The sequence below is a fragment of the Elgaria multicarinata genome, chromosome 7 (genome assembly GCF_023053635.1).
Source record: "Elgaria multicarinata webbii isolate HBS135686 ecotype San Diego chromosome 7, rElgMul1.1.pri, whole genome shotgun sequence".
NCBI lineage: Eukaryota > Metazoa > Chordata > Lepidosauria > Squamata > Anguidae > Elgaria > Elgaria multicarinata.
The window spans coordinates 109,624,893-110,201,608 of record NC_086177.1 but is presented as its reverse complement, the minus strand read 5'-3'; positions in this window follow the sequence as shown (position 1 = coordinate 110,201,608).

The window sequence follows — 576,716 nt, the reverse complement described above, 5'->3', positions numbered from 1 at the left end:
GCTAAATCTCCACATCTGATTCCCTTTTTGACCACATTCATAGAATCATAGAATAGTAGAGTTGGAAGGGGCCTAATGCCATTGAGTCCAACCCCCTGCTCAATGCAGGAATCTACCCTAAAGCATCCCTGACAGATGGTTGTCCAGCTGCCTCTTGAAGGCCTCTAGTGTGGGAGAGCCCACAACCTCACCAGGCAACTGGTTCCATTGTCGTACTGCTCTAACAGTCAGGAAGTTTTTCCTGATGTCCAGCCGGAATCTGGCTTCCTTTAACTTGAGCCCATTATTCTGTGTCCTGCACTCTGAGATGATCGAGAAGAGATCCTGGCCCTCCTCTGTGGGACAACCTTTCAAGTATTTTAAGAGTGCTATCATGTCTCCCCTCAATCTTCTCTTCTCTTCTCCAGGCTAAATGTGCCCAGTTCTTTCAGTCTCTCTTCATAGGGCTTCGTTTCCAGACCCCTGATCATCCTGGTTTCCCTCCTCTGAACACGCTCCATGTCATTGAAATGAAATCTTCTCTGATCCAAAATCTTGTGATTCAGGTAGGTGGTCTCAAAGGAAATAATACTTCCAGGTGTTTGTTCCTTGAGGAAGGACCGTGGCTAGGTGGTAGAACATCTGATTTGCACAAGGAAGATCTCAAATAGACCTGGTATAAGGCACTCATGTCTTTGTCTCTATCCTATTGAACAAATATCAGTTTTTCATTTTGATCCGTTAGCAAGTAATCAGTCCAATGATGAGCCCCTTTCATCATTGACAGGTTGTCTTGAGCACAGTTGGAATTCAGCAGATGAAGATCAATGTGCGTTGTTAACCCAGCCACCGTCTGGTCAAAGATGGAGGCCTTCTATACTTGCTGTCCCTGATTCACATGTTGCAGATGGGTCTGCTTCTTCATTTGCTCCTGTTCCATCTTCTTCCTCGTGAGTATGTCCTTGCTACCAAGTAGACCCAGGCAAATGCTCTATGAACTCTGAATCATCACCAGTGCTATGTAGAGCCAGGGAGAAGAAGCATGAACCACAGTAGGGATAGGGGCAAAGGAGTTATTTAGGACATCAGGCAAGTCATCCCTACAACAAGTCTCCTCAGGTTGTCCCATGTCTTCTGCAGGAGAGAGGTCTGCTGAATGATATGACTCCTCCCACTCTGAAGAGGTCTCCCCTGGGCATGGGTCAGCTGGGAGGCTGATGCAGGAAGAGGAGTATAGCTTTTGTAGGGTTCCCAAACAAATGTACGCCCATAGGTTTATTTTAGCATTGAAGCCATTCAAGTTAAGGAGGTGAGACAATAAAGAGATGACACAACTGTATTGATTGAAAATTGGATCACATTTATTGAATTAGATCTGCAAAGGGGAATCCCTGGGTGGCTCTTCTGCTATGCCGGCACTAGCCACTCAATGTAATTGGGCAAAATATTCTTTGCCTGCTGGGTGTTGATTATAGAATTATCAACCCTCAGGATCTCCCCATTTGGGGAAGGGGGGGACACTCCCTGTCAATCTCCCCCAGGCCAGGAACACCAGGTGTGAAAAGAAAGATCTCCCCACAGGCAATCCTTAACCCCCATGGGCCCCGCAAAACCCTCAGTGGTAGGCCCTCAGGCATCACCTGTCACCACTAGTGATGCCTCAGAATGATCACCATCCCAATCCAGACAAACATAGCCTGCCCAAACTGGCCTGCCCAGGTAATGTGACCAATTGAAGCAATATAAGACCCACCAAATCAACCTGAGATGCTCCCAACCCCATTTACAGTGTGTCAACAATTCCGGCTTGACTCTCAAAGGAGTGATCAGTTAAACCCACACAATGTATACAAGGAGGGAGAGCGAGAGAGCTGTGCATCAAAGAGGCCAGGAGGAGGAACCCACAGGCTAAGATCACCCTGTAAGCCTCTCCGGTGGCACCACTGAGTAGGTTGACCATATGAAAAGGAGGACAGGGCTCCTGTATCTTTAACAGTTTTATTGAAAAGGAAATTTCAGCAGGTGTCATTTGTGTACATGGGGAACCTGGTGAAATTTCCTCTTCATCACAACAGTTAAAACTGCAGATGCCCTGCCCTCTTTTAAAAATGGTGACTCTAGTATAGCGCCTGCACTTTAACTGTTGTGATGAAGAGGGAATTTTACCAGGTTCTCCATATATACAAATGAGACCTGCTGAAATTCTCTTTTCTATGCAACTGTTAAAGATACAGGAGCCCTGTCCTCCTTTCCATATGGTTACCCTAGGTTGAGTCCATCCATCTCTTGTTGAAGTTCTACCTACCATAGTGATTTTATCTCCTACCATAGTAGGCATGTGTCACACATTCCAGAAGGTTGGGGTCCCGAATGACCAGAGTAACAAGACACCTTAAACATGGTGAATGGTCAAACCCACTGAGAAAGCTATTTGCCCAAGATAGCATATCTGTAAAGAGAAAGGGAAAAAAGGCCATTGATTTCTCTAAATTCCATCCCACTCCCTTGCCAGCTCTTTCTGCTTCAGCACAGGAGGTGCAGTTCATAACTCCTAGTGACAGGCGCGATATTGATATCCACCAAAGTGCCTGAGGGGAAAGAGAAAATAAACACTTGATAAAAGTATGATTTAAGATTAATAGTTGTCTTGTGAAGATCCATGATAAAACATCCCATAAAGAGATTACTTGCCCGCAGTACCGAAAGGCTCTTGCAGTCACGGCTGAGTGAAGCCGAAAAGAGAGAAGAAAGTCTAATTTCAGAGCAGGTTTATCTCAGTCAGAGAATCATCCCTGCCTCAGAAATACTGTAAAGAAAAAAAGTAAAAAAAAGTGACGCATTGCCTCATGTGAAGATACTGTGACCCAGAAGTAATTAAATATTGGGCTGTATCAAAACTGGCATTGGACTGATATTTTGGACCAAAATCTGGGATTTCAGAAAGGAGACAATTTAGATCATCTTTCATGAGTCCAGCTGATCTGGATATCCTAGGGTGACCATATGAAAAGGAGGACAGGGCTCCTGTATCTTTTACAGTTGTATTGAAAAGGAAATTTCAGCAGGTGTCATTTGTATATATATGGGAAACCTGGTGAAATTCCCTCTTCATCACAACAATTAAAGGTGCAGGTGCCCTGCCCTCTTTTAAATCTGGTGACTCTAGTATTTATTTATTTATTTATTTATTACATTTTTATACCACCCAATAGCCGAAGCTCTCTGGGCGGTTCACAAAAATTAAAACCACAGTAAAACACCCAACAGGTTAAAACACAATTACGAAATACAGTATAAAAAGCGCAACCAGGATAAAACCACACAGCAAAGTTGATATAAGATTAAAATACAGAGTTAAATCAGTAAAATTTAAATTTAAGTTAAAATTAAGTGTTAAAATACTGAGTGAATAAAAAGGTCTTCAGCTGGCGACGAAAGCAGTACAGTGTAGGCGCCAGTATAGCTCCTGCAGCTTTAACTGTTGTGATGAAGAGGGAATTTCACCAGGTTCTCTCTATATACAAATGACACCTTCTGAAATTCCCTTCTCTATGCAACTGTTAAGGATACAGGAGCCCTGTCCTCCTTTTCATATGGTCACCCTAGGATATACCAAATGGAACTACTGCAACTGGGCCGACCACATGACCGTGGGACCACACAATGCCTGGGTCCAGCTCCAGCTCAGAGCCCCCTCCCTCCTGCTGTCAACTGTCTCTGGAGAGGCCACCAGTGAGGGAGGAAGCAGCAGCCAGGCACCTCTCCACCATGCCTGGGTCCAGCTCCAGCTGAGAGCCCCCTCCCTCCTGCTGTCAACTGTAACTGCTGAACTTTACAACTAAGATTGTAGTGCCTGAATTTGCTTTCCTTTTCCCCCTCCTCCTCCTCCCTCCCAATCCCCTTTCCTTTTGTGTCATGTCTTTTAGATTGTAAGCCTGTGGGCAGGGACTGTCAAGAAATACTTTTGTAAGCCGCCGTGAGAGCCTTTTTTGGCTGAATGGCGGCATAAAAATCCTTAAATAAATAAATAAAATAAATGCCATGTGGTTATGCTGCCACCCACTCTCTGTAGAGCACCTATTTCTGCACGTTTTACTGCACATCCTGGCCTCCACCATGTGGTTTACTGCACATCCCAGGCTTATTTTAAGTCTCAACCTATAAATACTACCCCATATCTAATAGCCATATTGTCCGTCTCTCTCTCTCTTCCTCTCTCTTGGTGTAAAATTATTGTCTTTATGAGAAATGGAAATTCCACAATTAAAAATCTCACCTGGGAAATGGCATCTACTTGGAAAATAATTCTTTTTTAAAAGAATCATCTTTCTGCATGACACAAAGGATATTGCCAAGCTTTGATGAATAGTTTTTGCAGACTTTGACTTTCCAATATTATATTTTGGCTGTGATCCAACGGCCAAGGCCAAACAAAGATGACCATGTACACATTGTGCTGGTGCAAAATCCTGCTACCTAGATGAACCAAACGTGTGCATCAAGAAACAAGCTTGATTTTCTTTGTGTAAGGTTCTTATGTGAGATGGTTGTGCAATGGAAATAGGTGATCTGGTTGTAACCTTCTCTGCAGACAGCCATAATCTGGAAAGGGCTTTCCATGTAGGGATGTCGGAGAAATCCACAATGGATTTAAATGAGTTCAAAGAATTATAAAATAGTAGAGTTGGAAGGGGCCTCTAAGGCCATCGAGTCCAAACCCCTGCTCAATGCAGGAATCCACCTGAAAGCATCCCTGACAGATGGTTGTCCAGCTGCCTCTTGAAGGCCTCTAATGTGGGAGAACCCACGACCTCCCTAGGTAACTGGTTCCATTGTCATACTGCTCTAACAGTCAGGAAGTTTTTCGTGATGTCCAGCTGGAATCAGTTTTTTATGAATCCCAAATTCCCCATCATCCCCAACAAGCATGGTCATGGGAGCTATAATGCGACAGAGTGGAACCACTGAGGTTGTCTTGCCCAAGTGAGCTCAGAAATCTGGAGCCAGTACTGGGTCAAATTTTAGTGGCAACAGTTTGGCCTGCATGTGACAGCAACCATAGGTTCTTGGTTACTCAGTGACACCCCCTGTAATTCTACGAAATGAGCAGATGGTTAGAATTGTGGGCACTTCTCTCTCTCTCTCTCTTTCTCAGAAAGAAAATGCTTCCAATTTATTATTTCTTTGATGAGAATGAATTCCTTCCCTACCGCTATATGCCTGTCTGGTAAAGCATATATTTATCATCACTTAAACCAACAACAGCGTGAGAAACCAGCAGGGCTCCCATTTAACCTCGTTTATCGGCATTCTCTGCAGAGGTATTAGGCATATTGAGTGCTAATGAATTATTTAGGACTGCTCCAGATATTAAGTGCTTTGCATTGTGGACTAACAGCCAGATAAATGCATTGCAGGGTGGAATATGGGTGCTGGGACAGATCTCAATAGAAAATGCATGCCTTTGAGAGGGAAGGATTCTTTGGCAGTTTCTACACCTAGAATTTTTCCAGGGATCATCCCTGGATCATCCCTGTGCATCCAAATGATGCTCAGGGGAGCCCAGGATCAGGGAGGGGAATCATCACTCCCTGATCCTGGGATCACCTGTGCATCGTTTGGATGCACAGGAATGATCCCTAGAAAAATTCTAGACCTCAGTTATCCTGGTTTTACCCATGAAGATATAATGTAATTCCTTAAGAACTGGTTTAATATGTCAGGGGGAAAGCTAGGCCAAAACCCTTCTGTCTGGCATACTAGTTTTTTGTATTCAATGAATTATTTTAGTAGAGGAGAACATGCCGTTGTGTCAGTCCCCACCTGAAGTCTGAAGTGGTACAGCCCAGCCACAGTATCATTGATACAATGGAGGAAAGAATTATCATGGACACCTTCGTTATTCAGGTATATGCACACTGCATCAGAGGAATCTAAGCATCGTGGACATCATCATGAAATATGCCTTAATAATGCATCATCATCATCATCATCATCATCATCATCATCATCATCATCATCATCATCATCTCTTCTTCCTCTTCTTTCTTAGGATGATTACATGAAGGACCACCACCCCTTACACACACACACACACACACACACACTGCTGATTATTTTATTATTACTAAATGTGGAAGCTACTACTGTAGAACAGTATTGCCAGGATTCAATCATTTTTGTCTGTCTCTTCTGCCAAGACTCTTGTTCATGCATTGGTTATTTCTCGGTTGGACTACTGCAACCTTCTTCTCACTAGCCTTCCTTCTTCTCACATCAGTTCGTTGGTTTCTGTTCACCACTCTGCTGCTAAGATCATCTTCTTGGCTCGCCGCTCTGACCATGTAACTCCACTTCTGAAATCTCTTCATTGGCTGCCAATTCACTTCAGAATCCAATATAAACTTCTCCTGTTGACCTACAAAGCTTTTCACTGTCTAGCTCCTTCCTATCTCTCCTCTCTCCTCTCACACTATTGCCCCGCTCGTGCTCTTCGCTCCTCTGATGCCATGTTTCTTGCCTGCCCAAGGGTCTCTACTTCCCTTGCTCGGCTTCGTCCATTTTCTTCTGCTGCCCCTTATGCCTGGAACGCTCTTCCAGAACATTTGAGAACTACAAGTTCAATCGCCGCTTTTAAAGCTCAGCTAAAAACTTTTCTTTTTTCTAAAGCTTTTAAAACTTGATTTTGTTCTGACTTTTATACTGTTAGTTTTACTCTACCCTGTGCCTGTTTGCATTCTCTTCCCCTCCTTATTGTTATTATGATTTTATTAGACTGTAAGCCTATGCGGCAGGGTTTTGCTATTTTTTTGTTTTACTCTGTACAGCACCATGTACATTGATGGTGCTATATAAATAAATAAATAAATAAATAATAATAATAATAATAATAATAATAATAACTGGAGTTTTAGAGATCTATCGGAAGAGCAGGTAGGTGGAAAATAAAAAACTGGATCACAGAATTACCCATGAGAAGTGAGCCTGGATCCAACTAAATTGTAAGTACACAAAGGACTTCTCTGTGCACACATGACTAGCTAGCTTTGCTATCTGGTAGCAGATCCATTCACCAAACAAGGTGCTGATCCTGAGGATGCTTAATCTTGAGCGGCAGCTGTGGGGAATGGGGAAGGCATCTATTCAAAGGGAAAACCTGAAATGACTCATTGTATGGACCAAGGGAATCTCATGGCTATCAATGGCTATTAGTCCTGATGGTTATTTGCTACCTCAAGTATCCATGGCAATACATCTGTGTGCACCAGTGGCTGGGGAACATGGGTGGGAGGGAGCTGTTGGACCATGTTCTGCTTTATTGGTCTATCGTTGACAGCTGGTTGGCCACTGTGTGAACAGAGTGCCGGACTAGATGGACCCTCGGTCTGATCCAGCATAGCACTTCAAGAGGCAGCTGGACAACCCTCTGTCAGGGATGCTCTAGGGTGGATTCCTGCATTGAGCAGGGGGTTGGACTCGATGGCCTTGTAGGTCCCTTCCAACTCTGCTATTCTATGATTCTATGTTCTTATGTTCATCGCTTTGGATAAGAATTATCCAAATGTCCTTTACTGTCTATTGTCCACATCAGTGATCATGCTACATATACAGTAAGAAAGCTAAAGATTGGGAGGAACCACAATTTTGTGACAGAGTCCATGCTTTGTGTGCAAACGACACACAGGTTCCATTTCTGGTATATCCTTTTTAAAAGGGCAGGTAGTAGGTGATATAGTAGACCGTGGAAAGCCACTACCAGATGATCTGACCTAGTCTAAACCAGCTTTCTCTCTTCATATAACAGCTTGATTTATAACAGCATGTACTCTATCAATTCGCGCTTCTTTCAATATCCATCTCTTGGCAACAGAGTTCTTCTCTCTTCCTCTTCATCGGTACTGTCCACTTGAAGAACCAAGAGTAGTGTTGCCTGTTCAGGCAGCTACCAAAGAACCAAATTGACATTAAAGGAACCTGAGGAAAACTGCCCTTCAGGGTGTATTTTTCCCTGAAGCAGAAGGTAACAGTTCATTTATCTGCGTGGCATAAATTACCATATTAATTATTCTGAGTACTTAACGCCAATAAAGAGGAAAGACTTTACCAGTTGCAATCAAGAAGGAGACACCAAAATCGATGGAGTTCAAAGGCGCTGAGGCTCAGTGAATAATTAACTTCATGAGCACACAGACTTTGTATGCAACAGAACAAGAGGGCCATCCGACATACTCAAAAGAGTGAAAAGGCAGCTTAGGTCAAGAATGAAAAGGCACGGTGTGCATTATAATGAATCTTCAGCAGTTTGAAGCCGGTTGTGCAATGTAATCCTACGCAGGTTTACTCAAATGTAAGTCCCACATAGTTTGGAATTTACTTTTTGTTTTATCCTGCATAGGACGCCACTTATGCCCCCTCTCAATTCGATCCTCTCACCAATGACTTGAAGGTGAATATGATGAAGGATAATGACTACCCTCTGGTTGCCTGCTGAGTCTCATGACTCAATGGGAGTTTGAACCGGTGTCTCACCAGATTCAGCTGGACGTACTGTCACTTTGTGTTCAATGACACTTTCAACAGAGGGTGCACAGCGTTGCCATCTTAGAGTATGTTCAAGCTGCAGACATAGTGTGCTGAATACAGACTAACTTAGGCCTTTGCTAGATGAGGGGTTAGCCCAGTGTGAGGCCCGCACTCGTCCCTGTGCAATCAGATGACGCACAGGGGATCAAACCTCTGCTCAGGCAGGGCTCAAACCTCCTGGCCCTGGGGTAACCGGCACCGCTTGTGGCCCAGTATTTCCCACAGTCTCGGACGGTGGGCGTGTAGAACTGTCCGCCGCTTTTCCCGGTTACCGCAATTACTCGCGAGTAGCCGGGAAAAGTGATGGATGGTGTGCAGCACTCCACAGGAGCGCTGCGGTCATCAGGGCGGGGGGGAGATCAGGGGGGGAATCGGAGCCATGGGGGATGGGGGGAATCGGAGCCATGGGGGATGGGGGGAATCAGAGCCATGGGGTATGGGGGGAATCGGAGGTATGGGGGATGGGGGGAATCGGAGCCATGGGGGAATCGGAGCCATGGGGGATGGGGGGGAATCAGAGCCATGGGGGATGGGGGAAATCGGAGGTATGGGTTATGGGGGGGAATCGGAGCCATGGGGGATGGGGGGGAATCGGAGCCATGGGGGATGGGGGAATAGGAGCCATGGGGGATGGGGGGAATCAGAGCCATGGGGGATGGGGGGAATCGGAGGTATGGGGTATGGGGGGGAATCGGAGCCATGGGGGATGGGGGGAATCGGAACCATGGGGGATGGGGAGAATCGGAGCCATGGGGGATGGGGGAATCGGAGCCATGGGGGATGGGGGAATTGGAGCCATGGGGGATTGGGGGGAATCGGAGCTATGGGGTATGGGGTCATATCAGGTTCTCTCTTCAGATAGGATCTACACTACGGCTTTATAATGGTTTATAATGGCATTGACAACTGTTGGGGCACAGGGCACATTCCGATTCCCCCCATACCCCATAGTAAGTGCAATTACTGAGGGGTTCAGAATAACCTCCCCTGGATCCAGAATAACCTTCCTATGATTGTTTCTTAAAGATGCAAGGGGTGTTATAGTGGTTACTGGATTTGCTCTTGTATCATTCCAATCCCATGAAAGACTTAAGAGTTGTCCAGCTGCCTCTTGAAGGCCTCAAGTGTGGGAGAGCCCACGACCTCCCTAGGTAACTGGTTCCATTGTCATACTGCTCTAACAGTCAGGAAGTTTTTCCTGATGTCCAGCTGGAGTCTGGCTTCCTTTAACTTGAGCCCGTGATTCCGTGTCCTGCACTCTGGGAGGATCGAGAAGAGATCCTGCCCCTCCTCTGTGTGACAACCTTTTAAGTATTTCAAGAGTGCTCTCATGTCTCCTCTCCATCTTCTCTTCTCCAGGCTAAACATGCCCAGTTCTTTCAGTCTCTCTTCATAGGGCTTTGTTTCTAGACCCCTGATCCTCCTGGTTGCCCCCTCTGTTGTTCCCTGCCTTGATCCAGAGGGAGGGGCAGGTAGAAATATATTATTATTATTATTATTATTATTATTATTATTATTATTATTATGTAAGTACGAATGGGGCAAATTCAAGTAAAAAAATGAATCAAAAGAAAATTCTTTTGCATTCGTATTTGAAAGTTCATCAAATTTTGGACAGCATCTGCTTGTCAAAGTAGACAAAACTGAACAAGATGTACTCTGATTATACTGAGAATAATACTTCAATATGAGAATATACTCCAAGCCAGTATAAGTCTGTACTGCAGCTGTGCCTGGAGATTCTGGTATGAGATGGCATCAGAGTATAAATATAAAAGAAAACCCAAATCCAGTTGTGTATCACTCATTCCAAACTCTGCAAATTGTTTTGCCACTTTGCTGCTCATAATCCCACCCTGTATACGGATGGGATGAATCAATATACTTCCTAAAAGAAGCAATGAAATGTTTGCCCCTCATACCATTTAAACCTATTCTGGACAAATCTGGGGGGATTATATAGCAGGAAACTAATTTTGCGCTGACCCTGGGGGATGGACAACATGACCTGTTGTAATAGCTCTTTCCTTTCTTGTATTGGTAAGAGATTTGGACGGAGCTGATCTCCTGTAAAGGCTTTGCTCCTCAGTGGCACAATCACAATTTGAGCTTGTTACAAGGTCCCACTTAATTGCTTTCTTTTCTCCTTCCGAGCCCTGCCGGCCTCCCCGTGTGTTTTCCATTGCTGTCGAACCTGACAACAAAACCGTTTTGCTGAGAGCCAAGGGGAAAACAGAGTGACACGAAGGGAAACAAAATGAAACAAAGGCTACAGCAAACAAAGAGGTTAGCGAGACAGCTGATGTGAACTGTTTGGGCGGCAGCGTGAAGAAACATCGGGAGGCCAGTCCAGATGGATCTTGGCATCTGCAAAGCATTTGGAGATCTTCAGAGAATCATGCAAAGTGGTAGATGCCAGGAATGGCAAGTGAGTATTCCTGATAAGGCTGGTCTGTAACAGGACGGTTCTAGCTCTGTGGGTTACACCAGCTTCAGTTTGCTCACTCCTGTGGTTAAATTATCCCTGCCCTCTTCAAGGGCCCTCAGTCCTCATATGTTCCGATCTTATTTATTTATTTATTTATTACATTGATATACTGCCCCATAGCCGAAGCTCTCTGGGCGGTTTACAAAAGTTAAAAACAGTAAATATTAAAACAAATATACAAAGTTTAAAAACATAAAAAGCATAAAAACAACAGTACTCTTATAAAAACAACTGTTCTGGGGTCTGTAAAAAGCAAACAAACTCAGCATGTTAAATGCTGTTAAATGCCTGGGAGAAGAGAAAGGTCTTAACCTGGCGCTGAAAAAATAACAATGTTGGCACCAGGCGAGCCTCGTTGGCGAGATCATCCCATAATTGGGGGGCCACCACTGAGAAGGCCCTCTCCCTTGTTGCCATCCTCTGAGCTTCCCTTGGAGTAGGCACTCGGAGGAAGACCTTAGGCCCTAGCTAGACCTAAGGTTTATCCCAGGATTGTCCCGGGTTCATCCCTGCCTGAGCGCTGGATGCCCTGTGTAGCACTTAGATGAACAGGTTTGACCCCAGGACAATCCTGGGATAAACCTTAGGTCTAGCTATGACCTTAGATGTTGAGTGTAGTGTACGGGTAGGTTCATGACACAAATAACTTCATATCATGTATTTGCTACCCAATCTCCTGCAAACATGTATCATCTCTGCTTGTCATGTCAATGGGGGCTGCAAGTGTTAAGAGATGTTTTATTTTCTACAGGGAGGCAGGCAAGTCATTCTGCAGGAGCTATTCAGTTCAGAACATTTTAGATTAAAAAGGAGCTTGCAGTTTGCAGGCAAGCAGTCCAAAGAACCCCCCCAAACATTATGGAAATGCCCGTATCGGATCAATATAGCATCATATACATTTGGCAAAAGAGAAAGGACCAAGCAAACTTTGAAGTTGAAGTGGAAACACTTTGGAAGGAAGATGGAGAACGATTTCATAAGAGAAATGGAAAAAAAGGAGGATAACACAGAGAGAGTGTGAGGATCAGAGCTTGAAAGTAGGAGTTTTAAGCCAAGAAGCATCAAGCGGACTTGAAGAAAACGCTTAACCCAACTTTGAAGTTTTTTTTTAATTAATTCTACTGAACAAGGAGTTGAATGCAATATGGAGGCCTATGGATTATATCAATCCTTTTTGTTTTCCCTTCAAATAAATCTGATCGTTTAGTAGTTATTTAGTAAGGGGGGAAAAAAGCCAAAATGCAACTTCGAAAGGTGTATGATTTACAAGTTTAAAATTAGGGCTGTGCACAGCTGCCTGGAGGCTATTGCCTTGGAGGCTATTTTGGAACTTTTGAAACAGCCCCGATTTGACTCAGGCACACTTTGGGGGGTACCGGCCTCAGTGACAAAGCGAGATTTGCCCTGCCCCTCACGAAGCAGTCTGGCCTTGCGGGTTCCTGGGTCCCAACTGTGTGGCCAGCACCCACAAAAGCTGGGTGCAGGGATGATCAGGAGTCCATGGGAGTTTGGACTCCCTGCTTACATTCCCCCTCTCCTTCCACCCAGAGCAGCCACCACCAGAACTTACCTTTTAAATCACATCCTCCTCCCAAAATGCTGAGCCATGATTTAAAGTTAAGATCACGGGGGCTCTCTGCTTTTACTATATCTATGGCCAAAAACTATGGCGGCTGTAAAGGAGAATGACCCTTTATGGCTGCCATAGTTTGCGTATATAGATATAGTAAAAACAGAGCACCCCATGATCTTAACTTTAAATCATAGCTTGGCTTTCTGAGAGGAGGACACGATTTAAAGCTAAGTCTCTGCGGTGGCAGGAATTGACTAGGGAGGGTGGGGACAGGGAAGGGGTGAGTCCAATGGACTCACCTGGACTCAATGCTGGCCTTGTGCTGGTTTTCCTGGGTGGGCAGGTAGATGGGGGAGTGGCCTAGCTGTTGTGATGAAGAGGAAATTTCATCAGGTTCTCCATATATACAAATGACACCTGCTGAAATTCTCTTTTCAATACAACTGTTAAAGGTACAGGAGCCCTGTCCTCCTGTCCATATGGTCACCCTATTACTGATGTTAGGATATGGCTGAGTTTGTAGCATTGTGATACCATCACATTCAGTCTAGGGTCCATGATTAGGTGGGTTCACTCAAAGAGGAAGAAAGCAATAGCAGAGGGCTAAAGGAAATGAAAGCAAATGGTTGACTCTGAACAGTCAGCCACATAAATAGGCCAAAGAGCTTTTAGATAGGGTGACTATATGAAAAGGAGGACAGGGCTTCTGTATCTTTAACAGTTGTGTTGAAAAGGGAAGTTCAGCAGGTGTCATTTGTATATATGGGGAATCTGGGGAAATTTCCTCTTCATCACAGCAGTTAAAGCTGCAGGTGCCCTGCCCTCTTTTAAATCTGGTCACTCTAGTATAGCTCCTGCAGCTTTAACTGTGTGATGAAGAGGGAATTTCACCAGGTTCCCCATATATACAAATGACTCCTGCTGAAATTCCCTTTTCTATGCAACTGTTAAAGATACAGGAGCCCGGTCCTCCTTTCCATATGGTCACCCTATTTTAGAGGAGGCTTTACTCTTCCCTCTAAAACCACTACCTTTGAGGCAAAGATCAAGCTTTGCAATCCTTTGTCTCAGCGCTGATTAAAAGGTATAACTTTGATGAGGAAATTATTTATTACGCAGGACTCCCATTACCTATTTGGGTTGCAGGGGCAGATTCAGGACAGCCAACAACAAGTCCTTCTTTACACTCTGCGTAGATAAACCATTGAATCTGCTTGCTCAAGATGTGGTGACGAGCACTGACTTAGATGGCTTTAACGGGGGAATATGACAAAGAGTATGGAGGCTACTAGTCATGATGACTACATGCTTCCTCCAGGATCAGTGGCAGGGGGAACAAAAGCTTGTGAGCTTCCCAGTAGCATCTAGTTGGCCATTGTGGAGAACAGGATACTGGGCTAGATAGATAGGCCGGGAGCAGGCAATATGGTTCTTTCTAAATGCCATTGGCTACAACTCCCACAATCCTTGACTCTTTGCTATGCTGACTGGGGTTTATGGGAGTTGTAGTCTAAAATATCTGGCGAGAACCAGGTTGCTTACCTCTGAGATAAGCCATTGGTGTGATCCAGCAGTGCACTTATGTCCACTAGAGCTCAGTTTTCACTGACGAGGTGAACTGGGTCTGGGTTCTCTCACTTCAGAATTCTGGTTGTCAAGGTTCATATGACTTCAGTGTTCAATCAATCAATCAATCAATCAATCAATCTGTATAACGCCACGCCCCCCAGCATGTCAGGTAGAACCCTTCTCCTGACATTAAATACCAGGAATATCAGACCCAAAAGCTCTCGCAGCGTACAAAAGCAACTGTGATCTACAATTTGCCAGCAAGTGCAGGAAGAACTGCTCAATGCCACATTCCTTTCTCGGACTATTCCAGCAGATGCTAAATGTGCTTAAATGGACACTGAGAGCTGACTCAGCAGTCACAGCAGGCTTTTCTCATCGTGACGGGACTCTGTGTCTTTCAGAGGCAGACGAGCCTAGTCAGGGAAAATGCGGGGGTCAGAATAACCCCCTGACAAATCCCTCATGGCCGCTCAATGGCGTGGATTTACAGGGTAAACAAAGGCTTACCATAAAGCATTTGCAAGCTGTTTCATGGCTAACAAGAAGAAATGGATGTACCTAAGGAGTTCGGCAGCTGCAAATTATTTCCCTCCTGAATATTTAAAGGCTGTCTTTTGAAACGGGTTAAATAAGTGCAGTGTGCTTCATTCCTCATCCAGAATACCCAGCACCCTGCCTGTGCATTCTTGGCTTGTGAGGAAGGTCGAACAGTGATCTTTTACAGTTCTATAAAAATGTTCCCAGGAGACAATGCTCTTATTGTCTTTTGCAACATTTTCCAGTCATCTACGAAATAATTTCAAGTATGTGCATTTGAGTCACTCCTTCTAATAGCGAACAGGTGGTGAGCGCTAATGGGATTATACTTCTTCACTTCTCTCAGCTTTTCTCAATTTCTGGAAATGCTGACAGCCCTTAAAAAGAAGTTCCTTCGAAATGAAGGTTCCCCCCCCCAATATGACACAATTAGTTATTAGAGCTGAGCCAAAACCACTCATCATTCTTGTGAATATTTTTGGCAGTGGCAAAGCTCATGCCCACTCTTCGCCAGTTGATCTGTCTTCAGTGATGTCCTCACATTGCTAAACTTGAGCAGCTATTTAGCAGTGTGATGATACCTGGTTCACTGCATGATCCCTGAGGTTGTTACACAAGGAGGGCCAGGATCTCTTCTCGATCCTCCCAGAGTGCAGGACACGGAATAACGGGCTCAATTTACAGGAAGCCAGATTCCGGCTGGACATCAGGAAAAACTTCCTGACTGTTAGAGCAGTACGACAATGGAATCAGTTGCCTGGTGAGGTTGTGGGCTCTCCCACACTAGAGGCATTCAAGAGGCAGCAGGACAACCATCTGTCAGGGATGCTTTAGGGTGGATTCCTGCATTGAGCAGGGAGTTGGACTCGATCGCCTTGTAGGCCCCTTCCAACTCTACTATTCTATGATTCTATGATAGGGAAAAATCACAACTATTACTAATTCTGAAATGAGGCAGCAGCAGGGGCAGGTGGGGGAGGGGGAGGGGATGGCCCGGGGCAGTATTAGAGGAAGCAGTAGGCTACATTCAGATTGTGTCCATTGCAATTAATACCCATTGAAACCAATGGGATCTTAGATAATGGCTATTTTACATTGATTGCAATGGTGCCTATGCAAGACTAGCTTATTATGGATCCAACTCTCTGTGGTCACCAAAAAAAGGAAAGTGAATATTTGCATAGGTTTCACAAAATGGCAGATTTCTACTTGAAAATAGAAAATGGAAAACATTTGATCACTCTTTCTATTAAACAGTAGGGATGTGAATCTGATTCATCCAAAGCCTGAACTGAATCCAATCCCCCTTGGACTGGTTTTTGTCTTCCCAAAACAAAGTGGGCATCGCTCTGGAGTGACCAGCACTGAACTTTGACCAGGAGGGGATCTATACTAGTATATGAAACATTGTTTTTACAGTCATTGAACGTTATGTTTTTTAACGATTTAAAACGTAGCAGTTTTAAAAACGTTTACTTACTTTTCTCTTTCAGTGGGAATGCATTCCTTTTGGCCACACTAAGAAAACAAATCCGTTTGTTCTTTTTCCCCCCGTCTGCCAATTTCCCCTCCCACTTCCTCATCTCTCCACCGGCAAACAACCCAGCCAGCAGCCTCCCAAAACTGAAACTAAAAAATGTCTGCAAAAAATAGGCTTGAAAGAAAAAAAATGGCTCCAACTTTGGGCGCGGAAATTACATAAACACGCCCCTCAGGAATGTGATTGGCTAATTAAGAACTACAGGAAACCCATTTAATACGATGAAATCAGCCGCATCATACCAAATATAACGACTTATTTCAGAGAAGTTCAAAAACAAAACCGGAGAACAGACAACAATAAAACGTCTCAAAGTGAACGTCATGTGGCGAAATACTACCAAACGCACACTTAAAAACGGTAAGACACGTTCTAACTTGACTAGTGTAGATCCTCTCCTGGACAAGTCCTCATGCTGAAATTCAGGCTTTCAAACACAGACATTCCATCTCCTCTGCAAAATACAAAACAAAAACAACTTTTGGTTTCGTATCTCTAAAATGCTGAGGATGGAGGTTGTTCAGTTGAGTGACTGATGTGGGCATATTTCACCAGAGGTTCCAATTACCTTAATTTGGGCAAGGGATTGAGCTATAATATATATTTTCTCTCTCTTCCATTTCTTGCAGTGGCGAATTTGTGTTGTAGCAAGTAAGGAGGACCTGAGAGGTTGCATGTTCTGTTGGTTGGGATGCGGCAGCTTGAAGCTCTGTTTGTCCATGATTCCAAACCTTTGCCTTTCTCCTTTAACTCAGTCCTTTTCCCCTGCAGTGAAAAGAAATTCTTTAGGGTTCTTTACCTTACATGGCTTGGGACCACAATACCTGATGGAACGCCTTTCCCGACATGAACCTACCCATACATTATGTTCAACATCTAAGGTCCTCCTCTGGGCACCTACTCCAAGGGAAGCTTGGAGAGTGGTGACAAGAGAAAGGGCCTTCTCTGTGGTGGCCCCCCAACTGTGGAACAATCTCCCTGAGGAGGCCCGCCTGGTGCCGACATTGTCATCATTTCGGCGCCAGGTCAAGACTTTTCTCTTCTCCCAGGCATTTAGCAATTGTAATGATCATGGGTCTGTTTTTTGGGCTCATCTATTTTAAAGTTGTTATAGTGGTTTTAAATGTATGTGTATTTTGCTTGTTTTGTGGTTTTTTAATCTTTGTATATTGTTTTTAAGTGTTTTTATCTTATGTGAACCACCCAAAGAGCTTTGGCTATGGGGCGGTATATAAATGCAAATTATCATCATCATCATCATCATCATCATCATCATCATCATCATCTATTTTGTTCTACTTTCTCACTTGGGCCATAGCTAGATCTAAGGTTTATCCCTGGATCATCCAGGGGTCAAACCTGTTCACCTGGGTGACACACAGGGGATCCAGTGCTCAGGCAGGGGCGAACCCTGGATGATCCCAGGATAAACCTTAGGTCTAGCTGTGGCCTTGGTCTTTGTTGCTGCTTGTATGTGACTGTGTATAGAATAAGGCAGTGGATCCATCTCCCACCCCCCATCTGAAAAAAGAAGAAAATAAGTACTTTATTTGAATTCAAAGCAAGATTCACTTAACAAAGACTTGTTCTAGGGTGGGTTTATTCTTCTTGACCTCATAGGGAAGCCGGCTTCAGCTCAAAAAGTAACAGAAGTGTCTGAAGTATCCCAATTCTGTTCAGGCTTCAGGCTTCTACTGAAATGGATGCCCATCCTGGAATCCAGAGATCACCTTTGCTTTCTGCTGGCCAGCGGAGGCTGGTGGCTCCGATTTCAGTTGGGCTGGAATTCCCTTCTGGGTTTCTGTTAGAATTAGCCAGAACTCTAAAGGAGCTATCCAAGCTATTTTGTCCATAGGGTGTTGCATCTTGGATACCTCCTTTAGAGTTCTGGCTGGTTCTGAGTAATATCCAGAATAGATTCACAGCACCACTGAAATTGGACCCATCAGCCTGCCCTCCTGCTGGCCAAAACCTTTCCCTTTTTTCTCAAGCTACTCCATGGGTCTAAAATCCAACCTGACAGGCATAACAATACAAAGTCATTGGCATTCCTAAATTTTAAACCTGAAAAAAATGTTTTTACTTCTGTAGAATATTTCCAAATGATGTCCTCCTGTCATGGCAGTCTGGTCATCCCAGATCTGGTAGCTGCTGTAACCATCACTACATTATTGGCTTTGCTCTCTGCAGAGAAGGAATACTGGCCTGGGATTTTCTTATAGGTGATGACTTTGTGGGGGGTGAAACAACTCTGGTTCTTCCTTAAGAAAACTAATTAGATTCACTAACTGGTTCATCAGTTTGTTAGGCACACACAATTGATCTGAACTTTCCTCACCTGGTATCAGTTGAAAATTCATTAAGTGTTTTTGTTTTGGAGCTCTCTGGATTGTTTTGTCTATAAAGGGTGGATGTCCTCATGAATAACAATGTGTGAGATCCAACCAAATTTAAGCCCTTTAACATCTCATTGATTTCAATGAGATTCTATCATAAATCACATGTTTTTATTTCTTTTATTAGAAACAATGCGACTTAAAAGTATGCCAGCTTTACCTGGATTGTTTTGCCTGAATTGGGGATGCATCCTTCTGACGCCAAACCCAGCTGGTGAGTGCCAATGGCATGGTAGCCAAATGGAAGTCCATTTGAGAATCAGGAGGGAGGTATCAGCATGTTTGCGGAGAATGGGGGGGAGGTCCCAAGTTCGCAGCAGTATAACAAATCCTACAGATCTGGCTACACAGAATCATAGAATCATAGAACAGTAGAGTTGGAAGGGGCCTACAAGGCCATCGAGTCCAACCCCCTGCTCAATGCAGGAATCCACCCTAAAGCATCCCTGACAGATGGTGGTCCAGCTGCCTCTTGAATGCCTCTAGTGTGGGAGAGCCCACAGCCTCCCTAGGTAACTGGCTCCATTGTCATAGAATCATAGAATAGTAGAGTCCAACCCCCTGCTCAGTGCAGGAATCCACCTTAAAGCATCCCTGACAGATGGTTGTCCAGCTGCCTCTTGAAGGCCTCTAGTGTGGGAGAGCCCACAACCTCCCTAGGTAACTGGTTCCATTGTCATAGAATCATAGAATAGTAGAGTCCAACCCCCTGCTCAGTGCAGGAATCCACCTTAAAGCATCCCTGACAGATGGTGGTCCAGCTGCCTCTTGAAGGCCTCTAGTGTGGGAGAGCCCACAACCTCCCTAGGTAACTGGCTCCATTGTCATAGAATCATAGAATAGTAGAGTCCAACCCCCTGCTCAGTGCAGGAATCCACCTTAAAGCATCCCTGACAGATGGTGGTCCAGCTGCCTCTTCAAGGCCTCTAGTGTGGGAGAGCCCACAACCTCCCTAGGTAACTGGCTCCATTGTCATAGAATCATAGAATAATAGAGTCCAACCCCCTGCTCAGTGCAGGAATCCACCTTAAAGCATCCCTGACAGATGGTTGTCCAGCTGCCTCTTGAAGGCCTCTACTGTGGGAGAGCCCACAACCTCCCTAGGTAACTGGTTCCATTGCCGTACTGCTCTAACCATCAGGAAGTGACATGATGAAGTCACTATGAGTAAAGACTGCTGATATGAAGTGAAGGCATAGCTTCCTGGATTGGTCACATGGGTGATTCTAGGCAATCAGGAAAGTGAGTCAAACAAGCTCTACTCAATACACCCATTCCCAAATTTGGGGGCTTTCATTTCAATCACAGTGATAATATTTATTTATTTATTTATTTATTTATTATTGCATTTATATCCTGCCTTTTTCCCTCCAAGGAACCTAAAGTGGCATACATAATCTTCCTCTCCTCCATTCTATCCTCACAACAACAGCTGCTGTGTTTTTCATGCCCTCATCTTTCCCTGACCAATCTGGCTGGCTCTCTCCTCTCTTATTATACCCTCTTTTCCCAAAACAGAAAGTGCTGTTTCAATCTCATATATATATATATATATATATATATATATATATATATATATGAGAAACTTAACTGGAGAAATGAAACTTAACAGGGAAATGAATCTTAACAAGAGAAATGAACTCTGGGAGGATCTCTTCTCGATCCACCCAGAGTGCAGGACACGGAATAATGGGCTCAAGTTAAAGGAAGCCAGATTCCGGCTGGACATCAGGAAAAACTTCCTGACTGTTAGAGCAGTGCGACGGTGGAATCAGTTACCTAGGGAGGTTGTGGGCTCTCCTACACTAAAGAGGGACAACCATCTGTCAGGGATGCTTTAGGGTGGATTCCTGCATTGAGGAGGGGGTTGGACTCGATGGCCTTGTAGGCCCCTTCCAACTCTGCTATTCTATGATTCTATGATTCTATGATACCCCTCTCAGGGATAACCCCACCCAACAGAATTACCCCAGGTTTCTAAGTCCTGACCGATTTACTTTGCCTCTCAAACCTTTACAGGAGGAGATAAATGTATGTTTACAGAAGACAAGAGAAATGATGAGAGCTTGACATGGTATGGAAAAATGCATATTTGGAAGTGAGAGAATGCAGATATTTGGAAGGTATTCATAATCCCTCTTTAAAACTGTCTTAAATATTGGCAATACTCATTGGGCACAGTACAAAGTAAAGGTTGCTTAAGATTTCAAGGGGCTTAACACTGTGATCCTGTGGTTCCTTGGAGAGCATTCCAGGAACCACAGAATATAGTGGATTTCCCCTCATGAGGCCATAGACCCAGAGTGTAGACCAACGGCTCTCATCCCAGCGCCCAATGTCTATAGAGTAACAACCTATATGAATGTCTTCAGTTCATTAAGAGGATTGCACTCTTAATGAACTGAAGACATTGGGCCACTTCACTTATCCAGCCTGCAATCATTTCCAAGTGATGGAAGGGCAGGCGTATAGTATGTTCCATTTTCCACTATGCACCAAATGTATAATGCAGTGTGGGCTCTCCTCTTGCAGGTCAATATTTGCACTGAATTCTGTGTGGATGTGGAAGAAAGTCGAAATTAGTGCTGTGGCGAAAATTTCTTCCGCATAAATTCTGACAATTCTCATTCAATTTGATAGAAAAGGCATTGCTTTCGAAAAGGAATACAAAGGAGAAGTCATTTCAGAGAAATTCTCATAGGTTTAGGTCAGGGTTCTTGTGCTTACCTTACTTGTGAGATGACTGAGGAGTGTGTGTGAGTGTCCTGTCTTTCACTGTACAGTCATCTCTCTGATAGCCTTGGTTTCTTGCACTTCCCACGCAGGGGAAGACACCATGAATTGATTCTTCCCATATGGCCTTTTTAGATCAGGAAGTGCAGGCAGCCCAGTAGACTGAAGAGCAATGATGAGATGTGTAATAGGAAAAAAATCAGACAGTACCCTTAGCTAACTCACAGTGATTAGTTAAGGTCAGAAACACCACCACCATACATTCAAAATAAATAATAAATTCCCAGAGAATAAGGCAGAAAAATAGAAGCCTTTTTCATGGGGCAAGAAAACTTTCAGGAAATTGGAGTATGGATTTTAGTAGGGCTGTGCAGCCACCCCCTGATCCACCTCGGAGGCCAATCCGGAGCCCCTGAAGCAGCCCTGATCTCCATCGGGGCTGCTTCAGGGGTTCCAGACCTGCCTCAGGGCTGAAGCTGAGGCGAAATTCAGGCCCTCCAATGCTACTCAGACTTTTCTGGGTGCCAGCTACACAGCCGGCACCCAGAAAAGTCTCCCCTTCCCCACTTACCTGCTGCCTCCGCCATCCACCACCACCATCCTTGCGTCCAGCAGCTTCCACTACTGCCGACGCATAAGCCCAGAAGTAGGCCACGCAGCCTACTTCCTCTCTTATGCGACAGTGGAAGCCACCAGGACCAAGATGCCGGTGGCGACGGAGGCGGCAGATAAGGAGACGGATGGGTTGTTGTTGGTGGCCCAAAAGTGCCAAGGCAGCCCAAAGCTTTGGAGCCAATTGGCTTTGGCTTTGGGTTGCCTTGGTCTTCACCTGAACCACCTCGGATCCAGTTCAGAAGGGTCTGAATCACCTCGATCTGCTTTAGATTTGAGGTTTAGAGCCGAGGCCATGCACAGCTCTAGATTTCATAGCTCCGCCCTGCCTCGATCTGCCTAGGGTCCGCTCCGCTCCGCTGCAGAGCTCCAGCTCTGAATCGGAGCTCCGCAGCAGTACGGAGCAGTGCCAGGTAAGGCCCCGTCCCTCCTTCCCCTTACCTGTGTCCGTCCTGTCCCAGCTTAACTAGAGCCCGCGGCTCAACCAGGAACTGTAGGCCCCGCTTGCAGCCTGGTCTTCCTGTTTGAGTCCTCGGGCTCAGCTGAAGCAGCTGCGGGACCGTGGACGGATGCAGGTAAGACTCCCTCCCCCTTGCCGCTTTACCTGGCTCTGCCATGGTCTCTGCATGGGTGGTGGCAGCAGCAGGGCCAGGTAACCCCCTCCCTCCTTCCCCCTTCCCTGCATACCTGGGCCTTCTCTGCTGTGGCACCCCGGCTGTGGAATGAGCTGCCTAAGGAGGTTCGCTTGGCACCTACATTATATGCTTTTAGACGCCAGGTGAAGACCTTTTAATTCTCCCAGTATTTTAACAGTCTATAAATAAATTTTAACTTGGTGTTTTAAATTTGTAATTTTGCATTGCTGCTGTTTTGATCTGGTTGAGCTTTTATATTGTATTTTATATTATGGTTTTATACTGTGGTTTTATATTTTGAATGTTTTAATTTTTGTGAACCGCCCAGAGAGCTCTGACTATTGGGCAGTATAGAAATGTAATAAATAAATAAATAAATAAATAAATAAATCCATCCTGGCCCATCACCAGCTTCACTAAAGCCCATGCCTCAACCAGGAACTGTAGGCCCAGCTTGTGGCCTAGACTTCCGGGTTGAGCCGCGGGCTCTAGTGAAGCCTGCGACTGGCCATGACGGACCAGGTAAGACCCCCCTGCCCCCTTACCTGGCTCTGCGGCAGGGCCAAGTAAACCCCCTTACCTTTTTTGCGGAGCTCCGGATCGAGGCGAAGGATCCGCCTTCATCTCGATCCGCTCCGCTGCTCCCCCGATCCTCTTCACCTCTGCCTTAAGGGGAGGCGAAGCACCCTGATCCGCTTCTTCTTTTTCGATCTGAGGAGAAGCGGAGCACAGCCCTATTTGCAAGAGTATTTTCACAAGTGTCTCAGTCTCCACCAACAGTATTTTAGAGGGATATTCCTCCACCCCCAGACACCAAAATATTTGAAAATAACCACAAAGAACAACACTAATAAGAGAAGCCGCCCTGCAGTGACTGTAGCTGATCCGTTTTTCAGCATCAGACCTTATATTCCATCAAGGGTTTCCTTTGGAAACCTTGTGTTTATACCTCCAGGCAGAAATAATCAACATTGTTCCCATTAGAGGGGATGATTGCTCAAACATCTGCCAAAATGTGTTTAGTTTCTTTGGGGGCTGAGCTAGGAATACGCACAACAGTTGCAGTGGGGGCAGAGAACGTATAATTTGCTTTGAGATTTCCCTGTTGGTTTCTCAAAAAGACCCATCTCTCTATCAGATCATTTTTGTTTCCAAAAGATGAGGAAAAAAAAGACTCTTTCCCTAAATAGTAAAGTTTGCCTCAGTCTGAACAATGGACAGCAATTTGTATTTTAATCATATGCTTGCTGATGTTACTGTTTGCCATCTTAATTCAAAATAGTGACGTGCTCAGCAAAAGTTAATCACAAACAGGTATGGTTGAATAAGAGGGAGAAGTGGTATAAAGCTTATGAACTGGGCCTTAGCTTGACCTAAGGTTTATCCCAGGATCATCCCAGGGTTGTCCCTGCCTGCTCCCGTGATATTCTGTGTGTCATTTACATGAACAGGGATGACCCTGGGATGATCCCAAGATAAACCTTAGGTCTAGCTAAGGCCTTGGTCTCCAGAGTAAGGCCATGTGGACTAAAAGTTCTGACTCTGCAGATCCAGACATTTTCCTTTCTGACAAGCATGACAGTGTCCTTTGTTTGTTCAAATTGTGAATCTAAAAGACAGTGTGAGTGAGTTACAATTAGGGATAGCAGGGAAATCCAATTGTGGACTCAAATAAGGCTGGATGTTCAAGGATCCAAACGGCGGACCGGTTTAGCTCACCTCCAGGTCCATCAGATTTCCTGCAGGTTGGCTCTCCTCCATTTTAATGATGGCTGCCATTAGCAAAGCATGGGAAACCGAAGGCCATAAATTGTGTAGTTTACGGCATTTGCGACTTTAAGCATTTCCTTCTATGCAAATTGTGGCAATTTACAGCCATAATTTCCCCACGCTTGGCTAACGGCAGCCTCCATTAACTACTCGCGCTGTTTAGAATGGAGGAGAGACATCCCATGAAATCCGACAGATGTGGTGATTCTCCAAGGAAATCTACTGGGTTCCAAGCAGTCCAGATTTCCCTGCTGGGGACATTGGGTGGGAGGTGGTTCATACATCACTAGTTAAAATGTCTTGCAATACTACAGATTTGTGGTTATGACATCTTGCTCATTGTAGTTTTTCCTGCCTATTTTACACAACATCCTATACAACGTTCAATTAAATTATTCACATTAGTGCAAGTGCATGTTATTGATTGTCTAATGCAATGCGTTATATGTGGGGCTGCCTTTGAAAACGGTCCAGAAGCTTCAGCTGGTACAAAACAGGGCAGCCCATTTACTAACAGGGACTGGCTGGCGAGATCACATTACGCCAGTCCTTTTCCAACTTCATTGGCTGCCAGTCCAGGTCCGGGCCCGATTCAAAGTGCTGGTATTGACATTTAAAGCCCTAAACGGTTTGGGGCCAGGTTATTTGAAGGAATGCCTCCTCCCATATGTACCTGCCCGGACCTTAAGATCATCTACAGGAGCCCTTCTCCGTGAGCCCCTGCCAAAGGAAGTGAGGCAGGTGGCTACTAGGAGGAGGGCTTTCTCTGCTGTGGCACCCCGGTTGTGGAATGAGCTCCCCAGAGAGGTCCGCCTGGCGCCTACACTGTACTCCTTTCGTCACCAGCTGAAGACCTTTTTATTCTCTCAATATTTTAACACTTATTTTTAACTTAAATTTAAATTTTACTGTTCTAACTCTTTATTTAAAACTTATATCAATTTTGCTGTGGGGTTTTATCCTGGTTGTGCTTTTGATACTGTATTTTGTATTTGTGCTTTTAACCTGTTGGTTGTTTTATTATGGTTTTAATTTTTGTGAACCGCCCAGAGAGCTTCGGCTATTGGGCAGTATAAAAATGTAATAAATAAATAAATAAATAAATAAAATGTATTGTTAGTAACTGTGCTCCTAAAAGTAGTGGTTTCTTGGAGAACTGCAGATAATGCAAGGCACTTATTTACATGGATCAGATCCTGGGTTGCAAATATCTTGTTTAAGTGCTGCTTTAGCTAACAATTTACACAAATTGGGTGTTTTTCTGGATGCAATGCATGGTGGAGAATTAATAGCTTCCGTTAAATGAGCACAATAGGATATAATAGGGTAACTGTCTTTCATTATCTGGTGGTAATTAGGGGCAGCAGAATGGTAGACCATAACAAATGGAATGTGGTTTTCTTTTGAAGAGTTGCCCTTTGCTTCATTAAGAAGGGTATATCTGGATATTACCAGTGCTTGATCAATATTGTAGTCAATAATGTGCCTACTAGGGTATCCCCATTTTTTGAGATGTTCATTAAGTTCATTACATCTTTCTGAGAAGGTTTCTTCATTATTGAAATGTATTTTATACTAAGAGCAAAAGTATATATCAAGATAGTGTGGGTGACGTGACTTGTAGAATCATAGAATCATAGAATAGCAGAGTTGGAAGGGGCCTACAAGGCCATCGAGTCCAACCCCCTGCTCAATGCAGGAATCCACCATAAAGCATCCCTGACAGATGGTTGTCCAGCTGCCTCTTGAAGGCCTCTAGTGTGGGAGGGCCCACAACCTCACCAGGCAACTGATTCCATTGTTGTACTGCTCTAACAGTCAGGAAGTTACAGATGGGAATCTGTAGGTTTATAATATAAGTATGTTGATTTGATGGTTTTCCATGATTATGGATGTCCAAGAAGGGTAATTTGGAGGTTCCAAATTCAGTATTACTGGAAAAATTATCTGTGGTTGACAAATTTAAGTTGATATTTTTTTTGTTAATAAACTTAGTAAAATTCTTCAAGGTATCCCTTCCATAGTCCCAGATGACGACGACAATGACAACAACAACATCAAAATCCGCAACCATCTACATAACACCAACAAACGCTAGGGTTGTAAGTGGAGGTTCTACAAACCATTTCTTCAAATTCTACCATAAATAGATTGGCATATGATGGGTTCATACATGTTCCTCTTGCTGTACCTTGGAGTTGTAAACAGTGATTGTCATTGAACATTTTGCAAGTGAGTTCCAGTTTAGCCAGGGGAGGTTAAGAGCTTTATCACACCAGCGTTATACTGTGCAATCACTGCGAATTGCATGCAAAGGACTCTAAAGTTTTCCAGTCTGCTTTGATTGTGAACTACTCCCATGCATCCTGCTTTAATTGTGCTTCAAAGGCAAAAGATTCATCATATTTAGCCCCTACTTTTTGAGCGTATCTTCCGAGCCGCCGCTGGGGTGCAGGAGCAGGATTTTAAAGAAATGCATACATCTGCATAAGCTTTAAAGATAAAGGCACCAAAATTGGCACAGTAATAGATATTAGGGAGAGCTTTAAGCATACCAAATTTGAATTGAATTGGATCATTCTTTGTTGTTTTAAAGATTTTTTTACATTTCTCCCCTTAAACTCACTTCCTGGTATGCAAAGGATTGCTGTCGCCCGGTAGCAAAAACAACAACAACCACGAAAGCTTAGTGCTATGGGGATAATCCAAGGGAAGCAGGTACGTGGGGTGAAGCTATAAGACTCCAGTGCTTGCTTCATTTATTTATTTATTTATTTATTTATTTAGAATATTTCTATACCGCTCCCCATTGAAAAATTCCAGAGCGGTGTACAAGGTAAAATGAAAATAAAAACAGAATAAAACAGTTAAAACAAAATTTTAAAGAAGCAAAAACAGAAATCCAAGGCTGCATGTTAAAGAAAGGCCTCTTGGAATAAAGATGTTTTCGGGAGGCGCCGAAAGGAGTACAAGGTTGGCGCCTGCCTGACCTCCAGAGGCAGGGAATTTCACAGGAGGGGCGCCACCACGCTGAAGGCTCTTCCCCTGGTGGATTCCAATCGGAGGATGGATCTAGGTGGAACCACCAGGAGCAGGCCCTCGGATGACCTCAGTGACTGGGCAGGTTGGTAAGGGAGAAGGCGTTCTCTCAGGTATCCTGGTCCCAAGTTGTTTAGGGCTTTGTAAACAAGTACAAGAACCTTAAACCTGGCCCGGTAGCGAATAGGCAGCCTGTGCAGAAAATGAAATTTAAGAAATATATTAAGGCTGAGAGGCCAATTTTGTGGGGCATGTTAGTGTATAAAGAAATAACATTGTAGGTTGCGGTGGTGGTATCATTGTTAAATCAACATCCCTGATTTAGTCTTTCAAGGGAATGTGTGGTGTCATTGATGGACTAGCAGCTGAATTATGACGTCAACATATGGTGAAAATATTGCAGTGACAGTATTGTTGCATGAAACAACAGGTTGACCTGGGTTGAAGGTTTGTTGTGGTGGTGGCTTTGTTTTATTGATCTTTGGTAGCATGTAAAATCTTCCTGTTGTAGTGGAGGGGATGATTAAAAGGTCAGCCATTTCTCTGTCCAGGAATCTGTAGATTACATTGTCAAGTTTAAATTCAGGTCAGCGGTGATATCATGACTGAGAGATTTGTATGTACGGTCATTTAGTTGACTCAGAGACCTTCAGAAATATAATATAGTCATCATCACAACATCTCCTTTATCATTTGGCAGTATGACCGTATCCTTTCTAATTCAAAATTGGTTGAAGGCCTCCCTTTCTTCTGTAGTTAGGTTGCAAACAGCACATCCAGGTTTGAGTTCATGAACTACTGTTTTAACTTATCAAAGGAAGGGTTCTGGATTTCCATTTCGGTTTGGTGTCCAGGGCTTTTGGGGGGACAGAAATTGTGAGATGGGATTACAGCATGGGTTCAAAATGTGAGTTTTGTTATAGTTATGGAAATATTCTTTTAACCTCATATTTAAATCTGTAGTTTAGAATGTATGTTTTCTCAAAATATGAATTTCTAAACTTTTTTTTTTTTTTTTTGCATGAAAACAGATGAAAGCTAGTGGATAATTAACTCTTATCCTTAAATTAGTTCAGGATAAGGATGGGTTATGTGAACCTGCAAAATTCATATTACCTAAATTTCTACATGAACCGGAATGCAGTTAAACACTGATTGTTATTATTATTATTATTATTATTATTATTATTATTATTATTTATATAGCACCATCAATGTACATGGTGCTGTACAGAGTAAAACAGTAAATCACAAGACCCTGCCGCATAGGCTTACAATCTAATAAAATCATATTGCAGTTTCCCAGTCGGTGTGATTAAAATGCAAACATTTTTAGAAATGTGCACAAAAACATGTACACATTTTTGTGCATTTTTTTTTAAATGTAAGAGTATGTGGAAATGGATTAATGAACATAATATATAGGGGGAAGAGAAACTGAGCAGAATCAAACTTGACAAATCTGTCCTTCCCTGGTTAAGCAGGTGAGTATCACATCAGTTCATATTTATTTATTTATTTTATTTCTTGCATTTGTATACTGCCCCATAGTGGAAGCTCTTTGGGTGGTTCACATAAGATAAAAACACTTAAAAACAATATACAAAAATTAAAAACCACAAAAACATGTAAAATGCACATACATTTAAAACCACTATAACAACTTTATAAATGATGAGCCAAAAAACAGACCCACGGTCATTACATATTGCCTGGGAGAAGAGAAAAGTCTTGACCTGGCGTCAAAAAGATGACAATGTTGGCGCCAGGCAGGCCTTGTTAGGGAGATTGTTCCACAGTTGGGGGGCCACCACAGAGACGGCCCTGTCTCTTGTTGCCACCCTCTGAGCTTCCCTCAGAGTAGGCACCCAGAGGAGGACCTTAGATGTTGAACGTAGTGTTCAGGTAGGTTCATGTAGAGAAAGGTGTTCTATTAGGTATTGTGGTCCCAAGGTTAAAACCAGCACCTTGAATTGGGCACAGAAACATACAGGCAGCCAATGCAAGTGGCCCAGAGTGGGTCTTATATGCTCAAATCTTCTGATCCCAGTTATCAAACTGGCTGCTTATAAAAAAAAGAATTTGAAAATGGAATGCCTCAAATGCGTTTTCACCTTAGACTCTTGGTGGAAAAAAAATTGCACATAAATCTTCTGACTTCCTTACTTTACCAAAGGGTTATCAGTTAAAGCCAAGATGAATCCTTGGGACTGGGCAGGGATTCACCATCTAATAATACAGGGTCCACTTGGGCAAGTGGAGTGGAATGGGAGAACTCACCAAAATCCCAACCATGTTTGACAACATTTAATGAACACTTGGGGGTGAGCTGATGAAAGTGGAAAGTGGCTCGATCTATTTTGCAGGCTCCAAGTATTTTATGAATATTGTATGGCAACGTTCTTCATGCGAACACCATGACAGATTGCATTATCCAGCATTCTATTCCCACTTCAGCGGAAACCCCTGGGGGCTCATTAAATATGGAACACATTTACCGCTAAGTTGGGCTGGCTGATAATGTAGCATCAGAAGAGTAAGAGGATCCAACCAGAAAGTCTACCAGCCCAATCCCATCCTCATCGCTCCCTGGATGAAGTTGTTAAAAGTGCAAACTTTGGATTTCATAACCTTTGGACCCTCTTCAAACAACTGATTTCCACTTGATGCCCAACACCGGCTAGGAACTTGGACAGGAACTTGGTTCTTTGTGTCATTCTTCTATGGCGGTCCACTTCAGCATAAGCTTATTCCAGAAGCAATGTAACCTTTCTTCTTTCTTTCCTTTTTTACATAGATGGTCAGAGTTAGCTAGAGGGATTATTGAAAGGGATTGGGTGTTATGTTTTGATTCTTAGCAGGGCTTGCATTGGTCCTGTGGTAGCTCCCAAGCCAGCTGGAAGAAAACAAAGCTAAACCAGAAATGGCATGTTTAGTGCCCCTAGTACACAAAGATCCTAGTGTATGCCAGGAGCCCTATCAGCCTCTCTCTTAAAAGTATATCTAGATAGTTAGAAGGTTCAGGGAATCTGATACAGAAGAGGCATGCCCATTTGGGCCAACCAGGGCCTTGAAGGTAGAGAGCAGATTATGCTTCCTACTTAACAGTATTTTCTTTGGGCCATGTCTACACATATGGTGTAGAGGGAGGGAGGTGGGACAATCCCAGACTTACCTGCTTCCGGGATCATCCCAAGGTGTCTACACACAGCACGCAACATCCCGGGAGGAAGAGGACATTGCACCTGCCATTTTGGTTTTGTCTTTTAATCGAAAAAGAGCGCAGGAGCGCGCCTTCGTAATAGTGAGTTGTTGTTTCAAAAAAACTCCCACTCCCCCCACCCCACCCCTGATGGGCACAGAGCTCCACACTCCACACCAGTTCCCAGGTCCTCAAGGTTACTTGCAAGGAACCGGGATGAAACTGGGATAGCTGGCCACACATCCCACAGTCTCGGGATCATTTTGAGACTGTGGGAAAAGTCAGGATTAAAGGGTAGGGTGAAATCCTGGGGCAAGGGAGGGATCATACCTCCCTGCTCCCAGAATCCCCTGTGCATCATGTAGATTCACAGGGACGGTCCCAGGACGATCCCTGGGATATTGCCCCATCTAGAAATGCCCCTTGAAGAACTTTCAGAGGACTATCCTCTAATTGAAGGTGTTCTGTATAGGGGTGTCGCAAGTATCAGGAGTCCAACAGACTCCCCCGCATCTGCCCACCCCCAGCTCACTGGCCCATGACACATTTTTGGGCCCACTCTTTGAATGCCCCACAGTCTTATGAATGCCAGGAAGCCGCTGGCCCTAGTCCAGAGCCTCCCTGGAGGCATGGAAATTACCGTATTTTCCGGCGTATAAGACGACTGGGCGTATAAGACGACCCCCAACTTTTGAGAAGATTTTCCTGGGTTAAAAAGTAGTCTTATACGCCAGAAAATACAGTACTTATTTCCTACCATATGTAAATGGTGTCCATAAAGGTCCCATTTATGCAAGAATAAAGGTGTGAACAGAGCAAAAACTAAAAATGCAGGGGGGTTTTGGTTGTTGTTTTAAAGTGCACAATTTAAAAGTGCACTTTTAAAAATGTACTTGAAAGTCTATTTTTTAAAGTTGTGCATTTTAAAAACACACACCTCATTTTCACACTTTAGTTAATGGGGTGAAAGGGCACACTTTTGAAAAAATGTGCACTTTTCACATTTGTACGAACTGGGGAGGGTGGGAACAGGTTGCAAATGTGAATGAAAGAGAACTGAATCAAGGTTGCAAATAAAGTTCAGCAGGTTGGAGAATCCTTGGTTGTCCCATCCCCCATTTTTGAGTAAGAATTGTGAGGTTGCAAAACGTGAGCCTATTTAAGGCCGTTCTAACTGATATCCATGTCAATCACGAGAATGTGTTTTCTAGGCATGTGCTCCGCTCTGATTAGGAGCGGAGAAGCAGTAGCGGATTGGCCAGCTCCGCCTTACCCAGAGGCGGAGTAGAAGCGGACCGTGGACCCCTAGAAGCAAGGCGAAGAGAAGCGGCCATTTTTCGGAGCTCCTAGTTCAGGCGGAGCGCTCCGATCGCCATCTTGAAACATTTCGCCCATAGGATTGCATTGTGGAAAACAATCGGGGATAACTGGGTTGATTTTTAAGCTATCATTCTGAAAATTCTTGTGCACAGAGAGTCATGGATGGGGGTCATTTTGAGACTACTCTCACCTCTCTGCGTGGTGCGGGTCGCGTGCTAGAATTTTTAAAAAAATCGGCGGGAAAAATACCTTTTTCTTTTTTTTTTTTTTTTTTTTTTTTTTTTTTTTTGAATATTTTTATTATTAAAACAACAAACACAAATCAAAATCAGTTAATACAAAATATTATCATACCTTACTATCATATATTCAATATTAACCTATTAAACATAATATAATAAACATAACAGTGCTCCCCCCACCTCGGGATCTCATTCTTGTTTCCAAAAACTCATAGTTTCATCTGTTGGTGGAACCCCCCTTCCTTTAGAAAATACAAACTCCAGGAACTTTTTCCATATACTCTCAAAATCATTCGTTTTTACTATGCCTCTTTGCATTTTTATATTACATGTCAATTTATCGTTTATAGCAATGTCCCACACTTCTTTATACCATTCTTCAATACAATAATCTCCTGTTATTTTCCAATTCCTAGTTACTATCAACCTCGCAGCTGTCAGTAGGTTCGTTATCAATTCTTTCATTTCTTTATTACATTTAGGATCATCATGCAGTGAGAGTAATGCAATCCTTGGTGTAACTTCTACTTTAAATCCCACAATCTGTTCAATCTCATAAAACACCATCTTCCATAACTTTTGCACATGTATACAATCCCACCACATATGTAAATACGTTCCCTTTTCTCCACAACCCCTCCAACAATCTGCTGAAAACTGTTTATTAATCTTATTTAATCTAACCGGAGTTAAGTACCACCTCCATACAAGTTTATAATAATTCTCCTTTATTCTTACTGACATATTTCTCAACACTCTCTGTCTCCATAGTCCATCCCACCTCTGTTGTCCTATTTGTATCTTCAGATCAGTCTCCCAAACCATTTTCCCAGCACTATCCAGCCCTCCTTTCTCAACTAATATATTATATATTTGACTCACTAACCCCTTTATCCCTATGTTTTGTCCCTTATCTATTTCTTTTTGTTCAATTAATTCCTCAAATTTCGTCCTCTCTTTACATTCTCCATTTTCTCTTAGCCAATTTTTAGTCCATTGTTCTAATTGAAAATAATTTAACCACGTTAATTCCAAATCTCTCAAAACTTCTTCCAACCTCTCTCTTGTATTCATCCCCCTTAACCACTCTCCTAATTTCATTTTATTTCTTTCTTTTAAAACTTTGCTTAACCTCATCTTTAAATTTTCAGGAAATTTCTTTAACATTATCACCGGTGTTAAGGGGGAATTACTTGAAAACAATTCCTTTTTATAATTATCCCAAAGTTCCCAATGGAACTTCAGAAATTGGTTATCTAAATCATTAAGCCATTTACCCTTCCCTTTTTGCTTAAAAAACACATTTTGCAATTTCAACTCAATATTCCCTAGCGTATTTTCCTCCATCCATTTCAAATCCCCTACCCCTATAATTGCTTCAACAACATGTCTTAACCTATTAGCTAGATAGTAGTACTCAAGGTTTGGGAGACCCAGTCCGCCTCTCTTTTGGCTTAAATACCATTTACTTTTATTAATCCTTGATCTCTTCCCTTCATTGCAGTAATTATTTATAAGATTCTGCCATCTTTTTAATTCTATCACTGAAATTCTTATCGGTAACATTCTAAAGAAAAAATTAATCTTAGGTAAAATTTTCATCTTTATTAAAGCTATTCTTCCAAACCAGGAAAGATTCAGTTTCTTATACCTCTTTAACTCTTCCTCCAATTCTTTTTTCAATCCATTTAAATTCTCACTTCCCAAATCTTCTAAATTTTTTGTAATCTTAACACCCAAATATTTAATTTTCTCCTTGCTTTTCAAAACTGAAGCCTTCCCTTCCCACTCCCTTTCTTCCTTTTTAGTATAGTTGAATAACATCAAATCCGATTTTGCCCAGTTTATCCTTAACCCCGTAACTTCCTCAAAATCATTCAACTGCTGTTTAATTCTTTCCATTTTACCTAAAGGATCTCTGATAGTCATCAATGTATCATCTGCAAACATGTTCAGTTTAATTTTATTACTATTACCTATCCCCTCTATCTCTTCATCCTCTCTTATTGCATTTGCCAACAATTCCATCACCAATACAAACAGGACTGGCGAGAGTGGGCATCCTTGTCTTGTCCCTCTAGCTAGTCGTATCTTGTCCGTTATTCCATCATTTACTACCACTACAGCTGTGCTTTTAGAGTATAACTGTTCTATTATTGTTCTAAATTTAGTACCAAATCCCATTTTATTTATAACCAACTTTAAAGTTTGCCAGCTCACACAATCAAAAGCCTTAAATATATCTAACGCTAAAATACCCGCCTTAATCCTTGATTTTTTTATCCCCTGTATTACACTCAAAACTCTACCTATTAATGTGTGCATCTGTCTACCTGCTATGAAACCACATTGATCTTCCCCTACATATTTAGCTATACATTTATTTAACCTTTTAGCCAAAATGCCTGAAAAAATTTTTGCATCTTGGTTTATTAGTGAAATTGGTCTATATGAATCGGGGAGAGTTAGATCCTTATCTGGTTTCGGAATTAAAATTATTATAGAATGCTCCCATGACTCTGGGATCCTCTCCCCCTCCATTATTGCATTATATAATTTCAGCAACTTTGGCACTATTAAGGTTTTAAATTTTTTGTAAAACTCTGGTCCTAAACCATCTGCCCCTGGTGATTTCCCTGCTTTAAGCTGGTCTATAACCTCCTCTATTTCACTTTGCGATATTTTATTATCCATTATTTCCTTATGTTCTTTTTCTAATCCTTTCTTCAAAAATTTATCCACATATTCTTCCGTCCTCTTCATTTGGATATCTCTTTTCTTGTATAACTCTTCAAAAAAATCCTGAAAAATTTTTATTTTATCCTTCATCAAATGACAATCATTACCCTGCTTATTTTTTACTAACCCTATCCCATTTTTGGCTTTTTCTTTCTGTGTGAGTTTGGCAAGCATCTTAGAGTTCCTGTTACTATTTTGAAAATATTCCCTTTTCATATAGATTAAATTCCTCTGTACCTCTTCTAAATTAATATTTTCTAATTCCTTTTTTTGTGCCATTAATTCTATTAATTTATGTTTATTCTTAGTTTGCCAATATTCTTTTTCCAGCTTTATTATCTCTTTTTCTAAAGTAGCCTGCCTTGCCTCTTGTTGTCTTTTTAATTTACACGTTTCCCTAATACAGTTCCCCCTAAACACAGCCTTCATGGTATCCCAAACCACTGCTATTCTTGTTCCCCCTTTCTCATTTATTTCCCATGTTTCTGACAATTCCTTCTGCATTTTCTCAATTACTTTATCATTCTTAAATATCTTAGTATTCAATCTCCACCTTAATGCTTCTTTATATTCCTTACTAACTGCAAAAACTAAGCTTACCAGTGCATGATCCGATACCTTGATTGTCCCTAATTCCATTCTACATGTCTTGGTTACAAAATCTCTAGATACAAAAATATGATCAATTCTGGAGTATGTATGATGGACTGAAGAATAAAACGTGAATCCTGGGTCTGCCCCTCTGAGAACTCTCCAAGAATCAACAAAATCCTTCTCTTTAATTAATTTGCTTAAAATAGTAACATTGTTTCTCTTTTCTGCTTCAGAGGGATTTGACCTATCTACTCTATTGTCCATAACCATGTTAAAATCTCCCGCCATAATTACATACCCCTCCTTGAATTCTTCCATCTCTCTTAATACCTCCTCATAAAATTCTTTTTGTTTATTATTTGGTGCATACATGTTAATCAAAGTATATTTTTCCCCCTCCAGTTTACCTTTAATCATGAGATATCTCCCATTCTCATCTTTTTTAATATCCTCCATCATAAACCCAGTTCTTTTTGAAATCAAAATGGCCACTCCCTTTTTTTTTGATGTCCCCAACGATACTTCATAATAGACTGGCCATCTCAATCGAATAACGTTCTTTTTCTCCTTAATTTGATGAGTCTCTTGCAGAAATATCATATCAGAACCATCCTTGTTTAACAATTGTTCAATCCTTCTCCTTTTTACGACTGCCCCCAGACCTTTGACATTGAGCGTTGAGATCCTTAACTTCTTATCCATATTCATCTCTCTGATCTTCTATTCGATCCCGATCGTGTTGAAAACATAACATACACACATATACATACAACACCTCTAACATACCCTTCCCTCCCACCCCACTTCCCCCTTCCCTCCCATCACTTTTCCCCCCAATATATACCCGGAAGTCTAATACTTCCGCCATTTTTTTTTACCCTTTGGGGGGGGGGAAAGAAGCCAGGAACCCAGAGCCAGCAGGAACTAATTAATATATTTCTTATCATCGCTATATTAACCATCTACACCACCCCCCCAACTGCTCCTCTTTCTTCTTCATCACCGCTTTTTGCACCGCCACCAGCATCTCTTTGAGGACCCAAACCTAAGCTCTCAAGAAGCTCCATGCCTTGCTGGGCGGAGAAAACCCTATGATTTTCCCCGTTGTATGAGAAACGCAGGAAAATCGGATATCCCCATGCATAAAGGATTTTCTTCTTTTTCAATTCCTCCGTTATGATCTTGACACTGCGTCTCCATTCCAAAGTCTGTTGGCACAGATCATTAAAGACCTGCACTGATGCTCCTTGGAACTTCAGCTCACCCAATGCTCTTAATTCTTTCATCAATTGCTCTTTCTTGTGATAGCTTAAAAATTTCACCAAAACATCTCTGGGGGGTGCACCACTTCTGAAACCCCCTACCCTGTGAGCACGCTCCACATCTTCTTCAGCTAATTGCAGGGTTGGGACTAGTTCTTTAAACCAGCTTAGAATATTCTTCCTGAGGTCCTCCCCTTTCTTCTCCACCATATGACGAACGCGAACGTTTACTCTTCGTGCGTTATCTTCCATAACAATCAGTCTCTTATCTAGATCTTTAAATTTCACCTCTTGATCATTTTGAGTCTTCTTAATTTCTTTAACTTGATTTTTCACTTGATCAACCTCTGTCTTCAAAAAGCCTAGTTGATTGTCTCTTATAGCCATTTCTGCAGCCAGCTTATCCACCCTCTTATTATTTTTGTCAATTTCCGTTTCAATTTTCATAAATAGTTCAGCTTTAAGACTTCTCAGCATAGCTGAAATTTGATCCACCATTTCCTCTTGCCCTGCTGGCTCTACGCCAGCTCCGGCAGCCATCTTCAACTCCTTTGTCGTTATTACAGATTCTCCTTGTTTTTCTTCCGTCTCCAGCTCTGGATCAACAACTCTTTGAGGTCTTTTAATGATATTGTTGGACGCGTATTGAACCCAGCGTGGCTTCACCACCGGGGCAGTTTTTTTGGGTGGCATAGGCTTGTAAATACTGCTGCTGCTAATTAGTTTCGCTTTCAAATTCAACAAACAGCGAGCTCAGAAGGGTTTTACTGCCGTGCTTAACGAGATTTATTACTTGCTACTGAAAAGGTGGCTATCAATCAATCTCTCCTGACGATGGCTCTGCAATTAAAATTCCTTTCAAGATAAGCTCTCCGTCTGGGAGATTCCTTATACAGCCGCTCTTAACAGTTCAAGGAGGGGCTACTTCTCCACTAGCCACCTTCCTTCCACTTCAAATACACTCGTTAAGCAGCAAAATACTTTAATCTTTTAAATCCCATTCTGTAGCTCAAAGTTTCCCATTCAATCTTCACCGTTCTTCACTATTTCCAGCCCAGATAATTAGATGATAAGGCTTAAAAACCTACCGGTCCATCGGCAGTTCTTTTTTTTCCTTATTGCTCCATTGGCACGCTGGCTCCTCCCCCGAAAAATACCTTTTTCAAAGGGCTGAGGGGCAGAGTCAGCTCCCGGTCATGATGATCCCAAAGTTGGAGGAGGGCATAGGCAAAACGGGTAACTTGGGATTCTGGGAAACTTCTCTTTCTTAATCTGAACGGACTTTTCCCCGTGTTTTTTAACACAGTAGCCTCACCAAATGCACAAACACAACCTGAAATCATATACTAAGCCGAGAATAAGAGATAGAAACACAGCACTGCTACCCACCCTAACTTTGGGGAACAACTGAAAAGATGTGGTGCAAGGGGATGAGCTCCCCTAGGGCATCTCATCGTGGACGTGCCCCCACTCTCTCCTGCACTGGAAGGCCATTAGAACCTTCCAAAGAGAGTAACCCGGTGGAGCAATGCCTATTATGAGTCGAAGTGAGCGTTTACTTCTTAGTGGTGGAGCGATGCCTGTTATGAGTTGAAGTGAGCGTTTACTTCTTAATCTCAGAGCTGTTGGTGGCTGTCTTGAGTTGAACTGGTAGCTGCTTCCCCCTCCCCCGGGCACGTCCCCCTATTGCTGGTAAAAGACAGATATAGCCTTTTTTAAAAAAATCTTCTTGCTGTTTATTCAGCAACACTGCTGCTTTTAATTCCACCCCTCCTTTGTTTATTGATTGATTTATTCCATTTTATATGCATTACTGGCTTATCCTTGGCTCACTTCCTTATGCCCCAGAAATGCCAGCTGCATGCCTGCCTGCCTTCCCTCCCTCCTCCCCTGCCCACCTCGCAGGGATGTTGTGTGTGTGTGGCTTTGCCTCAGGGGAGAAGTCCTTCCTGCGCTCACTTGGAGTTTTGGAAGTTCCAAATTTTGCAGGTTTAAGCTCTGCCAAAAAACAGGGGATGATGGGACTGCCTTGAGTCTCGGCGTGCGTATGTATCCCTGGATAAGCTGTCATGGTGGTGAGTTTGAGGTTTTTTTTTAACGTGCAAAATTGACGGAGCTATGGAAAGGGGTGTTGAATTTTCATAAATTCCCCAAAAATCAGGGGATGATGGGATTTGCTTGAAACTTGGCTTGCATGTGGACAGATGGATAAGCTGTCCTGGTGGTGAGTTTGAGGTTTCTAACGTGCAAATTGACGGAGCTATGGAAAGGGGTGTGAATGGGGTGCCCGATTTTCAAAAATTCCCCCAAAATCAGGGGATGATGGGATTGCTTTGAAACTTGGCGTGCGTGTGTATACCTCCATGAGGTGTCATGGTGCCAAACATGAGGTTTCTAACTTGAACAGAAAAAAAGTTGTATAATTTTTTAGCTTTCAATGCAAGCCTAAGGGGGGGGGAAACGGAGCTCCGATCCGGATCCGGAGCTCCGAGCGGAGCGGAGCGGAAGTGGGTGGAGCGGGGGCGGGGCGAAGCGGCCCGCTCTGAAAATTGCGGATCTGCAAGTGAAGCGGAGTGGGGGGTCTGTGCACACCCCTAGTGTTTTCCTTTGTGCATAAAAGAAAGACTCTGTGCTTTTCTTTTTGTGTATATCCTCCCCCCAAAATGTATACCACCAATGTGTGCTTTTTTGAAATGAATACGTCTTTGTCCCATTGATTAAGACAAAAGGCACACTTTGAAATGTTTGCATTTTTCGAACAGAATTGTTTTTATGGATGCATTGCAAACTGAAAAATATATTGACTTTAACCACAGGTTATGCCCCTGTCTCTTCGGTTTGGGGTAGATTTTGGTGAGAAGATGAACTGAAATGAATTTCTCACACGTCCCTGATGCTGGGGACTTGACAGGAAAATGGAAAGCAAATGGGATTAAGAGTGAGAACTAGCAAACGCTGCCTTGTGAAAGAAAGAGAAAAGAGGAGAAAGAGAGAGAGAATAATCAGAAGCATGGCAAGAAGATAGATAAAAGTACAGAGCAGAGAAATCAGGACAGATAAAAGGAAGTGCTTCTTCACACAGCACGAAGTTAAACTATGGAATTCACTTCTACAAGACATAGTGGAAGTGTGGTGTAGTGGCTAAAGTGCTGGACTGAGAGTCGGGAGATCTGGGATCTAGTCCCCACTTGGCCATGGAAACCCACTGGCTGACTTTGGGCCAGTCACAGACTCTCAGCCCAACCTACCTCACAGGGTTGTTGTTGTGAGGATAAAACGGAGAAGAGGAGAATTATGTACACCACCTTGGGTTCCTTGGAGGAAAAAATGTGGCATATAAATGCAATAATAAATAAAAACAAAATAAATAGTGATCCACTATTTTGAAACAGGATTGGACAAATTCATGGTCTGGGTTCAGGCTACCTGCAGGATCACCTTCTCCCATACAATCCACCCCACACATTCAGGTCCTCTTGGGAAGAATCTACTTCAGTCTGCCAAAATTAGGCTGACAACTGTTACCCAGAGGACCTTCTCTTCTGCTGCTCCCAGACTGCGGAATGGCCTGCCGGAGGAGACTCGTCAACTTAACAGTCTATCAGCATTTAAGAAAGCTATTAAGACTGATCTCTTCCGGCAGGCCTATCCAGTGTAATTTTAGGATGTCTTAAAATGATTTTAGGATGTTTTTAGAATGATTTTAGGATGTTTTTAGAATGATTTTAGGATGTTTTAACAACACATATTCTGTTTTGATTCAGTTTTATGTATTTCATATTTACTATTGTTCCCTGCCTCCATCAGAATGGAGAGGTGGGTAAGAAATAAATTTGTTGTTGTTGTTGTTGTTGTTATTGTTATTATTCGTGGGAGAGAAAGCAGCAATGGCTGTTAATCAGGATGGCTATATGCTACCTCCAGTATCAAGGCTACATGCCTTTGTATACCCGTTGCTGGGGAACATGGGCAGGAGGGTGCTGTTGCACTCACGTCCTGCTTGTGAGTCTCCTGTTGACCGCTGGTCGGCCACTGTGTGAACAGAATGCTGGACTAGATGAACTCTTGGGCCTAATCTACACCAAGCAGTATATTGTACTATGGCATATAGAAGGCAGGAGCCACACTACTGCTTTATAGTGGTATTGAAGTACACAGAGAATTGCTGGGGCCCATTGACTCATACCATATACCGCTTTCACACCCCTATATCGTGCTTGGTGTGGCTTCTGCCTTCTATACACTGCTTTCATACCACTTTCATAGTGCAATATCCTGCTTGGTGTAGATGAGCCCTAGATCTGATCCAGGACGGCTCTTATGTTCTTCTCAGTTTCCCATGCATGTGTGAAGGGACCAATAGCCATCACTACAAGAAAGGTTGGTACTCCAGCTCAATTTGTTAATTTAGGACTTCAAGGATTGAATTTCCCCCTAGAGAAGACCGTAGTCAGATATAATCAGCTTCCACACTTCTGACGAGAGAGCGAGAGAGCTTTGGATTCCCAGATTACTGAAGAGGTGATTGTATTATGCTGTAAAACTCCAGCTTGTACTGAATAAACATTGCCTTTGTTTTGCTTTAGCAGGTAACGGCAGCCGCTTGGCCAGCTTTTACGATCTAAAAAATGTAATTGCAGATCGGGGTTCCAACACTGTGGGACTAATTGCTGGAGGAAATTCAGGTGTTTGTAGCTGTAATATTCTGGGCTCAAGGGAGTGAGCTGCTTATGCTGGATTCCACCGCAGGAACAGGAGAGGGCTGGTGGAATGTTCACGAGTTGGACTTCAGCAGAGAAAACACAGCAGGAACACAGAATACAAAACACAGAGGGGTGGATTGGATTTAGAAATTAGGGCACAGTTAATAGAACGGCATCCTTCATATGTTCTGTCTCTCCTCACACCCTCCTTAAGAGAAAGTCCTCCTGGACCTTTCATTGCAGCTATCACCTTATTCCCCAATTTTTTACTTGTTACTCTTTATGGAAAACTTGATATGCTTTATAAGTTGTTAGATGAAGCAGTGGTAAAACTGCACTACCCTACATAACTAAGGATCGTGTCTATTCTTTTTCCATTCAGAAAGACCACACCCTGAAGTTTAAAGTAGAAGGGGGAAAGAAGCCTGTTTGAATGTCTGATCTACACATACTGCAGAATTATTTCCCATGGTCTCGTCGGTTTTATTTTGTATTTTGTGTTTTTTTAAAAACTCCCTACAATTAGAAACTACAGTGCTGGGCCCTCTATCCTATCCCCCAAAATGGGTTCAGCACCTTCGATAGATCCTTTAGAGTTAGGGACTTCGAAAGCTGCCTTATACTGAGGCCTAGTCCATTTCTACACCTGCCTTTTTTCCAGGGATTGTCCCAGGATCATCCCTGTGCATGCAAATGACACACAACAGGGGATCCCGGGAGCAGGAAAGGACGATCCCTCCATTTTCCTGGGATAATCTTTAGGTGTAGAAAGGGCCCTAATCTACACCAAGCAGGATATAGCACTATGAAAACAGCATGAAAGCAATATATAAAAGGCAGAAGCCACACTACTGGTTTATAGCGGTATTGGGGCCCATTGACACAGACCATATACCGCTGTATCCTGCTTGGTGTAGATGAGCCCGTGGTCAACCTGTGGATCTTGACTTTGGCCTTAGCTGGACCTACCTTTTAATCCATGACAGAGGAGGGAAGATCCCACAATGTGATTATTGTGAGATCCCTCCTCTGTTTACATGTGAGGCGCGATGACCTTGGGAGGAGAGACGTCGCACCCGCCATTTCTCTTTTTAAAGCGACAGGAGCGCACGAGCATGCGAGTGCTGAAAGATAAGGGTTTTTTTTAATAAACAAATACTTTAATTTCCCTGCTCCCCCCACCCTACCAAGGAGCCTCGTGTGGTGCAGAGAGGTAAAGCAGCAGTTTCTGCAGCCGAAACTCTCTCCACGGCCTGAGTTCGATTCCAGCGGAAGCTGGTTTCAGGCAGCTGGCTGGGGTCGACTCAGCCTTCCATCCTTCCGAGGTTGGTAAAATGAGTACCCATGTAGCTGGGGGAAAGGTAATAATGGCCGGGGAAGGCAACGGCAAACCAACCCACTATAAGGCCTGCCAAGAAAACGTCAGCGAAAGCTGGCGTCCTTCTAGGAGTCAGTAATGACTCAGTGTTTGCACGAGAGGTTCCTTTCCTTTGAGCCTTGTGTGGCGCAGAGCGGTAAAGCAGCAGTTTCTGCAGCTGAAACTCTCCCCACGGCCTGAGTTTGATCCCAGTGGAAGCTGGTTTCAGGCAGCCGGCTCGGGTCGACTCAGCCTTCCATCCTCCCAAGGTCATTAGAATGAGTATCCAGTTAGCTGGGGAAAGGTAATAATGGCCAGGGAAGGCAACGGCAAACCACCCCGCTTTAAGGCCTGCCAAGAAAACGTCAGCAAAAGCTGGCATCCCTCCAAGGGTCAGTAATGACTCAATGCTTGCACAAGAGGTTCCTTTCCTTTTCCTTCCCACCCTACCTCCGATGGGCACAGCGCTCCTGATGGGCACCGCGCGGAGCCAGGTCAACTTGTGGCAATGGGCCACACATTCTGCGTTCTCAGGCTCAGCCTGAGACCGCGGAAAAACTGGGCCCAAAGTAGAGGGCTCTATCCCAGGGCAAGAGAGGGATCATTCCTCCCTGATCCTGGGATCCCCTGTGCATCATGTGGACGCACAAGGACGATCCCGGGGTCACCCCAGGATAAAGCCCTGTCTAGCTAAGGCCTTTGTTTCAAAGCCCTCAGAATAGTATCATTTCAGACCTTTGGTAAGAGTGTGCTCTCCTTTCCCCAGTAGCCCCAGCAGTAGGGAAGAAAAAGGGACGGTGACAGGGGGACAGAAACAGAGAGAAGAAAGGATCAACAACACAGAGAGGGAGAGAGAGAGAGAGAGAGAGAGAGGGAGGGAAGTGTTCCTGCTACTCTTCGACTGTCTTGTCTTTCTCCCCATTCACCAGCGGGATGTAGCTCCCAACCGATTACCCTGGAGGGACAGAAAAATGATTTTCCTACATGAGCAACAGCATAAATTATGATAAAAATTAGTATATTCTGCAAATTTGCATGTAAATATATGTGCATTAGGATGTGTTTTGTTTTTGTTTTTGTTTTTGTTTAAAAAGTCTTAAGATGATGTGGGACTGAGATGAACCAAATTTAAGATTGGGGAAAAAATGGGAAACCAACAGAAATAGAAATTTACAGATTCATCCATGCTTAGATAACCAATGATTTGATTTATTTATTTATTTATTTATTTATTTATTTATTACATTTTTATACCGCCCAATAGCCGAAGCTCTCTGGGCGGTTCACAAAAACTAAAACCATAATAAAACAACCAACATGTTAAAAGCACAAATACACAATACATTATAAAAAGCACAACCAGGATAAAAACCACGCAGCAAAATTGATATAAGGTTAAAATACAGAGTTAGAACAGTAAAATTTAAACTTAAGTTAAAATTAAGTGTTAAAATACTGAGAGAATAAAAAGGTTTTCAGCTGGCGACGAAAAGAACACAGTGTAGGCGCCAGGCGGACCTCTCTGGGGAGTTCATTCCCCAACCGGGGTGCCACAGCGGAGAAGGCCCTCCTCCTAGTAGCCACCTGCCTCACTTCCTTTGGCAGGGGCTCATGGAGAAGGGCCCTCTGTAGATGATCTTAAGGTCCGGGCAGGTACATATGGGAGGAGGCGTTCCTTCAAATAACCTGGCCCCAAACCGTTTAGGGGCAATCCAGAACGTTTCTCCTCCTATACACCAACAAGTAGAAGGGTATCACTCAAGACAAGAGTGTTTCTGCCCTGCAGAAGTAATTTTGTGAGACAAATCTGAGAAATATTACTTCACTAACACTCCGTAAGCATACACAATGATTTCGTTGCCCCACATGTCCAAGTTTAAGATCATCCTATTAAATCATTGTTCTTTGCTGCAAGGCCCCAATACCACTGTTGGCTCTCGCTCGCCTCAAGGTCTACTCCCCAACTCTTGTTCTCGCTGTCTGTCTTCAATAACTGGTCAGTTTCAGCAGGAGCTATGTAACTCCACCTTCATTTTTGCTTGAGTACTGGGCTGGCTGCTATGATTTGGGCTATCAGAGGCGGCTTCAGGGGTGGGGAGTCAGGAGACTTTCTGCTCATCCTATAAAGTGCCAGGGCTGGGTGAGAACAACACATGAGCAGTCAAAGGCCTCAGCCAGACGAGGGGGTGAAATGGCGACGATCTCGCGATTTTATGATGGTGAGATCGTCGACCTCGTTTACCCATGACATGAGACATTGTGGCCACCATTTTGTTTTAGTTTTTAAAGGAGAAGGAGTGGACGAGTGCTCGTCTGTGAAACGAAGTTTTTTTTTTAAAAAAAAATTATAATTTCCCCGCTCCCCCTATCCCACCCCCAATGGGCACAGAGCTCCTTAGGAGCTCTGTGCCCCATGCCTGGCTCCCAGCTCCTCATAGTTACTCGCGAGGAGCCGGGACAAACCGTGACACCCGGCCACACGTTCTGCGGTCTCGGGATCAACCCGAGACCACAGAAAAACCAGGCTAGAAGGGTAGGGCAAAATCCCGGGGAAATAAAAGGATCATTTCTTTATTTTAGTTATTTATTTATTACATGTATATACCTCCCCATAGCCGAAGCTCTCTGGACGGCTGACAAAAGTTAAAAACAGTGAACATTAAAAGAAAGTATACAAAATTTAATTTTTTTTTAATAAATATTTAAAAAACAGTATAAAAACAACGGGATCCCCAGTGCATCATTTGGACGCACAGGGATGATCCCAGGGCGATCCCTGGGATAAGCCCTCACCTAGCCATGGCCCAACAATTCTTGTGTGCTGGGGGAGGGGAGGAGCCTAAAAGCAAAAGAACAATGGGATTGGCTCTCTGCAGTGGTACATTGTGCAGGGACTGGAGGCAGCTGGGAAATCAAATGCATCAGCAAAAGGAGGGGAAAGAGTAAACCACCCAGAGAGCTTTGGCTATGGGGCGGTATATAAATGTTATAAATAAATAAATAAATAAATAATATTGACCTGCTCTGAGAGACATTGGAGCACCAAGTAGAGGAGAGCATGCTCTCAGTGATGAGAAAACGATCCGTCATGATCCAAGAACCAATGAGTCTGTTGGTATTTGCTTGTCTGGTGATGAGGACTTGTTGAACAACGTAGAGAGGGAAGGGGAAGAGAGCCCCCCCCAAGGTCTCAAGCTGAGTCCAGTGAATGGCACTGCTGCTTGGCTTTGTAGGGGGTGGGGTGAAGAAGAGGCTCCTAGAGCCCAGGAAAGGGACCCAGGTGGCCTCATTGACAGTGTCTGAAGCTAATGTGGCTTCTGCTAGGAAAATTATGAAGATCGTTGTCTTAAAGGATGGCTGGCAGAGACATCATGGTCTTCTCTATGGTGGGAAGAGCTGTAACTATTGAATTTGGTGGTGTGGATGCATTGCTTAAATGGTTGCGTCTTCCTTCCAGCTGTGACTTGCCAGATTTGCCACTCATGATCCTCCACTTTCTATGAGTGCATAATTCGAAATTGACAAGGCAGCAATTGCCACTTAATTACATTACCAAAATTAATGAGGTTTAAAACTATGTAGACACATGGTTTGATTCGCTAGTAATTAAATCTTCACATCAGCAAATAGGTTCTGACAACTTGACTGAATTGGCAGGGAGGCACGAGGACTTTAGAATGGGCAGGAGGGTGCTGTTGCACTTGTGCCCTGCTCGCGGGTTTCTCATCAACAGCTGGTTGGCCACTGAGTGACTGGAATGCTGGACTAGATGGACCCTTGGTCTGATCCAGCAGGGCTCTCCTGATGTTCTTAAGTAAATAACCATGAAAGTAAAATGGTGAGCTACCAAGACAAGTGTAGTCCACTATCCATGTGCCATCATTCAGCATATCGGGAAGCAGGCAATAATTTTGGTTATTTCAAGTTAATCTGTGGAAACCCAAGGATTCGCTCATCACTGTAGGCATGTCTGCACCAGGGGGGAGGGGGAGGATCTTGCGGTATGCTGATCATGAGATCCTCCTCCTGGGTTCACACATGGAGTGTGACGTCCGGGGAAGAAGGAGGGCATCACACCCACCATTTTTTTTTTTTTTTAAGGAGACAGGAGCTGGAGTGCACCCGTGCTCCAGAAAAAAAGTATGTTTTTTTAAAAAGCCCCACCCCACCCCCTCTGGATTCCCCCTGTCCCAGCTTCTACCCTCTTATGACCCCTGCCACTTGCGGGGAGGAGAGAAAAAGCCAGGATGGGTAACAAAAAAAAAAAAGTATGACAATATCCCAGGGAAATGGAGGGATCATCCCTCCCTGCTCCCGGGATCCCCTTTGCATCATGTGCAGACATGCCCTATGTTGAAGTTTATTTGGCATCTAAAACCCTAAATGAGTTTGGGTTCAGAGTACATGGTGAGCACATGGAAGGGCTTCTCAGTGATAGCGCTCACCTCATGGAATGTCCTTTATACATAGGTTCAGGCATCACACCCATTCAAGGCTTTAAGGAGGTTAGTTTAGGCTATTTTGTTCTGGCAAGCATTTGGGGAAATGTGAATTTGATTCCAGACCTGCAATGCTTTATTGGAAATTGCTATTATCCTAGATTTGTAATTGTTAATTTTATGGTTTATATTTTTTGTTAATTGATGTTATTATACTGCATGAATTGGATGTGATGTATAACTGATATTAGCTGACCCGAGGCTTCTTTTGAAGCATATGACAGCATACGAATGGAATAACTGATACTTACATTTTGCAGTCTAACTTTGAAGGTATCCTTGCTGAAAATCCTTGCCCCAGTGAAAATTATTTGCTCCGCAGCCCCAAGAAGAAATGGAATGCCTGCTCCCTGTCCACATATCTACAATTGTATTAATACATTGAGAGGTAGCAGAGCCTCACAAAGAGTGACTAACACAACCTAGGGAGGTTGTGGGCTCTCCCACACTAGAGGCCTTCAAGAGGCAGCTGGACAACCATCTGTCAGGGATGCTTTAGGGTGGATTCCTGCCTTGAGCAGGGGGTTGGACTCGATGGCCTTGTAGGCCCCTTCCAACTCTGCTATTCTATGATTCTATGTTGTTGGAGGCAATGTGATTTTGGAGGGCTGTGATTTTGCCCGACATGGAGAAGCTTGCTCAGAATTTCCATTTCACCTAATAATCAAGTTATGTAAATGTGATGCATTACAGAGGCATGCCTAATTTGGCAGTTCATGATGATGACAATCGCCATTAACCCCCCCCCCCCGACACACACACGTCATATTGGCAGTAGCAAGAGAAAGCAGCTGTTTCCTTAAAGCCAATGTTTGTTGTCGTGACCTTTTTAGAAAACATAGCAATGAAGTGCGGATTTGAAATGTGGATTTTGCAAGTGTTATAATCAACTGTGCACTTATTGGAATGCTGATGTTTGGGCCTTCAGGGTCAGCAGATTGAGACTGAATAGATTAAATTAAATATAGAGGGCGAGTTAGAGAGAAAAGCTTTTTTTGGCATTAAGCACATTTATTTCTAATGGCTGGCTGTGTGCTTTTGTTTTACTTACTTATAGCAGAAGTATATATTAAAAAGAACACATTTTCCTCTTTTAAGGGTCCTTTCAATGTAAGCTCTTGCAGTCTCTTGTCACTGCAACTGTCATGGTTCTTGGACTCAACTTTAGACATGTAACTGGTTGGCCATAGCACTGACAATATGAAATTGCCATACTGGATTACATCATTCATCCGTTTAACGCAGGCCATAGCTAGACCTAAGGTTTATCCTTGGATCGTCCAGGGGTCAAACCTGTTCATCTAGGTGAAACACAGAGGATCCAGTGCTCAGGCAGGGTCGAACCCTGGCTGGTCCCAGGATAAACCTTAGGTCTAGCTGTGGCCCCAGTATTGTCTTTGTACACCAGTTGCTGGAGAACATGGGTGGGAGGGTGCTGTTGCTAGTGGGTCCCTGATCAACAGCTGGTTGGCCACTGTGTGAGCAGAATACTGGACTAAATGAACCCTTGGTCTGATCCAGCAGGGCTCTTCTTAAGTTCTTATGTTCTTCCTTTGATTCTTCATGGTTGGATCTTTCCTTAGTCTGGTACCAGAGTTTCTCCACTTGGAGATGTCAGGGGCTGAAGTTAAGAATATCTGTATGGAAAGTACATCGTCTGCTTCTGAGCTGTGAGCCCTTAATTAATTAATTAATTAATTATGGTGGGTCATTAGTTTAGTAAACCTAGTGTTATCTCATTTATGGAACTCATTACCGGAAGATGTGGTGATGTCCATTGCCTTCCATGGCTTTATTAAAGTACACAGATCAGGAGGCTGGGATTGGCTGCAGCTTCCGGGGTTTTTTATGTTCAGTGGCAGATCTGGGTTTGTTGCAGTGTAATGTCTGAAATGGCCCTGAAACTAGCTACATCCTCATGTCATCCCAAGAAATTAGACTATACAATATTCAGGGTCTCCTGATGACTTAATTTAAATGCATATTCTTTAAGAATTCTGGTGAGGCCTTCATTTTAATCTACTTAGTTTGCATATTAATCAAAACCACGTTTTTTTAAATTTGAGTTTGAGCTAGCTGAAACCATCAATCAAAAATGAAGACTAGCTTCATATTAATGTGCAAAATGGCAGCCGGCTTCTATTAATCATTGGGAGGTGGGTTCAAAGAAATATCTTTCCTCATTTCAAAACCTTTTATTCTCTGCTCCTATTCAAAATTATGCATATAATGTATTCCAGTTAAGAATCCAGTTTATATAGCAAACATAGGGTCTATTTTTGCCCAGCTTAAAAGAACCAGTCATAACTTCTTTCTGAAGAACAGAAGAAGGCCTTAGCTAGACAGGGCGAAATCCCAGGGCAATCCCCAAGATCGTCCTTCTGAGTCCACATGATGGACAGGGGATCCTGGGATCAGGGAGGGATTTTCCCACCCTTGCCCCACGATCTTGCTCTCCACTTTAGGCCTGGTTTTTCTGCGGTCTCAAGCTGAGCCCGAGACTGCGAAATGTGTGGCTGGGCGGAGCGGTTTGTCCCAGCTCCTCGTGAGGAGCTGGGACCCACACATGGTCACAGAGTTCCTCAGGACCACTGCGCCCATCAGGATTGGAGTGGGGGGAGCAAGGAATATATATATACATATATATATACCTACCTTTTGCATATGAGAACTAGTGCGCTGTTGCCTCTTGAAAAAACAAAATGGCGGGTGCGAAGCCTCTCCCTCTGAGGTCATCGCACACTGCGTGTGAACAGAGGGGGAGATCTCTTGATAAAAATATTGCGAGAACGTCACCCCTCCATCCCGCTAGGTCTAGCTGAGGCTGAAGAACATGCTGAATCAGACCAAGGGTCTATCTACTCCAGCAAACTCTTCACACAGAGACCAACCAGCTCTGAGTGCAAAGCCCACAAGTAGGATACAATGGTGACAATTAGCCTATAATGCTACAGTTCTGGATATATTTATTATCTGGAGACGGAACTTGATGGTTCCTTTTCATGTTGTTGTTCCTCCTCCTTCTTTTCATCTCTGGGGAGGATGTAAGAACTAAGTGTTGCAGAATAAGGTTTATCTTGAGATAGAAGACAACTGAAAACTTTAAACAGGACCTTTACTTACCATATTTCTTCGATTGTAAGACACCATCAATTGTAAGAAGTACACTAATTACAATATCACCAACAGGAAAAAAAACACCTAAGACTCACCCACGATTCTAAGACGCACCCCATTTTTAGAGATGTTTATATGGGGGAAAAAGTGTGTCTTAGAATCGAAGAAATACGGTAATATTAACAGGCATCTTCTTACAACTAAAGCAGACAAATTAAGTAGGCAAAAGTGAAACCAAAACCACCACCCAAATTCCCTACATACATTAAGCATGTGGCACCTTTTCCTCCAGTTATTTCCCCCTCCACATTATGGGTGCAACTCCCCCTCTGTTTAAACACAGCATATGATGACCTCAGAGGCAGAGACATTGCACCTGCCATTTTGTTTGCTTTTTCTTAAAGAAGAAGAGCACATGAATGCTCGTGTGCAGAAAGGTAGTTTTTTTAAAAATTTAAACTTAATTTCCCCCCGCCCCCCACCCCACCACCAATGGGCGCAGAGCTCCTGAGGAACACTGCACCCCGTGCGCAGGTCCTGGCTCCTCGCGTGGAACCGGGACAACCTACGATGCCCGCCATCACATTCCGTGGTCTTGGGATCATCCCAAGACTACAGAAAAAGCAGGCTTGAAGGGGAGGGCGAGATCCCAGGCCAAGAATTCAGCATCCAAGCATTCAGGAAGAACTCCTGGGCTCCTGAAAATGCCAAGGGTGTATTAAATAAAAGAAAGAAAGAAGACCCCCCCCTTTCAACAACTGGCTAGGTATGTGGAAAACCTGTTTCCCTCCCCAAGGAGAAAATTCTCCAAAATTCTCACCTCTTCCAGCCTCTTTTGCCAAAGTTTTCATTTTTCCCCCACCTCCCGCAAAATGCCGAAAATGGAATGGTTGACATTTTTGGCACAGCACTAACTAGCGCCTTGAACTAAGCTTCGATATGAATCGGTAACCAATGAAGATCAAATAATGCCAGAGTCCTGTGCTTTACCTGGTGAGCCCAGACAACAGACCGCCAGCATAATTTTTCGCCAGTTGAAGTCTTTGGATGCTTTTCAAGGGCACCTCATTATAAAGCACATTATAATAATCAAGTCTGGTGATTACTAATGCACAAATGACTGTGACCACATCTGTGTAGAGCTGCATCTTTTATTAGGTTGGCATTTTTGGATTTTGTTTTTCATCCTACGGAAGCTGTTCTGAGAGTATTTTGGCTGAAGATCGGAGAATGACACGTCAACATCAACACACAAGTACGCCCCATTGAGTTCAGTGAAGCTTATTTCCATATAAGTGTGCACCAGATTACAGCCGATGTCTCCCAAACAGATATATGGGCACATCATCATCATCATCATCATCATCATCATCATCATCATCATCATCATCACCATAACCATTCATCACTTATCATTCATCATTTTATTTATTTATTTTATTTATTTATTTATTTATTTTATTACATTTATATATTCAGCCGAAGATCTCTGGGCGGTTTACAACAATTAAAAATGGTAAACGTTAAAAAGTATGCAAAATTTTAAAACCATCAAAAACATAAAAACAACAGTATAAAAACAACAGTATCCATTTTAAAAAACAACAATTCTGGAGTCCATTAAAAACAAACTTAATGTTGTTAAATGGTGTTAAAATGCCTGGGAGAAGAGAAGAGACTTGAACTGGCGCCGAAAAGATAACAACGTTGGCGCCAGGTGAGCCTCATCGGGGAGATCATTCCACAGTCGGGGGGCCACCACTGAGAAGGCCCTCTCCCTTGTTGCCATCCTCCGAGCTTCCCTCGGAGTAGGCACTCGGAGGAGGACCTTAGATGTTGAGTGCAGTGTATGGGTAGGTTCATGTCGGGAGAGGCGTTCCATCAGGTATTGCAGTCCCAAGCCATGTAGGGCTTTATAGGTTAAAATCAGCACCTTGAATTGGGCTCGGAAACATATAGGCAGCCAATGCAAGCGGGCCAGAATCGGTGTTATATGCTCCATCCTCCCTGTTCCAGCTATCAATCTGGCCGCTGCATTTTGCACAAGCTGCAGCTTCCGGACCATTTTCAAAGGCTGCCCCATGTAGAGGGCATTGCAGTAATCTAATTTGGAAGTTACCAGAGTATAGACAACTGAAGCTAGGTTATCCCTGTCCAGATAGGGGCATAGCTGGGCCACCAACCGGAGTTGGTAGAAAACACTCCGTGTCACCGAGGCCAACTGAGCCTCAAGTGACAGAGATGGTTCTAGGAGAACCCCCAAGCTACGAACCTGCTCCTTCAGGGGGAATGCAACCCCATCCAGAACCGGTTAATCCCCCCTTCATCTGATCAGAAGAACCACCCACCAGCAGCATCTCAGTCTTCTCTGAATTGAGTTTCAGTTTATTAGTCCTCATCCACTCCATTGTTGCAGATATCATTCCCTTGATATCCATAGAAATCGGTTCCCTTTGATTTGTATAGATCAATTGATTTATCCTAGACTGATTGATCCATACAAATCAATGGGACCAATTTGAATCAGTTGTTGAATTCTGCCTAGGGATGGGGGAGAACTTTGGTGGGTTTACATTTTTGAGCAAACCTACCTCATTTGCACTTCCTAGACTAATATGCTGATTGGAAGATTGTTATCCTTGAGATTGCTTAATTCTCTGAATTTATTTATTATTTATTTATTTAAAACATTTATTTCCCACCCTATATCATTAAGATCTCAGAGCGGCGTACAGATAAAAGCATACAGTATAAAACAATAAATATCCACAGTTAAAAACAAATTAAACCATGAACCAAGTTAAAAACAATGTATAATTTAAAAGCAATGAAAACAGTTCATGGCAATGCAGTTCATGGCTCAAAACATACATAGAGGTGGCATGGGCATCTGGTGGGGGATCGAAGCCTGGCAAGAAATTGCCTGTTCAGCCCCCTAGACACCAGTCTGGAAACCACCCACCCCAGTGCTTGCCTAACGTGAATGCCTATACTGTTGCATGCATCACCACTTTAAGGTTGCCATTTGCACAAATGGGACATTTACAGACAAAACGGAGCTGCCGTTTCTGTGCAAAATGGTGGGTCACCCAGGGAGTGGGTGCCCACGCCCCACTGCTGAGTAACCCTGGTCTGCCCAGCCATTCACCCCATGATGCTTGCTGGGATCTGATAAGTGGCAGAGATTCGGTGAGCAATGCCTTTTGCTGGGCATCCTACTACATTTGCTGACAGACTTCAGATTTCAAGGAAAGATGCTCAGGCAATCTCCCAGTCAGCAAATATAGGGGAATGCCCATGTATGGACCTCAGGTCCCTTTATGGATATAGGAACTGCACCAACATGTAGACTTTATAGTAAACACACACACAAACAACTCACTATGTTACTGCTGGCAAGCAGGATACTACCTCCCCGAAACTGCGACAATCTTCAGTTGCAATTGGTGAGCTCTACCTGTGAGGAAGAGTCTGAGTATTTCTCCTGCCCCTGGAGATATTTGGCAGGATTGTCCCCAATTCTCTGCCCAGAAATAGCATGGAGAATTTTGAGAGGCCATTTGTGCACAGCTCTATTATTTTTAGAATCACAAAAACCCAGTGGTGCAAGTGGTCACTTCCATGAGTGCAATGCATCCGGCAGAAGCAATTGCACACCGCCATTTGTGTCTTAAACAAACAAACACTGATGCAGAAATTAGAATGGACATAATGAAATGCATGCAAAACAGTTGTGGACTGGATGCAGACTGATTCATCTCGGTCTGTTCAGTACCCATAGGATGGGATCCAAAGGACAGTGCCATGTCTCAGGACGTGGTTTGGGGATTGATGGTGTAGCTGCTCTGCTAAAGCTAAGCAAGCCTGGGTCTGGTTAGTGAGTGCATGGGAGAGTACTAAGGGACCCTGTGTACATCGCCTTGAAGTCCATGGTGAAAGAAAGAAAAAACAATGTTTACATGAATAGAAAATATTTTTCATGCCCAATGAAATCTTTGGGCTTGTGTTTCCTGAGCAACAGTTTTCTGAGCTGCTTGGAGACTCGCTTTTTACACTCAGGTGGCTTTCGAGAGCAGTTTGTGATCATTGTGTGCAGAGGGATTAGTTGTTTAACAAGAGGGGGGGGGAGAGAGAGAGGGGGAGAGAGATCCCACTGGTCATGCCCAAACCTGTGGGTATGCCTGAAGTACCTTACTGGATTCCCGCCAGACAGAACTGAACACTAATTGCAAGCTACAAATTGCAAATGCATGAACTAACAAATTATGCGCTGTAATTTCACAAATGACTAATTGTTATTATGAAGTATGCATTAATGGGGAAAATAAGTCTGACAGCCCCTTAAGAGATTAAGATTTATGACAGATGTAGGATAATAGCTTCACTTCCAACGTTTGCTTGGAAAATCCGGCAGCCAAAGCGGCATTGCTTGCTGCCACTTCTTTTGCAGAATCCTTTGTTCTGGGGTCACTCTAAATGCATCTGTAGGTAGCTGGCCGTTGATCGCAAAGAACTGGAAAGACCCAACAATACCGACAACGGAGGAATGGATATCGAAGATGTTGGAACTTGCAGAGAAGGCAAAACTTACAGCGATGATGAGAGGAAAGTCAACAGTCACATTTATGTTGGAATGGAAACCTTTGATAGAATATTTGAAAGAGACAGAAAAAAATGATGTTTTTGTTTGTGTATTTTAGATTAAGAGACAGAAGGGGGGGGAGAAATATAGAGTCCATTGTAAATAAATTAAGAAATTAAGGAATTAAGGGGCATTTCTGGCATGAAGAGGGCAAATGAGAAATATACCCTAACCTTACCCTTAAATGTTTCTTAGAGCCTTGCTAGACCTTCTTGTTAATCCAGTGGGGAGTAGGGGTGACGCTGCGCTGCAGCTAGTGTGGGCCATCGCCCCAGTCTACACGTGAGATGCGACGGGGTAAGGGAAAGCCCCGTCGCGTTGGCCATTTCCTTTTCAACTTCAAGGAGCCATGCGTGCAGGAGCTCACTAGTCTTTTTTTTTAAAGGCTTCCCTGCTCCTCCCTGCCCCGATTTCCCCCACAATGTCTGATGCCCCCTGCCCGCTCGACCGTCCGGCCCCCCGCTTGCCTGTCTGGCCCCCCCACTCACCATGACTGCCCCCCGCTTGCTCGCCCGTCCGCCCCCACCCAGCTCCCCGCTGACCATGTTCACTAGCCTGCTCGCTCGCCCGCTTGCTCATCCGCCCAGCCCCCCGCTTGCCATGTCCGATGCCCCCTCTGCCACCCCCGGCCGCGATCTCCCCACCCTGGCTCTGCTCTTTCCCCCATCTCTCCTGCCAGGTCTGCTCTTCAACCCGGCCCCCATCTCCCCCCCTGCGATTCTCCCCCCCCCCCGGCCCATCCGCCGCTTTTCCCGGCTACTCATGCGTAAGTGCAGTAGCCAGGAAAAGTGGTGGAACGGTCCACACGGCCATGGTCCCAGCCTCAGCTCAACCTGAGGCCGGGACCACGGGAAAAAATGGGCTAAATGGGGTTTCACTTACCCCGCGCCCAGGGAGGTTTCACCCCTGCCTGACCCCGGGATCCCCTGTGCGTCATCTGGATGCACAGGGGTGAACCTGGGGCGAGCACCAGGCTAAACCTCTGTCTAGCAAGGCCCTTAGTGTAATTGTAGTTATATGTATTTTTGTTGGTATGTATTATGTGTGTCTGTATTATGTGTGATGGTTGTGTAGATTGTGTTGGAAAAATAAAAATGAAGTTAAAACTCACAAACACACACACACTGACCTCAGTGACAAGTTTTCAATCCATTTCTGCCAGTGTCATTGTAGGTAGTTATGCCTTTCCGAGGATACTTTAACAGTAAAAACATAAATGGAAGTCATTAAAGATGGAAGATAGAGTTACTCCCTCGTGGGCATCTCCTTTGATAGCAAATGACACAGCTAGCTTCTTTCCTTACCTGGGTTTACAGGATTTGATTACAAGCTCATGATTCCTGGCACTAAAATCATACAATAGCAGAGCTGGAAGGGGCCTATAAGTCCAATCGAGTCCAACCCCCGCTCAATGCAGGAGTACACCCTAAAGCATCACTGACAGATGGTTGTCCAGCTGCCTCTTGAAGGCCTTTAGGGTGGGAGAGCCCACCACCTCCCTAGGTCACTGGTTCCAGTGTCGTACTGCTCTAACAGTCAGGAAGTTTTTCCTGATGTCCAGCCGGAATCTGGCTTCCTGTAACTTGAGCCTGTTATTCCATGTCCTGCACACTGGGATTATCAAGAAGAGATCCTGGCCCTCCTCTGTGTAACAACCTTTCAGCTAACATTTGCCCTCTGCCAGCGCAACTGATAAACATTGACTTAATTGATTTAATTTGCCTAGGCTGTCCAGGCCACAGAAGCAGGAAGGCCCAAAGTAGGAAGCACATGCTTTGTGTGCGCAAAGCTCCAATCCCTAGCAAATAACACAAGGCTGGATAAATCCTTTTGCCTGAGATCTTGAATAGAAGAAACAACACTGACCGAGAAGATTGGGCTCCCCAAGCTTTGGGGGTTGGTGGCCGCATTTAGAACGTCGAAAGTGTGTTGAGCATGCTATCACAAAATGGCTGACATGGGGACTTTGCCCATTCATAAAATGAACATGCTTTTTTGTTACGTCCAGGGTGTGGGCAGCAGGGAGCTAGACTGGGCCACCGGGACCCGGGGGAGTGAGACAAAAGTGAGTAGCCACCTTCTAGGTGTCTTCTAGGTGGCTACTAGTTGGAAGGCTTTCTCCACTGTGGCACCCCGGTTGTGGAACGAGCTCCCCAGAGAGGTCCGCCTGGCGCCTACACTGTACTGCTTTCGTCGCCAGCTGAAGACCTTTTTATTCTCTCAGTATTTTAACACTTAATTTTAACTTAAATTTAAATTTTACTGTTCTAACTCTGTATTTTAATCTTATATCAATTTTGTTGCGTGGTTTTATCCTGGTTGTGCTTTTTATACTGTATTTTGTAATTGCGCTTTTAACATGTTGGTTGTTTTATTATGATTTTAACTTTTGTGAACCGCCCAGAGAGCTTCGGCTATTGGGCGGTATAGAAAAGTAATAAATAAATAAATAATAAAAGAACACCACACTGAAGCGGGGTCAAGAAGGGTTCAGCTTTATTGACCATCACTAGTGTGGGCCAGAGCCAGAGGCCCCCTCCTGTAGCATGCAAGAGTTCAGAGGCACAGTTGAACCTGAATCTGGGCCAAGCCAGAGTAACATCCCAAAACTGGCACAAGGGTAATGCACTGCCTGCTGAGACAGAGGCAGAACCACAGCATAGTCCAGAAGTCAGGAACCAACAATTCATGGCAGAGACAAAGCAAAGTCCAAAGGCAGTCCAGAAGTCAGGAATCAAAATGATCAGGAACGGGCATAGAGGTTTGCAGGAGGCAGCACAGGAACGATGTTACTGTGGTGAGGGTTGAGAGAAAAGTGCAGTGCTTAAATAGCTCTTACCCTGGCCCCACTCAGCTGGACTCCAATCACACCCCCTGTGTGTAGTTAGTCAGGGGCCTGAGGCTTGCAAACACCCCAGCAGGACAGGTCCCGACTGAAGACCTGGGTCCTGCAAGCACTCAGTACAGCATAGATCCTGACACTTTTCCAGAAGACAAACTGGTTGGGAACACACAGAAGTTTGCCTAAGTACATAGGTACACAACAGAGGTGGGAGCTAGGTAACAAAACACTCTTTTGAACTCAAATAAAGATGGCGGTAGTGGGTCACTTTGCAGAATGCCAGTTTCCCTGTTATTATTTTTTAAGACTTAAAATACAAATCAGGAGACACAGAGAATCTAGTAGGTGCCAGGAGAGGTGTCCATGGGCATGTTGGTGCCCATGAGGAACACATTGGATACCCTGAGTCTAGATGGACAAATGATCTGAGTCTGTATAGGTCAGCTTGATCTATGTTCATTGGTTTTCCTTGGCACAGAAATGTCAATGTGTTGGTGTAGAATGTAGAGTTCTTAAGCACAGGATATTTTTAGCTACACCTGAAAATCTCTTGGGGTGTTTTTGACGCTCCAAGCCAGTGTCCCAGATCTGAACTACTGTAACCGTTTCTCACGCTTGCTATGCCAATTTCCACCTTTGGATCCGAGCCAACCTCCATTTCATTTCTAAACCACTTTCTGAAATGGAAAACTGGCCAGATGTTCCACCTGCTAATTATACAGCATCTGTTTATCGAGGCCAGCAGGACGCCACATCAAGAGCCATAGTAGGTTAAGCAAGCCGAGAAGGAAAAGTGAACATAAAGTGCAGGCTGTGAAAACTGGCAAGGCAGAATTCAAGGAGAAGCCCTTGGGCCTTTGGGGGGAGGGGCAGAAATGCACATGAAAACTTGGGGTGGGCAATTGCTGTTTTGAGAGAAGGTTACTAAGGGTTCATGCAATGGCATAGCCCTTCATGGCTATAGCTAGGGGTAGAAGAACCAGGGATGGGGGAAATTGCAGAAATTCTCTGATCTTTATGCCGAAGCTCAGTTTGGCTCACTCCCATTCTGGTTTGCAACCTGTTTTTCGATTTGTTCAAATGGGAGTAGTGCATTTTTTATTTTCAAAAGCTGGCACCCGGGAAAGCCGGGCATGAGGCTGACAGTGAACCCATTGGACTACCTGCTTGCCCCCTCCCTCCCTCTTCCTCTCCCCACTCCCTCCATCCCCACTCACCCCCCAGAACATGGGACTGTGTTTCCCGCCACCTGTGGGACTTAACTTTGCCACACTTATCAATTCAACACACCGGTTTACATGAAGATGGGGCCTTGGTAGTTTTCCTAGCTCTACACTTGCAAATGGCTTTTACGTCTGCCATAATTTGTGACTGTAGATCTAGGAAAACAACAGAGCCCCCATCTTCATGTAAAATGGCAGCTCTAATTGAGGACACATGGCTAAGGTAAGTCCCACAGGCAGAGGGGGCAACAGTTCTGAGTTCCAGAGGCAAGCAGGGACGGAAGAAGGGGGTGAGCGGGGAGTGCAATGCACCCCTAGTTGGCCTCTTGGTGGGCAGGGGCAGCAGCTCACACACCCCCAAATTGTGCTGAGGCACTCCAAAGCTTTTGGATCCATTCCGATTCAGTTTGGGGTAACACAACCCAATCCAGTCCCACTCTGGATTCAGGCCAAAGCAAACCAAATCAGCTCACTTCAGCTCAGATTCGGGGTTTGGCCCCAAGGCAGTGCACAGCCCTATTAAAATGCACATTTATGCAAATCTCAACTCAAAGTTGGATATTTGCAAACATTTTCAGAGAATAACATGTTCTCCAGCTTGCATTTTTGGTGGCAAAAGTGGCATTGTCGAGTGATCTGCCTATTGAAATGAAATGTTCATGCGTCCTTAGCTAGAGCCATTAGCAAAGTCATGGTGGAGCAGATGCAAGGCCTATCTAGTCCAGTATCCAGATGTTCCAATGGGAAACCCACGAGCAGGACATGAGTGAAATAGCATCCTCACCTGTTGTTCCTCAGAAACAGGTATTCAGAGACATGATGCCTCTGAGACAGGAAGTAGCATATTATATCCCTCATGACAAGTAGCCACTGAATCCCATCAGAATGCTTATAGATATTTGGGCTGTAAAGGATCGTCTTCTTTTTAAAAATGCATTGTCCTCTACATTTATCCCATAGTGCAGAAGTAAAGAAGCTCTTTCAGTCCATGGACTAGATTCTGTTTCGGAGAAGCTTTCCAGTGGGGAAGGCTGCATTCCCATAGTGAACAAGGAAACAGGGCCAAAAATAGCGACATGACCAGCATATTTTAACCTAAAGCTCTTATTGCCGGTAACTAAGGCCATAAACAGATGGGGTGATACCCGGGGGGATCACCCGGGGATCGTCCCTGCGTGTCCACATGATCGGTTTTTAATGCTTTATGTGTGTGTATTCTGTGTTTTAGAGTTTTAAATTTTGTATACTTGTTTTTACTGCAATTTTAGAATTTCTGTAAACCGCCCAGAGAGCCCTGGCTATGGGAGCGGTATATAAGTGAAATAAATAAATAAATAAATAAATAAATGCACAGGGGATCCCGGGAGCAGGGATGTTCCCTCCCTTTCCCAGGGATATGGCCCTACAGTTGTATCCCACTTTTTCCACGGTCTCAAGATCAACCCTACCTTTCAGCGCTCCTTCTGGTGTGTTTTTTAAAAAACAAAATGGCGGGCTCAACATCCTGTTCCTCCAAGGCCATCACGCACTGCATGTAAACAGAGGGGGATATCTCGTGATAACAATATCACAAGATCCTCACACTTCCATTGTGCTAGACCCACAGGTCTAGCTGAGGCCAAAGCCTTAGAGAGGCATTTCAATATTTCAGAATGGGGGGGGGGATGCACAAAAGCTAGATGGTTGGGGCGGGGAAGGGAGTGGGACCAGAGCAAGGGGACATGTTGTTCTAGTGAACGCTGTCAAGCTAGATTGGGACTCCAGGAGGAGCCACATTTGACCCCCAGACCTGAGGTTCATAGAATCATAGAATGGGAGAGTTCGAAGGGACCTATAAGGCCATCAAATCCAACCCCTGTTCAAGGCAGGAATCCACCTTAAGGCATACGTGACAGGTTCTATAACACACACATTGCTATGAGTGTGACGTCAGTAGCTGCCTACAGCAAATTTTGTTTTGTTTTATCTTGTAGCAAATCCATCACAGATCTCCTACTGCATCATCTAGTTGCACCCTGAGGGATGGTTGATTTTTGACCACTAGATCCAAGCCAATAACGGAGCGTTTGATGAGCTAAGTGCTCTTCATTTTTGTCTACTTTTCTTTTTCTTTTTTTATTCGCTGAAACCTTGTTTGTATCAGGATGGCGTTAATAATGCATGATACCTTTAGGAATGACATAATTAGTTGCGATTTCTTAATTACAATGCCCAGTGCTCCTGCATTTGATCTTCCAGCTCTTGATAAAAAGAGAGGGCAAACATCTGCTTTCAATTTGGAAGCGTGCTGTTCCCTCCAAGCCCTCCTTTTAAGCCGCGTGAATGAAATGACTGCGTGGATGAAGTTAGGAACGGGCAAATGGATAATGTTTCCACCATGTAAAACTCAACTTTGCTCCTGGCCTTCTCTCTATAGAATCACAGCTCACTGATGTGATTTTTTCTGAGCATTCCAATTTTGTTTCATTCGGGCAACTAATCTCCCAGTCCTTTGAGGGCATTCACACAATGGATGTTGAGAACACCTTCTCCCAGGGATGTAAAGAAGCGTCCATTTATTTCCACATTTCCACAGATGGTCAGAACATCTCCGAATCACTCAAACTCTATGCAGGCATTCAGCCTGTACAGATCACGAAGAGGAAAAGTACGACAGAGTGAGAAAATGCATCCATGCCCTGACTTTGACATCACTGTCTGTCTGTCTGTCTGTCTGTCTCCTCTGTAGATCTTTGCACATTGAACACAATGTTGTACAGGGCATTCACAATACAGATGTGTGAATCAGCAAAAGTCAAGCTCATCACGGTCCCCCAAGGTCAACCTCAAATTTGAGGTTACATTTGGGAAACAGTGATAATGAGCTTGAGTTTTGAATGCCCCATAGAAGATTAGGGCCAGACAGGCATATCAAAGGAGCCAGCCAGACATATCATATACTAACACATACCAACACATAGGTTGGGCACAGTTTTACTGTTAGTTTTTACCCTACCCTGTGCCTGCTTACCCTACCCTGTGCCTGTTTGCATTCTCTTCCCCTCCTTATTGTTTTACTATGATTTTATTAGATTGTAAGCCTATGCGGCAGGGTCTTGCTATTTACTGTTTTACTCTGTACAGCACCATGTACACTGATGGTGCTATATAAATAATAATAATAATAATAATAATAATAATAATAATAATAATTTTCCCCCATTGATTAAAGTGTGTGTGTGTGTGTGTGTGTTAAATGAAAGTTGTGGGACCTCACAGTAGGCTCACAGTAGACTCTCAACAATAGCTCTCAATAATAGGCTCGCCGCTCTGACCATGTTACTCCGCTTCTGAAATCTCTTCATTGGCTTCCAATTCACTTCAGAATCCAATATAAACTTCTCCTGTCGACCTTCAAAGCTTTTCACGGTCTAGCTCCTTCCTATCTCTCCTCTCTCATCTCACACTATTGCCCCGCTCGTGCTCTTCGCTCCTCTGATGCCATGTTTCTCGCCTGCCCAAGGGCCTCTACTTCCCTTGCTCGGCTCCGTCCATTTTCTTCTGCTGCCCCTTACGCCTGGAACGCTCTTCCAGAACATTTGAGAACTACAAGTTCAATCGCAGCTTTTAAAGCTCAAATAAAACCTTTTCTTTTTCCTAAAGCTTTTAAAACTTGATGTTGTGCAGACTTTCTACTGTTAGTTTTACCCTACCCTGTGCCTGCTTACCCTACCCTGTGCCTGTTTGCATTCTCTTCCCCTCCTTATTGTTTTATTATGATTCTATTAGAATGTAAGCCTATGCGGCAGGGCCTTGCTATTTACTGTTTTACTCTGTACAGCACCATGTACATTGATGGTGCTATATAAATAAATAAATAAATAAATAATAATAATAATAATAATAATAATAATAATAATAATAATAATAATAGCCTCCTTCCCTCCTGAATAACCAGCACCACATCATTAGGATAATGTAGACAATTTCTGTAAGTGATTACATTCCTCATAGGCAGGAATAAGCCAAGACACTTTGATGAAATTAACCACCACTTAAAACAAAAAAGGTCCATTTTTTTTTAAAGTCAAAGTCGCTGGGGCAGAGGGCCACCAGAGGGCCACATATTACAGCCATTATTTCCCGAATCGGATGCTGCTTGGTCACCATATTCCATCTGAAAAGACTTCCTCCTTTTGTGCTCCTAGTCAATCATACAGCAAACATGGCGATGTCAGAGCACCACACATCCAGTCAGATTTGGCCATGTGACGGTGTTGCTAATGGCCAGAAAAGCTGTCCCATTGCTCTCAGGGTGAACCCAGATGAAAAGCTGTCCCCAGAACTCAAGCATTTGGGGTGGTACTTCCACCCTACCTTTCTTCACTCTGGTGTCAGTCTCACAACTCATCCATTTCACATGGCAAAACCATTGCCTTTGTTCCATTTGAGGTGGTCAGAATATGGTGAGGATGGATGTGAATCTCCATCTGGCGTCTGCCTGAACTATTCAAATGGACATGACTGAATGGGAGCAAAGAATGGTTAGACTTCTTTACCTTGGCAATGGGAATGTACCCCTTCAGCCTCTGATACCTGCCCCACAGTTTAACGCTGCTTGAAAAAGGGTAGTGGGACATCACAAAAGCGAGATCATGAAAGTGGGCTAGATGGAACTATTAGGTGGATTCACAGTTAGCTATAGAATTGGACTCAAAGAGTACTTATCAATGGAACCTTCTCAAACTGGGGAGAGGCAACGAGTAGGGTACCGCAGGGACCAGTCCTGGGCTCAGTGCTCTTCAATGCTTTTATTAATGATTTGGATGAGGAGGTGCAGAGAACGCTTATCAAATTTGCAGATGACACCAAATTGGGTGGGACAGCTAATACCATGGAAGACAGAAACAAACTTCAAAGTGATCTTGATAGGCTGGAGTGCTGGGCTGAAAACAACAGGATGAAATTGAATAGGGATAAATGCCAAGTTCTACATCTAGGAAATAGAAACCAAATGCACAGTTGCAAGATGGGGGATACTTGGCTCAGCAATACTACAAACAAGAAGGATCTTGGAATTGTTGCAGATCACAAGCTGAATATGAACCAACAGTGTGATGTGGATGCAAGAAAGGCAAATGCTATTTTGGGCTGCATTAATAGAAGTATAGCTTCCAAATCACGTACTGGTTCCTCTCTATTCGGCCCTGGTTAAGCCTCATCTAGAGTATTGCGTCCAGTTCTGGGCTCCACAATTCAAGAAGGATGCAGACAAGCTGGAGCGTGTTCAGAGGAGGGCAACCAGGATGATCAGGGGTCTGGAAACAAAGCCCTATGAAGAGAAACTGAAAGAACTGGGCATGTTTAGCCTGGAGAAGAGCAGATTGAGGGGAAACATGAGAGCACTCTTCAAATACTTAAAAGGTTGTCACACATAGGAGGGCCAGGATCTCTTCTCAATTCTCCCAGAGTGCAGGACACAGAATAATGGGCTCAAGTTAAGGGAAGCCAGATTCCGGCTGGACATCAGGAAAAACTTCCTGACTGTTAGAGCAGTATGACAACGGAACCAGTTACCTAGAGTGGTTGTGAGCTCTCCCACACTCAAAGCCTTCAAGAAGCAGCTGGACAACCATCTGTCAGGGATGCTTTAGGGTGGATTCCTGCACTGAGCAGGGGGTTGGACTCAATGGCCTTGTAGGCCCCTTCCAACTCTGCTATTCTATGATTCTATGAAGATGTTTATGTAATGGGCTCCCTATTTTGGCCCAGAAATAGTTAAATGGAAAAAAATACATATTTAGAGTTAGGGAGAATCTCAGTGTGAGTGTATTGGAGGGCGGGGGGTGGGGAGCTGGCTAGAATTGGGCAAACACAAGTGTTCAGAAATGGAAAGCTATCAGAATCAATTCTTGGTTGTTTTGAAATGTGATCCCAATTAAATATGGTATAGACATTACTTATCCAAGTTTATTAGCATTCAAAGAAGAAGTAAGCAAAGATGAGGAATTTTACAGTCTGAGCTAATGATGTTCCCCAAAGGTTAGAGGGGTTGTTTCATTGTTTGTTTTGACCTAATGAAGATATGAAAAAGGTCTCTTCCAGTTATTACTTGAAAAATGCAGAACTTTCTCAAAATGCACAACTTTTGCCATACAAATGAATCCAAAACAGCTGGAAATGAGGATGGGAGCAAGCCAAAGTGTGCACCCATCTCTGCTGTAATGTTATCCGTTTTTATAACTGTTTTAATTAAGTTGGTTTTAATCATGGTTTTACTATTGTTAGCTGCCTTGAGCAATTATTATTATTATTATTATTATTATTATTATTATTATTATTATTATTATTATTATCTCTTTCTCGCTCATGCTGGTTTTTCTAGATGGACATGGCAGGCACGTTGTCTTTTACAGGTTCAGGAATTTCCTGACAATTGAGTATGTTAAGTATGACTGCTTTCTGGATGGTGGTGTGGATGTATTTTGGTAGGCCCAATTTCTGAAAGTTTTCTGTATAGTTTTTTGATGTGATGCTGGTGACTGATGTGACTAACGGAATAATTGTGACCTTTTCCTGTTGCCATAGTTTTTTGACTTCCATGGCCAGTGGTGTATATTTTTCTTTGTTTTCCTCTTCCTTTTCAACAACATTTTTGTCATTCGGTATTGCTATGTTGATGATGTATGTGTGTTTTTCTTTTTTGTCTATGACTGTTATGACTGGTCAGTTGCAAGGTACTGTTTCATCAGTATGAATTGTTCTATTGCAGATTATTATTATTATTATTATTATTATTATTATTATTATTATTAGATAGGGGGATTGGAGGAAAGATTCGGTTTTTTGAGAAGAACTGATCAAAATTTGCAGACTTCTCCATTTTTGGAAAGAATTGCCCACATTCACAAATGTCTCCTCCTCTTCCCCCATTCCACATTGTTTTATGCCCTTCTTGCAGAACTGTGAGTAGGGGCATAGATCACAGCTCAGAAGTATTTTATTTATATATATAACCAGCACAAGTAGCTGTGGTAGCAGCATACAGTACATATCCTTCCATTTTATTTGTGTAAGCATCACTAAACCATCTGTCAGCAGTTTGCCATGGAAAAGGTGAAAGAGGGCTCCCATTCCATCATAGCAGCCAGATGAAGGTTGCTAGACGCATTTATTTATTTTAAATCCAAGTCTTTTCTCATCGGACTGCTGTTGCTTTCACTAATGTCAGCTGCATTTTAATACCTAACAATGGCTCTGACCTTTCCAGAAAATGCAAAGAAGCTGTGTGTGTGTGTGTGTGTGTGTGTGTGTGTGTGTGTGTTTTACTGTGCTCCCTTTTCTCAGGCAATGCACACACACCATTTTTAGAGCATTCTCATTTGATGCTAAGAGGATTGCTGCCTGCAAGTTCATTCAGAAATTCCTGACCTTTGTCATAGGTATCTAACTATCTACAGAGGTGGGAGGGAGGTGAAGGCAAGACTGAATCATGGAACCAGCCAATTGAGACTTTGTCTTAGAATATGGATTTACTGTAGCCAATTTCCGTGATGGCGGCCGAAGGTCATAATTACCAGGTTTGGTAGACAAATTTGTCAGGCTTGTAATAGCTAGCTTTATTGCAAATCAAGCGCTGTTTCCCCCTAAAAGTCTTTTCTTTTTTTAACCCCTTACTCTCCCTGAAGCTCTCAGTGATTACTATGAAACTCTGGTCCATTCATTTATGTTTGGGATATGAATGGGGAAAATAAGCAGCCTTTCAGTTCCTTCCAGACTGCTGAAGCTGTGAAATTGGCACTGGTGAGAGATCAGTCCTAAATTCACAAACCTAAGGCCATAGCTAGACCTAAGGTTTATCCCTGGATCATCCAGGGGTCAAACCTGTTCATCTAGGTGACATACAGGGGATCCAGTGCTCAGGCAGGGGCGAACCCTGGATGATCCAAGGATAAACCTTAGGTCTAGCTGTGGCCTAACTGACATTAATAAACTAATAAAGGGCCTGTTCAGACAATATGCTAAGCCATGATTAAGCTGCTAACCCATTTGCAGCAAGTGTCTAGAGAACGTGTTTAAACCATGGTTATGTAGCCATGGTTAGGAATGGTTCACATGACACACTAAGTCATGGTTCACACAATATGCTAAGCCATAAGGTTTCGCTCAAAATGCTTAACCAGCATGGTTTTTCATGTTGTCTGAACGGCCATAGGATCAACTGTGACTGACAGGCAAGCATTAAGAAGGCAGGTATTCTTTAAGTGGGGGAGTGGATAGGTGTTGTTGTTGTTGTTTTGTCTTTTAGACTCCATCCTATGCAAATTTAGAAAGAAAGAAAAAGTTCTACAACTCCCTGCATCCTTCAAAACTGCCATGTGGGCTGGGGAATGTTTAGACAGGACTTTTTCTGTCTAAACATGCATAGGACTGCACTACTTCTACTTGACAGCTACATTCAGCCTGAGAAGAAAGAGTCATTGAATCAGCATCAGTTATTTCCTGAGACATTATCTACAATGTAATTTAAATATGGAGTGGTATATAAATACTGTAAATAAATAAACAAATGCAATTACTACATTTCTATATCACCCAATAGCCAAAGGTCTCTGGGCAGTTTACAAGGATTAAACCATATATATATATATATATATATATATATATATATTATATCATAAAAAGAATGTACACAAATATAATAGTTTTAATATCATCAGGAGTATGTCCTACAACCGATTAAAAAGTCTTATCTTCCTAACTGTTAGAGCAGTACGACAATGGAATCAGTGACCTAGGGAGGTTGTGGACTCTCCCACACTAGAGTCATTCAAGAGGCAGCTGGACAAGCATCTGTCAGGGGTGCTTTAGGGTGGATTCCTGCACTGAGCAGGGGGTTGGACTCGATGACCTTATAGGCCCCTTCCAACTCTACTATTCTATGACTCTATGATCATATGCTGTCAAATGCCTGGGTGTAGAAGAAAGTCTTAACCTGTTGCTGAAGAGATGCCAAAGTGTTACCTGACTGATATTGTCTTGCAAATATCAAATCCCCAAATGGGGACAATCATGGAAGGTGGATGTAGAATACAAGTGTTGAGTGTTTCTGGTTTTGATATCGGAAACAAAACAAAAAAAGAGACTTGGGGGATAAGCTCCCCTCCCCCCATGATCATTGTTTCCAGCTGCTCCAATGTCATCATTATGTCCTCCCATTATTTCTTCAGCATAGATTAGTCACAGGGGTGATCAATGCCAAAATGGGATCATGATATGATTGAGCCAATCAGGCTTGACTATGGCCTCATCTACACCAAGCGGGATATTGCACTATGAAAGCTGTATATAAAAGGCAGGAGCCACACTACTGCTTTACAGCGTTATTGAAGTGCACTGACAACTGTTGAAGCCAATGGGCACATCTACACCAAGTAGGATATTCCACTATGAAAGTGGTATGAAAACGGGCATTCCCTGGCCAGGAATGCTGATTCAGCCTGGGCTAGGAACTTAAGAACATAAGAAGTGCCCAGATGTTGGATCAGACCAAGGGTCCATCTAGTCCAGCACTCTGTTCACACAGTGGCCAGGCAGCCGTCGGCCAGGGACCACCAAAGCAGGACATAGAATCATAGAATAGCTTAGTTGGAAGGGGCCTGCAAGGCCATCGAGTCCAACCCCCTGCTCAATGCAGGAATCCACCCTAAAGCATCCCTGACAGATGGTTGTCCAGCTGCCTCTTGAAGGCCTCGAGTGTGGGAGAGCCCACAACCTCCCTAGGTAACTGATTCCATTGTCGTACTGCTCTAACAGTCAGGAAGTTTTTCCTGATGTCCCGCTGGAATCTGACTTCCTTTAACTTGAGCCCGTTATTCCGTGTCCTGCACTCTGGGAGGATCAAGAAGAGATCCTGGCCCTCCTCTGTGGGACAACCTTTTAAGTCTTTGAAGAGTGCTCTCATGTCTCGCCTCCATCTTCTCTTCTCCAGGCTAAACATGCCCAGTTCTTTCAGTCTCTCTTCATAGGGCTTTGTTTCCAGACCCCTGATCATCCTGCAGCCCGTCTACACTTGTCTAGATGAAACGTAACAAGTTGGCAGAGATGACGTCAGCAGTCACATGATGCTGTTGTTGTTACGTTTCTTCTGACTTTTAAAACCATTCCACTTTCTGTTAAAATCGTTTTAAAACTAACAATGTGCCCCACCTTTCGTTGTATTCAATGCCGTCTTTCAAAGTCATGTCTCGTGACCATGGTCTTTGCTTCCTGATTAGGACAAGTGAGGGCTTTTCTAGGGGAGGGAGAGCTGGCACAACGCGACGAGGGGGACGGGGAGGGGGAGGGAGGGCGGTGAAAGAGGGGACAGAGGCTTAATTTTTTTAAAAAACCGCTTATCTTTTGGAGCGCACGTGGCCCCTTTAAGACGCTGCAGGGCTTCCCTCGTCGCCCCGCCTCCTTGCCGGCTTATCCCGGCAGGTCTAGCTCAGAGTCACCGAAAGAAGGAGGTTTACTTCAGAGCCGGTATGAGCATAATGAAGAACGTTCTAAAGAAGTGTGTGCCAGGGTAAAACGATAGAAGAAAAGGTATTTCGATTGACTGGGCTCAAGTTGCATTTTGTAACGTAGCAAGGGAGGACGCAACAATGCACTTAAACAACGGTGTAATGAATAGTGTAGATCCTGCCTATGAAAGCTGTATATAAAAGGCAGGAGCCACACTACTGCTTTACAGCGTTATTGAAGTGCACTGACAACTGTTGAAGCCAATGGGCACATCTACACCAAGTAGGATATTCCACTATGAAAGTGGTATATAAAACGCAGGAGTCACACTACTGCTTTATAGTGGTATTGAAGTGCACTGAAAACTTTTGGGGCTCATTGACCCATATCACATGCCACTTTCATACTGCTATATCCTTCTTGGTGTGGCTCCTGCCTTTTATATACCGCTTTCATATCACTTTCATAGTGCAATAACCTGCTTGGTATAGATGAGGCCTATGTGTTGATGTCACTCAAAGCAAACAGTGCTTCCCTGCCAATCATGAAGGCAAATAAAGCCAACTGACAAAGAAAGCAGGAGAGAGCAAAGCAAACAGATTTATTTATTTATTTATTTATTTATTTATTTATTTCACTTATATACCGCCCCCGTAGCCAGAGCTCTCTGGGCAGTTTACAGAAATTCTAAAATTGAGATAAAAACAAGTATACAAAATTTAAAATTCTAAAACACAAAACATACACACATAAAGCATTAAAAACCTTTTAAAAAACTAAATATGTGGGTGATTAAGATGTGCTGCCATATGCCTGGGCAAAGAGGAAAGTCTTAACCTGGCACTGGAAAGATAGCAGCATTGGTGCCAGGCTAGCCTCGGAAGGGAGATCGTTCCATAGTCTGGGGGCCACTACCGAAAAGGCCCTGTCCCTCGTTGCCACACTCTGAGCCTCTCGTTCTGAAACATCCTTTCAGGCATTTCCAGAAAAAATAAATCATCAAGGATGCTAGGAATTTTTGTATATTGCTAAACATGATTCAGAGGGGAAATCGTTTCAGATCAGGAAGGGAATTCTGCTGGCCCTATTACCCCTACTTGCAAAATTGAGTATACCGTGGAGCATCCAAATGATGGCACCACCATTTTCACAACAGTTCCAATGCAGGTAAACCATGAAAGTGACAAATGATGTCCAGATGCTCTAATTGTTCATCCATTTAGCCTTCCTTCCTTTTCTCATCTCCTTGTGGCACCAGGAGAATGAAACCAAGCAAAAGGAGAAGTATATTCTAGTTAACAAGCTGTTTAACTTAACAGATTCCTTTCAAGTGAACAAATTCGACAAATGGAAAAGAGACATTTCTTGAGGCAGTGTTTCTGGTGTTCAATTAGTGTGCCTAACTCTAATCAATAGAAGGATTTTGCAAAGAAGCAAGGTGGGCATGGTCTATTGAATTGTCATTAGGACCCCATTACGTACTAGGGGAGGATGCCATAGGATTTGCCCATGGCAATTTGCCATAGATTACCTGTCAAAGAAGTCATCGTTTGGAAGATCTCCTTATCATGCTAAGTGACTGGAGCTAAATCCAAGCATGACTGCAAGTAATGATGGTTGGAAGGCATTTGACCAGAGAAGAACCTGGACTCTCATTATTGGTGCAATTGAATCTCTGGTAATGACTCTGGCTTTTGAGTGTTCCTGGATCTTCTACTATATCTGTATTGGCATTCTGTCCAAAATGCCCTTTTTACCCACAAACAAAATATGGTTGGGTGTGGGGGAGAAAGTCATTCAGTATGCATTTTAATGTGAACTTAACTCCGTTTGCACTTTCAAACTACGATGAGAAACGAAACTCAGTCATCCATCGAAATTTTACTTCTCCACATTTTGCAACGGAGTTGCATGCAGAATGGAATATATTTGGGCGAAGAACATTAAAATGCATTATATTAGGAAAATTGCTTACAACCAGGACGATCAGGGCAACCAGGATGATCAGGGGTCTGGAAACAAAGCCCTATGAAGAGAGTCTGAAAGAACTGGGCATGTTTTGCCTGGAGAAGAAAAGATTGAGGGGAGACATGATAGCACTCTTCAAACACTTAAAAGGTTGTCACACAGAGGAGGGCCAGGATCTCTTCTCGATCCTCCCAGAGTGCAGGACACGGAATAACGGGCTCAAGTTAAAGGAAGCCAGATTCCAGCTGGACAACAGGAAAAACTTCCTGACTGTTAGAGCAGTGCGACAATGGAATCAGTTACCTAGGAAGGTTGTGGGCTCTCCCACACTAGAGGCCTTCAAGAGGCAGCTGGACAACCATCTGTCAGGGATGCTTTAGGGTGGATTCCTGCATTGAGCAGGGGGTTGGACTTGATGGCCTTGTAGGCCCCTTCCAACTCTGCTGTTCTATGATTCTATGAAATATGTATATTATTTATTATTTATTTATTGCATTTTTTTATATCCCACCATTTTTCCTCCAAGGAACTCAAGGCGCCATACATAATCCTCCTCCTCCACTCCATTTTATCCTCACAACAACAACCCTGTGAGGTAGTTTGGGCTGAGAGTCTGCGACTGGCCCAAAGTCTCCCAGTGAGCTTCCATGACTGAGTGGGGACTAGAACCCGGATCTCCCGACTCCCAGTCAACTATTTATTTATTTATTTATTTTATTACATTTATATACCGCCCCATAGCCGAAGCTCTCTGGGTGGTTTACATTAGCCACTATACCACACTGGCTCTGTTAGGCAACAGATTCTGTCCCATTCGGCCTCCTGGACTTTGCTTGCTGAGCCACTCTGGACCCATTGTGCCACATGATCTGCAAGTGCCCAGTGGCCACAGGTCCCCATCGCAAGCTGCCAGTCCGTGTAAAATTCTTGCTTGGGGTTTTCAGGATATTTAAGGTTACATAAATGGTGGTTGTAAAGAGGCCATTAACACAATGTTACAGATGCGAACGGTCCATTTACGTAACATTGCATAATGCATAATCTCATCTCACACTATTGCCCCGCTCGTGCTCTTCGCTCCTCTGATGCCATGTTTCTCGCCTGCCCAAGGGCCTCTACTTCCCTTGCTCGGCTTCGTCCATTTTCGTCTGCTGCCCCTTACGCCTGGAACGCTCTTCCAGAACATTTGAGAACTACAAGTTCAACCGCAGCTTTTAAAGCTCAACTAAAAACTTTTCTTTTTCCTAAAGCTTTTAAAACTTGATGTTGTGCAGACTTCTACTGTTACTTTCTACTGTTAGTTTTTCCCTACCCTGTGCCTGCTTACCCTACCCTGTACCTGTTTGCATTCTCTTCCCCTCCTTATTGTTTTACTATGATTTTATCAGATTGTAAGCCTATGCGGCAGGGTCTTGCTATTTACTGTTTTACTCTGTACAGCACCATGTACATTGATGGTGCTATATAAATAATAATAATAATAATAATAATAATAATAATAATAATAATATTGCTCAGGTGTCTCAGTGAATAAGGGTGGACGGCAGTGGTGTCTCAGTGAGCACCCAGCGAGAGTGGACAGGGATGAGTCCGTCCATCCCTAATTAGGAGACATGTATACAAAATGTGCACTACAACTCTCAACATTCCTCATCTTTGGTCATCCTAGCTGGGGCCGATGGGTATTGAAGTCCAAAACATCTGGAGGGCACCAGACTTGGGAAGGCTGCTGTAGATGAAGAGACACAACCCTATAACAAAGTTGAGTTTGTATACAATGGATGTGCAGGAGTAGAAGACATGGCAGGTCGTGACCATACCTTACATACAAACTATTGACATAAGCTCTTCCACGTGATCGGGAGCCCTGTTTTTGCATAGTTCACATTTGCACACTCCGTGCCTGTGTGCATGGGATCTGTTTAGACCATGCACTGAGCAGGTAACAGTCAATGTTTTGTAGACCAATTTCTCTCGTACCCAGAAGGAAAGCAATACGTTTACCTTGGCCTCCTTTTCTTTTAATAAAACCACGAGTGAACAGACTTTATTACACTAAAAAAGAAAGAAAAGAAAAAGAAAAGAAACTTCACTGGATTTCAACTGACAAAAAGGTAATGATTGATTTATTATGATTGTTTTTACCCTTTTATTATTTAGCAAAAGATGGAACAGCAATTGAGGTCTCACCTTGTCAAGCGCTTTGGCTGAAATCCTGATTGCTCAAACAGCCAGGCTATACAGATTGGGGATAATCCTGCTGTTCTGCACAATAGGGCTATAATGGTTGATAAATCACTTTGACCTCCACTTATTTGATTATTATGCTTCCTAGTCCCTCAAATCTCCAGCACTGACCATATCATGAACCATCTAAACAGGTTTTATTCTGGAATGTAATGGAAAACCCTTCTACTCTTGTCGCAGCCTTGCAATGGATTTTATTATAGCATCACAGTAGGTTTATTCTTTAGGTTTGATGATTTTGAAAAGCTCTCCGATCCTTCTTAAAATGGACTTCTGATCTGATCCCATAAAAGCTCCAGATTTAGATACAATGTCAAGAAGGCAAGCGTTATTTGAACAAGCGTTAGTTGTTCTCCCTGCCGCTCAAGGAACCTGAAAGGGAGGGAGAGACAGAAAACACCGTTACCCATGGAAATGAGCAAGTTTTCGTACTTTAGGCCCAGTTTGCTGTTACTGATCCCAATAATATGGGTGGGAGGGTGCAGTTGCACCATGACCTGCTTGTGGGACCCTGGTTGATAGCTGGTTGGCCACTGTGTGAACAGAATGCTGGACTAGATGGACCCCTGGTCTGACCCAGCTTGGTTCTTCTTATGTTCACATGTTACTTATGAGATCCTTCCAAATGAGAGGAAAGATCTCATAAGTCTTAACTGCTTTAGCTCTTCTTTTCATCAAACTCAGGTGAGGCAGTGGCTGTTCTGAATCAATGCACCTGGGATAAGATGAGGGCTAACAAACTGAGGGCTTTGCTAGACCTACCTGGGAATCGGTGCTGGAGGAGCAGCGAGTCTGCGCTACAAGTAGCATGGGCCATCGCTCCAATCCAGACGTAAGATGCGATGGGCTGCAGGGAAGCCCCGTCACGTCCTCCATTTTGTTCAAATCTTAAAGCGCCATGTGCACAGGAGTGCACCAACGATTAAGGTGAGGTGTATTTTTTTTTTTAAAAAAAAAAAGGGTTCCCCACTCCCCACTCTGGCTCTGTTTCCCACCGGATCTCCCCTGGCCTCCATTTCTCGTCCAATCTCCCCTGGGCCATGATTCCCGCCCCCGATCTCCCCTGGCCTCTGTTTCCCGCCTGATCTCCCCTGGGCCGCGATCCCCCCAATGTCCCCTGGCCTCCGTTTCTTGCCCGATCTCCCCTGGGCCATGATTCCCACCCCCTGATGTCCCTGGACTCCGATTCCCCCCCGTGTCATCCCCCCTAGCCCTGGTGGCTGTAGCGCTCCTGTGGAGCGCTGCAGCCTGTCCGCCGCTTTTCCCGGCTATTTGGGAGTTACTGCGGTAGCTGGGAAAAGTGGCGGAACAGACTACATGCCCGAGACCGTGGGAAAAACCAGGCCAAAAGTGGTGCAGTTTACCCCGGGCCCAGGGAGGTTTGACCCCTGCCTGAGACCAGGATCCCCTGTGCATCATATGGACACACAAGGATGAGCCCGGGTCTCGCACTGGGCTAACCTGCTGTCTAGCAAGGCCCTGAGACTCAATCCAGACAAAATGGAGGTACAGTTAGTGGGTGGTTCATCTGTCTGGCAAGGTAATGTTCAACCTGTTCTGGAGGGGGTTGCACTCATCCCCTGCATTGCACAACCCCCTGCATTGAGCAGGGGGTTGGACTCGATGGCCTTGTAGGCCCCTTCCAACTCTGCTATTCTATGATTCTATTATTCTAAAGGATTGGGTTTGTAGTCTGGGGGTGCTCTTGGAACCAGAACTTTCACTTGAGGTGCAGATGGACTTCAGTGGCAAGGAGCACCTTTCAACAGCTTAGGCTGATATACCAACTTAGCCCTTATTTGGGCAGAGATAGCCTAGCTACAGTTATCCATGCTCTGATAACCTCTCATCTGGATTACTGAAATGCATTATATGTGGGGCTGCCTTTGAAAATGGTCTGGAAACTTCAGAAGGTACAAAACAGGGCAGGATGTTTGTTAACAGGGATTGGCCAACGAGATCACATCATGCCTGTCCTTTTCCAGCTTCATTGGCTGCCAGTCCAGGTCCAGCCCCAATTCAAAGTGCTGGTATTAACATTCAAAGCCCTAAACAGCTTGGGGCCAGGCTTTCTGAAGGAACACCTCCTCCCATATGTATCTGCCTTGACCCTAAGGTCACTTTCAGAGGTCCTTCTCTGGGAACCATTGCCAAAGGAAGTGAGACAGCTGGCTATTAGGAGGAGGGCCTTCTGTGCTGTGGCACCCTGGCTGTGGAATGAGTTCCCTATTGAGGTTCGCCTGGCACCTACGTTATATTCTTTTTGGCACCAGGTGAAGGCCTTTTTTATTTTCTCAGCACTCTAACAGTTTATCATCTTAGTTTTTTTTTAAAAAATGCTGTTTTAAATCTATATCTGTATCTCTGCATTGCTGCTCAGTTTTATCCTAGTTGTGCTTTTATATTGTACTTTTATACTGTGTTTTTATACTGTTGTTTGTTTTATACTTAATTATCTCCATGGTTTCAGTGTTTGCAAACCACCCAGAGAGCTTCAGCTATTGGATGGCACAGAAATGCAATAAACAAATAAATAAACAAATAAATAAACTAGTGATGCCACTAAAACATGGGAAATAGTGTGTGGGGATAGACTTTTGCTTACAACTGGCAATGGAATTTCCCACCACCTGTCACTGAGCACAAGTGCCTACCTATTGTGCCCAGCTCGCCTGGGTGCATGGAGGCTATTGCGGGTGGGGGTAGGGTGACAGAGTGGCATGGTGACTAGCCATTGGCTGGTTACAAAGTGGTGCCACCACAGTGGAGAGGGATCTTGTTGGGAGATAAATTGGAGGTTACCCCTCCCTGAAGCCTCTTCATTTTGCAGTTCCCTGTAGGCAGTGTGGGTTCACTGGTCGCTCTTAGGAGGGCCAAATAGGAATTTTTGGCCCATAATTGTCGTGTCTCTCAGTTGCTCATGCTTTCAATGGGAAGAGAAATGAGGAAACTTGCTAAGTCATCCACAAAGCTTTATTTCAAGTAATAAACATCTCTTTAACCTGTATATAGGCCACCACTGTGAAACGACTCCCTAGGCAAAACTATACAAACAAAGCAAGACAATTGTCTATTCAAAAAGAAAAGAAATAGCTTCTCAAATGTCTATAAGTTCAAAGCAGCTGGTGTGGTGGTAGTTTCTGGAGTAATCTCTCCAACTTTCTTATGACCTCTGTCCGCATTGAGCTTTTAATTTCTGGTGGACCCTAGCATCAGTTAGCGCTTCAGAATGTTCACCCCCAGAAGTTCTCTCATTTCCCTCTGAGGGTGTAGGATTTGGGCTTGAAGAGATAAGCTCTGGAGGGGGGGCAACTTCCAGCTGAGGTCTCTCCCGTGAGAGCTTCCTCCCCCACTGGCACTGGCTGGGTGGTGTCTTGCACTGCATCTTCTAGTTCTGAATCTGATTCCGATTGATTACTTGAAACACCTTCTCCCAACACAGGGGCATTATTTATTATTTATTATTTATTATTTATTTTATTACATTTATATACCGCCCCACAGCCGAAGCTCTCTGGGTGGTTTACAACAATTAAAAATAGTAAACATTAAAAGTATACAAAAATTTAAAAAACATACAAACAGTAAACAACAGTATCCATTTAAAAACAACAACAACATTAGGGTTAGACATGACAATAATAATCTTTTGGTTATGGTTTTTTTTTACCTACTTCACACTGCAAGAGAGGTATGGAGTGTTAATTAGGTTAACATGACATTAAATTATTTCAGTCACAATTTAAAGGCAGGTATGAGCAGGCATCTTGAGCAGGTTTCAGGTTGGTGAGCATTCATAGGCACTGTTGTGGTGATGGGTAATGTCTGAGGCTCCCAGCTGTGAGTTTTACGGCCTCAGCTGGTGGGATAAGGGTTACCTTTGAAGCCAACCTTCCTCACTCACTTGGAGCTTTATGGCGCGAGGAGGGGTTGACACTAGAAGGCCTCCCTACCCCAAAAGGGGCAAGTCTGTGGGGTGGCAAACTGGCAGCACTATGTCACAGGTGGTGAATGTCTCACCCAAGTCAAATAGATTGGATGCCTGCTTAGGCTTCACCCATTCTGCAGATTTAATAAAATTGGCCCTATTTTAAATGCATTTACTTGTGTCACCTAATTCTTTCCCACCCTCCATCACCCGCAAGTGTCTCTTCTCACTACTGGTGCACCAGCTGGGAGAAAGGAGACTTGTGTACAATGACCGGGAACTCCATGATTTCCAGCTGGGATGCCACAGCTTGGTGCATGAACACAAGCCAAACCAGGGCCTCTGGGGAAATCTTTGGAGCCCCAAGAGGGCCAGATTTCCCCACACCAAACATCCCTACTGAGAACTGGAAATGGATAAAGGCAGGGGCTCAGGCACAGGTTTAAAGAGAATTTAAATAGCCACACTGGTGCAGGTGAGGAAATGTTACAACATGGGTGTACAAAATTATGCATGGTGTAGAGAATGTGGATAGGGGGTAGAATATATCATAGAATCAAAACACGGTAGAGTTGGAAGAGGCCTCTAAGGCCATCAAGTCCAACCCCCTGCTCAATGCAGGAATCCCCCTTAAAGCATCCCTGACAGATGGTTGTCCAGCTGCCTCTTGAAGGCCTCTAGTGTGGGAGAGACAACACCTCCCTAGGCAATTGGTTCCATTGTCGTACTGCTCTAACAGTCAGGAAGTTTTTCCTGATGTCCAGCCGGAATCTGGCTTCCTGTAACTTGAGCCCATTATTCTGTGTCCTGCACTCTGGGAGGATCGAGAAGAGATCCTGGCTCTTCTCTGTGTGACAACCTAGGAACATTGCTAGCCTTCTCCTTCAGGAATTTATCCAACCCCCTTTTAATCCACCCAAATTGTAGCCAAAATGTAGCCATCACTACATCTTGTGGTATTGAATTCCATAGTTTAACTATGCACTGTGTGAAGAAGTTCTCTCCTTTGTCTGTCCTGAATCTCCCACCAATCAGATTCTTGAGATGACCCCAGGTTCTAGTTACTATGAGAGAGGCAGAAAAAAGTCTTCTTTTCTCCAGTATCAGGGAAAGTATGCCTGTGCACACAAGTTGCAGGGGAAATTGGGCAGGAGGGTGCTGTTGCACTCATGTCCTGCTTGTGGTTTTTCCATGGCCAAATGGTAGACCACTGTGTGAACAGAATGCTTGACTAGATGGACCCTTGGTCTGATCCAGCATCAGGGCTCTTCTTATGTTTTCAAAACTTTTATACATCAAGAGACATATTACTCTACCATCTGCATTAGGGCTTTATTCTTGGGCCGCTTAAGAGCCTGTCCTTCCCTCTCCCAAGACCAACATTTCCAGGAATTTCTACTTCCTCAGACCCTTACAGACACCCCTCCCCTGCTCTACTTTATTATTGCTTCTCGTTCATTCCTGTAGCCTTGACGGTGTATGAAATCAATTTTATAAGAAGTTAAAAGGCAGTTAAAAGCTGCTGCGTAATTGGTTTTTCTCTCCTCTTTCTAGGAAAGCAAGTTAACTGGACACTATGATTTTCTAAGTAATGAACATTACATTTTGGGAAGTGTTCACGCCTTTTTTGGTGCTGGTGCTTAACGTTTAGCTAATTGGTTTTCACTTACGTTTGGTAATAAAAAGTCTGTCTCCATAGATGTATCTAATTAACACCTACCATGTTCAGAATCCTTCAAATGACTTTCAGGGGATCTTGACTCTAAAGGCAATTTGGGGCTCAGAAATAGGAGATGGTGCTTTCTTAACCCTCATGCTTCATCATCTAAAATCTTGGGAAATAGATGATGATGATGATGATGATGATGATGATGATGATGACAATGTTATTAAAATGGAATTGAAAATACTCAGTTTTTCTTGAATGTTTTTGATTTGCTACAAATCACTTTCCATTCCTGCCAATTTTTCATGTCCGTACAGAACTGTTTTGGGACATCATCCTGTTCACTCTGTGATCCCTGATTGGGCTGGATCACCCATCTATTTAAGTCCGAAAGAAATTACCATCACCTACCAAAAGGGGGTTGATGTGGTACTGAAGTACAGCAGCAGCTCAATAAAGGTATTTCAAACAAGAATGATTTTTTCTTTTTAAAAAAGATCAACATTAGCACCATCCAAATGTTTTGGGGTTGTTTGTTTTTTAAAGTGGGGGGAAGAAGGATCTCGTTTATAGTTCAATAGCTGGTTTCAAACTGAGTATGGAAACTGGAAAACATTTTCTTGCTGTAACCTATAGATATGTATCATTATGCCCAACCGTCTGATTTCTGGAACCTTTACCAGAGAGAGTGCATGGTAAGGTGATCACATGTATTTGAAACCCACTTTGAGCAGATTCTCTATGTTCCACATGCAATTCACCTCTTAGGTCTCCCAATCCTCTGAATGGAAGCCCGTAGATGTTAAGGAGGCTCTTCGTCTTTTGTACTACCTTGACTTTGTCCCAGTCAGGTTCACATCCACAGTGGTTTTCGAAACAGTGTTATAAGTAGTTAAGGTATGTGTGGCGTTACCCACATTTCTATTCCCTTAGGTATGTCTGGTTGAGTCTGTCTAGAGAGTGTGGAATGTTGGACTGAGTGGGTGTGGCTGGTGATGCTGTGGAAAGGGGGAGGAGTCTATATAGGGGGGAGCTGAGTGGTTTGAGGGGTTCGGTTGGTGATGGGGTTTGGAGGGTAGATGTGTTTAGCGGTGTGATTTCTTGTCAGGTGTTGGGTGAGGAATGAGTGAAAATAAGATCATAGGGACTAAGGATTTTTATTATTAGATTTGTTACTACCAGTATTCTTAAGAATAGGCAGAATTTGAATAGAATTTGAAGGAACTAAGAACTGTAAACAACAATAAACGTTTTCTTTATTTTGCCACCATAAAACCATGTGTCAGTTTGGCTGTGTCTCCTGCTCTATTGGTTCATAAATAAACCCATTACATTAAACCTTCAGCCTGCTATATTCACAGCAAAACCTTTTCCAAATCTCCTTACCTTTTCCCTCTGCTATAAGGGAAAGGTTATGGGTTTCTTTTTACCCCTTCCTCAGGTATTTAAGTGGTGGTGCATAGCCTGAGGGAGGTGTGCACGTCAAAAGCCTTATGTGTGAGGGGGTGGTGTTGCAGTATGTTCCCTAATAGCTGAGCTGCACAATTCAAAGGTGGCGGGACTCCACTTTGTAACTGTTCTTCCTTTGCAAGCCATTTGTCTTCTTTATAATGAACTGGTAGATCAAATCAGAAACCACAGGATGTTGAACCTTCTTCAGGACAAGGGACGAATTCATAAGAACATCAGAAGAGCCCTGATGCTGGATCAGACCAAGGGTCCATCTAGCCCAGCACTCTGTTCACACAGTGGCCAACCAGCCATTGGCCAGGGACCAACAAGCAGGACATGGTCCAACAGTACCACCCCACCCATGTTCCCCAGCAACTGGTGCATACAGGCTTACTGCCTCGAATACTGGAGATAGCACACAACCATTAGGACTAGTAGCCATTGATAGCCTTCTCCTCCAGGAATTTATCCAACCCCCTTTTAAAGCCATCCAGATTGGTGGCCATCACTACATTCAGTTTCTGAGATGCTCCCGGGGGCTGCATTGCAGTGGAGGGTAAGGCTGAAGGCAAAAGGGATAAGTTCAAAATTCCCAAAAATACATTAATGTTTTAGCTAAATCTCATACTGCCAGTAGCTAAGCTTTAGGGGTGGCATTTCAACCTTTTAGAATGGGGAAAACCATGCAAAAGCTTGGAGCTGATTGGTGGGAGATGCAGGACATGAAAATGATTGGTGAGAGATTCAGGACAAATAGAAGGAAGTACTTTTTCACACAGCACATAGTTAAATTATGGAACTCACTACGACAAGATATAGTGAAGGACATCAATTTGGATGGCTTTAAAAGTCGGTTGGATAAATTCCTGGAGGAGAAGGCTAGCAATGGTTACTAGTCTTGATGGCTGTGCTACCTCCAGTATCTGAGGCATGATGCCTGTGTGCACCAGTTGCTGGGGAACATGGGTGGGAGGGTGCTGTTGCACCATGTCCTGCTTTGTTGGTCCCTGGTCAATGGCTGGTTGGCCACTGTGTGAACAGAGTGCAGGACTAGATGGACCCTTGGTCTGATCCACCAATACACTAATGTTAATTTATTTCTCGGCTATTCTGTGGCTGGTTTAGCCTGACACTTTCCATCAGCATGGTCATATAGCATCTACTTCAAATTGATGGTGATGGCCAGATGTGCACCTAAATAGGAAGGAAGCTGTTTTTCCGCTACCCAAATTGCAAATGAGTCAGCTAGCACATGGACTTCTAAATTATCATTACTGCAAAGTTTAAGTGTAGGCCATGGTCGAAATTGGGTCTTGTGTTTTTGTGTTCAACTGTGGGCACCTGGACACCTTCTGTCTACTTATATTTATGCAGATTTTTTTTGCGATACATCTGCTCAATCCCTCCTCCCCAACTTACATACACTTCAAACAGGAGGCAATTTAGTAGCTTGCTTTATCCAAGCCCCATGCAGGCCTGGAGGTGGGGAAAGGTCTGTTCAGTTATCACAAAAGCTGCCAGCTAAATTGCAGCTCAATCATAACATGTGTTTAGAGTAGGCACCATAGGTAGAGGAGGGGGGCATTCAGTACACCTGTTCTGCTTTGAAAAGTGAGGAGATCTGGGTTTTGTTCTTGTTGTTTTGCATATTTCCAAGTGGCAATGCACAATGAAGCAACATTTTGGATGCCAGATACTGAAAATAATTAAAGGTTTGGGGGGCAACATCCTGCCACTCAGACAGCAGATCACTAAATCATCTGCAACATTATGTAGGTAAATAGAGATTTAGCAGGCAATTTATTACTGGGAGCCAAAATGAGAATAGTAAAGAAGTGGAAGGGCTGTAAATAACTAAAGAAAAACCTGTAGAAGGATGGGGAGAGGCAAATAAAAGATGTGGGATGTGGAAGGTAAAAACTCTCTCTCTCCCTTTAAATAATTAGCAAAATAAGTAAGTGAAATAGAATGTCGGAACGGGAAGCAAACATTCAGGCAAATATTGGCAGTGTTGTGAAAATAAAACATTTATATTAGAAGAACAAAAATATTGTGATTGTGTGTAGGCATACATTTAATGATTTAAAACAACTAAAGAGGTTTAAAAGATGGGTGTTGTTGTTGTTGTTTTTGAGGATATATTCAAGAAAGCATGTCTCTTTTTAAAGGGAGAAGATCCCTTTGAACAGGCATAGAAATGAGTTTAACGGCATAAATCTATGCATGTCTACCCCAAAGTAAGTCTTGTCATTTTCAACGGGGCTTATTCAGAGGCAAGGATGCATAGGATTGGAGCCTAATGATTGGTGGTGTATATTGCGATTTCTCCACCCAGGGTAGGTTCCTAGTTTTACATTTCCACGTTCTTTTATGTAACATCATCATTAGGGCTGTGCACGGACCCCCCGATCCGCTCTGGATCCCGATCCGCAACTTCCAGATCGAGTCCGTTCTGCCCTGCGTTGATCCGCCTACGCTCTGCTTCGATCCGCTGCAGGGCTCCAGATCCAGATCAGAGCTCTGTGTTTCCCCCCCAAAGACTTGCATTGAAAATCAAAGCCCCCCCTCCACCCTCAACACTTACCTGCCTCCGTTGCAGTCCAGCGGCAGCTCCAATTGAGGCCCAGGCCTCAAACAGGAAGACCATGCCATGGCTGCAGCCTGGTCTTCCAGTTTGAGGCCTGGGCCTCAGTTGAAGCCACCGCCAGACCGTGATGGAGGCAGGTAAGCCCCCCTCTCCCCTTCCCCCTTACCTGGCTCCGCCGCTGGCACTGCACGGACTGTGGCGCTGGTGGCATTTAAGCCCCCCTCCCCACTTACCTGCCTCCGTCGTGGTCCGGGGGTGGCTTTACCTGAGGCCTGGGCCTCAGTTGAAGCTGCCGCTGGAACACAACAGAGGCAGGTAAGCCCCCCTCCCCTCCTGCCCCCTTACATGACTGCCACCGTCGCCTCGCAGATTGATGCGGTGCCAGGTAAGCCCCCCTCCCACCACACTTACCTTTTTTTCGGAGCTCCGGATTGAGGCAAAGGATCTGCTCGGTCTCGATCCGCTTGGTCTTGATCCGCAGCTCCCCCGACCCGATCCGTCTCCGCCTTTGTCGGAGGCAAATCAGGCCGCTCCACTATCGGTTCTAAGAACCGAATCAAAGTGGCACACAGCCCTAATAATCATCTGGTGCAGTGTAATGGATAACAATAATTAACAAAAAAAGAAAATTAGCATGAAATTCTATGCTTCTTTAGATTGGGATTTGTAGGGCTTTTGTGTGTGTCTAAACGTGCATAGGATTGCACCCTTACTGGTTTGAATCTTGCTTATAAATTAGCGGTGTGCACGGACCCCCCGATCCGCCCCGTGGGCCAATCCAAAAATTTCGGATTGGCCTGCTCCGCTCCGCCCATAGTCCACTCCTCTTCGCCGTGGAGCTCCGGCTCCGAATCGGAGCTCCGCAGTGGAGGGGAGTGGCACCAGGTAAGGCCCCCTCCCTCCTCTCCATTACCTGCAGAGACCAAGGGGGAGGGGGGCCTTACCTGCATCCATCCGCAGTCCCTCGGCTTCTTCAATTGAGCCCGTGGTGAGGGACCGTGGTAAGGGAGAGCAGTTTACCTGGCCTTCCCGCCGCTGCCGCTCATGCGGCGACGGCGGGAGAGCCAGGTAAGGGACCAAGGGGGAGGGGGCCTTACCTGCGTCGGTCCGCGGTCCCTCGGCTTCTTCAATTGAGCCCGTGGCTCAACCAGGAAGTCTGGGCCACGGCCGCGGGCTCAATTGAAGAAGCCGAGGGACCGCGGACCGACGCAGGTAAGGGAGAGGAGGGAGGGGGTTTACCGGGCCCTGCCGCTGTCGCCGCATGGGTGACAGCAACAGTGGCAGGGCCCGGTAAACCCCACTTACCTTTCCGGCGGAGCTCCGGATCGAGGCGAAGGATCCGCCTTCACCTCGATCCTCTTCGCCACGCTCCGCCGGCCCCCCAATCCTCTTCGCCTCCGCCTTAAGTGTAGGCGAAGCCCCCCGCTCCGCTCCTGCTTCTCCGGTTCAAGGAGAAGCAGAGCACATCCCTATTATAAATGCATTCCCTAATAGTCTGGAGAACTTATCAAAAGCCTGGAACATTTGTGTGCCAAGCATTTCCTAATTACTTTATACCAATACTTGGCATGTGCATATATGTGGAAAACCAGTTGATGCAACTCGGTAACATTTTGGCAATCAGAGATATTTAGCATTAAAGTTTCCATACCTTGAAGACTGAGAATAGTCACACTGCTACTGAAATTGCTATTCGGACGGCAAGAAATGGTCACAAACGATTGTAAATCACCGGTGGAACAATTAATTGCTTGGTTTTATTGGAGGTTATACATTACTACTACTACTACTATTTGCTGCTATGGCACTATATTAACTAGAATTAATGCATACAGTATTTTTCTTCATTATATACATTCCTAATACAATGTGAGAAATATAATAAATTGCATTGTTTTTCTTTGTGGAAGAAAGCAAAGCACATCACGGATCAGGGGAAGCTGCCTTTGCTTTGGATCAGATTACTGGTGGATCTGGCCCAGTCTTGCCTAATCTGGCTGGCAGCATTTCTTCGGGGTATAAGGGAGGGGGAGAAGGGCTTTCCTTCTCTGTCTACATGTGGTGCTACGTCCTGGGAGGATGTAGGACATCACACCCACCATATTTGTTTTTATCACAAATGAGCACAGGAGCACTCCTGTGTGAAGGTACGTGTATATATATATATATATATATATATATATATATATATATATATTCCCGTTCCCCCCACCCCACCTCCAATGGGCACAGAGCTCCTGAGCAGCTCCATGTCCCATGCCCGGTTCCCAGCTCCTTGTGGTTACTTGCAAGGAGCTGGGGAAAAACATGTTGGATAGCCACATGTCCTGCGGTCTCAGGATCACCCTGAGACTATTGGAAAAATTGGGATTAAATGGTAGGGCAATATCTCGGGGAAAGGGAGGTATCCCTCCCTGCTCCCGGGATCCCCTGTGCATCATGTGGATGCACAGGGACGATCCCGGGACAATCCCCGGGATATCGCCTCATTTAGATATGCCCTGGGAAAAATGGAGTTGAAAGTGAAAGTATGGGGGTCATATCAGAATTGAAGCTAATGTGTGGCAAATTACTATATTTACCTGGCTTAGACTTAAGCTGACCCCAGCGGGGCGGCTTCCCCTAATTTTACAAGACAATTATCAGATGAAATGGTGGAACATTATCAAAGAGAAATGATGCACCTATGGGCTCTCTACAGAACATCTACTAACCATAGGTTTAGAAAAACCACCCAGAGAGCTTCGGCTGTGGGGCGGTATATAAATGCAATAAAATAAATAAATTAATAAATAAAAAGCCAAAGACCTTGTTAAGCAGCGTATATGGGATATTGAACTGCAGAATGATCTAAGTCAAATCCTATATATTTACCGTTCTCCTCAAGATATACAGGGTGGTGGCCCCGCGGTCTATCTGAGCTCCCTTACATATTATAAATACAGGTGGGCGTTTACTAGGGCTCGCTATAATGCTCTCCCTTCCAAGTTCACAGAAGGCAGATGTCAAGGAATTCCTCTCCCCCAAAGGTTATGCCCATGTGATTCAGGTGAGATAGAGACATCCTCTCATGTGCTTTTACACTGCTCGTTCTACTCAGAGGCCCAGTCAGGCTTAATCCATCCTCTACTACAGGACTTTCCAGGTAACACTGAAGAATTTTATACCAAGTTCCTCCTTGCTGATAGAAACCCCTCAGTTACTTATAAGGTTGCTAAATTCTGCCACTTGGCTATGAGGACACGTCGTAACCTATTAACCTCGGAGGACTGTTAAATCTCTGGGAGATGAGAACTAAGGATCTGTACTACTTTGTATGGTTGCTGTTGCTGGATTAATGTTGTGATGGTCTCGGACCGTAATAAAGTGATTTGATTTGGGGGTCGTATCTTTCCAGACTGCAGAAAAGGTATCACAAGGCCAAGAGGTGACCAGTGTCTTTAACAAGCAGTGTCAAGAAAGTCGTTAGAGAAAAGGATTCTTTCAGAAGTCTTGCCCAAAAGAGGATAAAAGAAGGCAAAAAAACAAACAAACAGACACCCGTGCAAAAGTAATGGAAGCAGGCAGTAAGATGATGGCAAAAGCAATGCAATTCTTTCCTTTCCTGCCACGACCACCTCCATGTACCTCCACAATCACCTCAGAAAACTCTCCCAACTACTGGCTTCCGGCTACCTTGCTGCTGAGGTGAACACAGTTAGGCAGAAGCAGCAGGGGTGGTGTGAGGAAAGGAAATTCAAGGTAAATGCCACCATTAGAGAGAAGGGGAAAATGCATGTTTCTCCACACACCTGCTCTGATGGGGGACTTAAATGCCCTGTTAATAGGGCCTTTAAGCCCCCACCCCATTGGTGGTGCTGGAGAGAGAAACACACAATTTCCCCAAGGCTGAGGAATTGCATATTTCCCCCTGTTGTGTTAATGATGGATGCCATTAGTGCGGGGCGGGGGGGAAGGGATAATTTTATTTTTATTTATTTATTTATTACATTTTTATACCGCCCAATAGCCGAAGCTCTCTGGGCGGTTCACAAAAATAAAGGGCAAATAAAGGGCGAATCCATACCTGAGTGCTCTTCAGACAGAGGGCACTCAGGCATGGACCTCTTCCAGCTTTGGGTGGGTCTGCCTGGGCCCACAAAGGCTGGATATGGGGCATCTGCTGCCCTTGCAGACCTAGGAGGACATACTGTATGATACAATACTAAGAACAGTGTGGGGACCATGTGATTGGAGGGAGCACAAGGCGATATGGCAGGTGCCCTCAAGAGTCCTCGTAGACACCCATGCACCAGAGGTTCCATGTTGCTGACCCTCTTGTATGGATAGGACCCCATGTTCTGCCTCTGCCATGAGTTCAAAGTTGGGAAGACCTCTTCCTGAGACCTTGAAGAGCACCTTAGAGTTCACAATACGAGGATTATGGTCTGACTCAGTATAAGACAGCTTCATATGTTCATTCATATCCCTAGGGGAGCTCTGGAAACAAAGTACTTCTTGGTATTCTAGCAAAGATTGGAGAGGGATGTGGTAGGAATTTCCAATTCCTAAATTTCTCTGATGACTCCCCCCTTCCTGAGAATAATTCTGAGTTGTTGTTGTTTTTCTGTTTCCCACTTCCCTAGACCATTTTCCGGGACTTTCTTTCCACCATTTTCACGGGATGGCTACCATCTCCCCCTCTCACAATGCCCCAGAGTGACACTAGGTTAGGGTGACCATATGAAAAGGAGGACAGGGCTCCTGTATCTTTAACAGTTGTATTGAAAAGGGAATTTCAGCAGGTGTCATTTGTATATATGGGGAACATGGTGAAATTTCCTCTTCATCACCACAGTTAAAAGTGCAGGTGCCCTGCCCTCTTTTAAATCTGGTCACTCTGGTATAGCTCCTGCAGCTTTAATTGCTGTGATGGAGAAAGAATTTCTCCAGGTTCTCCATATATACAAATGACACCTGCTGAAATTTCCTTTTCATTACAACTGTTAAAGTTACAGGAGCCCTGTCCTCCTTTTCATATGGTCACCCTACACTAGGTCCAGGAGATATTGGAAGATGCAAAATGGTGGCCAAAGTGCTGCCTGAATCAAGAAAAATTCTTTAGGAAAAGAGAGAGGGAGAGAGAGAGAGAGAGAGACTGCTAGGACTGTACATTGCTTTGGGTCTGGCTCCAAATTCCAAGCTGAAGAGGGATCATAGAATCATAGAATCATAGAATAGCAGAGTTGGAAGGGGCCTACAAGGCCATCGAGTCCAACCCCCTGCTCAAGGCAGGAATCCACCCTAAAGCATCCCTGACAGAAGGTTGTCCAGCTGCCTCTTGAAGGCCTCTAGTGTGGGACAGCCCACAACCTCCTTAGGTAACTGGTTCCATTGATGATTCAGAGTTGATCGAGACCAGGCTAAAGCAGATCTGGATCAGGCCAAGGCTCTTCAGGAACCATCCAGAGTACCCAAAGCCACAGGCATAGCCATTTTTTTCTCCAGAAGTGAATGTTGTGCTAAGCTGGTCAGACCATGTCCAAATTAGGCAGAGGCAGGTTGAGGCTGATTTGGAAGCTGTGGATCAGCCTCCGAAATGGATTGAGGGTCTGGTGCACAGCCCTAGCTACTACCACTGCTGCTAATGGCAAGCCCCATCCTTGAGAAACTGCTGTCAGATTTCTTCTCCCCCTGGAAACATTTGGCAAACTAATCTCACCATTTTCTCTGGCCACAAATAGGGTGGAGAATTTAAAGACGCTGCTTGCACAGAGCTCTGGTTGGTTATTATTTAGGTATAATCTGTCCTGCTTTTGGGTGGGTTAGAACTAGGGATGTGCTCCGCTCCGATTAGGAGCGTAGAAGCAGTAGCGGATTGGCCTGCTCCGCCTTACCCAGAGGCGGAGTAGGAGCGGACCGTGGACCCCCTAGAAGCAAGGCGAAGAGAAGCGACCATTTTTCGGAGCTCCGAGTTCAGGCGGAGCGCTCCGGTCGCCATCTTGAAAACATTTCGCCATAGGATTGCATTGCGGCAAATAATCGCGCATAACTACGTTGTTTTTGAAGCTATCGCTCTGGAAATTCTTGTGCTCAGAGTCGTGGATGGGGGTCATTTTGAGACCACTCTCACCTCTCTGCGTTGTCCGTGTCGCGTGCTATATTTTTTTGAAAATCGGGTCAACCGCGCGGCTCAAACTGCGTTTCGGCTTTTCGCCCATAGGATTGCATTGAGGGAAAGAATCGGGGATAACTGGGGGGGGTTTTTTAAGCTATCGTTCTGAAAATTCTTGTGCACAGAGAGTCGTGGATGGGGGTCATTTTGAGACCACTCTCAACTTTCTGCATCGTACGGGTCGCGGGCTAGAAGTTTTTAAAAAATCGGCGGGAAAAATACCTTTTTCAAAGGGCTGAGGGGCAGAGTCAGCTCCCGGTCATGATGATCCCAAAGTTGGAGGAGGGCATAGGCAAAACAGGTAACTTAGGATTCTGGGAAACTTCTCTTTCTTCATCTGAACGGGCTTTTCCCCGAGTTTTTTAACACAGTAGCCCCACCAAATGCACAAACACAACCTGAAATCATATACTAAGCCAAGAATAAGAGATAGAAACACAGCACTGCTCCCCACCCTAACCTTGGTGAACAACTGAATCGATGTGGTGCAAGGGGATGAGCTCCCCTAGGGCATCTCATCGTGGACGTGCCCCCACTCTCTCCTGCACTGGAAGGCCATAGAGCCTTCCAAAGAGAGTAAAACGGTGGAGCAATGCCTATCATGAGTTGAAGTGAATGGTCACTTTTCAGTGGTGGAGCAATGCCTGTTCTGAGTCGAAGTGAGCGTTTTACTTCTTCTCAGAGCTGTGGCTGTCAGTGTCTTGAACTGGCAGCTACTTCCCCCTCCCCCGGGCACGTCCCCCTATTGCTGGTAAAAGACAGATATAGCCTTTTAAAAAAAGTTCTTCTTGTTGTTTATTGAGCAACACTGCTGCTTTTAATTCCACCCCTCCTTTGTTTATTGATTGATTTATTCCATTTTATATGCATTACTGGCTTATCCTTGGCTCACTTCCTTATGCCCCAAGAAATGCCAGCTGCATGCCTGCCTGCCTTCCCTCCCTCCTCCCCTGCCCACCTCGCAGGGATGTTGTGTGTGGGGTGCCCGATTTTCAAAAATTCGCCAAAAATCAGGGGATGATGGGATTGCTTTGAAACTTGGCGTGCGTGTGTATATCCCCATGAGGTGTCATGGTGCCAAACATGAGGTTTCTAACTTGAACAGAAAAAAAGTTGTATAATTTTTTAGCTTTCAATGCAAGCCTATGGGGGGGGGGGGAAACGGAGCTCCGGATCTGGATCCGGAGCTCCGGGCGGAGCGGAGCGGAAGTGGGCGGAGCGGGGGCGGGGCGGAGCGGCCCGATCCGGAAAATGGCGGATCTGCAAGTGAAGCGGAGCGGGGGGTCCGTGTACACCCCTAGTTAGAACGGTAGAGAATCCATTGTCTCCTCTCTCGAACTCTGATTCCAAGACATCGTTGTATCATGGGATCATTACTTCTGGGTGGGTAAAGCCTTGACTGGAATCTGCGTCTGATTATTCCTCTCTCAGCAAATTGGCTCCAACATAATGTGAAGCAGATTTGCTTGGGGGTTTCTAAATCATGGGGCTTTGTCTAGACTAAATTGCTTTCCAGCGAAAGCACACGTGGGGTGGGGTGGGGTGGAGAAAGCTTACACACTACATACCGTTATTGCTATTTGTTGAAAACATGCATTTCCCTCTGATACGATAATTGAAATACAAGCCGTGGATTATTCAATTTGACATTAATATTACTTATTTGTGGGCCAGCTTTTGCTCCATCCAATGAACAGAATCCAGCAGGGCGGGAGAGAGGAAACAAGGAACCTGCCAGGAATGGAAATACACAGAACCATTAGAAGCGGCGTTCCATTTGTAAATCACTTAGATGGTAATAAAAACCCAGGGGATGGGAATCGAAGTGGCAAAGCTCAGCTTTCCAGATGCTAAATAATTCAGAGAGAGGAGGGGGGATCCCCGTGTTGTGAATGTGGAGCCCAAAATAAAACAAACAATGGGATCTGTGTGGATGGATTAAATCATAAAGTCCATTTGAGTGTTTTCTTAAATCTTCTGTGAAAAATATATGTTTTGTTTTGTCTTTAAAATCATTGCTGTAGGTTTATGCCCTGCTGATTGGCTGAGAGTTCTAAATACCTTTAGAAACCAAGGCTGTAGTTTCTGAGAGAGTCAACAAGACCAAAAGGTTCAAGGCTCAGTCATGGCTGTGCCATCTGCCAGTAAATGAAAGTAGTGATGTGTCCACTATTTCATTTTCAGTTCAGACCACCAGAGGCTGATTTACCATGCTGAGGAAGCCAGGACCTCCATAGATCTCAGGAGACCCTGGTAACCTTACTCACACTATCACTGGAGTCACCACTAGCAGAAGCCAGGGCTAGACTCTAACCGAGAGATGCAGAACCTCATCCAGCCCAAGGGATGAATCCAATTTAGGAGAAGCTTTCAGAGGCTGTGAAGGAAGCCAGAGAAATCCATTTGGAGGGTGGAGTTTGCTGGGTTTTCCTAGGCAAGCAACCTTGGATTTCAGTTTGGTTCCTGCTGCACCGCCCAGACTCTGTAGAAAGTCTGACCAGTTCGTGGATTTTCTGGGAGTTTTGTGCATTTGGGAGGGGGGAGATTTTGCAATGTTGCTGCACAAATTGCGCAATTACTGCCAAATTTGCACAATTTGCACAAATTCGGCCATCACTTAAACAAATGGCCGGCAGGGAGAATGGGAGAGTTGCACACAGTGGTGGTGGCAGGAAGGAAGGGGACCCATGACACTCCCCTCCCTGTCTGCCATGGCTGCCACTGCCATGGTGTGCAACTCTCCCATTGTGCATAGCAATGGCCGTGGTGACTACCACGGCAGCAGGAAGGGAGGAGAGCACCATGGCCGCCCTCACTTCCTGCTTGTTCCAGAGCCGCCACTGTTTTGCACAACAGTAGAGTTGCACCCAACAGCAGCAGTAACGACTAGGGTGGCAGCAGAAAGGAAGGGGAGACCCAAAACTCCCCTTCCTTCTTGCTACTGCCAGAACCGCTGCTGCTCTGTGGAATGGGAGAGTGTGTGAATGGAGCATTCATGGCTATAGGCCACTCCATTTTACTACTTCATTTTACTGCTCCTTTATTATAGCTGGCCATGTTCTAACGTTGTGTTTTAATACTATGTTTTCATATTGTATTGTATTGTTGTTAACTGCTGAGAGATTCTATCATATTCAGCGGTATATAAATGTTACAAATAAATAAATAAAGTTGCATAAATGGCCCCTTTATGGACACAATTTAAGTAACATTAAATTTACAGGAAAGCTCTAGCCATAATTTCTATTCAAAACAGGGGTCCTTCTCCGTGAGCCCCTGCCAAAGGAAGTGAGGCAGGTGTAGGGTGACCATGTGAAAAGGAGGACACGGCTCCTGTATCTTTAACAGTTGCATAGAAAAGGGAATTTCAGCAGGTATCATTTGTATATATAGAGAACCTGGTGAAATTCCCTCTTCATCACAGCAGTTAAAGCTGCAGGAGTTATACTAGAGTGACCAGATTTCAAAGAGGGCAGGAAACCTGCAGCTTTAACTGGTGTGATGAAGAGGAAATTTCACCATATTTCTCCATATATACAAAAGACACCTGCTGAAATTTCCTTTTCAATACAACTGTTAAAGACACAGGAGCCCTGTCCTCCTTTTCATATGGTCACCCTAGGCAGGTGGCTACTAGGATGAGGGCCTTCTCTGCTGTGACACCCTAGCTGTGGAATGAGATCCCCAGAGAAGTTTGCCTGGCGCCTACATTGTACTCCTTCTGTCGCCAGCTGAAGACCTTTTTATTTTCACAGTATTTTATCACCTAATTTAACTTAAATTTAAACTTTGCTGTTTTAAAATTGTTTTAAAATTCCATATTTTTAACCTACATCAGTTTTTGCTGTGTGGTTTTATCCTGGTTGTGGTTTTTATATTGTATTTTATATTTGTGTTTTTAGATTGTTGGTTGTTTTTATGCTCTTCATGATTTTAATTTTTGTGAACCACCCAGAGAGCTTCAGCTATTGGGCAGTATAAAAATGTAATCAATCAATCAATACATACATACATAAATAAATAAAATGGTGACTCAGGTGCGCACTGAACCATGGGACACTCACTGACTGGGTCCGCTAGGCCCCTGGGGCTTGGTGACCAGTATCCAGGAGGTCAAGTGTGGGGGAGTGTGGCATTACACCCCACAAGTCAGTTCCCAAATGTATGTCTGGATTCTAAGTCTTTGGTTTTTAGAATTTTGGCCTGAGTGGGTGGAGTTAGAATGTCTGGGGAGGGGGAGGAGGATATATAAGGGAAGGACTGAGGGGGTTGAGAGAGACTTTTTAGGTACTCTTAGAGCCGTTAGGGCTCTCTGTGCGTTAGCTCTTGGTATTTAGACTACTTGAGTCTGGAGAATTTGAGGTTCAGTGTAGAGAGTGGTGTCTTTGGAGTGTGGTGTGCACATAGTTGATGTATATTAAACAATACTGATAATAAAGGAAGCTCAAGAGTGATTGTGTGAGAGAAAGGAAAGTGCGTATGTTAGGGTGACCATATGAAAAGGAGGACAGGGCTCCTGTATCTTTAACAGTTGCGTAGAAAAGGGAATTTCAGCAGGTGTCATTTGTATATATGGAGAACCTGGTGAAATTCCTTCTTCTTCACAACAGTTAAAGCTGCAGGAGCTATACTAGAGTGACCAGATTTAAATGAGGGCAGGGCACCTGCAGCTTTAACTGGTGTGATGAAGAGGAAATTTCACCAGGTTCTCCATATATAGAAATTACACCTATTTATTTATTTATTGCATTTCTATACCGCCCAATAGCCGAAGTTCTCTGGGCAGTTTACAAAATTACCGGCTGAAATTCCCTTTTCAATACAACTGTTAAAGAAACAGGAGCCCTGTCCTCCTTTTTATATGGCCACCCTAGCGTATGTGAATGGGTGAAAGGATTGGATGAAAGGTTTCAAAAAGGTTTTTAAATGTTTCATTTGAAACAAAGCTTGTGAACTTTTAAAAATAAATTTTAATTATTTTGTTTTTAACTACCACAAAAATCCCATGTGTCTGTTTGGCATGTATCATCTGAAGTTTACACATTTAGCACCCATTCTGACAATAATTCACCTCAGCACATATAACTTACAGCACATTATTTTATTATTGAAATCCTTCTCCGTTTAACCCCTTTCTCCACATAGTTTGGAGGAAGGTGGTGTTTGTCCCTTGCCTCAGGCGTATCAAGCGGTGGTGCTTGGCTTGAGCAGGGAGTAGCTGTGGCCGGGAGTCCTGGTGTTCAGAGCCTGTGTTGTGGCAGGGAGTCCATTGGAGTCCACCTCCTATTGAACATCCCTGTTGAAAACACTTGCGCCCCCAGGGCAATGCTGGATCCATGAGTTCTTCCATAAAATCATAGGCAGGATCTACACTTATGGTTTAAAAAGTCAGCAAAAGGGTTATGATAACTTATTGGGTCACATGACACTATGCTGGTAACGTTATTTCATCATTGTATTTACCTTCCTTCTATCGTTTTATTTGTTCCGTTGTTACGTGTAAACAGCGTTGCAAATCTTCGCATGTGCTCCCTGACTGCGTTGTTGTTTTGTCTCACTGAATTTTCAAGCCTCAATGGTCAGCCAATTGCTTTCCTGGGGGCGTTTATACTTCCAGTGAAAGAGCTGCATCAGTGGAGGCTGGCGACTCTGATGTCAGTGGAGCAGCGAATTCGCTCCAAGAATCAGGAAGAATCAAGCAGAAATCTAAGAGGCACAGACAGCTCTCAGAGATGGAGCTGTTTACTAGGAAGTTCCGCCCACCCCGGCTTAAAAAACACATTACTTGCATCTAATCTGAACTCAGTATATGGGTATAAGCAAGCTTAAGATTAACTCTTACTGTATGTTCACGATTATATATCATAGAATCATAGGGCCTTCCTAGACCTGCCGGCTTATGCCGGCAGGGAGGCGGGGCCGAGGCGCACTAACGTTAGCGCGCCTCCCCCACGCTTCCAGACGGCGGAGCTGCAAGGAGGACGCAAGCCCTGCGGCGTTCGCCATATTTATTTATTTTGTTTAAAGGGGCCGCGGGTGGCCCGAAGACTCTGGGAAGGTAAGTGGCTGTTTTATTATTATTTTTAAAATGGGGGGGGCGAAGGATGGGAGGGTGGGTGGCACGGGGGGAGGGCGGGTGCAATTGCGCCACCACTGCCTGAGCAAGCAGCCGAGCGGCGCTTGCCCGGGCAATGCCCGGGATGGGGCGGCATTGCCCGGGCAAGCGCCGCTCGGCTGCTTGCTCAGGCGGCAACAGCGCGATCGCACCCGCCCTCCCCCCGTGCCACCCACCCTCCCATCCTTCGCCCTCCCCTCTCTTCCCCCCCCCCCGCCGATGGGCACAGCGCTCCTATGAGCGCTGTGCCAGGTCCACGGCTAAGCGAGGAGCTGCGAAAAGCCGCGGAAGTCTCCACACTTCCCCCAGCCCCGGCCTGAGGCCGGAGCTGGGGAAAAAGCACGCCATAAGCGACTTAGCTTATGGCGCGCTAGACCAGGCCTCACTGCAGCCTGCCGCCGGATTCCCCTGTGCGTCATCTGGACGCACAGCAGGGAAACCGGGTTGGAAGGCGCGCTAAGGCCTGGTCTAGCAAGGCCCATAGAATCATAGAACAGCAGAGTTGGAAGGGGCCTACAAAGTCATCGAGTCCAACCCCCTGCTCAATGCAGGAATCCACCCTAAAGCATCCCTGACAGATGAATGTCCAGCTGCCTCTTGAAGGCCTCTAGTGTGGGAGAGCCCACAACCTCCCTAGGTAACTGGTTCCATTGTCGTATCTATGAACTGCATGGAGATCAGGAAGTGGGCGGAGCAAAGAGACCAGCGCTGAAGTGGAAGTACAAGCTACAGCCATAAAACAAACAGTGTGTCATGTTCTAATCAATGAATACCGGTAAAGCAAAACGTTAGTAACACTACATTACTAGAGTATGCCCCGTGATGATTTACAACGACACAGATTAAAACGTTTTAAGTGGTAGAAAAAAACGTAATATGCACTAGTGTAGATGTGCCCTAGAATTATAGAATAGTAGAGTTGGAAGGCTCCAGCAAAGGAGATTGTTACCTTGTCGTTGTGCTGGACCATAAGGAAGGCTGAGCGAAGGAAGATAGATGCTTTTGAACTGTGGTGTTGGAGGAACATTCTGAGAGTGCCTTGGACTGCAAGAAGATCAAACCAGTCCATACTCCAGGAAATAAAGCCAGACTGCTCACTGGAGGGAATGGTATTAAAGGCAAAACTGAAGTACTTTGGCCACATAATGAGAAGACAGGACACCCTGGAGAAGATGCTGATGCTAGGGAAAGTGGAAGGCAAAAGGAAGAAGGGCCAACCAAGGGCAAGATGGATGGATTATATTCTGGAGGTGATGGACTTGACCTTGGGGGAGCTAGGGGTGGCAACAGCCGACAGAAAGCTCTGGCAGGGGCTGGTCCATGAAGTCATGAAGAGTAGGAAGCGACTGTACGAATAAACAATGAGAGTTGGAAGGGGCCTATAGGGACGTCGAGTCCAAACTACACACATGCTCCTTCAGGTAGAGTGTAACTCCATCCAGAGCAGGCAGCTGACTCGGTTAATATGACTAAAGCAACTGTTTTGAAAAAGAAAAAGTAAATAGTTTGGTGATGCTGGTATATGTTGCAACAGGTACATTTCCTCTTCCTGTAGCTGCAGTTTGTATCCCAATTTTGTCACTGTAGGTTTGAGGGTGCTACGTCAGCCCCTTCTCTTCACCTCATAGAAAAAGGGGTTGTCGGCAATAGCCATGTTGTTGCTTTGAGGAATGCACCATCTCTCTCGAAATCTGCGGTGTCTACAATACAAATCACACATTTCTTTCTGACGAAGAAATGGACTTTAAAAGCGGCAGTAAAACATTAACACACACCCCTCCCTCCAAAGCACAGATTTTGGATATATTTTCAATCCGTCGTGGTGGCCGACATCTACCCTATAGAACAGCCGGCATATAATATGTTGAACTGTTTCGCTGTAAAATGTAGTACCTTACTGAGCACGGGGGAATACATCTTCCTGATGGATAGCATCAGAATGCCTCAAGTCATTTATTGCCTAAACAGACACACACATCTCTCAAGCCTGTTCGAATATGTAAACTTCAGTGAAGAAAACAGGGGCACAAAATGAAATGTTTCCATTCTAGTGAGCTCAACAAGGCCACAGGTACACACCTGACTCTGAAGGAACCAAACTACAGAGAACAGGTTCTACTACATAAACCTTTCATTAAGGATTTATTCTTTGCTATGGCGAGGAGAAACAGGGGACACTGGCCAGACCCCCAAGCAGGATATTGCACTATGAAAGAGGTATGAAAGCAGTATCACAGGATCATAGAATAATAGAATAGTAGAGTTGGAAGGGGGCTATATGGCCATTGAGTCCAACCCCCTGCTTAATGCAGGAATCCACCTTAAAACATACCTGACAGATGGTTGTCCAGCTGCCTCTTGAAGGCCTCTAGGGTGGGAGAGACCACAACCTCCCTAGGTAACTGGTTCCATTGTCGTGCTGCTCTAACAGTCAGGAAGGGTTTTTTATGTCCAGCTGGATTCTGGCTTCCTGTAACTTGAGCCCATTATTCCATGTCCTGCACTCTGGGAGGATCGAGAAGAGATCCTGACCCTCCTCTGTGTGATGACCTTTTAAGTATTTGAAGAGTGCTATCATGTCTCCCCTCAGGCCTTAGGATTATCCCAGGCAAATGGAGGGGTCATCCCTGCCTGCTCCCAGGATCCCATGTGTTTCATTTGGATGCACAGAGATGATCCCGGGACAATCCCAGGATATAGGCCTGGTCTAGTCATGGCCTCAGCCTTCTCTTCTCCAGGCTAAACATGCCCAGTTCTTTCAGTCTCTCTTCATAGGGCTTTGTTTCCAGACCCCCGATCATCCTGGTTGCCCTCCTCTGAACACGCGCCAGCTTGTCTGTGTCCTTCTTGAAGTGTGGTGCCCAGAACTAGACACAATTATATACTGGCCTAAACAGTATATAAAGGGCAGGAGCAACACATTGAAGTGCACTGACAACTGTTGGAGCCCATTGACATGGTCCATAGACTGCTTTCATACCGCTTCCATAGTGGTATATCCTGCTTGGTGTAGTTGTGTCAATGGGCCCCAACAGTTGTTAGTGTACTTCAATACCACTATAAAGCAGTAGTGTGGCTCCTGCCCCTGTGATAGCTAGAAGTTAGTATCCAACATTGCCTGTGCTATTGCAATGGGAAGGTAGAAGATGCAGAAGCAAATGAAAAATAAGCCAAACTGCTCATTTCTGGAACAGGGCAGATCAGTGGAGCTCACAGAAAGGAGCTCTGTTGATCTAACCCATTGTTGAAATGAGCATTTCTGCTTATTTCTAGGATTGCTTTATGAAGTACTTAGCTTCTTGTTGTGCTAGTTTGTTGCCTCGTAGGTCCAACAGAATGAGCAAAGGTGCAATGCCTAATATGTTTAATGCAGCTTGTGGAAACTTGGGTTCAAACATTCCCCCCCTTCAAATTCCCCTTGTGATCCCCACCCCCATCCAAAGTATTTTCCAACTATTCTCTGAATGTTTTGCACCTTATTTAACATCGGCTGGTGTTTAGCCTCTACATTTGCTCTGTAACTGGTATTTGATTTTAATGTTGGAGATTGGACTTCATTTGATAGTTGACATGCAATGGCCATCAAGATCCAACATCATTTGATAAATAGTATAGGATTTTGTTTTGATAGCTGGAAGCTTATGAGTGTTGGTATTTGATATTTGTCAGGATATCATAAATTGCAACTTACAAAGAATAAAATCACAGTGCTGAACAAGCTGTATAACAGTACAATGCAACACATGTTGACTCTAAGTCCCATTTCAGTTGTCTTACTCCCAGATAAGTGGGTATAGAATTATTTATTTATTTATTTATTTATTTATTTTATTACATTTATATACCGCCCCCCAGCCAAAGCTCTCTGGGCGGTTTACAACAATTACATCATATACATGTCTTTCTAGAAGTAAGTTCCACCAGAGGAGGTGTCTCTATATTTGGGGCAAATGTGGTGACATTCCTCTGCCTCTTCCCTAATTTCACATTATAGAAAGGGACATTGGAATTCAGTGTCAGACATTTTGCTTTGCACTTCTGCATGTTGGAGTTAAGTTTTAGTCAATTTTGAATATCTGCAAATATTTGTTTCTACTACACACCAACTACAAGTTGTTCTGACTCCTTTGCATCTCATGTCTTTTGGTTCCAGTTCACATTAACAGTTGTCTACTGGATTGCATATTTATGAATATCCAGATTCAGAGGTGGCAGCAAAGATACTCATAAAGAGAGAGTTTGTGGGTGAATTTATTTTATCAAAATGTACATGTAGCCTCATGTTCAATGCTATCTTCAGCCCGTATTGATCATTTGAAGTCCTACAAGAGTCTCCAGTGAACCATTCAACCTCCAGAGCTTCTGCTGAGTGTTCTTGGAAAAGGACAGTTAAGGAAGTTCAAGGATTGGGAAAATTAGCAGATCTAATGGATTTGTTTAGCTGGTGGAGAGAAAAACAAATCATTGATTGATTAATATTTTGCCATTGCTAAGCAGAAGAGTTAATGAAATCTCATGTCCCATGATTGATTAGACACATTATTTATCTGAAACTATGTCAAAATATTTCATGGCCATTAGGTTTCTCCTCTATGTTAATTCAGCTACTTTGCAAGCACAGTCTTTCTGGGATACAAAGAAGTTACTGGAGCTTGAAGGTCATAGGCAGAGACACCTCGGATATTGGTGAGTTTCCACTACAGAAGCAAAAGGTGCATATTTGGTGTTACAGATAAGTGTCCCAAATAGGTGGCAAGTTTGCAAACATTTTTCCCTGCTGGTGATAGGGGTGAATTTATAGACTTAATTGTGAAATGACACATGCAACGTGAAGCAGTGATTCACATCAGCATTAATTTATACTGCTATATGTGCTTTTGAGGGAAATGATGCATAATTAAGCCAATTGGATACGTGGTGGCAACAATAAGCCAGATATATGCTGCTTTCTGTGCTTTTGAATGGGGCACATGATGTGCAATTGTATGCCATCATATGCATGCCATATACAACAAGGGTTTGGATTTGCTATGTGAATATTGCATACCAATGTTTGTAGAGGAACCTTTCAAACATGTTAAGAACTAGCACTTGGGATGATAGAAATATCAGTGAAAATAAAGGATTTGTTTTCACAGTCCACATTACAGCTTTTCTGCATTGGAAATTTGAAAGCCATCTAGAATAAAACAAGCAACACTGGGAGATCAAAACTGAGCCACTTGCCTGCCTGTTTAGTATGGGTGGGTGAGCTCTTTTGCTCACATCCCATTAAAGGGAAGGAACATGAGATGGTTAGTTCTGGGCACCACACTTCAAGAAGGATGCAGAAAAGCTGGAGCATATTCAGAGGAGAGCAACAAAGATGATCAGGGGTCTGGGAACAAAGCCCTATGAGGAGGGACTGAATAAACATTGAGAAGAAAAGATTGAGGGGAGATATGAAAGCACTCTTCAAATATTTGAAAGGTTGTCATGCAGAGGTGGGCCAGGATCTCTTCTCGATCCTCCCAGAGTGCAGGACACGGAATAATGGGCTCAAGTTACAGGAAGACAGATTCTGGCAGGACATCAAGAAAAACTTCCTGACTGTTAGAGCAGTACGACAATGGAACCAATTCCCTAGGGAGGTGGTGGGATCTCCCACCATAGAGGCCTTCAAGAGGCATCTGGATAGCCGTTTGTCAGGTATGCTTTAAGGTGGATTCCTGCATTGAGCAGGGGGTTGGACTTGATGGCTTATAGGCCACCAACTCTACTATTCTATGATTCTATGTTGTTGGGTTGGACTAGCCTGTTGCAGGCAGGGCCGGTGCTATCATAGAGGCCACTCAGGCAGCCGCCTAGAGCGCCAAGGTAAGGGGGGGCGACGAATGCCGCACCCGGAAGCAGCTCTCCCACAGTGGCTCTGAAAGGGCGGCTTCCGGGCGCGCTGTTCTGAAGCCACCCACAAGCCTCAGTGTCCTGGCTTCGCTTCGGCTGGGTGGCGAAGCGAAGCCAGGATGTTGGGGCAGGCAGGCGGCTTCAGAACAGCACGCCCGGAAGTCGCTGTCCCAGAGTGGCTTTTGGCTGGGTGTGCCATTCTGAAGCCGCCCCCCCCGCCAGCCCCCCCACCCCAGCATCCTGACTTCGCTTCGGCTGGGCGCCCACCCTGCCGAAGTGAAGCCACACCCACCCACCCCACCCCAGCGTCCTGGCTTCGCTTTAGCTGGGTGGGCGCCCAGCCGAAGTGAAGCCAGAATGCTGGGGTGGGGGGCGGGCGGGCAGCTTCAGAAAGGCGCACCCAGAAGTTGCTCTCCCAGAGCAGCTTCCGGACGGGTGCGCCATTCCAACGACGCCCCCAACCCCCAACCCCCGCGTCCTGGCTTCGCTTCGGCTGGGCGGGCGAGATGGCTCCCTGCGCCCAGGTACGCTGGGGTGGGTGTGGGTGAAAGCAGCTCACCTGCCTAGGGTGCAAAATAGTCTGGCACCGGCCCTGCTTGCAGGGTCAAAGTTCTGAGTTCATGCAGTTGAGACAGTTGCCCAGGGCTGTGACTGCAGCCTTATTAGGTGGCTGCACATCTTCCAGCCAGTATTGGGCAGTAGCAGACAGCCAATGCAGGATTAGCCAGTTGCCTTCAGGTCCTGAATAGTATTTCTTAAACCCCTATTTCCTAAACTGAGCATTGGGCTTGTTTCATCCCCTAATGACTGTGCGCTGCTTTTACTAGGTTGAGCTCAGTATTTGGCTATAAAACAACCTCTAGGAGATTACCATTTTGAAAAGGGAACTGGGCTAGAAGGTGCCCTTGGCCAAAGCTAAACTCATTTAGTCCCACAAATCATGAGGGGGGAGAGAGGGAAGATGATACTGGCTGGGTTTCCGTGGTACACCTTTAAGCCAAATGGGAAAAGTAAGACAAGGAACCATTTCGTAGGAATGTGGGAGAAATTTGTTCGCTTCCCACTTTAATGGGAACTTACCGAATTCCACACACTCAAGCCAACACCCAGCCCAAAATTCAGTTGTCCTTTGAAATTCACTGCTCTCCAAATTTTGCAGTGCAGTTATCCAGTCAAAATTTAGATACCCCCCCAAAAGGTGTATATTCAGGAAGAGAGCACACTAAAAGGCATCTATTAGTGAACATAACATTAAAGAATGCCTTATATTAGAAAAGAAATGCTTTCCAAAATGTATATATTAGGCAACATTTCACACAAAGGTGTCTGCATTAGGAAAAATGCTCATTAAAAAAAAAGGTATAGATTTTTATGCCAACCTTTAAAAAAACCCAAATTTAGGATGCAACAAACATAAGATTAGGGGGGGGGGAGTTCAGAATGAACTTAATGTAAGATTGGAAAAACAATAAACTGAGAAACTCTGAAATTGACAGATTTGTGCATTCCTACCATTAGGTTAACTGATCCTATGCTTGGAGCCCATGTAAGGTTGTTTTACCATGATGTATAGCAAGAGATCCCTTTTCTTAACTTCTCACCTGCGATGTCACCACCTCACACACAAGGGTGTGACGTGCACACCTCCCTCAGACTAAGCAACACCACTTAAATACCTGAGGAAGGGGTAAAAAGAAAAGTGTAACCTTTCCCTTATAGCCGAGGGAAAAGGTAAGAAGATTTGGAAAAGGCTTTGCTGTGAATATAGCAGGTTGATGGTTAAATGTAATGGGTTTATTTATGAACCAATAGAGCAGGAGACACAGCCAAACTGACACGTGGTTTTATGGTAGCAAAATAAAGAAAATGTTTATTGTTGTTTACAGTTCTTAGTTCCTTTGAATTATATTCCAATCCTGCCTAGTCTTAAGAATATTGGTAGTAACCAATCTAATAATAACAATCCTTAGTCCCTATGATCTTATTTTCACTCACTCCTCACACAACTCCTGACAAGAAATCACCCAGCTAAACACATCTACTTAAATACTTAAAAGGTTGTCACACCGAGGAGGGCCAGGATCTCTTCTCGATCCTCCCAGAGTGCAGGAAACGGAATAACGGGCTCAAGTTAAAGGAAGCCAGATCCCAGCTGGACATCAGGAAAAACTTCCTGACTGTTAGAGCAGTACGACAATGGAAGCAATTCCCTAGGGAGGTTGTGGGTTCTCCCATACTAGAGGCCTTCAAGAGGCAGCTGGACCACCATCTGTCAGGGATGCTTTAGGGTGGATTCCTGCATTGAGCAGGGGGTTGGACTCGATGGCCTTGTAGGCCCCTTCCGCTATTCTATGATTCTATGATCTACCCTCCAAACCCCATCACCAACCGAACCCCTCAAACCACTCAGGTCCCCCTATATAGACTCCTCCCCCTTTCCACATCATCACCAGCCACACCCACTCAGTCCAACATTCCGTACTCCCTAGATATACTCACACAGACATACCTAAGAAATGTGGGTAACGCCACACCACCTATTCTACAATTTTCTCACGCAGAAGATCAAAGTGGTCGTTAAATATTTGTTTCCTGCAGATCAGCCTTGTAAATAAAGATGTGGCCTTAGTTAAATCCACTTCTTTGTCTCATGTCCTCCTTCTTAGCATGTGGGAATGGTGGCAATTGCCAGTAGGAGTCTGCAATAGCATGAAAAAGCAGATAGGCAATCAGCATTCGGCTAATTCAAACATAAAAAATGCAGACATCAAGAAGGAAATCAACCTCCGAAAAAATGACCTATAAAAGGACTAGCGGAAACATATGCCACCTCTCTGCGAGAATTATTTTCCCACGAAGACAGAGTACTTTTTAATGTCTTTTTAATTGACAGTGCAGGATAATTGAACATATGCCTTTTTGAAAAGTTTGTTTCCCTTTATTATTCTGGAGTAGAGGTGAGCAACTAACTTAAATAGGGACATATGCCGCCTTACCTTACTGTGGATATCTCTGCCATCGAAATTGATTTTCAAAGTGCGTATGTGCTTTTGGGGGACTGCTCTGGATTTTTTTTCTGGTTTCCGAATTGTCATTTCACACATGCTGCTGCATAAATGTTTCATAATAGTGCATCGCTTGCCACTGAAAATAACAACAACAACAACAAACAACAACAACAACATTACATTGTGCACTATTCCACAACCAGAAACGTCAATCTGAATCAGCTTTGTGACATTTCATATAGCCAACCTGGCTGCATTGTGCCACAAAACTGCTCATGTAATCCCTGAGTGATTGGGCCCACTGCTTTAATGGAGGCTGGTGGCTCCCATGTTAGTGGGGTTGTGAATCTGCTCCGGGTTTCGGTCAGAACCAGTCAGAACTCAAAAGTTCTGTCTGAAACCTGGAGCAGATGTACCACCCCACTGACATGGGAGCCACCAGCCTCCACTGCACTGCTCCCAAGAAAAATGGGAAAGGTATTTGGGCATTCCCATATGTTTCAGATTGCAAGTCCCATCATTCATGGCTGCAGCTGCTGAGAGATATAGTCCGAAACAGCTGGAGGACACACTACATTGTTGGGGAAGTCAGTGAGCAGCATTCTCTCCCCCTCTCTCTCATTATCCTATTTTATTTCCCTATATATAGCTCCTCTTTTCTGAGGTAATTGTGACAGTCACAAATTCTTGTGCTCATTCCACCCTATAACATTGATTGCATTGCGGATGGAGGCCATTCCCTGAGGACTTCTGTCTATTTAAGCCTTGGACTGCTCCCTGTGTTCCATTTAGGACTACATCAAAACCTACCTCTATTAGGATTGTTCCATCACTTGCCGTTCCAAGAGAAAATCATTTGTGTTGTCTGGCTTTTTCTTCTCTGCACTTGACGAGAGATGGGGCACCCAGTCTGAAAAGAATTGAATTATTTGGATGCTCTTGTGCCTTCTCTATTCTCGCTCAGAGTGCATTTAAGCTGATGGTATATTGTGCAATCTGCTATTTATATTCACACAAGGAGTAGGCTCAGCTCATACAGCATGCTGTGATCTGTCACTGTGTTCTATTTCCTGGTTTTTCTTTCCCCACCATACAAAAGTTTGTACCTAAGAAAGTATGGAACCTCTTGAGCAAATGTCTTCTCCACAAAAAATGCCAGGATAATTGCATGTATGCCTTGGCTTCTTGATCCTCCATTCTTACTGCTGTGATTTCATTGGCTGTTGGCCATTGGCCATACTCTTTCAAACCATGATGCCAAAGTCATGTATTTGATGCCCCAAATTGCTGTGGACTGCTGCTGGGAGGGTAGGGTGAGGAAACACCCAATGCAATGGCATCATATCATGCCTTCCGGAACCAAGGTCTTACAGGGAGAAGAGAGGGAACTGGATTCTAGGTTTCAGGTTTTGGTGGCAAATCCACATGTCATCACATCTAGTTACAGATATGAGGAGCAGGAACTGTACTTCTACTACAGGGCAGAGTCCTCAGCCCCCTTACCTGATATTTTAGAAGACTACATGTCGGCTGATTTGACTAAATTTGGGAGGATTCCTGAGGGTGGGATTTGTGGTTTTGTTAAGATCTCCCTACCTTTACTGGCTAGAAGTGGGTTTTCTACATAATAGAATTATCATTATCATCATCATCATCATCATCATCATCATCATCATCATACTGTTTCTGCTTTATATATGTACGTATGATATTATTATTATTATTATTATTATTATTATTATTATTTATTTATATAGCACCATCAATGTACATGGTGCTGGACAAGCATTAAAGCAACCAGCTATCAGGCACCTTAATCCATCATTTTCCCCCAAACCCAATGAGAAATGGATAGCAATGAAAAGAGAGAGAGAGAGAGGCCTTAGCTAGATCAAGCTATATCCCAGGGCGGACTCCAGGATCGTGCCTATGCATCCAGATGACGCACAGGGGATCCCGGGATCATGGAGGGATCGTCCCTCCCTTGCCCCAGGATAGAACCCTCCCCTTTGGGCTCGCTTTTTCCACGGTCTGGGGCTGAGCCCCAGACTGCAGAACATCTAGCCCATTTCCGCGGCTTGACCCCGCTCCGCGCGATTACTCACACGGAGCTGGGAGCTGCGCCCATTGGGGTTAGGATGGGGGAGTGGGGAAAACATTTTTTTTTTAAAAAAAAAAAAAGACTTACTTTTAGCGCCCGAGCGTTTGTGCGCTACATCCTCTTTAAAAAACAAAAAAATGGTGGGTGCAACACCTCTCTTCCTGAGGTCGTTGCACCTTATGTGTAAATGGGGCAGAGATCTCACATTAATCCCTACACGGGATCTCCCCTACTCTGCCCCGGAACAAAAGGTAGGTCTAGCTAAGGCCTGAGTTAGGGCTCTTCTACACCATGCAGGATATTCCTCTATGAAAGCAGTATGAAAGCATTATATAAAGGGCAGGAGCCACACTACAGGTTGATAGCGGTGTTGAAGTGCACTGACAACTGTTGGGGCCCATTGACACATACCATATACTGCTTTCATACCATTTTCATAGTGTTATATCCTGCTTGGTGTAGATGTATCATGGGCCCCAACAGTTGTCAGTGCACTTCATTACCAATATAAAGCAGTAGTGTAAAACCCGCCGTGCACTTCAATACCGCTATCAAGCAGCAGTGTGGCTCCTGCCTTTTATATACCACTTTCATAGTGAAATATCCTGCTTGGTGTAGATGAGCCGCGAGCGAGCAAAATTCTAAAGCTTTTAAAACTTGATTTTGTTCTGACTTTTATACTGTTAGTTTTACTCTACCCTGTGCCTGTTTGGTGCATTCTCTTCCCCTTCTTATTGTTTTATTATGATTTTATTAGAATGTAAGCCTATGCGGCAGGGTTTTGCTATTTTATTGTTTTACTCTGTACAGCACCATGTACATTGATGGTGCTATAAAAATAAATAAATAAATAAATAAATAATAATAATAATAATAATAATAATAATAATAATAATAAAACACTTCTTCTAGTGTGTTTTAATATGTATTATATTTTATTATTGTTATTTGTAATCCACCAAAAAATCTGAAATAAAGGGAGGCAAATGTGCATCTACCATCTATCTATCGAGATAGCTGCAGAGATATATCATTTCCTTATGTCTGAGCACAAGAACTCCACTGATGTAACCATTCCTACCACAGAATCACATCAGTGATTTGGGTTCCTAACAGATGGGGCGGACTTGGTTTTAAGCATTAAGAAAATTATCTATTTCAGGCTTTGATAAATGGTTTTCACTTGCATGCGCAAGGAATAATGGATCACCATATTAGAGCCCTGGACACACTACTGGCAGTCCAGGCCCATAAATGTTCATTGGAACTGCAGCCCCTAAATCAGAATGAGGAGAGAGACCTAGGCCTGTTCTTATGTTCTGGCAGAAATGGCTTCTGTGCTGGGCGTTAGACGCAAGTATATTGCACCCCACAACCCAAGCTTGAAGAGATAAACTTCCAAGAAGGGATTGTGCAAATTTTTGTATGGCTGGACTTCCCAGGGTAAGTTGTCTAAGGCGGTAAACCTACACCCCTTTCCTGGGAGTAAGCCACATTTATCTCAAATGGACTTCTGAATAGGATCTGCACAGGATTGCCTTTTAAGAGAATTATCATCTCAGTCTTTCTCTGCCCACCTCTCTCTCTCTCTCCATTCAAGATTGCAATAATTCAGAATTATGAACCTTGGATACCAGAAAGTGAGGTGGGCAGGGGAGGCAAGAAATCCATGCCTCCACACCACCACCAGTGGTGCAGCTAGGGCTAGACCTTGGAGCAAAAGCCCATGACCCTCTCCCCAGTGAGCACCCAGAAAGTGACAGGTGATGAGGGCAGCAGAGGCAAACTCCATTTATTCCTGAAAATGGACTCAGTTTACAGAATTGTGAGATTAAAAAGCAAAACTATATATGCTCATATTATATTATTATTATTATTATTATTATTATTATTATTATTATTATTATTTCTTGCTTGTGGTGGTTTTTCTAGATGGACATGACGGGCTTTGCCAAGTCATGCTGTCTTTTACAGATTCAGGAATTTCCTGACGACTGAGCATGTTTTAATTATGACTGCTTTCTGGATGTTGGTGTGGATGTATTTTGCCGGGCCCAGTTTCTGAAGGTTTTCTGTAGTTTTTTGATGTGATGCCGGTGACTGATGTGACTAACGGAATAATTGTGACCTTTTCCTGTTACCATAGTTCTTTGACTTCCATGGCCAGTGGCGTATATTTTTAGGGTGACCATATGAAAAGGAGGACAGGGCTCCTGTATCTTTAACTGTTGCATAGAAAAGGGAATTTCAGCAGGTGTCATTTGTATATATGGAGAACCTGGTGAAATTCCCTCTTCATCACCACAGTTAAAGGTGCAGGAGCTATATTAGAGTGACCGGATTTAAAAGAAGGCAGGGCACCTGCAGTTTTAACTGTGGTGATGAAGAGGAGCCCTGTCCTCCTTTTCACATGGTCACCATAGTTAAGTTTCAGTTCCTAAGTTAAGTTTCATTTCTTCAGGTTTGAAATGGTACTTTTGAGGAGGGGATAAAAGGAGAGAGACAGCTATAAAAGATGAGAGCATGGGGGGAAAACAACCAGAAAAGCCTAAATACAGCTAAAGTAAAAGACTTTGCATTTTGCAAAGTTTCTTTCCTTCGAATACCATTGGATTACTCAGCTTTATTGACTAAATAACTTTACTTGTAATTTGGTTGTTTTAATATTCTCGTAAATGGTTGTGTTAAACCTAAAGTGTCTGGAGTATCACTCACCCCGTGTCTACAGCCTAAACTCTGCATTATTGGGAAGGTGAAGGAAAAGGAAAGACGGTGGAATTCTTAAGGAGGCAAAAAACAAAACAAAAATCCATTCTTAAGGAATTGCTCAGGGGTCCAGATCATAGAATGAATCCTTTTTTTTTTTTAAAAAAAAGTAGTTTTTATTCTTTTCAAAACTTAAACATACATCAATACAATAACAGAAAAACCAACATAATACATAAATGTTGAATAACCTTAATAACTTTTCTAATTTAATGTGTTACATAGAATGAATCCTGAAACATGTTCATCATCACTGAGCCAAACACTCCTGACTGAAGATTTGGATAATTACTCTGGATTTTGCTGCAAAGTTTTAAACATTTTTCATAACTGGCTATCAAAAATGACAACCGCACAGGGGGACACGTCATAGCTCTAACGTGCATGACTGCTTCTACCTTCGCTGATGCATGACATTGGTATGGGGTGGCATTCCCTCCCTCTGTCAGCCTTCCTCTGGAGGACTCCTCTTTGGAAGACACCCTGGAGGACCCCCAAGCTAAAAATCATGGAGAAGCTGCCTGTCCTGAAGGACCTTGAGGCAGATCAGGGAGTTCTTGACCCATCAGGGGAGATGGCCATTGAGCCTTGCCCTAATGGTGCAGTCAGAGGCAGGTGCTGAGAAGTAGGGGTGTGCACAGACCCCCCGCTCCGCTTCTCTTCCAGATCCGCATTTTGCGGATCAGGCCGCTTCGCTCCGCCCCCGCTCCGAATATCTCCGCTCCGCTCTGCTGCAGAGCTCCGGATCCAGATCGGAGCTCCGTTTCCCCCCCCCCCATAGGGTTGCATTGAAAGCTAAAAAAGTATACAACTTTTTTTCTGTTAGAAACCTCAAGTTTGGCACCATGACACCTCATGGAGGTATACACACGCACGCCAAGTTTCAAGCCAATCCCATCATCCCCTGATTTTTGGGGAATTTTTGAAAATAGGGCACCCCATTCACACCCCTTTCGATAGCTCTGTCAATTTGCATGTTAGAAACTTCAAACTCAGCACCATGATAGCTTATCCAGGGATACACAAGCACACCAAGACTCAAGGCAATCCTATCATCCCCTGATTTTTGGCAGGGCTCTAACCTTTTAACTCACCCCAAATCAAGTCCCATTTTACAACTATGTCAATTTGCACGTCAGAAACCTCACCTTCAGTACCGTGACACTAAATCCATGTGTCCACATGGACACCAAGACTCAAGGCAATCCCATCACCCCCTGATTTTTGGGGAATTTTTGAAAATCGGGCAACCCATTCACACCCCTTTCGATAGCTCTGTCAATTTGCACGTTAGAAACCTCAAACTCAGCACCATGATAGCTTATCCAGGGATACACATGCATGCCAAGACTCAAGGCAATCCCATCATCCCCTGATTTTTGGCGGGGCTCTAACCTTTTAACTCACCCCAAATCAAGTCCCATTTTACAACTACGTCAATTTGCATGTCAGAAACCTCACCTTCGGTCCCATGACAGTTTACCCATGTGTCCACATGGACGCCAAGTTTCAAGCCAATCCCATTATCCCCGGATTTTTGGGGAATTTATGAAAGTCAGACACCCCAGTATCTGCAGACAGCTCAATGGGCCCATTTCAAAGGAAATCCCAACATGCCATGAATTGGGGAGTAGAGATAAACCTAAATATGAATCTTCTTCCACACTTGAAAAATTGATTTGGAACTTGAGCACAGGAAGGACTTCTCCCCTGAGTCAAAGCAAGACACACAAAAACCATCCCTGCGAGGTGGGCAGGGGAGGAGGGAGGGAAGGCAGGCAGGCAGCAGGCATTTCTGGGGGCACAAGGAAGTGAGCCAAGGATAGTTTCAAAGACAGTACTGCATATAAAATGGAATAAATAAATAAATAAATAAATAAACAAAGGAGGGGTGAAATTAAAAGCAGCAGTGTTGCTGAATAAAAAACAAGAAGAATTTTTTAAAAAAAGGCTATATCTGTCTTTTACCAGTAAGCGGGGAGCGGACGTGCCCAAGAGGAGGGGGAATCATCTGCCAATTTGACTGGTCCTGTCTAGGTACCAGTCTTTAAGAAGGAAACGATCACTTCAACTCATGATAGGCATTCTCTGATTTACCTTCGGAGGGCTCTGATGGCCCTCCAAGGACAGGAGAGTGCACAGGGCACGTCCATGCCCTAGGGGAGCTCATCCCCTTGCACCACATCTATTCAGTTGTTCCCCAAAGTTAGGGTGGGTAGCAGTGCTGTGTTTTCTATCTCTTATTATTGGCTTAGTATATGATTTCAGGTTGTGTTTGTGCATTTGGTGGGGCTACTGTTTTAAAAAACACTGGGAAAAGTCCGTTCAGACTAAGAAAGAGAAGTTCCCAGAATCCCAAGTTACCCATTTTGCCTATCCCCTCCTCCAACTTTGGGATCATGTGATCATGACCGGGAGTTGACTCTGCCCCTCAGCCCTTCGAAAAAGGTATTTTCCCGCTGTTTTACCCAATTTTCCCAAAAATTCTAGCAAGCGAACCACAGGACGCAGAGAGCTGAGAGTAGGCTCAAAATGACCCCCAGCCACGACTCTCTAAGCACAAGAAGTTTCAGAAAGATAGCTTAAAAAACAACACAGTTATACCCTATTCTTTTTCGCAATGCAATCCTATGGGCGAAATTTTTCAAAATGGCGATCGGATCGGTCTGCAAAAAGAGAAGCGCTCCGTGTATGGGCGCTTCTCTTCGCTGTGCTTCTACGGGTCCCCGTACCGCTTCTACTCCGCCTCTGGGCAAGGCGGAGCAGGCCAATTCGCTTCTGATTCTCCGCTTCTAATCGGAGCGGAGCACATCCCTAATATTTCCACATGAGAACTTGAATAAAATTTCACTAAAATGCAAAATTCAACCAAATGTCAGAATTAATTAAAACTAGATAAGATAGATTCAGAGTTTAGCAAACCATACTAAGAGAATTCTAATCGGAGCGGAGCGCATCCCTACTGAGAAGACCCCCGGCCCACGGAGTGCAGGCATCTGAAGGGTCAAGCTCAACCAGCTGCCAGATGCAGAAATGTCCACTTGAGGAATATGGATTCCTCACGAGTAAAAGTATACTCATGAGCAAGATTCTGCTCATCGCAAACCACTTCTCAAGTGACATTGACAGCCTGCACCTGGTCTCTGAAGCGTCGGCTTAAAACCCACCTGATCTAACTTTAATTTGTTTTTTGTGAGTGCTGGAATTTTTTATCCATTGTTGGGTTTTTTTCTTCCTTTTTTCCTACTCTTACGTTTTGTAATTTTTTTCCAATGTTTGCAGTATATTTTTAATGTCTTGTACACCATCCAAATAACTTTGGTTATTGGGTGGTTGAAAAGTACCACAAACAAACACATATTGCAAGCGAGAAAGCTGGGATATTTTTGTGGTACTCCTGCTTTAATCAAACCGTCCTTAAAAAAAACGTTTCTTTACTTTCTCTTTTGTATTGTGTTAGTTCACTTGCAGATGTAGAAAGATCCTCTCTTACATATTCATTCACCGATGGAGACATATTTCTGTTGGTTGGCATTTCATTCAGATCAGCTGCAAGGAAATATCCGCTTTACAGCTTGCCCGGTCATCAAAATGAACTGAAGAGAGAAAAGAAAGTTTATATAACCAAGAACAAGGGGAAAGAATTGCTCCTCTTTTATTACTGTCTTGGAAAAGGGGGAAGGAAAACGAATGGGGAAATCAAATATTCAAATACAAATTACTTTCCTTGCCACCCACTGTAGGCTTTCAAGAGAAATGTTTCTCTCTTAAAATCAGAATATAATATAAACATGCCAGCTGCAGTGCATTTTTTTCTTTGGGGTTTGTTTTCTTTACCTGTTTACTTGCAATTCCATGGGAAGGACCCATGTAGGAAAATGGTTCCTACAGAAGTCCACCTCTAAGGGAAACAGATGAATTCATTCATTGGAAGGGTGACCATATGAAAAGGAGGACAGGGCTCCTGTATCTTTAACAGTTGTATTGAAAAGGGAATTTCAGCAGGTGTCTTGTATATCTGGAGAACCTGGTGAAATTTCCTCTTCATCACACCAGTTAAAGCTGCAGGTGCCCTGCCCTCTTTTAAATCTGGTCACTCTAGTATAGCTCCTGCACCTTTAACTGTTGTGATGAAGAAGGAATTTCACCAGGTTATCCATATATACAAATGACACCTGCTGAAATTTCCTTTTCCATGCAACTGTTAAAGATACAGGAGCCCTGTCCTCCTTTTCATAGGGTCACCCTATTCATAGGGATGTATGAAAACTTTGTTTCGGTTCGTAAATCCCTTGAAAATGCTCCGTTCATAATCCCAAATGTGAACGGGAGCTCATTTTCTCCCCAAAGTTGGCAAATTCCTAAACTTGCCTTCAAGTTTGCAAATGTATACTGGAAATACGTGTAACTTCCTCAAAATAAACAACTTTTAAGTCACTCACGCTTCAGTCTATGGAGGGCATTTCTGCAGTTTTGGAAATGGGCACTAATTTGGGAATTGTTTGCACAAACTTCATGCTCAATAGCTGTTCGTTTTGTGCAATTTTCCCCTTGGGGCAAAACAAATAGTGATCCCAAACTTGTGTTCAAATTAAGGAGGAATGAGCAGCAAGAAGATATTATTTGCCTATCCCTATGTATTCATTACACATGACATCATGCACACAAATTTCTTGTTTTCTCATTAAGCTTTTCACATTGGGCAGGAATGGAGAACAGGTGGCCCAGCAGATACTGGGCATGTCTAGATGACGTGATATCCTGGGGATCGCCCGGAGATTATCCCTGTGTGTCCACATGACGCACAGGGAATCCCGGGTGGAGGGAGGGATGATCCCTCCCTTGCCTCGAGATAGCTGGGATGGCTTTAATCCTGACTTTTCCCATGGTCTCGGGATCGTCCCAAGACCATGGGACGTGTTGGTAGCTGTACCGGGACGTTGCATGCCACATGTAGACTGAGGGGGAGGATCTTGTGATCATCATATCGTGAGATCATCCCCCTCCACCCACCCCCCTGGTCTAGCCTTGGCCATTGTTGGACTGTGCAAGTCCCATCATCCCACACCACTCCCTCTGCTAGCTAGGACTGATGGGAGTTGCAGTCCAACAACATTTGGTGGGTCACATATCTTTACCTCTGACATTGAATTTAGAATCATAGCAGAGTTGGAAGGGGCCTGTAAGGCCATCATGTCCAACCCCCACTCAGGGCAGTAATCTACCTTAAAGCACCCCTGACAGATGACTGTCCAGATGGCTCTTGAAGACCTCAAGTGCAGGATAGCCCACAACCTCCCTAGATCATTATTGTACTGCTCTAACAGTCAGGAAGTTTTTCCTGGTGTCCAGCCAGAACCTGGCTTTCTGTAACTTGAGCCCTACCTAGTCGAATTTTAAGATGTCTGGCTGTTCTTTTAATAAAGTATTAGTTGTATACGTTTTAATCAGTTTTATGTATTTTATAATATTTTTGTATTCTGTTCCCCACCTCGATCCAGAGGGAGAGGCAGGTATGAAATAAATAAATAAATAAATAAATAAATAAATCCATGTCCTGCATTCTGGAATGATCGAGAAGAAATTGTGGACCTCTTCTGTGTGACAACAAAGCACTTCTGTAACATCTGAGTGGAGGAAAGATCTTGGGGGTTTAAAGGTTCACTTAGCCGTCTTCCCCCTGATTATGTGGAAAGTGAGACATTCCTCTCTCTCTCTCCCGCTCTCTCTCTCATATAATACTAGAACCCAAAGGAGTCATCCCATGAAGCTGATTGGTGGAAGATTCAGGACAAATAAGAGAAAGTACTTCTTCACACAGCTCATGGTTAAATTATGGAATTTGCTATCACAAGATATAGTGATGACCACCAATCTGGATGACTTTAAAAAGGGGTTGGATGAGTTCCTGGAGAAGAAGGGTATCCATGGCTAGTAGCCCTGATGGTTGTGTGCGATCTCCAGTATTCGAGGCAGTAAGCCTGTGTGCACCAGTTGCTGGGGAACATGGGTGGGAGGGTGCTGTTGCACCATGTCCTGGCTTGTTGGTCCCTGGCTGATGTCTGGTTGGCTACTGTGTGAACAGAGTGCTGGACTAGATGGACCCTTGGTGTGATCCAGCAGGGCGCTTCTTACATTTTTAGCTATTTGAAAAGAATGATATGGAACAGAAGGAAAAAAGAGGTCTTAGGTGCCTGTGGGCTCAATATGTTTTGGAAATTATCTGAGATAATTAGTTTTATTTCAGATAATTTTGCAAACAGTCTTGCTAGTTGGAAGGTTTCCTAACTTTACATTTTGGTGCATTTCTACACAGTAGGTGGGTGCACAGTAATTCCAGTAAGTGGTTGCAAGAAATTAAAATATATATCATAGAATATTTTTTAAATCACAATTTCTTTTAATGTTTTATAAATGGTGCGATTTTCAGATTTAGTGGACAACATTAATTAACACAATCTTTCATATATGATTCAGTTCCTTCGGAGTGTTACAAAACGTTAACAATGTTTTATGGGGAAATTTTAATTGCAGGAAATTTCTGAAATGTGTTGAGCAGGATAATTAATAATAATAATATTAATAATGATCAGTCACTTGAGAACTCATTTTTTCTCTCTTCTTTTTTGTGCCACCTAAGTGTTTTCCCTTCTTGCCGTTTCCTGCAAAAGAATGTTAACAAGGCCACCCTGGTTCCTGAAGCAAAATACTACTAAACATAATACAACAGGCAAACTTTCTATGGTGGAAGGGTTTTTCATTGTTTGTTTTTCACTCTTTGCATTCAAAAGAATCTACAAGCTCATGTGGAAAATATGCCTGACAGTAACATGGCTGAGTCTTTAGTGAGCATTAAGACTACAAGACCCATGATTCAGTTTGAATGCAGTGCTATGCACTGCAATACAATATCCTGGGTACTTAATCCAAGTGAGCACTTGAATGTATTGCTCCATTTCTGCTCTTTCCACCTAGCCCTCCAAACTGGAGGATCACATTGACAAATATACAGATTTATTGAAATTAGCATGACAATGCATGAAAAGTAGGGATATATGAGAAATTCATTTCTGTTAATTTTTTGATCAGAATTTATTCAGTTCCAACAATCTGGACCGAACATGGGCAAAGACACAACTTGCAGTTGAAGTCTGTCCATTTCCTAGCTTGCAATGTGATTGGCGAATCCCCTCCCCAAAATGTGTTCCATAGCATACATACAATTGAAACATTTGAAAAATGTGCATAGAAAAAGGGATGCATTTGAACGATGTGCACAAACATGCTTTAATCAATGGGAGAATCATAGAATCATAGAATAGCAGAGTTGGAAGGGGCCTACAAGGCCATCGAGTCCAACCCCCTGCTCAATGCAGGAATCCACCCTAAAGCATCCCTGACAGATGGTTGTCCAGCTGCCTCTTGAAGGCCTCTAGTGTGGGAGAGCCCACAACCTCCCTAGGTAACTGATTCCATTGTCGTACAGAACACTGTATACATTTCAAAGAGGCACACAACTGAGGCATACATCTGGAAAATATACACAAATATACTCACGGGAAAGAACAGGGTGGGGGAGACAAAGGGCATGGCTAGAAGAGGGGGTTTGAGGGTGACAATCTTGTGATTTTATGATTGCGAGATCATCGCCCTCATCTACACATGGCGCGCGACCTCCAGGAAAGAAGAGGATGTTGCAACCACCATTTTGTTTTTATATTTTAATCAGAAAAGAGTGCAGGAGCACGCCCACAGAAAAGGTAAGTATTTATTTATTTATTTATTTATTTATTTAAAAAACACAACTTCCTGCTCTCCCACCACCACCCCATGCCCTGGTCTCGGTTCCTCACTGTTACTCCTCGTGGTTACAAAACCGTGATGCCAGGCCACACGTCCCGTGGTCTCGGGATCATCCTGAGACTGCAGAAAATTGGGAAAAATGTGTAGGGCCATATCCCAAGGAAATGGAGGGATCATCCCTCCCTCCTCCCGGGATTGTCTGTGCGTCATATGGATGCCCAGGGATGATACCGAGGCGATCCCTGGAATAAGCCTTTGTCTAGCCATGCCCAAAGCTTACCATCTGACGTGGACTCAAGTTGGAGCAAGATTTGAGATGGAATTCAGAGAACTTTGGCAGATGTGAATTTTGCTGGTTTGCGCATCCCTAATGAAAACATGGTGTTTATGGGCATATATATTAAACAGGGATGGTGCTAAGTATGGGAATCTCTGCAGAACTGCTCTTAATTTTGTTTTCTTCCCAAAAGCCATCCCCTCTATCTATTTTTTTTAATTTTTACCAGCTCCCCACTTTTTCTTGAGAAACCATTGCATGCCGTATTACACGTCGCAAGTGCGTGCTAACGTTGGTTTCAATAAGGCAAACGTTACCTGGACTGCAGGACTGCTGTATTAAATATTTAGTGCATTACCTTGCTTTCCTCTACTATATCAACAATTTAATCTTCCATATTTGACTCATACAGCAGCAGCAACAAGAAATAACCCCTCTGCTGGATCAAAGAATTTTACCCAGTTCTAATGCATAGTGAACCCTGTCAAATAGATTTTCATGGTCCCTTCTACAGGTGCCCTGTGATTTTGTGACAAAGAGCCATTAAGGTTTAAAGCGTTGGAAACACTTAGTAAATATGTTTGCTATTTGAAGGAAACAAGGTGAACATTCCCTCTATTTCTGATCTTCAGGTGGTGAGTGTCACTGCTTATGTAGCTGAAAAAGCACTAGCCATGCATAAGAGAAGAGTATCAGGTTGATATAAACAACAACAAACAAACAGAACAGAACAGCAGCAGCAACAACAAAAATCCCTAAATTGGAGGGGGAGGGGGGCTGCACAGTAGGATTGATGTCCATGGCCACAAAATCATAGAATCATAGAATAGCAGAGTTGGAAGGGGCCTACAAGGCCATCAAGTCCACCCCCCTGCTCAAGGCAGGAATCCACCCTAAAGCATCCCTGACAGAGGGTTGTCCAGCTGCCTCTTGAAGGCCTCTAGTGTGGGAGAGCCCACAACCTCACCAGGGAACTGATTCCATTGTCGTACTGCTCTAACAGTCAGGAAGTTTTTCCTGATGTCCAGCCGGAATCTGGCTTCCTATAACTTGAGCCTGTTATTCCGTGTCCTGCACTCTGGGAGGATCGAGAAGAGATCCTGGCCCTCCTCTGTGTGACAACCTTTTAAGTATTTGAAGAGTGCCATCATGTCTCCCCTCAGTCTTCTCTTCTCCAGGCTCAACATGCCCAGTTCTTTCAGTCTCTCCTCATAGGGCTTTGTTTCCATACCCCTGATCCTCCTGGTTGCCCTCCTCTGAACACGCTCCAGCTTGTCTGCGTCCTTCTTGAATTGTTGAGCCCAGAACTGGCTGCAAAATGTTGAGTGACTGTTGTGTGGGATGGAATAACTCGGATTCTGAACTGGAGAACTTCACCCTGCAAAATTTTGCTGCAGTTCCCATCGTTATTACATATTGCAACATGTATCAATGTAGAATGTAAACCTGCTGCAATGCCTTTCTGAAAACAGCAACAAAAAGAAGCAGGATTTCACTGGAAAGCTCGGGGCGGGAGGCAATAGATTAATGCAAATATAAAATGTCCTATTACATTTCAATTAAAATCCAATTAAAACAGCTGAAGACATATCTATGTTTTTAAAGCTTCAATCCTCCCTGCAGCCAGTCTGGAGAATAACCTGAATTTTTTTGTTAATTTATTAATTTATTAATAAATTTGTTATTTGTTAATTTATTAACAAAAAGGCTTAAAAGTAGCTCACACTTTTTTCATGGGACCCTTTTTCATGGGACCTTCTCCTGGAGGGATGCACCTGGCTGTGCATTACACCATCACAGATCCAAGTGTGGTACCCGTGTAGGTACACAGATGTAGCTACATTACCCAAGTGCCTTGGACTGGTGCAGAAGCTGGGAATTATGCCTGTCCCTGTCCAAGGCCACCTAACAACCCGTCTAGCTCAGCATCTTCTTAAGTAAGGTAGGATTGGTATCGTGCAGCCAGATCACGTATGCGTTTATGTATTACATGTCTTTATCGCCCAATAGCTGAAGCTGTCTGGGCAGTTCATGACAATTAAACCTATAAAAAGCAAGAGGTTAAAATACAATATAATTTTTTAAAAAACATTTATAACAATCTGGACAGGGATAACCAAGCTTCAGTCATCCATGCTCTGGTAACCTCCACATTAGATTACTGCAATGCCCTCTACGTGGGGCAGCCTTTGAAGACAGTTCAGAAGCTGCAGCTTGTGCAAATTGCAGCAGCCAGATTGAAAACTGGAACTAGGAGGTTTGAACATATAACACCAATTCTGGCCCACTTGCATTGGCTGCCTATTAGGGGTGTGATCCGCTCCGATTAGGAGCGTAGAAGCAGTAGCGGATTGGCCTGCTCCGCCTTACCCAGAGGCAGAGTAGGAGCGGACCGCGGACCCCTAGAAGCAAGGCGAAGAGAAGCGGCCATTTTCGGAGCACTTCTCTTTCGGCGGAGCGCTCCGATCGCCATCTTGAAAACATTTCGCCATAGGATTGCATTGCGGCAAATAATCGTGGATAACTACGTTCTTTTTGAAGCTATCGTTCTGGAAATTCTTGTGCTCAGAGAGTCATGGATGGGGGTCATTTTGAGACCACTCTCACCTCTCTGCGTCGTGCGAGTCGTGTGCTATATTTTTTTGAAAATCGGGTCAACCGCGCGGCTCAAACGGCGTTTTCGGCTTTTCGCCTATAGGATTGCATTGCGGAAAAGACTCGGGCATAACTGGGTTGGTTTTTAAGCTATCGTTCTGAAAATTCTTGTGCACAGAGAGTCGTGGATGGGGGTCATTTTGAGACTACTCTCACCTCTCTGCGTCGTGCGGGTCGCGCGCTAGAATTTTTTTAAAAATCGGCGGGAAAAATACCTTTTTCAAAGGGCTGAGGGGCAGAGTCAGCTCCCGGTCATGATCACATGATCCCAAAGTTAGAGGAGGGCATAGGCAAAACGGGTAACTTGGGATTCTGGGAAACTTCTCTTTCTTCATCTGAACAGACTTTTCCCAGTGTTTTTTAACACAGTAGCCCCACCAAATGCACAAACACAACCTGAAATCATATACTAAGCCAAGAATAAGAGATAGAAACACAGCACTGCTACCCACCCTAACTTTGGGGAACAACTGAAAAGATGTGGTGCAAGGGGATGAGCTCCCCTAGGGCATCTCATCGTGGACGTGCCCCCACTCTCTCCTGCACTGGAAGGCCATTAGAGCCTTCCAAAGAGAGTAAAACGGTGGAGCAATGCCTATCATGAGTCGAAGTGAGCGTTTACTTCTTAGTGGTGGAGCGATGCCTATTATGAGTTGAAGTGAGCATTTACTTCTCAGAGCTCTTGGTGAAGCAATGGCTGTCTTGAGTTGAACTGGCAGCTACTTCACCCTCCCCCGGGCACGTCCCCGTATTGCTGGTAAAAGACAGATATAGCCTTTTTTAAAAAAATTCTTCTTGCTGTTTATTGAGCAACACTGCTGCTTTTAATTCCACCCCTCCTTTGTTTATTTATTGATTTATTCCATTTTATATGCATTACTGGCTTATCCTTGGCTCACTTCCTTATGCCCCCAGAAATGCCAGCTGCATGCCTGCCTGCCTTCCCTCCTTCCTCCCCTGCCCACCTCGCAGGGATGTTGTGTGTGTGTGGCTTTGACTCAGGGGAGAAGTCCTTCCTGCGCTCACTTGGAGTTTTGGAAGTTCCAAATTTTTCAGGTTTAAGCCCCGACAAAAAACAGGGGATGATGGGACTGCCTTGAGTCTCGGCGTGCGTATGTATCCCTGGATAAGCTGTCATGGTGGTGAGTTTGAGGGGTTTTTTTAACGTGCAAAATTGACGGAGCTATGGAAAGGGGTGTTGGATTTTCATAAATTCCCCAAAAATCAGGGGATGATGGGACTGCCTTGAGTCTCGGCATGCGTATGTATCCCTGGATAAGCTTTCATGGTGGCGTGTTTGAGGTTTCTAACGTGCAAATTGACGGAGCTATGGAAAGGGGTGTGAATGGGGTGCCCGATTTTCAAAAATTCCCCAAAAATCAGGGGATGATGGGATTACTTTGAAACTTGGTGTGCATGTGTATACCCCCATGAGGTGTCATGGTGCCAAACATGAGGTTTCTAACTTGAACAGAAAAAAAGTTGTATAATTTTTTAGCTTTCAATGCAAGCCTATGGGGGGAAAAAACGGAGCTCCGGATCCGGATCCGGAGCTCCGAGCGGAGCGGAAGTGGGTGGAGCGGGGGCGGGGCGGAGCAGCCCGATCCAAAAAATGGCGGATCTGCAAGTGAAGCGGAGCGGGGGGTCCGTGCACACCCCTACTGCCTATACGTTTCCAAGCCCAATTCAGGGTGCTGGTTTTAACCTATAAAGCCCTACATGGCTTGGGACCGCAATACCTGATGGGACGCCTCTCCTGACATAAACCTACCCGTACACTGCGCTCAACATCTAAGGTCCTCCTCCGAGTGCCTCCTCCAAGGGAAGCTCAGATGATGGCAACAAGAGAGAGGGCCTTCTCTGTGGTGTACGCTGCCAATTATGGAATGATTTCCCCGATGACGCTTGCCTGGTGTCAATACTGTTATCATTTTGGCACCAGGTCAAGACTTTTCTCTTCTCCCAGGTGTTTAACAGCATTTAACAATGCTAAGTTTGTTTGATTTTAACTGTTGTTTTTAAATGGATACCGTTGTTCTTATACTGTTATTTTTTATGTTTCTGATGGTTTTGAATTTTGTATACTTTTTAATGTTCAATGTTTTTAACTTTTGTAAACCACCCAGAGAGCTTTGGTTATGGGGCAGTATATAAAAGTAATAAATAAATAAATAAATAAATTTAAAAGCCTCCAAAATCTAGGGTGACCATATTTTGGAAACCATAAAGGAGGACAACATGGTCGCCATGTTAAAATTATTTTTTAAAAATAATTTTAAAACCTCAAACTTTTGTTAAAAATCCTAAAACTCAATGGATGGACAGATCTTTTTCAAACTTAGCATAGCTAAAGTCCTTGTTAAGAGCAATCATGGTGCCATTTCATCTCTTTATCTTTAAAAATAACATTTTTTAAAAAAAATCCTCAATTTTTAAAAAATTCCTAAAAATCAGTGGATGAACAGATCTGTTTCAAATTTGGTATGGCTAAAGCTCTACCTAAAAGCTATCATGGTGCCAACTTTCAGCTCTTTATCTTTAAAAGTGATGATTTTAAAAATAATAATTTTAAAACCTCAAATTTAAAAAAAATCCTAAAAAATAAATGGATGAACGGATCTGTTTCAAATTTGGTATAACTAAAGCCCTTCCTAAGAGCTACCATCATGCCAAGTTTCATGTCTTTATCTTTAAAAATGACGGAGTTATAAGCATTTTGTTAATTCCCATTAGAGCTGCTCTTTGGAAAAATCTGGATTTCCCCTCCCCCTCCCTGATTTGTCATCAAAAACCCGGACAAATCTGGGAAAATCCAGTCATATGGTCACCCTACCAAGATCTGATGCTTCCAAATCTCCTATGCCATGCTGGGCTCTTGCAAAAAGGCCATTTCATCTGGTCAATCCATTTATTTATTTATTTATTACATTTTTATACCGCCCAATAGCCGAAGCTCTCTGGGCAGTTCACAAAAATTAAAACCACAAAAAACATCCAACAGGTTAAAAACACAATTACGAAATACAGTATAAAAAGCGCAACCAGAATAAAACCACACAGCACAGTTGATTATAAGATTAAAATACAGAGTTAAAACAGTAAAATTTACATTTAAGTTAAAATTAAGTGTTAAATCCACAACCTCTCCCCTCCCCAGCCACTAGCATGTGGGTATAGCTAGCCTTAGGACATCTATAGCCCACAGTGGCTTCCTGTTTCCTCCTTCCTTCTATTCCCCTTTCTCTTCCTCTCTCTCTCTCTCTCTCTCTGCCTTCCTCCATTTCTCAAAGCCCATGCTATGCCTGCTCTCTTTCTCTCCTGCCTGAACACAAAGAAATGGACTGAACAAATGCTTCTTTGAAACTGTAAACCATGCCTGCATATTTTAAAGCATGGAAGTATGAGTAAATCATTTTACTTTCACCAAAAGAAAGGTGTAATCACCACAAAAAGGGGGGTATAGTCTGTTTTTATTAAGTTGGCCTTTGTGAGCATGTGGGACTGGTGTACGTTCATTACTGTTCTTATTACTATGATTATTCTCTTATTTCTGTTTTGTGAACCCCTTCCCCCCTTCATATGTTTTAATGTGATTTTAGATTGTAAGCCTCTAGGCAGGGTATCGCCGTTTTATTTGTATATTTTGTACAGCACCAAGTACATTGTTGGTGCTATATAAATAAATAAATAGATAAATAATGTTTTGCATTTTCCCCCTCTGCTAAATTACATTTCTAAAATGAGGTAGTAATACTATATATATACACAGAATCATAGAATCATAGAATAGTGGAGTTGGAAGGGAGTCCAACCCCCTGCTCAATGCAGGAATCTACCCTAAAGCATACGTGACAGATGGTCAAGTATTATCCTTCCCATGTTTGGAGCATGAACTTCAGGAAGGGAGCAGCCATGGAGTTTCCACAGTGGCTGGAAACAGGTGTGTGTGTGTGTGTGTGTGTGTGTGTAAGTGTAATCCCCACTCAGGTGCCAAGGTTGTAGCTCTAACTATGGCCTCAGAGGCAGAAATCCCTAGCTTCATTTGGCCCCTCAGAAGCCCTCTGTGGGCTGTGCAATTGCACTTTTAGGGTGCACTCCATTGCATGTCTAGAAGATTGAGGGGAGACATGATAGCACTCTTCAAATATTTCAAAGGTTGTCACACAGAGGAGGGACAGGATCTCTTCTCGATCCTCCCAGAGTGCAGGACACGGAATAATGGGCTCAAGTTAAAGGAAGCCAGATTCCAGCTGGACATCAGGAAAAACTTCCTGACTGTTAGAGCAGTACGACAAGGGAATCAGTTACCTAGGGAGGTTGTGGGCTCTCCCACACTAGAGTCATTTAAGAGGCAGCTGGACAACCATCTGTCAGGGATGCTTTAGGGTGGATTCCTGCATTGAGCAGGGGGTTGGACTCGATGTCCTTGTAGGTCCCTTCCAACTCTGCTATTCTATGATTCTATGAAAGAAAAACATCCTACAACTCCCTGGGAGATCAAAGACTTTTTCTCTCTGTGTGTCTAAACATACATATGATTGTGCCCTCATATACTTTAGACTCTACCAAATGTCATACGGGTCTTAGGTTACATCTAGGGCCAGATCTACACCAAGCAGGATATAACACGATGAACGCAGTTTGAAAGCGGTCTATGGTATGTGCCAACGGGCCCCAACAGTTGTCAGTGCACTTCAGTACCACTATAAATCAGTAGTTTAGATCCTACCTAGGACTGTTGGGACAAACAGAGATGTAGTGATTGATTCTGCTAGTTTGGAAAATGTAAAATGCAACTGATACTTGGATTCGTCTCCAATCTAAGGCAATACGCACAGTTTCCTTGGTAAATAGAGGATAAAAACAAAGTGAAACAAGAATGATTTTTATATTAGCAAAGCTGGACATTAATTTTGGGCAGTGCACTGTTTAAAACAAAGTGAATAAGAGCCGAAACTGATTACAGTGGTGTTAATACCTGTGCTAATGAGAACATACTACATCGTCATTGCCTCCATTCCATTATTTTCTCACCTCTTCGCATTGTTAGCAAAACTGCAACTTCCCTTCTATTTCTTCTCCGGTGACTGTGTAGTACAAACCATTATTTCCCCTTTTTCGTTCCATTTAGATAATGAATGGCGGTATTAGTCATCACTTTCCTTTCAAAGAAGCAAGACTTTTAAATGCTTGGAGATAGAAAAGGTGTCAAAACCTGAACACTGGGAGAAATGTACTTTGGAAAGCTTTTAAAGAGGAATGGGCAGCTAAATTTAACTCCTACAGCTTTTTTTTAAAAAAAGTAAACAGTCAACGTGCTCCCCAAGATCTCTTTCACATCTGTTCATTGGCATTTTTTTTCTAGGCTGTCGGTTTTTCACTTTTTGCAAATGTCAAGTGTTGAAACAGTTTAAACTTTTTCCAGTGCTGCAGTCCCACACACACTTAGAGAGTAAATCCTGCTAAATCAATATTCCCCAATCTGTGTTGGACTACAATTCCCATCATTGTCACCCAGAATGGCTGCATCACATGCAGCACTGGACTTTTGTGAATCACGCAGACAACTCACTGCAATGAAGGATTAATTCACACATCAATGTGGCATCAATCAATTTCTCCTCATTGCATTACTCAGAGCTTTTTAACTCACTGGTGAATGTATGAACTGGTTCCATGGCAAATCACTGTATTTCAGATAATCTGAAACAACTCTGTGTGGAGTTTGATCTCTGATAGCCATTTTGCACGAAGAAATCTGCAAACCTAGTCCAAAGAGAAATGGCATCTTTCTGATCTTTTAAGAAAATAATATGTCCCAAAGGTCAGCCTCTGTACCAGAAAACTAGGAAATGGCCAATGGAACACCATTTTTTAAAAGGGATCCAGGAAATTACTAGCCAGTTAGCTTAATGTCTGTTCCAGGTAAATTGGTGGAAAGCATTATTAAACATATAGAAGGACAGGCCCTGCTGAAAGATAAACAACTTACCTTGTAGAGTTTTTCAGAGTATTAACAAACATTCAAGAAGGATGCAGACAACCTGGAGCATGTTCAGAGGAGGGTAACCAGGATGATCAGAGGTCTGGAAACAAAGCCCTATGAGGCGAGGCTGAAAGAACTCGGCATGTTTAGCCTGGAGAAGAGAAGATTGAGGGGAGACATGATAGCACTCTTCAAATACTTAAAAGGTTGTCGCACAGAGGAGGGCCAGGATCTCTTCTCGATCCTTCCAGAGTGTAGGACACGGAATGACGGACTCAAGTTACAGGAAGCCAGATTCTGGCTGGACATCAGGAAAAACTTACTTACTGTTAGAGCAGAACGACAATGGAACCAATTACCTAGGGAGGATGTTTGCTCTCCCACCCTAGAGGCCTTCAAGAGGCAGCTGGGCAACCATCTGTCAGGGATGCTTTAGGGTGGATTCCTGCATTGAGCAGGGGGTTGGACTCGTTGGCCTTATAGGCCACTTCCAACTCTACTATTCTATGATTCTATGTGGATGGAGGCAATCAAGTGTGTTCTTCCAAAAGGCTTTTGACTTAAGCCTTAGCTAGACCTAAGGTTTATCCCGGGCTTGTCCCAGGGTCATCCCTGCCTGCTCCTGGGATATCCTGTGTGTTATTTACATGAACAGGTTCATGTAAATATCCCAGGATAAACCTTAGGTCTAGCTAAGGCCAAAGAATCTCATCAAATATTCCTGAACAAACTTTGCAGTCATGGAATAAGAGGAGAGGTCTTCCTATGGATCAGTAACTAAAGAACAGAAAGCAGAGAGTAGGAATAAATGGAAAATTCTCACAATGTAGGGATACTTACAGGGAAATATATTGCCAATGCTTTTCACCTAATATTAACTTAAATTCAGGGGAAGCATTACAAACCTTGAGTTTGTTTCTGGGTTCAGACTTCATTTATTTATTTTCAAAATGTCAAAAAATTACCTCTCATCCAAATAGATTTTAGAACAGCGTACACAGAAAGCAAAAAAATAAATAAAAAAAAATGCAAGGGAATGCTACGAAACAATAAAAACAAACATCATATAAGCCATAAAACAGCAAAACAACAAAACATAAACCAATGCCTCAAGAGGAATTTGAATTCATGGACAAATTTTTTAAAAGTGTTACTATTTATTTATTTATTTCATTTCATTTCATTTCATTTCTATACCACCCAATAGCTGAAGCTCTCTGGGCAGGTCACAAAAATTAAAACCATGAAAACAATTTAAAGTATAAAACAAACAAAAGCATTAAAAAGCCGTATAAAAGTACAATATAAAAGCACAACCAAGCTAAACTCGAGCTGCAGTGCAGTGATTAATGCAGATTTTTTAAAAAATATTATTATTTATTACATTTATATACCGTCCCACAGCCGAAGGTCCCTGGGTGGTTTACAACAGTTTAAAACAGCAAACATCAAAAAAGTATACAATTTTTTTTTTTTAAAAAAAACCCATCGGAAACATATAGACAACAATATAAAAACAACAGTTCTGGGGTCCGTTAAAAACAAACTTAGCGTTGTTAAATGCTATTAAATGCCAGGGAGAAGAGAAAAGTCTTGACCTGGCAACTGAAAGATAACAGTGTTAAAATACAGATTTAAAACAGCAAAGCTAAAGAACTAAGATGATAAACTGTTAAAATGCTGAGAAAATAAAAAAAAGTCTTCACCCGGTGTCTAAAGGAGTATAGTGTAGGTGCCAGGCGAACCTCAGCTCATTCCACAGCCGGGGTGCCACAACAGAGAAGACCCTCTTCCTGGTAGCCACTTGCCTCAATTCCTTAGACAGGGGCTCGCGGAGAAGGACCCCGAGGATGACCTTAGGGTCCACGCAGGTACATACGGGAGGAGGCGTTCCTTCAGATAGCCTGGCCCCAAGCCATTTAGGGCTTTGAATGTTAATACCAGCACTTTAAATCGGGTTCGGACCTGGACTGGCAGCCAATGAAGCTGGAAAAGGACTGGCGTGATGTGGTCTCGTTGGCCAGTCCCTGTTAACAAACGTGCTGCCCTGTTTTGTACCAGCTGAAGTTTCTAGTGACAAAATCACGTCATTTAGCCAAGCCAGAGAGGCTGTCCTCTTACTTGTGTATGAGTGATTCTGAGCAACTCTATGCATCTGAAATTATTTCTAGTCCTCCTTTGTGGGTGGAGCCCTTTCTTAACAGCAAACAAGAAAAACATAAAATAGATGCAATTAAGAGGGCATACAAATCTGTGATTGACATTTGCAAACTCCAAGTTCAATCGCAGTTTTTAAAGCTCAGCTAAAAGCTTTTCTTTTTTCTAAAGCTTTTAAAACTTGATTTTGATCTTACTTTTATACTGTTAGTTTTACTCTACCCTGTGCCTGTTGTTAGAAACGTGATTTGAAATGAAGATTTCTTGGACAAAATGGTGAAAGTTAACACTCTGTTTTATTAATACAAACTTTCAAGTCTGGGTGCCCAAGCAAAGTAGGCACACCCACCAACCAGTAAAAAGGTATTTTATACCTTAAGCTCAGCCGAAGTGGTCCCTCCCCTGTGTCTCTATTGGTCAGAGACTCCAGGGTTCACAGCCTATCCCGGTACGCCTAGTAACTCCTCCTCTGTTTACTTCTTTACCTCCTTCATTTGATATTCCACCCACTCCCGTTTACCTGCTCCCATATTAGGACTTAATTTGCTATAAGCCTAGCTCCCTTAATTAGCCCCCCCTCTCATTTGTCTACCCACTAAGTTATAACTATCGAAAGTTAGCAGATGTGTTTCACTTCCTCTCCCATTACTCTAACCACAAAGTCATAAATTCTGACAGTTAACAAATGTGTTTCAGTCTGTGCCCAGTTCATCAAACTCTTCTGACCACAAGTCAGACCACCACTTCTTACTATCTCAACTGAAAATTCCCCACACTTGCTATGCCTTCCTCTTTATCTATAGTAGCTATAACATTGCCTTGAGCTGAATTCTGAAGTCCTTATAACATCTTTTAATAATGCATTAGCCATTACTATATGCCCTTATGCCAAGCATTGCAATATTGAAAAAGTAATATATTTATCCATTTCTCACACTGTTTGGTGCATTCTCTTCCCCTTCTTATTGTTTTATTATGATTCTATTAGAATGTAAGCCTATGCAGCAGGGTTTTGCTATTTTATTGTTTTACTCTGTACAGCACCATGTACACTGATGGTGCTATATAAATAAATAAATAAATAAATAAATAAATAAATAAATAATAAAAGCAAACCGTTATAGTATAAACCAATGGCCAAGACTTAATTAAATGGCAGTGAAATCAGGCAGGCCTTCAAGGCTTTCTTGATGACCTTCGAAGAAGGGGCCTGGCAACTCCTCATGGTAGTTGATTCCAGTTTTGTGGGGCCACCACTGAAAGGTCTATTTTTTCCTAATCACCAGAATAACCACTCTACTGTGTTCACATTCTCATTATCTCGATGCTAAGATCATTCTGTGCTGAGACTGAGTTTTATATTTTTAGTCCACACCAAAATTGTTTACATTTTCATAGGCATTTTTTAAAAATAAATAAATAAGTGTATGCATTCTTCCAAACATATTGATTTTTATGTGTTCTTTTGCAAACCCATGCATTTCTTCCCACTGAATAAAGTATTTTTGTCTCCATTCCTTTTCAAATAAATGCATTTAAAAAAATGTACACATTTTTGTGGGCATTTGTTTTGTTTTGTTTTTTACAAACTGCATCACAAACTTCAGGCCTGTGTGGATTTGCGGAGCAAACTTCATACCAGTTCATGTTTAGGTTCAGGAACTGAAGAGTTGGTAAGTTCACACTGAAATGTGAACTGAATGCCTTTCTCACTCTATCTCATCCTTATCCACGGACCTAGCTGCTTCAGCGGCAGTTGTAGATGGTATTTAACTCTCACTCACCCACCCCCACCACCAGTTGGTACGTTCATTTATTTCTTATTTATTTATTACATTTATATACCGTCCCATAGCTGAAGCTCTCTGGGTGGTTTACGAAAGTTAAAAACAGTGAACATTAAAAACAAATACACAAAAATTTAAAACCATCAAAAGCATAAAAACAGCAATATCCATTTAAAAGAAGATTGAGGGGAGATGTGATAGCACTCTTCAAATACTTCAAAGGTTGTCACACAGAGGAGGGCCAGGATCTCTTCTCGATCCTCCCAGAGTGCAGGACACAGCTCAAGTTAAAGGAAGCCAGATTCCAGCTGGACATCAGGAAAAACTTCCTGACTGTTAGAGCAGTACGACAATGGAAGCAATGACCTAGGGAGGTGGTGGGCTCTCCCACCCTAGAGGCCTTCAAAGCGTTGCTGTGTTAGCAGAAGTCTCTCCATTTTTAACAGGAAACTGTAAAGTAGCCATCAAATTGCAGGCAAAATGTCATAATGTCATGTATGCGAAAATATCTCCTTGTGTGCATCCTTGCATCTGTCTTATCTAATATAAACAAGAGCTCCGGCTCCAGTATTCCTGTGTCAAAGTTAACTTTCTGTAACTTACTGTAAGGCCAAAGGTATTGTTTACAGAACAGAGAGAATTGTTTAGCATAATTAGCTATGCCCCAGTGTTATGTTCTGATTGGTTAATGCTGCTACTGGGCCCTGCCCCTTGCAAGCTCAAATACTGTACTGTATTCCCTATGTCTTTTGTCTGATTGCTCCCTTTGAAGAGACCAGGCCTTGATTACTAATCAATAAAGTGCTTTTGAACCCTCTGTCGCTGGAATGGTGGAGTCGTGCTTAAGGGCTGTTTGGATTTCGTCTTTGGGTGAAAAGAACATTGATCTAACAGCTGGACAGCCATCTGTCAGCAATGCTTTAAAGTGGATTCCTGCATTGAGCTGGGGGTTGGACTCAATGGCCTTATTGGCCCCTTCCAACTCTACTATTCTATGATACTATGATTCTAAAACAACCATTCTGGGGTCAGTTAAAAAGTCAGCATATGTTGTTAACTGTCTGGGAGAAGGGAAAAGTCTTGACCAAAAATATAACAATGTTGGCGCCAGGCAAGCCTCGTCGGGGAGATCATTCCATAATTGGGGGGCCACCACTGAAAAGGCCCTCTCCCTTGTTGCCATCCTCTGAAGTTCCGTCGTAGAAGGACCTTTTTACATTAAATTCTCTACAGCAGCCCAGGTATCAAGAGCCCCAAGAAATACTTGACATCAGAAAAATCACATTTCCTAGGGCTTCTGCCCACCCCCTGTGTTACTGCTCTGCCACAGGGGCATTGAAGGGGAATGGAGGAAAGGTGGAGAGAAAGTCTTCTCTTTGTTCCCCATTGCTCTTGAGTAGCACTGAGTTGATACGGGTTGAGACAGTTCTATAAGTTGCAATTAATGTTTTGCGTGGAGAGCAGAGGAGTGGATGGGGCGGGGGAATAGAAGATTTGGGCTTAAATGACTTTGCCACACTGACAGCTCTGCAGAGGAATGGCAGATGCGAGAGCATACGTTTTTGGAGCCATCCGTTCTAATAATTCCACATATCATAAAGGCAGGGGGCAAAGTCTTGACGTCTTCGAAGGAAATGCCATTTCTGTACATCCCTGTTCCATGTTATTGCTGTTTTGTTTCAGTATCTAGAGAACGTACAGATATCTTGCCAGATGCTGCTGCTCCCTTGACAGTTGCTTAATAATAACATCCCATAGTCGGAACGAGCGGTGCGAGGGGGGGGCAGGGAGGAAGTACAGGACCAGATGGGATGTAACGGTGAAGATGGGCATTTTATTGTACCAGTTCAAGTTGTTTAAAGTGTTATGTGAGGTTTTGAATGGGTGGAGATGGGGAGAGCTCAAGAAAGTGGACTCAAAGCAAAAGAGAGTAAACTGATATGTTTGAATGTTGTTGCTTTTAAGATCAGAGTTCCCTCACTCTTCAGAACTGTGTAGAAGCTGCTTTCCCATAATATATTACCAAATTACTGGGGAGTGTGTGATACCTTCGCATGGGTTTACTGGTGTAAGAGCCACCAGTTGCCTCGCCAGTGAAGTGTGTGTGTGTGTAATGCAGGAACACATGAACAAGGGAACGGGGAATGGACACAGAGCATTCCTATCATTTGGGAAAGGCCACACAGGCCTTAGTTAGACCTATCTGTAATCCTGCGATGGAGGAGGGAAGATCTCGCATTGTGTTTAACATGAGATCCCTCCTCTGTTTACACACAATGTGCGATGACCTCAGAAGGAGAGGCGTCGCGCTCGCCATTTTAATTTTTTTAAAAGGACCAGCCGCGCATGAACGCTTGTGCGCAAAAGGTAGGTTTTTAAAAAAATTAATTACTTTCCCCGCATCCCTCCTACCTTCCCCTGATGGGTGCAGCTCCCAGCTCCTTGCAAGGAATCACACAGAGCCGGGTCAACCCACGGCATCCAACCACACGTTCAGCAGTCTTGGGCTCAGCCCGGGACCACGGAAAAAACAGGGCCAAAGGCGAGGGCGAGATCCTGGGGATCATTCCTCCCTGATCCCGGGATCCCCTGTGCGTCATGTGGATGCGCAGGGACAATCCCAGGGTTCACCCCGGGATAAAGCCCTGTCTAGCTATGGCCCCAGTCTCTAGGATGACAATGAATCTCCAGCTGTCAGGATGAGGCCTGTCTTCCCCATCCTGACAGGTGTGGATTCCAAATTGGACTTGGAGGGCTGGAGAACAAGACCAGCTGAGACAGGGGTGGGAGGAAATTTCCCATGACTCTCCAGGAGTCAAGGAGGAAACTTCCCAAGAGATTATCAAACAGGAGGCCCAGGCTCAGAGATCATCTTCCTCCTCCACCTTGGGAACCCAGTCTTTGTTGGAAGGGGCATCATAATTGACAGATGTCAGAGTCTGCTGCAGGGTCAAGCGGGCAGAGTTGAGAGGAGGCAGCCTGGCAGACATGGTGGCTTGGAGACTCTCCCTGAAGGAGGGGTTTGGTAAAATCTTGTCGAACACAGTGGGAAACCATCCATTCAGTTAGGGTGACCCTATGAAAAGGAGGACAGGGCTCCTGTATCTTTAACAGTTTCATAGACAAGGGAATTTCAGCAGGTGTCGTTTGTATATATGGGGAACCTGGTGAAATTCCTTCTTCATCTCAACAGTTAAAGCTGTGCTAGAGTGACAAGATTTAAAAGAGGGCAGGGCACCTGCAGGTTTAACTATTGTGATGAAGAGGAAATTTCGCCAGGTTCTCCATATATACAAATGACACTTGCTGAAATTCCCTTTTCAATACAACTGTTAAAGATACAGGAGCCCTGTCCTCCTTTTCATATGGTGAGCCTAATTTAGTTGGTAGGCACCTGCCTTTTTTTGTTAGTCTAATTACGCTTAGAGGCTAGCTCCTAGCATTCACACTCCCTTCAGGTGAGAAGAGGTTATTTTATGGATTGTACAACAGATCTCTTTATTGAAAAAGGTGAGTTCTTTATTTTTTTTTAAAAAAAAGATCCTCCCAACGTTTTGGATTGGGACTGTGCCACAATAGAGAAGGAGTTAACCGTTTGCACTGTACTGTCCCTGGTGTTGGCCCTAAGGGTCACCAGTGGAACCAGGAGGAAACCTGTTTTGTGTGGCTAGTAGCCCAAACTGTTCCAAATCAAGGCTGATCCTGTCTACCTAGCCCCACCCTGGCTTTTGCCTTTTGCTCATGTTGGACCAGGGGTGGAAAAGCTTCAGACTTGTAAGATGCACCTTGTCCTAGAACTCTGAGGTCTATCAAGCCAAGTACAACATACAGGCAGGTAGATGTAAATTTAATAGGGATGTAAATTTAATAGGTGAATTTAACAGGCAGGTAAATTTAATAGGGATAAATGCCAAGTTCTACATTTAGGAAATAGAAACCAAAGGCACAGTTACAAGATGGGGGATACTTGGCTCAGCAATACTACAAATGAGAAGGCTCTTGGAATTGTTGTAGATCGCAAGCTGAATATGAGCCAACAGTGCGATATGGCTGCAAGAAAGGCAAATGCTATTTTGGGCTGCATTAATAGCAGTATAGCTTCCAAATCATGTGAGGTACTGGTTCCTCTCTATTTGGCCCTGGTTAGGCCTCATCTAGAGTATTGCGTCCAGTTCTGGGCTCCACAATTCAAGAAGGATGCAGACAGCTATCCATTTATGTTTTCTGATTACATTCGCTTTTCCTCATCAACCCCACTTTAAAACTCTACGATTTTCAAAAGCATATGTATTAGTTCAGGGAATGAACCTCCCGAAATTTCGGAACAGCCTCAAATGCGGTGAGGGTTAGGCACACCAAAGTAACACAGAATCTAACTGAGATATCCTTCAATTTAGCCCTACCTGAGCTCATGAGACTGAATATTAATGCCATGTGTTGTATATTGGAAGCCCTTTTGACAGCATTTCACGCCTCATTTGCTAGCAAAGTTATTAGATTTTAGTCAATGGTCAAAGAGAAAATTGACTCTAAAGGGCTCCTTTGAAGCACTGATGCATGAGATTAGAACAATTCAGAAATAATTTTGATCTTTTCTTCACCCAGTGCTAATATAGCTCTTTCCTCCTGAATTGTCTCTGGTTAACTCAGTACTCCCCCCCCCCCTCTTTTTTTGTAAAGACTGAAAGACACGAGGGCATCATCAGTGTAGGGGTTTGGCTAACATTTGCTTCTTGACTGTAATTTTATAAGAAGCCATCTCAGCCGCTGCAAAGGGATGAGATCTTTTAATTTGATACTGGGGGACGTGATATTAATTCTCCCCTCTACTATTTGCTCAGTTTAAATTGCCCTCCCCTCCCCAGCCCCTTGGTAGGTGATCATATGGAAAAAGGGCCTTCTTTGTTGTGGCCTAGGAACCATGGAAGTCCTGTCCATGGGTGAAGGTTCACTTCACCCTTTCTTCTTGGCTTTGATGCTAGGTCCAACCAGCCCTCTTCCGGCAAGCTTTTGAGTTCCCCAAGTTAAGACCTTTTCTGGTTTCTGCAGCTCCTGCTCTGATTAATGTCGGAGCAGGCAGGAATTTGAAGCAAGGGTCCTCAAGTAGGGCTGTGCACCCACCTCCTGATCCACCTTGGAGGCCGATCCGAAGCCCCGAAGCAGCCCTGATCCACCTTGGGACTGCCTCGGGGGTTCCCAACCCACCTCAGTGCTGAAGCCAAGGTGAAATTCGGGCCCTCTGAGGCAACTCGGAATTTTCTGGCTTCCGGCTGCACAGCTGGGCTGCAGAGCCAGCACCCAGAAACGTCTCCCCACTTACCTGGTACCTCCGCCGTCTGCCGCCATCGCCATGGACAGCGGAGGCACCAGGTAAGACCCCCTCTCCCCTTCCCCACTTACCTCTTTTTGCCATCCAATGCCAACGACGCAGAAGACCGAAAGTAGGCCGCGGCCTACTCCCGGGCTTCAGCGTCTTTGGCAGTGGAAGCTGCTGGACGCAAGGCGGCGGTGGATGGAGGTAAGTGGAGAAGGGAGAGGGGGGATTACCTGTGTCTGCTGCAACTACCGCCACCGGCTTGCTTCTGGTGGCGGTAGTGGATGTGGGGAAGGGGGGAAGGGGGAGGGGACTTACCTGTTGCCTCCGTCACCGCCGCCATCTTTCTTCTGGTGGCTTCCAGTACCACCACCAGAAATGAAAGGGAGTAGGCTGCGCAATATCTTAAAATCATGTGGCTTACTCCCTTTCATTTCCGGCGGTACCACCGGAAGCTGCCAGAAGAAAGATGGAGGTGGTGACGGAGGTAGCAGGTAGGGAGAATGGTGGGGGGCTGGGGCTGGGCTGGGCTCTGACGCGCCTCAGCAGCTCGAAGCTTCAGAGCCAATTAGCTTAAGCTTTGGACTGCCTCGGCCTTCGCCCGAACCGACTTGGACCCAGCTTGGAAGGGTCTGAACCACCCTGATCCACTTCAGATTCGAGGTTCGGATCCAAGGCAGTGCACAGCCGTATTCTCAAGTACATGAACATGCCTGCTACATTTGTTGCAATTAGAATCAACTTGAGGCACAGTATGCCTCAAAAAGGCCCAGAATGCTGATTCTGCTTGCTCCTTCAGCTCTCCCTGGGATAATAACCTCTCTCTACTACAAGGAGAAAAAACCAACAACCACGCACCTCAGGGAAAGGAGATGAGATATCAGCTAGCAGACAGTTGTAATGATGACTGCAGGGTCTTCGCTGACCACCCATCCACAAGCAAATGCCATCTGGGGCATCTTTTCCCATGCTGAATCATGGTCTGGACTTGCTGTATCATTTTCCAGTTGGGCATCCACTGGGACCCTTTGGTCTTCACTGTAGTCCTCTGCTAGTGACTACTCCAAGCGCTTTCCCCAAGGTGAAGATCCCCTTCCTTGGGGATGCAGAGCGAGTAGTAGGCAGAGGAGAGCTGGCATATGTATCCTTGAGCATTAAATACAAAGCTGCCTGCCTATCTCTAGAACAATGTTTCGGCAAGGGATGCCTGAGTGATTCAACCTGCCCAATCTGAGTAATTCAGTCTCCAATCGTGGTATCCATAGTTTCCCTGTTTAGATGGGACAAACTACAGTTAGTTGGAGACTTCCTAAGTTAAGGCCAAGAAGGGAGCAGGGAAAGGGTTTCAGGACAATGGAGCATCTCATCTTCTTAAGATTTATTTATTTATTTATTTATTTCATTTCATTTCTATACTGCCCAATAGCCGAAGCCTCTGGGCGGTTCACAAAAATTAAAAACATTATAAAACAACCAACAGGTTAAAAGCACAATTACAAAATACAGTATAAAAAGCACAACCAGGATAAAACCACGCAGCAAAAATTGATATAAGATTAAAATACAGAGTTAGAACAGTAAAATTTAAATTTAAGTTAAAATTAAGTGTTAAAATACTGAGAGAATAAAAAGGTCTTCAGCTGGCGATGAAAGCTGTACAGTGTAGACGCCAGGCGAACCTCTCTGGGGAGCTCGTTCCACAGCCGGGGTGCCACAGCGGAGAAAGCCCTCCTTCTAGTAGCCACCTGCCTCACTTCCTTTGGCAGGGGCTCATGGAGAAGGCCCCCTGTAGATGATCTTAAGGTCTGGGCTGGTATATATGGGAGGAGGCATTCCTTCAAATAACCTGGCCCCAAACCATTTAGGGCTTTAAATGTCAATACCAGCACTATTATGTATGCCATAACTATTATGTATGCCCAACCTTGGCCAGTAGGTCACCAGTGGACCCTGAGTCACAGATTATCACAAGGAGACAATGTTGTCTTCCGTATGAAGACATGTTTTCATACATCACTTAGAAATGTCTTTGTCAGTGTTCCTTCTGTGTCCTGGACCCCCTGAGCAAATCTTTAAAGGTCTCTTGCCTCAAGAGACCCACCTTCCTTTTTTCTCCTTCCCCTTCTCAGTAGCATGGGGTTTAGGCTGTAGACATGGGGTTAATTACACACCCAACACTTCAGGTTTAATAGAACAGTTTACTACTATATTAAAATAACCATATTACAAATAAAGGTATTTAGTCAATAGAGCTGAGGGATAGAAAAGTATTAAAAGAAAAGAAAAGTTGCAAAAATGCAAGTTCCTTTACCCTAGCAACATTTAGGCTTTTCCAGCTGCTCCTTTCTGATGCTCTCCTCCTGCTCTCTCCCCAGCTGGCTCTCTCCTCTCTTTTTATATCCTCTTCCCCCAAAACATAAAGTACTGTTTTAACCTTGAAGAAATTAAATTTAACTGGAGAAATGAAACTTCTCCTCTCAGGGATAGCCCCTCCCAACAGAAAAAGAACACCAGGCTTCTAGACCTGATTTTATTACCTTGCTTCTATAGGCCTCAATCCTTCATAGTTTTGAATATACATAAATTATAGATATTGTTAAACAAAATGTATACCTGAAGTGTTCACCTTTTGTGTCATTTGTTGTGAGAAGGATAAATATTGAAACTTATTCTCTGCATTCCAAACACATCTCATAATTTTACCTTCTTTTTTAATGTTTTGACTGCTCACCTTCTTATCCTTCATTTCATAATCTTGAAATATTGGAATGGTACCTGAAGGCTTGTCCACAGGTCAACCAATATAAGGTTTACCTTATAAACAGGAATTTGGAAGCTGTTCTGAGTGCACTTTATGGTTTATTGATGGCAAAAGCTCTGTTAACTCATTGTTTAAAACATTTCCAGTTGGCCTCCTACCAATCCTTTATTTTGGCATAGATAGACTCCTGGAGGCACTCACTCTTCCACCTCCTCCTTCTCTCCATCTTCAAAGTAGTCTCTACCCCCCCCCCCCATTGTAACAATACTGCAGGAAGCTCTTTAGCTAAATCAATTACTACCATGCAGTAATTAGAGTGGTATTTCTAACTGGGCCTAAATCATATTTGACTGAAGCCATTGTGGTAGCTCTTACCGTAAATGGTATTTCATTGCTTCTGAATTATTCCGAGTGTTCCCCTAATCTTCCCTCTTCCTTCGATTCCAAGACAAATGCCTTGGTTTTACACAGCTTTATTATCAAAACCTCTTTCGTGGGCCTAATATGTCGGCAAGAATCATTTTTCATTTAGCATGAGGCCTGACGAGGAATTATTATTATTATGTTCCAGGGAGATTAGCTCATTTTTACTCAACGAGCGCTTTCTCATTCATCATGCCAACAGCTTTGGGGGCTTTCTGGAATGATTTATGAGGGCTGTAAACTTGGGCATGGGTTGGAGGAACAGGTTTCACACAATGAACGGTTCCCTCAGGAGTCGCCCCTGAGTCAACGGTTGTGCATGGCTCCTCCCCACTTTGCAAGGGATGTGTTTCTCAGCTTGTGATTCTTATTATGGCTCACATATGGGGGCTGATCAGGTTGTGTTTTGCTATTTATTTATTTATTTATTTATTTATTTATTTATTTATTACATTTCTATACTGCCCAATAGCCGGAGCTCTCTGGGCGGTTCACAAAAATTAAAAACATTCAAAGTATAAAACAACAGTATAAAACCATAATATAAAATACAATATAAAAGCTCAACCAGATAAAAACAGCAGCAATGCAAAATTACAAATTTAAAACACCAAGTTAAAATTTATTTATAGACTGTTAAAATGCTGGGAGAATAAAAAGGTCTTCACCTGGCAGCTAAAAGCATATAATGTAGTTGCCAAGCGAACCTCCTTAGGGAGCTCATTCCACAGCCGGGGTGCCACAGCGGAGAAGGCCCTCCTCCTGGTAGCCACCTGCATCACTTCCTTTGGCAGGGGCTCGTGGAGAAGGACCCCTGAGGATGACCTTAGGGTCTGGGCAAGTACATACTGGAGGAGGCTTTCCTTCAGGTAGCCACTGCCTGCTTCCAATCTCCTCCGAAAATGGCATGACTTACAGAATGACTCCCATACATGATTGTTGGCAGGTACCACGTTCTCTGAACACAGGTTAGAGTGATCAAGCAATCCTTTATTTACAGTCAATAGACCAGAAAAAGAAAGGTACAGTTATTCCAAGCAAAAGGTCAATAAGGTAACCTAAGCATATAAAACATATCATTAGTAATACATTTTAATACATAAAAAAATCAAGGGTAAAAGGGAGTAAGATCAGAGCAAGGATGGGACATGTGTTAACATTAGATCTTGAACAGAACGTAGGAGGAAAATGCAAGTAATCATATGTGGTCTGATGAGAATGGTTAGAGTGAATGGGTGAAGTTTGGGTACAATCTCTTCACACCTGTTCATTTATTTATTTACAACGTTTATATGCAGCTCCACATCTAAACAGACCCCAGAGCAGTGAACAATAAAAGTTAAAAGGCATAAAGTAGCATATTATTAAAAGTTTAAACAAACAAGCAAATAGAATACCAATAAAAAACATGACCAGCCAATTGAGTAAGGCTTGTTGAAATACATTTTCAGCAAATTTGTTCCCAAGCTGTCATCTGAACAGGGTTGATGATTTCATTCTTCCTAGCAACTAGAATTTACTGATTCACACATCCAAAGCTTTGGATCAAATATCTTTGGGAGTTCAGTCAATTGCGGTTCTCTTCCCATCCTGTTCAGGTCCTTCCTGAATATAGAATGTGTGAAATGGCCCTGAGCAACCTGGATTCCCCAAATAAACACCATGTGGGCAAGCCCCTAAAAAGCTGATTTGCATCCCTTGGGAAAGACTGTTTCATCCTCACCTAACTCCTGTGCAAGGAGTCCAGTTGGTTGTCAAGACAGCACCACAACGTGACTCCCGAGAGCTTCTCCAAAATGGATCCTGCCTCATTGACTGGAGAAAGTTAGTTGTAGACTGTGCGCTAATGCTTCCAAACCACTGAGTAGGAATAGATCAAAAATCCACCAGGGCCTGAGAACTTACCAGATGCCCCACCCTTGGCCCCCTTGAACCCCAGCAAACACGCAGCGTGGGTTTTCGTCTCATGGTTCCTTTAAGGACAATGGGGGCATTGGTCTTGTCAGGTGCCAGGGAAAATGTGTAATTTCCCCATCCTTAGGGAAATTGTGGAAGTCCTCCCAACCCCACCGATGGCCCCTCCACCCCATCAATGGGGGTCTGAAAGGCCTTAAAGCGTCCCCCCGGACCCATCAGGGCCCAATGGGCATGAGGGAGGAGGAGAAGGTTTTTCTTCTTCTACTCTAATGGCGGCCACCATTAGAAGGGCTTCCACACTTTGTCTGGAAACAAAGCCCTATGAAGAGAGACTGAAACAACTTGGCATGTTTAGCCTGGAGAAGAGAAGATTGAGGGGAGACATGATAGCACTCTTCAAATACTTAAAAGGTTGTCACACAGAGGAGGGCCAGGACCTCTTCTCGATCCTCAAAAGTGCAGGACACAGAATAATGGGCTCAAGTTACAGGAAGACAGATTCCGGCTGGACATCAGGAAAAACTTCCTCACTGTTAGAGCAGTACAACAATGGAATCAGTTACCTAGGGATGTTGTGGGCTCTCCCACACTAGAGGCCTTCAAGAGGCAGCTGGACAACCATCTGTCAGGGATGCTTCAGGGTGGATTCCTGCATTGAGCAAGGGGTTGGACTCGATGACCTTATAGGCCCCTTCCAACTCTACTATTCTATGATTCTATGATTCTACCATGGCTGGGGGAATCTGCGCTCTTTCTGGAGGCCCAGAAAGTGTGCTTTCTTGTGCCTCTCCCCACTCTCTTGCTCAACGGCCTTTTAACACAAGCATTAAGAGGCCTTTTCATGCCCAGATGGGTGTGATGGGGAGGGAGGGAAAGCACACGTCCAAGGCCTCCGGAAAGTGCACAATTCCCCCAGCATGCTAATGTCATTCCGTAAGAATTGTCCACTTTCCGGAAGCTTCAGACGCTTGCCACACCAAGCGCTCGCTGGGTCAGCTTGGCCAAAAGAGGACCAGCCAGCCAGCGCTTGAGGAGCTCCCCATTCACTCCTGCTGAGCTTCTCCCATGCCTCTGAAATTCCTGGGCCTTGATGGCGCTAAGCATGCTGTGATCCAAACAAGTGCTAAGCATGTTGCGATCCGCGCACAACCCATCTGGAAATGATGAGTGGCGGTTCGGCGGAAGAATCACTTCCAATCAGGGTCTCCAGCCGCAGATCTCCAGCGGCAAATCTTCCTGGCTGCACGTCGGTGGTGAGAGCGCACTGCTCCCTGATCCCTTCTCGGCCTGCACTTGCCTGATGAGAAAAGAACGCAGCACATGCCTTCCCACTTGACCTTGTCACCGTAAGCCGTTGTGGCATTTTAACTCGCTTGCTTTGCTCTCGGCAAGGAATGTTTGCATTTCTCTTCCACAAAGTTCCCCCGACATAAAAATAAAATAAGGAAACTCCAAGATGCATGTGTGATTGGAGGGTGGGTGGGGTGAGCAGATGTATGGAGATTGAATGCCATTATCACATTGTCACAGTTGGTAGCTGGAGAAAGTGGAGCTCTCAGATGGAACTGTATTGAGGTATGACAGAGGGGTACCTGACTGTTGCCTCCCCACCACCCCTATATATTATTTTATTTTATTTAAGGTGTTGCAAAAGGGGGAATAAAGAAAAAATGAATACGAACAATCCCCTAACAATTATTATCAATCCATTTGTTATGTAAATATGCCCTCTTCAAATACTTAAAAGGTTGTCCCACAGAGGAGGGCCAGGATCTCTTCTCGATCCTCCCAGAGTGCAGGACATGGAATAACGGGCTCAAGTTAAAGGAAGCCAGATTCCAGCTGGACATCAGGAAAAACTTCCTGACTGTTAGAGCACTACGACAATGGAACCAGTTACCTAGGGAGGTTGTGGACTCTCCCACACTAGAGGCCTTCAAGAGGCAGCTGGACAACCATCTGTCAAGTATGCTGTAGGGTGGATTCCTGCCTTGAGCAGGGGGTTGGACTCGATGGCCTTGTAGGCCCCTTCCAACTCTGCTATTCTATGATTCTATGTATAGTATAAAAAGATAAGAAGAAAGGTTGATTAATACAACTTCTAGGAGAAGGTAGATAAACAACAACAACAAAAGAAAATATACCTATAAATGTAACTAAATATACAATTAAACTAACTTATAAATGTGCTGTATTCCCTTCACTTATTGTTACAATGTCCATATACTCAAAGCTGAGGCAGGCATAGTTTGCTGTATATCCGGATGTGATGCATCCTGAACGAATCTCCCCCATATAGCAGCGAAGGGTGTTGATTCTGATTGTCCTTGGATTTGAAGCAAGTCGTGAGTTATTTTTTCTGATATTTCCACAGACCATATATTTCGATACCCTATTTATCACGATGATGTGGTTTTGGTGGGGTTTTAAAAATTATTGAATCATGAATTATTTTGGGTAGGGATGTGCTCCGCTCCGATTAGGAGCGTAGAAGCAGTAGCGGATTGGCCTGCTCCGCCTTACCCAGAGGCGGAGTAGGAGCGGACCGCGGACCCCCTAGAAGCAAGGCGAAGAGAAGCGCCCATTTTTCGGAGCTCCGAGTTCAGGCGGAGCGCTCCGGTCGCCATCTTGAAAACATTTCGCCATAGGATTGCATTGCGGCAAATAATCGCGCATAACTACGTTGTTTTTGAAGCTATCATTCTGGAAATTCTTGTGCACAGAGAGTCGTGGATGGGGGTCATTTTGAGACCACTCTCAACTTTCTGCGTTGTCTGGGTCGCGGGCTATATTTTTTTGAAAATCGGGTCAACCGCGCGGCTCAAACGGCGTTTTCGGCTTTTCGCCCATAGGATTGCATTGAGGGAAAGAATCGGGGATAACTGGGGGGGGGTTTAAGCTATCATTCTGGAAATTCTTGTGCACAGAGAGTCGTGGATGGGGGTCATTTTGAGACCACTCTCAACTTTCTGCATCGTACGGGTTGCGGGCTAGAAGTTTTTAAAAAATCGGCTGGAAAAATACCTTTTTCAAAGGGCTGAGGGGCAGAGTCAGCTCCCGGTCATGATGATCCCAAAGTTGGAGGAGGGCATAGGCAAAACAGGTAACTTGGGATTCTGGGAAACTTCTCTTTCTTCATCTGAACGGGCTTTTCCCCGTGTTTTTTAACACTGTAGCCCCACCAAATGCACAAACACAACCTGAAATCATATACTAAGCCAAGAATAAGAGATAGAAACACAGCACTGCTCCCCACCCTAACCTTGGGGAACAACTGAATCGATGTGGTGCAAGGGGATGAGCTCCCCTAGGGCATCTCATCGTGGACGTGCCCCCACTCTCTCCTGCACTGGAAGGCCATTAGAGCCTTCCAAAGAGAGTAAAACGGTGGAGCAATGCCTATCATGAGTTGAAGTGAATGGTCACTTTTCAGTGGTGGAGTAATGCCTGTTCTGAGTCGAAGTGAGCGTTTTACTTCTTCTCAGAGCTGTGGCTGTCAGTGTCTTGAACTGGCAGCTACTTCCCCCTCCCCCGGGCACGTCCCCCTATTGCTGGTAAAAGACAGATATAGCCTTTTAAAAAAAGTTCTTCTTGTTGTTTATTGAGCAACACTGCTGCTTTTAATTCCACCCCTCCTTTGTTTATTGATTGATTTATTCCATTTTATATGCATTACTGGCTTATCCTTGGCTCACTTCCTTATGCCCCCAGAAATGCCAGCTGCATGCCTGCCTGCCTTCCCTCCCTCCTCCCCTGCCCACCTCGCAGGGATGTTGTGTGTGGGGTGCCCGATTTTCAAAAATTCGCCAAAAATCAGGGGATGATGGGATTGCTTTGAAACTTGGCATGCGTGTGTATATCCCCATGAGGTGTCATGGTGCCAAACATGAGGTTTCTAACTTGAACAGAAAAAAAGTTGTATAATTTTTTAGCTTTCAATGCAAGCCTATGGGGGGGGAAAACGGAGCTCCGGATCCGGATCCGGAGCTCCGGGCGGAGCGGAGCGGAAGTGGGCGGAGCGGGGGCGGGGCGGAGCGGCCCGATCCGGAAAATGGCGGATCTGCAAGTGAAGCGGAGCGGGGGGTCTGTGCACACCCCTAATTTTGGGGTCAAACTATATTTTAAGTCATATCTGTAGCATGAAACTGATCCTTTTTTTGTACTCTAGAGTAAGTGCAGGTGGCTCCAGTGCAGATGGGGACCACTGCATAGGGTGATCCTATGAAAAGGAGAAAAGGGCTCCTGTATCTTTAAAAGTTGTAGTGAAAAGGAAATTTCAGCAGGTCTCATTTGTATATATGGGGAAACCTGGTGAACTTTCCTCTTCATCACAACAGTTAAAGCTGCAGGTTTTATCATTCTTTTCAAATAGCTAAAAACGTAAGTAGAGCCCTGTTGTATCAGACCAAGGGCCAACAAGCTGTCGACCAGGGTCCAACAAAGCAGGACATAGTACAACAGCACCCTCCTGCCCATGTTCCCCGGCAACTGGTGCACACAGGCTTACTGTGCCTGATACTGGAGATAGCACATGGCCATCAGGACTAGTAGCCATTGATAGCCTTCTCCAGGAATTTATTCAATCCCCCATTTAAAGCCATCCAAATTGGTGGCCATCACTACATCTTGTGGTAGTGAATTCCATATTTTAACTATGCACTGTGTAAAGATGTTCTATCTGTCCCTTAATCACCTTTGTACACTGGTATTCACTAGGGCTGTGCTCTGCTTCGCTTTGGAGCATAGAAGCAATAGCGAGGTGGCCTGATTCGCCAAAGGTGGAGCCAAAGCTGGTTAGCGGGGCTGCGGATCGAGGCAAAGAGGATAGAGACCAAGCAGATCCTTCACCTCGATCCAGAGCTCTGAAAAAAAGGTAAGTGGGGGCTTACCTTGTGCTGCCGCAGTCTGTACGGCGACAGTGGCGGAGCCAGGTAAGGGGGCAGGGAGGAAGTGTCTTGCCTGAGTCCATCACATTCTGGCAGCGGCTTCACTTGAGCCTGAGGACTCAAACTGGAAGACCAGGCCGGCCTGGTCTTTTGGTTTGAGTCCTCAGGCTCAGGTGAAGCCGCTGCCAGAACGTGACGGATGCAGGTAAGGGGGGAGGAGGGAGGGGGCCTTACCTGGCGCCAGTGCCGCCACCGCAGTCCGTTTGGCGATGGCAGCAGAGCCAGGGAAGGGGGAAGGGGGGAAGGGTCTTACCTGAGTCCGTCACATTCCGGCAGTGGCTTCAACTGATCCCAAGGACTCAAACAGGAAGACCAGGTCAGTCCTCGGGCTCAGTTGAAGCCGCTGCTGGACTGCGGCGGATGCAAGTAAGGGGGGAGCCACCGCTGTGGAACTCTGATTCGGATCCGGAGCTCCACAGTGGAGCGGAGTGGACCATAGGCGGATTGACGCAGGGCGGAGCGGACCCAGTCTGGAATTTGCAGATCGGGTATGGAGCAGATCCGGGGGGGTGGGGGTCCGTGCACAGCCCTAGTATTCACAAGGTTTGTGAGTATTTTAAAAATGAGTTAATAAATAAAATATAGTTAGCCCTGTCCTACTCTCTGACTGGTAGGTAGTTTCTAAGGTCGCAGTCAGAGATCTCTTCCAACTCTCTTATCTTTTAACATCCCCCCCCCCCCACACACACCCCAAAATACAAAATCTAAACAAAACCCAGAGGTTCCAGTGGCTGGAACAGGAATCTTTTCCCTCTGTCTGCCACTGAGCTGGCCCACCTCCTGGGAAGTCCACCACCAATTACCTAGCTGGTAAGAACACATGGGCACTTATGAATTCCGCACAATGCGTCCCCCATGAAATTCTCCAGTAATCACTTTAAAGCGATGGTTTTTCCTGGCACACATGAAAGCAATAACAATAAACTCATGGTGGCGTGAGCAAATGAAATTGGCATGAAATTTAAAACAAATATTTGCACGAGAGCCAGGCCTTTTGCATTACCCCCCTAGCTGTAGTCGGAGCCGTGTAAGTGGCTTACGATAAATGTAAAGTATTTAGAGTAGAACAGGCTTGAAATGTTCAGACCACAACTTTCTGACCATTGGTGTGGATTGTGGTGGGAAAGAAATCATCCGAGAAATTGGGAAGGAAAGGATAGGTTTTGGAGAAAAATTCTGGGGTGTGTGTATGGGGGGAGAGTACCTTAGGCCTTAGCTAAACCTAAGGTTTATCCCAGGATCATCCCAGGTTCGTCCCTGCCTGAGCGCTGGATGCCCTGTGTGGCACTTAGATGAACAGGTTTGACCCCAGGACAATCCTGGGATAAACCATAGGTCTAGCTATGGCCTTAGTATTGTCTTACTTTTAACACTTTTGAAAAAGCTGGTTGGCTGCTCATCTCAGGGCCTTGCTAGACCTACCTGATAATCCGGTGGGGAGTCGGGGCGAGGCCATGCTACAGCTAGCGTGGGCTGTCACCCTTTTCTACACATAACACACAATGGGGAAAGGGAAAGCCCAGTCGCGTCCTCCATTTTTTTTTTTATTAAAGGGCCATGTGCGCAGGAGCGCACCAACGGAAAGGTAAGTTTTTTTAAAAAAAATAAAGGGTTCCCCGCTCCCCCTGCCCCTGATTTCCCCCCCACAATGTCTGATGCCCCCTTCCCACTCGGTCGCCCATCCTCCCCCGCTCGCCATGTCCACCTCCGCTCGCTCGCCTGTCCCCACTTGCTATGTCTGCCCCCGCTTGCTAGCCTGTCCCCGATCTCCTTGCCCTGGCCCCGTTCTTCTTCCCCCCCATCCGCCATGTCTGATGCCCCCTGCCCGCTCTTCAGCCCACTCGCCATGCCCAGCCGATCACCCCGCCTGCCATGTCCGATGCCCCCTCCACGACCCCCCCATCTGTGATCTCCCCACCCTGGCTCCGCTCTTCCCTCCCCCATCTCTCCTGCCGGGTCCGCTCTTTCCCCCGGCCCCCATCTCCCCCCCCCGTGATTTCCCCCCCCAGCCTGATGGGCACAGTGCTCCTATGGAGTGCAGTGCCCAATGCACGGCTTCTCCCGGCTACTCGCAAGTAAGCGAGCAGCCGGGAAAAGCCACGGAAGTAGGTAGACCTTCCGCAGCCCTGGGCTGAACCCGGGGCTGCAGGAAAGCCGGGCCATAAGTGGATCCGGTTATCCCGGGTCAAGGGAGGATTTAGCCCGGCCTGAACCCGGGATCCCCTGTGCGTTGTCTGCACGCACAGCTGGGAGCCCGGGCCCCATAGTGCGCTAAGTCCTCATCTAGCAACGGCCTCAGTCAGAGGAGGGCAGTCTTTGGGCTCATCTACACCAAGCAGATATTCCACTATGAAAGTGGTATGAAAGCAGTATATAAAAGGCCGGAGCCACACTCCTGCTTTATAGTGGTACTGAAGTGCACTGACAACTGTTGGGGCCCATGACGCATGTCACCAAGCAGGATATAACACTATGAAAGTGGTATGAAAGCAGTAGATGGTATGTGCGAATGGTCCCCAACAATTGTCAGTGCATTTCAATAAAACAGTAGTGTGGCTCCAGCCTTTTATATACCACTTTCATACCACTTTCATAGTGGAATATCTGCTTGGTGTAGATGAGCCCTCTGTCACAGCCTCCTGCATTCCTCTTCTTGTGAAAGATCAGGAAGAGGAACTAGCTATATATATTAGGGGTGTGCACGGACCCCCCGCTCCGCTTCACTTGCAGATCCGCCATTTTCTGGATCGGGCCGCTCCGCCCCGCCCCCGCTCCGCCCACTTCCACTCCGCTCCGCCCGGAGCTCCGGATCCGGATCCGGAGCTCCGTTTCCCCCCCCCCATAGGCTTGCATTGAAAGCTAAAAAATTATACAACTTTTTTTCTGTTCAAGTTAGAAACCTCATGTTTGGCACCGTGACACCTCATGGGGATATACACACGCATGCCAAGTTTCAAAGCAATCCCATCATCCCCTGATTTTTGGCGAATTTTTGAAAATCGGGCACCCCACACACAACATCCCTGCGAGGTGGGCAGGGGAGGAGGGAGGGAAGGCAGGCAGGCATGCAGCTGGCATTTCTGGGGGCATAAGGAAGTGAGCCAAGGATAAGCCAGTAATGCATATAAAATGGAATAAATCAATCAATAAACAAAGGAGGGGTGGAATTAAAAGCAGCAGTGTTGCTCAATAAACAACAAGAAGAACTTTTTTTAAAAGGCTATATCTGTCTTTTACCAGCAATAGGGGGACGTGCCCGGGGGAGGGGGAAGTAGCTGCCAGTTCAAGACACTGACAGCCACAGCTCCGAGAAGAAGTAAAACGCTCACTTCGTCTCAGAACAGGCATTGCTCCACCACTGAAAAGTGACCATTCACTTCAACTCATGAGAGGCATTGCTCCACCGTTTTACTCTCTTTGGAAGGCTCTATGGCCTTCCAGTGCAGGAGAGAGTGGGGGCACGTCCACGATGAGATGCCCTAGGGGAGCTCATCCCCTTGCACCACATCGATTCAGTTGTTCACCAAGGTTAGGGTGGGGAGCAGTGCTGTGTTTCTATCTCTTATTCTTGGCTTAGTATATGATTTCAGGTTGTGTTTGTGCATTTGGTGGGGCTACTGTGTTAAAAAACACGGGGAAAAGCCCGTTCAGATGAAGAAAGAGAAGTTTCCCAGAATCCCAAGTTACCTGTTTTGCCTATGCCCTCCTCCAACTTTGGGATCATCATGACCGGGAGCTGACTCTGCCCCTCAGCCCTTTGAAAAAGGTATTTTTCCCGCCGATTTTTTAAAAACTTCTAGCCCGCGACCCGTACGATGCAGAAAGTTGAGAGTGGTCTCAAAATGACCCCCATCCACGACTCTCTGTGCACAAGAATTTTCAGAATGATAGCTTAAACCCCCCCCCAGTTATCCCCGATTCTTTCCCTCAATGCAATCCTATGGGCGAAAAGCCGAAAACGCCGTTTGAGCCGTGCGGTTGACCCGATTTTCACAAAAACATTGCACGTGAACCACAGCACGCAGAAAGTTGAGAGTAGTCTCAAAATGACCCCCATCCACGACTCTCTGTGCACAAGAATTTTCAGAACGATAGCTTAAACCCCCCCCCAGTTATCCCCGATTCTTTCCCTCAATGCAATCCTATGGGCGAAAAGCCGAAACGCAGTTTGAGCCGCACGGTTGACCCGATTTTCAAAAAAATATAGCACGCGACACGGACAACGCAGAGAGGTGAGAGTGGTCTCAAAATGACCCCCATCCACGACTCTCTGAGCACAAGAATTTCCAGAGCGATAGCTTCAAAAACAACGTAGTTATGCGCGATTATTTGCCGCAATGCAATCCTATGGCGAAATGTTTTCAAGATGGCGACCGGAGCGCTCCGCCTGAACTCGGAGCTCCGAAAAATGGTCGCTTCTCTTCGCCTTGCTTCTAGGGGGTCCACGGTCCGCTCCTACTCCGCCTCTGGGTAAGGCGGAGCAGGCCAATCCGCTACTGCTTCTACGCTCCTAATCGGAGCGGAGCACATCCCATATATATATATATATATATATATATATATATATATATAATATTTATTTCTTACCTGCTTCTCCCTCTGGATCGAGGCGGGGAACAACATAGAATACAAAAATATTATAAAATGCATAAAACTGATTGAAACATATAAAAACCAATACATTATTAAAATAACAGCCAGACATCTTAAAATTTGACTGCTGGAAGAGATCAGTTTTTATTGCTTTTTTATATTCAGAGAGATGGTTGAGTTGGTGGAACTCTCCCGGCAGGCCATTCCACAGTCTGGGAGCGGCAGCAGAGAAGGTCCTCTGGGTAACACTTGTCAATCTAGTTTTGGTTGACTGAAGTAGATTCTTCCCAGAGGACCAGAGTGTGCAGGGCAGATTGTACAGGAGAAGGCAATCCCGCAGGTAACCCGGACCCAAACCTTGTAGGGCTTTAAAGATAATAACCAACACGTTATACTTTACCTGGAAAATAATTGGCAGCCAGTGTAGTGATTATACCTGGCTGCCATATTTTGCACTAGTTGAAGTTTCTGGTCTAGGCACAAAGGTAGCCGTATGTAGAGCACATTGTAGAAGCCAAGCCTCAACATTACCAGTGTGTGCACTACCGTCTTTAGGTCTTTCAAAGTTTTCTATGGTTTGTTTTGAAAATTAGTGTGACCATATGAAAAGGAGAACAGGGCTTCTATATCTTTAACAGTTGTATTGAAAGGGAATTTCAGCAGGTGCTATGTGGAGAACCTGGTGAAATTCCCTCTTCATCATTTATCTAACATCACAACACTTAAAGATGCCCTCTTTTGTATCTGGTCACTCTCGCATAGCTCCTGCATCTTTAACTGTTGTGATGAAGAGGGAATTTCACCAAGTGCTGCATGCATACAAATGACACCACCTGAAATTCTCTTTTCTCTACAGCTGTTAAAGATACAGGAGTCCTGTCCTTTTTATATGGTCACCCTATGAACATTAATATGCCAACTGATACCAGTGGGACAGGGCCCCACTGGTATCAATTGTGTACCTTCTACATATAGAGGATCTGGTTTGGATTGGGATTGCAGTGCATTGGGAACAGATACTGCCAAGAGTTAGACCCGGGACCTTCCATGTGGAATGAATGTGTGCTCTACCATTGTGCTACGGTAATTCCCAGAGCAGATCTCAATCTGCTGAATGACCCATGAAAATCCTGGCATGGGGCTCTGTAGCATCGTGGCTGGTTTTGAAGCTCAGGGTCCTGAGTCAAGGCTAAGTTGATGGGGACCTTTCTGTCCACAAAATCCTTCATGAAAGTCCCTATGTCAATTGCTAGGGGACTCATGTCTTACTTGTGTATTCAAAGTGCTGGTATTGACATTTAAAGCCCTAAACGGTTTGGGGCCAGGTTATTTGAAGGAATGCCTCCTCCCATATGTACCTGCCCGGACCTTAAGATCATCTACAGGGGCCCTTCTCCATGAGCCCCTGACGAAGGAAGTGAGGCAGGTGGCTACTAGGAGGAGGGCCTTCTCCGCTGTGGCACCCCGGTTGTGGAATGAGCTCCCCAGAGAGGTCCGCCTGGCGCCTACACTGTACTCCTTTCATCACCAGCTGAAGACCTTTTTATTCTCTCAGTATTTTAACACTTAATTTTAACTTAAATTTAAATTTTACTGTTCTAACTCTGTATTTTAATCTTATATCAATTTTGCTGCGTGGTTTTATCCCGGTTGTGCTTTTTATATTGTATTGTGTATTTGTGCTTTTAACCTGTTGGTTGTTTTATTGTGGTTTTAATTTTTGTGAACCGCCCAGAGAGCTTCAGCTATTGGACGGTATAAAAATGTAATAAATAAATAAATAAATAAATAAATTAATAAATAAATATTGTAGGCTTCCCATTGGGGCAGCTGTTTGGCAACCGTGTGAATAAAATGTTGGAGTAGATAGACCTTTGGTCTGATCCAACATGGCTCTTCTTATGTTCAGAGCTTACAGTCAAAGCACACAGCATCACCTATTCAGGTTGCTGTTGTTGTTTTAATAGAGAAGCCACTGACAGGGTTACATGAATCCTTTGATCAATGCAAATGTTAACTGTCTCTCCAATCTCCGCTACCCACGTGTCCTTGGTATTTGTTTATGCTAGATGAGACAGCATTTGCCTTGTCTGTTCCAAAGAGCAGAACGAGACACAACTGCACTCGATATGGGTGAGAGAGGGCTGATCATTTCTATGATGCATAAACTGTATACTAAGAGTTCCATTTCAGACACGTCAAGTCCCATTTCTCACTTGCATTTAATTTCCAGTGTTGTTCAATTTGCTGGCGCTTGGCTTTGAAAATGTATTCTTTGCTTTTCACATGGGTTCCACATCAGCCCCCGCAATGGAAAAGCGGATATCTACAAGGCTTGTACATTGATGGCGCTATATAAATAAATAATAATAATAAGGCTGCTCTAAAAATGAGGTTGGCTCCATAACTTGTATTAACCCGTAAACTAGAAGCTATCAGTATGCTCCTCCACCCACCCTGCTTTGTGGTCCTCACAGTTTTCACTCCGGAGGCTGTCATCAGAGTTAAAACGCTGGGCTCATCTAAACCAAGCAGATATTCCACTATGAAAGTGGTATGAAAGTGGTACATAAAAGGCAGGAGCCACACTACGGCTGCAGCTAGACCTAAGGTTTATCCTGAGATCATCCAGGGTTTGCCCCTGCCTGAGCACTGGATCCCCTGTGTGTCACCTAGATGAACAGGGTTGACCCCTGGACGATCCAGGGATAAACCTTAGGTCTAGCTATGGCCCAAGTGGTACCTTGGTCCCAAGGTAACCACCAGCACCTTGAATTGTGCCCAAGAGTGCAATTGTTTTAGCACTGGCAATATGTGATAGCAATATTCAACCCTAGTCATCACTGGGTATCAGTGCAATTGTTTAAACATGGGCAATATGTGATAGCAACACTGAACCCCTAACAGCTGAATTTTTAAGTGATTGCAATTTCTGGGAAGCCTTCAAAAGCCACCCCACATGCAATATATTACAGCAATCTTTCTTGAAGGTTACTTGGATGTAGATCGCTGTGGCTAGGCTGTCTCTGTCCAGAAGGGGTCACAGATCAATTTTGCTGCGTGGTTTTATCCTGGTTGTGCTTTTTATACTGTATTTTGGAATTGTGCTTTTATCCTGTTGGTTGTTTTATTATGGTTTTAATTTTTGTGAACCGCCCAGAGAGCTTCGGCTATTGGGCGGTATAAAAATGTCATAAATAAATAAAAATAAATAAAATAAATGAATGAATATCTCCCACTGTGAAGCCGATCCCTCAGGAAGTGCAGCCCCATTTAGAAGAGGTTGGACTTCACCTCCCTGTGCAAATGAACCACCCATGAACAGCGGTTCCTGCTTGACTGGACTGAGCTTCAGTATATTGGCCTTCCTTCAGACTATTTCCAATCTCAAATCTCCCAACCTGGTGCTCTCAAGATGTTTCGAATGACAAACCCCAGCATTCCTGACCATTGGCCATGTTGGCTGAGGCTGATGGGAGTTGAATACCAAAACATCTGGAGGGTGTCAGGATCGTGAAGACTTGCTCTAAGGGCTCATCTACACCAAGCAGGATATTCCACTATGAAAGCAGTATATAAAAGGCAGGGGCCACACCAAGCAAGATATAGCGGTATGAAAGCGGTACATGGCCTGTGTCAATGGGCCCCCATAGTGGTCAGTGCACTTCAATACCGCTATAAAGCAGTCGTGTGGCTCCTGCCTTTTATATGCCACTTTCATAGTGGAATATCCTGCTTGGTGTAGATGAGCCCTAAGTTGTCACTGTAACTGGGACTCCCCCACCACAGTAGGCCTGTGCACAAATGAGCTGCCCCTTGGCGCCAGCCATGGCTAAGAGCACATCTAGATAATAGCATCCTATGCTCTCACTTTGTGATCTCAAAGATGACTTGGGAAAAAGACAGACAACCTAAATCATTCTGATTCGGGATGTGCTCCGCTTCTAATTGGACCGACGAATTAGAAGCAGAGCGGGGTGCTTCGCCTCCCCTTAAGGCGGAGGTGAAGAGGATTGGGGGGCCGGTGGAGCGTGGCAAAGAGGATCGAGGTGAAGGCGGATCCTTCGCTTCGATCCGGAGCTCCGCCGGAAAGGTAAGTGGGGTTTACCGGGCCCTGCCGCTGTCGCTGTCACCCATGCGGCGACAGCGGCAGGCCCGGTAAACCCCCTCCTCTCCCTTACCTGCCTCCGTCCGCGGTCCCTTGGCTTCTTCAATTGAGCCCGCGGTTCAGCCAGGAAGTCTGGGCCCCACTGGGCTCAATTGAAGAAGCCGAGGGACCGCGGACGGAGGCAGGTAAGGGAGAGGAGGGGGGTTTACCGGGCCCTGCCGCTGTCATTTGCGGCCCAGACTTCCTGGTTATTATTATTATTATTATTTATTTATATAGCACCATCGATGTACATGGTGCTGTACAGATAACACAGTAAATAGCAAGACCCTGCCGCATAGGCTTACAATCTAATAAAATCATAGTAAAACAATAAGGAGGGGAAGAGAATGCCAACAGGCACAGGGTAGGGTAAGCAGGCACAGGGTAGGGTAAAACTAACAGTATAAAGTCTGCACAACATCAAGTTTTAAAAGCTTTAGGAAAAAGAAAAGTTTTTAGCTGAGTTTTAAAAGCAGTGATTGAGTTGGTAGTTCTCAAGTGATCTGGAAGAGCGTTCCAGGTGTAAGGGGCAGCAGAAGAAAAAGGACGGAGCCGAGTAAGGGAAGTGGAGGTCCTTGGGCAGGCGAGAAGCATGGCATCAGAGGAGCGGAGAGCCCGAGCGGGGCAATAGTGTGAGATGAGAGAGGAGAGATAGGCAGGAGCTAGACCGTGAAGAGCTTTGAAGGTCAGCAGGAGAAGTTTATATTGGATTCTGGAGTGAATTGGAAGCCAATGAAGAGATTTCAGAAGTGAAGTGACCTGGTCAGAGCGGCAGGCCAAGAAGATGATCTTAGCGGCAGAGTGGTGGACAGAGACCAGCGGACTGATGTGAGACGAAGGAAGGCCAGAGAGAAGAAGGTTGCAGTAGTCCAACCGAGAGATAACCAGTGCGTGAACGAGAGTCTTGGCAGAAGAGACAGACAAAAATGGTCGAAGGCCCCCCTCCCCCTTGGTCCCTTACTGGGCTCTGCCGCCATCGCCGTATGGGCGGCGATGGCGGCAAGGCCCGGTAACCCCCTCCCCGCCCTCCTCTCCCGGCCTTACCTGGCACCACTCCCCTCCACTGCGGAGCTCCGATTCGGAGCCGGAGCTCTGCGGCGAAGAGGAGCGGAGTAAGGGCGGAGCAGCGCAGAGCGGAGCGAGCCGATCCGAAATTTTTGGATCGGCCCGCAGGGCGGAGCGGGGGGTCCGTGCACACCCCTAATTCTGATGTATATTAGATCAGTCTGTATATTAGACCAGTGTTTAGGAGAGCCATTGCCTGCAGGAGGAGGGGAACACCACCACCCAGGGAAGAGGGAGAGCCACCTGCTGCCTGCCTGCCTGCTTGCTTGCTTGCTGCTACTGCTCTGCTACCACCTCTGCCCTCTTCCTGTTGAACTTCTGCTCAGCAGACTGCCACACCCTGCAGTACAAGGCCCCCAGGTACTCAGCCAGCTGCTGCTCACATCTTCTACCTGTCCCCTGCCTGGATAGGGATACATAAGCTGGCTGGCTGAGGTGTCTTGGGAGAGCCACTGCTTGCAGAACTGGTTGGGCCCTTGGTTTGATCCAGTACTGCTCTTATTTATTGATTGATTTATTGATTTATTACATTTCTATACTGCCCAATAGCCGGAGCTCTCTGGGCGGTTCACAAAAATTAAAAACATTTGAAGTATAAAACAACAGTATAAAACCATAATATAAAATACAATATAAAAGCTCAACCAGATAAAAACAGCAGCAATGCAAAATTACGAATTTAAAACACCAAGGGCTCATCTACACCAAGCAGGATATTGCATTTTGGAAGCAGTATGGAAGTGGTATATAAAAGGCAGGAGCCACACTACTACTTTATAGTGGTATTGAAGTGCACCAACAACTGTTGGGGCCCATTGACACACACCATATAGCAATTTCATACTGCTATATCCTGCCTGGTGTGGCTCCTGCCTTTTATATACCGCTTTCATAGTGCAATATCCTGCTTGGTGTAGATGAGCCCCAAGTTAAAATTTATTTCTAGACTGTTAAAATGCTGGGAGAATAAAAAGGTCTTCATCTAGTGTCTAAAAGCATATAATGTAGGTGCCAAGCGAACCTCCTTAGGGAGCTCATTCCACAGCCGGGGTGCCACAGCAGAGAAGGCCCTGCTCCTGGTAGCCACCTGCCTCACTTCCTTTGGCAGGGGCTCACGGAGAAGGATCCCTGAGGATGATCTTAAGGTCCGGTCAGGCACATACGGGAGGAGGCGTTCCTTCAGATAGCCTGGCCCCAAGCCGTTTAGGGCTTTAAATGTTAATACCAGCACTTTGAATTGGGCCCGGACCTGGACTGGCAGGGTAGCCACCTGCCTCACTTCTTATATTCTTATATTCTTATGTAGTTTGATTTTCCTATAATGAGCTTGGGCAAAAGGAGAGACATAATAGAGGTGTATACAATTATGCATGCTGTGGAGAATGTGGATGAGGAGACACTGGAGGGGAGATTCAGGACAAATGAAAGGAAGTGCTTCTTCACACAGCACATTGTTAAATGATGGAATTCACTAACATACAATGTGGTATGGCTTTAAAGGGGGGGTTAGGTAAATTCCGTGAGAAGAAGGCTATCAGTGGTGAATAGTTTTCTTGGCTATATGCTACCTCCAGTAACAGAGGCAGTAAACCTGTATTCACCAGTTGCCGAGGAACATGGGCAGGAGGGTGTTCTTGCACTGAGGTTCTGCTTGTGGGTTTCCCATGGGCAGCTGATTGGCCGCTGTGTGAGCAAAATGTTGAATTAGACAGACCCTTGGTCTGACCCAGCAGGGCTTTACTTACGTTCTTAATATGCCACCAATAGGGAGGAGGCCCTGATGATCAATTGTTAACTCATCTTGGCCTTTCTGTTATTAAAAGGTCTCCCAGTAAGCTTGATCTGATTCATTGCAAGCTGCTGGCTCTTATGTTCTTGGGGCAGTGGATCCACTCTGAGTTTCCGTCACAACCAGTCTAGGGTGACCCTATGAAAAGGAGGACAGGGCTTCTGTATCTTTAACAGTTGCATAGAAAGGGGAATTTCAGCAGGTGTCATTTGTATATATGGGGAACCTGGTGAAATTCCCTCTTCATCACAACAGTTAAAGGTGCAGGTGCCCTGTCCTCTTTTAAATCTGGTCACTCTAGTATAGCTCCTGCACTTTAACTGTGGTGATGAAGAGGGAATTTCAGTAGGTTCTCCATATATACAGATGATACCTGCTGAAATTGTTCATGCATTGGTTATTTCTCGGTTGGACTACTGCAACCTTCTTCTCACTGGCCTTCCTTCTTCTCACATCAGTCCCTTGGTTTCTGTTCACCACTCTGCTGCTAAGATAATCTTCTTGGCTCGCCGCTCTGACCATGTAACTCCACTTCTGAAATCTCTTCATTGTCTACCAATTCACTTCAGAATCCAATATAAACTTCTCCTGTTGACCTACAAAGCTTTTCACTGTCTAGCTCCTTCCTATCTCTCCTCTCTCATCTCACACTATTGCCCCGCTCGGGCTCTTCGCTCCTCTGATGCCATGTTTCTCGCCTGCCCAAGGGTCTCTACTTCCCTTGCTCGGCTTCGTCCATTTTCTTCTGCTGCCCCTTATGCCTGGAACGCTCTTCCAGAACATTTGAGAACTACAAGTTCAACCGCAGCTCAGCTAAAAACTTTTCTTTTTCCTAAAGCTTTTAAAACTTGATTTTGTTCTGACTTTATACTGTAGTTTTACCCCTACCCAGTGCCTGTTTACCCTACCATGGGCCTGTTTGCATTCTCTTCCCCTCCTTATTGTTTTATTATGATTTTATTAGAATGTAAGCCTATACGGCAGGGTCTTGCTATTTACTGTTTTACTCTGTACAGCACCATGTACATTGATGGTGCTATATAAATAAATAAATAAATAAATAAATAAATAAATAAATAAATTCCATTGTCTATGCAACTGTTAAAGATACAGGAGCTCTATCTTCCTTTTCATATGGTCACCCTAAACCAGTCAGAACTCTAAAGGGATCTCCAATATGCTGAGCCCCTTTTCCCCAACATTGGTTTCCTGCCTCACTGAAAAAGGAGCCACGAGCCTTCACTGATGCGATTTGACGTATCAGCAAGAAATCGAAATGATAACATCCACAGTTGACGCAAAATATTGTTTGATTCTTTTGGGGCGTCCCCTCCCTCTGGCGGGATTAAAGGAATCCTTGTAAAGTTGCCTTCTGCTGTTTCGGTGAGCTGTACACCATCTGGAAGAAACATTGTCAGGTGTCCGTATCTCAGCACGCCAAGCAACGCGGGAGGGATTTTAAACTTCATTGACTTGATTTTCGCAAAGAGGAAAACAATGCTCTCTCGGCCGTGCCTCGACTCCCACTCTCCGTCTGTATGGCTCGTGCATGCCTTCAAGTGTCACATTAAAGCACACTCTATTTTCTGCCCCAATGCCATCGTAACATTCTCAATCGAGGCAGAATCAATGAATGTCCTACAAGGTCTGCAGCGGAGAGCACTCAGAGCTGCCATGTGTCGCTTATGAACCAGTGGGAGTGGAATCACAAGAGCAGCAAATGAGGACGGATGGTCTGCGCTGACGAGAAAAAGTGGATGTAACAATCCCCCCACCCAAACGAAATCCAGGACAGGAAAAGGTCAGAAGGAAATGTTATGGAGCACCTGCAGTGCCCATAGAAAGCAAAGGCTATTCAAGGTGTACGGAAGATTTACTGAGGTACGTGAGGTACTGGTTCCTCTCTATTCAGCCCTGGTTAGGCCTCATCTAGAGTATTGTGTCCAGTTCTGAGCTCCACAATTCAAGAAGGACGCAGACAAGCTGGAGCGTGTTCAGAGGAGGGCAACCAGGATGATCAGGGGTCTGGAAACAAAGCCCTATGAAGAGAGACTGGAAGAACTGGACATGTTGAGCCTGGAGAAGAGAAGATTGAGGGGAGACATGAGAGCACTCTTCAAATACTTGAAAGGTTGTCACACAGAGGAGGGCCAGGATCTCTTCTTGATCCTCCCAGAGTGCAGGACACGGACTAATGGGCTCAAGTTAAAGGAAGCCAGATACCAGCTGGACATCAGGAAAAATTTCTTGACTGTTAGAGCAGTATGACAATGGAATCAGTTGCCTGGTGCAGTTGTGGGCTCTCCCACCCTAGAGGCCTTCAAGAGGCAGTTGGACAACCATCTGTCAGGGATGCTTTAGGGTGGGTTCCTGCGTTGAGCAGCGGTTGGACTCGATGGCCTTGTAGGACTCTTCCAACTCTGCTATTCTATGATTCTATGATTCTTCTGCATCAACCAACTATCCACAATCCCAGAAATACCACCTTGCTATACGGAAAATGGGCTAACAAAAATGCACAAGTGACAACATCAGAGGTGTAGCTGAAGAACCGAGTATTGTAGGGCTGCTGGCACCACAGTCCTAGGCAAGGCGCTACCCCTGCGAGGTGTCCCCTCCCCCTGCAAGTGAAAAGTCACATGGCTACAGCTGCTGTCATGTTCATTTCCACAGAGTTCCTTTGGGCCCTGTTGTGGTATCACTATGTTTCCTGTTAGCAATGGTTAAGAAATCCACTCTGTCCAGGCTTTTAAAAAATGGCTTTACCTGATCTGTAAAGGTAAATAACTGAATGCGGGCAAGGTACAGTTTCCACTTGAAAATCAGTACATGTCTGTCTCTTGTTTTTGAGGGAGCCAGTGTGGCGTAGTGGCCAAATCATGGGTTCTCAACCGGGGGGGGGGGGGGAATTCCCCCCTGGGGGGAATTTTAGGGTTCCAGGGGTGGGGGGGAATTGGGACCACTATTCAGCAAAGTATGATGTCCTGTAGATTATGTCTTCCTACACATGTTATTAAAAACGTCCCAGAAAAGTGTCATGTCATCTGCAAAAGCCAGGCCTTTGCTCTCTTTTCCCTCCCTCCCTCGCAATCCTAGAAGTTTCAACCGTCCCATTTAAAGGGGCAATGCAAAGCATGGGAGCTGAGAATGTAAAAGGGGGCCATGCTTTGTGTTGCCCCTTTAAATGGCACTAATATAGAAAAAAATAAAAGATTTTCAATATTATATGCATATTATTTGGAATGCACCTTTTGAGTTAGACTATCTTGGGAAGGGGGGAATTATATTCTGAACAATAGTGAAAGGGGGGAATGGAGCAAAAAAGGTTGAGAACCACTGGGCTAAAGTGTTGGACTAGGAGTTGGGAGATCCGGTTTCTAGTCCCCACTCGGCAATGAAAACCCATCGGGTGACTTTGGGCCAGTCACAGACTCTCAGCCCAACCTACCTCACAGGGTTGTTGTGAGGATAAAATGGAGAGGAGGAGGAGGAGGAGGGTTCCTTGGAGGAAAAATACAGGATATAAATGCAATAATAATAAAAAATTCTTTTAAATTTTGTTTTAACTGTTTTATTCTGTTCTTATTTTCATTTTATCTTGTACACTGCTCTGAAATTTTTCAATGGGGAGCGGTATATAAATATTCTAAATAAATAAATAACAAGCAGAAGAAGAAGAAGAAGAAGAAGAAGAAGAAGAAGAAGAAGAAGAAGAAGAAGAAGAAGCTTGCAGTGCATTCTGTGAAAGAAAAACTGAACAATGTATTATTAACATGCACACATTTGAAAATTATTATTATTTTTATTACTATGTATTTCATTTGTATACCACCCCATAGCTGAGGCTCCCTGAGCATTTTATAACAATTCATAAAAATATTGCAAAATGCAACATAATAAAAACTGTCTAAGGAAATTTTAATGTAGAAAAATTAAAACAAACTAAACAGCTAAAAGCAATTTAAGTAAACAATATACTGCATACATTTCTAAAATGTACACAAACACACTTAAGTCAACAGGTACAGGTCAACAGGTAAATCCCCCCCGAAATGTAATTTTTCACTCTTTAGCCTCTGGGGAAACTGCACATTTTTGCCTGTCCCCCCCCCCCCCAGTTATTTCTGCAATGAAAGTTGCACAACATTCCTGAAGGTCAGCAAAATGGTCCACAAGGCTGTGGGCTCCGCCTGATAAGAGAAAAGTTGGTCTTCTGCGGAACCTGTGGGTTGGATTCATAAAATCCAAACTCATTTGGTTACAGTCTGAATTTATCCTACATCCCTGGCGGAAGGCCACACAGATCTAGCCTACCAGGTGGCGTTAGGTGTATGTAAAGAGCACAGATGAAATTAAGCATCACTAGTAGGCAGTGCATATTTTCTGGGCAATTACATCCACGTTGTATTATCTAATGAGCTGTTACTGTGGCCTAATATAACATTTTAAAGAGCAGATTTTGTATCATTCTCTTCTCCTCCTCCTCCTCCTCCTCCTCCTCCTCCTCCTCCTCCTCCTCTTCCTCCTCCTCCTCCTTCTTCTTCTCAGTTTGCTGCACTGAGAAGGTAATTGATTTGCCAGGCCAAATGCCCACATCCACTTCAGCCCTCATTCTTGTCCCTGATCTCTCGGGTTCTTAAGAATATTTTTCTCTTTCAAGATAGGGAGGGTGTATTTAAAAAAGAAAGGGGGGGAAAAAGTAGGAATGAGGAACTGGTGTTTTTGTTGATAAAATGCAGTGTCTTGAAAGGAAAAGGTCAGCTCAGCAATCTATTCTCGAGTGGCAACCTGGCGATAATAATAAATTTACTTTCATTGCAAAATGGCAAGGTTAAAAAAAAATGCATACAATGAGAGCGCCGCCTTTCCCAGCTTATAAAGAAGTTTGAGTCACGTCCATGCAGTCTTGAGAATCAAAGCTTTGGCCCAGATTCCCTCACTCTCGGAGGCCCTGACTTAGCCCAGTGCATCTAAATGCGACAATGTATTCTTAAGTTGCAGAACCCTCTTCCAACTTAGAGAGAAAAAGCTGCATGTAACATTGCCCCTACGATTGGAGAATAGCACGAATCCTCTGGACAGGACAGCCCAAGGATCCTGGCTCTCTTTTCTTCTCTTGCTGGAGATGTTCATAGACTGAGGAAAGAATAGATAGGGAGGGGGAGGCATTTCCTGAGATATTTATTTATTTATTTATTTATTTATTTATTTATTTATTTATTTAATGCATTTCTATACTGCCCAATAGCTGAAGCTCTCTGGGCAGTTCACAAAAATATAGCAGTCTAGTTTAGGCATGGATGAACTCACCTGTGTCCACCACATCAGACACTTGGACCAGCGGTCGCCAACCTTTTTGGCACCAGGGACCAGTTTCGTGGAAGACAATTTTTCCATGGACCGGGGTGGTGGGGTTGAAGGGATAGTTTGGGGAAGCCCACCCACCCCCCAACTCCAGCATCCTGGCTTTGCTTCGGCTGGGTCGGCGCCCAGCCGAAGTGAAGCCAGGACGCTGTGGCGGGCGGCTTTGGAACGGCGTGCCCGGAAGTCACTCTCCCAGAGCGGCTTCTGGCCAGGCAAACCATTCCAAAGCTGCCCCACCCCACCCCAGCATCCTGGCTTTGCTTCGGCTGGGCAGGTGAGATGGCGCCCCGCGCCCACGTACGCTGGGGTGGGTGGGTGAAAGCAGCTTTCCTGCATGGCTCGGTTCCTAACAGGCTACGGACTGGTACCGGTCCGTGGCCCAGGGGTTGAGGAACCCTGACTTGGACTGTTGCCACCACTGTCCACCCCTGCTTGTTGGGCCCATGAGTTTCTTCAGCCTGACGAGCACACAGCAGCCATTTGCCCCCATTGCCAAAATTACACACACATACACCCCGCAGGGTCAATGAGGCCTCTACGGCCGCCATTAACACAATGAGGGGAAGTCTGTAATTTCCAGAACCTCCATTGTGTGTACAATGGAGACTCTGGAAAGTGTGCACTTCCTCCCGTGGAATGGGCCAGTCCACGGCTTCTAAATTAATGGGCTTTCTTGCTTCCTCTGAATATCACATCTACATTTTATGGCCATACAGTTTAAGCGTCGCAACACAGCATGAGACATCCGAACAGTTTCTTCCTCCCAGACAACCTTAGGGAATTCCCTTGTCACTGTTGTCACTCGCTAGCATCTGGTTGCGAAAACATTTGGTGTCCTCCCAACTGCTGACCCTTTCCTTGGCATGCAAATGAGGGTGCATTTGCATAAGCCATAAAAAGTGCAATTAAAATTACCAACACATTAAAGTCATGTCAAAATCTCCAGGAATACCACCGCCTTTGGGCAAAGAAGAAGTGGCAGAAGAACACCCCGGTCTAACAAGACACCAGTAGTTAAAAGCCAATTAACCATGGCTATTAGTTGTCCATTATCAGCCCTGACTGGTGTAAATAAAATTCATTAGTTGCTATGGGCCCTGCTGTTAAATGCTAAATAAATCCATAAATATTTCTGGGTCTATTAATGGTGGTTAAAATTGCTGCTTGGGTGTTTACTTCTCCAAAAGCGTTCCCTGACACCTTGTAAATAAGGAGCAATGATATTTAAAAATCTATAGATGCTGAAGAAAGTAGTGGTGATGCTACAGGGAGTGGAAGTTCAGGGTTGGCATTGCCCCACTTAGCCACTGAGTGGTCCAGAAAAGGAGGTGGTTTGTATACATATTAGCAGATGCCACTAGATCGCAATAGAGGTGTACAAAATTATGCACAGAGTGGAGAATGTGGATAGGGAGACTTTTTCTCCATCTCCCATAATACTGGTACCCAATTGGGTCATCCCATGAAGGTGATGGGTGGGAGATTCAGGACAGATAAAAGGAAGGACTCCTTCAAAGACCACAAAGTTAAACTATGGAATTCACTACCACAAGATGTGGTGAGGGCCACCAATCTGGATGGCTTTAAAAGGGGGTTGGATAAATTCCTTGAGGTGAAGGCTATCAATGTCTACTAGCCCTGATGGTTGTGTTCTATCTCCAGTATTTGAGGCAGTAAGCCTGTGTGCACCAGTTGCTGGGGAACATGGATGGAAGGATGATGTTGCAACATGCCCTCATTGTTGGTCCCTGGTCAACACCTGCTTGGCCATTGTGTGAACAGAGTGCTGGACTAGATGGACCCTTGGGCTGATCCAGCAGGGCTCTTCTTAAGTTCTTAACCATGGTGGTGCAGAAGAAGTAGGCTGTTCCTGGATGTGTAGACCATGATGCACCTATGGATGGGCGAACGCCCTCATGTCTGATTCATTCACATGAATTCATTAGGGTTCACATTCAATTCATTCACATTAATTCACAATTCATTCACGTTCATTCATTCAGGTTCAAATTCAATTCATTCACATTCATTCATTCATCCACCGCCATTTCACCCTGCTCGTGGTGCTGCACAAGCTTCTGTTTCACCTCAGCGAGCATCCGCCGGCGCCATGAACCCATCCGCCCTCATCCGGAGCCTCCATTGTTTGCAGAAACGGAGGTTCTGCAAATTACATAATTTTCCCCTGCTGCATAAATGGTGGCCGTGAAGGCCCCATTTACATGAGAGTAAAGGCACAAATGGAACATTTCTGCCTTTACTGTTTCATAAATGGGGCCTTTATGCCACTATTTACGCAGCGGGTGAAATTATGTAATTGCAGCGCCTCCATTGTTGCGGATGAAGGCAGATGACCCTTGACCCGTGGGTCTGCAAATTCACTGCAGGAGTGGTATTGGTCTGCGGCAGTGGATGCAGGGGAGTCCATTAGACCCCAGGACTCAGTGGATGCAGGGGAGTCCATTAGACCCCAGGACTCAGTGGATGCAGGGGAGTCCATTAGACCCCAGGACTCAGAGGATGCAGGGGAGTCCATTAGACCCCAGGACTCAGTGGATGCAGGGGAGTCCATTAGACCCCAGGACTCAGTGGATGCAGGGGAGTCCATTAGACCCCAGGACTCAGAGGATGCAGGGGAGTCCATTAGACCCCAGGACTCAGTGGATGCAGGGGAGTCCATTAGACCCCAGGACTCAGTGGATGCAGGGGAGTCCATTAGACCCCAGGACTCAGAGGATGCAGGGGAGTCCATTAGACCCCAGGACTCAGTGGATGCAGGGGAGTCCATTAGACCCCAGGACTCAGTGGATGCAGGGGAGTCCATTAGACCCCAGGACTCAGTGGATGCAGGGGAGTCCATTAGACCCCAGGACTCAGTGGATGCAGGGGAGTCCATTAGACCCCAGGACTCAGTGGATGCAGGGGAGTCCATTAGACCCCAGGACTCAGTGGATGATGGGGAGTCCATTAGACCCCAGGACTCAGAGGATGCAGGGGAGTCCATTAGACCCCAGGACTCAGTGGATGCAGGGGAGTCCATTAGACCCCAGGACTCAGTGGATGCAGGGGAGTCCATTAGACCCCAGGACTCAGTGGATGCAGGGGAGTCCATTAGACCCCAGGACTCAGTGGATGCAGGGGAGTCCATTAGACCCCAGGACTCAGTGGATGCAGGGGAGTCCATTAGACCCCAGGACTCAGTGGATGCAGGGGAGTCCATTAGACCCCAGGACTCAGTGGATGCAGGGGAGTCCATTAGACCCCAGGACTCAGTGGATGCAGGGGAGTCCATTAGACCCCAGGACTCAGTGGATGCAGGGGAGTCCATTAGACCCCAGGACTCAGTGGATGCAGGGGAGTCCATTAGACCCCAGGACTCAGTGGATGCAGGGGAGTCCATTAGACCCCAGGACTCAGTGGATGCAGGGGAGTCCATTAGACCCCAGGACTCAGAGGATGCAGGGGAGTCCATTAGACCCCAGGACTCAGTGGATGCAGGGGAGTCCATTAGACCCCAGGACTCAGTGGATGCAGGGGAGTCCATTAGACCCCAGGACTCAGTGGATGCAGGGGAGTCCATTAGACCCCAGGACTCAGTGGATGCAGGGGAGTCCATTAGACCCCAGGACTCAGTGGATGCAGGGGAGTCCATTAGACCCCAGGACTCAGAGGATGCAGGGGAGTCCATTAGACCCCAGGACTCAGTGGATGCAGGGGAGTCCATTAGACCCCAGGACTCAGTGGATGCAGGGGAGTCCATTAGACCCCAGGACTCAGTGGATGCAGGGGAGTCCATTAGACCCCAGGACTCAGTGGATGCAGGGGAGTCCATTAGACCCCAGGACTCAGTGGATGCAGGGGAGTCCATTAGACCCCAGGACTCAGTGGATGCAGGGGAGTCCATTAGACCCCAGGACTCAGAGGATGCAGGGGAGTCCATTAGACCCCAGGACTCAGTGGATGCAGGGGAGTCCATTAGACCCCAGGACTCAGTGGATGCAGGGGAGTCCATTAGACCCCAGGACTCAGAGGATGCAGGGGAGTCCATTAGACCCCAGGACTCAGTGGATGCAGGGGAGTCCATTAGACCCCAGGACTCAGTGGATGCAGGGGAGTCCATTAGACCCCAGGACTCAGTGGATGCAGGGGAGTCCATTAGACCCCAGGACTCAGTGGATGCAGGGGAGTCCATTAGACCCCAGGACTCAGTGGATGCAGGGGAGTCCATTAGACCCCAGGACTCAGAGGATGCAGGGGAGTCCATTAGACCCCAGGACTCAGTGGATGCAGGGGAGTCCATTAGACCCCAGGACTCAGTGGATGCAGGGGAGTCCATTAGACCCCAGGACTCAGTGGATGCAGGGGAGTCCATTAGACCCCAGGACTCAGTGGATGCAGGGGAGTCCATTAGACCCCAGGACTCAGTGGATGCAGGGGAGTCCATTAGACCCCAGGACTCAGTGGATGCAGGGGAGTCCATTAGACCCCAGGACTCAGAGGATGCAGGGGAGTCCATTAGACCCCAGGACTCAGTGGATGCAGGGGAGTCCATTAGACCCCAGGACTCAGTGGATGCAGGGGAGTCCATTAGACCCCAGGACTCAGAGGATGCAGGGGAGTCCATTAGACCCCAGGACTCAGTGGATGCAGGGGAGTCCATTAGACCCCAGGACTCAGTGGATGCAGGGGAGTCCATTAGACCCCAGGACTCAGTGGATGCAGGGGAGTCCATTAGACCCCAGGACTCAGTGGATGCAGGGGAGTCCATTAGACCCCAGGACTCAGTGGATGCAGGGGAGTCCATTAGACCCCAGGACTCAGTGGATGCAGGGGAGTCCATTAGACCCCAGGACTCAGTGGATGCAGGGGAGTCCATTAGACCCCAGGACTCAGAGGATGCAGGGGAGTCCATTAGACCCCAGGACTCAGTGGATGCAGGGGAGTCCATTAGACCCCAGGACTCAGAGGATGCAGGGGAGTCCATTAGACCCCAGGACTCAGTGGATGCAGGGGAGTCCATTAGACCCCAGGACTCAGTGGATGCAGGGGAGTCCATTAGACCCCAGGACTCAGTGGATGCAGGGGAGTCCATTAGACCCCAGGACTCAGTGGATGCAGGGGAGTCCATTAGACCCCAGGACTCAGTGGATGCAGGGGAGTCCATTAGACCCCAGGACTCAGTGGATGCAGGGGAGTCCATTAGACCCCAGGACTCAGTGGATGCAGGGGAGTCCATTAGACCCCAGGACTCAGTGGATGCAGGGGAGTCCATTAGACCCCAGGACTCAGTGGATGCTGGGGAGTCCATTAGACCCCAGGACTCAGTGGATGCAGGGGAGTCCATTAGACCCCAGGACTCAGTGGATGCAGGGGAGTCCATTAGACCCCAGGACTCAGTGGATGCAGGGGAGTCCATTAGACCCCAGGACTCAGTGGATGCAGGGGAGTCCATTAGACCCCAGGACTCAGTGGATGCAGGGGAGTCCATTAGACCCCAGGACTCAGTGGATGCAGGGGAGTCCATTAGACCCCAGGACTCAGTGGATGCAGGGGAGTCCATTAGACCCCAGGACTCAGTGGATGCAGGGGAGTCCATTAGACCCCAGGACTCAGTGGATGCAGGGGAGTCCATTAGACCCCAGGACTCAGAGGATGCAGGGGAGTCCATTAGACCCCAGGACTCAGTGGATGCAGGGGAGTCCATTAGACCCCAGGACTCAGTGGATGCAGGGGAGTCCATTAGACCCCAGGACTCAGTGGATGCAGGGGAGTCCATTAGACCCCAGGACTCAGTGGATGCAGGGGAGTCCATTAGACCCCAGGACTCAGTGGATGCAGGGGAGTCCATTAGGTCCCAGGACTCAGTGGATGCAGGGGAGTCCATTAGACCCCAGGACTCAGAGGATGCAGGGGAGTCCATTAGACCCCAGGACTCAGAGGATGCAGGGGAGTCCATTAGACCCCAGGACTCAGTGGATGCAGGGGAGTCCATTAGACCCCAGGACTCAGTGGATGCAGGGGAGTCCATTAGACCCCAGGACTCAGTGGATGCAGGGGAGTCCATTAGGCCCCAGGACTCAGTGGATGCAGGGGAGTCCATTAGACCCCAGGACTCAGTGGATGCAGGGGAGTCCATTAGGCCCCAGGACTCAGTGGATGCAGGGGAGTCCATTAGACCCCAGGACTCAGAGGATGCAGGGGAGTCCATTAGACCCCAGGACTCAGTGGATGCAGGGGAGTCCATTAGACCCCAGGACTCAGTGGATGCAGGGGAGTCCATTAGACCCCAGGACTCAGAGGATGCAGGGGAGTCCATTAGACCCCAGGACTCAGTGGATGCAGGGGAGTCCATTAGACCCCAGGACTCAGTGGATGCAGGGGAGTCCATTAGACCCCAGGACTCAGTGGATGCAGGGGAGTCCATTAGACCCCAGGACTCAGTGGATGCAGGGGAGTCCATTAGACCCCAGGACTCAGTGGATGCAGGGGAGTCCATTAGACCCCAGGACTCAGAGGATGCAGGGGAGTCCATTAGACCCCAGGACTCAGTGGATGCAGGGGAGTCCATTAGACCCCAGGACTCAGTGGATGCAGGGGAGTCCATTAGACCCCAGGACTCAGTGGATGCAGGGGAGTCCATTAGACCCCAGGACTCAGTGGATGCAGGGGAGTCCATTAGACCCCAGGACTCAGTGGATGCAGGGGAGTCCATTAGACCCCAGGACTCAGTGGATGCAGGGGAGTCCATTAGACCCCAGGACTCAGAGGATGCAGGGGAGTCCATTAGACCCCAGGACTCAGTGGATGCAGGGGAGTCCATTAGACCCCAGGACTCAGTGGATGCAGGGGAGTCCATTAGACCCCAGGACTCAGAGGATGCAGGGGAGTCCATTAGACCCCAGGACTCAGTGGATGCAGGGGAGTCCATTAGACCCCAGGACTCAGTGGATGCAGGGGAGTCCATTAGACCCCAGGACTCAGAGGATGCAGGGGAGTCCATTAGACCCCAGGACTCAGTGGATGCAGGGGAGTCCATTAGACCCCAGGACTCAGTGGATGCAGGGGAGTCCATTAGACCCCAGGACTCAGTGGATGCAGGGGAGTCCATTAGACCCCAGGACTCAGTGGATGCAGGGGAGTCCATTAGACCCCAGGACTCAGTGGATGCAGGGGAGTCCATTAGACCCCAGGACTCAGTGGATGCAGGGGAGTCCATTAGACCCCAGGACTCAGTGGATGCTGGGGAGTCCATTAGACCCCAGGACTCAGTGGATGCAGGGGAGTCCATTAGACCCCAGGACTCAGTGGATGCAGGGGAGTCCATTAGACCCCAGGACTCAGTGGATGCAGGGGAGTCCATTAGACCCCAGGACTCAGTGGATGCAGGGGAGTCCATTAGACCCCAGGACTCAGTGGATGCAGGGGAGTCCATTAGACCCCAGGACTCAGTGGATGCTGGGGAGTCCATTAGACCCCAGGACTCAGTGGATGCAGGGGAGTCCATTAGACCCCAGGACTCAGTGGATGCAGGGGAGTCCATTAGACCCCAGGACTCAGTGGATGCTGGGGAGTCCATTAGACCCCAGGACTCAGTGGATGCAGGGGAGTCCATTAGACCCCAGGACTCAGTGGATGCAGGGGAGTCCATTAGACCCCAGGACTCAGTGGATGCAGGGGAGTCCATTAGACCCCAGGACTCAGTGGATGCAGGGGAGTCCATTAGACCCCAGGACTCAGTGGATGCAGGGGAGTCCATTAGACCCCAGGACTCAGTGGATGCAGGGGAGTCCATTAGGCCCCAGGACTCAGTGGATGCAGGGGAGTCCATTAGACCCCAGGACTCAGTCATGTACCCATTGTGGGTACCAACTGTAGCAGAGTTTAGTCACCCAGCATTCAGATTAGCTTCCTTTGAAGAATTAATACTCACAGAAAGAGTTCTCTTCAGTAATGCTTTACTGTGGTATATTCATAGGTACATAACATCTTCCTTATTTACAGCAATAGCACTGTCCAGAGACATACAGTATCACAGCAAGTCCATTTTGTAATGACATATCTATCTATCTATCTATCTATCTATCTATCTATCTATCTATCTACCTATCTTGTCCAGAACTGGATGACTCATACTTTCTTCAATTAACAGTTGATGAGGAAATCTTCCTTATCATTTTGACCTTTCCAGTTCTATGAGTCATCTGCACCTGGCATTGACAAAATATTAAGTCCAGCTCTCATCTAGGACTAGAACAAATCTGTGGAAGAAATTCCCAGCCTTGACACCCACGACATCCCTTGCTGCTTGTGATCCTTCTTATCACTGAAGGAAACTGTGGAGGTGTTCTGTTACTATGCATCCTCATCTACCCAGGTGTACTCATTCACATGCACCCAAGTGGACCTATGTTATGAGTTTAAATAAATAATAAATCATAGAATAGTAGAGTTGGAAGGGGCCTTTAAGGACATCGAGTCCAACCCCCTGCTCAATGCAGGAATCCACCTTAAAGCATCCCTGACAGAGGGTTGTCCAGCTGCCTCTTAAATGCTTCTAGTGTGGGAGAGCCCACAACCTCCCTAGGTAACTGATTCCATTGTTGTACTGCTCTAACAGTCAGGATGTTTTTCCTGATGTCCAGCCGGAATCTGCCTTCCTGTAACTTCAGCCTGTTATTCCGTGTCCTGAACTCTGGCTGATGTGCTACAGCAGTAATTGGGGTGCCCAGGTGGGGGATGCAATAGGCTACCGGGCAGAGATTAGAATAGTTGAATATTCAATTGATTACAAAACTAGAAGGAGGGGAAGTGTGCACATGAACAGCTTGCAGATGGGACCAGCAATCATTTGTTTAAAGCTATAGATGAGATTTGGAGATGAAGGGAAAGGGTTGAGAAAGTGAAAGGTGGAGCAATGTGTAAGTGCTTTGGAAGGATGCGGGCGGTGGGTGGGGGGCTGATTCCTAATAAGGAGGCAGGAGGGCTGTAGGAGCCTCAGAGGCAAGGGGCGTAGTTGGGTTGGAGATAGCAACTAGAAGGTAAATGACTCCCCCCCCTCACTTGCATAGAGCAAGAGTATAGGATCTTTGTGAATAGATGACAGTCATGGTATGTCTGCTGCTACTGCTTTGTCCTGGGTCCCTAATCCCCAAATTAGTCTACCTTCCAAGGCAACATGGAGATTTTGGAGTCAACATTCTAAGGAGATACTCGAAACAGCAGTCAGACTGACCTCTTGCTAGCACCCCCATGGCAGTATCCCGCCTAGCTGAATGTAGGTAGTGGTGTAGGCAGAAAACTGGGTATGGAACATATTCCAGACAATCAGCCATGTCCTCTACCCAACACCACCAGTTTTCCACTAAAGAATCACTCCACAGTCTTTGTCAACCCAGTAGTCCCTAGTGGTGGGTTTTTGTATGTTTGTTTTTCAAATTTCTGCAAACCTTGAGTTTCTCCCTGTCCTGCTGATTCCTCCGTCTTGTGTGTGGATTTTGGCTACATCAAGATCCATGCTTTCAAGGATCCAAGTCCTCCTTTTATTTATTTATTTATTTATTTATTTATTTTATTTATTACATTTTTATACTGCCCAATAGCGGAAGCTCTCTGGGCGGTTCACAAAAATTAAAACCACAATAAAACAACCAACATGTTAAAAGCACAAATACAAAATGCAGTATAAAAAGCACAACCAGGATAAAACCACACAGCAGAAATTGATATAAGATTCAAATACAGTGTTAGAACAGTAAAATTTAAATTTAAGTTAAAATTAAGTGTTAAAATACCGAGAGAATAAAAGGTCTTCAGCTGGCGATGAAAGCAGTACAGTGTAGGCGCCAGGCAGACCTCTCTGGGGAGCTCATTCCACAACTGGGGTGCCACAGCAGAGAAGGCCCTCTTTCTAGTAGCCACATGCCTCACTTCCTTTGGCAGGGGCTCACAGAGAAGGGCCCCTGTAGATGATCTTAAGGTCCGGGCAGGTACATATGGGAAAAGGCGTTCCTTCAAATAACCTGGCCCCAAACCGTTTAAGGCTTTAAATGTCAATACCAGTACTTTAAATTGGGCCTGGACCTGGACTGGCAGCCAATGAAGCTGGAAAAGGACTGGCGTAATGTGATCTCGCCGGCCAGTCCCTGTTAGTAAACACTTTTAAACACATTGGACAATAAATTGTCTTTGGTGAAACTTTGAAGACTTTTCACGTAGAATTTTGGAACACCGAGAAACCCTAAACTCCATGCAGAGCTTCGGCTATTGGGCGGTATAAAAATGTAATAAATAAATAAATAAATAAATAAATGAAATGCATACAACATTGCCCTCAATTTTACCTGTGCTAGTATTTAGAAAAATTGAGAAGGTTCGAGCAACATACTTGCAGAAATGTCAAGTGACATTAAATGCATTTAATTAGGACGAGCGCAATTTCTCTTGGAGGGTTCATCATCTCTTAAGATCGACACATAATAAGAAATGGACGTGCTCATAACTTCACAGGAAATAGACAGAAATTTGCAGTCCAGTGATTCACCTCTTGCAAAGCTAAGCACATATTTATGGATTTCCCTCATTTGAGCTCAAATGTTAATTTCCTTGTGGAATCGCAACACGTCTCTTCATCTTGTTCACCTCCAAAAGACCCGAGAGATCTCAGAGGAAAGGCAAACATACTTTGCTTGTGGCATTTCATGCTAGATACATTTTCATAAGGGGGGGGGATCATTACATTGGCAGTTAATTTCTGCCTTGCTCACCTTTGATTGAAGATAAAGACATTTTGTTAGGAATTAAATCCCCTCCCCTATTGAAGGCAATTAACATCCCCCCCTCCGGCATCCCTTCTTATCTAATTAATGCAGAATGTCAAATAGGAAATCAGCAAGTTGGGCAGAAAAAAAAATTACAACTGCTCGGAAAAATTAATTAGCTTTTCATTAAGGCTGTAAAGTGCAGGAGTATCTGGTTGAGAGAAAATGTTAATAATCATGCACTGTTCTTTGAACTATAATTAAAATTTGGAGTTCAAATGCGAGAAAAGAAATTACAAAGTGCTCCGGCACCTAGAGGAAAGGTGGCTGAAGCTGCATTTTTTTTTAAAAAAAAAAAAGAGGGGGGAGATAAAACAACACTACAGGTTCTAGGAAATGTATAGCTTTCTAAAGGAAATCGGATCAAATTAGCCCATATTTTAACCCAGCTATGGCTTTGATCTAGAAACTAGCCTCCTGCTTCCTTGAGGTGTCTGTTGATTATCTGCCCATTGATGCCCATTGATGCCTATTTACTTCATCTGAGCAGTCTCAAAATTGCTCCTCTTTGTTTAGGGATGAACAAACCCCCATGGCCAGGTTGGTTCAAAAACCAAGTCATTCTCTACTAGGGAGGGACAAAGGATCAATGTGAGATCGCTAGGGCCTTAGCTAGACCTACCTGTTGGCCCGCAATGGAGGAGGGAAGATCTCGTGTTGTGTTTAATGTGAGATCCCTCCTCTGTTTACATGCGCTGCGCTATGATCTCAGAAGGAGAGGCATTGCGCCCGCCATTTGGGGGGGGGGATTAAAGGGCCAGCAGCTCATGAACGCTCATGTGCAAAAGGTAAGTACTTTGTAAAATTTAAATTACTTTCCCTGTTCCACCCACACACCCTACCCCCGATGGGCACAGTGCTCCTGAGGAGCACTGTCCCCCATGCACGGCTCACGGCTCCTCATGAGGAATTGCACGGAGCCGGGTCAACCTGTGGAACCACTTAAACACTGGGGCCAAAGGGGAGGGCTACATCCCGGGGCAAGGGAGGGATGATCCCTCCCTGATTTGGATGAGGAGGTGCAGGGAACACTTATCAAATTTGCAGATGACACAAAATTGGGTGGGATAGCTAATACCATGGAAGACTGAAACAAACTTCAAAGTGATCTTGATAGGCTGGAGTGCTGGGCTGAAAACAAAAGGATGAAATTTAATAGGGATAAATGACAAGTTCTACATTTAGGAAATAGAAACCAAAGGCACAGTTACAAGATGGGGGATACTTGGCTCAGCAATACTACAAACGAGAAGGATCTTGGAATTGTTGTAGATCGCAAGCTGAATATGAGCCAACAGTGCAATATGGCTGCAAGAAAGGCCAATGCTATTTTGGGCTGCATTAATAGAAGTATAGCTTCCAAATCACGTGAGGTCCTGGTTCCTCTCTATTCGGCCCTGGTTAAGCCTCATCTAGAGTATTGTATCCAGTTCTGGGTTCCACAATTCAAGAAGGATGCAGACAAGCTGGAGCGTGTTCAGAGGAGGGCAACCAGGATGATCAGGGGTCTGGAAACAAAGCCCTATGAAGAGAGACTGAAAGAACTGGGCATGTTTAGCCTGGAGAAGAGAAGATTGAGGGGAGACGTGATAGCACTCTTCAAATACTTAAAAGGTTGTCACACAGAGGAGTGCCAGGATCTCTTCTCGATCCTCCCAGAGTGCAGGACACGGAATAACAGGCTCAAGTTAAAGGAAGCCAGATTCCAGCTGGACATCAGGAAAAGCTTCCTGACTGTTAGAGCAGTACGACAATGGAATCAGTTACCTAGGGAGGTTTTGGGCTCTCCCACACTAGAGGCCTTCAAGAGGCAGCTGGACAACCATCTGTCAGGGATGCTTTAGGGTGGATCCCTACATTGAGCAGGGGGTTGGACTCGATGGCCTTGTAGGCCCCTTCCAACTCTGCTATTCTATGATTCTGTGATTCTATGATCCTGAAATCCCATGCATCACGTGGACGCACAGGGACAATCCCAGAGATCACCCCGGGATAAAACCCCATCTAGCTATGGCCTAGGATTCTTGAAACGCCACCCTGCTGCTCTTCTCATGCCTGATTCCTGATCACATTGGTGATTACTGCTCACTCTGTGCCAACAGGACAATTGAGCAAATTGAGCAGCAAGCAAATGTGAAATTTGATCAAATTTCCACAAATTTGTACAACTTCCCTCCATAAACTAAAGTGGGTCTATCAGTCTGCAGGGAAAATTTGCACAACTTCGGAGCATTACACAAACTGGGGAAATTTGTGCAAATCAGAAACAAATACATATCCAGCATTTCGGAGACACGTCCTCAGGTTCGTGATTGCATTCAGAGCTTCAAACAGGGCATGCTCACATGTTTGGTAAGCAAAACCAAAATTCTCATACTTCTCTATGCCCCATAAAAAAAGCAAATATAAAATGGCTGAGTGAATTCTGAGTTCAATTTGGACCGTATTGAACTTCTAGCAGCATTCTCAGGAATGCAGCAGGGCCTAAGTGGGCACAGACCAAGCTGCCACTCACCCTCACCCCAGACCCACTCACCCAAGTGAACCTGACAGCCACCCATCGCCATAGCAAACTGGTGCTGCCATTTTGCATAGAAATGGCAGCTTGGGATTGTTGTAAAAGTAATGTTGCACATATGATGGTCATAAAGGACCCATTACGCAACATTACAACCTGTAATGTTGCATAAATGGCAAGTGGGTTCTGGGAAGTTGAGCAGGAGGGAGTCCGTCAGACTCCCCCAACATCCAAATTCCCTGGCATCTCAATAGCTGACTGCTGCCATTTTTTCCCTTATTCTCCCGTTAAGAGTGAGGACTGGAAGCAATACCCTCCGGCCTTAGCTAGACCTAAGTTTTATCCCGGGATTGTCCCGGGGTCATCCCTGTTCATCTAAGGCCTTTGCTAGACCACGGGGTGAACCCTGGGCTCGCCCCTGTGCATCCAGATGATGCACAGGAATCCCGGGGTCAGGCAGGGGTCAACCCTCCCTTGCCCTGGAATAACAGGCACCACTTTTGGCCTGGTATTTCCCGCAGTCTCGGGCTGAGTCCGAGACCGCGAGCATGTAGCCTGTTCCGCTGCTTTTCTGGCTACTGCAATTACTCGCGAATAGCCGTGGAAAGCGGTGGACGGGGCGCTGCAGTCATCAGGGCAGGGTGGGGAGTTCAGGGGGGGGAGATTGGAGCCAGAGGGAGATCAGGGCAGGGTGGGGAGATCAGAGCCAGGGGTGGGGGGATCGGAGCCCGGGGGCAGGGGGTAAGATCGGGAATGGGGGAGATCAGAGCCAGGGAAGGGGGAGATCAGAGCCCGGGGCGGGGAGGAGATCAGAGCCTGGGGCTGGGGAGAGATCGGAGCCAGGAGGCGGGGCGAGCAGGGAGAACGCATCTGGCTCCTTTAAACATAAGAAAAAATGGCGGACGCAACGGGGCTTTCCTGCACCCCGTCGCATCTGACATGTGGATAGGAGCGACAGCCCGCACTACTTCTAGTGTGGGGTGGCCCCTTCTCACCACTGGATTATCAGGTAGGTCTAGCAAAGCCCTAAGTGACACACAGGGGATCCCGGGAGCAGGAAGGGACAACCCCGGGATGATCCTGGGAAAAACCTTAGGTCTAGCTAAGGCCTCAGTCTCCATTATATCAGGAAGATGGTAGATCATCACATAGTGTTGTCCTGAAACCATTTGCATGAGGTCAATGTTTCTCACCCTTAAGCTGTCTGCTGCTGTACTAGGACCATGAAATATATGGCAGCCAAATCATGAGTTTAAGTAAGGTTCTGGTAAATTCCTCCTCAGACCATTTCAATCTAAAAGTACAATTGAAAGACTTTTTTTTTTGTCTTAACCCTAACTGCTCCTCTTGCATATAAAATCCCAAAGATTTCTTGTGCACTTGGTTGGAAGTCTTTACTGTGGAGTCTTTTGGAAACTGGACTTTACTATCTCATCATACTCCGAGATTGGAAAGGAATCCCATAAAGCTGTTATTGGAGGAAGGAAGTGGACCATTCTGAACTTCACATGCAGAGGTGTAAAATAAGGGGAGTTACTGCTGTGCCATTACACTTTATGACACGGTTTCAGGATCCTCCTAACGGTTAGGCACTGAGGAATGCAAATGTATCCTTTTGGAGATCTTTTCTTTAATTTCTTCCTCAGAGGCTAGGTGCTGAATAGTAAGACAGATCTTGTAAAAGTGAACAAGTTGAGCTGGAGTGCAGTTGGGCAAAAGTTCTCAGGCAAATTCTCTTCGTATGGTTTGATAAACTCTGAATCTGTCTTATCTAGTTTTAATTAATTCTGACATTTGGTTGCATTTTAGTGAAATTTTATTCAAGTTCTCATGTGGAAATATCAGGAAGGATCATGTTTTAAGGTGGATTCCTGCACTGAGCAGGGGGTTGGACTTGATGGCCTTATAGCCCCCTTCCAACTCTACTGTTGTATGATTCTATGAGTTATCAAATGCCAAAGATGAAGTCTCCATTCTTCAGCTGCCACCCTCCACCCACCTCCACAGACACACAAACTGGCATCATTACTTAACATTTACTTAGTTTGTCAGATACTAGAAGCAGAGGCTGAACAGGAAAAGCTAAGAGGTTTCTGAGATAGTTGGGACCTGGAACCTTCGCTGAATCTTGCTTAGAAACAGCACCTCTTGCTCTTTCTTCAGAAACAATACTGCAACCACAGTCACTTCAACCGCTACATTAAGGGCACATTCCTATGTATTTCTAGTTAGGAAAAAGTCCTGCAACTCCCGTCATGTCAGAAGAAAACATCTACAAATCCTAGCATTCTCCAGCAAACATGGGGAATGTTGGTTGAGGAATTCTGGAAGTTGCAGGACTGCCTTCTGTCTAAACATGCATAGAATCTTAACTTAGCCCCTTCAGTCAGTCTTCCCCTTCCTTCCTTCCTTCCTCCCTATCTTTATTATTCTGCCTTTCAGGACAGAAATCCTTACAAGGTGTCTTAGAAGTAACATCAAAAATATACTCATAAAACCACGATAAACAGTACTCACATTTAATAAGCCCCTGGGATCTTTTTCACAGGGTAAGACAGCCTTGTTAAGGCAGGGGAGACTCCATTTGAAATAAGAATCATAGAATAGTAGAGTTGGAAGGGGCCTATAACGCCATCCAGTCCAACCCCCTGCTCAGTGCAGGAATCCATCCTAAAGCATCCCTGACAGATGGCTATCCAGCTGCCTCTTGAAGGCCTCTAGCGTGGGAGAGGCCACTGTAAGGGATGGGGAGAATGGAACTTGGGGCTGGCCTGTCTTTTAATGTGTTAAATTTTATTATGGTCCATAGGAGGGAGATAAGCGGCCCAGCTGCATGGGGGAGACTGGTGGAGCCAGAGAACGCTGTGGCATGTCCGCCTGGCCTTGAGAGAAATGAACATCTCAGGCGGAGGTGTGAAATGATCTACGCTTCAAAGTTAAGGGAGGAGGGAAGGAGTTGGAAAAAAAGTATAAAACATATTCTATGGGGGGAGCTCGGCGTGGCTGGCTGACTCCAAGGTTGGGTGACGTATGAAATGTAGTTTTAGTTCTTTTGCTTGCTCTTTCTGGGTTCTTATGATATATATGCATGTTTTAATAGTTTTAGTATGCTAATCCCATGTAAACTACCCGTTTCCTAAATAAATGGTCTTAAACCTCCAAATTGTTTGCCGTGAATGTCTGTTCTGCGGATCTGTGCTAAATCCAGTCTATAGGCCAGCTTCTGCTGGGGCGTGCTTCCTTTACAGCCACAACCTCCCTAGGTAACTGGTTCCATTGTTGTACTGCTCTAACAGTCAGGAAGTTTTTCCTGATGTCCAGCCAGAATCTGGCTTCCTGTAACTTGAGCCCATTATTCCATGTCCTGCACTCTGGGATGATTGAGAAGAGATCCTGGCCCTACTCTGTGTGACAACCTTTCAAGTATTTGAAGAGGGCTATCATGTCTCCCCCCAATCTTCTTTTCTCCAGGCTAAACATGCCCAGTTGTTTCAGTCTCTCCTCATAGGGCTTTGTTTCCAGACCCCTGATCATCTTTGTTGCTTTCCTCTGAACACACTCTAGCTTTTCTGCATCTTTCTTGAAGTGTGGTGCCCAGAACTGGACACAGTACTCAAGATGAGGCCTAACCAGTGCCTAACAGAGGGGAACCAGTACCTTGCACGATTTGGAAGCTATACTTCTATTAATGTAGCCCAAAATACTTTTTTTTTTTTTGCAGCCACATCACACTGTTGGCTCATATTCAGCTTCTGATCTACAACAATTCCAAGATCCTTCTCACTTGTAGTATTGCTGAGCCAAGTATCCCCCATCTTGTAACTGTGCATTTGGTTTCTTTTTCCTAGGTGTAGAACTTGGCATTTGTCCCTATTAAATTCCATTCTGTTGTTTTCAGCCCAGCACTCCAGCCTATCAAGATCACTTTGAAGTTTGTTTCTGTCTTCCAGGGTATTTGCTATCCCACCCAATTTTGTGTCATCTCCAAATCTGATTAGCATTCCCTGCACAAGAGCAGGTTCCTGGTGTCCTACTTGCCTGCTTGCCTTCCTCTCCTGGAGTGCTTCTTACACGGCAGTTGGTGGTTGATGGTCCTGCAGGGAGAGAAGAGTCCAGACTTCCTCCCATTATCTGTCATATAGAACACAGAAATTACATGGACCATGTTGTTGAGAGATTATACACTAGGGTGTTCCTTCCCCTTTGTTGGGGGCAATGGGGTGACATTTAGCTGGCCTTTGAAAGCAGTGCTGCCCTTGGAATAGCCTCTTTCCAGCCAACATGAACACCATTTTTTTCTTGGTAGAAATATGGGGTGGGAACTGAATAAATGAATAAATAAATGTATTCCACATAATGCTTCATCCCACCCAGCCATCCCTTCATTGCAGTGTGGGACTGTGTTTTCGAGATCTGTGTTTCTCATCCCCCCCCCCCTCCACAAAGTAAAAACAAATTGTAAGTTGAGTAACCATTGAAGCTGTCTGGTTGGCTTGAAGAATTGGCCACAACTTACAGGTCATACAGTTAGGGAAAGGGAGCATTCAAGGTTGAGTGCGCGATGAAGGGATGTTGTCCCAACCCAACTCTCATTGCCAGCCTGCTCAAGGGGACATGGGAGGTGGAGATGCCCTTGGGCCTTGCAGGTTTCATCCCTCCAACTGCTGGTCAGCAAGGGAAGGATGCAACAAGCAGGTGCTCCTCTTGCATTGCTTTTAAGGAAAAACCAGCAAAGAAAGGCACAGATCAGATCTTCTGCCCATATCCTTTGTGGTGTCACGCAAATGGAGAGATGGTGGGAAGCTCTCTAAGCCTTGTCTTCAGGTTAGAGATCTCCACAGGCAACAGATTAGGGATTTATCTTGATGCAGGCCATTATTAATGAGTCAATAAAGTTGAGAGCCTTTATCTCCAACTCTCGTCTCACACCTTTATTATGGGCTGTGGAGGCCAAGTAAAGAGGAGCAGAACGATGGTGAAAGACAAAGTCCAGGCTTGTGAAACCTTCGAGCATCACCACTCTTACGTTCAGAAAGCCAATGGCCCTGGCCTGACTGCACAGGCAAACTCACAATACAGACTTCCAGGACAAAACTCTAGAATTCCTTTACCTTATGCCAACCACTGGGCCATATGAAATGCAGTGTAAACAGTGAACTGGAATGACTTCAGTTGCCATCTGGGAGCTTATCTGCTACTTCTGCCATTGCGTTTTCATACTACAGCCAGTGCTGACAAGACAAAGGCCATTTCTACACCAGCTCAAAAATGTGGGCTGGTCAAGGCCAAGTCCCTGTGCGTTCAAATGATGCACAGGGACTCCCGAGAGGAAGGAGGGAGGAGAACGGGTTTTCCCAGAGCGTGTTCAGAAGAGGGCAACCAGGATGATCAGAGGTCTAGAAACAAAGCCCTATGAAGAGAGACTGAAAGAACTGGGCATGTTTAGCCTGGAGAAGAGAAGATTGAGGGGAGACATGATAGCACTCTTCTAATACTTAAAAGGTCGTCACACAGAGGAGGGCCAGGATCTCTTCTCGATCCTCCCAGAGTGCAGGACACGGAATAACGGGCTCAAGTTAAAGGAAGCCAGTTTCCAGCTGGACATCAGGAAAAACTTCCTGACTGTTAGAGCAGTGCGACAATGGAATCAGCTACCTAGGGAGGTTGTGGGCTCTCCCACACTAGAGGCCTTCAAGAGGCAGCTGGACAAGCATCTGTCAGGGATGCTTTAGGGCGGATTCCTGCATTGAGCAGGGGGTTGGACTCGATGGCCTTGTAGGCCCGTTCCAACTCTGCTATTCTATGATTCTATGAAGTACTCCCTGGGAAAATCTGGATTTTCCCTTGTTCTCAGGATTGTCCCAAGACCATGGGAGGTGTGGCCACCCATCCCGGCTTCTTCTCTCCTCCCCACGAGTAGTGGGGCTCAGTAGAGGGAAGGGACTGGGCCAGGAGGAATTGGGGTTTGGTGGGGAGCAAGATCGGGGCCTTTTTTTTTAAAAAAAAAACTTATTTAGTTGGAGTGCACATGTACTTATCTCCTTTAAAAAAAGGTTATTTTTAAACAAAATGGCGGGTGTGGCAGCCTCCTTCCTCCTGGGATGTTGCGCCCGCATGTGGACTAAGGGGAGGATCTCATGATCAGGATCTCACAATCCTCCCCCCTCCCTCCACACCAGGTGTAATGACCCAAGGCGTGGGCAACAGCAATCTAAGGCTAGGCCACCAGGACCCAGGAGAGCTAGGTGTAACAGAACTCCACACCCACAAGGTAATCTGGAAAGATCTTACTTTAATAACACAAACAAGATATGCCAGGGCAAAAGCGACAGTCCAGGAGGAAGCAAGGTTCAGGGCTCCCATTCCAGGCAGGGCCAGAGGCTAAGGCAAAGTCCAGGAATGAGCAGGAGTCCGAGTCCAAGAGCACACAGTCCAAGCAGGGCCAGAGGCAAAGGTAAAGTCCAGGGACAGGCAAGAGTCAGAGTCTAAAAGCAAACCTGAGTCTGAGCAGGGCCGGAGGCAGGAGACACGGTCACAGCAAAGCAAAGATCAAGGCAGGAGTCGGCTAAAACCAATCCAGAAGACCATGTTCTTGAAGCAAAGGCTAGAGCAGAAATGCTGATCTTATATAGTCCTTGCCCTAGCTGCTCCCAGCTGATCCACATTAGCCCACCCTGGAATGTAGCTGGCAAGGGGCCTGAATCCTGCAAGCACTCTGCAGCATAACCACCCCTGACCTGGGTCCTGCGAATACTCAGCACCGGCACAGATCCTGACACCAGGCTAGTGTAGAAATGGCCACAGAGTTCAGCTTTTCCCTTGAGCTGTTCTCTTTCCCCACACTTCTTGGGAATGGTTAGTAAACTATGCCAATTTAGGATAGAAGAAAAATCACAGCACTTGGATAGAACCCAGAAGATGGTAAGAGAGGCTATTATCAGCCTGGATTTTCTTTTGGGCCTTCCTTCTTTAAAGGAGCTTATTTAAAATAGTTTTCAGAGAACTCTGGAAGACATGTCTCACATAGTCAATAACTGGTGGATGAGACATACTGGGCTTTCTTAAGAATAAAGTTATTTTTCTAGCATCCTGAGAAGAGCTCTCTCTTTGTGAGTTTCTAGGGGATGCATTCAATGTGTTGATACTCATGAATATATATGACACATTTCTCCAATCCATTTCCTAATATAATGCATTTTTAAACTTTTTCTTTTTACTAACATAAACATTTTGTATGCATCTTTTGATTGGAGAACAACATTGCAAACTTTGGAGAAGTGCTAATTTTGAAGCATATCTGAGTTTCAGTTTGCATAGTGCTTTGAAAGTATAACGTTCGGACAGTTGGTATTAAAATGCTACCCAAACAAAATTCTTCCCCATACCTAGCTATGCTCCAGTGGGTAGTCCTCATGCACAGGGTCCATTGACATGAATGGAATCTGTGCAGTTTTTTTCTCCAAGTTGTGAAGTGTTTCATTGTGGGCTGGAGGCTCTCATTCAACCCCTGTGGCTTAAGTGTCCTGTTTCCAATTCGTACCCCTCCCTGGGACTTCCTGTTAAGAAGAGCCCTGCTGGATCAGGCCAATAGTCCAACACTGTTTCCTCTTGGGAGCCATACTAGAGTGAACAGATTTAAAAGAGGGCAGGGCACCTGCAGCTTTCACTGGTGTGATGAAGAGGGAATTTCACCAGGTTCCCCATATATACAAATGACACCTGCAGAAATTCTCTTTTCAATGCAACTGTTAAAGATACAGGAGCCCTGTCCTCCTTTTCATAGGGTCAGCCTAACCTACCCGTACCCTGCGCTCAACATCTAAAGTCCTCCTCTGAGCGCCTACTCCAAGGGAAGCTCGGAAGATGGCAACAAGGGAGAGGGCCTTTTCAGTGGTGCCCCCCCTCCAATTATGGAATGATCTCCCCAATGAGGCTCGCCTGGCGCCAACATTATTATCCTTTCTCTTCTCCCAAGAATTTAACAGCATTTAACAACATATGCTAAGTTTGTTTGTTTTTTAATAGACCCCAGAACTGTTGTTTAAAATGGATACTGTTCTGTACTGTTGTTTTTATATTTCTGATGATTTTAAATTTTGTATACTTTTTAATGTTCACTGTTTTTAACTTTTGTAAACTGCCCAGAGAGCTTTGGCTATGGGGAGGTATATACATTTAATAAATAAATAAATAAATATGACCCTCCTCCTCTCCATTTTATCATCCCGACAATTCTATGTTGTAGGTTTGGCTGAGGGTCATTGATGGGTCCAAAGTCACCCAGTGAGCTTCATGGTCAATTGGGAAGTAGAACCTGGATGTCCTGAGTCCCACTCCAACACTCTAACCACTTCTCCACACTGGCTTCTAGAAATGTTCCTTCCATAAACTTCTCTTGTGCCAAGACAATAGTGACAAGGTGTCTTTTAAACATTGTAATGAGCCATAGCAAGAAAGACAGACAATGCTCCGTTAACAATAATGGCTGAGATCCAAAGAGCTACTTTAGTTTAGACAACACCCCCAACCCCCAACAAAGGTTGGGTATGACCAGTGGTATTTGGGGACTTCCCCTCCCCCTTTGATCAGTAGTTTTCTCACTGCATCTCATACAACTTCTCAAAGTCTGCTCAAGCAAACCCCAAGGGAAGTGAAAATGCTTTATGAGAGAGAAACACTTAAAGAGGAAATGTCCCCATTCGCATCCAATAAAATGCATCATTCCTCTGTCTTTATGGTCGGCTGGGAGGAGCCCACGTAGGCTTCTGTGTGGAAGACAGAAAGTGCAGCTTCAAGCAGTATTCTCTGCAGTGTTGCAAGGGCATCAGCACTGCCCAAGTGTCTACTTGTTTGGTTTTTTTAATGGATTTGTTTATTTTATCAATTCATATCTATACTTCAGTGTAAAAATATTTCCAGCATGGTTTCAAAGGTGGTTTGTAAATACTTAAGTGATTTGCACCATAGGATGACTTCTAGGGGAGTGCTGCTCTTTTGGAGAATCTTTTTTAAAAAAACAATAGCAACAACAAAACAACAACAAAACGCACCCCTCCGAAATGCCATCTTTCATTAGAGCAAAATGATCCCTGTGAAAATTCGGCACAGCCCCACTCCTTTCATCGAGGGTTGGAAAGCTTTATTATTTCTTTAGCTCCAAGGCTCAGATTGGTAATAAAGATAACTGATTTCTTATTTGTGCTATCCGTAACAAACCTTTGAGGGAAGTCATTCCCGCTCCCCTGTTTCCAGACAGCAGCCTGAAGGTGAGCAAGACCATTCCACAAGTGCCCAACTGTATGGTTTCTCGATCTAAGCCAATAAGTGTGCAATCCTTTGTTTGTTTAGACAGAAATAAGTCCTACAACTCCAAGCACCTGCCAGCCTTAGGATTCTGCCTTTAACCACATGGCTTTCTTTCTGTCGTACCTTAAGTATGACCGTGCTCAAATGGACTCATAAAATTCCCCACTCTCTTTGTGGACAGCAAAATTGCCCACAATTTGGCCACTTTTTCCCACGGGGAGGAGAAATTCTGCAACTGTTCCTCACAGGTAGAGCTCGGCGTTGGCAGGGGCTGTAAGCACAGCTTCTTCAATGCTGCCATTGTGGAAAACTTAGGAGACTACTGCCAGAGAGGGGATTCCAAAATGAAAGGCAGGCCCATCGCACTTGGAAGTTGGTGGAATCTGTTTGTGGGGTAAAGCTTGGGTGGGTTTTTCAACTCAGCTACCCGAATCCCAGCTCACACATTCCTGAGCTTGCCAGTTCACAGTTCCCCCCCTTTTAAAAATACACTCTAATCATGATTTGAATAAATTCTTGGGTATAGATATTTACCCAAATCACGATTTCTGCAAAATCACGGTTATATTATGCAATTTGTGCAGGTGTAAATGATCTAATTAGACTATTAAAAAGGGGGGGGCAAAGTTCTTGATTTTGGGGAACTGACCTGTCACTTGGCTTGTCAATGCTCACTGAGTTGGGGGTGCCACAGGGATCCGTTGTGCCAGAAGTGAACAGGACTTCCCCGCGATGGCCATCCCTACCTCACGCACACTCATGAGTAAGGTAAGCACAAGAACACTGAACCCAACCCATGATAATTGCTCCCAAAGTTTCTTCCCTTTTGAATTTCTTTTCGAAAGCCATTTCCTTTTGATCGAATTGAATGAGAGTGGCCGGAAAAGATATGAAAGAGATTTTCGGAAAAGACAAATCTTAAGTCACCTTCAGCACAAAAAGCTCCAGGCTGGAAATGCAAACATGGTATAGTGGCTAACACTGCAATCCCATGCTTATTTTCTCAGAAGTCAGAAACAAGTTCTCAGCTCTTTGTAAGAAGGATTTCTAAACTACCTTGAATAATGCCCCAATGGCAGCAGCTGGTTAATTCATTTTCGGGGTAGAGTTTTGTGTCTTACAAGGGTGCCCTGAGGCATCTTTACACTAATGTAGGGAAGCCGGGGTAATTTGAAACAGACTAAAATGAATTTGGAGTTCTAAGAATCCTATCTGCAGACATTCCTTTCCGAAAATGTATGCAAGTTCATTCACAGGAAAATATGCCGGTTTCTCCTGAGACATCTGCCATGCTGAAAAATATACATGGGGAAAAATTCAAATGGAATGGGGGACAATATGTTAAATGTTGCTTACTAACATAGATTATGTAAATTGTTGTGAACTTTCTTACAGAATCATTTGCGTAATTTTCCGCATAACGGGGAAAACATGGAATCTGTGAATGGACGCAGGAATACACAACACTGCACAATCCTCAAAACACATGTGGGACAGATTTCCGAAAATCCGAACATCCCTACGGAGATTAAATCACTTCTTACTATACTCTTGGACTGAGCTGATGGGATATCCAAAGACATCTTCACCTTTATTTACATTTTCTGGGTAAGGTCAACTAGGGTGACCCTATGAAATGGAGGACAGGGCTCCTATATCTTTAACAGTTGTACAGACAATGGAATTTCAGCAGGTGTCATTTGTATATATGGAGAACCTGGTGAAATTCCCTCTTCATCACAACAGTTAAAGTGGCAGGAGCCATACTAGAGTGACCAGATTTAAAAGAGGGCAGGGTACCTGCAGCTTTAACTGTTGTGATGAAGAGGGAATTTCACCAGGTTCTCCATATATACAAATGACACCTGCTGAATTTTAGGCTTGGAGTTGCTTCCAGGAATGATCTTAATGGCATTTTTCTGCTGGCTTCCCATTATCAACATGGTTGTCACCGCAAGAGCAGTGGTGAGAGGAATGTTATATGCTTTTTCTCCTCCATAGTAATCCTACTCAAATACACATCATCAGTGGACTGAGACTTTGCCTATGCAATGGTGGCCTTCATGATTTTGTGTTTCTGTGTGTTCCTGACTCTTGGCCTCCTTTCTCATCTTTAACTCCTGTATTGGTCCCTTGGCTGTTATTCCCTGGCTCAACAGATGAAGAAATTAAGGAAATAATTGATAATGTAAAAAATCTCACCACTGTACAGTACACCATTTGTTTCCACTTAAATTTGACAGAAATATACAATATCCCTGTCCAAAAATTGGGCTAAAAAGGGATACATTTGTCCATTTTCAGCACATCGTAACTTGCTTTACCTATGGCAATTTTTATCTGATTGGTTTGAAATTTGGCACAATTGCCGACTTCCACAATTAGATTGGGCATGTTAAGTTCCTTGTTATTAGCTCCACAAGTGTCAATTTGATAAGCAATAGAATCTTGAGGTTTATTATGGTGGAATGTGTGTGTTTTATCTTAATTAAAGGGCCATTCTTTTGCCACTTTAATTTTAAGGGAACACAGTAATATGTCATACAGGGATAAGGCTGCCTCACTTCCTTTAGAACCATGGGAAGGCAATCTTTTTGGGCCTATGGGTCCATTTGTCCCACAGCCATTTCCACCCATATTTTACATGCAAACTTACTTAGTTTTTTATTTATTTAATTACATTTCTAATCCATCCAATAACGAATGTCCTCTGGGCAGATTACAAAATCTCCATAGGCAATTCTTTGGGGGAAGGGATTCTTTCTTAACTTGCCCCCTTCCTCGATTTCCACTTTTCTTGCCCCCTTTGCTCCTCCCCCTCTTCCTCCCTCTTTCCCACCACCATTCCCACTGCTTCTGTGGGTCTCCCTCTCCAAAAACCACCACCACCACCCTGCCACGACCACTGCTTTTGTGCTTTCCTCTTCTTCCAAGGCTCCCCCTGGCCACCCTGCCACCGCTACGACTTCGTTGGGCTCCTGCTCTTTCTCCAATTGATCTCCTCTTGCCATGAAAGCAAGAGATCTTCCTGAGGAAGAGGAAAGCAGCAGCAGCAGTGATAATAGCAGGGTTTGAGGCGTGGAAAGGTCTGGGCGGTGAGGATAGGGTCTGGGCACCACCTTTTCGACCTCAGCCTTATAAAAAGAATTCCTCTCCTGGGTCTACCTTTGTGGAAAAGGGAATAGTGACATTGGCTACGTGGTTAGTTTGGAATTTGTTGGGCCGGTTGCAGTCTGTGCCAGAAAGTGATGAGAGGATCCACAGTAAGCAACCAATCAGTGATGAAAAACTTCAGTCTGACTAAACTGCCATGAACCTCAAGTTGAGACTGCATCAAGCCCCTGATAGTTTAAGGCTAGCTGGTCCTCTGCCTCTTAGCTCTAACCAAAGCCAGTGAGCTCAGAACCTCATCTTTTCTCAAGACAGGGCTTAATTTAACAAATGTCCTCCTACATAATAGGCAGAAATATCTTTCCAGTTGACGCTGTCCCATTGCAGGTTCCATGGCCACCTAAGCCAGCAGCCTGCCAGCCTTGCCCCGGGGAGGCCAGGTCACAGTGGTTAGCCTTATTGATCAGCTAGGAGCTTTATCTAATGGGCAATTCCCCAGCATTCAAGCCCGATTTAATTCTGTTCAGAGAGTGCTGGCAGAAATTCTTTCATCCAGTGTGGGGGAAAACATGGATTTCTGTTCATTCTAATTCACATTTTTGCCTGCAGCCAGGTTGCAGTGATACATGTTACTTAAGGAGAAAGCATGGAAGCAAACACCGTTATGTAAAATTATCATTCGACAGATATAAGACGTTAGCCTGTCCCTGGAAAAGCTGTTACTTGCTCATTTCTCTGGTTGCTGTTTTTAGAAAAGGCACAGTCCTTATGATCAATTGATGCCACTGCCTTGACTGTACCATTTGTGCCCTAATTTCAAATAGCAAAGACATACTGAGAGACTTCCTCAAATGAGAAGAATATTTTTCATCATAAATACAGAGACTGCACAGCAGGCAAAGGGCTGGTTGAGAATCTTTCCCCTGGACTACAGGTTTTCTACTTCCTGGACGGGGAACGTTCCAAAGTGGTATCCCCCATTTCCAGTCTGAATTGGTGTGGTCCATTCTACATTCTCTGCCACCTTACTCTTGTTATTGTACCCCATGCATACACTAGGTCTATGGGCCAAAGTTAGGGTGACCATATGAAAAGGAGGACAGGGCTCCTGTATCTTTAACAATTGTATTGAAAAGGGAATTTCAGCAGGTGTCATTTGTATATATGAAGAACCTGGTGAAATTTCCTATTCATCACAACAGTTAAAGCTGCAAGTGCCCTGCCCTCTTTTAAATCTGGTCACTCTAGTATAGCTCCTGCAGCTTTAACTGTTGTGATGAAGAGGGAATTTTATCAGGTTCTCCATATATACAAATAACATCTGCTGAAATTCCCTTTTCTATGCAACTGTTAAAGATACAGGAGGCCTGTCCTCCTTTTCATATGGTCACCCTAGCCAAAGTAGAGGTGACATAGGAGTGTCTACTACTTCTTTGGTTTTTACATTAACACAGGCACTGAGAAAACATGAATTTGATCTCAGCACGGGGGTGTCCTTAACTGGGCCATGATAAAATTCTGCCTCCTCAACCTGCTTTTCCAGTTGGGGGGAAGAAAAGATATTGGGTCCATGCTAGGGATGGTGGAGGAATCCACTGCAGACCCAAATGAGGTCTGATTCCAGGGAACTTGACCTATGGAGTACACAGCAGACTGCTCTCATATAAGTAAGTGATTTATGGAGTCTGCAACGAATCAGTGATTTTCATGTGTTACGTAGAACAGATTTGTCTTAATTGTGTGCTGTAAAATCAGATATGTGACCAAGGCTATGTTTTGGTGGGCACACACACCCTTGGTGCTGGATACACCCCCTGGGGCCGCACATGTTGATGGGCACGCCCCCTTGGGGAGGGCAGCCATGTTGTCCTCCTTTTTGGTTTTCAAAATATGGTCATATAACTAAGCACTTTACAGCCACCAATGGCATGAAATGTGCCAATTACAACTGTAATTTGCCCAAGATACACCAATTGCTGTGGCTGTTGACATAATAACTTGTCCTATTTTTGTGAACTGCCCAGAGAGCTTCGGCTATTGGGCAATATATATATATATATATATATATATATATATATATATATATAAAGATAGCCAAGAACTGGCAAATCTGGAAAATATACAGGGGCTTTGGGGAAATACACTGAGCCCCATGAAGGGCAGATTTTCCTGTGGTGGGGCCTCCACCCACCCACCCACCCACCCACGCAGGCCAGATATTGCAGAGTTCATCCCTCCCTAGTCCATGATTATTTTTTTCTCTGTGGGGAGAAAAGCAGCAAGAGTGAGGATGGCTTTGAATGGGGGGAAAATGCTCGCAGGAAAATGCTTAAATATCCCTTCTGATCAAATTCAGAGACCACCACAAATCCACTGAAGTAAAAATAACAGCCGGGCCCTAAGAAGGAAAGAGAAACAATTTCCAGAGGAGAACCAACAACATTAGATTCCCATGAAACATGTTCTGGAGAAGCTCATGAAAAGCCATCGTGGGATTATGGGTGTTCCTGTGCATAAACTCCGCAATCCACCTGGCAAACAGCAATTTAAACTCAGTTTGCAAATTGGCAAGGACAGGGTGTGTACTTCTAATGGCTTATCCTGGGATCATCCCTGTGAGTCCACATGACGCACAGGGGATCCTGGGGGCAGGGAGGGAAGATTCCCCCACTTTCCCTGGGATTACCGGGATGGCTTTTAGCCTGATTTTTCCCACAGTTTTGGGATTGTTCCAAGATTGTGGGAGGCGTGGACAGCCATCCCAGTTTCATCCCAGCTCCTCCCAAGTAAACGCAAGGAGCCAGGAACCGGGCATGGGGCACGGAGTTCCTTGGACATGCCATGCCTATCAGGGGTGGGGTCAGGGGAGAAGGATCAGGTTTTTTTATATAAAAAATAACCTTTTTGATGGAGCACTCGAGCACCCATCTTCAATAATAATAATCATAAATGGCAGGCACTTTATCTTTATTTATTTATTGTTGCATTCCTATCCCGCCTTTTTTCCTCTGAGGAACCCAAGGCGGCGTACATAATGCTCCTCCTCTCCTTGTTATCCTCACAACAGCCCTGTGAGGTAGGCTGGGCTAAGAGTCTGTGGCTGTCCCAAAGTCACCCAGTGGGTTTCCGTGGCCAAGTAGGGACTAGAACCCGGATCTCCTGACTCCCTGTCCAACGATCTAGCCACTACACCACACTGGCTGTCCTTCCTCCCGGGATGTCATGCATCGCGTGTGGACTGAGGGGGAGGATCTCGCGAACAGCATAGCATGAGATCATCGCCCCACCCCGCTGGGAATGTAGACATGCCCAAGGATGTAAGAAATTCAGAAGTCACAGCCAAGTCTCAGCTGCTCTCTGGCTTCAGGCATCATGCCTAGATTTCTACTTTGAAGCCGGGACTGCACTGGTTTGTGCATTTAAGAAAGAACAAGTAAGTTGCCCTTACAAACTGAGTCACTGGAGTGTGTTTGGCAGGGGTTAAGTACTTTCAGATGGCCCGTGCTCAAGTCCCCATGCCTAAGAAGGTAGCCAGTTTGTGCTAAGTCCCCAAATACCACCACCCCATTCCCATTTTTACAGAATAGCAATGGAAACAGTTGACTGCTATTAAAGAAAAAGGAAAGGAAAACCTTGCCAGACCGGAACAACAGAGTCCCCATCTAATCTCCTGCAAACCCACGAGAAACCGCCTCAGTTGCTGTTTTCTGCTCCGCTGCCTGCAATGCTGCTTTGAACTAATAAGCGACTCATTGTTTTGTCTGTATGTGCAATTATATACACGACAGGTTTCTGAAAGGTTCATTTATCATCCTGGTAATACAGTACGTTCCTTACCTGCCAAAAATATATATACTGGAAGAAATTGCCTCCACACCTCTACCCCACATCAGCCTCTGGCTATTGGACATATGTTCAAGGAATGTGGAAATGCAGTAAAAGGATGTTTCCCTCCAACAAGGAAAAACTTACTCTGCAGGACCGTCTGGAGTTGAGACACCTTGTGAACCAGCACTTCCAAATGGCAGCTTAGAAGCCATTATTGGGTCAATGTTAGACCTATTCTCCAAAGCCAAGTTCTCACTCAGATAGTAGTAGTAATAATAATAATAATAATAATAATAATAATAATAATAATAATAATTCTTACCCACCTCTCCATTTTGATCGAGGCAGGGAACAACAGCAAGTACAAAACACATAAAATACTGATTAAACACATAGTTGTTAAAACATCCTTAAAAACATCCTAAAAGCATCGTAAAAGCATCCTAAAATTCCACTGGATAGGCCTGCCGGAATAGATCAGTCTTTATAGCTTTCTTAAATGCTAACAGACAGTTAAGTTGACGAATCTCCTCCTGCAGGGCAGTTCACAGTCTGGGAGCAACAGAAGAGAAGGTCCTCTGGGTAGTACTTGTCAGCCTAATTTTGGATTCTTCCCAGAGGACCTGAGTGTATAGGGTGGATAGTATAGAAGAAGGCGATCCCACAGGTAGCCTGGACCCAAACTATGTAGGGCTTTAAAGGTGATAACCAACACTTTATACTTCGTTGGGAAACTAATTGGCAGCCAGTGAAGAGATTTTAAAACTGGTGTAATGTGGTCACCCCTAGATGTACCGGTGACCAGCCTGGCTGCCATATTTTGAACTAGTTGAAGTTTCCAGACTGGGCAAAAAGGTAGCCCTATGTAGAGCACATTGCAGAAGTCAAGCCTTGAGGTTACCAGCGCGTGCACAACCGTCTTTAGGTCTTCTGACTCCAGGAAGGGGTGCAGCTGTCGTATTAGCTGAAGGTGATAGTAGGCACTCCTGGCCGTCACATCTATCTGGGCTGTCATTTGGAGCGACGGATCCAGAAGCACCCTCAAGCTGCAAACACAGTCTTTCAGGGGGAGTGTAAACTCAATAAAGGCTCATGGCTCCAACGTCTACAGGATGGTTTCAGGCAAAACCAGTCAGCACTCCAAAGAAACTATCCACACCTTGGACTGAAACCTGGAGCTGTTCCCACTGACATCAGAGCCTCTGGCCTCCATTGGGTAAACCTGTGTCTGGGCTCTACCACTTTGGGCTGTAGGGAGAGACATATGATGAACTGCTCTTCCATACAAATAATTCCTTCCACATAGAACACTAGTTGTGAGGGAGAAGGGATTACACCTAGCATTGTCCCTGGCCTGCCAGGTGTCTGTGTATGGGGAACTTGAGGAGAACTCCATCATGGAAGCCCTTGTACCCACTTGAATTCCGAAGCAATAAAGTCTAGACATAGGTTTACCACCTCAGTGAGAACTGGGGATAGAACATGAGTGTCTCCCATGGGTTTTTTGTACAACCCAAAGTTGTACAAAGTAAAAATTGTGGCAAATTTGGAAATCCTTGCTTGGAGAAAAAAAAACACCAATCAATTCTGAGAGGAGGAGGAGAAGAAATAAATAAAAGGAGAAGCCTTCATGCCCTTAGGTTGCTACTGAGTTCAGCTATAGCAACATTTTGAGGTAAGTTTGGATGTTCTTTCTTAGAAGAAATATCCAAGGAATTGCATTGATGGGAAGGGTAAAGTTTGGGAGGTCTTGAGGGTGGATTTATACAGTAAATGGATAGGAATGGGCAATACTAGATAATAAAATTAGAACCTGGGCTCATCTCATGAAGCTGATTGGTGGGAGGTTCAGGACAGATAAAAGGAAGGACTTCTTCACACAGCGCAGAGTTAAACTGTGGAATTCACTACCATAAGATGTAACGATGGCTACAAATTTGGATGGCTTTAAAAGGGGGTTGAATAAATTCCTGGAGGCGAAGGGTATCAATGGCTACTAGTCCTGATGGCCATATGCTACCTCCAGTATCACAGGCCATATGCCTATGTACCCCAGTTGCTGGGCAACATGGGGGGGAGGGTGCTGTTGCCCCATGTCCTGCTTATGGGTTTCTCGTGGGCACTTGGTTGGCCACTGTGTGCATAGAATGCTGGACTAGATGGATTCTTCTTATGTACATGGTCCTTCTTATATTCTTATTCTGTCCAGTTAGCACTGTCTGTCCAGAGATGGGGTGTCCAGAGATGGGGTGGAAAGTATTCCATATCCTTTTAAATAAACCATCTCTTTTAAATTAAAAAAAAAGGATTTCTTTGGTTTATAAACATACACACTTATCTCTGTAGCAACACCCAACTTCTGGAAAACCCTCCCTCAAGCAGTTTGGGAGGCAGAAAACGTAACATCTTTTAAACTAGGGGTGTGCACGGACCCCCTGCTCCGCTTCACTTGCAGATCCGCCATTTTCCAGATCGGGCCGCTCCGCCCCGCCCCCGCTCCGCCCACTTCCGCTCCGCTCCGCTCGGAGCTCCGGATCCGGAGCTCCGTTTCCCCCCCCCATAGGCTTGCATTGAAAGCTAAAAAATTATACAACTTTTTTTCTGTTCAAGTTAGAAACCTCATGTTTGGCACCATGACACCTCATGGGGGTATACACATGCACACCAAGTTTCAAAGCAATCCCATCATCCCCTGATTTTTGGGGAATTTTTGAAAATCGGGCACCCCATTCACACCCCTTTCCATAGCTCCGTCAATTTGCACGTTAGAAACCTCAAACTCGCCACCATGAAAGCTTATCCAGGGATACATACGCACGCCGAGACTCAAGGCAGTCCCATCATCCCCTGATTTTTGGGGAATTTATGAAAATCCAACACCCCTTTCCATAGCTCCGTCAATTTTGCACGTTAAAAAAACCCCTCAAACTCACCACCATGACAGCTTATCCAGGGATACATACGCCGCACGCCGAGACTCAAGGCAGTCCCATCATCCCCTGTTTTTTGGCGGGGCTTAAACCTGCAAAATTTGGAACTTCCAAAACTCCAAGTGAGCGCAGGAAGGACTTCTCCCCTGAGTCAAAGCCACACACACACAACATCCCTGCGAGGTGGGCAGGGGAGGAGGGAAGGAAGGCAGGCAGGCATGCAGCTGGCATTTCTGGGGGCATAAGGAAGTGAGCCAAGGATAAGCCAGTAATGCATATAAAATGGAATAAATCAATAAATAAACAAAGCAGGGGTGGAATTAAAAGCAGCAGTGTTGCTGAATAAACAACAAGAAGATTTTTTAAAAAAAGGCTATATCTGTCTTTTACCAGCAATAGGGGGACGTGCCCGGGGGAGGGGGAAGCAGCTGCCAGTTCAACTCAAGACAGCCACCAACAGCTCTGAGATTAAGAAGTAAACGCTCACTTCAACTCATAACAGGCATCGCTCCACCACTAAAAAGTGAACATTCACTTCAACTCATGATAGGCATTGCTCCACCGTTTTACTCTCTTTGGAAGGCTCTAATGGCCTTCCAGTGCAGGAGAGAGTGGGGGCACGTCCACGATGAGATGCCCTAGGGGAGCTCATCCCCTTGCACCACATCTTTTCAGTTGTTCCCCAAAGTTAGGGTGGGGAGCAGTGCTGTGTTTCTATCTCTTATTCTTGGCTTAGTATATGATTTCACGTTGTGTTTGTGCATTTGGTGGGGCTACTGTGTTAAAAAACACGGGGAAAAGCCCGTTCAGATGAAGAAAGAGAAGTTTCCCAGAATCCCAAGTTACCTGTTTTGCCTATGCCCTCCTCTAACTTTGGGATCATCATGACCGGGAGCTGACTCTGCCCCTCAGCCCTTTGAAAAAGGTATTTTTCCCGCCGATTTTTTAAAAACTTCTAGCGTGCGACCCGTACGACGCAGAAAGTTGAGAGTAGTCTCAAAATGACCCCCATCCATGACTCTCTGTGCACAAGAATTTTCAGAACGATAGCTTAAACCCCCCCCCAGTTATCCCCGATTCTTTCCCTCAATGCAATCCTATGGGCGAAAAGCCGAAAACGCCGTTTGAGCCGCGCGGTTGACCCGATTTTCAAACAAATATAGCATGCGACCCACACGACGCAGAGAGGTGAGAGTGGTCTCAAAATGACCCCCATCCACGACTCTCTGAGCACAAGAATTTCCAGAACGATAGCTTCAAAAACAACCTAGTTATGCGTGATTATTTGCTGCAATGCAATCCTATGGCGAAATGTTTTCAAGATGGCGACCGGAGCGCTCCGCCTGAACTAGGAGCTCCGAAAAATGGTCGCTTCTCTTCGCCTTGCTTCTAGGGGTCCGCGGAGTAAGGCCAATCCGCTACTGCTTCTACGCTCCTAATCGGAGCGGATCACACCCCTATTTTAAACGCCTCCTGAAATACCCTTTCACACAGACTTTCCATGGATTTTAACTTAGCTTTTTTATATATATTGCCTTTTTCACTTTTTAAATTTATACTTGTGGGTTTTTTAAAAATAGTTTTTGATTGTGCAGTGCCCAGAGAGCTTTGCCGGATGGGGAGTATAAAAATGTAACAAATAAATAATGTAATACGTAAATAAATAAAATGCAGCTGTGCTTCCCATATGGAGACGTCCGTGTTCAACATGTGGATGTTAGAGGTGGGGCCACAGAAGCCATGTGATGTCAAGAGCAAGGTCAACAGCACAGCCCCATGGTCCCTTTTACTTTAGTGTCTTTTGCTTCTAGGAAAGCATGGAAGCTTATATTCTATTAAGAACATAAGAACATAAGAAGTCTCCTGCTGGATCAGACCAAGGGTCCATCTAGTCCAGCACTCTGTTCACACAGTGGCCCACCAGCCATCAGCCAGGGATGAACAAGCAGGACATGGTGCAACAGCAGCCTCCCGCCCATGTTCCCCAGCAACTGGTGCACACAGGCTTATTGCCTCAGATACTGGAGATAGCACACAACCACCAGGGCTAGTTGCTATTGATAGCTTTTGCCTCCAGGAATCTATCCAACCCCATTTTGAAGCCATCCAGATTGGTGGCCATCACTACATCTTGTGGTAGTGAGTTCCATAATTTAACAATGCGCTGTGTGAAGAAGTCCTTCCTTTTATTTGTCCTGGATCTCCCACCAATCAGTTTCATGGGATGACCCCGGGTTCTAGTATTTTGAGAGAGGGAGAAAAATGTCTCCCTATCTGCATTCTCTACCCCATGCATAATTTTGTACACCTCTATCATGTCTCCCCTTAGCCTCCTTTTTTCCAAGCTAAACAATCCCAGTTGATGTAACCTTCCCTTGTAGGGGAGATGCTCCAGCCCCTTGATCATTTGAGTTGCCCCTTTCTGCACTTTTCCCAGCTCTATAATATCCTTTTTTAGGTGTGGTGGCCAGAACTGTCCCCTCCCTGCATTATTGTTGCACATAATATACTTTTCTTTGACTATGTGCAGAAGTGTTATATGTGTGAATTTAGGGTTTGGGTTGTCCCAATACTGTCTGCTACCCTAGGGCCCATCACGGCCTTAATCTAGCCATGTATGCAACTCAATACGTGTGAGAAAAGCAACTAAGTCAACTCTGTCAGGCTTCCATTTTTGGAATATGGATGGAATTGGTGGTGTGTGCTAAATATAGCCAAGCACAATACAATTAAATAAACAGTCTTGCCTGCGATGTGTATGCTACAAACAGACCTGAAAGAACGCACATGGGGAGAATTGCATTTGCATTATTTCTGTAAGACTGCCACCTCATGGAAGGACCAGCAGAAACGAGGTTGCTAAAGCAGAGCTCTGTTTCATTGAACAGCTTGCCTGACTGTGCTTTAGAAGAATTTTACCCTCCGGAATGGCAGGTTAATGGCTTCAGCAGGAAGGTTTCAAAGGCTGTGGTGATATGGGCGGCGGTGGATTAAAGGGAGAGATTTCATAAAAATAGATCTGTAGCATTAACCTTAAATAAATAAAAAGCCGGTATTGTTTCAGAATCTCAAGCTTTTGAGAGAAAAGCTGGTGTGTTCCCAGCTTGATCCTGATGAGAAACAGGACAGGAATATAAATAGAGGAGTGGGTGGTAAAAGGGAGCGAGAATAGGAAAGGCTGTGGATGGAAAAGGCAGGGAAAGAACCATTTGAGCCTGTTGCTTTTGAAGTGAGGAATGGATATATCAAGAATAGAGAATGTCACGCTGTAGTTAAAGAAGGAATGCCTCGTTTCTTCTGCTGCAGAGTCATCGTTGTCATCACTTTCTGAAATGGTTGTCATGATCACAGTCCATATAGGTAGGGACAAGGGCTTGAATATGGCAAAAATCCCTGAGAGGGGCACTGAGAGCCAATCAATGAGGGCCCAACCAGTCACTGGTGGTGGAGGGCAGGTGTGGTGTGTTCATCACAAGAGTTTACCCAGGTGCAGCACCGTACTTTTCCCCACAGGAGTGCATAACAGCCAGCCTTTCATATGGTGAGGATTCTATCAGAAACTCTCAAAGAATCGAGCCATGTGGAATCCAGCTGTTCCTTTGGCAAAGCCCATCTCGGATGCTGGTTGCTGGTCAGGATGGAAAGTTGATCATGCACACAAACACACACACAGAGAGAGAGAGAGAGAGAGAGAGAGAGAGAGAGAGAGAGAGAGTGGCATCAGTGCACACTATGCTTACAGCTGTGGGTGGGTGTGTATTTGTTGGGCAGATATTGCATCATTCTCTGGTTAATGGAGGCTTAGGGGAGACATGATAGAGGTGTACAACATTATGCATGATATGGAGAATGTGGATAGGGAGACATTTTTCTCCCTCTCTCAAAATACTAGAACCCGGGCTCATCCCTTGAAACTGATTGGTGGGCGATCCAGGACAAATAAAAGGAAGTCCGTCTTCACACAGCGCATAGATAAATTATGGAACTCACTACCATAAGGTGTAGTGATGGCCACCAATCTGGATGGCTTTAAAAGGGGGTTGGATAAATTCCTAGAGGCAAAGGCTATCAATGGCTACTAGCCCTGATGGTTGTGTGCTATCTCCAGTATTCCAAGCAATAAGCCTGTGTGCACCAGTTGCTGGGGAACATAGGCGGGAGGGTGTTGTTGCACCATGTCCTGGCTTGTTGGTCCCTGGCCAATGGCTGGTTGGCCACTGTGTGAACAGAGTGCTGGACTAGATGGACCCTTGGTGGGAGGGTGCTGTTGCACCATGTCCTGCTTGTTCATCCCTGGCTGATTGCTGGTTGGCCCCTGTGTGAACAGAGTGCTGGACTAGATGGACCCTTGGTCTGATCCAGCATCAGGGCACTTCTTATGTTCTTACTGTGAAGGTTCACTGTGGCCTCTGGTGGAGGGAAGGGAAATGGGAAGGCACCCTTCAATCTTCAGCTCCTTACTGATTGACCATTCAATTCAGGGCAGAACTGAATGGAGTTCTGTCCCAGTCATTGTCTTCCCCTGCTTCCCCTCCCCCCCCCCTGCTTATGAGTAGTAATCTGTTTCCCATTCCCTTATCCAAAAATACGAATCCCTCTTTGGGAGCATCTGAGGCATCCACAACCCCTTTGCAATGGTGCTGTCACCCACCACTGCCATGTTCTGGTTGGGCATGTTGGTAGCATGTCAACCTCCCACGAACTCATCAATTTCCACTCCTCTCCAAGCAGGTGCTGCACCTTTGCAATAGCATAAGCAAAAGGAGAGGACTCTGGCCTACTCTACACCAAGCATGTTATTGCACTATGAAAGCAGTAGGAAAGCGGTATATAAAAAGCAGGAGCCACACTACTGCTTTATGGCTTTATTGAAGTGCACTGACAACCGTTGGGGCCCATTGACACATACCATATATCACTTTCATACTGCTATATTCAACTTGGTGAGGCTCCTGCCTTTTATATACTGCTTTCATAGTGCAATGTCCTGCTTGGTGTAGAGTAAGCCTATGTCTTCTCGGGAGATTGCAGACTCATGTTTGGCTATGCAGATTGGGATGGAAAAGAATAAGCAAAGGCACAAGGGCTAGATGTGAGTAAAACCAGAACAACTATCCTGGTCGTATCATGGGACTGGGCCACGTCCAAATGCACATAGAGACATCACTCGTTGAAAGATGACCTTATACCAAAGCTCCTACACAAGGAAAGCTTACATGTCAGCAATGATCAGGTTAGAAGCTTCTTCCATGATTGTGATGGAGGTTCTGATGGTTACCCTGATGCACTATTCCTGGTTGTGGACCCTGGTTGGGGGGGGGGGTGTCTGAGACTTCTGGCAGACATAAATGATGTCACTTATCAGTGTTACTGGACCACAGAGTTTAGTTAGGGGCAGGGGAGTGGTTTGCCTTGGGGTGGCAGCAATGGAGTCTGAGGGTGGTGCCACTACCCTACATTGTCCACTTTATTCAACTCTCAAAAGGCAATGACATCAACATGGAGTATGGAAGGGAGATGTTTCCTCCAGGGCAGTGGCCTTACCAAACCTGGTTTACAAATGGAATAGTTGGGGAATTTGATCAGAAATTTAATGTGTTGGGGTCCAGATTACCTATAGGATCATCTTCTCCCATACAATCTGCCCCACACACTTAGGTCCTCTGGGAAAAAAATTCTACAGTCAGCTAAAACTAGGCTGACAATTGTTACCCAGAGGACCTTCTCTTCTGCTGCTCCCAGACTGTGGAATGGCCAGCTGGGAGAGATTCACCAACTTAACAGTCTTTCTGAGGCCACAGCTAGACCTAAGGTTTATCCTGGGATCATCCAGGGTTCGCCCCTGCCTGAGCACTGGATCCCCTGTGTATCACCTAGATGAACAGGTTTGACCCCTGGACGATCCAGGGATAAACATTAGGTCTAGCTATGACTGGAGTTTAAGAAAGCCATGAAGACTGAGCTCTTCTGGCAAGCCTACCCAGATGTTTTTTTAACATGTCCAATTGTTATTTTAACAATATATCAATTTTATACATTTTTAACAAGTTTTATGCATTTTATTGTGGTTTTGTATTTAATGTTGTTCTCTGCCTTGATCCAGAGGGAGAGGCAGGTAAGAAATAAATATTCTATTCTAGTTCATTCTATCCTATTCTACCTAGATTGGTGAAATTGTTTAATTAAATTGATTTCTGCTATTAATATAGTGATAGCAATGAACAGGATACCTAAGACTTGTGGAGAAGCATATTTAGTGATGCACAATGATGCACAAAGCTAGAAAGAATTATGAAAAGTATGAAGCAGGTATTCTCTTTTCGCTGTTGAACACATATCATAAGCTTTTGGTGGCAATATTAGCAGGTAGGTTGAAGATAATTTTAGAAAAAAAACATGTAAATGAAGATCAGGCTGGATTTATTTTGGGAAGACAACTATCTGGAAATATTAGAACAATGATAAATTTATCTGATTATACCAGGAAGTAAAAACAATAATCTATCTTTTATATTAATTCCATATTACATTTTTATACCACCCAATAGCTGAAGCTCTCTGGACAGTTCACTTTTATTCTGTAGATGTGGAAAAAAGCCTTTGATTCCATTGAATGGAAATTTATATTGGAAGCATTAGAAAAGTTTGGATTTAGGCCAAAACAAATAAAAAGTATTTATATTGCACCTGCTAAGAGGATATTGAAAAACAGTCACTTGTCTCCAATAATCAATCTACAGCAAGGAGCCAGGCAAGTGCCATTATAACGGGCTCAAGTTAAAGGAAGCCAGATTCCAGCTGGACATCAGGAAAAACTTCCTGATTGTTAGAGCAGTACAACAATGGAATCAGTTACCTAGGGAGGTGGTGGGCTCTCCCATGCTAGAGGCATTCAAGAGGCAGCTGGACAACCATCTGTCAGGGATGCTTTCGGGTGGATTCCTGCATTGAGCAGGGGGTTGGTCTCAATGGCCTTATAGGCCCCTTCTAACTCTGCTATTCTATGATTCTATCTCCCTCTCTATTTAACCTGTATAGAAATAAATGCACAAGAACTCAGGGATGAAGAAGATGCAGTCCTCTGGGATTATTCCCCTCTAGGTTCATAGAATCATAGAATAGTAGAGTTGGAAGGAGCCTATAAGGCCATCGAGTCCAATCCTGCTCAGTGCAGGAATCCACCCTAAAGCATCCCTGACAGATGGTTGTCCAGCTGCCTCTTGAAGGCCTCCAGTGTGGGAGAGTCCACAACCTCCCTAGGGAATTGGTTCCATTGTCATACTGCTCTAACAGTCAGGAAGTTTTTCCGGATGTCCAGCCGGAATCTGGCTTCCATTAACTTGATCCCATTATTCCGTGTCCTGCACTCTGGGAGGATCGAGAAGAGATCCTGGTCCATAGCTAGACCTAAGGTTTATCCCAGGATTGTCCTGGGGTCAAACCTGTTCATCTAAGTGCCACACAGGACATCCAGCGCTCAGGCAGGGACGAACCTGGGATGGTCCTGGGATAAACCTTAGGTCTAGCTATGGCCCTGGCCCTCCTCTGTGTGACAACCTTTCAATTATTTGAAGAGTGCTGTCATGTTTCCCCTCAATCTTCTCTTCTCCAGGCAGGGCAGGCATAGCTGCAGAAGTTTTGTTAGTCATGCTATTCATTTCTGTTTTCTTAGTTGTGAAACTTTCTGCAGCAGCTGGGATGGACAAGGGTGAATAGGGGATGGGATCAGTGATCAGATCACTTTGTTCAGGGTTGCGTTTGTCTCCAGACTTGGAGGTAGAGATTTGAAGCATCTTACAACCCTGAGGGGACATAGGATTGCTCTGTAAAGGAGTTAAAATTAATTGATATGAGGCAACGATCATGATGTATGCAGATGACATCGTTTCATTCTCCAGGATCCAGTATTATCAGTCGTATTCCTTATGGATAGAGTTGCAGTCTTCAGCAGAGTGTCAGATATGAGGAAAATTAAGGGATATATAACAGAAAATAAGAGCCTCGTGTGGCGCAGAGCGGTAAAGCAGCAGTTTCTGCAGCTGAAACTCTCCCCACGGCCTGAGTTCGATCCCAGCGGAAGCTGGTTTCAGGCAGCCGGCTCAGGTCAACTCAGCCTTCCATCCTCCTGAGGTCGGTAAAATGAGTACCCAGCTAGCTAGGGGAAAGGTAATAATGGCCGGGGAAGGCAACAGCAAACCACCCTGCTATGAGGCCTGCCAAGAAAACATCAGCGAAAGCTGGCGTCCCTCCAAGAGTCAGTAATGACTCAAGTGCTTGCATGAGAGGTTCCTTTCCTTTCCTAACATAGAAAATAGGAGGGTAGACTGCATGGTAAATCACCTGCTTGGTGTGAAGGTTGTGGATATCACATGTCATATAGAGAGCTTTGTAGATAGTTTTGGGGTGGAGTTAGTGGTCTTGGTGCATGTTGGCACCAATGACATGGGGACATATAGTCATGAGGTCACGGAAACCAAATTTACTTAGGAAGATGAAATACATGACGACCAAGGTTGCTTTCCCTAAATGCTACCTGTTAGCCATTTATGCCTGTAATTTCACACAAATGGCCCCTTTATGGCCACCATTTATGCAAACGAAGTCCAAGACAAAGTGTTGGTTTGGTGAGTGCATGGGAGATCATTTGCCTCTCATTGAGTGCATGTCGTGAGCACTGTTGAGTTATGGCTTTAGAAGCTGTTTAGTTATTGCACAGACTGGGTTTCTGGCGCATAACCTTTTGTGTTAAGTCTCTGTCTGGGCCCTACAGAGACTAGCAGAGATTACAGTGGTTCTCAGCCAAGTCAGCAAAGACGTGAATTAAGACAGAGATTTATGTAGGTTAAAATAAACCTTTTTACTGGCAAATAAATATATAATTTAGTTATGGCAGTACAGATACAAATACTTACAAATGGTCAGTCAATACAGCTCACATGAGGGACATGGAAGTTATACAGGAACTTGAAAATACATTTACTTTTATAGACAACCTGTACAATGATGCAACTCCTTGCAACCCTTAATTGAAGACAATCAGTTAGACAATTATTCAATTATGACACTCAATGTCCAGGTGTAGAGTTGACCTTTAAGTTTCTGCTGAGTCTTCTGTTCCTCCAGATCCTCAGCAATTAACAAATCAATGGAAAACATAACCAGGATCCATTCCAGGATCCAACAAGCACACCACATGTGGCAAGCAGCATCAGGCAGCTGGCGGTGGTCTGGTGAGCAGCAGCATACTGTACCCCAGTTTCTGGGGAACATGGGTGGGAGGGTGTGGTTGCACTCCCTGCTTGTGGGTTTCCTGCAGGGGACTAGTTGGCCCCTGTGTGAACAGAATGGTAAACTAGATGGACCTTCATCTGACCAAGGATGGCACCTTATGTTCTTAAGATCAATCAAAGATCCTAACAGAATCAAGGTGAAGAGAAAGGGTGATCTGGCATTAATTTGTCCAATAATATAGCAGAAAGATCATTATTTGCCTTTTTAAAGAAAAAAAAATAAGCAAGATTATCTCATGGGTTATATCACCATTAGGCTAGGGGAAGTAGCGCATAAAGGAATGATTGTATTTTCTGAAATCTATTATTTTCTCTTTTATCACTCCCATTTGAGTTAAACCAGAGAAAGTTTGCATAAATCTCAATCAGAAATCAATACATATATTTGGGGTTCTACAAAGCCTAGAATCAAGGCCCAGGTCTTACAGCATCTAACCTTGCACAGCAATTATCTTTTTGGCACCAGGTCAAGACTTTTCTGCTGGGCATTTAACAGCATATGTTGTGTTTCTTTTAACTGACCCCCAAATAGTTGTTTTAAATGGCTATTGCCTGTTTTTATGCTTTTTATGGTTTAAAATTTTGTATATTTGTTTTTAATGTTCACTGTTTTAATCTTTGTAAACCGCCCAGAGAGCTTTGGCTATGGGGCGGTATATCAATGTAATAAATACATAAAGATAAATAAATGTATCAGTTCCAAATATTCAGCTGTACTACAATGCAAAAATATTGGTGGGTTTGGTACAATAGTCAGGGAATATTAAGACACTGTACCCTGGGTGTGGGACAGGTACAATTTGGTATCAATGTACCACTTTCAGATTGGATCTGAGGTTCTAAATGAAAAGTACTGTAAAGAAACATACCCAGATGAAATGATACAATCAGTAATGAACGTTTGGAACAAATATAAGCATTTTTTTTGGCCTCAAATATTTCTTTTTGAAGAGCTAGAAATGAAGGGGGTGGGTTCGGAGAGCTAGAAATGAACATGGTTTTTCTAACTGCTTTAATGAAGTATATCTAGACTTATGGATTTTATTTCTCAGAGAGTTATAATGACATACATTCAATTAGTACACCTCCACCCTGTTCTTCATTTAGTGTTTTATCAATATTTGCAAATGAGGAGTTAGATTCAAACTATTATTAGACATGTAGCTGTGAGCAGACTTCTTTTACATTTGTATTTTGGAGAGGGAAAAGATTGTTCTCCATAATATAGACTCTTTTTGCAATGGAAAGATGAGAATAATAATACCATAAAAGAGAACTTGCAGAGAAATGTAATATTTCTGCTATAGAATGGCAATATAGCTGTATTAATCCAGTAATAGTTGATGTACCTCAAGATATATATATATATATATATATATATATATATATATATATATCAAGGTGCTATATATGTATACATTGGGGTATGCAGTTTATAAGATACATACCCTAGTCAAAATTGTAAATAAATGTTTCCCGATGTATTGGATACTTGCTGCAAATATAGCAGGGATAGATGCACTTTTACTGACATTTGGTGTCAATGCAACTTTTTTAAAAAGAATATTGGCAGGATATTTTCAAGCAATAAAAGATACGATAGGATATGAGATCAAATTATTAATATTCACAGCACATTTGTTCTATTTGGTGAACGAGGTTTATTTATTTATTCTTATATACTGCTTCATCTAATAAAATCTCTAAGGTGTTCACATGCAAATATTAAAATAGCATTTAAAATACAATCCTAAATCCAATTACCACAACAGTACAGAGCAACATAAAGAGCAGCAAGATGGAACTGCATGGTTAATTTAATAAGGACACAATCCTATGTCCGCTAGACACTGTCTAGAGGGCCATAAGATTGTTCGGTTTCTGGGAACTGAGTTCAGAAACAGAGCTCTGACCTTGGATCCCAGAAACTGTGCTTCCCACCCCTTCCTTATAGCCAGGGCAATTCTTGCTGTGCTGGCTATGGGCTTATCTACACCAAGCTGGATATACCACCATGAAAGCGGTATGAAAGCAGCATATGAAAGGCAGGAGCCACACCAGGCAGGATATTGCACTATGAAAACGGTATAAGAGTGGTCTGTGGTCTGTGTCAATGGGCCCCAACAGTTGTCAGTGCACTTCAATACTGCTATCATAGAATCATAGAATAGCAGAGTTGGAAGGGGCCCCTGATCAATGCAGGAATCCACCCTAAAGCATCCCTGACAGATGGTTGTCCAGCTGCCTCTTGAAGGCCTCTAGTGTGGGAGAGCCCACAACCTCCCTAGGTAACTGATTCCACCGTCGCACTGCTCTAACAGTCAGGAAGTTTTTCCTGATGTCCAGCCGGAATCTGGCTTCCTTTAACTTGAGCCTGTTATTCCGTGTCCTGCACTTGGGGAGGATCGAGAAGACATCCTGGCCCTCCTCTGTGTGACAACGTTTTAAGTATTTGAAGAGTGCTATCATGTCTCCCCTCAATCTTCTCTTCTCCAGGCTAAACATGCCCAGTTCTTTCAGTCTCTCTTTATAGGGCTTTGTTTCTAGACCCCTGATCATCCTGGTTGCCCTCTTCTGAACACACTCCAGCTTATCTGCATCCTTCTTGAATTGTGGAGCCCAGAACTGGACACAATACTCTAGATGAGGCCTAACCAGGGCCGAATAGAGAGGAACCAGTACCTCACGTGATTTGGAAGCTATGCTTCTATTAATGCAGCCCAAAATAGCATTTGCCTTTCTTGCAGCCATATCGCACTGTTGGCTCCTATTCAGCTTGCGATCTACAACAATTCCAAGATCTTTCTCGTTTGTAGTATTGCTGAGCCAAGTGTCCCCCATCTTATAAAGCAGCAGTGTGGCTCCTGCCTCTATACTGCTTTCATACTGCTTTCATAGTGGAATATCCTGCTTGGTGTAGATGAGCCCTATGTCTCCATGCTCAGAAATGGAGTGCAGAGATGGGGGGAAAGTTGGGGGGTCCTGGGGCAGGGAGGAGAAGAGGCCATGGAAGCTGCTTTAGGCAGCTTTCTTTTGGGTCTCCAGGCCCCTTCCCTCCCTCTCCCCAAAGCCATGCATAGAAAGGCGAAATCACCCATCTAGGCAAAAATGTAGGGCTGCAGGAGCAGAGGAAAAGAGCTCCTCTGTGTTCCAACTGCCCTGCATAGGTTAGTTGGCAGCAGCCCATTTTGGAGGCTGCCTACTATCTGGATAGGATTGTGCCCTTAGGAGAGAACACCACATAATGGTAGTATATATGTCAACATTAGTATGCCAGTTGTTTGCAAAGGGATGAAGAACAGCTACTGACTACTATTGGAATGCGAACAAAAAGAGTGTGGAAAGCAATGCTTATGGGGGGGGGATTGCCACACACACACACACACACACAAATGAAAAAGAGAAAGGTAACTCAATTTACCAAAGAAACTGGTTAACTATTATCCAATATTGGAATCAATACACACTAGACCTGTTAGCAACCTTGGATACCCTAACAATGCATTACATCTTATATGAATGAGTAGTAGGCAAAGGAATGTGATGGAATGCTTACGTATTATTTTCCTTAATACAGTATTCTGGTTATTTTGAGTTTACGTTGTATAATCACAAAACAGAGAATTAATTATCAATGACAATCGATTATCATCAGTGTATGAATGAGAAATGTAATTGAACTGTTTTAAAAATGGAATCTCGTTCTATCCAAATGAGAAACTGAGGCCTTAGCTAGACCTACCTTTTGTTCCGCGTCGGAGGAGGGAAGATCTCACTTTATGATTAATGTGAGATCCCTCCTCAGTTTACACGTGAGGTACGATGACCTCAGGAAGAGAGGCATCGCGCCTGCCATTTTTAAATTTTTAAAGAAGACAGAGCACACGAACGCTCATGTGCTAAAGGTAAGTTTTTTAAAATTTAGTTTAGTTTCCCCGCTCCTTCCACCCTAACCTGGATGGGTGCAGCGCTCCCAGCTCCACACGAGTAATTGCGCAGAGCGGGGTCAAACCACGGAAATGGGCCACACGTTCTGCGGTCTTGGGCTCAGCCGAGACCACGGAATCCCCTGATCCCGGGATCCCCTGTGCGTCATCTGGACACACAGGGATGATCCTGGGGTTTGCCCCATGATAAAGCCTGGTCTAGCTATGTCCATTTCTTAAATAGAAACTGATTTGTCCATTTCTTAAATAGAAACTGATTTTCATTGTAGAAAGTGTCATAAGTATGCTGGACAAGTCAGACTCATGCTGTTCGCATCCAGTAGGTCTCTTCTTATATTATTGATACCTGGGTGCAGACTTTTTCCATCTTTCATGTGAGGAAAACATTCATAATGGTGTATACTTTTTAATGCTTACCATTTTTAACTGTTGTAAACCGCCCATAGAGCTTCGGCTGTGGGGCGGTATATAAATGAAATAAATAAATAAATAAATAAATAAATATCAGCAACTGTGAGTAAACATCCCCCGGCATCGCCATCATGTGGGCAGCCAGAAACGGAGCACATAACATAGTGGCACATGAGGCCATACTACACTACATGATTCCAAACTACAGTTCCCAGGATGTTTGCATGTGCAAAAACTCATCTACATGGAATGAGAGTTCATATTAAAATTGAACTCTCGTCTGAGCTCACATGGATGATTATTTATTTATTTATTTATTACTTTCCAAGTAAACAGCAATTTCACTTGGGGTGAGTCATTCCCACACACACATCGCACCTGCATTGTCATGGACGCAAAATGGAGCCCAGGCTACCAAGACAATTGATGCTGTTCCTACTTTCAATGGCAGCACAAAACCCCCTAAAAACCCTTTTAGAGGAAGAAAATATCTGTCCTACAACTTCTGTCAATGGTGAGTTCTACCTGTAAGAAACTGTTGAGAATTTCTCATTTCTCTGGAGAAATTCAGTGAAACTGTAGCCATTTTCTCTGCCCACAAACAGGGTGGAGAATTTCAAAAGGCCATTTGTGCGTAGCACATCCAGTCCTACACCCCCATCACACACACACACACACACACACACACACACACACACCCCTGTAATAATGGTCTTTATTTACTAGTAAATGATAATAACTCTAAAACCATCTTAAACCAGGTAGTGCTAATGTTTTCTGGATTAACCTTGTGTGCTTCGCTGTTCTTATGAAATGGCAGAGTGACATTCGCAGAGGATGCAGTTGGTCCCAAGGGAGAGCCAATCATAGACAACTCTGCAATAGCAGCAGCAGACACCAAATCAATAGTGTCTGCATTAGAAGAGATCATTAAGGGGCCGAGGCTGTAGTTCCAGCCGAGGGAAGAAAACTGATTTCGGGAGAGCGAAGCTCTTTGTGTGTGCTTTACTGAAAGACAAAGTCGGCATGACAGCTGAGCTGGGAGAGCCAATGGTCTCTCAGGTCGGTCTCTGAGGCCACTGGATATTTTGGGGGGAAAGCTTTATGTGCCATCAAATGACAAGGATGGTGCATTAAACTGCTTCCTGGGGAAAAGAATATTCCTGGAGAGAAATGGAACAAAGTGAAAGATAAAAGAGAGAGGCTGATGGTCAGACAGAGGTTCAGCTGTGACTTAGTGGCTGAAGGTGCAAAGGGTACCGAAATAATAGTTAGAAAGAAGGAGGACATTTATGGGCTGCTTTTGTAGGTTTTGGGTGCTTCCCATAATGCTTTGCTTAGCAAGGGATGAATTTAGGATGGCTGTTGACAGGCAGAGGGCCTCTCAGGAGACAAAGGCCTGGTTCACACATAGCACGAAGCCATGGTGTGGTTTGTTAAAATCTGACTTGCCATTGTGTCTAAACCCACCCACACAAACCTTGGTTTGTCAATCAGCTAGAAACCACAAATAGAACCCATGGATTGTTGATGCCTTATGAAATCTGGCTTGTTTAACCCATGACGATGTCTTGTCTGAATACAGAACTGTAGCTTTTCACCCATCTAATAGTAGATTAATGTCTACTATTTTTAATTGTTGTAAACCGCCCAGAGAGCTTCGGCTGGGGGGCGGTATATAAATGTAATAAAAAAATAAAAAAATAAACTTGTTTGAAAGGTGGGAAAAGGGTGTGAAGGAAACAAACCAGAACTAGGCAAAAGAAGCTTCAGTTTGCTTGCCCATCTGCAAAATAATTCATGGATCATGCAATGAACCATGATAAACATAAACTGTGGTTTAGTGATATGTAAGAGCATAGCCAATGATGGCATTTCTACCTAGAGCACACCTGTGAAACAACTGTTTCAACATAAGCAGAATAATAATTAGCATGATGGCTTGGATCTTAATACAAATTAACTTTCCATGCAACCATATACATGTCTACTCAGAAGTGAGCCCCATTGGGTTTAATAGGACTTACACCCAGGTAAGTGTGTATAGGATTTCAGGCCTCAGCTAGACCCAGTGGTCTAGCAGGATGGAGCAGTGAAGATCTCGCAATATTTTTTATCACGAAATCTCCCCCTCTGTTTACATGCAGCACGCGATGACCTCGAAGGGTGAGGACATCGGGCCCGCCATTTTTTAATTTTTTCTTAAAGAAGAAGAGTGCATGAATGCTTGTGCACAGAAAGGTAGAATTTTTAAAAATTTAAACTTAATTTTCCCCTCCCCCCTCCCCCGTGCATGGGTCCCGACTCCTCGTGAGAAACCGGGGCAATCCGCGATGCCCGCCCACACATTCTGTGGTCTTGGGATGATCCCGAGACCTCGGAAAATCCAGGTTCAAAGGCGAGGGTGAGATCCCAAGTGAAGGGAGGAATTTTGCACAGGGATTTCACCCCATCTATTTTATTTATTATTTATTTTTTAATTACATTTCTATACCGCCCAATAGCTGGAGCTCTCTGGGCGGTTCACAAAAATTAAAAACATTCAAAGTATAAAACAATAGTATAAAACCATAATATAAAATACAATATAAAAGCTCAACCAGATCAAAACAACAGCAATGCAAAATTACAAATTTAAAACACCAAGTTAAAAATGTTTATAGACTGTTAAAATGCTGGGAGAATAAAAAGGTCTTCACCTGGCATCTAAAAGCATATAATGTAGGTGCCAAGCGAACCTCCTTAGGGAGCTCATTCCACAGCTGGGGTGCCACAGCAGAGAAGGCCCTCCTCCTGGTCGCCACCTGCCTCACTTCCTTTGGCAGGGGCTCGCGGAGAAGGACCCCTGAGGATGACCTTAGGGTCCAGGCAGGTACAAACGGGAGGAGGCGTTCATTCAAATAGCCTGGCCCCAAGCTGTTTAGGGCTTTAAATGTTAATACCAGCACTTTGAATTGGGCCCGGACCTGGACTGGCAGCCAATGAAGTTGTAGAAGGACTGGCGTGATGTGGTCTCGTCAGCACGTCCCTGTTAGTAACCGGGCTGCCCTGTTTTGTAGCAGTTGAAGTTTCTGGACCGTTTTCAAAGGCCGCCCCACATATAACGCATTGCAGTATCTAGCTAAGGCCTCAGTCTTAAGGAGAATTTTCCACCCCCAGCAGCCTCCCCGTGCACTGTCAGGTTTCTCAGTACCCACTTTTTGCTGCCCATCTGTTAATCTCCACAATACAGAAATGTAATTTGGAAGTGCATGGACTTCCACTATTTTCACAGATTTTTCAAGAACAAATTTGTACAAGCAATGCCTTCGGACCAAAAGGAAGCCATTACAGAACATGGCTGCATCATATTCCTCATTAAGGCATCATCCTTGTTCCATTGCCAGCACATGGCGGAGCCAGCCAGCTTCTTCTCGGCAACCCTCTGTGGTGTCTAATATATGCAAAACGTGGTTGAATCAGCCTCAATGTTAAATCTACAGAAAATAGTGCATATAAAAGCTAGCGAAACTTCCCGTTGATTAGACTGCAGAAAGCATTCCAGCGCCGTATTCCATTCCGTTTTATGGATATGTAAAGCAGTAAAATTTGGGTTTGCTGGGGTTCCCCACCTTCCATCTCAACACTCATACCAAATCACATCTGTATCAGATTGTGAGCATTGAGGTTTTTGTTAGTTTGATTTCTTGCTTGATTTGGTTTCTTTTTCACATGAAAATTTGTGTATATTTTCATCAACATTTTTTTTTTTTTGAGCATTGTTCAAAAGTAGAGGTGGGCAAACTCACCTCCACTAACCTCGGCATTGGCATCTAACATTCACCCCTTTACCCTTGCATCAGTGGGGCCTTTAAGGCCACCCTTGGTGCAGGAGGAGGGGGATTGCGTGATTTACAGAGGATCCGGATATTACGAAATTACCCCTGTTGTGTCAATGGCTGCAACCATTGAAGCAGGAACAAGAAGTGTGTGACTTTGGTGTGTGGGCGGGCAGCTGTTGAGCACTTTCCAGGGCCTTGCGAGCGCATGGGTGGGGTCCACGCTTGTGCCAGAAGTACCTGACTGGGTCCAGGGAGCTGGACATGGTGGGTGCCACAAGACTCCCAGACCCAGTTGGGTGCTCATGACATCCCTATTCAAAAGCACACATTTTTCTCCCATGGATTAAAATGTCCTTCTGAACAGTTTTCAAAGCTACACATCTTCATGGGCATTTTTCAAATGCATTTTCCTCCGATAAGAATTTACCGAAATCTTCAGACTTCTCCATATTGGGGACAAAAAGGAACTTAAAATGTGGGAGAAACTGAAAGATTTCTCCATCGAGGCAGAGGACATAACAGTGTTTCATTCTTAAAAGTCTGGGACCTGTATTTGAATCCCTCTGTACTCAAACATGCTAGTGATTGAATACACAAACTTCCTGACTGTTAGAGCAGTACGACAATGGAATCAGTTACCTAGGGAGGTTGTGGGCTCTCCCACACTAGAGGCCTTCAAGGGGCAGCTGGACAACCCTCTGTCAGGGATGCTTTAGGGTGGATTCCTGCTTTGAGCAGGGGGTTGGACTCGATGGCCTTGTAGGCCCCTTCCAACTCTGCTATTCTATGATTCTATGATTTTATCAGATCAAAGAAATCCTGTTCATGAAAGGAGGCACAAATATAACCCCTCCCCCTTGATACCATCCTCATCCTGCTTCAGAGTTTTCTGTGGTTACTGGGCGATGAAAAGTCTCTGCCTTTTTAATTTTTGTGAACCTTCCAGACAGCATTCATTTATTGGGTGGTATAGAGATGTAATATATAAATAAATAAAATTTTACACTGCCCAGGAATCTCAAGGATATGAATTGCTTGCTTCCCCACTACCTCCTCATTCAGGGGTCTTTCTGCCTCTTAAAATTGCCAATATCCTACTGCCGTTATGCTAGGGTGACCATATGAAAAGGAGGACAGGGCTCCTGTATCTTTAACAGTTGCATAGAAAAGGGAATTTCAGCAGGTGTCATTTGTATATATGGAGAACCTGGTGAAATTCCCTATCCATCACCACAGTTAAAGCTGCAGGAGCTATACAAGAGTGACCAGATTTAAAAGAGGACAGGGCACCTGCAGCTTTAACTGTGGTGATGAAGAGGAAATTTCACCAGGTTCCCCATATATACAAATGACACCTGCTGAAATTCCCTTTTCTATTCAACTGTTAAAGATACAGGAGCCCTGTCCTCCTTTTCATATGGTCACCCTAGCAGTGCACACATTCACTTGTGGGCCAGTCATCACAACAGTTAAAGCTGCAGGTGCCCTGCCCTCTTTTAAATCTGGTCACTCTAGTATGGCTCCTGCCACTTTAACTGTTGTGATGAAGAGGGAATTTCACCAGGTTCTCCATATATACAAATGACACCTGCAGAAATTCCCTTTTCAGTACAACAGTTAAAGATACAGGAGCCCTGTCCTCCTTTTCATATGGTCACCCTAGTTATACATGTCTATAGTGTGACTACATGTAGAATTCTGTGTAAAGTTCTGGTCACCATACTTTAAAAAATGTACTGTAGAGTTTGAAAAAATGCAGAAAAGGGCAACTAAAATAATTAAGGGGCTGGAGCATCTCCCCTATGAGGGAAGGTTACAACAGCTAAGATTGTTTAGCTTGGGGAAAAAAGGAGGCTGAGGGGAGACAGGATAGAGGTGTGCAAAATTATGCATGGTGTGGAGAATGTGGATAGGGGGACATTTTTCTCCTTCTTGCAAAATACTAAAACCCAGGCCATAGCTAGACATAAGGTTTATCCCTGGATCGTCCAGGGGTCAAACCTGTTCATCTAGGTGACACACAGGGGATCCCAGGATAAACCTTTGGTCTAGCTGTGGCCCCAGAATCATCCCATTAAGCTGATTGGTGGAAGATTCATGACAGATAACAGGAAGTACTTTTTCTCACAGTGTATAGTTAAACTATACAATTCTCTACCATAAGATGTAATGATGGCCACCAATTTGGATGGCTTTAAAAGGGGGTTGGCTAAATTCCTGGAGGAGAAGGCTATCAATGGCTATTAGTCCCAATGGCTAGTGCTACCTCCAATATCAGAGGCAGTAAGCCCATGTACACCAGTTGCTGGGGAACATGGGTGGGAGGGTGCTAGTGCACTCATGCCCTGCTTTTGGTTTTCCAGTTGATAGCTGGTTGGCCACTGTGAGAACACAATGCTGGATTTATTATGTTCTTAAAAGGTAATGGCAGGAAAAGGTGTCCTGACTCAACCCTATTTCCAACTTCCCTGTGTTTATCTCCAGTCAGAGTGGCTATAGTGGGAAATTGTGTCAGGCATTGGTCCCCATTGACCCATCACAGATGGTACAGTGTGAAGACCCACATAGACAGACACTGCTCTCCTTCTGTTTTAAACTGTGCACATGATTTCTCATCTTCCTCCTGGATTCATTATTTAAGGGGCAGATTGCCAACCCAATTAAAGTGTTGGCTTCCCATTCCAGTCTTGATATTTCACTAAGGGCCGAACTACTAGAATAATCAAACCTGCTGGCCGCTCTTGTTATCGAAAGCTTAATTTCACCAACAGGTCCTCTTCCCTGCAAGAAGGAGAAGAAAACACTGGATGGCCTGAGGCAATGCAAAGTTTTCTCAGAGACTTCAAGCAGATGTGGAGAAGGTGACCTTAGCATGAAGCAAGGGACTTGGAAAATGCTTTCACTGAAGAAACAGTGAACATGAGATCAGAGATATTGCTAAGATTTATAATTCCCTAGATAGCATGTGAACTGGAAAAAAAGGAATGACCAATTTTGTGAACCACCCAGAGAGCTCCGGCTATTGGGCGGTATAGAAATGTAATAAATAAATAAAAAATAAATAAAAAATTTTGGATGGTTGGTTGGCTTTAGGGGTTTCTATCCTGCCCTTCAGCAAGTTCTAAGGGTGTCTATTTCAGATCTTCTGTCCATCCAAATTGGGGACAGGGGAGTGTGTACCACCTATGTATGTTGAAGAGGATATGACTAGGCCTCTAAGCTGCTTTGAACACTTGCTTTTGTTCTGATATATATATATATGGGTGACCATATGAAAAGGAGGACAGGACTCCTGTGTCTTTAACAGTTGCATAGAAAAGGGAATTTCAGCAGGTGTCATTTGTATATATGGAGAACCTGGTGAAATTCCCTCTTCATCACTACAGTTGAAGCTGCAGGAGCTATACTAGAGTGACCAGATTTAAAAGAGAGCAGGGCACGTGCAGCTTTAACTGTGGTGATGAAGAGGGAATTTCACCAGGTTCTCCATATATACAAATGACACCTGCTGAAATTCCCTTTTCAATACAACTGTTAAAGATACAGGAGCCCTGTCCTCTTTTTCATATGGTCACCATATATATTTGGCCACAGGCCAAAACATCTGGAAGGCCACAAGTTGTCTACCCCTGCTGTAGGGGTTGCTACATGGTTTAAGGACCTCCATAGAGTTCAACAGGTTATGTTCTATATATCTTCCTTCTAGATCGTCTCTCCTAGTTCTAAACCCTTTCCTGAACTTCTGCTATACATGCTGATCCCAGATTTATCATCATGCACACGCCTTTCTCCACTTCCCCTGTACATGAGCCAGCAACCTTGTGTGTTATTCTGTTGACATATTTCTAGTAATTGTAATTGATTGCTGTGGTCAAGGCAACCCCTTCAAAGCAATTGGATATGATGGATGTGCTGTCAGAATCCAGATACTTCATGATGTATGACTTACCTAGTAAAAGGTTATCATGAGGGGGCACCAAGGAAAGGAAATACTACTTGGTTCCTCTTAAGTGCCCCTATTAATTTTGTCTCACGAAGTCACCCGATTGGCTTCTTTTATTTTAATGAAAAAGTACACTGTCAGCTGCATGTATGAATATGTGTGTCTTCTTTTTAACACTTTAGTGATAGCCCCAATGTGACACTGCTTTGCTTCACTTAGACTAGGGCCTTAGCTAGATGAGGGGTTATCCTGGGCTGATACCCGGGATCGCCCCTGTACATCCAGATGATGCACAGGGGATCCCGGGCTCAGGCAGGGATCAACCCTCCCTTGCCCCTGGATAATGGGCACCACTTTTGGCCTCACGTATAGTCGGGGGAAACCACGCACGGGGCACAGCGCTCCCCATTGGGGGCAGGGTGGGGGGAGCAGGGAAAACTATTTTTTTTTAAAAAAAAAAAAACTACTCACCTAAGTGCACAACTGTTCATGCGCATCTGGCCCCTTTAAAAAATAATTAAAAATGGCGGATGCGATGGGTTTTTCCTTTAGCCCGCCGCGTCTGATGTATAGATGAGGGCAACAGCCCATGATAGTTGTATTGCGGACTCTCCCCTCCTCCATCGCACTTTTTAAGGTAGGTCTATCTAAGGCCTTTGACTAGATCATTTGGGGTTTCTTCAATTAGTGCAGCTGCTAGATTTTTTTTATGGTGCTTGCAAATGTATCCGTTACTAGTTCCGATATCTCCAAATCCTAGGCCTAATCTACACCTGGCATTTATCCTGGGGTCAGCTCAAGATCATCCCTGTGTGTCCAAATGATGCACGGGGTATCCTGGGGTCAACCGGGGATGAACTCTCAGTGGTCCCAGGATAACTGGGACTGCAATTTTCCTGGTTTTGCCCACTGTCCAAGGACAACCCTGAGGACTGCGGGTGGTGTGGCATAGGCTCCTGAGTCCTCCCTCCTCCCTATGAGTAGCGGGGCTCTTCAAATGGGCACAGAGCTATGTGGGTGGGGTCTTTGCCTATCAGGGGTAGGAGGCAGCATTTTCACCAAATGTCCGGCGCCAAATGTCTCCATTTTTTAAAAAAAGAAACTCAATGAGGTGCTGGATCCCCCACCCACCCCGGTAATTTCACAATTACACAAATGCCTCCCTAAAAAGAAAAAAGAAAAAAAAGTCAAGCCAGGAAATGTCTGTCTTCAGTTTCGGGCCAATGCACTGGCATTTAGATGCAGAGGGATGATCCTTGAAGCAGGTAAGCCCGGGATTTTCTCTCCACCCCCGATGTCCTGGAAGGCCTGTAGGTATATGAGGCCCTAGGTCCCTGTCATGACACACTTACTGAAAATCTAAGCCTAAAGGTTCCTGAGGCCTGAACAGAGTTTAGACGCTGATTCAAAGCCAGTTTGGACTTCCAGATAAATAGAATGATGCATCTAATTGTTTCCAAACCTTTAGTGTGAATGCATTTATTTTCTTCTTTCTTTCTTTCTTTCTTTCTTTCTTTCTTTCTTTCTTTCTTTCTTTCTTTTTTTGCAGTTTAATGTTTCTTCCAGGAGCAAACAGATAAACTGAAATTGTTGACAAAGTTTCATTGAACTAAGTTTTGTGGGGGGAGGGGTTTCCCGACGAGTGCAAATTAGTGCATGCATTCATCTGTAATTAAAAATTAGCGAGTGCAATCTTTTGCCCGATAATGGCACACTGCTGCTGAAACTTTAGCAAATGAGACCCTCATAATTAGGGGCAAAGCTAATTACTAGACAAATAATTAAGAAATTATTCTGGGATGATAGCTGGGGATCAACAAGGGGGGTAAATACAGATGCTGCTATAAGATTCAAGTGGTTTGAAAGCGGGACGGAAATGCTTAATATGCACGGCGCATGGCGCAATATCAAGAGGAAGGAAGGGAGGACGTTGGACAATTACGCAAGACACATTAGGTGTTTCACAATGTGAAAATCATTGCTTGAAACAGCTGCTGTAAATCAGTAACATTGCAGACAAATTCCATGCACCTCTTTCTAAGCCTTTGGAATGGAAAGAAATCAGTGGATTCAGTGTTGCAACACGTGCTGCTGCTGAGTTTTGCAATTCGTTGGCTCGGTGTTCGTAACTTATCCATTTGTAATGCTCACCTTTGTAGTGAGCCTTGATCAATGCATTGCAAATTTGCCGTTAAGTTCAGTATTCACTGTGAGCTTTGGAGGACATACAGTAAAAGAGCACACAGATTCCCCTCTCCATGTTTTCTGTGGACCTACTACATAGACCCACCAAAACCTACTTGAAGCAGCCTCCTTAGCTGCTCCTGATTCTCTGAGGACTCTGCAGGGTCCAGCTTTACACCAGCAATGAGCAACAGGTAGCAAACAACCGATGACATTATCACACAGGCATGCCACATGAAAATAGCCAACCACAAAGGGAACATAATGTGGTGATGCATGACACTGTGCTGCACTTGTTGTTTATTTGTTCAGTCGCTTCCGACTCTTCGTGACTTCATGGACCAGCCCACGCTAGAGCTTTCTGTTGGCCTTCGCCACCCCCAGCTCCCCCAAGGTCAAGTCTGTCACCTCCAGAATATCATCCATCCATCTTGCCCTTGGTCGGCCCCTCTTCCTTTTGCCTTCCACTTTCCCTAGCATCAGCCTCTTCTCCAGGGTATCCTGTCTTCTCATTATGTGGCCAAAGTACTTCAGTTTTGCTTTAATACCATTCCCTCAAGTGAGCAGTCTGGCTTTATTTCCTGGAATATGGACTGGTTTGATCTTCTTGCAGTCCAAGGCACTCTCAGAATTTTCCTCCAACACCACAGTTCAAAAGCATCTATCTTCCTTCGCTCAGCCTTCCTTATGGTCCAGCTCTCGCAGCCATAGGTTACTACGGGGAATACCATTGCTTTAACTATGCGGACCTTTGTTGTCAGTGTGGTGTCTCTGCTCTTAACTATTTTAACTCTGCTCTTAACTGTGCTGCACTACACAATCCAAAACTACAACTCATAGAATCATAGAATAGTAGAGTTGGAAGGGGCCTCTAAGGCCATTGAGTTCAACCCCCTGATCAATGTAGGAATTCCACCTTAACGCATCCCTGACAGATGGCTGTCCAACTGCCTCTAGTGTGGGATAGCTCACAACCTCCCTAGGTAACTGGTTCCATTGTTGTACTGCTCTAACAGTCAGGAAGCTTTTCCTGATGTCCAGCCAGAATCTGGCTTCCTGTAACTTGGGTCCATTATTCCATGTTCTGGAATTATTTATTTATTTATTTATTTATTTCCTTTTTATACTGCCCAATAGCTGAAGCTCTCTGGGCAGTTTACAAAAATTAAAACCATAATAAAACAACCAACAGTCTAAAAACACAAATACAAAATACTGTATAAAAAGTACAACCAGGATAAAACCACACAGCAGAAATTGATATAAGATTTAAAATACAGAATTAGAACAGTAAAATTTAAATTTAAGTTAAAATCAAGTTTTAAAATTCTGAGAGAATAAAAAGCTCTTCAGCTGGCGACGAAAGGAGTACAGTGTAGGCGCCAGGCGGACCTCTCTGGGGAGCTCATTCCACAGCTGGGGTGCCACAGCAGAGAAAGCCCTCCTCCTAGTAGCCACCTGCCTCACTTCCTTTGGCAGGGGCTCACAGAGAAGGGCCCCTGTGGATGATCTTAAGGTTTGGGCAGGTACATATGGGAGGAGGCGTTCCTTCAAATGATTGAGAAGAGATCCTGGCTGTCCCCTGTGTGACAACCTTTCAAGTATTTGCCACCACTTTTTTTCTGACAGGCTCCTCCTCTTTAGCAACTACATGGTAGGCAGGTACAACAAGGTCTTCTCCATGCTGGGAATGAAAAGATAAGAAGAGTCATGCTGGATCAGACCAAGGGGATCATGTAGTCCAGCACTCTGTTTACACAGTGGTCAACCAGCTGTCAACCAGGGACCCACAAGCAGGACAAGGTGCAACAGCAAACAGCGTACTTGGGTTTACTGACTCTGATACTGGGGGTAGCACACAGCCATCACAACTAGTAGCCTTTGATGGCCTTCTCCTCCAGGAATTTATCCAGTCCTCTTGGGAATAGCTGTATCTACTGAACTTGGTTAGTGCAGATGGATGGAAATTTGGGGCAGATCTACACCAAGCACTATGAAAGTGGTATGAAAGCAGTATATGAGAGGCAGGAGCCACACTACTGCTTTATGGGCCATAGCTATACCTAAGGTTTATTCCTGGGTCATCCAGGGGTCAAACCTGTTCATCTAGGTGACACCCAGGGCATCCAGCGCTCAGGCAGGGGCGAACCCGGGATGATCCTGGGAAAAACCTTAGGTCTAGCTACGGCCATGGTGGTATTGAACTGCACTGATGACTATTGGGGCCCATTGACACATACCATGTACCACTTTCATACCACTTTCATTGTGCTATAACCTGCTTGGTGTAGATCTGACCTTTGTTTCAGCTGAGAAGGGTGAGCAGTAGATGCCACTGCATGATTCACTCACTGGCTCTCTTTGTGGCAAGAAAACATGTGGTAGCACTGATGAGAAAGAGGGCAGGGACCAAACACAGCTGGTGGCAATGGTGTTGAGAATGCAGCCTATGTTAAGCTCTTTAACTTGTAAACATAGGGATGAATACAATAGGGACGTCAATTTAGCAGGCAAATAGACTATCACAGAATAACCGCACAAGTAGGGGTTTTACCAGTCAAATTTCATTTGCATCCTTCAGACATTTTATTTTAGGGCAGGAAGGGGACAAAACCTCTTTCGGTCAGAGAACTAAATCCCGTTTCATAGTAACTCTCCATTGGCACATTCCAGTGGTGGGTGGGATTAAAGATGAAAGGAGTTGGGCCCAAAATACCAAACATTTATATTTTATTTATTTATTTATTTATTTATTTATTTATTTATTACATTTTTATACTGCCCAATAGCCGAAGCTCTCTGGGCAGTTCACAAAAATTAAAACCATAATAAAACAACCAACAGGTTAAAAGCACAAATACAAAAACTACAGTATCAAAAGCACAACCAGGATAAAACCACGCAGCAAAAGTGATATAAGATTCAAATACAGAGTCAGAACAGTAAAATTTAAATTTAAGTTAAAATTAAGTGTTAAAATACTGAGAGAATAAAAAGGTCTTCAGCTGGTGACGAAAAGAATACAGTGTAGGCGCTAGGCAGACCTCTCTGGGGAGCTCATTCCACAGCCGGGGTGCCACAGTGGAGAAGGCCCTCCTCCTAGTAGCCACCTGCCTCACTTCCTTTCGCAGGGACTCATGGAGAAGGACCACTTAGGGTAAATATGGGAGGAGGCATTCCTTCAAATAACCTGGCTCCAAGCCATTTAGGACTTTGTATGTTAGTACCAGCACTTTGAATCGGGCTGGACCTGGACTGGCAGCCAATGAAGCTGGAAAAGGACTGGCGTAATGTGATCTCGCTGGCCAGTTCCTGTTAATAAACAGGCTGCCCTGTTTTGTACCAGCTGAAGTTTCCAGATTGTTTTCAAAGGCAGCCCCACGTATAATGCATTGCAGTAATCCAAACGAGAGGTTATCAGAGCATGGATCACTGTAGCTAGGCTATCTCTGTCCAGATAAGGGCGTAGTTGGTATATCAGCCTAAGCTGATAAAAGGTGCTCTTTGCCACTGAGTTCACCTGTGCCTCAAGTGACAATTCTGGATCCAAGAACACCCCCAAACTATGGACCCGATCCTTTAGGGAGAATGCAACCCCGTTCAGGACAGGGCAGACATCACCTCGCCAGACAGCATGTTTTATCTCACAACTCTTGCTGTCAGTAACTAAGCCTTAAGGCGGGCATTTAAGCCTTTTAGAATAGGGAGGAAATGACACAAAAACTGGGAAACCGCAAAACGATTGGAGGTTGGTGAAAAAGGGGTGAGGACCCGGAGGTTAGCTTGGGACCTCAGGAGGGCATGATTTGTACCCTGAAGACCTGAACCCTTGTTTTAAGGCAATGGACCCTGGGTCTATGCTGGCAATTTAAGGGATGGGCATTTCTGAATTAGCCCAAAATAAAACATTATCTCATTTCCTAATGGGCCCATCCGCATCTATGAAGCTGCTTTATACTAGGGATGTGCTCCGCTCCGATTAGGAGCATAGAAGCAGTAGCGGATTGGCCTGCTCCGCCTTACCCAGAGGTGGAGTAGGAGCGGACCGCGGACCCCCTAGAAGCAAGGCGAAGAGAAGCGCCCATTTTTCGGAGCTCCGAGTTCAGGCGGAGCGCTCCGGTCGCCATCTTGAAAACATTTCGCCATAGGATTGCATTGCGGCAAATAATCGCGCATAACTACGTTGTTTTTGAAGCTATCATTCTGAAAATTCTTGTGCACAGAGAGTCGTGGATGGGGGTCATTTTGAGACCACTCTCACCTCTCTGCGTTGTCTGGGTTGCGGGCTATATTTTTGTGAAAATCGGGTCAACCGCGCGGCTCAAACTGCGTTTTCGGCTTTTCGCCCATAGGATTGCATTGAGGGAAAGAATCGGGGATAACTGGGGGGGGTTTAAGCTATCATTCTGAAAATTCTTGTGCACAGAGAGTTGTGGATGGGGGTCATTTTGAGACCACTCTCAACTTTCTGCATCGTACGGGTCGCGGGCTAGAAGTTTTTAAAAAATCGGCGGGAAAAATACCTTTTTCAAAGGGCTGAGGGGCAGAGTCAGCTCCCGGTCATGATGATCCCAAAGTTGGAGGAGGGCATAGGCAAAACAGGTAACTTGGGATTCTGGGAAACTTCTCTTTCTTCATCTGAACGGGCTTTTCCCCGTGTTTTTTAAAACAGTAGCCCCACCAAATGCACAAACACAACCTGAAATCATATATTAAGCCAAGAATAAGAGATAGAAACACAGCACTGCTCCCCACCCTAACCTTGGGGAACAACTGAATCGATGTGGTGCAAGGGGATGAGCTCCCCTAGGGCATCTCATCGTGGACGTGCCCCCACTCTCTCCTGCACTGGAAGGCCATTAGAGCCTTCCAAAGAGAGTAAAACGGTGGAGCAATGCCTATCATGAGTTGAAGTGAATGGTCACTTTTCAGTGGTAGAGCAATGCCTGTTATGAGTTGAAGTGAGCGTTTTACTTCTTCTCAGAGCTGTTGGTGGCTGTCTTGAACTGGCAGCTACTTCCCCCTCCCCCGGGCACGTCCCCCTATTGCTGGTAAAAGACAGATATAGCCTTTTTAAAAAAATTCTTCTTGCTGTTTATTGAGCAACACTGCTGCTTTTAATTCCACCCCTCCTTTGTTTATTGATTGATTTATTCCATTTTATATGCATTACTGGCTTATCCTTGGCTCACTTCCTTATGCCCCCAGAAATGCCAGCTGCATGCCTGCCTGCCTTCCCTCCCTCCTCCCCTGCCCACCTCTCAGGGATGTTGTGTGTGGGGTGCCCGATTTTCAAAAATTCGCCAAAAATCAGGGGATGATGGGATTGCTTTGAAACTTAGCGTGCGTGTGTATATCCCCATGAGGTGTCATGGTGCCAAACATGAGGTTTCTAACTTGAACAGAAAAAAAAGTTGTATAATTTTTTAGCTTTCAATGCAAGCCTATTGGGGGGGGGGGAAACGGAGCTCCGGATCTGGATCTGGAGCTCCGGGCGGAGCGGAGCGGAAGTGGGCGGAGCGGGGGTGGGGCGGAGTGGCCCGATCCGGAAAATGGCGGATCTGCAAGTGAAGCGGAGCGGGGGGTCCGTGCACACCCCTACTTTATACTGAATCTGGCTATTGGTCTATGTAGTCTGGCATTGTCTACACTCTGGCTGGCAGCTTCTCAGGTAGGGGCCCTTCCCAGCTCCTGGTACTAAAGATTCTTTTCAACTTGAGATGCCAGGGATAGAATGTGGAACTTTCTCCTGTGTCTTAGGACTTTGCCGAAAAGGACTGCGAAGACATGTTCAGTTTAAAGACAACTCCAGTATTTCTCCTTGTCTTTGTGAGTGCCATGAGACTGACCCCTTTTATTGATGAGCAGACGATGTTCTCCACTTATCAGCTCTAGAGACCAAATATCAGTTTAAAGGCTTTTAATTGCATCACTGCTAAATTGAATAGCTTTCTTCATTATTTATCCAATGCCTTGGTGCTTTGATTTGTTTCGGTTGCAATCAATAAGAAAATCTCTCTCTCTCTCTCTCTCTCTCTCTCTCTCTCTCTCTCTCTCTCTCTCTCTTCTATATGAAGTCAGGAACCATGGAAAGCTCAGACAGATACTATTTTTTTAAAAAACAAACAAACTACTGGGCTAACCTTTTTAACTGAATTCCTTTCAGATTGGATGATATTAGGAAAGAAGTAATCTATCGTCAAATAAGAAGAAAAGTCCTAATTCCCAAAACTATAATCCTCTACCAAAGTTTACTTGTGACCGAACTGGTAATGGCCTGTAGTACTTCAGACTGCAGATGGTGCTCATATGAGTGACTGCACCTCTAAACTTACAAAGCCATACAGTAATCATGTATTACTCTACAAATTGATGTAAAGTCTCTTCTAAACAGAAAAAAAACCCCATCAATGTCAGGCACATAGGAGGCTGCCTTACACCAAACCATACCACTGGTTTCGTCTGGTCAATATTGCCTACAATGTTTAGCAGTAGCTCTCCCAGTCTTCCTGATATTTCCCAGTCCTACATGAAGATGCCAGCACTGAACATGAGACCTTCTGCATGCCAAGCCTATCCTCTACAAGGGCATTCTCTGTGGTGGCCCCAAGGCTGTGGAATTCCTTTCCCTCTGAGGTGGGACTGGTGTCTTCACTGTATGCATTTCATCAGCATGTCAAGATGCCCAGCTTCATCGTGGCCTTTGCAAGTGGGTGAAGCTTTGGATGCTAGGCTGCAAACGGAGCTTTTTGGTGGTGGTTTTAAGTTAAGAACATAAGAACATAAGAAGAGCCCTGAGGCTGGATCAGACCAAGGGTCCATCTAGTCCAACACTCTGTTCACACAGTGGCCCACCAGCCATCAGCCAGGGACCAACAAAGCAGGACATGGTGCGACAGCACCCTCCCACCAATGTTCCCCAGCAACTGGTGCACACAGGCTTACTGCCTTGAATACTGGAGATAGCACACAACCATCAGGGCTAGTAGACTTGTCAAGCGCTTGCCAAGGCCTCCTGATCACTCAACAGTGGTCCACACTTACAGCTGTGGGTGCCCAACCGGGTCGGGGGGGAGGGCTGTGGGAGGGGCCCTTTGGCCTCCTGGATGCAGTTGGATGCTTGCGACAGCCCTAGCCCCAGCTCAGCAAACTGGATCTAGGGTGGGGGGGATATGGGGGATTCAGCTGGACTCCTGGACCCAGTTCGGTGCCCATGACATCCCTACTCAAGAGGCACCCTTCGGTGCGATCCCCTCTAGTACAGTAATCATGTATTACTCTACAAATTGATGTAAAGTCTCTTCTTGGTCTTTAGAGGTAGAACCTCATTCCAGGGCTCCTGGGTCAACATTCAGTCTTCTGTCCCATTGAACCATGCAAGCCACAATCAGTGAAGTGACACTTCTTAATGGGAAGAAAAAGGGGGATAAGAATAAATGTGACAATGCCTTTAGCAATTTTAAAAATGAACAATCAGTTACAATCAAGTGACAGCCGTTCCAGATAGAGAAAGGCAAAGGGTAGGTAGTGAAATCGATCAATTGATTAAGCTGCCTCCCTGACTCAGTTCCTCACTCCACCGGCTGCCAATTTCCCCCCCTAGACCCCTCAAGTGAGACTGAATTTGATACTTTCTTCTACTTTTTAAATGGACATATTATTTTCCTTCAATCCCTTTTGCTCCCTCCACCACCACTTCACCATCAAAATCAAGATTAACATTCTGTGTCACTTGGAAGAATATTTATATTAGGGAAATGCCTTAGGAGTAAAATGTGCTGAAAAATTCTTTTCATCATACCAGGAATGGCAGAGGAACTGTCAGTCAATTTAGCCTGAGCTCATTTCTTTCTCTCTTTCACACACATACACCCAAAAATCAACCTTCAAGCCATCTTCAGTGTTCATGATGGGTTATTTAAAGCACAGTTCCCTCCCCTCCTATGGACTTGTGGGTCTATTTGCAGCTTCCCACCCTCCCCTATAGAAACAGGATTACAAGATTTCACAATAAGTGACCCCCAAAAATGGATGTGACCCATGAGCTCTGTATTAGGGCCATTTCAGATTCTTGACAGTCCACCAGGAGGCAGGAAAGAAAGTGTATTTAGCCCCCTGGTGGACTGGATGCTCAAGCCTAGCTTCTAAGCTGCAATCAGCTAGATGGTCACAACTCGTTTGAAAGACCACATTTGCCCCTTTGAGCATGGCTTGTTTTTAAGATCATCAGGAGAGCATGATCTTGCTGCCCCACCACTAGAGATGGGTGGGCATGCAATGTTCAGCCTTGTTAAGGTTCTCCAAATTCTTCCTCAAAGCTCATTTTGCCTCATTTGCTTTCCCGAATATCAACATCATTTTTATTTATTTTTTAACGTTGGGGAAAATGCATTTAAAAATAAATAAACACAGATTCCACCACCACCACCAGTGGGCAAAATGTGAAAATGTGGATTTTCAAGGGATTTCTGCAAAAGCACATTTGCACAAAATTTAATGTGAAATTAAATTTCACATTTATGTGAAATAAAGCACATTTTCACAAAATTTGTGAAAATGAACATTTGCACAATGTTCATTTTCAGAACGGCATGTGTGCACAAGAGCAAACTTTTGGATGTGAACACAAATTCAAGAAATAGCATTAAAAAATGAATCCCAAGAATTGTGGTCCTGGTCATGTTCACACTCTAGGCTGTTTGCATGAATTGTGAAGAGGAAAGATATATATATTTTTGTATATCCCATACACATGTTAGAAACATGTGGTGTATAATATAACATCAATTACATTTTTGATCCATTTTCTCATTCTAAATTGACTCTATGGGGAAACCCAGATTTAATTGGTAAGAAAATGATTTTATGACAGACTTGGATAAATGAGTTGATTTTTATCTTGGACCAAGTAGTCATTGCTGATGGTGAATTTTTGTCATCCTTGGCTTTGCATGCCAAATTCAATTTGCCTGCTACAGCTGAATGGCAATACTTGCAATTGCAGCATTTGTTAGAATTTAGGTTTGGCCCTGCCACTTTTAAAGATTTAAAGTATCCTTCACTGTTGGAAGCACTGATCAGTTATATTGATCCACAATCCATGTTTATAAAATACTTATTATCAGTGAATAAATATGATACATGGGGTTTTAGCAGGAATGGAATAAGGAACTGAATTGTCCCATTTTGCCTAATCAATGGTTCACCAGTTTCACATCAGTATCTGAATAGTCTTTGCATCTCAGGTTGCATCTTATTCAGAAAAAAAAGTGGTTCCATGTCTATTGAACAGCACTACAACTCTTCAGAATGGATTTGTGGTGTAGTGTGGTATAGTGGCTAAAGTGTTGGTCTGGGAGTCAGGAGATCTGGGTTCTAGTCCCGACTCAGCCATGGAAACCCACTGGGTGGCTTTGGGCCAGTCACAGACTCTCAGCCCAACCTACCTCACAGGGATGTTGTTATTGTGAGTATAAAATGGAGAGGAGGAGGAGGATTGTGTATGCCACCTTGGGTTCCTTGGAGGAAAAAGGCAGGATATAAATGCAATAAATAAATAAATTTGTCTAAATTGGCTAATTGATGGAGGTGTAATACAAATAATGCTTCTTGTCACCATAGGTTGCTCCTTATGGGAGGTTATTATATGGATAAAACTTGTACTGGAACACTCTTTAATATTTACTCGTGTACATGTCCTCTTAATTTCTCTACCCACTTCTTTGAAATTAACACGCTGTCAGTGCAGATAGATTCTCTGCACCCTTTTGTTAGCTAAAAGACTGGTATTAAAAGATTGGAAGGATAGACATATATGCAATGGATTGAGAACCTAACAATCCTTTTAACATTTGAACAGGTGGTGTATAGAGACCACCTGTAAATGGATATTTATGGATATTTGCTTTGCCTTTGTTGAAGTTTATGTATACTTTTTAGAAAGCTGTATTTTCATACACACACAAACAAACATTTCATATGTATGTATTGGAATTGATATATTCAGATCCGTGTAAAGCTATATATTTTTCTTTTCCGCTTTATGGTTTTGTTGATGGTTCCGCTTTATGGTTTTTATATGCAATAAAAATAATTTAAAAATACATCCATAAACCTTTACTAAATAAACTTGGGCTTGGGGCCTAGTCAAAATGTACACTACACATAAAAGACCATAGCCCAAATTTCTGGACTCAACAATATATACCGCTCAATGGTTGGTTCACAAAAATTAAAACCATGAAAAGCATAATAAAACAACCAACAGTCTAAAAACACAATTACAAAATGCAATATAAAAAGCACAACCAGGATAAAACCACACAGCAGAAATTGATATAGGTTAAAATGTGGAATTAAAACAGCAAAGTTTAAATTTAAGTTAAATTAGATGTCAAAATACTGAGAAAATAAAAAGGTCTTCAGCTGGCGACAGAAGGAGTATAGTGTAGGTGCCAGGTGAACCCCTCTGGGGAGCTCGTTCCACAGCTGGGGTGCCACAGTGGAGAAGGCCCTCCTCCTAGTAGCCACCTGCCTTACTTGCTTTTATCTATTTATTTAAAATATTTATATCCCGCCCTATATCACTAAGATCTCAGGGTGGCGTACAGATAAAACATACAGTATAAAACAATAAATATACACAGTTAAAAACAAATTAAACCATGATCCAAGTTAAAACAATATATAATTTAAAAGCAATAGATACAGTTAAAACAATGTGCCAGTGAGTCTAACCATCAAAGGCTTTGTTAAAAAGCCATGTTTTTACTTGGCGTCGAAATGAAATCAGCGTTGGCGCCAATCGGGCCTCCAAGGGGAGGGCATTCCACAGCCGGGGTGCCACCACAGAGGAAGCCTCTCCCTTGTCCCATCATAACGTATACGTTGCATTGGTGGGATGCGGGGAAGGGCTCCTCCAACAGATCTAAGGTCTCGGGCAGGCATATATAAGGAGAGGCGCTTTCTCAAGTATCGAGGTCCCAAGCCGATTAGGGCTTTAAACGTCATTACCAGCACCTTGAATTCCAACCGGAAGCATATAGGCAGCCAGTGCAGTTCCTTTAAAACTGCACTGAGTTTAAAACTCCGTGAACCCCTGCTTTGGCAGAGGCTCACGGAGAAGGGCCCCTGTGGATGACCTTAAGGTCCAGGCAGGTACATATGGGAGGAGGCGTTCCTTCAAATAACCTGGCCCCAAGCTGTTTAGGGCTTTGAAAGTTAGTGCCAGCACTTATTTATTTATTTCATAAATAAATGCCCAATTTAACTAATGAATGTGTTTTGTAAATGTGATCAAAAGCTCAGGGGTATGTAAGCTTTGCTAGGAAAAAAAAATGTGCTCATGGTTGCATTTGGGGATGTGAACAGGATGAGTTATAATGTTTCACTAATTTGTACACTTCTAATTCTTGTACAGCACTACAGAGCACAGAACTCCATCACTAATACATTCTGGCCTTAGCTAGACATAAGGGTTATCCCGGGATCGTCCCAGGGTCGTCCCTGCCTGCTCCTAGGATATCCTGTGTGTCATTTACATGAACAAGGATGACCCCGGGTTGATCCCGGGATAAACCTTAGGTCTAGCTAAGGCCTCAGTTGAAGAGTTATATATTCAAGCAAGTCATTCAAAGGGCTAAATTAGGATTCAGCAACACACCCAAATCTAAGTGGCATCAAACACCAACAAAGCTTTGTAAAGGGACATGATTTGCAGTGGAGAAGTAGTTAGTGGGTGTGCTTTGTTTAACCCCTTCCCCACCCACTGTTTTTCCCCTTTCATGCCATTCCTCAGCTGTCTCCATCCCTGCAATGTGGCAAACCCCTCTGTGGGCGGGGGGGAGTGCTTGTGAGTAGAGGTAGGGTGACCATATGAAAAGGAGGACAGGGCACCTGTATCTTTAACAGTTGTATTGAAAAGGGAATTTCAGCAGGTGTCATTTGTATATATGAAGAACCTGGTGAAATTTCCTCTTCATCACAATAGTTAAAGCTGCAGGTGGCCTGCCCACTTTTAAATGTGGTCACAGTATAGCTGCAGTATAGCTCCTGCACTTTAACTGGTGTGATGAAGAGGGAATTTCACCAGGTTCTCCACATATACAAATGACACCTGCTGAAATTCCCTTTTCTATGCAATTGTTAAAGATACAGGAGCCCTGTCCTCCTTTTCACATGGTCACCCTAGTAGAGGGCTGATGTAGGGTGACCATATTAAAAGGAGAACAGGGCTCCTGCATCTTTAACAGTTGCATAGAAAAGGGAATTTCAGCAGGTGTCATTTGTATATATGGGAAACCTGGTGAAATTCCCTCTTCATCACCACAGTTAAAGGTGCAGGAGCTATACTTAGGACCAGATTTAAAAGAGGGCAGGGCACCTGCAGCTTTAACTGTTGTGATGAGCAGCTAATTTCCCCAGATTCCTCATATATACAAATGACACCTGCTGAAATTTCCTTTTCAATACAACTGTTAAAGATACAAGAGCCCTGTCCTCCTTTTCATAGGGTCACCCTAGCTGATGGGGGAAAGTAAAGGATAGTGAAAGGGTTAAGTACTTCTGACTCTGCCTTTCAGTTCTCCCTTCCAAAATTGAACTCATTCCCATGCACCAATTTGGAGCTGTTCCACCATGACTAGTCTTCCAGGCTAGGATATGCAGGTTTTGTTACTAAATCCATTCTGCCTGCGTTTTACGGATTGCCAGGTGTCTTTCTACCCATTCTTCACTCATTGATGGGATTTGATGTAGATTATTTTTTTTAGGGATATACTAGAATTTCATTCCTGTTTGCAAATGTGCATCTGTGCTAACTCACCCTTTCACTAATGTGCAAATGCACAACCCTCCCCCTCCAAGTAAAAAACAAAACAAAAAACTAGTGTACAAGTTGACAGAATCTGTGACTCGGAAAAGGCTCGGCTGCTGCAGAATCCAGTGATTGGATTCATAGAAATCTGAACTCAGTTGCATCTACGATGGATTTTTCTGGCATCCCTGTTCCAGGCTCCCTGGTGCAGATCTGCTGCCAAATATCTAGCAGTAGCTAAGGTAGGGTGACCATATGGAAAGGAGGACAGGGCTCCTGTATCTTTAACAGTTGTATTGCAAAGGGAATTTCAGCAGGTGTCATTTGTATATATGGAGAACCTGGGGAAATTTCCTCTTCATCACAACAGCTGCAGGTGCCCTGCCCTCTTTTGGATCTGGTCACTCTAGTATAGCTCCTGCAGCTTTAACTGTGGTGTTGAAGAGGGAATTTCACCAGGTTCTCTATATATATAAATGACACCTGCTGATGGTTGCCGTGTCCTGGACGGGGTTGCACTCTCCCTAAAGGATCGGGTCCGTAGTTTGGGGGTACCCTTGGATCCAAACTGTCACTTGAGGCACAGGTGAACTCAGTGGCAAAGAGCACCTTTTATCAGCTTAGGCTGATATACCAACTACGCCCTTATCTGGACGGAGATAGCCTAGCTGCAGTTATCCATGCTCTGGTAACGTCTCGTTTGGATTACGGCAATGCGTTATATGTGGGGCTGCCTTTGAAAACGGTACGGAAGCTTCAGCTGGTACAAAACAGGGAAGCCCGTTTACTAACAGGGACTGGCTGGCAAGATCACATTACGCCAGTCCTTTTCCAGCTTCATTGGCTGCCAGTCCAGGTCCGGGCCCAATTCAAAGCGCTGGTATTGACATTCAAAGCCCTAAACGGTTTGGGGCCAGGTTATTTGAAGGAACGCCTCCTCCCATATGTACCTTCCCAGACCTTAAGATCATCCGCAGGGGCCCTTCTCCGTGAGCCCCTGCCAAAGGAAGTGAGGCAGGTGGCTACTAGGAGGAGGGCTTTCTCCCCTGTGGCACCCCGGTTGTGGAATGAGCTCCCCAGAGAGGTCCGCCTGGCGCCTACACTGTTCTGCTTTCATCACCAGCTGAAGACCTTTTTATTCTCTCAGTATTTTAACACTTAATTTTAACTTATATTTAAATTTTACTGTTCTAACTCTGTATTTTAATCTTATATCAATTTTGCTGCGTGGTTTTATCCTGGTTGTGCTTTTGATACTGTATTTTGTATTTGTGTTTTTAACCTGTTGGTAGTTTTATTATGGTTTTAATTTTTGTGAACCACCCAGGGAGCTTCGGCTATTGGGCGGTATAAAAATGTAATAAATAAATAAATAAATAAATACAAATTCCCCTTTCTATGCAACGGTTAAAGATCCAGGAGCCCCCTCCTCCTTTTCATATGGTCACCCTAGCTAAGGGGTCACCCTTGGAGGCAAAATATGGCACAACAACTTGTTCCCCAAATACTAATACTTGCCAACTCATGTGTGTGTGTGTTTTTTTTTTTAAAAAAAATCACCTCCTTTGGACTTTCATCGTTTCATCTCATCCACCATGCCAACTTGGGTTGCAATGAACCAAAGCCAATGCATTTTCCCATGACTAGCTCAGAGTGGGATCTGTCCCTAAAGGCAATGTGGTTTGTAAAATCATACAGTTTAATGTTATGCACATATAAATGTATTTGCAGGCAAATCAAAGCAGTTACTAAGAATAACAATTTATCAGGCTGTGATCTGTGACTGCTCAGGAAAGGGAAATTATTATTTGTATTAGAGCTCGCCTAAAAAGGAAAGAAAAATCCATACATATGAGCAATTTATTTTCTACTGGGAGAAATAATTTTCTTAAGACACCCAGCAGAGGATGTCAAGGATTGTACATGTAAATAATAAATAATACAGTTTAAAAGATGAAATATTTAGAAGCATTAAAGGGTGCAGTAATGGCCCAGAAACAAGTCAGATTTTTTTGTAATCTACATGAAAAGGGGAATTTTCTATAATTTGCCCTGTTCATGCGATTCTAATCAAAGCCAAGACTCGGCTTACTTCAGAGGAAGAGGCATTTTACATTTGAGATGTGATTATGATATCCTTTTAGGTCGGTAACCAGAGAGGACAGTAATCTTGGCCTGGGACCAAATGAGACACAGATGTTGTGATCGAGATGGGGTGAAACAAAGCCCTATGAAGAGAGACTGAGTCCAGAGCTAGACCTAAGGTTTATCTTGGGATCATCCAGGGTTCGCCCCTGCCTGAGCACTGGATCCCCTGTGTGTCACCTAGATGAACAGGTTTGACACCTGGATGATCCAGGGATAAACCTTAGATCTAGCTATGGCCTGAAAGAACTGGGCATGTTTAGCCTGGAGAAGAGAAGATTGAGGGGAGACATGATAGCACTCTTCAAATACTTAAAAGGTTGTCACACAGAGGAGGGCCGGGATCTATTCCCGATCCTCCCAGAGTGCAGGACACGGAATAATGGGCTCAAGTTAAAGGAAGCCAGGTTCCGGCTGGACATCAGGAAAAACTGAGCAGTACAACGGTGGAATCAGTTACCTAGGGAGGTTGTGGGCTCTCCCACACTAGAGGCCTTCAAGAGGCAGCTGGACAGCCATCTGTCAGGGATGCTTTTAGGGTGGATTCCTGCATTGAGCAGGGGGTTGGACTCGATGGCCTTGTAGGTCCCTTCCAACTCTGCTATTCTATGATTTCTATGATTCTATGAATAAACAATTTTTATACATCTAGTGAATGGGCTTTAATGAGTGGCCATACCCAGAATTATAAGACAAGACATGTGCCATTGGGTTAGCATAGGGCCACATTTTTTTAAATGTCAACACAATAGGATCAGCAACAATCATAACACTGGATATAACATTAGTAATGCAGAAGGCATCTCATAACATCCCTGCTCTGAATTAGGGAGCTATACTTGGTCGTGACATGGAGGTAGTATGATTACTTCCCTATCCTAGTTCACCACAATTCTTGGGCAGTTCTTCCTCAGTCACTCTCTGATGATCCCTAGGGAATGGAGTTCATCAGGAGTTCCATATCTTGTTCCATAGGTGACAAACCCAGGGATTCTCTGTGTCTTATTTTCAGGGCAGGAAATTCTACTTCTGCTAGAACAGTTGATCCAGCGCAAATCTGGATCCAGACCTAGGTAATTAGGACCCAAAGGGTGAGGAATGCATCTTGCTATTAACCATGGTTAGTGTGGGACCAGACAACTGATATATTAAAGGGCTTTAGAGAAAAGGGAATACCACTGAATAAGAAATATTTCCATCTATTTGTGTTTTAGTATACCCATGTGGAAATTAATTCATCAGTAGAAAATGTTGGAAGACATCTTCCCCCAACACAGAGGGAGAGGGGAGGAGGAGGAGGAGGAGGAGGAGAAGAAGAAGTTAAAGAAGAAGAAGAAGAAGAAGAAGAAGAAGAAGAAGAAGAAGAAGAACAAGAAGAAGAAGAAGTAAGAAGTGATGTTTTATTGGAAGGAATTACCCTCATTCTGTGATTGCAATTAAAGCTCGTGTTCTGCAATTCCAGTTACAACCATCCTTAATTATTTTTAATAAACGCAACTGACCTATCCCAAATTTAACATGGGGCTGAGACTGGATTAACTGCACAGACTACTGAAAAGAAAGTACTACAGAGTTCAACGGGCTTACTCCCTGATACATGTGCATAGGATTGCTGTCAGATGTTTGCATTGTGAAGTCATAATATGGAAAGGAGGCCTTTTTCTCCTCCTCTCCTTCGTGAATGAGATATGCCAGAAAGGACTCTGGGGTACCAATCCTTAGTCTTTGCCATTCCATTTCTCATTTTTAGAGAGCCAGTAAATTATGCTGAGGAGATAAATGTCTCATTTTATGAGGTGATAACAATCTGGATCCTGACAGTGAAAGCAGCGGGCTCCAAGGAAGGCATAGACATACCAGCTGAGATTTGGGTTTGCAAACTTTCCTTTGAATTTTGAAGTGTGTGTGTCTGAATGTGTGGTTGAGAGATAGCTCACATACCAAACTTTGACTGTAGAAGGCTATCAGATAGAATGAGGCAGTCAAAAAGATGACAGGGAGACAATCAAAAGCAGGGCATCAGGAAAGACCGGCAAAGGAGACCGAGATCTGGGTGGTCAAAGGAATTAAGTCATACATGATGCAGTAAACACTGTAGTATTATAGTTGGGATGGGTGGAGAAATGTATTTGCTTTGCATTAAAATGCAAACTTACCTATTTTAGCACATATATACAAACCAAAACACAGCTATTCGTACATATCTCAGTTTTGCCATAGAGTTTTCAATTCATAAAATGCACACAAAAATTGTATATTTATGAAGGTAACACTTAGATTGCATTATATTAGAGAAATGGCTTACTACAAATGTGTATATTAGGCAAAAATGCATGCAAACAGGATGAACCAAACGTAAGACTGGGAAAATGCTCCAAGTTCAGAACAAAGTGAACCTCAGGTTTGAAAAATGAGAAACCAAGGGCTTTGCTAGACCTGCCGGGATAAGCCGGCAGGGAGGCAGGGCGACAGCGCGCTGATGTTAGCGCGCACCACCCGGGCTTCCAGATGCGGGACGCGCAGGGACGTCGGATCCCTGCAGCGTCCGCCATTTTTTTTTAAGTTTAAAGGGGCCACGTGCGGCCCGAAGACTGCAGAGAAGGTAAGGGTTTTTTTTAGTTAACCCCCCCCATCCGCTCCTGTGTCGTCTCTCCTTCTCCCTCCGTGTGTGTGTGTGTCTGTGCTGTGTCGTCTCTCCTTCTCCCTACCGGGATCTCACCCAGCCGATGGGCACAGCGCTCAGTGCTGTGGCCAGTCTGCGGCTTTTTGCGGCTACTCGCGTAAGCGAGTAGCTGCAAAAAGCCACGGAAGTAGCTAGACGTTCTCCAGCCCCCGCCTCAGGCCGGGGCTGGGGAAAAGGCGCGCCATAAGCGACTTCACTTATGGCGTGTTAGAGGAGGCTTCAGTGCGGCCTGGAGCCGGATTCCCCTGTGTGTCTAGGCCTCATCTAGGAACGCCCCAAGAGAAACCAGAACTGAAAGAATCACTCAGCCCTACATTTCCAATGTTTCCTGATCACATCCAAGAGAGTCAGCAGGCAAGTGAGTCAGAAGAGCACAGAACACGTTGGTGTTAGGGTTAGCAATTTCTTCAAGCTTATTTCCCTGAGGGTGTTTTCCCACATTTTCCACCATCACCCCAAAAGAGGGCTTCCATGAGCTCAGGTTTTGCTGATTCCTACATCCTTAAGCAGGAAGCCCTGATATACTCCTTCCTGTCTAGGAGGATCCAATGGCCTTCTTGGTTACACAGTGTCAGTCAAAAGCCTGAAGGTATTTCACTGAGTGAACAACCACCAGAAGTTCAGTAGCTCACCACAAGGGGCAGCAATCTGCCGCTCCCAGCAAATCCTGAGTGTCCCAGGTGTGTCAAACTCAGTCTTCCTATCCTTTCAGGCCTGGTCCTTGACCCTCTAAAATCCACTAGGCTCCACATCTTAACATGTACAAGTCTGGCAAGCTCCACACCGTGACCGCCAAAACCTCGCCATGTTTTGCCCCCTGTGCTGTGCTGTCTTGTCTGCTTCGGGTTCCAGATCCAAAGCAAGATGTGGATATCCAAAGTGGGTCAGATGTTGCAGATTTCTGGGCATGAGGCCAACTGGAAGTCCATTGGACTCCCCACTCATCCCCCACTCCCTACTTGTTTCCCCCACTCCCCACTCCCCAGCCAAACCCAGTGAGCTGTTGCCCCCACCCTCCAGGGGGACTTACATGGCCAGTCTAGCAGCCACCTCTCCTCGATGAGAGCCACGAGTTTTAGGAAGATGGTGTCTTTGTTGTTTCCTAGATCTAAAGTTCAAACTATGGCAGCCCTAAAGGGCCATTTCCAAAAATGGCCTTGTATGGCTGCTGAAGGTTGAACTTTATATCTTCCTTAAAAATGGTACCTCTCCTCAAGGACTGGCAGCTGCCAGATGGGGCCAGTAAATCCTCTGGGTGGACATGGGCAGCAGCTAACCTTTGCCCTGAACTGGGCCAAAGTGGCCTGAAGTGCTTCAGGCCTGTTCTGATCTGCTCTTCACCACTTCAGCCTGATCTCGTCTACTTCGGGCCCAATCAGGGTCCGATCCAGATTTGGACTGAGGTGAGCCAAGTCAGATGCTTTGGTTCAGGATCCAGATTTGTAGGGGTGTGCACGGACCCCCTGCTCCGCCCCGTGGGCCGATCCAAAGATTTCGGATTGGGCCGCTCTGCCCATACTCTGTTCCTCTTTGCCGTGGAGCTCTGGCTCCGAATCGGAGCTCTGCAGTGGAGGGGAGTGGCACCAGGTAAGGCCGGGAGAGGAGGGCGGGGGGGTGTTACCGGGCCCTGCCGCCGTCGCTGCCCGTGCGGCGACGGCAGCAGAGCCCGGTAAGGGACCAAGGGGGAGGGGGGCCTTACCTGCCTCCGTCCGCGGTCCGTCAGCTTCTTCAATTGAGCCCGCGGTTCAACCAGGAAGTCTGGGCCTCCTAGACTTCCTGGTTGAACTGCAGGCTCAATTGAAGAAGCCGATGGACCACGGATGGACGCAGGTAAGGGAGAGGAGGGGGGGTTACTGGGCCCTGCCGCTGTCGCCGCATGGGCGACAGCGGCAGGGCCCGGTAAACCCCACTTACCTTTCCGGCAGAGCTCCAGATCGAGGCGAAGGATCCGCCTTCACCTCGATCCTCTTCGCCACGCTCCGCCGGCCCCCCAATCCTCTTCGCCTCCGCCTTAAGGGCAGGCGAAGCCCCCCCGCTCCGCTTCTAATTCGCCGGTCCGATTAGAAGCGAAGCACATCCCTACAGATTTGCATCTGAGGTGGTGCACAGCTCTAGTCAAAACTTTTCCTCTGCTCCACTTGTTGATCAGGTGGTATTAATTCAAATGAGTCAAGTTGTCAACCTTTGCCACTAGGAGTAAGTACATCTCAGAATCTTTTTGCAGAACATGCATAATGAAGCTGGGAGATGCTCTCTCTCTCTCTCTCTCTCTCTCTCTCTCTGCCAGCAAAGAGAAATATGAGGTACCAGGCAAGTAAGGAGATGCTCTTTAAAATCTGAACCTCACTCAGAACGGGATGTGAACAGCTAATCAGGTTAGTCTGAAGGGCACTAAAGAGCACCACGAGATCAATTGGCGCATCATTTTAATGTTCATTGGGGAGGAAGGGAGTTGATAAATTATGGACGTCTTTGCTGCCTGAAATGCTGCTTCAGCAGGTATATTGTAGGGTTGGAATAATATGATACTGGCCAGATGCACATGGACTGAAGATGAAATGAACATTTTGCACATATTAACATCTGGGTATATTTTAGAAACTGAACTTCCACATGTTTACATTCTTTTAAACATAATGCCTTTTCAAATTTGTCCTTCAGAGACATCTGAAGAAGAAAATTAGAGTTAGGAGAGTCAGTAAGGCTAGTACTTGTTGAGTTTCTCTGAATTCAACTTTGAAGCTCCGTCCATGTCATGTCTAGCGCTGCTCCCCTTGGGTTGGAGGACGGTGTTTCAGGTGATCAATCAGAATCAGACTCTGAAGTAGAGCAGATGGTGCCAGAAACATGCCAGATTATACCAGTGGGGGAGGCAGCTCTCATGGTCTCTTCACCAGATGGGAATGAACCTTCTCCAGAGTTTATCTCCTCAAGAGTAAACAGCATACAGTTAGTGAGAAGCCAATATTCTTCCGAAGGGGAGGGCACAGAAAAGTTAGCCGATCCAGAGTATGCCACAGGCTAAAATGGGTGGAGCTAAAGTGGGGTGTGTGGCGTTACACCCCACAAGTCAGTTCCCAAATGTATGTCTGGAGTTTGTAAGTCTGTGGTTTTTAGAATGTTGGCCTGAGTGGGCGGAGTTAGAATGTCTGAGGAGGAGGGAGGAGTGATATATAAAGGAATGACTGAGGGGATTGTTAGGGGCTTTTTAGGTACTCTTAGGCCATAGCTAGACCTAAGGTTTATCCCAGGATTGTCCTGGGGTCAAACCTGTTCATCTAAGTGCCACACAGGGCATCCAGCGCTCAGGCAGGGACGAACCCGGGATGATCCTGGGATAAACCTTAGGTCTAGCTACGGCCTTAGAGTCTTTAGCGCTCTCTGTGTATTAGCTCTTGGTGTTTAGAGTACTTGGGTTCTGGAGAGTTTGAGGTTCAGTGTAGAGAGTGGTGTCTTTTGAGGATGGTGTGCAGATAGTCAGTTGGTGTATATTAATCAATACTGATAATAAAGAAAGCTCAAGAGTGATTGTGTGAAAGAAAGGAAAGCACGTATGTGAATGGGTGAAAGGATTGGATGAATGGTTTCAAAAAGGTTTTTAAATGTTTTATTAGAAACAAAGTTTGTGAACTTTTAAAAATAAATTTTAATTATTTTGTTTTTAACTACCACAAAAATCCCACGTGTCTGTTTGGCATTTATTCTCTGAAGTTTATACATTTAGCACCCACTCTGACAATAATTCACCTCAGCACATATAACTCACAGTGTATTATTTTATATATTGAAATCCTTCTCCATTTAACCCCTTTCTCCACTTAGTTTGGAGGAAGGTGGTTTTTATCCCTCGCCTCAGGCATATCAAGCGGTGGTGCTTGGCTTGAGCAGGGAGTAGCCACGGCCGGGTCTGTTGTTCAGAGCCTGTGTCATGGAAGGGTGACCATATGAAAAGGAGGACAGAGCTCCTGTATCTTTAATAGTTGCATAGAAAAGAGAATTTTAGCAGGTATCATTTGTATATATGGAGAACCTGGTGAAATTCCCTCTTCATCACAGCAGTTAAAGCTGCAGGAGCTATACTAGAGTGACCAGATTGAAAAGAGGGCAGGGCACTTGCAGCTTTAACTGTTGTGATGAAGAGGGAATTTCACCAGGTTCTCCATATATCAAATGACACCTGCTGAAATTTCCTTTTCAATACAACTGTTAAAGATACAGGAGCCCTGTCCTCCTTTTCATATGGTCACCCTAAACTAAAGGAAGGAGAGAGAAAGTCGGCCTGGCTGGCATCTTGTCACAAGCTCCATTGCAATGTTCTTCCGAAAGGGAGGGTTCAGAAAAGTTAGCTGATCCAGATTTTGCCACAGAATAAAACGGATGGAGCTAAAGGAAGGTGAGATAAAGTCGGCTCGGCTGGCATCTCGTCAGAAGCTGCATCACAACCCGTCTCTCTGAAGTTAATGCATTTTGGGAAAGGGCTTTCCATTCTCCTTGAAAGGACACTTGTCTTGCTTAGTCTGCATAGTTTTGCCTAAAGGAAAGTTCCTAGAGATTAGACTCCCTTCAGGCAGGAAGAGATGTTTATTGCCCGAATAAAGCTTTGTGGATTACTTAGCAGGCCTCGTTATTGCCTCCCAGGAAGGTGAAAATTCTTGGAGAAACACAACAGTCCATCTCATGCCCATTTCCAAATGTGCGCTTTTATTTATTTATTTGCTGATTTTCAAATTTGTGGTTAGGGAAGGATGGGCTCACCTGGGTCCAGCTCCATCAGGTTCTCACCAGGCCGCCGCTGACATGTGCCCCCACTCGCAGCTCCACATGGGCAAGTGCCCTACAAGGCTGTGAGACCATCTGCCCTGCTCCATGGCCACCATTCTTGTGCACACTGGAGGCTCCAGAAATTGCACAACTCCTCCCTTGCATAAATGGTGGCTGTAAAGGCATCATTTATTTATATTATTATTATTATTATTATTATTATTATTATTATTATTATTATTATTATTATTATTATATTACATTTCTAAACTGCCCAATAGCCGGAGCTCTCTGGGCGATTCACAAAAATTAAAAACAAAGTATAAAACAACAGTATAAAACCATAATATAAAATACAATATAAAAGCTCAGCCAGATAAAAACAGCAGCAATGCAAATTTAAAACACCAAGTTAAAATTTATTTATAGACTGTTAAAATGCTGGGAGAATAAAAAGGCTTTCACCTGGCGTTTAAAAGTATATAATGTAGGTGCCAAGCGAACCTCCTTAGGGAGCTCATTTCACAGCCGGGGTGCCACAGCAGAGAAGGCCCTCCTCCTGGTAGCCACCTGCCTCACCTTCTTTGGCAGGGGCTTGCGGAGAAGGACCCCTGAGGATGACCTTAGGGTCTGGGCAGGTACATATGGGAGGAGGTGTTCCTTCAGATAGTCTGGCCCCAAGCCGTTTAGGGCTTTAAATGTTAATACCAGCACTTTGATGTAAGATTAAAGGTCTAAATGCTCTATGTGCATTTTCCTAACAAATACAATTTGTGAATGGGATTGCAAATTCAGGAATATGCCAGCTTTGCCCAACAAAAGTCTGCACATTTGCATTCAATGGTGTAAATGGGGCAAGTTCTGCGCAAAACTGAATCAAAATGAAATTCTCATAAATCGCTAAAGAAAATCCTTCACCCAAATCCTGCATTTTTGTGATATGTTTTAAGGAAATAATGTTAAAATTAACTTCCCAGATACAATACTTACTTTATACCTTGTTCTGTCCTCTTCCCTCACAAACCCCTCCTGTTGGAGAAATGTTGGACACAATCCAATTTAAAGTAAGTGGAGAGACGATACTGAGACTGGAGAGATTGATCTGCAAATTTAAAAAGTTGTGCCCCAGTGTTCAACCCATATATTATGCCTTTTGTCTTCATGTTGGGGGCAATTCATATTTCAAGCTAGCAAGTTCAAAACAACCAATCGGTGCCCATGAACCTAAAACATCTTGTTTTCATGACCAAATTTCACATTGCTAATGTGAATTGTGGGTTTAAAATGGCGCATTTCGTCACGAGGGTGATGAAATTAGAAGATTCAGAAACTGTAAATATTTGCAGATATTCTTTTTCGCCCCAGCTAATTCCCAGTTACTCTGGTTTCAGTGCCTAGCTTTTAGCTCCATTTGATTTTAATATTGTTCGGCTTCATATGTTAGAGTTTTCAAAAGTGTTTGGGGACACATTGCTCAGTCATTAGTAGGAATACTAAAGACATTTGAGACTTGTCCTTTAACCTTACAATAAGCAAATTGCACATTACCTACTTGAAGGATGGAATTTCACATAACAACTACACAATTGACATGATTTGCAAGACAACATGGTTACTCGGTTTGTTTTGAGCACAAGCAAGACGACACTGCTGTACGGGATGCCATACATATTCATTATTTTTTAAAAAAAATACATTGTTATCTTTCTCTGTCACACATCCACAATTATCCAATTAATCCAATGTAAATGATCCCTAAACTGCAGCAGAAACAGAATGCCAATGTGTATGTCCAGATGAGTATCATACATATTCATGGAGGTTGAAATGGCTTATGTTGATGAGATTCATGGATTGAATCCAAAACTTCATTTCTGTCCATTTATTTGAACACCTGAAGAGAGCAATCCTACTGTCTCGGGGATCACAGGATTCTTCAGATTCCCCCTCCTGAACTTGCAGACACTGCTTTGAGTTCAGTGCAGACAAGGGCAGCTAAACGAATCAAGGGGCTGGAGCTTCTCACCTGTGAGGTAAGTTTACAACAACTACGATTAATTAGCTTGGAAAAAAGGAGGGCAAGGGGAGAGATGATAGGGCTTTACAAAATTGTCCATGGTGTGAAGAATGTGGATAAGAACATAAGAACATAAGAAGTGTCCTGCTGGATCAGACCAAGGGTCCATCAAGTCCAGCACTCTGTTCACACAGTGGCCCACCAGCCATCGGCCAGGGATGAACAAGCAGGACATGGTGCAACAGCACCCTCCCACCCATGTTCCCTAGCAACCCCCTGGATAGGGAGACATTTTTCTTCCTCTCTCAAAATACTAGAACCCAGGGCCATCTCATGAAGCTGACTGGAGGAACAGATAAAAGGAATTCTTTCTTCACATAGTTAAACTATGGAATACACTTCCACAAGAGGTAGTGATGGGCACCAATTTGGATGGTTTAAATAGAGATTGAAAAAAATCTTGGAGGAGAAAGCTATTCATGGCTGCTAGTCCTGATGGTTATATACTTCCTCCAGTATCAGAGGCAGGTTGTCTATGTATGCCAGTTGCTGTGGAGCTTGGGTAGAAAGGTACTGTTGCACTCATGTCCTGCGTGTGGGTTCATATTAGGGATGTGCTCCGCTTCTAATCGGACCGGAGAAGCAGTAGCGGAGCGGGGGGCTTCGCCTGCCCTTAAGGCGGAGGCGAAGAGGATTGGGGGGCCGGCGGAGCGTGGCGAAGAGGATCGAGGTGAAGGCGGATCCTTCGCCTCGATCCGGAGCTCCGCCAGAAAGGTAAGTGGGGTTTACCGGGCCCTGCCGCTGTCGCTGTCGCCCATGCGGCGACAGCGGCAGGGCCCGGTAACGACCCCCGCCCTCCTCTCCCTTACCTGTCTCCGTCCACGGTCCGTCAGCGTCTCCAATTGAGCCCGTGGTTCCAGCAGGAAGTCTGGGCCGCACTTGCGGCCCAAACTTCCTGGTGGAACCGCGGGCTCAATTGAAGACGGTGACGGACCACGGACAGAGGCAGGTAAGGCCCCCCTCCCCCTTGGTCCCTTACCGGGCTCTGCCGCCGTCGCCGCATGGGCGGCGATGGCGGCAGGGCCCGGTAACCCCCCCGCCCTCCTCTCCCTTACCTGCCTCCGTCCGCGGTCCGTCAGCGTCTTCAGTTGAGCCCGTGGTTCCAGCAGGAAATCTGGGCCACACGGCCCAGACTTCCTGGTGGAACCACGGGCTCAATTGAAGACGGCGACGGACCACGGACGGAGGCAGGTAAGGCCCCCTCCTCCTTACCGGGCTCTGCCGCCGTCGCTGCATGGGCGGCGATGGCGGCAGGGCCCGGTAACCCCCCCATGGGGGGGGACCGGAGCTCCGATCTGGATCCGGAGCTCCGAGCGGAACGGAGTGGGCACAGGCGGAGTGGGGGCGGGGCGGAGCGGGCCGATCCGAAAATGGCGGATCTTAAAGTGAAGCGGAGTGGGGGGTCTGTGCACACCCCTAGTTCATATCATAGAATCATAGAATAGCAGAGTTGGAAGGGGCCTACAAGGCCATTGAGTCTAACCCCCTGCTCAATGCAGGAATCAACCCTAAAGCATCCCTGACAGATGGTTGTCCAGCTGCCTCTTGAAGGCCTCTAGCGTGGGAGAGCCCACAACCTCCCTAGGTAACTGGTTCCATTGTCGTAATGCTCTAACAGTCAGGAAGTTTTTCCTCATGTTCAGCTGGAATCTGGCTTCCTTTAACTTGAGCCCATTATTCTGTGTCCTGCACTCTGGGAGGATCGAGAAGAGATCCTGGCCCTCCTCTGTGTGACAACCTTTCAAGTATTTGAAAAGTGTTGTCATGTCTCCCCTCAATTTTCTCTTCTCCAGGCTGAACATGCCCAGTTCTTTCAGGCTCTCCCACCCTAGAGGCCTTCAAGAGGCAGCTGGACAACCATCTGTCAGGGATGCTTTAGGGTGGATTCCTGCATTGAGCAGGGGGTTGGACTCGATGGCCTTGTAGGTCCCTTCCAACTCTGCTATTCTATGATTCTATGATTCTATGATTCTATGATAAGGAGGTATATTCCCAGAAGATTATTGAACAGGAGGCCCATGCTCAGAGATCATCTTCTCCCAAAATCCCCTCCATGGAAACTGAGTATTTGTCAGAGGGGGAACAAACATCAGAATTTACAGATCCCAGAGTCCTCTCCAGAGTCAAGTGGGCAGAGTTGAGAGGAGGTGGGAGGCAGTCCACTAAACTAGCAACATGGCAGAGGTTACAGCTTGAAACAGTAGATGTTGTAGATAGCAACTGCCTTGCTTTGTTAGGCTAGAGAAGAATGCATAGGCAGAATGCCATTGGAACAAATTTCACCCCAATCTTTGTGCATCCATAAAAATGTTATCAGGTCACATTTGCATCTCAGCCATAAATAAATGCATATGCGCACATGCATGACTGCACAATGTCGGGGCCCGGCTTACATGATCTGCTTTTAAAAGTGAGAAGTGTAACAGGTTGCTTCCATAAGAGTAATCACAGTCCTTTTACCCTGCCATTACAATGCTGCTTCCAAAATGCAAAATAAGTTTTGGACTAGGCTTGTTCTTAGAATGTGGCTTGATGCCTTTGGGGGCCCAAATGCACATTGCAAGCTCTTGAGTGGAGAGAGACTCAGCATTCTGTAATGGGGAAGTCTAGCCAGGGTTTGGAGACGTGACAGGAGACACAGAAATGATTAGGTGGACATCCTTACAAGGAGAATCAGGGAGGCTTTCCCGGTGATTTGTTAAAACTTGAAATGTTTGTTGTCGGATCAGGCTGGCGGACAAGCTTTAAAAGGATCTGAAGGCCATTTAAGCAAAAGAAGTCTGAAGGAAAGTGATAAAATTAACATGGGGATATTGCAAGGTTTTAGACAAGACACTATTGATATGCAGTCCTATATCCCACCTGTCAGATTTGGCAGCTCTATTACCTTGCCAAAAGGGGTTTTAGCCTCCAGAGAACTTGGCTACCAAGGCATGCAAGTGGTGTTGTGTTCTGATACCCGGGGATGCTGTTTCATGAATTAGAATTAGAAGCACACTTCAGTCTTCCATCTAAAAAGGGATTACATTAAGAATGTGTAAGGGCCAAATTACCTGTTAGTGGAAGGTGAATATTTCCTTTAAAAAATGATCTAAGGAAGGTGCCAATGTTAGTGGAGCAGCAGTTGGGACAAGTGTGTTTAACGCCCCCCCCCCCTGCTATTTCTCCAATCAAAATTGACCATGTCACTCCACTTCTGAAATCTCTTCATTGGCTTCCAATTCACTTCAGAATCCAATATAAACTTCTCCTACTGACCTTCAAAGCTCTTCACTGCCTAGCTCCTGCCTAGCTCTCCTCTCTCATCTCACACTATCGCCCCGCTTGGGCTCTCCGCTCCTCCGATGCCATGCTTCTCGCCTGCCCAAGGACCTCCACTTCCCTTACTCGGCTTCGTCCTTTTTCTTCTGCTGCCCCTTACGCCTGGAACGCTCTTCCAGAACACTTGAGAACTACAAACTCAATCACTGCTTTTAAGACTCAGCTCAAAACTTTTCTTTTCCCTATAGCCTTCAAATATTGAGCTTGTTCTGACTTTACACTGTTGGTTTTGCCCTACCCTGTGCCTGTTTACACTTCCCTGTGCCTGTTTGCATTCTCCTTCCCTCTTTATTGTTTACTACAACTTATTAGATTGTAAGCCTATGCGGCAGGGTCTTGCTATTTACTGTGTTATCTGTACAGCACCATGTACATTGATGGTGCTATATAAATAAATAATAATAATAATAATAATAATAAAATTGCCTCCCCAAAGCTGCTATTGGCCCTCTTGGAGGAAAACAAAGCATGTACCTTTATTTATTTCCCCTGCAGAGCAAACAGGAGCCAGAGAGGGAGACCGGGTTATCATTGGGGAAATTGCATAAATGTCCTTCCTCCTCTGCACTGCCCCTGCAGTCAAGTTTGCAACCTCACCCCAACCCCTACATCTCATTTGGGATCCTGTGTTCAGAGGAGGGCAACCAGGATGATCAGGGGTCTGGAAACAAAGCCCTATGAAGAGAGACTGAAAGAACTGGGCATGTTTAGCCTGGAGAAGAGAAGATGGAGGGGAGACATGATAGCACTCTTCAAATACTTAAAAGGTTGTCACACAGAGGAGGGCCAGGATCTCTTCTCGATCCTCCCAGAGTGCAGGACACGGAATAACGGGCTCAAGTTAAAGGAAGCCAGATTCCAGCTGGACATCAGGAAAAACTTCCTGACTGTTAGAGCAGTGCGACAATGGAATCAGTTACCTAGGGAGATTGTGGCCTCTCCCACACTAGAGGCCTTCAAGAGGCAGCTGGACAACCATCTGTCAGGGATGCTTTAGGGTGGATTCCTGCAATGAGCAGGGGGTTGGACTCGATGGCCTTGTAGGCCCCTTCCAACTCTGCTATTCTATGATTCTATGATTCTATGATCTCCAAAGCAATGTGCTGTTTGACTCTTAAAATGACCTGCTTTCAAAAGAGCCCATGGACCACAGATCCAGTGGTTTCTCCTGATTAAGTGATTCCAGAACAGTCACTTATGCAAAGAGTCAAGAGCCTGTAACTCAAGTGATGATTCTGGATCCAAGAGTGCCCCCAAACTACGAACCCAATCCTTTAGAGGGCATGCAACCCCCTCCAGAACAGGTTGAACATCACCTAGCTGGAAAGACGAACCACCCACTAACAGTACCTCTGTCTTGTCTGGACTGAGTCTCAGTTTATTGGCCCTCATCCAGTCCATTACCGTGCCCAGGCACTGGTTCAGAACAGCCACTGCCTCACCTGGGTTTGATGAAAAAGAGAGGTAGAACTGTGTGTCACTGCATATAGATGATGTGTGATTGATTTCAGTCTGAAAGGAAGCAGTCTGAGTATGGATGAACACATACTCCTTCCATGAGGACAATATGCCCAGCCAATCAGAGATCCTGTCCCTAAGGAGAGGCTCTCTTCAGAACGATGCTTCCTGGTGCAGAAGACTATCAATGGCTACTAGTCCTGAGAGCTATATTCTACTTCCAGCATCACAGGCATATGCCTAAACTCACCAGTTGCTGGGGAATATGGGTGGGAGGGTGCTGTTGCACTCATGTTCTGCTTGTGGGTTTCTTGTGGGAAGCTCGTTCTCCACTGTGTGAACAGAATGCTGGACTAGCTGGACCCTTGGTTAGTGATGGATTGAAAATCTGCCCGACAAAGGACATTGCTGATCTGTGCACGCCCTTTGTCCTTTTCTCCTATTGCGATAATTGTCACCGCCATTAACATATTGTGTGTCTTGGGGGGCGGGGGAGAATGTGCAATTTCCCCAAGGCTGGTAAAACTGTGTATTTTCTCCCTCCACTCTAGTCTTGCTGAAATTGTGTTTCTCTCACCACCCACACAGCCACCATTAGAATGAAGGGGGGAGGAAATACATGGTTTCCCCAGCTTTGGGGAAATTGCATGCCCCTCCCCATGCCAATCCTGGCTTTAAAAGCCCTCCTAAAACATTGGATTAAGAGGGCCTTAAAGGCCACAATTGGTTTGGGTTGGGGAGAGGCAAAGCATGCGTTCTGGGGCCTATGGAAAGTGCTCAATTCCCCTAGACGTGTTAATGGGAGGCTGGGGGAATTACACACTTTGGGGGGGGGGGGTAGAAAGTACACTTCGGTGAGTGCTCAGCCAGGTCTGGCTCTATATCCCCTACCCTTGGTCTGATCCAGCAGGGCTCATGGGCATGTCTAGACATCCCAGCAATCTGGGAGGGAGTGGGGAGGATCTCACGAGATGCTGATTGTGAGATCCTCCCCCTGCATTCACACATGGCATGCAGCATCCAGGGAGGAAGGAGGGCATCACGCCCACCATTTTTTAAAAAATACAGGAGCTGGAGCACGCCTCCACTCCAGCAAAAAAGTAAGTTTAAAAAAAAAGCCCAAGCCCACTCCCCACCCAATCCCCAATGTCCCTGGACTCTTCCTGTCCCGGCTCCTTCCCTCAGCTGATCCCCACTACTCACAGGGAAGAGGGAAGAAGCCAGGACAGCCAGCCACACCACCCACAGGCCTCGGGATCATCCCGGGACCACAGGAAAAGCCGCGAAGAAAGGATATGGCAATATCCCAGGGAAATGTAGGGATCATCCCTCCCTGCTCCTGGGATCCCCTGTTCATCATGTGGATGCACAGGGACGATCCTGGGATGATCCCCAGGATTTTGCCCGGTGTAGACATGTCCCATGTGTCACCTGGGGGAGGATATGGTCAGCATGCCCACTGGCATCTAGGGAATAGCTTCTCAATAGGCCCCTCACAACTATGAGTATTGAACTCTGATGTTGGGGTGTTATAAGTTTCTGGTTTCCCCGAGTTTGAAACAGCCTCCCCACATGGAAGCGGTGATAAGTTTTGTCATTATTTTTCGTATATTTCACGTGTTTGTTTGTTTGTTTTCTCTGAGCTCTGCCTCCCAGCTGTGTGAATAAGGGGCTTTGACCCGGTCCATTGAAGCCTCTCCTCTGAAAGCTGGGAATGTTAACTTGACAGTTGAAAAGTGGAGAAATCAACCAGAGAAAGGATGCGCCTCTTCCCAGTTAGCCATGAGACCTGTTCCAATTGAAGCCTCCCTTTTGCTGCTATTTCTGAGACAGCGGAATAAAGGAAACTTTCTGACGCATGTTGTCATTTGATCTTCAAACCCAACCAGCCTAAAAGAAGCCATCATTTCTTCTTCCCTTTGATAACGAGGTCATTTTTGTTGTGGATGTTAAAAGACCTCCATGTCTTTAAAACATTTGTGACTGTATTTTCCCTTCTCATGAGTGGCAGGTTATGATCCAGGGTGGGAAAGCAAAACGGATTCCCCCCCCTCCCCCAAAGCAAAGAGTTTAAGAAGTTGGGACCTTTGGGCACCTTTGTGGCTTATTGGCTTTTATTTTGCCAATCATGACATGTGGCTCTGAGGGCCTTGCTAGACCTACCTTTGAATCCGGTTGGGAGGAGGGGCCAGCCCACACAAAAAGTAGTGCGGGCTGTCGCCCCGGTCTAAACGTCAGACACAAGGGGCTGCAGGAAAGCCCCATGGTGTCCGCCATTTAAAAATTTTTAAAGGGCCGGGTGCACAGGAGCATACCATCAAATTAAGGTAGGCTTTAAAAAAAAAAGTGTTCCCCGCTCGCCCTTCACCCCGATTTCCCCACCCTGGCCCCGATCCCCCCGCCCACAATCTCCGATCCCCCCCATCTCCCCCTGGCTCTGTTTTCCTCCACATCTCCCCACCCTGCCCTGATGGCTGCAGCGTTCTTGCGGAGTGCTGCTTGCCGTCCGCCGCTTCTCCTGGCTACTCATGAGTAAATGTGGCAGCCGGGAAAACCGGCGGAACGGGCTACATGCCCGCGGTCTCAGGCTCAGACTGCGGGAAATACCGGGCCACAACCGGTGCTGGTTATCCCGGGCCAAGGGAGGGTTACCCCTGCCTGAGCCCGGGATCCCCTGTGTGTCATCTGGATGCACAGGGGCCAGCCTGGGGCTTGCACCGGGCTACCCTGTCATCTAGCAAGGCCCTCAGTAACCTAAGATGCAATCCTATGCTGGCTGGGAAATACTGGGAGCTTTAGCACTTTTTTCTGTCTTAATATGGATGGGATTGCACTCTTAAGAACTTGTGAAAACCTGGAGCCAGCACTGATGAGCTACTTGAGAACCATCTGAGATCTCTCACACCATCTGGTTGTCTGGATGTTGCAGTCCCAGTGCTCATCTGCACCAAGCAGGATATTCCACTATAAAAATGGTATGAAAGCAGTATATAAAAGTAGGGTGACCATATGAAAAGGAGGACAGGGCTCCTGTATCTTTAGCAGTTGCATAGAAAAGGGAATTTCAGCATGTGTCATCTGTATATATGGAGAACCTGGTGAAATTCTGGCTTCATCACAACAGTTAAAGGTGCAGGAGCAATACTAGAGTGACCACATTTAAAAGAGGGCAGGGCACCTACACCTTTAACTATTGTGATGAAGAGGAAATTTCACCAGGTTCCCCATATATACAAATGACACGGGCTGAAATTTCCTTTCCAATACAACTGTTAAAGATACAGGTGCCCTGTCCTCCTTTTCATATGGCCACCCTAATAAAAGGCAGGAGCCACACTACTACTTTATAGTGGTATTGAAGTGCACTGACAACTGTTGGGGCCCATGACACATCTACACCAAGCAGGATATAACACTATGAAAGAGGTATGAAAGCAGTAGATGGTATGTGTCAATGGCCCCCAGCAGTGCACCTCAATACCTCTATAAAGCAGTAGTGTGGCTCCTGCCTTTTATATGACTCTTTCATGCTGCTTTCATAGTGGAATATCCTGCTTGGTGTAGATGAGGCCCTGTTCTCTCTTTTTGTACCACCTTTCTGGGAATCAATTCCTCCTTGGCTGCTGCTGTGTGGATATTTGTGCATGCTTATGTGTGTCTGCAAGAGGTGAAGAAGGCATAGCTTGACATAAAAGGACAAGTATGCATTCCTTTGATCCTGCAATGCTCCAAAAGCTGCCCATTTTTGGCTCTGGTTCTACCCACCATTAGCTAGGGTGACCATATGAAAAGGAGGACAGGGCTCCTGTATCTTTAACAGTTGCATAGAAAAGGGAATTTCAGCAGGTGTCATTTGTATACTGTATTTTGTAATTGTGCTTTTAACATGTTGGTTGTTTTATTATGGTTTTAACTTTTGTGAACCGCCCAGAGAGCTTCGGCTATTGGGCGGTATAGAAATGTAATAAATAAATAAATAATAAACAAATAATATATATATATATGGAGAACCTGGTGAAATTCCATCTTCATGACAACTGTTAAAGCTGCAGGAGTAATTGTTGTTGTTTATTCGTTCAGTCGTTTCCGACTCTTCGTGACTTCATGGACCAGCCCACACCAGAGCTTTCTGTCGGCCGTTGCCACCCCCAGCTTCCCCAAGGTCAAGTCTGTCACCTCCAGAATATCATCCATCCATCTTGCCCTTGGTCGGCCCCTCTTCCTTTTGCCTTCCACTTTCCCTAGCATCAGCCTCTTCTCCAGGGTATCCTGTTACCAAATTTAAAAGAGGGCAGGGCACCTGCAGCTTTAACTGTTGTGATGAAGAGGAAATTTCACCAGGTTCCCCATATATACAAATAACACCTGCAGAAATTCTCTTTTCAATACAACTGTTAAAGATACAGGAGCCCCGTCCTCCTTTCCATATGGTCACCCTACTGTAGCCCCCAACTGACCTTTCCCATGGGCCAATGGGCCATCACAGGAACAAAATAAAATAAAAATAAATTCCCCACACATAACTGCTCTTTGTCACTAAATTGCAGCTCTTCTGCAGAACAGCTGAGGAAAAACTGCTTCTAACTCTAGATTTAAATTAGAAAATAGATTCTGCCCCCTCCCCGTCCATCTTATGGTGGACATGCCCATAGAGGCACCAAGTCATGAGAGGACATAAAGTGTGTATATTTCACATTATCTGTTTAAAGTAATCCAGGATAAAGGAAGAAAGCACTGTATTAACAGTTTACAGTAATTGCTTCCTCTTAAAAAGTGTGTAAATAAATATCAAGTGCCTCATTTCTCTCCAGGCTGAATAAACCTCCTGTTGGGAGGAACTCGAATGCTGAAAATAAAACAGGGCTCTAAAATTAACAGCAGCATCAACATCAAGTCTCCCCCTTTATTTTCCTAATCTTAGGCTGGAAATACTTGACACAAAGTAAATACATACCAATATGCCGCTAGAAGAACAGGAACAACCCCCCTCTCAGAATTAATGGTCATTGCGAAACGTGATTAACAGAAGTCAAGTTTGCTTAAATCTCCTCCGCCATCTTAACACCAGTCTTGGGATCTTTGGAGAGATCCCAGTGAGGATTCCCATGAGAATGTTGTCCTCAGAAGCAGCGTTCACTATAAAATGAACTCCTTCCCCCATCCCACATGCTCTGGGTAGATGTGACTGGGGCAAGGAGGACTCCATCAGACTGGCAGTAGAATGTGATTCTAATAATAATAATAATAATAATAATAATAATAATAATAATAATAATATATTTCTTACCCACTTCTCCACTTGGATCAATGCAGGGAACAACAATGAATATAAAACACATTAAAAACTGATTAAAAACATAGCATACATGATTAAAACATCCTTAAAACATCCTAAAAACATTCTAAAATTTCACTGGATAGGCCTGCCGGAATAGATCAGTTTTTATTGCATTTTTAAATTCTGAAAGACTGTCAAGTTGCCGAATCTCCTCCAGCAGGCAATTCCACAGTCTGGGAGCAGCAGAAGAGACAGTCTTCTGGGTAATACCCAACAGCCTAGTTTTGGTTGACTGAAGTAGATTCTTCCCAGAGGACCTGAGTGTGTGGGGCGGATTGTACAGGAGAAGGCGATCCCGCAAGTAGCCTGGACCCAAACCATGTAGGCCTTTAAAGGTAATAACCAACACTTTGTACTTTGCCTGGAAACTAATTGGCAGCCAATGAGGAGATTTTAAGACTGGTGTAATATGGTCACCCCTAGGTGTACTGGTGACCAACCTGGCTGCCATATTTTGGACTAATTGAAGTTTCCAGACTAGTCACAAAGGTAGCCCTATGTAGAGCGCATTGCAGAAGTCAAGCCTCAAAGTTACCAATGCGTGCACTACCATCTTTAGGTCTTTTGACTCTAGGAAGGGGCATAGCTGGCACATTAGCCGAAGCTGATAGTAGGCACTCCTGGCCGTCGCATCTACTTGGGCTGTCATTTGGAGCATCAGATCCAGAAGCACCCCCAAGCTTCGAACACAGTCTTTCAAGGAGAGTGTAGCCCCATCCAGAACTGGTTGACACACCTCCAAACCCAGGTTGCAGCCTTTGACAGTGAACACCTCCATCTTGTCTGGATTCAGCTTCAGTTTGTTTTTCCTCATCCAGCCCATTACGTCCTCCAAACATTCATTCAGAGGAGACACACTGTCCTTAGCTGACACTGTTGTCGAAGGCATAGAGATATGTTTGCACTTGCTCAGAGTGTACTTTATTTACTATTTGCATAAGATCAGGCGGGATGGAGCAATATGGTGGATCATGGCTTTGCAGTTCATCTGGGCTAATGCGTTCTTCAGTAGCAGGGAAGCCGAGGAGGTGGGAGAAGAAATAATAAATGCACTACTTCTCTGTGTAAGGAGAAGGAGGAGCTATGGCTAAATTCTCAGAATATAGAGTGGAGCTAACATTGGCGAGAGATGTGAAAAGCTTTGTCAGGATCAAAAATGGAGCATCTTTTGACAATGTTTGCAAGAATCATCACAAAAGAACTGAAACATATTTTGATTCTTGGATCCCTGATTTGCAAGGATCTTCTGCGTAGCTCATACAAGCATCGTGGACATTAATCTATTTTGCCCTCACTATAATGTGCTTCATTTGCCCTTACTGATGTCAAAATAGATCTAGGCCTGATTAGCTACAGGGTATTGTAACGTCATCAAATGTGATGGTGTTTCATGTGATTCCTGATTGGTTGGGATTACTCCAGGGAGAATGAAAGAAAATAAGAACAAGACTGCTGAAAGGGAAGAAGGAAAACAATGGGGATTATTTATTTATTTATTTATTTATTACATTTTTATACTGCCCAATAGCCAAGGGTCTCTGGGCAGTGCACAATTAAAACTATAAAATGCAACAAGTATCTAAATAAATTTAAAACATTATTATTATTATTATTATTATTATTATTATTATTATTATTATTATTATTATTTGTATACCGCCCCATAGCTGAAACTCTCTGGGTGATTTACATAGGATAAAATAAAAACACTTAAAAAACAATATACAAAAAATTAGGGGTGTGCACGGACCCCCCGCTCCGCTTCACTTGCAGATCCGCCATTTTCCGGATCGGGCCGCTCCGCCCCGCCCCCGCTCCGCCCACTTCCGCTCCGCTCCGCCCGGAGCTCCGGATCCGGATCCGGAGCTCCGTTTCCCCCCCCCCATAGGCTTGCATTGAAAGCTAAAAAATTATACAACTTTTTTTCTGTTCAAGTTAGAAACCTCATGTTTGGCACCATGACACCTCATGGGGATATACACACGCACGCCAAGTTTCAAAGCAATCCCATCATCCCCTGATTTTTGGCGAATTTTTGAAAATCGGGCACCCCACACACAACATCCCTGTGAGGTGGGCAGGGGAGGAGGGAGGGAAGGCAGGCAGGCATGCAGCTGGCATTTCTGGGGGCATAAGGAAGTGAGCCAAGGATAAGCCAGTAATGCATATAAAATGGAATAAATCAATCAATAAACAAAGGAGGGGTGGAATTAAAAGAAGCAGTGTTGCTCAATAAACAGCAAGAAGAATTTTTTTAAAAAGGCTATATCTGTCTTTTACCAGCAATAGGGGGACGTGCCCGGGGGAGGGGGAAGTAGCTGCCAGTTCAAGACAGCCACCAACAGCTCTGAGAAGAAGTAAAACGCTCACTTCAAATCATAACAGGCATTGCTCTACCACTGAAAAGTGACCATTCACTTCAACTCATGATAGGCATTGCTCCACCGTTTTACTCTCTTTGGAAGGCTCTAATGGCCTTCCAGTGCAGGAGAGAGTGGGGGCACGTCCACGATGAGATGCCCTAGGGGAGCTCATCCCCTTGCACCACATCGATTCAGTTGTTCACCAAGGTTAGGGTGGGGAGCAGTGCTGTGTTTCTATCTCTTATTCTTGGCTTAGTATATGATTTCAGGTTGTGTTTGTGCATTTGGTGGGGCTACTGTTTTAAAAAACACTGGGAAAAGCCCGTTCAGATGAAGAAAGAGAAGTTTCCCAGAATCCCAAGTTACCTGTTTTGCCTATGCCCTCCTCCAACTTTGGGATCATCATGACCGGGAGCTGACTCTGCCCCTCAGCCCTTTGAAAAAGGTATTTTTCCCGCCGATTTTTTAAAAACTTCTAGCCCGCGACCCGTACGATGCAGAAAGTTGAGAGTGGTCTCAAAATGACCCCCATCCACGACTCTCTGTGCACAAGAATTTTCAGAATGATAGCTTAACCCCCCCCCCAGTTATCCCCGATTCTTTCCCTCAATGCAATCCTATGGGCGAAAAGCCGAAAACGCAGTTTGAGCCGCGCGGTTGACCCGATTTTCACAAAAATATAGCCCGCGACCCAGACAACGCAGAGAGGTGAGAGTGGTCTCAAAATGACCCCCATCCACGACTCTCTGTGCACAAGAATTTTCAGAACGATAGCTTAAACCCCCCCCCCCAGTTATCCCCGATTCTTTCCCTCAATGCAATCCTATGGGCGAAAAGCCGAAAACGCAGTTTGAGCCGCGCGGTTGACCCGATTTTCACAGAAATATAGCCCGCGACCCAGACAACGCAGAGAGGTGAGAGTGGTCTCAAAATGACCCCCATCCACGACTCTCTGTGCACAAGAATTTTCAGAATGATAGCTTCAAAAACAACGTAGTTATGCGTGATTATTTGCCGCAATGCAATCCTATGGCGAAATGTTTTCAAGATGGCGACCGGAGCGCTCCGCCTGAACTCGGAGCTCCGAAAAATGGGCGCTTCTCTTCGCCTTGCTTCTAGGGGGTCCGCGGTCCGCTCCTACTCCGCCTCTGGGTAAGGCGGAGCAGGCCAATCCGCTACTGCTTCTACGCTCCTAATCGGAGCGGAGCACATCCCTACAAAAAATTAAAATCACAAAAACATACAATTTAAAACCATCAACACTTTAAAGTTAAAATATACTACTGTATTTCTTCGATTCTAAGACACCCTTTTTTCCCATATAAACATCTCTAAAAATGGGGTGCGTCTTAAAATCATGGGTGCGTTTATTATTTCTTAGAATCAAAGCTTTTTTTTTCTGTTGGTGGTACTGAAATTAGTGTGCATCTTACAATTGATGGCATCTTAGAATCGAAGAAAAACAGTATATAAAATCAAAAAAGTGACAGTCCAGGGCAAACCTGTGTGAAGAGAGATGTTTTCATGCGGCATTTAAAGGATGTTAGATTTTCTGACTCCTGAACCACACGAGGGAGGGTTTTCCAGAGGGTGGGTGCCACTACAGAGAAGGCCCTGCTGTCAAGATTCTTCATGGCAATATTCTGTTCATTTCAGAATGGTCAGCAAGACAAAAAAAAGGTTGCTATGAATAATTACAAACCTCCACAAAAAGGGTGGAGTCTTTTGGAAAAGGATTTATCCAACCCTCCCCCAAATCACAGTGCTTGAGTAGAAAATTGAACCTGTGGAGTACTAGAATATAACATTTGCTTTACAGAAGAAGCTACAGGCTAGAAATCAGCAAAGACTATGTCAAAACCCACCCCCGCTGTGCCATAAACAGACAATGACTTGAACTTCCAGCCTACTCCTTTATTATGCAAACAATGGTCTTTCAACCAGACTCAGCAGAAACCCAAAGACCGCCCCAGGACCTAATTAGCTTATCCTGAGTTCTATGATAGACAGTAGAATAAGAGAATTGTTGCTAAACTAACAATAGGACCCAGAGGTCCTACCCTCCTTCAGGTAGTTCTCCTCCTAGCATCTCACTCTTGCATCTGTCAATCATGCCCCTCCTTCTCTGTGGGATGCTGTTTTTCCATGGAAGGAGAAGGCAGAATCTGTACCTCACCCAACTGTTTGCTGTGCCTTTGGGAACATCCTTCCTTAATTCTGGAGACTCTTGGGGAATTTCCTCCACCACCCTCTGACCCAACTGTTCTCCTCCGAGCTCCATCCCTGAATCTGGTCTTTGGACTCCACAGGGAGCCCAGGCCCATTCCTGACATTGATTTGGAATGGAATTGGTCTTTCCAAGTTTCCTTCTCCACCCTCCGAGAATTCTTGTGGTGGGCGAAGCTAAAAAAATGCCCATAAAAAAATGCTCTGACCTATGTAGCCTTCTGTGCCGCTAGTCTCACCCCCTGCCCCATCATTCAATTTCCTAAATTTATCTTGCAAAGGACAGGAGGAAGTCTTTCAAGCGACGGCAGAGAAAGCAGTTGACAGTAGAGGACTAGCTTTTATTTCAATAGCAAACACTGGGATATGTAGCTTCAATTACTCCTTGGTGAATGGTTTCTCAAAATGTGAGAGACAAAGTTTAATCTAGGGCACAAATCTATCTCCAACAGGGGGCAACCTGATCATAGAAGCATAGAATAGTAGAGTTGTAAGGGTCCTGTAAGGCCATCAAGTCCAACCCCCTGCTCAATGCAGGAATCCACCCTAAAGCATCCCTGACATTTGGTTGTCCAGCTGCCTCTTGAAGGCCTCTAGTGTGGGAGAGCCCACAACGTTCCTAGGTAATTGATTCCATTGTCATACTGCTCTAACAGTCAGGAAGTTTTTCCTGATGTCCAGCTGGAATCTGGTTTCCTGCAACTTGAGCCCATTATTCCATGCCCTGCACTCTGGGAGGATTGAGAAGAGATCCTGGCCCTCCTCTGTGTGACAACTATTCAAGGATTTGAAGAGTGCTATCATGTATCCCCTCAACCTTCTCTTCTCCAGGCTAAACATGCCCAGTTCTTTCAGTCTCTCTTCATAGGGCTTAGTTTCCAGACTCCTGATCATCCTCATTGCACTCCTCTGAACCCCTTCCAGCTTGTCTGCATCCTTCTTGAAGTGTGGAGCCCAGAACTGGATGCAATACTCAAGATGAGGCCTAACCAGTGCGGAATAGAGGGGAACCAGATGACTCTAGGGAAGTCACAAACTCATGAAGTCACCTCCTGACAATAGAACCCAGCATACGCGAATGATTAGAGATGTTCTACCCCTACAAATAGAGGTTCCATTAGCTGCTATGCCTCCAAAGTTTGACATTTATGGGTCGGGGGGATGTCACTGTGGCATAGTGTCAGCATCTGGGGTCTCTCCCTGGCAAACCTCCGTTTAGACAAAAGATGCCCATCCCATGCAATGTTGATTATCCTAATCTCCCATTTGAGTTGCAAACGGGAAAGAAAATAAAACCTCATTTATTTCCATTCGAGGCATGAGAGACAAAGGGGAGACTAAAAGGCACCTTGAAAGACCTGCAATTTCTATAACTATGGGAAGGGGTGGCGAGAGATCACAGTTTATATAGCTTTCTGTTTGGAGCACTTGTTGAGAATGTGGAAATAAGAGCCCCACCAAATCGTCTTATCAAAACGGAACAGGGTTTCGAGAGCCGCAAGAGGTTATGGATAAATGCAGACGTGGTGCTTTTCATTGCTTTCCAGGGCGTGATTGGCTACATTGCTGACTTCGGGGCTCTTCAAGAAGAATGCATTATGGTAAGTGAAGCTATTCTCTATCTCCCTTCCTGCCCCATTATTTTTAGAATGGATCATAAGAGGACTAATGCAGTAAAGGGGTTGAAAAGTCCAGGGAGATAAAATGGCCGGTGCAACCTCTGCATTGCCTGGGTGTTAAAACAAATTATTTCAGGAGAAAATGGCTGGAAACAGAGAGACTGTGTAGCTTTTTCTCTCCTTTTTATTCATTCGGTATGCCTTAAAGCAACGCTGTTAAAACCATTTGTAGTATTGTATTGAATGCCCGACTGGGTCTGCGAGGACAGAGGAGGCCCCTGCATCTGGCTCTCGTGGGCCCAGGCAGACCGACCAGTACTAAGAGAGGCCCATGGCCAAGTTCTCTCGAGCCTTTGGTTCACATTTTAATACGAAAAACCGAAGGAAGAGGGCATCCAAGCCAGGTCAGGAAATGAGAGGAACAGGTTCTCAGGATGCAAATGATTTATTTTCATAGAATCATAGAATAGTAGAGTTGGAAGGGGCCTATAAGGCCAACGAGTCCAACCCCGCCCCCCAGTCCAATAATCCACCCTAAAAAATACCTGACAGATGGTTGTCCAGCTGCCTCTTGAAGGCCTCGAGTGTGGGAGAGCCCACAACCTCACTAGGTAACTGATTCCATTGTCGTACTGCTCTAACAGTCAGGAAGTTTTTCCTTATATCCAGCTGGAATCTGGCTACCTATAAATTCAGCCCATTATTCCATGTCCTGCACTCTGGGAGGATAGAGAAGAGATCCTGGCCCTCCTCTGTATGACAACCTTTCAAGTATTTGAAGAGTGCTATCATGTCTCCCCTAAGCCTTCTCTTCTCCAGCCTAAACATGCCCAGTTCTTTCAGTCTCTCCTCGTAGTCTCTGAACACGCTCCAGCTTGTCTGCGTCCTTCTTGAATTGTGGAGCCCTGAACTGGACACAATACTCTAGATGAGGCCTAACCAGGGCTGAAAAGAGAGGAACCAGTACCTCACGCGATTTGGAAGCTATACTTCTATTAATGCAGTCCAAAATAGCATTTGCTTTTTTTGCAGCCATATCGCACTGTTGGCTCATATTTAGCTTGTGATCTACAACAATTCTAAGATCCTTCTCGTTTGTAGTATTGCTGAGCCAAGTATCCCCCATCTTGTAACTGTGCCTTTGGTTTCTATTTCCTAGATGTAGAACTTGTCCTTTATCCCTATTAAATTTCATCCTGTTGTTTTCAGCCCAGCACTCCAGCCTATCAAGATCACTTTGAAGTTTGTTACTGTCTTCCAGGGTATTAGCTGTCCCACCCAATTTTGTGTCATCTGCAAATTTGACAAGCGTTCCCTGCACCTCCTCGTCCAAATCATTAATAAAAATGTTGCAGAGCACCGGGCCCAGGACTGAGCTCTGCAGTATCCCACTCATTACCTCCCCGCAATTTGAGAAGGTTCCATTGATAAGCACTCTTTGAGTCCGATTCTGTAGCCAACTGTGAACGTTTTGGCCTGTATTTTATTCAAAGGGCTTCCTCAGGGCGTTGTTAGAAGATAGCGTCTGCAGAATTTCCTCTAGCAAAATAATTGTTTTATGTGGTAATATATGGTGACTGACTAACCGTGCCCATCTACGTCAGTCTATTTCAGTCGCCACAGGTTATCACAGGAGACAATTATCTTGGTAGAGGAAATTCTGCAGACGCTATCTTCTAACAACCCCCTGAGGAAGGCCTTTGAATAAAGTACAGGCCAAAACGCATTGGGCTTCATGAAAATAAATTATTTGCATCCGGAGAATCTGTTTCTCTTTTTTTCTGACCACATTTTAATGCAAACATACCGAATTTTGCACTTGAAACTCAGTTACATTTTGAAATTTGGATTCCTCTGAATTTTCCATTGGAGTTCATAAGAGCATTAGAAGAACCATGCTGGATCAGACCAAGGGTCCATCTTATCCAGTATTCTGTTCACACAGTGGCCAACAGGCTGTTGGCAAGGTCCCACAGGCAGGACATGGTGCAATAGCACCCTCCCACCCATGTTCCCCAGCAAATGGTGTATATAGGTTTAATGCCTCTGATACTGGAGGTATCACATAGCCATCAGATCTAGCAGCCATTGATAGCGTTCTCCTCCAGGAATTTATCCAACCTCCTTTTTCAAGCCATCCAAATTGGTGGCCATCACTACATGTTGTGGTTACATTTAAATAATGTGCACAGAAATTGGTACATTAGTGAAAACATTCATCAAAATCTACATATTAGAGGAATTGCTTGCCAAATAAATGTGCACGTAGGGTAAAATTGTGTACATTAATGAATGTATGTGCATGAAGTTTCAAAGTTCAGTATTCTCTTTAGAAACTATGAGAAACCAAAAATGATGGATTCATCTGTCCTTGCCTGGTGGAGGTCATATGCCTGCAAAGTATTACTGTTCCAGTAAGGTAGGCTCTTCAGATAGCTGTTGCCAATATCATGGGTTCTATTTCTTGGGCAAGGAATTGAGGCTGCTGTCCAGATGGGATTCGAACTCACACTTACTGGACCCCCATAGATCCATTGACGTTCCATCCTGCTACTCCATTGAATTGCTTTAGCACCTTGAAATGCCATAGATCTGAAGAGTAATATTAATCTTCTATTACTAGCTCATCTTTATTTCCAATTAAATTGTGCTAATAGTTAATTGTACTGGGAATGGGTGGGTTTCCAATGGTCACTATAGCTACAGGTAGACCTAAGGTTTATCCCTGGATCGTCTAGGGGTCAAACCTGTTCTTCTAGGTGACACACAGGGGATCCAGTTCTCAGGCAAGGGCGAACCCTGGATGATCCCAGGATAAATCTTAGGTCTAGCTGTGGCCTAAGTTTGGAGATGCCTCCCCCTCCACCCCCTCTACACACACACACACACACACACACACACACACACACACACACACAATAACTCCAAAAGGAAAATCAATTTTCATGGAAGAATCTCTGGACATCCATCTATGTTTGCTGAGTAATTTAGGCCTCACAGGCAGTGCAGATCGCAGGCCGAAATGGCATTTCTTTCTAGTGTTCAGGGTGAATAATGTATCTATGCAAGGTTAAGGTCATTATCTCTGGGAACCTGCTCATGACAAGGGGGGAAAGAAATACTGCATCTGTCCAGGAAGACCAATATTTTCGTTTCAAATGCACTTGGGCCAAAGTGGCAGTTTCGGTATTTTATGGTAGATGGCATCATTTCTAGACCCTTGTTTTATAGTGTTTGCTTTCCTCTGGCATGGTATGGAGGAGATGGAGAAGTAAATCAGTTACCTCCAACCAATCCTAAATAGGTCAGAGAGGTAAATAGGTACACAAGGGAGGCAGGTCCCAACCATGGGGCAGATGCCTCTGCTGGCAGGTTTGGGGTGCTGTTAAGGGTGTACAAAAACAAGTCTTCATGCAGAGGCCAACATTACCTTGCTTGGAATGGAATACCCTGTTGGAAAAGGTATGTTCTTAGTAGGTGCCAAAAACTCAGACGGCTTGATGGATTTAGCTAGACCTACCAGTCTAGCGGGACGGAGGGGTGAAGATCTCGTGATATTTTTAGCGCAAGATCTCCCCCTCGGTTCACACGTGATGCGCGATGACCTCAGAGGGAGAGGTGTCGTGCCTGCCATTTTGTTTTTTCTTAATGGCGAAGATGGGCATGAGCACTCATGCGCAAAAGGTAAGGTTTTTTTTTAAAAAAAAGAAAATTCCCACTCCCCCCACCCCACCCCTGATGGGCGCAGTGCTCCTGAGGTGCTCTGTGCCCTGTGCATGGGTCCCGGCTCTTTGCGAGGAACTGCGAGGAGCTGGGACAAACCGGGATGCCTGGCCACACATTTCGCAGTCTCGGGCTCAGCCATGGAAAAACTGGGCTCAAAGGTAGGGTGAGATCCCGGTGCAAGGGAGGGATCATCCCTCTCTGATTCTGGGATCCCCTATGCAGGGTTCCCCTCAGGATTTTGCCCTATCTCGCTAAGGCCATAGATTTCCAGGGAGCATTTTCCACAGTACTACAGGCCCTAGTCTGAGCTTTCATGGACTGGGGGCATGTCTACACCCACCATTTCCCCTCCCGCCCCAAAAGGCTAATCCCAAGATCATCCCTGTGCATTCAAATGACACACAGAGGATCCCAGGGGCAACCCAGAACAACCCCTCTATTTTTGCAAGATAACTGGTTGCCCAGTTATCCTGGTTTTCCCCGCAGTCCCGGGACTATCCTGAGGATTGTGGGAAGTGTGGCAACCACCCCTTTTCCCTTCTTACCTGCAAGTAGCGAGTCTCTTAAAATGGGCATGGAGCTGCGTGGGGACAGTCCGTGCCCTTGGGGGTGGGGGGAAGGCTTCAAAGGTTTGTTTTCTAAAATTTACAATTGCACTCCATCTCCATTCTGGGGTGGGTGGGTGGAATGGCGGCTTCAATGTCCCTCATGGTCTTTAGCCATAGCTCCTCCTCATAGAATCATAGAATAGCAGAGTTGGAAGGGGCCTACAAGGCCATCGAGTCCAACCCCCTGCTCAGTGCAGGACTCCACCCTAAAGCATCCCTGACAGAAGGTTGACCAGCTGCCTCTTGAATGCCTCTAGTGTGGGAGAGCCCACAACCTCCCTAGGTAATTGGTTCCATTGTCATACTGCTCTAACAGTCAGGAAGTTTTTCCTGATGTCCCGCTGGAATCTGGCTTCCTGTAACTTGACCCCGTTATTCCATGTCCTGCACGGAAGATCGAGAAGAGATCCTGGCCTTCCTCTGTGTGACAACCTTTTAAGTCTTTGAAGAGTGCTATCATGTCTCCCCTCAATCTTCTCTTCTCCAGGCTAAACATGCCCAGTTCTTTCAGTCTCTCTTCATAGGGCTTTGTTTCCAGACCCCTGATCATCCTGGTTGCCCTCCTCTGAACACGCTCCAGCTTGTCTGCGTCCTTCTTGAATTGTGGAGCCCAGAACTGGACGCAAGACTCTAGATGAGGCCTAACCAGGGCCTCCTCGTCCTCCTCGTTCTCGTCCTCGTCCTCCTCCTCTTTTCTCCTAAAAGTGCATCTGTCGAACTGTTAGAGCAGTACGACAATGGAATCAGTTACCTAGGGAGGTTGTGGGCTCTCCCACCCTAGAGGCATTCAAGAGGCAGCTGGACAACCATCTGTCAGGGATGCTTTAGGGTGGATTCCTGCCTTGAGCTGGGGGTTGGACTCGATGGCCTTGTAGGCCCCTTCCAACTCTGCTATTCTATGATTCTATGATTCTTCCCTTCCAGGATGTCGCACGTCTATGAAGACACTGGGGAAGGATTTCTGAAGCAGGTAAGTCTGTGATCCTCCCTGCTCCCTCTCTCTACACCCTTAGGTGTAGACATGCCCTGGATCTCCATAATATTTGTTACCACCAGGAGGGCATATCCCGATAAGTGCAGCAACCAAGCAGGTCAGTGTCCTGGTCCTGAGTCATGTAGGGCTTTGTAAACTCATACCAGAAGAGTAGACCTGGCTAGGGATCGTATAGGTAGGCAGTGCAGTTCCCTAACCCTAATAGGTAGAGATGTGTGAAAATTTTGTTAATGTTTGCAAATCATGTGCACAGACAATTATCACAACCCCAACCATGAACATGAGGAGGAGAGCATGCTCTCTGGAAATGCTTGCAACTCCCTGAACTCATGTTTGCAATGGGGGGGAAAAGTACATTTAAAATAAAATGTGCACTCCTAGAAGAGAGCATTTAAAAAGAAAAAGAAAAAAAGGAATGTTCATTTTAATGCTTTACTCAAGGGGGGGGGCAGTACAGATTTTGTGTGAGCTCTTATGAAAATGTGCATTTTTCCTGTTCAAAATGCATGCTTTCCCCATTAGACTGAAATTATTTATTATTATTATTATTTATTTATATAGCACCATCAATGTACATGGTGCTGTACAGATTACACAGTAAATAGCAAGACCGTGCCGCATAGGCTTACAATCTAATAAAAAGTACACAAAGAAATGTGGGGAATGATGTATACTGAGCTTCAAAGTAGTGTTCAGAGAACTGCATTTTATTAGGGTATCACTGGAGACAAAGGGTTGTATCCAAAGTTAGTCATGCTAGACTAACACCTCACAGAGATCATATAACCCTGGTCTTAAAGGAATTGCATTGGCTGCCAATATGCTTCTGGTCAGAAATTAAAGTGTTGGTGATGACGTTTAAAGGCCTAAACAGCTTGGGCCCTTGCTCCTTGAGGGATCACCTCTCCCTGTATGTGCCTACCCAAGACTTGAGATCTTTTGGAGGAATACTCCTCTGCGTCCCTCGAACACAAGACATACACTACTAGGGTGACCAACTGTCAGGATTTCCCCGGATTTGTCCTGGTTTTTGTTCTTTCCATGGTGTCAGGGGGGATTTTCTATAATTTTCAATAATGTCCTGGAATGACACACCTTCCCCTTTAAGGCCGCCATTAGCATGGCAGGAGGGAATGACATGCTTTCTTGAGGCACATCATTCCCCCACCCCGAGCTCCAATTGAGGTCTTAAAGGGGAAAGTGGGTCGTTCGTGGACATTATAGAAAAGGCCCCAATTGGAGTCGATGGTGGTGGTGCAGAATGAAAGCCTTTCCCCTCCTCCACTCCAATCGGGTTCTTTAAGGTGACAGGGGAATAACCTACTTTCTGCAGGACTCAGAAAGCTGCTTCCCCCCCACACACACACACTAGGTGTCCTCTTTTTTGGTTTCCCAAATATGGTCACCCTAGTACTATGACTGTTGTGGTTGTTTATTATGTTATAAAAAATAAAGAAATGGTTTTATATAAGTGTAAGTTCCTTTTTTAGTATTTAGTATATTATTATAGTAGTTGTGTGCCTTTGCTACTCATTGGTTGCTATCATTTACTTTCTGTGAACTGCCCAGAGAGCTTCGGCTGTTGGGCAGTATAAAAATGTAATAAATAAATAAATGTGACTGAGGCCACGCCCCCTTGGGGGCCAGATATGTTGAGTTGGCACCGCCTTGGGGGTGGGCATGTTGGGGTGGCCACGCCTCCTGAGGGCAGCCATTTTGTCCTCCTTTTTGGTTTCCAAAATATGGTCACCCTATACACTACAGTGGAATGTGGGAGAGGGCTTTCTCTGGGGTGGCACCCTGGCTGTGCAATGACCTCTGCTTGGAAGCCTGACTGGTGCTGGCACTGGCTTCATCCCAGTGCCAAGTTAAGACATCGCTTTTTAACAAAGCATTTGATGGCTAAATTCACTAGGCCTGTACATCGATTTAATTGTTTAAATTGGTTTTACTGTTTTTAAATTCTATACTGATTTTATTTATTTATTTATTTATTTATTACATTTTTATACCGCCCAATAGCCGAAGCTCTCTGGGCAGTTCACAAAAATTAAAACCATGAAGAACATAAAAACAACCAAAAATCTAAAAACACAAATACAAAATACAATATAAAAAGCACAACCAGGATAAAAACACACAGCAAAAATTGATATAGGTTAAAATATGGGATTAAAACAGCAGAGTTTAAATTTGTTAATAGGTGTTAAAATACTGTGAAAATAAAAAGGTCTTCAGCTGGTGATGAAAGGAATACAGTGTAGGCACCAGCCGAACCCCTCTGGAGTGCTTGTTCCACAGCTGGGGTGCCACAGCGGAGAAAGCCCTCCTCCTAGTAGCCACCTGCCTCACTTCCTTTGGCAGGGGCTCACAGAGAAGGGCCCCTGTAGATGATCTTAAGGTCTGGGCAGGCACATATGGGAGGAGGCGTTCCTTCAGATAGTCTGGCCCCAAACCGTTTAGCGCTTTGAATGTCAATACCAGCACTTTGAATTGGGCCCGGACCTGGACTGGCAGCCAATGAAGTTGTAGAAGGACTGGCGTGATGTGGTCTCACCGGCCAGTCCCTGTTAGTAGGCGGGATGCCCTGTTTTGTGCCAGCCGAAGTTTCTGGACCGTTTTCAAAGGCAGCCCCATATATAACGCATTGCAGTAATCCAAACAAGTGGTTATCAGAGCATGGTTCACTGTAGATAGTCTTTCTCTGTCTAGATAAGGGTGTAGTTGGTTTATCAGTCTAAGCTGAAAAAAAGTGCTCTTTGAGTTCACCTGTGCCTCAAGTGATAGTTCTGGATCCGAGAGCACCCCAAAACTATGGAACTTTTAACTTATTAATTCTTAACTTTGTTTTCAGCTGTGTATTTTTAGGATTTTATATTGTTTATATGATTTTACCTGTACATTGCCCTGAGATCCTTGTGATATAGGGCAGGACACAAATGTTTTAATAAATAGAAGTAGACCTATTGAAATCAATGGAACAAGTTCTACCAACCAGAATGTCCATAGCAGCCCTAAACAAAAGATGTGTTATTTGCATGCCTGAAAGCATCATTGTCTGAGTATATCTTTTCTCAAAACAACTCCCTTCAAAAGAAGTTGCTCCAGTTTTGTCATGTACATATTTTTGGAAGTCACAATCAAGCAGAAAGCAGACCAAATATTTGTGACAATCATGACCATCAGAGATTAGCAACAACAGCAAAAGTCAATAACCAAATCGAACTAGGCCTGAGTAATTTGGTACATAAACTGAAGACTGGAATAAGTTTGCAACAGGAATCAATGGGAGTACACGATGCAGTTTGTGTGGAAGGATGGATTCTGGAGTTCAGAGTGGAAAGATCTCTTCTGTGAACAGCAAAAAACACGCTGCAGGGATCAATGAGACTTGAGAATGAGAAGAATGGCTGAAACATATGCTTCTTGAACATATAGTGGTGGACATGAACCTGATTTAATTTATTTATTTATTCATTTATTGCATTTTTATACCGCCCAATACCCGAAGCTCTCTGGGTGGTTCACAAAAATTAAAACCATAATAAAACTACCAACAGGGTAAAAACACAAATATAAAAACACAGTATAAAAAACACAACCAGGATAAAACCACACAGCGAAATTGATATAAGATTAAAATACAGAGTTAGAACAATAAAATTTAAATTTAAGTTAAAATTGAGTGTTAAAATTTAAATAAAAAGGTCTTCAGTTCGCGACGAAAAGAGTACAGTGTGGACATGAGATGGACCTCTCTGGGGAGCTCATTCCACAGCCGGGGTACCACAGCAGAGAAAGCCCTCCTCCTAGTAGCCACCTGCCTCACTTCCTTTGGCAGGGGCTCATGGAGAAGGGCCCCTGTAGATGATCTTAAAGTCTGGACAGGTACATATGGGAGGAGGCATTCCTTCGAATAACCTGGCCCCAAACAGTTTAGGGCTTTGAATGTCAATACCAGCACTTTGAATCAGAGATTCAAATACTTAAAAGGTTGTCACACAGAGGAGGGCCAGGATCTCTTCTCAATCCTCCCAGAGTGCAGGACACAGAATAACGGGCTCAAGTTAAAGGAAGCCAGAGTCCAGCTGGACATCAAGAAAAACTTCCTGACTGTTAGAGCAGTAGGATAATGGAATCAGTTACCTAGGGAGGTTGTGGGCTCTCCCACACTAGAGGCCTTCAAGAGGCAGCTGGGCAACCATCTGTCAGGGATGCTTTAAGGGGGATTCCTGCATTGAGCATGAGGTTGGACTCGATTGCCTTGTAGGCCCCTTCCAACTCTGCTATTCTATGATTCTGTGATTCTATTAGACAAACCAAATTCATGGTTGTTGTTTTTAAATGGATATTGTTGTTTTCATACTGTTTTCTTATATTTTAATTTTTGTATACTTTTAATGTTTACTGTTTTTAACTTTTGTAACTGCCCAGAGAGCCTCAGCTATGGGGTGGTATATAAATGTAACAAATAAATAAATAAATAAATAAATGGATAAATAAATAAGACTATCAATGGCTATTGATGCTGGAGGACATGAGCAGAAGAATGATATTGCACTCACGTCCTGCCTTTGGGGTTCCCATAAGCTTCTGGTTGGACACCATGGGAACAGAATGCTGGAGTTGATAATTATTTGGTTTTATCCAGCACACCTCTTCTACTAGTGTTATGTTTTTATAAAATACAAATCTCAACTGATTTCAGTTGTTGTGGGGTGGGAACAACAGATAACTTTGGAAAAGAGTAATACATTTCAAATTTATAGGCCTGCACTTACATGTACTCAAAATAAAACTACAAATGCAAACAGCATAATTTAAGATAATTTGTTGGTCTTACATTTATATATCATAATAACTGCAATTGTATTGGGTTGATTCCAGACTTAGTCATACTTCAAGTTGACCCATTGAAACAAATGGGACTTCAGTTAGACCAACATTGGCATTGAGCAAATGGTTCCTCCTCCATTTTCTGTTATTTCTATAAAATAACAATATTTACAAATAAACCAATTTTAAGATCATGAATACAATATGAATCCGCTTACTTTATGAAAGTTAAAATAGCAGCTATGGTTATATCCTTTCTTGAAATTTATATTTCTGTACAATCTAAATTTAAAGGATGTATGAATCAACTTAAAGGATGTATGAATCAATTGATTTCTGGTTTGTGGCCTTAGCTAGACCTAAGGTTTATCCCGGGATTGTCCCGGGGTCATCCCTGCCTACTCCCGGGATATCCTGTGTGTCATTTACAGGGATGATCCCGGGACGATCCCAGGATAAACCTTAGGTCTAGCTAAGGCCTATGTTACATTTAAAAAAAAGAAATTATATGCAAATGTGGATTTAAATAGGTGTCAATTAGGGCTGTACCAAATTGACATGGACGTTTTTTCTCAATTTCTGGGAAATTCAAAATGGCTTCCACCATTAGAGATGCCTTTATCCTTTGCCACTTACTGGGCCCCACCGTTACATCTGCATATCTACAAGAGAGAACACAAACTACTTCAAAGTGGGTGGGTTTTTCTTTCAGTCATTCACTTTATTTGAGAAATACAGTATTAAATACCCCCTCAGCAGAACAGTCAGTGACTGAAGCAAATTTGTTAAACATATAGTGTCAGTGTGCCATCCTATGCAACCATATTTTTAAACCTGTATTAGGATACAATAAGATCTCTTTCTTTCTTTTTCATGTAAGTGTTTCTTGCAAAAGCCCCAAATATGTTTTATTTGAAAACAGACCCGCACGTTCATAAGGCTTTGTTAGGGTGACCAACTGTCAGGATTTCCCTGGATTTGTCCTGGTTTTTGTTCTTTCCATGGTGTCAGGGGGGATTTTCTATAATTTTCAATAATGTCCTGGAACGACACACCTTCCTCTTTAAGGCTGCCATTAGCATGGCAGGAGGGAATGACATGCTTGAGGCACATCATTCCCCCAACCTGAGCTCCAATTGAGGTCTTAAAGGGGAAAGTGGGTCATTCGTGGACATTATAGAAAAGGCCCCAATTGGAGTGGATGGTGGTGGTGCAGAATGAAAGCCTTTCCCCTCCGCCACTCCAATCGGGTTCTTTAAGGTGGCGGGGGAATAACGTACTTTCTGCAGGACTCAGAAAGCTGCTTCCCCACACACACACACTAGGTGTCCTCTTTTTTGGTTTCCCAAATGTGGTCACCCTAGGCTTTGTGGGGAAGAATTTGCACAATCCAATGAATTTCTAATCGGAAGTAAGTTCCATTGAGTCCAATTGAACTTAGACCTAAGTTAACACACTGAAGTATCAGAGAAATGATTCAGAGAAAGGGTCTATTTACTGAAATTGTTTCTCCTTGAATTATTTCATGATTTTTTTTCTCTCATTTAAATCACTGTTTTCCCAGCCCTGGTTTAAATATGCATTTAAAATATCCATTTTCTACAGTTTTCGGGAAGGTCTTGTGAAGATATAGCCTGTGTGGTGGTTCTCTATTTTCCTGATCAAAAAAAAAAAACACAGTATGTCTATCTTTTCACAGAGATTTGAATAAGAGCGAACATTTAGCCCAGGTACTCTGCTTGTGCCCAATAGCCAAGGAAGTAGTGGGGGTAGGGAGACAGATTGTGGGTTTTCCAAAGATAAGAATTACTTTTGTCTGAAGGGAACATTGGAATCTTTAGTGCCTCGATACATAACACGAGAAGATGTACATGCCAAGGGTAATCCCCCCTCCTCCCTCCCAATCCCCTTTCCTTTTATTATTATTATTATTATTATTTATTTATATAGCACCATCAATGTACATGGTGCTGTACAGAGTAAAACAGTAAATAGCAAGACCCTGCCGCATAGGCTTACATTCTAATAAAGTCATAGTAAAGCAATAAGGAGGGGAAGAGAATGCAAACAGGCACAGGGTAGGGTAAAACTAACAGTATAAAGTCTGCACAACATCAAGTTTTAAAAGCTTTAGGAAAAAGAAAAGTTTTTAGTTGAGCTTTAAAAGCTGCGATTGAACTTGTAGTTCTCAAATGTTCTGGAAGAGCGTTCCAGGCGTAAGGGGCAGCAGAAGAAAATGGACGGAGCCGAGCAAGGGAAGTAGAGGCCCTTGGGCAGGTGAGAAACATGGCGTCAGAGGAGCGAAGAGCACGAGCGGGGCAATAGTGTGGTGGAACAGAGCAGAAACTGGGGGAACCGGATATATAATCTGGGTACTTCCAAAATTTAACTGGGGGTGTCTGAATTTTTGAATGTCAACATTTAGCAGTGTTTTTACTTTCGGGAGGATAGAGCAGGAGTGCAGAGAAATAATATAAAAATAAATAATAAAACATGAACAAACACAATCTTTACCTGTACAATGGGAGAAAGATTACCCTTTTTCTCCCTGAAGGAGTTCAGAGCAGCGTACATGGTTCTCCCACCACCCCATGTATCTTCACAACAACCCAGTGAGGTAGATCCGCCTGAGAGCATTACTGGCGGAAGATCACCCCATGAGCCCTCTGCCGAAGTGGGGACGTGAGCCTGGGTGTCTCTCCGGCCTCTGCCCGACGCCATAACCACGAACCCCGCAGAGAACGCCATCTTGGTCGTGCAAGAGAAACGGTGCAGATGTTCCGGGCTGATTCTGCAGCTGGATTGCAGGGCTCAGCCCCCCTGGACCCCCAAACCGCCCTCCAGAGCAAAATCTTACCCCCCACACGTCTCCTCCTCCACCTCCCACCCCCACATCGCATTGCATTGCATTTTACGTGTCATGTCTTTTAGATTGTAAGCCTGTGGGCAGGGACTGTCAAGAAATACTTTTGTAAGCCGCCGTGAGAGCCTTTTTTGGCTCAATGGCGGCATAAAAATGCTTAAATAAATAAAAATTAAATTAAAATAAATATGTAAATGTATTTTCTCTCAAACTGCACACTACATTTAAACTTCCAAGACCTGAGATGCAACATTCAGAGATATGTAAAATTAAGTAGATCGTTATATTCCAGCCCACACATATCAGAACTAGGGATGTCAGTGAAATCTGAAACAGAACCAAATGAATTTGACTTTTTATGACTCTCACCCACAGATTCCATAGTGGAGTGGCCTCTTCTGTCAGGCAAATCCCACAGTCCAACAGATTTTTTTTTAAAAAAAATAACTTCAGGTATCTTGTGCTAATTTCATCAAAGAAAAACACACCAAAAAAACCTCCTTACCAAAAATGTGCTTTTCACCCATAGGATAAAGCATGAAAATGTGTATTTGGGGAGGGGGGAATTCACACATTTCCCCTTAATTTTATGTAACTATACTCTTTCAGTTTGACGTTCCAGTGAGCTGCGTAGAAATACAAGGACTAGGAGACATGATACCACCTTGCTTTCCTTAGATGGCAGCTTTGAAGGTGTGTTGCTTAACTTTTCAACAAAATATGATATTTGTGTATTTAATAGTAGTTGGAAATAGAGAGTAACGCTTAGCACAAATCCCAGCCATTTTGCATTCCATTTGCTGGTGGTGAAATAAGAGGCTACTGGCGAAGGGCAGGGGGGGTTGGAATTGTGGGGGAAATTGAGGGTGGGGTGAAAAGAAACACTCCTGATTCATTACCCCCTGCTGGTGTTCAGGAGCATTTTGTTAGAAAGATAAGATGATTTGAGATGATGGAGGCTTCTGGGAATATATATTCTCACAGCAAATAACATGAGTGTTGTTTTTGCCTGCTGGGGATCCTGGGACTTGTAGTCAAAGTTCCAACCCACCCCCTGAAACAGACATTCTGTACCTCTAAGGGGATTCCTTCTACATCTCTAGGGGAAGAACACCATGAGATGTTGCTGATAGAGAAGGAAGGCGAGAATAAAGACACAGACACAAAGCTTGGTTTGAACTAGGGCCTCTTTATTAAATAATGGTAACTTTACCCTCCCGATATCTGCACATGAAAGTGCGGGAATTAATTCCTTATCTCAGGCCACATGCCTGTAATAAGGGCGAGCACACTCCAAAGGAAGGAGTTGAAAATCCGGTTCCTTCCTTATCTGACACTATGAGAGTGTGGGGAGACCCCCTACTACACCCCTGCCCCCTGCCATATCGACAGAGAGTAGGTGAGGACAGGAGGGTCCCCAAAGGAATACCATATCCTGGCACTGAGGCCGCTAAGCCTCCAAGGAGCAGGCCATCTGGATATGCCAATCACCATAAAGGTGCCAGAATGCTCACGATCCCTATCTTAATAAGCCAATTCCTGCACATCCTTGCCACAAATTAGCCTAATTAAACACCCCCTCAGTATTAAACAACCCCCTCCATAACCCTCCAGTATGGAGTAGGCAAAAACCTTGAAGGAAAAAATTCCTACTCAGCCCTCCCTCCAAAGAGAGCGACTGGCTAATCCCATACTAGAAAAGGGTGGGAGCCAAATTGGAAAGAGGCCGAGCCTTGGGCATGGCTGCTTTATATATGCACAGCCCCCTGCCTTGCCTCACGTGATCTTTTGCGACCACGTGAGGTGCCCTATTCTGCCTCCTTTGCCCCAGCGACAGCCGGTTTCGCGCCCAAACCGTTGGTTGGGCGGAGACCGGGTAAAAAGGAACCTTGGGACATTTGGGGTTATAAAAATTGGGGAGGAATGAATGATGGAACTCCACGCAATCTGTAGTTTGATACTAAATAAGTTGCAAACTTTTTATGGCATTCCTTGTGTCTCGTCCCCCCCTCTCATCTCTTTGACTGTCTGTTTCCTTCACTTCACTTCTTCTCTCTGTCATTTCCCCTCAGCCTTCCTCCCTGGGCTGATAATGTGCCTTTCTGCAGCAGCATCATGTATGATAATTGGCTGTATCAATAATTAATAATTGCAGAGGACACATAATGGCCGTAACAGATGCACCATCTCCATATACAAATACAACTTTCTTTTTTTTTTTTTAAGGGGGTGATCCTCATATCCTTTGACAAATATTTGATTGTGTCTTCTCATCCTTCGATAGTTTTGCCATCAATCCATAACAGCATCATTTGCCTTAATTAGATTTGCTTCCATTGAAGTGGAGAATTCTTGCCATTTGCCTTAATTTGTTTAACTCACCTTAATTCCCCTAATTCGTTTAATTTGTCTTTAAGTGAATGCAACTGAACTTGATGCACGCCAGAAGAAGCCAAGCCCTCTACTTTCAAACATTACTCATACTTGGCAGCTGATGCTCACGTCACAACAACCGATACACAACAGCAAAATGATTAACTCAAGGTTAGGTGATTAAACATTCTATTCCATTTCATTTTCCCTATGCAATGTGACAAATCATTAATAATACCTAGTTCCTAGCCAGAATTCTAAAGGACCTGTCCAAGGTGCTGAACCTATTTTGGGGGATAAGACCCAGCACCTTAGATAGCTACTTTAGAATCCTGGCTAATTCTGACTGCAATCCAGAATGGATTCACACCCTCACCAAAATCAGAGCCACCTAGACTCCAGAAAAGCGCTCAGCAATGCACACAGTCCAGGGCCTCCAGAAAGCCCTATGAAGAGAGACTGAAACAACTGGGCATGTTTAGCCTGGAGAAGAGAAAACTGAGGGGAGACATGATAGCCCTCTTCAAGTACTTAAAAGGTTGTCACACAGAGGAGGGCCAGGATCTCTTCTCGATCCTCCCAGAGTGCAGGACACGGAATAACGGGCTCAAGTTATAGGAAGCCAGATTCCGGCTGGACATCAGGAAAAGCTTCCTGACTGTTAGAGCAGTACGACAATGGAATCAGTTACCTAGGGAGGTTGTGGGCTCTCCCACACTAGAGACCTTCAAGAGGCAGCTGGACAACCATCTGTCAGGGATGCTTTAGGGTGGATTCCTGCACTGAGCAGGGGATTGGACCTGATGACCTTATAGGCCCCTTCCAATTCTGCTATACTATGATTTTATGATGGTGATAGTACTAGGGCTGTGCTCTGCTTCGGTTCGGAGAAGCGATAGTGGACCAGCCTGATTCTCCTCCTACAAAAGCAGAGTCGAATCATGTCAGGCGGTGGTGGCTGCGGATCAAGGCAAAGTGGTTCACCTCGATCCAGAGCTCCGGACACAGGTAAGAGGGGGGGAAGGGGGACTCACTTTGTGGCACTGGCACCACAGTCTGTGCGGTGACAGCGTTGGAGCCAAGTAAGGGGGCAGGGGGGAGGGGACTTACCTGTGTTTGTCACGGGCTTCAATTGTGGCCCCGGCTTGAAGCCAGAAGAGGCCACGGCCTTCCCTTCCGGCTTCAACCAGGGCCTCAATTGAAGCCTGTGACGGACCGTGATGGAGGCAGGTAAGTGAGGGGGGATTGGCTTACCTGGCACTGGCGTCCATATGGTGATGGCAGTGAAGCCGGATCTCGCTCCACAGAGCGGAGCGGGGGATTGGTGGATCAACCCGAAGTGGTTCGGGCCCTATCCGGACGTTCCAGATCAGGCCACGAAGCAGTTTGGGGAGGGGTCCGTGCACAGCCCTAGATAGTACCCTTTGGAACATGGTTTTAGGAAAAGACCCAGTGGCTATCCAATTCTGGGCCACTTCCATCAAGGTAAACTCAAGGTTGTTTTTGTTTTAAATGATTGCCCAGGGTTGCAGGTTTGCAAATCTAATGCTGTACTAGAAGAAGGTAATTCTGTCAATCCACCTTCTATATAAACACACCTAGTAAAACAGGTAGATTCTGAAAAGAATTTCAAGGGGAGGAAGGATTGCTGCTTCCCAGGGTGCATTCAACTGCAGTGCCTTGTCCTTAGAGCCAATTGCAGGTGTTTAATCCTGTTTAGGAGGTGATCATACATTGCTTCAGATGCTTGTTCATGGAGCAGAAATACAGCCAATGTTCCACTTAATGCATCAAGGAAATGTTTATGATCTGTAAATCTTTTAGAAAGCAGTGACTCCAAAAAAGACAACAGGCAGTAGTTTCTGCTTGAGTTAATGCATTTGGAGATAGGTCACTTACCGGAAACCATTGGCTGCACCATTGACAGTATTTCAGAATTAATATGGAACAGCTACAAGGTGAGTGCATCAAGGGGAAAAAGAACTTGGGTAAAAGGGCTACCCACTTTTCATTACGGTGAAGGTAACAGCCTAAATGCAATGTTCTTGGGCAACTCAGTCTTATGGCACCATGTCACTTACTCCAATCCAAGAAGAGCAATTTGCAAAATATTCCCATTTATTTTTACTGATATCCCTGCTTTCTTGGGCAACAGCATTGTATACTTTGCAGATTAATTTGTGGAAGGTTATATGCAATTTTCAAACTGATAGGATGTCTCTAGTTCCAGACTTTGCTGCACATCGTTAGGAATCACTCAAAACTGGGCTTATCTGTTCATCATGCCCCCACCCCCTGATAAAGGTGCAACCCTATGCATGGTTTAGACAGAAACAAGTTCTACAATCCCCAGCATTCTCCAGTCAGCCATGTTGGCTGGGGAATACTGGGAGCTGTAGGATTTCCCCCCCCCCTCTCTAAACATACATAAGACTGCAACCTAAGGAGTTGAAAATCATGGATAACTTTCTTTTTCACCACACTGAGGGGGAGTGATGGGGTGGCTGTTATGTAGATGCATCACTTTGTTCTTTTTTGTGCATTTGCTATAGGGCTGTGATCCGCTTCTCTTCAGGTCGGAGAAGCAATAGCGAGGCGGCCTGATTCGCCTCCGGAAAAGGCAGAGGAGAAGCGAGTCGGGGGGGGGGGGGTGTGCAGATCGAGACAAAGAGGTAAGGTAAGGCACAGATAAGTGGGGGGAGGGGGACTCATCTGGCGCTGGTGCCACTGCCCCAGTCCCTGCAGCAATGGCGATGGAGCCAGGTAAGGGGGCAGGGAGGAGGGAGGCTTACCTGCGTCCATTGCGGGCTTCAATTGAGGCCCCAGTTGAAGCTGGAAGTGAAGGCTGAGGCCTCTTCTGGCTTCAAGCCAGGGCCTCAATTGAAGCCCGCAACGGACTGCGAAGGACGCAGGCAAGGGGGCAGGGGGTTGGCCTACCTAGTGGCACCAGTGCCACCGTCCATGCAGTGGTGGCGGCAAATCCAGGTCTCGCTCCACGGAGTGGAGCAAGGGACGGGTGGATCAGCCCAAAGAGGATCTGGCCCGATCCGGAAGTTCTGGATTGGGCCACGAGGAGGATCAGGGGATCCGTACACAGCCCTAATTTGCTATATGTTGTTTTATTGTTATCCATCTTGGTAATTTGAGTACAAATACCATGAATGAATGATTCCATGGATGAATCAATACTCTGCACAACTATCAAAAGGTTCAGGAGGCCTCTCCTCCTTTTAATATAGTCACCCCCTTAATAGGGAAGGGCTATGTCTGGGGATTGGGGGGTGCACAGTGGATGAATCATTGGCTGAATCAGAAGTTGCTACTGCTGCCAAGATCCCATTGATTCTGCTGGCAAACAGTATCCCTGGGAAATGCACCTTCTTTCCCAACAGAATTGGGCTTCCAAAATCTCAGGTTACATCTTATTCTGCAAAAACCCATTACTTTCGGTCTGTTGGAAGCTGCAACATCTCTTTAATAAGGGTTTATCTAAGTCTTCTAGTTATTGGGGGTATAATACATTTAATGTCTCTTTTGGGAGTATGTTTTGGCAATGCCCAGCAGTTGCCAACTTTTGGGGAGGAGGTTATTATACAGATCAATTTTGTACTGGAACTGTCTTTAATATTCACTGATCTACATGCTCTTTTAAATTAATTACAGGCTTTCTGGAAATTAACGAATGGTCGAGATGAATGGCTCTGTGCCTCTCTGACAGCTAAGACACTAATATTACAACACTGGAAGGATAAACACTCACCTTTGATAATGCAATGAACTGAAGATGTTACAACAGTTTCAACATTTGAAGAGCTGATGTATAGTCACCACCTGTGAATGGATACGTGTTTGGAAATTTCATCTGCTTTTGTTCATGTATAGTTCTTAGGAGACTGTATTTTCATACATGCCTAAGAAGAGCCATGCTGGATCAGACCGAGGGTCCACCTAGTCCAGCACTCTGTTCACACAGTGGCCAACCAGCCATCGGCCAGGGACCAATGAAGCAGGACACGGTACAATGGCACCCTCCCACCCATGTTCCCCAGCAACTGGTGCACACAGGCTTACTGCCTTGGATTCTGGAGGTAACACACAACCATCAGAGCTAGTAGCCATTGATGACCTACATCAGGAAAAACTTCCTGACTGTTAGAGCAGTGCGATAGTGGAATCAGTTCCCTAGGGAGGTGGTGGGCTCTCCCACACTGGAGGCCTTCAAGAGTCAGCTGGACCACTATCTGCCAGGGATGTTTTAGGGTGGATTCCTGCACTGAGCAGGGGGTTGGACTCGATGGTCTTGTAGGCCCCTTCCAACTCTGCTATTCTATGATTCTATGATTCTATGACCTTCTCCTCCAGGAATTTATCCAACTACCTTTTAAAGCCATCCATATTGGTGGTCATCATTACATCTTGTGGTAGTGAATTCCATAATTTAATTATACACTGTGTGAACAAGTACTTCCTTTTATTTGTCCTGAATCTGCTACCAATCAGCTTCATTGAATGACCCCATTGCATTCTAGTATTATGGGAGAGGAAGAAAAATGTCTCCCTACCCACATTCTCCACACCATGCACACACACACACACACACACACACACTTTCATATGTATGGAGTGAAACTGATATATTCAAATCTATTTAGCCACATCTTTCTTTCTCCTTTTCTTACCTTTCATCAAAAAATTATAATAAAAACCAATTAAACAATAGCCTGCCAAACAGTGGCTTGGTGGGCCCCATCCTGCAGAGAAATGGGATGTACAAACAGAGCCACACTGGGGGGTTTTCCGCAGTATCAGTGGGTCTGATGGGGACAAGGTGCATGGGGAGCACAGGCCCAGTTTCTGGGCAGAATTGAGCTTCTGGCTCCCCACCAAAGAAGACCTTCTCTCATACTTTGTTTCCCAGCAGAATCGAAGCATGAGAGTGGCAATGGGGAAGATGACAGTGGCAGGAAGCAATGGTGCATTTGAAAGACTATTGAATGTGGAAGAAGTATTAGGAGTGAGAATGTGTCACAATGGCTTTGGCTCAGAAATAAGCCAAGGTTGGGTCCTTGAAGCCTCCATCTCACCCACTAATTTATGTCCATGACCAGTAGGGGCAAGCAGCCATGAAAAGGAAAAGGGAGAAGGATTTCCCTGTTCTTCTCTCTGGTGCCTTGGGTGCTGGATCAGAATCTGCCATTGCAGAAGGTCCTGATGGCCCCTTAGAAATGTGGCTTTCCAAAGAGTGAGAGCAGTTTGGATGGTAATATATTTCTGGGCAACGAGGATGATCAGGGGTCTGGAAACAAACCCCTATGAAGAGGGACTGAAACAACTGAGCATGTTTAGCCTGGAGAAGAGAAGACTGAGGGGAGACATGATACTTGAAAGGTTGTCACACAGAGGAAGGCCAGGACCTCTTCTCGATCATCCCAGAGTGCAGGACATGGGATAATGGGCTCAAGTTATGGGAAGACAGATTCCAGCAGGACATCAGGAAAAACATCCTGAGTGTTAGAGCAGTATGAGAATGGGACCGATTCCCTAAGGAGGTAGTGGGCTCTGCCACACTGGAGGCCTTCAAGAGACAGCTGGGCTGCCATCTGTCAGGGATGCTTTTAGGTGGTTTCCTGCATTGAGCAAGGGGTTGGACTTGATGGCCTTATAGGACCCTTCTGACTCTGCTATTCTATGATTCTATGGGTCACATGTTAATCCATGCCGGAGAAGGATATGAACTGGATCACACCCATGACGTCTTTGAGGTGAGATTATGTGACCTTCATTCATATCCGTATCTCAGAGGTACAGCTCAGGCCACCATCCTTCTTTCTAACTCAGAACCTTTGTTTGGTATGCCACAACAACAGGAAGAGGTAGTTAACAGTTGGAGAGCAACTGGGAAGGATCAAGCTGAAGCAGAGATGATTTCTGGTCAGCTACAGGAGACCTTGGACAGCTCCAAAGGGATACAGAGCAAACTCACAGCTCTAATGAGATGTATTTCTAAGTTACCTGTCTCTCACTGCCATAAGGTGTGTGCCTGTGTGTGTACCGTGCATTTTAAAGAATACTATGCATGGAAGAACCCCAGAGATCATTAAACAGAATGTGCAAAGCAAAGAAAGACAAGGGTGAAGCAGGTGTTTTAGAAGAGTGCTTTTATCTTAAAGCACAGGTGTACTTATGTATTATGATTATTATATTTCAAATGCAACCCTACGCTGGCATCAAAAATGCTCACTCAGCAATGCCCTGCTCTTGTGCAGCCCAAATCCCACAGGAGTGACCTCTTCCTCTTATGCTCAGAGTTGATCATCATCTCTCACAATGTTGTTTAGGAACAGACCCAACAAAGAAACATTTTTTTTTAAAAAAAGAGAGAGAACACTTTCCAGGATGCAAAATGTAGTCAGAGCAATCCACTGGGTCTGATGGATTCCTCTGCTTGGCACACTGCATTTTCATTTTTGATTATGATTATAATTTTTAGGCAAACTTGTAGCATTTAAGTCTGTAACGTTCGGCTCAAAAATGTAAGCAACACTGATAGAATGCCATAGTTTGTTCACAGCTCTTTTGCTCCTTTTCCCCTTATGAGCAAGTGTGGCATGCATTATGTGCAGCAAGCAAATCAAATGCATGCAAATGTCCTTCCTTCACAGAACCTGTAAAGGGCAGAACATTTTCTCTGTCCAGAATGTTGGAGGTTTAGCACAGAGACGGCACAACCCTGGTGATGTGTGAGGTTGGCACAACGGCTCCAGAGCCTGGTCTCAAGCCAAGTGTTGTATTATAGAATCATAGAATCATCGAATAGTAGAGTTGGAAGGGGCCTACAAGGCCATCAAGTCCAACCCCCTGCTCAATGCAGGAATCCACCTAATAGCATCCCTGACAGATGGCTGGAAGACCTGAGAGGTGTAGGAAAACTTAGAACAGCTTTTCCCAACCTGGTGCCCTCCAGATGTGTTTTAAACAAAGATTGTCATTCCCCCCCCCTTCCATTCCACAGATTCCCCATTTCTTGGATTTTGTTAAACAGATATACAAGGAACTTCAAAAAGTAGTGGTAAGTGTTCCCATTCTTGTCGCTTTTCTCATTGATGTTCTTGGTTTGGTTGAATTATAGAATCATAGAATAGTAGAGCTGGAAGGGGCCTACAAGGCCATCGAGTCCAATCCCCTGCTCAATGCAGGAATCCACCCTAAAGCATCCCTGACAGATGGCTGTCCAGCTGCCTCTTGAAGGCCTCTAGTGTGGGAGAGCCCACCACCTCCCTAGGTCACTGGTCTTTAAGCTACGTACTCCTGTCCACCCATCTAAGAACATACGAACACAGGAAGAGCCATGCGGAATCGTGCCAATGGTCCATCGGGGCAGCATTTTTGTTCACACAGGGGCCAATCAGCAGACTGTGGGAAATCAACAATCAGAAAATGAGTGAAATAGCACCATCCCACCCCTTTTGCCTAGCAACTGGTGCACATGGGCCTACTGCCTCTGATACGGGCAGTAACATACATCCATTGTGACTAATACCCATTGATAGCCTTCTCCTCCAGGAATATGTCTAACCCCCCTTTAAAGCCGTCCAAGAACTTCCATTTATCTGTCCTGTATCTCCCACCAATCACTTTATGGGATGACCCCACTGTGTTCTAGCATTAGGAGAGAGGGAGAAAAATGTCTCTCTATCCACTTTCTCCACACCATGCATCATTTCGTACACCTCTATCCCGTCTTTCTCCACTCACTTTTCCCCCCTAAGATAAACAGTCCCAGATGTTTTAACCCTTTCCTCTTAGGGGTGTTGCTCCAACCCCTTGATCATTTCAGTTGCCATTTTCTGCAGCTTTTCCAACTCTACAGTACCTTTTTTAGGTGTAGTGACCAGAGCTGTAGACAGTATTCCAAGTGTAGTCTTGGCATAGCTTCGTGTAAGAGGAATACGATATTGGCAGTTTTATTTTCAATGCCTTTCCTAACTATGCCAAATGGGGTATTTTTTTTTCTTTTTTCACATCAGCCACACACTGGATCAACATCTGTCTGTCCGTCCGTCCATCCATCTTGTACTTTCTGACTTTGAGACACACACACACATACCCCAGGCTTCTTTCCAAATTACTTCAAAATTCCAGCTAATCAGAGATCATGTAGTGAATCTGATAATGTTTGCCAGGTTTGACTACATTACCAACCTGCAGAGAATGGTTCTCATAACAAGCCCCCAGATAATGCTGTACTAAGAACCAGATAAAAGGGCAGTGAGTATCCAAAGTTGTGAGATTGTTCACTACCAGACTACAAGATGTGGCTGCAATGAAGATATATGGGGCTGATTGTGAAATGAAAGATTACTGGTTTTCTGTGGCAATCTACATATCCTCTACAAACTCCCATGTTCCATCCACTGAGAATTCGACAAATCTCTTTAGTATCTGCAATACAGCCCCCTTTTATTTTTGCTTTTATAGGTATCCAGTGTTTAGGACAATCATCCATAATAAAGATATGTAGTGTTTTACACCAATAGTATTTATATGGTCTCCAGATGGCAATTGTGTACCCCGGTACAGATAATGTACTCAGTAATGGATCCTTTCCCACTCAAAATCCGAAAGGAAGATGTTTCATATCACATCGTTATCCCCCATTCAATGTTGCTCAAAAATAATGTTGCCCATAATTCCCCATTCAATGTTGCTCAATAGATCTTGCATTGAGTAGATTTTCTCTAAGGTCCCTTCCAATGCAATAAATTGGCTAAATTGCATCTCTTCAATCTATTCCTTCATAAGTTTACTTGGAAGTTCCCCACTGTGTTCAATGGGGCTTACTATCAGGTAAGCGTGCATAGGATTTCAGCTTTTTTTTTTTTATCAAGTCAACATTTTCTTGTCTGTCTGTCTTCTGTGTGTGCATCCATAACTATTGGCAATGCCTTGCTTGTTTGGGGCACATCTGTATTGCTGAATGGATGGCCTTTGCCTTGGAAGCAGAATATCACATATATTCTTAGCAAACCCACATACGTCATCATTGCAGCTGCCAAGCACATCTGCAACTTGACTGAAGAAATTTGGTCACTTTCAGACTCGCTAGTCATTAACTTGAACAACTTTCAAGAAACTCCACTAAAACCCTCCATCATGATAGACAGCGGATTGATGATGAGCTAAAATTCAGCTCGGAGAACATTGAGGTGCTTTGCTTTATATGAAGCAGATGAGATTGTTTTTCCAGCATCTCCAATTTTAGCCATTTAACTTAAAGCTGCTTAAGGAAGAGAATTTCTTCAGCTTCCAATTTAATCAGGGCAATTTCAGATTGGCTGAGCATCTTTTGAGACACGCATCATCTTGTAGTCTTGAGATAATGACAGGGGAAGCCATCATTTTCATCCTGTAATATGCTCCAATTTCATTTTTAACATGAACCTCAATTAAAACTGAAAGAAACTACATTTAAAACAGGTGAAAGAAAGAAATTAAGCCTCCCTCAATCCACCCCCCCTCCCAACACGCTTCTCTCGGATGTAAGCAGAATACAGCACTAATTTCAACCCAGAAATTATTGATGCATCTTCCATGACTTTCTATTAATCAGCATCCGATTGAGCACAATTTGCAAAATTCATGTGGCATCTATTAAGCATTTTCTTCTAAGTAAGTAAATGAAAGAGATTTACTAATTCCAGGCGACATTTCATGAATTGGTAATGGGCGCAAACGACACAGCAGTGCAAGGACATATTAAATCTGTGCAAAATGCAAAATAGTCCTCTGATCTTTACTAAATTGATTTAATCCTTTTTGCATATTTTAAGTCCCTGTCAGATTTTATAAATATTGATACAATGGAGGAAAATGAGATGATGTGGAAGTAGATAGCCAGCTTGGGAAATGCTAAAGGCCGCCACGGCCCATATGCCTTCATCTACCAGCTCAAGCCTACATGCAGATTAATAGGATGGGACCATCAACAGTTCACAAATAAGGTCTCAGTTTCACTGGCATCATGTGTTCACCTGTCCTGCTTTGTAAGTATTTCAGGAGAGGCATGACAATTAAACAAATCACAAAACGCCCTTCCCCAGGTGTCCCCAGCCTTTTCAGTGGTGACACCTTGGTTGTGGAATGCCCAACTCAGAGAGGCCCACCTGGTGCCTACTTTGTGGGTTTTTTGGTGCCAAGTGAAGACTTCTTTTTTAAAAAAATTGAATTTTTCAAAGTAACAATGAAGAGTTACACATTCAAAAGCACCACATATTGGTCAATTTCTTTATTGTCCTTCTGAGCACTCAGGATCTCTACTTGGTACAAGCAAGTTTATCTGATAAAGTTATCCCTCATCGTCCTAATAGATCATGACTTAGAGTTCTGTGAGTCTTAGGAGGTTCTCATGTGTTCTTCTTAATATTAGTGAATTAAATAAATACCCATTTATATTTCATAAAAAGTTTCAATTTCTATTTGGCCTCTTTGTACCTGAAGATGTTTGTTGAATTTCTTCATGAGTGCAAGGTCCAAGTTTTTTCTGTTTCCATATGATAAAAGAAAGTCAATTTCCTGATTTCCAGTTAGCAGTTATGACCAACCTACCTGCTGTCCAGAAGAAATCCAGGAGCTCTTTCAATATTTTTATTCTATTAGTGTCCATATAAAGAGATGGCAGTCCCAGTTTGGCAGATAATGCTATTTTAAAATTGTATAGTGGTTTTCGTTGTAATTGTGTATAGTGGCAATTCGCTAAGAAACAACAAACTATGTTTGCTTTGCGTGTTTTTTGCAGATAATGTTATCTCTTGTTGTGAAGACCTTTTAAAAGAGAATTCCCAGGCTTTTTAACCCTTCAGTTTTTAAAATGGCTTTGTAGATCTTTGCACTGTTGCTGGGTTTTTATTTTGGTCTTATTCCATATTAAACGTAAGGTTTGATATGATGTTTTACTCAGTTGCTGCATTTTATGATTTCCCATTTTGTTTTGTGAACCACCCAGAGAGCTTTGGATATTGGGCAGTAGAGAAAGTTTATAAATAAATGAAATGATCACCCCAAACGGTGTCCAATGGGCTTGGGACAGGCCAGGAGTTGGCACATCAAACATTGAGGCATCTGACGGAGTGTGGGGGCAGATATCTATTATGCCCTCACTCCCACTGGGCCTGGCTTTGTCATGGCCATGGCCACTGGGCTCCCTGCTGCCATAATCACCAGTCACCCAAACCCTTGTTCTTATCCAGTGGGCAGTGGTTTTGGATGGGAGCTAAGGAGTAAGCCCAGGTTTTCAATTCCCCAACATCACATGGCTGATCTTGATAGGCTGGAGTGCTGGGCTGAAAACAACAGAATGAAATTTAATAGGGATAAATGCCAAGTTCTACATCTAGGAAAAAGAGACTAAACACACAGTTACAAGATGGGGGATACTTGGCTCAGCAATACTACAAACGAGAAGGATCCTGGAATTGTTGTAGATCACAAGCTGAATATGAGGCAACAGTGCGATGTGGCTGCAAGAAAGGCAAATGCTATTTGGGGCTGCATTAATAGAAGTACAGCTTTCAAATCACGCGAGGTACAAGTTCCTCTCTGTACAGCCCTGGTTAGGCCTCATCTTGAGTATTGCGTCCAGTCCACCACACTTCAAGAAGGATGCCGACAAACAAGCGTGTTCAGAGGAGGGCAACCAGGATGATCAGGGGTCTGGAAACAAAGTCCTATGAAGAGAGACTGAAAGAACTGGGCATGTTTAGCCTGGAGAAGAGAAGATTGAGAGGAGACATGATAGCACTCTTCAAATACTTAAAAGGTTGTCACACAGAGGAGGGCCAGGATCTCTTCTCAATCACTCCAGAGTGCAGGACACAGAAGAATGGGCTCAAGTTACAGGAAGCCAGATTCCGGCTGGACATCAGGAGAAACTTCCTGACTGTTAGAGCAGTACGACAATGGAGTCCATGATCTAGGGAGGTTGTGGGCTCCCCACACTAGAGGCCTTCAAGAGGCAGCTGGACAACCACCTGTCAGGGATGCTTTAGGGTGTATTCCTGCATTGAGCAGGGGGTTGGACTCGATGGCCTTGTAGGTCCCTTCCAACTCTGCTATTCTATGATTCTATGAAGAGGGGCCATCAGAAGCACAAAGCCTAGCAGGTTCCAGGCTCTTCTTTTTAATGGGGACTGATGCACTAGTAAGCATCCAATGTGCAACAAGGGAGCTTTAGTTTAAACTGGAACGACTATTTGCTCCTCCACAGACACTCCCGGGAAGGGGTTGTAGCTCAGTACAGGAGCCCATGTTTTATTTGTTCAGCCACTGGGATCTCTGGGTGAATTGATCTCAGGCTTCCTTAGCTGGGAAAGACAGGGTGTTTCCAAGTTTTGGAACCCTACACAGATCATGTAGTACTGAGTCCGTTTGGGTCAATCACCCGACTCAATGTAAAGCCACACTTTCTCTCTCAACTTTTGAAAAGAAATCTCCCTTTTTCTTCTCACCTCCAAAGTTTCTCCAGACCCAGGAATGTAAACTCAGTACTATTCTGCAGGACTTTCTTCTTGTTGTTGTTTCTGCTGCTGCTGTTTGTTTTATTAGAATGTGTTGACTCTTATATTTTCGGTGGTGCAACTTTAGTCTGCCAAAAAATCATGCCACTTTATGCATTATTTACTAGCTAATAATGCTAAAGAGATTTCTCCAGAAGAAAACCTTCTCTCCTATTTTGGTTGCGTAGGGTTGTTGTTTTTTCCCCAGCCTCTCCTCTGATGTCCACTCAAGAAACGAGATCCCCGGCATTTAGGGCTGCAAACTATAATCTATTTAATTGGTAGATTAAATCAGCTAAAGTTGTAGTTGATTAATGGGGAACAAAAATAAATAATGGGACAGGTGAATTCCAATTGGTAGGACTACAAACTGAGAGAATGGTTTTTTGAAGCTAGCTTTGTTCCACTGCATTATTGTAACAGGAAACGAACAAGATGGTATTAAATTGAACTTCCCATCTAACCTTGAACAGCTGCTTTCACTCATACAATTTTATTTTACATGCCCTTCAATGGATGATTTGTTACTAGGCAAATCTATTTAAATGTCATTTATTAATATTAGAAAGCCCTGTGCAGAAAAACACATACTTCCAAGGCATTTCATTGGACTGATCAAAATTATTTTTCTTCTCTCCAAGTCCCTTGCAAAGGCCTCTCCATGTTGGCATCAACATTTCATTTTAAGTGAAATGGGGGGCACAGCTAGACCTAAGGTTTCTCCTGGGATCATCCAGGGTTCGCCCCTGCCTGAGCACTGGATCCCCTGTGTGTGACCTAGATGAACAGGTTTGACCCCTGGATGATCCATGGATAAACCTTAGGTCTAGCTATGGCCATTGTTAGAAAGTGTAGTCAAAAGCTTGAATACAGGGCTGGTGTCAGTGGTCAGGAGATGAAGGAATAGTTGTCATGAGGGTGTCTTGCCCAATGGTCCTGTAAAAGCTGGAGCCAACAACAGTTGAATCAGTTTTGATCACTGCATGGAGCATCTCTTGAGGGCACAGGAAGGATACAACCCTGAAAGACCCAGGACCTGTCCACAGCTTCAAAGCATTGCCACAATCTCATGAATGCAGGGCCATTCTCTTGTAATACTGCTCTTAACAATCCAGTCCCATGAGCTGCTCTGCAAGGCAGAAAATTGATATGGTCAGGTATGTGGTTTCTTAGACCAGTCCATGGCATAAATCATGGTGTCACCACAGCTCCAGTCAACAATTCTGAGCTGGTAACTTACACTGATGCATTAAGTCACAGCTGCAATATATAGGGGGCAATGCAAGTCCATTTAGCTCAGTACTGCCTCTTCCAATTGGGATCGACTTTCCAAGGTCTCTGACAGAGTTTTTATTCTATCACCTCCTTCATGGCTGCTTCCCTGGAAGTGCCAGGGGCATGTAAACTTGGCATGTAAAGCATGCATTCTATCACTGTCTCTGCAGCTTCTTGCTGGCCCACACTCCCATTGTTTTGGAAGAAATGCTGCATCATAAATTTGATCCCAAAGGATTCCAGGAAGGATGTCCAGCAGGAAGCTGATGAGAAGGCTTCACACTGCTATCAGTCATGCAGGACTTTTTTAAAAAAGTAAAAAGCAAGGGGGAAAGAACCCCAAACCCTCAACAACCTGGTAAGGTTAAGGAAGGGATCTGGAAGGAAAATTCTTCCGCCTTTCTCTATCATAAGAGGGAGCAGTTCACCCCTACCTACCCAGTGAATGCACAAAGAAGTGCAGACCAAATTTCTGGGCTCATATCTAAGTAAAACTGGAAACATCCAATCAAACCCAGATATTCAGCAAACTTGGTATTGGTTAGAGCTCTGCACACACACACCCAATTTACCTCTTAGGCCATTGGACTCCCTGCTCAACTCCCTCCTCCTTTGCTCCCTCCTGTACCCAGAGCCAGAGCTGCTACCACCTCAGTCGCTGGGACTTACTTTTCTCTGTTTTTCATAGATCTATGGCCACAAACTACAGCAGCTGTAAAAGGCCATTTCCCTAATCTACAACTATAGATCGATGAAAATAACAAGCCCCCATCTTCCCTTGAAATCACAGTTCTAAGGGAGGAGAACACACAGAAAGGAAAGTCCCACTGGCGGTAGCAGTGGTGGGTGATTGGGGAGGGAAAGGAGAAGGGAGGGAGATGACTGGTGAGTCCAAAGCACTCATGGTCAGCCTCGCACTGGTTTTCCTGGTGGGTGGGCATGCAGTAGGAGCAGCCTACCACTGCCACGAATCGACCCAAGCACCCTGAGGGCTGTGGAACTGACCTGCTTCAGCCTTAGGGTGCCTCAGTCCAACCTAGTATCACCTCATATTTGGGCCGGGGTGGGCTGATTTGGCCCACCTTGACTTACATTTGGGGCTTCAGCCTGAGGTGGTGCACACCTCTAGTATCAGTTAGATGGTTGGTTTCAGAAAAGTGGCATAGAAATGCCTTCAGAGGGCAACCCTATGTATGATCAGAGAGAGAGAGAGAGAGAGAGAGTGAGAGAGAGAAAGTCTTACAAATCCTAGCATTCCTCAGCCAACCACACTACCTGGGGAATACTGGGAGTTGTGGGATTATTATTATTTTTTTGTCTAAACACACATATGATTGGACCCTAAATAAGACAAATGAATAAAAATTAGCTTACAGGACACCATCATTAGGGTGACCATATGAAAAGGAGGACAGGACTCCTGTATCTTTAACAGTTGCATAGAAAGGGAATTTTAGCAGGTGTCATTTGTATATATGGAGAACCTGGTGAAATCCCCTCTTCATCACAACAGTTAAAGGTGCAGGAGCTATACTAGAGTGACCAGTTTTAAAACAGGGCAGGGCTCCTGCACCTTTAACTGCTGTGAGGAAGAGGAAATTTCACCAGGTTCCCCATATATACAAATGACACCTGCAGAAATTCCCTTTTCAATACAATTGTTAAAGATACAGGAGCCCTGTCCTCCTTTTCATATGGTCACCCTAACCATCATCTAATAATACCTCCTCGCACGTGTGCCACATTTTCATTTTATTTTTCAAACCAGAGAGACAGGGTGAAGTAGTTTCCTACTATTCTTCTAGGACTTTTGAGAGCTAGAGATGCGTATTTAAAAAAAGAAAAAGAAAAGTCAGATCCTTGGCTCCACTAATATGCTCCACTAATTCTGAACCACAACCAAGGATAACTTGGGATCAAAAAGTCTCCTGGATTAAAGTATTGCTGTGCCCAAAATTTTGCTCACATTTTTCTTTTCAACCATTCTCATTCAAGTTGAGAGGAAAGAAATTGCTCTCCAAAAGAAATTCAATATTGAAGAATTTTTTTGGAGGAATTGTCATGGGTTGGGGTTTCTTGTGATCATCTTATTTGAGAGGAAGCTGAGGAATGTACCTGAATGTCCTGTTTTTCATTGCATAATCATCTCTCTAGCCATCTGTTTCCCCCCCCCTCAGCTCCCCACACTTCAATTAAAGCCCAGAGGAAGGAACGGATCATGAGGTAATTCCTCCCATAAGGTTTTTTTCAGTTCACGAAGCACAGGCCACCTGAGAGGCTGCAGACAAAATACACACATGCATGCCGCGCAGCTGACTCACACTGATTAGGTAAGCTCAAAAACATCCTGGGGAAAAAAATATACAACACCCTGAGAATGACATCGAGAAATGGATGCCTCTTTCATGGGAAAGAGCCTCATGTGGCGCAGAGTGGTAAGCGGCAGTTACTGCAGCCGAAACTCTCCCCACGGCCTGAGTTCGATCCCAGCGGAAGCTGGTTCTCAGGCAGCCGGCTCAGGTCGACTCAGCCTTCCATCCTTCCGAGGTCGGTAAAATGAGTACCCAGCTAGCTGGGGGAAAGGGAACTGTGACTGGGGAAGGCAATGGCAAACCACCCCGCTACAAGGTCTGCCAAGAAAACGTCAGCGAAAGCAGGCGTCCCTCTAGGAGTCGGCAATGACTCAAGTGCTTTGCACGAGAGGTTCCTTTCCTTTCCTTCATGGGAAAGAAAATGTCCTTGAAATTGGAAGTAAGATTTAGAGCCATTGTGGTGTAGTGGTTCGAGTGGGAGTTGGGAGATCCAGGTTCTCTCTCCACTCAGCCATAGAAGCCCACTGGGTGACTTTGGACTAGGCACAGACTCTCAACCCAACCTACCTCACAGGGCTGTTGTTGTGAGGATAAAATGGAAAGGAGGAGGATTATGTATGCTGCCTTGGGTTCTTTAAGGAGGAAAAAAGGTAGGATATAAATGCAATAAATAATGCACTAAGCCATGGTTAGGGTGCTAACCCTTTTGCAAGAAGTGGTTATTGGCCATGTTTAAATCACGGTTATGTAGCCACCATGGTTTGGAATGGTTCACACAACACACTAAGGGCCTTGCTAGATGGTAGGTTAGCCCAGTGCGAGGCCCGGGCTCGCCCCTGTGCATCCAGATGATGCACAGGGAATCCTGGGCTCAGGCAGGGGTAACCCTCCTTTGGCCCGGGATAACCGGCACCACTTCTAGCTCAGTATTTCCCGTGGTCTCGGGCTGAGTCCGAGTCCACGGGCATGTAGACCAGTCCGCCACTTTTCCTAGCTACCGTAATTACTCCCGAGTAGCCGGGAAAAATAGCGGACAGGGCGCAGCACTCCATAGGAGCGTTGGGCCCATCGGGGCAGGGTGGGGAGACGGGGTTGGGGAGATCGCGGCCAGGGTGGGGAAATCGGGGGCAGGGGGGAATCAGCGATCACGGGGGGGGGAATCGGCGATTGTGGAGGGGAAAGATCGGAGTTGGGGGGAGATGTGGGGGAAATATTGGAGCGGGGGGCAGGAATCGGAGCCAGGGGGAGTGGGGAACCCTTTTTTTAAAAAAAAGAACCCTTAACTTAATCGCTGGTGCGCTCCTGCGCATCCGTCCCTTTTAAAACAAAACTAAAATGGCGGACGCGACAGGGCTTCTGTGCAGCCCGTCGCGTCTGACATGTGGAAAGGAGCGACAGCCCACGCTACTTCTAGCATGGGCTGGCCCCTCCTCCCGCACAGATTTGCAGGTAGGTCTAGCAAGTCCCCAAGCCATAAAGTTTAGCTCAAAATGCTTAACCACTGTGGCTTAACGTGCTGTCTGGACTGGGTCAAATGAATAAATAATAATCAAATTTCAGGCACAGCCCTAGTTCTATCTCTTCCCTACAGCACAGCAGGCCCCCTCACTGCCCACCTCACACCTGCATTGTGGTGGATGCAAAATGGGGGCCAGACTGGCAAGACGATTGATGCTGTTGCAGCATTTTAAAAAAAATAATCCCAAACCCCTTAGGAAAAAAGAAAGGTGTGCTACAAACTTGCCAATAGTGAGACCTACCTTTCAGAAAGTGCAGAGAGTGTCCTCCATTTCTCTGCCCAGAAATATGTTGGAATATTTCAAGAGGCCATTTGCACACAGTGCTAGTCTAAAGGGCTTTTCTCTTTTATCGTCTCTCTTTCTATACACACCCCCACACATTCAGAAAATGTGGGGTTTCCAAACAGCCTTCAAAATGCATTTTAGCACTTTGGAAACCGAGAGACTGCATTAAAAAAAAAAGTTTAAATGGACTAATTACTCGACTTGCATTCCAGCCCCGCGCCAGTTTTACAGCCTCGAATTTCAGCCCTTGCTGTTTCTTGCTAATGAAGTTGCCCATAAAATACGCGGAATGGTCTGTTGTGTGGTTCTTTACTGACCTGCCAAACAGAAAGGTTTTGTTTCCTTGGTAGGCGTGGACTGCCGACAATGGCTGAGTTAGCAGCTCCCAGAGGAACGGGATCAGACAAGGCGGGTGGAAGTGAGGTTGGTTGATGTTGCAGCGTCCGACTCAGTTCCTGAGGCCTCTGGATTCGGAATGTGCTGATTGTAGGAAATCAGTCCCATCTGCATTTTGTGGAGTGCCAGGCACCTTCCATTCCATCATCTGCTCATCAACAGAATCAGATTCTTTTTTATTCTGAATTTGAATGAATTCGTATCGCTGCAAATTCACATTTGTGCAAATTTGTACTTGTGCAAATGTGCAAAAACAAAACAAAACCCAACAACCAATGTGTGTTTACATGTTCTAGGCTATGGGGGAAATACACATTTTTGGGCTATTATTATTATTATTATTATTATTATTATTATTATTATTATTATGCATATTTTTCAATTACTAGTTTTGTGCAAATTTCAGGAAAGTTAGAAAATGGTCTGCAAGTCTGTGGAATCCACCTGACTGGGAAAACCCCTTCTGCTGTGGAAGCCATCGGTCAGATTATACAAATCCCAACTCAGGCCATAGCTAGAACTAAGCTTTATCCCAGGATCATCCCGGGTTCGTCCCTGCCTGAGCGCTGGATGCCCTGTGTGGCACTTAGATGAACAGGTTTGACCCCAGGACAATTCTGGGATAAACCTCAGCTCTAGCTATGGCCTCAGTTGATTCTTTTGCGGATCTACGTTTAGCTGTACACTAAACTCCACCTCCTTTTAAATAATGTTCCACAGCCTCACCTCTCTCTGCATTCCTACACAGATGCCCTGGAACAGTTGGTCCAGGAACCAGCCAGAGTGAAGGCAACCCTGGATTTAATCCTAAGTGGTGCTGCTCAGGGCCTAATACAAGATGTAAATATTGTTGGACCAATCAGTAACAGTGACCACAGTGCTAACAGATTCAATATATACTTAAGAGGGAAATTGCCTAGGAAGGCCAACACATACTTCATTTTCAAGGGATGGCACAAAGCTCTTCCATCTCCTGAAAATGTGACAGAGAATCAGGAACCCCTGCTGCATGATGTCAGATCCCCAAAAAGTGGTCAGGGAGGGACTTTCTCAAGAAAGTCCTTTCCTCCTGCAGAAGGCAGATCCAGGATCCAACATACCATGTTCCCTTTTAAAAGTTATGAACTTGTGGGTGCCATGGCTGATCCAGTCATAGCTTCTCCATCATCCCTTTTCTCACCTTCCTTCTTGCCAACTATAGAAAGGAGAACTTCTATACTGCCTCACTGTTGGTGAGACGGAAAGGCAGGAGAGGGAGTCAATGACATACATGGATGGGAGGAACCATGAGTGAGTACATCACCTCCCATAGTCTCATAACTCTGAAAGGGCAACAGGACATTTTTGGGTTGCAGTTTGGCAACTCTGAGCACACTGTGAGCAGCCCCCAGCATCACGTCTCATAGCATTATGCCATCGACAATTGTAAAGGTAGGTTTTCTCCCTTTAAAGCCTTCCTGAGTTACACTTTCTTCTTCCTTGATAATTCTGCAGTTCAATGCATTAAAAAATGCCTGCCAATAGAGTGGCTACCTGCGTTTCGTTTTTTTAAAAAAGAAATGTATGTGCTTTTCTAAATGTGCCTTCCAAGGAAATGGAAGCATTCAAGACATAGGATTCATTAAGCCTCTGTCTTCAGAAGTATTTTTAGAAGACAGAGATCTAATTAGTTCATTGTTTAATGAAGTATGTCCAAAGTGATTTGCACCATCTTTCATCTTGTTTGTTGCATCGGCTGACAGTTAAATCGAGGTGGGACCTTTCCACTCCAAGTTACTGTCCTCATGTAGAACAGGAAGAGAGGCAACAGGCATTTCCTCAGCTTCTTGGTGCATCATGGAAAATTGATTATGTGGGCATTCTTAGGAAGTAATACCCATGAATCCATAGCTGACATCACTGTGGGTTTCTGAAGTGACCCTGTGCAAATACATTTAAGTGATTGTAAAATCATTTAATGTATTTGAAGGGAGTAATTGCAGACACAATAATTAAGCTGTGATATTGATAAGCATCAAGACATTAAAATCTTGTTCTGAATAGCATTGCTATTTTCAAGAACATAAGAAGAGCCCTGAGGGAACAGAGAAAAGCTGATCTAGTCCAGAAATCCACTACTATCTTGGCACAGGGGACTTAAGGCTTTCACCTGTTCCACAAAGGGAGCTCATTGGCAGTTAATCATGGTTGCTATGAAAGAAGTTAGGGTTGGTCACAGTAAAGTAGGGCACTTTGGGATGGAGCATTGATGAGCACCCTGAGGTGCCTTTGAGATGGAAAGAAACTTCTGAGATTGGACATCCTAAGGTTGTGGGCTCAGGGGAAAGGAAAGACTCCCCTTTGGGGCCCGAGTGGATCACAAAGTCATGGGACTCAAGTAGATGGGACCTGGGAAGCTGTAACCAGAAGCTTGGACAGACATGGTCCTGAGTGACTCTTGCACTAGCACAGGGGTGGACGACTGTCTCGGGGCCATTTTCTCGCCTCCTGTGTATTTAGTTAATCAATCTGTAGTCCTAGTCTAAAACCGTAACTTCGTATCTGCCTCTTTCTTTCCAGGTCTGGTCATAATCCTGTTTCTTACACTGACCGGCTAGATGTCTCCAGAGAGCCAACAAGCAGATGACAAAGGCATCAGTGTCCTTATGTTCTTCCCTCTATGTCTCTCTCAGCAACTGGTGTGTGGCGGCATAATGCTTCTGAATGTGGAGGTTGCATTTTAAGGGCATACTTTTTCCTGGTAGTGAATTACAATGTGGAGCTTGAACAAACGTCAGAACACTGACCTACAATGTGCCAAAAGCTGGATTCTCTTACCAATATGCATTATTTAATTTCCATATTTTTTCCCCTTTAGTTTCCATAGCTTATTCCCTGCTCGTCTTGCGGTATGGAGAATGATTTATGTAGCCATTGCATTTCCCCCCACCCCTCCCCACCGGAGCACTGGAAATCCTGCTTCACCATAAGGCAGGGGAGGGCAACCACTTTTGGTCCAGGGACTGGATAACCCAAGCTTGGACCAAGACAGCAGGCAGTATGATGTCATAGGTGGGGCTTCATATCTGATACCCCCAACCATGACATCATTCACCCAGCCCCAGCCCACTTTTAAAAAAAAAACTGTGAAGAGAAGCAAGGAGCTCTATGCCTCTCTCTACATGGAGAAAGGGGTTTTGCTGCAGATTGCAGGAATTGACTCCTGCAAGCCCTGGCTGAGTCTAGCTGCTCCTTCCTGCTCCACCCTTATCCCAAACAAGGTGAGAGCAGCCCAGGAAGTGGCCAAGGAAATTGCCAGCCACTCACCCTCAGGTGGCAGCGCTTGAAAAGGGCATGAGGTGAAGACCGCAGAGGGTGCTGAGTTAGCCTTGGTCTATCTCATGGATAGGGAACCCCTGTCCTGTAGGCCTAATCCAGCCCATGAAGCTTCCTATGATGGGCACACCAATTGCCCACGCCACACCCTCTTGTGCCTTGATTCTCAGTGCTAGTGCTGTTAAAGGGAAGTCCAAATCCCTGTTCAGAAATAAGAGCAAGGACCCCCTTGTCAATGCTCAGTTACGAAGTAGCTCTCTTGTAGGCACTGACTCCATTTTGAGGCAGCCCAAAAGCCAAGGCATTTTCATCCCCCATCTCCAGCAGAGATGGGACAAAGGCACATGAATGGGACTAAGAGCAATTACGTAAGGCTAGATCAAGCAATTCATTTTCTAATAGACTTCCTAAAATGCATTCCCCAGAGGCAAAGGCAGGGGTAAAATAGAGCAGAATATGAATGCTGGATGGCAAGAGTCATACCTGGCAATGCACCTGGTCATTCTCTGTCATGTGTTCCTACTGTTGAACTCCCACCTGGACACCTGTCTTTACATGCTATTAAGCTCTAGAAGAACTTGTTCTAAAGACATTGAGGAGTATGAGCTATATTGCAATGCAGAATTGACTTTTAATATCTGTCCCCTCTAGATGGTGGAATTCTCTTTGACCAATTGAACCATGAAGCCAACACCAAGCGACAGTAAATAAGCTTGACTTTTCTTATAAGCCATTAAGCAAAGTCTTTTATTCAGTAGCCATTTCTCTTTTGAAGGCCTTTCCTGACATGCCAGGGGCAGCTGTAAAACACAGATAATGTTGAAAGGAAAGAAGATAGACCTATCTATAATAACAGAGAGATTGAAAGGTAATTTCACCATCTTTGATATGCAGTTGGTCAAACTTAGAATCAGAGAATCAGAGAATAGCAGAGTTGGAAGGGGCCTACAAGGCCATCGAGTCCAACCCCCTGCTCAGTGCAGGAATCCACCCTAAAGCATCCCTGACTGAGGGTTGTCCAGCTGCCTCTTGAAGGCCTCTAGTGTGGGAGAGCCCACAACCTCCCTAGGTAATTGGTTCCATTGTCGTACTGGTTTAACATTCAGGAAGCTTTTCCTGATGTCCAGCTAGAATCTGGCTTCTTTCACTAGGTCCAGACATGTTGTAGGTGACACAGATAGGACACCTTGAAAAACCTGTCCAGATCAGATGTATCTTGAAGAATTGGTGCCTGATTTCCCCTGCTTTCTTCTTCTTTTGCCATTCCTTCTTCCTTTTGTGTGGTTAGATTGTGACCCTATGGGCAGGGATTGTCTAAACTCTTCATCCCTGTACAACACTTAGAAAATTGTAGGTGCTTAGAAGACATATCAGTCAGAAGACCACACAAGAACTTTATTGTCTCTTCAAACAAGAACAGAACAACAACTGCAAATGTCCAACTCCACCATGGTTTCACTCTGCTCTGTTTTCCACTCTTTCTGAATTCCTGTTTAACTAGAAGAATTCCTAAAATTGGAGGAGCAGAGTTTGAAGTTGGGATCTGTGAATCAGCAAATCCAAGCTCCTTAAAGTTCTCCAAATTCCACTGCAAATCTTCTTCTGACTCTTGCACATATCAGATGGTGACCCTTGTTTTTTCTCTTTCTACATGAATATATATGCCTATTTCAATGCACATTTTTGAAATGTATACATCACTTATGTGCATGTTTGAAATGTATGTATTTTCTCCTATTGATTAAATCATGTTTGTGTTCAATTTTCAAAAGTAGGGTGTGTGTGGTGTTACACCCCACAAGTCAGTTCCCAAATGTATGTCTGCAGTTTGTAAGACTGGGTTTTAAAATGTTGGCCTGAGTGGGTGGAGTTAGAATGTCTTGGGAGTGGGGAGGAGTGATATATAAGGGAATGACTGAGGGGATTGTGGGGGACTAGTTAGGTACTCTTAGAGTCTTTAGTGCTCTCTGTGTTTAGAGTACTTAAGTTCTAGGAAATTTGAGGGTCAGTGTAGAGAGTGGTGTCTTTGGAGTATGGTGTGCACGTAGTTGGTGTATATTCATCAATACTGATAATAAAGAAAGTTCAAGATTGATTGTGTGAGAAAAAGGAAAGTGTGTATGTGAATGAGTGGAAGGATTGGATGAAAGGTTTCAAAAAGGTTTTTAAATGTTTTATTTGAAACAAAGCTTGTGAACTTTTAAAAATAAATTTTAATTATTTTGTTTTTAACTACCACAAAAATCCCACATGTCTGTTTGGCATTTATCATTTGAAGTTTACACATTTAGCACCCACTCTGACAATAATTCACCTCAGCACGTATAACTCATAGTGTTTTATTTTATATATTGAAAATATATATTTTATATATTGAAATCCTTCTCCATTTAACCTCTTCCTCCACATAGTTTGGAGGAAGGTGGTTTTTATCCCTTGCCTCAGGCGTATCAAGCGGTGCTGCTTGGCTTGAGCAGGGAGTAGCTCTGTTGTTCAGAGCCTGTGTCGTGGCAGGGGGTTTCCAATCACGTCCTTATTCCGCATGCATTTCCTCCCCAAATTTATATTGCAATCTTGTAAATGTTCAGGTGTCAACAACTGCAGATTGCATTTAGATCCAAGTTCAGTTCCATGGAGGTGCAGACTGGGTATATTCTGATCATCAATGGACTAAAACAAACTACTCAAACTTCCCAAGTTTGAAGCTCTGTTCGGTCGCTTCAATTAATTTGCATAGCTCCTCCCACCTTTTCATCACCAATGTGCATTGATGTGTATTGATAAAGCACTCTTGTAAAAAGCAATATCAGGGCTAAAATATTCATCACTTGAAATATGAATCTATCAACTATGTCTTTCCCCCATTTTTACTGTGCTACAGGTGTAGGGGCTTGAGATCTGAGCAAGGGGGTAGGGGAGTTTTTAAAATCCATATGAGGGGAGCACTATTCTAGAGTAAACATAAAAACAAAATAATGAAGGTGATGGTGGTGGTGATGATGATGATGATAATAATAATACTAATAATAATACTAATAATAATAATAATAATAATAATAATAATAATTTTATTTCTTAGCAGACTCTCCCTTTGGATTGAGTCAAGGAACAATATTAGTAGAGCAATACAATATAAATCAAATACATAAAATTAACTAAAAGAACAAATAAAACCAATACAATATAAAAATAACAATCAAGATATCTTAAAATTCTTGGTTTAAAATTCATCTGGGTAGGCCTGATGGAAGAGACTCATCTTTATAGCTCTCTTAAACTCGGTGAGAGAGTTAAGTTGACAAATCTCTCCCGGCAGGTCATTCCACAGTCTGGGGGCTGCAGAAGAAAAGGTCCTCTGGGTAACAGTTGTCGGCCTAGTTTTGGCAGACTCAAGTAAGTTCTCCCCAGAAGACTTGAGTGTGTGAGGTGGATTGTATGGGAGAAGGTGATCCTGCAGGTAACCTGGACCCAAACCATGTAGGGCCTTAAACTTCATGACTAGAGCTGTGCTCTGCTCCGTTTCAGGTCGTAGAAGCGGTAGCAGAGCGGCCTGATTCGCCTCTGTTAAAGGTGGAGGTGAAGCGAGTCGGGGGCAGAGAAAAGCATCATGGAGCACGTCGCTCATTTATGAAGCGATCCACTTAGTCGCAAAGCTCCGCCCGCCATTTTGGATTTTCCCCCATAGGATTGCATTGGGTGAAAAATCACCAATAACTTCTTTGTTTTTAAAGCTAGATCCCTGAAAATTATTGTGCTTAGACATTGATGATTGGGAGTCTTTTGTGTCGATTTTCAGAATTTTTTGTTGTGCAGTTTGCTTGCAATTAATTTTTATTGAATGGGTAAAGTGGGAGGGGTGAACCTGCTTTTTTTCAGCATTGATTGACAGGTTCATCTCCCAGTCGTGACAACTGATCAGCCCATGTGAAGCACCCTCCAATCCCAATGATGGAGGGGGGGGGGATAAGCAAAATGGGATACTTAGTAAGTATTCTTTCTATGTCTTTTGGAGGACTTTTGTCACTTTTTGAGTGCATTGGTGAAGCAGTAGCCCCAGCAAACTCACACACACAACCTTAAATAATATACAAAGTAAAAAAAAAGATAGACAACACAGCACTGCAAGGTACCCACCCTAACCTTGGTGAACAACTGAATAGATGTGGTGCAAGTGGATGATGTGCTGTACGGCATGTGGATGTGCCCAGGGCCCACTGCCCTTGGGGGTAATCAGAACCCTCCAAAGGGGAACCAGTGGAAACCAATGACTTGCATGAGTTGATGTGTAATGTGGCTTCTCAAAGGCAGGTACCTAGACAGGACCAGCCAAACAACTGAGAAGAGGTGGCACAGTCCACTGGGCATGTCCACTTTCCCATACTGGTAATAAGGTCAGACAGTGTTCCTTTTCTAATTCTTCTTGTTGTTTTGATTCTAAGTATTTCTATTGTTATTATTATTGCAATTATTGGCTGGGCATACTTTGTAGTGTGTGAACTGTGATGGAGGTGTGTGTTTGTGGGTGCATCTTGAAAAACCAACACATTATAGCACTTTGAAATGAGTGGATGGCATGAAAGAAATTAAGTTTTTAGAAGTATTGCGACCCAAGCGTGGCAATGCAAGGTCTGAGTTTATCCCATGAACAGCTATATGCTGTATGCTCACCCAGTTTAATAATTTTCTATCTTGAAGTTCCCTGTGATCATTTTTGATGTGGTTACCTGAGAGGAAGATTCTGATTTAGGTTTAACTTTAAAAATTCCCCCAAAAATCAGGACATGATCACATTTCTTTCAAAATGGGCATGAAACAGGTATGTATATGGAAGCTCTCATGGTGGCCAGTTGCAGGTGTACCTTATTCATGGGCATGAATAAGGACACGGAATAACGGGCTCAAGTTAAAGGAAGCCAGATTCCAGCTGGACATCAGGAAAAACTTCCTGACTGTTAGAGCAGTACAACAATGGAATCAGTTGACTGGTGAGGTTGTGGCCTCTCCCACACTAGAGGCCTTCAAGAGGCAGCTGGACAACCATCTGTCAGGGATGCTTTAGGGTGGATTCCTGCATTGAGCAGGGGGTTGGACTCGATGGCCTTGTAGGCCTCTTCCAACTCTGCTACTCTATGATTCTATGAGGAATCTCTAATGGTGACCAGCTGCAAGTGTGTATCTGGAAAAATGACAGAGATACATGCATTTCTGTAAATGGGGGGGCCAATCTTTTAATATTCTCCAAAAATCAGGGCATCATTAGATTTCCTTCAAAATGGGCATGAATGAAGATACATGTGGACACTCTCAAGGTGGCCAGCTGCAGGTGTGTATCTGGAAAAATGACAGAGATATATGCAGTTTTGTTTATTGGGGTTATGCTTGAGGGTTAAAATGTTACAAATTCCCCCAAAATCAGGGCATAATCGCATTTCTTTCAAAATGGGCATGAATAAGGATGTATGTGGAAACTCTCATGGTGGCCACTTAGATGTGTGTATCTGGAAAAATGATGGAGATACATGCATTTCTGTAAATGGGGGGAAATCTTTTAAATATTCCCCAAAATTCAGGGCATCATCAGATTTTCTTCAAAATGGGCATGAATAAGGATCTATGTGAAAGCTCTCATGGAGCCCATTTTGATGTTTCTAACTTGAAAACTAAAATAGTTATAGGTGTTTGATATTTTCAATGCAAGTCTATGGGGGGGGACACAGAGTGGAGTGGAGGCGGATCAGGTGAAAGTGGAGCAGACCCGATCCGAAAGTTGTAGATCTGGATCCAGAGCAGATCTGGGGGTCCATGCACAGCCCTAGTAATAACCAACACTTTTGCCCAAAAACTAATTGGTAGCCCGTGGAATGATTTTAATGTTGGGGTAATATTGTCACCCCTGCTACACAGATATAGGTTTAAAGTAATGTCTGTTTTAGTCTTTTATGTGATCATGTGAAGGACAGCATCCAAATTCTTTTTATGTAGTGTTTTACTGTTATAACACATGAACTCCTGCACATTGGTGAAAATACATGCAAAAAGAATCCTGAAACAACTATATGCAAACTATCATTGCGATTGGACTGACTGGTTTTTCCCCCTTTGTAGCAGTGTTCCTCCTCCTCCACAATACATGCAGTAATACATTTATTTATTTATATTTAAAATATTTCTTGGCAAAAGCCCCCCTAAGGTGGGCTACAACAATAAAACTCACATAATTGAAAGTTGCAGCAAAAAGTGATTGCCCAGTCTACGTTGCAAAAATAAATAAATACAAAAATAAATAAAAGTATAAGGTACATCAGTTCCATCCATTTTTGAAGCAGGGCCAGATTTCAGAGATAAGAAAATGTCGATAAAGATAATTTGGGCATGCCTGGGTGCTTTAGCATAAATTGGGTGTCCATATGTAAAAGAGGACAGGGCTCCTGTATCTTTAACAGAAAGGGAATTTCTGCAGGTGTCATTTGTATATATGGAGAACCTGGTGAAATTTCCTCTTCATCACAACAGTTAAAGCTGCAGGAGCCCTTCCCTCTTGACCAGATACAAAGAGGGCAGGGCTCCTGCAGCTTTAACTGTCATGATGAAAAGGGAAATTCACCAGGTGCTGCATGCATACAAATGACACCTGCTGGAATTTATTTATTTATTTATTTATTGCATTTATATACTGCCGCATAGCCGAAGCTCTCTGGGTGGTTTACAAATGCGCTTTTCAATACAACTGTTAAAGATACAGGAGCCCTGTCCTTCTTTCCATAGAGTCACCCTCCACAAGTCTATTTCCATGAAGCCTGAACCCATACTGGGTTGAGTTGGGAGAATCTACAATGGAAGATTCAACCTGTTCCCTTTCTCAAACAGCTCCCACCAGGTTTATTATGAAGCTGCCCTTGTGATAGTCGCGACCTCTTGCAAAATTCCTCACATCTCCTTTCCCTTCCGGAGCTGCGGAAGGGAGATAGCTGTCTTGATACACACATACTTGTCAGCCCAGAAGCGCCATCCAAGTTTTACATTTGAGCCCCATTAGCATAAGAATGCAAATTCTGCAGGCCCACTGACGCCCCGAGAACTTGCACGCCTCTCAGAAATGAAACATTTTGCCAGCTTTTACGGAGAAAATATTTCCACAGGGATCAAATTAAAGCTGCGTTTAATTTTAATATATGCTCTTTTGTACCCAAGCTGTTTGCATCAAAGGATTACACTGGTAATTTTAAAGCTGCGAGCTTGGGCATTGAAGCGCTTGCCCCTGCAAAGGAAGGAAAGGCATGGGAGGGGTGAAGCATATTTTGTACCAATATAGTAGGGCTCTCTTGGGGGGGGGGAAACAGCCTTGGAGAGTTTTTACAAGGAGCACGTTTCTGCCGCAGGTTTTGCAAACACTCATTTTAAACTTCCCTCTGGCTATTTTGCCATAAGGTTTGAAATAGAGGATAATTCCCAGAATGGCGCCTGTGCACAGGTAAATAGGCCAAATATTCTAAACACATCACATATCTAACCTTTTAGGGCCTTGCATACATTGCAAGCAGGAATGCATGGAAATTAGGTTGTTGTTATTATCATTATCATCATCATCATCATCATCATCTACCTTGGGCTTCACCCAACACTGCTGGAAGCCAGGTACATCTGTCCTATATATGGGTGATGTTGTCTCGGCTGCACTTAGAGAATGAGTTTGCTATTAGTATGTGGAATATTCTGGGAGTGGTGTTGGATGGAGAGGCACCGTTGCCACTCCCATAACAGCATAACCATCAGCCTTAACAAAGTCTTCTTTTATTCATTCATTCGTGGTATTTATATACCACTAAATAAAATAAAATCCCTACAGAGTTTGCATATAAATATTAAAATCACATTTAAATACAATATTAAAAACAATACAATAAGGGCAATACAAGGAGCCATAAGATGGAGCGGCATGATTAATTTAATTACAACCCAGGGAAAACTCGTGTGAAGAAGTGCATATTCAGGAGGTGTTTGGAAGATGTCACATTTTCTGTCTCCCGAATTGCACAGGGGAGGGTTTTACAAAGAGTGGGTGCTCCTACTGAGAAGGTCCACCATCAGGGTATTGCATGGTGACATTCAGAATGGCCAGCAAGGTTCCCTCTGATGATCTTAACGGTTGGCCGGGTATGTATAAGGGAAAGTAGTCTGCTAGGTAACCTGGTTCCAAGTAGTTTGGGGCTTTGGGTGACAATAACGTAAACTTGAATATGGTTCAGTAACTAAGAGTAGTTAAGAGCAGAGACACCACACTGACAACAAAGGTCCGCATAGTTAAAGCAACGGTATTCCCCGTAGTAACCTATGGCTGCGAGAGCTGGACCATAAGGAAGGCTGAGCGAAGGAAGATAGATGAGTTTGAGCTGTGGTGTTGGAGGAAAATTCTGAGAGTGCCTTGGACTGCAAGAAGATCAAACCAGTCCAGACTCCAGGAAATAAAGCCAGACTGCTCACTTGAGGGAATGGTATTAAAGGCAAAACTGAAGTACTTTGGCCACATAATGAGAAGACAGGATACCCTGGAGAAGAGGCTGATGCTAGGGAAAGTGGAAGGCAAAAGGAAGAGGGGCCGACCAAGGGCAAGATGGATGGATGATATTCTGGAGGTGACAGACTTGACCTTGGGGGAGCTGGGGGTGGCGACAGCCGACAGAAAGCTCTGGCGTGGGCTGGTCCATGAAGTCACGAAGAGTCGGAAGCGACTGAACGAATAAACAACAACAAACTAAGAGGAAGGCCTGGTTTCAGAATGGAATCAGCTGTGGTTGCTCTGATGGATGTTGTAAAACACCCAGAGAGCTTCGGCTGTGGGGCAGTATATAAATGTAATAAACAAACAAACAAACAAACAAATAAATAAATAAGAAGCAGGCTGTTGCATTCTACACTAGGTGCAGCTTCTGAACCAGGCACAAGGGCAGCCCCACATAGAGCACATTGCAGTAGTCTAATCATGAAATAACCAGTGCAGGGATCACTGTGGCTAGGCTATCCCTATCCAGGAATGGGCATAGTTGGTGTACCATCTGAAGTTGGTCATTGACAGTCTGGGCCACCAAGTTCACCTGGGCCTCCAGTGACAAAGATGGGTTCAGGAACAGCCACAAACTACATGCCTGCTCCTTCAGAGGGAGTCCTACAGAACAGGCAAACAGGCGAATTCCCAGACCTGGTGCCAGGCCATAGTGTCCATGTTTTATCAGGACTCAGCATCAGTTTATTAGCCTTCATCCAACCCACAATGTCCACAGCCTTTCCCAATTCGGATGTCACAGAGAAATAGACCTGGGTGTCATCAGCATAATGGTGACGACTTGTCCCAAATCTCCTAATGAGCACTCCCAATGGCTTCATGTAGATGTTTAATAACATTTGGGACAAGGTGGTGCCCTGTTGCCATGGGGCTGAGGTGCAGTCACCAAGTACTGTTCCCTGAAACTGACCCTGTGAGTTGAAGCACTGTAAAACAGTGCCTCCAACTCCAAAGTCCTGGAGGTGGTCAAGGAGGATACCATGGTCAAGGAGGATACCATGGTCCACGGTATCAAAAGCCACTGAGAGGCCAAGGAGAAGTAATAGGGTCAACCTTCCCTGGCCCTCTCCCAAAGAAGGTCATCCATCAGAGCAACTAAAGCCAATTCCATTCCAAAACCGGGCCTGAATCCAGATTGGAATAGAACCAAATAATCCTTTTCATTCAAGAGTGTCTGAAGCTGAGATGCCACCACTATCCTGAGCATCTCATTCAGGAATAGGATGTTTGTGATCAGAGAATAGTTGGGGATTTGAACATCAAGAAGATGAGCCTATGGCCCTTGATGAAACCTCCACTGTTTTGAAGCACAGGAAAATACAAAATTAAGAGCCATACTACAAGCTGCCATTTCAGGGTTGTTGTTGTTTTTGTTTGTTTTTTTGGAAGTAACGTGCTGAAAGAAAAACTTTCTTTTCCCCCTGCTTCCCTACTGCTAGGTTATTCAGTTCAGCTCAGCCTTAGCCTTGCTTTTAATTTCCCAACAAACAAGGTCAACAAAACTAGCAGTAGCTAGTTAATGCTGTATATTAAGATTTTGATTGTTTTCCAGGGGCAGAAGGTGAAGGCAAGAGAATGAGATCCAAGGTTTCAGAGGGAGAGGAAAGACCTGATTCAAGGTCTTCTTTAAAAGCACTTAACTTTTGAGATAGGGGGGAAAGAAACAGGTTGCACAAAGAACAGGTTGCACAAACAAAGTACCTATGTATAAAAGGGGGTGAAGGCTGAAAGAGGAATCCCAATGCACTTGTTCTTTCCTTGAACAATAAGGTTAATTTCTCATTAGCAAAAATGCTCATTATTTGTGCATTAATGGATTTATTTATACTGTAGTATATATGGGACCTTGCAGAGTCGCATTAGGTGGCATAGACAGATTCCTGTCTCAAAGAGGTTATAGCCTGAAATAGACTGTAGGGAAGGGGACTTGGCCAAATCCTGTTCCGTGTACTTGAAGCTTGGTGACCATCAGGAGGGAGGAGGGCAAGATGGGTTTGGAGGAGGTAACTGATGTTCAGGAGAGAGATGTCATAAGACATTGAGGGAGGGAGTTCTCCATGTGGGGGTGGGCAGCAAGGGGGAATGGGTGGAGATCATGTTAGTGGGCCCACCCGTCCGCGGTCCGTCAGCGTCTTCAATTGAGCCCGCGGTTCAACCAGGAAGCAAGCGGCCCAGACTTCCTGGTTGAACCACGGGCTCAACTGAAGATGCCGATGGACCGCGGACGGAGGCAGGTAAGGGAGAGGAGGGCGGGGGGGTTACCGGGCCCTGCCGCTGTCGCCGCATGGGCGACAGCGACAGCAGCAGGGCCCGGTAAACCGCACTTACCTTTCCAGCAGAGCTCTGGATCGAGGTGAAGGATCCGCCTTCACCTCGATCCTCTTCGCCACACTCCGCCGGCCCCCCAATCCTCTTCGCCTCTGCCTTAAGGGCAGGCGAAGCCCCCCGCTCCGCTTCTAATTCGCCGGTCCGATTAGAAGCGAAGCACATCCCTAATATAAATCATGGACAGAGGCATAATGAGAAACAAGGGATAAAAGACAGGATGGTCCAAAGGGGTGGATTGTTTCAAAATGAAGGACAAGAATGTAAGAAGAACATGAGAAGATAAGAAGGGCCATGCTGGATCGGACCAAGGGTCTATCTAATCCAGCACTCTGTTCACACTGTGGGCAACCAGCCGCCGACCAGGCACCAACAAAGCAGGACATGGTGCAGCAGCACCCTCCCACCCATATTCCCCAGCAACTGGTGCACACAAGCTTATTGCCTCGAATACTGGAGATAGCACACAACCATCAGGGCTAGTAGCCATTGATAGTCTTTGCCTCCAGGAATTTATCCAACCCACTTTTGAAGCCATCCAGATTGGTGGCCATCACTACATCTTGTGGTAGTGAATTCCATAATTTAACTATGCGCTGTGTGAAGAAATCCTTCCTTTTATTTGTCCTGAATCTCCCACCAATCAGCTTTAAGGGAATGCCCCCCTGGGTTCTAGTATTTTGTGATGTAGGGCATTCTAAGGACCCCCATGGGGAGTGCATTGCATCTACCTACAATCTATGCAAAGACACCCATTGCACCCTCCTAGGGGTCCCTGTTAGTGAGGCTCATGCCACGTAGTTTCAGGGTGCTCTTGCTGCAAGTGTCCTCATATACAGCATGTTACTTTCCCTGCAGGAAGGAAAGGTAGCCATCAACTTATATTTGGGGTGAGTCAGAGGGTACACTTGAGGACACAATCTTCTCAAGGCAGCATACAAGATAAAAGCCACACAAAGTGGATATAGTGTAGAAATCCATAAAAATGTGTCTCAAAAAAATACATAAAATCAGAGATTATCATTTAAATTAATTAAAAACTGAAGTTACCTATAAAAAACCTTGGCCCCAGGTATACCTACATATGCCTGGAATCGAACCTGGTACCTTCTACATGCAAAGCAGGTGCTCTACCCACTGAGCTACGGCCCCTCCCCTAGGAAATCTAGGACAGTAGCCAGCCCCACTTCTCAAAGTTCTGTGAATTCCATAAGTTAATTTTGCACCATCTGAAGAAATCTTTTCTTTTGTACTGCCAGTCAACTTCACAGAGCGACCCCAAGTTCTAGTACAATAAGAGAGACAAATGTCTCTTTGCCCACAATTCTTTCATTTTCTCCTGTCTCTTCCCTATCTTTTGATCATTTTCTTAAAAATCTTGTAAGGAACGTCACCGTAGTCGATCTCAATGGCTTCTCGGTCAGTCTCCAGCAGTGTAGAGGTGCTTCTTCTCATGAGTTACAAAAACAGAGCTGACTGATACAGTTAAGATAGGCAGCTAACCCACTCCTTGGAACTTCTCACGGTGCTTCCCTGGAGCTCGCTGTCACAGGTGTAGCACAGCATTTAACCAGCCCTGCAGGAAGCCTTGGGCTACTTCAAGCATCTATAAACCGTAGGTTACTTCCAGAACAGATCTAGGATCAGATTAATAGAGCCTCCCACCTTGCTCATCTTAATAACAAGGAACCGGTTAAGACTGGTTTCATGCACACCTGTCCTTTAGAGAGGTAGGTAATGAGGCACACTTCTGGCAAACTTTCAATACGTAGGATATAATCCCGGAACTAAAAATGGGGAAATAACTCAGTTTATTCTGTCCCCACTTTAGGAAGAACATCTTCAGAAGCATGCTGTGGTCAACACCTTCCATTACTACTTGTTTCCTGCCCTATTACTCTCTTTTCACTTACCTGGCCCAGTGGAACATAAGAGAACGCCACTGGATTAAATCAAATGCCTATCTAGTCCTATGCTTTAAGGTGAATTCCTGCATTTAGCTGGAGATTGGACACAATGGCCTTATAGGCCACTTCCAATTCTACTATTCGATGATTCGATGATTCGATGATTTCAACATTTTGTTCCTTCAGAATAGTGGTCAACCTGATGTCCGTGGAAAGCCCACATACAAATGAGAAGGTCATCTCTCTTGTAGCTACTCATCTAACTTCCTTTGGAAGAAACATATAAAGGAGGACCTTCAAAGGTGACATAAGGATCTAAATAGGTTCATACAGGAGGAGACATTCCTTTATATAGGAAATCTGTGTCCCTCCAGATGTTTTGGCCGACAACTCCCACCAATTGTAACCATCATAGTGAATGGTGAGGGATCATGAGAGTTGTAGGCTGAAACATCTGGAGGACCACAAGTTGCCTATTCCTGCTTTAGATACTCTGGTCCTATGGTATTTAGAACTGTAAAGATCAGAAGTAACACTATGCTTTTCATTTTCAGTCAACTCATAAAGGCACAGCAGCCTGTTCTAGACTGTACCTACCAATCCTATACTTTCCAGCACAAAGTCCTGAGCTTTACATAAAAAAAGATGTGCTGGATCAGACCAAAAACCCATCTAATCCAGTATTCTGTTCACACATTGACCAATCAGAGGCCCATGGGAAGCCCAAAAGTAGGGCATAAGTGCAACAGCACCTTCCCACTCATGTTCCTTAACAGCTGGTATACAGAGGCCTCTAATACTGAAGGTAAATTATAGCCATCATAACTACTAGCCATTGGTAGCTTATCTTCAATGAATAAGTATTAATAGTAACAGCACTGGGAACAAGGTCTTGGTGGAGACTTGCCCACAAATCTATCCATGCTTTCAGGATCCCAGGCAACGACTACTCTAATGTGCTTTACATTGTCAAAGCTCGATCAGCTCAGAAGCTGCAACTGATGCAGAAGTTCTCTTGACGATTGTGGGTGGAGCGAGGGACAAGATATTTAAGACTACAACATTCTTGTAGTAAACAGATCTGAAGTGTTCTTCATGAGCACAGGTGGTTAATTGGTCAATAATGGCTAAAGCCACACTGGAAATTTGCCAAGAGTTGCAAAACTGTTAACACGATTTAGATAACCCATTCATGAGAAGAAGAAGAAAAGTGTGATATGGAGAGCAAAGCCAAGCCGAAATAAAAAGTTGGTAACATGCCGGGTGATCATGTAATTTGGCCCTTTTAAAATTAAAAGAGGGGGAGAAATAAAGAAAGCAGAGGAAATGTTCAAAAGCAAGGAAGAAATTGCAGCTCTCTTAATTGCTATATTTGCCTGTGAAATATTATCAAATTTACAGGGGGTGGGGTGTCTTATACTGAAATAAATAAATAAAGGGAGTTCATTATGCACCATGAACCTGCTTAAATATTCATCATGTTGTTAATGAACCACATTCATTTTTAAAATGTGCAATCTGAGATGGCATCGAACATGATTTGATAATAATATAATTTGCTTATAATAGTGGAAGGGATGAGAACACTGAAAATAATTATATCTCTAAACATTCAACATGGTTTCCTCCTGGCTAACGAGCAGCTGTTTTTCATTAGCGGCAACATTATATCCGTAGCCGATCAACCTGGCACAGCTGGGGACATCGAGAAGAACTCAAGTGAGCTCAAGGTAGCTGAAATATCCCAATAATAACCGAAGAAGGTGTTGGGATAGATATCCATTAGGGCTGTGCAGCCACCACCCGATCTGCCTCGGAGGCCGATTCGGAGCCCCCGAAGCAGCCCCGATCCGCCTCGGGGCTGCCTCAAAGGTGCCAGGCCTGCCTCAGCGCGCAATTGGCTTCGGCTTGGGGCCACCTCAGCCTTCACCTGAACCACCTCGGAACCAGTTTGAAAGGGTCCAAATCACCCCGATCCGCTTCGGATTCGGGGTTTGGATCCGAGGTGGTGCACAGCCCTAATATCCATTGGATGTGTGTATAAATATACCATCCAGAGATAAGCGAAATACCTTCTTTAGGTACCATAAGCTCTTAAATAGCACCTGCTAGGTTGGCCCACCATTTTTGCCCCCACCAAAAGGCTGAGAGCAACCCTACGTAGGGCATTCTAGGGGACAGACAGCAGCTGTGATTAGATAGTACTGTGTCCTAAGGCCTAAGCTACACCGAGCAGGATATTGCCCAGTGAAAGTGGTATATAAAAGGCAGGAGCCACACCAAGCAGGATATAGTGGTGTGAAAGAGGTATATGGTATGTGTCAATGGGCCCCAACAGCTGTCGGTGCACTTCAATACTGCTATAAAGCAGTCGTGTGGCTCCTGACTTATGTATACCGCTTTCAAAATGCTTCCAAAGTGCAATATCCTGCTTGATGTAGATTAGGCCTCTGATAGAGCTGAGCAATTTGGAGCAATCAGGGGATCCATTGACCTCACAATGCAAGGAGTGGTTTTAGCCTGCTACTGAACCAAAAATCCCCTCCCATCACTACTCAATTTGCAGACTGCTAAATGGGGGAGTGTGTTTACCCCTCTTACCACCAGTGGCATTCACTCTCCCCACAGTTGATGGTTACTGTTGCATGTATGTATTTCAAAATTCCTCCTGTTCTTACCCAGAAGATGCCAGAGCGAGAGCAGGAAAGATCATTTCCCTCTCTTGCCTTCACTCTGATTTGGCTTCATGAAGGTGCTGTCAGAGTGATGGCAGAACACAGTGGTATAGTGGTAAATTTTGGAGTGCAGGCATGCATCATGACACTCCCCATAGCCACGTCCCCAAAGGAGGCCAAAAATGAAGGCAGCTGTACTACGGAACATGGGAGGGAGGATGCTGTTGAACTCACGCCTTGTTTGTGGGTTCCTGGTCGATGGCTGGTTGGCCACTGTGTGAACAGGGTGCTAGACTAGAACTTTGGTCTGATCCAGCATCAGGACACTTCTTACGTTCTCATGTCCTTATGATCCATATGAACTTCTTCTTCTTCTTCTTCTTCTTCTTCTTCTTCTTCTTATTATTATTATTATTATTATTATTATTATTATTATTATCATCATCATCGTTTATATACCGCCCCATCACCGAAGCTCTTGTGCAGTTTACAAAGCAATACTAACAGTTTCAGTCTATACCAGCAGCAGGTCTTTTATAAAGCTATTGGGTTCAAATTGTCCATCCATAACCAGGCCTGCCAAACAGCACTTTGCATTGCAAGGGGTACAGCTCAGAATTATCATAGAATCATCGAATAGCAGAGTTGGAAGGGGACTACAAGGCCATCGAGTCCAACCCCCTCCTCAATGCAGGAATCTACCCTAAAGCATCCCTGACAGATGGTAGTCCAGCTGCCTCTTGAAGGCCTCTAGTGTGGGAGAGACCACAACCTCCCTAGGTAACTGGTTCCATTGTCGTACTGCTCTAACAGTCAGGAAGTTTCTCCTGATTTCCAGCTGGAATCTGGCTTCCTTTAACTTGAGCCCATTATTCCGTGTCCTGCACTCTGGGAGGATCGAGAAGAGATCCTGGCCCTCCTCTGTGTGACAACCTTTTAAGTATTTGAAGAGTGCTCTCATGTCTCCCCTCAATCTCTTCTCCAGGCTAAACATGCCCAGTTCTTTCAGTCTCTCTTCATAGGGCTTTGTTTCCAGACCCTTGATCATCCTGGTTGCCATCCTCTGAACATCCCTTGGTGGATGACCATAAAAAGCTGTTGGATCACACGTTGAGCAGCCCACTTGGGTTGGAGGTTTGTGTCACATTCCCTGGCTCTGAAGCTATACACTATCTTGAGGAGGACTTGGACTCAGATGGGTAACCCTCTTCTGTACTTTCCCAGCAGAGGATGTTGCTCTCACATCATCAGAGTCTGCGTCCTTCTTGAATTGTGGAGCCCAGAACTGGACGCAATACTCTAGATGAGGCCTAACCAGGGCCGAATAGAGAGGAACCAGTACCTCACGTGATTTGGAAGCTATACTTCTATTAATGCAGCCCAAAATAGCATTGGCCTTTCTTGCAGCCATATCGCACTGTTGGTGAGATATATTGCTGGTGAGAAAAATCCATACCCCCCTGCCTAGCACTGACTCTGAGGATTGCTGCTCAGTTCAGAGGGAACAGGAGATTCTGGGGATGTAGCAGATGCATCAGCACTCCTGTTAATCAAAAGGTGCCAGTGCTCATTCCCTGTGAGCCCTAGCTGCAATACACCAGCAGCTGCGGGGATTACTGCTACTGCCAGGTTCATCCGTACAGCTGCGATGAAAAAATGACATGCTAGAGGTGTACAAAATCATGCATGGGATGGAGAATGTAGATAGGGAGACGTTTCTCGCCCTTTCTCATAATACTAGAACCTGGGGCCATCCCATGAAGCGGACTGGAGGACAGATAAAAGGAAGAACTTCACACAGTGCATAGTCAAACTATGGAATTTGCTACTACAAGACATTGTGTTGGCCACCAATTTGGATGGCTTTAAAAGAGGGCTAGGCAAATTACTGGAGGAGTAGGATATCAATGGATACTAGTGAGGTACTGGTTCCTCTCTATTCGGCCCTGATTAGGCCTCATCTAGAGTATTGCGTCCAGTTCTGGGCTCCACAATACAAGAAGGACGCAGACAAGCTGGAGCTACCAGGGAAGGGCAACCAGGATGATCAGGGGTCTGGAAACAAAGCCCTATGAAGAGAGACTGAAAGAACTGGGCATGTTTAGCCTGGAGAAGAAAAGATTGAGGGGAGACATGAGAGCACTCTTCAAATACTTAAAAGGTTGTCACACAGAGGAGGGCCAGGATCTCTTATTGATCCTCCCAGAGTGCAGGACACAGAATAACGGGCTCAAGTTAAAGGAAGCCCGATTCCAGCTGGACATCAGGAAAAACTTCCTGACTGTTAGAGCAGTACGACAATGGAATCAGTTGCCTGGTGAGGTTGTGGCCTCTCCCACACTAGAGGCCTTCAAGAGGCATCTGGACAACCATCTGTCAGGGATGCTTTAGGGTGGATTCCTGCATTGAGCAGGGGGTTGGACTCGATGGCCTTGTAGGCCCCCTTCCAACTCTGCTATTCTATGATTCTAGTCCTGATAGCTATGTGCTATGTCCAGTATCAGAGGCTGTAAGCCGATGTACACCAGTTGCTGGGGAACATGGTTGGGAGGGTGCTGCTGCACTAGTGTCTTGCTTGTGGGTTCTGGTCAACAGCTGTTTGGCCACTGTGCAGCCTCAGCTAGACCTACTGGTCTAGCACAACAGAGGGATGAAGATCTCATGATATTTTTATTGCGAGAGCTCCCCTTCTGCATGCAAAAACCTCAGAGAGAGAGGACGTCGCACCCGCCAATTTTTTTTTAAAAGTGGAAGGAACGCACGAATGCTCATGTGCAAAAGGTAAGTGTTCTTTGGTTATTTTTTTCCTGCTCCCCCCACCCCACCCCTGATGCGTTACAGAGCTGCTGAGGAGCTCTGCGCCCTGTGCGTGGGTCCCACCTCCTCGTGAGTAACTGCAAGGAGCCAGGACAAACTGCGATGCCCACCCACATGTTCCGCGGTCAGCCCGAGACTGAAGAAAAAGTGGGCCTAAAGTGCAGGGCAAGATCCCAGGACAAGGGAGGGATCATCCCTCCCTGATCCCGGGATACCCTGTGCGTCATGTGATGACCCCGGGGATCGCCCTGGGATAAAGACCCATCTAGCTGTGGCCTGTGTAAACAGAATGCTTGACTAGATGGACCCTTGGTCTGATCCCGCATCAGGGCTCTTCTGATGTTCTTATGACCCTCGAGCTAGCCAGTGTTGAAAACAGCGCAGAGGACTGGATGGCTCTTTGGTCTGATCCAGTATGGCTTTTCTAATATTGGTACATTCATCTGGTCCAGGGCGAGAGCTGAGTCCCATTTTCTGTGGGTTTCCCTGAAATATTTCTGTTTTGTCTCCCAGCTTGATTTTAACATCCCTCAATTCATTCTTCGTAGCAAGGATTCATGTCCCTATCAAAATCAATCCACATCACCCACAAATGTAAATAATAATTCTATTCATGATTATGGAGCGTTTCCTTCTAGCTCCCTTTTTGCAACAGCTCTGTTTCATCATGAAAGGGACTGCCGACTCAGCTCATCCGAATCCATGCATTTCAGCAGCCAATTAGAACAACAAAACAAATCATTTTGCTAACTCCTTGGTCTTCTACGGGTTACAAAATTCCAGCATGATTCTGGTGTGCCGGCTATGCCAGCAAACAGCTTCCTTTAGCATAGCAAATGAACGCGATAATGCCTCCTGCTTCAGAGTGTGCTGGTTAATAAACAGCTGCTAAAACAGGTGCCGTGTTTAATCAACCAGAAAAAGCTATTTATTGTGTGGCAAGAACAAAATTATGCAAAATTTTCTTCCAGGATGCATGTACAGAAGCGGGAGATATATAATACCGGTCAAATTGTGATGGCGTTATTACTGGCATTTCTATCACTTACAGAATTGGTTCCCAAACCAGGGTTGTGTTGATGTAGGGTGGAACTAAGCATGGCACCCTCATTCCCATAGTCAGGCCATAGCTAGACCTAAGGTTTATCCCAGGATCATCCCAGGTTTGTCCCTGCCTGAGCGCTGGATGCCCTGTGTGGCACTTAGATGAACAGGTTTGACCCCAGGACAATCCTGGGATAAACCTTAGGTCTAGCTATGGCCACAGTTTTTGGTGTGAGAAGGAGATACTCCCATGGAACAAATAAAATGTAAGACGGGATCCCAAGTTGTTTTGCTGTTTTAAGACTACAAATCCAATGATGCAGCGTAACAATAGCCTAATATCTGTATGAGAAAGTGAAAGAGGCTGACATCCTAACCAGACTTACGTGGACATAAGAAGACTTACTTCAACATGTCGACTTTTGAGTAGACACGGCTGAGCAATAGCCTGCAAGTATTTCTATAGCTTTCAGTCATAAAATTCACAATGAAGTATAGCCAAACAACAATAACATTCAAGGTGCATGAAAACATCCATAGCCTTGTGTGTGTGTATATATATATATATATATATATATATATATATATATATATATATATATGTGTGTGTGTGTGTGTGTGTGTGTGTGTGTGTGTGTGTGCTCTTGAAGTGCATATGCAACAAGTGAATTGGAAATCTGTGGAAATCTGTTACAGTGTAAAAAATCTGAAATCTGTGACAGAGGAAAAATGGAATAAATATTTAAATTGCAGTAATCTAAAATTCTAGAAGGTTTTAGTTTAAGATACAAATGGTCAAACCTATTCTGACTCCAGGAAATACACAATTATGCAAGAATAACCTTTACAGTCTGTTCCCCCCCACACACCAAAAAAAGGAACTATGGCACAGAATGATGAAGCATCAGTTTGCAGCTGAAACTCTCCCCACGGCCTGAGTTCGATCCCAGCGGAAGCTGGTTTCAGGCAGCCGGCTCGGGTCGACTCAGCCTTCCATCCTCCCGAGGTCAGTAAAATGAGTACCCAGTTAGCTGGGGGAAAGGTAATCACGGCCGGGGAAGGCAACGGCAAACCACCCCACTATGAGGCCTGCCAAGAAAACATCACTTAAAGCTGGCGTCCCTCCAAGAGTCAGTAATGACTCAGTGCTTGCACGAGAGGTTCCTTTCCTTTTCCCCATCCTTTGTGGGAAATGATTTGTAAATGGAATATGAATAGAAGTGGCCCTGGCTAAGAGAACATGTGAAATTTCTGAAGGATGGGTGGTGCAGTTTTTGTGGAAGGGGAGTTTTCATTTGGGTGTGGCTGGGAGGAAAGTGGTTTGGTCTCCTTCCCCTCTGCATTTTTTTATGTGCTCTTTAAACTGTGCTCTTTAATCCATTTTTGTATATGGTTTGCTTTCTGCTTTGTGTGCGCTGAACAGTTTTTGCACAAAGGTCTAAAATTTAGTTAAATAGTTGATCAGCAAGCCAAATGTTTGCAAGAGGTTCATGGTGCCAGAGTGGGGGAGGAGGAGGAACAAGAAGAAGGGGAGGGGAGGGGGATGGGAAGGATTGTTGGAGTTACATAGAATGTCTGTGGAAAGGGGAAATAATAAGGGTTTTCAGGAGGTTCAATAGGAGGTCAGAGGAAGGACTTATGGATAGAAATTTAGGGCAAAAGAAACTGCCCTCCTGATTGGTTGGAGAAGGGAAGGAACAGTCTATTTTTAAGATATAAAAACCTTTAGGGCAAAAGAAACTGCCCTCCTGATTGGTTGGAGAAGGGAGGGAACAGTCTATTTTTAAGATATAAAAACCTCTAGGGCAAAAGAAACTGCCCTCCTGATTGGTTGGAGAAGGGAAGGAACAGGCTATGTTTAAGATATAAAAACCTTTAGGGCAAAAGAAACTGCCCTCCTGATTGGTTGGAGAAGGGAGGGAACAGGCTATTTTTAAGATATAAAAACCTGAGGCAGAAGGGCAAAAGGATAGGAGGATCAGAATCATCAGAAGAGAAAATCAGAGAAGCTGAACCCAGGGGAACAAAAGACAGCTGTTCAAACTGGAGCACTTATTAAGAGAGTGCTGCAACCATGACAGTAAGATATTGCTGAGAAAAGACTTGGATAAAACGGGGACTCAGTCTAGTTAGGTTGTCTGGATGCATTTATCAATGGTTATTTTATTACCAGTAACTATTATAGTTCTTTATGTGTTGTATGTGTGTATCCATCATGACTTTAAACCTTTTTCCAGTCAACTTTTTTTTTTCTTTAGTAAAGAATTATTCTTTGTTCTTTGAATCTTTGTTGTTGGGCTCAAAGCCATACCATGCCTTAGAGCCAATGCCCCCACACTACCTGAAAGTGGATCATCGACACCCGTGGAGTTTTAAAGCTTGTTTGGTGGAAGCAGCCATAGGGGAAAATAGATTTCTGTCTAGAGGGAGGAAAAAGGCCATAGGAAGGGAAGGGCCACAAGGAGAGAGGCAAGCTCATTTTGCCTATTCTCCTTTTCCCTCACGGGGCAGGGCATTGCTGGTCTGTGACAAGGTCTATCCAGGCATTTTCTTTTAAAGTTGGCTTTGAACCTCTAAGCTCAATGAGTTTTTTTTAATTATTTTCCTGCTGTTAAAATAATGTGGCTGATTCAGTTTATGTTTTTTTTCTCTTGGATGTTTTATTATATGTATCTTTTTTGCTTTTAATATTGTTCTCCTCTTGCAGAATTCATTTCAAACAAAAGGCAGATTTTAAATGCTCAAATAAATAAATATTAATGAGGAATTAGGATTTGGAGTCCTTTTGTGTGGTATGAAAAACCAAAACAAAAGAGCAAGGGGGTCTGCCTGCCATTATTTTATTTATTTATTTATTTATTTATTTATTTATTTATTTATTTATTTATTTATTTATTACATTTTTATACCGCCCAATAGAATCATAGAATCACAGAATCATAGAATAGTAGAGTTGGAAGGGGCCTACAAGGCCATCGAGTCCAACCCCCTGCTCAATGCAGGAATCCACCCTAAAGCATCCCTGGCAGATGGTTGTCCAGCTGCCTCTTGAAGGCCTCTAGTGTGGGAGAGCCCACCACCTCCCTAGGTCACTGGTTCCATTGTCATACTGCTCTAACAGTCAGGAAGTTTTTCCTGCTGTCCAGCCAGAATCTGGCTTCCTATAACTTGAGCCCGTTATTCCGTGTCCTGCACTCTGGGGGGATCGAGAAGAGGTCCTGGCCCTCCTCTGTGTGACACCTTTTTAAGTCTTTGAAGAGTGCTCTCATGTCTCCCCTCAATCTTCTCTTCTCCAGGCTAAACATGCCCAGTTCTTTCAGTCTCTCCTCATAGGGCTTTGTTTCCAGACCCCTGATCATCCTGGTTGCCCTCCTCTGAACACGCTCTAGCTTGTCTGCGTCCTTCTTGAATTGTTCTTGAACTATTTTTCAACTATTGAACTATTATTCTTGAACAATTGTACTTGAACAATTGTTCTTGAACTATTGTTCAAGAACTATTGTTCAAGAACTATTCTTGAATTGAATAGCCGAAGCTCTCTGGGCGGTTCACAAAAATTATGGCTGGTTGGGCATGGGCTTAGCCGCAAGACATCTGGGCTGGCTGTGAGCACCATACAACATCCTCTGCAGGTGTGTGGGATGGTGTTTTTTAAAAACAACAACAACTCTTACTAGCTCCTCAGCAGTTGCCATCTCTATTTTCATCAATGTCCCCAAAGTTGAGAAAACATCCAGAGCATTGCATTGCAAAAACATGGCCAACTGCTCCCAAAGTGGCCATGTTTGATCAACATAATGTTCTGGAAAGCAATTCAGCTTGTGGAGGAGAAGAACATGGCTGCCCTAAGGAGCTACTAGCATGTCCAAAGCTGGTCCCTAACCTCCCCCACCCATAAAACCTAAGGCGGTGGCGCAATCCCCCCATTATAGGAGGGGAAACCCCCAAAACAGGATTTTGCTGATGCCCACCTCAGTCCTGTAGAGGGCAGTGCATCTAATTGTGCGGTGGACCCTTCCCCCCATCACCTGGGTATCACCTGGTGTTTTGACCTCATTTCAACTCCTCCTAATTGCAGAGTTGTACCTATATCCACTGACATGGTATGTGAGAAATTAAAAAGCTTTGCCCAGAAATACCATTTGGAGAAGCTCATAATCTACAGCTGAGTCACAAGTGCTTAAAAAAGAAAAGAAAAATCAGCTTGAATTTGTGCCCTAGGGCCTGAAGAGTAAGATTTTTTGAAACAGTGCTAGTCCCAATAAATGCTTCATTGCTGGAATCTATCGGACCAGAAAACGTAAGATCCTCTCAGAGTGCAGGACACGGAATAATGGGCTCAAGTTAAAGGAAGCCAGATTCCAGCTGGACATCAGGAAAAACTTCCTGGCTGTTAGAGCAATAGAACCATGGAATCAGTTACCTAGGGAGGTTGTGGACTCTCCCACACTAGAGGCATTCAAGAGGCAGCTGGGCAACCATCTGCCAGGGATGCTTTAGGGTGGATTCCTGCACTGAGCAGGGGGTTCGACTCGATGGCCTTGTAGGCCCCTTCCAACTCTGCTGTTCTATGATTCTATGATTCTAAGAAGTCCAATGCTAGATCAGACCAAGGTCCACCTGGTCCAGGTATGGAATAGCCAACCAGCTGCCTGTAAGAACCCACAAAGAGGGCATGAGGGCAATAGCACCTTCCTACACGTGTTTCTGAGCAAAAAATATACATACTGGCATATTGCCTTTGATACTGGAGGTAGCATATAACCATCAGGACTTGTAGCCATTGATAGCTCTCTCCTCCAGGAATTCATCTAATTCCCAGTCTAAAATGTTGGACATCACTACATCTTATGCTAGTTTTGCTACGTACTGTGTGATGAAGTATTTCCTTTTATCTGTCTTTTATCTTCCACCAATCAGTTTCATGGGATGATCCCAAGTTCTATTTTTTTGTGAGAGGGGGAAAAATGTCTCCCTCTCCACATTTCTCCACACTATACATATTTTTGTACACCTCCATCCTGCCACCCCCTTGTGTCCTTTCCCCCCAAGCTGAACAGTCCCACCTTTTGTAACCTTCCCTCATAAGGGAGATCCTCCAATCCCTTTGTCACTTTAATTGTCCTTTTCTGTACTCCCCCACCCCCACCCGCAACTCTACAATATCTTTTTTTTTTTAGGTGTGTGACCAGAACTGTACACAGTATCCCAAGTGTGGATGCACCACAGATTTGTATAAAGGCAGTATGATCCTGGCAGTTTTATTAAGAACATAAAAAGCGCCATGCTGGATCAGACCGAGGGTCCATCTAGTCCAGCACTCTGTTCACACAGTGGCCAACCCACTGTGAACCGCCCAGAGGGCTTCAGCTATTGGGTGGTATAAAAATGTAATAAAGATAAATAAACCAGCCACTGGCAAGGGACCAACAAAGCAGGACATGATGCAACAGCACCCTCCCACCCATGTTCCCCAGAAACTGGGGCATACAGGCTTACTGCCTCAGATACTGGAAGCAGCACACAACCATCAGGACTAGTAGACACTGATGGCCTTCTCCTCCAGGAATTTATCCAACTCCCTTTTAAAGCCATCCAAACTGGTGGCCATTACTACACCTTGGGGTAGTGAATTTCATAATTTAATTATGTCTGGTGTGGAGAAGTACTTCCTTTTATTTGTCCTGAATCTGTCACCAATCAGCTTCATGGGGTGATCCTGGGTTCTAGTGTTTGGAGAGAGGGAGAAAAATGTCTCTCTACCCACATTCTCCACACCATGCTTAATTTTGGACACCTGTATCATGTCTCCCCTTAGCCTCCTTTTTTCCAAGATAAACAATCCCAGGTGTTGTAACCTTCCCTCATAGGGGAGATGCTCCAGCCCTTAAATCATTTGAGTTGCCCTTTTCTGCACTTTTTCCAGCTCTATAAAATATTCTTCTTCTTTTTTTAGGTGTGGTGACGTGTTCTTGGTTCCTTTCCTAATTTCATATGAAATTTGTCTTTTCTTTTCTTTTTTTACAGCTGCTGCACTCTGGGTTGACATTTCCATTGAGCTGTCCACCACTACCCCCATAGGAATGATGGAGCCCTCCAAAGGTTTCATCCACCACATTGTAGCATGACTAGGAAGACCTTGGCTAGGGCTGGGCTGTAATGGACCCTTGCCTGAAACCTTGGAGAGCTGTTACTGGTCAGCATAGACTGTATTGAGTTTGGTAGACCAATGGCCTGACTCTGTGTAAGGCAACTTCCTATGTCCCTAGAATGGCTAGTAAGGCTTTAAAACAGAATTCAAGACATTCACAGAGGAATGGTCTATAGGTGGATATTAGCTATGACAAATCGAGCCACCATGATTAATCATAGAATCATAGAATAGCAGAGTTGGAAGGGGCCTACAAGGCCATCGAGTCCAAATGCCTGCTCAATGCAGGAATCTACCCTAAAGCATCCCTGACAGATGGTTGTCCAGCTGCCTCTTGAATGACTGTAGTGTGGGAGAGCCCACAACCTCTCTAGGTAACTGATTCCATTGTTGTACTGCTCTAACAGTCAGGAAGTTTTTCCTGATGTCCAGCTGGAACCTGGCTTCCTTTAACTTGAGCCCGTTATTCCGTGTCCTGCACTCTGGGAGGATCGAGAAGAGATCCTGGCCCTCCATGGCAGTGTACCTCTGAATGCAGGGGGGGAAACAGCAAGGCAACATCCTGTCATTTTTAAGTGTTTTCTAGGAGCATTTAAGTGGCTACTGTTGGAGTCAGACTATTGGACATAATGTACCTTTGGTTTCATTGTGCAAGACACCCCTTGCGTCCTGAAACTCAGCTGCAGATGACATCATCCTTTTACTAACCCTGGATGTTCTATTTAAAGTCTGATTAATAAAATAGCCATGCAATAGAAAAAGCTGAATGGACTTGGGAGAAGAGTTGCCATTGATTTTCACCAAAAGTGGAAACTCATCATGAATTTGAAAGCTTGGCTGGTTGCCACATTCAAGGAATTCCCAAGAAAGCAAAATGTTTCAAGTTTGTCCGATGGAATTTCTCATGGGCCGTTTGGTACATCCTTGCTGGACTCTTCAACCTTTGCTGGCTTTGCAATGCAGCACCCATGGAAGTTGGCAAATGGAGGGCTCTGGGGGTTATGTTAGTCTACTCTCATTATGCCGGCCTAACCCAATTCATAGGATTATGCTGATGATATATAGAATATATACCAGTTGCATTTCCCTTATGAATACCTCAAGAAGGGGCCTCCATTTAAAATGAAATCAAAGCTGAATTTGTCTGGGATTCAACTCCCCAAACTGATTTAGCAAGATGTTGGAAGGCCTCATAAATATTGACACGTTCCTTTTCACTCACCCCCACTCCCTCGCTTTCTTTCCAAGGACTTATAACTCTCTGCTTTGAGCGTAGCTCAATAATGCCTCCATGTGTTCTGACACAGAGGAGTGCGAGAGATTTCACTGTCTGCTTCTTCTCCCCACCCCCCACCTCCTCAGTTCTTGCATTGCCTTGACATATGGAAACTTTTAATTACCATGTTGAAGTACCTCGCCGATCATTTCTCCCGGAATACTCACAAAGCCACTTTGTGGTGATGAAAAATTAAAAGCTTGGGACATTCACTCCTTCTGCTGAGTTTCACATTCTGGGCGCCAGAGACCCTCTAATTCCACCCAGGCTACCTTGCCCAAAGAAAGGCTTTTGATCGGACGCGCTAGAATTCAGTGCACCAAAATTGCGACGTGGGTCCTTCAAATGTTTCTGTTCGCTTCATAGATTCCTACCCAGGAAGATACAAATTAAATTAACCCAGAGGATAAAAAAACACAGGGAAAAAACCCCAGCAATGCTAATTGCTGCTGGAAAGGAGGGGAGGCAGAGGGAGAATGGAGTTCGTTTTGAAGCTTAATTGAGTTTCATTTGGCACGGTTTGAGAAGGTGTAAAACACAGCAATTAAATACAGTGGTTAATAAAAGTAAGGACAAAGCTAAGGTTCTACAATAGTATCCAATGTTAGTCATATACAATAGAACAGCCTTTCTCAACCTGGGGCGCTCCAGATGTGTTGGACTGCATCTCCCAGAATGCCCCAGCCAGCTGGCTGGGGCATTCTGGGAGTTGTAGTCCAACACATCTGGAGCGCCCCAGGTTGAGGAAGGCTGCAGTAGACCCATTGATCTGAATACAATTTACAATTTAACTTAGTCATGAATAGCATTAACTATTAGTCATTTTTATTTATTATTATTATTGTTTATTTAGAATATTTATATACCGCTCCCCATTGAAAAATTTCAGAGCGGTGTACAAGGTAAAATGAAAATAAAAACAGAATAAAACAGTTAAAACAAAATTTAAAAGAAGCAAAAACAGAAATCCAAGGCTGCATGTTAAAGAAAGGCTTCTTGGAATAAAGATGTTTTCAGGAGGCGCTGAAAGGAGTACAAGGTCGGCGCCTGCCTGACCTCCAGAGGCAGGGAGTTCCACAGGAGGGGCGCCACCACGCTGAAGGCTCTTCCCCTGGTGGATTCCAATCGGAGGATGGATCTAGGTGGAACCACCAGGAGCAGGCCCTCAGATGACCTTGCACCTAATATGAGTGTCTCTTTTTTCTTAGCAACCATGCCTCATTTATTTATTTATTTATTTTATTACATTTTTATACTGCCCAATAGCCAAAGATCTCTGGGCGGTTCACAAAAATTAAAACCATAATAAAACAACCAACAGTTTAAAACGCAAATAGAGAAAATAGTGTTTTTAAACATGTATGGAGTGCCATGGCCTTCGAAGAGAAACACCAAACTCTCTCTCCACACCCATAGCTTAAGGGAATAATCTAAGGCCATAGCTAGACCTAAGGTTTATCCCTGGATCGTCCAGGGGTCAAACCTGTTCATCTAGGTGACACACAAGGGATCCAGTGCTCAGGCAGGGGGAACCCTGGATGTTCCCAGGATAAACCTTAGGTCTAACTGTGGCCTAAGTGAGAAGGCATGATTGGGAATTTCAGGCAAAGTTGGGCATGTTTCAAATGGGGGTGGAGCACAGGAGAGCTTTCTGTATTCCTCCTAACTCACTTTTTAACACTAAGGGGGCAATCCTACGGTGTCTAGGAAGGTATCTGATGGACTATAGGATATGGGGAATTCCTCCCTCCCAGCTATAGACAGAGCTATGACTCAGTTGTTAGATCAATGTTCTTTTCACCCAAGGACGAGATCCAAACAGCCCTTAAGCACGACTCCACCATTCCAACGACAGAGGGTTCAAAAGCGCTTTATTGATTAGTAATCAAGGCCTGGTCTCTTCAAAGGGAGCAATCAGACAAAAGACATAGGGAATATGGTACAGTATTAAAGCTTTCAAGGGGCAGGGCCCAGTAGCAGCATTAACCAATCAGAATGTAACACTGAGGCATAGCTAATTATGCTAAACAGTCCTGTAAACAATACTTTTGGCCTGACAGTAAGTTACAGAGAGTTAACTTCGACACAGACAGCTGGAGCCAGGACTCTTGTTTATATTAGTAATCAAGGATGCAAGGACGCACACAAGGAGACATTCTCATACAGGGCATTATGACATTTTGCTTGGTGTGCAATGGAGATTTTACAGTTTCCTGTTAAAAATGGAGGTGGTTCTGCTAACATTTTCCCCCCTTTAAAGCAATTTAAAAATCAAGCTTGCTAACTTCTTTTAGATCATCTGTGGCTAAGGCTTCACAATACAAATACATTTGCTGGTGGATTACAGTGGTGGGGGTGGGGAAATCACTGCTTGGATTTTCCCCATTCTCCCACCTGCCACAGGAAGCTTAGGCTGTTTCTACACCTGCATTTTTTCCAGGGATCATCCCTGTTCATGAAAATGACACACAGGGGATCCCGGGAGCAAGCAGGGACGATCCCTCCATTTTCCTGGGATAATCCTTAGATGTAGAAAGGGCCTTAGAGTCAGGTCCTCTTCTAAGGCTGCAACCAAAGATGGGGAGGGGATGAAAGGTGGCATCCTAATAGCCAGGGGTGGGGGAGAGGGATCTTGGATCTGGTAGATCCACAAGCCTCTCAGTTGCTCTCCCTGTCCCCGGTAATGTGACACAGGTAGACAGGCTCAAAGGTGTGAATGCAGGAGAATTGAGGGTTGAAAATAAATAAGAGCCTGACAGGGCACTGGAAGCTCAGGTGCATCTGATCTCAGAGGCTTCCACTTAGCAGGTAGCAATGAAGTAGGATTGCACCCTGAGTCAGAAATGGCAGTCTTATTAGAATAGGCATGCACCTCTTTTCCTAGGACCCCCGCAGGGAATCAGCTGTGTGCCGTACAGAGCCCACACTAGCGCCACAATGATTGAAATGTCTTAGATGGACAACCAGCATGCCATGAAGCTTCTACATGGAGGAGTCATTTATGCTTAGAATGCACACACGATGACAACAACAACAATAACAACACACACACACAATATTCTGTAGCGAGCTGATAACTTCCCTTTGCTTATGAGTTTGTGAAAAGTAATGGATATGTGGACATGTCTCCTTTGAACCCCCAACCAGAAATTGCCATGAAGGACTTCTTTGGCCTTAGCTAGACCTAAGGTTTATCCCGGGATCGTCCCGGGGTCATCCCTGTTCATGTAAATGACACACAGGATATCCCTGGAGCAGGCAGGGATGACCCCGGGACGATCTCGGGATAAACCTTAGGTCTAGCTAAGGCCTTGGTTGCAGCAGTTGCAATTCTCCACCCGCCCCCCCCCCCCCCGCAACCCTGTGAAGCTCACTGCCATTAAAAGGCAGCTGCTTATTGACAAGCTACCAAATAAATTTAGGAAGCGCCCTCCTGGGTCGCCATCTGACGAAGCTGAATTGGAAAGCTAATGACCCCTCACTGTATACATTGGGTAAAATATGGCCTTTCTCTCTTTCAGCATGCTGAGTTGACTTTGCTGGGAAGTCAAGAAGGCAACTATTTTGGGTTACCACTGGGCCCATGCTGCTAGGTGCGCACTTAGGAAAGCAGTTGAGAGCAAAGCAAAAGATGTTCTAATATTGTTGACATAATACAGGCGAAACTTCTCTAAAGCAAAGCATTAGGCAGACATTGATCAGATAAACTAGGTACTTCCCAGATGTGTTGGAGTTCAACTCCTATTATCCCTAATCAGCAGAACCAGTGTTCAGGGATGATAGGGCCTGTAGTCTAGGGACATGCAGATCAGCAAAATTCGAGCTCGCTGAAGTTCTTTGAACTCCATCTCAAAGCTGAGCTCACGCTTTGTGCTTTGCCTTTTCTCATGAAAATCCATGCATATTTTTGTGGATTCCCCACCCCCTAAATGTATGAGTGCATCTTTGAAATGTATCTATTCCTCTCCCGGTGATTAAAGCATATTTTTTGCACATTTTAAAAAATGTTTGCATGTCGTCAGATGCATGTTTTTGGCTCTGCGAATCACAGCGCACATGTTCAGAAAATATACGGACTTTGACCGCAGATTATGTCTGAGTGTCTGCTCAGTCCGGCCTGTGCGAAATGGGTGAATCCCGATCAAACACGAATTGAAACAAATTTCTCATAAGTCACTATGGCGAAGCCATTTTTGCACTTTATCTCAGGACAAGAAACTGCTGAGACAGATGGATCAAGATGAGAAATATCATTGTGTTTTTAAAGCAAATTTGCCTCCCCTGACATGTTCCCCAGCTGCCAGACTGCTTCCAAGTCTTATAATTTTAAGGACGTATTGCGAGAACTCATTTTGCCATAACATTGTACATATTCTACATTTCTACACACTTTCAAAAAGAAAAATTCCACAAACATCTTTTGACTTCACACCGGAACGGAGAATCAGGTTGTCTGCCAGGTATATAATAGCACCTGCTGTGTTGACTGTCTTTTCCCATCTGGGAAAGCTGTTGCTGTGGAAATAAACCACATTATCTGTCTCCAGGGATGTGGGATTCAATTTGTAATTTCACACGTTAATGCAGACTTGCCAAAATTTGAACTTCTGAACAAATACACAAACCAAAATTCAGTTATCCTTTGGAAAAAAAAAAGTTAAGGTGCTGGTTTTAACCTATAAAGGCTTACACGGCTTGGGACTGCAATACCTGATGGAACTCCTTTTCTGACATGGACCTACCCATACACTACGCTTAACATCTAAGGCCCTCTTCATGGTGCCTACTCCAAGGGATACCTGAGAGGGCGCCTTCTCTCCTATTAACCTGCCTGGTCACTGAGGTCATCTGAGGGCAGGCTCCTGGTGGTTCTACATAGACCCATCCTCCAATTGGAGTCCACCAGGGGAAGAGCCTTCAGAGTGGTGGCTACCCTCCTGTGGAATTCTGTGCCTCTGGAGGTCAGGCAGGCTCCAACTTTGTATTCCTTTCGGTGCCTCCTGAAAATGTCATTATTCCAGGAAGCCTTTACTTAATGTAGGGTGACCATATGAAAAGGAGGACAGGGTTCCTGTATGTTTAACAGTAGCATAGAAAATGGAATTTCAGTAGATGTCATTTGTATAAATGGAGAACCTGGTGAAATTCCCTCTTCATCACAACATTTAAAGCTGCAGGAGCTATACTAGAGTGACCAGATTTAAAAGAGGGCAGGGCACCTGCAAGTTTAACTGTTGTGATGAAGAGGAAATTTCACCAGTTTCCCTATATATACAAATGGAAAGGAAAGGAACCTCTCATACAAGCACTTGAGTCATTGCTGACTCCTAGAGGGACGCCTGCTTTCGCTGACATTTTCTTGGCAGACTTTTGTAGCGGGGTGGTTTGCCATTGCCTTCCCCAGTCACAGTTACCTTTCCCCCAGCTAGCTCATTTTACCAACCTCGGAAGGATTGAAGGCTGAGTCGACCTGAGTCGGCTGCCTGAGAACCAGTTTCTGCTGGGATCGAACTCAGGCCGTGGGGAGAATTTTGGCTGCAGTAACTGCTGCTTACCACTCTGCGCCACATGCCATACAAATGACACCTGCTGAAATTTCCTTTTCAATACAACTGTTAAAGATACAGGATCCCTGTCTTCCTTTTCATATGGTCACCCTACTTAATGACCAGCCATGGTTCACTTTAAATTTTGCTTCTTTTAAAATCTATTTTAAAGTGTTTTATTATATTTTTATTTTATTTTATCCTGTACACAACTCCAAAATTTTTAATGGGGAGCGGTATAGAAATATTGTAAATAAATAAGTAAAATTAATGCAGAATCAGGTGTGCATGTGAGTGGGTTTGAGGGGGGAAATTAAAAGAAGTCTAAAAAAATCAAGGGATGAAGGGATCTGTTTTAAATTTGGCATGGCTATATCCCTCCTTAAGAGCTATCACCATTCCAAGTTCCATCTCTTCATTTTAAAAATGACAGCGCTGTAAGCATTGTCATTAATTGCCATAGCCTATAATGAAGTGGTTATCTGAGCTCCGAATGACCTTCGCTCTGCACTGTGGGTATCCAATGGTTTTAAAAAGGCTCCCTAATGGCACCAAAAGTTTGGAGCCCCATCAGAGCACTGTCAGACCCACGGATTTCCAGTGCAGATGCACAACCCTACTAATTGAATTTAGGTAGTGCAGATAGATGAGAATTTCACTTCGGTTCATTTTTTTTTAATTAGAATTTTCCATATTTTGCAAATTTCTTCATATTCAGGATGGAAATAATTTGAGATTTTTTTTAAAAAAAAAAAAAGGTAGAAGAAAACCAAGCTGACAAATTCATCCTCTGCTACTTTTCAGCACCAGGCAGAGTCTTGCTTTATTTCCCCAGACCTTTTAAATCTCTAATGTTGCCATCTGATACACTTTTCCTTGGGTGTAATCTCGAGATTACTTCTGACTGCACATACGAAGGATTGCATTATACCCCTTGATACTCTGCTTTATGTTGTGGCTTTTCCACATTTGTTTAGTTCTGTGTGATTTATTCTTTGGCTTCTCTTTATGAATTGATTATTGCCCTGATTCAAAGTGATTCATTTTGGTTTTATAGCCATTGTACTTGCTGTTTAATGATTTTTGGTTTTATTGGACTTGTGATCTTTAATTTGTTTTTATCTTGCACAACACCAAGAGAACTGTTATTGTAGTGGCAGACAAACAGAGCAAATGACTAACAAACTAAATTAATTAATTAATTAATGTGTGTGTGTGTGTGTGTGTGTGTGTGTGTGTGTGCTTTGACTAATGCACATATGTGTAGCAGGCTGAATGAAGTCTGGAAATAAAAGAAGAATTGGAGGTTATCAACTTCCATTTCTTCTTCTTTTATTTCCAGACTTCATTCAGCCTGCTACACATATGTGCATTAGTTAAAGCACAGCACATGGCTGCATCAAGTTTTCAAATTTATTGAATGCACACATGATCCAGTGTGCATCGGTAGCTTCGGTGGGTCAGTTGAAGATGCAACCCGAAAACTACAGCAAGAAAGCATTCTCCTCGCTCCGGCTTCAGCTTGATGCTATATGATGAAGCCTATCATGAAGCCCATTCCGAGTGAGGGAAATGTTTACTGGCCTCAGTCTGCAGCCCATTGCACACACAGAGAATGGCGCCTCTCTCATTCTGGGACTGCTCACTGAAACTGGTATTTCCTTCTCCCCCATTTTTTTCTTTTCCTGAACCCCCACCCCACAACCTCACCCCACAACTTTGCTGCACACAGAAAGTGTGGTGGTGTTGGGGAGGCATCACAGTTCTGCCATAAAGAAGAAACAGGAGTGGATTCCTTTTTAAAAAACATATTTTATGGGGTGAGTTCAGCTTCCCTTTGCCCCTCAAAGGGGTGCTTAGTTCTGAATCCAGCATTAACACCTGCTTTTCCTGTGCCTCTCTTTCCAAGGTTCAGGTAAGCAGCCCACCCTTTTAATGATTTTGCCAAGTGCCTTCTGAGTTTACCTGATTACAAGTTGATTCCATTTTCTAAAAAAAGAAAGAAAGGAAAGGAGAGGAAAAACTGATTGAGGGAGAGAGGTGATTTTGTGACATCACATGTGACATGACGTTCTGGGCTCCACAATTCAAGAAGGATGCAGACAACCTGGAGCGTATTGAGAGGAGGGCAACCAGGATGATCAGGGGTCTGGAAACAAAGCCCTATGAAGAGAGACTGAAAGAACTGGGCATGTTGAGCCTGAAGAAGAGAAGATGGAGGGGAGACATGATAGCACTCTTCAAAGACTTAAAAGGCTGTCACACAGAAGAGGGCCAGGATCTCTTCTCGATCCTCCCAGAGTGCAGGACACGGAATAACGGGCTCATTTTAAAGGAAGCCAAATTCCAGCTGGACATCAGGAGAAACTTCCTGACTGTTAGAGCAGTACGACAATGGAATCAGTTGCCTGGTGAGGTTGTGGCCTCTCCCACACTGGAGACCTTCAACAGGCAGCTGGACAACCCTCTGTCAGGGATGCTTTAGGGTGGATTCAAGCATTGAGCAGGGAGTTGGACTCGATGGTCTTGTAGTGCCAGCCAGTCAGGGCTGTACACAGCTGGCTTCTGCTGGCAATGAGCAAAACCAGTTTATCCTGAGGTTGATCCTTCTTGAAAAAATGTACATATGATCAAAGCAGAATGAGTGCAGCTCAATAGCAGTTTGATCAACCTTGCTTTATGTGTCTGTTGCTAATCAATAATTTCTCCTAGCCCACCTGCCCACTACAAATCAGGCCTTGGTCTCTCTGTCTCTGTCTCTGTCTCTGTCTCTCTCTGAATCTCTAACTCTCTGCTCTAATGGTTCAGAGGCATTTGATCCCAGAGGCTGGTTTTGTTCATTCACATTGGTACAGGAAGAAACACTCTGCACATGTTCAAAGGCACTCTTGTCTTTGTTGGGTCTTCATGGGTTTCTAGACCAAGTCATGTCTTTGCAGGGATAGGGGGTGGGGATGAATATCCAGGGCACTGAAAATCTGTTTAAATGATCCTGTGTCACCCGTGTCTGTATTAGCAGCTTATTAACAAGTCTTTTAGTTCTGTGCCTGTGGGTGGGAACATGAAGTTACTTTATAACGAGGAATAATGAGTGGATCATGGTTGCTCTCAACCTTTTTAGGGTAGAAAAATAAAGAACTGGCATAGCTCCAAAGGAAAAACAGTAATGGAACACATTCAAAATAATTGTTTCCAGTGGGATTATAGCACTAAGAGTGCCAAAGTAATAAAATGCCTTGTCCAGAAATGCAACTTAATTTTCTTTCTTTGGAATCATTCTTTGTACTAACGTTTCCACAGGTTATTAAGGGCTACTTTGTCGCAGATTTTTAAACGTGGGAGAGGGAGTTCTCAGTGACTGATATTTAGGGATGGAGGAGAATTTCATTTTTGTTCACAGAAGATGCCAACATGCCTTGTTCCGAGCCCTGAACGTGGTGACTTGCCCACTGAAAATGTCTGCAAATTGCTGTATAAGTGCTCATGTTTGATTTGCACAACTTTCTCAGTCCCATTTTGCACACATTTCCTAATTTGCACAAATTTCCCCTGCAGAGTGGTTAAAAAAATTAGTCTATGGAGGAAATTTGTGCAAATTTGTGCAAATTTGTGCAAATTTGCACAGATTTCACATTCAATTGCTGCTCGATGTGCACCATTTCCCCATTCACCCAGCTATCAGTCACTGAGAACTCCCTCTCCCACGTTTAAAAATCTGCGACAAAGTAGCCCTTAATAACCTGTGGAAACGTTAGTACAAAGAATGATTCCAAAGAAAGAAAATTAAGTTGCATTTCTGGACAAGGCATTTTATTACTTTGGCACTCTTAGTGCTATAATCCTAAACGCATACAGGAATTGGGAATGAGGTTTAGTGGTGAGATGACATTAGGAGAATCCTAGTGATGTCAAACGTCAGTTGTTCAGCCACTCCTATTCATACTGTGACATCCAATGGAGTGAATGATGGATCACCTCCACGATAAGGGTGCATGACTTCCAGGGGCATGAACTGTGATGCCCTCCAAAACTGATGGTCGAATGCAATGGGAAAGCCATATAAATGTAAAGAGAAAGGACATGGCTCAGTAGCGGACCCCGTTGGGTTGGATTCAGACCTAGACTCTTTCTACATCTAAGGATTATCCCAGGAAAAGGGAGGGATCATCCCTGCCTGCTTCCAGGATCCTGTGTGTGTTATTTGCATACACTGGGATGATCCCTGGAAAAAAAGACAGGTGTAGAAACAGCCCTAGTCATATTTGAATAGACCCAGATCAGAGATAAGCTCCTTCCCCTGCCCAAATTCAGCCCACTGGAGGGGGGGATTCTCTGTCCACCCTGCCAAGCTTCGTCCCAAGGCCACTGTCCCCCCTCCAGGCCTGGCTCCTTTCCTCTGGAAAGTATTAAACTCTCCTCCCCCCACATTTTCCCCCAAATTTGGGAGGGGTCAATTCAGGCTCCCCCTTTTTTAATCCTCCCACCCCAGCAGTGGGAGAGAATTTCAGGGTAAAACATGTGGGGGGGAGGTTTAATCTTCCCCTCCCAGTATATGGTAGTCTATGCACACTTAATAAGAAGAAACATTATCCTCAGCTACATACTATGTAATTAATGTAACCTGGCGTTTGACCATTAGGGACAGGGCACTAGATTTGGGCCCAATCCTGATTAATGGCTACTAGGAGGAGGGCTTTCTCTGCTGTGGCACCCCGGTTGTGGAATGAGCTCCCCAGAGAGGTCCGCCTGGCGCCTACACTGTACTCCTTTCGTCGCCAGCAGAAGACCTTTTTATTCTCTCAGTATTTTAACACTTAATTTTAACTTGAATTTAAATCTTATTGTTTTAACTCTGTATTTTAATTTTATATCAATTTTGCTGCGTGGTTTTGATCCTGGTTGTGCTTTTTATACTGTATTTTGTATTTGTGCTTTTAACCTGATGGTTGTTTTATTATGGTTTTAATTTTTGTGAACCGCTCAGAGAGCTTCGGCTATTGGGCGGTATAAAAATGTAATAAATAAATAAATAATCAGGGCAGTAGATGCATATGATGATGCAGTAGATGATTAATCAGGGCAGTAGATGCATTGTGTGGTGCAGAGTGGTAAGCGGCAGTTACTGCAGCCGAAACTCTCCCCGTGGCCTGAGTTCGATCCCAGCGGAAGCTGGTTCTCAGGCAGCCGGCTCAGGTCAACTCAGCCTTCCATCCTTCCAAGGTCGTTAAAATGAGTACCCAGCTAGCTGGGGGAAAGGTAGCCACGACTGGGGAAGGCCATGGCAAACCACCCCGCTACAAAGTCTGCCAAGAAAACGTCAGCGAAACCAGGCATCCATCTAGGAGTCAGCAATGACTCATGTGCTTGCACGAGAGGTTCCTTTCTTTCTTTCTTTCAGATGCGTATGGGATTATGTAATTTATATAGTCATGTCCCCCCTCACCCATATTTTCATCAGGCTTTCCATGATCGTGTGAGTGTGTGTGTGTGTGTGTGTGTGTGTGTGTGTGTGTGACATTTAGAGTCTAGAAAACCACCCAGCTGCAAAGCTCTACATTTTGCATCTCTTGCTAACACTACAGGGGGATCTACACTACTGCTTTAAAGCGCTTTATAACAGTTTTGACAACTGTTGGGGCCCAGGACACACTGCATATACAGTTTTCAAAACGTTTTCAAAGTGCTTTAAAGCGCTTTAAAAGCAGTTGTGTACATCTCCCCCAGGAGAGGAAACCCTTCCTGCAACCTGTAGTTTCACTGCAAAGCTGTTGTTGTTTTACCGAGGCAGAGATGATAAAGATTTTACACGGGAGCAAAAGATGTGATGCCATGAGATGTATGTATTTTCCCAGATGGGAAAGGAGGAATGAAAGAATGAGCTAATTGCATTTTTTATCTTTAAAAGAAGTTAGCAAATTACCATTTCAAAGCAGGATTTGCAAAGCCCATCACATTTCAGAGATTAAGTTGGTCTTTGATTTTTAGTCTTTCTGTTCCGTTTCTTATTGTGTTTTGCTGCCGATTTTATTATTCCATCTCCTAGCAGAGACATTTTGAAACACAACCCGAGTCTCAAAGGCCCCTGCAACACAAGCCGCTGGGAGGGTCTGCATTGCAAGCCCCACTACGCAAACCATTGGGAGCCATCCAGGAGTACCTCTTTCGTACCTCTTACACAGCGTTTGCGTGGTTCTGCTTCATTTCGGGATGGCGTTCAATGCAGAACTTGCTGACAGTTCCTTAATCGAGAGGAAGGCTGAGGGAAAGGCTCCGAAGACGTTCTTTCCCAGAATTCCTCCAACCTGTTGGAAAATGTCAGCTCCCCCCCTCCTCCTGGGAGAATATTCCGCCAAATCCTCCCCCCACACACAATCAACTTTGCAGGCGAATTGGGTGGAGAATTTGGGGTGGCCTGTTTCATGCAACCCTAATTTTCCTCTGGGCATTGCTGCCACAATCCCCAAGAATTAGGAGGGATTTAAAATGAACTTATCTGACTCAACCTCTTAAAAATAATAACAGGGAAAAGGAACCAAGAGATGACTAAATCCCTGACATTTCTCCATAGAAACTATATATATATATATATATATATATATATATATATATATGAATATATGCACTCTCATGTGCCAAAATGTATTTATTTATATCTAGCCTTTCTTCTTTGAAGGAAGAGACTGCCTCATTTCCTGTACATTCATCTTCTGCAGTACATTCAGTGGAGGCTGGCGACTCTGATGTCCATGGGGGGTGAATCTGCGCTGGCTTTCAATCAGCACCTTGAAGAGCTCCTTTAGAGTTCTGACGGAAACCCGGAGCAGATGCACACCCACACTGACATCGTAGCCACCATCTTCTACATATTGCATCCGATTCAGTAAGTTTGCGACATCATGTGCCCTCAGACTTCAGCATATGCGAAATTGAAAAACATAAAAAACCCCACAACAGACTGTATATACAGAGGCAACATATATCTAAAAACAATTTTGAGCAATCAGGCAAACCATATAAACAAATTTGGGATAGATTAACAGAGAGAGAGAGAGAGAGAGAGAGAGAGAGAGAGAGAGAGAGCTCAACACTGAACTTTCAGAACAATGCTATGTTTTAAAGAGGCAGCTGGACAACCATCTGTCAGGGATGCTTTAGGGTGGATTCCTGCATTGAGAAGGGGGTTGGACTTGATGGCCTTCCAACTCTACTGTTCTATGATTCTATGGCCAAAACTGAGATCCATCCCCAGGCAATCCAACCTTTGACACCTAATGTTGAATTGCTACTTGTTGCCTAATTGCTGGACATTGGCAGGAGGGAGCACTCTGTGCATGATCAAAGACGTTGCTTTCTTTCTTATGGCTTCCATGAATTCCAGAGCTGACATGAGAACAGTCTGGGGGCTACGGTTTGTTCTCTGAAGACGGACGTAAACAATGGCGCTAGCTTTTCACTCCAACGGATATGATGAGGCTGAATTATCGTTCTTAACTATATGCTCTTCAAGGAGAGCCTCCATTATTGGAGAAGAGGGAAGTGGATTAGGGACGTGCTCAGAGGAATAAGATCCTCCTTTGCAAATTTGCAAATGGAGATTATGCCTTTGACTTGATGTCACTATCACTCTTTCTTGCGCCCCCGCCCCCATCCTGAATTAAACAGAAAACTCAGCAAGAGGGAGAGCAATAAGTATTAAGGGGGGGTGCATGGAGCGGGATGTTAGGCAGTGTAAGACTTTCAATTTCCTCTTTAAAAGCTTTCCTTCAAGTCTGCTTCTCAGAGATATGAATGTTCAAGCAAATGGGTTTTCTTTCCCCCTACCCCCCAAAAAACCACAAAAAACACGTTTCCTACCACACCACAGAAATATACAGAAAGGAGAGGAGAAGAATATGAAGCTGGTGGGGGGTGGGGAGGGAGATGTCGAGGCTCCATCAAAAGAATAAAAGTTGCTGGAGGAGACGGAGGGAACCTCGGTACAAATCCTGTTTGTAAATCCGTGACTAATCCCGGCAGGTTTTATACATTTTTCAGGTTTGGAAACATTGCAAAAAGAGGGAGAGAAAGCACAAGTTTTGGACTCCTGCATTCTTGCAATAGAGGGTGGGGGAGGAAGCTAAGCGGAATTTCTTCTTTTATCCTCCAGCCATCCCTGATATTATATCTGCCGCCCTTTTAGCTTGCAAAAGTGTATCGCAACAATCCCAATTTGTAATTTAGCACGATGAGTCCAGTACGATTTCCCCCTTGCTAAATCAACGTACTATTTGTCTGTTTGTTTATTACATTTTTTATCCTGCCTTTTTCCTTTGCAACAAACTCGAGGCGGAATACATAATCCTCCACCTCCTCTCCATTTTATCCTCACAGCAACAACCCTGTGAGGTAGGTTGGGCTGAGAGTCTGTGACTGGCCCAAAGTCACCCAGTGAGTTTCCATGGCTGAAGTGGGGACTAGAACCCAGATCTCCCAACTCCCAGTCCAACACTTCAGCCACTACACCACACAGGCTTCTTGCTTCATTGATCAGCCTCTTAGGACATAATCCTATGCATGTTTAGACAGAACAAAGTACTACAACTCCCAGCATTCCCCAGCCAGCACTGCTGCTTTGTTCTGTCTAAACATGCTTAGGATTTCACCTTTAGCCACTGTTCCAAACCCAGCTCCCTCATAATCAGAGCTGCAAGGCAGAAACAGCCACAAGCAAGGGTATCCTCATGCATGCATGGTCCAATTTGCCAAGTACCCACAAAACAAATAAAATGGATCACAGCTTTTTGCAAGCAACATCCCTCTGTGCGCAAGCAACTTTGTTCTCCAATGGAGCAATTGTCGGGGGGTGGGGGAGGAGAACATGTGGCACCTTCACTGGGGTGGGGCTGGGGAGGGAATTAGCATAACACATTGTGTTGCAGGAAGAGGAGCGGAGATTGATGGGACATTAATGAGCCTGAGATGCTGGTGGCTGGAGGCTTAATTACTCTGAGTACCTTGGGACTTATCCCTTTTTACAGGGAGAAAGGCAGCAGGCAGGCAGCGGGTAGCAGCGGGCAGGGAGGGTGGGGGAGCTGTTGGAAGCAGAGCTGAAATAAACAACAAACACATCCCGTATCCAATGCCTCTGGCTGCAAGTCAGCACTTCCAGCCATCTCTCTAGGGTTCTTTCTGCTTTCAAGAGGAGACAGAAGGCACCAAAGCAAACAGCCAGGACTAGGGATGTGCTCCGCTTCTAATCGGACCGGTGAATTAGAAGCGGAGTGGGGGGCTTTGCCTGCCCTTAAGGTGGAGGCGAAGAGGATTGGGGGGCCGGCGTGGCATGGCGAAGAGGATCGAGGTGAAGGCGGATCCTTCGCCTCGATCCGGAGCTCCGCCGGAAAGGTAAGTGGGGTTTACTGGGCCCTGCCGCTGTCGCTCTCGCCCATGCGGCGACAGCGGCAGGGCCCGGTAACCCCCCCGCCCTCCTCTCCCTTACCTGCCTCCGTCTGCGGTCCATTGGCGTCTTCAATTCAGCCCGCGGTTCAACCAGGAAGTCTGGGCCACTTGCGGCCCAGACTTCCTGGTTGAACCGAGGGATCAATTGAAAACGCCGACGGACCGCAGACGGAGACAGGTAAGGCCCCCCTCCCCCTTGGTCCCTTACCGGGTTCTGCCGCCGTCGCCGCACGGGCGGCGAGGGCAGCAGGGCCCGGTAAACCTCCCGCCCTCCTCTCCCGGCCTTACCTGGTGCCACTCCCCTCCACTGCGGAGCTCCGATTCGGAGCCGGAGCTCTGCGGTGAAGAGGAGCGGAGTATGGGCGGGGCGGAGCGGCGCGGAGCGGGCCAACCCGAAATTTTCGGATCGGCCCGCGGGGCAGAGCGGGGGGTCCATGCACACGCCTAGCCAGGACATTGAGAGCCTCCTCAGCCCCTGACTGGGTCGCAAAGTCTCCCAGTGGCCATTAGGCCAGATTTGAGCCATCAGACAATGGGTTCCCCTAGTGACCTCCTGGGTCCAGTGAAAAGGCCTAAAAATAGTCTGTGGCCATAGCTAGACCTTAGGTTTATCCCAGGATTGTCCTGGGGTCAAACCTGTTCTGTTCCTCTAAGTGCCACACAGGGCATCCAGCACTCAGGCAGGGACGAACCCGGGATGATCCTGGGATAAACCTTAGGTCTAGCTATGGCCGAAGTCCATTGGAGTGGGGATAATCCTTCTGTGGATGGGAGGGGAGGGGTGAGCCAAAGCTGCCAGTCCGTTCAGACATCTCCTACTGCCATGATAACAAACCCTTGAAAACAGCAGAGTTGTTTTTTTTTAACAGATTCACTCCCTTCTCTCACCTGAGCAGAGTTTAGAAATTTCTTCGATGGTTCAGGCAGAAATCTAAATGGCCTCCAGGGGGAAATCCGCACGACATTCCGAGATCGCTTCTAAGAGACCCCAGAGCAGCATGAAAGCGAGCGTGTAACTGGCCTTTGGAAGAGCCGACGAAGAGACATCCTTCCCGCCGCCCCCGCCACCCACAGACCTCCTTGCCGACCGGCAAGGAGAGCTCGGCTGAAGAAGGCGGGGTTGAGAGCGGAAGAAGCTCTCCACCCCGCCTTCTTCCCCCGAGCTCTGCATCCCAGCCGGCGAGGAGGTCTGCGAGTGGCGGCAGCGGCGGCAGCGGGAAGGACGTCTCTTCGTCAGCTCTTCCAAAGGCCAGTTACACGCTCGCTTTCACGCCGCACTGGAGTCGCTTAGAAGCGATCTCGGAACGACGTGCAGATTCCCCCCAGCAAGAGAGAACAGCCTTTCCCCCATAGAATCATAGAATCATAGAATAGCAGAGTTGGAAGGGGCCTACAAGGCCATTGAGTCCAAGCCCCTGCTCAATGCAGGAATCCACCCTAAAGCATCCCTGACAGGTGGTTGTCCAGCTGCCTCTTGAAGGCCTCTAGGGTGGGAGGGCCCACAACCTCCCTAGGTAACTGATTCCTTTGTCGTACTGCTCTAACAGTCAGGAAGTTTTTCCTGATGTCCAGCCAGAATCTGATTTCCTTTAACTTGAGCCTGTTATTCCATGTCCTGCACTCTGGGAGGATCGAGAAGAGATCCTGGCCCTCCTCTGTGTGACAACCTTTTAAGTATTTGAAGAGTACTATCATGTCTCCCCTCAATCTTCTCTTCTCCAGGCTAAACATGCCCAGTTCTTTCAGTCTCTCTTCATAGGGCTTTGTTTCCAGACCCCCAATCATCCTGGTTGCCCTCCTCTGAACATGCTCTAGCTTGTTTGCGTCCTTCTTGAATTGTGGAGCCCAGAACTGGATGCAATACTCAAGATGAGACCTAACCAGGGCCAAATAGAGAGGAACCAGTACCTCGCGTGATTTGGAAGCTATACGTCTATTAATGCAGCCCAAAATAGCATTTGCCTTTCTTGCAGCCATATCGCACTGTTGGCTCATATTCAGCTTGCGATCTACAACAATTCCAAGATCCTTCTCATTTGTAGGACTGATCCCTGCGGTACCCCACTCATTGCCTCTCCCCAGTTTGAGAAGGTTCCATTGATAAGTACTCTTTGAGTCCTATTCTGTAGCCAACTGTGAATCCACCTAATAGTTGTTCCATCTAGCCCACTTTTAGCTAGTTTGTTAATCAGAATGTCATGTGGTACTTTGTCAAAAGCTTTGCTGAAGTCAAGATATTTGACGTCCACAGTATTCCCACAGTCGACAAGAGGCTACCCTATCAAAAAATGAGATCAAATTAGTCTGACAGGACTTGTTCTTGACAAATCCATGTTGGCTTCTAATGATCACCGCATTGATTTCAAGGTGTTTACAGATTGTCACTGCCTACTGAACAGAGAGAAGCAGTGGGATAGGAGCCCAGCTGAAGAGAAATGGGAAAAGTGTCGTAAATCACCAGCACTAGCAAGGTAAGCAGGCTGGAAACATCAATAAACAGTCCAATGTCAAAAGCCAAACGTATCCATCAGAAACTGGGTCAAATAATACTTGGTTCAGGAATGTACCAAAGAGTAACAGAGTCCGGTCCAAGATCAGGTTTTGTTCAGGGAAGGTTCGGGAGCTGGTATGCAAGGAACAAGGGCAAAGGCACCGAAGTACAATAATTGCTTCCAGCAACGCTCAGGGGTTCTGGCATGTCTTATAGCTTGGGAATACTCCTAGATCCATCATTGTCACGGGAGGTCCAGGTGGACTCCGAGGCATGGAGTCCTTGGGGTCAGCTTCAGCTGACCCGCCAGCTACGGCCTTTCCTGGACAGGGACAACTAGCCACAGTGGTGCATGCACTGGTAACTTCCCGATTAGACTACTGCAATGCACTCTACGTGGGGCTGCCCTTGAAGATGACTCAGAAGTTGCAGCTAGTGCAAAATGCAGCAGCTTGACTGCTGGCGGATACATCTTACAGAGACCACATGACACCAGAGTTAAAGGAATTACACTGGCTGCCTATATGCTTCCGGTCAGAATTCAAGGTGTTGGCAATGAAGTTTAAAGACCTAAACAGCTCGGGACCTCGATACTTGAGAGAGCGCCTCTCCTTATATATGCCTGCCCGAGACTTGAGATCTGTTGGAGGAGCCCTTCTCCACATCCCACCAAGGCAACATATACGCTATGATGGGACAAGGGAGAGGGCTTTCTCTGTGGTGGCACCCCGACTGTGGAATGCCCTCCCCTTGGAGGCCCGATTGGCGCCAACATTGATTGCATTTCGACGCCAAGCAAAAACATGGCTTTTTAACAAAGCCTTTGATGGTTAAATTCACTCAGATGGCACATTGTTTTAACTGTTTTAACTGCTTTTACTGCTTTTAAATTATATACTGTTTTAACTTGATTCATGGTTTAATTTGTTTTTAACTCTGCATATTTATTGTTTTATACTGTATGCTTTTATCAGTACTCCGTCATGAGATCTTATTGATATAGGGCGGGATACAAATGTTTTAAATAAATATATAAATAAATATTGGGATGGTGGTGATTAGGAATTGCTGTCAGCTGTGTTGGCCTGCAGCTGACTTCTGCCTGTTCCTGTGAAGGGCTACTCCTCACACACTCTCAGGCTCAGCTGTTCTTCCTTCCTGATCTATCCCAAGCTGAGGTACAACAAAAAGGAGGCAGAAAGAAAGAAAGAAAGAGAGAGAGAGAGAGAGAGAGAGAGAGAGAGAGTTCTGGCTCCACCCACCATCAGCAGGTGGCCCTTGCCATATTACCACCAAGTAGGCTGACCATATGAAAAGGAGAACAGGGCTCCCGTATCTTTAACAGTTGTAATGAAAAGGGAATTTCAGCAGGTGTCATTTGTATATATGGGGAACCTGGTGAAATTCCCTCTTCATCACAACAGTTGAAGCTGCAGTAGCCCTTCCCTCCTTTAAATCTGGTCACTCTAGTATAGCTCCTGCAGCTTTAACTGTAGTGATGAAGAGGGAATCTTGCCAGGTTCTCCATATATACAAATGACACCTGTTGAAATTCCCTTTTCTATGCAACTGTTAAAGATACAGGAGCCCTGTCCTCCTTTTCATATGGTCACCCTACCACCAAGCAAATGTGACTAGGGTGACCATATGAAAAGGAGGACAGGGCTCCTGTATCTTTAACAGTAATGTAGAAAAGGGGATTTCAGCAGGTGTCAATTGAAGAGGGTGAACTTCCCTCTTCATCACAACAGTTAAAGCTACACTAGCTATAGTAGAGTGGCCAGATACAAAAGAGGGCAGGGCTTCTGCAGCTTTAACTGTTGTGATGAAGAGGGAATTTCACCCTCTTCAATTGACACCTGCTGAAATTTCCTTTTGTACATTACTGTTAAAGATACAAGAGCCCTGTCCTCCTTTTCATATAGTCACCCTAAATGTGACACCACAGTAGCAGTGGTGTAGCTGAGGCAGGGCTCAGAGGGATGCAGCACTGACACTTTTTTAATAGCAGGGATGCAGACGTCCTCTGCCAAGCCCTGCCCTCAGAATTCCCTTTGAGCTTAGCTGCAATTTTCACAGTCGCTGCTGGAGGGAGTGATGAATTTTCCCTGGAGGAATATGTGGAGCACTGTTAGAATCAAACGTTTTTGGGGGACCTTTAATGGGCAGTTAAGACCTATTCTCTGTACAAAAGAGCTGAACACATTGGGTAGGGGGAAACTGTACGTGCTGCTCAGTGGTGGGGGAAAAAGCATTCTGTGTATGCTCAGAGGCAGTCTATATTTAACAACATAAGAAGACCCATGCTGGATCAGACCAAGGGTCCATCTGTTCCAGGATTCTGTTCACACAATGGGCAATTAGCTGCCCCTGGGAAACCCACGAGCAGGATATGAGTGCAAAAACAGCCTTCCGCCCATGTTCCCTTGCTGCTAATATTGGCACAATATAAATTAATTCCAGTGATTTCAATAATTTGCATAGGGGTATGTGCATTGAATTCGAGCCAGATTTGAACCCCAAGCAGAATTGGGCAATCTTTGTGTTTCAAAGTAATATATTTTGGCTTAGTTACACTAAGGAGGAAGTGTGGCTCAAATGACTTACAGCCCCACGTTCCAGTCTTATGGCACTTCAGGCTCCCATCACTCTGCATTGGGTGAGGGCAAAGATGGGACCCTGAGATGGCCATTCTTCCAATGCCAGCACATTGGGGGGGAATTCCACACTGGAATTATGAAAAGGCCTTAAACTGGATTTCAAACATCACGATCCTCTAACCCCTCCTCCTATCCTTTTGATAGGAAACCTCTACGATCCGTGCATTTTTATGCAAATTTTCCTAAAATCCATGGAGGGCAGAGGTGAAATGAATGGAAAGCAAATCACTTGACTGCTACATTTATCTTTCTGATTTTTTTCTGGTTTCTTACTTAGGGACACCTCTATACTGTCTGTATTTTCAGACCAATGGTCCACAAGGAACACAGGGAGATAAATATGTCTCCTTTTTGGAGACCCTCGAAATGTCAAGGTTACCTTTACACATGCACACACACACACACACAATCTGTGGCTATCATTCTTCAGTTTGGCAGACATGTTCATCTCTGATGGGGCAACAAACTGTGACATTTTCATGCAATTTTTCTAAAGAATAAAAATGTTCTTGGCAGTTCCCTTTGAAAGAAAATCAAAATACAAAGGCAAATAGCACAAAAATCCCCGTGCCCATTTTCCTGACATCGGGCAGATGTAATCCCCTCCTAAGCAGCTACTATGCCTGCAATTATCATCCAACTCTGACCAAGACCATAAAGTTACAGTGTTGTTTTAATTTCCCATGATAGTCAACAGGAAGCACAACGTTTTGGTTTTCACTCAGGTTTGGTCCAGGTTTTGGGTTGGACTCAGGTTTGGTCCAAGCAAAAGCAGGATGTTTCCAAACTGCTGAATTACGGTCTGAGTTGAACTGCGGCTGCGTGGGCAGTGGACACCTCTAATGTATGTATGTATCTGTGTATGACAACCATACAGACACGTATGTTAGAGGTGTGTACTGGCTCATATGTATACCACATGGGAAATTGTGATACAGGCCTGTGCCCTGGCTCTTTTAAGAACCTAACAATGCCCATGTTTATTGATATGGATCAGTACAGCTGCCTGAATATTTGGACTCGGTTTAGGATTTTATTTGGTTTGCATTTTTAAGTGAACTGACCCAATGTGACCTTCCTGGACTAATATGGGGGTTGGAGCACATTTATCCTTTTCCAAAATTGTTGATGCATTTCTCAGCTCAAACATTGCATGCAAAAATGTACATACTAGGGACAGCTCTGTATGAAAATATGTGTGTTAGGGAAAGTTGCACACACAAAAATGTGTATATTGGGGGGAATGGCACATGAAAATAAATAGCAGATCTGCAGACTGACACAGAAATTGGACAAAGCAGACTTATGATTTGAATAACTGCAGAGGCCTGAAATAGACTTAATTTGGCCATCCCTAGAACTGAAGAAATAATGCACAACTCAGCCAACTGGAGGTTTGGATTTGCATTATGTGTCCTCTCTTGCTGATATGTGTCCTAAACGTGTGATGTCAAAATGCTATGAGGGGAAAATAAAGGAACGTGTTTCCCACGTCTCCACTGCCATATTGACACCTTTAAACCGGCTGTATTAGCATTGTGTCTCAGAACAGCAGAACATTGGATTCAGCCACTGATATTTTTAAAGTTCCATCCCTCACCTTCCATGTGACTGAGATGATTCCAGGACATCTTGGGAGGGTGGAATTTTAAAATAGATGTCCTTAGATCCTCCAAGAAGGCACTCAACACTGAAGCTTCCCTCCTTGCTAATAAAGATTTAATTGCCACCAACTTTGGCTCTTCGCCATTTTAGCAGCTCTAACAGGTAGCAAAGACACCAAGTTCTCTCCCAAGGTAATTAGATTCTCATTGCGGTGACTTGGCAACTGAGATTTCTTCTTCCTATCTTATCAGGAGGCATTTCTTTGAATGCTCATCCTCCCCCAGAGGGCTCAGGAACCTAAATGTTACTTGGGTAATGAGCAAGCCTTCTGGAAATCCAGAAACATTACCTCAAGCTCTGCCTTCTGAGCAAAGCATTCTATTTTGAGAAACGGGTGGCAGATTAAATTTTAAATTTATAGAACATCTATTTCTCGGTTCCTGATGGCTTTATGCGCCCCATCCCCCCTACCATCTAATCTTATGCAGAAAGTATTTCACACAGAAGAGCAAAATCAGCCACAATCATTCAGTAGAAAGAAAGTGATTTATTTGCAAAGGATTTGAAAGTATTTACACCACCAATATAGCTTTTCAACACTTGGGAGGGTGAGGAGAATGACACATCAAATGTCTACTAAAGTTCACAGGTCTGCGTCATATTGGGTTGGGTCCAACTATAGGCATGCTTAAGTACATACATTGAAATCAAACAAATTACTTACAAATAACTTTGGTCATTGGGTTTGATTGGTCTACTCTAGGCACAACTAAGGCCCTTTCTACACCTAATGGCCTTTGGGAAAGGAAGGGGATGATCCCAGACTTATCTGCTTCTGGGATTGTCCCTGGGTATCTATACAGAAGCGCGACACCCTGGAAGGGAAGAGGGATGTCACACCCACCATATTTTTTTTTAAGACAGTGCCGGACTACACTTGTACTCGAGTGAAAAAGTACTAAAAAAACCACCACTTCCCACCCAACCCCAATGTCTCTGGACTCCCCGCAGCCCAGCTCCTTATATCTGCTGAGGTCTACCTGGGAGCAAGGTTCTACTTATGTGATGGAAGACCCAGCTACAACTGGTGCCTGTCCTGAAGTTCCCATGAACAGCTTCCTGGGATGACCCCAGAGTCTAGTATTATGAGAGGGGGAGAGAAATGTCTCCCTATCCACATTCTCCATACAATGGGTAATTTTGTGCACCTCTGTCAGGTCTCCCCTTCCTCGCTTTGTTTCCAAGCTAAACCATCACAGCTGTTATAACCTTTCCTCCTCCCGTTTTCTCATTAACATGCTCCTTGGTCCTTTCTCACTCTTCGTCCCAATGTAGGCAGCAGCTTAGGCACCAGAAGATCCACTGGGGTCCACTGAACTGCCTGGATGCTATATATGGGCATATACTGACCCAGCCACAGGGGGTGGAGAAATAAATTAGGGCAACGGGCAGCAGGAAGGATGCCCAAAGCAAAAGCGAAAAGGGCAGCTGACAACTGTTCTCCACCCTTTCCTCTTCAATGACCTCCCTGCACCAAGGCTCAGAGGTAGCAAAGTGGTGGCAGAGGATGACGAGAGGCCTTGGTTGCTTTTCCGGTTCAGTTTATCTTCATGTATGCAATTAGTGGCCGAGATCAGCAACTGTGTGTGTGTGTTAAATTAAGTAATTTACTGTGTGTGAGAGGGGAAACTGTGCCAGAGCATCCGCAGGCCTCAGCAAACTCTTCTATCCAGATACTTGAGGAGCAAACAAAAGTAGGCTTTGAATGTTGTTTTGGCCAATGGTGAGCCCAGCTGTGACAAAATGCTGGATAATTTCTTCTCCCACTGGATAAATTTGGTGAAATTGCCTTTCTCCCATGTTAGAAACGCGATTTGAAATGAAGATTTCTTGGACAAAATGGTGAAAGTTAACACTCTGTTTTTTTATTTAGTACAAACTTGAAAGTATGGGTGCCCAAGCGAGGTAGGCACACCCCCAAGCTGATGCGAAGCCATTTTATACCCCTAGCCCAGCCGAAGTGATCCCTCCCCTGTGTACCCATTGGTCAGGTACTCCAGGGGTTACAGCCTATCCCAGTACGCCTTCTAACTCCTCCCCTGTTTACCCCTTTATCTCTCTCATTAGATAGTCCACCCACTCTTGTTTACTCACCTCCATATTAAGACTTAATTTCCTAGAAGTCAACCCTCTTAATCTTCCCTCCTCCCATTATATTAACCACAAGGTCATAGGTTTCGACAGTTCACAGATGTGTTCAGTTCCTCTCCCTTTATCCTAACCACAAGGCCATAAATTTTGACAGTTAACAAATGTGTTTCAGTCCTTGCCCAGTTTATCTAACTCTTCTGACCACAAGTCTAATCACAAAATTCCGTTACTCTCATTATCTCAACTGAAAAAGTCCCCACAACTGCTATGTCATGCCTTCCTGTTTATCTGTAACATTCTAGTAGCTATATCATTGCTTTTAACTGTCCTCTTTCTGAAGACCTTATAATATTTTAATAATGCATTAGCCATTATATTTCTCCTTATGCCAAGTGTTGCAATATTGAAAAAGTAACATATTTATCCATTTCTCACATCCCCCCACCCTCCAATTTTGCTACCAACACAAATAGGGAGGAGCATTTTGAGAAGCCATTTCTTCAGAGCTCTGATGTCAACAGATGAAATCATAGACATGTTTTCGAAGGCTCAAATCTGTGGTCCCAGGCAAAATGTTCCGTTAAGAAAGCCCTATGAAGAGAGACTGAAAGAACTGGGCATGTTTAGCCTAGAGAAGAGAAAATTGAGGGGAGACATGATAGCACTCTTCAAATACTTCAAAGGTTGTCACACAGAGGAGGGCCAGGATCTCTTCTCGATCCTCCCAGAGTGCAGGACACGGAATAACGGGCTCAAGTTAAAGGAAGCCAGATACCAGCTGGACATCAGGAAAAACTTCCTGACTGTTAGAGCAGTATGACAATGGAATCAGTGACCTAGGGAGGTTGTGGGCTCTCCCACACTAGAGGCCTTCAAGAGGCAGCTGGACAACCATCTGTCAGGGATGCTTTAGGGTGGATTCCTGCTTTGAGCAGGGGGTTGGACTCGATGGCCTTGTAGGCCCCTTCCAACTCTGCTGTTCTATGATCCTATGATTCTACGAATTGGACAAATCTGAACGAAATGCATTTTTTAAAATTTTATTTTGTCTCTTACACTAGTTGGTACTTAGGCTGAAAATAAGACATGACATTTTGGAGTGCATAAGATCCCCATTTAAATATAAAATTTTTAATACATATGTAAATTGGTCAAGCTGCTTCCCCTAAAAGAAAGCTCTGTGATCATGCTTTCTGTCTTGCTTTACATCCTCCATTCACAACACAAATATGTTAAGAGGATCACGGATGGATTTTTTTTATTTTTTTAATGAAGTTAACGTGGAACAAGGACTTTAATCCTTCAAGGAAGGGTTTTTTGTCATCTACATTTATAATTCCTTGAATTTTTCTCAACCGGGGCATTAGAAATCACCTGCCTGGAACATTTTGAATGTAAATCATGATTCGAAATTAGAGTCACCACAAGTTAGGCAAACAAAACTTCTTGACAATATGATCAAAATGGCGGAAGGAAGAAGACGGTTGTTCCACTAGTGATTGGAAGAAGGTTGGACGGAGGAGCACCAAAAATGTAAGCAAAAAGAGGGCGAAGCTAGCTCTGGTGCTGGTGAAAGGATTCTTTACTTTGTTTTTAAAAAAACTTTTTTGTTTAAAAGAATTTTAAGGTATTAGCAGCTTGGAGAGGTGACTGCCTTGCACCGATGAGAGAAAACTTGAGAGAAACCATCAGTACAGTTGCGTGATAAAACATAGGGTGACCCTATGAAAAGGAGGACAGGGCTCCTGTATCTTTAAACAGTTGCATAGAAAAGGGAATTTCAGCAGGTGTCATTTGTATATATGGAGAAAGGAAAGGAAAGGAAAGGAACCTCTCGTGCAAGCACTGAGTCATTGCTGACTCTTCGAGGGACACCAGCTTTCGCAGATGTTTTCTTGGCAGGCCTTATAGCGGGGTGGTTTGCCGTTGCCTTCCCCGGCCATTATTACCTTTCCCCCAGCTAGCTGAGTACTCATTTTACCAACCTCAGGAGGATGGAAGGCTGAGTCGACCCAAGCCGGCTGCCTGAAACCAGCTTCCACTGGGATCGAACTCAGGCCGTGGGGAGAGTTTCGGCTGCAGAAACTGCTGCTTTACCATGCAGGAGCTATACTTAGGACCAGATTTAAAAGAGGGCAGCTTTAACTGTGGTAATGAAGAGGGAATTTCACCAGGTTCCCCATATATACAAATGACACCTGCTGAAATTCCCTTTTCAATACAACTGTTAAAGATACAGGAGCCCTGCCCTACGGTGACCATATGAAAAGGAGGACAGGGCTCCTGTATCTTTAACAGTTGTATTGAAAAGGGAATTTCAGCAGGTGGCATTTGTATATATGGGGAACCTGGTGAAATCTCCTCTTCATCATACCAGTTAAAGCTGCAGGTGCCCTGCCCTCTTTTAAATCTGGTCACTCTAGTATAGCTCCTGCACCTTTAACTGTTGTGATGAAGAGGGAATTTCACCAGGTTCTCCATATATACAAATGACACCTGCTGAAATTCCCTTTTCTATGCAACTGTTAAAGATACAGGAGCCCTGTCCTCCTTTTCATATGGTCACCCTACCTGTCCTCCCTTTCATATGGTGAGCCTATAAAATAGCTTACCATGGTTGTTTACCAGCTAATACTGTATTTCTTCCATTGTAAGACACCATCGATTGTAAGACGCACACTAATTTCAGTACCACCAACAAAACAAAACCCTAAGACACACCCGTGATTCTAAGACGCACCCCATTTTTAGAGATGTTTATATGGGGGGAAAAGTGCAACTTAGAATCGAAGAAATAGGGTACCTCAAAACAACCCCTGAAGAAGGATTCCCTGCATCTGAAACGTTGGGCTTCTTTACCAAATAATAATAATAATCTTTTAAACAAAAAAAGTTTTTTTAAACAAGAAAAATAAAGAATCCTTTCACCAGGACCAGAGCTAGCCTTTTCCTTCTTTTTGCTTCCAGTAGTGATTGCACAATTTTAGTACAGAGTCTTGAAGAATGCTTGGAAGAGAATGACTGGCAGGAGGAATCAAGCATGAAGCAGCAGGTATCGAGCACAGGTAGAGATGAGAGGATTTCCTCCATCCTTCCCTTCTTCTTTTTGCTCTGCAAAAAACAGCAGGTTTGCTTTTGGATAAGAACTGACCCCAAATTTACAAATATCTTCAACAGCTTATGGCCCATCAGGCAGGGTCATAAGCAGAAGCTGGAGCAATTTGGGAGCCTGAACCCAGGACTCAAGACCAAAGAGGAAACAGGGCCAGAGGTTAACCTGTTGTGGTAAGCCAGAAGGCAGGATTGAATGAAAAGCTATGAGGGAGGACCAAAGAGCAAGACTAGAAATGGAGAGGTGCCAGAGCTCAGATAGATTTAGCTGCTCAAGCTAAGTCTACTGAGACAGGAGTCTGTCTTATATTCCTTCCAGTCGGGGAGAAGTCAATCCAGCAAGTTCTAAGTGAAAAGTTATGGCGACACAGCTCACCACATGGGGCAGTGTCAAGAGTTCCTGACCATGTCATTAAGTGTAGTAGGGATGTCATGGGAGTGAGAGACTGGAGAATAATAATAATAATAATAATAATAATAATAATAATAATAATAATAATAATAATGATCATAGAATCATAGAATCACAGAGTTGGAAGGGGCCTACAAGGCCATCGAATCCAACCCCCTGCTCAATGCAGGAATCTACCCTAAAGCATCCCTGACAGATGGTTGTCCAGCTGCCTCTTGAAGACCTCTAGTGTGGGAGAGCCCACAACCTCCCTAGGTAACTGATTCCATTGTTGTACTGCTCTAACAGTCAGGAAGTTTTTCCTGATGTCCAGCTGGAATCTGGCTTCCTTTAACTTGAGCCCGTTATTCCGTGTCCTGCACTCTGGGAGGATCGAGAAGAAATCCTGGCCCTCCTCTGTGTGACAACCTTTTAAGTCTTTGAAGAGTGCTATCATGTCTCCCCTCAATCTTCTCTTCTCCAGGCTAAACATGACCAGCTCTTTCAGTCTCTCTTCATAGGGTTTTGTTTCCAGACCCCTGATCATCCTGGTTGCCCTCCTCTGAACACGCTCCAGTATTTGTTACCCGCCTCTCCTTCTGAATCAAGGTGGGATACAACACAAATGCAAACACCATAAAATACATATAACTAATTTAAACATTTAAAACTAATACATTATTAAAAGCAGCACATAATTAAAAAGCATCTTAAAATTCAACTGGGTAGGTCTGCTGGAAGAGATCAGTCTTCATGGCTTTCTTAAATTCCAGAAGACTGTTAAGTTGATGAATCTCTCCCGGCAAGCCATTCCACAAATTGGGAGCAGCAGAAGAAAAGGTCCTCTGGGTAATAGTTGTCAGCCTTGTTTTTGTTGGCTGGAGTAAATTCTTCCCACAGGACCTGAGTGTGAGGGGCGGATTGCATGGGAGAAAGCGATCCCGCAGGTAGCCTGGACCCAAGCCATGTAGGTGATAACCAACACTTTATATTTCGCCTGGAAACTAATTGGCAGCCAGTGAAGAGATTTTAAAAATGGTGTAATGTGGTCACCCCTAGGTGTACCGGTGACCAGCCTGGCTGCCATATTTTGAACTAGATGAAGTTTCCAAACTAGGCACAAAGCTAGCCCTATGTAAAGCGCATTGCAGAAGTCGAGCCCCGATGTTACCAGTGCGTGCACTACCATCTTTAGGTCTTCCAACTCTAGGAAGGGGGCGCAGCTGGCATATCAGCTGAAGCTGATAGTAGGCACTCCTGGCTGTCGCATTGGACTCCCAGTATTCAGCCTCTCAGACTCTATTTGCTGAGCTGCTGCGCGCTTCCTAGACCCATTTGCAGAGCCACCATGGTCTGCAAGTGCCCAGGAGCCGCCATAAACGGAGCATTCACACCTGTCATGTTACGTAAACGGACCTTTTACAGCAACCATTTATACAACATTACTTTTACAGAAAGAAAACCAAGCCAGCAATTATTTTATTTTGCAAAATGGTGTCTTGCTGAGGGGTTGGGCACCCACGGACTGCAAGTTGGCTCATCCAGGGAGCTGGACAGGAGAGAGCAGGTAGTGGCAACTTGGTGAGCACCTGGTGACATGGATAGGGGTGAGTCCTGTGATGTCCATCTACCTATTATGTATTAAATGTAAATTTATTTATTTATTTATTTTATTACATTTTTATACCGCCCAATAGCCGAAGCTCTCTGGGCGGTTCACAAAAATTAAAACCATAATAAAACAACCAAAAGGTTAAAAGCACAATTACAAAATACAGTATAAAAAGCACAACCAGGATAAAACCACGCAGCAAAATTGATATAAGATTAAAATACAGAGTTAGAACAGTAAAATTTAAATTTAAGTTAAAATTAAGTGTTAAAATACTGAGAGAATAAAAAGGTCTTCAGCTGGTGACGAAAGCAGTACAGTGTAGGCGCCAGGCGGACCTCTCTGGGGAGCTCATTCCACAACTGGGGTGCCACAGCGGAGAAAGCCCTCCTCCTAGTAGCCACCTGCCTCACTTCCTTTGGCAGGGGCTCACGGAGAAGGGCCCCTGTAGATGATCTTAAGGTCCAGGCAGGTACATATGGGAGGAGGCGTTCCTTCAAATAACCTGGCCCCAAACCGTTTAAATGTCACCTGGACTGGCAGCCAATGAAGTTGTAAAAGGACTGGCGTAATGTGATCTCGCCGGCCAGTCCCTGTTAGTAAACCTGCTGTCCTGTTTTGTACCAGCTGAAGCTTCTGGACCGTTTTCAAAGGCAGCCCCACATATAACGCATTGCAGTAATCCAAACGAGAGGTTATCAGAGCATGGATAACTGTAGCTAGGCTATCTCTGTCCAGATAAGGGCATAGTTGGTATATCAACATAAGCTGATAAAATTTGTCACGTTATTGGTTATATTAGGCATACAGTTCAGAGAAGTAACTCAATGTACTTACAATATATAGTCACAGATTGGATTGGATGCCTGAGAGCTGATTGGATGGTGGAGGGGAGTGCTTGGATTGGCTGAGTGAGAGTGGGAGGAGCTGGAGAAATGGAGCTGTTCATAGAGAGAGTGTTAAGTAAGGGGTAGGATATGAGACAGAAGGGTGTGGATTAGGATTCTTTGAAGTGAAGGGTAGAAGTGGAGTTAAGTTGAGTGACGGTGTATGAATATATGAGAAAAGAGCATGATTCAGTGAGAGGCAGATACGGAATAGGAAGGTTTGGTGTGGGTTGTTGTGTTTGAGTAGATAGACAATAGTATTCTATTGAGGACCTTGTAACTTTATGCATTTGAACTGAGGAAACCAATAAGCTTATGTACATGCACTTACTTACATTAAGAAATTCTAATTACTTTCAAACAACTGGTGTGGTCTGTAGAGGAGTGTCTGAGGAGACATGAATTAATGGTGGCAGTGGAATGGGAAACTGAGGGCCAGGTTGCCGGGCTTCCACCCCGTTGGCCATGTCTGATACCCCCCTGCCCGCTCACCATGCCCGCCCAATCACCTGCCCACCATGTCCGATGACCCCTCCACGCCTTCCCCCCCCCCCGTCCGTGATCTCCCCACCCTGGCTCCGCTCTTCTCCCCCATCTCTCCTGCCGGGTCCGCTCTTTCCCCCCCCCGGCCCCCATCTCCCCTCCCTGTGATTTTGCCACCACCCCCAGCCCAATGGGCACAGCGCTCCTATGGAGTGCTGTGCCCAGTGCATGGCTTCTCCCGGCTACTCGCAAGTAAGCGAGCAGCCAGGAAAGCCACGGAAGTAGCTAGATCTTCCTCAGCCTGGGGCTGTGGAAAAACCGGGCCACAAGCGGTTCTGGTTATCCCAGGTGAAGGGAGGTTTTAGCCAAGCCTGACCCCAGGATCCCCTGTGCATCATCTGCATGCACAGCAGGGAGCCCGGGCTAAATCCTCATCTAGCCTAAGAGAGAGACATAAAAATGAAATCAATACATTCTAAGCAGGCTAGTGCCCTTGCATCTATCTTTCTTGAAAGCTGACCCTAGAATCATAGAACTGCAGAGTTTGAAGGTACCCCAACAGTCATCTAGTCTAACCCTCTGCAATGTGCAGGAAAGCCAATAAAACCATCCATGAGAAGTGGCTGTCCAGCCTCTTCTTAAACATCTCCAGAGATGGAGAACCCACAACTTCCATAGGTAGACCGTTCCACTGTTGTACAGATCTTACCTTCAGGAAGTTGTTCCTCATATTTAATTGAAATCTAGGTAGCTGTAACTTATACTCATTATTGTGTGTCCTAATTTCTGTGGCCATGGAAAATAGTTCTTGACCATCTTCCCTGTGACACCCTATGTACCTGAACACTGCTAATATGTCTCCACAGTCTTCTTTCCTACAGACTGAACATCCCATGTTCCTTCAGCTAGTCATCATAGGTGTAATGATCTGAGGTGTGGGTGGCCAGACTCTAGGGCTAGGCCGCCGGGACCCAGGAGAACTAAAACATAACAGAGCCCCACACAAGACGGGTAGTCTGGAAAGGTCTTACTTTAATAACACTAGCAAGTTGTGGCAGAGCCCGAGGCAAAAGCAAAGCCCAGGCAAGAGCAGGATTCAGAGTCCAGGAGTACACAAAGTCCAAGCAGGGCAAGAGGGAAAAGCAGAGTCTAGGAATAGCAGGGTTCTGAGGCCAAAGGTACACAAAGTCCTAGCAAGGCCAGAGGCAGAGGCAAAGTCCAGAAAGAAGCAGGTTTCAGAGTCCGGTTTCAGAGGCCAAAGGCAAACCTGGGTTCGAGCAGAGGTCCGAGTCCCAGAGCAGCAGGATTCCAGCAGGGCCAGAGGCAAGGGACGTGGTCACAACAAAACAGAGGTTCAGGCACAGCAAGGCAGGGTCCAGTGTTGCAGGAACAGGCTATAGCAGATCCAAGAGATCAGAAATGCTGGTCTTATATAGCCCTGACCCTAGCTGCTCCCAGCTGATCCACATCAGCCCCCATGGAGTACTGTTGGCAAAGGGCCTGAGTCCAGCGAGCACTCTACAGCAGAACAGCGCCTGACGGTGGACCTGGGTCCTGCAAATACTCTGCACTAGCACAGATCCTGACAATAGGATATGACCTCAAGTCCCTGTATCATCTTTGTTGCCCTCCTCGAACCTGGGGGGAATCCACACGTCGTACTGAGGCCGCTTCCATGCAGCCCCAGTGCACCCCGAAAACGATCATGTAGCTTGCCTGTAAAAGAGACGAGGAAGCGGCATCCTTGCTGGCGCCGGCGCCAGTACCGGTGTCGCCACCCACCTCCCTCCTCGCCGGCTGGCTCAGAGAACTCAGCAGAAGAAGGCGGGGTGGAGAGCTTCTTCCACTCTCCACCCCGCCTTCTTCCGCCGAGCTCTCCGACTGGCAAGGACGCCTCTTCATCGTCTCTTTTACAGGCAAGCTACACGATCGTTTTTGGGGTGCACTGGGGCCGCATGGAAGCGGCCTCAGTACGACGTGTGGATTCCCCCCTGTTCTAACCTGTCAATGCCCTTCTGGAAATGTGATGCCTAGAATCGTACACAGTACTCCAGATGGCACCTCACTGACCCTGTTCCAGAGTAGTGTGAAGCCTGGAGGCAGGACTGCCTTCCTTCCTTCCTTGCCTTCCTGCTGTTGCAGGTTGACAAACTAGAGATGAGAATTAATTTTAAAGTTTGACATCCAATGGCAAAGCCACACACACACCCAAATTCAAAGTATGACAATAGTGCACCACGCACTGCTGAGTTATAGACAATGTCACACGGGTTCTTTAAACCCGGCGAGGAATACTGTAATACATGCAAAAGCAAAGGCCCAGTCGAAATATGCCTGATGAAATCATAACTCCAGCAGCCAAATTAGAAGTAATGACTGGGAGAGGCATTTCGCAGTTACTGAATGTTAATATCAGTAAGTAAAGAAACAAACATGATTTATAAAAATCAGGCCCGCTGCATCTCTCAACGCACTTCTTGTTTGTTTATTACTGACAAGCGTAGTTTAGTCTGAATTATTTATGGCAATATTTCACCGCAGGCTAGTCAGTGTTCTGGAGTCTATATTTCATAGAACTAATGATGTCTGGCGAATGTCTGAGCGTGCTCTCCTACCCTCTGGTTCTTGTTCTTTGAGTTCAACCAAGGCTGGACCCAGGGCTCATCTACACCAAGCAGATATTCCACTATGAAAGTAGTATATAAAATGCAGGATCTACACTACTGCTTTATAGTGGTACTGAAGTGCACTGATGACTGTAGGGACCCATGACACATACCATGTATTGCTTTCATACCACTTTCATAGTGGGATATCCTGCTTGGTGTAGATGAGCCTCCACTTTCTAGTATGGCTCATGAGAAGACTTAAAATGAGGAGGAGGAGGAGGAGAGGAGGAGGAGGAACCTCCTCCATTGTAGGATGAGCCCAGTTCCCTAGTCTAGACCAGTTTCCCAGGACAAGCCCAGTTTCCCAGGGGTCAATTGCTGGACAAAAACAATTGAACTGGAGGTAGAAGTGCAGTTGGAAGAACCTGCTACTTTGTTGGCCCAGCAAAGGCAGAAGGCCAGTCTCTCAATATTTATGTCAGCTCTGACCAATCGAGAGGCTTAATACTGTCCACCAATTGCAGGGGCTAATGTTGTACAGCCCTATTCCATTCTTTGTCTGAAGGGGGTTTAAGGCCAGAGCACATACAACCCAAGTTCTCTAAAGCTCAGGGTTCCTCCATTAAGTTTTTGGTTTAAGATGAGTCCCTGGCCCATTCCTCAGGAAACAGATTAGGGTGGGTGGGTGTCATGACTCCCAGCCCTTGGGCTTTCCTGTTCGCAACAGGTGATTGTGATGAGGACAAGGCTTCTTCCTTTAGGGTAGGGCAGCCACTGCCCTCCCATATTCTGGCCGAGAGGATGCATCCCCAACAGAACCTTAATCTCGTCAGCCTCACAGAAGACTCAGGCTACAAGTTCAAGTGAGGACCCTTTAACACTCCAGTCACCTCTTCCAGATCCACTACAGATCTTGTCAGCCTACATAAGGCTTCCATTGGCTTCAGCGGAGAAAACATCTTGTTATTGCCCTAGTAGAAGAGAGTTCCAGCCAGCAGGAACTCTCCAAGGAGTTATCCAAGGTTCTACTTTCTACCTGCTTTGATCTTGCCAATGGTTTCTCCTGTGAGCCTCAAGGAACATGATGATCAGAGGGAAAGGCAGAGGCACATACAAGCCAAAAAGGAGAAACCTTCCTCTTACAAATACACTCCTCTCCCTCCCTCTAATCCAGGCAGCCAGTTTGGAAATGGTAGGGTGACATCTACTTTTCCTGAGAAGCCTTTGAGAACAGAAGAAAGAGAAGTATCTATGGGCAAGAAAAGGGAGGCTATCCATCCCAACCATCCCATCAACCAGTTCAGGCAGCATAAAGGGGAGAAAGGTGTATATGGGTGGAGTATATTAGAGGGTTTGCTGAGCGGAAGTTTTGGCTTTACAATTTCCATTGATGCTAGTTCACTCTTTGATAAAGTGGCCCACAGTAAGGCTGGCTGGCTTGGTGTGAAGAGGAGGGAATCTTCTGAAACAGGAGCAGGAGCAGGCTGACATCAATAGTGGGATAAGTGGGAAACGGAAGACACTTCTGTTCAGCAGGGTGTGTAGATCAACTCCACTCAAATTCACTTACCTGTGGATGTATCACTGTGAAGCTAGAGGTCTTTAAAATGAGGAGAGGGAAGATGTAGATGCCATACTTAACCTCCCAGACCATGCCCACTTCTTGAAAGAGCCCTCTAAGAAAACACATTGTTGCTCAAAGTCAAGTACGTGGGAAAGAGCTACTGGGGGCCTTGCTAGACCTACCTGATAATTGGGTGGGGAGTCGGGGTGAGGCCGCGCTACAGCTAGTGCGTGCCATTGCCCCTAGCTAGACGTAAGGGAAAGCCCTGTCGCGTCCTCCAGTTTTTTCCATCTTAAAGGGCTATGTGCGCAGGAGCGCACCAACGGAAAAGTAAGCATTTTTTTTTAAAAAAATAAAGGGTTCCCCACTCCCCCTGCCCCTGATTTTCCCCCCACACAATGTCTGATGCCCCCCCTGACCACTCGCTCGCCCGTCCTCCCCCTGCTCGCCATGCCCTGTCCCCGTCCGCCATGCCCTGTCCCCGTCCGCCATGTCTGATACTCTCCAGCCCACTCGCCATGCCCTGTCCCCATCTGCCATGCCCGTCCCAGTTCTTCTTCCCCCCTCTGCCATGCCCTGTCCCTGTCCGCCATTCCCATCCCCGTTCTTCTTCCCCCCTCCGCCATGCCGACCAGTCCGCCATTCCCGTCCCTGTTCTTCTTCCCCCCTCTGCCATGCCCTGTCCCTGTCCGCCATGCCCATCCCCATTCTTCTTCCCCCCTCCGTCATGCCCTGTCCCCATCCGCCATGCCCATCCCCGTTCTTCTTCCCCCCTTCTGCCATGCCCTGTCCCCGTCCGCCATGCCCATCCCCGTTCTTCTTCCCCCCCTCAGCCATGCCCTGCCCCCATCCACCATGCCTGTCCCCGTTCTTCTTTCCCCCCCCCATCTCTCCTGCCAGGTCCGCTCTTTCCTCCAGCCCCCATCTCCCCCCCCCGTTATCCCCCCCCCCCCGCAGCCCGATGGGCACAGCGCTCCTATGGAATGCTGTGCCCAGTGCGTGGCTTCCCCGGCTACTCGCGAGTAAGCGAGCAGCTGGGAAAAGCCACGGAAGTCACTAGACTTTTTGCAGCCCCGGCCTTAGCCCGGGGCTGCAGAAAAGCCGGGCCATAAGTGGATCCGCTTATCCTGGGTCAAGGGAGGACTTAGCCCGGCCTGACCCCGGGATCCCCTGTGCGTCATCTGGATGCACAGCAGGGAGACCGGGTCTCACACCGGGCTAAGTCCTCATCTAGCAACGGCCTGGGTAACTATAGGTAGGTCTGAGATCTGAGATCTGAAGTCAGGGGGCAGGAGTACAGGTTGCTAAGATAACTTCAAGCCAAAGTCTTTCACTTTAGGAATGATACATTGTTTCCAGCCATTCAATCACTATGGAAAGGCTGCAGCTCAGGGGTAAAATGCGTGTTTTGCACATGTGAGATGCAATGTTCAGTGCTCAGCACCTGCAACTAAAAGGATCTCAAATAGAGGGGCCAAGAAAGATCTCTGATAGAGAGCTGGAGAGCCCTTGGTAGTCAAGAGAGATAGTAGTGCAGGGTTCCCCAACTAGGGAAACCAAATTTGTCTTGACTGCAACTCCCAGCATCCCCAGCTAGTTGGGAGTCATAGACCAAGACATCTAAAGGGCACCAGGTTGGGGAAAGCTTTAGTACTAGATAGGATGACCGCTTACGAATCATCAACATAGAGGAAATGAATAAGCAAAAAGTGAGAGTAAAAGAGGACACACATTTGCATACAATTTTCATATGCTAATTTATATGTATAGGCACAAATATGGAAGTGGTCATTATAATTTCAATAGAAATACAGTACCTTCCAACAGGGTGCAGAAGACTGTGAACAGGTGTGCCTACCTGTTCAGTCTGATGTTCTGGTGTGAACTTTTGATGGAGCTACAGTTTGATGGACCTACATGAACTAGTACATTTTTTTCCCAACCAGTCTCATTCAATTTGATTTTAAAAAATGCTTTTGAGTCAAAATTCAGAGGAGAAGGAAATTCCGCATTAGAAAGTGGCTGAGGAGTGTTCATAAATGTCCATCTCTCTGGCAACCTGTCACTTCCTCAGCTCCCGACACTTCAGTTAATACCCAGGGGAAGAAAATATGACGTAATTTCCCTCATCGGGCTTTTTTCAGAACACCAGCAGCCACGGAAGCAGCACAGCAATGGTGAGATGTGTAATTGAAAGACAGAAACACACGCACAGCGCCCTCAGCCATCTAGCAATGGTTAAGCAAGTACAAAACCCAGAAGAAATTCAAAATAAATTATGAAACACCATGAGAATATGGTAATAAAATAAAATACAAACTTCTTTCATGCGGGAAGGAAACTTTCAGGAAATTGGAGGCCAGATTTTTGCACAGCCTTAGTGCCACCTCTTTGCTGGAGCCAGACACAACACTGTCCCCTTCACACCTCCTACAAGGCTTTCAGGGAAGGAGCGGTATTGTAAATACCTGGATTAGAGACCATATGATTTATTTATTTATTTATTTATTTATTTATCATACTTATACCCCGCTCCTCAGCCAAAAAAGGCTCTCGGAGCGGCTTACACTTAGCAAAAAAGACAGTCCCTGCCCTCAGGCTTACAATCTAATAAAGACATGACACACAAGGAAAAGGAGTCAAGGAGGGAGGGAGGGAGGAGAGAGAAAGAGAGAGAGAGAGAGAGAGAGAGAGAGAGAGAGAGAGAGAGAGAGAGAGAGAGAGTCCAGCAGGAGCAGGGCCCGATGTTACTTCTGCCTGCTCCTGTCCCCTCGGTCTTTCTTCTTCCCCACAGGGCCAAGATGGCAGTTTGCCCTGTGGGGGGGAAGAGTCCAGCAGGAGCAGGCCCCGATGTTACTTCTGCCTGCTCCTGTCCCCTCGGTCCTTCTTCTTCCCCACAGGGCCAAGATGGCAGTTTGCCCTGTGGGGGGGGGAAGAGTCCAGCAGGAGCAGGCCCCGATGTTACTTCTGCCTGCTCCTGTCCCCTCGGTCTTTCTTCTTCCCCACAGGGCCAAGATGGCAGTTTGCCCTGTGGGGGGGGGGGAAGAGTCCAGCAGGAGCAGGCCCCGATGTTACTTCTGCCTGCTCCTGTCCCCTCGGTCCTTCTTCTTCCCCACAGGGCCAAGATGGCAGTTTGCCCTGTGGGGGGGGGGGAAGAGTCCAGCAGGAGCAGGCCCCGATGTTACTTCTGCCTGCTCCTGTCCCTTCGGTCCTTCAATGATCCACAACCGCCCTCTGGAATGTAACATTCGGAAGACCCCGGGGAAGGTGCTGAACTGTGAAGAATCACCACTTAGAGCTGAACACACACAAACCCCGAAAAAATCAGAAGACATTTCTCTCAGAAAGGTGCTGAGATTTTTTACCATTCTAGAAATAAAAAAAGGCACTTTGCAGAATTTTCTCCTGATTTTCTTCACCAATTTGTGTGTGTGTTGGGTGGCGGCCACTTCCCCCCCCACCCCACCCCCAATGACCCAGAACAATGCTAGGTATGTGAATTGTCGAGGATACAAAATGGCAGCCGGGCTTCCAATGTAGTTGATGCTGATGCCACTTGCAGGGGAAGTGGGGTGGGGAAACAATGTTAGAAAAAGCAGAAAGAACCTTTGCTAGAAAAGGAGAGCCCTGGCCATGAGGAAATGATCAAGAATTTCTCCTACTCCTGGAAGGAGGCAGTATACCTATGTTAGGGTGACCATATGAAAAGGAGGACAGGGCTCCTGTATCTTTAAAGTTGTATAGAAAAGGGAATTTCAGCAAGTGTCATTTGAATGCATGTAGCAGCTGGTGAAATTTTGTCTTCATCATAAGAGTTAAAGCTGCAGGAGTCCTGCTGTCTTGACCAGATACAAAAGAGAGGAGGGCACGTGCACCTTTTCTCTTTGGGGGCTGGAACTGGAAGAGGACTGACCTTCAAAAAGAGAACACCTTCAAAGGGAAGGTGGTCCTCTGGCAGCCCTTCAAATAGAGGGCTGTCCTCCTAAAAAGGACACAAGGCCATCCTAAGGCCTAGTTCAATCAATGGCATTTCCATCTTTGATTTGTGGCTGCTGTTGTGTTCCAAACTCATTGTGTAGTCTAGTACGCCCGGGTTTGCTTGTGTCGTTCTCAGTTTGTTCTCGGGCATGAATGCTTATTTATTTCCATTTGGGAAACCTAATCTCACTGCTTTCTTATGATTTATCACTCCAGCTGGCCCGACAATAATTGTTCTATTTCTGTTAAGGACATTTTTATCTCCAGTAACATCGAGAGAATTGAAGTGAAGGCTCCATTTTTTAAAAAAAATATGTACAGGGTGGATATGTAATGAATATTTATAGATCTCTAAAATATTTAGAATGTTTAAAAATATATATTTATATTTCCCACTCAGTGTAATTGCATTTGGATAGCAAATTCGTGTTTTTATAGCTGAACATTTTTTGCTCCATTATAGCATTTGTCTTGCAGAGATCCCAGTTTCCCCTCTCCATTTTGTCATAGATTTTTTTCTGACATAGACTGCTAAACAATACAGGCACATGGAGCTAGGCGCTGTACAAAACACACACACACACACACACACAGCATATTCCATAGCCAGAGATCTTACAGACAGGGCTGGCCTTCCCTGAAGTAGCCTGATGCGGGTGCTTCAGGCGGCAAAATTGGGGAAGAGCAGTGTGAGCTGTGCAATGGAAAGCAGCCAGTGAGGGCTGTCGAGGAACCCCAAAGAGCAGGTTCCCTCGGTTCGCTGAGTGGTGGTCAAAGACTCTCAAGACACCATTTCTCTCATCTTGGAAAAGTTTTATTACGAGCAGCCTGCAGTGCTGCAAGGTGGGAAACCCTAGAGCAGCCTTCCTCAACCTGGGGCGCTCCAGATGTGTTGGACTACAACTCCCAGAATGCCCCAGCCAGATGCAGTCCAACACATCTGGAGCGCCCCTGGTTGAGGAAGGCTGCCCTAGAGGATCTGAAGGACTGCCCACTAATCGGCAGTCCTAAACGGTTTGGGGCCAGGTTATCTGAAGGAACGCCTCCTCCCATATGTACCTACCCGGACCTTAAGATCATCTACAGGGGCCCTTCTCCGTGAGCCCCTGCCAAAGGAAGTGAGGCAGGTGGCTACTAGGAGGAGGGCCTTCTCCGCTGTGGCACCCCGGTTGTGGAATGAGCTCCCCAGAGAGGTCCGCCTGGCGCCTACACTGTACTCCTTTCGTCGCCAGCTGAAGACCTTTTTATTCACTCAGTATTTTAACACTTAATTTTAACTTAAATTTAAATTATACTGTTTTAACTCTGTATTTTAACCTTATATCAATTTTGCTGCGTGGTTTTATCCTGGTTGTGCTTTTTATATTGTATTTTGTATTTGTATTTTTAACTTGTTGGTTGTTTTATGATGATTTTAATTTTTGTGAACCGCCCAGAGAGCTTCGGCTATTGGGCGGTATAAAAATGTAATAAATAAATAAATAAAATAATTGCAGGCAAAGCTAAGATACTTATAGGGTCAGTTCCCCTTAGAGACAACGGCAGCACCTTCCCCCCCAATCATAATACACTTTTGCAATACAATGACCAATGATAAGCAAGGCATTTAGGCATGTGCAGAGTGCAGATAATTCTAGGACTAGAAAAACAATACATAGATGGGTATTGCAATCAATATAGCAACTAAATCTCCCATCTGTTTCCTTTCTGTGGTTAGCTTGCTTTGAAAGGCCAGTACCTCACCCTACACTCTAATTGCTGTGGTTGAGACACAGTCCTGTGACATGATTTCAACATAGACTGTTAGTTGTGAAAATATCTTAAGATATTTTAGTTACTCTGAAAGCATACATCTTATGATTTATACTGAAAAGGCCAAAGCAGTTTATTTTCTTATACCTGTGGGCATAGGTAAACAGACCACCTATCTCGATTTCCTCGACAGGGACCAAGAAGACCGCAGGACCACTCCCCACCCCTTGGTCCCACCAGCCACAAGCAGCCCAGGCAGCCGGGAAGTGCCTGAGTGAGCAGCCACCCACCAGCATGCCTCCTGCCACCTAGACTGCTCACTACACTTAGAATCATAGAATCGCAGAGTTGGAAGGGGCCTCTAAGGCCATCGAGTCCAACCCCTTGCTCAGTGCAGGAATCCACCCTAAAGCATCCCTGACAGATGGTGGTCCAGCTGCCTCTTGAAGGCCTCGAGTGTGGGAGAGCCCACCACCTCCGTAGGTAACTGATTCCATTGTCGTACTGCTCTAACAGTCAGGAATTTTTCCTGATGTCCAGTCAGAATCTGGCTTCCTTTAACTTAAGCCTGTTATTCTGTGTCCTGCACTCTGGGAGGATCGAGAAGAGATCCTGGCCCTCCTCTGTCCTACTTACCTCTGTCCCACTGCCTCCTGTTCCAGCTGCTTGCCTGAACACGAGGCAGGGGGCTGCTCCCTGTCCTGGCTTGCCTGCCTCTCCTGGAGGTCTTGCAAGATTTCCAAGATGAGGTGTCTCATGTCACGCAAGGGGTATGCTGTATGTGCACCGCTGCCCACCTAGTCAGGCATGTGGGTGGGCAGGAGGTGGGCAGTGGGACAAAAAGGTGGCCACTTGCTCAGGTGCCTCCTGGCCACCCGGACTGCTTGCCAGCCCTCTCACTGCTTCCTCACCCCACCGACCACATCATCATCATCATCATCATCATTATTATTATTATTATTATTATTATTATTATTATTTGTATCCCGCCTTTTGCCCAATGCTGGGCCTCAAGGCGGCCTTACAAAGTTTAAAATATACATGGGGGGGGGGGAACTAAACCATAAACATTTAAAATACACAACAAAATTATAAGACAATAACATAGATGGAGGGCCAGATTATTCTCCAAAGGCCTGCTGGAACAAAAAATAGTTTTAGCCTGCTTCCGAAAGCCCATCAAGGAGGGAGCCAGCCTAGCTTCCCCGGGAAGAGAGTTCCAGAGCACCGGAGCAGCCACCAAGAAGGCCCTCTCCCATGTTCCCACCAAGCGCGCCTGTGAAGATGGTGGGACTGAAAGAAAGACCTCTCCAGAAGATCTCAAAGCACGGGCAGGCTCATAAGGGAGAATATGTTCTTTCAAATAACCTGGACCCGAACCACATGCCTCCTTCACCCCCTGGAGATGCCTTACATGAGGCAGCTGGCATGTGGGGTATGTGCACAGGGGGACAAGTGGTGCATGGGGCAGGTTGGCATCAACGGAGCACATAAGGCATGGGGCACATTAGGCGGCAACCTACCTTGGGCCGGGCTTTCTTGCAGGCTACCCGGGGCCTTGAGTGCCACAAGGGAGGTTGGGATGTGAAACTGACCATTCAAAGTACTGAAGAGATCAGCAGAGAGGTACATGGTTAGGGTGCAGTTAGGCAAACCACACAATGGGTCATGGTTCCATGGTCTTGTGGCAGCAGCACTAGGTGTGGTTAGTGGCAATCACAGCGAGATGTGGTTAGCATAACTGTGTTTCCCAAAGTGTCACCTCAACAGGGTTACCATTGAGATTTTCTGCAGAAATGGCATCGAATTTTTGTCTGTATTATTATTATTATTATTATTATTTATTTATATAGCACCAACAATGTACTTGGTGCTGTACAAAATATACAAATAAAACAGCGATACCCTGCCTAGAGGCTTACAATCTAAAATCACATTAAAACATATGAAGGGGGGGAAGGGGAATGCCCCTTTTGCACAAACGGCTGCCTTAAAGGGGCAGTGGATGCATGACTGCCTGCAATGCTGTGTACAACAACCCGTTAAGGATGTCATTTACACAAATGGGACATTTAATGGAAAGAGTGAGCCCCGATTTCTGCAGAAAATTTTGGTTTGCCGGGGGGGGGGGTGCCCACACACTTGCCTGATTCAGCATTTGTTTAGTTGGGCAAGTGCTGTGGTCCATGGACTGGCATCCAGGGGGCTGAACCAGAGATTTTTGACCGGGCTTCAAGACCCAACCGGACCCCTACAGCATCCCTAACCCTACTTGCACCCCTGTTTTTCCCTGTCATTCTCTCCCCCCCTTCTCCACCATGACGCATGACCTTCATCATGACAAGTGCAATGCATTGTAACGTATTATTCCAAAACTAGGCAAGCCAAAGTGGGAAAATAACAAGAGAAACCGCTCTTCAAATGCCCCAGTAATTGGCACAGTGTAGACCATTAGCTCGAACTGCCCGGCTAAAACTGCGAGAAGAAAATGAGATTTTGTTCTGGTGAAATGAAAGAGAAAACGGAGCAGCTCGCTCATTATGTGAAACAACGATTCTTTGAAATTTCAAATAAAGCAGGGTTTTGTTCTTGGCACAGCGAGATGCACATATATGATTCACTCATAAACGGAGACTCTGAAACAAAGGAAATCCACGAGCGCTTGGAGACGTCTTGTCAAAAAATTATATCGTGTTGATGGTGAAATATAGGGATATTGCAAAGAAATGCATCTGCTGATAATCCCCCTACAAGGAGGAAGATTGGCTTGGGAAGGTATTTTTTGTGCCTGCCACCGACATTAGATGTTATCAAAGCCTGGGTTCATTTCAGATCATTTGGTTTGCAATTGTGATGAGCACCAATAGTGCCAGGGCTGGATCACGGGGCAGAGGCCTGTAGATACAACCACCTAACAAGCTGTGCTTCCTCTTCCTCTTCCTTCGCTTGTCTTTGCCTTGCTGACTTGGCATTCGTAGTGAGCTTTATCACTCAGGCGCTGCCATTGGATGGGGGATTACCAATGAAATCACAGGACTGGTGAAGGGGCAGTCTTTTCACTGCTCCTGTGCTCTCTTTGACCATGCCCCCCTTAAAATGGCATCTGATTGGTTCAGCCAGGGCCGGCGCTACCATTAAGCTAACTAGGCAGCCGCCTAGGACGCAGACCTCAGAGGGGCGCAGTACTGACCTTTAAGGGTCACAGTTTCATACAAATTAGCTGTTTTAAGAAAAAACATAAAAAAGGAAAATATAATAGTTCAGAAACTGTTCTTGAACAGCTGAATTGAAGTTGGCAATTTTTGCGTGGGGTGTGTGTGCCTTGCCTAGGGTGCAAAATAGTCTGGCACCGGCCCTGGGTTCAGCTCACTGCTACTCAAAGTTAAGCAAGGGGGAGAGAAATGCCTTTCAATTAAAATCTCCCACTGCAGGGCTTCAAAGACAACTGGGCTTCCGTAGTTCTTCCTTCTACCGCTGAGTTGGCAGGAGAAGGAGGACCCTCCACCCCCCTCCCATCGTAAAATGGGGAGGGGGCAGGGTGAAGAGGGGACCTCTGGCAAAGAAACTTTGCCCAACACCTTATCATAGAATCATAGAATAGCAGAGTTGGAAGAGGCCTACAAGGCCATTGAGTCCAACCCCCTGCTCAATGCAGGAATCCACCCTAAAGCATCCCTGACAGATGGTTGTCCAGCTGCCTCTTGAAGGCCTCTAGGGTGGGAGAGCCCACAACCTCCCTAGGTAGCTGATTCCATTGTCGCACTGCTCTAACAGTCAGGAAGTTTTTCCTGATGTCCAGCCGGAATCTGGCTTCCTTTAACTTGAGCCCGTTATTCCGTGTCCTGCACTCTGGGAGGATCGAGAAGAGATCCTGGCCCTCCTCTGTGTGACAACCTTTTAAGTCTTTGAAGAGTGCTAACATGTCTCCCCTCAATCTTCTCTTCTCCAGGCTAAACATGCCCAATTCTTTCAGTCTCTCTTCATAGGGCTTTGTTTCCAGACCCCTGATCATCCTTCTCAATTGTAGCGACACCTTTAGTGATAAAAAATTATAACCCAAAGTTGTTGCTTTCAACTCGCCGAATGCCCTCATTAGCAGAAGGATGTGCTCAGTGGAGGCTGGTGGCACCGAAAGCAGTGGGGGCAGTGACACACAAGAAGTCCTGGAAGCAGGGTAGGCACAGTTGGGCACCTGCCAAGGCGCTGGACCCAGCAAGGGCACACTGAGAAGAGCCCCCTGGAGTTGCTCCTCCCCTGCCCACCCCCTGATGGGCACGGAGCTGCCTCGCAGAACTCCATGCCCAATGGCAGAGCCCTGCTACTCACGGGGGAGAAGGGACGACCCTGGGAGCAGGCTCCACACTGCCCGTGGTCCTCGGGAGTGTCCCAGTTCCGCAGAAAACCAGGAAATCCACAGTCCAAGTTATCCTGGGGGAAATCTCCGGTTGTCCCTGCTTGACCCCAGGATTCTCTGTGTGTCATTTGGATGCACACGGACAACCTAGAGATGACCCCAGGATATATGCATGTTGTAGACATGTCCCTTTTGGGTTCTCTGCCATGTCATTCAAGTCCAGGAACTGTGGCATTGGCTTGGACTCCTACAGTGAGTTTGTTAGTGAGCAGAAATATGGACTTCACAGAGTTCCAAAATGCTGCTAAGAGACCTGTGTAGCCTAACCCAGTGAGTAGATCTTAGCAGGCTTTGGCTGACAAGAGCAGGCCCTCATTCCCTGGATGGGCCTCTCGTAGTCCTGTCACCCTTTTTGTCACAGAGTCTTATCTCACGATGAGCTGGGAGGATTTTGCTCCTAACGAGGCACCAAGGAAGGCAATTAGTTTCCGAACTTCCCAGTTGAGATGCTTTGGGAACCTGCAAGAGGGACCCCCACCCCTGGAATCTTCTGAGAGTGGGTGAGGGGAGATGCAGCCTGTCAGCTCCTGAGAGAGAGAGGCGGGCATCTATCAGATCGAATGCACAGCTTCGCTTCAGGAGGAACTGTGCAAGCTACCGGCCTGGAGAACCTGTTGTGGCTCAAAGGAATGGCTTCCATTTATTGTGGGTGGCCCAAATACACACCAAGCTATGAAAGCTTGATGAGCCGAAAGGAGGTGCCAACTTCCTTTGCAGGTATGTATTCTGCATCCCTTTTCTAGCAACAAACGGCCATCTCTTTTGTCCAAGTGGCTTGTTTCATCTTGATAACCAAAAAAACCTGATTGATGAATTGGGGTCTTGCTAGACCTGTGTGATAATCCGGAGGAGAGGAGGGGAGATCTCGCGTTAAGAATAACGCGAGATCTCACCCTTATTCAGATGGGAGCCACGACGAGCTCTGGAGGAGAGCCATTGCGGCCACCATTTTTTAATTTTTAAAGAGGCAGCAGCAGCGCAGGAGCCAGGACAGGGAAGTAGTTTTTTTAAAAAAAAAGTCTCCTTCTCCCCTCCCTGGCCTCGTTCCCCTTCCCCCCCCCTGCCCCGCCGCGATGTCCAACCCCCCAGCCCCATTCTTCTTCCCCCCTGCCCCTCCCGCGATGTCCAATTCCCCTGCCTGATGTCCCCCGGCCCCATTCTCCTTCCCCCCCTGCGATGTCCAGTCCCCCACCCGCAATTCCCCCCCGATGTCCCCGGCCTCTGTTTCCCGCCCCCCCCCATGTCGCCGGCCTGTGTTGGCCTCTGCTGTCGAGTCTCCGGTGTAAGTGTGGTAGCCGGGAAAAGCGGCGGACCGGTCCACACGCACGCGGTCCCAGCCTCAGCCCGACCTGAGGCCGGGACTGTGGGAAGGACCGTGCTACAGGCGGCTTTGGTTAGCGTGGTGCCAGGGCAGCTTGAGCCCTGGCTGAGGCCGGGTTCCCATGTGCATCATTTGGATGCACAGGGATGAGCACAGGCCTAGCACCACACTAACCATGGTCTAGCAAGGCCCTTGGACCTGGCAGAACCAGAACCCAACTCAACACACTCCCCCCTGCCTTCCTTCCTTCGCTTCCATGTACCTGTAGCTTCTCAGTTAGGGGGCCCAGTTCTGCCAACGCTGAGAACATGAGGAGTCCTGTCATAGTCCTGAAGAGACACCAAAATGCCTGGTGAGGAGCACAGGAAATGGCTGTTTTCCCTGGGCCTGCAGTTATTAGCAGACCACACTGCATGGTGCAATGAAAAGCACAGCTTATTTCTGTTTCTCTTTCCAGAAAAAAAAGAAAGAAAAGTGTTTGTTGCCCACTCACAACAACAAACAACCCAATCTGTAGCCATACTGACACCACTGGGTTTTTTTCCCTTTTCAGATGCATTGCCACTCCAAACAGCATCTGCTTGGTGCTTCAATTTTAGCTCTGGAACAAGACATTCTCGAAAACAACAGACCGGCTGTAAACGAACCACAGGCATCATAATATCTTGACAGGGAAACATTCATATTATTATTATTATTATTATTATTATTATTATTATTATTATTAATTTATTTATTTATATAGCACCATCAATGTACATGGTGCTGTACAGATAACACAGTAAATAGCAAGACCCTGCCGCATAGGCTTACAATCTAATAAGTTGTAATAAACAATAAAGAGGGAAGGAGAATGCAAACAGGCACAGGGAAGTGTAAACAGGCACCGGGTAGGGTGAAGCTAGCAGTATAGAGTCAGAACAAACTCAATATTTGAAGGCTATAGGGAAAAGAAAAGTTTTTAGCTGAGTTTTAAAAGCAGTGATTGAATTGGTAGTTCTCAAGTGTTCTGGAAGAGCGTTCCAGGTGTAAGGGACAGCAGAAGAAAAAGGACGAAGCCGAGTAAGGGAAGTGGAGGTCCTTGGGCAGGCGAGAAGCATGGCATCAAAGGAGCGGAGAGCACGAGCGGGGCAATAGTGTGAGATGAGAGAGGAGAGATAGGCAGGAGCTAGACCGTGAAGAGCTTTGAAGGTCAACAGGAGAAGTTTATATTGGATTCTGGAGTGAGTTGGAAGCCAATGAAAATAATTGTTATTATTATTATTTCTTACCCACCTCTCCATTTTGATCAAGGCGGGGAACTACGGGAAATATAAAATACATAAAACTGAATTAAGAACATAATATACATTGTTAAAACATTCTAAAAACATCCTAAAATGGGCCAAGAGAGGTGAGGGGTGGGTGTGGTGCTACACCTCAGCTTCTTTTTGGGACCGCATACAAGATTCTACCCCAGGATATGTAAAGCTCTCCTGGGTTCCAGTATCAGAGGCAGTAAAGCCTATATACACCCATTGCTGGGGAACCCAGGTGGGAGGGTGCTGTTGCACCCATGACCTCCTTGTGGATACCTGGTTGGCAGCTGGTTGGCCACTATAGGAACAAAGTACTACTAGATCAGTCTTCCTCAACCTGGGGCGCTCCAGATGTGTTGGACTGCATCTCCCAGAATGCCCCAGCCAGCTGGCTGGGGCATTCTGGGAGTTGTAGTCCAACACATCTGGAGCGCCCCAGGTTGAGGAAGGCTGTACTAGATGGACTCTTGGTCTGATCCATCAGGTCTCTTCTTACATTCTCATGTTTCCCTTGAAGATTCTTACAAATTTCAAGGGAAGCAAATGAAGTCTAGAAAGAACTAGTAACATTTCTCTGAATTTCTTGCATATCCCTATTATATTTATATTGTTACTTCAATTGCCCTACAGAAGTGAGCACAAGCATACCTTATAGCCAATGATCATCTAGAGGGGGAGGCACCTGCCTCTGCCTCTTCCAGAATTGGAAGAGGATCCCAGTTAATAACCTAGCAGCTGTATTTTGTAAGTTTCTACAAAGAATTCCAAGGCAGCCCCATGTGCAACACACCGCTGTAATCTAGTCTGGATGACACCGGGGCGTGCTGAATTCTGGCCTATCCATCTCTTTCCAGGAGGGGGTCAAAGAAAGTGTACGAGCCTTACCTGTTGGAAGATGCTATGTACCACGAACGCCACCTGCATCTCAGGTGACAGTGCTTGATCTAGCCCTGATGGTTGTGTGCTACCTCCAGTATCTGAGACAGTGAGTCTGTGTGCACCAGGTGCTGAGGAACATGGGTGGGAGGGTGCTGTTGCACCATGTCCTCCTTTGTTCATCCCTGGCTGATGGCTGGTTGGACACTGTGAGAACAGAGTGCTGGACCAAATGGGCCCTTGGTCTGATCCAGCAGGGCTCTTCTTGGTAGGTGCTGGTTTTAACCTATAAAGCCTTACACAGCTTGGGACCACAATACCTGATGGAACACCTCTCCCAACCTGAACATACCCAGACATGACAATCAGCACCTCGCGGGGGGGGGGGGAGCTCCGAGTGCCTCCTACAAGGGAGGCTCAGAGAGTGGTAACAAGAGAGAGGGGCTTTTCAGTGGTGGCCCCCCTGGCAGTTCCCCACTCAGGCCCACCTGGCACCAACACTGTCATCTTTTCGGTACCAGGTTAACACTGTCCTCTACTCCCAGGCATTTAAAAGCATATGATGGGGCACTTATGCCAGCCATCGAAACAGGTCTAGTATTCTATTGAAATTGTTTTTAGTTGCCTACATTGTTTTAATTTTTTGTACATTTATATTTTCATGCTATATTTTATGCTGTATTTTCTTAGCTTATGAACTGTTGTAAACTGCCCAGCGAGCTTTGGCTATTTGGCAGTATAGAAATTAAATAATAACAAGAAGAAGAAAAAAGAAGAAAAGAAAAAGAAAGAAAAAAGAAGAAAAGAAAAAGAAAGAAAAAAGAAGAAAAGAAAAAGAAAGAAAAAAGAGAAAAAGGGGGGAAAGAGAAGAGAGAAGAGAGAAGAGAGAAGAGAGAAGAGAGAAGAGAGAAGAGAGAAGAAGAAGAAGAAGAAGAAGAAGAAGAAGAAGAAGAAGAAGAAGAAGAAGAAGAAGAAGAAGAAGAAGAAGCATCCCATCCTTTCAGAATGAGGGACAGCAAACAAAAGATGGTAAACTACCAGATGATCATCAGTTGGGGGAAAGGGTTTGAGGCCAGGGGATGAGGAACAGGGCACAGCTCTCAGGGAAAGGAAGAGTTTGGGACCTCAGGTTGACCAGATTTCACCCACAGGCTGGAGGTTCAATACCCCTGCTATAGGATGGTGCAAACCCATCCAGAACAAGGTTGTACCTTATCTCTCCAGTCAGACACACCACTCACTGAGAGAACCTGCCCCTCATCTAGATGGCTTCAGGTTTTTGGCACTCATCCAGTCCAGTACCAATCCCTCATACCTTGTCAGCACTTCTGCATGAGCTTGGGGAAACAACTCCCATATTAAACTCCCATACAGAGTGTGTTCTGTCAGGGTTCAAATAAAACAACAATCGTTGGACCTATTTCAAACATTCTTTAGCAGGCGTGTGTGTGTGTGTGTGCACGCGTGTGTGTGTCTGTGTGTGTCTGCCTCTCTCTGAGTTCAAGAATCTTCTTGTACAAAAATATAAAGTTGTTGAACTTCGTATCTTTGAAAAAAAGATTGAGCCATGCTTTCTGCTGATCAGCAACCTTACGTATTAACTTCAGGATGTAGTGGAAGAATCCTGAACTTTTCAGGTAGATGAAAGACTGGCATTCACTCTGCCTCAAATACACCTTTGATCAGTGCATGACCTGAGGAAAGTGTTTGGTTTCTTCGCAGTGATGGCTTCTGCAAGAACAGCTAGAATCATCTGTCTTTAGCAAACAGTGTCTCCCGCAAAAGTAAAGGTTGATTACACAGACAATAGACCTTATGTGCATTACAGAAATGCCAGCTTCAGCATTTTGTACTCATTTTGGCAGCATGTCAACATTTCAGGCTTTAGGTCAGATTGTAGTCAGGAGTTCGTAGGCCTTTATCATCAAGTGAAATATGAATAATATATGGCAAAGGGGAATCAATCTAGATCCCTGCTCCTACAGAGAGCAAATCCACTATGCCTCTGCATGAGTCACTGATGGTGCAGGGGCATGCACCAAGAGGAAAGGGTGGCAATTCTGATGTTGTCTTTGTACATAGAAGAATTCAACCAGAAAGGCATTGAAATTAATCCACCCCCCCTGAAGAGACTTGCTTGCTTTTTGATGTCTAACAGCTGGATCTAGTTCTACATGCTATGAATCATTAATTAATAGAGCAACTGATATAAAATGTAGAGATGGTCACTAGCTTTTGATGCCTTTCAAGGAGAATTAGATCAATTTATGGAGGATGATAAATGTATGCCCATTGGCCATGAGCCTTAAATGGCTTAGGACTGAAAGAGCTTCTACATGAACCTGCACAGGTTTTGCGGACTCAGAGAATCATAGAGTTGGAAGGTGTCTATGAGGCCATCGAGTCCAACCCCCTGCTCAATGCAGGAATCTGCCTTAAAGCATACCTGAAAGATGGCTGTCCAGCTGCCTCTTGAAGGCCTCGAGTGTGGGAGAGCCCACGACCTCCCTAGGCAATTGGTTCTATTGTCATACTGCTTTAACAGTCAGGAAGTTTTTCCTGATGTCCAGCCTCATCTGGCTTCCTGTAACTTGATCCCATTACTCCATGTCCTGCACTCTAGGAGGATCGAGAAGAGATCCTGACCCTCCTCTGTGTGACAATCAAGTCCTTGAAGAGTGCTATCATGTCTCCCCCCAGTCTTCTTTTCTCAAGGCTAAACATGCCCGGTTCTTTCAGTCTCTCTTCATAGGGCTTTGTTTCCAGATCCCTGAACATCCTCATTGCCCTCCTCTGAACATGCTCCAGCTTGTCTGCATCCTTCTTGAAGTGTGGTACCCAAAACTAGTCAACTCCAGGGCCCTTTCCTGAGTCTACTGCCTTTGGAATACAGAAGTAATAGCAGTAATCAGGCAAGAGTACCCTTTCTTGGTTATGTTTACTGATATTGCAATTGCTGGTCACAATTTGTAATGTTCATTTTGCCAAGTTAATATAAATAACTACACTTGCTGTAATAATAAAAAATACAAATTCAGTAAGCTATGAGTGTTTCCTCTAATACAAATGCTTAAGTTGACTATATCACAAGTAGGGGTCATGTATGTGTTGGGACCAGGTGACACAGGGAGTCCATCAGAAACACATTCTGATTCAGAAGATGCCAAGCCAGTGGGGGAGGAAGTTCACAAGGGAGAGCCTCCAGCTGCGAATGCACCCCTCCCAGAGTCTGTCTCCTCAAGGCCACATCCTATGCTCTCAGGAGACAGGGAGTCAACTTCCAGGGGTGAACATTCCAAAACGTTACTGGATGCTAGGAATTGCCAGAAGTTAAAACGTTCAGCGAGATTAGCAGCAAAGAGACAGTCGGAGACATTGAGTGAGAAAGCGGCTATGCTCCCTCCTGCACCTTGAAGCTTGGGACATTTGAAAAGCCTTTTCTTTCCTTTGAATGGTCAATTGTTTTGCTTAGTTGCATAGAGTTGCCTAGGGGGAATTTTAGGGAGCTAGTCTATGTTACAGAAGTGTTAATTGTTTGCAATAAAGCTTTGTGGATTGGACCAAGAACTTTCTTTGGTTTTGTCTCCCTGGGGACACTTGAGCAGCTACAGCCCATGACAGTAGCTTAGCCCAGTAAAAACTTAGTGTAAAGGTCCATATCATTGGCTTGCAGACAACAGGTTCAAAGGGTTCAGTTGAACACCCTAATACGCCGCCGCCGCCATGTTGCAGTAGCAGGGCCGGTGCTACCTGTAGGAAAGAGCGACAAATTGAGCTGTTCCCCACCCCGCTCCTCCTCTGGAAGGCTTTTTTCACTGGTACAGCTGCTGCCCCCCCCTCGCTCGCTCTTTCACTCACTCACTCAGCCACTCCCTGCTCCCAGCTGCTCTGCCTGACCTCTGCCGACAGTTACTGAACAAGGTGGGAGCAGCAGCCACGCTGGGGCCAGGAAGCAGCACGTGGTGGAGCCGAGGAGGGGACTGTTTCTGTAAGTAGTAAGATTGCCTGGAGCTGTGGATTGGGGCCCTCCCCCCTTCAGAGCTGCTGCCCTCCTCTTGTCATCAGCCCTGCAAGTACTGTAATGTTTGGGAGAAAGAGAGAGAGAGAGAGAAGCTGTACGTTTACGTGCCTTCTCTCCTCATCTCTGCCCCACCGCCCACCCCAGTCTGGACTCCAGCAAGAGTAAAGAAAGGGGGAAGGGGGGAGAACTGCAATGCCCCCCAGGACCTCCTGGCTAAGGAGGGTTCATTCAGCAGCACCTTTTTCAGAATGCTTGCTAAAACAATTGCTATCTGCCCTTGCTTATTTTAGGATGTCCAACCCCCTTTTTTCAAGCCGTTCTTTAGTAAACATGGTAAGTGTGTATCTTGTGTCACTTTAAAACGGAGCTGCAGCACAATCCTATGTACGTCTATTATTAGACGTACTGAGATCAATCGAACTTACTCTGAGTTAAATGTGCATAGGATGCAGCCTAAAAATGAAGAGAGGATGTAAAAAAGACAGGAGAAAAAGAATTGTAGAAATAGAATAGCAAGGTAATTGTGGGATATTTAACCATATTTAAAGACAATAAGTACAGTAAAATTAGTGCTCCTCTACTTCAGTCCCAATCAAATAATTACAACAGTGCAGTACGGATTATTTGTTAATAATAAAAAAATACAGTTTACTTCAGGTTTTGTTTATTTCGTTTGTTTGATGAATGAAAAAAAAGTCCTTTATTACTGTATATTCAATCAATGTTTACCTTTAAAAAAATATATATCCCTGGCCGAACCACCTAATGAAATGTGCTGCGCACGCCTATGGTCCATATATTGTATTAGACTATGAGTGCTGTACCTTTTATTTAATTTTAAGTTGGATGAACTTGTTTACAATGTAATATGACTATATATATATATATCTTGAATGTCTTATAGCTCTTGACGAAGGATCTCTGGATCAGAAACATTGAGCATTGTACAAGTTTGGCTGAAAGTTTTTTTTTGAACATTTTTATATTTTGGATAAAAATAAAGAAAATTCTTTTGACATTTCTTAGCACCAGAGCTAGTAGCCTTTTTGTGGTGCTTTCCCCCTCTTTTTCCTCAACAATCATAGAATCGCAGAGTTGGAAGGGGCCTACAAGGCCATCGAGTCCAACCCCCTGCTCAATGCAGGAATCCACCCTAAAGCATCCCTGACAGATGGTTGTCCAGCTGCCTCTTGAATGACTCTAGTGTTTAGTGAGCCTGGATCGAAGTATTACAAACTTGCTAATGAATTCAGTATTGATTGTAAGCTTCAGATCATGTGCAGTAAAGTATTACACAGATTCCCACCCACCCCAAAACACTTTCAATCATCCTAACACCTAGTTCCCCAAAAAGCTTACTTTAAGCATTCTCCTGAGCTGCTTCCCTCATCATTGCTGCCACTGCTGCAGCAGCTCTGGCTCTGAGAAGGAGGAGGACTTTGCAGAGTCCATCTTCAAACCTGTGATCAGCGATAATGAGTAAATGTCGGATGGCCTTGTCATGCAGGCAGGCCACACGAAGACAACCAACCCTAAAGGGGACACATGATGTTTGTTGTTTATTCATTCAGTCGCTTCCAACTCTTCTTGACTTCATGGACCAGCCCACGCCAGAGCTTTCTGTCGGCTGTCGCCACCCCCAGCTCCCACAAGGTCAAGTCTGTCACATCCAGAATATCATCCATCCATCTTGCCCTTGGTTGGCCCCTCTTCCTTTTGCTTTCCACTTTCCCTAGCATCAGCCTCTTCTCCAGGGTATCCTGTCTTCTCATTATGTGGCCAAAGTACTTCAGTTTTGCCTTTAATACCATTCCCTCAAGTGAGCAGTCTGGCTTTATTTCCTGGAGTATGGACTGGTTTGATCTTCTTGCAGTCCAAGGCACTCTCAGAATTTTCCTCCAACACCACAGTTCAAAAGCATCTATCTTCCTTCGCTCAGCCTTCCTTATGGTCCAGCTCTTGCAGCCGTAGGTTACTACGGGGAATACCATTGCTTTAACTATGCGGACCTTTGTTGTCAGTGTGGTGTCTCTGCTCTTAACTATTTTAGATGATGTGGTGACACCTTATAGCACGCTGCACTATTCAGTTCCAAACTACACCTCCCAATAGTTCAACACATGGTGACAGTGGCAAGATTACTGTATGCCCAATATTGGAACAAAATGCAAGTACCAACAACGGAAGAATGGCTACTTAAGGTGTTGGAATTGGTGGAGATGGCGAAATTAACAGCGTTAGTAAATGAAAGAACAATAGACTCAAATATAATGGACTGGAAATCTTTTATTGACTATATACAAGAGCTGCAAAAGGATGACTTATTTGTTTGTGGGTTTTATATATAATTTGTAATTTTGCCTATGATATATATACTAGCTTGTTGTGATGAAATTCATTTCTGGTAAACCGGAGATAATTGATGTCTGCCGTCCAGCTTGATGATCGCTTCAAATGATTTATAGCCTTATGTAACTGTGTTTATTTTAGTAGATATTTGTGTTGTGTTGTAAATCATATAGTGTATATTGTTTCTTTTTTCCTTTCCTTATGTATCTGTTTTTTGTCCTTGTTTTGATTGTTTTGTGGCAAATAAATAAAAGTATAGGAAGCAAACTACACCTCCCAAGATGCACCTTGATATTATGCATGCATAAAAGCTCATGTCCAGAGACCAATATTTCATATTAACGAACTCTAATCTGAATTCACATGGACAAATTCATTAAGTTTTTGAGTAAATTACAAATTCACTTGGGATCAGTTCATCCATTGCTAGTTATGATGCCCTGACTCTAGTACTCTCCCCTGGGGAGGTTCACCTGCTACCATGAGATACAAAATCATGATACTTATAATCAAAGCAGGGCTAATGTATTTCAGATTAAGTTGTCCAAAATAAATGTTTGCTGAATTGTTGTGGGGGGGGGGATACCCACCTTGCTCAACTTTTGATTGTTTCACTGTTTCTGCTCATCACCATTTTTCTTCATTCTTTGCCCTCAGTTGGAGGGTGCCTTGCCCCCAAAGCCCTCAAAAACTTAGATCTGGCACTGCAAATATTTTCATAACCGTAGCTGCAAAATCATCCCAACTGGGAGGTTCTTTTCAGCACTCATGAAAAAGAACACAAAATGAGATAAGTCATTTTAGCTTAGTCCTGCTTGTAATTGGAACCATGCATTGAGTCAATCTTGTCTTTGCATTCCCATATAAAGAGCCAGCAGATCTGACTAAAGGAGCTATCAGGGAAGCCGTTTCTGTATGTCAGCATAAAGACCATGAACAAGAAGACTCAGAGATGGATTTCCACTCTAATTGGTGTCTCCAGGTCAATGCCAAACGATCTCAGATAATGGGGTGAGATATACATGATTGCTCCCCACCTTTTTCCTGTTGTATGGAATAAGAACCTAATTCATCAGGACTGTCAACCTGATACCTTTTTGACAATGCTAAACTAACTTTGGAGGGTGGGAGATCAGGATTTCCATTATGACTCCGGGGAGACTTTGCTTGTTGTCCACTGAAGGTGAACTTTGAGGAGCTGGTTAGATGAAGATATTGGTTGCACCCCATTTCATTATTAGTTTTGGGAAGAAGATGCAGAGAAGTGGAAAGTACTAAGAATGAGCAAGAAATTCATTTGTATCACATTTTAATGCAAACCTACCCAATTCACACTTCCTATACCAATAAACGAACTGAAACACAATTATCCAGTATTTGTTCTTCTCTGGATTTTGTGATGCAGTTCTTCAAAATTGCATGTTATGGAAAAATGGATATATTAGTGAAAACACTGTACAAAGTGCATTATTCAGCTCTCTCAAAATTAGTGAAAATTGTATGCATATATATATATATATATATATATATATATATATATATATATTAGGAGAAATGTGTACAAGAATGGATATTAAGTTGTGAAGACTTTTTTAAAAAATGTAAATCAGTGCAGAAATGGGAAGGAAGAAAGTTAAGATTGGAAACTTATAGAAGTGACAGAATCAAATTCAGCCATTTCTGATACTAGCCCATTGTGTGTCTTAGGCCTAATCTACATAAACAGGGTATTGCATTATGAAAGCGGTAATAATAGAATCATAGAATAGCAGAGTTGGAAGGGGCCCACAAGGCCATCAAGTCCAACCCCCTGCTCAATAAATTTATTTCTTACCCACCTCTCCATTGGATCGAGGCAGGAAACAATAAGTATAAAATACATAAAATTGAATTAAAAACATAGTATACATTATTAAAACATCCTAAAAAAACATACTAAAATTCCACTGGATAGTCCTGCTGGAATACATCAGTGAAAGCAGTATATACCCTATTTCTTCGCTTCTAAGACGCACTTTTTCCCCATATAAACGTCTCTAAAAATGGGGTGCGTCTTAGAATCGCGGGTGTGTCTTAGGTTTTTTCTGAAGTTAGTGTGTGTCTTACAATCGATGGTGTCTTACAATCGAAGAAATACGGTAAAAGGCAGGAGCCACACCAAGCAGGATATAGCACCATGAAAGTGGTATATGTTATGTGTCAATGGGCCCCAACAGTTGTCAGTGCACTTCAATACCATTATAAAGCAGTAGTGTGGCTCCTGCCTCTTATATACCACTTTCATACCACTTCCATAGTGCAATATCCTGTTTGGTGAAGATGAGGCCAATGTCTCCCCCTATCATGCTCTACAACAACTTTAAGTTTCTAGTCCTTATCTTTATCTGCTTCTCCTCATCTATCTCCCATCAAGTGGCTGCTTGCAGCCCATCCTTACCCTGACACCATCACATCTCAACTGTCAACAATGCAGGCCAATATCATTTAGATATTCCTCAGCTTAGGCCATTGCTAGACGAGGAGTTAGCCCAGTGTGAGGCCCAGGCTCCCTGCTGTGCATCTAGATGACGCACAGGGGATCCCGGGGTCAGGCCGGGCTAAGTCCTCCCTTGACCCGGGATAAGCAGATTCGCTTATGCCCTGGCTTTTCCACAGCCCCGGGCTGAGGCCGGGGCTGCGGAAGGTCTAGCTACTTCTGTGGCTTTTCCCGGATGCTCGCTTACTCGTGAGTAGCTGTAAGAAGCCACACACTGGGCACAGCATTCCATAGGAGCGCTGTGCCCATCAGGCCGGGGGGGGAATCACGGGGGGGAGATGGGGGCTGGGGGGGAAGAGCGGACCCGGCAGGAGAGATGGGGGGAAAAGCGGACCCAGGGTGGGTAGATCACGGACGGGGGGGGGGCGCAGAGAGGGCATCGGACATGGCAGGCGGGTGATTGGGTGGGCATGACGAGTGGGCTGGCGAGCGGGCAGGGGGGGCATCAGACATGGCGGACGAGTGGGAAGAAGAACGGGGCCAGGGCAAGGAGATCGGGGACGGGCATGGCGAGCGGGGACGGGCATGGCGAGCGAGTGGGGGGAGGATGGGTGAGCGAGCAGGCAGGGGGGCATCAGGCATTGTGGGGGGAAATCAGGGGCAGGGGGAGCGGGGAATCCTTTATTTTTTTAAAAAAACACTTACTTTTCCGTTGGTGCGCTCCTGCGCACATGGCCCTTTAACTCCAAAAAAAATGGCGGACGCGACAGGGCTTTCCCTTTCCCCGTCGCGTGTTACGTGTGGAAAAGGGTGACGGCCCATGCTAGCTGTAGCGCAGGGTTGCCCCTACTCCCCACCGGATTATCAGGTAGGTCTAGCAAGGCCCATAGCTTTAAAATAGGATGTTGGCAGCTCTCTAAACCCATATTGATCAGTCAAACTCTGCGAAATAAGACCAGAAAAATATTAAGAGTAGCAAAACAAAACCCAGGGGCATTCTGAGTGGACATGTTCTAATTCAGGGCAACTGATTCCAGTTCACAATTACCAGTTAGGCTGTATTAACAAAACATTTCCCAGAGTCCCTTAGTCTTCTCTCCACTGTACTGTATGGACTGAGTCTGCATTTACACGTGCAACAGAAAGAGACATTAGAGTCCAAGGATGCAGAGTGGAGGTATCGCTTCAGAGCAGTAGAGGCTGGTGGATCCGATGGCAGCGGAGCAGTGAATCTGCTCCAAGTGCTCTACACATCAGATAGCTCTTTTCAAGTTCTGACTGGTTCTGACTGAAACCCAGAGCAGATTCACTGCCCCACTGACATTGGAGCCACCAGCCTCCACTGCTTCAGCCCACACATAAGGAAATCCATTTTAATGGTTCTGCCTTTTAAATATTTTTTTTAAAAAAACAACTCTCTGTAAACAGAGAGATAGCCTAACCCTTTCCTTAAAAAATAATAATCAGTGAACACCAGAGAATGAGAAAATCCTGAGAAATTAGCCTAACCCTTTCCTTAAAAAAAATAATCAGTGAACACCAGAGAATGAGAAAATCCTGAGAAATTCCAGTATAATTTGTGTGATGTCTTTTGCATTTAGGTGAAAATCAAGTTGCTTTCCCAGAAATATAGCTATTCTCAAAGAATAATCACATCATATGGTCTGAAACATGGGCAGGGTTGACGGTCCCCTTCCTTGGTGTATTCCTTTGTTTTAATTTTATTTCTGCTGTTAAACCTATACAGCAGTCTTCTCCAACCTGGAACCCCCTGGATGTGTTGGGCTACAACTCCCATCATGCACACCTGTAATCTAACACATCTAGAGGGCATCAGGTTGGGGGAGGCTGGTATATATAGGAACAGGGTTAGAAAATTCAAGTGTGATGACCATAGCTGGCATTGATTGGATTTATTTATTTATTTATTTATTTAGAATATTTATATACCGCTCCCCATTGAAAAAATTCGGAGCAGTGTACAAGATAAAATGAAAATAAAAACAGAATAAAACAGTTAAAATTTTAAAACAAGCCAAAAGAAAAAGAAAGAAAGAAATCCAAGGCTGCATATTAAAGAAAGGCTTCTTGGAATAAAGATGTTTTCAGGAGGCGCCGAAAGGAGTACAAGGTTGGCGCCTGCCTGACCTCCAGAGGCAGGGAATTCCACAGGAGGGGCGCCACCACGCTGAAGGCTCTTCCCTTGGTGGATTCCAATCAGAGGATGGATCTGGGTGGAACCACCAGGAGCAGGCCCTCGGATGACCTCAGTGACCGGGCAGGTTGGTAAGGGAGAAGGCGTTCTCTCAGATATCCTGGTCCCAAGTTGTTTAGGGCTTTGTACACAAGTACAAGAACCTTAAACCTGGCCCGATAGCGAATAGGCAGCCAGTGCAGTTCCCTCAGAAGAGGAGTTACATGCTGGAAAGGGGCAGCTCCAGACAACAGCCGAGCTGCAGCGTTCTGCACTAGCTCCAGCTTCCGGAGCAACTTCAAGGGCAGCCCCACATAGAGCACATTGCAGTAATCCAATCTTGAGGTTACCAATGCCTGTACCACCGTGGTCAAGCTATCCCTGTCCAGGAGAGGCCATAGTTGGCGAACCAACTGAAGATGGTAAAAGGCACTCCGAGCCGTGGTGGCTACTTGAGCCTCCAACGACAGAAATGGGTCTAAGAGTACCCCCAAACTACGAACCTGTTCTTTCAGAGGCAGTGCAACCCTATCCAGAACATGCAGTATGGATTCTCTAGTATTTGTCTTTCATTGCATGCAAACAGGTGGATATTCTTCTTATTCCCAGAGGGATGACAAGAAACAAGATTGTGTTGGCCCATATATCTGCCAGATGAAGAAGAGGCATCTTGAACTTCTGGGTATTTTTTTTTACCTCCACTGTACATGAGGCCCAAAGCAACACAGATCTATCATCCCCCCCTTCTAACTTATGCTCCTTTCCTTTGTGTTCAGCATCCAACTGCTGATTAATTTCAATTAATTTCACTAGAGATGTGGAAACATTTAGCGAATACAAATGGTGCATCCTTGTTAATGTTCCAGAGGTTAACTGGAATGCTGTTGCGTGCCAGCGTTGTCTGGAATCTGTCATCTTTGTTCACACTCAGATAAACAAGTTTGTGGATGGGATCTCACCGGAGCGTTTGCAGCAGCACAGCCAGCTGTGGACGGTGCAGACGAAAGAGCTCATGTCACGGTGGATCGGTTTTCCAGTTTTTCAAAAGAGGGGTTGAATTGATCACCTTTTAAATGTTTCTCTTACATAAATGTTATCAATTAATCTGAAAAGGGGGGGAGCCCTATCTCTTACTAACCAGTGTCAGTAATAATTTAAGGGGATTTAGATGTGGGGATTGCAAGATGTAAGAGCCAATTCTGGATTATTTGATCTCCACAACTGGGATGAGCAATCTTGTTGGTGCCCAGGGGCGCATCAGGCATCACACACATTAATTTTATTTTATTTATTTTATTATTGCATTTATAACCCGCCTTTTTTCCCCTCCAATGAACCCAAGGCGGCATATATAATCCTCCTTCTCTCAGGGCCGGCACCAGACTATATTGCGCCCTAGGCAGGCGCATTCTGAAGCCGCCGCCGCCCCCTCACTCGCCTGCCCACCCACTTGCTCACTCATTGCTCCCCCCTGCCTGCCTGCCTGCTCGCCCGCCCACCCGCCCGCTCGCCTGCCGCCCCCGCCCGCTCTGGCTCCCCCCTTACTCGCCCACTCACCTCCCGCTCCCGGCTTTGAAGCCAGGACGCTGGGGTTGGGGGGCGGGGCAGAGGCTTTGAAGCGGCGCGCCTGGAAGTGGCTTCCTGGCGCGCCATACTGAAGCCTCCGCCTCCAACCCCAGCATCCTGGCTTCGAAGGAGCCAGGACGCTGGGGTTGGGTGGAGGCTGGGGCGGTGGCTTTGGAACAGCACACCTGGAAGCCGCTCTAGGAGATCAGCTTCCGGGTACGCTGTTCGGCGCCCTCGTTTGCTTGGCGCTCTAGGCACCCGCCTGAGTTGCCTCTATGGCAGCACCGGGCCTGCCTCCTCTCCATTTTATCCTCACAACAACAACCCTGTGGGGTAGGTTGGACTGAGAGTCTTTGACTGGCTCAAAGTCCCCCAGTGGGTTTCCATGGCTGAGTGGGAACTAAAACCCAGATCTCCCGACTCTCAGTCCAACCCTTTAGCCACTACACCACACTGGCTCTCATACCACACTGGCACACATGCCCACACACATACTTCAGGACGTGTTGGATGTGGTACCTAGAGGTCCATGCTTCAGGGATCACTGGAGAGCCCAATTATGAAGCTGATTGGGACAGATAAAAAGAAGGACTTCTTCACACAGTGCATAAACTATGGAATTCACTACCACAAGTTGTAGGGATGGCCAACAATTTAGATGGCTTTAAAGGGGGTTGGGTAAATTCCTGGAGAAGGCTATCAGTAGCTTCCAGCCCATGGCTTGGGACTGCAATACCTGATGGAACGCCTCTCCCAACATGAACCTACCCGTACACTGTGCTCAACATCTAAGGTCCTCCGCCAAGTGCCTACACCAAGGGAAGCTCAGAGGATGGCAACAAGGGAGAGGGCCTTTTCGGTGGTGGCCCCGACTGAGGAATGATCTCCCCGATGAGGCTCGCCTGGCACCAACATTGTTAACTTTCAGGCGCCAGGTCAAGACTTTCCTCTTCTCCCAGGCATTGAACGCTAAATTTGTTTTTTAATGGACCCCAGAATTGTTGTTTTAATTGGATGCTGGTGTTTTTATGTCTCTGATGGTTTTTAAATTTTGCATATTTTTAATGTTTACTGTATTTAGCTTTTGTGAACCTCCCAGAGAGCTTTGGCTGTGGGGCGGTATATAAATGTAATTAATTAAATAAATAACAATGGCTATGTGCCACCTTCGGTATCAGAGGCAGTAAGCTTATATCCACCATTTGCTGGGGAACACAGGTGGAAGGGTGCTATTGCATCCATGCCATTCCCCATGAACAGCTGGTTGGCCACTGTGTTTTGGTTCAATCTAGCATGGTTTTTCTTGTCATCTTATATAACCAGGTGGCTGCTTTGCTGCCACCATTAGCAGCAGTACAGCAGTCATCTGGGCTACTGAATTGCTGCCGTACGTCTGCCATTAATGGTGGTAAAGTAGCAGTATGAGCTGCTTTGAGGGTCATGGGGGAGGGAGGAAGCTGCATTCCCCCCCCCCACTGTGATGACCCCAACTTGGTCACTGCCTTACTGTCAACATTAGAAGTGGTAGGGCAGAGATGCAGGCTGTTTGGGGATCACAAGGAGGGAGAAAGTATCCTCCTCTCTGCCTGTATGACTCCAATCCTGCTATATTTCCACCATGAAACCATTGGTTCTTTTGGCAGTTGCTGGGAGTCTTCAGGGGTGCCACAATAGGTCGTGATAGGCATGGCTTAGGGACATAGGAAGGCCCTTTCTACACATAGGATGTTTCCAGGGATAATCCCTGGATCATCCCAGTGCATCCAAATGCCACACAGGGGATCCTGGGATCAGGGAGGAATGATCCCTAAATTTTCCAGGGATAACTGAAACCTCAGTTGTCCTGGTTTTACCCACGTGCCCAGGACAATCCCGAGGACCACAGGCAGTGTGGGCGCCCATCCCGGCTTCTTCCCTTTTCCCCATGAGTAGCAGGGATCATCAGAGGGAAGGAGCCAGGACAGGGGGAGTCCAGGGCCATCAGGGGTGGGGTGGGGAGCAGCGTCAGGCTTTTTTTTTTTTACTTTAAGTTTCAATGTGTAATAGTCTGGGACGTGGGTGGCTGGGAGCGCAGACTGAGTGCCGGGACCCAGGAGAGCAAGACGAACACACACACACACAAGCTGTTTAGAATAGAGTGGTTTTCTGGTATAATCATGACATGGCAGGAGCAATAGGCAGGGGCAAGGTTCTGTAGGCAACCCAGTGGCGGAGACTAGATTCCAACAGGGCCCATGGTAGTAGCAAGTCCAGGGCCCATCAAGGGTTCAAGGGTAAGGTCAAACCTGTGTCCAGACAGGGCCAGAAGCAAGGGCACAGTCCAAGGTCCAAATAGTCAAGGTGTGGCAGAGGCAAGAGCATAGTCCAGGGTGAGGAACAAACAAGGCGTCAGAAACCAAGCACCACAGGAATGATGTTGCTGTGGTAAACGCTGGAGTCACAATGTGGGTCTTAAATAGCCCTGACTCTAGCTACTCCCAGCTGCACCGAACTACCCTATCATGAACTGCTGCTGGCCAGGGCTTGAGTTCTGCCAGCACTCTGCAGCAGAGCAGCCCTGTGAGCTTGGACCTGGATCCTGAAAGCACTCATCACTAGTACCTGATCCTGACACACTGGAGTGCAAATGCGCTCCAGCTTTTGTAGCTTTAAAAAAAAATGGCCACCTCCATTCGTGTGACGTCCCTCCTTCGATTCCGAATGTCGCACTGGCCATTTGGACATGGGGGACGACCCTGGAAGAAGGTAAGTCTGGGATCGCCTCCCCTCCCTCTAAACCCGTATTGTGTAGAAAGGGAGGGGAGCTTCATTAGGGTGACCATATGAAAAGGAGGACAGGGCTCCTGTATCTTTAACAGTTGCATAGAAAAGGGAATTTCAGCAGGTGTCATTTGTATATATGGACAATCTGGTGAATTCCCTCTTCATCACAGCAGTTAAAGGTGCAGAAGCTATACTAGAGTGACAGGATTTAAAAGAGGGCAGGGCACCTGCAGCTTTAACTGTGGTGATGAAGAGGGAATTTCACCAGGTTCCCCATATATACAAATGCCACCTGCTGAAATTCCCTTTTCAATACAAGTGTTAAAGATACAGGAGCCCTGTCCTCCTTTTCACATGGTCACCCTATCCAACACCCTAACCACTACATCATGCTTTAGGCCAGGACCTGCTGTATGTAATGGCTGAGATACTGTTACAAATTTAGGGTGACCATACGAAAAAGAGGACAGGACTCCTGTATCTTTAACAGTTGCATAGAAAAGGGAATTTCAGCAGGTGTCATTTGTATGCATGCCGCACCTGGTGAAATTTCCTCTTCATTACAACTAGTTAAAGCTGCAGGAGCTATACTGCAGCTATACTGTGACCAGGTTTAAAAGAGGGCAGGGCACCTGCAGCTTTAACTGTGGTGATGAAGAGGAAATTTCACCAGGTTCTCCATATGTACAAATGATACCTGCTGAAATTCCCTTTTCAATACAAGTGTTAAAGATACAGGAGCCCTGTCCTCCTTTTCACATGGTCACCCTAGCTTCATCCCAAGTACCTGTTTCCCTCGAATTATCCCCTACAGCGCTAAGCTGTTGCTGTTGTTGTCGCTAGCTAAATCACACTCTGGGTGGCAGGGCTCCTAAGATCCTTTTCATACCAGGAAAAGGGTTTAAGGGGGGGATGTAAAAAAATCATAAAAAATCAACGGATGACCCAGTCCGATTCAAATTTGGTATGCTTAAAGCTCTCCTTAATATCTATTACTGTGCCAATTTTGATGCCTTTATCTTTAAAACTTATGCAGATGTAAGCATTTGTTGAATTTGTAATTTAAACATATCAAATCCTGCTCCTGCGCCCCCAGTGGCCGCTCGGAGAACAACAAATGATTCACTCCAAAACTAGTATCAAAATAGGATGGATCTTTTGGCTAAGAAGCACAATTAAAGCAGGATGCCTGGGAGTGCTTCACAGTCAAAGCAGATTATAAACTGGAAAACTTCTGAGTCCTTTGCACGCAATTCGTAGGGATTTTTTGTTTATTTTTATTTTTTATTTTTTTAAGGATTTTTATGCCGCCATTCAGCCAAAAAAGGCTCTCACGGCGGCTTACAAAAGTATTTCTTGACAGTCCCTGCCCACAGGCTTACAATCTAAAAGACATGACACAAAAGGAAAGGGGATTGGGAGGGAGGAGGAGGAGGAGGGGGAAAAGGAAAGCAAATTCAGGCACTACAATCTTAGTTGTAAGGTTCAGCAGTTACAGTTGACAGCAGGAGGGAGGGGGCTCTCAGCTGGAGCTGGACCCAGGCACGGTGGAGAGGTGCCTGGCTGCTGCTTCCTCCCTCACTGGTGGCCTCTGCAGAGACAGTTGGTGGCAGGAGGGAGGGGGCTCTCAGCTGGAGCTGGACCCAGGCACGGTGGAGAGGTGCCTGGCTGCTGCTTCCTCCCTCACTGGTGGCCTCTGCAGAGACAGTTGGTGGCAGGAGGGAGGGGGCTCTCAGCTGGAGCTGGACCCAGGCATGGTGGAGAGGTGCCTGGCTGCTGCTTCCTCCCTCACTGGTGGCCTCTGCATTACATTACATTACTGATTACACAGTATAATGCTGGTGTGATAAAGCTTTGAGTCAGACCACTGGTCCATCTAGCCCATTATTGTTGACACTAACTGGCAGCCATGGCTCTCCAGGGTCTTGCCCTACCTGGTGATGCCAGGGATCAAACCTTCAAAATCTTCTCCAAAATGGAATTCAGCCTCAGGCTGAAAGAGGTTCAATACCCTCCCCCATTTTAAAGTAATGTCCTTGTAGACATGAAATAGGTTTTCCAAAATTTCTCATCTGAAAGTGTGGAGGGAGAACATTCTCTGGATGTTCTCTAGATGTTCAATGGTTTAGCCAATGTATGCTCACATGGAGACGGCCGTGGTGACAAGTCTATAGCAGCAGTGCCAATGTTTTGCCTAAAGGAATCTAAGCTCCATCCCAGGACTCTTTCTCAGCAAGGTTGGAGAAAACCTCTAGCTAAGTCGTGGAAGAACCACTCCTGGGGAGAGTAGACAACAGTGGGCCAGAAGGACCAACCGTCTAAGTAGCTTCACACATTCAGCATTTGACATCCAATGATTTTTCAGGAGCAGTCAAAAATCTGATGGCATCATAAATAACAGTCAACATTTGGCAGTATCTGACAGCTAACATATTCTAGCAATCAACACCGGGCAAGTTACCAGCTGCAGTTAAGCATGTTTTAAGTCCCATTCATTTCAGAAGTAGAGTCAAACACATGATTTAATTCCCCCCACTGATATCAATCAGGCTTTATCACACGTCACTAAAAGTTGGCTGGATCATGCTCTTTAAAAAATAGCATTGTTCTATTTCCTCAATTCATCCTGCGCTAGGTCAGTGAGTCTCTAGGATCGGGTACCCATTTCATTGAATGGAAATGTGCACTGTGGCGGGACTGCTGCAGAATATACAGTTCCCCAATCCTTATGCAGCACAGTAGCCATGGGTAGTGTACATGTAGGAATTTATTTATTTATTTATTTTATTAAAAACATTTGTATCCCGCCCTATATCACAAGGATCTCAGGGTGGCATACAGATAAAATCATACTATATAAAACAATAATTATACCCAGCTAAAAACAAATTAAACCTTGAATCAAGTTAAAACCAGTATATAATTTAAAAGCAATTAAAACAGTTAGTAACTAATAAAAACAAGATGGTTGTCCAGCTGCCTCTTGAATGACTCTAGCTTGGGAGAGCCCACCACTTCCCTAGGTAACTGGTTCCATTGTCGTACTGCTCTAACAGTCAGGAAGTTTTTACTGATGTCCAGCTGGAATCTGGCTTCCTTTAACTTGAGCCCGTTATTCCGTGTCCTGCACTCTGGGAGGATGGAGAAGAGATCCTGGCCCTCCTCTGTGTGACAACCTTTCAAGTATTTGAAGAGTGCTCTCATGTCTCCCCTCCATCTTCTCTTCTGCAGGATAGACATGCCCAGTTCTTTCAGTCTCTCTTCATAGGGCTTTTTTCCAGACCCCTGATGATCCTGGTTGCCCTCCTCTGAACACGCTCCAGCTTGTCTGCGTCCTTCTTGAATTGTGGAGCCCAAATTCAAATGGGCATGAGGTTGCTGGAGGGATTGCAAATTCAGAATCAAGTTAGCGCATTGGGTTCATTTACGCCATCCTGCCATGACCGGCATAGCCTGGGCGTGTTGGGGCTGTTGCGAGTGGTGACAAAAGGAGATGCTGGAGCCAGCCACGGACTGGCAACCAGGCTGGGTCACGTGGCCGGGAGGGGATGAGAAAAAACAAAACTGCTGTTTCCCCTCCCGACTGCCTCTTTCGTCGCACGGCTCCCTCCCTCCCACCCTGTAGACAGTATGAGCTTGCTGGTTGCCATTAGGGGGGTGAGTAGGAATTTTTGCTCTTGTCCTAATTTGGCCAAGGGTTTTTCGCCTACGCTATACTGTAAGGCAGCTTGGGAATATTAAATAGGTTAATTGGTTCATGTTCATAATTCGGTCACATTTGATTTAGGGTGGTAGGTAAGGGCATCCTGAGAGGGGTTATGGGGCGGTGAACGTTCACAGGCACCGTTGAGGTAAGGGGTAACACCTCAGGCTCCCTGTTTTGAGCCTAGCGGCCTGGCAGAAGAGATAATGGGCTGGATGAAGAAAAACAAACTGAAGCTGAATCCAGACAAGACGGAGGTGCTCGCTGTCAAAGGCCACAACCTAGGTTTGGAGGTGTGTCAACCGGTTTTGATGGGGTTACACTCCCCCTGAAAGACTGTGTTCTCAGCTTGGGGGTGCTTCTGAATCCGTCGCTCCAAATGACAGCCCAGATAGATGCGATGGCCAGGAGTGCCTACTATCAGCTTCGGCTGATACGCCAGCTGCGCCCCTTCCTAGAGTTGGAAGACCTAAAGACGGTAGTGCACGTGCTGGTAACTTCGAGGCTTGACTTCTGTAATGCGCTCTACATGGGGCTACCTCTGTGCCTAGTCCGGAAACTTCAATTAGTCCAAAATATCGCAGCCAGGCTGGTCACTGGTACACCTAGGGGTGACCACATTACACAAGTTTTAAAATCTCTTCACTGGCTGCCGATTAGTTTCCGGGCGAAGTAGAAAGTGTTGGTTATTACCTTTAAAGCACTACATGGTTTGGGTCCAGGCTACCTGCGGGATTGCCTTCTCCCGTACAATCCGCCCCGCACACTTAGGTCGTCTGGGAAGAATCCACTTCAGCTAGCAAAAACTAGATTAACAACTATTACCCAGAGGTCCTTCTCTTCTGCTGCTCCCAGACTGTGGAATGGCCTGCCGGAGGAGATTCATCAACTTGACAGTCTTTTAGAATTTAAAAAAGCAATAAAGACTGATCTATTCTGGCAGGCCTATCCAGTAAAATTTTGGAATGTTTTCAGGATGTTTTAATCATTTATGGTATGTTTTAATTCGTTTTAATGTGTATTTTATATCATGTTTTTATATTGCTTGTTTTACACTTTGAATTGTTTTAGTTTTTGTGAACCACCAAGGGAGCTTTGGCTATTGGGCGGTATAAAAATGCAATAAATAATAATAATAATAACAACAACAACAACAACAACAACAACAATAAGGGTTACCTCTGAGGCTGACCGTCCTCTCTCACGCCTGTGCTGGAGTGACACCGGAAGGTCTCCCTACCCCATAAGGGGAAGCCCGTTGGATGGCGAAGTCCCAGGCGCCAACCCACAGGTGGGCGAATGGCTCCCCCAAATGAGGAACAGGCCTGTCAAGAGGCCTGATTAACGATGCCCTCTTAGGATAGGAATTTCCCACCCCCTGCAGATCACTTAATAAAATGTGGCCCAGTTTAAATCCAATACTTGGTGTTGTCTCTTTATTTCTTGCCTCCACACACCGCAACAGTCTTTTCCCCCTACTTGAAAAACTACCTCGTGACAATAGGTGACGCGTTTCCCTTAATCCCAGGAGGCTCAGGATAATCAAGATAAATGTATGCTTGTTCATTGATGCCTTATGGCATGTGCCTGGGTACAGTAAAAATAATAATGAAAGACGTGTCAATCCAGAAGGCATCTGGCGTGTATTGCCTGGAACTATATGCAGGTGCATGCACATAAATTTTCTATAGCCAATATCAGTTCAGTTAAACAAGATGGAATCTACATGACAGTTTGAATGATAGAATTGGAAGATGGATAATCTAGCCAAACTGTCCTGGCTAGGCATGAGGCCCAGAGGAGCTGGTCTGCATCACAGCATTTGCTGTCAGTTCTGGGTCAGCATCCTTGCGGGATTCACATCAATCACAGCTGGACCTTAGAGAGTGTACGGCAGGAAGAGCTTGGCTAGGGTATTCTCCCACAAGGAGCTATTGCTCCTACAAAGGACTACTCTCAACTAGCGATACTTGGATTTTGTAAAATCCATTGTCTTTGTTTCACAGATTGCCTTTCGTTCTATCTTCTGCTCCTTGGTGTGTTTTTTTCCAATTTCCCAAATTTGCGTAAATTCACATTTGTGCCAATTTGCATTGGCACAAATGCTCAATCCCCCCACCCCCTCAAAATGCTCAGATACCTCCAAAATGCTTTAGCCTATGGGGTAAATATGCATTTTTGACTGTTGTTGTGGGTTGTTGTTTTTTAAAAAATATTACATATTCTAGGACTAGTGTGCAAAAATTCCGGAAAGGAATTACAAAAATATATATGTATGCAAGTATGTGGAATCCGTGCAACTTGATAAAAGCTGGTCTGCTGCGAAATATGTGGGCCAGATTCATAGAAATCCAACCTTATCGATTCCCTTGCAGATTTCCCTTTAGGAAGATTTCCGCTTTAGGAAGGCTGGCAGAGCCTGGTCTTTCAGAGGCTTTGTCCCTGCTGGGTACTGACTGCAGTGCTTAAACGTGAGTGCCAGTTTCTGCAGCCTGAAGCTCCTATGTGGCTGAGGGACAGGAGAGACTTCAAGGAAGTCATCCTCAGAGTCTGATGATGTGAGAGCAACATCCTCTGCTGGGAAAGTACAGAAGAGGGTTACCCATCTGAGTCCAAGTCCTCCTCAAGATAGTGTATAGCTTCAGAGCCAGGGAATGTGACACAAACCTCCAACCCAAGTGGGCTGCTCAACGTGTGATCCAACAGCTTTTTATGGTCATCCACCAAGGGATGTTCAGAGGATGGCAACCAGGATGATCAAGGGTCTGGAAACAAAGCCCTATGAAGAGAGACTGAAAGAACTGGGCATGTTTAGCCTGCAGAAGAGAAGATTGAGGGGAGACATGAGAGCACGCTTCAAATACTTCAAAGGTTGTCACACAGAGGAGGGCCAGGATCTCTTCTCGATCCTCCCAGAGTGCAGGACACGGAATAACGGGCTCCAGTTAAAGGAAGCCAGATTCCGGCTGGACATCAGAAAAAACTTCCTGACTGTTAGAGCAGTACGACAATGGAACCAGTTACCTAGGGAGGTGGTGGGCTCTCCCACACTAGAGTCATTCAAGAGGCAGCTGGACAACCATCTGTCAGGGATGCTTTAGGGTGGATTCCTGCATTGAGCAGGGGGCTGGACTCGATGGCCTTGTAGGCCCCTTCCAACTCTGCTATTCTATGATTCTATGATTCATTAAGACTTATTCTTTGCTGCCTTCTTGCACAGGAGGTTGACTGCATGTTGACAGCATAGTCATGTAGGAAGCTGCCTTATATCGAGCCATCGAGCCCTATTCCTCCATCTAGCCCAGTATTATCAGCACTGACTGGCAGTGGCTTTCCAACCTGCCCTGGAGAAGCCAGGCATTCGACCTGCAGACAACTGCATGCAAAACATGTGCTCTTTCACTCAGCCGCAGCCGCTCCCAACCATTGGGTATTGGACAACAATTGGGAGGGCCATAATTCATGCCCCATAGAGTACCTTTGGTTATCAGCAACTACTAATCATAATGACTATATGCTATGCTACATGCTGCCTGTAGGATCTGAATATCACTTGCTGGAGAAGAATGGCAAGACAGGACTGCTGCCTCATGTCCTGCTTGAGAGCATCCCGTGAGGGCATCTGGTTGGTCACTGTGGGAAACAGGATGCTGGATGAGATAGGCGTTTGGCCAGGTCTGGTCCAGAAGGGCTCTCTTATGTTCTTATGATGCAAAGTTGGTGACAGAAGAGGGGGAAGGAAATGAAGGCAGGAGAGGGCTGGGAGAAGACTACAAACCGCCCAGAGAGCTTCGGCTGTGGGGCGGTATATAAGTGCAATAAATAAATAAATAAATAAATAAGATTACTGAAGTTATGCATAGTTAGGCTAATTTATGGAGAGTAGGCAGTTGTACCAAAGGCTCCACCATTAGCCATGTATGAGAAGTTCAGTTCAGTCCATTTTGGTCCAGAATTTACACATTTCCTGAATACAATCTGCACGTAAAGTTCATCCATTTCCAAACTTGCAATGCAATTCACGGGGGAAGAAACGCAGTACAAATCGATACATTTGAGAAATGTGGGTCCAGTATCAGAGGCAGAAGCCCATATACACCAGTTGATGGGGAACATGGGTGGGAGGATGCTGTTGCACCCTGGTCTTGCGTGTGAGTCCTTGGAAAATAGCTCTTTGGCCGCTATGTGAACAGAGTACTGGACTAGATGGACTGTTGATCTGATCCAGCAGGGCTTTCTTATCTTCTTTAACATGTGTGATTTGTGGGGGGGGGGTGATTATGCACAAAAATGCTTTAATCAATGGGAGAAAAATGCACAAATTTAAAAATGTAGGATTTATGCGTACGTTTTGAAAAATCTGCACAAAATCTGCACAAATGTTTGTAAGAAGGGACAATCACAATCTGAAAAGGACCTGAGTCGGAACAAGCTTCGAGGTGGAATTCCGAGAATCGGAATGAGCTCAGTTTTTTTCAGATTCACACGTCCCTATATTCACTATTTGTGGAAGCTCTACAAAGAGATGATTAAGGGGGGGATCTACACTACTGCTTTAAAGTGCTTTAAAGCGCTTTATAACAGTTTTGACAACAGTTGTGGCCCAGGACACACTCCATAGACAGTTTTCAAAACATTTTCAAAGCACTTTAAAGCGCTTTAAAAGGAGTAGTGTAGCTCTCCCTGCCCTCCCAGGTGAGGGCTTCTGGATGTATCAACCAGCCCTACATCACTTATGAACTTCTAAATGATGGAGCACACTTTGGAAGCTCCCGTCAATATGGTAGCAGCACACTTCCCCCACAATGCCTGTATTCATTTCAATGGAGCATTTGTTGTTCTTGGTGAATTGCACCCCGCTCTGTAGGTACAACAATTTATTTTAGCCATTATCCTTTTTTATGGATGTTTGTGCTTTGTATCTGCTAGTTCCAATCCTACATGCAGGATTTATGCCGGCTCAGGATGTTGAACTGCTTGCATTCTAGGGAATTTATTATCTCAGGATCTCACACAACATACCTTTTGCAAAAGCAAAAGAAAATTAAACTTTAAAAAATATGGGTACATTTCCATGCATGTTCCTCTTAGCAAATAAAATGACGTAGTTCTTACTAAAGATATCGGTTCACTCTGCCCCAGCGGTTCCCAAAGTTTGTCAGAGGAGGCTACAAATGAGTTCATCCATACCACAGACTTCTGGTGAGCAAAGATGAACTTATACAAGGTTAGTCATAGAATCATAGAATCATAGAATAGTAGAGTTGGAAGGGCCCTACAAGGCCATCGAGTCCAACCCCCTGCTCAATGCAGGAATCCACCCTAAAGCATACCTGACAGATGGTAGTCCAGCTGCCTCTAGAAGGCCTCTAGTGTGGGAGAACCCACAACCTCCCTAGGTAGGTGTATGGCTTAGCATCTCATTAAGCATAACACGGGTGCCAGATTTACACCAAGCAGGATATAGCACTATAAAAATGGTATGAAAGCAGTATCTAAAAGGCAGGAGCCACACTGCTGCTTTATAGCGGTATTGAAGTGCACTGACAACTGTTGGGGCCCATTGACACATACATATCATATACCGCTTTAATACCACTATATCCTGCTTGGTGTGGATCCTGCCTTTTAGATACTGCTTTCATACTGCAATATCCTGCTTGGTTTAGATTAGGCCAGTGTCTTGTCAAAGTTTCCATCAAAGGTCCCATTTATTTATTTATTTATTACATTTATATACCACCCTATAGCCGAAGCTCTCTGGGCGGTTTACAAAAGTTAAAAAAACAGTGTACATTAAAAAGTATCCAAAATTTTAAACCATCAAAAACATAAACAGTATAAAAACAACAATATCCATTTAAAAACAACAGTTCTGGGGTCCGTTGAAAAACAAACAAACTTAGCGTTGTTAAATGCTGTTAAATGCATTTAAGAGAAGAGAAAAGTCTTGACCTGGTGCTGAAAAGATAACAATGTTGGCGGATCCGGTTATCCTGGGTCAAGAGAGGACTTAGCCTGACCTGACCCCAGGATCCCCTGTGCGTCATCTGGATGCACAGCAGGGAGCCCGGGCCTCACACCGGGCTAACTCCTCATCTAGCAGCGGCCCTAGATTAACAAGTTTGACCCCTGGACGATCCAGGGATAAACCTTAGGTCTAGCTAAGGCCGAATTCTTTCCTGTCTTCCTTCATTCCTTCAATCCTCTCTCCTTGTCAGTCTCTCCCCTTTCCTCCAAGTTTTCTGGCAATTATACAGCTGCTCCCCACATACACACAACACCCTGTTCATTAAGCCAGGGTTCCCAATAACTCCCTTTTGCAGGCATAGCACACTGCCAACCCATATTATCCGACATTTATTTATTGTTCTTTCTAAGTACCTCACTACAATTCAAAACTAGCAAACCAGGAAACAGACTTGACTAGCACCTTATCACCTCTGTTTTCGTTGCGACCTGCAGAGAGTTATAGCATTCCAAAATATGACACACTGCTTTGCACTCTAAAGTGGTACAGTCCACTCCACTACGTCAAGTACTTTCAAATACTTAAAAGGTTGTCATACAGAGGAGGGCCAGGATCTCTTCCCGATCCTCCCAGAGTGCAGGACACGGAATAACGGGCTCAAGTTAAAGGAAGCCAGATTCCAGCTGGACATCAGGAAAAACTTCCTGTCTGTTAGAGCAGTATGACAATGGAATCAGCTACCTAGGAAGGTTGTGGGCTCTCCCACACTAGAGGCCTTCAAGAGGCAGCTGGACAACCATCTGTCAGGGATGCTTTAGGGTGGATTCCTGCATTGAGCAGGGGGTTGGACTCGATGGCCTTGTAGGCCCCTTCCAACTCTGTGATTCTATGATTCTATGAAGATTCTACCATGCCATTTTTCTTCATATATAGACCGAGGCCTAATCTACACCAAGCAGGATATTGCACTATGAAAGCGGTATAAAAGCAGTGCATAAAAGGCAGAAGCCACACTATTGCTTTATAGCGGTATTGACCCCATGTTGTTTAACATTTACATGAAGCCGCTAGGTGCGGTCATCCGGAGCTTTGGAGTGTGCTGTCATCAGTATGCTGACGACATGCAGCTCTATTTCTCCTTTTCATCTTCAGCAGGAGAGGCTGTGGATGTGTTGAATCGGTGCCCGGCTGCGACAATGGACTGGATGAGGGCTAATAAACTGAGACTCAATCCAGACAAGACTGAGACGCTGTTAGTAGGTGATTCCGCTGACAGGGTGGGGGTTGTTCTACCGGTTCTGGATGGGATTGCACTCACCCTGAAGGAGCAGGTTCATAGCTTGGGGGTTCTTTTAGACTCGTCATTGTCACTGGAGGCTCAGGTGACCTCAGTGGCACGGAGTGCCTTCTACAAACTCCACTTGGTGGCCCAGCTACGCCCCTATCTAGACAGGGATAACCTGGCCTCAGTTGTCCATGCTCTGGTAACCTCCAAGTTAGATTACTGCAATGCGCTCTATGTAGGGCTGCCTTTGAAGACGGTTCGGAAGCTGCAGCTCGTGCAAAATGCAGCGGCCAGATTGATTTCGGGAACCAGAAGGTTTGACCATATAACACCTGCTCTGGTCCACTTGCACTGGCTGCCTGTATGTTTCCAAGCCCTATTCAACGTGCTGGTTTTGACCTATAAAGCCTTACACGGCTTGGGACCACAATACCTGACGGAACGCCTCTCCCGACGTGAATATACCCAGTCACTACGTTCAACATCTAAGGTCCTCCTCCGGGTGCCTACTCCAAGAGAGGCTCGGAGTGTGGCAACGAGGGACAGGGCCTTTTCAGTGGTGGCCCCCAGACTGTGGAATGATCTCCCTGATGAGGCTCGCCTGGCACCAACACTGCTATCTTTCCGGCGCCAGGTTAAGACTTTCCTCTTTGCCCAGGCATATGGCGGCACATCCTAATTACCCACATGTTTAGTTTTTAATCGGCTTTTAATGCTTTATGTGTGTATGTTCTGTGTTTTAGAGTTTTAAATTTTGTATACTTTTTTTTACCTCAATTTTAGAACTTCTGTAAACCGCTCAGAGAGCTCTGGCTATGGGGCCGGTATATAAGTGTAATGAATAAATAAATAAATAAATAAATAAATAAATAAATAAACTATTGGGGCCCATCAACACGTACCATATACTGTTCTCATACCACTACGTCCTGCTTGGTGTGGCTCCTGCCTCTTATATACTGCTTTCATACCGCTTTCATAGTGCAATATCCTGCTTGGTGTAGATGAGGCCCAAGGCTTACTCTGTAATCATTGCCAAGCAGTGCAAGCCTGTGAATGTTTACTTGGAATTGAAATTCCACCATGTTCAATACAAATCAGCTTAGCACCTTAAGAGTGCATAGAATTTCAGCCTTAATCCCAGTATAGGATAACTTTACCATATCTCTTTCTTGGAAAGAGGTAATTCGCTAAGTTCTGTCTCTTCTCAGCCAGTCATTCCACTGAAATCTACCCTGTTCATAATCAATATTTCATCTGCAATTCCACCCCCCTGCTTTCCATGTGTTTACTGACCTTGAACGTATTTCACATTAATTCATCAAGCAGCTGCATCCTTTGTTACTTTGGCATTTTACTCCGCTGCTAATAGGGCAAAAGTCATGATGAGTATTTTTAAAGATTCCTCTCCACCCCTTTCAAACATTCCCAGGCAATAATTTTATTACGCTGCTCCCTCTTTTCATCTGCGTTATCTGTTTGCCATGGACGGAGGGCCTTCATCAAGGCTGATAATTCTATTCGGTGAAAGATGCTTTTGTGAAGAAGAGAGAGAGAGAGAGAGAGAGAGAGAGAGAGAGAGAGAGAGAGAGAGAGAGAGAACTTCTGATGCCTAATTTATGAGATAAGCCCAACTGACAACAGAATGACCTTCTCCCTCTATCTGGTTATTAAATTGTTTGTGATCTAATAAAATGCTGGTAATACACTCCTTTTCAGCGGGGTTTTAATTTCCTACCTGACATTTAGATTAAAAAGAGTATGGATTGGGAGAACAGATTTGTCACAGTCAGAGCTGAGAGAATATGTCCTGCTACCCCTGGAGAACCTTACACTGAATGGTGTTGTTTGTTTGACTTTGAGGAGGAAACTGCTCCTGGGCAAATTATTTTGCAATGTGCGTTATTTTTATGTGTTAAGGAAGTCCCTAGAAAATGTCATACTGAAAACCTTTTAGCTGCCTTTAAAGATTCCTCAGACATTTAGCCTGAGGTGTGTAAAGAACCAGGGGGTCTTCTTCAACCAGGCACACTGGTAGCAATGTCTATTTGCCACATTCACAGTGCTGGTGGAGTAGTTTAGTATCACCATCACAGATTCCGGCTGGACATCAGGAAAAATGTCCTGACTGTTAGAGCAGTATGACAATGGAACTAGTTACCTAGGGAGGTGGTGGGCTCTCCTCCCACACTGGAGGCCTTCAAGAGGCAGCTGGACAAGCATCTGTCAGGGATGCTTTAGGGTAGATTCCTGCATTGAGAACAGGGTTGGACCCGATGGCCTTGTAGGTCCCTTCCAACTGCTATTCTATGATTCTATGATCAGGAAAAACTTCCTGACTGTTAGAGCAGTACGACAATGGAAACAGTTACCTAAGGAGGTTGTGGGCTCTCCCACACTAGAGGCCTTCAAGAGGCAGCTGGACAACCATCTGTCAGGGATGCTTTAGGGTGGATTCCTGCACTGAGCAGGGGGGTGGACTCAATGGCCTTGTAGGCCCCTTCCAACTCTGCTGTTCTATGATTCTATGATCACCACATAGGATGCTCCTTTGGAGATACCGGCCTTAGCAGTGGCCACTTGCCTCAAGGGTTCCAGCTGGCCCTGACTCTGGCCTAGGGGTGTGCAAGATTGCCCCCCCCCATACTGTTATATATTCACTTTCATTTCAAATGGAGGAGAAGGTCATAGCTTTGTTGCCTGTGCCCTGCTTGACATGCAAAAAGTCGGTGGTTGTATCCCTGGCATCTCCAGGTAGGGCTAAGAGAGAATCCTACCTGAAAGCCTGGAAAACCATTGCTGCCAGTCAGTGTCAGCATTACTAGGTTAAATGGACCAAGGGCCTGATTCAGTCTAAGGCCTCCTCCTCTGTTCCTAGGACCCCATTCAGTTTATTCATCATCTTTTGCAATCACATTCATTTTGTTACCTTTGGGTGCTTGTTTTTGTTCCTTTTCAAATACTTTTTAAACTCACTCTTTTTGCTGCTGTCTGTGGTGCTGGCAACGGGGGTCCTCTTGGAAACTACTTTCTCGTATTTCCTGTTTTATTTATCCATAGTGCCATGCATAGGGCTGTGCAAGGGGTGTGCTCGGTGTGTCCATGCACACCCTAATGTCTCAAGCAATAAATGCCAAAAAAAAATTTTTGGGGGGGTGGCGTTGAGTAGGGATCCAGACACAGAAGGAATGGTTCTCTGGCTGCCCTCTTGCTGCTCCACTGCCCCCAAAAGCACACCTTTGATCCCAGCAGCAGGAGAGAAAAGGAATTACCCTGCCGGGAGCCATGCTTCAAAGAGGATAGAAGGAAAGGCCTTGGAAGCTAATATCTCCTCTTAAGGCCCTCTTCTGCCCAGTATCACTACAAAACCCCACCAACGCTAGGCCTTGAGAAGCGTCTCCTAATTTCCCCCTCCTCACCTGCAACAGCCCATCCATCGTCAGGCAAGTTGAATGCAAAGTAGGGCATCAGTATCTTGGATCTTGGAATTGTTGTAGATCGCAAGCTGAATATGAGCCAACAGTGCAATATGGCTGCAAGAAAGGCAAATGCTATTTTGGGCTGCATTAATAGAAGTATAGCTCTCAAATCGCGTGAGGTACTGGTTCCTCTCTATTCAGCCCTGGCTAGGCCTCATCTAGAGTATTAAGTCCAGTTCTGGGCTCCACAATTCAAGAAGGACGCAGACAAGCTAGAGCATGTTCAGAGGAGGGCAACCAGGATGATCAGGGGTCTGGAAACAAAGCCCTATAAAGAGAGACTGAAAGAACTGGGCATGTTTAGCCCGAAGAAGAGAAGATTGAGGGGAGACATGAGAGCACTCTTCAAATACTTAAAAAGTTGTCACACAGAGGAGAGCCAGGATCTCTTCTCGATCCTCCCAGAGTGCAGGACACGGAATAACGGGTTCAAGTTAAAGGAAGCCAGATTCCGGCTGGACATCAGGAAAAACTTCCTGACTGTTAGAGCAGTACGACAATGGAATCAGTTACTTAGGGAGGTTGTGGGCTCTCCCACACTAGAGGCCTTCAAGAGGCAGCTGGACAACCATCTGTCAGGGATGCTTTAGGGTGGATTCCTGCCTTGAGCAGGGGGTTGGACTCGATGGCCTTGTAGGCCCCTTCCAACTCTGCTATTCTATGATTCTATGATCTATAGTGTTTAACAAATAAATGAATAAAAATACTGTCCTTTATGATAGAGTATTCAATAAATGTTCACCTTTTAAAAAATATCCCTGGGTGAACACCCCAATGAAATGTGCTGCTTACGCCTATGGTGCCATGGAAGCTTTGTCATTCCAGCATGCCACAGAAGATAAAATGAGAGCTCCCACAAAAAAAATGCTAGTGGGTCCCGCTGTTTCCTCCCACAATGCTCTGAAATGATACAATGTCTGGGGCATTGTGGGTAAATAAATTGATGTCCACTGGGGGCAGCTTCCAGGAGTACCTTCACCGCTACCAGACAGGGTGAGCCCTCCCACATCCAAATGAGTGCTGAAAGGATTTATTTCTTTATGTATTTATTTTATTGCATTTCTATACCGCTCAATATCTGAAGCTTTCTGGGCAGCTCACAGATGTAATAATGTAGGATATGAATGTAGTAATGAGAACAAAACTCCACCTATGCATTATACCTCTCATTTGTTTCAGAATGGATGAAAATTGAACCACATGGGCCCCGTTGATTTTTTTCATTTGTGCTAAAATGAAGGCACATCATCATCATCATTATTATTATTATTATTATTATTATTATTATTATTATTATTATCATTTTTATCCCACCTTTTTTCTCTTGGAAGGAACCCAAGGTGGCACACATAATCCTCCTCCTCTCCATTTTATCCTCACAACAACAACCCTGTGAGGTAGTCTAGGCTGATAGTCAGTGACTGGCCCAAAGTCATCAAGTGAGCTTCATGGCCAACTGAGGACTAGAATCTCCCAAGTCTTAGTTCAATACTCTAACCACTACACACAGCCCTGAATGAGTATGGCTGGTTTGTCAACAGAGGGAGTGAAAAAACAAGCCCAAGGCAGAGGCGGAACCAAGAATAATCTTGCAAAATATTATTTGTATAAAAAAGGGTTTAATGAAGGCGCCTTCATTAAACTGTTTTTTATGCAAATAATATTTTGCAAAATTATCCTTGGTTCCGCCTCTGCCTTGGGCTTGTTATTTCACTCCCTCGGGGGTGGGGGGGTTCCCTTCTCTTCCTGCAACGGTTTGTCAACAGCCTTGCTGAGCTCTATTGCTGGTAATTTGGGGTCAGGAGAGAAGGAGAAGACAGGGGAGGCACAGTCCACACTGGGCTCAGCTCATTTTGCACACCCCTGTCAGCATTTCTGGCATGAAGTGGTGCACCTCCTTAAATAGTAACTGACGTGTACTGTGTATATTGAAAGTAAAATTGCTGTTTGTTGTTGTTGTTTATTACATTTATATACCACCTTTCCTCAAAAGCGCCCAGGGTGGATTACATGATCTCCACTCCATTTTACCCTCACAACTAACCTGTAAGGTAGATTAGTCTGATAGCCAAGGAATTGTTCAATTCAAATCCTTCAAAGTTTTATCACAGCTAAGCTCTGTAAGACAGGCAGAGGTTACACTAGCAGTAATCCTGCTGCATTTCAGGTGCCACAACAGCTGAGTTTAACTACAGCGGGCTTCAGATCTTTCCAAAAGGCCAGATGGTTGGTTCATAGCTGGCTCTTTCTATCATTTCTGTTGCAAGAGGGAATAGTGGTTAAGTCCTCTTCTCCCACCTTCCAGGGGTTCCGACCCCTAGCACAGGAAACAAATGTGATCAATAAACCATAATGTAGTCAGGTGTGTGAATCCAAGGCATTCGGATCCCAGCGCTACCACCACCTTATATGCCACGCAGGCCTGGCCGCGAACATTCCCTGCTCAAGCTAAACCCCACCACTTGAGGAGCCTGAGGCGAGGGGCAAACACCGCCTTTCTCCATACTATGTGGAGAAAGGGGTTAAATTGGAAGGATTTCAGTAATTAATCAAAGCACTGTGAATTAAATGCGCTAATGGTGATTTTATGTCAGAACAGGTGTTAAATGTATATAACTGCAGATGATAAATGCCAAAGAAACACGTGGGATTTTTGTGGTAGTTAAAACAAACTGAATAAAAATTTATTTTATGGTTCACAAATGGTTTCCAAATAAAACTTTTCAAAACTGTTTTAAAACCTCTCATCCAATCCTTTCTCGCTTCTCATACACGCTTTCCTTTCTCTCACACAATCACTCTTGAGCTTTCTTTATTATCAGTATTGTTTAATATACATCAATTGACTATGTGCAGGCCACACTCAAAAGACACCCCTCTATACATGGATGCTCAAGCTCTCCAGAACAATAGTAATCTACACACAGGCCATGGCTAGACCTAAGATTTATCCCTGGATCGTCCAGGGGTCAAACCTGTTCATCTAGGTGACACACAGGGGATCCAGTGCTCAGGCAGGGGCGAACCCTGGATGATCCCAGGATAAACCTTCGGTCTAGCTGTGGCCACAGAGAGCTAAAGCACTAAAGGCTAAAGACTCAAAAAGTACCTAAAAGTCTCTCTCAATCTCCTTATATATCACTCCTTCCCCCTCCTAAGACATTCTAACTCCACCCACTCAGGTCAACATTCTAAGCACCACAGACTTACCAATTGTAAACATACATTAGGGAACTGACTTGTGGGGTGTAACGCCACACCTGCCTGTGCACAAACAGAACTACTGATGGATGGAGAACCTCCCATCAATGAACTCCCCCTTTCCCAAGATCAAATGAAATTGGATCAGAAATAAGCTGAGCTATTTATTTATTTATTTATTACATTTTTTATACCGCCCAATAGCCGAAGCTTTCTGGGTGGTTGAGAAAAATTAAAATCATAAAGAGCATAAAAACAACCAACAATCTAAAAACACAAATACAATATACAATATAAAGAACACAACCAGAATAAAACCAGACAGCAAAAATTGATATAGGTTAAAATATGGAATTAAAACAGCAAAGTTTAAATTTAAGTTAATAGGTGTTAAAATACTGAGAAAATAAATGTCTTCAGCTGGCGATGGAAGGAATACAGTGTAGGCACCAGCTGAACCTCTGTGGGTAGCTCGTTCAACAGCTGGGGTGCCACAGCAGAGAAAGTCCTCCTCCTAGTAGCCACCTGCCTCACTTCCTTCGGCAGGGGCTCACGGAGAAGGATCCCTGTGGATGATCTTAAGGTCCGGGCAGGTACATATGGGAGGAGGCGTTCCTTCAAATAACCTGGCCCCGAACGGTTTAGGGCTTTGAATGTTAATACCAGCACTTTGAATCGGGCCTGGACCTGGACTGGCAGCCAATGAAGTTGTAGAAGGACTGGCGTGATGTGGTCTCACCGGCCAGTCCCTGTTAGTAACTGTGCTGCCCTGTTTTGTACCAGCTGAAGTTTCAGGACTGTTTTCAAAGGCAGCCCCACGTATGACACATTGCAGTAATCCAAACGAGAGGTTATCAGAGCATGGATAACTGTAGCTAGCCTATCTCCGTCCAGATAAGGGCGCAGGTGCTCTTTGCCACTGAGTTCACCTGTGCCTCAAGTGACAGTTCTGGATCCAAGAGCACCCCCAAACTACAGACCCGATCCTTTAGGGAGAGTGCAACCCCGTTATATCCCAAAGATGTCAGGAAATAGCTCTGCTTATTTCTGACCCTTATTTGTGACCCTTTACTCATGCCAACATTTCCCCCCATCCATTTGCACTTCCCAGAATGCAGCATGAGAGGCCCTGGAAGGATGAGAAGGAAAGACCTCTTTCTCTGACTGCCACAACACATCAACAGCAGCCAAAGAAATAGGATGTGAGGACGATGCGTAAGAATTTGGGGGGGGGGAGCAGTGGATAGGTAGGATTGTGGGGGTTTGGAGAAGGATTCTTCTCTGACTCCAATTAAGATCTGAGCCAGAGAAGTATTCAAGGAGGTCATAATGCTGACCTCCTATTTGAAGTAAGTACTACGGTCCCCTGACCTGTGTATTTCTCTGGGCAGGCACATGAGTCTTGATGACAACTTGAGTTGATATGTTCCTCTGTCCTTCCATCTGTGTGTCAGAGTCACTATATAAGCAAAATATTGCTAGATAAAACAAGGGATACAAGCACACAGCTGAAACATTTTACTTGATCATCTGGCTAAGGTGATGCAATTCCTTAACAGCAATACAGGCCGTAACTAGACCTAAGGTTTATCCCGGGTTCATCCCTGCCTGAGCACTGGATGCCCTGTGTGGCACTTAGATGAACAGGTTTGACCCCAGGATAATCCTGGGATAAACCTAAGGTCTAGCTACAGCCACAGTGTAACTGGTTAGAAGTGGAAGCAGCAAATGTAGTCATGTTGCAAGGAATTATTTGTGCTGTACATTTATTGACTCTGTGTAGGTGTGCGGAACACATACACACACACACACACACACACACACACACACACGCACACGTGCTGCCTGTCATTTATGTGGCAGGTATTGAAGATAGATGTGCGGGAAGGTAAAACCTGCAGCTAGTAAGATAAGAGCTGATGAAAGAAGAAGCTCCGATGAATTCCTGGAAGGCTGTTTTATGCCTTTAATTTTGTCTGTTGGCATTGCTGTTAATCTCAGAGAAACAGTAGGATAGGCAGTGTGGTACCAACGAAAAACGGACTGCCCTGCAGCCGTGCAGGTGCCGATATCTTGGCTGCAAGTCACTTTTTTTTTCCAGAGGACCGACGTAAGCAGCGTTTATAGTCACTTCAGAGAGGTGCGGCACTTTGAGGGATGATACAGCACTCCCCAGATCTCTGTTTACTGCATTCTCTTTGCCTCTGGCTTGAACGCCTTGGGCCAGGATCCTGTGAGGTCTCAACAGGGAAACAGGGCTGAGTTTAGTCAATGCTTAGCTGTGTAACATTTGTCGTGCCTCAGGAAATAATGCCCCTGGTATGATAAGTCTTGTTGCTTTCTTCAGCCCGTCTACAAATCCCAAGTGCTTGGTCATGATCACAGCAGTAGTCAGGGGATTTTAATAGCTACTGATAGTTTAAGTTTAACCCCTGATGTTTGCAGCTGTTCAGGGTTTAAGGGGTAGGTTATCCCCTATCTAGACAGGGATAACCTGGCTTCAGTTGTCCATGCTCTGGTAACCTCCAAGTTAGATTACTGCAATGCACTCTACGTAGGGCTGCCTTTGAAGATGGTTTGGAAGCTGCAGCTCGTGCAAAATGCAGCAGCCAGATTGATTTCAGGAACCAGAAGGTTCGACCGTATAACACCTCCTCTGGTCCGCTTGCACTGGCTGCCTGTATGTTTCCGAGCCCTATTCAAGGTGCTGGTTTTGACCTATAAAGCCTTACATGGCTTGGGACCACAATACCTGATGGAACGCCTCTCCCGACGTGAATATACCCGGTTACTACGTTCAACATCTAAGGTCCTCCCCCGGGTGCCTACTCCGAGAGAGGCTCGGAGTGTGGCAACGAGGGACAGGGCCTTTTCGGTGGTGGCCCCCAGACTAGGCTCGCCTGGAACCAATGCTGCTATCCTTCCGGCGCCAGGTTAAGACTTTCCTCTTTACCTAGGCATATGGCGGGTTACATATAAATAAATAAATAAATAAATAAATATTTATAAATAAATAAATAAATAAATAGTGCCCTTGCAAAGCATGGGCTGCCAGAATTTATTGTTTTCCCCCATTATTGTCTGTTTTTGTTTGTATTTTATGCTTTTTATGGTTTTAAATTTTGTATATTTCTTTTTAATGCTCACTGTTTTTAACTTTGTAAACCGTCCAGAGAGCTTCAGCGATGGGGTAGTATATAAATGATAATAATAATAATAATAATAATAATAATAATAATAATAATAATAATAATAATTTCTTTATATATTGAAGGTTCTTTTCACCAGCAGAAGCCCTAGAAGCAGCTTTGGGAGAAAGGTCTCAAGAAAGGGAAGAGACGGCAGATAGGTGTAGACTTTTCTAGAAGAGATCATGGCATTTTGAGTTGAGTTGTGGACTGGTTTACAAGCAAAAGAAGGTGTAGATATTGAGGTCAAAATTAGTAAAACAAGGACAGGCCTCATTTAAATGATCATCTATATCAGTCCGCACAATGTAAATATATTGGGCTGTGGCTGCTAAAGAAGACAGACAATACCGCACCATTGAAAATTTTGTCTGTTTGTTTATTTATTGTATTTCTATGCCACCCAATAGCAGAAGCTCTCTGGGTGGTTAACAAAAATTAAAACCATTCAAAGTATAAAACAGACAGTGTAAAAACATGATATAAAATACAATATAAAAGCACAACCAGGATAAAATCAGCAGCAGTGCAGAAATACAAATTTAAAACAGAGATGAATCCAACCATACGTTGGGTGCTTGTGATGTCACGGAATGTTTATGAACACTCCAAGTGCTAAAGGCATTCAGCCATCAACACAAAGGGCATAAGGGGCAGGGGGGATAGTGAGCAATCAGTGAGAGGGGTTGCAAAGAAATCAGGGAGCAGAAGTATCAGCTTTTGAAGTTGGTGAACGCAAGGGATGACTGGTGGGTGAGAGATGAGGAGCAAATACTACAAACGAGAAGGATCTTGGAATTGTTGTAGATCGCAAGCTGAATATGAGCCAGCAGTGTGATATGGCTGCAAGAAAGGCCAATGCTATTTTGGGCTGCATTAATAGAAGTATAGCTTCCAAATCACGTGAGGTACTGGTTCCTCTCTATTTGGCCCTGGTTAGGCCTCATCTAGAGTATTGCGTCCAGTTCTGGGCTCCACAATTCAAGAAGGACGCAGACAAGCTGGAGCGTGTTCAGAGGAGGGCAACCAGGATGATCAGGGGTCTGGAAACAAAGCCCTATGAAGAGAGACTAAAAGAACTGGGCATGTTGAGCCTGGAGAAGAGAAGATTGAGGGGAGACATGAGAGCACTCTTCAAATTAGGGGTGTGCACGGACTAGGCATGTGCTCCGCTCCGATTAGGAGCGGAGAAGCAGTAGCGGATTGGCCTGCTCCACCTTACCCAGAGGCGGAGTAGAAGCGGACCGCGGACCCCTAGAAGCAAGGCGAAGAGCAGCGGCCATTTTTTGGAGCTCCTAGTTCAGGCGGAGCGCTCCGATCGCCATCTTGAAACATTTCGCCCATAGGATTGCATTGCGGAAAACAATCGGGGATAACTGGGTTGATTTTTAAGCTATCGTTCTGAAAATTCTTGTGCACAGAGAATCGTGGATGGGGATCATTTTGAGACTACTTTCACCTCTCTGCGTCGTGCGGGTCGTGTGCTAGAATTTTTTAAAAATCGGGTCAACAAACGGACAGCGCGGGTCAAACGGCGGTTTTCGCCCATAGGATTGCATTGAGGAAAACAATCGGGGATAACTGGGTTGATTTTTAAGCTATCGTTCTGAAAATTCTTGAGCACAGAGAGTCGTGGATGGGGGTCATTTTGAGACTACTCTCACCTCTCTGTGTCGTGCGGGTCGCGTGCTAGAATTTTTTAAAAATCGGGTCAACAAACGGACAGCGCGGGTCAAACGGCGGTTTTCGCCCATAGGATTGCATTGAGGAAAACAATCGGGGATAACTGGGTTGATTTTTAAGCTATCGTTCTGAAAATTCTTGTGCACAGAGAGTCATGGATGGGGGTCATTTTGAGACTACTCTCACCTCTCTGCGTGGTGCGGGTCGCGCGCCAGAATTTTTTTTAAAATCGGCGGGAAAAATACCTTTTTCAAAGGGCTGAGGGGCAGAGTCAGCTCCCGGTCATGATCACATGATCACAAAGGTTAAAAATCAACCCAGTTATAGCCAATTCTTTTCATCAATGCAATCCTATGGGCAAAATGTTTTCAAGATGGCGATCGGAGCGCTCCGCCTGAAAGAGGAGCTCTGAAAAATGGTCGCTTCTCTTCGCCTTGCTTCTAGGGGTCCGCGGTCCGCTTCTACTCTGCCTCTGGGTAAGGCGGAGCAGGCCAATTCGCTACTGCTTCTCCGCTCCTAATCGGAGCGGAGCACATGCCTACTTCAAATACTTAAAAGGTTGTCACACAGAGGAGAGCCAGGATCTCTTCTCGATCCTCCCAGAGTGCAGGACACAGAATAACAGGCTCAAGTTAAAGGAAGCCAGATTCCAGCTGGACATCAGGAAAACCTTCCTGACTGTTAGAGCAGCACGACAATGGAATCAGTTACCTAGGGAGGTTGTGGCCTCTCCCACACTAGAGGCCTTCAAGAGGCAGCTGGACAACCATCTGTCAGGGATGCTTTAGGGTGGATTCCTGCATTGAGCAGGGGGTTGGACTCGATGGCCTTGTAGGCCCCTTCCAACTCTGCTATTCTGTGATTCTTTGATTCTATGAACAAGACATTTGGTGGGACTCCTGCTATGAAGACATGGCTGAACACTAGCGCTGTGCACCACTTTAGTTCCAGATCTGAATCCCGGACCAAAAATGGCACAATTTGGCCCTCTTCAGTCCAAATCTGGATCAGGACTGTATTTGGCGAAGCGAATCAGATCAGGTCCGAAGTGCTTCGGAGCACTTTGGCCTAATCCTGGACAATGGCGAGCTGCTACTCCTGCCCACTTGTCCATGGTTATATCCTTCTCGTATCTATTTTCATCCATAGTTGAATAGGCTAACCGCCCATCACTTTTGCAAATTTGAACCAGTGTAACAAGTACTGTAAGCTGTAGCACTCCGATAGAAATTGCTTAATTAAGTCCAGTTCTTTAATGACTGGAGATATATATATCTTTCAGCAACTGCTTCCTTTATATCCAGATGTTCTTGAATAGGAGGCTTAGCTTGGCTATTCATATTAAGGGCACCATTTGAATTGGTATCCGCAGAGAACTCATCTCGCTCCAAGGCCCATAGGCCAATCTGCTGGGCCATGTAAGCAGCTGGGACTTACCTGACCTGTCCACTCATGCCTGACAGATGCCTGTCCTCTATGAGAGCCGCCATTTTTAAAGAATACGGGGGGTGTGTGTATTGTTGTAGATGTGATGTTGCACCCAACAGAGGCTGCAAAAGGCTACTTTTTATGCCTCTCCCGACATGAACCTACCCATACACTGTGCTCAACATCTAAGGTCCTCCTCCGAGTGTCTACTCCAAGGGAAACTTGGAGGATGGCAACAAGGGAGAGGGCCTTTTCAGTGGTGGCCCCCCAATTATGGAATGATCTCCCCGATGAGGCTCGCTTGGCTCCAACATTGTTATCTTTTTGGCACCAGGTCAAGACCTTTCTCTTCTCCCAGGCAGTTAACAGCATTTAACAACATATGCTGAGTTTGTTTGTTTTTTAATGGACCCCAGAACTGTTGTTGTTTAAAATGGACACTGTTTTATACTGTTGTTTTTATATTTTTGAGGGTTTTAAATTTTGTATACTTCTTAATGTTCACTGTTTTTAACTTTTGTAAACTGCCCAGAGAGCTTGGGCTATGGGGCAGTATATAAATTTAATTAATAAATAAATAAATAAATAAATAAATAAATAAATAAATATTTCTGGTTATTTCATGGCTGTGAGTGGATGGGTCAGGTAAGTGCCAGCCACTCACATGTTTGGCAAACAGGGGACAGTGGCTTGCCAGATTTGGGATGGGGAAGCAGGGGAAGTAACCTCTGACTCACTTCAAATTAGAGATGTGCTCCGCTTCTCCTTGGACCAGAGAAGCAGAAGCAGATCGGGGGGGGCTTTGCCTCCCCTAAAGGCGGAGGTGAAGAGGATTGGGGGAGCAGCGGAGCAGAGGAGCGTTGCGGAGCGGATCAAGGTGAAGGTGGATCCTTCGCCTCAATCCGGAGCTCCGCAAAAAAGGTAAGGGAAGTTTACTTGGCCCTGCCGCTGTCGCCACCTCCCATGCCGCCCATGCAGTTGCGGCCTAGTCTTCCTGTTTGAGTCCTCGGGCTCAGTTGAAGCAGCCGCGGGACCGCGGACAGATGAAGATAAGATCCCCCTCCCCCTTACCTGGCTCTGCCGCCGCCGCCACATGGGCGGCAGTGACAGCGGTAGAGCCAAGTAAACCCCCTTACCTTTTTTGCAGAGCTCCGGATTGAGGCGAAGGAGCTCCGCAGCAGAGCGGAGCGGACCCTAGGCGGATCGAGGCAGGGTGGATGGGGCACGAAGAGGATCAGGGGGTCTGTGCACATCCCTACTTCAAATGTCTAGATCTCACTTTGGATCCAGATGTCAAGTGGCTTGGGATGGGTCTGAAGTGGGATGAGGCAGATTGGGGCCTATTTGGAAGCCCCAATTGGCTTCTGAAGTTGGTCAGAAGGGCTGCGTAGCCCTACTCAGCACCATGCAGTTAAATGGTGGGAGGGGTGTTTAATCCTTCCCTCCGTCCACTGCTTTTCCTCTGCAACTATCTAGCCTCCTCTCTCTGAACAGAGGTCCTGGATGTCTGTGTGCTCTGTCTTGAGGGGAAGCATTTTAAGAGGTCCCATGGAGGGGGCAGGGGAATCAGCAGATAATGAAGGGATTAAGGATCTCTCCCACTGCCTGCTTCTCCTACGTATGGTACCTCCCCAGGAGACATTTTGCAGCTGTCTGTAAGCAAACCCACCTTTGGCTGTCAAATATCCAGTTTGGCCTCCAAGATGCCTGTCTATGAGTGTGTGCATCATAGAATCGTAGAATAGCAGAGTTGGAAGGGGCCTACAATGCCATCGAGTCCAACCCCCTGCTCAATGCAGGAATCCACCCTAAAGCATCCCTGACAGATGGTTGTCCAGCTGCCTCTTGAAGGCCTCTAGTGTGGGAGAGGCCACAACCTCCCTAGGTAACTGGTTCCATTGTTGTACTGCACTAACAGTCAGGAAGTTTTTCCTGATGTCCAGCTGGAATCAGGCTTCTTGTAATTTGAGCCCATTATTCCATGTCCTGCACTGTGGGATGATCAAGAAGAGATCCTGGCCCTCCTCTGTGTGACAACCTTTAAAGTATTTGAAGAGTGCTATCATGTCTCCACTCAACCTTCTCTTCTCCAGGCTAAACAGGCCCAGTTCTTTCAGTCTCTCTTCATAGGGCTTTGTTTCCAGACAACTGATCATCTTGGTTGCCCTCCTCTGAACACGCTCCAGCTTGTCTGCGTCCTTCTTGAATTATGGAGCCCATAACTGGACGCAATACTCTAGATGAGGCCTAACCAGGGCCGAATAGAGAGGAACCAGTACGCGATTTGGAAGCTATACTTCTATTAATGCAGCCCAAAATAGCATTTGCCTTTATTGCAGCCACATCACACTGTTGGCTCATATTCAGCTTGTGGTCTACACCAATTCCAAGATCCTTCTCGTTTGTAGTATTGCTGAGCCAAGTATCCCCCATCTTGTAACTGTGCATTTGGTTTCTATTTCCTAGATGTAGAACTTGGCATTTATCCCCATTAAATTTCATCCGGTTGTTTTCAGCAGTAGCAGGAGTCATGTGTGTGCATGAAGGGGCCCTGTGGATGATCTGTCAGCAATCGAGGGATATAAATTGTGTGTATAATGTGGTAAGTCACCAGCCAGATAGCTTCTTGATTGCTCGAAGGAACCTTCTGTCAAGCAGCTAAAATGCTGCTGTGGAACATCTGGCCCTCATTCTGGCACAAAGAGCCTAATTGAGTTCCATTTGAAGATATTGTTCTTACAACGGGATTAGTGAAGAGATGCGTGGCACCGATGGGTATACACAGAGCTCTTGGGGCGTGTGAGCCAAAGCAAAGAGGAAGTAGATTAAGAAATCTCAGGAGGTGCCTCATAATCTTTCTGAGGTAGTTTCATTCTCTTCCATAGCTTGCCGCAGACACGTTCCATTTTGAGAATTCAAAAGTGTGTGTGTGTGTGTGTGTGTGTGTGTGTGTGTGTGTGTGTGTGTGTGATCTCCCATCAGCTCAAGGTCCCTTTCCCAGTAGCAATATCATGTGAGTGATGATAGGAAAAGAAAGGAACCTCTCGTGCAAGCACTTGAGTCATTGCTGACTCCTAGAGGGATGCCTGCTTTCGCTAACGTTTTCTTGGCAGACTTTGTAGCGGGGTGGTTTGCCGTAGCCTTCCCCAGTCGCAGCTACCTTTCCCCCAGCTAGCTGAGTACTCATTTTACCGACCTCGGAAGGATGGAAGGCTGAGTCAACCTGAGCCGGCTGCCTGAGAACCAGCTTCCTCTGGGATCGAACTCAGGCCGTGGAGAGAGTTTTGGCTGCAGTAACTGGTACTTACCATTCTGCGCCACACGAGGGTCATGCGAGTGATGATAACTAGAGAGAAACTAATAACGGGCTTGCACTAGTATGAAATTTCCTTCGGGAAGATTTGATGGATGAGTTTTGCTTGGCGATAACCTTTCTTTAAATTTAATTTAGAGCTTGTTCCTGGATTAGTGCTGCTCTTTTGTTCTCGACGTTGATGCTTGTTTTTCAGATTCGCTTTATGCTGTCATTTTAATCTTTATACGGCACGTTTTCGTTGTTACGAAAGCTGGCTGCCCAGCCTCTATTAAGCAGATCTCATGCTGATGGTCAGAAATGACCAGCTTATATTTCCTCAATGAGTCACCTGGGATTCAAAGGAGAATGTTAATGTGCCTTGACAGGTGGAAAATCTCTCCCTCCACCCATCACCTGTTTTTGGAAGATGATACCTTTCAGGTAGAGGGAGGATAGAGAATCATAGAATCGTAGAATAGTAGAGATGGAAGGGTCCTATAAGGCCATCAAGTTCAACCCCCTGCTCAATGCAGGAATCCCTAAAGCATCCCTGATGGCTGTCCAGCTGCCTCTTGAAGGCCTCTAGGGTGGGAGAGCCCACCACCTCCCTAGGTAACTGGTTCCATTGTCGTACTGCTCTAATAGTCAGGAAGTTTTTTCCTGATGTCCAGCCGGAATCTGGCTTCCTGTAACTTGAGCCCATTATTCCGGAAGAGAGAATTTATTTGGTGCCAAGTCACTTTGAATTTGAGAGATAGGTGTATGAGGCATGTGTCAGCTAAGTGTCCTTCTGAGTATACGCACAACGTGTGATGGGAGTGTCGGGGTGCATGCAGGTGAGTTCAGACACCCCCAGGTCACAAAAATATAGTGTTTCTGGGGAATTCCACCTCCCACGCCCCACCAGCTGTGGTGAGGATTGCAGCTGAGCTCAGAGGGAACTGGGTCGGCTGAGGGGGGGTGGCTGATGACATCAGCATCCCTGCTAAGCAAGAAGTGCTGGCACTGTGTCCCTGTGAGCCGTGGCTCTGCTACACCACGATGTGCCAGCTACCATGATCTTAACCTCCTAAACCTTCCACCCCCCATGTGTACAATCATATGCAGAAAGACCACCTGTAAAGGTGGGTGGGGGGAGAGAGAAAGAGATGTAAACTGGCTGAGGCATGTTTCTTAACGTGCCGTTTCTCTCTTTGAACTGCTGAGAGAGCTTCAGCTATTGGGTGGTATAGAAAATAAGTAAGTAAATAAATAAATAAATAAATAAATAAATAAATAAATAAATAAATAAATTGCAGTTAGTAGAGGGTATTGGTTCTGATTTTGGAAGGGCTGTGAATCTGCCCTGGGTTTCTTGTCAGAACCAGCCAGAACTCTAAAGAAGCTATCTAAGGTGCTGAACCTATTTTGGGGCTATAGTTCAGCTCCTTGGCATCCTGGGTTTCCGTCAAAATCTGAGCCACCAGCTTCTACTGATTGCAGGACTTCTGGCTGTGCTGTCTGCTTAAAGGAGTGTATTTGCTCAGCTTATATATTGGTGAAAGAAACAGATAGGATATGCACATCAGAAATCTCCTGCAATCTGTCCTCCAGCAGAAACTGATCATTGTACACTGATGGTGCTATATAAATAAATAATAATAAAATAATAATTGTTGGGGCTACACCTGGAACTTCTCCCCACTCTGGGAACTTCTGAGGCAACTTATCAATATGTCAAATAAATAAATAAATAAAACTTTAGAACCACTGAGAGAGTCTTTTATATTCAGTGGTATATAAATGTTGCAAATAAAATAAAATAAAATAAAATAAGTTTCCATCACTTTGGAAATAAAGGCACTAGGTTTTCTAGTAATGAAATATATAAGTAAATTAACTTCAGTTCACACTTGCCAGACTGGAAACCTTTGCATGCTCTCAAGACATGGTAAGAGTGTGTGGGGGTGTGGGGGTGTGGGGGGGGGGGTGTGTGAGAGAGAGAGAGATTAGGGAAGAGGGTGTTTCAAGCCTCCTATGAAACTAGCAACAACAGCAGCAGAATAGTGAGAAATACGTAACTCAATGCAGAAATAGTTTGAAGATTCATTTATCATTATCTTAAAATGAATGGATTCAAATGCACCTTTTGCCTGCTGGCTAAAATTCCAACATGAAACGCTGAAATAAAATGGCATCAAATAGAGTACTGTTAAAGGGGGTGGGTGGGTAGGAGAGACTCACAGAATATATTATGGTATATTAAAAAGGCAGAAAGAAATATTTGCAATATCCTGTGAAGGCTATCTGAGGGCGAGATCAATGCATGGAATCCAAAATGCTCAACCACATTCTATAGGTTGTTATTAGTCTTTTCTTCCCCTGTAGATCATGCACATGTATATATACTCTCTCACACACACACACACCCACACACACACACACGTATATCTCCTGAGAAGTGAAGGGAAAGAAAATGAGAATTGAAAAGGGGCAGCTGCCCCTTTGAACCTAAAATGGAGATATGGAATTGGATAAATTCCTGGAGGTGAAGGCTATCAATGGCTATTAGCCCTGATGGTTGTGTACTATCTCCAGTATTCGAGGCAGTAAGCCTGTGTGCACCAGTTGCTGGGGAACATTGGTGGGAGGGTGCTGTTGCACCCATGTCCTCCTTGTGGTTCCCTGGTCAATAGCTGGTGGGCCACTGTGTGAACAGAGTGCTGGACTAGATGGACCCTTGGTCTAATCCAGCATGGCTCTTGGAACTCACTACCACAAGATGTAGTGATGGCCACCAATCTGGATGGCTTCAGAAGGGGGTTGGATAAATTCCTGGAGGCAAAGGTTATCAATGGCTAATAGCCCTGATGGTTGTGTGCTATCTCCAGTATTTGAGGCAGTAAGCCTGTGTGCACCAGTTGCTGGGGAACATGGGTGGGAGGGTTCTGTTGCACCATGTCCTGCTTGTTCATCCCTGGCCGATGGCTGGTTGGCCAATGCGTGAACAGAGTGCTGGACTAGATGGACCCTTGGTCTGATACAGCATGGCTCTTGGAACTCACTACCACAAGATGTAGTGATGGCCACCAATCTGGATGGCTTCAGAAGGGGGTTGGATAAATTCCTGGAGGCGAAGGCTATCAATGGCTACTAGCCCTGATGGTTGTGTGCTATCTCCAGTATTCGAGGCAGTAAGCCTGTGTGCACCAGTTGCTGGGGAACATGGGTGGGAGGGTGCTGTTGCACCATGTCTTGCTTGTTCATCCCTGGCCGATGGCTGGTTGGCCAATGCGTGAACAGAGTGCTGGACTAGATGGACCCTTGGTCTGATCCAGCAGGGCCCTTTTTATGTTCTTATGAGGGAATGCGGTCTTCCGTACATAACCACCCCTGCCCATTGAGGTCTAGCAGTAAAGCTCTGTGCCAGATTCTTTCCACTGCTCCTCTTAGTGGTATGATGGCCCTCTGCTGTTAGTAAAGCTCTTTCTCATTAGTGGTTCTATGTGCTTGTGGAGCTCCCTGCAATCACAGCTCCATCAAGTCCTTCTGGAGCACAATCTGTTCAGGAAAGCAGCTAAAACTTGCCTGGTTCAGCAAACGTCTGGTTGGCAATAGCTGAGGCAGCCATCCCAGACACACTGACTTGGGAGTAAGCCCCATTGAACTCAATAGGATTTAAACCCAAGAAGAGATGTACAGGCTTATGCTGCCTATTCTCTTAAGAAACTAGACAAATTATTTCTGGAGCACTGTCTCTCTCTCTCTCTCTCTCTCTCTCTCTCTCTCTCTCTGTGTGTGTGTGTGTGTGTGTGTGTTAAAAATGTGTGCATAGTGCTTACATGATTTTATTCAACTCTTCCTTGACAACTTTTTGTTGAAAAGTATATATCTCCCTGCCTGAGACCTGAGAACTGTCAGAGGAGCCCTTCTCCGTGCCCCACCAATGTGAGACATACTCTATGGTAGGATGTGGAAGAGGGCCTTCTCTGTGGTGGCACCCCGGCTGTGGAATGCCCTCCCCCTGGGGGCCTGACTGGCACTGGCCTTATTTCAGTGCCAGGTTCAGACATGGCTTTTTAACAAAGCCTTTGATGGCTAAATCCACTAGCCTGCACACTGTCTTGCTTTAATTGGATTTTACTGTTTTTAACATATTAACGGTTTAATTGGTTTTAGAATTGAATATTTATTGTTCTATTTTATATGTATCATTTTGTCTGTATGCCGCCCAGAGATCCTTGTGATATAGGGCGGGATATAAATGTTTTAACTAACTAAATAAATATTAAAATAGTGAGACGTGTGACTGCTTCTCATTCTATCTGAATAGCTTGTTTCCTAAATTTGAATGGGAGTATGTGAAATTCACTAGATCAAGTGAGAATACAATGGCTTTAAAGGACAGACCCCAATCAGCGATAGATTTTAAAGTCTTTACCAAGTATTTTGGGCTTCTAGAATTAATGTCTATGGGTAATGATTCCTGAAACTTCCCTCAAGCTAGAGAACACAATTATGGTATCAAAGAATGCATTTTTATTGCTCAAACAGGCTAAGAGAATAACAAGCTTTAACTAAGATGAGGCAGTTCACAAACATTCCTAAATACACACAAGTCGTGATCACTGAAAGGATAATGCAGATAGTAGGAAGCGTATTGATAACATAGTAAAAACCCGTTTCCTCTCAATCTAACAATCATTAACAAGGAATCACATTTACTTAAATGGAAGGCATGGTGGGTGACGCCAGCCAGAGCACGAATGGTGGGTGTGGAGTTACCCCACAATTGATTATCTTATATATGGCCGTAGCTAGACCTAAGGTTTATCCCAGGATTGTCCTGGGGTCAAACCTGTTCATCTAAGAGCCACACAGGGCATCCAGTACTCAGGCAGGGATGAACCCGGGATGATCCTGGGATGAACCTTAGGTCTAGCTACGGCCTATGTCTAGATTAGTATATCTGGTAAGTATGGAATGTTAGGACTGAGTGGGTGTGGTTTATGATGTCATAGGTGGGGGAGGAGTATATAAGGAGAGTGTTGGGAGTTTGTGAGGTATGTGAGTTGGAGTGTGTGTCAGGAGAGTTGTTTACGTGTAGAGCAGCCTTCCTCAACCTGGGGCACTCCAGATGTGTTGGACTGCATCTCCCAGAATGCCCCAGCCATTAGGAATACCCCAGCTGGGGCATTCTGGGAGTTGTAGTCCAACACATCTGGAGCGCCCCAGGTTGAGGAAGGCTGGTGTAGAGTAAGAAGAGTTTGGATTCTAGGGACTTAGGATTGGTGTGAAGAGAGTGGGGTGGTTGGTTTGTGGAGAGTTTAGACCAGGCAGGATTGAAAGTATTATATTTTGATTTAAAGCTTTTAAACAACAATAAACTTATTTTTATTTTGTTAGCTACTAAATGCCACATGTCAGTGTGGCGTTTTTTACCCGCCTTACAGTTATTAAACACCCACACCAGAGTATTCCCACAGTTTATTTTGAGAGATCTTATATTAAACCTGTTTCCCTCATAGCTAGGGGAAAGAAGAGGTTTTCAAGTGGTCATGCTTGGCCTGAGAAGGGTTTATGTAGGGTGACCATATGAAAAGGAGGAGAGGGCTCCTGTATTTTTTAACAGTTGCATAGAAAAAGGAATTTCAGCAGGTGTCGTTTGTATATATGGAGAACCTGGGGAAATTCCCTCTTCATCACCACAGTTAAAGCTGCAGGAGCTATTGTCAGGTATTTGACTTGAAAGTGTTCATATCTAAGTGGAAGTTTTTCTGGAACTGAAGAACAAAATTAACAACCTCTGAGATAGCCATCTCAAGGTCTTTGAGAGCGGCCAGAATATGCAGCTGGATGGCTCTTTGACCAAGACCGTTTGCCCATGTTTTTTTCTTGAGGCATAGCAACACAATCCTGGTGATGCAATCCGGTGTTCATATTGCATGTGGACACTATGATTGGCTCACAAGGCTATTAATATGTGACATGTGATTGAAGAATGTGGCGAGTTTGTGTGAAGAGTTATTGTGTAAAGTTCTTCAACTATATTATGTTCTATGTAAATATTTGTAAAGTAACTTAGATTAGTAGTCCAAAATGCTGTGTCTGAGTATTCCTTCACTTCATGAACATCTGCCTGCTGCCAGTGACCTCTGTCTCTGCTGACGTGTGCTTGCACTCTGTGCATGCTCTGAGAGAGTGCAATACATCAGACTTTTCAGGTGGTCGTGCTTGGCCTGAGAAGGGTTTATGTAGGGTGACCATATGAAAAGGAGGACAGGGCAACCATCTGTCAGGGATGCTTTAAGGTGGATTCCTGCATTGAGCATGGGATTGGACTCGATGGCCTTTTAGGCCCCTTCCAACTCTACTATTCTATGATTCTATGTGGCAGCTCCAATTTTTTTACATGTTTACTCTAGGGTAGGGTGACCCTATGGATAGGAGGACAGGGCTCCTTATCTTTTAACAGTTGCATAGAAAAGGGAACTTCAGCAGGTGTCATTTGTATATATGGAGAACCTGGTGAAATTCCCTCTTCATCACCACTGTTAAAGCTGCAGGAGCTATACTAGAGTGACCAGATTTAAAAGAGGGCAGGGCTCCTGCGGCTTTAACTGTTGTGATGAAGTGGAAATTTCACCAGGTTCCCTGTTGTGCCATGGCAATGTCCTGCAATACAGCTCCTTATTGTGCCATTTGGTAACACCGGAAGCTTGAGGTCACATGGGAGGAATCCACCCCAAGTCCCTTCTCACACCAGAGTTGCTGCAGCTTCTTGGGTGGGTGGGTGAAGACGCCACAGCAACAGAGTCATGTCCACTTGTATCAACCTGCCTGAGGACTGTGTTCCTCTGAGGAAGGGTCGAAGATACACTTTCAGGCCAAGGGGCAAATTTCGTTTGGGAGAAACTGTCAGGGGCCACATTTCAAGGGTGGACATGGCCAAAGGCAAATCCAGAAATATTTCTCAAAACCCAACGTATTTTAGCTTAAAGCTCTTCTTGCCAGCAAGTAAGCTTTAGCAGAAGCATTGCAACTTTTAAGACCACACCTCCACACACCCACACCCTGGGGCTACCCAAGCATTTAGACAGCCCCTTGGGCCGAAGTGGAATACAACGGAGCTGCAGTAAACGATCCGTCCTCGAACTTCCATGTCAGAAGAGTGTCTTTCCCACTTCCATCTTGGACGTTTCCCTTGGCTGTTTGTACAGGCAGCCAATACACCTCGTTGAAAAGTCTGCACTCCTTTGTGACTTGCTATGAATTTTTCCCCAATACATAAAACTGCATACCCAGTTTCTGCCAAATGTTGTCTGAACCCACCCTGCTAGTTTGCGCCTATCTATCCCTTAAACCACCACCACTTCCTGAGCACCTTCTTCCAGTTTTTGGATTTTTCTCTCTGCTCAGGGTAGAGTGGTGGATGCCCGCAGAGGAATAAAAAATCTATTCGAACACAAATGGGAAAGCAAGTATCAGTTCTGATCTGGAGATCACCTGGAAGGGAAAATGTAAGATCATTAAACACAGACACACAGAGATGCATGCAAACACACATTTGTGCATGGACACAGACCAAATCCCCCCTCTGAGCCCACAAGCTGCACCCTAGAGTCTGGGGACTTAGCTAGACCTAAGGTTTATCACGGGATCATCACAGGGTCATCCTTGTTCATGTAAATGACACACAGGGGATCCCGGGAGCAGGCAGGGACGACCCTGGGACGATCCCAGGATTAAACCTTAGGTCTAGCTAAGGTTTAATTCTCAGAAGACCTGACAATCTCAGAGGTGATCTCGGCATGTCTCTCAGATATCTCAGCTTGGTTGCTTCATCGTCGTTTGAAACTTAATATGGCAAAGACTGAATTGCCTGTTTTTCCTCCTAAACCTTCTCCTCATCTCTCATTCTCTCTTACTGTCAATGATGTTACGCTTACTCCAGTCAAGGAAGCTCGTAGTCTTGGCTTTATATTTGATTCCTCGCTCTCCTTTATTCCTCATATTGAGGCAGTAGCTAAATCCTGTCGTTTTTTCCTGTATAATATTGTCAGGATTCGATCATTTTTGTCTGTCTCTTCTGCCAAGACTCTTGTTCATGCATTGGTTATTTCTCGGTTGGACTACTGCAACCTTCTTCGCACTGGCCTTCCTTCTTCTCACATCAGTCCGCTGGTTTCTGTTCACCACTCTGCTGCTAAGAGCCATCTTCTTGGCTCGCCGCTCTGACCATGTTACTCCACTTCTGAAATCTCTTCATTGGCTTCCAATTCACTTCAGAATCCAATATAAACTTCTCCTGTTGACCTACAAAGCTTTTCACTGTCTAGCTCCTTCCTATCTCTCCTCTCTCATCTCACACTATTGCCCTGCTCGTGCTCTTCGCTCCTCTAATGCCATGTTTCTCGCCTGCCCAAGGGTTTCTACTTCCCTTGCTCAGTTTCGTCCATTTTCTTCTGCTGCCCCTTATGCCTGGAACGCTCTTCCAGATGAGAACTACAAGTTCAACCGCAGCTTTTAAAGCTCAGCTAAAAACTTTTCTTTTTCCTAAAGCTTTTAAAACTTGATTTTGTTCTGACTTTATACTGTTAGTTTTACCCTACCCAGTGCCTGTTTACCCTACCCTGTGCCTGTTTGCATTCTCTTCCCCTCCTTATTGTTTTATTATGATTTTATTAGAATGTAAGCCTATGTGGCAGGGTCTTGCTATTTACTGTTTTACTCTGTACAGCACCATGTACATTGATGGTGCTATATAAATAAATTAATAATAATAATAATAATAATAATAATAATAATAATAATAATAATAATGTGTGTGAGCAGGCAGCAACTCCAGCTGCTCCTCCTCCTGTTCACCCCCATCACAACTTTGCCATGTACCACTGGACCAGAGAGAGGGGGCAGGTAGGTGGATACCAACCCCCTTGCTGGGATGGCGGGCTTGGCAGGTCCCAACAGCACCCAGCCCTGCAAAAAAACGACAGCATATGCAGACGCAGCCTCTGATTTCCACAGATGTGGGAGAGGATTTAGCCAACAAAGCAGGAAGATAATGACTTCCCCCTCATCACGAACACAAAAGAACAATTAAAGGATGGGAAACATCCGAATTATATGCAGAAGATGAAAGGAGGAAAATTGGAGCCATGTTGCCCAACTTTGAATATGGAAAAATGATGTCAATTTCTCTTCTCTGGGTGAGGAAATTAGGCATCTCTCATTATGCATCTCATTCCTTCTATTGTTGAGATGAGGAGGCTGCAAATTGTCTATTTGCATCAAAAGCCAAAAATGAGCCAAGAACTCAGACATGACAATGACTCCAGAGGAATCTACAGGGCTGTGCAGGAGATGAAGATGTTTACTTAAATACTGGAAATCAATTTGAGCATCCTTTCAGTGGGGCCACCATTGTGGACCAGGGGGGTGGGAGGTCAGGCGGGCAGCGCCATTGCGACTAGTAGTGGTGAGAGGTTCTGGGGCAATGCTGGTGCAGGGTGTCAGATGTCTCTTACGTTCTTCCCATGCCTCTCATCCAGTTCATTATCTGCTATATTGTCTGTATTTATGGGCAGTTGGGGGAATATTTTGCAATATTTTGTTTGTAAGATTAGTTGTGTGTTGCTTCAAGGAACTCACATTTGAGGCTGGAGATGGAATTAAAGCGCATGGCTGCTCAAAAGAAAGTCTGCTTGGATTAAATGGAGCTTATTCCCAAGCACGTATGCGTAGCATGAAGCCTTAAATGTATAAATACTTAAATAATAATGACAACAGTTGGTGATCACTATAAAATTGCAGCCATGGTGGCTGTTCCCCCTCCACACACACACACACAACCCCAGTGCTCAGCCATGAAAAGGAAAAGGTATGTTTGAACAGTGCATAAAGTACAAAATTCGCTACTGCAAAATGTAGTGATGGCCACCAATTTTGAAGTCTTGAAAAGGGGGTTCAACAGATTCAATGGCTTCTAGTCCTAATGGCTACATGCTACCCCCAGGATCAGAAACAACATGTTTATTTACACTAGTTGCTGGGTAACTTGAGCGAAATGGTACTATTGCACACACATCCTACTTGTGGGCTCCTGGTCAACAGCTGCTTGGCCACTATGTGAACAGCGTGCTGGACTAGATGGACCCTTGGTCTGATCCAGCATCAGGGCACTTCTGATGTTCTTACTGAACTGAGTGAGAAGGACACTTCCAAACTGACCCAAAGCTCTATGACTGTTACATCTATGGCCATGGCTAGACCAGGCCTATATCCCAGGATTGTCCTGGGATCATCCCTGTGCATCCAAGGCCACAGCTAGATCTAAGGTTTATCCTGGGATCATCCAGGGTTCACCCCAGCCTAAGCACTGGATCCCCTTGTCTCACCTAGATGAACAGGTTTGTCCCCTGGATGATCCAGGGATAAACTTAGGTCTAGCTAAGGCCTAAATGACACACAGGGATCCCAGGAGCAGGCAGGGATGACCCCTCCATTTGCCTTGGATAATCCTTAGGTCTAGCTAAGGCCTATGTTCACCTTATGTTATCATGGCTAAGAATCAAGAAGCGTCATTTGGAGAGTCCTGAGTGGACAATGTGAACAGGCCCTATGACACTACCAAAAGGAATTCAATCTGAATTCTAACCAGAAATAATTTCTCAACTCTGCAAGCTCAGAGTCCAAAACGGCCACCACCCAAAGACTGAACCAATAAATAAATAAATAAATAAATAAATAAATAAATCTTCCTACCGCACCCAGTTAAACCAAACTGCCAGGCACACTCTCCAAGCTGTGTCTGTATTTTGTTGTTCTGGCAGTCAGCATAATGGAAATGACACATTCTTCAAAATTATTGCACAATTAAGAAGCTGTAACAGGCGCCTAATACTGCAAGTAATGTAATTACAGTGTAATATCACTTAGTAAAGGGTTGCCGGGTGATTAGGCAGGGGACGTGGAACATAAGGGTAATCGTCCCCTCTGCGCCATTTAAACGTTCCTTTGGAACAGAGCAAAATAAGATGGGACGGAAAATAAGGTTTGGTGGATATTGCGTCCACGTTGCACATGCTCTGGGGCTACAAAGGTCTCCATTTACAAAGTGGGAAAATCTATGTCACCCTACTATATTGTGATTATTCTCCATAATTCATAAGTACATCATAAAAGCTCTGTTGGATCAGACTGATGGTCCATTTGGCAGAGAATGCTGCTTTCCACAATGGTTAACCAAAAGCCCCTGGGAAACTTACATCCAGGGCATGATAGCAATAGCGCTCTTCCAGCTGTTGTTCATACGGTAGGGTGATCATATGAAAAAGTGGACAGGGCCCTGCCTTCTTTTGTATCTGGTCATTCTACTATACTCCTGTAGCTTTAACTGTGGTGATGAAGAGGGAATTTTACCAGGTGCTGCATGCCTACAAAGGATACCTGCTGAAAGAGGTCCGCCTGGTGTCTGCACTATACTCTTTTGATCACCAGCTGAAGACCTTTTTATTCTCCAAGTATTTTAACATTTAATTTTAACTTAAATTTAAATTTTACTGTTCTAACTCTGTATTTTAATCTTATGTCAATTTTGCTGCTTGGTTTTATCCTGGTTGTGCTTTTTATACTGTATTTTGTATTTCTGTTTTCAACCTGTTGGTTGTTTTATTGTGGTTTTAATTTTTGTGAATTGCCCAGAGAGCTTCTGCTATTGGGCAGTATAAAAATGAAATAAATAAATAAATAAATTCCTTTTTCTATACCACTATTAAAGATACAGGAGCCCTGTCCTCCTTTCCATATGGCCACCCTAGCATACTGCCTCCAGCCATAGAGGTTCTCTATAGGTCAGGATGGGCTTTCTCCCACATTCAGAGTTTTTAAATTCAAGTCCTTTCCAGCCCACTCATGAAGAAATAAGAATGTTCTTATGTACAACAAACAAAACAAATTGGATGCATTTCTCACCAGGGATGGCAGAGAATTTTGGTTTGGTTAGGTTTTGATAAGAATTTACCATAATTCATACTGTTTTTCATATTCAGGAATGACAAAACTTGAGTGTGTTTTGTTTGTTTGTTTTAATGATAATAACACAAATGGAAACTGACAGAATTGTCCATCCAGGCCAGGTTTTTGAGTGCTTAGCTCCCGAAAGTCCTGGTTTGAATTCCTATAGCATTCAACCATGTTTGTGGTACTGAAAAAGGTTCTCCCCAACACACCTTTTTTGGACAGGCTTCTCCAACAGTTACATGGCAGGCAGGTTTAACACAGACCTCTCCATGCCTATTGAATGTGGCCAGTGCAGATCCTTTTACAGGAATAAACGGTGCTCCAGCAAAACTTGGATTAAGGGAAAGAAAGAACTAATCATAGAATAATAGAATAGCAGAGTTGGAAGGAGCCTATAAGGCCATTGAGTCAACCTCCTGCATCCCTGACAGGTGGTTGTCCGGCAGCCTCTTGAAGGCCTCTAGTGTGGGAGAGCCCATAACCTCCTTAGGTAACTGGTTTCATTGTCATACTGCTCTAACAATCAGGAAGTTTTTCCTGATGTCCAGCTGGAATCTGGCTTCCTGTAACTTCAGCTCATTATTACATGTCCTGCACTCTGGGAGGATCATGAAGAGATCCTGGCCTTCCTCTGTGTGACAACCTTTCAAGTATTTGAAGAGTGCTCTCATGTCTCCCCTCAGCCTTCTCTTCTCCTGGCTAAACATGCCCAGTTCTTTCAGTCTCTCCACATAGGGCTTTGTTTCCAGACCCCTGATCATCCTCGTTGCCCTCCTCTGAACACGTTCCAGCTCATCTGTGGTTCATTAGGAGCCAAACATGCATGCTCAGTCACACTTTGAAAAAGGTACAGGCACTATAATTGAAATACAATTGCATCCTACCAGTGGAATTCCTCAGTCAGGATCTCACATCCCTAAAGACTGAATTCATTTTCAACCAATTGGATTTGAAATGCCCAAGCAGGGATAGCTAAAGCTGATAATTGATCACTTAGTTGTAGTGATGTTTAAAAATAAATAAATAAATAAATAATGATGCATTTCATTGCACCCTGAATGAGCATGAGACATTTGTCCTGTTTTATTACTTTCTGATAGCACCCAAGGATTGATTTCAATTAAAATGTAGAGGGCAGAGATGGAGCCCAATCAACTCTCAATGGCATTTCAATACAAGCCCAACCGTAAGTCTCCTCCACTCTATCCAGAGCAGAAGATTGATGAATGCAAATGGGTTCCTCTTCATTACTTTGGTACGTCCATCAGGCACCAATCTATACCACCCATAACCCTTTCAATCAATCCATGTGGAAGGAGCAGTCCTGTACAGTTCTCAGGCACCATACCTGTGTTAGACAGCCACTCAAGCAATGTGTTTGCTGGCAGCTGAGACTACAAGAACACACGCTCTGGCATTTCATACCTGTAGAGGAAGCACGCCCCAGCAAAGCTGGCTTTTCCACTGGATTTTGCACAGATCCCCAGAACAAACGCACACAGCTCCCAGTTTGGAGGGTTAAGCCCAATTTTATTCAGGATAAGGGTAGGAAATACAGGATTAGCATTCAGACTGATAAAACATGCAGATACAAATAAGAACCCAATCTAAGCAAACTAAATAACTAAGTTGCAAACCATACTTCACCCAGCCATGAGGTCACCCAGCTCAGGACAAAAGCCCTTTTCAAAAGCATACTCTTTATAGATACTTTTTTCTGCTCCTTCCCACTCCCCTTTGAAGATCTTTCACACCTTCCCCTGAGATGTTAATTTTCGCTCAAGGCCGGTCGGCCTTGCCCCAAGCGGTTCCAGGATGTACCAGAACACCCCCATGCAGCTGGCGCTTATCTGTTCCGCTCCTAAAAACCATAACAATAAAACATTTTAACATTTTAAAACAGCCATTCCTAGTATGATTTTACCCCTTCCTTACAATACCCACCAAAATAGAGATGTTCAAACAGTTTGACCAGTTCTTTTGTTCATATGTTCTGGAAATGCCCAATAGTTGCCTCCTTTTGGGAAGAAGTCCTCAGACACATTAAACGTTGTATTGGCAAAGTCTTCAATATTTTCTGATGCACGTGCTCTCTCAAATTATGTACCTCCTTCTTGGAATGTAACACATGTAGCTTCATCCCACGTACCTGTTTCCCTTGAATTATCCCCTACAGCGCTAAACTGTCACCGTTGTTGTTGTTAGCTAAATCACACCCCGGGGCGGCAGCACTCCTAAGATCCTTTGCATACCAGGAAATGGGTTTAAGGGGGGAAATGTAAAAAATCATTAATCAACAGATGATCCAATCAGATTCAAATTTGGTATGCTTAAAGCTCTCCTTAATATCTATTACTGTGCCAATTTTGATGTCTTTATCTTTAAAACTTACGCAGATGTAAGCATTTGTTTAATTTTTCTTTAAACATATCAAATCCTGCTCCTGCGCCCCCAGTGGCCGCTCGGAAAACAACAAATGATTCGCTCCAAAACTAGTAGCAAAATAGGGTGATCCTTTTGCCTTTATAGCACAATTAAAGCAAGATGCACGGGAGTACTTCACCATAAAAGCAGATTACAAGGTGGAAAACATCAGAGTACTTCACCATAAAAGCAGATTATAAGATGGAAAACTTCGGAGTCTTTTGCACGCAATTCGCAGTGATTGCACAGTATGATAAAGCTCATGGTCAGCGTGAATGGATTTCTTTTGTTCCCTCTTGTCTGCTAAAAGACTGATACTACAACATTGGAAAGATAAAAGCTCACTGCCTATAATACAATGGATTGAAGTCTCTTCTGCCAAAACGCTTGTTCATGCACTGGTTATTTCACGGTTGGACTACTGCAACCTTCTTCTCTCTGGCCTTCCTTCTTCTCACATCAGTCCGTTGGTTTCTGTTCACCACTCTGCCGCAAAGATCATCTTCTTGGCTCGCCGCTCCGACCATGTTACTCCGCTTCTGAAATCTCTTCATTGGCTTCCAATTCACTTCAGAATCCAATATAAACTTCTCCTGTTAGCCTTCAAAGCTTTTCACGGTCTAGCTCCTTCCTATCTCTCCTCTCTCATCTCACACTATCGCCCCGCTCGTGCTCTTCGCTCCTCTGATGCCATGTTTCTCGCCTGCCCAAGGGTCTCTACTTCCCTTGCTCGGCTTCGTCCATTCTCTTCTGCTGCCCCTTACGCCTGGAACGCTCTTCCAGAACATTTGAGAACTACAAGTTCAACCGCAGCTTTTAAAGCTCAACTAAAAACTTTTCTTTTTCCTAAAGCTTTTAAAACTTGATGTTGTGCAGACTTCTACTGTTACTTTCTACTGTTATTTTTACCCTACCCTGTGCCTGCTTACCCTACCCTGTACCTGTTTGCATTCTCTTCCCCTCCTTATTGTTTTACTACGATTTTATTAGATTGTAAGCCTATGCGGCAGGGTCTTGCTATTTACTGTTTTACTCTGTACAGCACCATGTACACTGATGGTGCTATATAAATAATAATAATAATAATAATAATAATAAGAAGAAGAAGAAGAAGAAGAAGAAGAAGAAGAAGAAGAAGAAGAAGAAGAAGAAGAAGAAGACTAGCAGCATTTCACAGAGTGGAATATAACCCCCATTCACAAATGGACTTATATTTGGATATTTGGTCCATCTTTACTGAGGTTTATGTGTAATTTAATCTTCCTCCCCTCCCCCCACCACACACACAAACACTTTTTTTTTAAGAATGCCGTAATATTTGAAACTGAGACCTTTAAAGTATGTAGATACCCTTGCATTTTTTGTTTGTTTTATTAGTTTGTTGTGTTGAAACTTACCACACACAAAAACACAATTTGATCAGTTCTTATTTTGGACACCTCCTGGACTAATGTGTCTTGGTTTTCAGATAACTATACAAGTTACAGTTATACAAGGTGGACTAATGAAAGGTCACCTTCTGGGGAAGCCATTTTTTATTTTTTTATTTTTATTTTATTTTTTTATTTTTTTATTTTGCTGTACACTGTTGCTGTGAGGGAAGGCATGTCATTTATTTATTCACAATATTTAGATACTGCTCCCCATTCAGAATTTCGGACAAAATAAAATAGAATAAAACCAGAATAAAAACAAATTAAAAGTACATTTTTAAAAGAAACAAAGTGCGAAGTGGCTGGTCATCAAGGGAAGGCTTCCTGGAACAATGACATTTTCAGGATGCACCAGAAGGAATACAAAGTTGGTGCCTGCCTGACCTCCTGAAGCAGGGAATTCAATAGGAGGGGGGCTACCACGCTGAAGGCTCTTCCCCTAGTGGACTCCAATAAGATGATAGGTCTATGTGGAACCACCAGGAGCATGTCTTCAGATGACCTCAGTGACTAGACAGGTTGGTAGAAGAGAAGGCACTCTCTCAGGTATCCTGGTCCCAAGTTGTTTAGGGCTTTGTACAGTGGTACAAGACCCTTAAACCTGGCCTGGTAGTCATCATGGCTTATTGCTCCCAGGTGTATTTGTGGCCCCAACTTTGAATGTGTAATACCAATGGTGGAAGAAAGAAAGAAAGAAAGAAAGAAAGAAAGAAAGAAAGAAAGAAAGAAAGAAAGATGGGGAAGGTTTTATGCAGTAACTATGTATTTGGATATACATTTTCACATAGATGATGGTGGTGGTGGTAGTGGTGGTGATGCAGAAATGAGACAGACCGGTTTTGGGCATGAACACCTGCAAAAGTGGCATGCACCAGAAATAGACTGATCTGTCTGTCCCTACTGGGGGGCGGGGGGGGGGGGAAACAGAGCTATCAAAATTGAAGTAAGCTATAAATGTCTACTAGATCAATATCAGATTTCTCAGATCCATAGACTTAGTGAGGTCCTTCTAAGCAATCTAGCCCAATACTCTGCACGATGCAGGGAATCCAGGGCTAGAGGACCCCCAACAAATTGCTGTCCAGCCACTGAGAGAAGACCTCCATTGAGAAGAGCCCCACCAGATGTCTAGCTTGACTCCTTGAGGGACCAACAGAAACACACCCACTCTGCCTTAGGACATTTGAATGAGATGAGATGCAGCCAGTGAGAGGCCAAGGACTGTTTTCATGGAGAACATCCCATCATTTAATCCCACACCCACAGTCTAGAGGGGTTTACCACATCAGTGAGAATAAGCATGCCAGAGCTATATTAAGAATGCAGAAAGGAAGAGGGATTCCCCTCTCCACCAGCAATACTAGTAATAAAAAGGAAGGAAAGAGTTCTCCTTCAACAGGAAGGTGTCATTAGAAGGAGTTAATAGACCGACATTTGAGTTTCACAGACTGTTAGTCTCTGAAATATTATCTCTGGCACTTTGAAGGATGCACACTCCAAACATTCAGCTTTAAAAGCACAGAGCAACCCAATAATTGGAGCTCACTTGTGGGAGAACTGGGCTGTTAATTTGGTTGAGAGTGTGCTATTTCTCTAGACCACACATGGAAATGTCTGTTCATGCAAACTGTGCCTCGCCATATTCCTGGCCCGTTTGTAAGCCTGACGCAACATGATACACTTGTGCAATAGGCCTCGCACACTCTTACAGGTGATTAGGTATGGAATTACAGAGTTGGGAGGGGACTTTGTTGGCCATCTAGTCCAACCCCCTACTTGAGGCAGGAAATCCAGACTGAGAACGTCCTCAACAGATAGCTGTCCAGCTCCTGCTGGATAACCTTCCACAAGGGTGAGCCCGCCCGCCCCTCCAGGAGTCTGGTTCCATTGTGAAACTGCTCTTACCATCACGACATTTCTCATAACATTCAACCAAAACACCTCCTTTCATAGAATCATAGAATCATAGAATAGCAGAGTTGGAAGGGGCCTACAAGGCCATTGAGTCCAACCCCCTGCTCAATGCAGGAATCCACCCTAAAGCATCCCTTACAGGTGGTTGTCCAGGTGCCTCTTGAATGCCTCTAGTGTGGGAGAGCCCACAACCTCCCTAGATAACTGATTCCCTTGTCGTACTTTAATTTAAACCTATTCTCTGGGACAGCAGAGAATTCATCTACCATGGTGCAGTGGAACAAAGGCTGACAGGGATGCAGCACCGACAGTTTTTGATTATCAGGGAGTGACTGTACAAGAAAGAGATCTGGGGGTTGTGAAAATGTCCACCCAGTGTGCGGCAGCTGTAAAGAAGACAAACTTCATGTTAGGCATTATGAGAAAAGGAATTGAGAATAAAACGGCCAGTATCATACTTCCTTTATACAAATCTATAGTGCGACCAAGTTAGAATACTGTGTACAGTTCTGGACACCACACCTAAAAAAGCACATTATAGAGCTGGAAAAAGTGCAGAAAAGGGCAAATAAAATGATTAAGGGGCTGGAGCATCTCCCCTACGAGGGACGGTTACATCAACTGGGATTGTTTAGCTTGGAAAAAAGGAGGCTAAAGGGAGACCTGATAGAGGTGTACAGAATTATGCATGGTGTGGAGAATGTGGACAGGGAGACATTTTTCTCCCTCTCTCAAAATACTAGAACCCCGGGTCATATCCCATGAAGCTGATTGGTGGGAGATTCAGGACAAATAAAAGGAAGGACTTCTCCACACAGCACATAGTTAAATTATGGAATTCACTACCAGAAGATGTAGTGATGGCCACCAATTTGGATGGCTTCAAAAGGGGATTGGATAAATTCTTGGAGGAGAAGGCTATCAATGGCTACTAGCCCTGATGGTTGTGTGCTATCTCCAGTATTCGAGGCAGTAAGCCTATGTGCACCAGTTGCTGGGGAACATGGGTGGGAGGGTGCTATTGCACCATGTCCTGCTTTGTTGGTCCCTGGTTAAAAGCTGGTTGGCCACTGTGTGAACAGAGAGCCGGACTAGAGTGCTGGAACCTTGGTCTGATCTAGCATCAGGGCACTTCTTATGTTCTTATGCATTTTGGAGGTCTCTTTGGGGTATGGAGATTGGGCACTGTCTTCATGGTGGAAGGTCTGTGGCTCAGAGGTAGAGCCCCTGCCTTGTGTGCAGACGATCCCAGGTTCAATCTGTGGCATCTCCAGGTAGGGCTGTCAGTCAGTGTTAATAATACTGGGCTAGATGGACCAAGGCTCAGACTCAGTATACGGCAACTTCCTATGATAAGGACTTGCACCTCAAAATTTTCCACTATAGGATTGCCAGCCATAGTTCCCTTCTATGTGATAGACCCTCAGGACTTTGAAGTATACTTTCATGTTCTCCATCAGTCTTCTCTTCTCTAGGGCCGTTGCTAGACGAGGCGTTAGCGTGATGTGAGACCTGGTCTCCCTCCTGTGCATCCAGATGACGCACAGGGGATTCTGGGGTCAGGCCGGGCTAAGACCTCCCTTAACCCGGGATAAGCGGATTTGCTAATGGCCCAGCTTTTCTGCAGCCCTGGCCTGAGGCCGGGGCTGCGGATAGTCTAGTGACTTCCGTGGCTTTTCCCGGCTGATCGCTTACTCGCGAGTAGCTGGGAGAAGCCATGGACTGGGCACAGCGCTCGGGCCGGGGGGGGAATCACGGGGGGGGGGAGATAGGGGCCAGGGGAAAGGGAGGAAGAAGAACGGGCATGGGGACGGGCATCGGGGACAGGGGATGGGGGTGGGGGAAGAAGAATGGGCATGGGGACAGCAATGGCGGACGGGGGGAAGAAGGACGGGGGACAAGGCATGGTGGACGGGGGGAGGACGGGTGAGCGAGTGGGCAGGGGGGGCATCAGGCTTTGTGGGGGGGAATCAGGGGCAGGGGGAGCGGGGACCCTATATTTAATTTTTAAAAACCCTACCTTTTCCGGCGGTGCGCTCCTGCGCACATGGCCCTTTAAGGTTAAAAAAAATTGCGGACGCGATGGGGCTTTCCCTTGCCCCGTCGTGTGTTACATCTGGAAAAGGGTGAAGGCCCGCGCTAGCTGTAGCACACCATCGCCCCGACTCCCGGCCGGATTATCCGGTAGGTCTAGCAAGGCCCTAGGCTAAACGTACCTATTTCTTTCAACCTTTTGTCTCAGGAGGTGTTTAATATGTTCCTGATCATCTTCTTTTCCCTCCTCTGAACCTGTTCCTAAAATGGTCTGAACTGGGCCATTACTCTTCTGGATCATTGGAACTTGATACCACCAGACTCTCTTTTTCAGTTCCTGGGTTGAATTTGACTTAGAATTGGTGCCTTTTCCTTTCTGGTTTGGAGTTTTCCCCTGATCAAAAATACCCTGATGGCTTGTTGTTGTTATGGTTGTTGTGTTTTGCATTGGGGGAACAGAACAGAGCAGTACCATCTGCAACATCCGTCTCTGTTTTTTTTTTCCCTTTCCCATCTGAGAACTGACAGATTTTGTTATGGCGATGGAAATAATGATGTGAGAAAAGAGTTGTCAGAAAAGATCTGCTCCCTTCTCTCAATGAAACATCTTACATTTCTTCCCCCGCTATGTTAGTGCTTGAAGCTGGTTCTTGGAATCTCATATTAAATCATAAATCTCCTAGAGCCAGAAGGGTTCTTAGATGTTCATCTCCTCCATCTCTTGCCCCTGAAGTGGTACCATTTATACTTTAACTGTCCTTGACAGATGTTTATCTAACATATCTCTAATGCACTCCAAGGGTTTGGCCATTCTGTAACCTCTCATGGAGGCTAGTACCAACTATGTGTAAAAAAAACTAAGGGCAGATTCACAGCTATCTGCAGGGACATGAGAGCAACAGCCTGTGATGTGATTACATGCCACATCTATGGGGTCCATATGGTTGTTTCTGTCCATGAGATTGTTCCTCTCCAACGGGCTGATGTTTGCTCTGGAAGAAAGTATTTATAGAATCATAGAACCATAGAATAGTCGAGTTTAATAAAAAAAAAATATTATTATTATTAATAATAATAATAATAATAATAATAATAATAATAATAATATTTATTTATATAGTCCCTAAAATCACAACAACAAACAAACAGGGAGGGGAAAGGCCAGCCAGCATGGGGGACAATAAAACTGATAATAAAAAAACTCGTATCGTCACACTGTTATGGAAAAATAACTGATTTCCCACTACTCTCTTCTCCCATCTCTTCTCTCCCATTCCGTCTTCCAAGATCCCTCATTTCCCTTTCCCAAAATGCCACCCTTGGGTGATTTCTAAGTGATTTAGATGAGTAGAATAGACCCCCTACTCCCAGGTAGGAGAGAAAAGTCCCATTTACCTATTTGGGTAAGCTCGCTTACTCAGGGCTAAGGACGAGACCTAGCCGCTGGTTAAATCACCAGGCACTTGACACACACACCTCTTATTTCCTTCCCCCACAGCTCAGGGGGAACCAGGGAGGTGGGAGGCATGCCCATCGAGAGGAATGTCAGACGCCAAGGAGGGTGAAGCAGGAAGGTTTCTGCCACATAGGCAAGGTGGGACAGGAATGTCCCAGGGGATATTGCGAGGGGGGGGAACTAGGGAGGGAGTGGTGGACAGGGATTAATTAAAGACAATGGAATACGTGACAGGAAGGTCCCAGGATTCATTACTAAGGGAATCATGTGATAATGGAGTTTGCAAAGTCAATAGGGTCTCTCACCCACCTGGGCATGTCAAGAAATCAGGGAGGAGGATCAGCTGTGACGATCTGAGCAAGCAACCAATTATTTGCATACAATGTTTCCCCCCTGTATAAAATGAAAAGTAAACTTCTGTTCCAGGCCCTCTCCCTTACATTGACAAGGGAGAGGAACCTTTGTACAAAGAGATTTTTGGTACCTGAGGTGGAAATAAACTTTCCTTTTGAAAACCTGCATCCGGATGTTTTTTATTATTATTATTTGGCTCAATTGGTTCGTATTCCACAATATTTATAACAACACTATGGATTAAAAGCTTTCGAGGAAAGAAACGTTTTCAAGTAAGATTTAAAAACTGAGGTTGACATTGCGGTTTGCAGATGCGCTGGAAGAGAATTCCAGGCATAGGTAGCGAGCAAGCAAAAACGGGCGATGGCGAGCGAGAGAGGTGGAAACTCATGGGCAGGTTATTTATTTATTTATTTATTTATTACGTTTCTATACCGCCCAATAGCCGAAGCTCTCTGGGCGGTTCACAAAAAGGGCGGTAAGAGACTTAGGCCTTAGCTAGACCTAAGGTTTATCCCGGGATCATCCCTGCCTGCTCCCGGGATATCCTGTGTGTCATTTACATGAACAGGGATGACCCTGGGACAATCCTGGAATAAACCGTAGGTCTAGCTAAGGCCATAGTGTTATGGGAGCGAAGGGTGTGAGCGGGACACGAAGGTGAAATAAGAGATGAGAGATAGGGAGGAGCCAGACCATGACAAGGTTTAAAAGTCAGAAGGAGAAGCTTGTGTGGAATTCTGTAGGAGAGAGGGAGCCAGTGAAGGGATTTTAGAAGTGGGGTGATGTGATCAAAATGACGAGCCAGAAAAATAATCTTAGCCACAGAATGATGAATGGAAACCAATGGGGAAAGATGAGAAGAAGGAAGACCAGTCAACAGGAGATTACAATAGTCCAAGCGGGATATATTAAAACATTTATATCCCGTCCTATATCATGGGATTGGCCCATCTGTACTGTTCTCAGATTCCCAGAGAGGAAGAGAACTTCACCATTGGGAAATGGCTCCCACACAACTGTAGGAAAATTAGTGAGGCTTAGCTCCAGGAAAGTATGCTTAAAACTAGGGGTGTGCACAGACCCCCCGCTCCGCTTCACTTGCAGATCCGCCATTTTCCGGATCGGGCTGCTCCGCCCCGCCCCCGCTCCGCCCACTTCCGCTCCGCTCCGCCCGGAGCTCCGGATCCGGATCCGGAGCTCCGTTTTTCCCCCCCCCATAGGCTTGCATTGAAAGCTAAAAAATTATACAACTTTTTTTCTGTTCAAGTTAGAAACCTCATGTTTGGCACCATGACACCTCATGGGGATATACACACGCATGCCAAGTTTCAAAGCAATCCCATCATCCCCTGATTTTTGGCGAATTTTTGAAAATCGGGCACCCCACACACACCATCCCTGCGAGGTGGGCAGGGGAGGAGGGAGGGAAGGCAGGCAGGCATGCAGCTGGCATTTCTGGGGGCATAAGGAAGTGAGCCAAGGATAAGCCAGTAATGCATATAAAATGGAATAAATCAATCAATAAACAAAGGAGGGGTGGAATTAAAAGCAGCAGTGTTGCTCAATAAACAACAAGAAGAACTTTTTTTAAAAGGCTATATCTGTCTTTTACCAGCAATAGGGGGACGTGCCCGGGGGAGGGGGAAGTAGCTGCCAGTTCAAGACACTGACAGCCACAGCTCTGAGAAGAAGTAAAACGCTCACTTCGACTCAGAACAGGCATTGCTCCACCACTGAAAAGTGACCATTCACTTCAACTCATGATAGGCATTGCTCCACCGTTTTACTCTCTTTGGAAGGCTCTAATGGCCTTCCAGTGCAGGAGAGAGTGGGGGCACGTCCACGATGAGATGCCCTAGGGGAGCTCATCCCCTTGCACCACATCGATTCAGTTGTTCCCCAAGGTTAGGGTGGGGAGCAGTGCTGTGTTTCTATCTCTTATTCTTGGCTTAGTATATGATTTCAGGTTGTGTTTGTGCATTTGGTGGGGCTACTGTGTTAAAAAACACGAGGAAAAGCCCGTTCAGATGAAGAAAGAGAAGTTTCCCAGAATCCCAAGTTACCTGTTTTGCCTATGCCCTCCTCCAACTTTGGGATCATCATGACCGGGAGCTGACTCTGCCCCTCAGCCCTTTGAAAAAGGTATTTTTCCCGCCGATTTTTTAAAAACGTCTAGCCCGCGACCCGTACGATGCAGAAAGTTGAGAGTGGTCTCAAAATGACCCCCATCCACGACTCTCTGTGCACAAGAATTTTCAGAACGATAGCTTAACCCCCCCCCCAGTTATCCCCGATTCTTTCCCTCAATGCAATCCTATGGGCGAAAAGCCGAAAACGCAGTTTGAGCCGCGCGGTTGACCCGATTTTCACAAAAATATAGCCCGCGACCCGTACGATGCAGAAAGTTGAGAGTGGTCTCAAAATGACCCCCATCCACGACTCTCTGTGCACAAGAATTTCCAGAACGATAGCTTAAACCCCCCCCCCAGTTATCCCCGATTCTTTCCCTCAATGCAATCCTATGGGCGAAAAGCCGAAAACGCAGTTTGAGCCGCGCGGTTGACCCGATTTTCACAAAAATATAGCCCGCGACCCGTACGATGCAGAAAGTTGAGAGTGGTCTCAAAATGACCCCCATCCACGACTCTCTGTGCACAAGAATTTCCAGAACGATACCTTAAACCCCCCCCCAGTTATCCCCGATTCTTTCCCTCAATGCAATCCTATGGGCGAAAAGCCGAAAACGCAGTTTGAGCCGCGCGGTTGACCCGATTTTCACAAAAATATAGCATGCGACCCAGACAACGCAGAAAGTTGAGAGTGGTCTCAAAATGACCCCCATCCACGACTCTCTGTGCACAAGAATTTCCAGAACGATAGCTTCAAAAACAACGTAGTTATGCGCGATTATTTGCCGCAATGCAATCCTATGGCGAAATGTTTTCAAGATGGCGACCGGAGCGCTCCGCCTGAACTCGGAGCTCCAAAAAATGGTCGCTTCTCTTCGCCTTGCTTCTAGGGGGTCCGCGGTCCGCTCCTACTCCGCCTCTGGGTAAGGCGGAGCAGGCCAATCCGCTACTGCTTCTACGCTCCTAATCGGAGCGGAGCACATCCCTACTTAAAACTGCACTTTCTTTGGCCATAGGTAGACCTAGGCAGTTGCTAGATGAGGAGTTAGTGCGGTGTGAGGCCCGGTCTCCCTCCTGTGCATCCAGATGACGCACAGAGGATTCCGGAGTCAGGTCGGGCTAAGTCCTCCCTTGAACTGAGATAAGCGGATCCTCTTATGGCCCGGCTTTTCCACAGCCCCGGCCTGAGGCCAGGGCTACGGAATGTCTAGCAGGGTCCGTGGCTTTTCCCGGCTGCTCGCTTACGAGTAGCTGGGAGAAGCCACGGACTGGGCACATCATTCCATAGGAGCGCTGTGCCCATCGGGCCGGGGGGGGAATCACAGGGGGAGAGATGGGGGCCGGGGGAAAGAATGGACCCAGCAGGAGAGATGGGGGGAAGAAGAATGGGGACGGGGGACAGAGCATGGCGGACGGGGGCGGGGGAAGAAGAACAGGGACAGGCATGGCGGACTGGGGAGGACGGGCGAGCGAGCGGGCGGGGGGCATCAGACATCATGGGGGGGGAAATCAGGGGGAGCGGGGAACCCTTTATTTTTTAAAAAAATCACTTGCCTTTTCCGTTGGTGTGCTCCTGTGCACATGGCCCTTTAAGTCTTAAAAAAACTGGAGGACGCAACAGTTCTTTCCCTTATCCTGTCGCATGTTACGTCTAGAAAAGGGTGACGGCGCGTGCTAGTTGCAGTGTGCCGTCGCTCCTACTCCCCACCGGATTATCTGGTAGGTCTAGCAAGGCTCCTAAGGTTTATCCCTGGATCGTCCAGGGGTCAAACCTGTTCATCTAGGTGACACACAGGGGATCCAGTGCTCAGGCAGGGGCGAACCCTGGATGATCTCAGGATAAACCTGAGGTCTAGCTGTGGCCTTTGTCTCCCAGACCTTCTTCCATCTTTCATCTGAAGCACTTTCAGCTTGGCTGGCTATCCCTTCCCTGACCCAAATCTCGCTAAACCCAGTTCTGTGTGTGTGTTTTTCCTAGGAGCTTCTGCAAGCACTTGTAAACTGCAAGGAACTAGTAGGCGGCCATCAGCTCCATCTACTTTTTCTGATGCAAGATCTTTTATATGATATGGGGAGTTTTTCTAGCAATGCTATAATTTTAATAGGGGAATATAACACAAAAAATCAACAGGTACTTTGACCTTTAGTATTTCTTCCCCTATTAAAAGGGGAATTATCAGAAAGCATTGTTTTTTTTACAAAAAGGTATAATGCTACTTCCTTTTACTTTTTTACTTAAGAAAAATACATTAAAAACAATGAGTGGTGGATTAGGATGTTCAGTAGTTCCAAGAGAAAATCCACTAGAATTACTGAAATTGTACTACTTTCCCTTGACATTCCTCTGATGTTTCTACTGAGGAAGAGCCACTAATTTTATGACATTTTTATGACATTTCTCTTTAGGCAAAATTCTACTCACAAATGAAGTATTTACCATTAATGTTGACGCTTTTTTCCACTCATTCTAGAGGCAGAGAGAGTTGCTCTGGAGCGTCCCCCTGCTAAGAGCATATAATCATTTTCATGCATCAGGCATTCCTCCCGCCTCTATAAATGTGTTAATTTTAGCACTGTCAAGCAACTAAAGAATTTTAATGGATTAATCATCTGTCTTTTAATCCATTAACTGATGAATTATTAAATGCACATTTGCATATTACCAAACCAAGCACAGGACCCTTTTTAACAAGTTGACAGAAGGGCAAGAGACAGCTAGCAATTTAATAAGCAAAGCCTAGTCTTTGTTTTGAGAAGAGAAAGCCATGCTTAAAATATTCCTCTCTTTTTTTCATCCATTACTGCAGCAAAAAGTTCTTAGTGGAACTTTTTTAAAGCTCAGCTTTGTGGCAGGTGAAATTTCCCCAAAGTATTTTACTTCACTCAATTTTTTAAAATGCTGCTACAGTTAACCAGTGGCTGAATAAAGCAGACTGAGGCCGTAGCTAGACCTAAGGTTTATCCCAGGATCATCCCGGGTTCATCCCTGCCTGAACGCTGGATGCCCTGTGTGGTACTTAGATGAACAGGTGTGACCCCAGGACAATCCCGGGATAAACCTTAGGTCTAGCTACAGCCTGAATCAAGAAAGTGAAGGGCTTTCCCCTAAAAACAGTCATAATGCAGCCCCCTGAACAGTGTTAAATTGGGAGGGGTGCATGTTGGGTTCAGCTGCAGCAACATGTCAGAATGAAAATGCCCTCTGTATCTTATTCACTTTTTTTATTGGGAATTCTGTTGGATTTAGAGTGGTAAATCTTGTAAATAAACAGATAACATAATACAGAGTTCATCACAGTTCCTAACTCACAATCCCATTTACTGAAACTTTGCTGAAGAAGAGACCATTTCATCCGATGCAGCTTTCTTCATCCTAACATGACAAATTCCACCTGCCAAAATGCCCTGGAGGGGATCTACACTAGTCAAGTTAGAACATGTCTTACCATTTTTAAGTGTGTGTTTGGTCGTATTTCTTCACGTGACGTTCAGTTTGTGACGTTTTATTGTTGTCTGTTCTCCGGTTTTTATTTTGAACTTCTCTGAAATAAGTCGTACTATTTGGTATGATGTGGCCGATTTCATCATATTAAATGGTTTTCCTGTAGTTCTTAATTAGTCAATCGCATTCCGGGTGGGGCAATTTTACGTAATTTCCACGCACAAAGTTGGAGCCATTTTTTTTACTTTCAAACCTCTTTTTTGCAGACATTTTTTAGTTTCACTTTTGGGAGGCTGCTTGCTGGTTTGTTTGCCAGTGAAGGATTCTCAGAGAGAAGAGGAAGTGGGAGGGGAAATTGGCAGATGGGGAAAAAGAACAAACAGAGTTCTTTTCTTAGTGTGGCCAAAAGGAATACATTCCCACAGAAAGAGAAAAGTAAGTAAACATTTTAAAAACTTCTACGTTTTAAATTGTTCAAAAACAAAACGTTCAATGACTGTAAAAACAATGTTTCATATACTAGTGTAGATCCACTCCTGCTCTTCTCAACAATTGAAGTTAGAGCATCTTCTACTTTGCACGTGATCTCTGTTAGAAGCAGGGTATTGCCTTTGTTCTCCGAGGAGATCCCTTCAGCATAATGTTGGGTCTCTTTCCCAGTTCTGATACCGAAAAGGTCACCAAATTGGGTGGTGGGGAATAGGAAGAGATAATCAAAGCAGCACAGGAGTGTGCTTAATGGACAAGTTGCTCAGACTTATGAGTCAGGCTAATCAAAAGCTTTCTAGGATCATAGAATCATAGAATCATGGAATAACAGAGTTGGAAGAGCCCTACAAGGCCATCAAGTCTAACCCCCTGCTCAATGCAGGAATCCACCCTAAAGCATCCCTGACAGATGGTTGTCCAGCTGCCTCTTGAATGCCTCTAGTGCGGGAGAGCCCACCACCTCTGTAGGTAACTGATTCCATTGTCATACTGCTTTAACAGTCAGGAAGTTTTTCCTGATGTCCAGCTGGAATCTGGCTTCCTTTAACTTGAGTCCTTATTCCGTGTCCTGCACTCTGGGAGGATCGAGAAGAGTTCCTGGCCCTCCTCTGTGTGACCACCTTTTAAGTATTTGAAGAGTGCTACATGTCTCCCCTCAATCTTCTCTTCTCCAGGCTAAACATGCCCAGTTCTTTCAGTCTCTCTTCATAGGGCTTTGTTTCCAGACCCCTGATCATCCTGGTTGCCCTCCTCTGAACACGCTCCAGCTTGTCTGCATCCTTCTTGAATTGTGGAGCCCAGAACTGGATGCAGTACTCTAGATGAGGCCTAACCAGAGCCGAATAGAGAGGAACCAGTACTTCACGTGATTTGGAAGCTATATTTCTATTAATGCAGCCCAAAATAGCATTTGCCTTTCTTGCAGCCACATTACACTGTTGGCTCATATTCAGCTTGCAATCTACAATAATTCCAAGAACCTTCTCGTTTGTAGTATTGCTGAGCCAAGTATCCCCAATCTTATAACTGTGCATTTGGTTTCTATTTCCTAAATGTCGAACTTGGCATTTATCCCTATTAAATTTCATTCTGTTGTTTTCAGCCCAGCACTCCAGCCTATCAAGATCACTTTGAAGTTTGTTTCTGTCTTCCAGGGTATTAGCTATCCCACCCAATTTGGTGTCATGTGCAAATTTGATAGTCGTTCCCTGCACCTCCTCGTCCAAATCATTAATAAAAATGTTGAAGAACACTGGGCCCAGGACTGAGCCCTGCGGTTAACTCAAGTTAAAGGAAGTAGGATTCCAGCTGGACATCAGGAAAAACTTCCTGACTGTTAGAGCAGCGACAATGGAATCAGTGACCTGGGGAGGTTGTGGGCTCTCCCACACTAGAGGCCTTCAAGAGGCAGCTGGACAAGCATCTGTCAGGGATGCTTTAGGGTGGATTCCTGCATTGAGCAGGGGGTTGGACTCGATGGCCTTGCAGTCCCCTTCCAACTCTGCTATTCTATGATTCTATGATTCTACCCCACTCGTTGCCTCTCCCCAGTTTGAGAAGGTTCCATTGATAAGTACTTTTTGAGTCCAATTCTGTAGCCAACTGTGAATCCACCTAATAGTTGTTCCATCTAGCCCACTTTTAGCTAGTTTGTTAATCAGAATATCATGGGGTACTTTGTCAAAAGCTTTGCTGAAGTCAAGATATATGACGTCCACAGCATTCCCACAGTCCACAAGGCAGGTTACCCAATCAAAAAATGAGATCAAATTAATCTGACAGGATTTGTTCCTGGTGTGTGATTTTCCAGGAGGAGGAGGAGGAGGAGGAGGAGGAGGTGGCGGCTAAGTTCTGGTAGGGAAAGTGGAGGCATAGCAGTAGTAGCAGTAGCCCCAGCTGCTGACTTGGCATCACTAGGAGAAGGAGGCAATTCCAGCCCTTTATCCCCCTGCAGAACTTTGGTGTCATGATCCCAAGCCCCACCACCACCACCACCACCGCCACCAAGATGTGAGACAATAAAGAGGTCTGCTGTGCAATCCACAAAAAGATTTATTCAGTAAATAGACACCTTTTCACAAATGAAGAAAGTGTGAAGGCCACGAGCTATCCTCTAATGTTAATTAGCCTAAGAAAGCCTATCAACTAAATGGACAGTTTCCCGCTTTTCCCAAATCCCTGCTTCAGGAAAGGTCTTAAACCTGTAATCTCTGCCATGTGGCTAGTCTAGTGAACTGCCTCCCACTTGCTTGGCCCTGTGGCAGACATTGAGATCTGTCAGTTCTGATGCTCCCTCTACCTCTGACAAAGACCTGAAGTCCCAGGGAAGGAAGAAGGGTGGAGATGATCTCTGAGCCTAAGCCTCATGTTCGATAAGCTCCTGGGAAGTTTCTTCCTTGACTCCTGGAGAATCTTGGAGAATTTCCTTCCTTGCTTCCTGACTTGGCTGGTCTTCTTCAGCCTCCAAGTCCTATTTGGGATCCACACCAGGGAGACTAGACCTGATCCTACCACTTGGCACCTCCTGTCTGCCTGGACATCTGTCCCCCAGACATCAGTATTGGTTCACAGTGGGTGGATGTCCATTTTCATCTGCTGCCCCTTACGCCTGGAACGCTCTTCCAGAACATCTGAGAACTACAAGTTCAACCGCAGCTATTAAAGCTCAACTAAAAACTTTTCTTTTTCCTAAAGCTTTTAACACTTGATGTTGTGCAGACTTCTACTGTTACTTTCTACTGTTAGTTTTACCCTACCCTGTGCCTGCTTACCCTACCCTGTACCTGTTTGCATTCTCTTCCCCTCCTTATTGTTTTACTATGATTTTATTAGATTGTAAGCCTATGCGGCAGGGTCTTGCTATTTACTGTTTTACTCTGTACAGCACCATGTACATTGATGGTGCTATATAAATAAATAATAATAATAATAATAAGTGGATGTCATGGGGAGAGATATAGGGGAAACTATGCCACATTACTCATCTCTTCCATTAAACTCCCCTGAGCAGTGGAGCTAGAGAGGGCCAGAAGCAAGCCTCTCTTATTGGCTGAGCAGAATCAATCGTGCTGATCACATTCACTTCTACTAGGAATTTCACCCACTATACCCCAAAGTAAAGTGATTTCAATGACAGTCTGACCTTTGAATAGCAGGTTTATAGATACTGTTTACTCAGCTTTTCTTGTTTTGTGTGCCACTGATGGCCCAAAGCTGATTTCATGGAAATCCAGATTACATTCCAACATGATTCTCATTCCGTTCTCAGGTAGACACCCCCCAGGTGAAATTTAATTGGCCCCTCTGTTCCCTGAATCCAGGTAAGCTGGAAACTGCGAAATCCCCTTCTGTGCAGTGGTGGCACTGAAGGGATACAGACAGCAAACTAGCAGGTCCTCTGGAAGATCCCAAGAGGGACACAGGTAGCACAAAGAGAAAGGCGCCTGGGTCCCACTCCCAATGGCCTCATCTACACCAAGCAGGATATTGCACTATGAAAGTGGTATATAAAAGGCAGGAGCCACACCGAGCAGAATATAGCAGTATGAAAGCGGTGTACGGTATGTGTCAGTGGGCCCCGACAGTTGTCAGTGCACTTCAGTACCTCTATAAAGTAGTAGTGTGGCTCCTGCCTTTTTTATACAGCTTTCATACAGCTTTCATAGTACAATATCCTGCTTGGTGTAGATTAAGCCAATGTCTCTGGTCTCCCAACCCTTAAAGTAGGGTTGGAATGTTGCCTCAATGGTGTGTGGTGGGGAGATGAGACAGGTGAGAGTCCTGATGCAGCCGATCACAGGACGAAGGAGCTTAACTTGACAATGCACTTGAGCAATGGCGTTACAACCTCTGGTGGGTTGAAATAGCTTTTTCGTTTTATCTCTCCACCTCACCTCTTCCCTTCCTTTTCAAATCCTGGGACAAGCACCTAACCTTTGCCTCTAACGCCTGCCTCTTAATTGCTCGCTAGCAGATTGAAGTGTTTCTTGGATTTACCATGTATTATAAATTATTTGCCCAGCAGAAATCCTTTGAACAATATCTCCTCCATGGATTATGTTGTGTGTGAATGTGTGTGTGCATGCTGGTTTGCCAATAGCATCAGACGTCCAAAATGTGTGATGCATTGCCTGGTCCCATCAATCAACAGAATATGATTGTGGCGGTTGACCATCGGAGCACAGCTCTCCAGGAGATTCCCTTTTAATCTCAAAGACCATCCTTCTTTTGTATCCTTCTTTCAACTGGGGGTGAAATAGCACAGCTATATCTTTTGCACCCTAATAGAACTTGCACACTGAGCCAATGGCACAGAGGGAGACACCTTCTGCCTTTTTTCATCCTTTTTCAATGCAGAGATTGGCATAAAAACAGGTACCAGATGGGCATGAAAACAGGTACACCAGTTTTAAAATCACTTCACTGGCTGCCAATTAGTTTCCGGGCAAAGTATAAAGTGTTGGTTATTACCATTAAAGCCCTACATGGCTTGGGTCCAGGCTACCTGAGGGATCACCTTCTCCTGTACAATCTGCCCCACACACTCAGGTCCTCTGGGAAGAATCTACTTCTGTCTGCCAAAAGTAGGCTGACAAGTATTACCAGAGGACCTTTTCTTCTGCCACTCCCAGATTGTGGAAAGGCCTGCCGGAGGAGATTCATCAACTTAACAGTCTTCTGGAATGTAAGAAAGCCATGAAGACTGATCTCTTCCGGCAGGCCTACCCAGTTGAATTTTAAGATGCCCTTTAATAATGTGCTGCTTTTTAATAATGTATTTGTTTTAAATGTTTTAATCAATTATATGTATTTTATGGTGTCTGCATTTGTGTTGTACCCAACCTCGACCCAGAGCGAGAGGCGGGTAACAAATAAATTATTATTATTATTATTATTATTATTATTATTATTATTATTAGTGTACACTTGTGACAAGGCTCTGTTTGTTGCTTCAAAGTGTGTGAAACAGTCCCTACTTAATCCCATAGAGGCAATAGTGTCCAAAACCTATGGGGAGCTTCAATATCCTGTGTCTGTTCAAGATCCATGACTAAAAAATGAGCATTACAAGCCAAAAGTATCCCAGTGAGAATGTTCATGTTAAAATATCCGTTTTTGAACAGAGATCTATCCTTCACCAAATGAGATATTTCCAATAATACAATTGATGAGAACCATAAAATATATAACAATCTTCCATCCAACAATCTATTTCTAATACAGGATTATCAAAACCTATCCAACGACACATTTGGATCATTACAAAATGGAACAGTGTCCTTATAACCTTTATTCCAATAAGTTATAAATTCATTTCAAGTTTCCATGTTTGCCTTATCCACCCCTGCCCATTTCTATATCACTGATGCACACCTATGCTTCGATCAAAGGAATCCTCGGTTTAGACCTTTCAGCTGGAAATTAGAGGTAGAGGGTTGAAACTGAGAGGTGATTTCAGGTGGGAGTCTTAGCGCTTCTTTAAATGAGTGTTTTATAGTACACGTGACTTGTGACTCACAAGTGTTTCGTAGTGCACTTGTGATTCACAGATGTTCATGGGTCATTTTGATGATGCCATCAGCCTCCTGTGTATCTCCCACTCCATTCCCTGGTTTTAGCGGTAAAAAATAAACCTCAGAAAACTCGACTCTTCTGAGATATATTGGTATTTGTCAGGTTTTCCTGTCATGTACAGGTGAAGTTGCACTACAAAACACCCACTAGAGGGTGCTGTCCCATTGAATTGTATGGAACACATGGTGGCTGCTCTCTTCCTCATGTAATTACAGCTCGTTGCAAATGCAGAAGAGAAGCAGGAAGCAGAGCCACGGTAAGGGAACATGATCACACACACACCCCACCATCTGAAGGAGTTCTTAGCATTGGTGATATCACAGCTGTGGTGGTGATCCTTTTTTCCTTGATCGTTGCACTATCACCACAAGGCATGCTGACAAAACTCTTCATAATGGCCACCAACTGCTCCCTCCGAACATCCCAGAATTCCAGGTGGGTGTATTAGGAATCAATAGCTACTCCCTGTCCCCTCCAAAAAGCAGCTGCTAAAGGAAACCTTCATTTTTTCCCCTCCAGAATGCTTTGGAACACTGCTATGAAGGGGATATTCTAAGGGATGGAGAGCAACTCCCTGCAATGGCGCTAAAGCATTTTAAAGGCTTGTCACAAATGGTGCCACCCATAGCAAGCTTTAGAAGAATTTTGCTTCTCCACTGAAAATGTGGTGTGTCCTTTATACACCCACCCACCCATGTTTGCCAATTGTAAATGGGGCAGTGAAGGAGGGAAGAGGTTTTCTCTCAGAGCTAATTTGAGATCCTTTTTTTATTGATCCACACAAATGCACTCCTGCACATTCTTGGAACACTACACAAAAAGAATCTGAGTATTACTGCCTGAATAATCACATTAAGGTTGATCGTTCTCTGTCTCGCTCTCTCTTTGCAGGGTGTTTTTTTTAAAAAAAATACACAAAACAATACATGTGCTTTGCTGAAATACTGCACACACATACACAAAGAAACTTCATGCAGTCATACGGTGGCTGCGTCAATTCCATGCCCTGCTCCATATTTTAACAATGATGTGGAAGAGAGGAAAAGACGATAACAAAGCGCTGGAAAGGAAAGCATCAGCTGAATGTGTGTGTGCATAAATTGGACAGACTTTAGAAATAAAAATAGAATGAAGAAGAATGCCGAATGCATCAATTCCACTTCCGAACTAAGACCTGGTAATTCGAAAGCAGCTCCCAATGTGGGGCGAAATTCTGAAGGAAAGAATTACAGAAGCTCCCCTAGATGTAAGCCTGGGTAGCAAAGGATTCGGCCTTCAGGGAAGTAATTCAGGCTGCAATCCTTAGTGCCAGAGCAGACCAGATGTTGCTCCTATCATCCCTGGCTGACTGGGGCTCATGGGAGTTGGAATCTGACACCTTCTAGAGGGTACAAAACAATAAGGGTGCTGAGGCACTCAACCACATGCATCACCTGCTGAAATTCCATCTTCATCACATTGGTTAAAGCTGCAGGAGCCCTGCCCTCTTTTGTATCTGGTCACTCTACTATAGCTCCTGCAGCTTTAACTGTTGTGATGAAGAGGGGATTTCACCAGGTGCTGCATGCGTACCAATGACACCTGCTGAAATCCCCTTTTCTATCCAACTGTTAAAGATACAGGAGCCCTGTCCTCCTATCCATAGGGTCACCCTACCCTAGAGTAAACATGTAAAAAAGTTGGAGCTGCCACATAGAATCATAGAATAGTAGAGTTGGAAGGGGCCTAAAAGGCCATTGAGTCCAATCCCATGCTCAATGCAGGAATCCACCTTAAAGCATCCCTGAAAGATGGTTGTCCAGCTGCCTCTTGAAGGCATCTAGTGTGGGAGAGCCCACAACCTCCCTAGGTAACTGATTCCATTGTTGTACTGCTCTAACAGTCAGAACGTTTTTCCTGATGTCCAGCTGGAATCTGGCTTCCTGTAACTTGAGCCCGTTATTCTGTGTCCTGGACTCTGGAAGGTTTGAGAAGAGATCCTGGCCCTCCTCTGTGTGACAACCTAAGTATTTGAAGAGTGCTCTCATGTGTCCCCTCAATCTTCACTTCTCCAGGCTAAACAGGCCCAGTGGGATTAAGGGTGCAATCCTATGCATGCTCAGACAGAAAGAAAAAAAATCCTACAACTCCCATCATTCTGTGGAGTACTGGGAGTTGTAGGACTTTTTTTCTGTCTATGAGCATCATCATATGAGCATTTTATCACTCGCTCGTTACTGGCTGGTCACAGATTTTTGCAGGTCCATTCCATGACATTGTCCACCTCCTGCACACCTCTTGGTCCTTCTGCTTGTTTTTCCATCGCAAAAAAGACCCAGAAAATCTGATTCTTTGGGCTGTGACGAAACTTGCCACCATTTCCTGCTGCATGCAGGAGAAGCAGCATGATAAAAAATGCCCACTGAAAGGGCTACATGGTTGTTGCTTGCTTCCTCTTTCTTCCCCATGTGAAGAAAGAGGAAGCTGTTTGTCCCGATTGTAGGACAGGAGCAGGAGGCAAAGCAACGGTAAGGAAATGTGATTTTTCCTCCCATCTGATGAAGCTCTAAGCACGCAAGGGATTGTGCCCTTACAGTAATTGTCCTGAGAAGACATGCAACAATTGATCACAATGCCGTATTTTCAGTTGTCTATCTCATTTGTCTTCTTGCCTTGTAGTTACTGGAGGGGATGAATAACTTTTAAAAAATCCTTGTTCCTTAAAAAAAAAGAAGAAAGAATGGAATTTCTTTGGTTAAACTGAGATGAAAGCCAATTCCCAGGGGGATATTGTCTTCAAAGGCTTTTAGTTTCATTAATTAGACAAGGCCCTTCTCTGTGGGGTACCTCTCTTTTCTCTGCTTACAATCATAAAATAATGCCGACACCACAGTAAAGAATAGCAAGTGTTTACAAGCCTTAACTGTGCAATTACATTCCCAATACTTAGGTGACTGCCTACTGAAAAAGACAACTGTATATGCTCTATTAATACCACTGCACAAAGATCCATGAATTTACAAAGCATTTTAAAAGAATGGTGTCTTCAATGCAGGTGTTAGTTTTTGTATCAAACTACAGCGGTGCTAAATGCATCCTTAGGAAGCCGGTGACTTTTTATATTTCTAATTAATAGCAGGGAGAGGTTTCAATCACCACTCCAGCAAGCATGGAGAGATTTAACCCTTTCCTTCCCTGCCATGGTCCCAAGAATTAGGGGTGTGAACGGACCTCCCGATCCGCTTCTCTTCCAGATCTGCAACTTCTGGATCGGGTCTGTTAGAAACATGATTTTGAAATGAAATTGCTTGGACAAAGTGGTGAAAGTTTAAACACTCTGTTTTATTGAGCAAACTTGCAAGTTTGGGTGTCTAGGCAGGTAGGCACACCCACCAGTTAGTGCATAGTCTTTTTATCCCTTAGCCCGGCCGAAGCAGTCCCTCCCCAGTCTCTCCATTGATCAGAGACTAAAGGGGTTACAGCCTATCCCGGTACGCCTTGTAACTCCTCCCTTGTTTACTTGCTTTTTCATTTCATTTGATATTCCACCCACTATTATTTACTTATGTCCATATTTAGGTTTTATTCTTTCTGGGCACACCTTTCTTTATTCCTCTTCATCATGTCCCCCCCATAAGGTCATGAGTTCAAACAACAGATTTGTTTCTCTTCCCCTATCATAACCTCAAAAACATAAATTCTGACAGTTCACATAGTTATTTAACCTCAAAGTCATAAATTCTGAGGGGCTCCAGTAGGTCTAACACACAATTCCGTTGCTCTGTTATTTTTGTTATAAAAATATGACCTTCCCTCTGCTAGGTCATATCCCCCTGCCCCTCGCCGTCTTCACCATCCCAGCTGAAAAGACCAACATTCCTTTTAGCTGACCCATTTCAGAAACTCTCACAAAATGTTTTAATAATGCATTATCTACTACATTTCCCTTATAACATCTATATAATCCATTGGTTATATCTCTTTACAATATACTCATAACTTTGAAAAAGCAAAATATTTTTCTATATATAACAGGTCCGGTCCACTCCAATCTCCTTATAATCCACTCCAGTTTGCTGCAAAGCTCCGGATCCGGATCAGAGCTCCGCTTTTTACCCCCATAGGCTTGCATTGAAATCCAAAAAAGCCTACAACTTTTTTTCTGTTAAGGTTAGAAACCTCAAATTTGGCACCATGACACCTCATGCAAGTATACACATGCATGCCAAGACTCAAGCCAATCCAAGCCTCCCCTGATTTTGGGGGAATTTTGGAAAATCGGACACCCCATTTTCAGACATGGACTGTTCTCTGACATTTTGACAGATAAAAACTTGGAAGCAGGCACATCCGCATTCATGGCAAGTTTCAACCAAATTCCATCATCCCCTGATTTGGGGGGGGCTTTAACCTCTAAGGCAGCACCCCTAACCCCAATTCAAACACCCCTTTCTATATCTCCGTCAATTTTCATGTTAGAAACCTCAAGTTAGGCAGCATGACACCTCATGCACGTATACACATGCATGCCAAGACTCAAGCCAATCCAAGCCTCCCCTGATTTTTGGGGAATTTTTGAAAATCGGACACCCCATTTTCAGACATGGGCTTTTCTCTGACATTTTGACAGAAAGAAACTTGGAAGCAGGCACATCCGCATTCATGGCAAGTTTCAAGCAAATTCCATCATCCTCTGATTTGGGCGGGGGGCTTTAACCTCTAACGCAGCACCCCTAACCCCAATTCACACACCCCTTTCTATATCTCCATCATTTTTCACGTTAAAAACCTCAAGTTTGGCACCATGACACCTCATGGACGTATACACATGCATGCCAAGACTCAAGCCAATCCAAGCCTCCCCTGATTTTTGGGTAATTGTTGAAAATCGGACACCCCAGTATCTCAGGGATTTAAAGCTGCAGACAGCTCAATGGGGCCATTTCAAAGGAAATCCCAACATGCCATGAATTGGGGAGTAGATAACCCTAAATATGAATCTTCTTCCACACTTGAAAAATTTATTTGAAACTTTAAAAAGTCTAAGTGAGCGGAGGAAGGACTTATCCCCTGAGTCAAAGCAAGACACACACAAAACATCCCTGCGAGGCAGGCAGGGGAGGAGGGAGAGAAGGCAGGCAGGCAGCAGATATTTCTGGGGACACAAGGAAGTGAGCCAAGGATAGTTTCAAAGCCAGTAACGCAAACCATCCCTGTGAGGTGGGAGCAGCACAGAGAGATGCCTTTTCTTTTGCATCCCATAACTAGGAGGCTAGGAGTAAAGCTTTGTGATCCTTGCTTCAGAGTTGATTGACTGCACTGTGATCTCAGCCATTATTAAACAACAACAACAACAACAACAATAGTAACATTAATAATAGCAGTACTAATTAATATTAATAGCAACAGCAACAACAACAACAACAACAACAACAACAACAATAAGGAGTTGAACCACAATGAAAGCCTGCCTGACTTCACTGAAGACGAAAAACCAGGAGAGCTTGGGCTATGGGGTGTAAATATAAAATGGAATGAATAAATAAATAAATAAATAAATAAATAAATAAATGAATAAGTGAACAAAGGAGGGGTGGAATTAAAAGTAGCAGTGTTGCTGAATAAACAACAACAAGAATTTTTTTTAAAGGCTATGTCTGTCTTTTACCAGTAAGAGGAAAGTGGACGTGCCCAGGGGGAGGGGGATTAGCCAATTAAGAAGCTACCTCTCACTTCAACTCATGATAGGCATTGCTTCTCCACTGGTTTACCTTTGGAGGGCTCTGATGACCCTCCAAGGGTGGGAGAGTGTGTGCACTGGGCACATCCACATGCCCTAGGGGACCTCATCCCCTTGCAACACATCTATTCAGTTGTTCACCAAGGTTAGGGTGGGTAGCAGTGCTGTGTTTCCTATCTGTTATTTATTTGCTTAGTATATGATTTCAGGTTGTGTTTGTGCATTTGGTGGGGCTACTGTTTTAAAAAACACTGGGAAAAGTCTGTTCAGACTAAGAAAGAGAAGTTTCCCAGTATCCCGTTTTGCCTATCCCCTCCTCCAACTTTGGGATTGGAGGATGCTTCATCAGGTGATCATAACTGGGAGTTGGATCTGCCTCTCAGCACTTCAAAAAGGTACCTCTCCCACTTTTTTTACCCTATTTTTAAAAAAATTATAGCAAGTGAACCGCACCACACAGAGTGCTGAGAGTAGGCTCGAAATGACCCCCAGCCACAACTCTCTAAGCACACGAAATTTCAGAAAGATAGCTTTAAAAACAACACAGTTATCCCCTAATCTTTTCCACAATGCAATCCTACGGGCAAAATTATCCAAAATGGCGGGCGGATCGCTCCGCGAAAAAAGAAGCGCTCTGCCTATGGCCGCTTCTCTTCGTCATGCTTCTCCAGGACCCCGGTTCGCTTCTACTCCGCCTCTGGGCAAGGCGGAGCAGGCCAATTCGTTTCTGATTCTCCGCTCCGAGGAGAGACGGAGCACATCCCTACCAAGAATATTATTATTATTATTATTATTATTATTATTATTATTATTATTATTATTATTAATTTATATAGTACCATCATTGTACATGGTGCTGTACAGAGTAAAACAATAAAATAGCAAAATCCTGCCGCATAGGCTTACATTCTAATAAAATCATAATAAAACAATAAGAAGGGGAAGAGAATGCACCAAACAGGCACAGGGTAGAATAAAACTAACAGTATAAAAGTCAGAACAAAATCAAGTTTTAAAAGCTTTAGAAAAAAGAAAAGTTTTTAGCTGAGCTTTAAAAACTGCGATTGAACTTGTAGTTTGCAAATGTTCTGGAAGAGCGTTCCAGGCGTAAGGGGCAGAGGAAGGAAATGGACGAAGCCGAGCAAGGGAAGGAGAGACCCTTGGGCAGGTGAGAAACATGGCATCAGAAGAGCAAAGAGCACAAGCGAGGCAATAGTGTGAGATGAGAGAGGAAAGATAGGAAGGAGCTAGACTGTGAAAAGCTTTGTAGGTCAACAGGAGAAGTTTATATTGGATTCTAAGGTGAATTGGAAGCCAATGAAGAGATTTCAGAAGTGGAGTAACATGGGGCGTTACTAGACGAGGCTCTAGCGCGCGTTACCTTCCGCAGCCACGTCGAGGCTTCCAGATGACGTTCACGAGGATCCGCCGTTATCCTGCGGTGAAGCCTCTTTCTCCCGACTTTAAAAAAGTGAGTTGTAGTGCGCCTTTTCCTGCTGTCCCGCGGTAATTCGGAGTACATGTGGGAGGATGTGAGGTCACTGCGGTCGGCACTGGTCAGGAAAAGGCGTGCTAAGGGGGAGTGGTCAGCGGCTTCGGTCAAGCCGCCTCCGCCATTTGCGCGCAGTCCGGCAGCTGGGGCAGCGCGGCGGAGCGGCTTTTTTTTTTTATTTCCCCAGTGACAGTTTGCGCAGGAACGGAGGACCGCAAAAGTGGCTGGTGACTCCTTGCGGTGGGCAGCTACCGTGGCCGCATAATGGCGGTGCTGTACGCTGCAGGCTGGCAGAGGGCAGAGCTGTTTGTGGGCTGCTGCCATGGCTACGGCCAGATGTGGGTTGGCTCCTTGGGATGGGGCACAGGGCACAGAGGCGGTCATCGCCGCCGACACCTCAGAGGCATGATGGGAGATGTAGGCACAGAGTGGCCATGCAGACGATTGACCTCGGGTCATATGACACCCGCCACGACCCCCATCAGGAAGTGAGCGCATCAATGTTGACCCTCAACAGCACCAGCAGCACTTCGGCTGGCACTGGCACTGCCGCCGCTGCCGCCGCCAGGGCCGGCGGCGGCATCGCTGACGGCTGCGCAAGTTTGCGGTCTTTCGGACGTGCGCAAACCGTGCAGCGAGCGAAAAAAAAAGCCGCGGCATTCAGGCCGGTGTGGCTGCGCAACCGTGCTCGCGGCGGCAGCAGCACAACCGGCGCAAACTTCCGCCATAAATCGAAGGCAGGTGTGGATGATGAGGCGTCACGGCTGAACGGGAAAAGCCGCTTTCACCGCTCCTCAACGACGGAACACCCGGTACGTCTAGCAACGCCCATGGTCAGAGCGGAGAGCCAAGAAGATGATCTCAGCAGCAGAGTGGTGAACAGGAACCAACAAACTGATGTGAGAAGAAGGAAGGCCAGTGAGAAGAAGGTTGCAGTAGTCTCAGCTGCTATTGGTATGGGTGGGCATATCTATCCATTTTTCTCTATTTTCCAGTTTTCCACTCTTAAATGCAGTTTGTCCTGAACTTAGAGGATTTATCCCAAACTTTGAGGGGGAAATGCTTTTTTAAAAAAAATAAAAAAAAATCTAAACCTTTGTAAATTATGTATACCCGTATTTCTTCGACTGTAAGACTCCATCGATTGTAAGATGCACACTAATTTCAGTACCACCAACAGAAAAAAAAACCTAAGAGAGACCCGCAATTCTAAGACGCGCCCCATTTTTAGAGATGTTTATATGGGGGGAAAGTGCATCTTAGAATTGAAGAAATACAGTATTTGTATGCAGTTTTGCATTTTGAATATTATTTTCCCCATATATGCATTTTTGTGAGCACATTCCCCTAATATACAACATTTTGTATGCATTTTTTGAATGGGGAACTCCATTACAAAATTTGGAGAAGTTTGAATTTCAGAAGGTGAATGAGCATTGGTTCAAAAACCCAAAATTAGGGAAGTTTGCATTAAAATGTGAATCCAACCAATTTCTCTGCTATCGCTAGCTCTTGACCCCAAGAAGAAAAGGCTTCCTTTGGTTAGGGTGACCATATGAAAAAGCAGACAGGGCTCCAGTATCTTTAAGAGTTGCATACAAAAGGGCATTTCCGCAGGTGTCTTTTGTAGGCATGCAGCACCTGGTGAAATCCCCTCTTCATCCCACAGTTAAAGCTACAGGAGCCCTGCCCTCTTTTGTATTTGGTCACGCTAGGCAGGGCTCTTGCAGCTCTTCATTCCTGTTGTGATGAAGACGAAGTTTCACCAGGTGCTACATGCTGAAATTCCCCTTCCAATACAACTGTTAAAGAGCCCTGTCCTCCTTTTCATATGGTCACCCTAGTAGAAATCCACAACAGATTCAAATGAGGTTGGATTTCGATAAATCTGATGTTTGGATTCTGGAGCAGTGTGGTTTTTTCTGAGCAGCGCAGGACACAAATGCACTCTTGCATAAGTGCAGTAGGCCTATGTACGCCAGTTGCTGGGGAACATGGGTGGGAGGGTGCTGTTGCACTGTGGCCTGCTTGTGGGTCCATGGTCAACAGCTGGTTGGCCACGGTGTGAACAGAGTCCTGGACTAAATGGACCCTCGGTCTGATCCAGCAGGGCTCTTCTTACGTCCTTAAGTGTGCGTTAGGACAAATGTGCATTTACAAACAGGAACGAAATTCTCCTACAAAAATCTGATTTTGTCAATGAAGAGATGAGAGCATGGACATAAGCGATTGAACAATATCCGTACATCCCTGTCTAGCACCATCAATGTGCAATGGCGCTTTACAAAGGAACGTCAGGAAGGAAGACCAATCACTCCCCTAAGGAGAGGCAGTGCCTCCTATTCGGTGAGAAGCCTTCCTCCACCCAGTGCCCTTGACTACAATTTCCAGAATTCTTGAGCACTGGCCCTGCTAGATAGCACTAATGGGAGTTAAAACCTAAAATATCCGGGGGTCACTAGGTTGGGGACATCTGCATTAGAATATCAGGTGGGGGCTGGTGAGACCCAGGTTCAATTCTCCATTTAGCCACAAAGCTCACTGAGTGGCTCTCAGGCTGACCCACCTCACCGGGGGAGGGGGGCTGTTTTCATGGTACTGAAGTGGCACCGTTCAGTTGCCACACAATCACTGGTGTGGGGTGGCGGTGAGTAGGTCTTGATGCCCCGGGTTTCTGGCAGCCATTAGTCTCACCAGAGCTGCCCCCTACCCTCTTCATGGGTGGCCAGCAGCCAATCATGGACCACCCTCTGCCCAGCGAAGCCTCCACTGCAACTCCAGAGTGAGGATAGATGACAGATTTGCCATGCTAGCCTCGCTCCACAGGAAAACGTTGGGGTAAGTCCCCAACATTTTCTCTCTTCTTCTTTGCTGGAAAGCCCCGGGATGTAGGGGTGTGCACGGACCCCCCCGCTCCGCTTCTCTTCCAGATCCGCGATTTGTGGATCAGCCTGCTCCGCCCCGCCCCCGCTCCGCCTATGTCCGCTCCGCTCCGCTGCGGAGCTCCGGATCCGGATCGGAGCTCCGTTTTTCCCCCCCCCCCATAGGATTGCATTAAGCTAAAAAAGTATACAACTTTTTTTCTGTGAAAGTTTGGCACCATGACACCTCATGGGGGTATACACACGGACGCCAAGACTCAAGGCAGTCCCATCATCCCCTGATTTTGGGGGAATTTATGAAAATCCAACACCCCATTCACACCACTTTCCATAGCTCCGTCAATTTGCATGTTAAAAATCTCAAACTCGCCACCATGATAGCTTGTCCAGGGATACATACGCATGCCAAGACTCAAGGCAGTCCCATCATCCCCTGATTTTTGGCGGGGCTTAAACCTGCAGACATCTCAATGGGGCCATTTCAAAGGAAATCCCAACATGTCATGAATTGGGGAGTAGAGATAAACCTATGAAATCTTCTTCCACACTTGAAAAATGGATTTGGAACTTCCAAAAGTCTAACTGAGTGCAGGAAGGACTTTTCCCCTGAGTCAAAGCCAGACACACACAACATCCCTGCGAGGCGGGCAGGGGAGGAGGGAGGGAAGGCAGGCAGGCAGCAGACATTTCTGGGGGCTTAAGGAAGTGAGCCAAGGATAAGCCAGTAATGCATATAAAATGGAATAAATAAATAAACAAAGGAGGGGTGGAATTAAAAGCAGCAGTGTTGCTGAATAAACAACAAGAAGAACTTTTTTAAAAAGGCTATATCTGTCTTTTACCAGGAATAGGGGGACATGCCCGGGGGAGGGGGAAGCAGCTGCCAATTTGACTGGTCCTAGTAGTGACCAGTCTTTTAAGAAGCAACGCTGTCAGTTCAACTCATGAAAGACATTGCTCCACCACTAAGAAGTAAACGCTCACTTCAACTCATGATAGGCATTGCTCCACCGGGTTACTCTCTTTGGAGGGCTGTGATAGCCCCCCAAGTACAGGAGAGAATGAGGGCACGTCCACATGGCATGCCCTAGGGGAGCTCATCCCCTTGCACCACATCTTTTCAGTTGTTCCCCAAAGTCAGGGTGGGTAGCAGTGCTCTCTTATTATTGGCTTAGTATATGATTTCAGGTTGTGTTTGTGCATTTGGTGGGGCTACTGTTTTAAAAACACTGGGAAAAGACCGTTCAGACTAAGAAAGAGAAGTTTCCCAGAATCCCAAGTTACCCGTTTTGCCTATCCCCTCCTCCAACTTTGGGATCATGTGATCATGACCGGGAGTTGACTCTGCCCCTCAGCCCTTTGAAAAAGGTATTTCCCGCTGGTTTTTTTAAAAATTCTAGCGCACAACCCACACCACGCAGAGAGCTGAGAGTAGTCTCAAAATGACCCCCATCCACGACTCTCTGAGCACAAGAATTTTCAGAAAGATAGCTTCAAAAACAACACAGTTATCCCCCTTTCTTTTCCGCAATGCAATCCTATGGGCGAAATGTTTCAAGATGGTGATCGGACCGGACCGCAGAAACTGGAGCGCTCCGAAAATGGGCGCTTCTCTTCGCCTTGTTTCTAGGGGTCCGCGGTCCGCTTCTACTCCACCTCTGGGCAAGGCGGAGCAGGCCAATTTGCTCCTACTTCTGCGCTTCTAATCGGAGCGGAGCACATGCCTACCGGGATGGGTGTGCGGTGGGTGCTGCGTTTTATAATTGATCCAGTGACAACTCGCACCCACCCTGGGGTTTTCTGTGCATTTAGACAGCACCAGGGTTGTTGTGAGGATAAACTGGAGGGAAGAGGCTGTGTTTGAGCTCCTTGGAAGAAAAGGTTGTAAATAAGGAAATGACCCTCTAAGGCTGTAGCTAGACCTAATGTTTATCCCAGGATCATCCCGGGTTCGTCCCTGCCTTAGCGCTGGATGCCCTGTGTGGCACTTAGAGGAACAGAACAGGTTTGACCCCAGGACAATCCTGGGATAAACCTTAGGTCTAGCTAAAGCCTAAATGTTGAGAATCTTGCATTCTTTCCATTTCCGAAAGAGAAGTCTCCCTGTCATGCAACACAGTCCTGAGAAGACCTTTCTCTGTGCCAAGTAGTGGATTCCATGCTATTATTGGGAAGATATGGATATGTAGCAACAGTTGGGATTTTTCTAAAACAGGTATGGAGTTTGCATGTTACTCAGCTGTGTTCTGGCTGTGTAGGGTGACCATATGAAAAGGAGGACAGGGCTCCTGTATCTTTAACAGTTGCATAGAAAAGGGAATTTCAGCAGGTGTCATTTGTATATATGGAGAACCTGGTGAAATTCCCTCTTCATCACCACCATTAAAGCTGCAGGAGCTATACTAGAGTGACCAGATCCAAAAGAGGGCAGGGCACCTGCAGCTTTAACTGTTGTGATGAAGAGGAAATTTCACCAGGTTCTCCATATGTACAAATGACACCTGCTGAAATTCCCTTTTTCTACACAACTGTTAAAGATACAGGAGCCCTGTCCTCCTTTTCATATGGTCACCCTATGGCTGTGACTATCTAATATCTATTCTTAGCAAGGCAGCAAAGGCCTAAACATTTCCCCTCAAAAAGAAAATGTCTGTGTGTGAATTTTAATCCTAGGGGAAAGGGGTCATTTTTTAGTTCTAAGCCATTTCTCCTTGGGTACGTTTTGAGGATTTAGCAGCTACAGGGACTGTAAAAGTGACTGATAGTCAGGAATCAGGTACGCTTGCATAAAAGTGACAATTATGAGATTTACTGAGCTTGGAAAATAGCTTTTATAATTGGTATGAGGGCTTTTTTATTAAATTTTTAAGGCTGTGTATTTGCATTAAAATGAATTGTATGGGTGTTAAAACTAGCATTTAACCGCTTTATGCTTTGTCGTCGTAACATCTTGGGTTGGTAAAAGCCAAAGATGATAAACTGTTGCTTGTAAATGCTGTTCTTTCTGGGCATCATTTCCCCCTGGGTAAGGGGTGACAAGATACTCAGCATTCAATGCAAATATCCAGTTTTCTGCCTCCTTATTATTATTATTATTATTATTATTATTATTATTATTATTATTATTATTATTTCTTCTATGAACACTTAGGATTTTTGAAGTTGCCTGGTTATAGCATAGACCCATGGAATCAAGGTGATACAGGTGGTGGTTGAAAAGAGCAAACCTAATAGTAGTACTGAACTGAATCACCATAAAGGTAGTTATTGGGGGAGGCAGGACCCCACCCCAGAATATGTTCTTAATCATAACTTTTCCTGGCCACTTGCAGGCACAGCTTTACATTCAATGGCTACTCCCAGACCGCCTGCCCACCACCCACCATTTCAATCTCCTCAATGATTCCCAGACCTAATTGTCACTCACCTCGACTCGGCTCAATAGCCACTCGAACTAATTCCTTCCCTCGGTGCCCTCGCGGAGCTCCACCATCCAGCACAATAACAGCAGCACAACAATGGAACTGATTCCCTAGAGAGGCGGTGGGCTCCCAAGAGGCAGCTGGACAGCCATCTGTCAGGGATGCTTTAAGGTGGATTCCTGCACTGAGCAGGGTGTTGGACTCGATGGCCTTATAGGCCCCTTCCAACTCTACTATTCTATGATTCTATGATCTCCCAGATGGAATTGGGACAGTATTTATTGCAGAATAGATACTGTAAGTGCTCCTTTCCCTGGAGTTACAGTGACCACAACCCTGGATGTCAGCCTATGCTTTTTTTAAAAAAAAACCACAAATTTGGATGACAGTTCATGATAACCGATATCGGCATCAGCCCCCAAAGTCATTACTGAGCAGCAGTACCTCATAATGTACTAATTTAATCAAGTGTAAGGGGAGAAAGATGGGAAAGGCTATATACATTCCCCAAGGGTGACTGAGGTATCATGTAATTCAGAGCTCCGTGTTATTGATGGGCAGGCTGGCATTCTGACATTCCCAGGCTTTATAGTAATAGCTCTTGTAAAATAAAATGTCAACCTCTCTTAGCTAATTACGGGCTTCAAAGGAAAATGAAATCCTGATTCCTTGTTTATTTATTACATTTAAACACCGCCCCAAAGCCGAAGCTGTCTGGGAGGTTCACAACCACTAAAACCACACCAAAAAAAATGCATCACAAAATACGAGAGCAAGCGTCAACGTCTAAACCTACAGTATCAAAGTCCAAACCGAAATAAAACCTAGGAGCAATGCAGAGATTTGAAATGCAGTAGCAGATTTAAAAACAAAAGAGCTAAAAGACTAGAATGCCTGGAGAAATAAAAAGGGTATCACCTGGTACAGAAAGAGCACCATGTGGGTGCCAGGTGAGCTTCTGTGGGGAGCACATTCCACAGCTGGGGTGTGTGTGTGTGTGACAGAAAAGGCCCTCTTCTTGATAACCACCCACCCCACCTCCTTTGGCAGGGAGAAGGGCTGATGAAGATGAACTTAGTGTCCAGGCAGGTACATATGGAAGGGGACCATCCCATCTGACAATGACGATGACGATGATGATGAATAGAAATAAAATGATGGTGATTAAAAGGTTGTCACACAGAGGAGGGCCAGGATAGGATCTCTTTTCGATCATCCCAGAGTGCAGGACACGGAATAACGGGCTCAAGTTAAAGGAAGCCAGATTCCAGCTGGACATCAGGAAAAACTTCCTGACTGTTAGAGCAGTACGACAATGGAATCAGTTCCCTGGTGAGGTTGTGGCCTCTCCCACACTAGAGGCATTCAAGAGGCAGCTGGACAACCATCTGTCAGGGATGCTTTAGGGTGGATTCCTGCATTGAGCATGGGGTTGGACTCGATGGCCTTGTAGGCCCCTTCCAACTCAGCTATTCTATGATTCTAAGATTCTATGAAGATAATAATAGAAATGAAATTATGGTGAAGATAATAATGCCTCATGGATAAGTTATATATTTACGTAATGTTAAAACGTAAGAGGAGCCCTGTTGCTGGATCAAACCAAGGGCCCATCCAGTCCAGCATTCTGTTTCCACGGTGACCAACCAACTGTCGACCAGGAACCCACAAGCAGGACGTAGTGCAACAGCACCATCCCACCCATGTTCTCCAGCAACTGGTGTACATAGGCTTACTGCCTTCGATAGTGGAGGTGGCATATAGCCATCAGGACTAGTAGCTTTAGGGCAACAGGCTGCCCACCCCTGTAAAATTCAAAGTGTGGAGGGGAAAGAGGGGGAAATTCCCTTGACCCTGTAGCCTGGAAAGTTCTGTAATCCAGTCTCCACCTTTCAGAGGAGCGCTCCGCCTATGGTCGCTTCTCTTCGCCATGCTCCTCCAGCCCCCTGACTCGCTTCTCCTCCCCCTCAGGGCAAGGCGGATCAGGCCAATTCGCTGTTGCTTCTCTGGTCCGAGGAGAAGCGGATCACACCCCTAGTTTATACAAGCATTCTTTGCTTTCAGACTTAAATTCCTGAGCAAGGGGGGGAAATCAATGGCAATTATAAGGCTATTGTTATTTATTTATTATTTTTACCAAGTGCTGATGATATTCGGGAAATTAATCCTATATGTCTGGGTCAGAAAGGATTGGGCAGCTTGGACAGTGTCCCAGAGAAGTGAGACGTAGAACATGGTTGGAAACCAAAGGAGAACATGCAATCCTATGCATGTTTTTAAACAAGTGAAAAAAGCCCTAGAATGTGAAGCTTTTTTCCTTTACATTATGAGATTGTTCAACAGCCAGTCTAGAACCAGTGACCTTCTGGTCTGTCCCCTGTTATCGGGACATAAGCTACACCAAGTTGAGAAATAGAAGGAAAGGAAGCTGATTGGTGGGAGATCCAGGACAAACAATAGAAAGTCCTTCTTCATACAGTGCATAGTTAAATTATGGAACTCACTAGCACAAGATGAAGCGATGGCCACTAATTTGGACAGCTTAAAAGGGGGTTGGATAAATTCCTGAAGGCAAAGGCTATCCATGGCTACTAGCCCTGATGGTTGGGTGCTATCTCCAGTATTCAAGGCAGTAAGACTATGTGCACCAGCTGCTGGGGAACATGGGTGGGAGGGTGCTGTTGCACCATGTCCTGCTTTGTTGGTCTCTGGCTGATGACTGGTTGGCCCCTGTGTGAACAGAGTGCTGGACTAGATGGACCCTTGGTCTGATACAGCATCAGGGCTCTTCTTACGTTCTAATGAAGCTCTGTCCCCTGCCCTCCCTAGCTCTAGCATGCTCCTCCCCTGAACCCATTGATTTGTCCTCCCTTGGCCTGACTCTAAATACCGTATTTCTTCAATTTTAAGATGCCATCGATTGTAAGACGCACACTAATTTCAGTACCACCAGCAGAAAAAAAAACCTAAGACACACCTGCGATTCTAAGACGCACCCCATTTTTAGAGATGTTTATATGGGCAAAAATGTGCATCTTGGAATCAAAGAAATAGGGTACTTTCAGGTCACTCTCAGGTAATATTATGCTCTACTGCTAGTTTTGGTCTTGATCACTTCCCTTCATTGCTGACGTCCATTTACCTGTTGTTTACCTGAGTTGTTTACATGAGTGTGCACTCATGTTCAATACAAAAGAGTAATGAAGGGAATGAGCCCCATTCATTTTATTCAATTTTTTTATAATGAAAATTAATTCCAACTGGGGGTAGGGGTGGATGAATGAGGCCCCGTTTATTTCATTTTCCCATTTGTTTTCAGATGCTTTGCTCTGATGTCACTCTTTTGCATGGATACCAACGCAATGTCCATTGTGGGGAAATCTGGCCCTTTTGGAGCTGTGCGGGACTTCCCTGGCGCCCCTCGCTAGGCCTGCATTTGAGAGCTGAACCGTGGGCTTTTTCCAAAAACCTGGGAAGTTTTCTTCTTGTTGCTGTTGTTTTTCATAAAGAGTGATTGGCCAAAATTGCAGCCACGATTTGCATAATTTGTGACTGTAATTTGGGTAATTGGTCAATGACCCCGGGTTCTAGTATTATGAGAGAGGTAGAAAAATGTCTCCCTATCCACTTTCTCCACGTAATTTTGTACACCTCTGTTATGCCTCTGTCATGACCCCCAAATAGTAGGGCAAGTCAGGAATGCTCTAATTGTTCTTAAAGTCCCATGCGCTCATCTACACCAAGCAAGATATTCCACGATGAAAGCGGTATATAAAAGGCAGGAGCCACACTACTGCTTTATAGTGATATTTAAGTGCACTGCACTGCTTTTATAGTGGTACTGAAGTGCACTGACAACTGTTTGAGCCCATGACACATCTACACCAAGCAGGATGTATTATTATGAAAGTGGTATGAAAGCGGTATATGCCCTATGTCAATGGGCCCCAACAGTTGTCAGTGCACTTCAGTAACACTATAAAGCCATAGTGTGGCTTCTGCCTTTTATATACTGCTTTCATAGTGGAATATCCTGCTTGGTGTAGATGAGCCCTATGGCAGATTCAGCCAGTACTGGTCGGGGATGCACCCACCCCCCAAAAGACCCAGTTTGTAGCTTGTATCCATCATTATCATGAATTACTCAACAGGATTCTGTGGCATGAATAGGACCACGTTACACTGTTCCTCTCTTTCTTACATGGGCTTCTGATTCATTTTCAGGTCCAATTCAAAGTTGATAGTTGTCACCTAAAATGGTTTACAAAGCTTGGGACCTGACTGAATGTCTCCTCCCATTGGTAGCTACCCTTAACTTCAGGCCGTCCATGCAAGCCATTCTTGGGGGGGGGGCACATTCTGAGGCTGGGAGGGTGGCAATAAGAGAAGGTGGCTTCTTTGATGGTGGCTCCTTCCCACTGTGGAATACTGTCTCTAAGGAAGCTCAACTGATACTCACATGGCTATCTTTTCAATGCCAGGCTAAGAATTCTATGCTCCCCCAGGAATTTTAAGTAGTTCAGTAATTTCAGATCTTCTACTTTGGTTCCTTTGGGGTGACTCTTACTTGAAGGCAGTTTTAGCTTTTGTATCTGTATTATATTTGTCTATTGGTCTGGAGCAACATTGGAGTTTATTGTTTTGCTGTGATTTTCTTGTATTTTTTATTATCTTATTAAGTTTTAAATTGAACTGGGGAACACCTAACGAAATTGATTTTGTGGATGTTTAATAAAGATAACGAATAATAAAGATCATGGAATAATGCACTACATTAAATTTCAGGATTGTGTGAGTGTGCTATAATTGTTGCTATACTTGTTATTTCTTCTCACTCCTGTAGATCTTCCCCCACTGGAGAAAAAGGAGGCTAAGAGGAGACATGATAGAGGTGAACAAAGTTATGCATGGTGTGGAGAATGTGGCTAGGGAGACATTTTTCTCCCTCTCCCATAATACTAGCACCCAATGGGGTCATCTCTTGAAGCTGATTGGTGGGAGATTCAGGACAAATAAAAGGAAGGACTTCTTTACACAGTGCATAGATAAACTATGGAATTCACTACCACAATATGTGGTGATGGACACCATTGTGGATGGCTTTAAAAGCAGGTTGGATAAATTCCTGGAGGCTATCAATGGCTACTAGCCCTGATGGTTGGGTGCTATCTCCAAGATCAGAGGCAGTAAGCCTGTGTATCCCAGTTGCTGGGGAACATGGCCTGGAGGGTGCTGTTGCACCATGTCCTGCTTGTTCACCTCTGGCCACCTACCACCAGAATGTGGGCCCCCACAGCACCTCTGAAACGGAATTCAACCCTCAGGCTAAAAGAGGTTCAAAACCCCAGCAATAAGCAACCCAATCCTCAGTTTTCTTTTGAAATGTGCATTTCTCCATGTTTTGCAATCAAAAATCTATGCATGCCAAAATGTATATATTAGGGGGAATGTGCAGCCAAAAATGCTTATCTTAGGCCATAGCTAGACCTAAGGTTTATCCCTGGATCGTCCAGGGGTCAAACCTGTTCATCTAGGTGACACACAGGGGATCCAGTGCTCAGGCAGGGGCGAACCCTGGATGATCCTGGGATAAACCTTCGGTCTAGCTGTGGCCTTAGTGACAAGAACATTAAACATGCATTATACCAGGGAAATGGCTTGCAAAAAGTATCTCTCTTGTGCAAAACTATGTACAAAAATGCAAGTAGTTGGAGAAATGTACACAAAATGCATACACATTTTCAGGCTTTTTAAAAAAAGTTTGGTTAAACTTCAGTTTAGGGATGAACCAAATTTACAACTGGAAAAATCCTCAACGTTTGTGATGAACCAGCATAGGAGAGTTCAGTGTCGCTCTATTGTCTGAGAAAGTTGTGGTAGATGGGGCCAAAGACATAAAGGGATCACAATTTTGAGCTGTCTGAGGGCTTGCAGTCCATGTCTACTGGACCTTGATTAGCAGGCAACCAATGCATCAGTCTCACTGCTACCATGCGTTGGCCCCACTCAGGTTGGTCCATTGACTGAGGACTTCATCCCATCCTTGTTGTTGTTTTTATACTGTTTTTATGTTTTTTTAATTTTTTGTATACTTTTAATGTCTACTATTTTTAATTGTTGTAAACCGCCCGGAGAGCTTCGGCTGGGGGGCGGTATATAAATGTAATAAAATAAATAAATAAATAAATCCTCTCCTGGACTGTCTGCTGAAACAAAAACAAAAAACAGAGAGTCAGCCCTGTTTCCTAGAGCTGTGCACAAACAGCCTCTCAAATTTCTCCACCCTATTTGTGGGTAGAGCAATTGGGTTGACAATTTTACCGAATTTCTCCAAGGGGAGGAGAAATTCTCCAATGATTTCTCACTGGTAGGCATCACCATTGACAAGGGGTGAAGAATAGCTTCTTTCTTTTTTCCCCAAAGGCATTTTTTGTGGGGGGGGGTTGCACTGCCAGTCCAAGTGGTAAGAGCATCAACTATGTTGGCAACCGGGGCCCCATTTTGTATCCTCCACAATGCCCCATATGCCTAGCATCACTCCAGGGCACTGAGGGGAGGGAATGCAGCCACTACAAAAAATAATAATAATAAAAAATAAAAAATGGTGAAGATAATATGAAGAAAATTCTGAAAAGTGTCTTATTATTATTATTATTATTATTATTATTATTATTATTATTATTATTATTATTATTTACATTTATATACTACCCCATAGCTGAGGAACACCTCAGCATATGTAGATGCTGGGAGAAGAGAAAAGTCTTGACCTGGCACTGAAAAGATAACCAGGTTAACCAGGCCAGGTGAGCCTTGTCAGGGAGATAGTTCCATAATTAGGGGGCCACCACTGAAAAGGCCCTCTGCCTTGTTGCCATCCTCCAAACTTCCCTTGGAGCAGGCACCCAGAGGAGGACTTTAGATGTTGAGCATAGTGTACAGGTAGGTTCATGTTGGGAAAGGCGTTCTGCCAGGTAAAAAAAGAAAAATCCCAGGTATTTCTGAAAGTTTTCTTTCCCCCGTGAAAGGCTTTTTTTCCAATTTTCTGCCTCATTCTTCTCAGGGCAGTTTATAATTTATTTTGAATGTGTGTGGGTGCTGCTTTTGACCTCAACTAATCACTGTGAGGTGGTTGAGGGTACTGCCTATATTTTTTGTTTCTATTTCATATCTCACCAATGCCTAACAGTCTCCCTGGCTGCCTGCACTTCCTGAGATGAAAAGGCCCTATGGGAGGAAGAAATTCATGATGTCTTCCCCTGGGGGGAAGTGTGGGAAACCAAGGAGGTTACAGGCTGTCAGAGAAGTGACTATACAATGAAAGACAGGACACTCACACACATGCCATGGGCCTCATCTACACCAAGCAAGATATTGCAGTATGAAAGCGGTATATAAAAGGCAGGAGCCACACCAAGCAGGATATAGCACTATGAAAGTGGTATATGGTATGTGTCAATGGGCCCCAACAGTTGTCAGAGCACTTCAATACTTATAGAAAGCAGTAGTGTGGCTCCTGCCTTTTATATACCGCTTTCATACCACTTTCATAGTGCAATATCCTGCTTGGTGTAGATGAGGCCTCATCACATAAGTAAGGTCAGCACAAGAACTCTTTACCAAACCCATGAGGATGTCTCCAAAATTTCTTCTCCTCTGAATTTCTTTCCCAAAGCAATTTCTTTTCTAGCAAATTGAATGGGGGTGGTTGAAATTTTCACAGGAGAAACTGTCGGCACGGCACGACTGATTTCCTTAGCAAGGGAACAAAATGCATACACTCGTTAAGAGCTTCCAAAGTGACCTTTTGTCAGGATTTTTGGGAGATGCCTAATGTGTCTTTTTCTCTTTACCCTCCCTCAAATTGAGTTACACCGAAACGGATCTCTCTTACTCTTAAGTACAGCTGCCGCTTCAGTGCAATGAGTAGAGAGAAATGGAAGTTTTTTCTTGCAGGTTTGCCGCCGCTCGAGAAAAGAAAAATATTATTCCCTGACACTCGAGGCATCACTCTGCTTTTGATACCTTTAAATGATCCTCGCTGTGGCTCTTTGGTATTCGTCTTGTCTCTGTCGAGTGGATTTTGACAGCAGTCAAAAATTCCAAAAGGCGCCACTTTTCTTGAAGATGAAAGTGCCCGAAGCTGTGATTAAGGCTTGGATAGAAAGGCAAGCAGAGGAGGAGGGAAAATGAATGGCCAGAAATCTTTGCCACCTGGAGTTAAACAGCAACATCTGGAAAGGGGCTGTTAGAAGGGCAAAATCACTCTGCAGTGAGGCATACAGGAGATGAGTACGGAGAAATAATGGTGGGGGGGGCTAAGTGAAGCATAGATGTGAGATGTAGAACTGAGAGCTAGCTTACAAATAGCTCCAATTCAGACATAAAAAATACATCACGATGAATAGGTTCAAGGAGGCACCATTCTAAAGCAACCTGGTTTATAGATCCGTTTTCCCTTCTCTTTCAAATGTGTTTCATGACTTATAGCCTGATCCTATAAAGTGAAAGCGACCAATACCATCTGCCATGGGTGGTCCCACTGTTAGCGGAAGGACTTTACTGGCTGCTATACAGTTGCCATCTCTCAGCCCTTGCAGAAATGTCAGAGGCCCATGGACCTTATGCAAAACCAAAAAAGCCACCAGAGCAACCTTGGATCCATGGCAATTTTGTGCAGATTTTACGTAGAAAATACATTTTTTTTAGATTATTATTTTTAAAAAAAATAGCAAGTTGGACACAGCTCTACTTTCCATGCTCCACTTTGGACCACAATGTGGTATATCAAGATATAAAGGCTACCTTCAGCAGTAATGGCACGATCCAGTGTTATTCTTTGGATGCCATGGAACAAGCCAAGAGCAAGTCAGAACCACAGGACAAACCATGGAGGCAGGAGTGAAGAGCAAGCCAGAAGTCAAGACTGAAGAACAATCATATACTCCTTCCTGTCCAGGAGGATCCAATGGACAGTCTAACTGTGTCATGTCTAACCCTATTGACCCTGTTTTAGGAGAAGGTGTTTCAGGTAATCAATCAGAATCAGATTCAGAACTAGAAGATGCAGCACCAGACACCAGCCAGCCTGTACCAGTGAGGGAGGAAGCTCTCACGGGCGATTCCCCAGCTGGGAGTCAGCCCTCTCCAGAGCTTAGCTCCTCAAGGCCAAATTCTGCGCACTCAGTGGGAAGTGAGGTTTCTTCCGGAGGTGAGCGTTCCAACAAGCTAGCTGATGCTAGGGTCCACCAGAAGCTGAAACGCACAGCGTGGAAGGAAGGTGTGAGAAAGTCAGTTCAATTATGCCAGAACCTGCCTCCGCACCATCTGCTCTGAAGTTACAGGCGTTTGAGAAGTGGCTTCCTATTCTTCTTGCATAGTTTTTAACCTCTTTGACATTTCCAAGAGGTTAAACTCTATTCAGGTAGAAGAGACGTTTATTGCTTAATAAAAGCTTTGTGGATTACTTAGCAAGCCTCGTCATTTGCCTCCCATCGAAAACAGGAGTGTTCTGAGAAATACGACAAAGTGGATGAGGTCAATCCTGAGCCTGAAGATACTTCACTGAGAGGCTGCCAGCTTCAGTTCAGTGGTTGACCACATGGGTCAACAGCACACATCCAGGACCTCCTCACAGTCTAGGCCCTCATCTTGACGACATTGGGTCTGCAGCACAGGGCAGCACAAGGCCAGTGTGCCGCCACATTGGCGCACCTTCTGACCATCTACAGCAGAAGGAGTGCAGTTGCAGGCTTTCCTGTAGGTGGCGCCGCCATCACCTCCGCGTCTGCCCACCCAAACACTTGGCAGTTCAGGGGCGCCTGGGAGCATCCCTGCCAAGGTTAGTTTTTTTATATATATAAATTCACCTGGCTTGCACATTGTTTTAACTGTTTTAATTTTTTTACAGGTTTTTAATTATATATTGGTTTTAACTTGATTCATGGTTTAATTTGTATGTTTCTTGTTTTATATTGTATGATTTTATCTGCACACTGCCCTGAGATCCTAGTGATATAGGGCGGGATACAAATGTTTCAAATAAATAAATAAAATATATTAGGCATCTGCTCCCCTTCTTCCAAGTTTAGTTCTTTTTTTAAAAAAAAATAAAATCTGTAAATGCAGAAGGTCACTTTTACAGCTAAATGGAAGGGAACAAGGGGGGGAGGAACGCGGTGCTCCCTCCCTTGCAGAATATCCAAAAAAAAAACCTTTAAATTGATTTATTTATTTATTTTGAACAAGGGTCCGCAGAGGTGCGGAGCCTCACTCCAAGCTAAAAAAAAGAAAGAACGTCAGGATAAGTGCCCGAATGTTTTTTAGAGTGGAGCTTTGGGGCTTTGCCCTGGATTTGCTTCAGAGTGGCGGCTGTGTCAAGTAGATCACCTGCCACCACTCTGAAGCAACTGTGGGCGAAAGCACCCATTTAGACAAGCCCTAGAACAGGTGTGGACAATTTGGGAGGGGGGTATAGAATCATAGAATCATAGAATAGCAGAGTTGGAAGGGGCCTACAAGGCCATCGAGTCCAACCCCCTGCTCAATGCAGGAATCCACCCTAAAGCATCCCTGACAGATGCTTGTCCAGCTGCCTCTTGATTGCCTCTAGTGTGGGAGAGCCCACAACCTCCCTAGGTAACTGATTCCATTGTCGTACTGCTCTAACAGTCAGGAAGTTTTTCCTGACGTCCAGCTGGAATCTGGCTTCCTTTAACTTGAGCCTGTTATTCCGTGTCCTGCACTCCGGGAGGATCGAGAAGAGATCCTGGCCCTCCTCTGTGTGTAGCATTACATCCCACAAGTCAGTTCCCTAATGTCTGTATGTCTGTATGTTCCCACCGGATTATCAGGTAGGTCTAGCAAGGCCTTAGGCCCTATTGTGATCCTAAGGCTAAATAACTTCCACATGGTCTCTCTTGTGCTTCCTCCTTTATAGGGTGGCATCCAAGCAAACAAGTATTCAGAGGGCTCCAAAAACAACCCCGACAAGCACTTAAGAGGAACAAAAGGAATGCAACAGCCTGGCTGAAGACTCTTTCAAGCTGCCGTTGCTTCATTCCGGTTAACCAATTCAAAACATTATTACACCGTTTAGAAACGCGCCGAGATCCAAAGTAAACCGAGAGCGGCAGCCACTCCAGCAGGAGAGAACAACAGCCCAGACACACATCCTTTCTGTGTCATTCGCTGGAGGAAATGGGCAAGTGGAAGATTTCTCCTTTGTTAGGAGTCTCATCATAAAAAAAGTGAGATGATGGCATTTCTTTCTTAGTTGTTAGGCAACCGTTCCATGGCAGTCCAGCACTTTGGCTAAATATAGATGAACCAGTCACCCAAGAAAAAGAAGAAATGTGTGTGTGTGTGTGTGTGTGTGTGTGTGTGTGCGCGCGCGCGCGCGCCTGGGCACGCGCAGAAAGAGAAACAGAGAGAAAGAGACAGAGAGAGAGAGAGAGAGAGGCCTTAGCTAGACCTAAGGTTTATCCCAGGATCGTCCCGGGGTCGTCCCTGCCTGCTTCCGGGATCCCCTGTGTGTCATTTACACAAACAGGGATGACCCCAGGACCATCCCGGGATAAACCTTAGGTCTAGCTAAGGCCAGAGAGACATAGAGAATGTGTGAGAGTGAGTGTATGTTGTGGAGGGGATTTAATATTGGTAAGCTTCAAAACATGCTTTTGATGTTAGTTTTACCCTACCCTGCGCCTGCTTACCCTACCCTGTGCCTGTTGGCATTCTCTTCCCCTCCTTATTGTTTTAATATGATTTTATTAGATTGTAAGCCTATGCGGCAGGGTCTTGCTATTTACTGTTTTACTCTGTACAGCACCATGTACATTGATGGTGCTATATAAATAAATAATAATAATAATAATGATGAAAACTCCTTTCTCCCCTCTCTCAACCAATACAGCTGTTTCATTATTGCTCTATGTGTATGTGTCTATATTTATATTCTCTCTCTCTCTCTCTCTCTCTCTCTCTCTCTCTCTCTCTCTCTCTCTATATATATATATATATATATATATATATATATTCCATCCTGTTCCAGAGGGAGTTGCACTCAGACTAAAGGATCAGGTATGTAGTTTGGGGGTGCTCTTGGACTCAGAACTGTCACTCAAGGTGCAGGTGGTCTCGGTGGCATGCAGCACCTTTTACCAGTTACCTAGGAGGTTGTGGGCTCTCCCACACTAGAGTCATTCAAGAGGCAGCTGGACAACCATCTCTCAGGGATGCTTTAGGGTGGATTCTTGCATTGAGCAGGGGGTTGGACTCGGTGGCCTTAGAGGCTCCTTCCAACTCTGCTATTCTATGATTCTATGATTCTACGATCAGCTTAGCCTGATATAGCAACTGGCCCCTTATCTGGGCAGAGATAGCCTACCTACAGTTCTCCATGCTGTGATAAGCTCTCCCGTGGATTACTGCGATGCATTATACATGGGGCTGCCTTGGAAACTTCAGCTGGTCCAAAACAGGACAGCAAGATTGTTAACAAGGACTGGCCAATGAGTCCCCACATTTCCAGCGGCACTGGCTGCTGGTCCATGTCCGGGCCTGATCCACTATGGAAGGAAGCATTGCGTCCCTGTGTGCAAAGGCAAGGAATTTGCTAATTGAATTAGAGCTGAGCCAAATTTACTCACTTTCTTTTTCCTGATTGCTTTTCACCACAGCCAAATACCACCACCACCCCTTTCTGTATTTTCCCACACTTCTTGCCAAAATGTTCACTCCTGCATTCACGTTGCCCTCACACTCAATTGCTCTCACTTGCCCTCATTAGCCGAGGTCATATCCAATGCGCTTTTTAATATAGAGACATGAACCTGTACATGCGGTGTTCCCTAATTGGGTGAAATCACCCATGTGACTAATACAGGGGGGGAAATGAGGAAGCCGTACATGAACAGAGATAGCACTAAAGCAGTAGGTGGGGGTTGTGTAGAACAGAATTGTGGGTGGAGGTACCACACAATATATGTTTGAGAGGAGAATTTGCTACTTTTTACCCCAAACTTGAAATGGATGAATATTTGACATATTTTAGAGAAAGACGGATGTTTGGAGCTGGCTGAGAATAAATGGTCCTATAGAGCTGTTAAGCAGGTCTTCTGGAGTAGCATTGCTTGTCAGAGTGATGCTCCCACCATTCAACTTGCATATTTCTAATTAAACAGATATTACCCAATCCGATCCCGACACACACACACACACACACACAAATATTCTCTCCATGCAAGGAGACTGTTTCTGTAAAAGTTGAAGTGCCAGAGTCTAACATAAATCTTAGCAATGTCTAAAAGCAGCGGGACGGCCACTTTTAGTGTGACAGTTGCAATTAGCACCTCATCATCTTTCTTTGACTAACCTCGCTAAGTATGCTTGCCGGGTCAGAGGATCAAGCTGAACTGACAGCTAAAGCTGCAAGATGGATATTCAGAGCTTTGCCATAACTAGGTCAGTTACATCGGGTGATTGGTGTCTGCAAGGACCAAGTTCCACGAGGGAACTGCCGTTTCTTGCTACAAAAGGAGATCCGGAGCTGGGATACTTCAGGCGTTTATTTATTTATTTAAAAAAATGGTGCTTAGACAATGGCTTGTCTGAAAGCTGAATTCTATGCTCTGAATTCACTATGCAAATTAAGTGAATTTGCATACATTTGATTAGTTTGCCGAATTTATTCGGCTTCTGCTAGCCATCTAGCCACATGGATATATATTTTTGTCCATTTATTTAAAAGTATTTATGTATCACTTTTCTGTGCCCTGGTGCACTCCAAGCAAGGTACAATAAACAACCCTAAAATCACCACACTATAAGAGTGAGCAAAGATGCAAAAAAAGAAAAAGAGAACGTTTTTAAAAACAGATGAGACATCATTTTAGAAACCCATAGCCAGGCAAAACAATACTGCCTGACTCAAAATGGCTGGAGCTAGCCTGACCTCCCTTTGGAGAGAGTTCTGCAGTGGTGCCACTACAGAAAAGGCCCCGGTATATTACCCACCAACCTAGCTTTTCGTGGCAGTGGGACACACAACAGGACCTCTGATAAGGATCTCAAATTATTGGCAGGCTCACTCAAAGGGAAGCAGTCTATCAGATATCCTGGTCCTAAACCATTTATTTCCTGCTTGATGATAAAGGCTCAGCTAGAGTGACCAGATGCAAAAGAAGGCAGGGCTCCTGCGGCTTTAACCATTTGTGATGAAGACAGAATTCCCCTTTCTATACAACTAAAGATAAAGGAGCCCTGTCCTCCTTTCCATATGGTCACCCTAGGTAACCTGCATACACACTGAGGTCATCAGTAGAAGCCTTTCTCGCTGGCACACTATCAAGGGTAGAAATCCTGGTGAGGATAAGGAAAGAGGCCTTCTCAATGGAAGGTCTGGAATCAGCTTCCATCACAAGTTCATCAGGTCCCTTCTTTGCAGGTCTTCAGGAATGCTCTGAAGATTCATCCATTCCTGCTGGCCTCCCCGTAGTGTCTTAAGTTACTAGTTTTATTGGTAACATCTCTATCTCTGGTAATCACTGTTTTTATAGAATGTGTATTGAACACACGCATTAAGTGTGCAAGCCCATCTACATTGAGAATCCTGGGAGTCGTAGGACTTCTTTTCTGTCTTAACATTTATAGGAGTGCATCCTTACTGAACGTTTATAGATCTGTTCTGTATGGTTCTTATCTTGAATGCTGCCTTCAGAGGGCCGCCCCCTTAATGCCAGCCTAGAATTAATTATAAATAAATAAATAAATAAATAAATAAATAAATAAAAATACGATTGCTCCATCTAGCTGAGCACTTTGATCTCTGCGTGGCAGTGAAGTTGCAGGCTGCCATGCCCCAATGAAAGAACTGCCACAGTTTACTCACCAGCCTTCCAATGCACTGTTAGTAAGACCGCAAAAAGGTCTCTGATCCCACTCAGTTTCTGTGTTCCCTTTAGCAAAAAAAAAAAAAGAACAGCTACACACTGCCCTGCCATTAAAGCAACTGAGGGCTAAGCTAGACATGACACAGAAATAAAGTCCTACAACTTCCAGCTTTCTCCAGCCAGACATTTTCTCTCTTGAAATACGCATAGGATTGTGCCATAATTGTGGGAACTGAATTAGTATGTGTGTGTTTTCTAGATTTAAAAATCTAAAATAGCAGTGGTGGGGGACGTCGCATGGGAATAGCAGGGAGGAATACTTCTGATGATTTGGGGGCACTTTCAAGATACAGCCTCCTATATATTCAAGCTTTGGGCAGCCTAGGCAAATATACATTTTGTTTTCCATTGCTGTACGTTAACACCTCTCTGGAAAGAATGAGATGGTTTTAGCCGGGTTCACGCAATGCATGGGTTTTGCAAACAAATCCCTGTTTTAGCATAGATTTGTGTCGGTTGCCAAAGCATAAGAAGCAATTTCCTTAAATATTAAGTAGTTGACCCTAAATTGCATCCTCGTGGAAATGTACTTGCTACCCAAACAGAATCTTTTTTATCCGTTTCTGTTATGTAAAACGAGCCAATAGTTTCTTATCACCCTGCCTTTGAAAAGCGAGCAAGTGTTCGCTCAGAGTGTTCTGAAATGTCAGCTTTTCTCCAAGCATTTTACTTTTCCATGCTCTTAATTTCTCATTTTATTATCTCCTCTCCCTTATCCTCTTGGCATGTCAGTGTCTTGGTTTGATGGTCTCCATGTGACTGGTACGCCTGATGCCGAGGAAACGGATGCAAATGCAGCTTTAAAATTGGTACCAGGCCCGATTAAGGGATTCTTCCTTTCTCAGCAATTTCCGAAAGCTGCGAACCAGCAATAAAACCTTATTAAGATGTAAAGCCAAACCCCGTGGACTCTGTTTCATGTTTTGCGCTCCCTCTGCCTTCGTAGTCCTGTAGTCACTCTTCAGCGATTTCAAGTGGGATGCGCTGTCCAGCTATTCCCACCCTGGCAGGATCTACACTACTGCTTTAAAATGGTTTATAACAGTAGTGACAACTGTTGAGGCCCAGGACACACTCCATATACAGTTCTCAAATGTTTTCAAAGTGTCATAGCCTGCTTGGTGTAGATCTGGTCCCTGAATCATAGAATCATAGAATAGCAGAGTTGGAAGGGGCCTACAAGGCCATTGAGTCCAACCCCCTGCTCAATGCAAGAATCCGCCCTAAAGCATCCCTGACAAATGGTTGTCCAGCTGCCTCTTCAAGGCCTCTAGTGTGGGAGAGCCCACAACCTCTCTAGGTAACTGGTTCCATTGTTGTACTGCTCTAACAGTCAGGAAGTTTTCACTGATGTCCAGCTGGAATCTGTCTTCCTTTAACTTGAGCCTGTTATTTCGTGTCCTGCAGTCTGGGAGGATCGAGAAGAGATCCTTGCCCTCCTCGGTGTGACAACCTTTTAAGTATTTGAAGAGTGCTCTCATGTCTCCCCTCAATCTTCTCTTCTCCAGGCTAAACATGCCCAGTTCTTTCAGTCTCTCTTCATAGGACTTTGTTTCCAGATCCCTGATCATCCTGGTTGCCCTCCTCTGAATACGCTCCAGCTTGTCTGCGTCCTTCTTGAATTGTGGAGCCCAGAACTGGAGCCCAGAACAAGCATGCCTTACAACAGTGGTGGCCCTCTAGATGTTGCTGTACTTCAATGTCCATCAGCCCCTACCAGGATGGCCAATGGTCAGGGATTATGGGGGCTGTAGTCCAATGACACCTGTGGGAGGCTATAGGTGGCCCAACCCTGACTCCTGGACACTCCTCTATTTTCAATCACTCATTTCAAAATCAGGAGAGGAGGTCATAGCTCAGAGGCAGAGCAAATGGTTTTGCATACACTTGGCCCCAGGCTCAGTCCCTGGCATCTCCAGTTAAAATATATGGGCTGGAGGGAAAACCCTGTCCATGGCCTTGGATAGCCACTGCACGATGACCATATCAACTCCTTGGACCAGTGGTCTCACTTGGTATAAGGCAGCATCCTGTCTTGGGAAGGGCCTACAACTTGGTAGCAGAGATGCTGCACTGCATGAAGAAGGTCCTAGGTGGCAGAGCTGAGAAAGAGCCTTTGAATCTGAATTGCTAGGGATGTAGCTTGACTTCCTGTTTTTAGACTGTTGGTTGTTTTATTATGGTTTTAATCTTTGTGAACCGCCCAGAGAGCTTCAGCTATTGGGTGGTATAAAAATGTAATAAATAAATAAATACTTTCTAGCCCTCTGTTTCTCAAAATGTATGTGTCACGGGGCATGTCTAGATGGCGCGATATCCCAGGAATCATCCCAGGATCATCCCTGTGCATCCACATGACACACAGGGGATCCCGGGAGCAGGGAGGGATGATCCCTCTCTTTCCCCGAGATATCACCCTACTCTTTAATCCCAACTTTTCCCGGGGTCTTGGGATGATAACCGTGAGGATCTGGGAACCAGGTATGGGGTGTTGAGCACGTCAGGAGCTCTGGGCCCGTTGGGGGTGGGGTGGGGGGAACGAAAACTTTTTAAAAAACAACAACAACGTACCTTTGCGATGGAGCACTACTGCACTCTTTTTCGATTAAAAACAAAAACAAAATGGCGGGCGCGACGTCCTCTTCCTCCCAGGATGTCGCCGTCGCCTGTAGACACCCTGGGATGATCCCAGAAGCAGGTAAGTCTGGGTTCGTCCCACCTCCCTCCCTTTACACTGTATGGTGTAGACATGCCCATATTCTCTGGCCTTGGTCCCCACTCCTGCCCTGGCTCAAAGGAGGACTCTGAGGTCAAGGAGACATCATTCACAGGGCCATCATCTGCATTTTGTTATGGCTGGGTCGGGGTCAGTCCTGAGTTAAACTAGGGCCAGGCAAAATCCAAAAGCACAGTATTTCCAGTCCTGGAAAAATGGACAATCCAAAAGCAGGGCCTTATCAGGAGTCCAAAAGTCAGCAGCGTGAGAAATCAGTCCAAGGAGAAGCAACTAAGGGCTTATAAAGCCAAGGCTTCCAGCCCACACCCAGTTAGAGCTGTAAGCCATTTATATACCCCCAAGGAGACTCTGGCTCTCAAGTAGATTTTTACCTCTGAGTAGCCTGGTTGCTGTGCTCCTTGAGGTGTGCATTTCAAGTGGTGGTCTGTGGCTCCACCTCCTAGTGCCAGCGTGCTCTAGGACTGGGCAGATGCTCTGACCTTCTAAGGGCCTTCCTAGATGAGGGTTTAGCCCGGTGCGAGGCCCGGGCTCCCTGCTGTGCATGCAGATGATGCACAGAGAATCCCAGGGTCAGGCCGGGCTAAACCCTCCCTTGCCCTGGGATAACCGTATCCACTTCTGGCCCGGTTTTTCCGCAGCCCCAGGCTGAGTCCGGGGCTGCGGAAAATCTAGCTGGTTCCGCAGCTTTCCCCGGCTGCTCACTTACTCACAAGTAGCTGGGAGAAGCCGTGCACTGGGCACAGCACTCCATAGGAGCGATGTGCCCATTGGGCTGGGGGCGAGGGAATTGTGGGGGGGGTGAGAGGTGGGGGCCAGGGGGGAAGAGCAGACTCGGCAGGAGAGATGGGAAGAGCGGAGCCAGGATGGGGAGATCACGGCCAGGGTGGTGGTAGAGGGGGCATCAGACATGGCAAGCGGGGGCGGTGAGCAGGGGGGTGAGCGAGGGGGTGAGCAAGCAGGCGAGCGAGGGGGCAAGCAGGAGGCGAGTGTGGGGGCAAGCGGGGGTGAGCAAGCGGGCGAGCGGGGGTGAGCAAGCGGATGAGCAAGGGGGTGAGCGGGGGTGAGCGAGGGGGGCGAGTAAGCGGGCGAGGGGGGCGAGCAGGAGGCATCAGACATTGGGGGAATCGAAGGCAGGGGGAGCGGGGAACCCTTTATTTTTTTAAAAAAAAACATCTTACCTTTCCGTTGGTGCGTTCCTGTGCACATGGCCCCTTTAACTTTTTTTAAAAAATGGAGGACGCGGCGGGGCTTTCCTTTCCCCGTCGCGTCTGACATGTGGAAAGGAGCGACAGCCGGCGCTTTCTAGCGCGGGCTGGCTGCTCCTCCCACACGGATTCTGAGGTAGGTCTAGCAAGGCCCTAAGAATTTGTGGCCCTCCAGATATTTTGCCCTACAGCTCCCTTCAGACCTAGCCAGCTTAGCCAATTGTGTGTTTTGATGGGAATCTTAAGCCAAGCGTTGCTTTAGCCCCTTCACATGTTCAGTACCCAATAGGTACCAGGTGCCTGAATAGGGCTTTACTGCCATATACTACTGCTGTGTCACTTCAAAGCCAGCTAGAACCTCTACTAATTGGGAAAGACGGAACCCATACCTTTTTATATGATTCCTTCACTGGGTTACACCCATCAATTTCAAATGAACATTGACGACAGTTTTGAGAGGGTGCCTGGAACATGGGGCCACAAAGAGAGAGAATTTCTTAATTTTTCAAAATTGGAAAACCCCTCCAAAAGTAATTTTTGTTCACTTCTCATAAGACAGTTCTATCGTCACTTGTCTGTTTTTGTCCAAATGGTTCCTAGAACAGCATCCAACTTTAGTCCTCCACAGAGAAGACTAATTTAAGTCCCATTCATTTCAATGGGTCTTCAACACTCATAAATGTATGAGTGCAGTGAATGGAACTGCAAAAGGAATACTCAGTGGCGATGCAGCAAATTCCAAAAATAACCAGAATTTGGTAGTGAATGTGCAGTTCTGCTGATGAACTGTAAAAGTTCCAAAAGACTCTCAGGGCATTCTAGTCTATGCCACAGATGTGCTGCTTGTACTATTGTTGCTACCACCATACACACACACACACACACACACACACACACACACACACACGCCTCAAGCTAGCCTGTGATGTCCTGAAGACTTTCCAGGTTAAAAAAAATGAAAAGTGGTCCACGGCTTCTCTTTGTCATTCTAGGCAAAAACGCTCGGGGACTGATCAATACACTACAACAAAACCGTGTTATTACTGGGGCAGCAAACTCCTTGACAGACACGTCTTGCTGGGAACAAACTAGACGTCAAGCCATACAAATGATATTATAGGATGATTATTTTCATTGTGACTTCTCCCATCGAAGTTATACTGATTGCTGTCGACCAGCAATCACAGAGATCTATCGACGGCAATGCCCACCTGTCACCTTGGCTATAATGTCTGGAGTGGACAAAGCTGTTTTCTGTGGCTCAGCACAAGGGAAATGACAGGATCTTTAATAGCTCCAGACCTAGGTAGCCCATGAATCAGATGAGGGAATAACTTGGGTGCATAATCCTTCAACGGGAGTAGAAGCAAGATACAGCCAGCAATAATGAAGGGAGGGAAGGGGTCTCCCTCTCCATGTATTACTCATGCAAGTAAAAGGGCTGAAGGCTGCATTCCTGAGTCCAGTCTTGTTGACACCCAGCCCTGCCTCCTCGCCCTCCATGTATAAGCATGGACACCTGAGATGAGGAGCCCTACATGCATAGATATTGATCCTTTAAAAACAGAAAATTATTTATTTATTTATTACATTTCTATACCGCCCAATAGCCGGAGCTCTCTGGGCGGTTCACACAAATTAAAAACATTCAAAGTATAAAACCAAACGTATAAAACCATAATATAAAATACAATATAAAAGCTCAACCAGATAAAAACAGCAGCAATGCAAAACTACAAATTTAAAACACCAAGTTAAAATTTATTTATAGACTGTTAAAATGCTGGGAGAATAAAAAGGTCTTCACCTGGCGTCTAAAAGAATATAGTGTAGGTGCTTGATGAACCTCCTTAGGGAGCTCATTCCACAGCCGGGGTGCCACAGCAGAGAAGGCCCTCCTCCTGGTAGCCACCTGCCTCACTTCCTTTGGCAGGGGCTCGCGGAGAAGGACCCCTGAGGATGACCTTAGGGTCCGGGCAGGTACATACGGGAGGAGGCGTTCCTTCAGATAACCTGGCCCCAAGCCGGGTTATAGGGTCACAGTAGGGTCCCATGATAGGGTCACAGTCATGGTCCTGTGTTAATAGATATGCTCTATCATTCTGTGAGGATGGTATTGGTTGCCATTTGGGTACCTGTAAGTGGTGATGGCTGAACTAACCCTAAGGCCACAGCTAGACTGAAGGTTTATCCTGGGATCATCCAGGGTTCACCCCTGCCTGAGCACTAGATCCCCTGTGTGTCACCTAGATGAACAGGTTTGACCCCTGGATGATCCAGGGATAAACCTTAAGTCTAGCTATGGCCCAAGTGAGTTTGCTATTTACTCAGAAAATAACAAATTCACCCAGGTGTGCTCAGATGAGAGTTCTTGAAAGCAAACACTCAGTTAGCTTGGAAAAAAGGAGGCTAAGGGGAGACATGATAGAGGTGTACAAAATTATGGATGGTATAGAGAATGTGGACAGGGAAACATTTTTCTCCCTCTCTCAAAATACTAGAACCCAATGGGGTCATCCCATGAAGCTGATTGGTGGGAGATCCAGGACAAATAAAAGAAAGGACTTCTTCACACAGTGCATAGTTAAATTATGTAACTCACTCCCACAAGATGTAGTCATGGCCACCAATTTGGACGGCATTAAAAGGGGGTTGGATAAATTCCTGAAGGCAAAGGCTATCAATGGCTACTAGCCCTGATGACTGTGTGCTATCTCCAGTATTCGAGGCAATAAGCCCGTGTGCACCCGTTGCTGGGGAACATGGGTGGGAGGGTGCTGTTGCACCATGACCTTATGGTGTGTCAGTTTTGCATTGCTGCTGTTTTGATCTGGTTGAGCTTTTATGTTGTATTTTATATTATGTTTTTATGCTGTTTGTTTTATACTTTGAATGTTTTTAATTTCTGTGAACCACCCAGAGAGCTCCAGCTATTGGGTGGTATAGAAATGTAGTAAATAAATAAATAAATTCCATGAAGCTGATTGGCGGGAGATTCAGACAAAAGGAAGAACTTCTTTTCACAGTGCATAGATAAACTCTGGTATTTGCTTCCACAAGGTGTTGTGATGGCAACCAAAATTTGAATGTCTTTAAAAGGGGATTGTACAAATTCATGGAGGACAAGGCTATCAATGGCTAATAACAATAATAATAATAATAATAATAATAATAATAATAATAATAATAATTCTTACCCACCTCTCCACCTTGATCGAGGCAGGGAACAACAGCAAGTATAAAATACATAAAATACTGATTAAAAACATAGTACACATTGTTAAAACATCCTAAAAAAAAATTCTAAAAGCATCCTAAAATTCCACTGGATAGGCCTGCCGGAAGAGATCAGTCTTTATAGCTTTCTTAAATGCTTAAAGACTTTTAAGTTGACAAATCTCTTCTAGTTCTGATGGCTACATGCTACCTCCACTATCAGAGGCAGTATGACTATGTTCACCAATTGCTGGGGAAGCCGTGTGGGAGGGTGCTCACAGGAAACCCGCAAGCAGAACAGTAGTGCAACAGCACCCTCATAAGAACATAAGAAGTGCCATGCTGGACTAGATGGACCCTTGGTCTGATCCAGCATCTCCTTGTGGGTTTTCTATGAGCAGCTGGCCGGCCCCTGTGTGAGCAGAATGCTGGATTAGATGGACCCTTGGTCTGATCCAGCATCTCCTTGTGGATTTTCTTTGAGCAGCTGGCCAGCCCCTGTGTGAGCAGAATGCTGGACTAGATGGACCCTTGGTCTGATCTAGCATCTCCTTGTGGGTTTTCTATGAGCAGCTGGCTGGCCCCTGTGTGAGCAGAAAGCTGGACTAGATGGACCCTTGGTCTGATCCAGCATCTCCTTGTGGGTTTTCTATGAGCAGCTGGACGGCCCCTGTGTGAGCAGAAAGCTGGACTAGATGGCCCTTGGTCTGATCCAGCATCTTCTTGTGGGTTTTCTATGAGCAGCTGGCTGGCCCCTGTGTGAGCAGAAAGCTGGACTAGATGGACCCTTGGTCTGATCCAGCATCTACTTGTGGGTTTTCTATGAGCAGCTGGCCGGCCCCTGTGTGAGCAGAAAGCTGGATTAGATGGCCCTTGGTCTGATCCAGCATCTCCTTGTGGGTTTTCTATGAGCAGCTGGACGGCCCCTGTGTGAGCAGAATGCTGGATTAGATGGCCCTTGGTCTGATCCAGCATCTCCTTGTGGGTTTTCTATGAGCAGCTGGCCGGCCCCTGTGTGAGCAGAATGCTGGATTAGATGGCCCTTGGTCTGATCCAGCATCTCCTTGTGGGTTTTCTATGAGCAGCTGGCCGGCCCCTGTGTGAGCAGAATGCTGGATTAGATGGACCCTTGGTCTGATCCAGCATCTCCTTGTGGGTTTTCTTTGAGCAGCTGGCCGTCCCCTGTGTGAGCAGAATGCTGGACTAGATGGACCCTTGGTCTGATCCAGCATCTCCTTGTGGGTTTTCTATGAGCAGCTGGCTGGCCCCTGTGTGAGCAGAATGCTGGACTAGATGGACCCTTGGTCTGATCCAGCATCTCCTTGTGGGTTTTCTATGAGCAGCTGGCCAGCCCCTGTGTGAGCAGAATGCTGGATTAGATGGACCCTTGGTCTGATCCATCAGGGGCCTTTTTATATTCTTAATAGATGTAGGGGCGCCATCTTGTCCTTCAGCTCAGGCTGCAAAATGTCTTGGCCCAGCCCTGCCCCCAATGATTCTTGACTTGGGAAAAGATGGGACATGAACCCACAGGCCCAAGCAGGCAAACGGAGGGCAATTCCATGATCAAACCACTCCATCACTGAAACTTTAGAAAAGAAGCCTCCGTTTCTCCCCTGCAGCCCTATAACTGAAATGCATTAATTTCCAGCACTTATTCCTTCTGTGCAGCAGCGGCTATGATTCCATCTCGTTTCTCTTCCTCCCTCCCTGGGATTTCTTGTCTGTATTTGATGACAACATTGAACAAATTTCCTTGAGTGGGGGGGGGGGGATGCAGTGCAATTTCAAAAGGAAGTGAGAGTCAGAAAGCGGGTGGGGGGGGAGTGCTTTACAAAGTGACAGGTATTTATGTTGACTTTCTGACCCGAGGCAATACAAAGAGCTGAAAAGAAGCTGGAGGGCAAACTGAAAAGCTCGCCCTCCTAATCGCCCTTTTTGTGTGTGTGTGTGTGTGCCTCAGCTGCAGCGAAACGCTTTCCAGATGAGGAATGAAACGACTCCAGTCATGTTTTGATCGGAGGAGATCACTTGCTTAAAAGAGAGGAGTGAGAGAGAGGAAACTTTGTCAGATGTATAATCAAAGCTTAAAGGGTTCCTAACAGCCGAAGTATGTTATTAAACAACCACTGAGGGCTTCCTCCGCTTTTTGAATTATTCATTTGCCAAAGTAGTCTAGACATGCTAAATTGCCCTGCCAGTCCTTTGAACCGCAGATGGTGCAGCGGCCCAACGAGGAGGGCAAACAGTCCTGGCTGGGCAGGAAGATTGTGGGTCTGGCACAAGCAACGTTCACCCTAGATGCTTCTAAATGGACTATGTATTTATTTAGAATCATAGAATCATAGAATCATGACACTCTCATGCTGGCTGGGAATGGTTGGAGTTGCCATCCAACACATCTGGAGGGCACATCTGGAGGATTGGGGAGATCGAGGCTCAAATCCTCATTTGGTCATTCACTCTTTCAGCCTCGCGAAATTTACAGGATTGCTGTGAGGACAAACATGGGGAGTGTGGTGCTTCAGTTTGCGGGATTAAACAGAAAGGAGGAACAGCTGAGTCTGGGAGTATTTGGAGAGTGGCCCTTCAGGGGAGCAGCCAGAAGCTAGCTTAAGGCTCAGGCAGCCTCCAACAATTCCCAATCACCACACTCCCCTAAAAGACTTGCAAGAACGCAGAAGCGACGCTGGAAGCAACTATTGTCCTTGGTGCCTTGTTCTGTCACTTGCATACCACCTCCTTGATCTTGCCTGGACTTACCCTGACTGACTGGTTCATCTCTATTCGGCCCTGGTAAGGCCTCATCTTGAGTATGGCGTCCAGTTCTGGGCACCACTCTTCAAGAAGGATGCAGACAAGCTGGAGCGTGTTCAGAGGAGGGCAACCAGGATGATCAGGGGTCTGGAAACAAAGCCCTATGAAGAGAGGCTGAAAGAACTGGGCATGTTTAGCCTGGAGAAGAGAAGGCTGAGGGGACACTCTTCAAATATTTAAAAGGTTGTCACACAGAGGAGAGCCAGGATCCCTTCTCGATCCTCACAGAGTGCAGGACACGGAGTAACGGGCTCAAGTTAAATAAAGCAAGATTCCAGCTGGACATAAAAAACCCTTCCTGACTGTTCGAGCAGTACGACAATGGAACCAGTTACCTAGGGAGGTTGTGGGCTCTCCCACACTAGAGGCCTTCAAGAGGCAGCTGGATAACCATCTGTCAGGGATGCTTTAGGGTGGATTCCTGCATTGAGCAGGGGGTTGGACTCGATGGCCTTGTAGGCCCCTTCCAACTCTGCTATTCTATGATTCTATGATTCTATGACTAGACCCTGACTACTCTTTGACACATTCCTGAATCCAGCGTTGTTTGACACTGCTTCTGACGGATACTTCAGCTTTCGACCACAGACTGTTAGTTGACGTTTCCCTCCTGCTTATCAAGTTTAACACTGGTGATTTACAACAGGGAGGCAGAACCATGTACGCCGCCTTGAACTCTTTGGAGGAAAGGCAGGACATAAGTGCAAATGCAAACCACCTCCTCACCACCTCTTGTTCATAAGAACATAAGAAGGGCCCTGATGCTGGATCAGACCAAGGGTCCATCAAGTCCAGCACTCTGTACACACAGGGGCCAAACCAGCTGTTGATCAGGGACCAACAAAGCGGGACAAGGTGTAACAACACCCTCCCACCCCTGTCCCCCTGCCTCTGATACTGGAGGTAGCACATAGACATCAAGACTAGTAGCCATTGATAGCCTTTGGGCCTTGCTAGACCTACCTGAAAATCCAGGCGTGTGGAAGGGCCACCCCGCACTACAAGTAGCACGGCTGTTGCTCCTATCCACACGTCAGACGCGATGGGCTGCAGGAAAGCCCCATCGCATCTGCCATTTTGTTTTACTGCTTAAAGGGCCGGGTGCGCAGGAGCGCACCAACGACAAAGGTAATTTTTTTTAAAAAAAAAGGTTCCCCGCTCCCCTGCCCCTGATTTCCCCTGCCCCTGATTTCCCCTGACCATGATTCCCCCATGATCTCCACTTCCCCCCGCGATCTCCACTTCGCCCCCACAATCTCCTCTTTCCCCCCTGCAATCTCCACTCCCCCCCCCCCGCAATCTCCGCTTTCCCCCGCGATCTCCCCACCTCCAATCTCTCCCCCTGCTCCAACGGGCCCAGCGCTTCTGTGGAGCGCTGCGCCCCGGCCACCGCTTTTCCCAGCTACTCATGAGTAATTGCAGTAGCCGGGAAAAGCGGCAGACCTGTCTACACGCCCGCGGTCTAGGGCTCAGCCCGAGACTGCGGGAAATACCGGGCCACAAGCGGTGCCAGTTATCCCGGGCCAAGGGAGGGTTACCCTTGCCTGAGCCCGGGATCCCCTGTGCGTCATCTGGACGCACAGGGGTGGGCCCAGGGCTCGCACCAGGCTGACCTGTCGTCTAGCAAGGCCCTTCTTCTGCCTTTCTATCTTCTAGCTTTTCTTCTTCCTGCTTATCTGACGAAAACGAGAAGTCTGGATTTTCTGTTCCTTCCCAGCATTGAACTGGGAACCCCCTGGAGGGCTTAGCCAGGACTCACTCACTCCCTTGGGCAGCAGTGCAGCTGCCTGCTCAGTGTCTGAAAGCTGAGAGAGGCATTTTGCTTTCGCTTTTGTTACTATTAAAACGTCCTTTGAACAGCAGCAACAGCAACAACAACTGGAAAGGCCCAAGGGAGGCTTTCCTGGAAGCTCAAGCATCCAGAGAGGCTGAGAGGACAGAACAGGAGGAAATGGGAAATGAAAGAGGACAGAAAAACTGTTCAGCCAGATCCTTAAAATAAGATCAGCACTGAAGCGCTGCACCCAGATACATTTCTCCAGAATTCTCAACAGCCCAGCGAAAGAGGCAGAAAAACCACCACCTCTTTCGCAGGGAAACAAGGTTGATATTTTGAAATTGTGTAAATAATCAAATGTATATTTTATAAAGAATGGGTGTAGTTAAAGATTGAAAGGAGAGAAACGCAGCAGCAAATTAGGCAGGTGTCTGTAATAAAGGCAAGAAACACCTGAGTTAATTGATGTCAGTTTGCAAACAGTTTAAAAAGGGAGTGTCTTAAACAGTTGGTAGGAGAGGGTCGGAAGGAGGAAAAGAGTTGAAGAAAGGAACATTGCTGCAGAAAAGGAGTTGGAAGCAAGGTTGCTGATACCACATCGTTTGGCTGGCACGGGAGGAAAGCTTCAAAGCAAAAGGTCTGAAAACTGAAACTCCCAGAGACTAATTGCTGGTAAGAATAATTGTTTAAAAGTTCTCAGAAGAAAGGAAGAAGAATGCAATCTGAATATGCAATGAAATGAATTGTAAGTTGTTCCATTGCCAATGCTGAAAAAGTAAAGTTGTAAGAACTTATCTTTACAGCAGCGTGAGGGAGTAAGCTTGAATCATAGAATCATAGAATAGCAGAGTTGGAAGGGGCCTACAAGGCTATCGAGTCCAACCCCCTGCTCAGTGCAGGACTCCACCCTAAAGCATCCCTGACAGATGGTTGTCCAGCTGCCTCTTGAAGGCCTCTAGTGTGGGAGAGACCACAACCTCCCTAGGTAACTGATTCCATTGTCGTACTGCTCTAACAGTCAGGAAGTTTTTCCTGATGTCCAGCTGGAATCTGGCTTCCTTTAACTTGAGCCTGTTATTCTGTGTCCTGCACTCTGGGAGGATCGAGAAGAGATCCTGGCCCTCCTCTGTGTGACAACCTCTTAAGTATTTGAAGAGTGCTATCATGTCTCCCCTCAATCTTCCCTTCTCCAGGCTTAACATCCACTGTCTCCTTCTTCTCGGGTGAGGAAAGCGTATAAACACATCCCAACAAACAAAAAGGTTGTGAAAGGGGAGGTGGGATTTCAGCACAGCACTACTTTGTATGTTTATTATTTATTTATTTATTTATTTATTTATTTGTTTATTTTATTACATTTATATACAACCCCATAGCCAAAACTCTCTGGGCGGTTTACAAAGATTAAAAACACTGAACATTAAAAACCGATATACAGATTTTAAAAGCATAAAAACAGATTACATGCCAGGACGGACAATACTTATTGAAAACGATATCTATTCTTCCTGGACTCCCTAGCTGTTCTCCTCTCTTGGAGGACAGAGCTGTCCATGCCACATAACCTGCCCTGCCCCTCCCTAAACTTATAACCCCTCCCAGGTTATCTGAAGGAACGCCTCCTCCCATATGTACCTGCCCGGACCCTAAGGTCATCCTCAGGGGTCCTTCTCCGTGAGCCCCTGCCAAAGGAAGTGAGGCAGGTGGCTACCAGGAGCAGGGCCTTCTCTGCTGTGGCACCCCGGCTGTGGAATGAGCTCCCTAAGGAGGTTAGCTTGGCACCTACATTATATGCTTTTAGACGCCAGGTGAAGACCTTTTTATTCTTCCCAACATTTTAACAATCTATAAATTTTAAATAACATGGTTTTAAATTTGTAATTTTGCATTGCTGCTGTTTTTATCTGGTTGAGTTTTTATATTGTATTTTATATATTGTATTTTATATTATGGTTTTATACTGTTGTTTTATACTTTGAATGTTTTTAATTTTTGTGAACCGCCCAGAGAGCTCCGGCTATTGGGCGGTATAGAAATGTAATAAATAAATAAATAAATAAACTAACATGCTGCCCTCAGGTGTGGCGGAAGACACTAACCCATTGCCACTGTTGAAGTGAAGTTCAACTGCCCAATCAGTCCGTTCCCATACATGGAATGGGGCACTATGATGTCCCTTGTGTCAGGGAACAGAATGACTTGGCCAGCCTTGGCCATTATCTTCTAGTGACAACTTCTTCTACCTGTACTTTGGTGTCTTCCATCCAAATAGCATGAGATTTCAGACATTCTGCTACTCTCTCCGGGGAGTAACACCTGCAAAACGTCAGGCACATATAGGACACCATTAAAAAGGTGCCATCCTACAAACTTCCCATGACTTTTGATGGTGACCCATTATTTTATTCTGCTGCCTGAAACTTTGCCCAATGTCCTTTTAAGTCTTAGGGATAGCAATGCCATGGCTCTGGAGGGCCGTAGGATATTTCAGACTCCTGGATCCCAGGTCAGAGACAGCGCTCTGACCTGGGACCCAGGAGCCCAACCTCCTTGCCCCCTCACAGCTGGTGTGGAAGGAGCCACACTGGCTGCATCCCTGAGTTTGCAAAAGAGGGTGTTCTTATGGGTTGGGGGGAGGAGTGGCTGTTGAGGCCAGCATTCAACAAATCCTCTCACCTCTCCAGCCTTCTTATCTCTCCATCCCCCGATGTCTCAGTGATATGGGCAAAGAAGCCCATCTAGCTGAAATGCAGAGCAGGAGGCACACAGAGTGGAAGACCACCTCTGCATTGGATGACCTCTAAGTTTGGAGGCTTACAGCCTCTCCATTAGATTACATCCTAAACATATCTTTGGGGGTGCTCTTGGATCCAGAACGGTCACTTGAGGCACAGGTGAACTCAGTGGCAAAGAGCACCTTTTATCAGCTTAGGTTGATATACCAACTACGCCCTTATCTGGAAAGAGATAGCCTAGCTACAGTTATCCATGCTCTGATAACCTCTTGTTTGGATTACTGCAATGCATTATACGTGGGGCTGCCTTTGAAAACAGTCCGGAAGCTTCAGCTGGTACAAAACAGGGCAGCCCATTTACTAACAGGGACTGGCCGGCGAGATCACATTATGCCAGTCCTTTTACAACTTCATTGGCTGCCAGTCCAGGTCCGGGCCCGATTCAAAGTGCTGGCATTGACATTTAAAGCCCTAAACGGTTTGGGGCCAGGTTATTTGAAGGAACGCCTCCTCCCATATGTACCTGCCCGGACCTTAAGATCATCTACAGGGGCCCTTCTCCATGAGCCCCTGCCGAAGGAAGTGAGGCAGGTGGCTACTAGGAGGAGGGCTTTCTCCACTGTGGCACCCCGGTTGTGGAATGAGCTCCCCAGAGAGGTCCGCCTAGCGCCTACACTGTACTCCTTTCGTCGCCAGCTGAAGACCTTTTTATTCTCTCAGTATTTTAACACTTAATTTTAACTTAAATTTAAATTTTACTGTTTTAACTCTGTATTTTAATTTTATATCAATTTTGCTGCGTGGTTTTTATCCTGGTTGTGCTTTTTATACTGTCTTTTGTATTTGTGCTTTTAACCTGTTGGTTGTTTTATTATGGTTTTAATTTTTGTGAACCGCCCAGAGAGCTTCGGCTATTGGGTGGTATAAAAATGTAATAAATAAATAAAATAAATATTTTGCACAATGAATCAGGCTCAGAACGCAGACTGGTGTCCTGGCCATTCATGCCACAGGGCCAAGGACAACAGCAGCAGAACGTCTGGTGGTAGAAACCAGCCTTCCTCAACTTAGCGCCCTGAAGACATGTTGGACTGGGAGAATGATGCTGTCTGGGGATGATGGATGTTATAGTCTAACACGTCAGCAAGACCCAGTTAGGGAAAGTTGGTATAACCCCCCTCAACAGCAGAGCATTTCAGTGACATAACATATGTATTACTCATTAAGATCCTAGTACGTTTTGCACTGTGCCCCTCTGCTTTCCCCTTGTGAATTTCGCTTTGCTTTAATAGTCCGTTGGCCATGATTAGTTTTACCTTTTTTTTTCCTGCAGAGAGGTGTGGGCTAGAGGCTGCATTTCTCAACCCGTTCTCGAAGATGAAGGAAAGAGAGAATTTCTATGACGGGGATGGTCAGTAATAAATAATATTATACTTTGCATTTATATTGCCTCTTTTGCGCCAGGATATCAAAACGGCTTGTAAACCAAACTGTCGGTGTCGCAACATTCTCCAGGAGTAAGGGAACATTATTGTCTTCATCTCACAGAGAAATCCAAATGGGCTCTCAAGGTGACACACAAGGCGCAAGCTCCAGAGATAGAGGAGAGCCATACACTCATAGAAACAAGCATAAATGGGGTCATTCAGACCTTGAACTATGGGTAGATTATGCCAAGGGTGATCTGGGTTGAAACCCTAAGGGGAAGTCTAATGGGTAAAAGAGGCTGCTTGCATACCCCTCAATTCTCCCTCTTTACCAGGAATGGACTCTATTTTCTGGCGCTCATCCCTAGCAATTCATTGTACCACTTTTGCCTTGGGATGTCATACGAGTCTAAAAGAGCAGTGCAATCCAATGGACTCTCCCCCACTCAGCCTCCCAGACCCTGCTCACCGCTGCCACTTACCGCTGCCAGACCTTTAGTGACGTGCTATTTTGCATAAAAATGGCGTCTCGGGGTTACATAAATGGCGGCCATAAAGGGGCCATTTATGTAACATTACAGGCATAAATGGTCCATTTACTTTTTTTCCTCTCTAAATATGCATAGGATTGTGTTCTAAGACATGAATGAGGCAAACCCATGTAGATCAAATATAACTGCCCCACCACATCTAGGCAACAAAAAGTTTTTTTGTTGCAGCAAAAAGTTCTTAGTGGAACTTTTTTAAAGCTCAGCTTTGTGGCAAGTGAAATTTCCCCAAAGTATTTTACTTCACTCAATTTTTTAAAATGCTGCTACAGTTAACCAGTGGCTGAATAAAGCAGACTGAGGCCGTAGCTAGACCTAAGGTTTATCCCAGGATCATTCCGGGTTCATCCCTGCCTGAGCGCTGGATGCCCTGTGTGGCACTTAGATGAACAGGTTTGACCCCAGGATAATCCTGGGATAAACCTTAGGTCTAGCTATGGCCCTAGTTTAGTTCTCAGAGTGGAAATTTGAATATAAAAAGAGCCCTGCTGGCTTCGATTCACACAGTGGCCAACCAGCTGCCTATAGGAACCCACAATAGCACCCTAACCATTTGTGTTCTCCAGCTACTAGGATACACAGGCATACTGACTCTGATACCAGAGGTAGCATATTGCCACCATGACTAGTAGCCATTGAGCTTTCTCCTCCATGAATAAGGCTATGACCTTGGAGCCAAAGCCTTTTTCGTAAGTGCTTCTGAGGAAGCATCGCACATGGCATTTTCCAAAGGGTGAGTTGTGTGGAGCATGTACAGAGAAGGGCAACCAGGGGCGGATCCGCACGTCGGCCCAGAGCGCATTTATGCGACTCTAGGGCACCCCAGAAACGATAGTCTGTACTTGCCTGTAAAAAGAAGCTAGGAAGAGACGGAGACGCCGCCGACGCCCAGCTCTCCCCAGCAGGCTCCTCGACTGGGACAGAGAGCTCAGCGGAAGAAGGTTGGGTGGACAGCGGAAGAAGCTCTCTACCTCCGCCTTCTTCAAAAAGAGCTCTCCGAGCCGGCCGGGGAGAGCTGGGCGGCGGCGGCATCGGCATCTCCGTCTCCGTCTCTTCGTAGTTTCTTTTTACAGGCAAGTACAGACTATTGTTTCTGGGGTGCCCTAGAGTCACATAAATGCGCTCTGGGGCCGACGTGCGGATCCGCTGCAGGATGATCAATTGTCTGGAAACAAAGCCCCAAGAGGAGAGACTGAAACAACTGGGCATGTTTAGCCTGGAGAAGAAGAGAAGATTGAGGGGACACATGATAGCACTCTTCAAAAACTTGAAAGGTTGTCAATGGGCTCAAGTTACAGGAAGCCAAATTCCGGCTGGACATCAGGGGGAAAATCCTCACCATTAGAGCCGGACGACAATGGAACCAGTTACCTAGGGAGGTGGTGGGCTCTCCCACACTAGAGGCCTTCAAGAGGCAGCTGGACAACCATCTGTCAGGGATGCTTTAGGGCGGATTCCTTCATTGAGCAGGGGGTTGGACTCCATGGCCTTATGGGCCCCTTCCAACTCTACTATTCTATGATTCTATGATTCTAGTTTGTCATGGCAAAGACTTTAAAGTGTCTCATAGCATCTTCAGGACTCACATTTATTATGGCACCAGCTTTCATGGACCTCTTTGAAATGATGCCCCTCAGAAAAAGGCTAAATTCAACTTTCAACTGGAATGATGCTGGGTAAACCAAGCATGAGCAGACAGCACTCTTGCTTTAGGGCCCCATGTGGCGCTTGGCCTAACAACGTTTGAAGGGTTCTCCTGCGCTTTCATCTGAAGCAGGCGACGGCATGTTCTTAAGGTTTGCATTGCAAAACAGCCTCCGAGCCTCCTGTTCTCTGGGGTTTTTGTACTCCAGATCTAACGCTGACCCCCGCTTGTGAATCATTTCACCTCCCTGTTTGAGGTAGAACACACCACATGCCCCTGTAGATCTCCTCTTCACAGGAATGCTGAGAGGATTAATTAGGCAAGATTTGTAAGGCCTTCCCAATGCTCTAGGCACTGTTAAAATATTCCACAGCCTTGGCAGGTTTTGATGTAACAGCCTGAGTCTGTGGCAAACCTTCCGATGGTTGCCTTAAGTGTCTGGTACATCCTTCCTGCAGACAAACAACTGGCCCATTCAAATGAATCTATGCATACGTACGCAGAAGCAGCCCCTCTTCCGGGCCTTGAGTAAATTGCGGAGATCACCACTCTTCTCAGCAGTTTTTCTAATCCTGCCATTTAAGCCCTGGCGCCGTCTGAGAGGCTTCTAGTGCAGGAGGCAAGTGAACCCTGGCTGTGGCTGCTAGGAGGAAGTACCAAACGCAAGCAAAAGGCATCCGCAGTTACTCGTCACATTGAAACCATGAGTCATATGTCTGTGCCACCACAAGGGAAACCAGTTGTCTCTAGAGCAGACAGTTTAGATGAACTAGAAGCCAAGCATCCATGTTTTATTATTCAGGGAACCTTCAGTAGCTTCCTCTGAAATGACAAAGGGAGACAGGAGGCCCTGGAGGTAAGCTGACCCCCTGGAAAGAACTGCCTAGCGGGGTGATCCCGGGTTAAAGCTGGGGGAACCTTCAGGGGCAGCACTTCCATCTTGGGGGAGTTATTGCATAATGTAGTGCAAAGGAGAAGAGCTGCAATGCATTTAGGGTGGCCACTTATGCAATGCTTCCATTTGGTTTGCCAGGATCACTTTATGCCAGTGGATCCAATAGCTAATAACCTTTTATCTCCCTTAGTTGAGTGTCATGGACAAGGACCCCCAAACCGTTTTGCTCAGAGCATCTAAACCCCTTGTCTTCAGAGGAGGCTCCAGCATTAACAGTTCAGGAAGAGGATTTGGTCATGGAGAGGCATCATGAGGTTTGTACCTCCTCAGAACCTAGTTCCCCAGAAAGATCATGGGGGGCTTCTTGCCTGCATCCAGAAAAAATTGTCTTGCCATCTTCAGACTCTGAGAACTCTGGCGGAGTCACTCCCATGTCATCATAGCTGGAGGGTCCTAGAATAGTCCAGATCCCTTTAAGAGATACTATGGAAGCAGAGTGAATCATCCTAAATACAACCAAACACTTAATTAAGGCTCTGTCTTAATCTGCTCCTTGTTGGAGCAGTATACAGAAAAACATGTTTGGCCTCCACCCACCCCCCAGTGCTACTTTCTATAATGTAGATCTCTTGTCTTTTCAGTCTGCCTCTCCCTAAGAAAACTGACCTAGCTTGACACCTGCCAATTATCTGACCCATAGCAGAACCCTACAACCCAGGCTATAGCACAGAGTATTGATAAAACCCACAGTCCACACAGAGGCAGAAAAAAGTTCCCTTAAGGCACTTGAAGGGCAAAGGGAAGTGGTGGACCAACCAATGATTATTGATGAGCCAGATTTAGTCGATGAGCTGCCAGCTGCTGACTCCTAGTCTTGGAAGAAATCTGAAGAAATCTAACAACAAAGTTTTCAGAGAGAGGGAGAAAGAGAGATTCCTCTTGGTTTCCCCAGCCTTCTTTAATAAGAGCTTTTCATAATGCATTCCAATGAAATATTAATAATGATTCCTTTTTCTGAACATCTTGAGACCATTCACTGGAGGGGGCAGGGGAGAAGAAAACATGTAACCATTTAAGGAAGGGGATATATTTAGTCATTTCTTCAAAAGTGGGCTAAAGAGAGGCATATTTGCAATTGGGATTGCAATGCCGGCCAAGCAAACTTGAAAAAGTGGGGGGGGGGGGGGAAACAGGAGTCAACGCAAATTTGTCAAACATATTTCTGCCTTGAATTATGGATGAACTGAAAGCTAAATGCCTCTTCAGATTCGCATCACTCCTGTCAAATGAAACTGCCAGTTTTTGTAAACCAGAGGCAAGTACTATCAAACCAAAAGCACTAGGGCTGTGCTAGATCCGGAGGGCTGGATTGAGATTTTGCCCCCCCCCCATACTTACTTGCCTCTGCGGTGGGCAGCAGAGGCAGATACGTGGGGAAGGGGGGACAAAATGGGGGCTGAATAAGCTCCCCTGCCCCCTTACCTGGCTCTGCTGCCATCACCACATGGACTGTGGCAGCAGAGCCAGGTAAGCCCCCGCCCCTATCTGCCTCTGTCGCGGTCCAGCGCAGGCTTCAACTGAGGTCTGGGCCTCAGTTGAAGCCTGCACTGGACCGCGACGGACACAGGTAAGCACCCCTCCCCCCTGCCCCCTTACCTGGCTCCTCCACCGTCACCACACGGACTGCGGCAGTGCCGCCAGGTGAGCCCCCCTCCCCCCACTTACCTGCATTCAGAGCTCCAGATAGAGGCAAACCACTTTGCCTCAATCTGCAGCTCCCCCAACCCGATTCGGATCAACCTTTGGCGGAGGTGAATCGGGCCGCTCCGCTCCCGCTTCTGCGACCCGAAACAGAGCGGAGCACAGCCCTAAAGAACGCTCTTTCTTTTTCTGTTTGTGGTGTACAAGCCAAGAAATGTAGGACTTCTCCACCCTCTTTGAATGGAGCCAGAGTGGACCACACACAAACATTGAGATATGTCACAAACTTTAAATGTACAGACCAGGTGGATTTGAACCCATATCAGAGGGGAGAGGACTTGCTCTCCAAGTACTTAGATGGTCAGGGTGACCATATTTGAAAACCCCAAAAAAAGGACACTGGGGGGGGGCAGAAAAGCTTGCTTTCCGAGGGGGCCCAGAAAGTTCACTTTCCGCTCGTCCATTCCAATCAGGGCCATTCCAATCAGGGGAAAGCATGTCATTCCCACCCACCCCTGCTCCAATTGGGGCCTTTTCTATAATATCTGGGAATGACATGCTTTCCCCTTTAAGGCCTCGATTGGAGCTGTCAGGGGGAATGATGTGTTTCCAGAAAGTGTGTCATTCCCCTCCCCCATCACGCTAATGGCGGCCTTAAAGGGGAAGGCATGTCATCCCCAGACATTCTAGAAAATTACCGAAAATCCGCCCTGACACCCAAGATATTACAAAAACCTGGATAAATGTACATGAAGCGTGTTGGACACTCCAAAGTGCTATATAACTGTGAAGGCTTTATTATCATCATGCAATTTAACTACGTCCATAGTATTTCAACAAGAATTATGGATGGGATGATAGCTTTCCCTATAAGCGATAAAATTGTATCCCAGTTGGCTCGATATAGTATTTAGAAATGGTCCATTTCTTCTTGTCGGGAAAGAGCATGGGCGGACACCTGCACCCTGGAAATGAGGCCAGAGTTATTAAGTGAAGATTTAGTGCAGCTGGGGCAGGTTTTGCTTGGCAGTTCTGCTGAGGGAAATTCAAGGCCCCACTCTTTTGTTCTCCCATGAGAAAACAAAAGCAGCATTTGGGTTTCACGCAGCTCTGCCGGTGTTCCTACTCAACATTGCTGCTTACTCCATATTAAACTGAGGCCTTAGCTAGACCTCAGGTTTATCCCGGGATCGTCCCAGGATTGCTTAGCTTGGAGAAGAAGAGGCTAAGGGGAAACATGATAGAAGTGTACAAAATTATGCGTGGTCTGGAGAATGTGGAGAGGGAGACATTTTTATCCCTCTCTCAAAATACTAGCTCCCTGGGTCATTCCATGAAGCTGATTGGAGGGAGATCTAGGACAAATAAAAGGAAGTACTTCTTCACAGTGCATAGTTAAATTATGGAACTCACTACCACAAGATGTAGTGATGGCCACTGTGGCGTTACACCCCACAAGTCAGTTCCCAAATGTATGTCTGAGGTTTGTAAGTCTGTGGTTTTTAGAATGTTGGCCTGAGTGGGCAGAGTTAGAATGTCTTGGGAGGGGAAGGAGTGATATATAAGGGAAGGACTGAGGGGATTGAGGGGGACTTTTTAGGCACTCTTAGAGTTGTTAGCGCTCTCTGTGCGTTAGCTCTTGGTGTTTAGACTACTTGGGTCTGGAGAATTTGAGGTTCAGTGTAGAGAGTGGTGTCTTTGGAGTGTGGTGTGCACATAGTTGATGTATATTAATCAATACCGATAATAAAGTTCAAGAGTGATCGTGTGAGAGAAAGGAAAGCGTGTATGTGAATGAGTGAAAGGATTGGATGAAAGGTTTCAAAAAGGTTTTAAAATGTTTTAATTTGAAACAAAGCTTGTGAACTTTTAAAATGAATTTTAATTATTTTGTTTTTAACTACCACAAAAATCCCACGTGTCTGTTTGGCATTTATCATCTGAAGTTTATACATTTAGCACCCACTCTGACAGTTATTCACCTCAGCACATATAATTCACAGTGTTTTATTTTATATATTGAAATCCGTCTTCATTTAACCCCTTTCTCCACATAGTTTGGAGGAAGGTGGTTTTTGTCCCTCGCCTCAGGGGTATCAAGCGGTGGTGCTTGGCTTGAGCAGGGAGTAGCCGTGGCCGGGCCTGTTGTTCAGAGCCTGTGTCGTGCCAGCCGCCAATTTGGATGGCTTTAAAAGGGGGTTGGATAAATTCCTGGAGGCAAATTCTATCCATGGCTACCAGCCCTCATGGTTGTGTTCTAGCTCCAGTATTCGAGGCAGTAAGCCTGTGTGCACCAGTTGCTGGGGAACATGGGTGGGAGGGTGCTGTTGCACCATGCCCTGCTTGTTCATCCCTGGCTGATGGCTGGTTGGCCACTGTGTGAACAGAGTGCTGGACTAGATGGACCCTTGGTCTGATACAGCATCAGGGCTCTTCTTATCTTGGATAAGAAATTCATTTGCAAAGTACACGTTCACTGTACCTTTGCTGTCTACCAAAACCTTTGCATCCCCTTTTGACTACGCTTCCTGATCATTCAAGGCTGTCTATAAAATTGCCTGAAAGATAAGTTCCAGGGCTAAAAGTGAAGCCCATTTATGATGGAAGACACAGCCATCGGTGTCCTAGCTTTTGCCTGAAAGCTCCATGTCATCTTACATGATCCTCTTTTACAATGAAGCACACAGCTGATTAAACAGTGAGTGTGCTCTGCAAAAAGCCCTCCCCTCTCCAGCCCTTGAAACGAGTTTGACAACGATGGTAATAAATAGCAAAGTGGTTTTTCTAACCGACATGAATTTCCACCCAGGAGAAGAAGACCTTATCACAGTTCCAGTCAAGGAGCATAGAAATGTCCTGGGATGTGCCGGTGATTGCGGAGACATCTTATATATTGTGTGTGTCCTGGACGACGAGGGCCATCAGCACGAAAGCGAGTGAGATGCAGTAATCTGCCTGAAACATGTTGTGGTGAAAGAGCGACTGTCCTTCCGTGACGTCCCCAGTAAAACATGATAAAGTTGAGTGACATTCTGCCTTGCTACTTGTGAAATGCCAGCCAAAAGATGATTCGCAGAAAGCGGAGCTGTTTTTGCCTACAGGCCTTCAGCTGCTACAAATCATTCAGCATCCGCTACCTCTGAGAGCAAACCTATGCTAATTTTATAGCAGAGAGAGGATCTGGTCCTCTCAGTTCTATCAGGTTGAAGAAGGCAGTGTTTGAAGAGGGGAACTCACCTGAATATTCCTGAAATGTTATTCCCATTGGGATGAAGATTATCTGGCTTTCCTTCCACGAATGGAATTAACAATATGAAGAAATTTTAATATCCAGAGAAACGATTAGATTTGCGAAATGCTACCCAAGGCTATTGATGGACAAATCTGTCTGTCTATTCTTTATATCCCAAATTCTTTCTATTTTTTTTCAAGGGGGAAATGTGCCTCATGTGGCGCAGAGTGGTAAGCGGCAGTTACTGCAGCCGAAACTCTCCCCACGGCCTGAGTTCGATCCCAGCGGAAGCTGGTTCTCAGGCAGCCGGCTCAGGTCGACTCAGCCTCCTGTCCTTCTGAGGTCGGTAAAATGAGTACCCAGCTAGCTGGGGGAAAGGGAACTGCGACTGGGGAAGGCAATGGCAAACCACCCCACTACAAAGTCTGCCAAGAAAACGTCAGCAAAAGCAGGCGTCCCTCTAGAAGTCAGCAATGACTCAAGTGCATGCACGAGAGGTTCCGTTCCTTTCCTTTCCTTTCCTATCAAATAACAAGCTAAACAAAATTCTCTCCCCTCTCCACCAGTCAAATTCAATAGGTACAGCTATTCCCACCATGGAGAGGATGATGCTGGCCATGTAGCTGTTAACTATGAGGAGCCAATCAGAAAGAAAGAAAGAAAAAGAGTTGTCAGATCTAATTCAGGACCACAAACATGGCTGAATACACAAGACCTAAGCAGTCCAAGTCCTGGGCCTGGATGCTTTCACTCACGTTCGATTTAAGAACATGAGAAGTGCCCTGATGCTGGATCAGACCAAGGGTCCATCTAGACCAGCACTCTGTTCACACAGTGGCCAAAAACCTGTATATTAAGGACCAACAAAGCAGGACATGGTGCAACGGCACCCTCCCACCCATGTTCCCCTGCAACTGGTGCACATTGACTTACTGCCTCGGATACTGGTGGTAGTGAATTCCATAATTTAACTATGTGCTGTGTGAAGAAGTTCTTCCTTTTCTTTGTCCTGAATCTCCCACCAATTAGCTTCATGGGATGACCCCGTTGGGTTCTAGTATTATGGGAGAGGGAGACAAATGATTTTTTTAAATAATAATAATAATTTCTTTCCATCTGGTTTATGGAGAAATTTGCAAATGTTTGTACATTCTTACAAAAAATCAAACTAAATGAAATTCTCACCCATACTAATGATGGCTAACAGCAGTGAAGGGATCAAATAGCAAATAGCTGAGTTCCTTTTAAAGCCATGTAAATTAAGGGCCGACACCTTGAAACGGTAAATTTCATAACATTTTTACATTGCGTGAAAAAGTGTTTCCTTTGTCAGTCTCAAATCTACTTCCAGCCATCTTTTCCAGCTGCTCCTGACTTCTAGTGTTATGAGAAGAGGAGAAAAACATCATACCCTAAATCTTGAGGCTGTTGCACTTTTTCCCCAAGACAATGCACATCCAATTAGTCTGATTTGCATTTGCTTCCATCATTTCTTTATGAAAGTCCATGAAGTATACTCATGAAATTAAATTGTATTGATCTGGATTAATGATATATGTCTACATACTCTGGAGTACTTTCCATTGAATCCAACAAAGCCACCTTAGAATCAGTAGATTGTGGGCTGCAGCCAAAATGACATCACTCTGTATACTTGAATTGTGCTCATCAAAACTACAATTGGTTACATTTCCATTAAATGAATGAATTTAAGAGAATCACAGAGCAGCACATTCAAATTAGGGGTGTGCTCCGCTCCATTACGGATCCCTCGATCCGAAGCGGAGCAGGCCAATCCAGACCTCCGAAGCCCGGTCCCAGGGCAGATCAGGGGAGGTCCGGATTGGCTAGAAGTGGTTCGGTACAGTCCGAAGCGATTCGGATCGTTCCAAAGCTTCAGGTCAAGGTAAGTGGGGAGGGTGGCTTACCTGGCTCCGCCGCCCCCTGCCACTGCAGTCTGTGCAGCGACGGATGGTGGAGCCAGGTAAGGTGGGAGGGGGCATATTCAGCCCCCATTTTGTCCCCCGTTCCCCACTTACCTGCTTCCGCCATCTGTCACAGAGGTAACTAAGTGGGGAAGGGGAGCAAAATGGGGGCCGAATATTGATCTGAACCTCCAGAACTGGTTCTGGAGCAGATCTGGGGAGGTTCGGATCAACCCGAACCGGTTCAGGCCTGATCTGGAAGGTCCAGATCGGGTTCCGAAGCAGTTAGGGTAGGGGGTGCACAGCCCTAATTCAAATTATAGTTCAAGGCTGGACAATATAGTTACTCAAACAGGTCCCTGTGTTGTCCTGGGAATGGTCGAAGACCACAAGAGTATTCCTGCATAACCCAGCCCTTCTACAAGTGGTCTAGATTCTTAATAAAGTCACTTGCCACCTAAGAACATGAGAATGACTTTCCTGGATCAGATGAGGCCCATCCAGGCCAGCATTCTGATTCCAACCACACCAAGGTAGCCCCGAGTCAAGGTATCTGCATGCTTCCACCTATGACACTATGCATATGTTAAATGGCATCTGTGATGAGACCCACAATCTCATGGGGGAAAGGTCTTCTCCGGAATGAGCCCATTGACATTGCTGACTTTATTTCATAGAATCATAGAATCATAGAATAGCAGAGTTGGAAGGGGCCTACAAGGCCATCGAGTCCAACCCCCTGCTCAATGCAGGAATCCACCCTAAAGCATCCCTGACAGATGGTTGTCCAGCTGCCTCTTGAATGCCTCTAGTGTGGGAGAGCCCACAACCTCCCTAGGTAGCTGATTCCATTGTCGCACTGCTCTAACAGTCAGGAAGTTTTTCCTGATGTCCAGCCGGAATCTGGCTTCCTTTAACTTGAGCCCGTTATTCCGTGTCCTGCACTCTGGGAGGATCGAGAAGAGATCCTGGCCCTCCTCTGTGTGACAACCTTTTAAGTATTTGAAGAGTGCTATCATGTCTCCCCTCAATCTTCTCTTCTCCAGGCTAAACATGCCCAGTTCTTTCAGTCTCTCTTCATAGGGCTTTGTTTCCAGACCTCTGATCATCCTGGTTGCCCTCTTCTGAACACGCTCCAGCTTGTCTGCGTCCTTCTTGAATTGTGGAGCCCAGAACTGGACGCAATACTCTAGATGAGGCCTAACCAGGGCCGAATAGAGAGGAACCAGTACCTCACCAGTACCTGAGAAGGAAATTTACATTTCCTTCTCAGAATGTAGCCGGATAAGAGCCATGCTGCGTCTCTTCCATCCCTTCCCTGGCTCCAATTACATTCACCGCTTATGTCATTGGTATTTTTCCATTCACTAAGTCCTGGAAGCATATAATTGTGATTTCGGCAGTGTTATATATCAGCAGAAATCATCACAAAGCATTATTTTTAAATCTGAGACACGCACAACGAATGGATATCGATTCCTTCTCAGCCTGCTTTTGCTCTCCAACTATCAATACCACCTTGGTGGAAATGCTCCTTATTTTGATTTTAAGGGGTGGTTGCTTTTTTAGCGTTCAGATACTGTTTTATGACATCCTTCACACATTTCACTGCTTCTACTGAGTGGGATTTATTTCATTAATATATATATATATATATATATATATATATATATATATATATATATGAAGAGCCCAGCTGGGTCAGAGTGAAGGTTCCATATGCAAGGCAACCTTCTTGTTCATGCAGAGAGCTTTGAGATTGGACATCTCTTGAGCCCTACTGGGCTCCTACTGGCTAGGGTAACCATATGAAATGGAGGACAGGGCTCCTGTATCTTTTCCTGATGTCCAACTGGACATCAGGAAAAACTTCCTGACTGTTAGAGCAGTACGACAATGGAACCAGTTACCTAGGGAGGTTGTGGGCTCTCCCACACTAGAGGCCTTCAAGAGGCAGCTGGACAACCATCTGTCAGGGATGCTTTAAGGTGGATTCCTGCATTGAGCAGGGTGTTGGACTCAATGGCCTTGTAGTCCCCTTCCAACTCTGCTTTTCTATGATTCTAAGATTTAACAGTTGCATAGAAAAGGGAATTTCAGCAGGTGTCATTTGTATATATGGAGAACCTGTTGAAATTCCCTCTTCATCACCATAGTTAAAGGTGCAGGAGCTATACTAGAGTGACCAGCTTTAAAAGAGGGCAGGGCACCTGCAGCTTTAACTATTGTGACGAAGAGGAAATTTCACCAGCTTCCCCATATATACAAATGACACGGGCTGAAATTTCCTTTTCAATACAACTGTTAAAGATACAGGAGCCCTGTCCTCATTTTTCATATGGTCACCCTACTACTGGCAGGACAAAATCCAGGGGACTCTACCTTTCCTCCAAGCTTGTCCCTTTAAAAGAATTAGACCAGCCTGAAAGCTATTTGTAGTCTCCCCATGTTGAAGGTATGGCAGAGGGCTGGAAGTGTTTGGAATGTCCTTGTGGAGGTGGCCACAGACGGAAGGGCTCTGTCTCCAAACTTGGAGTGGGAGACCTGGGCCTAATCTATACCAAGCAGGTATAGCATCACTCACTCCAAACAAACACACACATGAACATATGCATTCACTCAAACACCCCATGATGCACCCCATTCACGTTCCGGAAGTCCGAACGTGGAGCCGCCCCACCCCCACCCCGGCGTCCCTGGCTTTGCTTCGGCTGGGCGGGCACAGGGCATTAACTCACCCACCCAGGCCCAGCTGAATCCTCAGGCCGGGCCAGCTCACAGCCAATGTGCGTGAGTGCTGCGCTGTGCCCAGCGCCCCTCTTAAATTGGTGCTCTAGGTGGCCACCTGAGTGGCCTCTATGGTAGCACCAGCCCTGACCGCTTTCATACCACTTTCATAGTGCAATATCCTGCTCAGTGTAGATTAGGCCTCAGCTTTCATCTGCCCGTGCTTTTTTTCACCCAGTCACTAAGCAGGTGCTTCTAAGAAACCCACAGCAGCATATAAAATAAAGGCAATACCCATCCTGGGCCATTGCTTTACCCTACCCTGTGCCTGCTTACCCTACCCTGTGCCTGTTGGCATTCTCTTCCCCTCTTTATTGTTTTACTATGATTTTATTAGATTGTAAGCCTATGCGGCAGGGTCTTGCTATTTACTGTTTTACTCTGTACAGCTCCATGTACATTGATGGTGCTATATAAATAAATTAATAATAATAATAATAATAATAATAATAATAATAATAATGATGATAATAATCAGTGGCATGCTGACTCAACAATGAGGTCCAATTTAGTTCCTCGTGGCTGGGGATTGTCCCAGCCCCAGTGAATTTGTGTAGTCCTTTATACAGGGGGAATCCGCACGTCGTTCCGAGATCGCTTCTAAGCGACCCCAGTGCAGCGTGAAAGCGATCATGTAACTTGCCTTTTGAAGAGCCGATGAAGAGACGTCCTTCCCACCGCCGCCGCCGCTGCCACCCGTAGACCTCCTCGCCAAGTGGCGAGGAGAGCTCGGCTGAAGAAGGCGGGGTTGAGAGCGGAAGAGGCTCTCTACCCCGCCTTCTTTCCCCAAGCGCTCCGTCCCAGCCGGCGAGGAGGGAGTTGGGTGGCGGCAGCGGCGGCAGCAGCGGCAGCAGCGCGAAGGACGTCTCTTCGTCAGCTCTTCAAAAGGCAAGTTACACGCTCGCTTTCACGCCGCTCTGGGGTCACTTAGAAGCGATCGCAGAACGACGTGCGGATTCCCCCTTATTTATTTCCTTTTTATACCGCCCAATAGCCGAAGCTCTCTGGGCGGTTCACAAAAATTAAAACCATGAGAAGCGTAATATCACAACCAACAGTCTAAAACACAATTGCAAAATACAATATAAAAAGCACGACCAGGATAAAACCACGCAGCAGAAATTGATATAGGTTAAAATGCGGAATTAAAATAGCAAAGTTTAAATTTAGTTTAAATTAGGTGTTTAAATACTGAGAAAATAAAAAGGTCTTCATCTGGTGTCTAAAGGAGTATAGTGTAGGTGCTAGGCGAACCTCTTTAGGGAGCTCATTCCACCGCCGGGGTGCCACAGCAGAGAAGGCCCTCCTCCTGGTAGCCACCTGCCTTACTTCCTTTGGTAGGGGCTCATGGAGAAGGACCCCTGAGGATGACCTTAGGGTCCAGGCAGGTACATATGGGAGGAGGCGTTCCTTCAAATAACCTGGCCCCAAGCAGTTATACCTAAGTCTGCGGCCTCTGGGCACTGGATCAGGAGTGCTCCAGGCATTCCTATTCCAAAGTTGGGGCAGCATAACCAGGAAGGACCCTTCCCTGCTTCTGCCCACCTCATCTCTGACAGCAGGGGACAGAAGAGGGCCTCACAGGCCAACCACAAATCAGAATAGGGCATCCCAGTCAAGGCTTTCAAACAGGAGTGCAGAATCCTAACCCAGCCTGCTGACTCCTCAATGCAGCCCATGGATTCTCTTCCCTATAGGGGTGGGGCTTGGCCTGCAATCCCCACCCCCTGGAGGGAATCCCCACTGTTATCTCCAATTTGAGATTGGAAATAACAGCAAGAATTCCCCTGTGCACCACTCTCTCATTGGGAGGGAGGAACCCCATGCCTCTGTCAGCACGGAGAAAAACCAAAATTGACAAGGGGGTTTGGATGACCTCAGAGGGTGTGGCCACATCTTCAGACATCATCCAGCCCATGGCAGGCCTCCATCTCCTCCCTACCAAAACAACATTCTTCACCCCTGCTTGAAATAATAAAACTTTGAAATGGTTTTGGACCCTAACAGCCCACACAAAGTCCCAGCCTTAGGACCCAATTATGGGTCTCTGATGGCCCCCTGGAAGACTCTTCCTTCCAGATCTCTTTTATGCTGCAAAGAGATGTGATTCAACCCGGGGGGGGGGGGGGAACAAATTATGCCAAGATTTACTTTGCAAAAGAGATGATAAAAATAAATATGCAAATAAAGGAAGCAGCTGCAGGTTATGAGCCACCCCCAGGAGTTGGGGGAATTGGTTTTCTGCCCTGCACTACAGCTGGATGCATCCTGTTCTTCTGCTCTTGTGGGGGTTGGCTTATTCTCCTTCGCTTGGCAGCTCTCCTGCTGCCAGGCCAGGCCTGTGCTGGGAAGAAAGCAAGAAGCTGACAGAGGGAAACGTTTAAAAATAAACTCCCTTGCTGGTGGATTTTTGTCTATTTTTCTAGAGGGAACACCTTGGGGGTCTCCGTTCACTTCCCTCTGCTCAAATGCTTGCTTGCATGTGTGTGTGTGTGTGTGTGTGTGTGTGTGTGTGTCTGTGTCTGTGTCTGTGTCTGTGTCTGTGTCTGTGTGTGTGTGTGTGTGTGTGTAAACTCGGTGGAAAACTGAGAGACAGGAGTTTTAAACCAGGGACATGTTAATTTATATAGGACTGCAATGCACATCTGGAACAGCTGTACTGAGCTTCTGTGGAGTTTTATTGCAGCTGCTGTCATTCATGCCAAATAAGACAGGGATGCCTGGATATACATCAGCCTCATCTGGAGGACAAGAGGTTGAGGAATGTCAATCCCTGCCTTGCAGAAAGAGGCAACTTCCTTTTTAAAATGCAGTATCCTCAGCAACCCACCCAACGCCTGCCTTTGGGAGAGGAAGAGGTGACAGAATGTATCTCTGTTGTATTACTGATGGAGGGAAGGAAAACGATCTCTGATGTATCTACCCAACCCTCTTGCTTCTATCAACATATGAAGAAATTGCCTTCTACCAACCTTCCACAACCTAGGGGACTGCTAGACAGGGCGATATCCCAGGGATCGTCCCGGGATCATCCCTGTGTGTCCACATGATGCACAGGGATTCCCAGGAGCAGGGAGGGATGATCCCTGCATTTCCCCAGGATATGGCCCTACACATTTTTCTCACTTTTTCCCGCAGTCCCGGGATGATCCTGAGACCATAAGACGTGTGGGCAGCCATCCAGGTATAGTCCCGGCTCCTCGCAAGTAAACGTGAAGAACCGGGCACAGCGCATGGAGCTCTGCAAGCACTCTGTGCCCATTGAGGGTGGAGGGCAGCGGGGTCAAGGCTTTTTTAAAAAATCCACCTATCTTTGTGCTGGAACGCTGATGCACTCCAGCTCCTGTTTCTTTAAAAAAAAATGGTGGCCGCGACATCCTCTTCCTCCTGGGACATCGCGCCCCACGCGCAGACGAGGGGGATGATCTCACAATCATCATATTGCAAGTTCATCCCCCTCCACCCCCGTCATCTAGCCATGCATCTGGTGTCCTCCAGATGTTTTGGTCCTCCTCAACTCTCTTGTATCTTCAGCCCCAGCCAGCATGGCCAATGGTCAGGAATGCGGGGGAGTTGTCCAAAATATCTGGTGGCCACCAGGCTGGGGAAGCTGACTTATACTGAATAAGGGCCATTGGCCTGTTTACCCCAGTATCTCCTACTCTTAGTGGTGGCAGCTTTCTGGAGCCTCAAGTGAAGGTCTTTCCTCCAAGATCTCTTTCCATGAAGATGCCAAGCAGTGGCTCTGCTCTACTGCTGAACTGAACTGCGGCCTTTTCGTTCCTTGCTCATACTCATGTGTGATGGTACAGGAATGTGATAGACAGAGGTCAGAAACGTTATATTTCAGAAGCGTCCATCAGTCTGAAGTAGGAATTTGTGAATCAGCAAAAGCCAAGTTCCTAGAAGTTCTCCAAATTCCATCCTGAAGTTCTTTCCAACTCGAAACCATCTCAGATTGTGAGATATGCTTTCCTCCCATTGATTAAAGCCAGCCTGAGCACATTTTTTTTAAAAAAAAAAATACTGTTTTTTTTTCATATGTGCACATGCTCTCAGTTGTTGGGGGTGTTGGGGTTGTTTTGGTTTTTGGTTCATGAATAACACTGCAAGCTCTTAAATGAACAGACTTCAGGCACAGATTGTGTCTGAGCCCATGGCCTCATCTACACCAAGCAGATACTGCACTATGGAAGTGGTGTGAAAGTGGTATATAAAAGGCAGGAGCCGCACGACTGCTTCATAGTGGTACCGAAGTGCACCACAGGAGCCTCACGACTGCTTCATAGTGGTACCGAAGTGCACCGCAGGAGCCCCGCGACTGCTTCATAGAGGTACCGAAGTGCACCGCAGGAGCCACGCGACTGCTTCATAGCAGTACCGAAGTGCACCGCAGGAGCTGCACGACTGCTTCATAGCGGTACCGAAGTGCACCGCAGGAGCCCCGCGACTGCTTCATAGTGGTACCGAAGTGCACCGCAGGAGCCCCGTGACTGCTTCATAGTGGTACCGAAGTGCACCGCAGGAGCCCCACGACTGCTTCATAGTGGTACCGAAGTGCACCACAGGAGCCCCGCGACTGCTTCATAGTGGTACCGAAGTGCACCGCAGGAGCCCCGCGACTGCTTCATAATGGTACCGAAGTGCACCGCAGGAGCCCCGCGACTGCTTCATAGTGGTACCGAAGTGCACCGCAGGAGCCGCGCAACTGCTTCATAGTGGTACCGAAGTGCACCGCAGGAGCCGCGCGACTGCTTCATAGTGGTACCGAAGTGCACCGCAGGAGCCCCGCGACTGCTTCATAGTGGTACCGAAGTGCACCGCAGGAGCCGCGCGACTGCTTCATAGTGGTACCGAAGTGCACCGCAGGAGCCCCGCGACTGCTTCATAGTGGTACCGAAGTGGACCGCAGGAGCCACTCGACTGCTTCATAGTGGTACCGAAGTGCACCGCAGGAGCCGCGCGACTGCTTCATAGTGGTACCGAAGTGCACCGCAGGAGCCGCGCGACTGCTTCATAGTGGTACCGAAGTGCACCGCAGGAGCCGCGCGACTGCTTCATAGTGGTACCGAAGTGCACCGCAGGAGCCCCGCGACTGCTTCATAGTGGTACCGAAGTGCACCGCAGGAGCCCCGCGACTGCTTCATAGTGGTACCGAAGTGCACCGCAGGAGCCCCGCGACTGCTTCATAGTGGTACTGAAGTGCACCGCAGGAGCCACGCGACTTAACCCACCACACACAAAAAGGAAATGCATCACCCAAGAAGGGGGATAAAAGAGTATTCAGATGCAGAAAATGTACATATATTAATTTATCTGTGAGAAGAGTCATGTAGGCTGACCATATGAAAAGGAGGACAGGTCTCCTATATCTTTAACAGTTGCATAGAAAAAGGGAATTTCAGCAGGTGTCATTTGTATATATGGAGAACCTGGTGAAATTCCCTCTTCATCACCACAGTTAAAGCTGCAGGAGCTATACTAGTGACCAGATTTAATAGAGGGCAGGGCACCTGCAGCTTTAAGTGGTGTGATTTCACCAGGTTCCCCATATATACAAATGACACCTGCTGAACTTCCCTTTTCAATACGACTGTTAAAGATACGGGAGCCCTGTCCTCCTTTTCATATGGTCACCCTAGAGTCATGGGAGGTCCTCATACCATCCCCCAAGATGCCCCTGGTTGCCCAGCAACAGTAGCCAGACTCAATTAGGGCTGGTTGAAAAGAAGGGAAGAAAGTCAGGACAAGGGCTCTTTAAATGGTTCAAGGACTCTGAAAGAGAAGGAGGAGGTGGGGCAGAAGCACAGGATAGAAGCCTGAATGCGGGCAGCTCAGAATGGAAGAAAGGGAGACAAGACTAAACCAGAGAGGTGGTTGAAACGAAAGAAATAGAAAAGGAACAAAGAATGGGAGGTAGTACAAGGGGTAGCAGAAACAGGAAAAAGAGCAGTGGGCTGATTAGACCAAAGCTGAAGCAGAGGACAGTCTGCTAGGAAAAAATAGGAGAGACTTTTCTAGAGCAGTCAGGAAAGCATCAAGTCAAGGGTACAAGAAAAGACTCACTCAGTTCCACAGCAAACTCAGTACCAGATCATCCTGATCCTACAATTCATCTGTGGTAGGCATCCCTGTGTAGGCATTCTCTCTGATCATGCAGTTACTTACCTCAATCTGTGAGCATCCTGTCTTGGTCCTTCAGATATTTACCCCTATCATGTGGCCAGCATCCATCCTGATCTTGCAGGCCTTACTCTGTAATCACCCATCCTGGTCCTGCAGCTGGTTACCTGTATTCTCCATGATGGGGGTGGGTGAGATTCCACCTTATTCTGCAGGAACTGACTGTGATCCTTAGTAAGAGCTTTATCACACCAGCGTTATACTGTGCAATCACTGTGAATTGCATGCAAAGGACTCAGAAGTTTTCCACCTTATAATCTGCTCTTATTGTGAAGTACTCCCATGCATCCTGCCTTAATTGTGCAATAAAGCCAAAAGATTCGCCGTATTTAGCCCCTACTTTTTGAGCATATCTTCCGAGCCGCCGCTGGGGCACAGGAGCAGGATTTTAAAGAAATGCTTACATCTGCGTAAGCTTTAAAGATAAAGACACCAAAATTGGCACAGTAATAGATATTAGGGAGAGCTTTAAGCATACCAAATTTGAATTGAATTGGGTCATCCATTGATTTTTTACGATTTTTTTACATTTTCCCCTTCAACTCACTTCCTGATATGCAAAGGATCGCTGTCACCCAGTAGCAAAAACAACAACCGCGAAAGCTTAGCGCTACGGGGATAATCCGAGGGAAGCAAGTATGTGGGGTGAAGCTTTAAGTGTGGTCGCACCATCGACTTGTATAATAGTAGTGTGATACTAGCACTTTTATTCTCAACTCCTTTCCTAACTATGCCTAACAAGGAATTTGCCTTTTTGACAGTGGACGCACACAGCGTGTTCGGAGGAAGGCAACCAGGATGATCAGGGGTCTGGAAACAAAGCCCTATGAAGAGAGACTGAAAGAACTGGGCATGTTTAGCCTGGAGAAGAGAAGATTGAGGGGAGACATGATAGCACTCTTCAAATACTTAAAAGGTTGTCACACAGAGGAGGGCCAGGATCTCTTCTCGATCCTCCCAGAGTGCAGGACACGGAATAACGGGCTCAAGTTGAAGGAAGCCAGATTCCAGCTGGACATGAGGAAAAACTTCCTGACTGTTAGAGCAGTACGACAATGGAATCAGTTACCTAGGGAGGTTGTGGGCTCTCCCACACTAGAGGCATTCAAGAGGCAGCTGGACAAGCATCTGTCAGGGATGCTTTAGGGTGGATTCCTGCATTGAGCAGGGGGTTGGACTCGATGGCCTTGTAGGCCCCTTCCAACTTTGCTATTCTATGATTCTATGGGTTGACAATCCTTCAAACAGAGGACTGTCCTTGATAAAATAGGATGCATGGTCACTCTACAGGATGCCTTGCCTGTTTGATACTTACTTTGAGTCAAGCAGTGAAAACAGTTTAGCTTCTATGGGCCTTCTGTGGATGGGTACTGCTTTTAACTGAGATCTCTCTGTCGCTGGTTTGGGCTTTCGGCTGCTTTACAAGAGCTTTAGTGAAGTGGTTTTATTGTTGTTTTGTTGACTCAGCTTCTCGTTAGCCAGCTTGTAATTTTTTTTTTTAAATGGGAAGGTGGAAAGGGAGGGAGGAAGGATGCATTTAATGGCAAGTCTGCTTCTGGCTAGCCCAGGCTTTCTATCCTTTCCCCTGGAACAAATGAAATTATTCCATGATCTCGCCTTTATTTACTGCCGGAGAGACCAAACCTGCCTCCAAAGGCTTTGTGGGCAACGATGCCAATTCACAGGCAATCCCTCTCTGTGCCTCTGCCCAGCGAGCGTGTTAGCCAGGCAGATGTCTGCTAGGAAACGGACGTGTGATGCTCTATTCCTTTTCCCTCTGTCCTCTAAGAAGCGCCCATCCCATGCAAAGCGCCGCTTGTTCACTGCTGAGCTCGGGCTGGAATGAAGCCAGCAGGTTCATAGCCTGTGCAAAAGAGTCCATGCCTCATTACGGCATCTCCCGCGGTCCAACAGCAACAACCCACCGAGAATCCGATTTGTCTGCCGTGGCAGCCCAAGGACGATTCGTTCAAGCTGCAGCAGCCACCAGGTGAGGAATGGGAGGACTTGTGAGATGTAATATTTTGATTCAGTTATTCTCGCCGTTGTCACATATAATGGGCAGTTCGCTTGATTTCTGCCTTCATGAATCACTTCAAGTGCCTAATGGCCGTCGATTGCAGGTGAGACCCGGGAAAGAGGAAGTCGCTGCTTCCACTGTGTGGTGTGGCCTTAGGTTTTGTTTGTTCGTTTTGGTTTTGTATGCACCGATCTTTGGGGCTTCTGTGGTCAAAGCCAGAATGATGTCATGAAGAGCATGCTGGACGTGGGCTAGGGAGGCTCTGGGTTCAAATCCCCACCCAGCCATGACATTCGGGCTCAGTTTGAGAGCCAGTGTGGTACAGGGGTCTTCAACTGGTCCAGACCCAAAAACCCACCTCAGACTCCCAACTTGCAACATGGGACCAACTTTCACGGTTTCACTGTTGCCCAACATGACACCAACAGCTTTGCTGCCACCCATCTGAACTGATCTTGCGACTCACTTTTGGGTCGCGACCCACCAGTTGAAGACCACTGGGCTAGAGTGTTGGACTGGGAGCTGAGAGATCTGGGTTCTAGTCCCCATTCAGCCATGGAAGCTCACTGGGTGACTTTGCGCCAGTCACAGACTCTCAGCCCACCCTACCTCACAGGGTCGTTGTTGTGAGGATAAAATGGAGAGGAGGAAGAGGATTATGTATGCTGCCTTGGGTTCCTTGGAGGAAAAAAGGTGGGATATAAATGTAATAATAAATAAAATCAAAATAAATAAGTTTTGATATAACAACAAACTTTGGTGTGTCATTATGAACGTAAGTTCATAGAACATAAGAAGAGCCTTGCAGGACTAAACCAAAGGCCTGTGTGTTTCAGGATGGGAAACACACATTCAGGACATTTATTTACAACATTTAAACAGATTCCGGAGCAGTGAACAAAATAAGATAAAAAGAATAAAGCACCATATTAAAGAATAAAACAACCTATTTAAAGCTATTAAAAACAGAATACCAATAAAACTATAGCTGGTCAGTCAAGGAAGGTGTCTTAAAATAAAGATGTCTTCAGCAAGCATCAAAAACAACACAACATTTGTGCCTGCCTGACCTCCAGAGGCAGTGAGTTCCATAGGAAGGGGGGCACCACACTGAAGGCTCCACTCTGGATGGACTCTAATAAGGCCGTGGGTCCATGGAGAACCACCAGGAGCATCCCATCTGATGACCTCAGTGACCTGAGTGCAATAGCACCTTCCTAGCATAAACCTAGGGCTCCCTCATTCTCCTCCGCCCTTTGCCAATGAAGGAAGGAGATTTAAAGGTCCCCTTTCTGGATTGTTCTCACTGGTGTTTTCCCATCTTAACCAAATTCAGGAAGCTATGGTTTGTAGGAACCACAGATAGTTATCAAGCCAAATTAACTAATTGTAGTTTGAATTTTCAGCTAAAGTAGAATCATAGAATAGCAGAGTTGGAAGGGGCCTACAAGGTCATCGAGTCCAACCCCCTGCTCAAGGCAGGAATCCACCCTAAAGCATCCCTGACAGATGCTTGTCCAGCTGCCTCTTGAAGGCCTCTAGTGTGGGAGAGCCCACAACCTCCATAGGTAATTGGCTCCATTGTCGTATTGCTCTAACAGTCAGGAAGTTTTTCCTGATGTCCAGCTGGAATCTGGCTTCCTTTAACTTGAGCCCGTTATTCCTTTGATTTCCATGGGCAGCTGGTTGGCCACTGTGTGAACAAAATGCTAGACTGGATGGACTCTAGGTCTGACCTAGGGTGACTCTGCTTATATTCTTCCCAGTATGTACAGAACAAAGTGAAAGGTCATATCTATAATGCCACCTAATTTTAGCTCTGGCTACCTCCACTGCTGGAATTTGTGAGGATAAAGTGAAGCGGAGGAGGATTATATACACCGCCTTGGGTTCCTTGCAGGAAAAAGGGAGGATATAAATGCAATAATAAATAAAATATATAAAAATAAATGGCTTGGGGCCAGGCTATCTGAAGGAATGCCTCCTCCCATATGTACCTGCCCTCAGGGGCCCTTCTCCATGAGCCCCTGCCAAAGGAAGTGAGGCAGGTGGCTACCAGGAGGAGGGCCTTCTCTGCTGTGGCACCCCGGCTGTGGAATGAGCTCCCTAAGGAGGTTCACCTGGCACCTACACTATATTCTTTCAGACGCCAGGTGAAGACCTTTGTATTTTCTCAGTATTTTAACAGTCTATCAACTTAATTTTAACTTGGCTGGTTTGAATTTGTATTTTAAATCTGTATTAATTTCTGCTTTGCTGCTCGGTTTTATCCTGGTTGTGGTTTTATATTTTATTTTATACTATGCTTTTGCACTGTTTGTTTTATATTTCGAATGCTTTTCATGGTTTTAATTTTTGTAAACTGCCCAGAGAGCTTCGGCTGTTGGGGGGTATAAAAATGCAATAAATAAATAAATAAAAGAGTAAGGACTATTTCATTCATGCCCTGCTTATGCCCACTGTTTGAAACAAGACATTGGGCTTGACACACCTTGATCTAAAGATCTAGCATATCATGTTGGAAAGGCTATGCAGGGTCAACTTTTCTCCCTGATGTCCTAACTTATGACATGCAAGGAGGCTGTGTTTTGTTTTCCTTTATCAAGGGAGTGTATTCAAATTCTTGGAGGTCCAGAATTCAGCTCCCTCAGTTTAACACCTCAGCCAGAATTTACTGGGTGACCTTCAATTCATCTCAAAGAGGCCTTAGCTAGACCTAACGTTCTCAGGATCATCCCGGGGTCGTCCCTGCCTGCTCCCGGGGTCCCCGGTGTGTCATTTAGACGCACAGGGATGACCCCGGGATGATCCCAGGAGAAACCTTAGGTCTAGCTAAGGCCAGACTAGCCTACCTCGCAAGGTTATTGTGAGGATAAAATGGGGAGGGGTGTCTTCATCACCCTGAGCTCCTTGGAAGAGGAGAAAGATGTTGTAAATCTATACAAAAAAATCTGCATAATCTGTAGATGGGTTGTGATCACAGATGCATCCAGTTCTGGGCTCCACAATTCAAGAAGGATGCAGACAAGCTGGAGTGTGTTCAGAGGAGGGCAACCAGGATGATCAAGGGTCTGGAAACAAAGCCCTATGTAGAGAGACTGAAAGAACTGAGCATGTTTAGCCTGGAGAAGAGAAGATTGAGGGGGAAACATGATAGCACTCTTCAAAGACTTAAAAGGTTGTCACACAGAGGAGGGCCAGGATCTCTTCTCGATCCTCCCAGAGTGCAGGACACGGAATAACAGGCTCAAGTTAAAGGAAGCCAGATTCCAGCTGGACATCAGGAAAAACTTCCTGACTGTTAGAGCAGTACGACAATGGAATCAGTTGCCTGGTGAGGTGGCCTCTCCCACACTAGAGGCCTTCAAGAGGCAGCTGGACAACCCTCTGTCAGGGATGCTTTAGGGTGGATTCCTGCATTGAGCAGGGGGTTGGACTCGATGGCCTTGTAGGCCCCTTCCAACTCTGCTATTCTATTATTCTATGATGACAGCTGTGAACGCCCCTGGAACCTGGAACACTTAAACAACAAGAGGACTTTCCTTCCACATCTCCCTTCTTCCCATCTGACTAGGAACTGGTTTTGTTTTTCATTTTGAATCCGTGCCTGCCAAGAGTTTGCCTGACTTGAACCTTGGCAGCGTTCTTCGTTTCCCACTTGGCTGCCTGCCTCGTCTTCCGTTTATTGTTTCTCTTTCTGGAAGTTCACATGAGAAGAACTCCCTCCCAAGCATATCTTCAGTCATTGGAGCTGGTGGTCGGGAGAACCAAGGCATTTCATTGTACAAACAATATTCAAGGTTTTTGGTTTTGGTTTTTTTAAAATATTGGGGAAAGAGGAGGGGACCCTGCAATTTAACTCCTGTTTTCTTTTCTTTTTTTGTTCCTTCTGCAGTACATCTTAGGCTTCCATCTCTCCCTACTTTACAAGCCATATTTCGGGAAGCCGCTGGGGTTCTTCAAGGTCAGAATTCAAGGTGTTGGTAATGACGTTTAAAGCCCTAAATGGCCTGGGACCTCGATACTTGAGGGAGCGCCTCTCCTTATATATGCTATAATGATATACAATGCAATAGAAAAGCACAACCAGAATAAAATCAGCAGCAGTGCAGAAATATGGTAGGTGGTCATCCAGTCTCTGCTTTAAAACAAAGGAGAGTCCACCACTTTCTGTAGCTTTCCAGCAGCTCATACCACCAGGACGTTCTTCCTAATGTTTTGTCTAAATCTTTTCTGTCCTACTGCTAGTTCAGGTCCTACCATGTCAGCTCTGTGCTGTGAAAAGTTCCACCAGTTGATTTATGTTCAAGCAGGGTTCTAGAACCTTCTGCCGATAGGAAAAATCTGACCTGCTTGGGCCCTAATCCAGTCCAATGGCCACATCCCATTTCCCTTGACTGCCATTAGATGGCTTCCCAGTTTGTTTCTTCCCCATTCCTAGGGCACATCTACACCAAGCAGGATATTCCACTATGAAAGCAGTATATAAAAGGCAGGAGCCACACTACTGCTTAGTGGTATTAAAGTGCACTGACAACTGTATGGGCCCATTGACACAGACCACATACTGTTTTCATAGTGCAATATCCTGTTTGGTGTGGCTCCTGCCTTTTATATACCGGTTTCATAGTGCAATATCCAGTTTAGTGTAGATCTGGCCCCAGTGATTGTAATTAGGGCTGTGCGCGGACCCCCCAATCTGCTCTGGATCCTGATCTGCAATTTCTGGATTGGGTCCACTCTGCCCTGCATTGATTCGCCGATGGTCCACTCCAATCTGCTGCGGGGCTCCAGATCTGGATCGGAGCTCTGTGTTTTCCCTCCCATAGACTTACATTGAGAAGCCCCCCTCCCCACTTACCTGCCTCCGTCGCGGTCTGGCGGCGGCTTCAACTGAGGCCGAGGCCTCAGTTGAAGCCACCACCAGACCGCAATGGAGGCAGGTAAGCCCCCTCCCTCCTGCCCCTTTACCTGGCTCTGCCGCCGTCGCCGCAAGGACTGCGGCAGCACCAAGTAAGCCCCCCTCCTGCCACACTTACCTTTTTCAGAACTCCGAATCGAGGCGATGGATCCGCTTGGTCTCAATCCGCTTGGTCTCAATCCACAGCTCCCCCGACCCAATCCATCTCCACCTTCGTCGGAGGCGGATCAAGCCACTCCTCTATCGGTTCTAAGAACCGAAGCAAAGTGGAGCACAGCCCTAGTTGTACTGCCTCTATAAATGCTTAGTTTCTGGCTGTAAGAGGGATTTGGGAGCCTTCCCCTTTTGCTTTCATCCCAACTAGCCTGTGGAATATAGCCCGGAGAGTGTCTACGAAATGGAATTTGGCTTTTGGGTCAAACGAGGTTCAACACCCCTGCGTTAAGGGGACATAATTGGGCATAATGGTGGGGGTGGAGTCTTTCTGGGCCAGCATGCGCTCAGATAGCCTTCTTTTTTCTTTTCTTTTTAACCAACTGCCTGGGGCTGCAAAACCGGAGTGTTGTCAAGAAAGCCACAATCCAGGAATTGGTAGGTTGCATTCAGCGTAGCGATTGCACAGGACTGAGTTAACATATGTTTGTTTGAGGCAGGTCAACCACAGAGGAACAATTGTACGTGGCCCAGAGACCTTTGATTGATTATCGGAAAGTGCATTATGCTACTCATAAAGTACAAATGAACAATGTTAAACGTCGTTTTAAATTAAGACTGTGTTGTTTTCCTCTCTGTGTTCAAAATTTAATTAAGTGGGGGAAAGTCCTTCCGGGTGGGGGATAAAATCCCCCCTCTTCTCCCCCCCCCTTTTCAGCCTCTGAATCCAAATCTCAGATGTTGAGAAATATCAGAGGAATACAATAGTTTGCACAGTATGGGGGGGGAAAGGAGCCAAAATAGGTCAGCATGTGAATTGCAGCGATGCCAGAACTCCCCTCCCGAGCCGTGGCAGGAGCTTTAAACATCTTTCTTTTGTGCTCATAAACTTTGTATCTATTTAGTATCTAATTTAAAAACAAAACAAAACCACACACGCACACACAAATACCTTCGCTTTTCTGCAGAAGGCAAGTGATTGATGGCCCCTAGTTAGAAGAAACCGACCAGGGTGTGAGATGTTTTCTGTGCTAACAGTGCCACCAAGAGGAGAGAAAGAGAACTTCAAAGCAGGGCCTTGACAATACGGATTTGCATTTTAGTAAGTGTGCTCATCTGAATGAATAGTGTTCCTTCTCTCACTCTCATATCATGGCTGCCCTGTGGCTCACCAGGAACCATCTACTCCTCACCGAACCACTCAGGAAAAGAGAACCCACCCACTGCATAAACCCCTACATGGGATGGGTTTGATCAAAACCACAATAAACCCAAGACCCCAGGAAAATATCCAAGGAAAGGGTGGGAAAGGGACAATATTCATAAATCTTTTTGTTGGGAAGTGTAGTCATGTTTGCTTGTTGCCAAATGACCTGGGACTATGATATAAGACCACTTTGGCTTTTCCCAACAGTCTGCATTTGTTTTAGTCATGTTCCACTGGCATGACACAAATGCATGCTGTGCCTCTCTGGGTGTATGTGACTTTCCCAGAGGAGAAATTGCTAGGGCATTATTCTGCTAATTACAGGCCATAGCTAGACCTAAGGTTTATCCCTGGATTGTCCAGGGGTCAAACCAGTTCATCTAGGGCCACAGCTAGACCTAAGGTTTATCCTGGGATCATCCAGGGTTCACCCCTGCCTGAGCACTGGATCCCCTGTGTGTCACCTAGGTGAACAGGTTTGACCCCTGGATGATCCAGGGATAAACCTTAGGTCTAGCTATGGCCACAGAAGAGCGAGAAGGATCTTGGAATTGTTGTAGATCGCAAGCTGAATATGAGCCAACAGTGCGATATGGCTGCAAGAAAGGCAAATGCTATTTTGGGCTGCATTAATAGGAGTATAGCTTCCAAATCATGCGAGGTATTAATTTCCCTCTATTCAGCACTGGTTAGGCCTCATCTTGAGTATCGCATCCAGTTCAGGGTGCCACACTTCAAGAAAGATGCAGACAAGCTGAAAGAGGTTCAGAGGAGGGCAACGAGGATGATCAGGGGTCTGGAAACAAAGCCCTATGAAGAGAGATGGAAAGAACTGGGCATGTTTAGCCTTGAGAAGAGAAGACTGAGGGGACACATAATAGCACTCTTCAAATACTTGAATGGTTGTCACACAGAGGAGGGCCAGGATCTCTTCTCGATCCTCCCAGAGTGCAGGACATGAAATAACGGACTCAAGTTACAGGAAGCCAGATTCTGGCTGGATGTCAAGAAAACTTCCTGACTGTTAGAGCAGTACGACACTGGAGTCCATGACCTAGGGAGGTTGTGGGCTCTCCCACACTAGTCATTCAAGAGGCAGCTGGACAACCATCTGTCAGGGATGCTTTAAGGTGGATTCCTGCATTGAGCTGGAGGTTGGACTCAATGGCCTTTTAGGCCCCTTCCAACTCCACTATTCTATGATTTTATGAAAAGAATGCCTTCACTGATCAACACCAGCCCTGCAAGAAATCAACTTGAAAAGTTTTACTATTCGGTGCTGTAAGGATGGGAGTGGACATTCCACAATAAAATGGGCATCTCAAGCAGGTCAAGGCTGCATTACAACTGATTGAAGTGCAACCGTCATGGCCATGTTGACAGGGAATTATGGGAGTTGTGCATCTGGAGGCACCAGATTAGGGGAGGCTGTTCTAAACTCCAACTCTGCTATTCTATGATTCTGTGATTCTATGATCTTTCCCAAGATCCTTTTAACTGGAGATTCCAGGAATCGAACCCAGGTCTTTGTGCATGCAAAGGTTCTGAGCTACAGCAGCTGCTTCATCATGAATGTCCCCTTGGCTCAGCATTTCAGAACTTCTGTTACAGGTTAATAGGATGGAAGGTAATGTGTTCCTCTTAGCTGACCTGTGTGTTTGTGTCTCAGGTAGGTTTACACTAGGGGTGTGCACGGACCCCCCACTCCTCTTCACTTTCAGATCCGCCATTTTCGGATCGGGCCACTCCGCCCCGCCCCCACTCCGCCTGTGCCCACTTCGCTCCGCTCGGAGCTCCGGATCCGGATCGGAGCTCCGTTCCCCCCCCCCCATAGGTGACGGCGGCAGAGCCCGGTAAGGGACCAAGGGAGAGGGGGACCTTACCTGCCTCCGTCCGCAGTCCGTCGCGGCCCAGACTTCCTGCTGGAACCACGGGCTCAATTGAAGACACTGATGGACCGCGGACGGAGGCAGGTAAGGGAGAGGAGGGTGGGAGGGTTACCGGGCCCTGCCGCTATCGCCGCATGGGCGACAGCGAGAGCGGCAGGGCCCGATAAACCCCACTTACCTTTCCGGCGGAGCTCCGGATCGAGGCAAAGGATCCACCTTCACCTCGATCCTCTCCGCCACGCTCCGCCGGCCCCCCAATCCTCTTCGCCTCCGCCTTAAGGGCAGGCGAAGCCCCCCGCTCCGCTCCTGCTTCTCCGGTCCGATTAGAAGCGGAGCACATCCCTATCTTATTTACACAGATAAATGCCCCGCAGCTCTCTAGCCAGTCACACGGGGAAACGAAGGACTTTTTTCTGTCTAAACATACATAGGATTGCACCATTTTTTTAAAAAAATGGCATTTGTGAATTGAAAAGGCTTCTTACGCTAAGCTTTGTTTAATTTGGATTCACAGTGTTTAAGTGACTCCCAGGAACTTGGCCCGCAATTCATTCAGGTTTCCACAGAAACAGCTGCAGCCTGAACCTTGTACTTCGAAAGGGTCGATACTCAACAGCTCCTGGGATTGCAGAGAATGATTCCAGCATTATTCACTTCTGAGAGAGGTGGTGCCGAGTCCCTGAACTCCACATTTCCTGTGGCACAGGAACGGATGCTAAACTACAGCTCTGTCCTTCAAGCCAGATGGCGCATTTGGGGTCTTTTCTACAGCCGCCTGGCAGGGGAATTCTGCAGTGGAGAAGGCAACCGAAGACCTTTGACACCCTTCCCTCTTTCTCTGTTTTCTGGGGCCGTTCCCAGCAAACAGGATGACTCGAACCATTCCTTTGTTGGACTGGGACCGCTGCCCAAATGGGGAAAAGTTGCCCCTGGATGTGGCCTCAACAGGCAATGCAACAGGAAGAATTGGATATCGTCACTCATAATTGCAATGGGATTTGAGAGGCTCAGAATACGGAAAAAGACTGTTTTGCATTTCGCCCTCTTAATTATCAGTGCCTATTTGCCCACATCTGTTTCCCGTGCATTTAGTTTAATGGGTCTCGCCTTATCACATTGTGTGCAGATGCATCATTACGGTGCCGTGAACTGCATAGAGTGACTGAATAATTAGGAGGTACACTGGCAGCTTGGTTTTAGGTCCACCTTAGCTGCAGCAATGGGGTGGCATGGAGAGAAAACCGGCAGGAGCGCAGGATAGCAGTGAAGGCTGGTGGCTCTGATCTCGGTGGGGCTGTGATTCCATTCTGGGTTTCAGTCAGAATCAGCCAGAACCTTAGAGGAAGTATCCAAGGTGCTGAACTCTCCCCGAAAATGGGTTCAGTGCCTTGGAAAGCTCCTTTAGAGTTTTGACTGGTTCTGACTGAAACCCAGAACAGACCCACTGAAATCAGAGTCACCAGCCTCCTTTGCCAGATAGCCCCACATGTAACTGAACACGGCTAGAGCCTTGAATTTGGAGCAGGAGGACTTGGCTCAAATCCCCACTTAGCTATTAAGCTCATCACCTGGTCTTCAGTGACTCTGTGTCACCCCACCTCATAGGGTTGTTGTTAGGATCATAGAATCATAGAATAGCAGAATTGGAAGGGGCCTACAAGGCCAACGAGTCCAACCCCCTGCTCAATGCAGGAATCCACCCTAAAGCATCCCTGACATGTGGTTGTCCTGCTGCCTCTTGAAGGCCTCTAGTGTGGGAGAGCCCACAACCTCCCTAGGTAACTGATTCCATTGTCGTACTGCTCTAACAGTCAGGAAGTTTTTCCTGATGTCCAGCTGGAATCTGGCTTCCTTTCACTTGAGCCCATTATTCCATGTCAAATGGGATCAAATGGGATAACAGCTTGAGCTTCTTGTGAGAAGAGTGGGAGATGATTAAACATAATTCTTAGCTAAGGGCATGCCATGATATTTCACAGGACGTGCTACAGGCTGCGTCTGATGTTATTCGTTGAAATAACATATGCATATTTCATAAAAGCAACATAACAACAACAGTCTCTATATATATATCTATAACATCTACAGTATATACCTGTGGGGGAAAGAGATAGAGACCCTGATCAATCTTTGGCTACAAGTGGATGTGAATTTTGGTTTTTATAAGAATTCACAAAATTCTCCATACTCAAGATGAAAACAATTTGATTTCTCTCTCTCTCTCTCTCTCTCTCTCTCTCTCTCTCTCTCTCTCTCTCTCTCTCTTTAAAAAAAGATCAAATCTGAAACTGACAGATTCATGCAGCCAGACCCAGGGCTTTGAGTGCTTTGCTCTTAAAGACCTGGATTTGAATCCTGATGTATTCAACTATGTGAGTTCTGAATTTGGCTTACCACCCCCTTTTTTTTGGACAGGCTCCTCAACCTTAACAGCACTATAGCAGGCAGGTGCGTAACAATCCTCTCCATGCTAGGAATAGCTGTACCAATTGAATTTGGCTGGAGCAGATGGATGAGAATTATATTGGGGTTCATTTTTGCTAAGAATTTACTGACATACATATTCGAGAGAGAAAGAACATGAGATTTCAAACATTCTAAGGTGGGAGTAAGCAAAACTGATGGCTTCACACATCCCTCATTGGGGATTGAATTTGGATCCTTCTACATACAAAGCAAGTGTCTTCCCACTGAGATACAGACCCATCCAAAAAGACACAAGAGTGCAATGAAAGGTGCCGCTGGTTACAAATGCAGAATGTTTACTGCAGAGTACGGATGCATGAGAAATTCATTTCAGTCCATCTTTGATCAGCATTTACCCAGTTCACAATTTCTGGACTGAGCACAGCCTCGGACGCAAACAAGCGTTGAAGTCTATACACTTCCGAGCGTTCAGCATCATTCATGGACCCCAAAACAGTGTTCAACAGCATGAGTATATTTGAAAAATGTGTGTGGAATTTGCACATAAAAAAAAAACATTCTTTTGGAAAAGGCACACAAGCATGCTTCCATCAATGGGAGAAAAATGCACCAGTTTCAGAGATGTGCTCCACTGATACACATGAAAACACAGACGGATTTCCATGCAAAAAGGAAAAAGCAAAGCCCACAATCTAATTTGGACTCGATTCGGAATGAAGTTCAAGATGGAATCGGAGAACTTTGTTGAGCTTAGGTTTTGCCGAATCGCACATCCCTGCCTCAGAGTAGGCCCTATGGGCTTTGGTAGGGTTTACTTCCAAGCAACCGATTGCATAGGAATTGTATCCTGACTCTTCCTTTCATTCCTCTTTGCTAGAAATCCCCTGCTGGAATGAAGTGCTGCAGGGCGCGTCCCCTCCTCCACCAGCCGAGGCAATTAGGCCTTCGATTGGAGAGAAGCCAAGTCCCGGTATGCTCTGTGGGAGAGCGGCAGAATGAATGTGATCCCCCGTCAGGTGTTTGGATTAGCTGCTGCGCTCTCCACGGGAGACGTCCGGGTGTGTACACAAGCAGGACCGTGTTAGGCCATCAGAAGTAATCGGGGAACGGTCCTTGTGTGGCCGAGGGTGTTCTTTCGGCAGTCCTCTGTTCCTGGGCTCATTTATCACAATTGCCAGAGAAGTGAGCAAGGCAAGAGCCCGGCTGCAAAGAACAACACAGGTGACGATCCATTGAGGGTTGCTATTCGAGCTTAAAATGCTGCAGTGTGTTTATGGATTCTCCCCACTGTGAAAAAACAGGGAAACTAAGCAGTGGAGAATTGCATGATGCGCACTGCTTCCAACCTATAGCTGCTTCCTCATTGTGCCTGATCGCCAGTTTGCGTAGAATTTGAACCCAGTGCCTAATTCCTAAAATGAGCGTTAGTGGGACCAAAACCAACACATGTGTCATGCCTTTTCTGGCTTGCAAGAAAGATTATTCTACCTGATTCTTTTATTTATTCATATGTATTTTTATACACCACTCGCCATTGAAAATTTGGGAGCAGTGTAAATAAATGAAAATAAAAATAAATGAAAATAAAAACGGAATAAAACACTTAAAACAGATTTTTAAAAGAAGCAAAATGTACAGTAAACCGTGGCTGGTCATTAAGGAAAGGCTTTCTGGAATAATGACGTTTTCAGGAGGCGCCGAAAAGAGTACAAAGTTTGCGCCTGACCTCCAGGGGCAGGGAATTCCACAGGAGGGGAGCCACCACGCTGAAGGCTCTTCCCCTGGTGGACTCCAATCAGAGGATAGGTCTATGTGGAACCACCAGGAGCAGGTCCTCGGATGACCTCAGTGACCGGGCAGGTTGGTAAGGGAGAAGGCGCTCTCTCAGGTATACTGGTTGTGGCCTGGTCTTCCAGTTTGAGCCTCAGTTGAAGCTGCCGCCGGACCATGACAAAGGCAGGTAAGCCCCCCTCCCCTCTGCCCCCTTACCTGGCTCTGCCGCCATCACTGCACGGACTGTGGCAGCACCAGTTAAGCTCCCACTTACCTTTTTTTCCAGAGCTCCAGATCGAGGCAAAGGATCCACTTGGTCTCAATCCTCTTCGCCTCAATCTGCAGCCCCCCCCCCCGACCCGCTTCATCTCCGCCTTTGTCGGAGGCGAATCAGGCCACCTTGCTATTGCTTCTACACTCCGAAGTGAAGTGGAGCACAGCCCTAGTCTAAACCCCAGCAAGCAGACCCAGGTAAACTCTCCTTTAAATAGTCAAAGAAGCTAGATGGTGAGCAGGTTTTTGGGGTGATCTGACTGCATCACCCCTAGGTGGAGGGTGGGAAGACCTGCTCAGGGCAGCCAGGTGCAGAGGAAAGTAGGAACCCTATGCCTTTTAGAAGCTGTGAAGAGGGTATCTGGGCACATGCAACGTGTCACACAGGGGTGACTGGTTCCCAAGAATTGGTTGGCTCCTCCAAATTTCACAGAATGAAATTTAATAGGGATAAATGCCAAGTTCTACATTTAGGGAATAGAAACCAAAGGCACAGTTACAAGATGGGGGACACTTGGGTCAGCAATACTACAAAAGAGAAAGATCTTGGAATTGTTGTAGATCGCAAGCTGAACATGAGCCAACAGTGCGATATGGCTGCAAGAAAGGCAAATGCTATTTTGGGCTGCATTAATAGAAGTATAGCTTCCAAATCACGTGAGGTACTGGTTCCTCTCTATTCGGCCCTGGTTAGGCCTCATCTAGAGTATTGCGTCCAGTTCTGGGCTCCACAATTCAAGAAGGACGCAGACAAGCTGGAGCGTGTTCAGAAGAGGGCAACCAGGATGATCAGAGGTCTAGAAACAAAGCCCTGTGAAGAGAGACTGAAAGAACTGGGCCTGTTTAGCCTGGAGAAGAGAAGATGGAGGGGAGACATGATAGCACTCTTCAAATACTTAAAAGGTTGTCACACAGAGGAGGGCCAGGATCTCTTCTCGATCCTCCCAGAGTGCAGGACACGGAATAACGGGCTCAAGTTAAAGGAAGCCAGATTCCGGCTGGACATCACGAAAAACTTCCTGACTGTTAGAGCAGTGCGACGGTGGAATCAGCTACCTAGGGAGGTTGTGGGCTCTCCCACACTAGAGGCATTCAAGAGGCAGCTAGACAACCATCTATCAGGGATGCTTTAGGGTGGATTCCTGCATTGAGCAGGGGGTTGGACTCGATGGCCTTGTAGGCCCCTTCCAACTCTGCTATTCTATGATTCTATGATTCTATGAATGTGACATTCAGCAGCCTTCGCCATCTCATTGCCTTCATGACTCCTTTAGGTTTTCCAGATCACAAGATCAGAATGTTCCCACCTATACAAGTCTTAAAGGCACAGGAGCCTACTCAGCCTCTGGGCTTCACAGCCCCCAACCCATTTCTCCTGCCCCCCATCAAAAGACTTTTCCTTAGAAGGTTGCCTCTTTTGACTAGGCACAAAATTTACCAAAACTGACAAAGTTCTTCACATTTGGGAGGGAAAGCATTTGAGACTAGGGATACAAGAGAAATTCATAATGGAATCAAATCAGTTCAGCTCCTGTGGACCTGCTTTTCCCAAATTGCACAGATTCTGCTAACGTAGACTAGTTTTTAAAAAACTTTTCAGAATTTTACATGCATTTAGTTGTAGAAAAATATGTTAAAAAAAAATTAAAAAAAAGAAACAGCTGAAAATGTACATTGTAAATGTTCATGTTTGGGAATTTATGCATTTTTGCACATGTGAATGTTGCAGGCTTTCCATTGGCAAGCAGTGTGCATGCGTACATGTGTGTCTTCGCTGCCCCCAAGCCCCGCCTTCCATCACCTGTTGGTGGTAAAAGTCACTCCATTGAAACCCGGTTTAAAACGAGTAACAGTATTCTGAAAATAATAGGCTTCCTTGTATTCTTTTAATAAAACAGTATATATCTTGGTTTACTTCTCCGGCACCTCTAATCTGTTTAGTCTCACATCTAATGACCAGCTATCTTAGGAGAAAATGTGTGGGTTAAATAAAATGGGTCTAACGGTGGCAGCGGAAGTGGAGGGAGGGATTACCAAATGGTGAGGGGTGATCCTCCATATTTGGGGATAGGGGTGGGTTTGCCCTACTGAGTGAGCCCCCACCCCAAGACCCAGGTTCTCCACATATGACTGAAAGGTTGTGCACCCTTGCCCTTGATGCTTTCCAGAATCCCCTGCAATGAAGAATTCCTCGGCAAACAGGTCAAAGTGGAAAGGGTTGTCGGAAGGCAGAATGTTTGGAAATGTAACCTCACATGAAAGCTGCCTCTCATCCATCCGGTCCAGTATTGTCTAATCTGGTTGGCATTTGGAGTGACTCTTAGGCCTTTTCTAGACCTACCTTAAAATCCACGCCGGATGAGGGGAGAGCCCACGATGCAAGTATCACGGGATCTCGCCCTTGTTTACGCGCGAGGCGCGACGAGCTCACGAAGAGAGCCGTTGCGCCCGCCATTTTTTTTCTTTTCTTAAAGGGGCCGGATGCGCACGAACGCTCGTGCACTTAGGTAAGTTGTTTTTTTAAAAAAAAAATGTTCTCCCCACTCCCCCCCACTCTGCCCCCAATGGGCAAAGCACTCCTGGGGAGCACTGCGCCCCATGCGCGGCTTCTCCCGGCTACGCGCGAGTAATTGCATGGAGCCTGGAAAAGCGGCGGAAAAGGCTACACGCTCACGGTCTCAGGCTCAGCCTGAGACTACGGGAAAAATCAGGCTAGAAGGGGTAGGCTATATCCCAGGGCCAGGGAGGATTGATCCCTCCCTGAGCCCAGGATCCCCTGTGCGTCATCTGGATGCACAGGGGCAATCCCGGGTATCAGCCCAGGATATAGCCTGGTCTAGCAATGGCTTTAAACTGGGGTCTTTCTTCTTCCTGCTATGCCTTTTCCCCTTTTCTCAGTTACGTGTAAATGGCTTTCTGCCCACCACTTCATCATTCAGTCTCCCCTCCCTGGTGTTCCCCACCAGGTCCCATGTGGCCTCCAACATCCCATGCATCTGTTGCAGCTGCTGGCCAAGCTGTTGCATTGACCCACCTCCACTGGTTTTGCCTACCAGTGCATCAGCTGAACGCGCTGCCGGTTCTGAATTTCATTATATCTCATTTGCACAAGATCACAAGGAACTGTTCCTATGCTGAGATGATTGTGTAGAGCAGGGTAATGGGAAGGAAATCATGCAGATGCGATCCTGGATTAACCTGCCAGTTTATGATTAGCACTCAGGAAGATCTGTGAGAGGCCTACTGTGCTACGTGATGATGTATGAAGCTAATACTTCTGCTGGAAGGAAGAGGAGGAGGCTAGGTTTGGGTCTCTAGTAGTCTCCTAGTCAACGTTATCCATTGTTTTTTCTCCCTGTCTCTCTGGTGGGTACAACACAAGGCCAGGCCAGTAGGGAATGGAGCAGAGTGTACCTAACCCCCTTATCCAAAATCGGACAGGAAGATGGTCCCTTTATGCAGAGAGCCAGTATGATACAATGAAGAATTAGGCAACCTGGTGCCCACCTTCTGGACTCCAACTCCCAAAATCCCTGACCATTGCCCATGCTGGCTGGGGTTTATGGGCCATGTAATCTAAAACCTGGAGGGCACCAGGTTGTTGACCCCTGCTATAGTGCTTAAAGTGTAGGGGCGGGAGATCCTGGTGTTATTTGGCAACGTATCAGAGCTACCACAATGAGAACATCAGCACTGGCAGACAAGATGTCCCGACGGACAGTGTGATGTCTATTGATAAATTATTGGTTGTATGAATGTGGAGGTGTTTGGGGTTTTGTTTTTAGTAATTGCCTCTGATTCTCCTTTAACATTAAGCTTTATAACTGTAAGTACGGCAGGAGAAGGTGAAAAGGGATTGGAACAGCCTCACAGGGAAGATTTGGCAGTTTCAGAGGGGAGCGAAAGGAAAATCCATGCCAAAGATGTGGAAGGTGGGTGGCCATAGGGTGGAGGGGGTAGATTTTGGGGTAAGGGGGGGACTGCTAGTAAGCTTATAGAAATACAGCCTGGAGACCTTTTTTAATGCTTTCTTTAAAAAAAGAAGAAGCTTGAAATGCTTCTTCTAGACTTAGTTACTGGAAGTAAGAGCTTCAAGCTAAAATAAGCTGGTACTTCTTAATATTTTTGGCCTCACTCTTTTTGCCTTTGACCTACCCCCAAGAACTCCAAAATTGAATTTGACCCTGGGGACTTATAAGCTGACTGTGAATAGTGTATTTCTTTCAAGTGACCCCAGAGGTCAAGCTTCTTATATCGCTTACCCTTACCGTCATCAAGCTCTGGTGCTACCTCTTACCTGGTCGAGAGGAGAGGTTCAAGAAGAACGAGTACCTCTCCAGTTCAGGGTCGAGTAACAAAGGGAGAAGAACCACGAAGAGGAGAGGATTTGGGCAGGTGCCGCAGAGCGGAAACGGCCAATAGAAGCTGCACTGGTTACATTTGGGAAGGTTTAAGACTCCTCAGGGGCTGCTGGTTTCCCTCATCCAGGGAACAAGGAATTGCAGCTAGGAGAGAAAGCCATTCCCTCGTCACCGACAGGCAAAGGGAACTCTCAATCAGCTCTGACTCCCAATTGATTGGCGGCTGAGGAGTTTTGTTACAAGCCCTAATAGGCTGGAGCTCGTACCAGTTATCGCCTCCCACTGTGTTCAATTGAACACCTTGTTTCATCAGAGGCATTAACTCTCAGGATGCAGCCAAGCTTAGAGGCAGCAGCGGCTGCCGTGGCCTCCGCTGATAAAGATGAAAGGGACTTGGAACGAGGGGGCTGAAGAGGCAGTGGAGGATTAACAAACAAGGTTGCGTTAGCCAGGCTTTCGCCGGCTCTGTCTGGGTTCCGTTTCCTTAGAACGACATACACAGGTGAATTGGCACAGGTGAGTTTTTCGATTGCACGGAACCAGGGCCAGCTCCTAGCTTGTGAGGCCCATTGGTCAAGAGACCCTCCATCGGCCCCATTCCTCAGAGAGTCTACTGCGACGTCACCTACCTTTACACTAGGCCAGCCTTCCTCAACCTGGGGCACTCCAGATGTGTTGGACTGCATCTCCCAGAATGCCCCAGACAGCAGAGCTCCTAGCTTGTGAGGCCCATTGGTCAAGAGACCCTCCATTAGCCCCGTTCCTCAGAGAGTCTACTGCGACGTCACCTACCTTTACACTAGGCCAGCCTTCCTCAACCTGGGGTGCTCCAGATGTGTTGGACTGTAGTCCAACACATCTGGAGGGCCCCAGGTTGAGGAAGGCTGCGCTAGGACCATCGCATATACCCTTCTCAGGCCAAGCACGACCACCTGAAAACCTGAGGGAGGTTTAAATAAAACCTTTCCCTAGCTATGAGGGAAATAGGTTTAATATAGGATCTCTCTGAATATACTGTGGGAACGCTCTGGTGTAGGTGTTTAATAACTGTAAGGCAATGCCAAGCTGACACGTGGTATTTGGTAGCTAACAAAATAATAACAAGTTTATTGTTGTTTAAAGGCTTTAAATCAAAAATATAATACTTTCAATCCTGCCTGGTCTAAACTCTCCACACCTCAACCACCTCTCTCTCTTCTTGCCAATCCTAAATCCCTAGAATCCAAACTCTTCTTACTCTACAACTAAACAATTCTCTGCACACACAGGCCATAGCTAGACCTAAGGTTTATCCCTGGATCGTCCAGGGGTCAAACCTGTTCATCTAGGTGACACACAGGGGATCCAGTGCTCAGGCAGGGGCGGACCCTGGATGATCCCAGGATAAACCTTAGGTCTAGCTGTGGCCACACTCAAACTCACACACCTCACAAACTCCCAACACTCTCCTTATATACTCCTTTCCCCCTCCCACCTATGACATCATAAACCACACCCACTCAGTTCTAACAATCCATACTTACAAGACATACTAATCTAGACATATACACTATACTCAGTTGTGGGGTAACACCACATCTAACTTCTTACCACCATTGTTACCAGCTACTTTTGCTTCTCATCCTCTTTCTCAGCACTGCTACTGCTTGCTTGCGTCATGTCTAACCCTACTGCCCCTGTTTTGGGAGAAGGTGTTTCTGGTAATCAATCAGAATCAGATTCAGAACTAGAAGACGCAGCACCAGCCAGCCTGTACCAGTGGGGGAGGAAGCTCTCATGGGAGATGCCCCAGCTGGAAGTCAGCCCTCTCCAGAGCTTCTCTCCTCAAGGCCAACTCCTACACACTCAGGGGGAAGTGAGTTTTCTTCCGGGGGTGAACGTCCTGAAAAACTAGCCGATGCTAGGGTCTGCCGGAAGCTGAAACGCACGGCGCGAAAAGACGACGTAAGAAAGTCGGTTCGATTACACCAGAACCTACCACTGCACCAGGCGCTCTAAAGTTACGGGCATTTTGAGAAGTAGCTTTTTCTTCTTCTTGAATGGACAATTGTCTTGCTTAGTTTGCATAGTTTTGCCTAGGGGGACGTTTCCAAGAGGTTAGACTCTCGTCAGGTAGAAGAGATGTTTATTGCTTAATAAAAGCTTTGTGGATTACTTGGCATGCCTCGTCATCTGCCTCCTATTGAAAATACCAGCGTTCTGGGAAACACAGCAGGTAGGCTGTGGAATCTCCTGCCCCTCCTCTACTCACCACCTAAATTGTTCAGGCCAGAGTGTGAGGCAGGTGAACAAGCAGGTTGCGAGGAGGAGGAAGAGGGAGACTGGAGCAGGCAGCCTGCTTCAGTTGGACCACCACCACCCCACAGGGCTAACATTTTCACCATGTGGGGAAGAAGAAGGAGCTGTTGGTTTGCCCCTCCATTGGGAGATGCGAGGATGGAGCAGGGCCTTCCCACCAGCCTAAACAGTCTCCTTAATTTCTTTTTATATTCTCCCTCTTCCCTCTCCATCCACTTTTCCTTGTGTGTCATGTCTTTTTTAGAATGTAAGCCTGAGAATAGGGACTGTCTTCTGTATTGATACATTGTAAGCCACTCCGAGAGCCTTTTGGCTGAGGTGCGGGATAAAAAATACTCTAAATAAATAAATAAATATGAGGAACAAGTCCAGGAGGCTCTTGACATGGTGGCCCTCAGCAAGTGCTCCACGATGCCTCCACCCTACTTAGACCATTTACGTCTGCAATTTTGCACAAAGGGCACAATTCACAGCTGCCATTTTGCACAAATCAGAATTTTTTGCATAATAATTACCCCTGTGATTTGGGGGCAAATCTGCTCAGGGTTGGGCAGCCAGCAGGAGTCCGGCAAAAAAAACCCAAACAGGATGCAGGGGGGGCGGTTCACCCATCCCTAGACTGGGCCTGCAGGCCAAATGTGGCTCACCTGAGGGCAAACCTGACCTGTCTGGCTTCCCAAGATGGTCACACCCTTTTCCCCCAACCTCCTACCATTTGGTGTTTCCCTGGGGTTTTGTGTGTATTTCCCCCCTTCTAAAACAGTGAAATCCTTCTCCAAAGGCTCAGTTACTGACAGTAAAACATTTATTTATTCATTTATTCATTCATTTTCTATACCACCCAATAGCCAAATCTCTCTGGGTGGTTCACGACCATTAACAAGATAACATACAGCATAAAATTTTTAAATATACAAAATTTAAAACCATCTTAGCCGCTAAAAACAATTTCAATGAAATGCTTTTGGGCGCAATCCTATGCATATTTAGACGGGGGAGGGAGATATCCTAAAACTCCCAGCAGTCTCATACTGGGAGTCTCAGGTATTTTTTATTTTATTTTTTTATTGATAGTTTGACCTTCCTCTTTTGCCTTGCATTTAGTTCTCCCTCTGCTCTGCTATCCTGGATTTATTGTGTCTTCCTTTTTATAGAAACTTCATGCAAATCATCTTGAGACTCCTGGCTAGAAAAGGTGTACGGAAGGCCCTGGACCACCTCCTCACCCCACCTAGGGGAGGCAAGGCTAACTTCATCTTTATTGTCTTTCAGGCAGAACACATATTCAGGCAGGCATTTGGTTTTTAAGCTGGCCTGTTTACCGAACAAGGTTTTTTAACCAGTGAGTGCCGTTCGTTTCTTATTTATTTTGAACCGATGCATTTTACTAGGGTGACCCTATGAAAAGGAGGACAGGGCTCCTGTATCTTTAACAGTTGCACAGAAAAGAGAATTTCAGCAGGTTTCATTTGTATATTTGGAGAACCTGGTGAAATTCCCTCTTCATCACAGCAGTTAAAGGTGCAGGAGCTATACTAGAGTGACCAGATTTAAAAGAGGGCAGGGCCCCTGCAGCTTTAACTGTTGTGATGAAGAGGGAATTTCACCAGGTTCCTCATATATACAAATGACACCTGCTGAAATTCCCTTTTCAATGTATCTTTTCAATTAAAGATACAGGAGCCCGGTCCACCTTTTCATAGGGTCATTCTAATTTTACAAGATGTGGTTGTTTTCATTATACCACATTTTATCTGTGTTTTATTATTGCTAGCTGCCTTGAGCACTAATTTTACTGGAAAGACGGGATATTATTTAAAGAAAAACCAAAATAATAAATATAGAAGTACTATATATCTATCTATCTATATTAAAATCCATAAAACACCTATGAGAGCCAGTGTGGTGTAGTGGGTAAACTGTAGGGTTGGGAGTCAGGAGATCTGGGTTCTAATCCCCACTTGGCCATGGAAACCCACTGGCTAGGGTGACCCTATGAAAAGGAGGACAGGGTTCCTGTATCTTTAACAGTTGTATTGAAAAGGGAATTTCAGTAAGTGTCATTTGTATATATTTATTTATTTAAAAAAATTATATCCCGGCCTATATCAATAAGATCTCAGGGTCTGATAAAAGCATACAGTATAAAAACAGTAAATATACACAGCTAAAAACAAATTAAACCATAAACCAAGTTAAAACAATATATAATTTATTAAAACTGTTAAAACAATGTGCCCAGTGAATTCAACTATTAAAGCTTTGTTAAAAAGACGTGTTTTCACTTGGTGCAGGAATAAAATCAGCATTGGCGCCAGTCGGGCCTCCAAGGGGAGGGTATTCCACAGTCGGGGTGCCACAACAGAGAAAGCCCTCTCCCTTGTCCCAACATAGAGAATGTGTTGTGCTGGTGGGATGCGGAGTTAAAGCTGCAGGTGCCCTGCCCTCTTTTAAATCTGGTCACTCTAGTATAGCTCCTGCAGCTTTAGCTGTTGTGATGAAGAGGGAATTTCACCAGGTGCTCCATATATACAATTATTATTATTATTATTATTATTATTATTATTATTATTATTATTATTAATTTATATAGCACCATCAATGTACATGGTGCTGTACAGAGTAAAACAGTAAATAGCAAGACCCTGCCGCATAGGCTTACATTCTAATAAAATCATAATAAAACAATAAGGAGGGGAAGAGAATGCAAACAGGCACAGGGTAGGGTAAACAGGCACTGGGTAGGGTAAAACTAACAGTAGAAAGTCAGAACAAAATCAAGTTTTAAAAGCTTTAGTAAAAAGAAAAGTTTTTAGCTGAGCTTTAAAAGCTGCGGTTGAACTTGTAGTTCGCAAATGCTCTGGAAGAGCGTTCCAGGCATAAGGGGCAGCAGAAGAAAATGGATGAAGCCGAGCAAGGGAAGTAGAGACCCTTGGGCAGGCGAGAAACATGGCATCAGAGGAGCGAAGAGCACGAGCGGGGCAATAGTGTGAGATGAGAGAGGAGAGATAGGAAGGAGCTAGACCGTGAAAAGCTTTGTAGGTCAACAGGAGAAGTTTATATTGGATTCTGAAGTGAATTGGAAGCCAATGAAGAGATTTCAGAAGTGGAGTAACATGGTCAGAGCGGCGAGCCAAGAAGATGATCTTAGCAGCAGAGTGGTGAACAGAAACCAACGGACTGATGTGAGAAGAAGGAAGGCCAGTGAGAAGAAGGTTGCAGTAGTCCAACCGAGAAATAACCAATGCATGAACAAGAGTCTTGGCAGAAGAGACAGACAAAAATGATCGAATCCTGGCAATATTATACAGGAAAAAACAACAGGATTTAGCTACTGCCTCAATATGAGGAATAAAGGAGAGCGAGGAATCAAATATAAAGCCAAGGCTACGAGCTTCCTTGACTGGAATAAGTGTAACATCATTGACAGTAAGAGAGAATGAGAGATGAGGAGAAGGTTTAGGAGGAAAAACAAGCAATTCAGTCTTTGCCATATTAAGTTTCAAATGACGATGAAGCAACCAAGCTGAGATATCTGAAAGACATGCCGAGATACGATCGTGAACATCAGGAGAAAGATCCGGAGATGAAAGATATAATTGTGTATCATCGGCATACAGATGATATTGGAGGCCATGAGATTGAATAAGATTACCCAAGGGCAACATGTATAAAGAAAATAACAGCTGACCAAGCACCGAGCCTTGTGGAACCCCTACAGAAAGGGGAAAAGAAGAAGACGAGCTGCCATTAGCCAACACGCTGAAAGAGCGACCCGCTAGATAGGAGGCAAACCAGTTATAGACAGAGCCACAAAATCCAAGGTCATGAAGGGAATCTAAAAGAAGATCATGATCAACCGTGTCAAAGGCTGCAGTTAGATCAAGGGGAATAAGAACGGAATAATGGCCTTTAGACTTGACATTAAGAAGATCATTGGTAATCTTAGTAAGGGCTGTTTCAGTGGAATGCAAAGAACGGAATCCAGATTGAAAAGGATCCAGAGCAGTGTTACTAGAAAGAAAATCAAGACAACGAGAGTAGACCACACGCTCCAGGATCTTTGAAACAAACGGCAACAAAGAGACAGGTCGGTAGTTAGACAGAGATAGCCTATCAAGAGTAGGTTTCTTGAGAATAGGAGAGACTGTAGCATGTTTAAAAGCAGAAGGAAATGAACCAGAGGACAGAGAAAAATTAATAATATGAAGCAAGGAAGGGAGGATAGCAGGGATAAGGTTAATAAAGACGCGAGAGGGAATCGGATCACGAGAACAAGTGGAGGGCTTCGAAGAGCGCAGTATTATAGACAGTTCATCAGCTGAGACCAAAGGAAACGCAGAGAAATTTGCAGGAGGAACTGACAGATGAGGAACAGGAACTGGAAGAGGAGCAGAGCTGGCCAGATCAGAGCGAATAGTTTGGATTTTAGCATTGAAAAAAGAGGCAAAGTTATTAGCAGACAGAGAGGTGGGGAGAGATGGTGGATTAGGCTTCAGGAGAGAATTGAAGGACGCAAAGAGCCACTGAGGATGCCTAGCATTTGACTGGATCAACGTTGAGTAATACTGCTGTTTGGCCAATGAAATGGCAGAAGAGAAAGAGGAGAGTACAAATTTGTAATGGACAAAGTCCGCCCAGTCCCTGGTCCTACGCCAAAGGCGTTCAGCTGCCCGGGAACAAGAGCGAAGGTAGCGGAGGAAAGAGGTGAGCCACGGTTGGGGTTGAGAAGGGCGAACTATCCAAGTTGTAGATGGAGCAAGAGTATCAAGAGTTGAAGATAAGGAGGAATTAAAGAAGGAGACAGCTGAGTCCAAGGAGACAGCCGAACAGACAGAAGGAAGGGAGGAGGCTAGAGATTGGGAAAAAGCCTCATAATTGATAGATTGCAAGTCACGACAAGAGCGAGAAGCGGGACGTGAAGGAGGAGGATTATGAGTAATATTGAAAGAAACTAGGTGATGATCTGACAACAGAAAGTGAGCAGTAGAAAAGTCCAAAACAGAGCAATTCCGAGTGAGAACAAGATCCGGACAGTGTCCAAGGGAATGTGTGGGTACATCAGACCAAAGCTTAAGATCATAAGAGGAAGATAAGGAGCGAAATCGTAGAGCTGCAGCGTCTTGAGGGTCATCCACATGAATATTGAAATCACCCAAAATAAGAGTAGGACAGTTATCAGAGAGGAAAAAGGACAGCCACGAATCAAAATCAGAGATAAATTTTGAGGACGAGCCTGGGGGGCGATGCAGAACTGCAATCCGCAGTCGCAATGGAGCGATAAGCCTCACCACATGTACCTCAAAGGAGGAAAAACAATGTGAAGGTGGAATGGAAAGAGGCTGGAACTGGCACAAACTAGATAATAAAAGACCCACACCACCACCCCGACCCTCTGGGCGACTAGTGTGAGAGAAAGAGAGTCCTCCAAGAGAGAGGGCAGCCGAGATGGCGGTATCATGGGCAGGAAGCCAGGTTTCAGTAAGAGCAAGGAGGTGAAGAGATCTAGAGATAACCAAGTCCTGAATGACAGGGGCCTTAGAAGCAACAGAGCGACAGTTCCACGAACACGAAAAAGACAGCTGAGAAGAGGGGAGACACCGAATAGGAACTAAGTTAGGAGAGACGAACTTGGAGCGAGCCATAAGGAACAGATATGAGGAGCAAAGAACAAATGACACCTGCTGAAATTCCCTTTTCTATGCAACTGTTAAAGACACAGGAGCCCTGTCCTCCTTTTCATAAAGTCACCCTACCACTGGGTGACTTTGGGCCAGTCACAGACTCTCAGCCCTGCCTACCTCACAAGGTGGTTGTTGTGAGGATAAAATGAAGGATTATGTAAGCCACCTTGGGTTCCTTGGAGGAAAAAAGGTGGGATATATATGGGCTGTGCACTGCTTTGGGCCAAACCACCAAAAGTGAGATGGGCTGAATTGGCCTGCCTCAGCCTGAATGTGAGGCAGTACCAGATTGGCCCGAGGCACCCCAAGGTGAAGCGGATCAGTTCTGAAGGGCCTCAGGCCGATTCAAGGTGGTGGTGGGCTGTTCCCCCAAAAACCTGCCCATGTGGGAAAGCCGATTACAAGGCCAATCATGAGTCCATTGGACTCCCCTCCCCTCTCTCTCTTCTCCTTTCTCTCCTTGCTCACTCCCCTGAACCCAGAGTTGCCACAGACACCTCCCACAGGACTTTCCTTTGCCATCTGTATTCCTCTGTTAGAGCCATAATTTAAAGGTAAGATGGGGGCTCTCTGTTTTCATAGATCTAGGGTCACAAACTATGGCGGTTGTAAAGGGCCATTTCCATAGTTTGTGGTTCTAGAACTATGAAAATGAGAGAGCCCCATCTTACCTTTAAATTTCAGATATAATGGATGAGCGGTGGCAGCTTCAGGTTTGGGGGGTCAGCAGGGGAGGGAAGAGGGAGGGGATGAGCAAGCAGGAAGTCCAATGGACTCCCAGTAGGCCTTGCACACAGGAACCCACAGGGGCTGACCCACTTCAGCAGAGCCAAACCTTGCTTCGATTCCAAAGCTTGGTGGCCCACCCCCAAAGCACCCCGAATCAGGGCAATTTTGGATGCTCTGAAATGGTCTCCAAGATGAGTTGTGGGACTGTCTCTGTATGCCTGCCCCCTGAGCCCCTGCTGTGGGGCAGCCATCCTCACATAAATAGAGTGGATGGATCCTTCCTTTAGAGGCTATAGGGTGAACCTAAGGACACTCGAATGGGTGTACATATGCCTACAATGTGTCACACTCCGACAGCTGGAAAGGTTTCTTGAAGGCTTAACTCTATCTAACTGAGGACTATTCCAGTGTGTGTGTGTGTGTGTGGGCGTGTGTGTTTCCCTTATTTCACCTTCCATGTTTTTACTCTTGTATTGATATGTTTTCATCTCCTGCTCTTAATAGCTTTGATTAACTGATTCAAAGCTTAAGTGTTTCAACAGAAGAGCTTAGAGGAATTATCATAACCAGTCCTGAGTGACAGGAAATTAATCCATCAGATCAAAACCATCTCCTCTAGACAATTAAGACATGGCAAAATTAATCTAATAGTTCTAATCTTTGCATTTCTGTACACTTGTCTGCCAGCTGACATTTGCAGGGCGGGGGGAGGTTGGAAACTTGTCTTAGAAGGTTGGCAGTCTGAATATAAAGTCTTGTTTGCCTTAAAGGTGAGTGACTCTACCTTGATACCTGCTTTGTGGATTTTAAAGCAGAAGGTATTTGAGAAAGGAGCACTTTTCCTCCTATTCTGCACTGTTAAACCTTATAGAATCATAGAATCATAGAATAGCAGAGTTGGAAGGGCCCTACAAGGCCATCGAGTCCAACCCCCTGCTCAATGCAGGAATCCACCATAAAGCATCCCTGACAGATGGTTGTCCAGCTGCCTCTTGAAGGCCTCTAGTGTGGGAGAGCCCACAACCTCCCTAGGTAGCTGATTCCACCGTCGCACTGCTCTAACAGTCAGGAAGTTTTTCCTGATGTCCAGCCGGAATCTGGCTTCCTTTAACTTGAGCCCGTTATTCCGTGTCCTGCACTCTGGGAGGATGGAGAAGAGATCCTGGCCCTCCTCTGTGTGACAACCTTTTAAGTATTTGAAGAGTGCTATCATGTCTCCCCTCAATCTTCTCTTCTCCAGGCTAAACATGCCCAGTTCTTTCAGTCTCTCTTCATAGGGCTTTGTTTCTAGACCTCCGATCATCCTGGTTGCCCTCTTCTGAACACGCTCCAGCTTGTCTGCGTCCTTCTTGAATTGTGGAGCCCAGAACTGGATGCAATACTCTAGATGAGGGGGACTTAGCAGTCGGTGTATGGGAGGAGTGAGAAAAACAGTGCAGGCAGTCAAGACTGTGCAGTTCAACCAGTAGTTTTCTTGGTGCACTGAGCACCCAGAGACTTCAAAGCAGTGAAGTCGAATTCGTTGTTCTGCCATTCAGGACTTTGGGACCCAGAGAGGTGGAAAGCAAGCTCTTTGGGGCTTGTAGGGAGGAAAAGGTTAAGTCTTTATTTATTTATTACATTGGCCAAAGCTCCCTGGGAGCTTTGCAACAATTAAAACTATAAAATATAACATGATAAAATGCAATATAAAAATATAAATGTTTAAAACAGCGGTATAAAATAGAAATAAAATGCTAAAATAAAACCTAGCAGCAATTCAAGCTACTGAAACAGATTTGCAACAGAAACAGGAAGACTAAATGCCTGGGAAAAGAAGAATGGCTTCACCAGGCACCAAAAAGAGCACGACACAGGTGACAAGTGAGCCTCTACAGGAAGCTCATTGTACAACCAAGGTGCCACAACAGAAAAGGCCCTGTTCTTAGTAGCCATCCACCTCACTCCCTTTGGTGGGGTCTCCTAGAAGAGGACTGCTGAAGCTGATGTTGGGGTCTGGGCAGGTGTATATGGGAGGGGATGATCCTTCAGTAAGCTGCCACCAAGGCCACAGCTAGACCAAAGGTTTATCCTGGGATCATCCAGGGTCCGCCCCTGCCTGAGCACTGGATCCCCTGTGTGTCACCTGAATGAACAGGTTTGACCCCTGGACAATCCAGGGATAAACCTTAGGTCTAGCTATGGCCCAAGCTGTTCACCAGCATTTTGAATCAGTCTATCCTATTCAAATCCCCAAGGTTCAAATCTCAAGAGGCAGCTGGACAATCTTCTGTCAGGGATGCTTTAGGGTGGATTCCTGCATTGAGAAGGGGGTTGGACTCGATGGCCTTGTAGTAGGGATGTGCTCCGCTTCTAATCAGACCGGAGAAGCAGGAGCGGAGCGGGGGGCTTCGCCTGCCCTTAAGGCAGAGGCGAAGAGGATTGGGGGGCCGGCGGAGCGTGGCGGAGAGGATCGAGGTGAAGGCGGATCCTTCGCCTCGATCCGGAGCTCCGCCGGAAAGGTAAGTGGGGTTTATCGGGCCCTGCCGCTGTCGCTGTCGCCCATGCGGCGACAGCGGCAGGGCCCAGTACCCCCCCCCCGCCCTCCTCTCCCTTACCTGCCTCCATCCGCAGTCCGTCAGCGTCTTCAATTGAGCCCACGGTTCCACCAGGCGGCCCAGACTTCCTGGTGGAACCGCAGGCTCAATTGAAGATGGCGACAGACCGCGGACGGAGTCATGTAAGGTCCCCCTCTCCCTTGGTCCCTTACCGGGCTCTGCCGCCATCGCCGCATGGGCGGCGATGGCGGCAGGGCCCGGTAACACCCCCCCCCCGCCCTCCTCTCCCTTACCTGCCTCCGTCCGCAGTCCGTCAGCGTCTTCAATTGAGCCCGAACCGCGGGCTCAATTGAAGACGGCGACGGACCACGGACAGAGGCAGGTAAGGTCCCCCTCTCCCTTGGTCCCTTACCAGGCTCTGCCGCCATCGCGGCAGGGCCCGGTAACCCCCCCTATGGGGGGGGAACAGAGCTCCGATCCGGATCCGGAGCTCCGACCGGAGCGGAGTGGGCACAGGCGGAGTGGGGGCGGGGCGGAGCGGCCCGATCCGAAAATGGCAGATCTGAAAGTGAAGCGGAGTGGGGGGTCCGTGCACACCCCTACCTTGTAGGCCCCTTCCAACTCTGCTATTCTATGATTCCTCACCACACACCAATTAGGCTTCAGAAAAGCTTCCCACTAAAGCCAATGAAAGGTTTTCCCCCCAACTGCTGTGGGGGAAGGGGAGCGGCGGAGGAGACCATAATCCAACTGGAGATCATAGACCTAACATTTGCTGGCTTATGTTTTGAGGCCTATGCATGCTTGCCCTTTAAAAACAGAAAGAGAAGAGGTGCTTTCCTCAAGATTTAGACACAGGATTCCGCACGTTGTACTGAGGGCGCTTTCATGCGCCCCCAGTGCGCCCCCAAAGCGATCGTGTAGCTTGCCTGTTCGAAGAGACGAGGAAGAGGCGTCCTTGCTGCCGCCGCCGCTGCCACCCACCTACCTCCTCGCCGGCCGGGTCAGAGAGCTCGCCGGAAGAAGGCGGGGTGGAGAGCGCTCTCCACCCCGCCTTCTTCCGCTGAGCTCTCCGACCCGGCCGGCGAGGAGGTAGGTGGGTGGCGGCAGCAAGGACGCCTCTTCCTCGTCTCTTCCCAGGCAAGCTACACGATCGCTTTGGGGGCGCACTGGGGGCGCATGAAAGCGCCCTCAGTACAACTTGTGGAATCCCCCAGGATTTGCACTTTCCAGATGCATAGGTGTGGTCTATTCCTTCTTACCAGCAGGAATCTTTTCTACCCATGCATTGATTCCTCCTATTCGACTTTTCACTCTTATTAGATCACCTACTCTGAAGTATCACATTCTCTAGGATATTGGCCCCAATATTAAAAGTGGGACAGGAGGGGCAATTTGGCAACATGTGTTTAATTGGGCAGTAAATCACAGTTTGCAACAGCGGTGTCCATAGCACCTCATTGCCCATGAACAGAAACCCTATCGTTTATCCGATCCCTCTCAAGTTCAGATCAAACGTCCATGCCGTGTTCTAGATTTCAAGGCTCACGTCAAGCCCTACAGTTTTACAAAGAGGTGGGTGTTCCGCACGATTGCTCTTCCATTGAGGATGTCAGTTTGAAAACCCTGAAGGAATGGCGCTTTGTATGCCTGAAGTTTTTGCTTTTTAAAAGAACAACACATGCCAATCAATTGCAATTGCTTTTCAACAGCATGTCAGAGATCCACTTTCTGTTCCATTCATGGGACTTTGAAGCAGAAGCCAGACCCCAGTGCAGAGATTATGGCCTCATCTACACCAAGGAAGGTATTACACTATAAAAGTGTATGAAAGTGGTATATAAAAGGCTGGAGCCACACTACTGCTTTACAGCAGTATTGAAGTGCACTGACAACTGTTGGGGCCCATTGACATATACCATATACCGCTTTCACACCCCTATATCCTGCTTGGTGTGGCTCCTGCCTTTTATATTCCACTTTTCATACTACTTTCATAGTGCAATGTCCTGCATGGTGTAGATGAGCCCCAGTCTCTGAAAACCAGAGTCTGAGAACAAACCAACAGGGAGGCTGTATGTAGGTTTTGCAGAGGAATCTCAGGCCACAGCTAGACCTAAGGTTTATCCTGGGATCATCCAGGGTTCGCCCCTGCCTGAGCACTGGATCCCCTGTGTGTCACCTAGATGAACAGGTTTGACCCCTGGACGATCCAGGGATAAACCTTAGGTCTAGCTATGGCCCCAGTCTGATGTGTCAGGGGGGTGATCCTTATTTTGCTTGCAACTATTAATTTCCCTCTGATTGGTGAGCCTTTTGCTCTCTTCAGCCAATGAGGAGCTACCAGAATTCAAAGAAGCTTCATTCCAATTGGCTGAAGTGAACGAAGGGCTCTCCAATCAGGGAGAAACAAATAAGAGCTTGTTTTTCTACAAAAAGCGTTTGTTTTCTACAAGATAGAAAAGGAAGTTTGTCGGTTGAAAAGCCATTATACTTTCTAGCTTGAAGGGATCAATGTGAACACAATTGCTGTTCACAAACCCATGACCATGGAAGACCCTAACTCAGTTGTTCAAGCATCCATCAAATTAAATTACATCACTACCGAAGTAGATTTAGGTTAAATTTTGTGGAAAATATTCTCAGCTGTTAAGAACTGTTGGAGACCGGACTGGAGTCCTGTGAGGATTCCTTCTCTGGTTGATATATTGTTATTTCTTTTCAGCCCCACATCTTTTATATATTTCCTCTTCAATGGAACAATGTTCAACTGAACAAGTGCTTTGTCCCACCATCCCAAGCAGCTACCCAAAATACTATCAAAAAAGTGATAAAGGCTGAAGAGATTTCTAGTCAAGGAGTTACAGAACTGAAATTACCATGGTTACTCTGGTAGATGACCTGCACCAAGAGATGAGCATGGGTGTGTGACTCTATTAATATCCCTGGACCTCTCAGGGGTATTAATACCATTGACCATTGTATCAAAGTGCAGGTTCTAACCTATAAAGCCTTAAACGGATCAGGACCACAATACCTGATGGAACGCCTTTCCCAACATGAACCTACCCCAACACTAAGCTCAACATCTGTGATCCTTCTCCGGGCGCCTGCTCCGAGGGAGGCTTGGAAGATGGCAACAAGGGAAAGGGCCTTCTTTGTGGTGGCCCCTCAATTATGGAATGATCTGACAAGGCCTGCCTGGTGCCAACATTGCTATCTTTTCAATGCCAAGTCAAGACTTTTCACTTTTCCCAGGCATTTAGCAATATGTGATGAGCTTTACCGATCCCGGATCTGTTTTTAGGTTCAGCTGATAGTTTATAGTTGTTTTCAGATGTATGCTTTTGTGTATGCTGTATGCTTTTATGGTTTTAAATTTTGTATATTGTTTTTAATCTCATGTAAAGCACCCAGAGACCTTCAGCTATGAGGTGATATAGAAATGTAATAATAAATAGTAATTCCGTCCCTCTGGGATGGAGCTGCTTTGCTTTGACTCTAGTCTTTCTCAAAGAGAGGACCCAGATGGTGGTTCTTGGGGATTACTGCTCTACCCTCACAGCCTTTGGCTTATATCAGGGATGGGAAACCTCAGGCCCAAGGGCTAATGTCAGTCCTCCAAGATTTCCCAGATCGCCTCACCCCTTCCCCTTGGCCACCGATCATTTGGTAGTTGTTCATGTTTGCATGTTTTTCCCCCAATTCTAAAAATATTGAAATAGTTCTCCTAAACCTGAGGTAGAAACCACCTTCAGGAATGCAGGCCCTGAGAGCTTCTCTATATTTTACATTTGGCCCTTGGGCTGAATAAGGTCACATACTTCTTGCTTGTGGGATGCCAGAAGGTTCCATCTTGTCCTCCATGTTGTTTAATGTCTCCATGAAATCACTGGGAGAGGGCACTGGAGATCTGGGGTGTCATCAATATGGAGTTGACACTGATCTCTTTCTCTCTCTCATTTCCATTATCCAATGGGGCCATGTGTCCAGTTTTACCAAAGACAATCCTCTATTTACAGGGTTCTCGAGTGCAAGTCCAGTTTAAAGGTAATAAGGAACACAAAGAAATGAGGCTTTGAAGTTGTCCATCAGTGGTCAGCTCCTGGACAGCAGGCTGAGAAGGCACACAGGTCACTTGGTCAAAGTTTTCCCCAATATGGTGACATGTTTTGCATTCCCATTTACAGTAATTATTTCTCAGTTTGCACACACAGAGAAAGACACACACACAATGTGGAGATTGTACGCATATCTGAGCCCTCTTTTGTCCACTTTTTTGGGTGATGTGTGAGTGGCCACCCTATGTGGCAAGTCTGAGCTTGGGAGAGTGGACTAAAAAGGGAAGGCCCTCTCAGTCGTGGGGGGACAGACATATTGTGAACCAGCCTCCTCAGGAAAGTAAGTGTGGTCCCACCTGTTGGAAGACTCCAGTGTGCTTTTAGTTAAAGACAGCCTCTTTATAACATTTTAGCTGCTGCTATTTTAACAATGTACTGTTTGTTTTATTTGTAGATTATTTTAAAAGGAAGGACTTCTTCACACAGTGCATAGTTAAGTTATGGAACTCACTACCACAAGATGTAGTGATAGTCACCAATTTGGACAAATGCATGGAGATAGATAGATAGATAGATAGATAGATAGATAGATAGATAGATAGATATTAAAACTGTGCTTTCAGAGAACAGTCTTATACATGCATACAACTTTGTGTACTGTGTCCCAGTGGGAATCTACACTGATGTTATTCTAATGTTTTGAATGGGTTACTGTGACGCACAGCGTCACGTGACCCTGGGTCTCTAACGTTGTAAATGAGTTGTACTTTCTGGTTCTATTTCTTAGTTGTAGCGCGGCTACAGATTCATGTGCCTTGTTCTACCGGTAATTTTCCTCTCCCTCTTCTCTGAGAGTATCAGAGCTGCTGGGTTTGCTCCGCCCATTTCCTGTTCTCCTTCCTTTGCCCCGTTTGCTATCTTATCTGCTACAGCAGATCGATCACACCAGCGTTATACTGTGCAATCACTGACAATTGCATGCAAAGGACTTAGAAATTTTCCACCTTAGAATCTGCTTTTATTGTGAAGTACTCCCCTGCATCCTGCCTTAATTGTGCTCCTTTTGCAAAAGATTCGCCCGAGCCACTGCTGTGGGCGCAGGAGCAGGATTTTAAACAAATGCTTACATCTGCGTAAGCTTTATAGATAAAGACACCAAAATTGGCACAGTAATTCAAATACCAAATTTGAATCAAATTGGGTCATCGGTTGATTTTTTATGATTATTTTTTAAAATTTCCCCCCTCTTTGCAAAGGAGCTGAGGAGCGCTCAAAGGATCGCTGTAGCTCCGTGCAGGAAAATTAACAAAGGTCTCTGCTCCCAGTCCAAAACTGAACTGCTGCTAAAACTTTTCAATTTGGTCACCCATCCAAACTCTGACCAGACCCAACCCAGCTTAGCTTCAGCAAAGTGGCTGACTCCTATGCATTCAGGCAATTCCCTGGGACTTGTATTAAAATGTTTTGGGAGGAGGTTTGTGTACGCTTATAACTATTGCCCTGCACTGCTGGCTAGGAATGAGGCAGGAAGTGGGCGGAGCAAACCCAGCAACTCTGCTACTCTCAGAGAAGAGGGAGAACAACGGAAAGGATTTAACCATGTGCCCTGCAGTACCGTTGCAGCTAAACGTAAGTCACGCTAGTGTGCCCCGTGATACAGAGAACCGATACAGAGAACCACGTTAGAAAGGGACACTAGCAACGTTATATGACTAGTGTAGATCCGTCCCCAGCTTGGACATGCATTTCTTCACTTGCTAAACCATAATTTACCATCAGGATCACATTTTCCCCACTCTCACTCCTCCTTTTGCCTCCTCCTTTAGTCAGTGCACAAGTCTTGGTTGGCTTAAACTACAGTGTTCATGTCTGAAATTGTGGGGAGAGAAACTTTGGTTTAATGTCAGTCTACTATCCAGCACCTCAACTACAACTGGCATTAAACCATGAGTGGAACCATGGCCCTGATTATCATTCCTGACTACTAAACTTTGATTAAGCAAACCAGAAAGTGTGCATCTGAACCAGGTCATAGTCTCACTATATGATCAAGGATCTGGGGCCTATGAATAGAAAGCAGTATGTGCAAACTGCTCCATTTAGACCTTCCTCGGAATGCATGGAGACTGAAGGTGGGTCATAACAATGTAAGAAGAGCCATGCTGGATCAGACCAAGAGTCCATCTAGTCCAGCTTTCTCCTAGCAAGTGCAACCACACTCACACACACACACACACACACACACACAAACACACACACTACCACCATCCACAGATCCATGTCCATTGACTAACTAGAAGCCTGAAGCTCAAGAAATAGCTGGTTAGTTCAGCTTAACCTCTTCCAAAAGCCTCCTATCACAAAGCTACTCCTGTCTCTATGCCCTACAGAAGGTTTTAATTTCAGCCAAACTCACAATTGTCTTTTTCCCCATAGACACTGGACTGAAAACTGTTTGGTTCCCTGAACAACTGAACATCTCAAGCCATTGCTCTGACCAACTCAGTACCCAATTCTTTACTCTCACTAGCACGATACAATAATATAGATTGCTGCTTGTACATCCAGATTAAATTTCATAGCTCTTGTGCCCAAAGTCCTGTGGAAATCGAGGTAATATAGATGATCCCTCACCCATATTCACTTTTTTAGTGCTTGCTATAATCATTCTCCATAAATCTGCCTTTTTAAAAGCAAAAATGATTCCGTCTCCATACATGCTGAGAAATAAGATGAGATCATTTTCACTGATTTATTAGTCCAACAATTACCGACTCCCTATTTCCTTGTATCTGGGAATTACATTTTAATTAACCAATTTATCTATTAACTTTGCAAAAGTTGCTTTGCAGAAGAACCCAGCTGCAGTACAAAAATGACACTTCTAGCCAATTAGTTTCCTTGTGTTATCTGGGGCCTGGTGGAGTGGACAACTCTGGTGATAAACGCATATTGATTATGTGAACATTTGACTGATTGGACATTTAAGGGGAACTGTACTCCAGCGCGGAAAGAAGGGAACAGAATATGAAACTTTCTGTCAGTTGATGGAGCCGATATTTTAAGTTTCAATCCCTTGGATGAAAAGAGAAAACCCCAGAGTGCACAGAGTGAAGGAAGCAGGTAGATGGATCCTCTGCAAATTGTTCTTTGGTGGCCCCTAGACGGTATGGTACTCAGACCAGGGAATGGGGCAGCAGGAACTAAACCCTTACTCCATGTCCCATTAAGACAGCTCTCAGAAAGAGGCAGGTAATGCTCTGACCTCTGCTGCTCTCCAGCGCCACCAAAATAATGGCCGGAGAAGGGTACTGCCGCTCATCCATCTAGCCATACCAGCTGATCTAGGGAGCCAATAGGGCCCTGGCTAATCATAGAATAGCAGAGTTGGAAGGGGCCTACAAGGCCATCAAGTCCAACCCCCTGCTCAATGCAGGAATCCACCCTAAAGCATCCCTGACAGATGGTTGTCCAGCTGCCTCTTGAAGGCCTCTAGTGTGGGAGAGCTCACCACCTCCCTAGGTAACTGGTTCCACTGTCACACTACTCAAACAGTCAGGAAGTTTTTCCTGATGTCCAGCCGGAATCCGGCTTCCTGTCACTTGAGCCCATTATTCCGTGTCCTGCACTCTGGGAGGATCGAGAAGAGATCCTGGCCCTCCTCTGTGTGACAACCTTTCAAGTATTTGAAGAGTGCTATCATGTCTCCCCACAATCTTCTCTTCTCCAGGCTCAACAAGCCCAGTTCTTTCAGTCTTTCTTCATAGGGCTTTGTTTCCAGACCCCTGATCATCCTGGTTGCCCTCCTCTGAACACGCTCCAGCTTGTCTGCGTCCTTCTTGAATTGTGGAGCCCAGAACTGGACACAATACTCTAGATGAGGCCTAACCAGGGCCGAATAGAGAGGAACCAGTACCTCACATGATTTGGAAGCTATACTTCTATTAATGCAGCCCAAAATAGCATTATATAATCTTAAATAATGGCTTGATTCTGGCTTAGCTTCTCAGTCAGATGGAGTAGCTGCTCTAGAGCAGAAGTGGGGGGACCTCTTGTAGACTGAGGTCCCAATTCCTCATCAAAGAAGATCTCAAGGGTGGGTCCGAAGACAAAGGGGCAAAGCCAAAATTGCAATAATAATAATAATAATAATAATAATAATAATAATAATAATAATAATACCATATTTTAGCTTAAAGCTCTTAGTGCTGGTAACTAAAGCCTTAGAAGAGGCATGTCAACCTTTTAGGTGAGTGGACAGATGCCAGGAAGTCACGAAACAACTGGCAGTTTTGGGAGAAAGGGGAGGAGACATCTGGGCATTGGGGCCTGCGGGTGTTTGCCTGCAGGCTTCTAGAGTGGGCCCCAGCCCTGCTCTAGAGGCCCCTTCCTATGCATTTGACCTTGGGGTGATTCTTGTCTCTGTCTCCTCCACTCTTTCCTGCTCCGGATCTGGACATCTGTCTGAACTGTGGACTATGTATTTGCCCCTGTCCCTTCTAGATAAGCATTTGGCGATCTGTCCCCACAGGGCCTTAAGAAATGCTTAGAATGTACACTGAGGGTGCAACCCTATGGTTTATGCCCTCAGTGCTCATAATATTTATTTATTTATTACATTTATATACCACCCCGATAGCTGAAGCTCTCTGGGCAGTTACAAAAGTTAAAAACAATGAACATTAAAAACAAATATACAAAAATTTAAAACTATCAAAAGCATAAAAACAACAATATCCATTTAAAATAGCTATTCTGGAGTCAGTTTTAAAAACTCAGGATATGTTAACTGCCTGGGAGAAGAGAAAAATCTTGACCTGGCACCGAAAAGATAACGATGTCGGCGCCACGTGAGCCTCGTTGGGGAGATCATTCCATAATGGGAGGCTACCACAGGGAAGGCCCTCTCCCTCTTTGCCATCCTCCGAGCTTCCCTCGGAGTAGGCACTCGGAGGAGGACTTAGATGTTGAGCGTAGTGTACGGGTAGGTTTGTGTCAGGCAAGGTGTTCCATCAGGTATTGTAGTCCCATGCTGTGTACGGCTTTATAGGTTAAAACCAGCACCTTGAACGGGGCTCGGAAACATACAGGCAGCTTCCACACTTGGTTCCAGTCCAAAGCAGTAGAGGTGATTCTTGCCTCTGACATTCCTCTCACTGCATTTTTGCCAGATGGTCTAACCGGGATGTTCCAGAAGGTGGCTGGAGAGGCCTCAGGATAGCTCCTATCCCACCTGTTCCAGTCTCCTCCCCTTCCCGCCCACCTTTAACCCCCCCCCCCCGAGTTTGAGTTTCCAACCTCAGAGAGGCAGCTGGAATGGTTCTTTCCATGCCGACTACAAGGTGGAAGGGGCAGAGCACAGACTCCCAGATCTGAGGTCGGAGAGTTATCTCCGACCTCAGGTACAGCAATCCAAAGCTTCCTACGGCTCCCAGATGCTGCCTAGGGGGCATAGGATTGCTCCCTAAAAAGCATTAGGTGTTACTGTGGCAAAGAGGTGCTTGCAAATATCAAATACAGACAGAAGTTATGATTTGTCAACTTGAGTGTACATACACTCAGGGCCTTGCTAGACCTAAGTGAGAATCCGGGGGAGACAAGGGGAGACCTCGCGTTATGAATAATACGAGATCTTGCCCTTATTCAGACGTCAGATGCGACGAGCTCTAGAGGAGAGTCGTTGTGGCCGCCATTTTTTTATTTTTAAAGCAGCAGGAGGCAGGAAAGGTAAGTAGGGGTTGTTGTTATTTTTAATTCTCCTTCCCCCGCCCACACACCCCACCTGTGATGTCTGATCCCCTGCCCACCCGCCCCGGCCCTGTTCTCCTTCCCTCGCCCGCCGCCCGCCCACAATTCCCCCCTGATGTCTCCTGGGCTGCAATTTCCCCCCAATCTCCCCGGCCTCCATTTCCTGCCCCCCATGTCCCCACCATAGCCCTGATGGCTGCAGCGCTCCTGTGGAGTGCTGCAGCCCATCTGCCACTTTTCCTGGCTACTCGGGAGTAAATCCAGTAGCCGGGAAAAGCTGTGGACCTGGCTACACGCCCGCGTTCCCGGCCTCAGCCCAACCTGAGGCTGGGACCACGGGAAGACCCGTGCTACAAGCGGTTCCCGTTAGCGCGGTGCCAGGGAGGCTCGAGGCCTGGCTGAGGCTGGGATCCCCTGTGCGTCATCTGGATGCACAGGGACGAGCACGGGCCTCTCACTGTGCTAGGGTGACCATATTTGGGAAACCAAAAAAGAGGACACCTAGTGTGGGGGGGGGGGAAGCAGCTTTCTGAGTCCTGCAGAAAGTACGTTATTCCCCCGCCACCTTAAAGAACCCGATTGGAGTGGAGGAAGGGAAAGGATTTCATTCTGCACCACCACCATCCACTCCAATTGGGGCCTTTTCTATAATGTCTACGAATTACCCACTTTCCCCTTTAAGACTTCAATTGGAGCTTGGGGTGGGGGAATGATGTGCCTCAAGAAAGCATGTCACTCCCTCCTGCCATGCTAATGGCAGCCTTAAAGGGGAAGGTGTGTCATTCCAGGACATTATTGAAAATTATAGAAAATCCCCCCTGACACCATGGAAAGAACAAAAACCAGGACAAATCCGGGGAAATCCTGACAGTTGGTCACCCTACACTGTGCTAACCCCTGGTCTAGCAAGGCCCTTAGAGACAAATGCATGTTTGCTTTGTTTGTGTCAACAAACCCTGCAAGCTCACTCCTTTAGGAATAGACTTACAAAACACACACACACACACACACACACACACACACACACTCAATTGCTTTAATCTAAAGATACAATTTAAAAGACAAGAGCACACAGCTAGTCTACTGAACACAAAAACTGATGTGCACAAGCGGTGTAGAATCAGTAGAGCTGGAGGCAAAATTCCTTTAGTTTGCCTTTTAATATGAAGCAACCTAATTCATGCTTTCCAACCTAATATGCAAAACGGATTCAAATTATCTTTCAGTTTTCACACTTCTCCAAAATTTATGATGCAGTTCCCTAATAAAAAAAATACGTAGAAAAATGTAGACATTAGGGAGAATTGTTCACAGGAATGCAGACATTAGGGGAAATAGTGAACAAAAAGGCATATGTTAGAAGAAAGTGCTTTAAAAACTGCGTATATTAGGGGGAATTGTATATAAAAATGCATATATTTATTTTATCGCAGGTGTTTAAAAACTTTTGCAAGCTGATGCAGAAATGGGATGAAACCAATTTGTGCTTGAAAAAAATTGCAAACATTATAGGAAGCAAAACAGGAAGATTCATTGATCCGTAAGAATTAAATGTCAATTTGCATTTGCATTGAGAAAGTGACTGGAATTTGGAACTTCAAACCAACTTTTCAGGGATCACTGGTTACAATTTCCGGTTGCGCCGCCATACACATGATCATGTACATACACTCCTATGGATCCATTTCCAGGGCCGGTGCCAGACTATTTTGCGCCCGAGGCAAGGTGAGCTACTTCCACCCCCACCCCCAAAAAAATGCCAACTTTGATTTTTAAGAACATATGTTTCCTGGAAAAAATAAGAAGCACAAAACTTGAAACTGCTAAATGTATTTTAAAGTACAAGAAATACGTCATGCCAATTATAGCAAACAAATCGGAAAGGAACGTCTATGGGTCCAAAATGCATTATTTAATAGGAATATCACCTCCAAATCATCACCCCCAACTCACATATACATGTGCACGTGCACACACATTCAGTATCACTCATCCAAACAAACACACGCATGAACATATGCATTCACTCAAAGACCCTATGCACCCCATTCACCCATACATTCTCTCTCTCTCTCTCTCTCTCTCTCTCTCTCTCTCTCTCTCTCTCTCTCTTCTGGGCACGTTCCAGAAGTCCGAACGTGGAGCTGCCCCACCCCCACCTCAGTGTCCCAGGATTCGCTTCGGCTGGGCAGGTGCGGGGCACCATCTCGCCCACCCACACCCAGCTGAATCCTCGAGCTGGGCCGGCTCACAGTCAACGCGCATGAGTGCTGCGCTGTGCCCAGCGCTCCTCTTAGCTTGGCGCTCTAGGCGGCCGCCTGAGTGGCCTCTATGGTAGCACCGGCCCTGTCCATTTCCACACCTGTGCAAGTCACCTATGTATGTCTATGACAAATAAATTCAACATCTACAAAATATGAGCCACCACTGTCATTAAAAATAATAATAACCAAGAAAATTAACTCGGAAGTTCAGTCTCAGATTTCTGTAGTTGATTAACTTGTGGGATCCAATTTTAATCAGCCAGGGCAAATTTTAATAGGCCGAGCTGTGATTTAAGGACACATTTTATTTGCTGAAGCTATTCGGAAGTGTATTCCCGTAATAAGGGATTTAAGAAATAGACACTAAATATGGATTTTCTCTCTAAACATGATTGGCTGTGTTTGTTTATGACATTTTAAGCTGTCTTACACTATCTTGAATATCCCACAAAGGGACATGCATTAAGATTTTGTTGGCATGTAAATATAATTAGTTGGTTCAAGAGTAGATTGAACCAATTAATTGGTTAAAAGGGACATTATTAAATGAATGAATGAATGAATGAATAAATGAATGTTTTTCAACTGAGCAGCCCTAATAATAATTTACTTCAGCTTAAGTACAATAAGTACAATAAAGAGAAATGTGTTGACTTAAAGCGGAGCCGAAGAGGATTGGGGGGGCAGCGGAGCATTGCGAAGAGGATCGAGGTGAAGGCGGATCCTTCGCCTCGATCCAAAGCTCAGCAAGAAAGGTAAGTGGGGTTTACCGGGCCCTGCTGCTGTCGCTGTCACCCATGCGGCGACAGCAGCAGGGCCCGGTAAAAAAAACCTCCCTCCTCTCCCTTACCTGCGTCCGTCCGTGGTCCCTCGGCTTCTTCAATTGAGCCCGCGGCTCAACCAGGAAGTCTAGGCCGCACTTGCGGCCCAGACTTCCTGGTTGAGCCACAGGCTCAATTGAAGAAGCCGAGGGACCACGGACGGACGCAGGTAAGGCCCCCCCTCCCCCTTGGTCCCTTACCGGGCCCTGCAGGTAAGGGAGAGGAGGGAGGGGGGTCTTACCTGGCACCACTCCCCTCCACTGTGGAGCTCCGATTCGGAGCCAGAGCTCCGCAGCGAAGAGGAGCGGACTATGGGCCCGCGGGGCAGATCGAGGGCCCGTGCACATCCCTACTTTTTTTGTTGGAATCCTGGAATGGATCCTGGTTATGTTTCCATTGATTTGCTAATTGCTGAGGAGCTGGAAGAAACAGAAGACTCAGCAGAAAACTTAAAGGTCAACTTTACACCTGGACATTGATGTCATCATTGAATAATTGGTAAACTGATTGTCTTCAATTAAGGGTTGCAAGAAGTTGCATCAGTGTACAGGTAGTCTATAAAAGTAAATGTATTTCCATGTACATGTATCAGATATCACTCAGTATCACTCAGAGATGTATCAGAGCTGTATTGACTGACCGTGTGTAAGTATTTGTTATCTGTGATTGCCATAACTAAATTATATTTTTATATGCCAGTAAAGGTTTGTTTAAACCAATTCAAATCTCAGTCTTAATTAGTGTCTTTGCTGACTTGGCTGGGAACCGCTGTAATACTCTGCTACAAAGTGATTGGCCAGAAGCCTAGTCTATGCAATAACTAATGAGGTTGGAAAATCTCCCATAAACCTCAATCATATAAAACCTCAACATTTTTGTGGTGGTACCAAGGTTGTGGAACACCCTCCCTGTGGGGATCTGCTGAGCACCTTCTCTTTCTGTGTTTAGACGGCTTTCTGTGATTTTTCATTTCTTGAACGACTTTTAAACCAAGTGTTTACCAAGTGTGTGTGTGTTTTTATGGTCTGCTGCTTTTAAATGGTTATTCTTATTCATTTTTCAGTGCTGCTACTTGGCCAAGGGGCCCAAACCGCAAATCCGAGTCAGCCCAAATCCAGAGTGGCACTGGATTGGGCCAAGGCATCCCGAAGCAGATTGGAAGAGGTCCGTGTGGCGTTACACCCCACAAGTCAGTTCCCAAATGTATGTCTGCAGTTTGTAAGTCTGTGGTTTTTAGAATGTTGGCCTGAGTGGGGAGAGTTAGAATGTCTTGGGAGGGGGGAGGAGTGATATATAAGGGAAGGACGGAGGGGATTGAGAGTTCTTGTTCTTTTCAGGGAAACTTTTCAGGGAGACTTGTTAGGTACTCTTAAAGTCTGTAGTGCTCTCTGTATTTATGGTACTTAAGTTCTGGGAAATTTGAGAGTCAGTGTAGTGAGTCGTGTCTTTAGAGTGTGGTGTGCACGTAGTGGATGTATATCAATCAATACTGATAATAAAGAAAGTTCAAGAGTGATTGTGTGAGAAAAAGGAAAGCGCGAATGTGAATGAGTGACCAGATTGTATGAAAGGTTTCAAAAAGGTTTTTAAATGTTGTTATTTGAAACAAAGCTTATGAACTTTTAAAAATAAATTTTAATTGTTTTGTTTTTAAAACTACCACAAAAATCCCACTTGTCTGTTTGGCATTTATCATCTTAAGTTTACACATTTAACACCCACTCTGACAATCATTCACCTAAGCAGATATAACTCACAGTGCATTATTTTATATATATTAAAATCCATTCTCCATTTTAAACCCCTTTCTCCACATAGTTTGGAGGAAGGTGGGCTTCATCCCTTGCCTCAGACGTACCAAGTGGTGGTGCTTGGCTTGAGCAGGGAGCAGCCTCGGCCGGGTCTGTTGTTCAGAGCCTGTGTTGCCCCATAATAAGTGGTGGCAGACGTGAGGTCTGGTGTTCAGAGCCTGTGTCGTGGCAGTCCGATCTGGAGGAGAGTGGGGAGGGAGGGAGTGTAAGGGAGAGGGAAGGCAGGGAGGTAGGGGGAGGGGCACAGGGGCAGTCCAGCAGCCTCCCAGTCATCCTCGCACCTGGCTTTCCGAATCCAAAGTGGGTTGCCCCAATCTCAAAGCACCCTGAGTTGAATCGGATTTGGAGCTCCCAAATCAGCCTTCAAGGCAATTCGGGGAGGAGCTGTGCAGAGTCCTATTTTAGTGTATTGTGTTTAATTTATTTATTATGATTTTATATTTGAGTGCATTGTTTTTTTCTTGGCTGATTTGGGTATTCTTCTGGAAAAGTGGGATAAAAATATTAACAGTCAGGGGTGGGCCTGGTCGGTGGGCCCTGTACCCATCCCAGAGAGCAGTACATGTGATTGGGTATGAGGTTTCTTCTAGATGAATGACTTGAACTTATCCTGCAGCCAGACTAGCATTTGAGATGCAGGTTTTAGCCTAGGAGCCAGATGTATTTGGAGGTACTGCTCCGGGCAGAGGCTGAATGCTGAGGTTCTGGTATTTATACCAGGCCTGGCCAATCATAGCCTCACTCTGCAAGGATCCTGGTTCAAGCTATGAAGTCCGCAACACAGTAGAAGACTAAAAAACCAAAGAGGGTTGAAAGCAGATGAGGGCTTTAAAGAGAGATAGCTGTCATGGGCTGTAGCTGCTCAAGTGTCCCCAAGGAGTCAAAACCAAGGAAAGTTCCTGGGCCAATCCACAAAGCTTTATTGCAAACAATTAACACTTTTGTTATACAAACTAGGCACCTTTATGGGAAAAGTCTCCCTAGGCAACGCTATGCAACTAAGCAAAACTATTGACCGTTCGAAGGAAAGAAAAGGCTTTTCAAATGTCCCACACTTCAAGGTGGAGGCGGCGGTGTGGACGCCTTCTCAGGCAATCTCTCCGACTGTCTCTTTGCTGCTAATCTCGCTAAACGTTTTAACTTCCAGCGATTCTAAGCATCCAGTAATGTCTTGGAATGTTCACCCCCGGAAGTTGACTCCCTGTCTCCTGAGAGCATAGGATCTGGCCTTGAGGAGACAGACTCTGGGAGGGGCGCATTCGCAGCTGGAGGCTCTCCTGTGTGAACTCCCCCCCCCCCCACCGGTTCAGCATTTTCTGAATCAGAATCTGTTTCTGATGGACTCCCTGCGTCACCTGGTCCCAACACCGGAGCAGTAGGGGCATCCATGACAATAGCATGCTCATTCCAGCAGGATTGCATCCACGTCCCTTTGCCAGCTGGGATTCACCTGTCACAGGTACGTGCCACAGCTTCCACCCTGGAGTGGTGTGTGAAATGTTCCAGAACTGATGAACCAAAGTTTGCGTGTCAATCACCATATGGCAAGAGCCAGAGGAATCGGCCACAGTATTGCCTGTCAGCTATGAAATGATGGCGCAGTGCACACAGAGCTTCTCCATTTGAAATCTATTCGACGCATGGTGTCCCGTCGATGCTATTTCTAGCCGTAGCAATAGCCCAGCGAAGAATGGTCTGTGTGGGGAAAATGACAGTGCCCACAGGCAGGCAGACTCTCCCCTTCTTTGCCGGGTTGTTTTTGCACACAATTCCTTCCTGGTGGGTTTTTGATTCATGCTTCTAATTATTCCCATTACAAGCCAGAAGTCTACAAATCATAAAGTAATATAAATAGCGTTTTAAAATATGTGGTGATCTTTGTCTGCCTGTTGGAAGCCTCGAATGCTAAAATTCCAAGCTGGGAGAAGCAAGATGACTCACCAGTTCAGCTGTGGAACAAGTTTGCAGGAGTCTCACCAGGCAGCTGTCTGAAGCAAACAGGACAGTGTGTGTGTGAGTGTGTGTGTGTGTGTGCAGGCTCATCCCCACCAATGTTATTTTGGCAGCACGAGGACTCAAAGGTTAGTCTTTGCTAGTCTTGCTGCATTGAATCTTTGCAAAGACCAATAGGGAATCCGTTGCTTGAACCCACTGCATCATTTGCTAGCAAATGGGAATGTACCAAACTTCTTGATGTACAACCTGTTCTGGATGGGGTTGCCCTCCCCCTGAAGGAGCAGGTTCGTAGCTTGGGGGTTCTCCTAGAACCATCTCTGTTACTTGACGCCCAGGTGGCCTCGGTGACACGGAGTGCCTTCTACCAACTCCGTTTGGTGGCCCAGCTACACCCCTATCTGGACAGGGATAACCTAGCTTCAGTCGTCCATGCTCTGGTAACCTCCAAATTAGATTACTGCGATGCACTCTACGTGGGGCAGCCTTTGAAGATAGTTCGGAAACTGCAGCTTGTGCAAAATGCAGCGGCCAGATTGATAACTAGAACCAGAAGGTTCGAACATATAACACCGATTCTGGCCCGCTTGCATTGGCTGCCTATACATTTCCGAGCCCAATTCAAGGTGATGGTTTTAACCTATAAAGCCTTACACAGCTTGGGACCACAATACCTGATGGAACGGCTCTCTCAACATGAACACTGCGCTCAACATCTAAGGTCCTCCTCCGAGTGCCTACTCCGAGGGAAGCTCGGGGGATGGCAACAAGGTAGAGGGCCTTTTCAGTGGTGGCCCCCCAATTATGGAATGATCTCCCCGATGAGGCTCACCTAGCGCCAACATTGCTATCTTTCAGGCACCAGGTCAAGACTCTTCTCCCAGGCATTTAACAGCATATGCTGAGTTTTTTTAACTGATCCCAGAATAGTTTTTTAAAATGAATACAGTTGTTTTTAAATTTTGTATATCTGTTTTTAATGTTCATTGTTTTTAACTTTTGTAAACCACCCAGAGAGCTTTGGCTATGGGGCAGTATATAAATTTAATAAATAAATAAATACCAGGATCCAATTGTTTGCCCAACTAGCCCGTTGCTGCCTGGCAGCGGCTTTCCGTAGTCTCTGGCACCAGTTCAGCCCAATTGCCTCTTTCCTGAAATCCTTCTGCAAGTAGAGCAGGTGCTCTACCAGAGACCCATTATCCCTCCTATCAAGGAGTCCAAGGCATACCTCCAATGGAAGCTGGTAGCCCCGATTTCAATGGGGCTGTGAATCCATTCTGGGAGAATTCCAAAGGAGTTATGCAAGGTGCTGAACCCTCTCCCCAAACTAGGTTCAGCATGTTGGATACCTCGTCTTAGAGTTCTGGCTTGTTCTGACTGAAACCCAAAATGGATGCCCAGCCCCACCGAAATTGGCCTCCAGTGCATCCCTCCTCTTCCGCCTGCTTAAGGGAGGGCCAGGATCTCTTCTCGATCCTCCCAGAGTGCAGAACACGGAATAACGGGCTCAAGTTACAGGAAGCCAGATTCCGGCTGGACATCAGGAAAAACTTCCTGACGGTTAGAGCAGTACGACAATGGAATCAGTTACCTGGGGTGGTTGTGGGCTCTCCCACACTAGAGGCCTTCAAGAGGCAGCTGGACAACTATCTGTCAGGGATGCTTTCAGATGGATTCCTGCATTGAGGGGGTTGGACTCGATGGCTTTATAGGCCCCTTCCAACTCTACTATTCTATTATTCTATTATTGTTGGGGTTCGGGAGAGTCTTTCGGTGAGTCGCCTAGCAGTAGGGAAACAGAGAACTTGCAGATGGGGTCACTGCGGGGTTTGCCTCTTCCCATCAGATCAGGGTGCAAAAGAAATTACAAATCCCAAGCTCCCCATTACAAATATGCCATGCTCCAGGACTTAACCAGGAGTGTTGTGTCCATTTAAGGAAACTGGAGAGGGCTTGCCACACTTTTCTCACTTAAAGTAAATTGGGAAAATTGAGTTGGAAATAGCTCCTGTCTCTAGCAAACTTTTCTGGTTTTCAGATATAAGATTTTCGTTTGGGAACAGGGGAACAAATAGGAGGTGGAAGGGTGGGCTTCAACACTTTCGGGGGGGGATGACGGATGGCCTGGGAATCTTTGGATATGTTTGGGGGGGATGAATTCCAAGGGGAGTTCGCCCACCTTCACCTGGAATTTACCTGATTCGATGTATGCAATTAGAGAAAGCCATTTGAATCAAGTGTTACAGTGTGTTTAAAAACCAACTCCCTTGCTGTGGGGTGGTAAATGTGGAATGTATTATCTTTACATTCATATTCACTGCATTTCTCACCCTCTCTCTCTCTCTCTCTCTCTCCCCCCAGACACAGCCACAAGGACATAAACTACTCTTTTCACAGCAGCGCTAGAGATGTGTTAAGAACCTGCCATCAGCAGCTCCTTAATTAGGATTAAAAACAAGCCCCACTGGAAGATCTTTATGGATAATCTCAATGCAATTGCTTCTAAATGGGAGGAAGAGGAACTTTGCTAGCCCCAAATGAAATTGAACAGTTTCTACTCCTTCTCGCTCACCAAGTGGCAGATTGAAACAAATGCGGGACAGGCTGGCTAAGTCACAATAGCATTTGTCATACTTTTGGAGGTCTGCTGGGACTGTCAGGAGGAAAATAACAAAGAAATGCAAAAAAAAACATTGTAGTTCCCTTAGTCACTGCAAGCTATTCTTAAGAAAATAAGAAGTGCCAACCTGCATCAGGTTGGTAGTCCATCTCGCACAGAATTTCCCCCCTCAACAGGGCAACAGAGACGTTCACCAAGGAAATGAAGAAAAACCAGGTCAACTGAGGAGTGCCCGCAGTTCTCTTCTCAGTCCACATCAAAGGAATCTAAAGCTGGCACTAAGAGAACCCGAATTCTGCATCAGGAAATCACAAGGATTTTGTTCAATCAAAGGCTAATAGTGCTTGGTGCCATGTGTGGCCTTAGCTGACCTACCTGAAAGTCCGGGGGAGAGGAGGGGAGACCTCGCATTGCGATTAACGCATTATGAAGAGAGACTGAAAGAACTGGATATGTTTAGCCTGGAGAAGAGGAGATTGAGGGGAGACATGAGAGCACTCTTCAAAGACTTCAAAAGTTGTCACACAGAGGAGGGCCAGGATCTCTTCTCGATCATCCCAGAGTACAGCACACAGAAGAATGGGCTCAAGTTACAGGAAGCCAGATTCCAGCTGGACATCAGGAAAAACTTCCTGACTGTTAGAGCAGTACGACAATGGAATCAGTTGCCTGGTGCGGTTGTGGCCTCTCCCACACTAAAGGCCTTCAAGAGGCAGCTGGACAACCATCTGTCAGGGATGCTTTAGGGTGGATTCCTGCATTGAGCAGGGAGTCGGACTCGATGGCCTTTTAGGCCCCTTCCAACTCTGCTATTCTATGATTCTATGATTCTATCTCCCCCACCCACCCGGTTTACACGTAAGGTGCAACGACCTCAGGAAGGGAGGTGTTGCACCCGCCATTTTTTATTTTTTATTTTTTTAAGGGGACGGAGCGCACAAACGCTCATGTGCAAAGGTAAGGGGTTTTTTTTAATTTTAACTACTTTCCCCAATCCCCCCACCCTACCTGCAATGGGCGCAGTGCTCCTGAGGAGTGCTGCACCCCATGCATGGCTCCCAGCTCTGCACGACTAATTCCACGGAAACGGGCCACACGTTCTGTGGTCCTGGGCTCAGCCCAAGACCATGGAAAAACCAGGTCCAAAGAGGAGAGCTGTATCCTGGGGCAAGGAGGGATGATCCCTCCCTGATCCCAGGATCCCCTGTGCATCATCTGGATGCACAGGGACGATCCCAGGGTTTGCCCGGGGATAATGCCTGGTCTAGCTAAGGCCTGTGATAGAAGGGATATTGCTCAGTGGTCGAGTCCTGGATCAATCCCTAATCTCTCTGGTTAAAAGGAGCTCAGGCCTGGGAAAGAGGTGTTTTTGCTGTGCCCCCTGAGGCACTGCTGCTGACAGTCACAATGGGCTCAGTGGAGCAATAATATGACTTGGTATAAAATGGCTTAGCCTGGCAATATAAAGATAAGAAAGGTGGGGCCCGAGGCAGCCTCCCCAGACAGAGGGATGCAAAGGTACTGAGAAGATCGTCTGTCTAGTTGCAGCCATGGCAAGCATTGGAGCTCTTCCCATCAAACAAGGCCATAGCTAGACCTAAGGTTTATCCCTGGATCATCCAGGGGTCAAACCTGTTCATCTAGGTGACACACAGGTGAACCCTGGATGATCCCAGGATAAACCTTAGGTCTAGCTGTGGCCCAAGTCCCTGGAGGAGGAGGCTATCAAGAGCTCCTAATCCTGATGGTTATGTGCTACTTCCAGTATCAGAGGCAGTAAGACTATATACTCCATTTGCTTGGGAACATGGGTTGGAGGGTGCTGTTGCACTCATGTCTTGCTTGTGGTTTCCCATCAGCAGCTGGTTGGCCACTGTGTGAACAGAATGCTGGACTAGATGGACCCTTGGTCTGATCCAGAAAGGCTCTTCTTGCGTTCTTATGTTCAAGAGGAACCTTCAAATGTTCTTAAAAGAGCAATCCTATGCATGCCCTGCTGGGAGGTTTCCCAGAGCCTGTGTGCACCAGTTGCTGGGGAACATGGGTGGGAGGGTGCCATTGCACCATATCCTGCTTGTTCATCCCTGGCCGATAGCTGGTTGGCCACTGTGTGAACAGAGTGCTGGACTAGATGGACCCTTGGTCTGACCCAGCAAGGTTCTTCTTGTGTTCTTACTGCAGAGTTCTAAGAGTTATTATATTACTTTTTTTTATATTGGGTTGCCCCACACTAAGACATTTTTAGTGTCTAAGTCAGTGGATCAGGAATGAGGGAAGACAAGCCCTCAGAATAGTTGATGCTAACTGTGCTGAATAAACCCCAGATTTATTTTTCATAGAGCCTCGTGTGGCACAGAGCAGTAAAGCAGCAGTTTCTGCAACCAAAACTCTCCCCACAGCCTGAGTTCGATCCCAGCGGAAGCTGGTTTCAGGCAGCCGGCTCGAGTCAACTCAGCCTTCCATCTTCCCGAGGTGGGTAAAATGAGTAATCAGTTAGCTGGGGGAAAGGTAATAATGGCCGGGGAAGGCAACGGCAAACCACCCCGCTATAAGGCCTGCCAAGAAAACGTCAGCGAAAGCTGGCATCCTTCCAAGAGTCAGCAATGACTAAGTGCTTGCACGAGAGGTTCCTTCCCTTTTCCTTACTTTTCATACTCAGACCAGAGAATGGGAAGGTAAGTAAAAAATATTTCCTGAAAAATATTTTGTGTGAGTAACTACCTTTTCTATGCCCATTATTTCCTCAATATGCTGCTGCTCGGGTGCCATCTGCACCCTCTGATCCTGCATCACTCTCCTTCCTGGATTAATCATGTGAGCAACGAATGCTAATCAGGGATCTGATCATGAAAGAGGTAGCAGTGAACGGTATTTCATATGGCCACAAGCTGACACTACTAATGGAAGCTAAGGGCAAGTATGGTGGTTCTGGTGGTTCCACATAGACCCATCCTCCAATTGGAGTCCACCAGGGGAAGAGCCTTCAGCGTGGTGGCCCTCCTCCTCTGGAACTCCCTGCCTCTGGAGGTCAGGCAGGTGCCAACTTTGTATTCCTTTCGGTGCCTCATGAAAACGTCATTGTTCCAGGAAGCCTTTCCATGGTTTACTGAACATTTTGCTTCTTTTAAAATCCATTTTAAAGTGTTTTATTCTGTTTGTGTTTTATTTTATCTTGTACACCGCTCTGAAATTTTCAGTGGGGCGTGGCATATAAATATTGAGGGCACCGCTTCTTGGAGTAGTCACATGAGTGATCACAACCAATCAGGGATCACACAGTTAACAAGATGACTTCACTGCACTTTGTAGGTAATGAAATTGGGGTGTGATGGCAACCACAGTGGCCCAACGAAGCTAACTGAGAGATAGAGGAAAGTGCACACAAAAGAGGGGAATGTTCACAAACAAACATCTGGAAACGTTGAGGGGGGAAATATTGATTTAGACTGCAGGAATAGATGCCCCAAATGGTGAGTAGATTTGGCTAGACTCAGCTCTAGTGATACTAAGGCCACAGCTAGACCTAACGTTTATCCTGGGATCATCCAGGGTTCGCCCCTGCCTGAGCACCTGTGTGTGACACCTAGATGAACAGGTTTGACCCCTGGACGATCCAGGGATAAACCTTAGGTCTAGCTATGGCCTCAATTTCTAAGTCTGCGATCCTCTGTTCACTTACCTGAAAGTAAGCCCTACTGAACTTAATGGTTCTTATTTCTGAGTAGATATATACAGTATAGGGTTCCTCTGCACATCAGCTCAGCGTATGCTTTAGAAAACTGCAACCGCTGCCACTGAAGGTTAATTGTCTAGTAATTCATCTGCCTCAGAAGTGGAAAAGGGACAGTTAACAAGTAACTGATGGATACGTGAGTTTACTACCTTCCGGCAGGAATTGTTGAAAGTGATCCACATTGTCCTGTTTCCATTTGAAGGAGACCAGAGCTGTGGGAGGTGTGTGGCAAGTTTCTTCTCAGGTCTTCTTAATTGAATCTAAGTGCTTGAAGTGTGTGGAGGCACACATGAAAAAGGGAGAGGGAGGGAACAGGGAAGAAAGAGAAGATGAGAGGCCTGAAATGCAGGCAATGGCTCTGAGTAACCCCAGTGCCATCCTGCTGTTTGTGCATGCACTGAAGCAAATATCACAGGCTACGGATTGTTGGAAAATCTTACACTGATGCCAGAGATGTGTTATTGGACCAGGAGCTCCTATGTGTCAGTTTTTATCCACTGGCCACGTGGTTACCTCCTGGCAGTGGGAGGGGGGGTGCGCAATGGAGGCTGGTGGTTCTTATTTTGGTGGGTTGGTGAATCCACTCCAGGTTTCAGTCAGAACCAACCAAAAAAATCGAATGGGCTCTCCAAAGTGTTGAACCTTTTTTGGGGGGTGGGGTTCAGCACATTGGATAGCTTCTTTAGCGTTTTGGCTGGTTCTGGCTGGTTCTGGATGAAACTAGGGATGTGCTCCGCTCCGTTACGGATCCCCGGATCCGAAGCGGAGCGGGCCAATCCAGATCACCTAAGCTCGGTTCCAGATCGGATTGGAGGAGGTCCGGATTGGCCCAAAGTGGTTCGGAATGGTCCAAAGCGATTCAGATCATTCCAAATCTTTGGAGCCAGGTAAGTGGGGAGGGGAGTTTACCTGGCTCCCCTGTCCGCCGCTGCCACGGTCTGTGTGGCGATGGCGGCACAGCCAGAGGGAGGGGGCTTACCTGACTCCATCGTCTGCCGCGGTCTGTGTGGCGGCTTCAACTGCCGCCCAGGTCTAAGGCCAGAAATAGGCCTATTTCCGGCCTTTGGCTTGGGCGGCAGTTGAAGCCGCCGCACTGACTGCAGAGGCGACAGATGATGGAGCCAGGTAAGTGGAGGAGAAGGAAGGGGAGGGGGCTTACCTGGCTCTGCTGCTGCCACAGTCCATGCCATGAGCCTCCACTGGTTGAGTATATGTTTCTACCATCAGTTCTTTCCATTTGCCAGGAGGGCTGGAAAGGACTTCTGCCTGAAAACCCAGAGCAGGACTAGACAGCCTGGTGCCCTCCAGATGTTTTATACTACATCTCCCCTAATCCCTCATGCTGGCTGAGGCTAATGGGAGTTGTATTCCAAAACATCTGGAGGGCACCGGGCTGCACACTGGTGCCTTACAGAGAGGTTTCTAATCAATGTAGGCAATACCAATCTAAACAGACAAATGGTCCGACCTGGCATTTATGTAGCTTTCTACATTCCTTTCGGCTCTGGCATTGAATGGGAAGTAAGCAGCTTCCAGAGAGCTGTGATAGACTAGTAGTATAGAAACAAACTTCTAAGGTCCTGGACATATCTTCTTAACAGAGGCTGGCTTTTTGAGCCTGCCTATGCCTATCTATTTTCATAGTGTATGGTACAGTTCTGTCTTGATGTGTATTGGAGAGAAACAAATCCCCTACCTGTAGAGGAACCCTAGGGGATTGATGCTCTGCCCCCTAGAGGACATCCCCAGGGCTGTATCAGCCTTGCAGGTGATCCGGTGCATTTCAGGGATGTACAAAGTCTCCATGATCATAACAGTATAGAATATATCTTAACAAAATAATAAAAGGCATACAGTTACTAAATCCACATGGGGGGAAATGGATCACAGGGGGTATTTGCAACAGTTAATTATTTGTGTTTTTCACACGAGGAATTGGTTGTAGATCTCAGGGCAACTTAACCCCCACATATGAACTCTGGGAACCAAATCCCACCATATTGTCCATATATTTTGAAAATGTTTCACTTGGGGGAATTCTGATGCTAGATGGAACTAACAAATTTAGGCTAGAGGGTCAGCTCTCCAAGGAGAAAAGCTGAGCATATCATTCATCATTCCACTTCCCCATTGTGTTGTTTTTGGGTTTTTTTCAATATGCTACCTACCATTTATAGAGCATCCATATCTGTCTCAAAAGGATTCGTCCTGCGTGCCAAAAGGCGAGGCGTTTTGCAATGTACACGACACCAATTAAAGGCCTTCTCTGAGAAAGGGAAAGAGAGCGGGTGGGTGGGAGAGACGGAAATTAATAAGGGCACAGTAGAAACATATAGCGCGCAATTGATTTTAGATCTTCTGTTATGCAGGCTGCACGTAATTACTATCAGTAAATCTTTACTGAAAAAAAAGTATAAGCCGCTGAGATGCTTTGACGCTGTTGTTCAGCGAACACTGCGACAAATTCAGGAGAAATGCATTGCAAATATAAAAGAAAAGGTGATGGTTAAACAATAACCGTCGTGGCTGGAGTGTAAAGGCGTCCCCCTACAGCTTGATCAGCAAGCGCCTCCTGTTGGAAAAGTTAATGTCCATACATCATTTATGCTTGCTGCAGCAGAGTACAGGGAAAGGAGGTAATGAATAGAATAAGTATTTGTTAACACACATGACAGTGTGTGGAATAAAAAATGCCAAGAGGGCCTATAGATTTCCATTGCCTTATCTCAGGCCAATAATGCAAGTCGCAACACTCCTAAGACAACTGGTGGCTGAATTTGTCAGGTGCTTTGTATTGCAAACGATGGCGTTGTGCGGTGATTGAACGTGTGCTGCTGTTGCTGCTTTCGCTTTTTCTTCTCTTTTTTTCCTGGGAGAGCAGCGCAAGTTCTCAAGGACTGCTGAAAAACAAGCAGAGCTACAGCTGGCCTGACCAGACGAAGGCATTTAGCCCATCAGGATGGTCCTGTGTGCGATGATGGGATGCCAGCCCAGGCCAGTTGTAGTGCAGAGTACTTTCCCCCCCAAGATATGCTGGAGAAAAAAACAGAAGGGAGGCAGCTGAACTGAACAAAATGCAAAAAAAGAGAGGCCTGGTTGGTGCATTGAAGCTAGCTGCCACCAAGATAGCTAACTTGGATGCAGTCCTATGGGGATGGACGTAAGCCTCCAAACTCAACGGCTTACAGCCATCCAATGCAGAGTGGGAGGAGCGACAGAGGCAATCTGTCTTTCAGCTAGATGGGCTTTTTTGCCCATCTAGCTGAGATGTCGCAATAGAGGGTGAGGAGCTTGGCCTCCCCAGTCCCTTCCCCACCCTGTCCACAGAACCGTCCCCTTTCCCTTCTCTCCGAGGTTGCTTTAGAGGCAGTGTGGTGTAGTGGCTAAGGCTCCGCCACTCCTCTCACCCTGCTAGCAATAGCCCATTAGGATATCATATACTCAGAAGCTTCTGAATTCAGAGTTGTTCTTCTAATGGGGGGGCACAATGCATAGGATTGCAATAACGTATACTTTATTAAGGAAATCCATCTCAGCAGCTTCACATTGGAGGCTCCATTTCTCTCCCCCCCTGAAAGGTGGTGGATTTAAGGTCACCTGCAGAACATTCTGGGAGTTGAAAATGAGCCCCTTGTTGGAGGAAGAAGCCCTGGTGGCTCTAAATAATAATAATAATAATAATTTTATTTCTTGCTGCCTCTCCATTTTGATCAAGGCAGGGAACAACAATAAACAATAAAATACATAATACTGAATTAAAACATAATATACATGGTTAAAAACATCCTAAAAAACCATCCTAGAAACATTTTAAAAACATCTTAAAATTCCACTGGATAGGCCTGCCTGGATCGAGGTGGTGTACAACACAAATGCAAACATCATATAACAAATTAAAACATTTAAAACTAATACATTATTAAAAGCAGCACATTATTAAAAGGCAAATTTAAAATTCAACTGGGTAGGCCTGCCGGAAGAGATCAGTCTTTGTGGCTTTCTTAAATTCCGGAAGACTGTTAAGTTGACGAATCTCTCCCGGCAAGCCATTCCACAATCTGGGAGCGGCAGAAGAAAAGGTCCTCTGGGTAATGGTTGTCAGACTTGTTTTTGTTGGCTGGAGTAGATTCTTCCCAGAGGACCTGAGTGTGCGGGGTGGATTGTACGGGAGAAGGCGATCCCACAGGTAGCCTGGACCCAAACCATGTAGGGCTTTAAAGGTGATAACCAACACTTTATACTTCACCCAGAAACTAATTGGCAGCCAGTGAAGAGATTTTAAAACTTGTGTAATGTGGTCACCCCTAGGTGTACCAGTGACCAGCCTGGCTGCCATATTTTGAACTAGCTGAAGTTTCCGGACTAGGCACAAAGGTAGCCCTATGTAGAGCACATTGCAGAAGTTGAGCCTTGAATAGGGTGACCATATTTGGGAAACCAAAAAAGAGGACACCTAGTGTGTGGGGGGGGAAGCAGCTTTCTGAGTCCTGCAGAAAGTACGTTATTCCCCCGCCACCTTAAAGAACCCGATTGGAGTGGAGGACGGGAAAGGATTTCATTCTGCACCACCACCATCCACTCCAATTGGGGCCTTTTCTATAATGTCCACGAATGACCCACTTTCCCCTTTAAGACCTCAATTGGAGCTCGGGGTGGGGGAATGATGTGCCTCAAGAAAGCATGTCATTCCCTTCTGCCATGCTAATGGCAGCCTTAAAGGGGAAGGTGTGTCATTCCAGGACATTATTGAAAATTATAGAAAATACCCCCTGACACCATAGAAAGAACAAAAACTAGGACAAATCTGGGGAAATCCTGACAGTTGGTCACCCTAGCCTTGAAGTTACCAGCGCGTGCACTACCATCTTTAGGTCTTCCGCCTCTAGGAAGGGGTGCGGCTATGGAAAAGCACATTCTGATCAAATTGTCAAAAGGGAAACATGGCAAGAGCAAGCTAACATCTCCTGTTACTTGGGCTTTGACTCCTGTTGGGGATGGAGCTTGGATACTTTGGGAGTCTAACCCAGGCAGGCTCTCCGGGACCAATTTGCATATTCCTGGGATGTGCTGACACTTTTTCCTACACTCTTCCCTTAACCAGCCCAGAAAACGCACACATGTGTGTGTGGGAGGGGGGATCCTTTCCTTCTGGGATCAAATTTCAACCTCTTAGCTTTGTGAAATAGAAGCAGGATGAAATAGACTATTACGCGCTAACTCCCCAGGTCCAAGCAATCTGACCTCAGTGTTCACGGGGTGATATGTACAGGGGAATAGCAATCGGCTGCCGTGGAACAAACGTGTCTCCCTGCAATGCCGTGATAGATGAGCAGATAGCGGAGGTGGGAAACCTTGGCCAGTTGCTATGGTTATGTCTGTGATGATAGCAGGCCTTCCCTCGGAATATGATAATTGGCCACTGGCCAATTTCCTGACACGGGATTGCCTAATTTTTATTTTTTGCTCTAGGGCTCCAGTCTTACCTGCTAGGGATGGCTCCCATTTCACACACACACACACACACACACACACACACTTTCAGCAGCAGACACAAGACAACAACATGCAAACTCAGCAAGCCATTTAGCAGCCATCCCCATAAAATAATCCGAGAGGGGAAGGGGAGAATTTTGACGTCAAACACATGCCAAAATCAGAAATCCTTCCCAAAAAGCTGGAAATTAGGACAGAGAGGGAAAGGAGGGGGCTACATTTCATGTACATTTTGACTTCTGTTGAAAAGACCCTCTTTGTCTAAGAGTTATGGGGATTGCACATTAGTTTCCATGCTCATCACTGCACATTGGTGTCCACTCTTACACTCTTGTATGTCTGTGTTCTGCTATTTTTAGATCCAGTTGAAGAGGCTGACACTTTGTGTGCGCTCTCTCTCTCTCTCTCTCTCTCTCTCTCTCTTACTCTCGTACTCTCTCTCCCCAATCAATATTAGCAAGCTATTCAAGACCATCAACAAAGCAATCCATTACAGAGCCAGCCTGCTGGCAGAAAGATACCGTTACATTTATTATAACACGAACACTGGTAAGGAGATGCTATAATGGTGGTAATTAACTATTTAAACCCAGACGGACGGATTCTCATTTCTATAGCCTCTCTGCTTTGTAAGTACTAATGGCTGGGTTCTTGATTTATTTATTTTTATTTCCCTCTTTCCTGAGAAGCAATTGTCCAGGGCAGAAAGCTAAGTGTGTTTCCGCATTAGGCAGAGCTGACTGAGCCGAAAGCTCAACATGGACGAAAGTCGTTTGGTGATCAAGAGGAATATGAGGTACAAAATTATGCAGGGTGTGGAGAATGTGGATAGGGAGACATTTTTCTCCCTCTCTCAGAATACTAGAACCCAATGGGGTCATCCCATAAAGGTGGGAGACATCCAGGACAAATAAAAGGAAGGACTTCTTCACACGGTGCATAGTTAAATTATGGAACTCACTCCCACAAGATGTAGTGATGGCCACCAATTTGGACGGCTTTAAAAGGGGGTTGGATAAATTCCTGGAGGCAAAGGCTATCAATGGCTACTAGCCCTACTATCTCCAGTATTCGAGGCAGTAAGCCTGTGTGCACCAGTTGCTGGGGAACATGGGTGGGATGGTGCTGTTGCACCATGTCCTGCCTTGTTGGTGCCTGGCCAATGGCTGGTTGGCCACTGTGTGAACAGAGTGCTGGACTAGATGGACCCTTGGTCTGATCCAGCATCAGGGCACTTCTTATGTAGGGTGACCATATGAAAAGGAGTACCGGGCTCCTGTATCTTTAACAGCTTCATAGAAAAGGGAATTTCAGCAGGTGTCATTTGTATATATGGAGAACCTGGTGAAATTCCCTCCTCATCACAACAGTTAAAGTGCAGGAGCTATACTAGAGCAACTAGATTTAAAAACAGGGCAGGGCACCTGCAGCTTTAACTGTTGTGATGAAAAGGGAATTTCACCAGGTTCTCCATATATACAAACGACACCTGTTGAAATTCCCTTTTCAATACAACTGTTAAAGATACAAGAGCCCTGTCCTCCTTTTCATATGGTCACTCTATTATTATGTTCTAATGAGGTGCTGCCTTTTTTTAAAAAAAATGAGGGTAAACAATCAACATGTTTTCTTTAATACCTGATTCACATGGGGGGACGTCTTCTGTTGCCAGTTAAATATTGGGCTGGATGGATCCTGATTTAGTCATACTTAGAGTAGACCCATTGAAAGAAATGGGACTGGCTGGAAATGATGGGTATTGCAACCCAAGACATCTGGAGGGCACAGCAGCTTTGGGAGAGCTAGTCTAGCATAAGGAGGCCTAAAGGAATTACCTCTAGATCTGTGTTATGCTCTCCCACTTATTGAGTTGCCAAAGAATACCCATTGGCTCTCACCGGCCTCACCTGAACTGACTTCAAAAGTTTCTGCATAGAAAATGACCAGATTCTGGCCTTGTTTGTCTGGTTGTTTTCCGAGTGTCTGCTCTCTCGTGTGGTCAGGGCTTCTGACCGCTCCAAGGCTGCAGCTCGTGGGGCAGGGTGTCATGTCATTGTGAGTGGGGGCTTGTGATATCATGGGGTTAGCAATTCGTAAAAGTAGAGATAGCTGAACAGCAGTCTGCTCAAACCAAAGAAGAACTGGACCCCTTCGAGCAGCCGCCTTGAACAAAGAAACCTGTTCGATCTGTTGCTCGGAGACATCCTATTCTGTTTATTTGGGCTAGCCAGGATAGCTCTTTTTGGAAATTGGAATTACAAGGTAGGGACTGAATGCCACCCCCTGTGGATGGGCTTTTTCCTGCCCCTAAAAGCACTAATGGTTCCATTAGTTGCTATGGTGGTGGCAAAAAGCCCTTAAAAGGGACCTCATTGGGAGGGTGGGGGGTGAAAGCCTTCCTACCGATGGCCTATGGACATCACCTCCAGCCACCTACCTGCAATTTTGTTCCTGCAGGAGATGCTTTTCCTCGCCCCCATTGGAACAAATGGCTCTCCAAGTTCCTATGGCAACAGGAGATAGAAGATCCACATTCATTCTGACCAACAAGTCACCAGCATCACCCGCCAACCTGAACAGAGTGTGCAGTCAGAGAAGAGAAGGTTCCATCACCACCCTTTTCTGTGATTTCTGGGATGAAAGAAACAGGAGGTAGCATAGAATCATAGAATCATAGAATAGCAGAGTTGGAAGGGGCCTACAAGGCCATCGAGTCCAACCCCCTGCTCAATGCAGGAATCCACCCTAAAGCATCCCTGACAGATGGCTGTCCAGCTGCCTCTTGAAGGCCTCTAGTGTGGGAGAGCCCAAGAACTCCCTAGATAACTGGTTCCATTGTCGTACTGCTCTAACAGTCAGGAAGTTTTTCCTGATGTCCAGCTGGAATCTGGCTTCCTTTAACTTGAGCCTGTTATTCTGTGTCCTGCACTCGGGGAGGATCGAGAAGAGATCCTGGCCCTCCTCTGTGTGACAACCTTTTAAGTATTTGAAGAGCGCTATCATGTCTCCCCTCAATCTTCTCTCCTCCAGGCTCAACATGCCCAGTTCTTTCAGTCTCTCTTCATAGGGCTTTGTTTCCAGACCCCTGATCATCCTGGTTGCCCTCCTCTGAACACGCTCCAGCTTGTCTGCTTCCTTCTAGAATTGTGGAGCCCAGAACTGGATGCAATACTCTAGATGACGCCTAACCAGGGCCGAATAGAGAGGAACCAGTACCTCACGTGATTTGGAAGCTATACTTCTATTAATGCAGCCCAAAATAGCATTTGCCTTTCTTGCAGCCATATCACACTGTTGGCTCATATTCAGGTTGTGATCTACATCAATTCCTAGATCCTTCTCATTTGTAGTATTGCTGAGCCAAGTATCTCCCATCTTGTAAGTGTGCATTTGGTTTCTATTCCCTAAATGTAGAACTTGGCATTTATCCCTATTAAATTTCATTCTGTTGTTTTCAGCCCAGCACTCCAGCCTATCAAGATCACTTTGAAGTTAGTTTCTGTCTTCCAGGGTATTAGCTATCCCACCCAATTTTGTGTCATCTGCAAATTTGATAAGCCAATTTGTTAAGCATCTTATAGCCAATCAAGTTTGTTTACAAGGCAACATCATAGGCAACTGAAGTCAATAAATAATGAGGACTGTTCACTTGAGTGATCCCAACCAATCGGGGATCACACTGCTTGAGGTGAGCTATGCTTTGCTTGCTGATTCTGCTCACAGAAATCAAGTAGCACCATTTATTTGCCTGTATGGCCTTAGCTAGACCTAAGGTTTATCCCAGGATCATCCCGGGGTCATCCCTGTTCATGTTCATGACACACACATCCCTGTTCATGACACACAGGATATCCTGGGAGCAGGCAGGGATGACTCCGGGATGATCCCAGGATATACCTTAGGTCTAACTAAGACCTTTGTTTCTAAACCCAATTCAAAGCACTGGTTTTAACCTGTCAAGCTTCATATGTCTCGGGACCGTAATACCTGATGGAGCACCTCTCCCAAAATGAACCTACCTGGACACAATGACCAACATCTGAGGTTCTCCTCCAAGTGCCTTGTCCAAGAGGGCCATGGCCTCTTCCCCTACCCCTTTTCTCCCAACTTACTTTTGTGCTGTTTTGTCCCTATTCTGAAAGGCTGAAATGCCTTTCCCAAGGCTTAGTTATAAATAATAATAATAATAATAATAATAATAATAATAATAATAATAACAACAACATCCCACCTTTTTCCCATTACTGAGACTCAAGGCAGCTTTACAAATCAAAACATGTACAGTTAAAACAGAGGTATACAAAATTTTAAAACATTATTAAACATGCTACAATATTAAAATGTTCAAAACATTTTAAAACATTAAAAATAAGAGTAATTTTAAAAATCCAATATATAAACAGCACATAAAAAGAGGTCTGTACTACTCTCCAAATACCAGCCGGAACAAGGAAGTGTTAGCCTGCCCCTGGAAACGCACCAGGCAGGGAACCAATCTAACTTCCCAGGGAAGGGAATTCCAGAGCCCCAGGGCAGCCACTGAGAAGGCCTTCTCCCACGTTCCTACCAGGAGTGCCTGTGATGGTGGTGGGACTGAGAGAAGGGCCTCACAGTAAGTTACTCACAGTAAGAACTTTGTCTTTGGCCCCAACTACCACTGGGATGCAGCTCATGAGAACTTGTCCAAAATTGAATTTGTCTATCAGAAAGAGGTTCCCCACCCCTGAATCTAATGGAAGCTGAGATTTCTCCAAACGTTTCCTCCACTATCTGCCAGGTTGTCATAGCCAGGTCATGAGCTTTTGGGGGAAGGTTTCATCAGTGACTTTAAGGGAAATATCTCTTAGACTTGCAAGTCCTTTCATTTGCTCATCATTACCATTTTGGGGTAATGATTCAGTTTTCCTACTCCATGGCCCATTTTCTCTACGTGTGGGTGTCAGAAGCCCCCAAATGCAATCCTCCGTTTGTGTTTGTGTGTTTTTTCTTAGTTATCACATTGATGATGATTATTAATGGTGTTTCTCCCAAAGCAGACAAGGTAATCTGACACCCACGAGTTCAGAGGGAATTGCAGGCTGGCGGAGAACAAGATAAGCTATGTAAGGCCTAAGTTACGGTGACCTTTCTTTCTTCTCCAAAAACCACTTGCTTTAGAAAAATCTCCACGCTCATAAATCACCATCACTCACCACCGCTTGGAAAGAGCTGGATGCTTTTGCTACATTTATCATGGTTTAAAGAATTTTGACATGTTGTTCTCTTCTGAATTTAAAAAGTTCTTCTATCCCCCCCGCCCGCCCTGCCTTCTTCCGCTTCCTTTCTTCTTTCACGAAAGCGTTCCAGATAAGTGACGCTTGTCTACAGAAGCTCATTTGGATGGACGGGATATACCGTCTGCCTTGCTGGGGGATAAGTGAGGTCTGGAAAGTTTAACCTTGCTTCAGTAGACCCCGCTGGAGGAAAAGAAGTGGAGCAGAAGTTCACCAAGTTAGACTCCCGCTCATAATCACAGCTGATGCCTCCCTCGTTTGTCATGGCAGACAGCAGAGGCAAAGGCTATTTACTTTTAATGAAGTTGTGGGTTGGTGGGGGAGGAAAGGTGTCTCTCCATTTGATTTCCTTCCCCCACCTGACCTGCCTGGTTGTCATTACAGGGGAAAGGAAGTTGCTTCAAGAGAATAGCTGCACAATTTTTTTTACAAAGGGGATTGTCAATCTTACTTGATAGGACACTGAGGCTGCTGCAGACATCCTAAATACCGTAAGGACATAAGAGGAGAATTGCTGGATTGGACCACAGACCTGTCTGCAACCTTCCCTTGTTTGCTGTTCCAGTTCATGAGTTCTGCCTCTGCCCAGTGTTATTGAACCATAGTTCCAGTATTTAAGAAGCCCTTGCCTAGAGGTATGTGAATCAGCAACCCTCAAGCTCATTATTCTCCCAATTTCATGTCAAAGCTCATTATTATTATCATTATGATGATGATGATGTATTTATTTATATAGCACCATCAGTGTACATGGTGCTGTACAGAGTAAAACAATAAAATAACAAAACCCTGCCGCATAGGCTTACATTCTAATAAAATCATAATAAAACAATAAGAAGGGGAAGAGAATGCACCAAACAGGCACAGGGGAGAGTAAAACTAACAGTATAAAAGTCAGATCAAAATCAAGTTTTAAAAGCTTTAGAAAAAAAGAAAAGTTTTTAGCTGAGCTTTAAAAACTGCGATTGAACTTGTAGTTCGCAAATGTTCTGGAAGAGCGTTCCAGGCGTAAGGGGCAGCGGAAGAAAATGGACGAAGCCGAGCAAGGGAAGTAGAGGCCCTTGGGTAGGTGAGAAACATGGCATCAGAGGAGCGAAGAGCACGAGCGGGGCAATAGTGTGAGATGAGAGAGGAAAGATAGGAAGGAGCTAGACTTTGAAAAGCTTTGTACAGGAGAAGTTTATATTGGATTCTGAGGTGAATTGGAAGCCAATGAAGAGATTTCAGAAGTGGAGTTACATGGTCAGAGCGGCGAGCCAAGAAGATGATCTTAGCAGCAGAGTGGTGAACAGAAACCAACGAACTGATGTGAGAAGAAGGAAGGCCAGTGAGAAGAAGGTTGCAGTAATCCAACCAAGAAATAACCAATGCATGAACAAGAGTCTTGGCAGAAGAGACAGACAAAAATGATCGAATCCTGGCAATATTATACAGGAAAAAATGACAGCTCACTTCAACTGATGTCTATCAGACTGTGAGTCCCTTTTCACACAAAGAATTGTGCCTTTACCCATATGTGCCTCATAGAATCATAAAATCATAGAGTTGGAAGGGGCCTCTAAGGCCATTGAGTCCAAACCCCTGCTCAATGCAGGAATCCCCCTTAAAGCATCTCTGACAGATGGTTGTCCAGCTGCCTCTTGAAGGGCTCTAGTGTGGGAGAACCTACCACCTCCCTAGGTCACTGGTTCCATTGTCGTACTGCTCTAACAGTCAGGAAGTTTTTCCTGATGTCCAGCCGGAATCTGGCTTCCTGTAACTTGAGCCCATTATTCCATGTCCTTCACTCTGGGATGATTGAGAAGAGCTCCAGGCCCTCCTCTGTGTGACAACGTTTCAAGTCTTTGAAGAGTGCTCTCATGTCTCCCCTCAATCTTCTCTTCTCCAGGCTAAACATGCCCAGTTCTTTCAATCTGGCCTCATACGGCTTTGTTTCCAGACCCCTGATCATCCTTCTTGAAGTACTGGATGAAATACTCAAGCTGAGGCCTAACCAGTGCCGAATAGAGGCCTAACTGTGCACATTTTTGAAAGTGTGTTTGTGTGTATTTTTCAAAAGTAGAG